Here is a 566,767-nt window from a genome sequence, read left to right on the forward strand (position 1 = left end):
TGCCGGATCAGCAGGCAGCGATCAGTCCAGCGGGGGTCGATTTATCGTGTCTAGTATAGACACGATAAATCGACCACTGAGCGCTCTCCTGTTGACTCCGGTACTCCACCAGAACAAGGAGCACAAGTGAAGTCGACGGGAGAGCGTCAGCTGTCGACTTACCGCAGTGAAGACACCGCGGTAAGTAGATCTAAGTACGTCGACTTCAGCTACGCTCTTCGTGTAGCTGAAGTTGCATATCTTAGATCGACCCCGCATGGTAGTGTAGACAAGCTCTTATTTTCCAGCTTCTAGCAGTAAATCTCTTTTGGCTTAAACCTGAGAGGTGCTGAACACCTGCATTTGTTACTGATTTCATGCACCTTGATTCAGGCTCAGACAGATATGGCTAGAAAGTGCTCTTTTTAGTTCCTAACATGTTATTAAAGATTCTTGTTCACACCACAGATTATTTTCTTGCATAAGCATTAAAAGGGAGAGCGCCAAACACAAAGACTAGAGCAGTTTAGGTAATAATAATGAAAGTAACTGTTTGTCATATAGTGCTTTCAATCAGTAGACCTCAGAGTTCTTTACATAGGAAGTATCATTATTTGTTACATTTTATAGATGGGGAAACTGAAGCACAATGCAGTGACATGACTTGCCCAGGGTCACCCTGCAGGCTAGCGGAAGAACCAGAAATAGAACCCTTCTGAGTCCCAATCCAGTGTCCTGTCCACTAGACCGCCCTGCCTACCCTAGAACAGGTGCAAGTCAAAGCAGGGGTACATACTGGTGTAGATTTTCTAAGCCAGCTAGATGATTTAGCCACATAAATCCCATTGATTCTGGTAGGAATCGTGTAGCCAAATCTCGGAGTCAGTTTTGAAAACGTGAACTTTTTAGTAAAAGGTGCCCAGTGTACTCCTGATTATCCAGTTAGCATGGGGTACAAGGAGTTTGGCTGGGTAATCGGGAGTTTGGATAATTGAGAGGATGGGAGTGGCAGCGGAAGGAGCCCTCTGTATCTCCTCTGTCATGGCCCTGCTCACTCCCTCCTTTGACTGATGGGGCTGCAGGGGGTTCCCTGCCCCGCCATTCTGCAGCAGGGTGACTTCCCCCAGGGGTCTCTTCTCAGCATTATCCAAATCCCTTTCTTATCTGAAGGGATTTGGTTAATGCCCAGGTTCAGATAATAAGGATTCAGAAAATCAGGAGTCTGGTGTATGAAGATTTTGTTGTTGTTTTTAATCAGTTCATCCCATTTGGCCCGTTTTCCCTCCAGTTACTGGCAATCAATTGCTCCATTTCTCTGATTTTGGTCCATGCCGTTTCTTTGGAGGAAATGTGGGTTGGTTTTTTTGTAACCACAGTGATGGCCTACATTTAGGCAGGGCTTTTCCAGACAGTTCAGTGGTGTCAGTGAGTCAGTTGTCAGGAGCAGAGATAGGCCCGTGCTGAGCACTTTTGAAAATCTCAGCCTTCTTGGCTACAGTCAAATAAGTGCTATTTCTCACCTGAATATATATCTCAGTTCACAATAGGAAAAGGTGTATGGACTCTAGGTAACATTCTGGCCCCACTAAAATCAACGGCTTTGCCATTGACTTTCACAAGTTCTGGATTTCACCCTACGTCTCTTTTCCAAGGCAGAAATCCTGCTTCCAGCCTGAGCATCTTGGCTGGAACCTTGAAGACTCTGCAGGGACAAAGAGAGGAATTCTCCTCTCTCTAGCCAGGGGTAACAGCAAATCCACTCTGTGGCTGCTACTCCAGGCATCTAATGTCTTGGAGTTTGCAGCACCCTTTTGTGCTTGGGGAGATAAAGACTGGGAGATCTGCATAGTTCTTCCCACCTCTAAGGAGCATTGATCTGCAGGGCTTCCCATGGAGCAGACTGTCTCATGATGCACATAGGGCGTGGAAACCTGATCACCCGTTGGACCTTCCTGGCTGTGCTGGAAGGTGGGGAGTTGAGTTGAACTCATAGGGTATATCTGCTCTGCAGCTGGTTAAAGCATTTGGTGTGTGGCGTTTCTCTGCTCACTTTGCAGACTCTCAGCTCATGCATGAGGCTCTGCAGGCAGGATTTGTGTCTTATGGACCCATCAAAATTCACCTTCCCTTTCCAGAAGAAACCAGGGAAATCATCTTGCCTCGAAAGGCTGCCTTTGCAAATTTCAATCGTGCCCTAATCTAAAGCAATCTAACGTGATCCCTCTTCTGGATTGGAAAAGCTAATTCAAGTGGGGCTTTTGATAAGACATCTCTATAGTGGCAGAGGTACAGACAGCAAGAAGAGCATGAGCTCCAAATACTGCAATCAGCAGACTTGCACATTTGGAATCTGTTTTGCTTTGGATCCCAGTCAGAATTTCCTGATTTATTTTTTCTGGGTATTAAAATGCTTAAAGCAATAATCTGTAAAACCCAAACTGGCAAGATCACATATGAGACTGCTGTTACAATTAAAGCTCCGTTCTGCTTACAGCACAGTCGTCACATATCGCCTAAATCTAATTGCGAAAGGGAATGGTCTCAAGAGAAGGAGAGTGGAGCCAACTAACAAAATTGAATAATAATTGTGTAGGCTTTTTCTGTTTACACAATGGGGCGGGGAAGACTGACAACTCTGATTTATAGCTTGGGTTTATGGTTTTTGTTGTCTCCTAGCAGTTGTTCTCAAAGACCAGGGAGCCAAGAACACTCATGCTGGGGGGAAAAAACTGCTTGGAGTATATTAGTGAAATTAATCAGACTTAATGCAATATCTTGGAGGAAAGCACATTTATCATTTGCTCTTCAGATGTGAAATTAAAATCCCATTTCTCTCTTGCTAGAACCTTCTTAGTTAGCTTATATAGTTTACACATGCAGTTTGGATAAGCATTCATCAATCCCAAGGCTTCTCTGAACCCCTTGAGTTTGCAGAATTGGGCTGGAACTCTCATGAGTAAAGGCTCTGTCTAAAGATTTTGTCCAATGCTTCCACTCTGGGTTCTGGCCAAACCACAGAAGAATGCTAAGGTTCATGAAGAAGAAGAAGAAAAGAGAGGGAAAAGGGCAGACAGAACTTTTGCAGGCCTCTAACGAGGTTTGAGGGGCGGAAGACCCCGAGGCCAAGATCCTAAAAGGTATTTAGTCACTTAACTTCCATTGGTTCAAATCAATTTGAAATCAGTGGGAGTTAGGTGACTAAACTGAGGCAGGGACTGTCTTTTTATTTGTTCTGTTTGTACAGCACCTTGCGCATCAGTCCTAGTCCATGACTGGGACTCTTAGGCACTATGATAATACATGTAATAAACAAATAGATACATAAATTAGATAATAAATACTGCTGAGGATCTGGGCTCAAATGACTTCTCTGGGGTTCTGCTCGGCTGCTAGATTTGTGGGTCCCAGTACTGGCTCTGGAGAGAAGATCAAAGCTCCCAAGTTAAGTTGCTTTAACAAGAGTATCCCGAGGAGCAGAATTTTTCCAAAATGGTCTGCTCAGAAGAGTGGAGGCAAATGGGTGGCACCGTATGTTCACCAATCAAAGTAAGAGCAGGTCTAGGGATGATTATGGGCTTATAGTGCCAGCCTTGAGAGTGTTCCTTTCACCACAGTACTTCCTGATGGGATAGTTTGGTTGATAAGACTTTGGATTAGCTCCAACATGGCTCCCATGGGAGGAAAATTTCCCTATTTTGAATGATCTGCATTGGCGCCTAGTCAAACACATTGATTTGAAGATGCCTGTCCTTGGATATGATCCTGATCTTGCCAAAGTCCATGGGACTTCTACCATTGATACCAGTGGGAGTAAGAATGATTGGGTCTCTGACTTGTAAAGGTGCACATGGTTTTGGTCCAGTGTACATCATTGGTCTTCTTGGCTCTGATTCAGCAATGCATTTAAGAAGCTGCTTAACTTTCAGCATGTGCTTAAGTGCTTTGCTGCATCCAGGCCCTTATTTACTAGTCTACAAATCTTTTCTGAAAAGTCCATTGAAGTCAATGGGAATCCTAACACTGATTTCAATGGATTTTGGATCAGGCCCTATCTGTCAAGGGTTGTATATGCACATGTATAATACAAAACAGAGAGGGACACTTAAGGTTACATCACTTAGTTGATCAGTTTTTAAACTGTGCATCCATTCAGCGAGATGGTTATGTTAGGTTGTGTCGGTCTCTGGTGTACCATAACGACAATGTTCATCCTGCCAACACTGATGTTTTCCAGACTGCCAATCAAAACACTGCTTAGGAGAGGGCATGTGTTTGTAAAATGAACACTGATTCATGTGCCTGGCCTTTTCTAGACACACATGCCCTCCCAAAGCAGTGGTTTTTTTTTTGCCTGCCTTCTGCAAAATTGTCATGTAACCATATGGGTGAGCAGATTTAAAAAATGGATCACAGAGTAACCTAATTCTAAGGGTTTGGCTTTAATCTTGAATGTCCTGGCTGCTTTGGGTTTTATGCACCAACAGACAAGCGCCCTGTAATTTGTACTGCATTTTCCCTGCTTAGTTCAGAGAGTAGAGAAGCTGCAAGCATAGGTGCTGAAACTAGGCGGTGCTGCAGCACCCCCTGGCTTGAAGTGGTTTCCATCATATACAGGGTTAACAGTTTGGTTCAATGGTTCTTAGCACCTCCACTACACAAATTGTTCCAACATCCCTGGCTGCAAGGAAATTTCTAGAGACTTGATTCCGTTCAGAGTTGGTAATATACTACTGTTAACACAACAAATCATGTCCAATTACTCTGGCATTGCTCAGGAACTAGCATCCAGCTAATGGCCAGGCAGAGGTCAATCAAGTTTAATGACAGGCCTACTTGACTGGAAAACCTAAGTTAAGGCAAGATATACTGAAGCCCTCAGGGCCGAGCTAAATTGTTGCAGTCTGTGTCTTTTCCTCTTCTTGCCAGAATGGAGCCTCCCGCTTTGGGGGTGGGGGGAAGAGGGTGGAGCTCCCAACACACACATGCCCTTTCTTCACTCAATTGTGTGGCCTGTTGTATTAATTTGGATGGAATAAAGGGGGCCAAAGGTATTAACATAACCCAGTCACTGTCTAACATTAAACAGTGTTAAAAGAGATGTGGGGTTTGGTATACAGAGACCTCAGTCTGCTTAGTACCATGGCAAACACGACAGTAAAAATCCTTTTAACCTTTTATCAAAGATAAGAAGGAAAAACAGTTAAAGGATTTGAAATGTAAAGTATTAAATCAGGCTTTCATTTTAACAACCTCCCTTGTTCTCTTTCTCTTTAGCTGGAGAGAGCTTTAGAAGGGAAAAAAACCTTGTTTGACAGTCTCTTAGATGGTATCAAAGATAGCAATAACAGTCTTTTGGGGGGAAAGAGAAGAAGTTAAATGAGATGGGCTGGAGCTGTTGTAAAAGTCCAATCCCATTTCATCTCACTGGTGTTTGGGATTCAGCTGGAGCTGGAAGGGGCGGCGATGTCATCTGGGTCTCTCTGTCTGGCCCAATCTGATCAGGACATCCCTCAGAATTAGGATGAAGCAGACTATTGGGATGGCAGCCATGATAGTCAAGCTTGCTCCAGTAGCCTCAGTCTGTTCTTCCCTATTTCCCCCCCTAAAGTCTTTCTTTAAGGCCCTTTTTGTTAGGACTAATTTAGTCTCTCTGTCTAGTCCTCTTGCGTCTGTTTATAACATTCATTATTGAAAGGAACTTGACCTACTTTCCAGCAACATTTGTTATAGTAACATCTTATGAACTTTCATATAGTTCTTACACCTGAGCTTACAATTAGGGTGAACTTGTAGGCCTGGTTATTCCAACAGGCCCTGCATGCTGTATAAATTATAGGGTGACCAGGTGTCGGCAGTGCTGCGGAGCTGAGGCAGGCTAGTCCCTACTTGTCCTGGGGCACCGCGCTGTGCTCCGGAAGTGGCCAGCAGGTCCGGCTCCTAGGCAGGGGGGGCCACAGGGCTCTGCGTGCTGCCCGAGCACTGGCTCAACACTCCTAACTGGGGGGGTTGGTACCTGCTGGCGAGAGCAGCACGTGCTGCGGAGCCTCCTGCCCCCTCCCCGCCGCCTAGGAGCTGGACCTGCTGGCCACTTCCGGGGGGGATCTCAATTGGTCTCTCATTTACTTTGCCTTCTCTTAGCTTTTTAATAACATGGTAGTGAGACAGAGGTATGTGCTTGGTGGAACATGGAACTATGATGTTCCCTGTATCTGGCGCGAGGCTCCCATTGAAGGATGGTAGCAAGGAGCAGTGTGTGTGTGTGTGTTTCCCTAACTCTGCTGGAGATCATGCCTCTTTGATGGGGCTTGGAAATCGGGCTTATGAAGATACTTCTGATAAGCAAGCTTTGGTGCCACCCAGAGCATTCCAAATGGCCAATGTTCTCAAAGACTGTCAGAGACCAGGACATGGTGGTCATGTCTAGTGACTGGAGCTGGTAGCCAGAAATAGGAGCCCAGAGTCAGAGGCCAGTGCCAAGGGTCAGAGCCGGAGTCCAAAGTCAGGAATCAGTGCTGAGGGTAATGACTGGATTACCTGGAGTGAGGCAGGGCTGGGAAGAAGCGGGAGCTATCGCAACCAGGAGCAAATGCTTAGAGCAGCCACTGAACAACTGCTGCTGCTGGGCTAAAGAGCTGGTCTGCTGACTCTTTCCTCCAATCAGGCAATGGAGCCAATCAGGCAACCTACAACAGGCCAGCTGTGTTTGTTAGGGCCCACAGACTGGCTCTGCCGCAAGGCCTGATTCCTGATACTATCTTCAGAGAGTACAACCCTCCATCCCATGACCAGGGCAGTTTAGCCACCGGTTGATCAGTGGGCTGGTAGAAATCCCTGCAGTAAGTAGTATCCAGCGGTACATTCAGTTATTGCCTCAGTCTCTGGCATGAAGTACAGCACCCCACTGTGTGTGCCTGTAATAGGGGAACGTGTTCTTTGAGAACAGAGTGCTCAGTTTTTCAGAAGAAAGGAATATTTCACTTGGACGTGGGTCATTTGAATCATCATCAAAAGTGGATCTTTGGCTTAAGTTATCCGTTCTTCTGTGCACCAAATAAAACCATTAGTCAAGACTTTGTTGCCAGCTGATCTGTCCCATTTAGCACCGAACAGTCGGAAGCATCCTCATTTATTGAATGTATTTGTTCCAATTTATAGGAGTGCTGCAATGGCACCCATCCAGATACTCTAGATGCCCTTGACATAATTTAAAAACACAAGTTGCGGCCATTTAAGAATCCTCCTCTTCCCGAACCATTTCCAAATCATACAATTACCTTTATCAGACCATAATATAACAGCTTTATTTCACTTTGCAATGTTGATACAAATCGTATCACAGAACTCTTTATATATGTTTATATATGTATTTGAATATCACAGAGTTAAGACATATTTTTTCTCTCTCCCATTCTTATTAACTCGTACAGGACTGAGGGGAAAAGATCTGGTTCCAAACTTTTCATTAGGGAGTTAGGGCATGTCTTCACTAGCAACGTTAAAGCGCTCCCATGGCAGCTTTCTCCCAGGCCCCAGCGCTGTAAAAAACCCACCCCCACGAGGGGAGTAGCTACCAGTGCTACTGGCAGCGCTTGGAGGGGTGTGTATGTGTGTTTTTTCACACCCCTGAGCGAGAAAGTTGCAGCGCTGTAAAGTGGCAGTGTAGACAAGGCCTTAGAGAAAGCAGATAATAAATATAATAACAGCTAGCTCTCATATAGCACTTTTCATCAGTAGAGCTCAAATTGTTTTAAAAAGGAGGCCAGTATCCTTATCCCCCTTTTATAGATGGCAAATTGGAGGCACAGAGATGAAACGACTTGCCCAAGGACACCCAGGGAGCCAGTGGCGGAGCCAGGAATAAGAATCCAGGAGTCCTGAGACCCAGACTAGTGCGCTATCCAGTATGCCACAGGAGAAGCATAAGAAAAGGTGCTAATAATCAGCAGTGGTGAGACTGTATGGAGTGAGAGAGCAGAGGCTGGAGACAGATGAGCGGAAGGTGGTAGGGAGGGGAGCAGAGGTAGACAATGAGCCTAGTTCAGTACTGCTGTAACTGGATACAACTCCATTGACTGTAATGGGCATAAGTATCACAGTGGTAGCTGCTGGGCGCTGAGCAGTTAGAAAATCTGGACTTTATTTAAATGCTTAAATCGGAGCCAAAGTCTTAAGAAAATGTGGCCCCAGTTGTGAAGAGGGAGCACCTGAAGGTCTGGCCCTGAGCTCTTTTGAAAATTTAGCTCCACCGCCTTGATTCTGACCTTGTGTAATGCAGGTGTAACTCCACTGAAGTCAATGGAGGTACCCCAATGTTAATGAGATCAGAATCAGGCTCTAAATCTTCTGCCACCATCACCCCAAAACCCCCTCATGGACACAGGGAACTCCTAGGAAATAAAGTGAGATTAGAATGCACTAGAGGCAACCAGGACTCCTGGGGCTTTCTTGGCTCTGCCACTGATTTGCGTGATCTTAGTCAAGTCACTTAAACTCTCCATGTTTCCATTTTACACAGAGAAACTGAAATAGTGATATTCACCCATCACACAGGATGTCGCGAGGCTTAATTAACTAGAACCTGATTCTGCAACCCTTATGTTGAATACTTGCTCACACGATTGGTCCCTCTGACTTCAGTGGGAGTAAGCATTACTTGTTACAAGTACGCATACAAAATAGAGTTCGTAAGCAACAATGTGTACAGATCAGCAGAACAAGGACAACTGAAATAGAAAGTTGTTAACAAAGGAACATTAAGTGAATCTCTCTGTTAATGGCCATCACCTTAGCTTCCTTTTATCTCCCTCCCCAGTGAACCTTGGCAGCAAGTTGAAACTCTCCCAGAGAGGAAACAAAAGCTTCTAACAGGTGATAGGTGTAGAAATCTACAGGGTATGTCTACACTGCAATTAAACACCTACTGCTGGCCTAGGTCAGCTGGCTTGGGCTCGCAGGGGCTTGAGCTGTAAAATGGTGGTGTAAACATTTGGGCTGGAGCCCAGGCTCTGAGACCCTCCTCCATTGCAGGGTCCCAGAGCTCAGGCTCCAGCCCAAGCATCTACACCACACTTTTACAGCCTGAAAGCGTGAGCCCGAGTGGCAGACCCAGGCCAGCTGTGGGTGTTTAACTGCGGTGTAGACATACCTACAGTAGCCTCTCCATGTAGCGACAGCAGAGGGCTAACTCTAAGGTCATGCCTCTGGTTTTCTAATTGCAAACACAGTAGTGGCTTTATTGAATATTTGTACTGAAATACAAGAAAAAAATGTATTTCCAAACTAGGCTGATTATATGTGGGACTTGTATGGTCCCCATTATCATAGCATATAGTCTTTTAATGCATTTATCTTCTCAGCACCCCTGATTGGTAGGGCAGTGCTATTATCCTTATTTTACAGATGAGGAACTGAAGCACAGAGCATCTGAGAGTCTTGCCCAAGGTCACACAGGAGTACACACCAACCCATTTCTGCCAAGGCCTAGGCTAGTGCTCTAATCACGGGACCATCCTTTCTTATTTACCTGATTCCAGTGGATTGCATAGGTATAATGGAAGATAGCCTTTGGCACTTTGGTGCCTAAATCCCTGACATAGGTGCCTAATTCCCAGTTTTGGCTCCCTGAGACCCACAAAATGCCCGCTGATCCCTGTAGGCCCCTAAACTTACCCAGTGCCTAGGTTTTTAGAGTAAAAGATTCCCTCACCCAGGAAGTTGGAGACTCTAGGTCCAGTCCCCCTGCTCCAATCGTTCTTTATCCAGAGTGCAACAGCTTCAACAGGAGAGACGGAGGGAGCCCCACCTCAGAATATCCCATAGCTATGTGGTTAGCGTATTCTCCTCAAAGATGGGAGACCCTTGTTCCAATGCTTTCTCCCCCTTGGCGGAGAGGAGGCGGTTGAACTTGGGTTTCCTACATCCCAGGTGAGTGCTCTAACCACTCAGCTAAAAGTTATAAGGTGGGCCCCACCACCTCCTTGTTGGGCTGTTTCGTGTGGAGCGAGGCAGGCACCTAACTCATTCCTACAAGAAATTCTTTAGGCACCGAAGCTGTCTGACTCCAGATGGCCGGTTCCCATTCATGGGTCGCTAAGCAGAGCTAGGGACCTCCCTGCAGCTTGGACTTCGGTGCTTATCTCTGAGGCACCGCGGGGCTTATGACACATCCTTGTCATCGGCATTTCCGATTGGCTGGCTTAGGTGGCTCCCCACCCAGTGTGCTGGCTTTTGTGGATCACATTTTAAGGCTCTCTCTCTCTCCCCCTATTCACCCAAGCATCTAACTCAGCTTTTGTGAATTGCAGCATTGTTCCTGTGATTTTCTAGGAGCCAGGACACCTAGCGTCGCAAGACCTAAGTCCCTTCGTTGATCCCACTCGCTGTCTCTAGTGTCGTTAACATTTCTCCTGAGCCACGAGCCAGAATGGAATCCAACTCACTCTCCCACAGCTGTGACTGATTTCAGGGCTAACAGGAGTTAAAAGCAATAATGATTTATTTGGATCACTAACGTAGGGCGATCACACTCTGAATCCACCCAGGGAGCAGCTCTGAGGTGAGAGAAGGTGCCAAATGCAGCCACTTTTCCGAGTAAGGGTGATTTTTAAACAAATGTTACCATATGCTCCTTTTCTTTTCTGTATTACTGGGTAATGCATTAAAATTTGCCATTGTGGCAAAGGGGGATGAAATCGGCTTCATTCTCAACTTGGAATATTCGCCTTGGGAGGGTTTAAGCTTTTAAACCTAAAAATGAATTCCTGCTGTTTTGCTTCCTTTCTTTGCAGCATGTGTTCCACAGCTGGGGCAGACATTGGAGTGATTACAAAAGCTGGGGAGGAAATGAGCGGTACTGCAGTACTTTCTGCATAACCGTTGTCTGTTTGTCTTGATGCTTTTCTGGATCAGCAGCCTCCTTCTCAAACACATTCTACGTCACTAAGCCTTCCCCCCTCTCTCCAAGAAACTGCTAGGAAAAACCAATTTCCCTGCTCCTTATTACAAGTCGTAAATATTGATATTATGGGCACATCCAAAGACCTCAAGTGGGACAAGGCCCCATTGTGCTGGGTGTTTTATAAACAGAGAGACATCCCTGCCTGGAGGACTTGGAGTTTTAAAGACTCAAACAGAAAAAGGCGAGGGGACTGGGATACAACAGACAAACAAATTAATATGGTGAAGAATTGGCACAGCTTTTAGTTACATGTATTAGATTACACTCCCCACCCAACGCCGGGAACAGAACCCAGGCGTCCTGCCTTCCAGCCCTTCCTTTGATGTTTTCCCAGGCTCACAGACCCCTCAGCATTGTGTGTGTGTGTGTGGGGGGGCAGTTCCTGACCTCCCCCTGCTTCCTGTCCCTCCTAGTCACCCCCCCCAAAAAAAATTCACACACCCATAGCCAAGGGTGAAGTCACCCACAGTCAACCCTGCATGTGCAGTTCTTGTGTTACTGATGTCTGTGGCATCTACTAATATTTATCTGTTTTAAAGATTCTGCCTTCAGTTATCGTCAAGCCTTTGAATAAGTCACAGTGAAAAGAGTGATCAAAAACCAAAGGCATCCCACTAACTATAGTTAGAGTATAACATCCTCTCCCAGGCAGAGTTTATATCCTCAAAGTAAGAAGTACCAGAGACTTCATTAGGGACTTCGCTACTGGTATCAATTTTGAGAGGTGCTCAGATCCTGTGGTGATGGGCCGAAATATAAAACCTTAGGGTAGATGTAAATCCCTGCATCCGTTTCACAATTAACCGTATAAAATAAATGAGCTCAACATTTTCTCCTGCTTAAATACTTTTTATTTAGAGATAACTAGAGGACACCATTTATGCAGACTAGCAGCTTTGTGCTTAATTTGTATTGTTCAATTGCTTTGTGCTCTTCAGATGAAAGACATTATGTGAAACAATGTTATCATTACTATTAATAAATAACTTTAAGATCTGTGAATGTTAGTACAAAAAGCCCGTACTTCTTGAAATACAACAATGTTTCTAGAGTGCCCATTACTACACAGACATGCTTCTACACGCTGGAATAATTTCATATTAAAGCGTTTGTACATTCAAATCTGGAAAAAAGCAGTTTCTATGGTCATAAAAATCAAACATCCATTGTGCCAGCACCACTGAAGTCAATGGGGTTGCACCAAGGTGTGAATTTACCCCAATGTCTTTACCTTATACTACAAGTGAATGTTCTTGAACAATCAAAATGGTGACTACCCAAGAATCATGTCTGATGTCATGTGCACATACAAAATATCTGGATGGACTATTATTGTTAATGATGAAGAGTTTTTCCACCACTGTAAATTAATGCTGCACTTCACAAACAACGAGTAATATTTTCCCTGCCCCAAAGAACTTACATTAAAGGACTAGATTCTGGGAGAGTGAAAAGGTTCACAGCAGAGACAGAGAAGAGAAGGCATGAGGAAGGGGAAAGGTCAGAAGAGCTGGTTAGAAAATATTTCATTTTTTTCCTTAGAAAACTTTGACTTTTCATTGAAACTGGAAACCAAAATTTTCCTAAAGATTTTCTGGTTCTGGCCAGAAACTTTTCTATCTTCAGTTTTTTGATGAAAAGTTGAAATTTTCCTAGGAGACATCTCCTGAAAATTTCCATTTAGTCAGCAACCCAGTTTTGCATCGTGAAAGTTTTGTCAAAAAAATGTCAACCAGCCCTGGTAAGAAGAGAGGTTGTGTTTTCAGATGGTGGCAGGACAACCAAGGGGAAACATCGGAGAGGGAGCTAGCAGTGTGAGATTGGATGGAGTGGGCGAGGTTGAGGTGGAGAGGGAGACATGGGAATCACTGACATAGAGCTGTTACTTGAATCTACCAACAGAGAAAGTCTATAGAAAAGAGAAGACTGAGAGTGGTATCTTGAGGGGGACAGTGGAGGATGAGATAAAGGAGGAGCTGAACGAAGGGACACTGAAATTAACAATTCGGTTAACATTAAGCTAAAATGTGAATGTTTGCATTAGGCAGTGAGGCCTCAGCTAATGAGGGTGAAAACTGCTTAAGCGGAGTTACAGCAAATGAACCAGAGGAAACTAGAAAATGTATGGGATGCAAGATACTATGAGATACAAATAAGCCATCAGCGCCAGGAAAGCTGACTGATATGGGAGATCTCCAACTTCAGGATGCTGTGTGTTCATATTTGCTCTTTTCTCTCTCTTTGTGGACCAATCTTTATAAAGTGGAAGGACTGTGAGCCTGACCCAAAGTCTGTTGAAATCAGAGGCAAAGCCCTATAGACTGACTGATCTTGATATTAGGGCTCCCAGATCTCCATGCTTACAGAAGTGCTATAATAACACGGTTTGTTTTCTAACAGGGTCTTTAAACTTTTTTCTTCCAGCTCCCACAACTCCGCAAATAGATGCTTAATTAAGACAAATAATTATGATTTGTGCTCCTCCCCATTTGTGCTCCTCCCCTACTTCAGTTGATCACTGTTTACTGACATTTTCCACTGTATCTTCTTATAATTATAGATACAATATAGTTTAAAAAGAATGTAACCCTAGCTAGTGATAAGCTTTGGTGGGAGCTCCCCTCTCTGCTAGGTTGTTCCAGACTCGTGCAACCTTTAGGGAGGCAGGAATTCCACCAGGAATGACAATTGACATATCTGTCCCCAATGCCTTTATTAGCATGTGGCTAATGGCTTCAGTGTGGTGCAGGCTAGTGGAACTATGCACTCAGGTTGTTCCCTGGGTCTATTCCCCAACCCCAGGCTCCAACTCTCAGCCTGCTGCATCCCAGCAAAGGGCAAATGCCATTTCTTGCAGCCCATGCCATCTCTGCTACAAAAACAACAAGGAGTCTGGTGGCACCTTAAAGACTAACAGATTTATTTGGGCATAAGCTTTCGTGAGTAAAAACCTCACTTCTTCAGATGCATAGAGTGAAAAAATTCCAAACCTATCCTCCTGTGTCGGAGGAGAGCTGGCCGCAGGAAGGAGAGGCGGGATTTCCTGCCAGTTTTCTAGCCAACCACGGCTCTGAGGAACGGAGAGGCCAGCTTCTCGGCTCTGCTCATCACCAGCCAGCCAAAGCTCCAGAGGTTGGACCAGCCTTCCCAGCACTGCTCCACATGCTCCACGAAGTTGATTATGAAGCTTGATAGGTCATAATTTTATGGGCTATTCCCCACAATTCAATCCTTCTGCCACTGAATTCCGTGGGTGCTTTGACATTGTCTTTGATTACAGCAGTTCCAGGCCTGTAGCTAGTTTGTTGCTAAACGGGCTAAGGGACAAGTGCTGCTAAGGGATTTCTACCATGCTTCACTGGCCCTGGAGTGGAGTGTTCTACACATACAATGCTCAAAGCTTCATTGCCCTAATTGGAGCCAGGACCTATTTAGCAGTGCTGAAATTGACTTAGTTGGGGCTAATTATATACCATTTCCCCAAGGAGCACTATATCTATTTTGGAGCTCTTGGTGGGATAGGACTTAAACAGCGCATTAAGTAGCATTACTACTGGGTTTTGTACCAAATTTAGAACTACTACGGCTTTTCAGCACTGGCTCCCTCACTGTGATGATACTGGAGCCGCCAGATGAGAAATGGCATTTTGCTTTGTGTCTCTTCCATGGGGCTGCTTAACTGTATATTTAACTTTCTGGTGATGTCTCAGAAAATCATGCCACTGGGACCTATTATCCTGTCCCGCTGGCTGTTACTTACCATTATTAGTAGCAATTCTAAAAGTTGTCGAAAGCAATTTTCAATGAATTTTACAACCTTGCTGCTTCTTTCTCATTTACTGCATAATAGCGATCATAGGATGGGCAAAGCATTTATATAGGCAATGATCCAGTTATCTCATTGGTAGACATTACCCCACCTTTGATCCCAGCTTATCCATCGGAGAACCAGATTGCCTCGTAAAAGAGCATCCCCTTCTGTTATTGCTGAAATAAACTAGTATATCAGCCTCTTGCATTGCAGAATTGTTCTTGACAGAGGAATCTGAATCCTTGGGCAGGAAATAAAGTTTATTTTCTCCGTCGTTGAATTCTGCATGTAAAATAATGCCTGGTTTTATGGTATCTTATCTTCCTTTTTTGTGTGTTTGTGAGTCTAACAGGACCGATAAGGTGAAATAATTCAAACCTGTAATACTACACAAATACCTCAGATCAGTGCATTAGAGGAAATAGTTTGTCCTACTATGTTTACCAAAGGATAATAATGCAACTTATAGAGAAATTGACTGTCCGGCTGTGATGTTATTTGAAGGCAGAGTTTTCAGTGTGCAGAGGTCTCTTGGCACAAATAAATAACCCCCCCCCCCCCAAAAAAAAACCCCTGTGCACTTATTTGCATGTGCATTTGCCGCAGTTGTGTGATTATATACATGTAGGTTTACTACAACTAAGAGTGTAAATAGGTACTTGTACATTTAAATATCCATTACCATGCACATGTGAAGCAATTTTCCTGGGCAGTCGTGGCAAAAGCATGCCCAATTACACTGAAAATGTAGATTTTCAATGTATAAAACTAGGAAACATGTTTAGAGGGGCCAAGAACTTTGGCTTTTCCATCCCCTTTCATACCTACAAAAAAATCACTGCTTTTGCAAGGCAGTTTTGGTTCTTTTCACTTTGACTAGTCATTCCCTTCAGAACATAAAGAGCAAACTGGCACATAATCTCAGACAGGATATCCTCTTGGGAAAAGACTCCACGCTATATACAAACAATAGATTTCTGCCTTTTGAATCAGAGGCAGCCTTTTAAAGGATATATGGTATGCCCAATCTTTATCTCTCTGTCCCTCGCATATTTTGTATATGTCTATTATCCACATAACAGCCATTGACTTCCATGGACTCAGAACTTGGCCTGGAGTTAGCAAGCAAGTCTAGGATGGTAATAATTCACTCAGCAGCACGGGATGATGAATCTAAAGAATTATAGTGATTTTTCTTGGACATGATTTACTCACATTTTATCTTTATGGTAAGTTCATTAGAACTGATTTGTTGACCTACCCATCTGAGCGAAGCCTGTTTATACTGCATTTTGGAAAGAAAATCATTAGTAGAAATCTGTGCTACTGTGAGTCGGTTCCATGCAAACCCAGATGTCTTTTCTCTGGCGAATGTTGTGTTATTTTTGGTGTGCCCTTCCCTACAATGAAAACGGAGCCTCTCATAGGCTTTACTAATATGAAGATAAACGATATTTAGTCCAATAGCAGAGAACAGGACTAGGAAAACGATACCATTTGTCTCACAGCCAAAGTAACACCAGAGTATTAGAAAAGAGTTGGTACTGTTAGCTACTTAATAAAGCAGAAGATTAAGGGCTGGGAAGGATGGTCCAGCAGTTCAAATGCTAACTGGGGTTAGGAGAGACCTGGGTTCACCTCCCTGTCACAGACTGTGTGTGACCGTGGATAAATCACTAATGCCATGTCTATGCTGTGCAGTTTTGTCAACATAAGGCAGCTGATGTTGCCCTCAACTGATGAGGTGTATGCACTGCAGTGCTTCTCCTGCTGCTTTAACTTGCCTGCTAGGCCAACATAATGAAATCACCTCAATGAGAGGCTTAGAGTGACACTGTATCAGTGTAAACACTGCATTGACCTAAGTCGCCTCCAGGAGGTATCCTCAGGGCCGGCGCAACCCATTAGGCGCCCTAGGCAGTTGCCTAGGGCGCTAACATTTGGGGGGCGGCGACTGGATCTTCAGCCGCCCTGGTCGTCGGCGGTATTTCGGGGGCGGGACCTTCCGCTGCCTCTGTCGGGGGCGGTATTTCGGGGGCGGGACCTTCCGCCGCCTAGGGCGGCAAAAAAGCTGGCGGCGCTCCTGGGTATCCTGTTGTGACCACTCTGGTCACTGTTTTGAACTCCACTGCCCTGCAGTCAGGTGTTCAGGTGAAAGCCCCTGTCCCTGTTAAAGCCCTGGGAAGTTTTGAACTTTCTCTTTTTGTTTGCTCGGTGTGGAGACCTCACATAGCAACTGCCCGGCTGAGCGTGCCAGCTCCACGCAGCAAGCATGCTCCTGTCTGGAGTACATGGGAGAAGGTAGTTCTCCTGGGTCTGTGGGGAGATGGGGCTTTGCAGGCACGGCGCCGCTCCAGCCGCAGGAACTTGCTTGGGGAATGGAGGGGAAGGGCTATGATAGGGACATGCAGCAGTGCCGTGTAAAACTCAGAGAGCTGCGGCAGGCATAGCAGAATACAATGGCCTCTGGTGTGCAGCCACAGACATGCTGCTCCTACAAGGAGAGGGCTGGGGTCAGAGTGGTGGTGAATAGCCCCTCCCCCGTTGAGCTCCTCTTATAGCCTTGTGTTCATAACGCGCAGCACAATATTGAAGAGCAGGGCAGGATCCATGCTTTTTGACAAACCAAGCCGGAAGGTCATATCACATAGGGTCCCACGGGGATCCATCCTGGGTCCAGTTCTATTCAATATCTTCATAAATGATTTGGATAAGGGCATACAGAATACACTTATAAAGCTTGCAGACGATACCAAGCTGGGAGGGGTTGCAAGCACTTTGGTGGACAGGATTAGAATTCAAAATGACCTTGACAAACGGGAGAAATGGTCTGAAATAAATAGGATGAAATTCAATAAAGATAAATGCAAAGTTCTACACTTAGGAAGGAATAATCAATTGCACAAATACAAAATGAGAAATGACTGCCTAGGAAGGAGTACTGCAGAAAGGATCTTGGGGTTATAGTGGATCACAAACTAAATATGAAGTAACAATGCAACGATGTTGCAAAAAAAGCAAACAACATTCTGGGATGTATTAGGTGTATTGTAAGTAAGACACGAGATGTAATTCTATCACTCTATTCAGCACTGATAAGGCCTCAGCTAGAACCCTGCCTCAGTGCAGGGGACTAGTCTAGACGACCTACCGAGGTCCCTTCCGGTCCTACACTTCTATGATTCTGTCCTTGGGTTCTGTTCCTAGCTCCATCTCCAATTTGTTTAGCGTCAGGTTTTTGACACCCTTGCTCATGATGCGGAGTACTTCACTCTGCATTTAGGCCCACTGGCTTCAATGGAACTACTCAGAGAAAGGTAGTTGTCAATGGGCCATTTCCCAAGCTGGTGTAAACCTCAGCTGAGGACCTGGCGTATAGAGAGTCCGGGTGTTAGGCCCTGCTCTTTGTGATCCTGGGTCTTCCTTGAAGTCATGGAGCTATGATAGTCTACACCAGCTGAGGATGTGCTCTGGGGTGCTTCAATTTACCTATCTTTGCAATGGGCTAATATACCCATTTTGTCAAGTATATTAATTAATTGGAAAGCACTTTGAGATCTTTAGATGAAAGAAACTATAAAAATGAAAAGTCCAAGGAGGAGGCCCAGCAAAAGGCAATTTACAAATAATACATCACAGGTAGAATTCTGTAAGTGTATCATTTATCTGTCTGGGAAGTGTACTGGAGTTGCAATTTGCATGCAAAACTATATCAAAAACCCTCAAATGCAATCATGGCCCAGTGAAACTAATTGCATTTCACGTTGATAGGAATGTTTCGCCTTAGGTCCCAAGAGGAAATGGGACCACGTCAATGCGCAGTTACTCTAGTGGGTACATTTATTTCATTTTTCCTCTGGCAGCCACTGCAGGATTTGCAAGCATTTAATAATTCCAAGAACAAACGCATTATAATCACAGAGCAAAGGGAAAGCACTTTTCCTGCCAATGCAGCATTTTATTGTCAAAATCCTATTGTTGGAGTCACACTCACCAGCCTTCAAAGCGGTTAATGGATAAATCAGATTTTTGTGTGTGGCATGTCTGTAGGTGGAGTCTACTCCCATCCTTATCTAAGCAGCTGATCTTTCCCACCAAAAACCTGGTGCCAGGGTGTCCCATAACTCACTAACTGCTGGAAGCCCACTTCAGAACAAACAAATTGAATTACCAGGAGGATATTTACAATTGCTGACCAACCCAATTTCCTTGGTAAGCCTCACAAGACAATGCACGTCAAGCATTGGCCTCCAATTGTACTGTCACAAATTGATCCAGGCCCAAGAATGGGAAAATACTGTGTTTAGCTTTGTGATACGCAAGCAAAACAAGGGAGCAGAGTTTCTGGAGGGCTCTTTTGCTTTGTGTTTGTTTGTTTTTGTAATGATATCATTCGGCGATGTGAGCTCAGAGCTTCTCCTCCTTAAACATCCTGCCCAGTCTGTGGACAACAACTTATGCAGCATGCGTTGAGAGCTGGCAATAGACTGTAATTAGAAAGCTGGGAGGGGGGGTGCGGTTCTTTCAGCATACTCCTTTATATCATGTAGTGTGCTGGGTGGAATTCATGGTCTCTAGGCTGAAACTTTAATTCCTATATAGCTCTCATTAAAACGTAGTTCTTCATGCGTTGCGGGGTTTGGAAAGCAAGCTCCCGTTCCATTGTGTGCTAGCTTTGTGATACAAGAATGTAAAGGGACGTTCACCTCTTTTTGGAAATATAGGGCTACACTTGCTACAGAGATGGGCCCGGCTCCTGTGGGATGTTGAGCAATGCTGATTAGCTGTGGGAGCTGCAGGCAAGACACTTTGATCTCACAGAACCAGGAAGAGGATGAACATCCCTGGGTCTGTCAGTTCCAACTCCAAACGTGCATGACGAGTTAGGTTTTATGATGAACAAGGGTACAATTCTCCTCTGGGTCCAGGATATGAAAAGGGGGGTGAAAGGCAACTGTACAGATAGCAAAATAAGGCTTTGCTCAATGGTACTGATTTGGACATATTATTAATATAGGTCCCTTTGAAAATTCCATCCATAAGCAGTGAAGCGGAAATCGCATTTTCATCGTCTTTCTCTATGGGCAAATAGAGCATAGGTGATAACACTTCAGTGGTCTCCATGCAATTCTCATTCAATTTGCCCTTGAAGAACTGTTGTTATTTAGGTGGCTAACAATGGATATGAAACAGCATTTGGAAAATGTTAAGCAATATACTGTATAGCAGTACAGACGCAACACCTGCTTTCGTACCTGCTCTTGCTCTCACGGCGAGAATTTTCCATTGACTTCAGTGGTACAGAATCAGACCTTTAGCTCTCAGGGTTGGTATAGCCAATTGTGTGTATTGCATCAATGGAGCTGATTCACTTCATAAAAAACACCTGGAGAGTTAAGGTGTTTGAGTCAAAATTGGCCATTACTGCTGTTTTTAAAACCAAAATTCTGAATCGGAATAATCCTTCATCATGGATTTTGTTATGAAAATGCTACTGATAATAAAAGACCATTCATTAAACAGGGAGAAAAATCTATCCATGCCAAACAGTCTCCCACACTGGAATGAAGTATGTTGGAGGTTTTATATAGATACTCAGGGCCTGAGTCTCATTTACATTTAAAGTTACTCTACACTACCCTGGCAGCACAGCGAGGCCTTAAGGTAGGTGTGAGTTATGTTTCCACTATCTTTAAGGCACCTTCTCACCACCGGAGTGATCTCAAATGATCTTACTGTCAATGAGAATCAGACCCTCAATTTCACTCTTGAAAATGTCAGTGTTGAATGAAAGTTGTAGTTATAGTCTGGAGCTATTGTTTTATTTAGACTATTCAAAGACTGCACATCATTACTCCTGGGGGAATTCTGCACCACTGTGCATGCTCAGAATTTATGTCCCCCGCAGATTTCTTTGCTTCCCCGCAGAAAAATGACTTTCTGATGGGGAAGCAAAGGCAGCCACAAGAGTGGTCACACAACCCTCCCCAGCAGTGTTTCGGGTGCCCAGGGCAGCCGGCAGAGAGATAAATCACTGTGGGGCAGGAGGTAGGATGGGGGAAGACCTGGCTGGTGACTCCTACCCTGCACCAGGCTCAGCTGCTAGCTCCGGCTGGGCTGGGGAGGACGGGACTTCCTCTTCCCCTGCACAGCATCCAGGGCTGGGTCAGACCCGCCCCTGGCTGCGGGAAGCTCTGCAAAGTCCCTCCTCCCCCCTCCCACTTCCACCACCCATCGCTCCTCAGCTGCAGGGGGAGGGATCCCTGTACAGGGAGCTGCTCCCCCATCCGCCCAACTCCCTCATGCCTTGATCCTCCTGCTGAGCCTCATCCCCCACACTCAGAACCCCCCTGGCACCTGGACCACCCCAACGAGCCACTTGCACCCAGATCCCCACCCCACCGAGCCCCAACCAGATGCACCTGGATCACTGCCCCACTGAGCCCCACTCCCCCAGCATCTGGACCCCCCACTAAGCCCCCCACACCCAACACCCCTTCCAAGCTGTACCCCCCACACACACTCAGACCTCACCTCGCTGTGCCCCAATCACCTTCCCCTGGACCTCCCTGCAGAGTCCCATTACTGTTACACCCAGAACCCCACAATAAGCCCCCATGCATCCAGATCTCCCAGTGAGCTGCCTGCACCCAAACTGCCCCACCCAGAACCCTCTCAACCCACACCTGGATCCCCCCCAGTAAGCCCCTCCACACTTGGATCCTGCCTTGCTGAGCCTGCCTGCCCACACCTGGTGCACCTGGCACAGATGGGCAAGGCACTCACCTGAGTCTAAAGGTCCCTCCCCTAGCCTTGCAGGAGGAACCACTGGACCCAGGATCCACCTGAATATGTAGGACAACTAAGGAATAACAGGGACGGGAGTGTAGGTCACAGGTTCAAAACCAGGGATCCAGAGTGGGGAACAGATGGCAAGGCCCTGGGGTATTTCTGGGGCAGGCCCAGTCCTTGCGCTGGGTCAAAGTTGGGCACAGTCTCACCACTGAGTCCGTGTCCCAGGGGGAACTGCAAAGTGATCTCTCATCTCTGTGCAGTCAGTGGCCTGTGCTCCACAATGCCATGCTGGAGCATTCATATTTATTTGTCAAATAAAAGACGTAGAATTTTGCAGAATTTTAAAATATTGTGTGCAGAATTTTTAATTTTTTGGCGCAGAATGCCCTCAGGGATGTCCTTTCATGTTATGGACATATTTATCACTTCTGTCACGCAGTGGGCCCAGATTCTGCATAGTTAAGCTGGTGTAAATCTGGAGTAACTCCATTAAAATCAGTTACTCTAGACTTACACTGGTGTAACACAGTAGAATTTGACCCATTGTGGTCTCATTTTCATTTCAGTAGTGTCCCTAGGTCAAATTCTGCTGTTCTTTACACCAGTCTAAATCTGGAGTGACTGCACTGAAGAAAGTTACTTAAGTTTACACCAGTGTAGAGGAGACCCAAATTTGGCTCTACATCTTAAGTGATAATAACTCGCCCTGTACTCGCTGCCAACACAGTAATGACTTCCAGCAGTACAAATCTCTCTCCAAAACCTTTGTAAACCTTCCCTCATAGGTTATACAGGGATCAAGGTCTTAATGTGGAAAATTTGTAAAACAGACAAGCTGTGCAAGATGCGAGTTGTGTGTAGCACAGATTTTCTTATCACTGTACTCATTTGTTTGCTTGAAAGCCTCCATGGATCATTTAATAGATTAAGAAAAATCCGGCAAAAGAGGCAGACGGCCAGATTCTGATCTCAGTCAGGTGCCAATTCAGCAAAGCACTTAGATTCTGATTTTAAGTGACGAATCGGGGCTTTAAACCAGTCCAGAATAACTTCACTAATTTCAATGGAGTTACCTATGACTTTCAGAGGAGTTATTCTAGATTTACACCAAGGTGAAATCAAATTCTGGCCCAAAAAGAGAGTAAATTATCCATTTAATGAGATCTGGCTGGATTCTGTAGGAATCGTATACTCTACTTTTTCCTTGCTCTCTTAATTAACTACAGGCAACCCAGACTAATAACTAAGACATATGACAGACACATTGTATGTATTTATACTGGTTCATGTTGTAATCTCCTTCAGGGTATGACCCAGCCTACATCACTCAACAGACGTACTCTATCATAATCTGGCCTGTTTCCTTGTGCAATTATAACAGTGCTTTTCAAATTACTGTTACTGCACATTTGAAAAATCAGAGGAGAGAAACTGGCTACATGAAATCAGTCTTGCAGGCTCTATGCAGCTGTACCGTTGCTTAGGGGTTCCTGCAAACATTTCTTGGCATGGAGTACAGACAGACAATTGTTCCCCATCGCCAATAACAGCATCTTCAGAGCATGCCTGGAAGTTATGAGCGTTCGCGGGTGCTTCACTTTCCATGCCTGGTGAATTACACATATCTCAAAGCCTGGGTAATTCATCATTTTGACCATCGCAAAAGATCATGCAAAGAGATTAGAGCGGAAGTAAAATCAGGTTCTATTGTGGCTGGAAATCTGATTGTAAAGGAATAACAAAACATCCTCTAACATTATTTCAGCTTTCCTAATGCCTTAAAACAGGTTGTACATACGGTCCTCTGCGGTGGAGGCTGTTAAGGTCAATTTACATCTGCTTAGAATTGTTTAAAAATCATGGGGAAGATTCTGACCTCATTTCTAAGACCAGATCCTCAGGTGGTGTAAACTGGCATAGCTACATTGCCAGTGTGAATCTGGAGTAACTCCCCAACTTCAACAGTTACTCCAGATTCACACTGGTGTAATCAAGAGCAGAATCTTGCATCCTATTAGTACATTAGGGAGGCAGAATGAAGTAGCGGACAAGTCACTGGACCGGGAGTCAGGATGGCGACTTAGATTCTCTCCTCGTTCCGCCACTGATCTGTTGTGTGACTTGTGGCAAGTCACTCCAACCCTCTGTGCCTCTGTTTCCCCTCTAGCTCTGCCTGCCATGTCTATTTAGACTGCTAGCTGTTTGAGGCAGGGACTAGGGGTATGTACATGTAAAATGGGGCCCTCATATTGGCTGGGGCTTCTAGGAGCTGGCAGAAGGTAAGTAAAATCTTGAAGCAATTTTTTTTCTTTCACTAGTTCAAGTGGTGTGTGTGTGTGTCGAAACCAAGAAAGTCAATGAATCACTGGAATTCACACTGGAGTAGCCCCACTTTCTGACCCCAATGTTAGTTAAACATTTTCAATTTCCAGTTACTTGGATTACTGTAGCTGTTGAGGAAGGAAGGCCCAGGAGTGGGACGAGGAAGGAGAAATACCTGTTGCAGAGATTAACAAATTACAAACATTGGGCCAGATCCTCTACTAGTATCAAAGGAGCTAGCCTGATTTACACCAACTGAGGATCTGGCCCAAGATGTAAAGGCCAAAATTCATGGCCCTTAATTGAGCAAAAAAATAAAAAAATCCCCATTGACTTCAGTTAAGGACCTTGGAAACCGTCCCTAACTACTTGGGTGCTGATTGTCTCCTAGATGATCCAAGCCCCCTCGCCTCCCGATTTCTTAAACAGAAAGTGAGGGAGCTCACCACTTTACAGGTTCTATGGCTAGTCCCAAAACAGAGCTCCTTCCATCCTTTCCAAGAACTGTGACAGGATTGGGCCCCCGAAGAAGCACACAAGGGAGCAGAGATGTTTAAAAAGGAGATCAGCTCAGAGATATTGATTCATGATTTTAGAACATCCAGGCTTGGTTATGAACATTTTTCTCTCTTCTGGATTTCCTGCTAAGATGGTTTATAGGCTGCTCATATAAAATGCAGCTGAACGGCTTTCTGCCAACCTAGCGGGCCCTGACCTAGACGGAACACCCCAAGGGGTGAGAAGATAGGTCAGCCGGCCTGAGAAAGGGTATCCAGCTCTTCTGGTGTCACCAGAAATAACTCCTTCAGCAAGTAAGGCAGGAGGAGGCATGGAGTATTTGAGGGTAACTCCTGACAAGGATTCAGGTGACACACCCAGCTGGGTGCAGCTGAGCCTAATCAGGCGATGCAAAGAGAAGCAGGGTTAGGCCAAGGGGAGCCAGAGTATCGGGATCTTGCTGACTAGGCTCCAGGGGAGGGAGCTTTGTTTGTGTATTTGATTTAGCTATAGAGATGGAATGCAACTGGCAGAAACTTTTGCCAAGTTTGTGTTATTCGGGTAAAAGAAAACTTCTGAAGCAAGCCCCAGTAACAGGCTTTTGTCTTTACCCTGGAGCCTCCTATGATCTCTCTCTAGACTCCTCCCTGGCTTTGCCGTGCTGCCTTTCTGCCAGCAAAGGTATTTTCTGTTTGTTTGTTTAACATGAACATTTGTGCGAGAAGATATAGACTGAGTGCACCATTCATTTCATAAGGGGTTCTGAACAGCTGTTGCATTATGTCTGGCCCACCCAGTGCCTTAGAACTATGGGGGCCTGAAGTTCGGGACGCTGATGAAAGAGATGAGTTGGGGCCAGCTAGAGGGGGATGATGACGTCAAAGATACTAGAGAGCAGGAAACAATAGCAGTGAGCATAGAATGTGACCTGTGGTCTACTGCCTTAGCCATTGGGATGGAAGCAAAGGGTTGAATTGTGGAGATGTTGATAGAAGACATAACAGGGCTTGGTCTTACTAATATCTCAGAAGCTGCTGTCTCCCTTTTGGCTGCTAATCCCTCAGCTTGACCCTTCACCTGACTATGGACTTGAAGATCTTGGAGTGTAGGACTAGGAAGAGATTCTTGTTATATATAAACAGATGGAGCCTATCACACACTAGCCACCTCCATCTCTGCTGTGTGCCTGGTTGTGTGCTATCATAAATACGTGTGTGTGTGTCTGTCTGTCTGTGGAAGTTGCTCTATTCCTCTGTGTTTTCTCTACCTGCCAGAGGTGGCTTCTATGGTGAGAATGCTGAGAAACTTTGAAAATGTCAAGAATGTTGCACTAGAAATCGATCAGCTGGTGCATGAAAGAGTTTTAGGCTCTTGACATTTTGCCAAAACCAGATTTCCAGGTGAGATGAATTAGCAAATTTTCTCTCTCACAGTTTTACTTTCATCCAGCCCCACTCTGAAGTGCATTAACTCAACTTTCTTTTTGGCTTCTCTTCTCTCTTCCTTATTATTTGTAACCATTGTAAAGGACTCTGTCCCAGATCCTCATAGGTATTTAAATCCCTTACTCCCTCTGAGGATCTGGGCCTTAGTCCCTGATCCTTCATACATTTAAGCATGTTGTAAGAGGGTGAACTGACCCTTTAAGAGTCAGCCTGAAGCCAGGGCATTCTGGGACTTGTGGTTCCCAGGGAGTAAAGGAACTAGGCACAGCAAGATAAGCCAGGAGAGCTCTCAGGGGGGGTTAGTAGAAGCAACCTTGGTGCAGAACAGTTAGGAACTCGAGGAGGGTCTTAGTGTCTCCTCAGGCAGAGATGCTGGAAATGGCTTAGAGGAATGCTTAAAAGACTGGTAAGCTCTCCCAGCAAGAGGTGGTATTTTGATCTCAAAAGATGGCGACTGAGGAGACCTGTAGCAGCGTGTAGCTCACAACCAGAAGGCATTGGAGGAAATCCAATGATAAATATTTGAGCCCCACTCCCTGTGGTAAGGGGAAAAAGTTTTCAGAACTTCTGTTAGACTCCTTGGAACTCCTGGAAGAAGAGGGGAGCTCTGTTCTTTAGCTGATGGGTGAAGCTACCCACTCATTGAAAGGAAACTCTGCAGTGACTACATATCATGCCTGGCCAGATAAGTTACCATTACACTGGCACGTAACTCTCTTCATGTGAGTGAAATCAATGAGATTGCTGCATATGAGTGACGTTTATGGATGTACTTCAGTGTTTGCAATACTAGGGACAGCTCTGCGTGTGTGTCATGTGGGGGGCGCTAGGCTGGCCCAGGGGAGGAGAGGTTGGGAGGTGGGGTGGGGTGGGCTGGCCCGGGGGACTAGCGGGGGACCTGGTGCCGGCAGTGGAGGTCAGGCCCGCACTCACTGGCGGGAAACAGCAGCAGGAACCCTAGCTGCCCCGCTGGCTCCCAGTGTTGCTTGGGGGATGGGGGGGAAGCTGGAAAGAGGCAGAGCAGGGGCGGGAAGAGGCAGGGCAGGGGTTTGGGGGAAGAGGTGGAGTGGGGGCAGGGTCTGGGGTGGAGGGGGGGTGTCCTAGGGATGGCCCTGAAGACCATTCCAGGGGACATGCATCCATGCTGATGACAAGTTCTGCTGAATAACAATCTAAAGCAGTGCGGACCAACAGATGTTCATTTTCATCATCTGAGTCAGATGCCACCAGCAGAAGGTTGATTTTCTCTTTTTGGTGGTTCAGATTCTGTAGTTTCCGCATCGGAGTGTTGCTCTTTTAAGACTTCTGAAAGCAGGCTCCAAACCTCGTCCCTCTCAGATTTTGGAAGAGACTTCATATTCTTAAACCATGGGTGGAGTGCTGTAGCTATCTTTAGAAATCTCACATTGGTACCTTCTTTGCATTTTGTGAAAATATGCAGTGAAAATGTTCTTAGAATGAATAACATGTGCTGGGTCATCATCCAAGACTGCTATAACATGAATTATATGGCAGAATGCGGGTAAAACAGAGCAGGGGACATACATTTCCCGCCCCCCCAAGGGAGTTCAGTCACAAATTTAATTAACACATTTTTTTTTTAACGAATGTCATCAGCATGGAAGCATGTCCTCTGGAATGGTGGCCAAAGCATGAAGGGGCATCTTTGAAGTCCATTTCCCAAGGATCTTTAAGGGCCTAGTCCGAAATCCCTGAAGTCATAATCTTTCTACTGATTTTAATGTGCCTCTGCTACTAGCCATTGTTGGAGACAAGATTCTGGACTAGATGACTCATGAACTAGATAGGTGATGAGCACAGTAGAAGAACCGACATAAAAATAGACCAATGACTCTCAACCTTTCCAAACTACTGTATCCCTTTCAGGAGTCTGATTTGTCTTGTGTACCCCCCAAGATTCACCTCACTTAAAAACTTACAAAATCAGACAAAAATACAAAAGTGTCCCAGCACGTTATTACTGAAAAATTGCTCACTTTCTCATTTTTACCGTATACACCTCTACCTCGATATCCAAAGCCAAAAAATCTTACCGAGGTCTAGGTGAAACCGTGTTATATTGAACTTGCTTTGATCCACCGAAGTGCGCAGCCCCGCCCTCCCAGAGCTCTGCTTTACTGCGTTATATCCGAATGTGTGTTATATTGGGTCGCGTTATATCGAGGTAGCGGTGTAATTATAAAATCAATTGGAATATAAATACGGTACTTGCATTTCAGTGTATAGTATAAACAAGTCATTGTCTGTACGAAATGTTAGTTTGTCCTGACTTCGCTAGTGTTTTTATGTAGCCTGTTTGTAAAACTAGGCAAATATCTAGATGAGTTGATGTACCCCCAGAAGACCTCTGCATATGGGTATCCCAGGTTGAGAACCACTGATGTGATCCACTATGGCTATTCCCGCATTTTGTTTTTAAAAAACAAAACAAAACACTAAATCGGCCCATCAGAAATCAGATTTCTGAGTCATCTAGCATTTAGCTAATCTAATGGTGCTTCAAAGAATGAAAAATGAAGCGGTGGGAGATGCAGACAAGAACCAAGATATAAAAATTGAAAAGGCACCTAAGTGACACAATTTGGATCCAGATGAGGGTGTTTGGATCTGAATGTCTTGGGTCAGGCCCATTTTTTTAAAAAATCTAAACCCAATGGGGCTGTATCAGAATTGACTTCCATAATCAAAAGTGTGCTGTGTAATGCTGCTGATTGCCTTTAACAGCCCTGCTTCAGCCAAGAAACAGTAACTTATTCATGTTTACTCCCCTAGAATTCGAAAACCTCTTATTCAAACACTACACTATAAATTCCAGCTGCCTAAAATGGTGTCATTCTTATTCAGGTCAGCACTTCTGACTTCTTCTGCTTGTGCAATCCTCAGGACAACTGAAGCCTGTAGGAACTCCAAAGACTGCAGTTTTCCATACTGTTGCTATTTGATATGATGTTGATTTCTGAGGCAGTATTTTCTTCAGTGTCCTTCAATCAATATCTAATAACAGGAGAAAGGAAAGTAATCTAGTTGTGGATGTGTATTTTCTCTTTCTGAATACTTACTCAGTTGTTCTCCTTTAACATCTTCTGCTGACTCTTGCACCCTAAGAGCTGCATGGAGTTAAATTAAATTAAATTAAATTAATGGAGATATACCATCTCCTAGAACTGGAAGGGACCTTGAAAGGTCATCAAGTCCAGCCCCCTGCCTTCACTAGCAGGACCAAGTACTGATTTTGCCCTAGATCCCCAAGTGGCCCCCTCAAGGATTGAACTCACAACCCTGGGTTTAACAGGCCAATGCTCAAACCACTGAGCTATCCCTCCCCCCTGAGTTAAAGTCCCATTGTTGTAACCCTTGCACTAAGTAGCACTAATCTGAAGTGAACAGGTTTAATCATACAATGGAGTGGTACAAAATGAAATATGTACTGGTAAAATAGCTGGACTTCAAAGTCAGTTGTATATGCCATTTAATACAATAACCCTTCGACTAGCTTCTTGGAAAACCAATGTTACACATGCAAACTACATCTGAGAATGGCAACAAGTGCTGATTTTCAACCACTGAACTATCTATGATGTAACACGGGTAATAGCTTTTACACTAAACTTAAATGACTACGTGGCAAGTTGCATGATTAGAAAGTCTTGTAGCCTTCCAGAGTCCTGGGGCTGCAGAAGTGGCACCCATAAAAGAGTTAACGTGAGAAAGACAGCTTTCAGAAGCTGTTAGCCTTAGGGAAAAACCCTGTAGAGGTTAATATGGATAGAATCAATAGGGTTCTATAGGAGTTAATTTGTGTTCCATAAGAATTTTTCTAAAAGCTCAAAGAATGTAATAAAGAATTACATCTCTTCTATAGACTTTCTAAACCATCCTGTAGGACTTAATAAAGAATCATATCAACTCTACTGAATTCTAGAGGCTGGCTTAAAAGTTGTATAGACAGGCTATTGCTTTCATTTCTCTAGGACTTTCCCATAAGGGAACAATTACATGTTGTTAATGATCCATTGACATCTGGTTGGTGACTCTGCAAAGTGGAATACTGTGGCAGCTCACAATATGCTCTCTGCCGTATGCAGTTCACTTACTCTGATCCAGCAAAGCATCGAACCATGTGCATAATTTTAAACACAAATTGACTTATTGAAGTTGGTACAATTATTAGCATGCTTCAGGTTACATATGTGCTTACACAGCTTGTGAATGAGGGTCTTAATTCCCTTAAATCATCTGCTGTCCTAGACCTTAATTACTCCTACTCCGAGCCTAATACAAACTCACCACACTTATTTGCTTTTAAAAGTGAAGGCATATATTGGTCATTCCCTCTTGAACATGTTAGGATTTAAAAATTACAAAGCAGTAGAGTTGGCTGAAAAATGTATGCGTGTGTGTGGGAGTGAGGGGGTTGATGAATGTGATATACAAGACATGGTCTGACTGCTGCTAAAAATTATTTACTAAGTTAAAGTTTTAGTAAACTGATGTAGAGAACCACAACAATGTAGCCCAATGTTTTCCTGTAAATACCGCATCTCTCTTAAAAGGAACTGTGTTTATTTTTCATTGACCTTTTCCACAGGCACTGTGCCAGTGCAAATCTGGAGAAACTGGATATTTTTTTCCTCTTTTCTTTGGAAATGCTTCAGAGATAAATATTTTTTTTGAAATGGCTGTAGAAACTGCATCTTACATGTATACCAGAATAGGCTGTGTGGTACATGTATATTTAATTATTTTTTTTTAAATTAACGGAGATATCCTATCTCCTAGAACTGGAAGGGACCTTGAAAGATCATTGAGTCCAGCCCCCTGCCTTCACTAGCAGGACCAAGTACTGATTTTGCCCCAGCTCCCTACATGGCCCCCTCAAGAATTGAACTCGCAACCCTAGGTTTAACAGGCCAATGCTCAAACCACTGAGCTAGCCCTCCCCCCAACAGTGAAATAGCTTGCAGTTAGCTTATGGGAAAGAAGTGCCTTCTGCCTAGGTGTGAGCCATTGGAGTACAAAAGGCTTCAGCATTCATCAGTGGAAATATCTTTGTGCAACAGAGTAACATGCACTCAAATGAGTACCCTCTTAGTTCAAAAGCTCTTCCTTGTGGCAGTAGCACTACGTTACCTACTGATAGTTTCCTGCCACAGTGTACAATGCCATACGTGGAATGAACTTGTGTCTTTATTAGAAATATTTCTTCGCCTGGACACTTTTTTCCACCTCCACAGTTGTTATAATGCAAGAGTCTTCCTGTCAGATCTACAAAAAGAACAGGAGTACTTGTGGCACCTTAGAGACTAACAAATTTATTAGAGCATAAGCTTTCGTGGACTACAGCCCACTTCTTCGGATGCATAGTGGGCTGTAGTCCACGAAAGCTTATGCTCTAATAAATTTGTTAGTCTCTAAGGTGCCACAAGTACTCCTGTTCTTTTTGCGGATACAGATTAACATGGCTGCTATTCTGAAACCTGTCAGATCTGACATCCCAGCCCAAAGACTATGCTAAAAACCATTCTGCTGTTGTAATGAATTGAGCTGTCATGGTGCGTACTGCTAGTGCAGACACAAATTACTATGAGCAGCACGATTGGTACCATAATGCCTGTATTTATCTGGGCACCCTTGCTACTGGCTGACTAACATTGGATTCGTAGCCATTACTACATGTAGAAAGGAAGGATGGTCTTGCAGTTAAGGTACTTGACTTAGACTCAAGAAATCAAAGTTCAGTTCCAAACTTTACCACAGGTTCTACATGGGGGAGGAAGGGGAGAGGGCAAAATTGGTTTATTCTCTGTTGCTAAGCTCCTCATGTGAAAAATGAGGGGTTAATATTTTAAAGCCTTACATGAGTTTTGAGTATACAATCATTAATGTTTGCAAGGTGGTCAGCTATTACCATGATATGGGACATACAAATATTTAAGGATAAAACTAATGCCATCTAACAAATATCTCATAAAGGCACAATGGATGAAACATAAGACTATACCAGTGTTCATTAAATGGTCTAAAATGAATGAGCCAATTTGGTGGTTCTTAAAATCTTAAAGGTCTGGTTCAGATTCCTCAAAGTGTTAACACACACAAGTTCTCTGGGAGCATTTTTCCATGGAACCTGGGGATGTTATAACACCTGTTTATAAACACTGCAAATCCAAAATTAGCAGGGATAAGTGGAGGAATCATTTATCATCTTCTGGCCTCCTGAACCATCTTTTAAAAATGTCACAGATACATTGACACTTCTGCTGATGATTTAAATAGCAACCACCATCCAGCATCAACTGCTTTCTGAGCAGGCCAATACGTGGTTTCTGTCTCTGACTTCTTCTATATCAGATGACTCATCAGCATGCCTGAGAAACTCCCTGAGACTACAGACTCCAGTAGCAACCCCACAACAAACAGTTGTCTAGGGCTTTTGATAGTATATGGGGTTTAGGACATAATCCTCTGGTTGCTCAGAAAATTACTGCTAAACTTGATGAGATAATAGTTCTTGTTGGCCAGCTTTTACAGGTGTCCTGTGACTAAACCACTGGATTAGGTTTTGGGTAATCTAGGTTGAATTCCCAACTTTACCACAACTTCCTGTGTGACCTCAGGTAAGTCACTCAAATTGGTTTGCCCAATTTTGCCATTACTGAGGATAGCAATATTTCCTTTGCCTGACTTGTCTATTTAGATCTTAAGTTCTTCAGTGCAGAGACGGTCTCTTATTAGGCATATGTATTGTGCCCAACAATAGGGCTTGCAATTGTAACTCATCTGGGGCCTCTAACTGCTATTCAGTCTATCCCTTTTAGATACTTAAAAGGGACCCCAACTACCATAGCAACTGTTTCATAATCTTTTAAAGGCCGTATCCTCACAACACACCTGTGAGATTTCAAAGTACTATTTACTGATTTTATGGCTAGGAAACTGAGTCACAAGGAGTCTGACAGAGCAGAGACTTGAACCCTGGTCTCCGGTGTCACAGACAAGTGCCCTAACCACCAGGCAATTCTTCCCATCTATTAGAATGCTCAATAAACTGTGGGCTGGCTCAATATACCCTTATGGCTTGGGCCCTTACATTGTGCTGATGTTTTGTTTGATAGTATTATAATGTTGTTGTCTTTCTCTATCATGGCACCCATCGAATAAAAATACACTCACCGGTAGACCACTGTGGTACATTTGTATTGTCAAAGTGCCCCTTGATGTGCCCTAAAGAGATGGAAAGAACTTTATTATAGTCCAGTTTAAAAAAAGGAAACTAGACACAAAAGGCTGCATTAAAATACAGTTAAAGTTCTGACTCTAACTGGGAGAGGAAGGAAATTGAGTGTTAAGGCTGTCACACTTGGGCCTGCATTCCCGGTTGTGCTGTGGTGTTCTGGTAAGAAATATGAAATGCTGATCCGCTACCCTTATGGTTCCTAGGCACAGAAGGGTCAGCTAAGAAGAGTGGCAGAACTAACTCTGAATGGCTTTATTTCAGTCAGTTTGAGACTGACTCTTCAGACGATTGTCTTGATATTTAATACGTAATAATATTTAGCCCTCTTCTCTTGTAGAAGTTAAAGCATTGTGCAAAATGGGTAAACATCATTTCCTGCTCTTTAAAAGATGGGGAAAGTAAGGCTTGGAGACGACAGGTGACTTGCTCCAGTTATACTCACAAAGTTATGAAGAAAATCCAGATTTCTGAAGTGCCAGTCCAATGCTCTATTCACTGGACCTTAAACTGTATTTTATTACAGTTTGTCACATGCATATTGTCAGATGGATCAACGAGACCCTTCATTCTCAATGATAACACACAGGTTGGCGGAGTGATAAATAATGAGCATAGGGCCATCATGCGAAGCCACCTTGATCAGTTGGTTAAGTTGGGCGTATTCAAATAACATGCATGTTAACACAGCCAAATGCAAGGTCTTGCATCTGGGAACAAAGAATGCAGAACCTATGGAATGAGTGATTGCAGTTACTCTGAAAAGGATTTAGGGGTTCTAGTGGGCAAGCAACTGAACACAAGATCTCAACGTCCTGCAGTGGCAAAAAGATCTAATGCAATCCTTGGATGTATAAACAGAGGAGGAGGAGGAGGAGTGGGGGGGGTGATTTTTTATTTATTTTACCTCTGTATACAGCATCAGTGAGACTGGAAAACTGCATGCAGTTCTGGTGTTACCCCGTTAACAAGGCTGTTAGAAAAAATTGGAGAGGGGGCGAAATAGAACCACTCAATAAACAAATGTAAAGAGCTGAGGCTGGAGGGAAAGCTTTGCAGTGAGTGACCTTAAGGCATGTCTACACTTCGAGCTGGAGGTGTAACTTCCAGCTCGAGGCACCATTCCCATGGTGGTTCTGATAGAGGCAGTGCACTGAAAATAGCATCACCTCAGAAGCATGAGCCGAGGGAGGGGCTCCCCACCGGGAGTACATACCTAGCATCTCGGACAGCTATGTCCTTAGAGCAGTTAACTGCTGCTGTTGCTCACGCTGCTATGGCTACATGCTATTTTTAGCGCACAAGCTTGAGCAGAACTAGTGCAGGTACCTTTCCTCAAGCTGGAATTTCTACCTCCTACTCAAAGTGTACACCTACCCTTTAAAGAGCTTGATCTGTTTAGCTGCTTAAAGTGAAGACTGAGAGGTGTTGAAGTTCCTTGAGGGGGAGAAAATACCAGGTATTAAAGGGATCTTTAATCTACCAGAGAAAGGCATAGCAAGAACCAATGGTTGGAAGCTGAAGCTAGACAAATTCAAACAGTGCATTAGGCATATGTTTTTTTAACACTGAGGGTGTTTACCCCTCTGAACAAACTACCAAGGGAAGTGGTGGATTCTCCACTTCTTGAAGTCTTCACATCAGGAACGGTTGCCTTTCTGGAAGATTATATTCTAGTCAAACACACCTTACTGGGCTCTGTACACAGCTGTCTGGGTGAAATTTAATAGCCTATGCTATGCAAGAGGTCACACTAGATGATTTAATGGTTCCTTCTGGTCTTAAAATCCTTGAATTAATATTTAATGTGGGACCCTGTCACAGGGTCCGCACAGGTTTCCTCCTTCTCGTCCTGTGCCCAGGCTGGTAAAATAAGAGTTCTCATGCCTTCTTCCAGTGTTTCACCCATGTGCTTTATTTGACAGTGCCACCATGTAGTCCCCTTTCTAACCCGTTCCGGGGTTTATTGGCCCTTGAGGCGCCCTTCCTGTGGTGAAGACACAGAGCCATGGCCTCCTGTCCCCTCCCAGGCTAGCCTCCTAACTGAGTTTTGTTTAGGGCTTTTATAGCCCTCCTAGCCTTCAGCCCAGCTGTCGCTGCTTAGCTCAGTCTATTGCAGTGAGCCAGCCCTCGTTAGGGCCCGCAGCTGGGCTTCCTGCTGGCTGCTCTGAGCCTCTGCCCCTGGCCTCTCTGCCCAAAGGCTGGGCTTGCCAGCATTTTAGCAGAGTATTCAAGGGGTTTTACCCCTGCCCTGCCACAGACCCAATGCACAGAAAACCAATACTTTTTAATTTTTCTCTGAAAATGAGCTCTGTCCTACTCAAGGCATACGTCCTGTTTGGATGTTTGCCAATGGCATAACTATAGGATTAGAAGAGAACTTTTTTGATTTTGTTCTCAAGCAGTTGAAGTACCTATTGTAGAACCACAGTTACCGCTCGCACTATTTTCTTTAGTATATTTCCAATATTTCATTGGAATCCTCTGTCAAGCCTGTATTTTCAAATGCAGGATACAACGTTCCTAAAGTGAACTTGGCAAATACTCTCCCACCCACACTATCGAGTGTAGGAGCTTTGGTTATGGGAGTTCCAATTCTCTCTCCTAAATGCTGATTGCAAAACGTATGACTCTGCCTTTACCCAGCTCTGGGGAGGACACTCCTAAACAAACATTTCTCTCATCTGGACAAAGAGAAACTACAGAACTTCCCATTACATCACTTAACCATTCTGTGACCCTCTGCAGCTGCATCGCGCACCTTAGTATTTCTGTAAAAGCAATCCAACACCCTGAACCGGCGAACCTTTACACTCGAGTAGTCTGTGCTCACATGTAGTTTCACTGGCTTTAGTGGAGTTATAAGTTTGAGTAAGACAACTCTGGAGTAAGGGTTTGTAGGATCAGGCCCCAAATTCTTTAAATTAGCAGGATCATTTTAGTGCACTGATAAAACATTTTTTTCCAGCTGTTAGAAAATCAGGCATTTCTGAACACTAGTAGGGAAAAAACTGTAATTGGTTCATTCATTAGGACAGTGAAGCTCGACTAGATGAATAATTTCATATTCTGTACAAATTGGCATCCCATCAGTTTTATATAACCCCCAAAGAAGCATTTACTTCTGGCGCTCCCAGTTTATATAAACTTGATGTAATAGGTACCCACAACAATTTATCAAAATGAAAATGTAGCTAGTCTCTTCGAATAGGAAATCAACTTCCTGGAGTAAAGACAACACTAAACCCTCATTTTCCAGTTCCCAGAACATAACACCCAGACCAAATACAGCAATCTCTCTTTTTTAAACACTATAAAGAGTTTGTCTTCCATGGAGACTGTTTAAAAAAAAAATTGAGGGGGCAAGGGGGGCAATTCGGCGGCCTCTGAATTGCCGCTACCTCGGAAACACGCATGCCGCCCTAACGGCACACTGACTGTCCCTGCCGTCCGTGGCGGCAATTCAGCGCACTGCTTGGGGCGGCAAAAACAGTAGAGCCGGCCCTGCTGCTCAGCCCTGCCTGAGGGCCTGACTCATTGTTGCCCCGCCCTGACCCAGGGCCTGGGCTTACGGTGCTTATTCCAGTTGCCACAAGGGCCGCCAGGAAAGACTCCCACAGCCGGACTAATTCCCCAAAACTCAGCAGTGTGCAGTGAGGCGGTGTGGCTCCCTGCTGCCCCGGAGAGGGTCAAGCCCCGGCCAGCACTTCTACATATGGGCACAATCCTGCCACAGTTATTCCTGAGTATCCCCTTAACAACAGTAGGACTGGCTTGCCTGCCACTAGGTGCACTTTGGAGTGATCTGTTAGGTCAGAAGGGTGCTCTACAAGGGTGCATTCTCATACAGGCTGCAATCTCATACAACTTGCCATTAAACGCTGTCTTTGGAGCCAATACCCTGAGTTACGAAGTGAGCCTACATTGCTGAGAACAACATTACAATGACTGGTATTACTAACTTCTAACTACTGTAGTATATACATGTGTTTATAAACAGGAGTGGATGCTCCTTATTACCCAAAGTACTAGAACTGCTGTCAGTACTTGATCTGGAATTAATTGGACTCATGTATTCAACAGACACTAAGTTAAGTCTTTGTATACATTCAGATGGATTTTTGATTAGCAGCCCCTTCCTAGCACCATCTATTATACAATGTTTATCGGGACTTGCAGCTCACTTCCTCCTTTAAGAAAAATATTGAAATTTTTACCATAAACAATTTGCCCAGTAAACAAATCCATATGCTCGTGTTTTAGGAAGTCCTCAGCCTTTCTTTCAAAGCAAACAAAACTTGATTTTACTTATTCAATAGTAGTGGCTTGGGTGGGCTGTTTTTTTGGGTACTGTAGGAATCTTGACTGAAGTCTTAAAAGGTCATCTATCCTGATGTCTTGCAATGTTGTGGGGCCTGAATGTGATGGACATGTGTGTTTGAGATCTCCCTTGGTGTATCATTTCTTTTTATCCCCCCCCTGAATCTAGGGGTTGCCCTCACCAGACCTCAAAGTTTAAAACAAAGTCCGTTTAAAAAAAGCCAACCACTCTCTGCTCCCAAGTGTACACTATAGAAAACCAGCCGCCCACTGGAGCAAGTATTTCCATTTTTCAGAAAACCTCTTTATAGTCTTAGTGTCCATGTGTTTCCCTTTGTAATAGATTTGCGGTGGTACCTCAGCACTGTGAAGTAAGTAAAAGTCTCAGTCCTGCAATGTGATGAGGGCAAAGACTCTCTGAAGTCAATGAGACACTGTACGGGCTCAGGAGTCATGTGTATCGCATTGTGGACTCGCGTGTTTCCCTTAAACTGTATCCTGCAGCTCCTACTCATTAGATTTGCATTATTCTTAAGGTGCATATGCTTACCATCACTGTCACTTAAACAACCGTTAAAGTGATTAGACTGACAATTTCTCAAATAGCTATTGTAAAATTGGATTTCGCTTATGAAAATACCAACCTAGGTTCTGTGTTTTTATTTCTCATGTGAATTCTACTACATGGAAACGGAATACAGCTTTAATGTCAATTACAGTAAAGTTATAGATTTGGGTAATGTCACTGCGACTAGCAATATGGGAAAATGTCTATTTTTAATTGGGGTTGACATTTGTACTTCCGCGCAAGGATTAAGACCAATGTCCCAATTAAGTAGTGTATCTTCTTGCTCCGAGCCTCTGCAAAAGGGTGCATTAGAAAAAGCCTTTCTGTAGCCTTTCATCAATGCTGAAGTGATGTGTAGTTGCTTTGTGGACTGTGGACCTGACCTGGCCAGGTACTGAGTAGCTCCTAGGAAATCTGCCATTGTCTAAAGTTATAAACCTACGATGTCTCTCCCCATTATATGTGCCCTTTAAGCCTGTAGACGGTGTGGAAACAAAGAACCAGCTGCATGTGTCTTGTCATAGCAAACAGTTGCCAAAATATTTTTTGGGGTTTTTGGCATGAAGAGAGAAATCTAATTATTTCTTAGTTTTCAGTCATCAGTACCTCAAGGCTTTTGGAGCTTAATGTATATACACTACAGGCCAGATCCTCAGGTGGTGCAAATTGGTGTACTTAGGTTGGCTACAATGGACTCGGGCCAGTTTACACCAGGTCAGGATCTGGCTCCAAGTTTTTTAGCATCAGAATGAACTTGGAATCTGCCGTCATGAAGCTATTACATGGGCAGAGATGCATAATACTTTGGATGAAAGATGACTTCGAAAGTAGCATCTTTCTGTTGGATTTGGGCACCACATGGGCTATTTAACCTTGTGCAGAAAGAGACTCGTTGGTAATAGATTTTCAGCAAACCATCAAATCAACTCCCCCCCTCGACCCCCTTTCCCGGGTGCAGATAATTGCAAGCATAGGCATAGACTTCCTGGGGGAAGTCCCAGGCCCTGCCCCCACTCTGCCCTCTTCCACCCCCTCCCCCACCTCTTCCTGCCCTGCTCCTTTCCCTCCCGCCCAGCACCTCCTGCATACCACTGAACAGCTGATTACCAGCGGGTGGGAGGCGTTGGAGGGATGGGGGAGGAGCTGATCGGCGAGGCCACCAGTGGGTGCTGAACACCCACTATTTCTTTTTCCATGGGTGCTCCAGCCCTAGATCACCCATGGAGTCGGCTCCTATGATTGCAGGTGAATTTTATAGACTCTAGTTGTTCAATTATGTGGCTTGTAGGTGCATTCAGGGAGCTAGATGTTTCTGAGTTATACAGTGAGCTTGCAATTATTTGTACCTCTTTGGCACTGGATGAAAAGTCTACAGGTAAACCGCAGAAGTGACATTGTCTCCTGTATTACCCACACAAAACCACAAAGAGAAAACCCCCAAATAAGTGCTTGGCACTCTACAAGAGAAGCTTTTTCAAAATAGGTCTTCAGACATAGCAACAACCCTCGGAACATAAGAGAAGATTTGTAATGAGCTTTGAAATTTTTCAACAAAAGACACTATAGATCTGGATGTGTTAAGTGAGCAATCAAATGATTATGATTAAGCACCTGGAGGTTGTTAATGTCCTCTACATGAAAGGAGAGAGAATTTCCTTTCTTCTTTTCTTGATAGCACAAATTAAAAACAAAGCCAGCTGTTCGGTCTAAAATGACTTTAGTTTAAATCTTTCTTGCTCAATAATCTTTTCATTATATGCTTCCTGCTGGGATAATTTTGAGCCAACCCATGCTACTGAACATGCAGTACAGTCTCTCAGCAGTAAGGATGTGCCCAGTTAGTTCAAAATCCACTCTCTCCCCCACCCCCGAATCATTAAAATGTCTTTGTCTGTCTGACAAGGCAGAGCAGAGGTTTTTTGTTTTTGTTTTTTTAAATCAAGTAACAAACCACTCTTTATGAGAGGCTAATCATGTGCTGGACACTTATGTAACATGCTGAAGGGGAGTCACGAATAGGACAAACAGAGAGAAGCCCACAGTGAGAAGCATACGGATCCGTATGTGTAACAGGCTCTGCCCGTTATCCTGAACTGGGTTACATGTCTAGCATAGGCCCTTCCAGCCCTACATTTCTATGACTCTATAGGCTTTCAAACTGCAGTAAGTCTCTACCATCTATGGGCCTGGTCCAAAGCCCATTGAAGGCAATGGGGAAATGCCCAATGACCTGAATGAGCTTTGGATCAAGCTCTATATAGGGTGTGTGGAGAGGGGGGAGTGATATGAAACATGTCAATCAAGAGGCCCAAGTAACAAATCTTAGATCCAGGTGAGCATCTGACCCTCCAAAGTTCGGGAGGGAGCTCAGGTAGTTCTACACTTGATGGTCCAGTGTGGGTAACAAGAATTGTGACAAGCAAGTCCGGCTAGAATAACAGGCTCGCCGGCTCATGTTATTTCAGGGAGAAGTGGTTTCAGTTGAATGGGGTTACTGATCTGTGGCTATGCAGGATGCAAAAATGAGTTGGCAGGATCATTTTAACTCTAGTTATTGAACTCCTTTTGCATTAATGTCAAAGGATTCCTTTCTGTGTCAAGGGTGATGACTAAACGCTCATCACTCCCACATCTGGATCTTTAATGTGGCTGCCCCTGTTTTTCATTGCAAAAGATTCACTTGCAAAAAACGACAGATTTCACTCTGGATACTCTTTTGAATAACCACAGTCTCAAAGCCCTGGTCTATGGCAATCTGTATTTATTGAGACAATGGCTGTAGGAGACACTACCATTTTCTTTGTTCTGCACCACCAGGATCACTAAAATGGTGTATTGGGTCACATACAGTTCTCTTCGGATTCTACAATCTCATCTGAAGTAGAGCTGGGTGAATAATGGGAAAAAACATTCCATTTATATTCATTCCACTTTGAAACTCGCTTCCTCTTTTACAGCCATTTTGCGCATGCAGGTTTCGTTCGGCTTTTCACAAACATTCTAGTGAATTGCTAAGTGAGTGAGAAACCAGAAAAGGTTAAGTGAATATTCATGAAAACCACCCTTTGAGTTCACAGCTGTGAGTCTTCAAACCGGATGCCATGGGCCAGGGCAGAATGGAAGTATATTTGCTCTGCACTTGCTACACATTGGTGTAAATGAATACACAAAGTGCAGGGCAAACCTGAAACTGGCCTGATGCGTCATGCTTAGCCACTTTGGAAAAAGAACCACACCATGAGCTATGAATGAGCTATAGCCACCAACGCCCAGATCTACAAAGTTATTTAGGCTCCTAACTTCCATGGTGGCCCAAATGACTCGGTAAATTTCAAATAAAAATTCCAACCTGTTCAGACAATTAGCATAATCCATTGGCAAAAATGCTTTAAATGATTCACCAACCTCTAATCTAAACACAGAGTACTCCAGATAACTTTTAATTTATATTCTAACAATTGTTAGTGATGGGTTGTACATCTGAATTCTGTAATTCCCCAAACTGCCTTTTACATGACTTGTCTCTGAATTACTTGTTATTTTCAAGTGTAATTACTAAGGGTCAAATTTTTAACTTTTGACTTCAATGGGAGTTAGGCAACTACATGGCTTTAAAAATCTGGCCCTTAACCAACTTATTTAACTGTGAATCTGCATGTTACTTTATAAATATCATATAACCAAGATACCCATGTATTTGGCCTTTTAGAATAATGTAATTGAAAGAATGAGGATGTAATTCCAGGGTAATTTGTTGATGCAGATGAGCATGGACATGTTATCATAAGCTCTGAGTGGGGCAGCAGTACCCTAGAAAACTCCATCTTCTGACTATGTTGCTGGAGGACTCTTTCTGTGTCAAAGGGGTGTCTCATTGGAAAGGGTCCAGAGAAGAGCAACAAGAATGATTAAAGGTCTTGAGAACATGACCTACGAAGGAAGGCTGAAAGAATTGGGTTTGTTTAGTTTGGAAAAGAGAAGACTGAGAGGGGACATGATAGCAGTTTTCAGGTATCTAAAACGGTGTCTTAAGGAGGAGGGAGAAAACTTGTTCACCTTAGCCTCTAAGGATAGAACAAGAAGCAATGGGCTTAAACTGCAGCAAGGGAGGTCTAGGTTGGACATTAGGAAAAAGTTCCTAACTGTCAGGGTGGTTAAACACTGGAATAAATTGCCTAGGGAGGTTGTGGAATCTCCATCTCTGGAGATATTTAAGAGTAGGTTAGATAAATGTCTGTCAGGGATGGTCTAGACAGTATTTGGTCCTGCCATGCGGGCAGGGGTCTGGACTCGATGACCTCTCGAGGTCCCTTCCAGTCCTAGAATCTATGAATTGTCTGAAGGCCGTTAATAGCTTACATGTAGAGAAATCAACTGTGCCCAGATCTTGCAGTAAATTGTTCTGCCATAACTTCCCCCTATGGATTTGTCATGGTATGTTGTTATATTAAAGAAACTTCAGATGCTAGTGAAGCAAACAAATGATTGGTGCTAATTTTCTGGCCTTTCCCCTGCCCCAGAGAGCTCTAATTGAAAGTCCTCAGCTGATTGCTGGTAGGTCCTTTGCTTCAAGACGTGTAGTAGAAATGTTTTACAGTGCATCAGAAAACACTTTTTGTGTCACAAAACACCCCCTTTTAATTAGAACAGTGGCTCAAGAGAGTGAGTTCAATTATTTCAGATGTCAATTTTCTTTGAAATTGGTTATAATCTCAATTTCCCATATTTTAGAGGGGTTTTTCCAAATATTACTCAACACAAATAGATTTGCCTTTTTGCACTAGCTCAGTTGGTTGACCCTTAAGAATGGATGAAAATGAATTCATCTTCTAAAAGGTTGGTCCTAGCTTTGAATAGGCCTGTACTGTGGAGTGGGGAGACAGAAGATTAATTGTTTCACTAAGAACTTTGGACGTGACTCAGATGTATAGTTCTTAGAGACCCCAATGGAAAGCACAGTTAAATCCTCAAGCAGGTTTTGTTTTATTACTTCCAGGGAGAAGAAGTGTTCCTAGTCATATTATGTGCAAGAAATATGATGCAAAGTGTAATTCTTTGAAGCTGTTGCACCTCAGAGTGTCTAATTATATCAGGACCCTGTGATTACCCAAGGCCCCACAACATCATATCCTCACTTCCAAACATAAAAGGGACCAGGATGCCAGGAAAAATAATATACTGACCAATCAACTAACTCCAAACCAGTTGCAAAATTGTGATGGGACTGAAGCTACATTCGGGGGAAAGCTTGCTTTAGCAATAGAATACATACAGTGTATCAAAACGGCTTTTCCTATCCGAGAACCTTCCGTCCTTTGTATCGCAAATAGTTCTAAATCAACTCTTCTGCAAGTTGTGGTACGAAGCATCAGACAATGGCCAATTGCAAATGATCATGTTCGCTACTCAAGCAGCACGCACACAGGGGTTTTCATAAACTGATCAGCACTTTAACCATGAAATGCCAAATCTACTGTGCTAACCTTATTGCCTACAGCGGCATGTGCTCTCAATTACACTCATGCAACAAACTTACTTGTTTTTTGTTTTGTTTGTTTAAATGCTTTTGGACCCAAACAAGTGGATGAAATCAGGAAAATTCCTATTGGTCCCCATGAAAATGACTGAGTTACTGGGATGATTTAGTTGGGAATTGGTCCTGCTTTGAGCAGGGGGTTGGACTAGATGACCTCCTGAGGTCCCTTCCAACCCTGACATTCTATGATTCTATGTTCAAGAATGCTCAGTACATTTTCATTCCTAAAGCCGTCACTTTCTCCCACTCGATTGGACGCTTTTGGTACAGTTGCTGCAGTGCTGTCATGCCTGATGTCTGCTGACCTAACTGACTGGACCACAGAGGAGTTTTCCCACACACGCAGTCTAACAGGCTGAATGTGTTTGGATTCCTTGGGGGTTTATATACAGTACAGCAGACCTCACAGAGAGCTGAATGTGGTTCTGCCTTTCATAGATCAATCGGTGGTGGTGGTGGCGGCTGACGTATTTTAACACAAGAGTTTAAATAAAATCCTCCAGCTCATTCATTTAACATAGTAATGAAAATGTTCCCTTTTAAAAATGTGTGTTGCTCAACAGTACAAGGTTGACTAATATTTAGGTGGACTAACGAGAGTGGGTTCCCACTGTGTAACTGAGATGAGACACTCTGGAAAAAATTATCCCAAATGCTAAATCCCCATGAATTTTGATACTTTCCTACACTGTAAGAGACCATTATAATAATCTAGTCTGACCCCTGCATAACAGAGGCCACAAAACCTTACCCAGTAATTTCTGCATCATGCCAGTGACCTTATGGCTGAGCTAAAGCATAACTTTTAGGCTTCATCTTGTTTATAAGACTTCAAGTGATAGAAAACCCATCAAATCCCATGTCTTTAAGGGCAAAACATCCATTTACTGAAGTACTCCTGTGTGCGGGATCTGCTTTTAGCCAAGTGTGACAGGGCACTCTCACCCCGCATTGGACTGGCAAGAGTTAACCCTACATTGTGGGCTGAGGAAGCCATGCCCCCTAAATCCTACTGGGCATGCTCCAAATGCACCAGTATAAATGGGAGCAGCTTAGCTCAGTTGGGGCTGATCGCCGGAGAGGAAGGACACATGCTGCTGGCTCCAGCCAAGGATCAGCTGAAGCCAGAGGCCATGGGAGCCAGAGACACCGTAACCCAGGGAGACACCAGGCTACCCACAGCGGCCCCGCAGAGTCCGGAGTCTCCGGGGACAGTGCAGCCTGGGGAACCCACAGGCAGCTGAGATGCTCAGACTGCAACAGCGAGAAACACAGTAGGAAGCAACCCAAGGGAAACAGATAGTGGCCCGGTTAGTGAACCAGAACATTGAGTCAGCATGTTTCAGTCGGACCCACCCGCCCACTAACTCAGGGGCACATGCTTCTGCCACTACCTGGGCTGGGGCCCGGTGGAGAGGGAGGGCCCGGGCCCCCCTACCTGGGCCACCACTACCCCCCTTTCTGGGCATGGCAGCCCCCTTCCCTGAATGAGGCCACTTGGCCACAAGGCCTTGTTGCCCTGCGAACAGGGATGAATCCAGTGACTGTGGCCACTGGGCCCTACTGCCCTGCGAACAGGGACGAATCCATGGATTTTGAGCACTAGCCCGTACTACCTTGCCAACTGGGACAGTTCTAATTCACTTTGGCCACGAGGCCCTACTGCCCTGCTAAGATGGGCCAACCTATTGACTCTGGCCCCTGTGCTGGACATCCCTGGTAACAGGGGCAGATACAGTGCAAGGCCTGGAGACCAAAGTCAGCCCAGCGAACTGGGGTGAATCCATTGAGGCCTTACTGCCCTGCCACGAGAAGGGATTTATTGACTCTGGCCATTAGGCCTCATTACCCCACTAAAAGAGGCAACTATATTGACTCTGGTTACAGAGACATATACTCTGCCTATGCGCTAAGGGAGACGGGTCCCCCCAACCCTGTCACTGAACTAAAATTGAAATTAAAATACAAATTTTTGACCAGGTCTAGTAAAGCTATGTACAAGCAAAATAAATAGTACAACTATAAAGCAGAAAAAGTTGCCTCCAAAGTTCAACAGTTCTTCGTGATGTTATTACTATTACATATGCAGTTAACATCTCTTTGGCAGATTTTGATGATTTATCACACACCTTAGTCAGACGCAGATCATAGCCCACAGAGAACAGCTGTGTTTTCTGGAAATGACTTCATATTTCTGCGTGTTGTCTACCACACTGAATCTAACACTTTCAATAGCAAATAAAGCTCTTCCTTTCACCCCCATATTCCATTTCCTCAATGTTGTAAAGGTGGTAGATAATTAACTATGCACTGAAATATTTTGGCTGTCTTTCCCTAAAACATTCTTTGCAAAGGTTAAATAGCTGCAAATGTCATGCAAGTATGTGAAGTTCCCTCCCCCACCCCCCCGATTGGAACAGAGGCTATGCACACTGGGTCTGATTTGCCTCCAATTTGCACCAGTTGTGCTCTGGTGCAAGTCCTTTGATTTCAGCAGAGCTATTCCTGATGCAGTGCTGGCAAACTGCAAACCCTGTATATAATGGCAACCACTTCAAGTCAGGGGGTGCTGCAGCACCCCTAGGTCCAGTACCTATGCACTGATGGAAGTAAAAGGGGAATCAACCCCACTTTTCCCTTCTTGAGGTTTGGCTTTATTAATAACTCAAGCAACAGAACATAAACCACACATTTAGGCTTCCCCCCCCCCGCCAAAGCATGATTGGTCCTAAGATTACCCTGTAGACTCTCCTTGTCCCCGACCAATGCTCAGCCCCAATTAGCTTCTGTTCAGGGCTAGCATGATCAGCCTGCCAGCTAGAGTCAGCAGTAATTACTCTGCATCTGTTCTGGTTTCTAGGACCCGAATTCAGGATAATTCGGCAAAGCAACTTTGCCTTCCTGCCACTTTATCACAGTCCTTTTCTTCTTAGACCCTTTCAGGTTGTAGTGCACACAAAATGTCAGCTCGTGTATCTCTTTTAGCACAGCTGCACCAGCGAAATGTGTTGTAGTTGGAATTCCGCGTTCACTTCCATCTGTCAGGCTGAACGGGCCGCTGAAGTGTATGCTAGAACTGTGACGGACACCTGCAGAAAGGACATCCCTGTGATCCTGTCAGTAGAGATCATAGATGGGGCACAGCTGTGAAAGCGTGAGGATTCTACCCAGCTAGCAAATTCCACTTGTGCAAGTAGTGGCTATATCAACTGTTGAGGGGCTACTTAGCTAATGACAGGGCAAGACAGAATAATACGAACGCTGTAGCTACCTGGCAAGAAGTAAAAGAAGCGGGGCTAATCTCATTGACTCCTGTTAGGGTGAGGGGGGAAAGAACAGGTATAATTAAAAGCAGCATTTGTCCTGGCTTCAGCTAGTTGACAACTCCTCAGCTTTCCAGATGGAACACATTTGGTTTGTGCCAAGATATATCAATGGCGGGTGCTGTATATGACTCCACATAGCTAGTGCTGCTGAATGTATTGTGCACTTCATTAATTTCAAAACAGTTACTATCCTATAGACATTCTCTCTGATGAATGGCACAGCTGAGTCCCACTCCATCCTTGGTATAGACGTGTAACCTATTCTCCAGTCGGGTCAGTGATGGTAAACTGTGTATGAAGGACCAAAGGCTCAGGTCTAGCCCAATTGCATTTTCTGCATCCTTGCTCTTTGGGGCCAATTCAGCCCCTGGTGTAACTTGGAGCAATTACATCAACTGGAATAGTTCTCTAGGAGCCATTTGGTTGGTCCAGGATTGATGGAAGTGGGCACATACCCTAACCTACCTTAGAGTATCCCCAGCTCAAGGGGAATCCCTAACTACTGCTCAGGACAGTTTTCCACATGCTTTGCACTGATTGCACCCTCCTCCAACCAACTAACCCCATTTCCCAAGCCCCACTATCAATTCCTAGCCTGAGGGTAAAATTTTTGCCCTTCTCCTTCCTGTTACAGAGGTGCGTGTCCTCACACACAACCACAAACTAGACTCTGCGGTGTGGAGGGTTATGGGCCTCCCCTTGAGATCCCCAAATCTTCCTTCCACTCAGCAGCCATTCTCTTGCCTGTGGAGCCTGCATAGTCACTGTGGAGACGGCCATATTTTCTCCTTTACACTTTGTCAAAAGCACAACTGGTATAAATTCAGCCTTGGAAACCCAGGTCTGTAGGACCCTGGCTTGGGAACTCAGCATTTCCAAGCCCACACTTGAACGTCCACACTGCAATGTAAACATGGGCTTATAATTGCTGGACCTGGGTCTCCTAACCATGCTAATGCATCCATACTGCACTATGCTGACTTTCTGACTCGTGTCTGTGGCATGAACTGCGTCCACACTGCAAAATGACAGGGCTTGGACCTGAGTCCCAGTTGGACTCAGGCTCTGACCCTTCCCCTTAGCAAGGTCCTTGGACCTGGGTCCTGAGCCTTGGTGACCCAAGTCAGACTGATTTGTGTGTGGATTACAGGGGGGCTTAGGCGCCAACTTGAGCCAGTGCCCAGACTTAGTGTGCAGTGTAGACGTGTCCACAGATGTTCGTGTGACGCACTCCCTGAAGTCAAGGGCAGAACTTAGCTTTCGTCTCCCTGCATCATTCTTATCATGCCTTGTTTGATGATCTGTTCCTTTTCAACCTCCTAGTTGCAAATAGGAACTGCAAATGACTTCTCTGTTCTTTCTGCTAGCTTATGTGGGAGAAATGAATATGAATAAATGTTGCTTTAAATTAAGCTCTCTCTTGAGCAAACTGCTGCCTAATACTTGGCATTCTGTCTCCTCAGATGGCCATTAACCTGGAAGGCAGCTGGATCCCTGTGAAAGCCAAATGGATTTGTGATGAATGGAGATTTTAGAAGAGTTTGTTGTACTGAATACACAGTAGCTTATATGCAGGATTTACCCTGGGCTGCTACTAATCATCTACACTGGGTATTAAACCAATGGATTCTGAGATCTGTATTTATTCCAGTTCAGTGCATGCTGGTCTTTATTCTATCCCCCAACCTTTCTAAGAGGACTCATGACCATGAGTCCTCTGCCTGAGTATACTGAAGGATAATTAGTTCTGTGTGATATTCACCTCTTCCTAGGAGCAATAGAAGTGCATTCAAATTTCATTTTTTTTATTATTTTTTTTTACCCAGTCACACTGGAACAAATTCTGGAATATTAGGACCTTGAAAAGCCCTCAACTGTTCTAACTCAATTGATTTTCTCCCCCCTCGCCGTCCCTGCTCTAAGACTAATTAGATCCAATGGACCCTAAAGTTGCCTAAGGGGCATATTTTTCAAGGCATTTTCAAGGTAAACTATCAACAGGAAATAGGTGTCTAGTGAGATTTTTTCAAAGGCATCTAGGTGCCTATCTGCATCTTTGGGCACCTATGTTTAACAAATCTGGCCCTTTGTGACTTCAGAGCCCAAAGCTCATCAACTTTCAATGCGTTTATGCTCCTAACACACGTGAGTACTGGAAATCCCACCCTAAATCTTCCTGACTACATTTGCCTTGTGATAACAAAGCATGTACCAATTCTCTACACTGAGAATGTCTGAGACAAGTGAGAATGATGTCCTAGTTGATTATTAAACAACACATTAATCTGTCCCACATACAATATCAGAGACATGCAGAAAGGACACTACAGAGAACATCTTGTACAAGTATATGCTCTATCTAGTTTAAAAACCAAGGACGGCAATGGGAAGGAAAGTCCTCACCCACACAGTAGGAAACACTGGAAGGATGGATAATAGAAAAGATCTACTGATCCTGCCACCCTAACTATCATGATTGGTCTTAAGGAAATTATTTGCATAAGACTACTGAAGGGTTTGCAGAATGGAGACCCTAGATATTTGTAAGGTACTTCATCCCAGTGCAATGTGGTGACCTGATCTCTCAGTAGTGCTGAGCTCCTACTGAAGTCAATAGTTGTGTCCACTCAAAACCTCTGAAAAAGCAGGCTATAAGCACCTCAGTAGACTAAATCACTGTTAAAGGGTGTACTTCCCCAAATATCCAAACTAATCATTAGAAGGTTTGCATTCACAGATGCTATTACAAAGTGGAAATAAAGCTCATGCATCATTTAAATGCTGAGTATTTTAGAAATAGAAAATAAAATATTTATGCTCAAGAGCACAAAGATTGCAAGTCTTGACATTGTTTCAGATGAGCAAACTCACTTTATTGCTTTAGTTTGCTAAACAGTTGAAAAGTCAGTTAGTTGTCCACTGTAATCTCTCCCTCTAGATCTTGGCTCACCTAACGTAGATGCCCTCCAGCTTACATCCATAGTAACAGTACTGGTGCTGATAGGGAGGATGCAGAAATCCATGCTCAGACTGTCCTATCAGAGACCGGTGTTCCGTTTGCTCCTATGGGTTATATGTCTAGTCCACCAGAACTTCCTCATCTTCCTTTGAAAGCAGAGCCATACAAAAGTGCACTTATTTGCTTAAAATAAGTTCATTATACCTAACATTTTGTTTCTCACCCCCAGCCTGATCTTTGCAAGTAAAATCAAAAACATTGAGTCCGATTCAGTTGTGATGTAACACTCTTGACCCAGTGGAGGATTCTACTTGCCTTTGAACCTCTTGATGATGTTCTACTTCAGAGTTTGTCCAAATGTTTGGAATAACAGTAGATCAGGATTTTGGCATATCTAAATGCTGGAGCATTATATGAACTTGTCTATTTATGTGGCACAAGGAATTTTTTCAAAAATGGTTAAGTGACTTGGGAGCCTCATCTCTAGTTTTAGTGACCAAGGATAGGGTCTTGAATTGAAAAATATACATGTGAAATGCTCCTGGCCAAGAAGCAAGGTAAACAAGGAAGTGGTCAGGAATTGGCGCTGGCTGGGTATATTTTAGTTATCTAAGGTATTAACTAACACAAAGGGGTATTTTTCCTGTTTTAAATAAACAGATACAGTAAAATAAAGGTCAGTAGGGGAGTTGGTTACATTCACATTTCTCTGATATATGATTGTTGTACAAGATCTAGTCCTCTCCAAAACATTTTAAGGATATGTTTTGCCTCCAAATACTTCTGCATCAATCCATGATCCTGGCCACACAAGTCTCAGGGAGAGATGTGCATTGTAGATACAAGATTTACAGTGAAACCTGGAGAGTAGAATTGTGTACTATGGTATTTAAAGAATGCAACGTGGAGGTCTGATCCTACAATGTGATGAAAAGGTATGGCAGAGTTACCTATGACATCAAAGATGATTGCCTAGTACTGTACAATACTCCAGTGCATTTCTAGTGATTATGGAATGGAAATTCTCTGTTATGGAGAGATCTTATTGATTAGTTTTCTTCTGTACCAGGGAACATGTGAACTGGAAAATAATCTAAAATTAAATGGAACAACTGCTCATTGAACACAGACAAAATTGATTATTGCTTGGGCTTAGTAACAAGAAATATGTAATACTCAAGTCTTCAATTGAAAGATTCTTGAAGAGAATGCTAATAATGAAATAAAAAAATCAATCTGACTTCCACAGCTATGGGAAGGCTGGGAAACCAAACATGAAATCTTTTTTTTTTTTTAAATCCAAACTGAACGCTCCCTCCTCCCCTTTATCATAAAACCCACATGTTGCAAAATATTTTTTGATGGCTTATTCTGGTCCAGGAATTTCAAAACGCATATGGACTCTCCAAATCTTCCTCGAAGGGCAGGAGAAGAGAGTGCACTCGCATTAGTTTGGAAACCATATTCTAATCCTATGCCAATTCCTTTTGTAGCCAATGGGGGAAAATACGTTATGGTCCACCCTTGAATTAGAAGGTTTAACTGAAAAAATATCTGATCTGTAATTTAGTACATATCTCAAATGTATAACTAAAACTATTTCCTCTTGTCTGCATGTCTGGTTGTGGTATCCTATCACTAAGGCTAGGTCTACGCTGGGGGGGGGGGGGGATCGATTTAAGATATGCAAATTCAGCTACGTGAATAGTGTAGCTGAATTCGACGTATCCAAGCCGACTTACCCCGCCGTGAGGACTGCGGCAAATCGACCTCCGCGGCTCCCCCGTCGACGGCGCTTACTCCTACCTGTGCTAGTGGAGTACGCGCGTCGATTCGGGGATCGATTGTCGCGTCCCGACGAGATGCGATAATTGGATCCCCGAGAGATTGATTTCTACCCCCTGATCCAGGCAGGTAGTGAAGACAAGCTCTATATGATGAAGGTATGAGCATCAGGACAGGTTTTATTTCAGGGGTCTCAAAGTCCCAGGCCGCGGGCCATCTGCGGCCCGAGAACCTCCCCACTGCAGTCCGCGAAGAGACTCACGCTGCCAGCAATGTCTGCTGCAGGCACTGCCCGCGGCAGTTCCCATTGGCTGGGGGAGAGGGACAGAGATACCATCACTAGTCGCCAGGCAGAGTCAGCCATGGAGGCAGCGTCACTTTTTTCCACAGTGAATATAAACAAGTCAAAATACCGAACACAACTATCTGATGCACACCTTGCTGCAATCCTGAAGGCTTCCATTGCTCAGTCACTGAGGCCAAACATCAACTGATAGAACTGAAGCACTGCCAGGTGTCTGGTAAACACTAAAAACTCTCTGGCAGGCAAAGAATTGTAGAAAGTTGTATGACAGTTTTACGGTTTCTAAGAAATTCAAAATAAAAAATACACTATAAATGTTTTCTTTTCTGAACACCATCTTCAGTGACATTATTGGCCCGCTGGGAGGATTTGAGGACTGGCACTGGCCCTAAGGTAAATTGAGTTTGAGACCCCTGTTTTATTTGGATGTAATATGCACTTGCTTAAGCCTCGGTCCAGCAAAGCACTTGCTTAACTTTAAGCATCTGAGTATTGTTGGCTGACTCTGGGATTAAAGCAACCTGATTTCCCAAAGTTCAGATAAAAGACATTATAGGAACTGAACCAAATGCATTCCACAGTTTCCAGACCAAATACATAGACCAGGGAATAAGGGGGTTTGGTGTCACATTTAATTCTGGTTGTGTAAATATGAAAATAAGGTATCACTGTGGTACACCAGAGTGCCCTCTGATATCTATATAACAAAATAAACCTCTTCAGGGAGACTGCTTGATGCATGATAAATTTTTTAAAAAATTATGGGTTCAGTTAACAAAATTTCCGTGTTGTGCTGATATGTTAGCAATTATCACAGAGGAAGTTTGTCTGGGATCAGGCCCAGCTGTCCCCAAACTGGATTTGTAAACAGTCTGGAAGTTGATTTTCCTATTGGTGATAGAAAGATTGACGTTTAACAGCAGGCTTTTCTTCAGCAACGACAAGCATGATTGTTCTGCAGTTTCACCAAGTGTGTGGTGTGATTAGATTGTGGTTTTACAGGAGGTTGGATTTTTCGATTGATAGATGGCCAAAACCCAAAGGATTTTCTGCATGGGAACAATCTGTATGGATTGTATTTTTTTAGAGTCTATATCAAAAGAACTTCCTATTTTTATATATACTTTGGACCTGCTCCAAGTCAAGGGGAGGATTCCTATTTGTTTCAGTGGACACTGGATCAGGCACTTGAGTGAATATACAGAAGATCTGTATTGCTAAATAATTTTTCAACTGGTATGTGAGAAACAATTTCTCTACTTTGATAAGGAAATTTGGAAGACTGTTAAATTTCCTTTCCTCAGAGCCATAGAGCAGCCATGAAAATCAGATGTCTCATATAAAGATAAAGGCCGTCGGTGTCCACAGGAAAAAATATAGTAGATGAAATCGTGCCTTCATGGAAGTCAATGGGAGTTTTGCAGTTAACTTCAGTGGGGCGAGGATTTCCCCCCGTCAACCTTGTGTGTGATAGAAAGACCAGACACACTACTTTACATCATACATAATATAAAGAACAATTCATCTAAGGCATGTTTCCAGACTTCAAGAGTTAAGATGCTCAACGCATTTAGCTTATTGAAGAAAAGATTGAGGTGACATGATCATGGAATATGAGCACCTATCGAGAGAGAAGATTATCCTTCTTTAGTAGAAAAGGGCATTAAAAAGACCCAAGAGTTGGAAGCAAAAGTTAGAAATACCCAGACTGGAAATAAGGTGCAAGCGTCTAACAAATCTGTCTTTAATTATGTAAATGTACCCAGAACCTTGAGCAATAGACACGTTTGGCAAACTTAGTAAAATGTTCTATCCTCTTGTTATGAAATTGTTATATTGGGAGGGGACCAGAGTGTGGGATGGCTGCCTATGTATGTTTCATACTGCAAATAAATACAAATAAGGACTAAGGGAAAATACTAAGGTGGAAAAAGATCTGGGGAAAAAATGCACTTTCCAGTCTTCACAACTGCGGGTGACTTGTAGAGGAGACAGATACAGGGCGTGAGCTCCATTCATATTTAAAAATTTTATTAAGATGTTAAAAAAAAAGTGGACAGAGTTTGACCATAGAAGTTTCTGGTTATCAGGGAATAACGTACAGATTATCGAGGGTGCAAAGTTTGGTTTAAGATCCGGTGGCATAAGGAATACATAATCTGCAATATCCCCAATTGGGGATAAAAGGTTGATGGGTCAAAGTACAGGCATTGAGATATGAGGGTATGAAGTTCATAGAGTGGCTATGCTCGGGTGTGGAGTATAATGAGTGGATATGATGATGAGGATGGATACTAAAGAGTGATCTCTCTGCACTGGAAATGTGATCCAATGTTTTGTCCCCACCTTAACCCCCGTTTCCAGCATCTTTGAATGTTCTTCAAACAGAATTTTAACTAGGAAAAAAAACCACACTCTGGACGAATGCATTATTATTATTTTTTTTTAGTAGACTTTAAAATCCCTTTAAATATTCTCCACAGTGGAAATGGTTAATGACTTAAAACGTTCCTTCTTCATGAGAAGTCTTGATGGTTTCTCTCCAATTCATGGCTATCAGCTGCCACCTACATTATTACCCTCTTGTAATCCCTCATTCTAGTATCCCTTAGGGAATGCTTGCCAATACTTTAACATACTCCTCCCCAAGTGCTTCTCCCAAAGGCAGTTGTCAGATGGCCGTGACTCCTGAATTGTGATACAGTTCACGTGGCCAAGGAATGTGACTTCGTGCATGCAGGTCTCTGAACTGAAAGTTCCGAGTTTTGACTTCATAGTACTTCCTTCCTTCCATATCAAACTTTGCTTCAATTAAATCCTTTATTTTGAGGTCCCCATGCTACGTTAGCCCGAGGGAAATATCATTATGGGGTCGCATTTGAAACCTTGCCCTTAAAATGAACCAAAATTCAGCTTAATTAAAAAAATTGGTTGTATCCTCTTTATTTACGCTTTTGGACATTATTGACTTTTTAAAGCCTGATTTAAAATCACACTATACTGGATCCACTGCACACATGATCTCTTACTGACAGTCAGTCAGGTATAAATGTGGGCTACTTCTCCTTGCAGGTTTGCAATACTCATGCTCCACTAAATACTTCTAAGGCAAAGAAAAGAATATTTTAAATGGTTTGTCTCTTTTATGCTAAATGACTGGTTGTTAATTTGATGTAGCGTGACTGCACCTAAAGACTCCAGCGGAGAGTTGTGCATGGTACTGTACATACATATATTGTAAGAGACTCTCCCTGCCCTGAAGAGCTTTCACAACTCAGACAAAGGGTGGGAGAATGTTATTCCCATTTGCATATGGGTGACTGAGGCAGAGAGAGAAGGGGAATCTATGGCAGAGCCAGGACCTGAACATAAATATCCAGAGTCCCCCTCATCTAGTGTCTTGACCATAAAACCACTCTTGTGTTACCAGTGCTCCAGCCGGAGAGACAGTGAAGTAGCTGGGATGAGAGGAATGGGACGGGTGTCTTGGCAAGCAATACGGCCTTTCAAATTGCTCCTACTACCAAGTCCTTAGGTTTAGCATTGTGATTGAATTATGGCTGGAAACAGTTAGCACTAGCCAATCAATTAAAACCGGCATGATGGAGTGAGATGGGAGTAATGAATTGCCCACAGAGGGCAGATTGGGGCACATCAAGTTTTGGAAGCTGATTAATCTGAATTACCTGGCCTCTCCTTTGTTCTGATAAAAACTGGCTACACTTTAAAAAGGCTAGGCGTGGGCTGGCTCGGGCTGCTGCTGACTGTATCAAATCCGACAATTTCACTGTTGCCTTCTCCCCTCCCCCCCCCCATCTGTTTTATTTGTCTCAATTTGCTGCCTCTTACCATATGTTTTAAATTGTAAGCTCTCTGGAACAGTTCTATTATGATATATGTACTGTGCGTACCACCACGGGGGGCTGATTGGGGCCTCTAGCTGCTACCAAAATACTAATAAATAGGTCCCCAAATTGGTGGTTTTTATTCCTTTCCAAATGACAGATAAATAGAAGAAAGAGCTCTGTCAAATTAACCTGCAAAACTGCTGCTGGTTATATTTGCAGAGTTCTAGCGTTAAACTAGGTGCATGAACCACACCTGGAGACAATACCACTATCCAGCCAAAGACCTCAGACAGCCATACTTACAAATCTATATGCCAGATGTCCATGTTGTTACTTTTACTGTTACTGGAGTTCTTTTGGTGTCCTTGCCCGACAGCCTGCGATGTGTGTGTCAATCTGAAAGCTTGTAACACCGGTAAAAGAAAACAGACCAAAAGGAAAAAGTACAAAAGATTTGCCTCAGCCACAGGAAACTGAAACTGCCAACACTCTACTTCAGTGAAATGAGTGACATAGTCAGAATCAGAGTTTTAGCAAAGTGTCAACAGTGTGTGCATAGATATTGATCAGAGAGGGTCATTTCCTGGGTCAGGTTATTTTCTTTCCCGTCAGGGTGAATAGATGCAAAGGAATAATGGTGAGAGCTGGTCCCCTGTCCCGTGGGAAATTCTGAGATTTTGAAACTCTGCTTCAGCCCAAACTGGGACAAAGGGTCAAAATTTCAGCTGTTTTTGCAAAACTAAATATTCTTGATTTTTATGGTTTTGACACGAAACGTGACATTAACGTAAAACTCAGAACGATATTTGAAACATTTCAACCTTCTCTACATTTCCCATGATTTTTTTTGAACAAAATCGATTGTTGCTACAAAACATCTAGATTTTAATCAAATCACCATTTTCCAATGGAACCTTGGTCAGTCAGAAAAATGTCAACCGACTCTAATAACGACACTCAGAAAGCTCCTCTCCCCCAAGGGTATCCCAGCACTTTAGGAGGGTTTAACTAATACCCTCAACCTCCTGTCTGAGGGTAGTAAATAGTAGTCGTTTTATATTACAATTGGGAAAATTGAGTTTGTCTGTTTTCAGAAGTGCTCCCTCATTTATATGTGCTCCACTTTTTGGGTGCCCAGCTTCAATGCCTAAAATTGGGCATCCAAAATGAATGGAGACACTTTTGAAAGCGTAAAGCTGACTTGGCACCACTGCACAGGGAGTCAACGCATGAGGGGGCATGTGGGGTCAGGTGCCCACCAGATTTGCTGCTTTGTTTATACTGAGCATGTTCACATGGACTGAGCATGCTCAGTAACACTACTGAAGCTGGCTGCCCTCATTCTGTTCCTCCCACCCCATGACCCTATGGATGTGCATGTGAGGGACAGACAGCAGAAAAGGACTGACCATATTGGAATTCCTGATCTTCTTCTCCTCCCGCACATCAACCCCTCCTCCCACTTGAAATCCTTTGTCCCTGTTGCAGGAGTGCTCTATAAAAGAGAGATGCCAGTAGATGTCACTCAAGAATATGCACTATTGTCCTTACATTTAGTAGGACCACTATAACTTCTTGTCTGCAGCTCATACAGACTTCACTGAGAATCAGGGGAATGCTGCTAGTAGCAGAACGTAGCCCGACATACCTTGTGATGAAAATATCTCTAGTCCCAATGCGTATGAAGCAGGTATTGCTAGGGGGGGGGGTCAAAGTTTTGTGAACATAGGTGTGTCTGTAGTCCATGTATGGGTGTTTAAGGCCTTCTAGTGAAACAGGTGGGCGGCCTAAAATATTCAGTTCAGGTTTCTGTTCTGGACCCAAACATTAGCAAATTCTGCTTCAAAGGGGTTCCGCTCATTGCAATGTAGGCTCAGTAGGGATTCTTCAACAGCAAAGCAAATGGTTTCACTATTACCAAGGGAATTTTATTTTTATATTTGATTTATGCAAGTTAACTGTAAGACTAGATGGAAAGTTGATACCAATTTGAGTCACTGTTTAGTGGCCTATGCGCCCAGTTCCTGTTGGAGAGCTGTCCACAGCATAAAAGCAGCCACCACAATTGGCACTAGCAAATACTCATTGTGATTTAGCCAGGCCGCACAAGAAGTCTAGCAAAGCTATGCATAGAAACCAGATCTCCTGACTCAGTCGTGTGCTTTATACAAAAGTAAAACAAAGCCTTTTCTCTACCCATGGATCAGGGACATCATGAGCAGCAGGGCTGCAGGCCTCTCCAAGCTGTCTGCCAGTGTGTTTCAGGGTTTGTCTATAGTATGCTAAGCTATACACCAGGACTGTCACTGCACTGTAGCAGTGTCCAGTTAGTGTGCAGCAATCTGGTGACCTGTAGATTCACACCCTGGCTCGCTGCATGCTAACTCGCCATGCAGACAAGCCCTCAGTCCTGACCTGGATGTTTCATTCATGAGTTAAGAAGATAGTCTCTGTGCCCATTCATTTCCTGCTGAGACTGAACTATAGTCTCATCCCATAGATGAAAACTTCAGGTCAGGACTGAGGTCTTCGTCTACCCTTGATGACAGTCAGAAAGAGGAGAGCTTCCACCAGGAATGCGTTATTCCATAAGGCTTTAACATGGAAGATATTCCTCTGACTGGAAGTTTCCCCCCATTGCTTTAACCATTAGGCAACACTCTGTCCCAGTGAGTACATCTTTGTTGTCCATGCCCCAAAGACGTTTGAAAGAAGAACTGCAAAAACTTTGCACAGTGTAGTGTGTTTGTATGTTTGTTTGTTTTTAAATTGTTTTTTGTAAACACCCCAAATCATTTGCAGAATTTTAAAAGCTGTAAACATATATTAAAACAAGTAGCTAGGGGAAAAATCTGTCCTTCTTTCCCCCACCCCGTCAAGACCTGAACTCAGGGCTCTGTGCTTCTCCTTAGCAGTTCTTCACTTTACAACCACTTGACAATTGAAGTGGATTTTTGAGTGTCCTGGGGTATTCCCCTCTATTCCTGTCCAGGATGTTAGAACAACCAAAGAGAGGCTGACCACAGAGATCTTATCTGACACTTTACTTCACTCTGTGCAGGCTGGGCTAGGACTTTAGTCAGCACTGTGTGAATACGCTTAGAGTGCCAGAGAGCTTTCAGTTTATGTATCTCACAATCCTTGATTTAAGAGGCTCCTGGTAATCAGAGCATGATAGCTATGGTGTGATCAGCTATTGCAAAGCAAAGACTGAGCTCTGGACTCAAGTGCTGGCAAGTAGAGGGGGAAGTTAATTTTCTAGGATTTTATTTAAAAAAAAAAATGGAGATTTTTATCTTCTAAAACTTTGGAGCTGATCTAACAAACAACTGAAATGTTACCAATGATGTGTCTAATCTTACAGTCAATGCAGAGGTTAAACACTTACTGCCTTGAACAGTTTTGCCTGCATAAGGTTGAAGGGTAGGGGGTGATTTAACTGTCTATTTCTAGCATGGATTTTATTAACCCTTTTTCATGTGGTAATCTAGCTGCACCAGTTTCGTTTCCGGATCAGGAAGCAATCGATCCAATCGTTGGAATTTCTTACGAAAACTGTCTATTTATAGTTAAGTGGCTATGACAGCAGGATGTCTATTTACAAACTGATTTCAATGAGCCAGAATGATGACTGAAAGGCCTTTCTGCTTACGTGATGGATACAGATAACAGATATTTAACTTAACAGAAAAACTAAGTTTACTTTTCTTTTTAAAGGGCCAGATTCCCATCTGATGTAAATTGGCATAGTTTCATTGATCCCAATGGAACAACATCAGTTTGCACCAACGAGGGATCTGGCCCCAAGTGTTCTAAAACAATAGGCTCTTCTCTTGAGCTAATTGGAAATTGTCAGAGATCTTTGCTCTGCCATTACGTGAGGAGCAGCACCTCTATAACCCTAATGGCAAGTTATAGAGCAATGCAAAACTTGTCAGTTTCGGCTTGTATGGGTTTTTGGGTTAACTTTTTCTCAATCCATTTTGCTTTAGGTTTCAGGTTCATTACATCCAGTTTGATGGAACAGACAAGTTTGCTTAAGCTTCGTGAGTTGTAGAGATGGGTAAGATACTTTCCTGGTTAGAGGCAGCTTATTAAATTGGAGCACTGAGAAGTAAAGTGAGGTACCTTGCTATGACAGAGCAGATGCCGCCTCCCACAGAGAAAGTCAGAGGAATGGACTGGATGGGCATGGAAACTCAGTGAGGTGTAAGTCCTGGAGATCCCTGCACATTGCCTGCTCAAGAGGAATATGGCATGGAGGAGCCACGTCTGATCCCCTCTACTAATTTTCCCAGGTCTGCATGGACCAGTCTTGCCTCTGTACTGCTGCAATGGCACCTTCACCCCTCTGGGGCCCCTTCTAGCTGTGTGTGGCCTGAGTTCCCAGTGGGAGTTAAGCCCTACTAATTCCTTGCCAGACTGTCATGGGAAATCTGATGGGTTTGCAGGAGAAGGCACTGCAGATCAGACCCAGCCCCTGTCTGCCTCTTTCTGCCTTCAACCTCAACCAAAAGGCCATGGAGACGCAAACACAGCAGAGGGGAACCTCTTGGTTGCTAGACAGCACTTCTCTGTGGGCATGGAGGAGAGTCCTGCATGGAAGGTGAATCTCCACTGCATCAGAACTTCAGATCTTCTGTAAAGTCTTCCTCTGATCATGTGACCTTCACTCGCCTCAAGATTTAAAGCAATACTAACAATATTTTTAAACTAGCTGACAGTTGCCTTTTCCTCCTTTCTTGGGAAACTGCACTCTTCTGGAGCTATTATGAACCTTGTTTTAAACGAGAAGTAAATCTAGTTGGTTGCACAAGGGATGGGGCGGGCTTGCAAAGATTGATTCAGCTCAGAAGACCTACAATGCGACCAGCAGTTATAGGTTTTGTTATGAAGCTAAAAAACCTAATCTCAGAAATGTCATGTCTGTCGAGAGACGGTAAAAAGTTTTGCTTTGCTTTTCAAGTCATGTTGTGGGGTGGTGGATCCATAAAAGTTGAGCAAGAAACTCTCCTGGGTTAGTTCCAGGTGGTTTGGCAGCTTGGAGATGAGAGGCTGGCACTATTCTAGCAGCGCAGAAAAAGTTATTGCCACTGGATTCCTTTGGGCAGAAATCTCATTGAAAGTGAACAGGAATTTTGCCAGAGGAGGGACTGTGGGATCAGCTAGGCTAAAAGAGGGAGGATGATTGCTTGCTTACAAACAAAGAGTTTCCTTTCAGCTGCAATCCCAGCATGCCATTCCAGCGCGTCTTCTGGCTCCCGTCCACCAGCCCCGGAAATGAGGGTTCTTTTTTCTGTAGCACTCTTGTACGTTTCAATTATTAGCGTTACCAGGCTCGGCTATTTGCTCCTCTGTGTAACCAGGGAAGCATGTTGTTTTTATTCAGCATCTGAGGGCTCAAGATTTTCAAAAGTGACTTTTGGATGCCAGAATGAGATGCCTTTATAGAGGCCTGATTCTCAGAGGGCTGGTGCGCAGAAGACCCTTCTGAAAAACCAGGCTCCTTCAAGGTATCCGAAGTCAGGCACCCACCAACGGTGGGACCTCAAATCGGAGGCCAATTTGGTTATGTGCTCCAGCTTTATGGTCTGAAGGCTCTGGGGTGCCACAGTGGGGAGTTGTTACAGAAGAACCCAGATTGTGCCCTGCTCTACACAGGGGACAGAGAGCATAAAGAGCATTCCTGCTGCCTTGTGAAAGGACTCTGTCCAAACCCGTTGGGGCACTTGGGCACTGTTAGCTCTCTGGCCTGATGGATGCTAGCTTGCCAGTGAGGCATAGCAACGCTGGCCAAGCATGGAAGAATGCACACTGCAGTGCACACACTGAAAGGGCCAGACAGCATGCTGTCTCCAGTAGCAATTCCTTCCTTGGCCTCTCCTATAGCATTCCCTGAACCACACTCCAGCAACAGCTGCAGCTTAAAAACCACAATCTGGTCCTAAATCTCCCTTGCAGGATGGCTTTCATTTCTCCCAGGAAACTATTAAAGCTACCAATGACATCTGTTGCACTGGTACAGTTTAAGTTACCAGACTGATGACCCTTTCGTCTAACAGCTAGAAAATAGAAAATTATGGGTCTGAAAACAATCTCTGGCTGTAAGGGGTTTTTTGTTTTGTTTTTGTTTTTCACCACGTTTGACATATTTCTTCATCTGCTGGAAAACTGGATCTTAAGTATGGAAATTGTTCGCTGCAGTTTTTAGGTTTATCATTGAGAATTTTCGCTAATTCAGACTCCGATGGACCAGAAAGTCGTGTTTTTGTTCTTGTTTTAACTGGCCGTTGTATAACTCCCTGCCTGTGAGAGGGCAGGCAAAAGAACAAAGAGCTGCATTACAGTAATAGCCAGAGATAATGCACCACTGTCTCTTCCCAGACAGTGCGGTTTCTGTGACCCAGCCGGCTGGATGTTATTTTAATAGCTGTGCATCCCACCCATACTTTTCTGTGGGCCCAGAAGCCGATCCGCTGTGACGCCTTGCAAGCTCAAAACTTATTCATGTTCAGGAACGGGAGGGTCAGGGCCACTGACACACACCGGTATCCTGCTGCCTATTATTTCCTGCCAGTGCTGGCATTGCACCAAGCACTAACATGACAGGTGGATGGAGTTCACAAGGAAATAATGTCATGGGCCAGTTTTCCAGGAAAGCTGTTAACTCGATTCACAAACCTGGGACCTTAGACTGAAGGGTAGCATGGCTGGGCGGAGCACTGGTGGCCTTTAAAAAATTTTTTTTTTAAAAGGCTGTTAATTGTTTTACTGTATAAAGTGGCTCTGACTCTTGGAGATTAAACTGCAGTTGAGCTATGGCCATGTGTCTATTTCACTAGAACGTGGGACATTCTTTGTGAGTTTCAAAGAGCCCTATGCTTGATTGTAATGAATTCACCTAGCCAGGGTGGTTATTACATGATGGCAGCACATTAAACACATTATGCTGGAATGACTAGTGATTGGGGGAGGGGGCAGTTGGGAGATGGAACAGGGGAAAGGGGGGAGCAGATCTTAAGCTGGTGTAAATGGTGAAGCTTCATTAACTTCATTGGAGCTGAGTTGATTTAAACCAGCTGGTAATCTGGCCCAATGTGTCTTATAAACAAGACTTTATCTTCCATAAACTGTTACATTTATTTTCTCCAGCTGGGCAATCTACACACACTTTTAAAGCTACGGTATCTTTCCATAGTCTTACATAGGGTGTAGATATTCTATATAAAAATCAGAGCATCAATATAGTCCCTACAGAGCCATATTTTTAAGATGGTTTTATACAGTTTGGGGCTTTTACTGCACAAAGCACTGGGGTGTGAACTGAATTGACAGAAGAAAGGCGCGTTGTGAAGCAGAAATGCAAATCTCCCCATAGGAAATCTTTAGATGCATTGGCTAGCACACTAGGATTTCAATTTCCCTCACATGAGAGAGGTGATCAGTCCTCAGTGGTGTTACTAGTGATATTAATTATCTCAATAAGAGCCTAAAATTCAAATCGATGCGGCAGTTTAAGGAGCAATTTCTGCCCTGTCTATGTATTCTTGTCTATAAAGGCTGGTCTACACACAGGTTTACTGTCAGTTAGGGATGTGTATGCAGTGATTGTGTAGCTGAGTTGGTCCCAAGATATTAGAGAGACAAGGTGGGTGAACAATATGTTTTATTGGACCAACTTCTGTTGGTTTGAGAAACAAGCTTTCATGCTTACACAGAATTCTTCAGATCTGGGAAATGTATTCTTGTCACAGCTAAATACAAGGTGGAACAAATTGTTGTGTGTTAAATACTTATGCTCATTTCAAAAGACAATTCAAGGTGAAGTAACCAGTTAAAACCTCTCCATTTGGGGGGTGGGGAGGGGTGGGAGGAAGGAAAGAAAAAAAGTGGGTAGGGATATTTAGTGAGTTATAGATTGTTGTAATAAACCATAAATCCAATGTTTTCATTAAGACCACGGTTTTTAGTGTCTGGCAAAGTTATGAACTTGAGCTCTCAGGCTTGTCTTTTGAAAGTTTTGTGCAGGTTTCCTTTGAGGATAAGGACTGATAAGTCAGATATAGAGTGATTGCTTTGTGAAAATCACCCACAGGTAATATGGTGTTTTCGTCATTTATTGTTTTTCTGCGTGAGTTGATCTGAGAGCGTAGTGATTGTCTCGTTTCACCCACATAGCTGCTGCTAGGGAATTTAGTGCATCGGGTAAGGTACACCGCATGTGTAGGACTCAGGGATCTTGAAATGTGAGTTGTGGTGGGTGTTGATCATCATAGCAGTGAAGATATGGCTATACATTTTTCATCTGTTGTTCTGGTAGTGTCTGGTGCTGCTTTGAGTTGGTGTGTCCTGGTCTGTGGGGAGCTTGCTTTTGATGATGAGCTTGGAGAAGTTGAGGGGTTATTTAAAGGCCAGAAGAGGGGTGCAAGAACGATCTCTTTTAGGATGTGGTCTCTATCAAGTATGGGTTGTAATCCTAGGCATTGACTCCATGGGTGCTCTGGGGCTGGAGCACCCACGGGGAAAAATTGGTGGGTGCTGAGCACCCACAGGCAGCTCCCCGCCCCAGCTCGCCTCCGCTCCACCTCCTCCCCTGAGCGCGCTGCTTCTCCCGCTAGCTGCCAGCTCTTCTCGCCGCAAAACAGCTGTTTCGTGATGGCAAGCACTGGGAGGGAGTGGGGAGCAGGGGGAATGCCCTGCTGACCCCAGCATGGGATCCTCTGTTTTATAACATGGCTGTTAGGATGAAGAAACGGTGAGCTGAGCCGCAGCCATGTGCTTGCAATGGCTTTTGCAGTAGTGCCGTCCGAGACCTGGACGAACATGGTGTGCTCGGGGAAGAGGCGGGGCTGGGTCGGGGATTTGGGGAAGGAGTCCAATAGGGGCAGGGAGGGGGTGGAGTTGGGGCAGGGACTTTGGGGAAGAGATTGGAATGGGGGCAGGGCATGGGTGGAGGCGGGGTGGGCCAGAGGGGCACAAGCACTCACCGGCGCCGGGAAAAGTTGGCGCCTATGGCTGTAATTGTTTAATTATACCCTGTAGGGGTTCCAGTATGAGATAGTAGGTGACAACTAGGGGTGTGTGGCTGGAGGGGAGTTTTATTTCCATATTGAAACAAGTTCTCTCGGGCTATTCGGGTGGCCCATTCTATGATGTGATCTACTTTTCTGGTGGAGTGTCCTTGGTTGGTGAAGGTGGTTTTGTGTATTAAAGTGTATGTCCTGGACTTTCTCCTCAGAGCATATTCTACGGTATCGGACTGCCTGGCTATAGATAACAGATTTATTGGTGTGTTTGGGGTAGTCACTGGATCTGTAAAGGGAGGGGTGGTGATCCATAGATTTCTTGTATATAGTCCTCTGTAAGGTTCCATTGCTGAAGCTGATTGTGGTGGCCAGGAAGTTGATGCTACTGTGGGAATGCTCTAGAGAGAGTTTAATAGATGGTGGTGGTTGCTGAAGTTGTGGTGGAAATCTGAGGTAGTTTAAGTCACCTGTCCAGCAGATGAAAATATCATTGATGTATCTCAGGTATATCATTCATTTCATGGTGCATTTGTCCACATTCAGGGATGTGATTGATTAATTTTTGCCAATATAGCTATACCTGTAAAACCCTAGTGTGGATGCCGTTAAACTAGAATAAAGCAATCTTATACCAGTGTAGTTTATTTCAGCTCCCAAACCGGAATAAGCTATGGTATTATAAGCACTTTTATGCCAGGGTAACGGCATCCAAATAGGGGGGTTGTGCTGCTTTATTTATGGCAACACCGTTAGAGTGGCAAAGTCCTAAGATAACAAATCACCTGGCGACTCCAGGCGTTGTGTACACTAGCAATACAGGGTGTAGTTACAGACACAATTTCCTGTACTTGGATTTTTACATTATTATTTAAGATCCCCATAGTGTTTGCCTGGTGCACCAGAGCAATTCCCCATTAGATAATTTTCTATCTGTGTGAAGGCAACTTTTTTCTTGTGTGATGCTGCCAGAGCTTTCAGGAAGGGAGAGACAAGCAGTTGAGACAATAAAATTTGCATTAACTCCAACACAACCTCACCCAAAACTGAAGTAGCATCTGTTGCATTCAACGTCTTTTCATACAAGAAGGGAAGGCATTTTATCTAGAAGCTAATGTTGATCTCCGAAGGGGGCTGCACCCTGAGTTCTGGATTTCTAATGAAAAATGCCAAGTGGAATTCAGTGGAAATTGTTGCGTTTCAAATGGTTTTGATGCAAAACCATGGGGACTGCATGACTTTGGCATGACACCATACATCAAATCCTGATTAGCTCAAAGGGCTCATGGACCTCAGCACTGTTTCTGTCACACATAGGCTGCGTTTTGTGTTTGCACCTTCCTGGTTTGTAGGGGTTCACTTATTACAGATTTGGTTTCGTCACAGAAGTTCAGCTCTACTTGAATGTGGTATCCTCATTTTCTGGTATAGTGAAAGTAATAACACCACCACTGTGGCCTTCCCTAGCCCTTGCCACAGAGGGCCCTCACAGCCCTTTCAACAGCATCAGTTATTCAAGTATTGCAACTTGTGATGGGTAGGTATCATCTCCATTTTACAGATGGGTTGCAAGCATAGAGGGAGGCTGAGGACAAGCTTTTCAAAAGTGGTCACACGCTTGTGTGCCTCTATCTTTGGGTGTGCAACGTGTGTTACCGACATATGCCTCAAACTGCCCCAAAACTGAGGCACCCAAAACCAACAGCCACTTTTTGGCAAAGGGTGCACTAATCTCTAGGCCAAATACATACAGTGCATCCGTGATAAAACAGGGACCAGAACCTAGAACTTCCAGGCAATGGCAGGAGTCCTCGGACCAATCCCCTGATAAACTCTGTCTCGCTTCTGAATGGGACCAGACTAAGGGGCTTGTTTTTCCAGGGTACTATCATTTTGCTTGCCCAAAGTAAGGAGAAATAGGGAAGAAACCTTTCCCTGTAATCATGCTACAGAGCATTAGATCCACTTCCTCTCACCAGATAACGCTATGTACCTTCTCACACTGCCTGGGCGATTGCTGAGTTCTGCTGTCCACCATTGTCTCCCAAAAGGCTAAGGTCTAACTGCCCCTCTTAGTAGCAATGCAGACACTGGCTCAAGCAGCCTGCTCCCGCCCTGCAGGTGCAGATCTCCCATTGACATCAGTGGGAATTACTCACACGGGAGAGAATAGAATAGGCAGTAGAGGTTTGCCAGGCTGATCACACAGGAAAATTCTGCCTCTGTATAAACTCCTATGGTCAAAATGTGCCCTCACTTACCCCCATCCATTTAAACACCATTGAATTTGGCCTTTTATGGTCTCGGGTCCTAGCCTAGTTTGCATTTCTAATTTGCTTTCATCCCCTGTGTGCCGCATGCAAGCTCACTCGTTGATACAGTAGTGTCTCCAAGAGAGCATCTATACCTTGAAAGAACTCTGCTGCGGAGGGTGAGAGGCCTGGGTCTCTTCACGCACCAGTTCTATAACTGCGCTTTGCCAGATTTCACTTAAGAAGCTGCTGAGTTACCCTAGTGACCCAGACTCCAGATGAAGCCATTCCCTTCACTGCCATCCACAAAACTCCACTTTCAAAAAAGGGGCAGAAAAATGATTTTCTTTCCCAGGACACCCACTTGGCAGGCCTATTAGAGCGGTGTTTGACCAGGCCCCCCCAGCTGCGCTGATGTCAAATCACTTTTCTCATTTTTAACCAGGAAAGACACTTCTTGAATGCACCTGTTCAGTTATTTAGCATGCTCTGTGTTTCCTGTTAATTGTCACTCATGCAAAGGCTTTATATTGTAAGGGGACACCCTAATATTTTTTAATGACCTTAAGCAAAGTGATTGACATTGGACACCCAGTGTCAGATGTTCTGGTGACGCAACATGTTCTCCCAGTAGCAGGAAAGCTTCCTGCCGTGATTAAGTTGGTGCTATGAAAGTGCTAAAATGTGTTGTCAGCTTTCCTCTGATGCAAGCAGTTTTATTATCGTGTCAAGTAACCACGGAGTGTAGCAACGCAAATACTGACTCCAAACATCCCCTCCCACATGTAGAGCCTGCTCTATTTAAAACACAACGTGCGCTTCACAAGTCCCCAGATAAATTAGGGAGTTTAGAAGCATAAGCCCTGCTGGGGAGGAGGGGAAGAAAGCACTCAAGCCACAGTGCCTGGGTGGTATCAAGCCACGATCACTCCCAGGCCAGAGAGTGCCTGGGGAGGGATTCCCCTTACTGCACCTGTTCAACAGGTGTAGTCAGTGCTCCCATCTATGAAGCCATCCTGGCATGCAGGGAGATGAGGGTATGTGGGAAGAAATGGGATCATGCCAGGCCCTTGTGCAGATGCATTCGAGGGGGAAAGGCCTACCTACGAACTCGCTCCTCTTTAGCAAGTAGATTGAGGCACTTGTTCAGTTACAGCCCAATGACTTTAATGGGATTTTAGCCCATTATGTTGGTTACAGTGACCAGGGGCTGGGTGAGAAGGGTGGTCACCCTGGCCTCCAATGCCATTCTGTTGTGCTGCTTGGCTGCTGTCAGGCAGGGAGAGGGCACTAAAAACATTTTCCACCCTGGCCTTCAAAACACCTAGGGCCATCCCTGGTAGTGCCTCTCACCCTGTCGTTTCCCCTTCCCAATGTTTGCCTTTGTCTTGACCAACACTCCAGTCCTAGCTGACTTCTGGTTGTCATTTTCAAGCCCATTTCAGCCACTTGGGTCTCACAAAAAAATGAAAATTCTGCCCATTGAACTGTAAGTGCCTGATACTGCAACCTGTCTTTCAGGCAAACAGATCTGCCATTAGCTTCAAGAGAAGACGTGGATCAGGGCTCTCGCTTTGGTCCTAGATGGAAAGTCATCTGCATTTATCTTTCATGCTATCACTTGAAAATGTTTCATTTTGCTTTCCTTCTGGATCAACCCACCCAATTAACCAATGGAGCAAGACAACCTTGGAAGATAAAGCATTTCAGAGCACAGAGCTGTGCCAGTGGGACAAATGCACCAGAAATGGTCTGTGTTCCACCCAGTTTTGAACAGAAAATGATTTTGTGTAACCTGAGCCTGTAGTTGATGGCAGATCTTGCCAGTTATCGGTGATTAAGTTGCCAGTGTTTGCCTGCCATGAATAATGACCAAAAAATTGTTTGCAAGGCTACAGCCTGTAAAAATATTCTATTAACTCAGAAGGGAACAGCGTGCCAAATAAAAACCGACTGCAGAGTCTTTACTTACTGCTGTAAAAACAGTGTAGTCTTCAGTTACAAGCCTGTTTTGCTTCAGTCTTTTCAGTGGTGCAAGCTGCTTTTTAAAAGCAGTAGATTGCATTTGATCTCCTTTCTTGCAAAGGCCTTGGATCTCTAGATGAACAGTTAAGGTTAGAGGGCTGACCAAAGGGACTGTGTAAAAATGGCACCTTCTTAGTCCACAAATCTGCTTGCTGTGTGTAGTCAGTCAAATCTTTGTTTTTCCTCATTTTTGAAGGCATTTAAGCTCGTGCGTAAGTCCAACCCTATTCAGGACAGCATTTAAATGGGTGCTTAAATGCAATACTGAATGGGGGTGCTTTCCTAAATGAGGGCCCTACCCTAACTCTACTAGATGTTGTCCATACAACTATAAAATATACATATGTCCATACAACATCTTTTCCCCCCTCTACATCCACACGCATCTGGAGAATGCAAGATAATGTGAAAGGGTATTTTGTTTTAATTCTGAGCTCCACTGCATAGTATTAGGGGCTGTGCCTCTCAGACAGAGTCCGGGCAGGATTGAGTGACGCTCCTGTTATGGACAGCCAGTTGGAACCAGACACCGAATAAAGCAGTGCTCTTGCAAGCACCTTAAGCACTGAGTGACCATAGAATACCACACATCGTACAAACAGTCCCAGGTGCAGTGCTTGCTAGTGGGAGTAGATCCAATGACACCAATGGATCTACTTGTGGTGCTGACCACTACAGCTGGTATTGAGTATCTGCAGGATTGCGCCCTACGTATCAAAACAGAGTGGTAATTATGAGGCTGATCCCGCATATATTTATGTACATGAGTAACATGTGAGTAACCCCATCGACGTCATAGTACAAACACTATTGCTGACATGCATAAGTCTTCGTAGGACTGAGCCTTATAATTTTGATGTAGCTCCATCTTTCCTGAAGACGTAAATAAGGAAAACTCCTCAGATCACGCATAGGCTTTGTAAGTATAGACGAGACGGGCAGTCTGTGTTCAAAATTATTAGCACAACTATTGCTCTACAAAGGGATGCTGGGAAAAGAAGATCGTGACGCTCTGGGATGGAAGCTGAAAGGACAAGCTGTCCTGATCACAATGAAAAATGCCAGACTTTCTAACGCTCTAGCAGCACTGAATGTTTATTATTTTAAATGAAATGTACATTTTAAATCTTTTTTTTTTTATCAAAATCAAAAGTGCTAAATCTGACCACTTTAATTTACAAAAAACTCACTTTTTTTTAAGCTATACTCATACCTCGTTATTTATGTTGGACAAATATAATTACAGATAGCTACCTACCTCTATTCAATAGTAAAACAAGTTTAATATTACTGTTTTTTTTTGTTTTTTTTAAAAGTACCACTGATAACTCATAGGAACAAACCCAAATGACCTGCCATCCTCACATCAGCTTACTGAGCAATCACAGTTGTTTTTTTCATGTTTGTTTGTTTTTCCCTAGAACAACGTAAGTCAAAGGCAATCTAGCCACATGGGGTTGTTGTTTTTTTTTTGTCATCTGTTCAAATGCTACAACTCCTCCCTTGGTCAGACCTCACAGTGCGTAATATTTTTAAGCAGGTTTCTGGCACATCAGATCGGGTTAAGTTATTTTCTTGTTTGTTAACCGGGCTCCCTTTCCAATAGTATCTGAGTGTTGACTAATTCTCTCGACTGCAGTTATGACAAATTTTTGTTTTCTGTGAAGGGAAAAAAAAAATCCACCTTTTTTCCCCCTCTGTCTTGGAAGAAATAGCACTTTTTGTAAGTCTGTGAAAAGACAGATACTAACAATTCCAAAGATGCTCCTAGAGTCTCTCAATCCAACCCATTTTCATTCCAATCCAGTCAAAAACCTTCTGCGGTCTGACTTATCAATAAATAGTCAAATTGACTTACAAGGGAGCTCTCTTCTGTTCGACGTTTTCCTGGTAGTCTCTCTAACCAAACAAGCTTCTCTGATTTGCCACAAGCGCTGTCTGACTCTCCCGCCTTTTGGCTTTCTTGTGCTGTTGCCTGATTTTCCAGCACAAGGCGCTAGAAGCCAGCAAGAGGAGTCCAGATGACAAGAGGACCAGTCCAAACACGGAGATGATTGAGCCGTGGGAATTGAAACTGTACGCCACGGCGGTGACCACCACTCCAGCTATAAGAATGACCACGCCAAAGGGGATAGTGCAACGGTAACAGGACAGCTCCGCTCCTCCGGTTGCTGCAGTGAGCTGGCACTCACTGACCAAAGGGACAGTGGTTACCACACAGTCATTGTTATTTCTCTTCTCCATCGTTACAGGTTCAGGATGCTTTGGAGCTCCCAGAATCTCTTTAATGGGCTCGTCGGTCATCTTGTGCTTCTGAACTTTCTAGGCAAATTCTTAGGCTTGACCAGGTTCTGCTGAATATGCCTTATGCTGTGGAAAGAAGATGCAAGCATTCAGCTGACAAGTCTTTAACCATTACGCACATTTATGGTACACAGAAAGGTCCCAGTTGTGCTAGATGCTGCACAAACATAGCATCTTTGATCCTGCAAAGATTTATGTCTGGGCTTAACTTTCAGCAGGTGAGTATTTCCTCTCGACTGCAGTAGACCGGAGTCGATTTTAAATGGGGGCTACTCCCAGGCCTGAAGTTAAACACATGCATAAGTCTTTGAAGGAACTGAGCCACAGAGCTAGACAAACGCTTGCCCTGAAGGGTCTTGGGCCAAATCTTGTCAGCTCTATCTGTACAACCTAGTCAATGAGCTGGTGCAAAATAGGTGCGACTTCTTAGACCTCAGTGGGATTGCACCTGCTTATGTTATGGAATTTGGCACAGTGAGTTTGCTGGTGTGAGAGACCAGAATTTGGCTAGTCTCTTCACATTTTTAATATATAGGCATTGCTGATCACCACGGCATCTACATTTAGGCCCCGATCCTGGAAAGACTCAAGCACCCATTTAACTCTAAGCTTCTGAATAGTTCCACTGAGTTCAATGAGGCTAGTCACCTACTTAAGTTAGGTACATTAGTAAGTCTTGAAGGCTTGGGGGCTTTAAAAGAAGGGGGAGGATCTGATGCATTTTCCCCCAAAGTACATAAAGCATCTAGGCAGTTTAAAATAAAAATATAAACTAGCAAACAGTAAGATAACAGCTTGATCCTGGGAGATTGAGTTTTTTATTTTTATAACAATTATCTGGTCTTCCTTCTATTATTTTATTTATACATATAAATAAAACCAGGAAGCTTTTTACCATAATAAGTCTGATCTTTATTAATTGTTTATAAGTTATTAGATTCCACATCCTTTGTACTTTTCTTGCATCTTTCTTCTCAATACATAAATAGCACCTCACTGACTCTAGCTCAACGGATATCACCCGTCAGTAGGGAATATGTCAAATAAGCAATACTACGTATTTATTTAGTTTCATAACACAGTGTTGCAACTTCCATAACTGTATTTAACTTGCATTCCTCCTGAGAGACTGCATGTGTCTTGGTTCTCGGAATCATTTTATTACAGCTTCTTTGAAAGCAAATCATGACAAGCATACAAAAGGGCCAGATTCTGCCCCTTTTACTCACACTGAGTAATAACTGAGTTGCCCCATTGAGCTAAGTAAGACTTTGCAGAATCAGGGCCTAGATGCAGACAGGAAGTCAGTAAACAGTGATACTATCCATCAATTTTTAATGGGAATTGGCCATCCAAATCCCCAGGCGACACTGAAAATCTCAACCTAAATACATCTACAGTATAAACGCACAGTTTTGATCAAACCTATTTTGACGGTTCTAATATCGATTTCAATTCCCAGCCTTGGGTTGGAAGATGAGTTTGAAGCTGTCCATGTAATGAATGACTAGTTCAGAGAATAAACCTCTCATTCAATAGGTCAAATATTTTACTTTTTGGTTTTTTAAATGAACAAAGGTTACTTCTTTCTTTTAGGCTCTGCCACTGACGACAAGTAGAACTGCTTGTGTGAGTAACATTAAGTGGATGTGTAAACTGGTGCATTCTCAGGGCATTACAAATATTTAAACGCATCTGGGATTTTCAAAAGAAAATAAGGGAATTAGGTGACCAAATGGGATTTGAGCACCTAACTCCTACAGGCTCAGTTGAAAATCCTGGGCTGTGGGCTCTCTTTTATCTGCATGAGACCTAGCACAACAAGGCTCTCATCTCATCCTTGTTCAGGGTTCCTAGACACCACGGCTATGCAGTAATGTGCAAGGTGACTAGCGCAGTGGAATTCAAGTGCTGGGAAATACCAACGGCTGCTTTATTTTAAACTATTCCAACTCTCCCCTTTCATCCAGACTCTCCCAACACCCCAGCCCCCAAATCTCTGCTTGTTTTGTAGATTTGACAGCTCACATTTCTCACCCACTGAGGCTGGGTCTGTCCCCTATTGGCATTGAACCATAAGCTGTCTCTCAAGTTTGAAAACTCCAGCCTAAAGCTCTTAAACTGCCCAATTGACCACTACGGCAATCCTTAATGGGACACGGTCAGCTTGCCTGCAACTTAGCACACTTTGGCTGCGTCTACACTTGCAGCAAAGGGGTGTGATTCCCAGCAAAGGGGTGTGATTCCCAGCTCCCGTAGACACACTCACGTTAGCTCTCATTGAGCAAGTGCGCCAAAAACAGTAGCATGGGCAGCAGCGAGGCTGGCAGCCTCCCAGTGACAAACCTGCCTGGACCCCACGGCTATGCACGTGAGGCTGCCGCTCGCTGTTGATCATGCTACTACGGCTACATACTATTCAGAGTGCACTAGCTCGAAGGGAGCTAGCACATATATATATATATCACACCCCCACATCACAATCACACCCGCAGCTTCAAGTACAGAAGTAGCCTTAGAGGACTCCAGAGATTGCGATAAATCTGGAGTTAAAGTGTGCTCCAATTAATAATGAATTGCATTGCATATACGCAGGCATTTTCAGACTGTAAATACCCTGGGTACACATGCCCCTTCTTCGTTTAATGAACATATAGTTTCGGACCCTACACCTGTCCCTGTGCGCCCCCTGCCAATTTTGGTGGGTTAACAATCAGATTCGCCTGTTTCGATTACAGTGTGTTTTCTTTCTTGAGACCATGTGGCAAAACTTTACACGCACACCCTTCTGCCCTGCAGTGAGCACGGCTTGGGCTGATCCCCATTGACATCCATGGACCTCCACACAGTCTTCCTGACCAGTCAGGTGCATCTGACTAGACAACATCTGGGACGGTCAAAGGAGGCCATCGGAGTTCAGTGCGCACATCCAATTTGCTTGGAAGGACAAGCTGAAGGAATGGAGAAACACCCACTTTTCCCTTGAATCTTGCTGTTATAATTCTCCGAGGTAAGGGGTTCTCAAACTGGGGGTCAGGACCGCTCAGGGGGTTGCAAGCTGTCAACCTCCACCCGAAACCCCGCTTTGCCTCCAGCATTTATAATGGTGTTAAATATATTAAAAAGAGTTTTTAATTTATAAGGGGAGGGGGTCGCACTCAGCGGCTTACTATGTGAAAGGGGTCACCAGTACAAAAGTTTGAGAACCACTGTCATAGGTGTTACTAAAAATTGCCAGCAAAAAGTCCTGGGTCTGATCCTCTGTTGCTCTACTCTGTGAGCCGTGACTTACATCAGTGTAAAGACGTGAAATGCTACTGAGTCAGACTGGTGCCAATGTATATTCAACATGTACCCTTGTAAGTCACTACAGGAGGAGCGGGGCAATGGAGAACACCACTCAGAATGCTGGTTTTTAGCTTTGCTAGTGGGTCAAAACCTGTGTGTTATTTTAACGCCATTTCTGTCATCTTAAACTTCCCAGACATTATAAAAAGACATTATTTACCACATCTCCCACAATAATGATTTAGCACATTTGGACTTCCAATTCACTTCAACAGGCTTTTGGATCAGGCCCATAATAAATTTGTTTATTTTCCAAAACATTCATTGTACCTCACCTTTAAATGCCTGTTGCTGACTACCTAGCGTCCCTGTCCCTCTGCTTCCGTCAGTCTGTTATGTACATTCCTAATAAGCATTGTATCACCCTGGTGCATAGTTTCAAACGTCACAAAGTTAGGACAAATATATGCATACTAAAAATATTATGGGAAGAAGCTAACTTGCCTGCCCAGTAAGCAATCTCTGTGTCAAACAACAAAAATGAACAATATGAAACATAAAATCCTCCTTAAAAAGTACCAAAATCACCTACAGCCTGACCCTGACCCCAGCCAACTCTTTGGCAAAACTCCCATTTGACTTCAAAGGGGCAGGATACATCTCTACATTAGAGTATAAGTGCACAGATATTCATTTACAAAAATATGCTAAGCCACCTTGAGTTACTGGAAGAGAAATAAATAAACGGTTCCAAATGCATGTAGTAAACATACACACTCCTGGAAAAGCAAGGGCCAGTTCCTCAGCCCGTGTAAACTGATGAAGATCAAGTGAAGTCAATCCTGATTGACGTCACCTGGGCAACACACCCCGGGTTATAAAGTAGGAACGTCTAGGAAGGGCACACTAACAGCACCGACAGAATTGTGCCATTTAGTTTGCTTTTAGTGAATACACGTTTCTTTGTATTCAGTTTTTTTCCAAGCAGCTATTTTTACTTGGGCAAAGGTGTTACAGTAGTTATTCTATAGGTAAATCTATAGAAGGGGTAGAGGAATATTTTACTTTAGTAAGATGAGATTTACTTAAAAGAGCTGAAAACAATATCCAGCTGTGTGCACCTACCATGTCCATCTGAAATCCATCACAGCAAATCACTTGGTAAGTGGCTGGGATGGGGGGCAGGGGAGTTGGTTTTAAAAAAAGCCTCCTCTGTCAATTTGAGGCAAAGTCAGGCAGCAGAAAGAGCAGCTCCGGGCTTTGAGGTGTTAGTTGTTGCTGGATTATGGATTGGACGCGATATGGCTCTAGCATGGAGGTTTCCTACAAGAAAAGAGTTTGGGTAAAATCAGCCCTTCAAAACAAGGCTCCTGCAAGGAAATAAGGGTCTGCTCTACACTGGCTTCTGAACAGGCTGGGGGACTTTCTACCTCCCTCCCTCTGCTCTTTAGTGCCGATTTCCTTGGCGGCAGCAGCCTCTTGCTTTTGACCTGGTGTTTTTCCTCTGACAGCATGCCGCCTTCATCGACGAGCATTGGAACCCAGGACAGCCTCCTCCATTAACGCATCCGGCCAAAGAGCTCGAGGGGAGATGGAGTGGAATCTTATTTGGCTGAATCTCTACTGCCCATTGTAACCCTTAACCCCTCATCCTCAGGAGATGTGGGTTCTAGGCTCAGCTTTTCTGCGGGGTGACCTTGGGTATGTCACTTCACCGCTCAGTGCCTCAGTTTCCCTACATGTAAACTGTGGATAATGATACTGACCTCCCTTTGTAAAGATCTACTGATAGTGCCCTGCTCTTATATACCTTTATTACACTGAAAACGTCCCTTTTATCCAGTCGAACTGAAGCCTGTGTCCCAGTCTGATCAACACTGTTCCATTGTATTTAATATCAGGCTGTCATTTTCTTTTTGGAATTTTGTAAATAAGATTTCTAAAGGCTCAGACCCTGAGCCAGGGTTAGGCAGAACCTGCAGCAGTTCAGGGGGACAGTTTTGAGAGAGGCAGAGTGATAGAAAGTGTTATCAACGGCAGTAACAGCTGTGAGATTACCAGGCAGCTGGGTTACCTCACGAAACAGCAAAGATTTATGTTCCTAGGCTTATTCACCATTGCTTTTCTATGTGGGTGAGAAGGTAGTAAATTGTTAGGATCATTTTAACTCTGCAGCGGGGCCTTATTGAAGGCAATAAGTATATGGAATAATAAAACTGAAGTGGTTTTTAAATATCCCACAAATGCAAGTGTGCATTTACACAAATAACTTGTTATTCTCCAGATCCTCAAGGTAATACGCCCATGAATACAGTATCTGAAATACATTTAGCTGATCACTGACATAAGCTAATAAGATCTCCTTTCTTATCCTCTTGAATGAGTTGTTGTGCCTGATGCCTAACAAAGTTACCAGCTGAACGTTAGATAAATGTTTCATAGGGGGGAAAAGTAACTAGTTATAGCATAGTCCTGTTGCAGGAAAAAGAAGGGAATATTCTGAATTGCCTTAAAGTACACAGTTATTTAAAAAAAATGTTTTTGCCATCCACTGTATTCATTTTCTAAGGAAATCTATTCAAAAACCTCTAACTAAGATGTTTGTGCTAAACAAACCATTGTGCCTGCGACATGCTTAGAAATAGATATGCTGGTCTGTGAGTGATCTGCATTTACCCTTGAATATTTTGCAATGCCCCGCCACAAAACTGAATCCACATAGCAAACTTATTTCCCCCCCCCCCAAACAAAGTAGAAATGTGAAAACTCTAAATCAAGTCTCATGTTCAGACTCTGAAAGGTTCCAATGTGATGCTCTCTCAGGAGGTCCGCTCCATGCCAAATACCATTGGAGAAGTGCAAATAGATGGAGTGTGCTAGCTGCCACAGCCTTTGCACCTTTTTGCTTTTTATGCAATAGTGGAGGAAGGTGATAAGACTTTTGCATAGATGTTCTGGGCCTGATTGTTGTCCTGCACCTTCTGTAGTTCTTTGTAGTCACTTTGCACTTGCTCACAGGAGTAAGCCTGTAAGATCAGGATTAAAAAAAGTAGCAGAGGTACATGTAATACACATGCAGGCTGCATCGCAGTGTGGATGGGGGGTGCTGATATTGGTTGCTACACAAAATTCCTGCAGGCAAGAATTACAAAAAGTTGATTGTACTTTTTCATTTCTCAGCCATAATCTTGGGCGGGTGGGGGAAGAATCTGCACTGTATGTGATTTAGCAATTGAAACATTTTCAAGAGGGAGACTTGACAATATGCCATGCACCCTTAAGGTACTGTAAACTAATAACAGTCATGACTATAGTCAAATATAAGAGACGGGGCACGACCAGGCACAAAAAGGTTTACACTTGCTGTCATACACTCCTCTATTAGAGAAAAGAAGCAACGCTCTCCAAGTACAGGAGTGTTGTATGAATTCCTGATACCAACACCTTAAAGTTAAGAAGCAGACTTATATGCACTACACGTTGTACCTTTAGAGGGGAAAGGTCCTATTGAATGTAACAAGGATTAAACCAACAGACATTGAATAGGGTTCTTCAGAAATTACTCTAAACAACTCCAGGATTGATTAGAGAACGAAATCCTTCCTTTGGCTCACTCTCCGCATCCCTTGTTTGACCCACCCTATGCCACGTTACAACAGGTAGACACGTTCTCGGCTAACCGCAGAAGAATGGATCGATCCCACCTCTCCCAAGCGGAGCATGGTCAATTACAGTCGGGCGGACTTTGTTTGTCCCGCTACCCTCCGAACCGTTGTGCCCCAAATCCCTGTGCGCCCCGCACCAGCACAGCGGAGATCTGCAGCCCTCGTGATTCCCTTTAGACCCAGAAAATCCCTCTCACCCTCGCCGCAGCTCTGGGTCCCATTCAGCAAAGCGCACATGCTGGGCGCTCCCTCTCCTCCAGAAACTCGCCCGAGTCAACCGCCGGCTGCTGCAAGCAAGCAAGCCCGCTGCTCGGTCGGTGCCCAGGGGGCTCGAACTTGCCGCTGGGTGCCCGAGCCCAGAGCCTGGGCGCGCCGCTTACCTTCGCCTCGGCCAGAGTGGAACTGGGGCCGCCAGCCGCTTGCACCGCGCACACAGCAGCGAGGGGGACGCACATCGCAGCGCAAGGGAGTGTGAGCAAAGTGCTGAGCCGGGCTGGAAGACCACTAAGGGACCGGGGGAAAGTCGGCGGAAGGGAGCGGGGCTGGGAAGGGCTGAGCCGGTTTGGAGCAGGCGGGCCGGAGTTGGGAAAGCTGCTTGGTTGGTTTCCCTTCTGGCGTCCTTCTCTCCTCTGGGCAGGAGGGGAGCGGCTCAGCCATCCAGCCCCCAGCCTGCCCAAGCCTGAGCAAACCTGCCCCTGCGGAGCTCCCAGACTGGCCCTTGGGTGCTAGGGGAATAGAAATAATAACAACAATACTCCCTCCTCAGGCACCCACCCCACCACGGAACCCTCTGAAATGCACTCAGAGACCATGGTGACGGGCACCGTATATTAACCTAGGTATGACAAGCCTGGGGAAACAGGTGCCTTTTACAGCAGCTCCTGATATCTGACAAATCCAGAGGGTGACACAATCAAATCACACACCCACATGCACACACCCCTTGTATGAAGGTTAATTGAAATGTGGTGTAAGGCCAGTCCGATCCTGCAATGTGCTGCAAGTGGCAGGACTGCCGAGCCCTATAGACTTCAATGGGGCACAGGGGGGTTTGGGGGCAGGGGTCTGCTCAAATGGAGTTCACTGCAGGATCAGTGTCTTATGGCTTTTTAAAGGCTCTGCCGGAGCTCAGTGCGCTTTGAAATCCAGAGGGGCTCCTAACTGGCTGGAAAATAACGTTGGATGGAATGCGGCTTGCATCAGATTGAGAACTATGTTCTTAATGCAATAAAGTTTGAGGGTGTTTCTCAATCTTATATAAAAACATTTAAAATGAATGTCTAGGCTTCAATCGATCAGTTAATATAATATCAAGAATTTAGTTGTTTTTTTAATATTGTGGCTTCCTTTGTTTACCTTAGATATAAGTGGGAAAATTTGCCTTAATTGGTGGGTGAAGGGTCTGTTTGATTTTAGTGGTTAAGTTTACCCACAGCTTACATTTAAAAGGCACTGTTTAGTCAATGCTTGCTAGACCAGCAATGCACCAGATATATTTAATCAGCCTCTGTCACTGAGAATATATATGTACTGTTGACTCCCCTTTCTGAGGTGAAATCCTGATCCCAGTGAAGTCAATGGAAATCTTGCCATTAATTTTTCTGGGCCCAGGATTTTCACCCTCTTCCTGTTGTGTTAATTTCTTCCTGGTGGCGGAGATGCAATCCCTTAAGTTATCCCACCAGGGGTTCTGTCTCATTCCATCAAAGTCAAGCCAGAGGTGTTCTGGAGAATTGCCATTCCTTTATACAAGAAGTCTGCTATTTTCACCTTTTGTCTAGCACTCCTTTCTGATGCTTATGTTTGCAGCACCTTTCATCCGCCCCAAAAGACAGGCCCGCTCCCTCAGAATGGAATCTAATGTAAGTGGAGCTCAGTGTATGAGACCTGGGGTGTATTTCACCCTAATATTTTAGGCCATTGCTTTAATAGCCCTGTATGAATATAGCACAAAGCAATGGTAGCTCTACCTAACCTTGTCACGGGTAGAATGCCTGATGACATGACTGCAGGACAGTCACTGGAGTCCTTGACAGATCGCAGGACCCCTGTCCTCTTCTCCAGATCTCAGGTATTTCATCCTGAAAACTCGTCTCACCCGAGGTGTCCCTCTTTAGCAGGGCTGTCTGGTGTGAGCAAGATTTCCCCTGTAGCTTCTCCTCCCACCGACAATGGGCTGCTTGGGTTGAGTTGGCAACTAAAGTTGCTTCCTCTTCCTCCATCCCCTTCTCCCAGCTTACTATCATAGTGAGTTATAGATGGGGGAGAAGGAGACAGTAGGCACTGGTTGCCCCACACACTCTCATCACCCCCTTTGCTCATCATAGGGAGGTCTGACGGGAGTTCCATATGCATATGTGGTAAAGAGAATTAAGACCTGAGGAGGGAACAATGGTAGATGGAGATGAGTGGGGAAACAGGATCTAGGATGCAGAGATTTGGGCAAGGAGACAGAGCAGAGAGAGAATTGCAGGGCTGGCAAAGGACTGCAGTGGGAGGGGACCAGTGAAGGAGCGGAAAGAAAGACCAGGTGTCAGGCAGAGAAAGAGAGACAGTGGCAGAGAATAAAAAGCGACAGGAGAGACTGGGACAGCGATAAAGAGGAGGAAACACTGTAGGTAAATATAAAGGAAAGGTGGTTTTGTGGCTAATATAAAGGACTTGGTGCCAGAACTCCTGGTTTCTATTCCTGACTCTACTAGAGATTCACTGGACAACCTTGGGTGAGTTACTTCACCTTTCTGTGCCTCAGTTTCCCTACCAGTGAGATACTGTAACGGTGCCCCCCGTAAGGCTTTATGGAATATGCTTATGAAGGTATATATGACATAACTAGAATATGTTTTATGCTACATATGCCATGTAACATATCTCTGTTATGATCTACTGAATCTATTAATCCTATTCGTACACATGTATCATTTTTGTACTTAAAGTTAGGAATATTGGCTGTATACTTGCTTGATTTCTATTGAGAAAGTGCAAATTAAATGCCCAATCAAGAACCACTTAAGCCAACAATGAACTCGAAGATGCCAATCCACATCAGAGTTTTCCCAGGTATGTGGCTTGGCTGGTAAGAAACTCAGTCATGCATGGACATGTGCAGGAGCGCTACCAGCTTTTCTGCCACCCTAGGCGGCGGAAGGTCCTGCCCCGAAATGCCGCCCTCCACAGAGGCGGCGGAAGGTCCCGCCACCAAAATACCGCCTAGGTCGCCTAATGGGTTGCGCCAGCCCTGGACTTGTGACTTGCCCATGTGACTCCAAAACTCCATCTTGGAGCTGGACTTTGCATAGGAGAGAGGAGGGGGTCTCCTCCCACAAGAGAAAGTCTATTTAAGCCTGTGGGAGACCCCTGCATTTTGTCTTCAGCTGGCTAAAGAGATAGCCTCTCCACCTCCAAGGATACCTGAAAGAAACTAGAACAAAGGACAGTAACCATAGGGGGTGTGAGTGATTGCTGGACCCAGACTAGAAGGAGACTAGTCTGTAAAAGGAAGCTTACTGGGTGAGGTTTTTATCTGTATTCAGTTTCTTAAACATAGACTTGCGTGTTCTATTTTATTTTACTTGGTAATTCACTTTGTTCTGTCTGTTACTACTTGGAACCACTTAGATCCTACTTTCTGTATTTAATAAAATCACTTTTTACTTCTTAATTAACCCAGAGTATGTATTAATACCTGGGGGAGGGAGGCAAACAGCTGTGCATATCTCTCTATCAGTGTTATAGAGGGTGAACAATTTATGAGTTTACCCTGTATAAGCTTTATACAGAGCAAAATGGATTTATTTGGGGTTTGGACCCCATTGGGAGTTGGACATCTGAGTGTTAAAGACAGGAACACTTCTGTAAGTTGCTTTCAGTTAAGCCTACAGCTGTTAGGGGACGTGGTTCAGACCTGGGGCTGGGTTTGCAGCAGGCTAGCGGGTCTGGCTCAAACCAGGCAGGGCACTGAAGTCCTAAGTTGCCAGGGCAGGAAATCAGGGGCAGAAGTAGTCTTGGCACATCAGTTGGCAGCCCCAAGGGAGTTTCTGTGATCCAGCCCGTCACAGATACTTACCAACCTCTCTGATCTTTGGATGGAAGGTATTAAGTAAATGCCTGGTGCAGCCATTCCTATATTATTATTATTATTAGACAAGGGGAGACCAGCTGAATCAGAAAAACCTAGTCACATCTATGACCAGGTCACTGGAGGAAGGAGGTAGGCTCCCATTCTGGTAGCCAGGGTTACTGCGGAACCACACCAACAGCAGACTGAATTGTTCATGGACAACTCCTCTCCACACTATTCCAGAAGATGACTTCAGCCTAGGCTGTCTCTGAAGTGGCTGGGAGGAAACTAGAGGGGATTAGAAATGAAATGGCTGGGAAATGACAAGCCCCTGTCTGGACTACCTTTGCGCTTACACAGCTGCTTTGGGGAGGTGCAGCCCGCTGTTGCTGGAACAACAGGCGAGGAAACATCATGCATGAGTGTTTGAAGTCCTCCCAGTGCAAACTCTCATGGGCTTTTGAAAAAGCAGAGGGAGGTACCCCTAAATTGAGCAACACTGTTGCTCCACTTATTAAATGACGCACTTGCTATGCTTAGCAGCTGCCTTTGAGCTTCTGACTGCATATTAACAGCCTCCCAGGCTCTGGGTCACAACAAAGCAGAAAGTGATTAATTTATCTAGCAAAATATGACCATTATAGGCTCCATATTCAATTACCTCTTCTTCCCCTTTCCCCACCCTCCACTGCTTTTTTCCTTTTGTGGGTCTGCACCCTCCTCTGCCCCAGTTGATTTTGCTTTCTGGAACTTTTGGAGACTGATCTTTGATTTTTAATGTATTTAAATATGTTTTACGGTGTCCTTATGCTGCTGTTGAATGTGAGTGTTGTGGGATGGAAAAGTAGTGATTCATAAAGTCATTTAATATTATGGGCTGGATCCTCACGTGGGACAAATCAGCACAGCTCCATTGAAGTTACAGCTCCTACATCAGTTTGCACCAGTTGAGAATCTGGCCTTGTTCATTAATGTCTGCATGAACCACCTATTTTATATGTCATCACACCAACATGAAATTGATGAGCTGCTAATTATAAAAGGATGCACCCTGGGAAGACAGCAATATGTTAAGGGCTTTTCTTCATCTCCCTTAGATGAGGTATTCCATTGACTTCAATGTACACACGTGCTTTGCAGGACTGGGGCATTCATTTCGGCCTTTTTTGACTTTCACTTGCGCCTCTTGATGTGCTGGGAAGCACAGGGCCCTTCATCTGGAACTGCCCGTGATTATTCTTATGTCCAACTACTTTTATAATTACATAAATTCACCTTGGAAGAGCTGCATTCCTTGTGTGTACATTTGCCTTTAGTTAGCAAGGGCTGCATGTGTGCTACCAGACGCTAAATCCAAAACCGTGTAGAAATAGGTTGCAGAACATTCTGACTCTTTCACTTCCATTGCAGCTCTCCAGTTGGTGGCGTTAATTGAGCACAAGTATTATGACAGACATGCAGATGACATGGATTTCAGTGCATTTTCTATGCTGCTGTAAATTATTTTATTGTACTACAGTACAGCCTAGAGGTTTCAGGTGAGATTAGGGCCTCACCGTGCCATTGCTGTAAAAAAACAAACAAACAAAGCCACATAGTAAGAGACAGCGCCCGGCCTGAAGAGTTTACAAGACAGACAAAAAGTGGGAAGGGAACAGAGGCACAAGGAGGTGAAGTGAGTTGCCCAAGGTCTCACAGCAGGTTAGTGACAGATCTGGGAATAGAACCCACGTATTTTAGCTCCCAGGCTGCTGCCCTATCCAATATGAATAATAAGATTGGTCCCTATAGTTAACATTAAATGATAAAAATGTGCGAGGGATGTTATACTCACGCTTCTTCAGGACATAATCCAATCACTAATTACCTGGATTAAGGAAGAAACTTCCCCGACAGCTATTATATTACAAAATTGTCCATAATAGAGGCTTTACATTTTTCTCTGAAGCATCTGGCCACTGTCAAAGACTAAATCAATAAATTCTGGCTGTTCCTACGTTCCTAGAGGCCAACAGAAACTCTGCTGTAGAAATCCTGTGTGCTAAGTAACAGCATTTTGGTGGTGTGTGAGAGCAGCAGAAAGGGCTATTGATACATAGCCCAGGTCTACACTAACGGTGGGGTCGACCTAAGATACGCAACTTCACCTAGGTGAATAGCATAGCTGAAGTTGGCATATCTTAGGTTGACTTACCAGGCCGTGAGGACGGCAGCGAGTCGACCGCTGCCGCTCTCCTGTCGACTCCGTTTCCGCCTCTCACGAGCTGGAGTTCCGGAGTCGACGGGGAGCGCGATCGATTTTATCGCGTCTACACTAGACGCGATAAATCGACCCCCGATAGATGGATCACTACCCGCCAATCCGGCGGGTAGTGAAGACCTGCCCATAGATTCATAGATTTAAGGGCAGAAGGGACGATTATATCTTTTAGTCTGACCTCTTGTATAACACAGGCTACAGAGTTTCATCCGATTACTCCTGTGTTGATCTCAATAACTTGTGTTTGGCTAAAGGTATCTAGTCTTGATTTGTAGACTCCAGCACTTCCCTGGTAGTTCATCCTAATGGTTAGTCAATCCACACTGTTAAAAATATGTGCCTTATTTCTAATTTGAGTATGTCTGGCTTTAACTTCCACCCATTGGTTCCCATTATGGCTTTCTCCTGTAGTTCCTCTGGTGAACACAACCCCAGACAGGATCTGTCAGAACGAACAGGCACACTTTCTATAGTTCAAAAGGAGACTTTTCCTGTACTTAATATGTGTTGACTATATAAACAGTCAAATGCTCAACACAAGGAAAGCCTTTTAGAGCAGAAAGAATTGTTTTAGCAGAACACAGGGCTTCACATATGTTTGTTCAGAACCCTATCACATGCTAAAGGAAATGTTTAGAAATCTTTCTCCATCCATTTCAAAGTCTTTGATGGTTATAGGATTTGCAGCGGGAAAGAGAAGCATCTGCCAAACCAAATCAAGATCTAAATTGACTTGTTTAGCTTTTGGCTATATGGCTTTGGAAAAGAGAGAATACTTTTAATCCTTTCTTTCCTTGCCCTAACTTTTTAAGTGACCCTCCTCTTCATCAAGCGGCTTGCTGCTCATAGGCTCCTGTTTATTTACCCAATAAGGGAAGCACACAGGAAGTGGACATTATTTTCTTTAGAGTCTTTGAAAAAGCACCTGTCACAAATTAGTGCCCACGGTGAAAGAGAGAAACCCCTACACATGCAGTTCAGAAAATTAAAGCCTCCAGTAGAGACAGATATATTAGTACTAAGAGGCAGCAGCTAGTCAGTTAGATCTAGAGTGCAGGTCAGGTCCTGATTCTGCACTGAGCTCTATGCAGGAAGATCGCTATATCTATGTGGAACCGCACTGAAGTTAGATACTTAAATATGGATTTAGGGTGATATTCACGCCTGTGTAATATTATGCATCACTTAAATTCCACTTAAAACCTATTTTGAGGGCTTAACTGGTACAAAAGCTTTCTGCTGGCTTTCTGCAAAGAAGTGAAATTCACGCTCAGGTGCTTAAATTTAGGTGACCTCTCTGTCTATGTGAAACGGACATGGTCTCAATCCAATACTTAGTGGAAAGGCATCTGCATCACATCTGCCACTACTCGCTTCTCTTGATGACAATCCCAGCAGAGAAGGCAGTGACTGAATGGGCCGTGGTGACTAAATGACCCATTCACTCTTAGAAGAGGTACCTGGGGAGCAGGGTGTAGCCAGTGTGGGGAAGGCTGCACTACTGACTTTTCTGCAGGACTTTGGTCTTTATGGTAATTTGCAAGAAGTCATAAAAGAGTCCACAAAACTATTTTCTATAAAAGTCCTGAAAAAACACCCCCAAAGTTCCAACCATGCCCAAAACTCTTGTACATGGGAATCTCACACGTTTCAGTGGATGGTACTGTCTATCAATCAACCTGCTTATGGATCCAGAAACGGCTCCGCTTTTCGCAGCACAATAAACCCCATTTTCTTTTATCTTTACAAACATTTGTTTATTATTATAAACGATTAAATGGCTACGTATGGGAAAACCGTATATTTACTGTTTCCGAGTATGATGTAGATTTGCAATACACACAAATTTTAAACCCACTCCCTCTCCTATTCAATTGATTTAGTGAATGTGTTGCTCATGAAAGGTGCCAGAACGGGGGAATAAGAACTTTGCCAAGATTTGCAGTAGTGACTAGTCACTTGGGGTGCCGCGGGTTTTGGATTCCCTACTGGAGCTGATTTGCAGTGGCTGGGTGCTCGGCACTTTCTGAAAATCAGGCCCTTTTAAGGTGTCTCAATTTGGGCATCCAAAAATTGAACCCCCCCCCCAAACATGTCCCCAATCACTAGTTACTCTTTAAAATTTGAACCCAACACCCTCAATTTAGTCATAGAATATTGTAGGTACAGCACAGACAGCCGTGAAGTATGGTCCCTTCCCAAACTGTCCCATCGACATGCCTCAACCCTGTGTAGACCAACTGTCTCTAGGGTTGAGAGGATAATTCCATTAAAATCTTTACCTCTTTGTGGGGACTGCAAGCAAGGGTACCATTTATTGCTGATTTTTTTTTTTTGGTCATGTTTTCTACCAATGGGACTGAGGCCAGCAGTTCATTTTACAGAAGCCACCAAAGAACAATCAGGTGGTAACATCTGTCTGGAAATACCAGTATGGGTTAGATTCAAACTGGTGACTTAGAGATGAAAGTTTCCATAGCTCATCTGCACTTCTCCATTCCTAAGTATATAAGAAGGCCACCCTAAAGAGGCAAATGGAGGGAGCAGCTATCTATTAAAGTCTCCTAAACCTAAAAGGGATTGACATGGTCACAGAAGGGATGGTGAATGTATAAGACTGATCCATTCCCTCACACAGGACAACCCAAAGCTAACCATTATCAGGACTCCCCAGCGTCTTACTGGGTGGACATAAAAAAAATCGGGGGTCCCAGTCTGCAAACAAGGGGAATGTTCCTGAGATGGTGAGCACTCAGAATTCCCCTTGACTTCAATAGGAATTGAGAGTGTGCAGCACCTCACAAAATTGTCCATATCAAACCTATGACGATGTAGCCCTCAGTATGGCGCATGATCAGCTAGAAAGGCCATGGGGTTATGTAAGAAAGCCTTATAGTTCATGCAATCAACAATACAATAGCAACAATAGATTTTAATTCCTAAAGACTCTACTTTGTATATGTAGATACCAACATACATACTGTAGGTATGATGAGTGTTTAGGGCCATACAACACTTTTCCAGACTTTTTGTACGAATTGAATACAACGGAATTGAAGATGGTATGTAAATGAATGCTTAATAATTGAATCCAGTAAAATCCCAAATCTTTATTTATTGTTATGAATTTCTCAAGATGCATCAGTGCCACACTGACACAGGAAAACACAAAGTAGCTGATAGTTTTCTCCCGGCTATGGAAATGGTGTACAAGACAAACAACACCGAAATTTATCTGGAAAAGATCAAGGATTGTGTTTGCTCATGTTTTCAATCTTGTTGGGTTTTGTCCTCATATGAGTTCCTGATGGAGGAGGCTCTTCTCATCTCCAAGTTATTGGTTCTGTTCTGTGCCACTGAGGTCAATGGCAGATTTCCATTGACTTCACTGGGAGCAGGATTGGGTCCCATGAATCCATCACAGTGTGATTTTTAATCAGGTAATTTACATTGTGAATATCAGGTGGGATTTTCAAGCACATTTTAGTGACTTAGGCCTGGTCTACACTACAAAGTTAGGTTGATGTAAGCTGCCATGAGTGCAGTCTACACTTAAATTTGTCTCCCACCAATGTAAGTGCCTCGTTACAGCGATGCAGTGACATCACCTCCCTGAGTGGCACTAAGCCAATGGCAATGTTCTGAGATCAACACTGTGCAAATGTAGACACTGCATTAGGAGCATAAGTCCCAAGTCAATGGGATCTGTGCTCCTAAATCAGTTAGGCACCATTGAAACCCCATCCACAACCCACGTAATAGTGACCCACTGTTTTTAATTAGTTAGTTCTTTGCAGATGGATTTCTTTCTTGTTGTAACATTAAGAAAATAAACTCCTCTCTGAACAGCGTCCACCACAGTAGGGCCTGACCCATGACCGGGGCTTCTAGGCACTAGTGCAATACAAATAATAAATAATTTTATAAAAGTGAACAGAATTTAACCCAGTAGAGTATATCAGTTCCTTTCAGAAGTGCTTGCACCCATGTTTACTTATAATCACCACCCCACATGGCCACAGATGTAAACTGCAAGTTTATTTAAAAGTTTTGCTTGCTGGAATAACCTTGTGAGACAAAGATCTCTTTTTTCGTGAGGGTGCTGGAGCCGTGGCAGCTGTAGAGTCGTACAACAGCCACTTCAGTGTTATCCAGGCAATATAATGAAGAACGCTTAGGCCCAGATCTACAAAAGTATTTAGCCTCCAAACGTCCATTGATTTCAATGAATGTTAGGAGTCTAACTATCTTCATGGATCTGGGCTTTACTGTAAAATAGCAGGCAATATTAGGCAGTCCCCATATTAACCACTTACGTTGCCAAGGCTTTTTAAGATAAGAGATCATGTAATCGGTCAAGGTCATTAGAGGCATTTGTTCTTGCTGCATGTTAACCTTCATCCTCCACTCACAGCCTGATTATGGACCAATTAGCTAGAACTGGGAGGGATATCTGACATCACTGGACTCTTTGTCAAAGAAGCCAGCAATCAGGCAGGGAAACTAGAGAGAACTAACATTTGCTAAGCTTGCATTTAGTGACGGTGATGATAATGGTGTTGTGAGACTGATTCTTTGTCCACTGTTAGTAGCTCAGGGTTGCTTGACCCTTTCTTCACCAAGGGATACAGTGTCCAAGCAGGGGAATCTAGGAGGAGCTGTGTGAGCAGAACAATATTTAATATAATAGTGCAGCCTATGAAGACTATTCCACATGCACTGCCCCATTTTGCTCCACTGGCTGCTGTGGTTATCTGTGTGAGGCTGCCATAGCAACACGTCAATTGTATTTATATTGCTTTTCATCCCGAGAGATCCCAAAGCACTTTACAAACTGGGGGCCATTTTCAGAGGAGAAGGCAGTGCCCCACCAGCCGCAGCACAGAAGTAGTGTGGAAATACCATACCATGCCACCTTTACTTTTGTGCTGCTGCTGGTGGTGGCTCTGCCTTCAGAGCTGGCCTCCCAGCCAGCAGCCACTGCTCTCCAGTTGCCCAGCTCTGAAGGCAGCGCCACCACCAGCACCAGTGCAGAAGTAAGGAGAACAGTACTGCAACCCCCGCCTACAATAACTTTGCAACCCCCCCAAAACTCCTTTTTGGGTCAGAATCCTTGTAATTACAACACTGTGAAATTTCAGATTTAAATAGCTAAAAACATGAAATTTACGATTTTTTAAATCCTGTGACTGTGAAATTGACCAAAATGGACTGTGAATTTGGTAGGTCTCTACATATACCCCTTTGATTTCTAAATCATAGCACTGCATTGACCCCATTTGCACTTATTCCTAGAAATTGCACCACAGACAGAATGTTGTGATTGTTTAACAGACAAAGCAACGCTACAGTGTCTCCGCTATACATGTGGAGAGAGACAGTTCCCATACACAGGGCCGGCTCTGGCTTTTCTGCCACCCCAAGCAAAAAAAAAAAAAAAAAATGGGGGCGGCCAAAATGGCAAAGCAAAAAACCAACCAAACAAAAAAAACCATTGCAGCGCGGCCAGAGCGGCAAAGGAGGGGGAAAAAAAAAACCTGTGGCGCGGCCGGCTAGCGGGGGGGAGGGAGAGGGAGCGGGGGGAGACGGCCAGGGCTTCAGCGGGGCACTCGTCCCGCGGCCCCGACCGCTGCACCGCCTGCCGGGACAGCTCCGCGCTGCTCCGGTCGGCGGGGAGGGAAGGATGCGGGCTGCCCTGCCGGGCTTGCTACAGACCTGGCCGCTCCCGCTCCCAACAGGGCGCTCCCCTCCTCCGCGCCGCCGCCCCCTACAGGGCGGCCGGATTGGCGAACAAACAAAAAAAACCAAGCAAACAAAAAAGCCGCCGTGCCACCCTAGGATTGGGCGGAATGCCGCCCCGTAGAATCTGCCGCCCCGAGCACCAGCTTGCTTGGCTGGTGCCTGGAGCCGGCCCCGCCCATACAAATGCCCATGAGGGAGATTGCTCCTATATATGTGGGGTGGCAGCGTTATACATGTTTCAGAGGCTCAAATAAATATGTTAGTCTCTAAGGTGCCACAAGTGTTATACATGGGGTTGGGAGGGGAGGGGGCAGGACCCTATATGGCAGGGAGGAAGAGACTGCTCCACAATCCATTGGATGGAGGAACAGCTAATATTCCCTATATACAGGAGTGCCCCCCTATATATGCTGAGGGAAGTAGTCCCTCTACACATGGGCAGGGAATGTCCCATATGTACGTTGGAGGAAGTGCCTGGAAGGAGGAGGGTGTGTTCCCCTATATACCTTGGGGGATGTGTCCCATATGTATGTTGGAGGGGAGCGTTCCCCTATTAGGGTGACCAGATGTCCCGATTTTATAGGGACAGTCCCGATATTTGGGGCTTTTTCTTATATAGGCACCTATTACCCCCTCACCTCCATCCGGATTTTTCACACTTGCTGTCTGGTCACCCTATCCCCTATATACATCGGGGGAAGCCCTATATACCTTACATGGGCAGGGAATGCCCCCTCTAGGCCTGTCTAGGGCTGCCCCCTCTATACGCCCCCCATGGGCACAGGACAGGCGGAGAGGGGAGGCGATACCGCCTCACACCGCTGCAAGCCCGGGGCTCGGCGCTTCCTCCTCCCGGAACCCGGAAAGAGCCGAGCGGCGGGTGCCCGCGATTGGCCGCCTCCGCCCGGGGCCGGCCCGGCCGGGGATATCACATGGCGCGCCGGGCCCGGCCCCGCACAGGCGGGCCATGGAGGCGCAGCGGGGCTTCTCCGAGGAGCAGTTCCAGGCCGCCTGCCGGGAGCTGAGCCAGCCGGCGCCGGCGGCAGGGGGAGCCTGGCAGCTCCTGGTGGAGACTATGGGCATCAGTATCTACCGGCTCTACGACGAGGTACCCTGGAGAGGGCTCGCCTTGTCGGCGTGGAGGGCAGCCCCCAGGGCCCGGCGGCCCCTATGCACACGGGGCCAAGGGGCGGCCCCTATAGGCATGAGGTGTCCCTTATATACGTGGGGGAGGGGCATGCCCTGTCTATGAGAGGCGTTCATCCATTCACTGTCTCTGGGGTTCGGTGTGGTGTCCTCTAGGGGAGGGGCAGATGCAGGGCCCCTATTTGGGGGGCATTCACTGGAGACATGGGGAAGTGGGGGCACCCCCCTATATTCATGGGGGAAGGGAGAAACTTGGTATCAATGAGGAAGTGCTCCTTGTGTATGCGGAGCAAAGGGCGAAAGTCCATAAAGGAGAGCTGTACAGGAGGTTAGTCACCTATATGCAGGGGGCAAGGTGGCCTGTCCTATGTAGTGGGCATTCTCATTATGTAAGGGAAAGGACCCCATTATTTGGCAGAGGGGAGCTCTTCACATATATATATGGCCATTTCCTTTATATATGGGGAACATTCACAATACATAAGGTATACCCAGTTCCCATATCTATGCTGGATAGGGGCATTCCCTAGATAAAGGGGGAAGGCATCTATATATCCGGTGATGGCTCCCCTATATTCAGGGGAAGTGCTCATCCCTTGTCTATGGGTGCATATCTATAGCTACAGCAGGTGAATACTGGGTATCCCCTATACCTAGGGAGAAACAGCCCCCCTATATATCAATGGGAGGCAGGAATGATTGTCATCAGTATAACTGAATAGAAGTAGGATTGACTACTAGCTGGAGACAGTTTATCACCTAGAAACTTTTATGTGGGGTTGCTCTCTGTAGAGGAGTATCCATGTTCTTGGTGGAGGAGGCTTGTGTATTTATCTAGATATTAGAAAGTGGGGAGATGTTCTGCTGATTAGCTAGAAAGGGTGAACTGCTCCCCTGTTCCACACACCTCTCTGTCATCTGTTTGAGCTCTAACACCACTAGCTCAGTGTCTCCTGGGTCACACAAAGCAGCTTTCAGGCTAATGCCATTAACTGCTGATGGGGAAAACTGTTGCAGCTGCAAACACTGCCCCTGTTTCTCTAAAAGCTGCTGCAGGAGCCTGCAGATTACTGAGAATTTAAGGTTTAGTCACACTTGGTAATTTGGAAACTCCTGATGGAGGGCTTTGCTTGGTGAGAGGAAGCCTTTTAGTCTGAAGGAAGCAGTTTACTGATTTCAGTGGGAAATACCCATCTCCCCCTTCAATACAAATCCATCTCAGGGGAGAATGACAGTACCCTCCCTTAAGGAGGAAGGGTAGGGAACTTATTACTCCATCTTCAAACACCTCCATCTGTTCCTGATCTTAGAATCTTCAATAACTTTCCAAGTACATGTCCTGTCTCCATCTCCTTCTCTTTTTAGCTGATGATGATGTTTACTGCTGGCTGCATCATCAAGATCCTGGCCCCAAATTAAGGAGAGCTTCAGAAAACACTGTAATAAATCCCCTATCAGCATTGAAATCTTCACTTCTTGGTTTTGAGGGAAGATTATGGCTGAGATGTCCAAAACTGCCTGAATTGGTTTTCATATAGAATCCCATTAATTGTAATGGAACTGGGCATCAAAATCCCATGTTAAATGTTCAAGGCTAGAATCTATCTTTAAAATAGCTTAAAATTGAATATAGATATTTTCAATTAGTGGCAGGTGATTCTTTATTGTTACTTGGTATCTAAACCATTTTCCTGACTTATTAAAACATTTACCTATAAATATGGTTCCAAAACGTCTTTATTTTTGTAGTTTTAGTTACTCTTCTTATCGCATACTTAACAGGTCAGTGCTATTGTTCCACTGGAATTAAATGCTATGATACCGTGTGGGGCGAAGCATTACAGAATCTAGTATTGGTATAAAATTATTCATCAACTTATTTTTAAAAAGTCTGAGGAAGCAGTTTTGTTTCCTGCTGTCTCTGCAATCTGAATATTGCAGTGTTTTGGTAGTGCACAAGAATGGGAAAGAGAAATTGGCTTGAAACTGACCAAAATGAAGCCGACTAGCCTGTTTTCTTTTTCAAAGCTAAATAAAATAAAAAGCAAATGGCGTAAATAATCAAAAATAAATGACCCTTTAAAAGTTAAATCCATTTGAATAATCTGTTATCAGTAATTCATGTAAAGATAGCTTTTAAATATGATTTTCTCGCTTCAGTGGCCTGTTAATTGCAATTTATATCATTCAGCATACTCTAAGAGCTATTGAAAATGCAGAATTAATCAAATTGTATTTCCAGCTAGATCAAATGTGGACTAATTCTCAAAACAAATTATCTTGAACTATGAAAGGTAGATTTAGCTAAATTGAATTAGGAAATATATTTACGTTAGCAGTTACACTTACTCATAATCCGATTTAAAACAGTCCAGGTTTGGTTAGATCTAAATAGCTTGCTAGGAGTAGGTAAGCTGAATTGAAATGGAAGGACTAGAAATATGGTCAGAGGCTGTCACAACAGTAACAGAGAATGATTAATGACTACCTACCAATATATAATGTTTATACTTTATCAGTGAGCTGCTTTGTAGCTTGATTCCCTGAACACTGCTGGCAGTGAAGGCCTCTTCCCCATTTCTCCCTTTTCCTGGCTCCTATGGCTATGAAACTTGGTATATTTGGTTATTAAATTGGGCTTTAAAAAACCCTCTAGTCTAAGGAGTGGCAGCCTGGTGGTTAGATCAGGCTGGGTCAGTTTGAAGTTCTAGCAGGCCTTTTTCCTAAATTGCCTGGGCAAATTGCCTGGGCTGACCTGCTGATGGCTCTTTATAGAGAAAATTAATGCTATAATCAGCACTCTTGCAATCTCCACTTCAGGATTGGGTTGAAAGCCTGTTAGAAGATCACTTTGGTCTCTGCTCACAGCCACTCTAGTCGTCTTCTCGTATTTCTCACTGCTTGTTGTAGAAGGGTGCTGAAGAATGTTGTTGCGGATAAAGCTGTTCCAACTGCTCAGTGCTTCTGTCCTTGGAGTTCTGGTGTTATCAGCACTAGCAGAGTGCGTAGCTTGCTCATCCAGTAGACCTTGATCTTACTCCTAAAGAGAGACCACTGGCACAGTTCGATGACAAAGGCACTTAGCCAGCTTTATTGCCCCCAAGGCACAGTGCTAGCTAGCATCCCATAGGAGCTACAGGTACACTAATACATGAGTGCCCAGTGGCGAGGAGCATCTCAGTCAGCAGCGGGAGTTTCTGCTGTCCCGTTGGCCACACAAAGGGTTAAGGTGAGGTACCCCCAACACTTATAGACTGAGACAAACAACTGGGATAAACAGTTTACGTACTACCTTACATGTTTCAGGACATCTGTGGGTTTTTTTTTTAACCTTCCCTTGTTCCTGATATTTCGGACAAAACATCCCTATTCATTATTCTGTCAAACCGTCTTCTCTTGTACTAGATTGGGGATATCAGTACTATCCTGCTGGAATGAATTTACATAAATATCTAGTGCCTAGTATGCCAGCAACAACTTTGCCAAGTTAACGTACCACAAAGTGAATTTGTAAGGATCTGTTTAATACACAGCCTGACTTTGGTTCATAGCCTCTGGTTCAGGCCTCAAATCTTGCACCAGACCCAGTGCTTCAGGCTCTCTTTGGCCTGATCTACACTTGTGGGGGGGGGGGGGGGGGGGGAGGGGATAGGCAAGCTAAGTCGGTCTTAAGTTACGCAACTTCAGCTACGAAAATAGCGTAGCTGAAGTCGACGTACTTAGAGCTACTTACCTCGGTATCTTCACTGCGGTAGGTTTACTGCTGCCGCTCCCCCGTCAACTCCGCCTACACGTCTCACTCAGGTGGAGTACTGGAGTCGACGGGAGAGCGCTCGGTGGTCGATTTCTTGCGTCTAGTGAAGACGTGATAAATCGACTCCCGCTGGATCGATCGTTCTGGAGGTAAGTGTAGACATGCCCTTTCTCTCCTATACTTGTGGCAGGCATTTATTTATTTGGGAATAAAGATGTTCCATAACAGATGGCACTAGAGAGCAACTCCCTGGCCACCGCTATAAAGGGTTTCGGGCAATGAGGTCTAGTATTGGAGGAAATCTCTCTGTATTTGGCATACACAATATCCTTAGCCAGGCTTGAAGGTTAGGTATAGTATTAGTCAACAATAGCTGGAATTAATGGAAGCCCCCACCATTTATTCATGAGTCCCTTGGTCCTTCTCCCTTTCCAACTCCCCCTGGGCTTTCTCTCACTTGGGGACGGCTGCCGTTCCTCATCAACATTGACTATCTTCTGCTGGTCCGTTTTTTCCCCAAGAACAGACCTCCCTGATGTGCAAAATTCAGCTCACCCTTCCTGCCTCTGCACTTAAGTGGAGGCTGCCAAGCAAAGCACAGTGGGGAAGAACCTGGGGGACAGCTTATGGAGACCTCCTGCTAACAGCCTGGAACGCAAGTTGACCTTGAGTCCCATGCAGGGTGCTGAGTACCAAAAGCCACCATTCAGGGACGCTTCTTGGGATGTGATGGCACTTTTGATTCTATTATTTTTTTTTCTTTTTCTCCCCCTCCTCATCTCCCCCCCCCCATGTGAGTGCTGCAAAAACTTCACTTGAGGTGCAAGAAGAAGTGATGAGTGTGCTATGGTAGCAAAGTTGGCAGTTGGGCTGGGAGGAAACCTAGCCTGATCAGCTGGGACAGTGTGGGAGTATCCAATGACAATGGGATCAGTAGTTGGGCAAGATGCTTTTGAAGCGCTCCGGTAGATGGTGGTGGTCTCTTTGCCCTGCCTGTTAGTAAGGCCTGAGGAAGGGGCAGTGATGGGGCTCTCATGTTGTGAGCATCCTTAGGAGGGGGAGCCGAGGACTTCTGAAATAGTTCACGTGTCTCTTGGTTCTGGCAAGTTTTCAGCAGGGGGAGCTGCTCGCGTTCTGCCTCCCGCTGGAGGTTGTGATTGATCAACCTCTTGACCACCCAGAGAGAGAGAGGTGGATAGTTGCTCAGATCTCATTGTAGAATCTCATTGATATCAATGCAGCATGGTAGAGCTCCCAGAATCTGCCTGTTGGATGTCATTGCATGATTAGGGCCTAAGAAATTGGACAGTTCCTTAGTTCACCAATCTATGAAATGGGGATCATATTTGTTTCACAGAGACACTGGTGCCCCCAAATTAATTTGTTTTGGAGGCATGGCAGATGAAAGATGGGTTAGGGTTAGACGAACAAAATATTCCAGTTCTAGGTTCAAACCTAGTGTCCTCAGAATTGGAACATCCTGCTCAGCTACACATAAATATACATGTTTTTCCCCTAAATTCTGAAAGGTTTCTCTAAGGAATAGTGAGATCAAAACGTGGAAGTCTTGTAATTGCTTTTTAAGAAGCAAAAAATACAAATTAAGGGATTAAACATGGGTTCAGGAAACACCACCTCTTGACTCTGGTGGTTTAGGTGCCCTGTTTCTTGGGATGTTCTTTCCGAAAAGGAAAACATAAAGGAGAAAGCAAACAAATAGGTCGTTCAGGTCCCTGTGAAAGGGGAAGGGTGGCTGGGGAAAGTCTGATTCATTCCCATTACCCTGAAGTGACAATTCTATTTCTTGTAATCTGTTTTTCTTCTGTGACTGTGTGGTAATGTATCCCCCTATTTATAGTATGGGAGTGGTGACCTGTAGTACTGAAATGAAAGCATGTCAGTGTGTGGAGTACACACAGTAAATAGCAAAAAGAACAGGAGTACTTGTGGCACTTTAGAGACTAACACATTTATTTGAGCATAAGCTTTCGTGGGCTACAGCCCACTTCATGATGCATCTGATGAAGTGGGCTGTAGCCCATGAAAGTTTATGCTCCAATAAATTTGTTTAGTCTCTAAGGCCACATCTACACTACCCACCGGATCAGTGGGTAATAATCGATCCCCGAATCGACGTCCGTACTCCACCTCGGCAGGAGGAATAAGCGGAGTCGTTGGGGGGAGCCGCGGCGGTCGACTTGTTGCCATGAGGACGGCCAGGTAAGTCGAACGAAGATACTTCGACTTCAGCTACACGACTAGCGTAGCTGAAGTTGCGTATCTTAGATCGATTTCCCCCCCCCCCCCCGCCCAATGTAGACCAGCCCAAAGGTGCCACAAGTACTCCTGTTCTTTTTGCGGATACAGACTAACAAGGCTGCTACTCTGAAACCTGCCACACAGTAAATGGGTAGTTAATGAAAGAGGTATAAAATAAGCAATGTTTTTGGTGGAATCTATGGGGAGGGTAGAAGTGTGGGGAAACGTGTTGTCTGAGTAACTGGGTACCGCATAGTAGCTGCCAGTAAAGTTGGTCATAAAATATTAGTTGTTTTTGAGGAGAAACTTTAAATTTTCTCTTGAAATTTTGGTTTTTCAACATCCTCCTCCCCCTGAAAACTTCTCTCTCTCTCTCTCTCTCTCTCTCTCTCTCTCTCTCTCTCTCTCCTCACACTTTCCCTTCCTCCTCCCTCATAATTGTCAATTGAAAAAGGGGAAGGAGAGAGGGTGGGGAACCTCCAAAAGCTTGTTTTCTGTTGTTGGGGGGGGGGGGGGGGAAGTGAAAATTCTTAAATGTTAGAAAAAATGCCATTTCCGATTTTATATATCTTTTTAATAGGAAAAGATATACCACTTCGAATTGCCATTAAAATCAATGATAGTGCAATGGTGCAGTATCTCAGCATAGTCTGGTAGCTGTGGGTGGATAACTCTTAACCGGGTGGTATAAGTCACTAAAAATGGACGCTTTCAAACAAATTCAATAGAACTCCTGCTGACTATTGTCTAACTTGACCCTCACCAGTACGCTATTTTAAAGTTCTGACTCAACAGGCTGTACCTTGTGCTATGCTATGAAGCTTGCTAAACTTCCCCTCCCCTCCCTTCCCCCCCCGCCCCCTCCCCCCCAATCGACCCTGGTTGGAACTAGGCCTGCATTCAATCTACTATCTCACTAGGCATGCACTACTGCAGAAGCATCAAGAGCACTGGGCCTTTATCGACTTACCTCTGGAGAAATCATGAAAGAATAAAAAAAATGTTTTCCCTTTGAAAAAATATTTTGAAGATGGAAATTCTTAAATATTGAAAATGGGGGCTCTGGTTTATCTTTGACCAGCAGGAACCCGCACCTTGACTTTAAGGGTCTGATCTAAAATAGTTTGATTTCTCTTGTACCTCAGTTCCCCATCTCCAAAATAGGGAACTTTTATTATCCATCTTGTAGGGCTGTTTCTGAGGGGGGTGTGTGTGTGTGTGTGTGTGTGTGTGTGTGGTGTTCAGTGAAATTCTAGACCAGAGGTAGGCAACCTATGCACACGTGCCGAAGGCGGCATGCGAGCTGATTTTCAGTGGCACTCACGCTGCCCGGGTCCTGGCCACCCGTCTGACATTTGTTGCAGATGCAAGAATGACCCTCCAATATCAAACTGAAATTGAGGTGTGAATAGGGGGGTTATTGGGAAGGGATGACTAGGATTCTCCATGTTCACCCAGTAATGGATAAACTCTGGGGGGGGGTGGTGGAAATGTAGGATGTACTTAAAGGAATTGTGGGTGCACATCAACAAAACAACGATGATCGTCACACAGATGATCTTTTGCACCTGTGAATTGTCTCCTTTTGGATTTTATTGTAGGATTGTGCTGAGTGCCTAAAACTTAGGAAAAGGATCATTGGTCAAAATCCATTTCCACTCTGCAGATGAAAGTATGTAACATTTTCTGGCTAATGTGGCATCAGATTAGTTCTCTAACTAGCTCTTGCTAATGGCTGCAGTTCTATGAAGATGCCTGATATTTTGCACAGAGTTAGCAAGATCATAATAGAACTTGAACCCGGGTATAATGTTGCAGTATGGATAGAATGTCTTATAGGTTACATCAGAAGAAGCAGAACTGGGGGTACAATGTAAACTATCCAAACAACTGAGGATGGCATAACTGGGGGAAACCGGCTCAGCGGGCTTTAAATCTATGCTGGGCTAAGACTGGGCCAAATTAGGCTGTTACTTTGGATTTCAGCTGATTAGCTCCAGTGATTCCAATGGACTAAAGCTGAAACCGAATTGACGTACCCGAGAAAGCAGGCTTGAAGCCTGCTGAGTTGAATGTAGACGGCTTGGTATTCTGCTCTAGTACATTCAATCTCTGCTGTCTTACTGGCCAGATGGGAAGCTGGCTGGCTCTGTCTGTTCAGGGGCAGTATGGTTCAAGTAGTTGGCAGTGAATCCTGGGAGAAGGGACAAGTGCAGCCACAATTATCTAAATGTAGCTTCTCTGAATCTCTGGGGAGACATGACAAGCGTTTGGATAGTTGAGGTTGGATTGTATACAAAGGTCATGTTTTTGAAAAAGGGTAATAAAGATGCTAAGTTTAGTCTGGTGGAACAGTGTACCATCTCTAAATATTTAGCTGACGCGTGACTCTGAAATCTTGAGAGTTTCTGTCTTCAGGATCTTTTAGCCTTGAACTCATTAGAGACAGGAATTTATCAGTATCTCTCTTGCATACACATCTACTGTAGCATAGAGTGATCCTCCATTTCCCTTGCGAAGACTGATCTAATAGTTTAAACCTTAGTAAGCAATTTGAGAAAATCCAATAATTTGGCAAGTACTCTTGATTACTGTAGCGTAGAGCTGTGCAAATGTTTGCTTGCTGGCCGTTGCAAAGAGTAAAAAAAAAAATTAGGATTGAGTTGAATAGAAAGTAAGTTTTCTGACTGTTTGATTCACTGAAAATTCAGAATTTTGTTTTGTGCTGAATGAAATGTTTTGTTTGGACACTTCTAACTTTAAAAAGAAAGAAATAAAAGCAAACAAAATAAAGGGCTTGAATCACAGAATGGAGGAGGAGGTGGTGGTGGGGTCATCCCCACTTACACCCAGTAGCTAGGGGGTTAAAACACTCATCTGGGATGTGGGAGATCTAGGTTTGAACCGAGGTGCCCCTCCCTCCCAGACGAGTGCTGCTGTGACTATCAGGCCTAAAAAATGGCCCCAATTGTAGCTCATATGTAAAACAAGATGTGCAACAGCTCACAAGAACCTATAACCTTTTTTTCCTGCTTGAAAATTAATCATGGAAAATAGGTCACGTTGTTTGTCAATAATGAACGTTATGAACAAGTGCAAGAGAACCAGACGTACGAATTGGGTTAGTCCAAACCAAAAGGGCCTGCTGATAAGGTTCAAGAATTGTTGAAATCATGCTTAGTAAAAAATGGAAGACATGGAGCCTGAAATGAATGAAACAAAATTGGTGTGGTGGATATTAGGTAGACAAAATAACGAGGGGATTAACTATGCTGCACGTGTTTCCCTTTTTGGGGTTTAAAAAGTGACTGGGGGGGGGGAAATCATCACTGTCTTCCCAGGGTGTCTTCCACTCACCTCATCTTCCCTGAGATAGCAGGAGCAGACCAGATCAAAAGACTTTCTTTCTGACAGGGAGGCCATTAAGCCTTGTTTTTGTTCAAGGAGCTTTGTTTCTCACTTAGGTCACACACACACACACACACACACACACACACACACACACACACACACACACACACACACACACACACACACACACACACACACACACACTTTAAGGACTCAACAGCCAGCATAGCAGAGGCATATAAGATCCTGTTCCATCCCCCCTACCTCTTTCTCTTGGCTTTTCATCAAATCACTTGCCGTGTATCTGCACAGCCAGATGAGATGACCACAGCCCTGCCCTGTCTAAGGAGAAAAGACTCAACCATGTGACATCCCTGACAGGAATGTGAACCAGGATCTGAGCAACAGGTGCTGTGGTTGGCCTAACAGCCAAAGCGTCCATTTGTGACTGACCAGCTGTCCAGTGTTCCAAAATAATCAACAAAAGCCATATTTCCCTCACCTTTTCCATTCCATCTCTCCTCCATCATCAATCTGCCTGTCCACTAGAAACAGGCAAAATGAGTACCGTTTACACATCTGGACTGAGGGTAAAATTAACCCTTTACATCAAAAGGTTTGTTTTGAAAATAAGACTGATCTTCAAAAGGAGAGAGACTTTTTAAAGGCTTTAAGTTTGTTTTGCATAATCACTCAATTCCAGTTTTAGTATAAATGCTTGTTTTAATTTCTTGTGTTTGATCAATAAACTTTCAACTTGAGAATGAATGCTTGGGGGGGAGGGAGGGGGGTTGCCGAGGAGTGAAATAAAACCCAGGCCTCTGTAGAAGAGAACCCCTGTACCTAAATATCACTGTTTTTAATGTTGGACAGTGAAAGAGTTTATAAACACCTTGAAATCAACACATCTCCCTAGTCCAGAGGCCATGGGATATTATTCTGTGGTGGGTCTCTCTGTCTGTCCTGCGGAAGCTGTTCCACAGGGGGAGAGCAGGGGAGAGAGCGAACATACTTTCTAGCTCTGAGGTAGGGCACTAAACCTGGGCCTCCCATGTTCCAGGTGAGTGGCCTAACTGCTGGACTACTAGATATAAGGGGGAGGAAGTGGTGCTGCCACTACCACCTGTTTTGTGAATGGCGCCTAAATCCCCTTGTTCATCTAGCCTGAAATATCAAAACGTTTTATGTTGGTAATATCAGAACGATTCATTTCAGCACGTCGACAGTTTTTTTCCATTTTGACTGAAGCGGTCAGTCGAAATTAACATTAATTCACAAAACGTTTTGGTTGACCTGCAACTTTGGAAGGGACACTATCAAACCAACTGGTTTCTCCACTTTCTGCCCTTACATAGCATTTTGAACCTTCATACAGCATTTTAACCTGTGATTCTGTAATTTTGGGAAGCCCAGATTGTCCTCTTGCATAATGAATGCAGTTGAAGGCTTTGATGAAATCTCTGATGTTTAAGACTGAGCTCCTCTGGTAAGCAAGCCCTTTCTCAATTAAGCTAGTAATGCAATGGGGATACAGCTACTCTGTGCTGCTTGAATGTTATTTTGCAGTGTAGTCACTCTCAAACTCCTTCATGCTTGCTAATTGACACAGATTCTTGTCTGGGGGTTGTTTTTTGTAATATTTTTTACGTGGACAGGTAGTTAGTCTGACTCTCAACCATAGACCCACAGCTCCTTATTAGTTCTATGCAGATCGGGCCATGCTATGTATCGGATTCTCTCATCTGTCACCCAAGGGGCACATCTGGTAGTTTAGGATGGCCCAAGTGAGAGAGTGGCTCCATAGTGGAAATAACACTCAGTTAGCACAGAGTGACTTTATTAGCAGCATGCAGTAGCTCTGTCCCTATTGTATTGTTAGCTCAAGCATTGGCAGCACTTGAGGCTTGACCCACCTCCATAATGGGCCTGTTCAAAGCACCACCAAATTCAAGCTAGAGAGGGTTGTGTGAATGGGAGTCAGGTTGGGGCAACACTTGAGTTATACCTCAAGATAACTGTATAGTGAAGACGAGCTCCGAGAGAGGGAAGAAGTGTAAACACAGCACTGGATTTAGAATGTGTGGATGTTGCCATTGTAAGCTTAAATGAGAAGGAAGTGCGGTGTGGCTTTTGTTTTCCCAAGCAGATAAACAGTAGGGGGATAAAGGGTTCAGTGAGATAAACTTTGTTTCTGTCCTTTTTAACTTGCTCTACTACGGAGTAGCTTAAGTTATGGATGTTGACGGCAGGATTATAGTTTTCAGCAGGCTCTGTTTGTTGCTTGTCAAGAGAGACTAAGAAACTGGAAGGGATCCAGCAAAAGAATAATAAAGATGACTCTCTTCCTGCAACAGAATAGCAATGAGCTATTATACGAGAGACAAAGGGAATACAATTAATGTTTCCTGGCCCATTAGTGGGATTAGGGAAATGTGATTGATTATCCTGCCTTGTATTATTTTTTTATAATGTGAATGCAGATAAACAGATTAAATGGAAGAAAATCTTCAACCTCCCATTGCATTGACAGTGGATAGTTACCTCTCAAAACTGTACATTTGAAAGTCTGTCCAATGAAGTAGTGTGTATGCTTGTTACGGTGAAAGTTAGGGTCAGTTCTGCACTGCACCTGGATAGACATGCCTAGAACTCTGATCCACGGCCTGTTGAAGTCCATGTGATTCTTTCGACTGTTGTCAGTTGCCTTTGCGTCACACCCTGGATGAGGAGTTGTCAGCAAGCTTTCAGCATTTCATCATTGCTAAAGGCACATTGGCAAGTTGAGATCTTTCATTGCATACCTTGGGCACAATGAGGGAAAGAGCAGTTATAGGGCATCTCCTTGCTTTTGTAAGTTGGTCATAAACTTAGCGTGATAGTGGAGTTTAACTGTACTCCTTGTGGAAATATAGTCGTTAATTGCAGGGGCATTTACTTAACTTTTGGGATGTGTCTAGTCTAAAGTAATTTGCACTGATATAGCTACTCCAGTGTAAATGCTTAACACAGACACACTCCAGTAGCTTACTGGGTTAAATTAGAATGGTACAAGCCTCATCTGGGACCAATGCTGCTCACATTGGGAGTTTGCACTCCTCATTGTAAATTAAACAGGTGTTGGGGGAGGGGGGGAGGAGGAGGGACAGAACAACCCAGTCTAGACAGAGCCTTAGTGGTGTGTGTTTTAAAATTAATGGTGGTGATTACATACTTTCTCTCTCTTTAACAAAAGATGATTCACAGGCATGCCCTACCACTGTTCTCCAGAATGTAATTCATCTGATCAGGATCAGATACAAAAGATTCCATTACGAGTTCAGTAGCATTGATCACCTTTGGTAGTGTGTTTGCAGGGAATCCTAATCCTGTTAAAGTGCCCCTACATTTTTATTTGCTCTTATGAGTAATAGAGGAACCGAATTTATGAGAGGGAAGTAGCAGAAAAATATACTGTGCTGTCGGAATGTCAAAAGTTGGCTTCCTCTTGTATATAAAAGGAGTTGGCAAATGGTTGGTGACCAAATAAGGGAGGCTTGTGCTGCCATCTTCACTGGATTGGAAAAACACCCGTCAGACTAAGGGTGTAGACTGGTTATTTTGTTGTCTCTTGTCAATGGAAAGACAGGGCAAGGCTCAGGAATGTCTTTGTTACATGTCGGGGTTTTTTTTTTGTTTTTGTTTTTAATATTTAACAATGGAACCTGTCACGTAAGAAGTCATTCTAACGTCCAAAAGTTACATAAAACTCTCCCAAAGGGTAGGGTGGGGTGGGGGTGGGTGGAGAGGAAGTTACTGGTAAAATTTAAAATCAGGGAGAGTGTTTGGAATCCTTCTAGGAATAAGGAAAAATATCCTCTTACCTGATACTAATCCCTTTATTTATTAAAATATCCTTTTAATATCCAAACTAGGAGATATAATTAGACTCAATCATTAAAACCTCTTTCAGTGCTTCTCTTGTAAAGCTAGCTACTGTACATACTATAGGGTGAAAGATGTAACTTACTTTTCAGGATGCATCTCTGAGTTGGTGACACTGGCACCCAGGAATGAAGTGTTACCCTGAATGTACCCTATTCTATGGTTAACAGAAGTAAGACTATCCCAAATGGGCTCTGATTCACTTTGTCCAACTCCATTAAAGTCAATGGGATTACACAGGCTGTAAGGCAGTTCAAGATTGGAACTAGTGGGCCAGGTTGTGATGTCAGTTACACTCTTCAGGGAACAGGCTGAGGGTGCTGAAACTACATACCCATCCGTTATTTGTCTCTTGGTGTATTGAACGTTCTAATTTCAGTGGTGGATTTGTGGTGTGGACAGGTAGGCCCCGAACAAAGACCAACAATTCTTTTCACACAGACCATTGTATAGCCATAATATTCCCCACCCCCTTGGGATTACTTGATCTTATAATTGACACTTAAAAATATTATTCTCATTGTTTTAATTAGTACTGACGTAGTCGTAACAATAGTGTAAACACTGCTCCATATGCGCAGATGGAATTTCCATATGTTGTGTGAAACTTTAAAAGCATTAACACACGAAATTGTGTGCTAGGGGAATTGAGGGCTGGGATTCAGGATGCTTGCAGAAGGAAAATAGCTAATATCCAAGACTCTCAAAATATGACTCACTCTCTCACTTATAGGTATAGCCTGTGTTACAACCAAACATCAAAATTTGGAATAAGATTTCCACTGTGCTTAACATTTTACAGCAGTAGTGATTACTGTGGGTCCTCCATTACCTAGTCATGTTTTACAACAAAACCTCCTGTTTATCGGTCCGATTGTGATACCTTGATCCTGAAGTCAATGGGACCAGGATGATTCCTATCCTTTATAGTGCCATTTACCCCAAGTAGTCCCACTTAGTTCCTGGGAACTATTTGTGGAGTAAGGCACTACTTTGTGAGTAAGGGGATTATGAAGCGCCTCTGTGTGAGGGCATCTGACTGTTACACTTCCATATACAAACATTAAAAACAAGGCCATATTGCAAAAAGATTGCATTGGGGATTGTTTTTAAAAGGATTTGCTTTCCCAGCTTACGTAGGTTTGCAATAAGTGCCCCACCTTGCTTCCTTCAGCTGCTTTCAATGCAGTAGAATGTTTCCCTTTCCTGTGTGATGCCTTTTTTCGTCTGTTCCGTTTCCACAGCAATCAGGACTTTATGAATATAAAATCTTTGGTGGCCTTGCCGATTGTCCCCCAGAGTTGCTTGCAGATGTCTATATGGATTTAGACTACAGAAAACAATGGGATCAATATGTTAAAGGTTAGTAAATAATCAAATTAATTTTTAAAAGTTTAAAAATAAGCTTTATCTTTAACTCTCTTCCCCCCCCGCCACCCTCCAGGAAGGCGTTCTAAAATTTCTCTCTTCTCCTAGGGCCACGTTCCCCAAAGGACTTGAGGAGTTTTCAGGTGCTCAGCATTTACAGTTGAGGACAGATTATCAAAAGCACTCATCCCCCAACATGCACCCAATGTTATACCAATAAGTAAAAATGTGGCATATGACAAATTCTTGCCTAGTCACAGCCAAACTTCAAATATCAAGAGAGCGCACCCCACAGCATCAATCCTTGCCACTCCGAATGAGGTGTGGCCCTTACGTGGCCCTCATTACCACAGGATCCAAGTGCCTAACCATTGCAAGTGTCTTTATCCTCACAGCACCCAGGGAGGTGGAAGTGGTATTATTCCCATTTTACAGATGGGCAAAACTCAGGCACAAAGAGGCTAAGTGACTTGCCTAAGGTGGCAGAAGAAGTCTGAGAAGAGTTGAACCCAGGGCTCCTAAGGGGTTGCTTGGCACCTAAACCATTACTCTGCACTAGCAATGGGGGAACATCTTCCCTTTGAAGTGCTCTTTCCCTGGTGATACTGGCCACAGAAAGCCTGAGTGACAGTGCTGGTGCTCACATTCTCATCCATCTGCGTTGTCGCTTGGAGGCTGGGTCAGTACAAACTTTGAACTATAATTTTTAATTTACAATCTTTAGAAACATTAGATGGCCTAATTGACATCAGACGCTCAGAATAGCGGTCAACTCGGTGGTAGTTTTGGGGGCCTGTTTGGCAGTGGTGAGGTCAGGGTTGGCTGTCATATGCCCCACTTTTATTTGTCTTTGTTTTGGGGGGAGGAGGTATTGGCAACCATCCTACCTTCCTGGGTGCTTACAAAAATAGTGACCATCGAACTGAAAAACCTAGAACACCTACAATGGCCTCCCCAGAAATAACAGTACACCTGACCACCTCCAAAACAATAACACTTCAGCCATCATTATCCACACAACAAACTCCCATGCCCTCAAGACATCTAGTTCTGCAAACACCTGGAGGAGGTGGAGGGAGGGTGAGTGGAATTTGCAGTGTCTGGAAGACTAACCGACCTGGACTCTAGAGGGGCGAGGACTCAAGCACATGCTTACACTGAAGTCAATAGAACTTAAGCACATGCATGAAGTATTTTCCTGAATAGGGGCCCAGAGGAGCAAGTTCGAAAGCCAAGGAAAATCCTGCTAGATGCCTTCCCTTGTTTTTAAACTGTGGGGGCTCTAGCCTGAATGGCTCTGTTGACTGCACCTTGGGCAGTATTGTGGAGAGCTGCTTAACCTATAGAAAACGAGGTGTTGATCTAAGTCCGCCTGTAGCTTCACTAGTAGAATAGGTGTGCGCTAACACATGATAGCTATTTCACTGTAAAAGGCTTTTCTACTAGCAAAGACATACCCAAAAGAAGCTTAAAGTGGAACCTTAATTCGTGCACAGTATTGTACACGAAGACACAGCAAGCTATCGTTCTAATTTTTCCATTTAAATGACTTTATCAGATTCTGGTTTGTAAAACACTTAGCTAAGGCAACTACAACCTACAGTGTCTGAAGTCAACATGCTGATATCTTTTTATAATGCCTTTTTTATTCTAAGAGAATAGAAAGGAAACAGTTGGGAAGTTACACCCTTTAAATTCTAAAATGTAGATAATGTTGCAGGGTTGGCCTCTACACCCTCATTGACTAGGGAAAAAGTCTGGCTCCCTGAACTGTATCCAGAACTTGTGTATGTTTGAAACAACGATTTGATACAAGTCTGAGAATTGCTGCCTTAATAGTATTTCATACTCCAAGGTTGGATGAGTTAACTCCCTGTTGGCAGAAGGCTTACTTTAGTACTTCTTTTAAAAATACTCTGGATAGATAGCAGAAAACTGGAGCCATTAAATATGCCCTTTGTTTCAAGGGGTGCTAATGCTGATTTCAGTGATGCCTTAAATGTCGACACTCTTAACAATTTTACTGCTTATCGAAGCATGTAAGAAAGCAAGCACCATATTATGAAGACTTGCACAATATTATTCTGAGTGATAGCTCATTTTTTGGCTAGGTCTTTAACAACACATGGGAGGGTTGAAGGTGGCTTTGCTTTCCTGAAAAGTGGCTGAGCTCCCAAAAGACAGGGATACACAGAGCATGCATTGCTACGTTGGGTCTGATTTGAGGCTTCATCCTACAGTGATCTCCATCTCAACATCAAGACTTTGGACTATAAGCTGTAGATTTGTCTCTGTCTATAAAGAACCACGCACTCCGATGGCGCAGTGTAATAATTCACATGTTCATGGCTCATATACAAAAATCAGCCATTCTTCACTACGGCACTTCGTTAAAATTTTGCAGTGAAACGAGGTCCATTACCAACATGTCCCTGCTTTAGCAAGCTGAACTACCCGATGTTTACGTTCTGTATTATAAACAAAACTGAACAGTACTGTGGACTAAGCGAAGTACATTTTGTGTTATAGCCTTGGTGGGTTTTTATTTTTATTTTTTGTTTGGAAAAAAAAATGGAATGCAGCATTTGAGCAAGTGTGCAATTTTCAGCATAATAATGTATCTCTTGGGCTCTTCAGAATGGATTATTGACGTTCTGTTTGGTCATTCTGTCCAATGCCAGCTGTGGTTGGCCAGATTTGACCAGCCTGTCCTCTGGAATAGATACACCCGTGCTCCCTTTCAGTCTATATGGCTTTCGTAAGTACCATTGTGCGAAGCTTAACTCTTAGGAAAGAAACACAGCAAGCTTTAAAATAATCTCTCTAGGTATTTGAATGCAAATCTCCAATTGACACCTCTTTTGAAAAAGAGGGGGACTCACTTCTTAGCATTTTAGCTAAGAAAAATTCAACTAAAGCAATAGTTAAAAGGCAACAAATTAATACTCTAGTGACCTCTGGTGGAAAACATGAGACTGTGTGGTTTGTCGTTGCATTGCAGGGAGTGCAGCATACTGTGTGCCTCTCTTAAATGTTAGTGAAATTGCAAGTGGGCTGAGGAATGGAAATGGGATTTTTTTGTGTAGGATACCTGGTCCATACATACGCACTGGGTATAGTGGTAATTCTACTCTTTTTAGATGCACCATTACCCCCTTCCTCTTTCATTTTCTTTCCCATATGAAATCCACCCTCCCCGTCCCCTGTGGCACTGTTCTTTGTTCATTTGGAAGGGTAAATGCATGGTTTTTCCTCCTGTGCTACTTTCAAAGCCATTTTGTAAACCGGCCCAAGAAGCTGTGCATGAGCATGACACTTCAGTCTTGCAATATCTGTATCTATCATTCAAACACTACCTCGGCTTGGGAGTGGGAGTTCCTAGGAGACAGCTGAATGGTTCCAGCATGAAAAATTATAGTGGATGTTTCTTTTGATATGAGAACACACAAGTGTCTTAACCCTATTGGTGCTAACTCACTGGCACTGTTAACGTCCATGGGCACAATCCGGCCACATGCAACTTACACTGACGGCTCTTTGTGTGTCCTTCATCTTGTCTTTTTCAGCGGCATCAGCGGACATGGTTGCCTTCCTGGTCAGATAGGAAATGCCGTCCTGGCTCAGACCCAGGATCCTTGTAGTCCAGTCTCCTGCCTTTGACAATGGCCAGTATTGGCTGCATCAGAAGAAAACCCTACAGTGGACAGTTTGGAGGGGGGAGGATAACTTTTACTCCATGGAAAGCTTCCTTCTAACCTCCAATGATTAGAGTTTGGCTTAAGCTCCCTCACTCTCTCCTTCCCGCTACTATCTTCCACTCTGATCTCCTTAGTGAGTCATCTTGTCCCTTGAACTCTGATTCTGTTCCCAGGCTCTCCCACTCAGACTGCCTCCTATTTCAGCTTCCGGTATGCAGAGCAAACGTTGGTGCCTGTTGGTAACTCTGGAACAGAGTTAACTTATCACTTGCCAATGAATGACAAAAATGGTATTTTTAAGAGTAACTTCTCGTTTCCCTCCCTCCCCCCGCCAGTTTTGCTCATCGCTCGCTTTAATTGGGAGTCTTTTTCATACTTGCCACATGTCCTAATTCCATGTTAGGTTGGACTGGCTCTCAAGGATATACAGTGATTACCTGTTTTGTTTCAAATGCATGTTCAGCAACAGAGCTGTTATGAATTTCTAGCTACAGAATGTGCATTAAAAGGAACATATGCTTATGCACAGGTTTACCCAAAAGGTGGGACAAGCTTTGAATGAATTAACTCTCTGGGAGGGAGTTTGATTCATTCCTGAATGGAACGGTCTACAGTAGAAACAAACTTTTCTCTTGACCTGGCTTAACTAGACCTCGCATATCCCGGTATAACTGCACTGAGATGCAACCAGATTTTTAAATTCTTGCCACTGCTAGTCTAAGCAGTGTTTTGGTATTACATATGTATAAATGTTGCTGCTGGAATTAACTCCGTGATGGCCAACACTTTTTTCCCCCCTTTGCCAATTGTAGAGCTGAGTGAGAAGATTTATGATGGGAAGAGAATAATCTACTGGGAAGTGAAGTACCCTTTCCCTTTGTCAAACAGAGATGTATCCTTTCAAATCTTTGTCTTGGTGGCAAAGCAACTTATTCAAGAGTCCAGATGCAGGCAGCTGTAAGAGTTTTTGCTTGTCTGTTACTGTGGGAGTTGAAGTGTAGAAGAGCCAAACCCGAGAAGAGAACGAAGGGTTTAAAAGCTTGATCCTGCAGTCCTTATTCGTGCTTGTGCAACGTGAATCACTCACCTGGGTATCATGTCGACTTCAATGAAATGCATGTTTGAGGGCGAGAGTCTGCAGGATCAGACCCTACAATAATGCAAACACTAATATTTATTTAATAGACCGAGATGAAACGTGGATTGAAACAGGTCAGGGACTGGTTTTTTGTTGGTGTGTTCAGTGTCTGTCACGATGGGGCAGCTGGGTGCTACTGTAATACAAGTTAATAATATTATGAAACCGATCATAGTTGTATAAGAACATAATGGCCACACTGGGTCAGACCAATGGTCCATTAGCCCAGTATCCTGTCTTTCAACAGTGGCTAGTGCCAGATGTTTCAGAGGGAGTGAACAGAGCAATTTATTGAGTGATCAATCCCATGTCATCCAATCCCAGCTTCTAGCAGTCAGGGATTTAGGGACACCCAGAGCATGGAGTTGCATATATGACTATCTTGGCTAATAGCCATTGATGGACCTATCCTCCATGGACTTATGCTTTTTTTTTTTTTTTGCATCTTTAGGCATTTTTCTTAACTTGCAATACAGTATGTGTATATTCGTGAACGTCGTGATATGGAGGTTGATGGGCAGAAGGTCTGGGTTATGCTGGCTAAAAGTGTGTCTCTTCCTCAGTGTCCAGAAAAATCTGGGATTATCAGAGTAAATAGTTACGTGCAAAGTCTGGTGCTTGAGAGTGATGGCAAGACTGGATCCAAAGGTAAGAAATATCACTTATTGCAGCTAAGTAAAGTAGAGCAAGCTTTCAAATTTTATTCTGCATTTATTAAGAAAATGAAATGTAAAATCTCAGATACCATCAAAGCAGGAGAGGCTAAGGACTTGAAGATACACGCAAAGGATATGGTAATGATGTATATCAAGAGTTCTATAATCTGTGAATATCCATTGTGAAAGAAGCATGTCTGGGAAAGTTACATTGGACTTCATGTGTTAGGTAACACCACTGTCGCTCTAATAGGACTTGCACAATTAAGAATGGTCCAGTCAGTCATTTCCCTTCACTAAATGGCGAACAGATGTCATTCATTTGAACTTTGGATATTGGTTATTATATTTTGATCATTGATAGTAAATGGAAAGTGGGTAACCCAGTGAACACTTCATTCGTTGAAAAGTCACTTTTGAATCTCTGTGGACCTGATTTTGAAGTTGTTATAAATAGACTGAAGGATGTTTTGGGACAAAGTTGATCGTTAAGAAAAAACGTTTTATTAGGTAACGATGTGTGTATGTAACATAGGGCTAAATCCTGCATTCCATAGTCCGGCAAAAACTGTGGTTGTAATCAATGTAGCTGCAGCCAAGCAAGTAAACTGCTAATTATGATGTTATAATAAACTCTATTCCCTTCAATTTCTGTCTCCCTTTAAGTTTACATGTATTACTTTGACAATCCTGGTGGCATGATTCCGTCATGGCTCATTAACTGGGCAGCCAAGGTAAGCAGGAAGCTGAGGGCAATATCTTCCTTTGTGCTGTCTAACTTGTTCCTGAGAATCCACCCACTAGATCCAAATCTGACCTCCATAAATCAGCCACGATCAGCCAATCTTCATCTGAAGTCTTCTTCCCTCTTGGCCACTCTACTGTCTTGTCTTTCAGGCCTCCATTCTGATAGCGGTCTCTTCTTTTACTGTCTCTTTAACTCTTCCTTCCCCCACACCTCAAGAAAGCTCACTCTTGATGCTAAACTCATCAGAGTTGTTTCTGCACCACTGTGGACAGACACCCTCATGTTTCAAAGTACGAGCAGACCGATTTAGTAACGTTTGCAAACTCCTGAAATACAGTGTGATGTTCTAAGAACAAATACAGAATTTACTGCTTTGTAGTAAATTTAATTTTTGTTGGAAGCACTGTCTTCTGTTATCTCTTGAAATATTTGTAGTGTAAAATGGAGTCTATATACAGCTTTTGTCTGCAGTGTCTTTGACCAGCATCATCAGAAAATAACCACTGTACACATTTTTTTTTTCTCCCCAAAACAGAGTGGAGTACCTGCTTTCCTCAAAGACCTGCAGAAGGCTTGCCTTAATTATTGCAAGAAAACCTGAGTTGCTGCTTCGAGTCTCTCTCTCTGAATTGTTTGATTTGATTCCCAAAATTGGATGCTTCCAAGGACTACTATTGTGAAAAAATTGTTGGATGAAATTACCTCCTGAGATCTACTACTCCATTATAGTTAGGTTCCATTGGCGTATGCCTTCAAAGTTGTCGAGCCTTTATTTTTTCATTTGCCATCTGTTGTGCTCTTCAGCTAGATAGCTGGCCATCCTTGCTTCAACTGCTGATGCAATTATTACCTGCTTTTCAAATGGTTTCCTTCCTTTTTATCCCATTTCCCTTCTGCTCATATTCTGTATGCTTTCTACCATAAGTCCATTAGGGGAACTCCGGCTTATGTTAAATCTTCAACAGAGAGTAGAGCCTGTTACTCCTTGTTGGAGGAGAATACTCTAAAATGGCAGCTTTTTAAAGTAAATTTTGATTCTTGTGGTGAATCAGGTCTCTGTACACATTAGGTAACCAGTTCTGGCAGGTGTTGCCTTGCTAATAAAGTCCTTCTGCCAAAACTGGATGCCTCTTGAAGGCGCTCTCAAGTCTAATGCAGTGGATACTTTCCATGATCTTAAGTATGTTTCTTTATCCCTCCTTTTCCTAAATTTTATCCTGTATTTATTCAGAGCTGAGACTCATTGATCAGAAATGTCTGGCCAGTAACCAGGATGTGCACGTGGAGGATATTTGCTATGTGTTGATAAATAATCTGCAGCCCGCACTGGGACTCCTGCTATTACAGGGTATAATTAAGAGTTTTGCTATGATCAAGTCTTTCAATTGCATTTAAACAGGCATTGGGCTAAGTCCCAATACTGGCATCTTTGCATCTATCATGTCTAATAGTTTGTGCTTTTTGACACATCCACTTAGTTGAGGGGAGGCTGGAAGAGACGTTCATGTAATAAGTAAAGTTATGATGAAATAAGACCGAATGAGTCAGTTCCTTGTTCTGCTCTAATGAAAACCAATTAGCGTACTAAAAGCCTATCAAGCCCTTACCTGGAAGAGTTCTGTGAGGAAACACAGCTCAGATATCTACTATAACTTAAAATCCTCTTAGGACTGTCCCAATATCAGACGTTATCAGGGGATCTCCTAAATGTCATGCTGGGGACTAATGTTAAGGTTCTGCTTCCTCATTCTTGATCCTGACATGGAGATCAATGGCTGGCTTAAGGCTAGCTCATGTTTCCAAGTCTGATACACGGAGAGAAGGCCAAGAACCAAACTTTCCAGCTGATACTATAACTTAAGAAATCCCAGTAAAAGAGGAAAAAAATCACGTGCAGCGCCTCCATGTGGGTGTGTCTGTTTGGGGAGAATATGGAGGGAAAACACTTTCACAAAGGTGATGATCTCAGGGACATAGCCCATGCTGTTAATGTAGCCAGACGCACAGCCTTCAGTGAAATGGCAAAGCTTCTCCATAACTAACCAGACCTATCAGCATTTCTGTATATAAAAGTCATGATATAAGTTATTTGCCTTTATACCTTATGTGCTCTGAATGGTAGTTGGTTGATGAATTAAAAACGAAATCTTGCGATTACAGATTTGTACGAGTAGCTTTTTAAAAAAATCTTTGCTATAAAGTTTTTGCTCCTTTAATGGTTTGCACATGTAGCCATATTAATGCTGTCTAATGGGCATGGCAGATCATCAATTGCACTTCAGCATGAACACTGACTTTTTTTGAAAGGCGTGAGTAAATTGATTAATCTGCTTGATTTTTTTTTTTAAAGTTGTAAACAGTAATCCTTATCAGCTATGACTTCAGATACTTCTCCACTAGACAAAGCTGAAAATGCCATAATATAAAATATATTGGAACTGATTCTCAGGTGCTGTAAAGCAGCAAATTTATCCCAGCTGAGAATCTGTCCCTGGTTTTGTAAACAGTTACTCCATCAGTCTAACTGGTGCCTTTGATACATTTTGTTTTGCAAGTTAACAGGCTTGAAGGTTATTTGGACACACGTGGCAGCATATAGCAAAGTTCACGTCTCTCTAGACTTAAGTCAGTGCAGATACACTAGTAACTAATTTGACCCACTGATAGGAATATTGATCCAGTTTTGATTGGGCTTTCTCTGCCCTGTGCTGATTGGCTGCTTTGCTCTAATCCTCTCCCTCCACCTCCCTCACAGTCTCCACCTCAGCTTCACTTCACACAAGCCCCTCTCATCCCATATTTCTCCTACCCTGGCCCCCTCAGCCTCCTTCCCTTTTTTCCATTCAGCTTATCCCTGCCCAAGTGAACCCACCCAAAAATCAAACTAACATGATGTTTTCCACCCTCCTATTGTTCACTCGGCTTGTTCGTTCTGCCCATTTCTCTCCCACCCTGCATTTGTCTTGTCTATTTAGAGTGTAAGTTTTTCACAGCAGGGACTGTCTGTGTCTGTACAGTGCCTAGCACAATGGGGTCCCATTCTTGGTTGGCGATTAGGCCCCACCATAATAAACATGATGTTGCATGACTGAAATTCTGTGCTGGGCCTCTCAAAGGCACTGCACAGGGACATGGACAAAGGTGGCTGTAAACCATCTCTGTGCCCTCAATGGAGCGTATGGAAACTCTGAAGGCCACTAATTAATTTTTTCCACCTTTTTGGTAACTATAACATAGGTAAAATGCAGCATTTTGAGCTCATTAAAACATCATTCACTTTGCATTATATTACTCAAACTATCTGAATCAGTCACATGATTATAGGAGAGCATCAGCCTTATTTTCATTTACAGATACAATTTGCTGCATACAATGACTTGTACTCCAGGAATTAATTTTGCAAAAAATCTTTGCATACAGTGGTATGACTAGTAAAAATAAATAAATAAATACATCACAAGATAAGGGCTTGAGGCAGGAATTCCGTGGTGAAATTCTATGGCCTGGGTTTTTATCCAAGTCAGACTAAATGATGAGGTAATGGTCTCTTCTGGCCTTAATCACAGATTCATAGAATTTAATTTATAATGAACTGAAACTTTCCCTGCTCATCTCACAAAGACTCAAGGAGGAAACTGGTGAGATCCTATATATTTATCTCTGGTGGCACTTCAGTAACTGTATAACATTAGGAGCCTAAATAATATATAAGAAATCTCCTCTAGTTCTTCAGACTGTATCTCAGTGTGCTTCATGCATACTGCAGGAGGCTTTGAAATAAACAATTTACTCATAGCACTGCTGTAAGGAGAAAACAGCATTGTAGGAGTTTTGCTTTAGGTTTTTACAGAACTGTGTGTGTGTGTGTGTGTGTGTGTTTGGAGGGGGTGGGTGGGAAGGGTATTAATTTAAAATGCTGCTGCCTTCAAAACTGTTGCTTCATTTCAAATGTTGCTAAGTACTTTACCATACACAGGGAAGGAAAAAGTAATCAGTGGTGTGTTTTATTAATGTGTGCCTTATTTGTGATGTGCACGTAACATAGGAAAGTGGTTAAGACATTTAAAGGGTCTATGCTGTTGTGTGCATAACTTTGGAATATTCAATTTACCCTTTGAAATCAGATCTCTGGATCATTTAGCCTCAATCTTGCTTCTGGATGGGGCCAATAGCTTTGTCTTCAGAGGAAGATTTAAAAATAAAAAAAACAAAAACCATAATGCATCTAGCACTGAGCAATTCTGCACAATAAAGTCCTTCCCCTTGCAGAAAACCATCTTTCGTTGAAGCATAAGACTTGATTACCCTTATTATCCAGGCTTGACCTGTTCCCAATGGTATTTAAAGGTCATACAATTTCTGAGTCGTTTTAAAATCCACAGTATGTCTCTACCTCCGGTGTCGCTAAATTTCACAGCTTGACTGTTCAGTTCATAAAGCACTAAACCTTTTATTCCCTTTAATTTTTATCAAGTGTCCCCTTGTTCCCGCGTTATGTAACAAGGTCTATGAAAGGCGGTGATACACTTCAGTATACCTCTGTCTCCAGTGATCGCTGTGCATGCAAATAGACAGAACGGCCCTTAGTGTCTGCAAGGTTGTTTCCTGCTAAAACAATGTGCTATGCTGCTGATTGTGTTCATCTGTTTTATAGAGAGATTTAAGTTCCACACTCCATCCTTTATATTATTTCCTCAGGCTTGTAGCTTTTCTACATTTTTCCTCTGGTTCTAAGGTAATGAAGTGAAATAAATACTTCATGAAAGAGAAGGGTCATTTGACACTTCTGTACCTATTGTAGCAAACAGTGGGAGTTTGACAGAGAAACCTGGGGTCTAGTGTATGTGTTCTCCAACCTCCTCTGCAATTTCAGTTACATAATTCCCATAATGAGACCATGTACTAAGGTATTAAATGCACAGCAGTGGTGTGGTCTTAATAAATTGTTCAAAAGCAAGCTTAGGAAAGCCAGGAACTCCAAAGAGAAGGCTGATTTGGAGTGTTCACTCAGGTCTTTCTGTTCTGGTTAGCAAGGGGAGTACACATCTACTGGCTTTAATAAATAAAGAGAGAACTGGCTGCCTGTTGTGCCCAATTGCTCCTATGAATGCAGCTATGATGGCTGTGGCGCTACTCTGCCGCGTCTGAATACTGTGTGTTGAGCTGGTTAATGGGACATTTACTGCATGAATCTATTGAATTAGCTTAATACAGGGTCTGCAAGGGAAAACACGCAGGAAGTGAATGGCTCAAGATAGCAGCCGCCTCTCAGCAAATACATGAGGGATGTTCAGGGACAATCGCAGAGCCATTGGCTTTGAGGCCTCTGGCTTGGCCTCTTGCTGAGTATCCAGGACTGGTTTTGCCCAGGACCATAGAATAACAGATACTATAGCAGTTTAAAAAGGAGCGCCCTCTTGGGAGGGAGAAAAGAGGTTGGGGATCCAGGCTGAGAGAGAGGCATCGGCTGGGGCATCTGAAGAAGTTAGCCTGCCTAGGTTACCATCAGGGGATGATCAGCTTTTTAGTAAGATAAGTCTATGTGTTTGTCTTTTTTTTTTTTTTTTTTTTTTTTTTTTTTTTTTTTTTTTTTTTAAAACCTCCTCTCCATGCTTTGTTCCTACTGCTAAAATAACCAATACTTTGGTTTTAAGATGGCTGGGTGGTCACTGTCGCAGATTCCCGAAGGGAAGAACTGCAGAGGTCTGAACTCAGTTGGACCTGTTGGGTGAACATAATTGATCCACAGAGTGCAGCAGCCCAGGGTCCGGTCGAGGAGTGGGAGAATTGTGGAATTCCACCCCAGGAGAGGTATAGGCTGCAGGATTGACATAAACGGGCAGAGGTGCAGCTAGCCCTCTAGCTGTGGCAAGAGGTATTGCATGCACAAGTGCATCCGTAAATGTTGTAGGTGTAACATAGGGTATGTCTGCACGGCAATTGAAGGTGTGACTACTGCTCCAGTAGGTCTGCCAGAGCTTGCTTTAATCTAGTTAGCACACTAATAAATAGTAGTGAAGATGGAGCGGCACAGGTTACCAATGTGCATAAGTACCAGAGTTCCCAGTGGGCTTGTACCGTCCATGCCGCTGCATGTTCACTCTGATTTTGAGCAGGAGATTGCCTCTCAGGCAGGCATACCCACGCTAGAATTAATCCCACCTCTGACAGCAGTGTAGACACACCCTTAGGTCCGCATTCCTTTTTGCCTCCCTGAGGTGACAAGATGCAAATGAAGAGGAAGCAACAGGAGAATGATGGAAAAAGTTTGATCTAGCACCAAAAGGAGGCTATCCACATAAGGAGTGGGAGGAGAGGATGTTCCAGGCTGCTGTAGTGGAAATGGCCATTTCACCGATCACATGAGTCAGGATCATACCAACATACTGGTGTAGTCTTCCCAGCAGGTATTGTATTGACCTTAAGGTCATGAAATTGAATTACACAGCACTTAAGGAGTTGGTTTGGACAGCGTCTAGTACTGTAGACAGTTCCTTCTTAAAGCGTCTATTTAGATGACAGAGGGGAAATGCAGGCACAGAGAGAGGTGAAATGATTTCCCCACGGTCCCAGAGCAAGGAATAGAACCCAGGTCTCCTGGGTGCTACTACAGGTCCATAGCCACTAGACATGCTGCAACTTTCTCCAGTGCAAGCAATGGTAGTAAGGACAGGGAAAGGGTGGGAAAACTGGCTCACTCGAGCTTTCAATGTGAAAGGTACATGGGCGTTAGGGGTGTGATTCCCATTCGTTGTAATGAGTTGCACAGCTGCAGTACAGGGCAACTGGGAGGCCATCTTGTAAGGTGCCTGTTAATACCTATATTCAAAGCAGTTCAGGATAATACTGCTGCTTATGGCCAATTCCCCTGTGATGGATATTCACAGAATTCAGTTCTAAATACTGGTTGCCACTCTTTAAATGGAAGTGACTCTCCCCTAAAAATCTTCATTTTCCTATCCCACAGCAGGAGTCTTGATCCATTTCCCTAATTTGTATATCCAGCCCCAAATATTTGATAGATAAGCTTACACTTGAGTTGGCAGAAGACAAAGTACTGTACTAAACTATGGGGTTGGGGGGGGGGGGAGACTGTTTGTTTGTTTTTCCTCTCTCTTTGATGTTTGCATTTGTATTTCTCATTACTACATACAGTGGAATTTAGAGCAGCCTAGAAATCCTTAGCTAAAATGGATGTTACAGACATCTCCCAGCTCAGGCCTCTTCCTAAATATCCATACAGCCATTAGCAAAAGTGGTGTGAAATGTCTGCAATGAAAACTGAAATTCCTGACTCATATTTGTTCCTGTAATATCCCTTTAAATAGCTTGAGACCACTTTTGTGGTGCTCATTGTGTTCTGTGATTTAGGAGCTACCCAAACCAGTCGGATCAGCAGCATGTTTGTAACTAAGCTGTGCAGGCTTGTGTGTGCCTTCATATTGCTGTGTAAAGAACAAAAGAGACAATGGTTTCATATACCAGATGGAGTTTGACTTCGAATGTATTGGTCGAGACTCCAGATGAAACTGGGACAGTGGTGAGAACCTGACCTGACCTGACTTGCTCTGGGCGGATCAAAACCGGAAAACCTGTGCACATGATTGCAAAGTGAGGCCACCAAGTTTCACTTCCAGCATTAACCAGTCTCCACAAAACTGTCTCTTCAATAATCATTTTAATATAGAGCTGTTGATTTGCCTGCTGGTAAAGCCTCGCCTTCATATTTATCTGGTGCTTCTCTTCCTCCAATTTTCTGTTAGAGGTGGGGAAAGCAAAGACAGTGTCTGAAGTTTTGATGATCTGGCATCTGTTAGTGGCTCTGTGGTAGGAAGAAACTCAGAAAGCTGATATTTGCAGTACAGTAGCAGACCGGACTGTTAACTTTTCTTGTATACAGCGGGAAGCAAGCTTGTGCTGGCTGAAGAGAAGATTATGCTCAGCTTAAACAGAGTAGCCCATCACTGACCTGTGTGTGTATATATAAAAAAAATATATAATTCTAACACAGGGGAAAGTAATGGTGAGGGTGGCCAGGAGATATTAATGAGGATTGGATCAACTGCTTGCTTGACTTCATTTGAGTGTGAAAGCTGTGGCGTCCAGTTATAGAGGGAAGGAGATGGTGAAATCCCATTGTTGAAAAGTTCTAAAATATTCTTTTCTCCTGCAGTGTTTCCTGGCTAGTTGATCTTAGGTCTCCTAGCTATCTTCTTTTAACTGGTGGACTCCTTCTGCATGAATGCTATCTTGGAAGTCTCCAGATTCCTTCCCCCGCTACTGCACAGATAACCTTACTGTCCCATTGCAGCTGCTTTTAGTTTGTAAACAGTATAGGTTTTCCATTGCAAGCTAGAAAATGTGACTGTATGCTGTGACAGTGAGCAAGTCCCCGGAGAAGCAGTAAAAGGGAGGACATTTCCTCACATCTATTTTTTTTTTTTTTAAATCTGTAGCTGCCCACTAGGCAGAATAATATCAGTGGGCTATACCCCTGTCTTCCCACACTTTTCTGTTCCACTAAATTATAAAACAGCCAGTGACCTGCTTGAGAATTGAAGTATCCACCAGATGTTTCCTGAGCAAAGACAGCTAGTGTTTCCCTTTGCACATCATCTTGTGAGAGGCAGTTCTACAATGAGCACATGTCTGACATCATTCAGTATGTTGACATTAGTCTAGTGGGAATCTTTCTCTTACCCTACCTTCCAACTCAAATACAGTATCTTTGCAGGAAGATTATATAGACAGAACAGGCTCGTAAAGAACTCAAATAGATACAGTGCAGAGGAAGCAGTCTTGCTGTAGCAAAGTATATACAAGCTAAGCCAGTTGCTGTCAATCTGTCAAACATTAAATCATTTTTAATACTATTTTTTTCCCCTCAGATATGTTTTAGGGGCTTGGAAAAGTTGATCTCCATTATCCTGCACTCCCTCTCTTGCTTTGTATGGAAAGCAGGGATGGATGGATAAGATGAATTATTTCCCCAACCCACCCACCCCACAAAAAGAAAATCCGCACGAATTCTTTTCCGCAAAGCAAAACTCATATTAAGCCTTGGAAAAGTTTGGTTAACTTTAAATCAAAATAGAGTTTTATGCACTTGGCATTTGATCCAATGCCCGGTAAAGTTAATGGAAAGTCTCTGATTAGTGAGTTTTGCATCAGGCCCATGTCCTTTTTCTCAGGGCTTGCACGGGCTTTCCAGTCCAACTGCAACCAGTATAAGTAGCACTGGCACCCTCCGAGGCAGCCTGTGCTCCTTTTGGTTTGAAGCTCAATTTTAGCAATTTAGGAGCTTTGCAAAAAGTTCTGATAAGCTTCTGAGTGTTCATCCAAACCCAGCCTTTCCAAGTTTCCCTACTGTTAATGGAAATGTGTAAGATTTTGGTATTGAGCATCTGTATTGGCCACTGGACTTTTCATTTCTGATTCTGAACTAAATATTTCCCCCCCCATCTTTCCTTTTATTCATGTCTAAGTCCAGAGTGACATTTTGGTGTGTTCCAGAAAGAAAGAGGACAACTTGGGGAGAAAGTAACTAAACTTGCACTGGAATTCAAAAGTTCACAGCATTAGAGCATAGATAATATCTATTTTTGTACTGCTGGTCTTTGTTGCTATACATGGGCACTTTTTATGCTCAACATAGATTTTAGTGCAACACATTTTTTAGTCTCTGCGTGGTAATGCCCAATAAATATCCCAGCCAATGTCTTCCTCCTCTTCCCCCATTCCCAGAGCTGTCTCCAAATAAAATGAACCAATCCCATGTGCTGCTTCAAGAAATGGGGATCAAAAACATCCCCCCAAAGCTCAAGAAAACAAAGGGGCTTTGCAGCCTGATAATAATACATTAGTCCTAAATGTGACGTTTGCTTCGGTAAAACTCTGTGCAGAATTAATCGCCTATGCATGGGAGAAGAGCTCGTCATTGATTAGTGGACTCAAGGACTTCATCTGCCAGCATGTTACCCTGGGCACTTTCCATGTTGGTTAGATTGACTGTGTAGTCTTGGCATCTGACTCTCCTTCTTTGGATTGTAGAAAGCTATTCCTGGGGAAGAATGGTGGCAGGGCCAGCTTAAGGTGTAGGCACTATTGGCCCATATCTAAGGCCCCAGCTCTTGGAGTCTGGTGATTATATTAGAATTTCATCTCCGGCCTTGTCTCCACTGGAAAGGGTTTGCCAGTGTAGCTATATTGGCAACCCTCCTAGCAGAGATGCAAAATAATTCTTTGGCCACATGAGACAGGATACTTAACACCAGCCTAGATAATGCACTGGTATATTGGTCTCGACCTTTCCAGACTACTGTACCCCTATCAGGAGTCTGAAACCCAAGCCCCGCTGCCCAGGGCTGAAGCATGTAACTTAGCTTCATGCAGCCTTCTGTGGTGTGGGGCCCCCAGGCAATTGCCCTGAGCTTGTGAACCCCTCATCCCTCCCCCCCCCACCTGTCCCACCAGGTTGAGAAACACTGATCTAGATGAGTTGATGTACTCCCAGGAAGACCTCTGTGTACCCCCAAGGGTATGTGTACCCTGGTTGAGAACTACTGCATTAGTAGATGTGCCATAGGGAATGAAGCTACATTAGCAGAGGAATGTGCTAAAAGCACTCCTTTCTCAGGCCAAGCTCGGGGAGGGCAGTTTTAGGCTCTACATGACTTACCAGTGTGTTCTTTTTTTTCCCCATCTAACTTCTGTGCTACCCAGCCCATAATACATGGTGACTTATGCCCTGCACAAAGGGGGAATTTTTGTTCAAGTTGTCCAGGAAAAATTCACATGACCCTCATGTAATTTACACAAGATCAATATTTATCAGTCATGAATAGAGCTCTAAGATGCTTTATGAATAAGGCTCTCGCATTCAAAAACTGAACGATACTGAAGTATTTTTTCTAGTTGTAGTCTCTGATTAAAACAAGCAGTTGCCATACACATAGATACAATGGCTTTTTGTTCCCTGGTAATATGAGATAGGTGTAATTTTACTTCAGACCTAATATTCCAGGTCTTTAAAAATAAACCAAATGCAATGTCATTGCATATTTATGTCACTATGGAAGCTGATGGAGAGCTAAGTTTAATAGAAACATCTGATGTTGTATTCATCACACATCACTGTTTAGTTGCTTGTGGAAAGAAGGGAAAAAAATCTGTTTTCAGTAGCTACTGTGTAATCAAATTCTTGGTTTAATTTGGAAAGTTGTGACGGGAACAATAAACGGCCTGTCTGAAGGATTTTAATATGGATACAAGGGCAGCAATCACCCCCTTTTCTGTGGCTGTTAGTGTGAGGTCTTTAGGAAATTGTGATTTCAGCTGGATTGACAATGGATCCATTTAGCCTTTCTAAAAATTATTTAAATGTTTATTTTTTGATGTTTCAACACAGCCCAAACAAACACCCGCTGTATCTCAATGAAAGATATCCAGAAAGATGATAAAGATGCAATAAGAGAATTATGGGTATAAAGTGCTTTCCCTCCTCTTCAAGTATGAACACTACCATTTTAAGATGGTGGCGATGAACAAAGTACATGGACTAGTTGGGAAGAGTGTCTCATTTGTGAGTAAGTGAAAATCATGATACAGATGAGTTGCAATTATTCTCTATGCACAGGGCTAACTTAAGTCCTAGCCACTACCTATGACTCACTTGCATTCTGTTTTGAGGATTTCAGTTAGCATAAGCCCCATGCACCACTTAAGGCTAGGTCAGTTACAGCTCGGTCTCGCTCTCTGCCATTGCAGTACAATTCCTTAGTGTATCATCCACTTTAGTGGTAAATACCATCTTACTCCTCCCCGTGTCCATCCTGTATTCCATCCCCTTTGCCTCTGTGACTTCAACAGGTGCTCAGATATCTCAGTGAGGAGAGTAGTGTAAGAAACCCTCCCTAACAACCGGATTCAAACTGAATGGAAAGCTTCCAGTTGACTTCAGCGGATGTTGGTTTGGGCCCTAAGTGCCTGCAGGAAAAGATACAGGCTTTATAGTTTAACTGGTAGGTTAACAATCCAGGCTGTCACCATGGAGCGGAATGAATACCACAATGAGGATCCTTAAGCAAAAAAATTTAACAGAAGAAATCTTAAAATGATTGTATGTTAACCCATGTCCTGTTTGTCACGGTGGCGGTTTTGCACACTAACCAGCCATCTGCTTATGTCACCTCTAAAAATACCACCTACCTATAGAATGGTTGCTTTGACCATTCAGACTTTCTAATAATAAGAAACATAGCAGAAGCTTTCCACGCTTGTGCAGCTGGAAGGCTCCAGTACCATCCACAATCCTCGTTCGAGCAGCTTGAATAAGCCCAATTCCCATTTTGTGCAGTGAGAGTCAGCGCTGGGGATCTTGTGAATATGATCCACATTAAAAGCCTGCCAAGAACAGGAAAATTCTGTGACTCTGTGGACAAAGGCTGTCGGAGGCACTGCATTGTTTTCTTTAGCGGAAAAGTCTAAAAACTTGATTTAATGAAAGCAAAATTTCAGCTCTCTGCTGCACATGGTTAAGATGAATACTAACCCCTCCCCCACTAGCTAGAAGGATAATGGGATAACTGCTTTGGGAAAGGATAGTGGAGCAGCAGAAGCAAACAAACCAGGTGTGTGTTGCAGAGTCAAACACGTTATTGACAACCGCGTCTATTGTTCGTTTCCTGTCACATCTAGCAGCTGTAGATCCTGTTGAGAAGGGTAACGCTGAGGGGAAAGCCAGGTTTGGATGCATTGAATAGAGCTGGAGGCCACCTGGGATGATCAATGCAGAAACCAGAAATTCAAGCATGGCACAAAACGTTAACAAGTTTAATCTGCGTCTTCCTGGCAAGTATTGTAAGCAGACAACACACTGATTGGTATAGCAAGGAGCCAGGACAGGGTGGGTTAGTAAATTACTGGTCCAAATCCTTAGTCTAATATGATGGGATTCTGTCCGACAGGGACAGTTATTCCTTAAAACTAGAAGTCAGGCTTTCCTGGCACCCCCCTCCCAGGTTAGCCAGTAACATCTAGTGCTGGGAGGTTAATAAATTGTGTTGATTCCCTATTGGAATCTTCCTTTGTGGCACAAATTAATTTATTCAAATCAATGCTTAGCGGCCATCACAGCACCTCACTCTCAGATGCTACTACCGCTTCCTACCCCTTTCAATATTGTACTGTAAGTGTCAGCATTTGGTATGAGCCCAAATCCCAGCATGTGACCTGAACTTGTGACCTTCTAGCCCAGCATGCTACCAACCTAGTCACACTTCCTGCTGCGGTGAGTAAAGTGCATAAATTATTCTAAACATCTTCCTCTACCCACCTACTTATTTTTGGCTCAGTGAGTTCTAATGTAGTGTGTAAAAACTTTTTTTTAAAGCCTCATTTTTGTTTTTTGTTTTTCCTTCTCAAAATATTTATTTAGTGGCTGAATGAATTTTGTATAGTTTGATTTACACTAGTAGGCAATGATTATACATTTTGAGACTGATGCTTATGTGTGTTAGGAGCAAATGGGAAAGTTGAGAAAAAGCTGAGAATATGCTATACTAAAAAAGACAGACAAAATCTAGTCAGTGTTAATCACTCTAAGCAAGTATAGCATTTGTGTTTCAAGGGATCTAATAAAATAACTTGCCTTACCAGACTATTTCCATGAGAGCACATTTCACAAATCTTAATAGCAGAGCAGAACAAAACCAAGAATAGTATTTCATGTATTTTCTTCCCTTTTTTTTAATCAAAATTTTACACATTTTGAAATGTGCCTGTTTTTGACTAGCTGAATAGTTGGTCCAAAAAAGGGATCTATTTTACTTTTTTGTTGAAGTTTGAAATATCAACTAAAATGTCAATTGCAAAGTTTGACAATTTTTGATCAGCCTCCTTCATAACCACACAATAGTGTTATGTAGAATGAGAGAGCCTTTTAACACATTTGTGTCCTCTTCTTTGTGAATTTTAAAGCCTGGTTAATGTGCAGTCATAATGCTTCATTAATAATACCCAGTTTTGTAGTACTTTGCATCAGCATATCTCAAAGCACTTTACATGAGAGGGCAGTATCTCATTCCTCGTTTTATAGATGGGGAAAGTGAGGCACAGATGGGACACTTCCTAATTAAGCCTCACAATGTACCTGTGTGGTCAGTAAGGCACATACACATATGTAGAGCTGGTTGAAATTCTTCATTTCAAACTTTTTTTTTTGAAGAAAAAATTAAAAATATTCCTGGATATATTTTTTTTAAATGAATAAATGCTAAAATTGTAAATGTGTCTTTTCTCTTTTGCTGGTGAACAGGGGAGGGAAGAGAGAGCAGGTTGGGGGGAAGGGAGTAAGGGGAGGGAGAAATAAAAACTGTAAAACTTGTTTGGGAGATGATGTGGAAAAAAATTAAAAACACAGAATTTTGGAAAAAACAACAACTTTGTTTTAATGGTTAACTTCACACGTCACTGAAATCCAGACCAGCAGGTGTGGAATACCACAGCTGCTTAATAGCAAGATGTGCAGTATTTTGGGGTAGAAAGTGCGGCAGGACCCTGTAGCTAACTAAAACTGCAGTTTGATACCACAAACAAAGTACTGCAGCTCTCCAGCAATGCAGTATCTCCAAAACCATACTGGGATATGGATTTAGTATCGATCCTGGTACCCTCTGCCTATTGACCAACATCACTGCGCTGTCTTGCTGTTCCTTGAAGACTCCCATTCACCTTGTAAGCCAGTGTGATTCTGCTTAGCTGATAGAACTGAGGAGAATTCCAGCACAAGGTGGCATAGCCACAACTTAAAAGTCCTAAGTGAGCTTTCGATGCTCAACATCGATTTTAGTGCAACACATTTTTTTAGTCTCTGCGTGGTAATGCCCAATAAAAATCCCAGCCAATGTCTTCCTCCTCTTCCCCCATTCCCAAAGCTGTCTCCAAATAAAACAAACCAATCCCAGGTGCTGCTTCAAGAAATGGGGATCAAAACCATCCCCCAAAGCTCAAGAAAACAAAGGGGCTTTGCAGCCTGATAATGAATACATTAGTCCTAAATGTGACGTTCGCTTCGGTAAAGCTCTGTGCAGAATCAATCGCCTCTGCGTGGGAGAAGAGATCTTCATTGATCAGTGGACTCGAGGGCTTCATCTGCCAGCATGTTACCCTGAGACAGCCCAGAAACAAAAATCATGCTTACTACCCGGCTGGATGGTAATTCTAACTCCGCAGTCTCATTTGGAAGCCGCATTCTAGAATGACCCGGCATGCTCACACTGGTGAGGAAACTGGCAGAGGGCACAAGGATGGAATTTTTGAAGTCTGAAATGTGGAGGGTGAAGGAAAACGGACATACCCGTACACAGAAAGGCATGTATGTGCAGTGAGCCAGGGAAAAGAACACCAAAATAGAGCTGACCAGTGAGGAAAGGCTCCAGGAAGCTGGGTAGCAGAACACTGTAGGCCAGGAAGAAGGATCAAAGCATGAGGAAAGGGCTTCAGGTAGAGTAAAACAAACCAGGGCACCACAGGGCACGGACTGCACCCGGCGCTGTGCAGACTCTAACGTCAGCCTGGGCTTGGAAATAGAAGCAACACAGACACAGTGGGGTTCTTTTATCTGAGAAGTCACATCAGCACTTGGTTTCCTTTTCCTGATGCTTTCTCGATGGTTTCGCCAGTGATTGGAAGAAAACCAGAAAAGATGGAGGTGGGAAATGATTTGGCTTAAAAAAAAGAACATGATGGGGGTTTTGCTAATTCATCCTGTGGGGAGACAAAATTATACCTCTCCTGGTGAGAGGAAGCTTGAGGTAGCCATGAAATCCAGGGGATGAGTCCTGGTTCATTAAGTGCCCGTGGCAACTTCTGAGAGGAGCATGTCAGGTACCAGAAAGGGATCTCTTCTTGGGGGGGTGGGGGGCAGATGAATTTTAACACCTCTTAACAAACATGATTGTAAATTCTATTGCAGATGCCTCTGGGGCACGTGCCCCTGCAGTAGTGCCAACCCTAATCATTCAAAAAATCACTAGTCAGATGCCCAAACCCACGCAACTTAAAAAATAATAATGCAGGGTTAGTTTTGATTTGTTTTCTGGCATTAGAGACTTTGGGATTCACATTTTCAAGCTTTTCTCTGCAACCATGAGGGCTAGAAACTTACTTTACAAACAAACAAGCACAGCTGAAATTCTTATGTAATAACGTGATTCCAGCAGCTGGGAGGTTTTAAGGGTACATCTACATCAGTGGATCAACAGACTCGGGCTCGTGCTGTGGTGCTGAAAATAGCTATGTCGACGTTCCACTTCAGGCGCCGAAGCCCTCCCTGCCCCCTGGGGTCATGAATAGGAATATACTCAGGGCAACTAGCCCCTCTCACAGCTTGTGCTGCCTTAATGATGCTCACGCTAGCTCAAGGGAAGCTAGCACCGGTATGTCTCCTTGAGCTGGGAATTACACCCTCAGCTTGACGTTTAGACATATCCTTAGACTTCCTGGTACTTCGTCATCCAGTGCTGGGGAACATAGTCATCTCACTCATTGATGGCTATTTATAGAGCACTGTGAGAGTATTTTGGTGAATTACAAAAGCCCAGGACCAAGATTTTCAAAAACCACTAGTGATATATATATTTTTTGATCTATCCAAACAGGCACAGTGTAAAGGGATCAGCTTTTCAGAAACAGCAGCGCAGCCCCAGTGTTTGAAGTCCTGTGACTTTTAGCATGAGTCTGATCATACTTGGTTGCATCCTAAAAGCTCTAGCTCCTAAAGTCATGCAAATACGTGAGAATTTCAGTGTTTTTTTTTTAATGAAAGTTTCTACCCCTGAGGCTATGGAAAAAAGCTTGAAAATATGACCTGAATGTAACCCTATAGTTCAAAACCCAGAAGCTAAACACAAACAAACCCAACAATTGATTTTTTTTTTAAAATCTTCATGATTTTTAAATCTGCTCAAAATTTTTTGGGATCTGCCACATGATTTTTGACTACTTGGGGTTGGCAACAGCACATCTACCCTCTGGAAATCAGGCTCCCTTTTCAAGTATTTCAAGCTGGCCATCCAAAATCACTAGGCACCTTTAAAAACCTTGGCCATGATTCCTGGTCCGTAGAACTCCCCATTTAACTTTCTCCAGTCTATAGATGTTTATTCTCTTTCACAACAAACTGTCTCAGTTACCTGGCAGCCCATTTGTCAGCCGGGTTACCATAACAGTACAAAGGGCAACATCAGAAATCTTTGCTCTCCCTAAAGAGCACTGTATGTGGGAACCTCATGCTGTACTGTGTGAATGACTATCCTGCAGATTCAGATCATAAATACAGAGCTAAATGACAAAGAAATTCCTTTCATTTCTGCAGAACAAGAGCCTGAGTTTAAAATCCAGCCTCCAACACTGCACCCCCAAGTGCCTGCTGCCACAATTAATTGCAGCTGCAGGTTACCATCTGGGTACATAGTTGATTGTGGTCTCAAAAATATGGAGCTATTTTTAAAAATCAGCCTAATATGCCTATAGCCGGGAAGGGGAGTGTTTAGTGTCAGATCCTCAGCTGATGTAAATCTGCATAGCTCCCCTGCCATTAGCTAAGGGGTTACACCAGCTGTGGATGTAATCCTGACTCTGCTAGTGAGGCTAGGAATCAGGACTATGGGGTTATTTTCCCAGCTCTGCCACTGACTTGCTGTGTCACCTTAGGAAAGTCACTTTTAGTTGTGTGCCTCCACTTCATCTGTCAAATAAAAGCTGATGATCACACAGGAGATTGACGTTTGCAAAGCATTTTGGATGGAACATGTGTTAGACGTGCAAAGAGTGATCATGGAAGAGGGATTTCTAAGCTTTGTGATGTTTGCTTCATTCCTGGCTGAGAATATTATGTGATCCACTGAAAGAAATTATTTCTCCAGTCATGTGCTACTAAAAAGGTAAGTGATAAAAGGGCAAGTAAAGATAAATTTAGCAGCAGATTCAGACCATGTAACCATTTCTGCTCCTTAAAGTAAATGACCACAAGTGGCCTCAGGTGGGTTTCCTTTCTCTTCTTTTCTTTTTTGTCATATTGCATAGTGATTACATTCCATCTCCAGTTCTAACCTCAATCGGCAAAGGTGATACTGCACTATCAAAAGTGAAAGTATTATCTTTTGTCTCCTGGTATCTCACTAAATGCATTAATAATATGTTCATCACAGCAAGGGAAAGGGAGATTAGAATGTTGTTTCCTACCTCCTGGGGAGTGATAGATGCTAACTGCCACATCTCAGCAGCTCTGTAGCCAGGATTAACATATCAGCAACACCTGTAGCCTGTCATTGGTGCGGATCACAGATGGCAATCCGCAAAGCAGTGCAGTGAACGGCACTGTGCTATTTTGCCTTCATAAGAAAAGTGAGGTTTTTGCCAGCTGCTGAAGGCAATTCCCAAAGAGCACAATACGCTGGCAATTCCAAGAAACTGAATTTGATCTGTTTGACATTTGGGGTGTTATGGTGCTAGTGAGCCCCATTAGATTTGTAAAAGCCAATTGACAATTTGGGGGAGGGGATAAAGGGAAAATGTTTAAATTACTGCTGTTTTAGGCACAATAAAGAGTGCGCAGGTAGTGGCACATTTTTAGGTTATTTATTTATTTAGCTGCTAAATAAAAAGCACTTATCCAAGCCTTTAGGGCCCTGATCCCTTGACATCAGTGGATTTGGGGAGCCCTTCCATTGACTTCAGTCAGCTTTGGATCAGATCCTAAATGCTTTTACATATTCTCTGTACCTAGGAGGTATCGCTAAAAATCTGCAATGTGGAACAATGTCAATTCTGTGCAAAACCAGGTTTGCTTCTCCAACTATAAATCATCTTTTAAACCAGCCCATCATAAATAATACCTTCTTCCCCCATCAGACTATCTCATATCCTCTAACCTACCCTTTCCGCAAAAGTTCCTTTTGAACCAAGAAGATGGCACAATTTATCTGCTTTCTCCTTTAAATCAAACTGATCTATGGCACTGGGGCAGAGGGGATCTGTTCATGAGCATTCATTTGCCCCCCTGCACCACTGTATGAGGGACTGATACTGCACTGATATTAGAGCCAATGGAAAGCTTGACACAGTCTTCAGTGGGAGCAGAGATGGGTTCTTTAATGGGAGGCAGTGTGATCTGGTGCAGTGGTTCTCAAAGTCAGGCCGCCGCTTGTTCAGGGAAAGCCCCCGGCGGGCCGGGCTGGTTTGTTTACCTGCTGCGTCCGCAGGTTCAGCTGACTGCGGCTCCCAGGGGCCACGGTTCGCCTCTCCAGACCAACGGGGGCTACAGGAAGCAGCGCGGGCTGAGGGATGTGCTGGCCGCCCTTCCCGCAGCCCCCATTGGCTTGGAGCAATGAACCGCAGCCAGTGGGAGCCGGGATTGGCCGAACCAGCGGACGCGGCAGCTAAAGAAACCGGCCCGGCCCGCCAGGGGCTTTCCCTGAACAAGCGTCGGACCAGCTTTGACAACCACTGATCTCGTGGATGCAGTTCAGGAGATCTGGGATCTGTTTCTGGCTCTGCCTGCTGGATGACCTTGAGCAAGTCAGTTCACCTCTTTGTGCCTCAGTTTCCCTATCTGTAAAATGAGGATGGTGATCCTGATCCTCTTTATCAAGTGCTTTGAGATTGATGGATGAGAAGCACTACATAAGTGCTAGACATTATTATTTATTATCTATTCTCAGTCACTTTGGGCTAGACTCTGATCCTTTTAGTGCTGATGAATGATACCTTGCTCCATGAAGAGTTGCACCGAAGTTGATGGAACTTCTCATGGAGAAAAGTGCCAGTCAGCAATGAGCAAGGGTATCAGAATCTGCCCTTGTGAGTTCCGTTACATTAAAGAAAAATATAGTCCCTGTTAATGCAACACAAGGAGGATTTTAAGGAAGTTCCCTGCAGTTTATTAGAGTAGTGAGGCTGAAATAATAGGATACCACTGAATTCTAGGAAACTGGAGATTGATGGCAATCAGTATATTGTTGGCTCCAGAATAAGAGTCTGACAACAAATTTTGTGGTTCTAAGGAGGAATGATGATGATGGACGGGTCTATATTATCTATCTATCTAATCTCCAACCCTGCTGGATTCATGTTCGGGGGAGAAGGACCCTGCCCCAAAGAGCTTCCAATCTAAATAGAAAAAGCAGATACAAGGGTCGGGCAGGAAGACATGGTGTGAAAGCAAAGTCACTGAGCGGTTGTGTTTGGCAAACACCTTGCAGTCACTAAAACTGTTTTCGAAGAACATGTTGATTTTGCACTGGGTGCCGATTAAAGGATTATAGAGTGAGGCATGAGCCCAAAGGGTGGGATGGAAACCTCAGTCTGGTCAACACAGAATGAGATGACCTGTCTTTTAATAATAGTAAATAACAAAAGCTAGCTCTTAGAGAGAGTTCTTTATCAGTATATCTAAAAGTGCTCTCCAAAGTAGGTCAGTATCATTATCTTTTATAAAGATGGGGAAAATGAGGCCCCAAATGAAATGATCTGCCAAAGGTCACCAGCAAAGCAAGGAATAGAATCTAGTCTCCTGGATTCCTGTCCAGTGCTAGAACAGTTAGGCCATGCTGCCTCCAGAGTTTTGGCTAAAAATACCCAAACACTCGTCCTCCCAAGGCAGGAGTGGGGAGGAGTGAATAAAACAATCTCCCAATATAAGAGCTGGTCAAACATTAAAAAACTGGGGGGGTGGGTGGAGTTTACATTTCAAAGAAATTTTCCTTTCAAAGGATTTGGGTGGGTGAGTTTTTTTCAATTCCTCCCCCTAAAGTTTTTATGAACAATATTATAGAAATTGTTATGGAAAAATGTTTACTGAAACCCAGGTTTCTGGTGAATAAAAAAAGTATCCTTTTTTTATTTTTATTTTTTTCATCCATATTTCCCTCCAAAAATAGTTTTTTGTCGTCTCTGTTATGGTGAAAAACATTGACCATGTCAATATTTTTTTTTTCCTGAAAAAATTCTTGTTTGGAAAAAGGAAAAAAATTGCTTGCAAAATATTGAGTAGCTCTAGTGAATATCGGCCCCCCCATTCAGAAATAATTGTTTGCACACAATAATCATGAAAATATTTAGTTCAGAAAATTCAGTTTCCCATCCTTGCCCCCATACTCCTCCCCTTCCTATGGAGACCAACACCCTGTCCCCTCCCTCCCCACCTCATACTGCCCTCAGAATCCTGTAGCCCACCAGCTCTTAGCCTGGGCTTGGCTGCCATCTCTTCAAGGTTGTGTCTACACAGCAACTAGACACCCATGGCTGGCACGTGCCAGCTGACTTGGGCTCGGGCTACTTGGCTGTTTCATTCCTGTGTAGTCTTCTGGGCCCAGGCTGGAGCCTGAGCTCTGGGACCTTCCACCTCACAGGGTCCAGCCTGAGCTCGAACATCTACCCAGCAATGAAATAGCCCTGCAGCGTGAGCCTGAGTTGGCTGGCACGGGCCAGTCGCAGGTGTCTAGTTGCTGTATAGAGATCCCCTAAGTCTCTTGCCCATGGGTCTTCTCCAGAACCCCCACTCCTGGGCAAGCTCATTGTTCCTTGTGGCAGTTGAGCTCTCTCCCAGGTTCCTTTCGGAGTCTATCTATCTCTAGTCCCTGGTACTGCTCTTCAGGTCCAGCAACAGGGCAGTGATGGAGAGCAGACATCCAGATCCCTGCTCAGGGGTGCTGTGTCTGTCTGCCCTAAACCAAGTCGGGGGAAAGGGAAGGCTAGTCACTCCCCTTTCTGCTAGGCTCCCTAGCAATCTCCAGCATCCTCTCTTCATGGGCAACCATCCCCTTTAGCTCTGTAGCCAGCTTCATCTTTTTAAAGCTGCCCTTCTCCAAGCACAGCATGCTCTACAGATGTGTCTAATTGGCACTGCCCGAGTGCAGGGCTACTCATTAGACTTGCTGTCAGCGGCATGGGGGCAGGTCCCATCTTCAAACCCCCATCTTCATTTGAAAGTTGTCCTGTGACTTATAAGCATACGTTTACACTGCACGGTCCTTACTGTGTATGTATGTATGTAGAGTACATACCGCATAAGCCCCCCTAGCATGAGTATAAATAGTGAAGTGGGTGAGGTACAGTTTTTAGAAGAGTAGAGTAAAAACACCTCTGAATCTGTAGGGTATGTACCCTACATGGCTCTTGACACACCCAAGCAATGCCTCTCCCATCTACACAGGTTTCAGAGTAGCAGCTGTGTTAGTCTGTATCCGCAAAAAGAACAGGAGTACTTGTGGCACCTTAGAGACTAACAAATTTATTAGAGCATAAGCTTTCGTGGGCTACAGCCCACTTCATCGGATGCCTAGAATGGAACATATAGTGAGGAGATATATATACACATACAGAGAAAATGAAAAGGTGGGAGTTGTCCTACCAACTCTAAGAGGCTAATTAATTAAGAGAAAAAACTTTTGTAGTGATAATTAAGATAGCCCATTACAGACAGTTTGACAAAAGGTGTGAGAATACTTAACATGAGGAAATAGATTCAATGCGTGTAATTGCTCAGCCGTTCCCAGTCTCTATTCAAGCCTAAATTGATAGTGTCTAATTTGCATATTAATTCAAGTTCAGCAGTTTCTCGTTAGAAAAGCTTCAAAAAACAGACTCCGTTGCAAAATTGCCACCTTTAGGTCTGTTACTGAATGACCAGAGAGGTTGAAGTGTTCTCCTACTGGTTTTTGAATGTTATGATTCTTGATGTCAGATTTGTGTGCATTAATTTTTTTGTGTAGAGACTTTCCGGTTTGGCCAATGTACATGGCACATGGGCATTGCTGGCACATGATGGCATATATCACATTGGTAGATGTGCAGGTGAACGAGCCCCTGATGGCGTGGCTGATGTGATTAGGTCCTATGATGGTGCCACTTGAATAGATATGTGGACAGAGTTGGCATTGGGCTTTGTTGCAAGGATAGGTTCCTGGGTTAGTTTTTTGTTGTGTGGTGTGTGGTTGCTGGTGAGTATTTGCTTCAGGTTCGGGGGGCTGTCTGTAAGCAAGGACTGGCCTGCCTCCCAAGATCTGTGAGAGTGAGGGATCATCTTTCAGAATAGGTTGTAGATCTTTGATGATGAACTGGAGAGGTTTTAGTTGGGGGCTGAAGGTGACGGCTAGTGGGGTTCTGTTATTTTCTTTGTTGGGCCTGTCTTGTAGTAGGTGACTTCTGGGTACTCTTCTGGCTCTGTCAATCTGTTTTTTTCACTTCAGCAGGTGGGTATTGTAGTTTTAAGAATGCTTGATAGAGATCTTGTAGGTGCTTGTCTCTGTCCGAGGGATTGGAGAAAATGCGGTTGTACCTTAGAGCTTGGCTGTAGACAATGGATCGTGTGGTGTGTCCTGGATGGAAGCTGGAGGCATGTAGGTACATATCTACACAGTGTAGTGTCCTGCTCTGCAAGTCCCACAGTATAGTGTCCCCATTGCAAGTAAAGGCTCCATCACCAGGGAAAGCCTCCAGCAGCCTCCCCGCACTGCCCTTCACTGCCATGTGTAGCTACACACTGCAGTGTGGACACAGTCTGCTTTTCACATATACCCTACACGCCGCCACCAGTGGGACCCTAAGTCCCTCTCCCTCTCAGCTCTTTGTCTCAAACCGAGGTGAGCGCCTCATCTTCTCTTCAATGGCTCTAGGTGGCTGTTCCCCTAATCTTGAACCATCAGAGGAAGCAAATTCTCCTCTCTTAGCCTGAGGCTAGGAGTTAAGACGTGTTCCTTGGCGCATCACAGAAGACTTAACGTAGAAGGTGGGGTGTTTTGGTGTAGGCGAGAGGAAGCTATATATATATGTTAGGGGTCTGGCTATTACTTGAGTAATACAAATATCAACTGAAAACTTGCACATTCCACGATGCACCTCTCCAGCCACGCAATGGTAGGCGTTTAACAGCTCACAGCAATGCCAGCCAGCTGCTTAGCACAGCAAGAATACTGTGTCTCAGTGGAGCGACATCAATTTACACCAGCTGAGGATGTGGCTCGGTGACCTGCTGTTGTGTACAGGTTTTACATTCATTTACCAATGAATGTCAATTATAACTGGATGATGACAGGTTTGGCTAGATGTGAAGTGTATAAATCCCTGTTTAATTTTTGCCATTGCCTGAGATAACAGTATCCAGTTTTCTTGGCAAAGGCACAAAGAACCTGATCAGCTTTCCCTTGCAGTGCGGTATGCTGCATGTAGCATGAGAAATGGCTTTTTGTGGTTTAGCTTAAATCAACTTCATACCATAGACCAAAACAAACTTTAAAAAAAAATCTGTTTCTATTTTGCACTTAGTTTATGGTTCCCAACACAGATGACTAATGACACGCAAAAATCAGATGAGTTCATTGGAAAATGTAATGTGACTGCCATCTAGTGCTGCACAACAGGCTTTCAACTCTTGTCATGCAACTGAAAGAAGGTGAAATTTGAAATTAATGGAGATATTCCATCTCTTAGAACTGGAAGGGACTTTGAAAGGTCCTCGAGTCCAGCCCCCTGCCTTCACTAGCAGGACCAAGTACTGATTTTTCCCCAGATCCCTAAATGTCCCCCTCAAGGATTGAACTCACAACCCTGGGTTTAGCAGGCCAATGCTCAAACCACTGAACTATCCCTCCCCCCATAGTGAGGGACTTCTCAGCACTAGGACAAAAGAGTTACCTGTCCTACCAGCTGATCTATAAAACTGAGGATACATCTGAGTAACATTTTGATATTTGGTCTGCTCCAGTGAATCAGTCCTCTCTCTGTTCATGTTTTCAGAGCATACTGAACTCGGATATCATGAGGGAAAAGATCTGAGACCAGATCAGAAGGAAGCCAGCAAAAGGCTGAGACAGCATAGACAGAGTCCCGAATGAATACTATTAGCTTGTAGGACAGTGATGACCAGGCAATCCAGTGATCCATTAACCTCTGGGTTGGATAGGCCGAGGCCTATAGCAACATTAAGTAAGAAACAACTTTCAGTTGGTCTGCAGATGATTTCTCATCAAGCTTATCCCCTCTTTATGTTGATTTGACTCAGCTGTGTGTTGGCTCATGACTCCTTTGGAGAGCGATGGTAGGAATTTGTCAAAATTCAAAACTTTGTCAAATTTTCTTGCACAAAATTTAGAATTTTGACCAAAACAAGGGAACACTAGTGTAGAAACATCCCAAGAGCCCGATCCAAAGCCCAATGACGTCAATGCGAGTCTTCAGTTGACTTCCACAGGTTTTGGGTCAGGCCTTAAATATGCAAACAGAGCTCCAAACGTGCACTGTATCTGGAGTGAATCATGTAGTGCTCAGAGCTACAGACAGTCTTTACAGAAAGCCTGGTTGGGGCCTATGCTGCACACCTCATTCAGGTAACACTCCTATTACTGTTCCTCTGCATTTAGATACTTTTCAGAAATTGGAGAGGTCATGAGAAATGATTCACTAATTCTGGCAGGGAATGCAAAAGTGCCTCCTGATACTGTTCCTCCATTTAATATATTTCCACAACATGGTGATAAACTGGACACAAGTGATAGCTATGAGTTTGACTTAATGCCTGATGAAGTTAATAGAAGCCTTCCAGGAGCCATTTAATTGGGCCCTAACGGCAAAAATATAAGGCTGAAATGACACCTAGAGTTTCAAAGACCCCAAAGAATCTTTTGTCTCAAATTAATTTACCACAGGTCAAGATAAAAATACAGCGAATGCCATACTGTATTCAACCCTAATATTGGACCAAATCCTGAAGTCCTTACATGCTCCCTTTTACTGAAACTACTGCACAGTAACTTCAGGATTTGTTCCACTGAGACTAAATGACTTAATAAATTATGCATTGCATCTAACAAACATGCCATTACAATTGCTGTTCTGCAGAGCCAAAGGATGAAATCCCAGTCCAGCTGCTGACAAGCGCTCTAAAATGCAGGCCTTTCATTGTTTGGATGTTGCCTGGTGCAGTTAGTCATGTTCTTCATTAGAGGTTTAGGCCTGCCTATGAGAATAATCCTTTTTTACACAATTTAGCTCATCAGCTCTAAAGTTCTTCATGTTTTTTTTCTAAGCTTGTGTGGTGAAAGCCCATTACAAAGTCATCCCATGCTAGTTAATAAAATGGCATTGCTATTGCCTACAAATGGAGTAAGCTTAATTCTTCACAGTAATTTCTGGGAGAGCAATTTGGGATGTCTCCTGTCATCAAGCAATCTTGGTGGTATAGGGACAATCCTATCCTATTTCTAGCTGCTTTTTACCTTGCAATATACAGTAATCCTACAACAGCAGCTATCAAAACACATAAGTCAAATTATAGCTTATATTGGCTGGAACGCTGCAAGCAGCAAGGTCCAAGCCAAGTTTTTAGCTTTGCTTGGGTTTTTCCGTAAAGGTAGAAGGTATGCTTGTGAGATCTGTAATTAGCACCGTTGTACTATAAAAAGCAAAGTCTAGATGAAGTGCCTTGTTCCCGTTGTCCTGCACTTACATAACCCTACAGGTCCGTGCAAAGTGGGTGTACACTGCTATTAAACCAGAATAGTATTACACGTGCGCTTTTGCACTGGTGCAACTGACTGTCCAGGATGTGAGCCTGTGGAGAACCCAGCTCAAACTGGTAGCTTTTGGTAAGGATGTATTTTCCTCAATTCATGAGGTTTTGTAGTCCTCTTCCTGTCCAGCAGCTAATGTTCTGGTTTTACCATGCACTCTGCCCACCCTCCTCATTCCATGGGCTCTTCAATCCTCCATCCCATCAGCATATGACAGAGCAATAATGTGTATAGCAAGTTCTGTAAATATACCTATTTGTGATTCATCTGAATCAAAGGCCTATAATTTTTGGTCTTCTAAAATCTGAGGGTGTTCAGATGTAGGGTTTGGGGGCAGGCCCTCCTTATCTAATATTTATTGCTTGTATGAGTCCAGCTCTCTTTTTTTTCTTCATCACAAAACCAGGACCAATCTTACAAGGTACTGAGCACCCTCAAGAGCTGTTGACCTTGAGAGTTCTCAGCACCTCAAAGCTGGTCTTCAGCTCCTCATGGGATTAACACCTTCTAGCATCTGACCCTGCTCACGATGGGTCAGAATTGAAATGCAGGGCATGCTGCAGGCTAGGAATGAGGCACTGCATTGGTAGAGCAGCTGTGAGGGGAGTCTTGCACAGCACTTGCCCACGTTCCTGCTAGTTCAAATCTGTATTGTAAATCCTTTGCTTTCACGAACAATAAATTCCCCCATAAGCTACCAAGGAAGGAAGAAAGCCTCCAGAAAACCTGCCCATTAGCAATGAATAGAACCCCAAACAATGGTAAATATAGTTATTGCTCACTGAAGGGAGACTTTATTTCCTTTCCTTACTTTATGATCAAAACAGGCTTGATGTGCATTGACAAATCAATATTCCTTTCAAGGTGAATAATCTCCCATTGTTGCCACCAAGGCAATAGAAAAGGAAGCAGAAGTAACAACCCCGGGAGCTGTTAATGATAGATCTGGAACTGTTTTTGTTCGGCAAGCGTAATGATAGGCGTGATGCCATGAGAAAAGCTGCTGCAAGTATGTAGGGAGCAGCCCTCCTCACCAATCGGATTTGCTGAAAATTCAGCATCCAGGGAAAAGATTTGAGAGGGCAAGTCAGGTTGCAAGATGAAAGGGAAGGCAGTTTTATCTGCTCCAGTGGCATAATGGAGATCAGGTCCTCAAGCCTGGAAGAGAGATGACTTCAATGCTCAGATACTGTACCATGGGATTTTTGTTTCCTTTGGTACAAAGACCAACGTTTCTCTCTTATGGTGTGATTCCCAATCTCCAAAGGGTACATTAAGCAGGTGAAGAAGATCTGCAGATTTCAAGCAACACACCTGCATAAATGGAATAAGTTTGACAAGACAACTCAGTAAGGATCTTAGCTACAAAAATGACACTGCTGGTCTAAGATGGGAAACAGCAGGTCTAAAATGTGAGAGAGCAGCCAGGAGAATCCTAGTTAATGCTTCTGTCTCTAGTAAATTCTACTGATTAAACATGATGCACGTGTTCCTCTCTGAGCCTGCAAAAATGTGTTGTGTTCTGATGATTGCATGTCCTTCCATCACATTTATATGTAAATAGTAGATGGGAATTACTAACAGCATGGGAAAGTTTGCTCTAATCACAAGGGACTGGAAGTATGGGCAAAGCTACTAAAAAGGCAACCAGGGAATCCCTGGGGTCAAGATTCTCCCGGTTGAGATGTCAGACTAGTTTTGTAGGCAGAATTAGGTTTTCTGATGGGCGTTTATTATTTTCCTTTTCCCTTGAAAAATTCCATCTCTTTCTTGTTATGTGTTTCAGATGTTCTGGATGAGTGAAGCCCAACAGTGTTTTGTTGACAAAATTCCAGCACCAGAGAAGATAAATTCACCATTGCTGTAAGTAAATTCACCAAACAGAAAATTATTGTAAACGGATGAAAATGCTCTGCTCCTATATGCTACCCAGAATAAATATTATGCTTTAAAGCGAGTCCTTCGTGTTTCTGGCATCAAGCCGTATGGTTTAATGTGTATTTCTCTCAAATTAGAAAGTCACTTCTGAGTAGTCTGTAGACGCGAAATATTTACTGTATGGTTGTATCTGCTAGGAAGGCTGTTTTGCATGGGAAATTGATTGCAATTTATTTGTATGCTGCACATACAACTGGCTTCTCACAGCATTTGATTTATATTAATTAGTGTTTTCCTACTCGGATTTGCTCCCAATTTGTATAGCAGATTGGTTCTGCTGCACTGAATGATAGTAATAGTTTTAGCATATCAGATATGATTAAAGTAGGAGTTTGCATTCTGCGGGGCTTTATTACCTATTATGCTTCTTGTCAAGTGATTCCATGGAGAATATCGACTCTTTTGGTTTAATGTAATTGTTTACTTCATTGTGTTAATGCTTTCATTCACAGAGAAGGACGCTAGAAATCCGTTATTAAATCCACACAGATGTAAGACTCTTTCTCTCTGCATGTGAAATCCTCGGCGTCATTAGGACTGACACATGAGCAATACAGCCATTTGTACTGCATCCAAAACCTGGGTACAAAATGAAATGTTTGTGGGTAGTGATATTGGAGCGGTGCCATGGGAATTTTGGGTCGGAGACTCAGGAGTCGGTGCTAATATTACTAGATCTATGAGCTGCCTTCCATTGTTGGTGAGATGTTGTTGACTCTCCTGTGGACCTTTTGCAGAAGTCTTTTCTTTCTGAGAGATTGCAACAGGTAATTGTGGGCAATTGATCCACTTACTCAAGTGCAGGGTGCCTCAGGGTTCTGTTTTGTCATACATACACCCCCCAACCCCACTGCTATTCAACATGTATAGGCGGCTACTAGAAGGGTTAATGAAGAGGCAGGAGGCAAGGTGTTTTCAGTATGCAGGCCACACATGGAAGGTCAGAATGCTGTTTTCCATTTGCTAGAAGGAATGAGATCTTGAAAAACATTGCATCCCTGGCACACTCCTAACTCAGTGGTGATGTGGGACAATGGCCAATGACGTGTCACAGAACCACTATGCCCCCGCTTTTAAACACTTTCTTGGGGGAACCCCGTTTGTGTGTTAGAGCCGGCCATGCAGCCACACCACCTCTGAGATGGAGCCTCTGGGATCCAGCACTCCTGCTTCATGCCATGAGCTCTGCCCAGCCAATCCAGCTGAGATACCCTCCTGGTGAGGGACATGGACACTCTTCAGGACTAATGCACACCAACAAGTGTAACCCACACACCTCCTGGGTGCGGTGTTCTGTCCTACCTAGTGGCACCGAGACCACTTAGAGAGAGAGTTAAATGAGTCTGCCCTACAGCCTTAGCTAACAGGCAATTGGCTTTTAGCTCATGCGGTAGAGGCTCATGCACTAAGCTCCAGAGGTTCCCAGTTCAATCCCGCCTGCTGGAGACCAGGGTCTGTCGTTACACAAGTATTTGCAGTGACACAGAGCTGTGTTTTCAAAACAGAGCAGGATTTATTAGTCAGATTTGGAACAGAGCATTGGAAGTTAGCTTAGCACAGAGAAATGAAGGTTAAAATATAGTCCATCTGGCCAAGTCAGAACAATCCATCAGCCAAGCCAGAATGATCCATTGGCCAAGCTGCAATGGATTCCATCTCCGGCTTGGTCTCTCTCTGACTCTTTAGTCAGTCCCAGAAGAAAGCAGTCAGTCTCTTCCAGAAGCCCATACTTTATTTCCTGCTGGTCACCTCCCAGTCCTTTGTCTCCAGGCAGGGCCATGCTGAGTTCACAACCCCACCTGCCCGAGCTTCTCACGGCTGAGTGTCAATTTGTGGAGTTGTTGGGGGCTTCCATTTTCCCTCTGGACCCCTTGTTGATCTGGGTCAGTTTCAACCAGTTCCATAACAACCCTACTGGCTGTGCCTAGACGGCAATGCAACATGCTTCATATCCTGGACTGCCCCCCATGAGCAGACTTAACCCTTTTGCACCCTCTGGGTAGCAATGCCAAGTTCAGAGGCAAACTGAGGCACACATAGAACTCATAAAAAATATTACAGAAAACTCCCACCCCTTCATGGCATGCACCTATACTGGTCATCCTTTAACTCTATGAAGGGGGCATGCAGGAGGGCACGTGCAGTTACCACAGAGCAACTATACAGCAGTTCCATGACCTGCCCTTAGGTTGAGGGTAGAATTTCTTCCATCCTTTTACCCCAACCAATTAATTATAGGTATAAAGCCCATTTACCATTGCATTAGCCTTGGTATTGCCCATTTTATTTCTTTTCAATGGCATGTAGCACAATCTAAGAACTGAGATAGATGGATTCTGAACTCTTCTGACCTTCCATTTCTTGCTGTTTCCATTAAAATATCTGGACTCCAATGCTTTACACTATAACAGATGCCGAGAGCCATGAAATGGAAGGATTGTTCAGCACTGAAATTCTAAAACATCATCTTGATAGTTTTTGAATAGGAAAGATGATTTAAAAGAGAGAACCTGGAACTTTGTGGGCCAGACCTTTAGCTGGTATAAACCAGCATAGCTCCACTGAAGTTAATGGAGTGACACCGATTTCCTCCAGCTGTGGATAAGGCCTTTTGTGCGGGGGAGGTAATCACATTCTCAGAGAATGGATGCTTTCATTTGGACTGTACCCTTCCTCTGCTATATCACATGACAATGGGCATGTAATAGGCTATTTCCTACCTTTTTAACTGGGGGGAAAGGTTTCAATGAAAAATGTTCAACCCGGAGCTATTTTAAACAACGTAGATACATTACTCTTCACTAAAACTAGAAATGACTCATTTTACAGCCGAGTTCTTGATGTCTTTGCCATTTTACCTTGGCCCATTGTCTTTCAAGAGTAGAACCAGACCTGGTTAGTAGCTGGCTAGAAAACCTTCAAGCAAAGCCCCTCCTGAAATTGGTGGTCATGGTAGTATAAAGGGCACTTTTCCCTGAATCAGTGCCTACCTGTGTGTTAGTGGTTCTATACCATTGGAGTGAGCAGCCTTTGGATAAGCAATAATAGTGGTGTATGTTAACTGTGGTATCTTGGGCAACTACTAGAGCCAGTCGGCAATTTTTCAATTACATGTTTATTGGAACTGCCCATTTGTCAAAACCAAAACTTTTTGCAGAAACCTATTGTTTTAATGAAAATTTCTCAGGTCCAGGAATATGACAGAGAGGAACTGACTCCATAGTCCAGTGGTCAGGGCACTCAACTGGGATGTGGGACATGCAGATTCAAGTCCCTGGTTTTTCTGATTCAGAGTTGGGACTCAAACCTGGGTCTCCCACATCCTGTGCGTGTGCCCCAAATCAGGCTATTAGCTGTTCTGGGTTAGAGGTCCCTCTCTGAGCTTTTTATAACATGTTTCGAAAGGTCTCATTTTCATTCCAATGCAGGATGAAAACAAATTTCAAACCCTGAATTTTTTTCATAAAATGGAAATCTTGTTTTCTGGCCATCTCTAATCATTAAACGTTTCCTGCCCGAATTTCCCCCTATATTTCAGCTGGAGAAGTTATTCATTGTTTCACCTTCTAAATACTATTGTATTTTGCATTTGGTACAGAATTGCTCTCATTTTTTCCTCCAGATATGACTGCATTGTTATAGTGGGTGGGTGCTCTCTGTCAATGGTCTGTGAAGTACTTTGCATTCAGATCGGGCATTACTATATAATTGTAAGTTATTATTATTGCATCATTACAAACTAAATATGATGCCAAGTGTCAAATTGTTTACCTGGTGATAAGTTTGTGGGGGCGGGGCAATCACTTCCTGCAGGGAAGGCTTTTTCTGAATGATGCAGTGCCTGCCGTTTCCTCCATCGGAGCTTAGCATTAAAGAAATTATGACAGTGATTATGGGTTTCTTAGTTACAGAAAGCAGAGAACAAAACATCCCTTAAGAGAGATTTCACATCTCATCATGTACTCTTACAATTTGCCTGTCTGATTTGCAGTATTTAAATCTTTGTAACATTACAATGTGTACAGGGGAAGGAAGTTGGGGAAACCGACATCAACTGGTGTAGATCAGCTTCGCTCTGTTGCTTCAATGGAGCTACAGAAATCTACAGCAGCTGAGGATCTGTCTCATAGATCCTAAACTATTCCAGACGTGGCAATTTCATCCAATTCTTTGTACTGAGTCTTCTATATAAATACTTTTTTCAAAACAAAGTGAATATCAGTTTTGACAGCTCTCTGATTTGAAGTATGCAGGTATGTCTTGACAAAATCCAGAGTTTTTCACTCACAAGATATTCATAATACATTGTTTCTACCTGCTTTATCCCTCCCCCAAAAGAGTGGAAATATCAGTATATTTGTGAGTGGGATGAAAATGTGTTCAACATTTTCCAGGATACACAAGAAGATGTTGTCCCTATCCTGAAGAACTTATAAACAGATGGCTGAATTTGACTTCCGAATTCAAACAATGTAAGTGTATGGAACTCCATCTACCTCCAGCTTCCAACGGGTTTGAAACCGAACCCCAGGTTTCCTGGATGAAAAGCTCGTCCCCTTTCGTATACCTCTCCATCCCATTTCTCTTTAAGTTACTGGGCAAGATCCTCATCAGATGGAAATTAGCTGGTGTCAAAGGCCAAACAATAACTGAGCAATTTAGCCTAGTGACGTCTCATTGAAATGATCCTTTTTTTCCCCTGGCTTTTTTCCAGCCATTACTGGAGATTTAATTTTTGTTCAGTCCATCTTAGAACATCATCAACAGCAGTAGAATCAGATGTTGCATTATGCAACTCCGTTTTTTATGTCTCTCTGCCTTTCTCCTCTACCATATGTGATTTCATTAACCTCAGTCAGGGTTTCATTGTGGATTTACATGGTGACATCTCTCCTCATCTCACTGAAATGATCTTTCTGACTTTTGTGTATGAATCCGATTACAGGACTCATTCAGCTACAGCTACAGCTTACCCTCTTCCCCCTGAGGTGAGTGTCAGGGCTGTTATTACTGCAAATGTATCACCCACGATACTGGCTCCTGGCATCAAAGTGATTTTATTATTTGTACCATGCGTCAGAGCTCTTTGTCTTTCCACACCGCTCACTCAGGGGGTTCCCTCTGCACACAGCAGCAAGATGCTCTTTGCTCACCCTGTCTTATTTTCTTTAGCGTCTCTTTGTTCTTCTTTCCAGCAAATTGAACAGGCATGGGTGATAGGAGAGTTTAATTCATTTCTGGTGATTCTTAAACTTTGTGAGCTGTATCTGTTAGTGCTATAGGCTTGGAGCTTAGAATTCCATCTGTTCCACAGACAGAGGAGTGCCCCTTTTTAAGGAACTCTTAGTTACTCAATGGATATCACCCCCACAAGCCAGGAAGCACCTGATACTACAGGGTGAATTTCAGGGATCCAGAACTGTAGCTAGAACACCAACTACTATTATGGAACTTGTCATGTAGTTTAACAGGGTGCAAAATTATGCAGCTAAAAAGTTCTGTAGCTATCCAACAATTAGGGCACTAGCCTGGGAGTCAGGAGACCTGGGTTCAATTCCCTGCTCCACTACAGACTTCCTGTGTGACCTTGGGCAAGTCATTTAGTCTCAGAGCCTCAGTTCCTCACCTGTAAAATGGGAATCCTAGCCTTGCCCTCCCTCACCGGGGATCTCTTATCTGGACCTTTCACACGGCACTAGCCTGCAATAATGTCACCATGTTCCATGCATTTCCCAATTATTTGTTTACCTGCCCATCTTGCTTTGATGTTTGTTCAAAAGGCTCTTGCAAATAGACAGGATTAGAAAGTAAATCCTTCTGTCGTCATTTTTTTCTTCAGTTCACCCAGTGAATGATTCTGCAAGCTTAATATCAAAGCCAAGTGGCCTTTGGCTCTGACCTTTGCCTCCTCGTTTTGTGGCTATGACAACACAGCATGACTGACTGGCAGATAAAGCAGATTGGTCTTACTCTGGTTTGCCTGACTACGGACTATGAAGATATAATTACTACCATGGAAACAAAAGCATCCCATAAAAGACAAGGGTATGTAACTGTTGGGGGCAGCAGGAACCCTGCATGAGTTTGATCACAGCCTGAGCCAGGGTCACAGGGTCTACAAGGAAACCAACCCTGCAAGTTCTTTCTTTTGGAGGTTCATGTTTGATGAATTCAGGACACTACAGGGAACTCCCCTCGAGCTGACCCTTTAGTGCCCCACCCAAACAATACCCAGGCAAAAATTTCTTACCCTAGTTGTTGGTTTTTAAGGGCAGCCTGGCTTTTGCCGGTGGAGTTGAGATGTCTGCTAGGGTTGGACGCAAGTGAGGGTGGCCTGGAAAAGGAGGTTGACCAGCTTTCAGGCTGTGCAGAGAATTTCCATCCTTTCCAGAAACAAGTGCCAGGGTTCCTGGCCGTAGCAAACTGCCAACCCAACGCTGAGTCTGAGGAGGCTTAAAACGTGGTGCAAATATTTCTCAGAACAGCTCTAGCGTTGGGAACTGATCCAAGTATGTCTGGTTCCTTTTAGTTATTGCAAACTATTCTCATTGTGAAGGGCAAATTATGGACGCGGCTCCAGTGTCTCATTGTCTCAGCCCTGTGATGGGGTGGACTAGGCCTTGAGGCATATGGCAGTCTGGCCCTCAGGTGGCAGTGTGTGTGAATATGAGTTTGGCATGGGCAGATTTCTCCACTTGCTCCTGCTGTTGGGTCCCTCCTCGAGCGCTGTAACTGGTATGATGTCACAGAGGGGAGTTAAGGATCCTGCCCATGAGTGTAACTGGCCCTCCTGTGGAGCTGGCACCCTGGCCCTTGAGCATATTTTTTTTCCCCTCAGTGGTGGAGTAGCACAATGGTGTTGTCTGAGTGACCGTGAACTTGTAATCTAGCCGCTGCTCCTTAAGCTATAAGGGAGATTTCCTTTAGCTCCTGTGGTAGAGGACTGCATTAATGGAGCTAGTGTGCCCTGGCTGTGCTCAAGGCCTATGGGTGTGTGATTGATATTGTGATTTGGTCTGTTGCCTGCAGCCTATGGATTTATTACAGCAGGTCGAGCAACTGGAGACTTCCTACCAATACTTCCGCTTTTATAACCACTGACCCAAACCCTTGAGCTGTCATGCAGGAGCGACTCGAGTATGGATGTGTACACAGAGGGCCGCCTCCTGCTCCCACTGAAGCCCACAGGAGTTTTTCCATTGATTTCATGGGGACTAAGAGCTGGCCCTGAATATCTACTGAGTAACACAACAGCATCAAAATGAGAGCAAGCAGTTGGGCTGCATGAGAAGAGTTTGGTGTCTGTATTTTATACAGCAGCTCTGAATTTTGGCACCTGTTGTTTGTTGCTGATGGTAAGGACCGGTCTACTCAGTGGTCCATAAACCTACAAGAACCAGTCCCTGCCCTAAGAAGCTTACAATCTAGGTCTGATGTGGAAAAAAAACCCCAGTGCCGATATGTGCAATGTACCAGGAGACTGTACAAGCTCAAAACGGTGGAGAGATCTTGCAGAGTTCATCAATGAAAGGCTTTTTTGCGTGTGGCCAGTTCCAGCAACTAGGAAAAACTAATAGCATTGGCTTCATGAGGCCAGACATACTGTAGGGAGGCACTGTGCAGTTCTCCCCACCGCCCTGCCAAGGCTCCTCAGTTCTTGCCCTCAACACTCCTATTATTCCCCTGTGAATGCTGCCAGTTGGCCTGATGATGTGGGCGTACATAAAGAGCCAAATTCTTCCCTCCGTTACCCTTGGCACCATGATAAACTTCAGGGGCGCTGCACGGGTGTTACTGAGGGCAGGGTTTGGCAGCCAGCTTCCAGTACGAAGTAGGTCAAGGCCACCAAATGCATTTTATCCAGGAAGTTTGAATCCATACCTCTAGCAATAGAAATCAAACACCTTAAACAACATTGTGTTGCCTGCCCCGTTAGCTGGATGCAAGGCGACGCTGTACACAAAGCTTTATCCTTGTGCCGGGGTGAATGGAAATAAGAGCATTTTTCTTTCACCTGAAGTTATATGCGGTGGAACAAGTGCTTGAATCCCCCTACCTACATCACTGAATCACACAGAATGTAGCATGCCATCTAAAGGATCCAGGCAGAAACTGTGCTTTGCTTTAACTGTGTATTTTTATTGAATAAAACTAAGCTAAGAATCCTATAGTTGGGGCAGTATATTTTCTTGCTCCTGTAATTTATGAAATATTGAGACATTATGGTCTGTTAAATTCACCAAAGTGCTGCGCTGTAACGCCCCCGTGTGGACACTGTAGGCATGAACCCCACAAGGCTCCTAGTTCGCGTTTACATAATCTTCTTTAAACAGGACTACATTAACAAGAACTAGGAACCTTTGAGTTCGCGTCCGCAGCATCCACGCTGGGGGAGTTACACTGTAAGACTTTGGTGCACACTGCTATTCAAACTCCCATAATCTGAATTGTGAGGCAGTGTAGACATGAGTTTACTCACAATAAAATGAAGTCGGATGGTATCTACCTGTTCTCTCTTTTGGTGAATCCAGCCCAGTGTTTCCAGATGAGACTGCCTATGAATAATACACTTTATCCTCTGAGTTTTCTAAGTAAAACGCTAAGGATACAGTGCAGTATAATGGTGTTGAGGTGGCAATTCCCCGGGAAGCAAAGAGGGATAGCAGATTGAGTCCTGTAAATCTCTCCCAAATGCATGAGCTGTCACTGTACTCCAGAGGGCAGTATGGTAATACCTATGATACCAATCCTATCAACAACGATTCCTCCAAATCTTCTTAATTAGACTATTTATATTAGATATTAATATTAACAATTTAACTGATAGGAGACAGAAACCATCAGGTTTATGAAAGCAACATCAGATGACATACCTTAGTTAAAATGCTCATTATCAGTTCGTAAGAACCTGATTTGCAAGGGTTTATAAGGATACAGGGTTGAAGTTTCACTGTCGGTCTAGCTGCATAGTCTTTTTAATTTTTAAAATGGTTTATTCTTAAGCTATTTTCAGGAAGGCAAATAAAAACTAGCCTTTTTTTTTGTTTCATATGCTTTATGTAGCAAGCTAGCACTTTTTGAAAGGAAAAACAAAACACATGAACAAAATGACGTTTTTACTGGCAGTTAATCTTTAATGTGGACTGGAACTGTTTAGTAATAAAAATATATATTTTTCTGAAATCCAATGTATTTACTTTAGAGAAGTACCTACTAAGGATGCCAAGTAGTTACTTTTTCATATAGTTTTTTTTTTCTGCTCAGTAAATTTATAATCAATGAAAGTCAAAGGTCAAGATGATTTGCTTCAAAAAAAGCATCCAAAAGGTTGGCCACGTATCCATAGTCCATCTACTGGTGTTCCCATGTACTGCAATCTATAGTGTTCTTGGGTAATGTTCTTCTTCTTTGTTATTTTTACTCAAGGATGGGTCTGAACCAAAATCCTGGATCTGGTAACCCAACAAACTTTGGAGGATTCAAACTCTGGGTCCAAAGTTTTCCATCTTGGATCCATGAATAGTTATTTGCTTTGAATAGTTGACTCACTCCCCATTATTAGAGCTTTGCAAAACTAGCTGAGCCAGGTTCTCCAAGGTTCACAAATCTGGGCTGAGTTTCAGATTAATCGGAGCTGATTTAACTATCTAGCTAAACTACTAGTAGGGTGCCAATGACCTAAGTAATATGGTTTTGTGGTTGCAGGCCACGTAAAGATGGAGCCTTTGGGTGGTTTTGAGCCAAAACCAAGTTGTTTGTTTGGGTTGTTATATTATTGTTACAATATCTGTATTACATTACAGCTAAGCACCACAATATACTGGGCGCTGTACATACATATAGTAAAGGAAGAGCTCTGCCCTGTGTAAGGGTTGGGAGGAGTAGAACTCAGGTCTCCAGGTTACTGAAACTTCTGCACTGCCACAGGAGAACTATGATCAATGCACTATAAATCCTGGGAAACTAAGCATCATGGGAAGTGCCACCCATGGAAGACCTGATTGGCGGCATCCTCTGTGACCACTGATTGATTGGTCCACGTGCATTATTTAATCATGATGATTCAGGAAGCTGTCTGTACAACTCAGCAGTCCCTGGCCTGATGTGACAACAGATCCCACTATCACACCCTGCTTTGGACCCCGGCTCTGTTTTTCGGCTTTGACCCTTGGCTTGACTCTGGATTTCTGACTCTAGTTCTGAACTTTGGCTAGACCTGTGACTCTAGTTCTGAGCACTAGGCCTTACTCCTGGTCCTATCTGCTATGCCAGACCACTTGCATCCTGGTTGTTACACCCTGAAAGGGTCACAGTCTAAATAGACAAGACAGGCAAACAGTGTGTGAAAGGAAGTACTATTGGCCCCATTGTATAGATGGGACATTGACGCACAGAGAGATTAAGTGAAGTGCCTAGGAAGCCTGCAGCAGAGCTGGAACTATACCCACGACTCCTGAGTCCCAGTCCAGTGCCTTGGCCGCAAGAGCATCCACCTTGTTTGAACAGGTAAATCTGAAACTCACGTGGAGGGAAACCCCATGAACTGATACCCAAGTGAGGTTTGCATGAACCCCTGTAAACCCAAACTCCAGTTTCAGTCAAGTTTAATAATGACTGCATCTAATTTTCACTGTGCCTTTATAGGCTTTCATTCCTAGCTAGATTTCTCAGACTGTTTGTGCTCTGGTAGAATATTTCAGCTCCATGAACGCTCTCCAGAATGGATGGACCAGTGATTGGTGTCGCTCAACTTTTGCACATTGTTTTGACTCACCACGTCTGGCTTTAATACCACTAATATGTATCACGGGAACAGGGCGGTCTGCCCTTTTAAGGCCAGGAGGCCTGGGGACTTTCAACCCTGTTCAATTCGCCCTGCCTGCTACACCTGCGCTGGTTGAGGGCATAAGGGGAAGGAAGCCCAGCAGAGGAGATCTAGCTGGAGGGGAGAGCGGAAGGCTGAGGAGAATCCTGAGAACGGCACAAGGCGGACAAAGGCCTGTGAAAGACTCCAGGTGGGAAGGCCTAGCAGTGGCTATGCAAGAAAGAGCAGGGGGCAAGCCAAAAGAGCCCAACAGGGGCTGCGGGGAGAGATGGAAAGGAGCCTGGGAAGAATGAATGCTGAGCCTAAAGGGTGAGTGGAAGAACACTTGAATTAGAGGAGAGAAGACAGACCCATTGGGAAGGAGGGACTGGGCCCAGTTTAAGATTGAGGCAAAGACTGGGTGTTTTGTTTGTTTTGATTTGGATTCCCTGGGGGGGGGGGGGGGGCGGATTTAGCTGGAGGGCCAAGTTGCTGCCGCATCACATCTTTGCCTGGAGTAGGCTCCAGGTGGTTGTGGGGAAGCCGGGGCAGCGCAGCTGCAATGTCACGCTATGCTGCAAGGGGACACTCTGAGCCAGTGAGCTTTGTAACAGACCCTTTCAGCGAGTGAGCTGTACAAATGGGATCTCCCTCCAGTTCTGGTCGCAGTTAAGCAACCAGTCACTGGACACAGATCTACATGGGTTTGCTCAAGTCGGTCCCATCCTTCTTCAAGATGCTGAGTGTCTCCTGAGAGAGCCTTTGCACTGTATGCTGTCTGAATCCGCTTCACGCCAATGTGGGGACAGAGAGGAGGTCGTTTGTCTATCATCTATTGAGCAGCATCTGGGTGTGGGCTGCCCTGAATTGCACGCCTGTTTCAGTGACCTCATGTGCAGAATAAGTGAAGTGCAAGGACCATCCTGCCCCTGGCTTGCTGACACCCCACTTCTGCCCCACTCCCAGCTCACCCTGGAATGAACATGAGCCCAGGACTGCAGCAGAGGCAGCTCAGAGGTGACTTTCCTCCAGAGTGTTTTGGGCATCTAATCTGAGGCACCTCCCCTGCAACTCCTTTGTGCCTACTTGGCCTAGAGAAGTCTCAGGACTACACAGAATAGAACTTTGTTTACGTGATTCAGAATTTAACAAAGTTGGTTGGGCCCATCACTTAGAATTTCTTGATTGGGTTGTTTAGGGGGATTGTAAAAACTTGAGGCCTAGGGTGATTAAAGTATTTGACTTGGTTTTACTTTCAAGCTAAAATTTAGAATCCACCCTAGTTCTTTCTTCAGAGCTTCCAACATTAGTACAGCAAGTGGCCAGATCTCAATTCAAGCTCATCTTTATGCTATAACGCCGAAGAGTTCTGAACGGCGAGCCATCCCTGCAGTAAGGATGGAAAACTCTTCCTTTAAAACATTATATGAATCAAACCAGGATCATATTGCAATTGTTACAATAAAACGACCAAAATATGAGTATTGTTTAGCCGTAAAAATCTGAAATTGGATCCTGACCTACATGCTGTAGAAGGCCCTGTGTAAATACTGCCAGCATGAAAAATGGAAATCTCTACATACTGTAACCATAATAAGCTGTCGCTTCTCCTTCTCGCCGAGTGTTACTTCACTTTTTGTGGATTTTTATCAGGGTTTTGTTGAGTGAAGCAGAGATTAAACTAAATACACATGGCCTAGAAACCACTTACGACTACTGTGTATAGATGGAACAGACTATACTGAGATTGTGAGCTGGTGACTTGTATTTCAAAACAAGTTTAGTCCTTCTTTCTGTGGTTGTGGAGGTCCTTGTACGTGTCTCTTTACATTACCTCAGCTATGAGAAGTGAGGCGGGCAAAGAATGTGTTTGGATCAAATTTGTTATGGTTTTGGTTCTCACGAGATGAATACAATAAAATATTATGGGACCATACTTCTACCCTTTCCTCGGATGGTTAGGCTTGCGACTGAGATCATTCCTGATGGACTGATCCAATGCCCATGAAGCTAATGGGTGCCCTTCTGTTGATTTTGATAGGCTTTGGATCAGATCTTGTATATCCTCTTTCAGCTTTTTCCATTCTGCAAAGCTTCCCCGTATGCTTTAAGGAGAATGTGGCAGGAGAGATGAGATGCCTGACAATTTTTTTTTTCTTTTCATGTTCAGCCCTGGCAGTGAAATGAGCATTGGTGGTCTCAGTCTATCTTCTTCCAAGTGTAAATTTGCTCCATTTCTCAAGCTTAGAAAAACCAGGTCACTCCAAAGGGAAGCGGATATGTCAGGCTCTGGTATAAACAGCAGCTGGGTTCCCCCACCACTCAGATAGTTGGCTTTGTTGTCAATTAATATTGGAAGTCCTGTGGATTCAACAGCCATTCCCTTAAGTCTGGCTTGGATGCAGAGATCTCAGAGGTTCCAGTTATGCTATAGAATCACAGACGATTAGGATTGGAAGAAACCTCAGGAGGTTCTAGTCCAACCCCCTGCTCAAAGCAGGACCAACCCCAACTAAATCATCCCAGCCAGGGCTTAGTCAAGCCGGACCTTAAAAACCTCTAAGGAAGGAGATTCCACCACCTCCCTAGGTAACCCATTCCAGTGCTTCTCCCCCCTCCTAGTGAAATAGTGTTTCCTAATATCCAACCTAGACCTCTTTAAAATAGAATCATTATCTATTCGTGTTCTGGTGTGCGCCTAAAAGCCCCAGTCATGGTCTAGGCTTACAAAGAGAAAATCTCTGCCTCAGAGCTTATAATCTATGTAGAAGACAAGAGACAACAGGGGGATCCTGAGGGAGCCCAAGGAAACAATGAGACAGTAGGTTTCTTAATAATAGGATGGGCTAGGAGAGATGACGGACAGTAATCTAATGTAATAAGACTCTGAGTTCTCCGAGAGCATTGCAGAAAGGACTGTTCTAGCCTACATGGGCTGATTTTTCTTTTAACAATCCAAATAGACATCCTCAGCTAGTGTAAAGCAGCATCGCTCCATTGGCTTCAGTGAAGCCACACCACTTTACACCCGTGCAGGGTCTAGCCCGCCTCCTTTTCAGCTTAATAGGATGGAGGCCTTCCCATTTTCTCGTGTGGAGGTTGCCTCATTACAATAGAAAAGCCTCTTGCTGGCGAGTCTGCGGATGCCGGTATTGCAATTTTTGGACTGAGACCGCAGCGAATTTCCAGAAACCAACTTCTGATAAACGATTAGAGGTGGCTGTGGATGAGTGGAATTATGTGCATTGTAAATTCCAGCTGAAGTGCTAGGTTCAGAAGCAGCCAGAGAATGCAAGCGTGAAATCTGAGAAGACAAAGATGATACCTGCGGACTGTGAAAGTTATTTACTTGTTGTCCAGTCATCTCTCTGTGTCAAGAAGAGTTATGGGAGTGAAACCCAGAAGTACAACTTCCCAGGGTGACCTATTCCTGCAGGGTTTTGTCTATGGGACTGTTTGAAAGCAGTTTCTCTTAGAACTCGCTTTATTTATTGTGGGGGTGGAGGGGGGAGGATTTTGCTCTGTTAGTGTGAAACATTTACAGGAATATAAAGCCTATTACTATGTTAAGAATAGTAATGACTAGTGCCTTGCTAAGTGCAGCAATGCAAAAAGCTGTGGAATCACTCATAAAAATTCAATTTTCATTTTAAATGGTCTAGGTCACTAAGTGAATTGTCTTGGCTAAGATGTAAAATAGAGTCCGGACCCTGTCTGGTTTGTTAAAGGTTTCATTTTGCCTCCAGAAGAGTTAGCAAATAGGGGCTTAGCAATATTCCAAACTTCTTCTTCAGTTTCAGATGGAGACAGTATTTTACACTTCCCGTCGAAACTATAGCGTAATGTTCCAGTGCAGTGCTCCGCTGCTGCTACTGCTTTTTGCCCCAGAGGCAGCTGCAATATTGTAGTGGGTGGAAATGATTCCTGTGTACTGTGTGTATAGCATTGTAACAGATGAGGTTGGCTTCACTTCAGTGGGACGCCGCACATGTGAGAGGGTTCATGGTAGCAAACCCTGATGCAAGATTGGAGTCTCAGTTTGTAAAGGACTTTGGGACTCTCCAGAATGATAGGCATTTTATAAAAATAAGAAATTGTAACAAGGTAACTGTGTACGGCACAGGTCCAGTCAACCAAGATTGTAGAAGAATTTCACAGTGGCAGTGGAGACAAAATGTATACCCTCTCGCTCCAAAATCCCACCCCATAAGAGCTGAGCTAAAGGAGTCTCTCCATTAATTCTTAGCAATATAGTGCCTATGAAACACCATAGATCCAGCTGAAAAGTTCTAATTCCACCCAATAAAACACAGCAATAGCCTTTTCATTATAATATTATCAACTTAAAAAAACGGGGAAGCTGATCAGTTTCCTTCACTTGGTTTTGTTGGCAAGGTATTTGTGCATCTGTAGCTCCTTTTATGAATTCTTATTCCCCTCCCTCCCCCCCCCCAAGGAATCGACAGACTTCCCAAAATAAGGATTGTAGTTCGACAAACCTCTGCAAAGCAGGAATTCTCTGTTTGCTGTCACTGTTTATTTTTGCAGAGGAATTTGACAAGTCTCTGGAAAGCAAGGAGACTGTGTGAGTGACACGATCAGGTTGAGTTGTGGAATGCAGATTACCTGCAAAGTTCATTTAAAACTTCTTGGTTCACAGGAAGTTTTTCTCTTCCTCAATTTTCTAAACTGCTATAATACTTTCAGCAGCATCTTAACAGAAAATAGTGTAAATTCCTGACCTTTATAAAGCCTACTGGATTAGACACTTTCTCATGCTGTGACCAGAGGGGCTGGAACAATTTGTATAGTGGGGGCGTGCTGAGAGCCATTGAACCACATTGTAAACCCTGTATATGATGGAAACCACTTCCAGCCAGGGGGTGTGGCAGCACCCCTAGTTCCAGCACCTATGGCTGTGACCTCCAATTCCATGTTCTTCCCAAGTAGCAACATGACCTACATTATTGGATTAGAGTATTGCCAATCTCATCTGTTGGAAAAAGTCTGAGCCTGCCCCCCAAAATGATCAAATTGCCTTAAAAATCATGATCAAAAGGCAAATAAGATTTTTTTTTTTTTTTTTAGTTTCTGAGCTTATACACTGTACTTGGGTCACATTTTCAAAGTTTTCTCTGCAACCCTGACAGCTAGAAACTTACTTTAAAAAAAAAAAAAAAAAAAGGAAAACTGAGAATCTCATGTAATTACAGGACGCTAGGATCTGGGGCCCTAAGAAAAACACCAACACAAGACTCATGATACAATCATAAGAGTTGGCAACATCGGGATATCATCAGTGACAGAAGTAGGTTAGCCACCATGGACAGTTAAGGTGCTAAAGGAGCACTCACGGAAGACAAGGCAGTTGCAGAGACGCTAAATAAATTCTTTGCATCAGTCTTGACTGCAGAGGATGTGAGGGAGATTCCCACACTTGAGCCATCCTTTCTAGGTGACAAATCTGAGGAACTGACGAAGTGGGTTTTAGCCCACGAAACCTTATGCCTAAATAAATTGGTTAGTCTCTAAGGTGCCACAAGGACTCCTCGTTGTCTTTGCTGATACAGACTAACATGGCTACTACTCTGAAACCTGTCCCAGACTGAGGTTCAGTAAAAGAGGTTTTGGAACAAATTTGATAAATTAAACACTAAGAAGTCCCCAGGACCAGATGGTATTCACTCAGAAGTTTTGAAGGAACTCAGATATGAAATTGCAGCACTACTAACTGTGGTATGTAACCTATCACTTCAAGTTAGCCTCCAGATGACTGGAGGATAGCTAATGTCACATCAATTTTTAAAAAGGGCTCCAGAGGTGATCCTGGCAGTTACAGACCTATTTCTTTGATCCTAAAGATAGAATTTAAATATGAATGATCTTCATCCCTTGGATAGGTCCACTATATTAAATTTAAATACAATTAGGATGAATTCAACCTGTCTAATTTTTTTTAAAGCTACAAACTGTACAATGTAGTCCAGAAAGTATATGCTACACATAAACCAATAAACCCCGAATCTCAACAGAACAAACCTCTATTGTATATACCATCAAATTATAAGTGGATGAAGTGCTGATCTAATGCAGGTAACTGGCCATATATATTTGTCTATTATGCTGAACCTGCCTGAGCTTGCCAGTACAATATTCAAGGTTCATACCTGCTTTTCTATATGATGGATATCCCACAAGAAAAATCGTTACAAATAGATTGTATTAAAATAGATTTTGCCTCTTTGTGTGAGATGACAAGTCTTTATTGAACATGTCACCCAGATTAGTAACATGATAAAATGCAATATGTGATAACGATGGGGGAGGGGCGGGGAAGCAGCTATATATCAAACAGAACAAACTCCTAGGGTAAAATTTTTCAATGTGACTTAAGACCCTCAGTCCAATTTTTGGTATTTCGGCATCTAGGTCTCATTGAACGTCCATGGGATTTAAGCTTCTAAGTCCCTTTTGAAAACGGGACTTAACCTAAGACACAAAGGTGTTCTGAAAATGTTACCCTTAGGCAAGTAAATCAGGTATTTTGGTTGTGATCCCTCAAGGGTGACGCCATTCGGTCTGTGCACGATTGGGGCCCTACTAAGGAATCTGTATTTGGAACATACTTGAGAAATACATACTTTAATTACACAAATGCACTTTGCACTAGTAAGGTCAGACTGGTTGGTAAAATAGAAGGAGCATTATTCTTTCTCTTACCATGCCAGGTGTGGTAGTGTTAAAGCTTAGAAGAATTTTGAATCAGGTTTTCAAGCAGAACTTTGAGACTGAAATTGGCCGTATAACATCTGTTTCTTCTGCACTGATTACCAGAAGGCACCGAGCGTGGTTCATTGTTCAGACACGTGGCTGTTAAGACTTTGTGTGACACCAATGACGGAGGCTGCTGGCATTGCTCTGCAATGGAGAGTGCTGCTGAAAAACAGTGATAACTAATTTTCTGATGCTGCTGTGAGGTTGTTCCCAGTCACAGGAGAAATATATAATAACAGTGCACCTAAATGGACACACTCAGGGCTATGACTGTGGTTATAATTCACTATATCTATTTATATATTCACTTGATAGGAAGTTTTCCCCCCCCTAATTGTTTTGCCACACGGGTGTTTGCATATTTAATTATTTGGGTGTGCTCGATTTGTCATCGCCAGAGGGCATGAATGAGATTCTCTGGCTAGCTGGATTCCATCCTTCTCTATCTGGACACCGTATTTCAATGGTGGTTACTCCCAACCAAAGCCGTGGACAATGTGCAGAAATGTAAAGTGTGTCTTCCCCCGAGGAGCAGCATGAGATCGTTTTGCAGACGTGTGTTGAAGAATCCACGCCTGGAAGCAGTAGCTGAACTTCCAATGGATTCCCTTCCCTTCTGCTGGGGGAGGAGGAGGTGAAATAGTCAGATATCTGATATGGGGCCCATTATTGTGGTTTCCTATTTACCTGTATTTCTTAAGCCCACTGGGGCTTGCCTATACAGCTCATAGATACTGACACACGGACAGCTACTTCAGAGGAGCTCTCTGTAGGCCCAGCAGCCAAAGATTCCATGCTGCCCTCCAAAGAAATCCCGCCTGGTAGAGCTTTTTATTTTTTTTAACTACTTGTTTGTTGCAGCACCCACCAGCGCTCTCTAGCCGCACAGAAAGCACAGGACAGACAAAGGTTTGGGGGTTTAAAGGGATTCAGCCGCGATCGAGGCAGTGCTTGGTGCATAGGAAACTTTAGCTCTGTTGAACTCAAAGGTAAAACTCCCACTGACCTCAATGGAGGCAGGATTTCACCCATAGTATTTGCCATGCTAGTTCAGACAAATTGTCGGTCTCATCCTGTCTTTGGAAGCGGTGAGCGTGTAAAGCTTCAAGGAGGGAAACCGCCCCACAACATTTGGATTGTAATTTTCTCAGGGCAAGGGTTTGCCGTTTGGTTCCATTTTCTGTGCACCATGCGCTCTTAATGGGCTGTCTGAATAATAGTAACGCTCCCGTCCTGTTGTGTGAATACTGTGACATTAAGGGAGCAAATTCCTTCCAGGAAAGTGAAATGTTTCCACAAAGTTTCGCATGGCTGGAGCGCTCAGCGGATGGTACTGTAAAGTCTATCAGTTCAGAAGAGAGTCCAAAGCATAAACTTCACTCTGTAACTTTGGATTCCAGCCATTCAGTTTCCATCTGTTTTTTTTTTTTAAATCCAGCACCTCCTTTCCTACAGTACTTGCATTGCTGGTGGTAGCCAAAACAGGTGATGTGATACATTTTATTGGCATAGTAAAAGACTGAAATACTGAGGCTTTCAGGCTGCATAACAGGCTCTTTTTTGGAGAAGAGAGATCTATGTTTGTTAGAATGCGTGTGTGTGTGTTGTGCTGTGTCTCTTTGAGGATCTATCCAGCTACTGATAGGTCTGTGCTTTAAATAACTGTTTAGTCTTATATGTCTCCATATGATCATGCAAGATGCATGTCAAATACATACTTATACTGCTTCCTTAGGCACAATTCAGAAAAAGCATGTGCCTTACTCAGAACAGCTCTTTGACTTCAACTGGACTTGAGCATGTGCTTAAAGTTAAGCTCCATGCTTAAATTCTCTCCTGAAGAAACATGCTTTCCTGAATGAGGGGTTTACACATAAGTAGCCCCGCTGACTTAAGTGGATTAATGAGCATAATTTTGCCCTGTGTTATAATGTTTACAAGCTTAAAGCAGGATGGTTATCAATGCCTGATGTCTCAATGTGCAATGCATCCTTCCAAGCCGTAATTAGGGGAGCGTCACGTTCCTTCCTGCACTAATTGCCTTCTAGGGATTAGAATGGATTTCCATTTCAATGGCATTTGTTAATGGAAATTCAGTGTCTAAAGACACAAACACATTGCTCTGCTTCCATGGTACATTCTTCCTTAGTTCTAATGAGATCTGATGGTTCAATGTTATTAATACCTATGTCCAAAATAAGTGCTGTATTGGTATATGCAATATGGCAGAGAGTAGTCCTGCTTCTGATCTCTCACTGGTTTTACATGGCATGATTCCATTGACTTTAGTGGAGTTACTCCAGATTTACATCCAAGGTAGTGCATTGTGGGAGCCGCAGTCCTGGATCGGGACACCTTGTTCTAGGAGTTGTACGAACACAGAACCAAAAGACAGTCCCTGACCCAAAGAGTTTACATTCTTTGTGTCTGCAATATCCAAAGAAAGGAAACCTAGGTTGTTTAGGGACAGCCGTAAAGAGAACTTGTAAATAACTGAGCTCACAGAGAGTGGCCAAAGATGATGTCTTTCAAGTGAAAATACATTTTCTCCAACATTGGAAGAGCCAGCTGCTGCTACGGTATGTTGGTTTTTGATGGTTTATCAACTAGGGCTGCCCGCACAGAAGGGGCATTGACAAATCCATTTGTTCCAATGATGGTTGGGTGAGTTCTGCTTCATTGTTAATGATGCAGGTCAAGTTGAACTGCTTTATTTCCTCTTCTGCCTGCAAGTTGTTTACAAGAATGGATTTCAGCGGCTGCATTATGACTTTTAGTAGGTGAACAATAGAGACAAACTGCCGTTCAGTTCATGTGCAAAAAACAGATTCATGCTTTCAGTGATAGCATGGGATCCGAAGCTCATGTAGCTGTTTGCAACCATTAGTAGTACTATTTATCATTATGCCTGTTTTAGCGTTTGTCTTTCCTCACCCATACCTATTATTTATTTCTCTACATCTTGTCTTTTTAGATTGCAAGCTGTCTGGGGTGAAGGTCTGTCATTTGTGAGGTTTGTACAGCTCCTAGCACGGGAGGGGAGCGGACTTAGCTGAACTCTCTAGGTGCTACCACAATGCAAATAATTATAGAATTGAATCATAGAGTCATAGGACTGAAAGGGACCTGAAGACATCTGTGAAATAACTAGTGATGACAACATGGGAGGAAGCAGGGTCTTGTGGTAAAAGCACTAGGCTGGGGTGTAAGAGATCTGGGTTTAACTCTTACTTCTGTCAGACTTTCTCTCTGACCATGGGCAAGTCACCTAAACCTTCTTAAAAAGAAGAACAGGAGTACTTGTGGCACCTTAGAGACTAACAAATTTATTAGAGCATAAGCTTTCGTGGACTACAGCCCACTTCTGTAGTCCACGAAAGCTTATGCTCTAATACATTTGTTAGTCTCTAAGGTGCCACAAGTACTCCTGTTCTTCTTTTTGCGGATACAGACTAACACGGCTGCTACTCTGAAACCTAAACCTTCTTGGTGCCTCATTTCTCCATCTTTAAAACAAGAGACTAGCCTACCCTCTCTCTGTCTTGTATACTTAGACCACAAGATGTTGGGGGCAGGGGCTGTGTTAGGCTGTTTTGTGCAACCGCTTTGCATGCCGGTGTCTTGAGCGCAGCTGGAGCTGCTCAGCGCTGTTTGTAAGACAAACAACAACATTCTAGAATTTGGCATTATTTCACACAACGAAAACTGCCAGCCTTTTAAGTCAATCTCCAGCTGCTTTGATTTATAAATAAAACTCTTCAATATTATGCTCTGAACACTTCAATCTCTGCCAATTGGGCTAGATGCTAATGTTGTTGTCCTAGTTTTACGGAACATTTAATTGTAGGTGATGTCTGGAGAAGTCTGTGTGGCTGCTTTGGAAGCTGATCTGCTTAAGACGGTGCTGAAATGAGTCTGCTTGGAGAGTCCTTCTGCAGCATTTGAAGAGATGCGCGTGGGAAGGTTGTGTGTGCGTGCAATGAGTTAAGTGATCTAAGAGGAGACACAATGTTCTGGAGGATGCAAGAACTGCCATGCAGGAGGCCTGGGACATAGTAGCCAGGTACAAACACACACGAAGGAGTCTCTCCCCGCTTCCACCTCTTTCTGGTGGAAAATGATGTCTGTCTTCTTCCTAGTATTCCTGCCAGCTTATTCATGGAACATACCTCAGAGGAGGCAGCATGTTCCTAACCCCCAGGTCTGCATAGATTGCTGCTTAGTGTGGCTGGGCGTGGAGGAGCTGCTAGTGCAGTAGATGAGAAAGTGGTTGGCCAAAAGGTAGGAAAGAACTGAAAGTAGAGCACGTGTTGTGACATGGGGGGAGAGGGGATCCCTCGTTAAGATTTAAATGTGTGTGTGTGTGTGTGTGTGTGTGTGTGTGTGTGTGCGTGTGCCTATGGCTTGCAATTCCTTTCCCAGTGTGTGTTTACTACTTGACTAATAGCTTCTCCTGTGTCCTTGACTTTCTTTAAAAGAGCCTCTTCTTTAAAAGGCCAGAAAGAGGCTGTGTGTGTGAAGGGAGGCACGTGCGGCCCCTTGCCACCTGTGTCTGCATTCACCTCCATAGTCCTTGTGAGGAGGCCAGGTAGGTGCTGTGATTAGGTGTAGGTCAGTATTGCATGGGTGAGGGTTCCCTGAGGGCAGGGTCACTTTCAGAGGGAGGCTGTATAAGTTGGTGTAAGGGATTGCAAGCCGGTGCAAAAGAGAGACTGAAAGTGATGTGTACGCTATGAAATACAACCAATAGAAAAGTGCAAGTATAAGCTAAAATATCCTCCAACCCCCAGAGCACTTAATATATCATTTCTATTGCCATAGTACTGAGAGCATGGTCCCACTGTGCTATGCAGTGAACAAGCAGAACAGTCCCTGCGCCAACAAATCTAAGGCCCCCAGTCTTGCGAATATGCATGTGCTTAAATTAACACTGTGAGTAGTCCCACTAACTGTGGTGCAGTGGTGCCAGCTCTGTTTGTCTCGTGATATCTGAAGTTTTTCTTAAAGCTGGAATCAGGGGACTTCAGGAGAATCTCAGCTTTCATGGGGGGGGGGGAGGGGAGGAGTTCCTAGCCCTTAGGGTTGTGGAGAAAAGCCTGAAAACATGAAGCGGATGCACCCTAGAGACTCAGCAGTCATTGTCAAGGCAAATCCCGAAGAAACTTAGCCTCCTTGCAGGCCACGTACCATCCAAATTGATCGCTCACTAGGTCTTTAAAAAGGGTCAGGATGGTTATTCAGTTTATGTCCAATTTGATCTTATGGCACTACCGGAGCTTTTGATGACCATGTGATCTCCAGCCATGTAACAGCATCCCTTGGTAAGAGTGCTTTGTAATTCATTGGTTTATCATCCTTATAAATATATGCATTCCAATAAACTAAACCAGTTCGCTGGGTTTGGTTTTGACTATCCTCATTTCTGATCTTGTCCTGCCACTTAATACAGAGCAGCTGACGTAAGACGAAGAGAATTGAAAACATCAGTCTGCCGCTTGTCAGTCATTCTCAGCACCTATGTTTTACTGCACAATAGAGCTGATATAACCATTGCCCTGTAGATCCACCGCTTCATAGCAACCTTGTTGTCCTGACGTCTCCATGGAAGCCTCTGCATGGCATGGAACGTGGTGGTGGTGGCTGCTGCTTTACCAGTGCTCAGAAGGCATATTTTTTTTAAAAAAAAAGCCAATTTAAAATACAAATACAAACAAACAAAAACCTACCTTATAATCTTTAAGGCAATCTCCTAAGTCTTTGGGGCCTGCCTGATGATATTTTGAATGCTTGGAGTTAGCAACACCAGTTGAGCATGTGCTGAAGTCTTTTGCAGGATCAGGGCCTAAGACCAGCTGATCTCCCCCCCACCCAACCCTACAAAAAAGTCACTTAACGCTCCATCTAAATTTGACCTGCAGTATCTTTAGATGACTGTAGCAGTTGCCTAGATCTGAAGCTGTCACTGCTCATAGCACTTGAAGCTTTATTATCACCACGTTACAATTCTTACAGGATTTATATTTAAAGAGGCCTGTCGCTGAGCTCGGATGGAGCCAGATGTGGTTATAAAACTGACGGCAGAAGCAAAAGAGCAGGTCCCAGTGGCTAGACTATGAGGTTTAAACCAGAGTGCTGATTCTCACCTGCTACTTGTTTTCTATGTAGCCTTAAGGAAGTCACTAAAACTCTCTGCCTCAGTTTCCCTATTTGTAAAATAAGACAATACTTAGCCTACTGTGGCATGGATTAATTAGTTTGCAAGGGTCTTTTAAACATATACCACAAGAGAAGCGATGAGGGTACGAGCAACAACAGTCTTTTTTAATTTAAAAAATAAAATAAAAAAAAACAAAAACCTGTAGAATTCAATTGAAAGAGTATAGAATGTGCTAATTGTTCAAGTAAAGGAATCTTTGGCAATGACTGCACATCTGATATTCTGGCTGTCTTGTTTTTTATGGCAAATGGGTAGCATTTAATTTTTTACACTAATGGGGTTTTATTTGCTATATGGAAAAATGCCTATGTCCCAGATTATAGTAATCTCTTGGTACAAGGCCTCTTCCTCTCTATGTCAGTCTCAATCTGAGGTACGGGAGAAACCAGGAGGGGAAAGGGAGCTGGGTTGGATGTCAATGAAACAGCAAAAAGTAAAAAGCAAACACAGCAAAGGGTCCCTGCCTGTAACTGCATTGTCCTGATATGCTAATAGAACAACGATGTATGTATAATCTACGTCTTTCCCCCTTTGATTGTATCATTGCTCCTTTGATTGTATCATTGCTGATATTCCTTCTGCAAGTGACAATTTTGCTATGTGAATGAATAATACATCCCCGCAGATTTAAGGGACCACAGAACCCTGTGTGTAAGCGAATCCGTGTCCTTGGGCCAAATGTGTGTATGTGTGGTGTTAAATCCTTCCCTTCAGTTTACTGGATTACAGCTAGTGGAAGCATATGGAGCAAGTGGCTACAAAAGTAGACTGCTCTGATGAACTCCACAGGGAGCAGTTCCAGCTGCAGATGGGTTTAAATCTGTTTTATGCTCATGTTACAAAACTTCCTGCTTCCAGCTATTTGTCTTGGATGGAAGATGCCTAAAGTGTATGTTCTAACAGCCCAGAATTCCTACCTGTCCCACTAAGAACTGAGCCCAGAGCACCCCCTTTCTTTGTTTGGTGCATGTCTGATGATTGCACTGGTTGCAATATATATGGATTCAGGTTATGGCTTCAGTAGTAAAATAATTAGAGACACTTTGAAGGGTGAGATTGTCTCCTCTCTGCTTTAACGTGGAAAAGAATCCAAGAGAGAGTGGCCTGCAAAGGCACAGATGGATTGGAACTCACCACTTCATAGAGCTCAGAGGGTCTAATGCAAGGTTTTCAGACTGTGTGTATGTCTATATAATAATATTTGGAGCTAATAGGGAGAATAACCTAATCCATGTAATCATGCCGCTCTCTAGCAGCTAGTCTCAAAGGCTATACATCCAACCCTGTCACCAACCAGAAGCAGCTCTCTTTTAGCTGAAGTGTTGGATTCTTAGGGAGGAAAATCCCAGGTTCAGGCCTCATTGATGACTATGAAAGCGGTATGGGAATGGAGTCATAGTTGATTCTCTACGGTTACTTTACCATCAGCTTGATCTCAAAACTTTATTATAATCTGGGAACCAGACGCTTGTAAAGTAACAGTTGTACATGTCATTTCATTAATGATCTGGAAGGAGTGAACAATGAATAGGCATAATATGCAGACAATACAAAATTACTTAACATAGCTAAATCCAAGGCAGACTGCAAGGAGTTACAAAGGAGTCTCACAAAACTGGGTGACTGGGCAACAAAACGGAAGATGAAATTCAGTGTTGATCAATGCAAATTAATGCACATAGGAAAAAATAATCCGAATACATATATAATGATGGGTTCTAAATAGCTGTTACCACTCAGGAAATAGATCTTAGAGTCACCGTGGATCGTTCTCTGGAAACTTCAGCTCAATGAGCATCAGTGATCAAAAAATCTAAAAAGGATAGAAAATAAGACTGAAAACATCCATAATGTTACCATATAAATCCATGTGCACCCACACTTTGCATGCTGCGTCCGGTTCTGGTCTCCCCATCTGAAAAAAACAATATAGTGGAACTGGAAAAGGTTCCGAGAAGGTCAATAAAGATGATCCAGGGTAGGGAATGACTTCCATCTGAGGAGAGACTAAAAAGATCAGGGCTGTTCAGCTTAGAAAAGAGACAACTAAGGACAGGGCCAGATTTACACCTTGCGCGCCCCTAGGCACAGCATCTTCAGTGCCCCCCGCCTACAGCTGATCTTTGTGTTGCACAGGTTTAAAGAGGTAATGCACCCCTAGAATGCTGGTGCCCCTAAGCACATGCCTAATTGGAAATCTGGCCTTGGCTAAGGAGGGTTTTGATAGAGGTCTATAAAATCATGAACCGTCTGGGAAAAGTGAAGAGAGAATTACGTAAATAGGCAGCAGGTTGAATACAGACAAGAGGAAGTACTTTTTCACGCAATGCACAGCTAAACTGGGGAACTCATTGCCATAGGATGCTGTGATGGCCAAAGATATTACTGGGTTCAAAAAAGAACTAGACAAATGGATGGAGGATAAATCCATAAGTGGCTGTTAGCCAAGATGGGCAGGGACACAACCCCATGCTTGGGGCAAGCCTAACTCCGACTACCAGAAACTGGGAGTGGAAGACCAAGTGGATCTCTTCATAATTGCCCTGTTCTGTACACTCTGCCCTGAAGTTCTGGTCCAGGTCACTGTTGGGGACAGGATACTGGGCATGGTCTTACCCAGTGTGGCAGCTCTTATGTTCTTATGATAGAAACGCATTTCCCTCAATTCCCCCAACCCCAGTCGATCTAGCTGAGATCAACTTTGGTTAGAATCTGGACAAATAACGGTAATCCTATTTATCTGAATTTCTAAACCATGACTACGTTTGTTCCTTCTCCGTGTCTCTCTCCCTTTGTGCGATTTCAAAAGGAGATGTGACATACAGCACCAGTCACAATGTCATTTTTGTTTTTATCACTATCCATTTAAATATCTTCTCATCTGACAGGTGGATTTGAAATTCACTTTGTTTGTCCATGTTCCATCCTGGAACTAACACAAATAAGAGACCGTTCGGCTCAGAATGGAACATTAATCAATGGCTGTGAGTCTGGATTTTTGCTCCATTATTATTCTGTCACATGAAGAAGTTGTACCAAACAAACCATAGGACACCAATGATGTATCACGTAGCTATAAAATAAGTCTAAATCCTGACTTTACTGAGCTATAAAGTCTGTTGGAAATTCTACTGATGTGAAAGCATTTCTAAACTGAGATTTTCTTCTGTGAGGAAGAACGGCATCTGCACTGCCATTGTAAACACAGCAGGGTCATGCTCATCAATGTATTTCTGGGGATGGCGTTGTGAATGGAATGGCCTTTCTATGTAAAAGAAATATTCAACTCTGAAAAAACATGTTCAATTTGTTTAGGAGAATTGAAAGACATCTCCCAAGTACAGGACAATTCAGATTGACAGGTTAACTGAAAGCAAGGGTAAAATTCTGACCCCATTGAACATAATAGATGCTTTGCTATTGATTGAAATCCTGTCCCTTCTAAAATCAAGTAAAGCAGATGTATCGGTAAGGGTAATATTTGCTGCCTGAAGGTTTAAAAGCCTGCTATGCATCTCTTAGGAGCACAGATATAATTGTGCTTCTTGGCCACATTGTACTCTGCTCACGAAGGAGGGTACTGTTCAATAGGATTATGGCTGGCAAATCAGGCCTTGAATTACTTCTCTCACTTTCCCTGCTTTCACTCCTGCCTTACGCTGCTAATGTGAGAAAAGAATCGGGTCCTCTCATTTCTATCCAAAATCCTGAACTGGCTTTTCCTTGATTTAAAATAATAATAATAATAATAATAATAACTGGATGGCCTGGAAGCTTTTCTGGGTTGTTACTATGAAAAATACTGGCCGGCAGCAGACTTGTGTTATCTGGAAATTAGGGATGTGTGAACAAAATAAATGACCCTGTTCATTTGCTATGTTGGTGAAGGATAAAATATTCTAATCCATTCACTATTAATGTCACTTGAGAGGAATGGGAAGCAAATAGCTGCTGTGATTGGCCATTGGCCTCATCGTTTTTTATGGTGCTGCTTTGACTGTGAGGAATGTTCTGTCTTCACTTCACGCTCAAACATAGATTTCCATAGAACCCCACTTGGGTGGGGGCTAACCCAGGATTGTAAATTACAGCAGATTTCAAGTGCTCAGCACCCCAGTTGGGGCCGGATTTTCAAAAGCGGCTCAGCCCCCAACGTGTACCCAACATGCTGAGCTCTTTGGCAGATCTGTGCCAGTCCACTATCAAATGACTCATGAAACAGAGGGTTCTGCTGCTTCCCTTATTACTTAGTGGTACCCAGTCATCAGCCCGTTAGTTCACAAAATCAGATAAGTAAGAAGAGCCTGATCCAAAGGTCATGGAAGCCAATGAGTCTTTCAGTGGACTCCAGTGTGCCTTGGAGTAGGCCCTAATGTAGTGTTGTCAGTTCTCATGATAATTATGGTTTTCCTTAAAGCTCCACCTCCTGGAGTCATGTGATTATTTCAGCCTTCATTCTTAAAGCAAAAGTAAGTTTCTAGCCCTCGTGGCTGCGGAGAAAGCTTCAAAACGTGACCCAAGTCCACCCTAAAGGCTCAAGAAGCAGAAGGCAAATAAAAACACCATAGCTATTATTTTTACATAATCTCATGATTTTTGGTGAGCCTGACTCATGATTTTTGAACATTTGGGGTTGGCAATACTGCCCTAAGGGTTTGTCTTTACGGCAAGCGACTGTGCGGTGAGTCAGGGTGTGACGTTACACAAGCTTGCTGCACAGTAACCGCCGCTGTGGACACTGCTATAGCTCACTGGAAGTCCTGGAGAGCTGTTGGCTTAAGCTGGCACTTTCAGTGCACGGTAGCAGTGTCCACCCAGGATGTTAACTGCCTGGGCAAGCTGCTGCACTGTAGATTCACACCCTGGCTTTCTGCCTGGTAACTTGCCATGGAGACAAGCCGTAAGGCTTTCTAAGCCCTAGATGTAGCTGTTTATGGGTTTAAGGGGGCTAGCCCTAATATTTCTTGGTCAGCCACAAAACAGTGCCCCGCAGGGATATTTAAAGTGATTTTCATTATGTAACTTCCCTTAAGCTTCTGCAACTCCCTCCCTACCGTCCTAGCCCTTGGGGGAGAGGGGTCAACTTCCTGGGGTCGTAACTCTGCCTTCACTGTTGATCCTGTCTTAAACTACCTGATTGAAAGCAAAAGCCAACCCTTAACAGTATGGAGTGAGGCAGTAGCCTCTACTGATACTTGTCTCTATCCCAACTTTATCTTTCACTATTGATTTTTGGATTGCTTATCACAGGGAGGTGAGAGACAGGAGCTTTGAACCTTCCATGTTATCCTTCCTGAAAGGCGGATTGGAGATATCTTGATCAAATGGATAGTTGTTCCAAATGGGGAGCGGTGACTCTTTCAGAAATGTCATTGACATTTTCCTATTTATTTTTTCCAAATTCTAAACTTAAGCAAAAATTCTAACCCGGAACATTTCCAGCCAGCTCTCGTTAGGCCCAGGATGCTGGCTCACAGCATTAGCACAGTCTCCCTAGGTCTAGGCACTCTCATTGCTATTCCATGGGAGAGCTGTAGATCTGCAACAGCTCCCGCTCGAACTAGTGAAAATGGATGGGATAGTCTCCTATGAGTTCCTGTTAACTCATCCCAGACCTGAGTTCCTTGCATGGGGGATGACACATCCTAACCTGCCTTTTGCTGTTCCCCATTCCCCGCCAAATCGATTTATAGAGGGAAACAGGCATAGAAGAATACTCATCCCTACACACAGGTTCTCCTTCCTCTAGCCAAATGTGAGACCCCCCCCCCCCGATCTTACTCCTCCCACAAATTTGCAGCTTGACCAAAGGTGGGAATCAAACTCCTCATCTGTTTACAAACCCCTGTCATTGCATGAACAGCTGAAGGTACCAGACCCATTGCTACCTCTGTCCCTCCAGAAGTTCTCCTCAGGAAGCCTGTGACTGGGATGCTAGTACTGAGATAGCTCTACCATGACTGCAGTTACTGACATCAAAGAAAGAGAAAATACCAGATCAGTCCCATGTGAAACACCAGAAGTTCTGAATTTTTTATAACACCATTCAGTTTGAAATACAGGGAAAAAAAACCCATAGTTACCATAGCAACTGGGCTGGCAGCACTGATGTTTTCTTTAGAGTACGAAGTTAGGGCATGATCCTGAAACTACTTCCTACCAGAGTAGTGCTTATTAGCCTCACCAACTTCTAGGTGAATTTTGTTTAATTAACAGCAGCAAAATTTCATCTTTTTGCAGACCTCTATGCCCATCCCAGCATTGGGCTAGCAACAGCAGAATAACATGGCAAAGTTCCTCTTCTTTCTTGTCTATGTTGTTGACATCAGTAGGATCCCGGGAGTCCATCTGCATGGGCAGTTTGCAGTTTCTTGGCCACAAAGAACTCTGTTCACTTGAATATTTAGCAGAACATCTGTTCCATTATTGCATATAGGAGGGGTCTGATCCAACACTCTGCAGAAAGACTCCCATTGATTTGAATGAGCTTTCGATCAGGCCTGTACAAAATATCATTTTGACACTTTTTCCTAAGTCCCCATGGTCTATCCTTTCAGTTACATCTGTATGTCCTTGTATGCCCATTTAAAGGGAAGAGGGAGGTCCTAGGATCAGGAACTACAGGTGCCAAAAGACGCATTGTCACCTAATGCACCGTATTGTTCTGCACTGCATATTCTTTGCCTTGTCAAGTTTTAAATACCAAGTGGTGAGGTCTCTACCACAATTTTTGGGAAGACTGTTACTAATAGTGGAAAGAAGTTGGGCCGTATCCTCAGTTGCCATAAACCGGCATCGCTCTTGAGGTCAATGGAGTGATGCCAATTTACATCAGCTGAGAATCCGGCCCATTTATCCTAACCTTCAGCTTAAGATTTCCTCTTCTTGATTTCCTCCTGCTACTCCTAGTGGAAAGGAGCACGACTGAACAGATCCCTTTGAGCCGAAGTGAATGCTTTTCCATTATAGGCCTGAGGAACAGAGCCAGCTTCCTCTGACATGGAGATTGCCATTGCTTTTGACATTACCAGTATCTCTGCCAACCCGACTGCAGGACCTAGTTCTAAGCCCTAACTTTTCCAGTTGGCTGCTCCTAGGATGGTGCCAACAGAAGCACAGGGCTCACTATATTTACTAATTTAAAATGGGTGAAAAAAAATAACTGACTTTAGCCCAAATCAGGTTTCATTGATACTGCATAAAAGACCCATTTATTGAAAAAGTTGTGTGAAGAATCTGCCTCTTTTAGAATGAGAAGGGGAACACGCTGTCCTGGGGAGGCAATTTAAAAAAAATGTATAAGAAAACTCAAAAGGCATTTATTATTCAGTTTCTAAAACATTAATTTCTCAGGATAGACAGCAGACCAATATCCTTTGCTTGCCATTTGCTTTAGCCAAATACCAGCATTTAATTATTGGTTTGGTGTTGGACCACATCTGACCATCATCTGTGCGATGATTGGTCCTGTGAGGAATAGTCAGTCATTTATAAAAGTAATCATGTATTTTGTCTAAAAAATTAGTGCTTGTAGTGTGATTTGAGTGGCTGTGTTCCACCAATCATGATCTAGCATAAGTTCTGTTGCATTTTATCAAAGGAAAGTATTGATGTCTGTTTTTCAAGCTTTGCAATCAAGGCTTATTGACATGCACAAATACAGACTTCTTGGGACAGTTGATCTCTATATTGATCAAGCCCAGAAACCTGTGGCAGATGATCATTCTTTGAATTTCCCAGCCCTTTTTACCCATTGGCGGCAACTTTCTCATTTAGGGTCAATGATAATCTGGAAGTTTGCAATGGGTTACGAGACTTCGATTAAAAAGGTTTGTGAAGACTGCTGTAGTAGATGGAATGAATGGAGGGGAGAACCATTTCAAAACGCCACATAAAAGATGCTCCAGAGAAGCCCTATTTTATAGATGAGGGTGCGGGGAGGAAGGGAGATAGGACTGAGCCACACAGAGGTTAAGAGATACCACAGTGGTAAACACACAAAATTAGAACCTGACTAAAATACAACCGCAATTTACTCAAGCTGACATGGCCTGTAATAATACCCATCTCCTAGGAGCTGTGAGATGAAGTCATTAGTATTTATGATGGTTTTTTGAGATCCTTGCGTGGAAGGTGCAAGGTGATAGAAGTGTGTGTGCACGGTGCTGCTTCACTGCAGTAAATTTCCTGTTGGAATCAGGGAGACTGAATCGTAGAGTAGAAGAGACACATACACTCTCATTTCTCAGTTCACACGTATGGCATAACTACTCATCTAAGACATCTGCCTGAGGTTTCCCAAATCAGGCCTCAGACTCCAGTCAAAGGAACACAGAAGAACAACCCCATGCAGCCATTGGCACGTAACTGCTGTCCACAGGCCAGAGTTAGGTGTTGAGGTTCCTAAAGATGCAGATAGGTGCCTACTGGTATTTACAGAAGTGCTTAATCAAGTTAGGTGTCTAACTTCTAGTGGGAGCTACCCACTTCTGTAAATCCCAGTGGGGCCTATCTGGATCTTTAGGCACGTAAATACATTAGGAAGAGCTTGGGGGGTCAGATTTGCAGTTTAGGATTTGAGTAAACCATGCACAGTTTCATGCCTTTTCTTCACAGGAGAGATGTTCTCACCTCTTCTTTGCTTTCAATTAAATTGTTTAGTTGACAGTTGTTAGAATTTTTGAGTACCTGAGCAGCTTTCCAACGTTTGCCGGCCCGTGGCCTGGACTCAGTCACCATTACAACTGTACAAATACCATGAATAGACAGCAGCAAGAAAATAACTCTTCCCCCAAAATGTGTGTTTATCATAAGAGGGGGAAATGAAAGTTGGGGCCTGCCCCTTAATGGAGCTACTACATCAGTTTACACAAGCTGAGGATCTATGCCTGAAACCTTAATTAGAGATGGACCCAAGTTGCAGGGTTTAGATTCTGGGCTGGATCTAGATTTCCCCCCCCCCCCCCAGGTTTGGGAATGTTCAGATTTAGGGCCCAGCTCTAGTTGGTGAGTAGGTCTGTACTCTAGCAGGTAGGTGCGCACATAAATATATATTTAGTGCACATATCCTACCACTCATGGGTGCTGAGGGACTTTGTTTGTAAAGTGCTTTGAGATCCTCAGCTAGAAAATGGTAAGGAAAAGTTACATGTTGCTATAAAATAATGATTTGTTAACAACCATGCAATTAAATGACACACAATCATAGCATTTCTCATAAGTGTCATCAGGAATGAATGTATCTGAATGAGAAATAATGCCTCTATCAAATGATCTCACAATTTGAAATTAATTCTCGTGTCACCAATATATTGTGATGGTTAACAGGTATAAGGTAGTTGCCTACGTGGATGGATGCTATTGTGTTAAATAAAATGAGACAAAGTCTCAATCATACAGTCATTATGGGTGAGCAATTGCCCATAATGGGGAATGGTTCTGAGTGTATATGTTGTAATCAACTAATTCTTTTGTGTGCACTAATTTAAAAACATAGGAATTGCTTTAGTGCATCAGAACAATGGCTCGTCTAGACCAATATCCTCTCTGTCTTACAGTGGATAATAGCAAATGCTTTACAGAAAAGAGGAAAACTTCCAGAAGAGAGAACTCTGCTATAATGTACCTTTTAGGAAAGATAATGTCATGTGCCTAGTAGTAGGTCATTGCCTTTATCTCCTGAAGCATGAGGCTGACATCCTTTACATATTTTTCTTTAGCCTGGTTAGTGTCACTAGAAATGACATAGGTAGTTTACTGTTTATAAGATGTTTGACACAATGCTGACTATATTTTTTTACAGTGACAAATGCATTCTGTGTGCCTGATTTTGCATTGTTTGATTTAGACAGAGCCTGGTCTATATTTTGAGGTGTGGGTTTGAACTTCAGCCCCTTTTTGGCCACATTTTATTTGATTTTTTCAAATTGTGCCAGTGCTGTATTTGATACATTGCAAAGAGCAGGAGGCTAAAACGTGTGTGGTTTCAGTAAACCCTCCATACAGCCTCCTCTTTCTGTGCATGTGTGTATCTATATCTATCTAGATATGTAAATTTCTACAGGGCTCCTCTAATTCATATTATCCCAGTAACATGCAATAAGAGTGGGGAAAATAATATAAGCCTCTTGGCTTTAGACATAGGCACTCACTTTGTTCCTTTGCTTTTGATGTTCCTGTATTGACCCAATATGTCACATTCCAACCCACTCTCCTCATCCAACCAATGGGTATGGACAGACTGTGACCATTACTGCTCAGTTTTTCACTTGCCCTTATCCCAATAACTTGGTGCACTCCATGTCATAAACCCAGTGTTTTAATCTCTATAAATTAATGTAGGCTATTAAGGCTGATTTCTGCCTTCATTAACAAGTGTGCTTCCCCGTTGTCTTCCAAAGGCTTGCAAAGGTTTCACTGCTTAGGAGTAAAACCGCTATCCTTAAAAATAATCTACAGCTGGTTCAGACCACAACATGCCCCTCTGCTTAGAAGCACAGGCCCCCAAGAGTCTATCACCCCCGTACTCAACTCGTTCCACTGTCTTCCTGTTGCATGGTGCCTCATCTTGCCTTACCTCATCATGACCTCCCATGACAGTTGTGGTCCACTAGAGCAATGACACGGTCACCGTTTGGAGTGAGACATGTGTGTGTTCAGGAGATGGAATTTTCTCAGAGACTGGCTAACAAAGTTGGAGCTCATTCGTGGCAACAATCAGGATGATCACAAACTTTCAGAGCAAAATGAGAAAGCCCACAACTTTGAATGAGCCTTCCCTCAAAAAACAAAACAAACAAAAAAACACCCCCCCCCCCACATCTTCAAAACAAGCCTGACACAGCAAAAACATAACAGACCCACCATGGGTCATCAGAGATTGAATGTGGGATGTTTAGCACCAAATTCATAGTCCTCTACCACTGGACCCAAAGGAATAATTTCATTCGTTGGTAGCAGTAGTAGGTTCTTATCCTCTGTGAACTCTCCACTAAAAGGAGACATGACCCACTCAGCTAGTACATTATAAAAACACACACACAAATTCCAGTCCTTGAAAATTTGGGGGTTAGAGAGAAAAGAGTAAGAGATGAAAGGAAAGAGAGAAGCCTCTCTTAGTGAACATTTGATAATTTGATGGGTGCTCAGATACAGTGCTGGTGAATCCAGAGGAATAAGAATCTACGAAGATGGGAGAAAAAGGGTTGTCCTTGTCCCATTCTCTACAGTACAGCTTGTACCTTAGGTCTGGATTCTATTATAGTAAACAGAGCTTTGAAATGTAATTCTCTAATAGCAGCAAGTTCTGAGAATTCATTGCCTCTGATTTCTATAGCGTTCCCAAGCTGGAGAGAGCGGAATTCTCACTTGTGCTTTCTGTGAAGTCATAAAGCAATTCCAAAAGACTAAACTTACTTTTTTATTTCTAAGCTGTGTCCTGAAAGAACAGTGTAAGCTCTGATTGCCGCACTGGGGAAGTAACCAATAGAGCAACACGAACATGCCCCAAAAATGATTCGGAAAGTTGTCTTTACCCCTAATTGCCTCATTTATCTTCAAGTAAGATTTTTCCCCTCCTAGTAAGAATTTGTCAGGCATTCGTGTACCACTTTGCCCAGGAAAGGACTAAATCTGGTTTTTGTGGTCCATGTGAATGGTTTCCATTTGAATGTAATGAAAAACCTCTTCATACACAGTGGGGACCAGATCCTGTGCTGGGAAGAGACTGTCCAGGAAGGAGTACGGCAGAAAGGGATCTAGGGGTTATAGTGGACCACAAGCTAAATATGAGTCAACAGTGTGATGCTGTTGCAAAAAAAGCAAACATGATTCTGGGATGTATTAACAGGTGTGTTGTGAGCAAGACACGAGAAGTCATTCTTCCGCTCTACTCTGCGCTGGTTAGGCCTCAGCTGGAGTATCTTGTCCAGTTCTGGGCACCACATTTCAAGAAAGATGTGGAGAAATTGGAGAGGGTCCAGAGAAGAGCAACAAGAATGATTAAAGGTCTTGAGAACATGACCTGTGAAGGAAGGCTGAAAGAATTGGGTTTGTTTAGAACCCTCTCTTGGAAAAGAGAAGACTGAGAGGGGACATGATAGCAGTTTTCAGGTATCTAAAAGGGTGTCATAAGGAGGAGGGAGAAAACTTGTTCACTTTAGCCTCCAAGGATAGAACAAGAAGCAATGGGCTTAAACTGCAGCAAGGGAGGTCTAGGTTGGACATTAGGAAAAAGTTCCTAACGTCAGGGTGGTTAAACACTGGAATAAATTGCCTAGGGAGGTTGTGGAATCTCCATCTCTGGAGATATTTAAGAGTAGGTTGGATAAATGTCTATCAGGGATGGTCTAGACAGTATTTGGTCCTGCCATGCGGGCAGGGGACTGGACTCGATGACCTCTCAAGGTCCCTTCCAGTCCTAGAATCTATGAATCTATAAATTAATGTAGCCCCGTTGAAGCCAATGGAACTACACTGATTTATATCAGCTAAGGCTCTGGTCCCTGAAGTAAAATTTAGCCCTTAAGAAGGAACCAGAACTTTCAGAAATCTGTTATTTTGGGCAGGACCCTGTGTTCGTGGGAGGGGGAAGGTGCATCGATTGGGAGAGAAAAGGGCTTTACTCTTGAACATTGATTCATTATGAGCTTTAAAAATTGCCTTCAATTCAGAGGGCCAAATTCTGTCCTGAAGGTAATAGGATTGCAGAGGGCTTCAGGCCAGACTTTGATCCTGGGAGTCTGTTTTATTTCGTCAATTATGTAATAGGCTGACCTTACATGCCATGTTTTTGTTTGTCAGCGGTATGATTCAGCGGCACATACAGAGCAGTTCTGATACAACTTTAACTTTATATCAGTCTTAACTCAGGCAAACCTCCCAGGTCTGGAGAACTTGGCCTGGGTGACAGAAAAGTTCACCCTTGGGGCAGTGTCCCTGATTTTTTAAACCTCTCAGACCATTAATGTAAGCTTATCTATGGACCTCTGATCCTTTCTGGCCCTTTGGTACTTCTGTGAATTTCAGCTTTGAGCTTATCTGTACAAGGTAAATTTTTTCAGAACCACATAAGTGGCTTCTAAGTCCCATTTCAAACGTGGCTTAGAGACTTAGGCATCTAGTCTCAAGGAACCCAAGAGCTCGGGTTGCCAACATCCCTTATTACTAGGGATGTCCCTTATTTTTTTATCTCTTACAACAAGATTGGGAGCTGCTGAGTGCTGCAAAAAGCAGCAAGAAATACCCCTGGCAAATGTAGGTGAGTATTGTTTATTATGATTTGTTTATTTATTATTAATGATGCTGATTATAATATTGGGGGGAGGAATGGGGGGGTGTGCTAAGAAAACTGTCCCTTATTTGGCCACCCTAAGAGCCTAAATCACTTTTGAAAATGTTACCAATAATGATTATACAGGGTTTCTTGCAAACAAATATATTTCCTTTAAAATGTCACTTGGGGGGATCAGTTCTTTAATAATACTAGGAATAAATGCAGGAGATGAATATAGGGAGTACTTGAGATCAGACGTCTGCCAACGATTCAGGGTCTACTAAAGGAAAGCCCATTTCCTTTAAGGGGGCTTTTATGAAGGGCACTCTCATGTGGCAGATATGAGACTACTGTGCAAACAAAACAGAGCTTTAATAGAACTCACTTTTCTTTGCTCTGTACCCTCGCTCCATTCCCCAGCATATTTAAACCATGCGAGCTTCTAAATTAGAGGTCTCATTAGGAATAAGAGAGAGAGAGTGAAAGAAGAAATTGTTCAGTGCTCAAGCATGAAAAGAGAGAGAGCCAAGACAGTGCAACATTCAGCATTTATTACCCTATATGTAAGCATACCATCAAACCAGACCTTCCCATTAGGGGGCACTATCTATCGTAACATCCCTTTTGTCACATTTGAGATAGCAAAATTAAACTTGAATACCATAACCTGCTTACCTATTTACCATTCTATGGCACTCCCTTAAAATCTATCTCATCATATGTAACTTAACACCATTTTTTTTTTTACTAACTCTTAACTTGCTTGGGATGTAAGGTATTTCCCCTGCATTTGGGAGGGTTGTTCTTTCACACCATAGTATAGTGCACAGTCTTCTATATAGTTACCTTGCTGGCTGTTTGATGTTGGAGGGAATGTGAGGCTTTCTTGGGATGCCTTGCACTTGGTTCTTCTGGCGGTGTGGTGTTTTGAGAGTCTGCTCCAATATCCATCTGTCACTTGTTAGTAGGGTGACCAGACAGCAAGTGTGAAAAATTGGGACAGAGGGTGGAGGGTAATAGGAGTCTATATAAGAAAAACACCCAAAAATCGGGACTGTCCCTATAAAATCGGGACATCTGGTCACCCTCCTTGTTAGCTTGTGATCATAAGAACATAAGAACGGCCATGGTGGGTCAGACCAAAGGTCAATCTAGCCCAGTATCCTGTCTTACAACAGTGGCCAATGCCAGGTGCCCCAGAGGGAATGACCAGAACAGGTAATCATCAAGTGATTCATCCCCTGTCGCCCATTCCCAGCTTCTGGCAAACAGAGGCTACATCCCGCCGAGAAAGTCTCAGTGGATTGCATGTTTCACCATACTCCCCATCCACATTTATGTCTTGTGATCATAGTGGGCAAATGTCTTTGTGATTTCAATGCAATTCCAGTGCTATGTTATATGAATGAGGATTCATCTATTCAATACATGTAGGTTGTTTCCAAACACTGAGGAAATAGTTTCATCCTGGTAAGTCTTTCCCAGAACCACAACCAGGAGATGTTAGCTTGTTGGTCACAATAGGCTTTGGCCTTTGTGTCTCTCTCTCTTCTAGTTTGTCTGTTACTCCTTCCATCACTGCCAGTCATAGTAATGCCGGTGCTATAGGCACCAAGGTACGCATACATCTTTAGTTGACATCACATGTCACCAGGCTGCTGTCAAGGCTTTCTATGGGAGTTTTTTTCTGTTCAAGAATGGCTTGCCATATATATTCTTTGCTTTATGCCCCTTTCTTTAATAGGCTCTGAGTCATTTTAATTGCTGATGTGGCTTTGCCATTTAACTGGCTGTGGAGTAGTGATGATGTGATTTGACTGAATTCTCATTCCCTGGGTAAACTGCACAAACTCCTTGCAAGTGAACTGGGCTCTGTTGTCTGAAGTTTGGGATATTATGCCTGCTTAAATGCTTCATTAATTTGCCTATGATGGTCATACTATCATAGACTATCAGGGTTGGAAGGGAGCTCAGGAGATCATTTAGTCCAACCCCCTGCTCAAAGCAGGACCAATCCCCAATTAAATCATCCAACCAATTTTTGCACCATATCCCTAAATGGCCCCCTCAAGGGTTGAACTCACAACCCTGGGTTTAGCAGGCCAATGCTCAAACTACTGCTATCCCCCCCAGGAAACTGTCAATTGTCCCTCTTGGGAAGTTGTCAATTGTAACTGTGTCCCCAGTAAGTGGGAAGGGGAGAAGAAGGTTGTGATTGTGTCTTAGCCATTGTTCAATGGTAATGTCTTAATAAACCAGCTGTAAACTGAAAAGGCAAAAAGATGAAGGGGGAGAACCTTAAAATAACATCACTGTCAGCATAACAAAACTATTAGTTAGAATTCTTGCCTCTTGATTTTACTTGCGGTACCCTACAGGAGATATTGTCAGCTTCTACTGTCATGCCTCCTACAACGTTCTGTTTAGGGTTTTGCTTGTGTCAGATGAGTTCCCGTATCGCAGTGGTTCCTTCTTGAAAGATTAAAAAAACTTTAACAGTAACTTGGTTTGCAACACAGCAACAAGCAAGAGTGTTTTTTGCCTTTGGATTTTTTTTGGGAGGGACAAGAGAAGGTCAAGTATCAGAGGGGTAGCCGTGTTAGTCTGAATCTGTAAAAAGCAACAGAGGGTCCTGTGGCACCTTTACGACTAACAGAAGTATTGGAGTATAAGCTTTCGTGGGTGAATACCCACTTCATCAGACGCAAGAGAAGGTCAGCCAGCCTCCAGCACTCTAACCATTGTTCAGCAAAGAATCCTAGGGAATTAGAGACGGAAAAGACTTAATTGAATCTAATTTGCTGCCCATTAATGGCTGCAGTGCATTTGTGCACCTGTCCACTCTTGTTTTAAGTATCCCGAGGGTTGCCATTACCTGTGCCAGAAGATAATTGAAATGCCTTTCCCAGAAAACAGAGGGGTTACTTTTTATCAGCCAGCTTGATTGCAGTTATCATCTGACTCCAATGGATTTCCTTTGTCCCAGGAATAAAGCAATGCAAAACTGCTGAAAGTTTTCTTGGGAAATTATTGAACACTTCATTCCAGGAGATTTTGTGCCCCTTAAATACTATTTTCCCCTGAATGATGGTAAAATGGCTATTTTTTTCCACCAAAAACTTTCTAAGAGTTGAATTTTCACTTGTTTTCTATGTGAAGTCATTTGTTTTGCTAGGGGCACAAAGAGTCAAGTGCTAGGATCCTGCAACGGGGATGCAAACCTGTTCTGCTTACTCAGCCTCTGAGTCAAGAGCTACCCTGGCCAGAGATGTAATTATTTGTGCTGACTCACCCTCTTGGTCAGATTAGATGATTCCTATTAGCTCCAATCCAGCAATATAAAAAGTCTGGGAGTGACTCTTCAACCACAGTGAACTAGGGGTTGAGACAAGGGGCAGGAGGATATTCTACGCTGATTACTCTAGGAACAGCTGAGCTCAGGAAAGTGAGGGTAAATGTTACCAACATTTATTGCAACCTCCTAATCGTTCTAGTCATTTATAATACTAACATGGGGAAAATTCATAGATTCCAAGGCCAGAAGCACTTGGAGGCGAGGAAGGTGATCAGTAACAGTCAACATGGATTCACCAAGGGCAAGTCATGCCTGACCAACCTGATTGCCTTCTATGATGAGATAACTGGCTCTGTGGATATGGGGAAAGCAATGGATGTGATGTATCTTGACTTTAGCAAAGCTTTTGATATGGTCTCCCACAGTATTCTTGCCAGCAAGTTAAAGAAGGATGGATTGGATAAATGGACTATATAGAAAGCTGGCTAGATTGTTGAGCTCAACAGATAGTGATCAATGGCTCGATGTCTAGTTGGCAGCTGGTATCAAGCGGAGTGCACCAGGGGTCGGTCCTGGGGCCGGTTTTGTTCAACATCTTTATTAATTATCAGGATGGATTGCACCCTCAGCAAGTTCGCAGATGACACTAAGCTGGGGGGAGAGGTAGATACTCTGGAGGGTAGGGATAGGGTCCAGAGTGACCTAGACAAATTGGAGGATTGGGCCAAAAGAAATCTGATGAGGTTCAACAAGGACAAGTGCAGAGTCTTGCATTTAGGAAGGAAAAATCCCATACTATAGGCTGGGGACCGACTGGCTAAGCAGCAGTTCTGCAGAAAAGGACCTGGGGATTACAGTGGATGAGAAGCTGGATATGAGTCAGCAGTGTGCCTTTGTTGCCAAGAAGGCTAATGGCATATTGGGCTGCATTAGTAGGAGCATTGCCAGCAGATCGAGGGACGCGATTATTCCCCTCTATTCGGCACTGGTGAGGCTACATCTGGAATATTGCGTCCAGTTTTGGGCCCCCCACTACAGAAAGGATGTGAACGAATTGGAGAGAGTCCAGCAAAGGGCAACAAAAATGATTAGGGGGGGGCTGGGGCACATGACTTATGAGAAGAGGCTGAGGGAACTGGGCTTGTTTAGTCTGCAGAAGAGAAGAGTGAGGGGGGATTTGATAGCAGCCTCCAACTACCTGAAGGGGGGGTTCCAAAGAGGATAGAGCTCAGCTGTTCTCAGATGACAGAAGAAGTGGGGGAGGTCTAGGTTGCAGTGGGGGAGGTCTAGGTTGGATATTAGGAAACACTATTTCACTATTTTCACTGGAATGGGTTATCTAGGGAGGTGGTGGAATCGACATCCTTAAAAACCTCTAAGGCACGGCTTGACAGAGCCCTGGCTGGGATGATTTAGTTGGGGTTGGTCCTGCTTTGAGCAGGGGGTTGGACTAGATGACCTCCTGAGGTCTCTTCCAACCCTAATCTCCTATGATTCTAAGGGACCTCTGTGATTATCTAGTCCGACCTCCTGCATAACAGGTCAGTGAATTTCCCCACAATAATTCCCAGACCAGATCTTTTAGAAAAACTTCCAATCTTAATTTAAAAATTGCCAGTGATGGAGAATCCATCACAACCCTTGGTAAATTGGTCCAATGGTTAATTGCTCTCACCATTAAAAATATACACCTTATTTCTACTCTGAATGTGTCTGGCTTCAACGTCCAGTCATGGGATCAAGTTATACCTTTCTCTGATAGATTAAAGACCCCATTATTATTATTTGTTCCCCATGTAGATCCTTATAGACTGTAATCACGACACGCCATAACCTTCTCTTTAAGGTACATAGATTGAGCTCCTTGAGTCTACCACTGGAAGGCATACTTTCTTATCCTTTAATAATTCTTGTGGCTCTTTTGTGAACGCCCGTCAGTTTATCAACATCCTTCTTGAATTCTGGGCACTAGAATTGGACACAATATTCCACCAGCGATCATACCAGTGCCAAATACAGTGGTAAAATAATCTCTCTACTCCTTCTCAAGATTCCTCTGTTTATGCATGCCAGGATAGCATTAGCTCTTTTGGCAGCAAAGTGACACGAGTTCATGTTCAGCTGATGAATGTATTTGGGTGCAGTCCATGGACTTCAATTTTCTTTGTAAAACAGGTTATAAACGCCAGTAGACCAGATCCTGAGTCAGCGTAAATAGCTGTAGACCCACTGTGGAACATCAGCCATACTCACCCAAAGCCAATACGCAGAACATCTACAGTTAAAATGCATGTGTTGCCAGTGGGTTTTTTTTTTTTTAAGCAAGGGAATATATTATATTGCTACATTAATTGTAAAATTATGTTACATAAATCTCTGCCCAGTGGCTACACTAGTACTTATCAGACTTATTGGCTGCAACCCACAGTACCAGTATAGTTATTAAGAATGGGTTGGGAAAAGCTCCACAATGGAACGGAGCTGACTCTTGTTCTGTTGTCGGCACTTACATCCCTGATAGACCTCTTACTGTGATTATGAGAGCGTGCTACAACAGTTGTCATAGAAACTGAATCTTTTCTCATTATTACTTGCCCCTGCTTAGTTTGTGCGCTTTCACTTTCCTATTTGTAATGAAATTAGGCACTCAGTTAAATCCACTTATACAAAATTTAATGAATTTTCCTCCTTGCATGCTGTACAGAACAGATGCCAATGTTGTGTTCTCCTGTATATCAACCCCTCTTTCCATTTACAATTGCTCTTGAATCTATTCATATTTTCGATTTCTGTACTGCATCTGCAAACAAATGTTACTCTCTGAGGCAAATATTATCCAGCGGCTGATTGGTCCAAATTGACTCTCTTCTGTCTCTTTCTGGAGGTTCAAAATACTCGATGACCAGACAATAGATGACATTACTGGCAGCAGTCACTGAGTAAGTTAAATATGAAAATGCAGGCTTAACTCCACAATTCCTGGCTGTTTTTACATTAGGCGGGACACTGTACAAGTTAGTTTAAAAAAAATGTTTGGAGTGGGAAATATTTGAAAAATTTTTGTGACAATGTTTTTCCAACCAGCTCATTGAGATGTTGATATTTCTCAAAAAAAGCTGAAGTTTTGACAAATAGAGAGGGAATACTTCAAAATAGTTTTTTAACTTCCTTTGCATTTTTTCAGCCATGTCTAGACACAGCTTCAAAATATTTATTTTTACAAATATAGGTCTGATTTCCCCAATATGTTTACAGCAGTTTTACATTGGTGCAACTCCACTGAAGTTGCAATGTAAAACTGCTGTGACAAAGGGGAAAATCAGACTTAGACACCTTATCTCCTTTGACCATTTTTTTAAGTCTTCAAGGGTTGTACAACCCTTTGAATCTCCACTCCGAGGTGACTGCAGGCTCAAAGGGTCATCCCTTTGCACACTTTGCCACAAAGCTTTGAGTCTGCAAATAGGGGACTGCCAGCTTCAGAAACTGCCCTCTGTGTTTACTAACCTTGAATGTATTTGGATGCTGGGAGGATGCTGACTAGCTTTAAAGGGCTGCACTCAAAAGAGACCCACTGTCATCCTATGCACCCTTGTATTCACACCCTACATACCACTGCAATGATATTTGTACAACATATGCCTTGTGAGGTGTCATTTAAAATCTAACAACACGCTAGTCAATAACATCATTGTGGAATGTATGTGACAATGCCGTATGTGGAATTATGGATACTCACTGACATTATGCTTTTAAAGTCAGTGGTTAAGTCTACACTACAAAATTAAGTCGCCCTAAGTTATGTCGACGTATAGCTTTTGCCTGTTCACACTACGGTCCTTGTGTCGGCGGTGTGCATCCTCACTAGCAGTGCTTGAGTCGATGCAGAGAGCAGTGCACTCTGGGTAGGTAGAACACTGTGCAACTCACCACCATCTAGCGCTGGGTGTTTTGGGAAGGGTTTGCAATGCCTCACAGGGGAAAATGAGTCTTACACTGAGGGTGACTGGGAACATGGTTTCTGCGTGCCATGATGCAGTTCTCTCCATCCCATAATTTTAACCAAACATTCCATGTTTGGTCACAGTTGACATCAGTGAGAGTTAGACTTGCAGAATAAATGATTAGAACACCTTGCAAGTATTCATGCATTTGTCAATTCTGGTCTATTTTACTGTAATGAACTTTACATGGGTCTACATCAGAAGACCACTCAGACATTTCACTACTGCAGAATGCATGCACCTTCTTACACAGTGGTGTTTCTTCCTGGGAAACTGAGAAATAGGACTGACTTCCAATTCCTTTCCAAATGCAATTCAAGATGTCAATTTGGTTCAATCTGTAAGTCCTTCTCTGCTTTGGGTCCTGGGCAGGTAGGAGACCACTATTCTCTCCATTCTTGATGCTGATCATTTTTGGATGCTTTTGCTAACAGTTGCTGGATTTGTTCATCAGCGTGCTGGGTACAGATTGCCTTCTTATTGATGAGTCCTGCATTCTGGAAGTTGCTTTTCCTCCTGGTCTGACAGATTCTGTATTTGTTGACTTTTGGGGCATACTGCAAGGTTCATCTATTTATTCAAGACATATTGAAGGAGGTGGATTGGGTAGGGAGGTTTTGTGGGATGTGAAAATGTACCGTCTTTTTTTCTCTGATAAGTCTGTATCATTTGAATGTTGTTAATATCCCTGAAGAGTTTGTGATATGGGCATGATATACAGTGAAAAAATGAACTTAACACACACATACTATAGTGATTTGCATCTTAGATAGCAGAGCCATAGTGCAGATCAAGGACGAGAAGTTTGCTTTGAGATTCAGAAAACATTTGTGTCTTTTTCAGATACTTTTTCCCCCTGAGTTAGAAGAGAACAGGACACAAAAAGAGCATCTAAAGCCACCCAATAATCCCCTATTTGTCTTACCACATTAGAACTAACAAAATGGCTTAACCTACAACACAGAGACCATTTTTTACAAAAAAAATTACATCAAGGCTGACAGCTTGTATACCAGGTTTCAGCCCGATGCAATTTAGGAACAACGGTGTACTAAATCACTCACGGGAGGTTGGTGGAGAAGGTTTTGTTATCGAAATGGCAATTCAGATTTAATTCTACTGCAGCTGCAGATAAGTATGATGACTCTCCCTTCAGCATGGATCGCTTGGCTAGGAAGATCCTCAGGGCAGAGGCCCTGTCTTGCTGTTTTTGTAAAGCCTCATACACACTTGATGTTGGTGCTCTGTCAGTAAAGGCCCAGGTTCTCTCCTGTGCATAGGCTCTATTGGGTGCTGCAACGGGGAGGCTGAAAGGAGCCAGTTGTGGCTTCCTCATTCGTGGACTGGTTCTAAGCGAGCCCCAGAGTAAATCAGAAGAATGTGGGAGGTTCTCTAAACCGTGCCAGCATAGCGGCTCCCCAAGGGCTGTTCTTCAGCAGGGAACAGCCATAGTCCAGGAGCGTCCTGGACACACCTCACCTGACCTGGCACACCTCCAGGTAGGGGGTTGTATAGTATGCTGGTTCTTCATCATGATGATCTTCTCCAACACCAGTTGATGAGATTTAGCCAGTTCCTAGCTCCTCTGTGCAGCCATCACAGTGCAAAGGGGCCAGATGGCAACAGAGAATAGGAAGAAACCATCTAACATTGCCTTTTATTTATGGGCTTGATTTGACCCTATTTGCCCAGAGGCAGCTGTGCTCCCCTGCCCCTGCGAATTCCCGAGTATGAGCTGTAAATAACAAGCGTATCTTATTCCAATCTTAAAGTATTGTCAATATAAACCATGTTCTCCTGCTTCATTCCATGTCAATCTTCTCAACATTAACATTGAGGTCTGAAGTTTTATACAGGACAGAAAATAAGCCTCCTTTAGGTGGTGTGAGTGGGTCCGGAATCCACCGCCTGGGGATCGCAGGCTATGGCAGTCACTCTGCCTAGGGGTCGCAGTAGGTGGGGTAGGGGAACCCAGGCCCTCCCGCGCCATCGGATTCCATCCCAGGGCCCTATGAGCCCTGCCCTGTGTCTTTCACCCTGACATGCCTCACGTCAGCCTCCCTGGGTCACTGCCTAGCTCCCCTTTCCTGCGGTGGGCTGCAGTTTGTCCTGGCAAGCATTACCTTGCAGGTTGCCTACCTGTCTCTGGCCCATAAGAGGTGCTGCTCACCGATGCTCCTCCTTCCGATCTGGGTCTGGCTGCTTCCTCCTCCAGAGCTCCCAGAGCCGGTCCTTCTCCCTGCCCTGTCCACCCCAACTGAGCCAGCTGCCTCCCTCTTAGCCCCCTCCATGTGGAGCATGGTCAGCACGGGCAGGAACTCCTGAGCCCCGAGTTGCTCGTCAACCCTTTGCTCTCTGGAGAGGGGATTTATGCACCCCGTCATAGTGGCCAATAACCTCTGTGACTATGTAGATATTAAAACCTCTTCCCGAGGCCATGCTTCCTCATTTCATTTCTACTGAAGCCCGAATGTTGCATGAAGAATTCCCATTCAGTATTGGTTTGTGGGCATCTGTTCACTTTCCCATGAATCTGTGATTTAAATTTTACCACGGTGTCCATGGGGATTTTAATTTTACTGTGACAGGGTTACACGTCAGTTAGCAAAGAAAGAGCGCTAAAAGAAAAAATCCCTTCTGTCTGTTGTAACATAATGTGGGTCATTGAGCAAAGGCTTTTTGCTTTAATCAAATAAGTAGTTCAGTTTCCTTTAAGAAAGTAGTGGTAACCTCTGTGGTTACCAATAATTGTTTCCATTGAAAAGCAACGTGCCAGACTATTCCTGTTCATGTCTGATCTCCCCCTGCCCTTTCGCGAAAGACTTAACTGCCAAGACTTGCCATCTATAGCAGTACAAATTTAAAATACAAGATTAGCCTTTTATGTACACAGACCTCTCCAGCCTGCACTGAATATATTTTTATGGCTGTAGCTTTAAGCTGGCAGGCCAATTGTAAAGAGAGAGCTTTTCTGGCTTCTTTAAATATAGGATACCTCCCTGTCAACATGATACTGTCTGCATTGTCACTTGCTATTGTGTAACCTAGAAAGGAGAGAGAGAAGGGTGTGTGTTGGGGCTTTTTTTGCTTCAATATCTTTGTCTACATCTCATTTGTAAGTTAATTTCTTTGAGTCCAAATATTTGTAAACAGATGGTGTGTTGGTTTTGGCTACTATGAAATATCCTGGTCCAAGAACATTGTAAAATATATATCCTGTGATTTGTTCAATAGTTTGATTTTGTTTGGTCACATTTCTTTATAATTAAGATGTTCTTCTTTCTCTGTTTTTCCTTCAAACCATGGATTGGTCACGTTTAGGGCCTTCATCCAGTGATGTGCTGAGCACTCATCAGTTCCTACTGAAGTCAGTTTGATTCTCTAATGTAGAGGTTCCCAAACTTTTTGCAGGCACAACTCCATTTCAATGAAGTGTTTCCTCCAGCGACACCAGAGAGCATGGAGGACACCATTTTGAAGAACAAAACGGCATCCTCCACACAGCGTAACCTCACACACACATTGTACATGTGAGGTCATGCTATGCGGCGCAAAATGGCATCTTCCACACACTCAGGATTGTCGCAACCCTCTCTGCTGATGGCATGACCCCATTTGGGGTTGTAACCCACAGTTTGGGAACCACTGCTCTAATGTTTGGCCCCTTTTATTTTGACTGCTATTTATTTGTATTACAGCAGCACTTTGGGGCCCTATTTTGCCAGTTGCACTTAGCAAGAGACAGTCCCTGCACCATATCCTGAGCCCCAGTTTAATGCCTTAACAGCAAGCTGGTATTTGTGATAGCATGCCCTTAGTCTTTCAACCCACAGAGGTGTGAATGTACAGGACTCTTGCATTTCAGCTTCCTCTTATGAGTTCTGATCTTACACAGAGTCAAGAGCATAATATTTCCTTTTGTATTTTAAGCTGTTTTAACCCCTCTAAAGCTAAGGGACAATCGCCATACCTGGGGCAGAAATCGTTATGCTTCCTCCATAACTGAACATCAGGGGCTCATTGGCAAGATAATGACAGAGTTACTTACAACTATATGGTGTGTTTTAATTGTCTAGGGAACTCCAGTGAACTTTTCATGAAAGGAAACAAATTGGCTTATTGCTGCCAATAGATCTTAGGGAAATAGAGAGAAAAGATGCTGAGACATTATTGAATAAAATAATTCCTGTGTGTGCTCCAGGCTGCAGCATCGCTCAATGCCAGCACTAGAAAAGTCATACATAACTATACAAGTAGCATCACAATTTGTACTAGTATTTCAAGGCAAGAATTCTCTTCCCTTATGACCTATTGAACATAGATAGTTTGACAGTGCAGGTAAAACTGGTGTGTGTGCAGCTCCAGTAACCATGATGGTGTTAAATAGGTTCATTTAATATGATCCTACCTGCTTTAACAGCTGGTAAGACTATATAACAATGACTGACGAAATTAATTGAAACCCTATCTTCCGTCATTAATTAACCAGCAGCTGTCATGACACACCGTAAGGATCTAGTGCCACACACAGAACATCGTGGAGGCATAGTATTTTTTAAAAAATATAAGGGGGACTGTGAGCTGATGAGTAACAAATAACGTGTAGCAAAATATGGGGTTTTAGGACAAAATGTTAACCAGTTAATATAGGTGAGATTTTTCAAAGGCACCTTTAAAAACTCAAATATCATTGAAATTCGATAACAGTTGGATACCTAACTCCCCTAAGCTATCTTGAAAATCCCAGCTGATATTTTTAGACAAATATTGTATTGGGTTTTCAACTGTAATATAAGAAAGTACATGCCCTGAGAAGCACATGTTCAATTTGCAAGTATTTACTACCACCAAATAGGTGGGGGGCAGATTTGGCCCAGAAGGGTGAACAGATTTGCTCAAGTCCATATAGTGAGTCAGTTGCAGAGCTGGGAGCAGAACTCGGGGGATGACTGATTCCCATTCACATGCTCAGTCCAGTCCATTAAATCCTGAAACTGAGTCCGAGATGTTTAATTTCCATCCGATCAGTTTCACCCACAGTTCTCTCTCAGGAGGTCAGAGCACCAGGATCCATTCTTTGGTTCATGATGATGAATGCACAGCTGGTGATGTGGCTGTGACACAGCATGCCTTAATTACCAAAATAAGGCTGGAATGACATTGCTGGGAGGGTCTGGGTGCAGTTGTCTCCACGTGGGTAAAGGAATTTATAGAGCACTACTATCCAACTTCATTTTGGGAAGACCACCAGCTGGTGGTGATGCCACATGAAAACTCACCAGGATCTACAAAATGAACATCAGAAGACTGAGGGTTGCGGGGAGAGGGGGAGCAGATCCTAATCGAGCTGTAAATTGTCAATGGAATCCAAGGGGTTACACAATAATTTACACCATCTGAGGATTTGCCCAAGGCTGATGAATGACCACTCTGCAGGATACAAGGATGGTTCCAGCCATAGATATTTTCATTTTCTTTCCTGGGTCTTCCTTCAATAAAGGGCTGTTCATGTGCAGTAAATGAAAGGAGTTTGGGATTGTGAAACCCCTTTTTCCCACCTGTGAAATGGCACAAAATTGCAGGTGGACCTGGCACGCCCACCGAAAATGGCCCACTTTAATGTGGCTGCCAGTGTTTTCATACAGCTCTAGTCGCTGCTGCCTCTGTGTAGGGAAGTTGACAGAGCCTAGAGAATTCACATCTCAATTCTTGGTCTCTTCTTTCCTTCTCCCTCATGCTCCCATAGGGCTTTGACACTGAATGTAGATGAGACGGAGCTTGTTCCAATCCCTGGCGCTGACTTTTGGCTCGTTAATATTTGGCAACAAAACAGCGCTTAATAGGTCTGACATTCTTGACTAGGAGATGAATGATCGAAAGTCAGGGTTGGGCATTATTTTCCCCCCCCTAAACTCATAGTAACTTTACTCCCCAAGCTCCCACAAAAACAGAATGATTTGGACAATGGGATAGAAAGAATGATGATGGCTGGACCAGTGACAGAACAGAAGACAGTGGGGTACTGTGGAGTTGCCTTTTCCCTTTAGTTCTTTCAGTTAGTTCTGCTGCTGCTGTAGTCTTAACTTATAAAATGAGGAGTGTGTGTGTGTGTGTGTGAGAGAGAGAGAGAAAGAGAGAGAGAGAGAGAGAGAAATGTAGTCTCTGGATTATGCCAACAGTAATCTTCAGGAATGTGGCACTTTAAAGACTAACAGATTTATTTGGGCACGAAAGCTTATGCCCAAATAAATCTGGTAGTCTTTAAGGTGCCACCGGACTCCTCGTTGTTTTTGTGGATACAGACTAACATGGCTACCCCCTGAAACTCTTCAGTAATGTGACATTATGAAATGAGATTTCCACATGCCTACGGGAATGAGCAGACACTGTATTTATTAGCCTCGTAAAAATACAATCTTATATCAATAACACCCAGGCTCTCTCCCCGTTTCCTCCTGCTAGTGTTGTGTGTCTGTGTCGGCCTTGCTCGGTTGCCAGTACTGGCCAGACTCTACTCAACTGGGGCTCTGAGTGTCAGCCAAAAATAGCTGGCGTTGATTGGATGTTCTGGCTAGTTAATAACTCACAGCCAGTGAAAGTGCTTGGAGAAAATAAGCACAGTCATTGGCTGCTGGAAACTTGAGCCCACTCGTTCACTGTTGGTGTGGCGGCTTTGACTTCCATACAATGTCTCATCTCTAACACCAGAGGAGCTATCCTAACTGGGCTGCCTTTGAACATTTTAAGGATGCTGACGGCACACATTCCCAATATGTCCAGGTATTGTTGTATAGGATGAAATTCACCCTGGCGCAAAGCACAATGCCTACGAGCACTACTGAAGTCCTTAAATTAGGGGACAAGTCATGCAAAGGCCTTGTTCTCCATTGGTGTGAATTTCATCCATATTGTCTCATTCAATGCCTCTTGAAGCTGAAGGGACACTTTCTATTGACCTTCAGTGGCCATTGGATCAGGACCAGGGTAAAAGAGACACTTTAAAAATGAAGATGCAGAGTTGTGTCACAAGGAGCGTACAAATGAAATATGCAACAGGTTAAAATGGAGGTGGCTGGTGTGACACAGGCTGCAGCAGCAGTGAAGTTAGCACACACCTAATTGATTTCACAGTTTTACTTTGAGGTTTTTTATGGCTGTCATCTTAACTCTGTTGCCTACTTTGCTCTTGATCTTTGAGGAGAAAACTAGGGTTTATATACACTTGGAAGTGTCAGGAATCAGGGCCTACAACAGAGCCAGTCTCTGGGCAACCTAACAAGTGCAGCTGGCCTTCCATAGGCTACCTGAATGGCTATAATGCCTGATTGGTGGGAAGAATCAGCAGACCAGCTCTTAAGCCCAGTAGCAACAGCAGTTCAGTGGCTGCTCAAAGCATTTGCCCACAGCTGTATAACAGCTGCATTTCATAAATGATTTCTTTAGGGACATTCTGGACCAATATGTCATAATTTGCCTGGATGACAGCCTCATTTTCTCTGACTGTCAAGCCCTCCCATAATCATCATGTGCATCCTCTCTTGGAGAGACTCTGCCAAAACCACCTCTATGTGAAGCTCAAGAAATGCGAGTTCAATGAGGAAACAGTGGGATTCTTGTGATGTATCATCTCAAATGAGGGATTTACTATGGACCCGCATAAGGTGTCTGCAATTTCCAACTGGACTGCACCCAAGGACATGAGCAGTGATTCTTTGGGTTCACCAATTTTTATGGGTGATTTATTAAAGGATTCTCTAGCCTGGTTGCACTCATAATGGTGCTTCTGCAAAAGGGAGCCTGGTTTGCTTGGTCAATGGTGGCTCAGTCAGCCTTTGAGTGACTGAAGAGCATCCACCCCAGCACCCATCATGACTCACTCTGATTCCACTAAACAATAATGATTGAGGCAGACATCTTGAATTTTGCCATAGGTGCAGTTTTATCTCAGCACGCAGGCCCCCACAACCAGCTCTACCCCTTTGTCTTCTGTTCTTTGAAGCTAACCCTAGCAGAAAAAGATTATGGTATTTGGGACAAGGAGCTACTGGCTATCAAGGTGGCTTTCAAGAAGTGGCACCACCTCCTAGAATGAGCCTGGTTCCCAGTCAAAGTCCTGATGGACCACAAGAACTTGGAGTACCTACAGACTGCTAGATGCCCTAACCAATGCCAGATCCACTGGTCTCTCTCTCTTCTTCTTCGCTCCCTTCGACTAGGTGGTAACATTTACCCAGGGGAGAAATGGGAAGGCAGATGCCCTATCCGACAAAGATGAATGTCTCGAACATGGTGAAGAACCCTTTGCCACCATGTTCAAGATGTCCAACTTTGTCGAAAGAATGATCGACAGCAGTCTGATGTCCTCCATCTGCTCCGTGCTCCCCAAAGGTCCGTTCACAACCCAGATCTATCACAAGGGTTGTATTTATGTTGCAGAGGGACAGCCTAGGCTTCCGGTATTGAAACTATGCTGCTACTCGCCACTTGTGGGCCATTCTGGCCATTTGAAGACCTGGAATCTGGTCTTGAGGAACTTCTGGTGGCCAGTCCTCTCAGCTTACATCAAGGATTAGATCAGGTCCTGCAACTTCTGCACCTGGACCAAGGACTCATGATCAAAACCCCTAGGCCTACTCCAGTCTCCATCCACACTTCCATGGCCTTGGTTTACTATATCAGTGAACTTCACTGTAGAACTGCCATGGTTAGAGGGACACTTGGTAACCCTGTTAGCCGTTGACATCCTACTAAAGATGGCGCACTTCATCCTGAGCCATACGGCTCCTACCACACAGCAGATGGCTTGGCTCTTCTTGGAAAATGTCTCCCACTTCCATGGGTTACCCAACAAAGCCCATTCTTTGCAAACTTTGGCATTCATCCCTGCTTCCACCCACAGACTTACCCGTGGTTTTCCTAATACTGGCCACCACTGATTTAGACTCCCACCTGTACTGGTTGCTCAAGCAACAATCACAGTTTGCCAGAGAAGCCTACAAACATCATGCAGATCAAGACCACCAGGCTACCCCCAGTCTGGTGTAGGGGGCAAAGCGTGGCCTTCTGCACAGAACTTTAAATCATGACACCCATCTGGTAAACAAGACTGACAATACCTGGGCCCCTTCAAGTTTATAGAACAGGTAAACCCAGTGGCCTTCAGATTACAGCTACCTGAATCCTTGAGGATCCATCCTGTCTCTCGCATCTTGCTTTTAAATCCCTACACCGAGAACTCATATCCAAACTGCTCCAACCCGCCACTGCCACCTGTAACAAGCTGTGGACAGAAGGACTACATGGTCCACCAAATCCTTGACTCTCAGCAAATTAGGGAAAGGCTCCAGTACCTGGTCGATTGTGAAGGCTACAGTCTGGAAGAGCGGTCTTAGGAACTGGTAGAGTACATCTATTACAAGAGTTTCATCGGGCCCGAGAAACAGGGCCATGAAGACCCTATGCAGCACCCTTGTGGGGGGACAATGGGGGGGTACTGTCAGAAATCAGGGATTGCAGCACAGCGAATCTCTGTGCAATCTAACAAGCGCAGCTGGCCTGTAGGAAGCTGCCTGATCAGTGGGAAGAGTCAGCAAACCAGCTCTGACGCCCAGCAGCAGAAGCATTTCAGTGGCTGCTCAAAGCATTCACCCACAGCTGTGATACTCCTACGCCTGCACGTTCTGCGCCTTGCCATGAACCTTGCCTTGCCCCTGCCTTGCCTCGCTCTAGGTAGCCCGGCTCTGACCTTTGACTCCTGATTTCTGGCTCTTGGTCTGGTACCTGGCCTCAGACTCTGACTCAGAGCCTGAGCTCCTATTCCTGGCCGACAATTCCTGCTCCAACCACTAGGCATGACTGCCCACATCCCAGTCTCTGACAGGAAGAAGGTATATGGAAATTTGGAAGAGATGTATAAATTTACTATTAGCAGCTGTTTAAAAAATACATTGCACTTGCTTTTGAAGGTTTGTGAGGTTCTCAGATACTATAGTAATAGGGACGAACAAGTAAATAGATTTCCTGTGTCCTAGTCCTAGGCTTTAACCACAAGATCCTCCTCCCCTCACCTAAAGGATTAGTCTGCCCCCATTATCCAGACCGGCTCGCATGGCTGCATTATTAAAGTGAAAACTTTTGCTAACAAGTGTAATGTTAACACAGAAAATCCAGGAGAAAGCCAGGGGGGATAAATAAAGTGATTGGACTTTAAGGGCTAGAAGCACAAATTATGTTGTGCAACCTGAAATCTTCGACTCCCTGCTTTATTCCCTTTTACTTTAGGAGCCACATGCTGGCTGGTCAGCTGTATTTCGATTTTCATTGGGCTTGAACTCTGCTGTAACAGCTGGGCCTTGACATTCTCAGGAACAATTCCCATAATTTATTTCCCTCACTAGTGCCCTCACTCAGCAAATGTGCTTTGTCCAAGCAATCCTTTTGATGCAGCTTCATTTTTGCAAGTACATGGTAACCTGCACCCACTGTTTTCCTCAAAGACTTACAGGTAACTGTTAAGCTTCCAGAATGAATCCAAACCTGTGGTGCCGTGAATTGTGTGCTTCATAATTTCTAGAATTTCAGCACCCCTTTCTATTGTAAAGATAAATGTCATAGACATCTTCTCTTAAAAGTGCAATGATTTAAAATGCAGCTATAGTGTTATGTGATTTCCATCATCCTTTAAGTGATTGTTTTATCTCCCTAATAAACGAATTTCAATATTCTGACACGCCACATCGTCCAAAGGACAGGTACAGAAAATCAGAACTCTTTGACTGCATTTAAATCACCATCTGATTTTATCAAGTGCTGTTGAGAGATCTCCGATAACCAAATCCCAATATGGGGAAATAAATCATGGTCCTTAAATACATTTCCCTTCTACTGTCATTTAGAGAGGTTACATGCTTCCTGCCCTAAGCTGCCAAGAAAGGGTGCTGTTAAGTGTGTATCATACTCCATTCCCGAGAACACTGCATTTCAGCAGTAGGTTTTCCATTCCTTTCATCGGGGAGGGGGAAGAATGGAAGGGGATGGTAGGATCGTATAAGGTGTATTTTTAGGGATAAGTTTATGTAACTGTAAGAAATAGTGACAGATGATCTGCCTCTGTAGTTTCAAACAAAACTTTTTTTCAGGAATACATATTCCATCAGGGATAAATAAGTGAAAGAGAGAGAATCTAAAGAATACATTCATATAGTGTCACTCCAGATACTTGGGGTCTGATGCAAAGCCCATTGAAGTAAATGGAAAGCTCTGTTTAAGCAAACAGTAGTGCTTCAGTTCTTTGTAATTCAGGCAATAATTCTCTTCTCATATCCCCCTGATATTGCACAACATCTGTACGTTCCTATGCCATAGTCAGTGTTGATATCCGTAGGAGATCTTTAGTGTTTCTATTTTTCATAGATTTTAAGGCCAAAAGGGACCATTATGGTTATGTAATCTGCTGACCGGCTGCATAACACAAGCCATAGGCCCTATGAGATGCAGTATATGAATTGAGGAGGAGGGAATGGATGGCTGTATCATATGGCAGTATCTTATTGCTGCTGTGTGGTGGTGGGGGGCACAAAAGGAGGTAAAGGGAAAGAAAGAAAATAATTCAAACTGAACATGTGGATTACTGCATGGATGGGAGATCATTTTGTCCCTACACATTTTTGTTTTTCTTTTAGGATGAGTAAAAAAAAATAGAATTGTTTTTTTAAGAATCAAGCCATTTATAGAATTATCCTATGTACTGAAAATATTTCTTTTCCTTCCTCTTGGTGTATCTAAATCTAGGTATGCTTCTTGGATTCCAGGGAGTTTAGACTGTTTGAATGGTGTGATTGTGTAATTTGACTGGATCATCTGAAAAGCTGAACACGGTTTTGTGCGTGATGACATCTCATCTTGCAGTTACCCCCAGCACAGGATGCTGTTTACCCCTTTGCATGGGACGAATGTCACTTTGGCATATTACTGTAGAATAGGGTAATATTTAAGATAAAGACTGTCTAAAACCACTTATTTTCTCCATATTATCATTTAGAAATGTAGCAACTTTTATTTTTCCAGGAGTTCACAACTATAATTCAAAATTTCCCAGTAGATAAATGCACTGATCCAAATCAGTGAATTAAAGTAGCGGGTTTGGGACATTTCTAATGAACATAGCTGACATGTACCTATATCTGACTTGGCCAGTGTATAATAAGCAGTTACCACACTTACCACAAGCTTGGGTGATATTTATATTTTAGACTTAATACTCTAGTTCCAGGATGATGTGCTACTGCTGTCATTTTAACTGGCATTCACTTAACTCTATGGATAAATGCCTTCTGCCCTGAAGCGTCAGATCTCTGAAGACCATGCTCCTGGTTACTGAACATCCTGTTAGTGAAATCTGTTGTTCAGATATGAGATCCTTCTGCAGAAAAAGCCACGGTTTAGGTTGGATCCGAATGATGTGTCCCCTTTGTTTCTGTCATAGTTCTCTTTATTTTGCAGCTCACAGCTTGCACAGGTTCGTAAGAATTTTATTCATCTTTTGAAAACGTTGCTAGTCCCAGCATCACTGGTGTAGAAAGAGTTATATACATTCAGATGATGGCATTATTGTTACATGTACCATCAACTTCACAAATAAGACCCCATGAAATAATAATGTTCAATTCCATGCATGACAGATTTTCACAATATTCCTATTTCCAACTGTGGAGATGGTAGCACAGTGAGGGTTGTACTCTCGTCAGCTCTCTCACACTAAGCAGGCTTGAGATAGGTCAGCGTTTACATGGGAGATGTCTCGGGAGTACCCAGATGCTGCAGGAAGAAGAGTAGGTAGCTTTCTTCCCATTTAATCAGTGTTGAACCAAGGTCTGTGCCTGGTGTTAAGGGGCACTTTGGAATGGGAAGAAATGTCTTTTGGACACGGGGCAAAACAAAAGTCCTGACTGGCTAGAGCTGGCAGAGAAATTATTTTTTCCCATGGAAAATTTCCAAAAATACCCAAAACACTTTGGGGTTTCATTAAAAAAAAATCGGGGGGTTTCAAATAAACCCCCCCCCCCCCAACTGAACATTTTCAATTGCTAAGCATGGACAAAATGTCTCTATTTCTGCCTTTTTGATAAAAAGACAACTATTTTTGTTCAAAACAATTTGCGGGGGGGGGGGGGGATTTCTGTTGGCGTTGGGCTCTTGGTGCATAGTACAACATTGTGACATTAAATTCTGCCCATTTGAAGTCCCCTTGTATTTCCAAATGGAACAAAATACTTTTCATTTCCTAACCTTAACGTGCTGGCTGGCTTTCCTGTGTGCTGTTAAACAGTACATTTGTTTCACCCCAGAAGCGGTTGCAATTCAGTAATGAGTAAAGAAATATTAGGGCCAGATCCTGAGCTGGTGCAAATTGTGTAGCTCTGTTGAAGTCATAGAGCTATACCAACTGATGGGAGCTAAGGATTCGGCCCTTAATTTTTACATGCTGACTTAGAAATTTATTTGCTATATGATACTTGACTTTTGTTAAGACCCTAAATCGGCTCAGTGGCCGTGTAACATTGTTATTAACACCATACAACTGGCTTCAAGACAGTCGATAGAGCTAATATAGGTGCTGTAATTAAGCTTTTCAAGCTTCAAGCAGGACACTTCAGCTATCAAGGTTACCTTAGCATTTTCTGTGGTTACTACCAAAGGAAGGGAGGGTTGTCTCATTAAGATATTTACTGTATTTAAAAAAATCTAGGTTTTAATGCCAGTGTATTGCTATTGACTGTATAAAACCATCATCGTTTTACCTGGATTTACTCTCACACTCTCAAGTTCATAAATAATACTTTGTAGACTTTCCAGGGTTCAAAATGCCACTGGGAGACAGATGATACACTGTGCCGTACTGCTGCCATCTAATGTGTTACCTCTTCATCTCAGGTTGCTGTCCCTGGGGTAATCAGATGCTATCAGTTGTCAGTTTCTTGTGTATTGTTTCTTCCAGCAGAAGCTCAGCAAGTGGAAGATGACAGAACCAAAGCTTTGCCTGCTTTAGGGGAGCAACAGAACTCCAATAATGACATAAGAGGCTGCGTTCATCTGGGAATCTCAGACAAAGCAGCCTGGAGGAAAAGCATTTCTGTCGAAGAAGGTTTGTTTCAGCTGAAGCCCAAAGAGTACCAGAAGCAAAAACCACTGAGTAGACTGGCAAGAGGGAAAGACAAGCTGAAGCCACTGCATGTGAGTATCCTTTAATGATTTTTAAATCTGGTTTGTTTTCCTTTTAAGATGAGGAGACTGGGAGGTGGAAACCTCATCTAGAAATAAACGCAGAGAGGAAGAGCAAAACTTGCATTTCCCTAAATAATGTTAATCAAATGTGAAGTGTTAGGCATATGTCTTCTTATCTATTCTCTAATTATGTGGATGAAACTGTACAAAGAATGGATTTTAAAATCTTTGCAGGGGCAGAAAATTCCCTGTCATTTTGCCTGACAGGTGTCTACAAACATATTGATTACACAGGTGCCTATTAGCAAGGTGTTTGTAAAGGATTTTGGATCAATTGATTTTCATGCAACCCAAAGACAAATAAGTGCAGCCTTCAGGGAGGCTCTTATTCATTGTGCCTGTCTGTAAGGTTAGCGACATCTTCACTGTTCTCAGCAACTGTCAATCTATGGAAGTATGGGTTAATTTCCTTTAATATCGGTGCGAATGCAGCTAAGAGGAAACTGGCAGCATGGAGCAAATATACCTGTTTTTATGGCACACCTGAGACTGAATTTAGAGTGTTATGGACCATTTTTGTTTCGGTTGGTTTTTGAGGGGGTGGGCAGGGAGGGGTAAAAGAGGGTGAATGTGGGTTTGCACTTCCTGAAAGTTTGAGCATTAATGACTTTATAGATCGACACATGGGCATTATGGGCTCAGTCCTGAAAGGTAGGAGATGAAGCTACTCCACAGGACCAGACCCAAAGAAATTATCACCACAAATCTAATAGATGTCTCCGCTTAGGTTTTGCAAGCGATATTAGCGGTGCATTCTTTCAAGCTCTTGTGCAGCACTGCCACTCTGTGCGGTAATTACAGGGAGCCGTATTGACGGCTGTACTGTGTCCACTTGGATCTTGGCATGTTTCAGAAATTGGTGTGGATGTTGTAAGAAAGAACGGCGGAATCATGTAGCCTGAGTTCATTTACTATTGAAGCGTTTGCCTGTATTTTGCTGTAGGGAAATACAGTGATTCATAGAACAGTATTCTCATGGAGCCTGCTCATGCAGTGGAAAGCTTGCCCTGTGCATTCATGTAGAATTCAAATGAATGCCTTGGAAATAGCATGAGTTACCTGCCTGTATGTTCTCAATGTACAGCAGGTGAAACACGATATTGATGTTTTTTAATGGTGACTTGGGGATACTGCCTCTAGATCCTGACCAGGACTTTGGTAAAATAAAGAATGTCCCCAGAGAATTCATCCCAAATCTGATACTGAGACCACTGCACACTGGGATAGGAACTCAGTCCCTTGAATTAAGATGGTCCCAGTGTTGTGAGTGTTGTGAAATGAATTGATGGCCTCAGTCCAGTTCCTAGTGGAGAGCTGTTCATCACAACTGGCATCATAATGGTCACCCTCTGTTAGCAGAAACATTAAGGGCTGGGTAGTTATGGAGATTTATATAGTCCATTCACTCTAAGTGGCCACTGCAGAATAAGGCAATGCTATATTGTTTGATCAGTGAGGGGGTAAGCTTTCTGTGCCACTGCCCACAGGTCCTAAGTTTAAAGGGAACCACAGTCTCCAAGGCCATGTCTACAAACTTAACATTTCCCACTCATGCAACTCTACTGATGATAGCAATGATCAGAGTACTGGTGTAGACTGGACACTGGCATTTCAACTACCATGTCCTCTAACCCTGTTCACAGCAGGTTTACAAGACATGGGGTACAATTTTCAAAAGTACCTCAATGACTTCGGAGTCGATGTCCCATTTTCAGAAGTGTCTTCGACACTTGGGAGCCTAGGTCTCATTGAAAGTCAATGGGACTTAGGTGTCTTAGACACTTTTCAAAATGGGATTTAGGCACTTTTGACCATGTTGACCATGTTGATTAAAACACAAGATTTGCTTTGTGCACTAGAGATCTCACTTTTGTTACCACTAGTAAAGCTGCACCAGAAGGCGCAACACTGGGAAATATTAAGAAAAGGCCCTGGCCCAAGACCTTCACAAGGGCAATCTGCACTTTTAAGTTGGTTGAATAGGAAGTTTTAAAGAAGAGAGCTTGTGCCTAGAGCGGTTTGGAAAATATTTCCCTCCCCTTGAAAACCAGCTCAGTTTTTGGCATCCAAAAACATTTAGGCCTAAAACTGCCAAAAACAGGCCAAAAACAGACTGAAAATTGCCTTTTAGATGGAGATTTTCACTTTTCCCACACAAAAAAATAAAATATTTAAGGAAAGCAAATGTTTACCACATCAATTTTTGCTTAACTGAAAATCCAGTGTTCCATCAATAAAAACGTCTCTATGGAATGCTTTTGCCCACCACTTCTGTAACCACTAATTTTCCAAGTATTGTCCAAGACTTTTAGTTTCATGGTTCCCTCTGATGTCAATACAGCCAAACCCTACGTTAAGATTTGAGAATGTAGCTGTTAGGATTATACACTGTATTCAATATTACTGTTCAGCACTTCTGAGAAAATTCTGAAAACAGTTTTTCATTGCCTCAAGTTAATAATTTTCGTAACAATGTTCATTAGCTTCAAATAGTCATTAACCCATTTGCTACATTTTAGTGGGGAGTTACTAATTGCATTTGGTAGGATGGTGGATAATTAAGAAACACATTGGAAGTTTTGTGCTGGGCTGTATATTTATCAAAAAAGAACACATTGCTAATGACAGTTAGATAGGATTGAATGCATAATTGAATAGAATAATTACTCTGTCTTCAAGACTCAGAACCATGCATGTTTTTCTTTCCCCCACCCCGTCTTCAATATTCTTCTTATTTATATTCTTCTGCTATTTCACAAATAAAGGGCTATGTGCAGTCTTTGATCTGTGCACCGGGAGTTCTGCAAATGGATCATGGGCAAAAAACCTACAGTCTATCACATCCAAAGCATGTTTGGCCTTGAATGCATGATGATTTAGTTTTTAATGCTAATCCTCCTTTATCTAGAGATGCTATCAGATCCAGCATGTTAAGTAAGCATGATCAATGCTTGGATGGGAGACTATGAAGAAACACATGTATACTGCAGCAATGGGGTTGGGGATTCAGTAGGTGATACTCTTCTCTCTTGCGTCAGTGTTTACTCCATGTCCCTAGCAATGGACAAGGGAACATTGTGCTTCTGGATGTGCCATCTTTTACACGAGATATAAAACGACAGTCCTGATTAGAGCTTCAGCGGAGGACAGAAATACTGCGGAGGATTTCGAGATTCCGAAATCTGGCGTTGATCTGAATTGGAACAACCCCCCAAAATATTGAAATTCTCCACAATGGAAACAGGTTGACAAAATCAAAACATTTTGTTTAGATTTTGGCTTTTTAAATTGTGCTGTATTATAGTATAATATATCATATGCATTTTTAAAAATCAAAACATAGTTGTTTCAGATTGAAATGTTTCATTCTGAAAATGTCGAAACAAGTTGTTTTGAGATCTTCAGAACTTTGTTTACTCTGAGTTTTTTCCTCAGAGAAAATCTGGCAAAAACTACCTGATTTCACAAAGCATTTAGATTTCTATTAAACTGCATGTTATGACAGGATATGGCTCCATTGAAGTTTTTCTGACCAGCTCTAGTTCTATTTCGGGTCATTAAAGCTCCCATGTCTCTTTTAATAGCCCTGGTGTCCTGACCAAATTCCAGATTAGGTACTTACGTTATGTGTACGTAAATTCCTCCTGCAGTTTCAATGGATGTGGAAGTCTCCTTCATGTCCCATCCTAAACCTGTTGTCCACTGTTGCTGGGCCCTGATGCTGTATTCTACTTCAGAAGTGGCTGCTGCATGGATGGATGAGTTCAGCTCTATGTATCCATCGAAGGGGGGCTGGAGGTTGCATTGATGCATTGAGGTTATTGAATGGAAGACTCAATAGGAGGGCAAAGTAGTATTAAAAATGAGTATAAGCCAAGACTCTAAATCTAAACTCCCCATAAGTTTTTGGAGGAAGGAAAAAGACTCAAAATTTAATAAATGGCCCATTTCTTCATAATAGGGTTAACCAAAATGCTAGTTCTGAAACCTCCTCCCCCACCCTCCCACCAACTCCGTGGGAATTCAATGTTGCAGCTCAGGTCCATCTGTAGTGATAGCGAGCACCACTGCTATATTATGGACACAATTGCTGGAAAGCAACATGGCTAGTGATCATATGGTTACAAAGTTACCTCATCCCAGACCAAAAGCTTAGTGGTATCATGGCTCTTGCAGTAAAAATTTCTGATCTTAGTGTGTTCTTAACTGCAGCAGAAAAGTAGGATTGTAGATGTTATCTGGAGACCCAAGTGGGCTTGGAGCAGGTGCACCTGGAAAATTCCATTGGTATCCAAGAGAATGTCCTTATGGCAAGGCATGGTGGCCCCAGAAAATCTGTATATCAGAGTGTTTTGTTGATCTTCAGTGGGCAAAACTTCTTTCTTGGAAATATTGACAAAGGGTGTTTTGCACCAACCTATTCCAAAGCATCTGTGATTAGGTGACTGTCTATGGGATATTATTGTTGTTATATATTTGTATTATGGTAGCACCAAACAGGGTTGAGGCCCTATTGTGCTAGGTTCTGTACAGACACACAGTAAAGGATAATCCTTACCTTGAAGAATTTACAAGAGACAATAAAAAAAAAGGGTGGGAGGAAGGAAGAATTGATAGTCCCCTTTTACAGAGGAGGAACTGAGGCATGCAGATATTCAGCAAATTGCCTAAGGTCACAAGGGAAGTCTGTAGCAACCAGGAATTGACCCAGGTATCCTGAGACCCAAGCCAGTCCCTTAACTATAAGACTATCTATCTGTAATCCTATATATCTACCTACCTACTTATTCAGTCCCTAGAATGTGGGCATCCAGAGAGACAGAGTTTCCCCACATCTCCTTTAGTCAATCTCTGCTATATATGCAAAAGTCAGGCCAGAGTCTTCTTCCCTCTAGTCATTGTCTAAGATGATTAAAGCAAAGATTTAACTTTGAGTGAATTAATTACAATTAATTGCTATATTTATAATGAGAAATTCTGTATTTTCCATAACAGTTCAAGTAGAAGATCAGATTAAGAGCCTGCACTAAGGAAAATTACTTGGCAGTAAATTTTCTAAAGAATCAGCAACTCTGTAGGACCACAGGGTTAGTAATTTCTCAGCTATTAGATGAGTTTATATTTCAGGCAGATAGTGAATAACCCTGTGAGAACGGAAGGGGGTGAGGAGATCTGGTTTACTCTAAATGAAGAGATGGAAATCTTCATCTTTTAATAAAACTATAGAACATGAAAGCTTTCATGGATTGCAGCTCTTTGTAAAATAAGTTACAAGGGGTCATGGAATCATCCTGCTTTCCGGGGATAAATTCACTTCTGGTGTAAGTGCTTTTGTGTATATGTAAGTGCTTTTGTGTGCATCCCTACTGTATAAAATCGAGTGACTTTTTGGACAAATTGTTTATTCTCTAAAAAATGCAGTTCAGGGTCAACTGAAACTATTTGCGAATTTGAGTTGAATTCGGCAAATAGTTTCAGCCAAAAAAAATGGAGGATTTTTTAAGTCAAAATGTTTCATTTTATCATTTTAAAAATGAAATGTTTTGACTTCATGTCAAAAGAATGTTTCCTTTAGAAATTTAGCTAGATTAAAAAAAAAAAGGTTAAAAAAACCCACTGAAACTAACCAACATGTGTTTTGGATCAGATGAAATGTTCTGTTTGCTCCGAAATGATTTTGATTTTTTGGTTCAGCCTCTGAACTGAAAAATCAATTGTCCATTCAGCTCTACTACTAAAGTCAATGCACCATCACTGGCATAAGTGAGTGCCTTTTCATAGAACTCAGTGGATGAATTACTTGACCCTGCTCCATCCACTTTGTATTGACTAAGCAATGCAAAGCAACAAGTAAGTTGGCCTAAAGAGACAACCAGCTATTCCCCTGACACAGAGGAATCATCAGATGGCACATATCGGGTGCAACCATTTCATATCCCCCCACTCCATGCCTCAGCTCCTTTGATGGTGTATTCGGGGCCTGATCCTTGGTTGGCTCAGCAGGTCCTTACTGCCTTTGCAGGAAGCACTTGGGCTGCATTAAATGAGGTGGTGCCACTTCAGTTCCTGGCTGGCCCAGGATTAGAAGAATGGAAATGAGGGTCCTTGGCTCAGCCCGTTTTCCCTCAGCTGTGCTGAGCACAAACTCAGGTCCTCAGAGGACTGAGCCCACAGAGCTCTATTTGCTTATGATGGGAGTGAATTTGTCCCCTTTGAAATCCAGCAAATTCCTTGGAGAGCCAAAACATTCCTTGGAAGTGGAATTGTCCCTTTACAGGCCACCTTCTAAAGCAAATTCTAGCCAGCTGAAGGAATGAAACAAAAGGGCCCAAACCTGGTCAGATCCCACCTCCGTGTTACTCATGAAGTCACCACTGCGGAGCAGCCTGGCTTTTAGTCAAGGAATCTGCATCCTCTTAGTGAGCAGAGACCAGAGGAAAATACTGAATTTTAGCGGCTGTGGGGAAAGAAGAATTAGGGACAGAAAGACCGATTAAATGAGGTCTGTATGCTTATCTTAGTACAGTGCAGTCACTTATTTGTAGTCCTTGCAAAGGACGCCTGTAATTTGTATCATTTGATATTTCACACCTTCTGTCCCGTGATCTCAAAGTGCCTTACAAACCCTAATGAACTGAGTTTAACCATATCTCTGTTAGGTAGGGGAGCTGCCATCTGTAATCACCCCAGATTCACTCAGGGGCCAGACCCCAAGATGGTGTAAATCAATGTAGCTCCATTAGATGTGCCCCAGGATGTCTATAATAGTTTCTCTTCTGACAACTATTTCTCCTAGGGCCTTCGCCACAAGATTAGAGCTGGGTGGAACAATTATCCAATGGAATGTGCCAATTCGTCCAAACCAAAATGTTCTGCGGGAATGTGTTGATTTTGATGAAATTCTGATGGAAACTAGGCAGGCGTGTTTCCAGGCCTGGTTTCCTTACAGCTTGCCCACCCAGCTCCTCATCAGCCTTCCTGGGGGGCTGCTAGGTATCCCATGCTCCCAGCTCCTCAGCACTCTCTATAGCGTCCATACTGTTGGCTCTGGGGCAGCCCACCAGACGGGCTGCTCTGGAACCTGGACTTCCAGGATTTCCGGCTTTGGGGCACCCAAACCTGCAGAGTGCCTCTGGACTTTGCTGCTCTCTACTTGGTGGGCTGACAGGGTTCTGGGCAGCCCAGGGAACCTTGGGAATATTTTACAATGGTTGAAACCAAATGTGTCAACTTTTCCAAACAAAATTTTGGCATCCCCATTCCTTGGGAAATGGTTTTGTATTGTTCCATTTTAGAACATTATTTTTATAATTTCACAATTTCCCACAGAGCAGGAATTTCAGTTTCTGGCCAGCTCTGCACAATTCTAAAACTGTTATTTTGGAACTTGGGGATGAACAGTATAGATGAAAGCTGATGTGCACCCAATAAACTGGGGAGGATTTTTTGGGGGACGGGACAGCGGGGAAAATTATTTAATAGCGGAATGCCATGTTTTGGGCCAGATCCTCAGCTAGTTTAAACTGGTGTAGCTCCAATGATTTCAGTGAAGATGCGTAGATTTTCAGCAACAGAGAATTTGGTCCTGAGAATTTACATTTCTATGCAAAGTACATCTTAATAGCCAGTTTGTGCATCTGTCTTTCTGCTGCACTTCTTTGCTGCATATCGGTAAGATTTAGGATTTTCAAAGATTCTGGAATGTACCTAAAATTTACTGACCTACTGGCCCAGCCCAGTTAAACTACAGCTGGTTCTTTCCAGTTATAAATTCCTATTTGTTCCTCTTCCATACAGTCTTAAACAGAATTATAGAGCATGCTTTCAAACTACCTACTGGGTCTGATTGTTATTTGTTTAATAGACCAGGGGGGAGAGCTTCGTGATTAAGACACTGCTTTCAAGCCTTTGATTATATCTTATGCATCCACTCTGCGGCAGTTGAATGTATTTGTAACTTCAGCAGTGAACCCACTATCGTCTTCAACTCTGAAAAAATCACAGTGGAAGCTCACCGGTGAGCTAGCTGAAGAGACACTGTGCCGCCTACAATTTCCTTTTGTGCTACATATCATTGTAGCTGCACGATGAAAATGTAGGGACCGCAGAACTGGCTTTAAGCAAACAATTTTATAAATGTTTTGGGGGGTTAATTCCAAGCGTCATTTTCAGATGTGTATAGTAAATATAAGCAGGTTCCTAAGTATAATGTGATTGTGCAGTGGCATAATAAGCAGTCCTTTTTTAATTTGATACATTGTTGTGCTCAAGAATCTAAGCTTTGTTTTATTTTTTTTTAGTTGTTCCTGATTCTCTTTTGCATTGCACCAGTCCAACTCCAATGAACTCTGTGAGACCCCATACGTTTCTAGTCCTTATGTGCAAAGAGAGCCTTCCCCAAGCTTGTTTATGCTAGGAAATTCTTGCTAAAATTTCCCACCTCTGCTACCAGCAGTGCAGTTCCATGTGTGATAGCAACAGTGGGACCACTCGTGTACACAAGGTACTGGTGGTGGGCAGAGTTTTCAGCACCATATCTTGTAGATCTACTCTGAGCAGTTTCAGAGTAGCAGCTTTATTAGAGCATAAGCTTTCGTGGACTACAGCCCACTTCTTCGGATGCAGTCCACGAAAGCTTATGCTCTAATAAATTTGTTAGTCTCTAAGGTGCCACAAGTACTCCTGTTCTGTATCCGCAAAAAGAAGAACAGGAGTACTTGTGGCACCTTAGAGACTAACAAATTTATTAGAGCATAAGCTTTCGTGGACTGCATCCGAAGAAGTGGGCTGTAGTCCACGAAAGCTTATGCTCTAATAAATTTGTTAGTCTCTAAGGTGCCACAAGTACTCTGAGCAGTGTTAGACAACAAAGCTTAAATCAGCGGTGAACGCTTTCTGTGTTAAGACGCACTGGTGTCATCACTGGTGGAATTGCACAGCTGTGCCAGTGGGAAATTTTGAGGCAAATGTGCCCGGTGCCGACATCTTCTAACTATGGATTCTGGCCTTGTCTACACTAAGTGCCAGACCCCTGAGTTTAGCTGATCTGTGCTCAGTGCCAAACCTGCTTTGGAGGGAGGGGATAGGAGGGTGGTGGCTCTGGTTACAGCAGCTCCCCTAGGCTTCACTCCTGTTCCTCTCCTTCCTGCCTACATAACCACAGGATGGGGAGAACCCATGTCAAAGCAGCACTAATGAGATGGAATCAGGATCTGTATCTATGAGCAGATATTGACAATGGTTTCTGGACCATTGCTGAACATGTTTTATCCCGGCCCACAAATACAGCTTGAACTGTTCTCAGAATCATGTCCTACTGTGGGCAGGACCATAGGGAAAAACAAAGGAACATTCCATTATTGGTTGTTTTGCCAGGAACGTAGCAGCAATGTTTCAGGACTTTAGCTTTTAACTGTTTCTGACTATATTTTTATCTTAAAGGAGAAACGGTGAGCGGTTGAAGTAATATTAGAACTAGAATTGGGTGAAAATTTGTGGGCAAATAGTAAATTTGCTGAAAAATTTAGTTTTCAGGTAGCCAAAACAGTGAATCCAGGTCGAATTCGGTGAACAGTTTTAGCCAAAAAAAACCCTAAAACCAAAATTTTCAGAAATGTCAAAATGAACTGTTTAGAAAATGTCAAGTTGAAACAACAGTTTTGTTTAGATCCGAATAAAATTTTTCCCATTTTCCATTTTGTCAAGGAAAAACAAGCAAAAAAATCAGTTTCTCTTTGAAATAAAGCAATTTTTTTTTCAAATTCTTTGGTTCAGCCCTCAGCCCAAAAAATCAATTATTCGCTCGGCTCTAATTAGAACACATTACATTTCTGCCTTCACAGTGATTTTAAAATAAAATGATCTCCGCTGATGAAACCGAACCTGTTATTGGCAAAATATCAGGTTTTTGCTCCTTCCAAAGGGTCAAAACCAAAAAGGGTGAAATAAAATACTAGTGGGAAAGAGATAAACATTAGCAAAGCCCCTTGTTATGAAGGATCACCCAAAATGAGTGTTTGCCATATGAGAATATAGTTTCTAAGTGTGGAGATATTATTATGCTTGTCATAGTTATGAATCTCCAAGACGGGGAAAGGTTTAACCGTTGCTTGAATTGAGATCGAATAGATATTCATTATTCAATCTGTGGAGCACTCTTCTATTCAGAGCTGTCAAACAGTAAAAACTGATCAAAGACTCATTAGTCATGAGTGTATCTTTGAAAAGGGTAACTTAGCCATTGCATTTCAGAGTCTGTTTCACATTAAAAGGCAGCGTGCAGCAGCATGGAGCTCTGGTACATTGTACTCTAGCAAGTGTTTTGTGATGGTGTTAACCAATATTTAAATTAGCCAGGATAAAATAAAGCCTGAAGGACACAATTAATACACTGGGCTTTCCTCCCCTCTCCCTTTTAAAATCTAAAATTAATGTAGTGCTCATGAAAAGTGCCTGATCGATGGCAGTGGAAATAGTCTTATAGTGGAGTCCAGGAGTCTGATCTTGGTTGCTGAAATCAGTGGAAGACTCCTATTGAGTTGTTGGACCAGGAAACTACAAGAAGGATATCAGAAGTAAAGCTCCGGTGTATTTCTCATTGTGACTCAACCAGCCTTTGGAGTAGGTACCCCTCCATGGTGTGCACGTGAGTAAGTGTGACCAAGATTCTGTTCCAGCCTCTCTGTGCTGTACAGAAGGCACAAAGTGGTAGAACATGGTCCTAAGTGGCCAACTGAGAATCCCACCCGCATATGGGATCTCTGAGATGGTGTACAGTGGTGGGGCTGGCTCTGACACCAGCTGCCCCCACACATCCTGACTTAAGGGGCAAAAGGGGTTTGTTGGAGATTTGAGGTGGTGGGGCAGAGTGTGCCCACTCTACCCTGGTCCTTAACCATGGTCTCATAAAGACCATTAGCAGTTGGCATAAATTAGAGCAGCCCTCAACCTGCTCTAACATATGCTGATATGTAAGGGTATTTATGTAAGATTTATTTGAAGAACTTTTGCAGACAAGACTCTGTCCTTTCCTACCCCTTCAATTATCCAGCCATCTGCCTAGGTTTAGAGACTTTGTAGATTTCTAGCTTACTTGAAAGAGAAATCCATAACAGTCACAAACATTTTTTTCAGTCCTGAAAGAATGTCACTCTGACATTTTAATACCAGTCCTAGACTTGCTCTGTTACCATGGACAAGTCACTTATCCTGGGAGTCTCATGTTCACAACTGTAAAATGGAGATACACGTTTCTACCATACACGAGTGTTGTGAGGCTCAATTAAGGTTGGTAATGTTCTTTGAGATCCTTTAATGGAGGGTGCTATGGGAGTCCAATGTATGAATATGTGTATTATTCATATGCATAATATTAAATTCCTCTCTTGGTCAGAAGGTTCTTAAATTATACAGAGTCCAAACACTCTGCAAACATCTTTCTAAAAGGCTAAATAGTGCTGCAAGATGAGAAAAAAAAGGGCTACGAATTTCTGTTAGGTGATTAGATTTATTGCAAACAAAGAACATTTGTTCTTTGTCTGGTAAAGAAAATAATGGATACTACTGATGAGGGGCAGAAGGAGGGAGAACCACTTTATACTTCACAATAATAGAAATCAATACAGTTGGAGATAAAGAATGTTTCCAATCTTCCTGGACTTTGTCTGAGACTCTATTCCAACGTGAGCCTTTTTTAAAAACACATTTTGATAATTGGAGATCAAAGTCTATGCACTATTAGAAATTCATTTCTCCTAACGTTATTCACTAAAAAGCTAGGGGATTATAGAAACATAAAATGATCATTCAGCCGAGGTGTTGAATTTGTGGATCAGATTATTATGGAGTGAAAATCTACCCAATGATTGCATAAAACACCTCCTTTCAAATACATTTCCAGTGCTAATAAATGTACAAAGCCTGGCTAGAATCACTGCTCTGGCATTATTTTCTATGCTGAAACAGCAGGAGAAGAAATTCAGAGGGCTGGTTTGCATGCACAGTTGCATTGAGTTAGTCTGAAGTTTGATTTTTTTAACTAGTGTAAGAGGCTGCATTGGCACTCTCTTATTTTGGTTTAAACTTAAAGCTGAGCAAAAAATGGGCATTTTCAACCCCTGGGGAATTCTCAGACATTGACATTTATTTTCCTCATGAATGGGACAAAAAGTTAAAATATCAAAAAATGTTCACTGAACAAATAGTTTGAAATAATTTCAATTCAGAAAAGTTTTGACATTTTTGAATAGAATGAGACATTCCACGTTCCTAGATTGAAACATTTCAGTTTGTTGAATTGAATTGAAATATTTTGAGTTAGTTCAACATCATATGGCATCTGCCCAGAGTGCCTGATGGGAGTTGTATTTGGAGTGTTGAGTCCCCTTAGTGTCTCACTGAGTAAGGCTTCCTGGCCAGACTACATCTCCCATAAAGCACCACAGTTATGAAACTAACCTGTTGCACCATGCAATCAGAGGAGACACAGCTGAGGACATATAATCCAACCAAGCAGCCCAGCCAACAGGATTTTGGAAGTTTGTGCATAGACAATCCTTGAGTTTTGTACTCATCTTTCCGGCAACCTACCCACAGTCCTCCCTCTTCCCCTATAGAAGTGCTGGATGTTCCACACCATTTACCCACAGATCCCCTGAGATGCATGAAGTTCTTGCTGGAGGGAAAGAGCCTTTGCTCTTCAGTCTTACTTTCCAAGACTCTTATAGACTCTACATTGGTGTACATTTTATTAGGATTTTATTGTTTCCATGCATTTTTTGAATATGGTCTTGGAATGTTTGAGCCAGGTGTGCAGCAAACGACAACCGTGCAGAAGATGGGTTCTTCTGTCTAAGTGGAGATGTTTCTGATGTAAGTTTCTGAAAGAGGTGTGTGGGCAATTGGAAAACTTATCTATTTAGGGCCTGATCTTGTCTCCACTGATTTTAATAATGCCGGACCAGAGCTTAATGGACCCATTAGACAATAATAATATTGTACAACACCAACAAATTTTCAATTCAATCAGATGCTTTGTCAATGTCAAAAGAAACTACAAACATCTGGTTTTAGCCCAGTCAACAGCTCGAAAATCTTGGTGTGTTGTTGAAAGAAGTAATGATTCCAAATGTTGCCTTGTTCACCCAACACGCCAAAGAGGTGCTCAGTTATTGCAGTGATGAGCACAATATAAAAACCAATACGGAACAGAAAAGTTCGTTTAACTATCACTGTTTCAGGTGCTACTTTAACATTTTTACATAACCATCCAACTACTCAAAAAAAAAAAAAAGTGTCCACATAATCCCTCTAACAATTCTTCTTAAAAATCACAGCAAAATTACTGCATGATTAAGTATTGAGGACTAAGTAGTTTGTAAGGAAATGATTAAACAATGCGACAATAGCAAAATGTTAAGTGTTCTGTCAATGTTATATGTAATTCTAGTGATGCTCTGGTAAAGTGCAACTGCGATCTCTTTTTTGTTATTGATGGTTGTTTCATTATTATTAGAAGCCTTTGTGTGATAGGACTCAGAAATGTCTGCAAATTATTTATGAAAATCTGCTGAACGGGTTCTTACACTTCAGCAAAAATCAAAATAACAAGGCCTGTCAGTGATTATGAAGGGAGAGTTTGCAGCTTAATCCTAATTAAAGCTTATCAAAACTTCTAGGTTTGGCTTTGGGAAATTTTTCAGTAGTACTGGGGGTGATAAATTTTAGATATTCAGTGTAAAAGCTTATGGGTAATATTTTTTTGTGTTGAAGTGACTTAGGAGACTAGGTCTCATTGAAAGTCACTGAGACTTAGGTGCCTAAGTCACTTGTGCCCTTTTGAAACCTTACCCTATACCTTATATGTTGTTGTTTGTATTACACTAGTCTTTAAAGGCTGCAGCCAAGATCATGGCCACATTGTTCTAGACACATAAGAGACTGTCTTTGCCATGAAGAACTTGCAGTCTAAATCAACATGGCAGACACGAAATATTATTATTCCCATTTTACAGATGAGGAACAGAGGTACATAGAGGTTATGGGATTTGCCCAAAGTCACAAAGGAAGTCAGTGGTAGACTTGAGAATTGGACTTAGATCTCCTTAATTCTAGTCCAGTGCCTTACCCACAAGACTCTTTTTTCAAGAGTGTGTTTGGGGCGGGGGAGAGGGGGAACACTCTGCTAGAACAACCAGTGAACAATCATGTGTACAGAAATTTTGAGGTGAGCAGAAAATGTGACTTTTAACCTGAATGTTGGAATGTGGTGGCAGACAGCTTTTTCATGTTCACAACCTAAGTCTCATGCTTAGCAGTAAAATAATGCAGCACCTAGACTCCGTGTATCTTGTAGGCTTGAATGCAAAACAAATAACTAGATCAACTAAAGGGCAAAAATCTCTGACATCCACACAGTGGCTGCCATTTTTTATTCTGCACATGGACTTCCCATTAATATCAGTGGGAATTCTGTAAGAAGGCATGCCACTGAAGCACAACAGATGGAAGACCAAGCCAGGTGAAATGGGCTAAGACAATAGATATACATGATGGCTTGAAAATGAACCAGCATCCTTACTCCATCAGTGTTAGCAATTTAGCCTTGAACACAATGGGATTGAGCACCTGATGGTGTGAATTGTGGCGGTAGCACTGAAAGCAAAGGGGATATGTCAGTTTACACCAGCTGATGAGTTGGCCCCATTGACTTTTAAACACTCATCAAAATTGCCATAGATGCAAATGTATTAGATGTCAAAAGCCCATGTTAGGCTTAAAGGGTTTCATTCAAAAAAGGGATATTCATGCATCAAATCAAGGGTGCATTTTAATTGCAAAGATGGAACACTGTGTATTTTGCTTGTAAGAAGAGTTGACACAGAAATGAGGCAGGATGTGGCATGCGGTTCAGTCTAATCTAGAGCATAGTTTTGGTCATGGAAAATGTGTTTGGCCATAGGGGACTATGTCTTTTAAACTATAAAAAGTCAGCATGGTTCTCCATTCCCTTTTATGGAATTTGTATAGTCTGTACCGCATTTGCATAGTATTTATGACATTAATATTGGCAATGGGAGCAGAAAGGCAGTGTGGTTTGCTGGCTGTACAGACGACGGGAGAACTGGAGACTCAAACTAGCTGTGACACTGCATGAACTTCAGCAAGACACGCACCCACCGTTATAGTTGCAGTTGGCGCTCTTGAGAGGCTCTGAGTTAGAGTTGGGGCTGGATCATGTTCCGAGGTTAGGTTTTGGGTAGAGGCCATAGGTGGCCTAAAGTTGGGGTTTGGGGTTGAACCCCAGTTGATGGCCTATGCAAAGATTAGAGCGGGGCCTAGTTGATGGCCCCAGGCTCGGGTTAGCATTGGGTCCCATAGGTGGCCACAGGAAAGCATTTGGTTAGGGGACCTGTAGATTGTTCTGAGGTAGGGTTTGGGTTGGGGCCTGTAAGTGATGCTGAGCTAACGGTAGGGTTGGGGCCAGGGTTAGAGTGGGATTGTAGTCTCTGGCTAGGTTTAGGCTTAAAGCTGGATCATAGCCCTGGGTTACAGTTAGGGCTGGGGCCTGTAGTTAGCCCCAGGGTAGAATTAAGATTGGGACTAGTTGGAGGCTCTGTACCCGAGTTAGAACTGGGGCCTGTTGGCTGTGGGCTAGAGTTGGCTGGGGACTTTCAGAGACCCTGGGCAAGTGTTAGGTTTGTGGACAGAGCTAGGTTAGGCTTAATGGACATGGTTGGGAGTCCTAAAATAGAGTGTAAGTTGGGGCCTCTGGGGCAGCCCAGGCTATGATTAGGGCTGGAGAATTATATGAGGAACCCTATCCAGTCTAGATTTAGGGTTAAGGCATGTAAATGGCACCTGGATAGAGTTAGGGCATGTAAGTGGCCCAGAGCTAGGGTTAGGATTGCAACTGCAAATGGCCATATGGCTTGGGGTTCCTAGAGGGCTAGGGTTAGTGTTGAAGCCAGTTGTGTCCTTGGGCTCTGGTTAGGGTAGCTGCCTATTAGTGGCCCCAGGCTAGAGATAAAGTTAAAACCTCAATTTCTTAATGAAGATAATACAATTTACACTGTCTAATGCAGAGATAATGTGAAGCTTATTCGATGTATTCATTGTGAAGGAAAGATAAAGCACTATGTAAACACTAAGGATGACTATCATCACATTTGCTAATGCAAAGTGAAGAAGGGTGCATAGGAATGAACTGAAGAATGCCACAGTATCTAGTGGAAGAGAGGAGATGTGTTAATAATACATATTGTAATTACTAAAACTAAAATGTGGGGGAGGACTCTGAAGCTAATATCCCAACTCATCTAAATAGTGCTTTGAAATTTTACACCCTAATGCTTATCTCACTGATAGCTAAAAGATGTTGCTTCAAAAGGAGCACTGTTCCCTAGCCTGGTGCTGGGGGACGGGATCAATACTGACTGAGATCCAAGTGTGCCACTTACTTACTGACTCACCAGTCCTGCAATTTGGTCATGCATCAGCTGGCTCACCCCTAGCTAGCTTATAAGGAGATGGTAGCCATAGGTGACACAGCTGTGATCGCATTAAGGTAGGAGACCAAATGCTGCATTTCCTGGAACGAGCGTGCTGGAATAGATTTCATGCTGTTATTTAACACAATAAGCAGAGCTGCAGGTGACCAAATTTTCAGCAGAGTTGTGCAACCTGAAAACGTCTGCATTTTCAGTGCACTTAGTATGTGTGATTGACTGTCTGCTGTTCTGAGTCTATCTGAAAGAAGCATGTTTCAAATGTGGTGTGATAAGTAGAAGTGGTTCCAGCCAAGATCCTCTGCTTTCTGCTTTACTTATGGTAATGCCAACCCATTGATATTCACCTGTCACCATTTGGGCATCTCAACTTGTGCCCTATTATAACATGGGTGTGGTTTAAGTCACCTGCAAGATTCCCCCATTTGAAGATACACGTGTTTTCTAAGCTGCTTTTAATTAGGTTTCTTTGGTTTTCACAAGGTATGGGGCAAGCTTTTCAAGGTTGCCTCAGGGATTAAGTCACCAGGTTCCCATTAAAATTAATCAGAGTTGGGTATCCAAATTGCTTTGAAAAATCTCGCCTTTATTCTTTTTTGGTGGTGGTTTTTCTTTTTAAACTGCAAACGATGACATCACTGGAACTTCGTGAGCCTTCTCTTAAGCACTTGCCTAAGTGTTTGGGTCACCAAATGCTTCTTAAATCTTGCCTTTATTAATCTAACTAAAGGGGAAATCTCATCAGATTTTAGACAGGGTAGATTTGCCCACCTGAGCCTTTACATCTCTGTCTAGAAGGATGAAGCGAAGGCGGATAAGAACAATCAGGAGAGAGAAATCTCAGCAAAGAAAAATAAGCATATAGTTAATAGTGATGCACTGTTGGGATCTGAGGCAGCTATAGGTATGACAGGAGGTGGGGAGCAGCCTTCCAAGAGAATTGGGTTCAAAAACTATAAAATTGCAAATAATATTTTAAAGAATAAATACGAAATCCCAACACCATTCATTTTCCTCCGTGTAACTAACAATAAATCCATTAAAATGCATCTACAATCTCCACTCTACTGTCTATTAATGCAGAGCCAACTCCTAGTTGTGCAACCCTCACTTAGCATGGTGAGCACTTGTTCAATCAAGTAGTCCAGCTCCTTACAGGGACAGACCCATGAGCCCAATGGAGGGGTTGAATTGCCATCTACCTATGCTTGGATGGGCAGAGACGGGAAGCACAAGAAGTTTCCCCCACGAGCCTTGCAAATCCTGTGCAAAGGGCTGAGCGTGAAAGCAGCCCCAGTGAGCTAGGACTTGGTCCTTGTTTGTTACAGGGACCCAGGGGGTGAATCACATCCAAAAAAGCTGGGTAGTAGACGGAGCTGTAGACCTGCTCCTTCCTCCAGATCAACCCGTAGATAGGTATCAACAAACCATGGGAAGCAACCCTTCATGTGCATTGAGCAGCCTTGGAAGAGTGTCCTTCTTGATGCATTGAATCATCTGGCGCTCCTCCTGGGTGGGGTGGATGCTTGCACCTGAACTAGCTGCTCTGCTGATCAGTCCGTGCAAGTCTCTCAACACCAGGAGGGATAGCAAATAAGTATAAGAGTGTGAAATAACGGTCTGAGCAAGCTCTAGATTGACAGCTAGCTACTCTGTTTTTCCAAGCCTGATTCTGACATTAACTCCCTCTGTATCATTAGTCCTTGAAACTAACTTCTCTGCCTCAGTTTCCCAATCTGCTACATGGCGATAACAATACTTCTGGACCCCACCGGGGGTTGACTAGCCACTACACAGCTCTCATGTGGCAATGATTTCGAATGACTCCCAAAATGAGTATAGCATTTAACACGAGGAAGAGCGATCTGCTAAATGAACTGGGACGCTTTTCAATTAACCATGAAGCATGTCCATTGAAAATGAAAAAGTGATTTAATATAATCTGTTGTAACTTGTTGCCTACTGGCTGTGATGCCGGGCTGTGGAGCTATTTCTGTAGACATGTAAAGCAGGAATAAGCTGATGCACGAAGCTTGTGTTTTCAAAACTATTTCACGATGACGGCGCGAGCTGCAGATGCTCTGCATTGCTACTGTCTAGAGCATACTGTGTTAAAACCAGAGAAGCAAACTCTGAATTGAAACAAGAGTTATTAACACACCACGCAAACATGTCTTCAATTTTGAAGCAAAAGGAGGAAAGTGCTATTTACTGCAATTAGAAGAGATCAGCTTTCTAAAGTTAGATGTCACAAGAGGATACTTGTCAAGCAACACGCTGATCATATTTTATTAGCACAATATTTCCAATGCATACTCATTTAATATGGAGCAAAATGCATTGCTTTCATTAACAAAAACATTCCTTTTGTTATGCCTGGCATTATGGCACTACAATCAGGAAAAATAAAATATAACCTTGCCATGGAAATGTTGATTTCAATCCAGGCTCCTAGTTTGTGTGCGTGTGTGTGTGTGTGTGTGTCTCTCTCTCTCTCTTTCTCTTTTAACCATGCCCATGAACATCTAACAACTAGCTCTAGTACATCTAATGAAATTACATTCTTGAGGATTGGTGTTCTGGTATTAAAGTTGTCAACATAAAAATATCAAATACCACAGTCAGTGTTGCAGGGGTGTTTTCGCTATTAAATTAAATCTGGAATAAAAATAATTGTCCTTGAATTTTTTTTTTTAAGAATTTCAGTAGCTTAACTTAAAATGTTAAACATTTCTTGTAGGATTCTTTTGAGTGTTTAGTAGGGAACATCAGTTTATGGTAGATTGATTGTAGATTAACGTCTGTGAAGTGACTTTTCAATACAATTAACCTACAGGGGTGGGGATGAGGTCTAAATCATATGTTCCATATTTTTTTTTTTTTTTTTGCTGCATTCCTTGGAGGGTTCCATATGTTTACCTTTAACTGACTTTAGACTATGTGTCCTTTTGTGGTTGCTGGGAAGGGCTATTAAATTCTTTCATGTCTATTACTTTATTAAGGAATGTGAAGCCGGATACAAAATAACAGGAGAGCACAACAGTATGAAACACAAATAATCCTTGATGAGATGCACATCTTGAATAGGGATTAGGAAATGTTTTGCATCTAATTCTTTGCTTTGAGCTGTTAGACTTTAAAATTCCAAAAGGGGGCACTCTTACCCTCTATCCAAAATATAACCCAACTGAGAAAATGCAGCACAGGTCTCTAATATTGTTCTGAAGTGAAAAGCATATTAATTTCTTGTATTACTTTGGTAATATTAAAGTTTAACACTAGCACATTAGTGACAAAAATGCTTATTTCTTTTAAAGACTGACTTTTTAGAAATGTGAGATACACGAGGTTATTGTTTTCTTATTAGCCACAATAATAAGAATAAGAACATGGTCACTCTTAACTTAGTATGATTATGGTTAAGGTTATCAAATGTCTGTAGCTGAAGAGCACAGTCACTGCTGATGGAGAGAACCATAAAAATGTCAAACTACATACACTCTTTAATTGCTTTTGGGCATAAATCAAACACATTTATGACGAAGATTAAGAGGAAAATGGAATCCCAAACTGCTCCCCACTTTTCCAGCTAATTGAAAAGTGTATGAGTCAAATGTATGAGTAAAAAAAAAAGTATGCTTTCTTGAGGAATGTAATTTATTGCCAAATCAGTTCAAATTGGTATTTTGCTCTTATTTCTATAGAGTACGTGGTAGAAATATAGCTTGTATTCTTTTAAATAAACTCTCCAAAGAATACGTGTCAGCCATTCATTTGTAATAAATAAGTTATGTATATAATGTAATATCAGTTATGAAAACATGCTACCTATTAAAATGGACTGCAATATGCATTAATAGCTAGAAACACCACAAGGTAATTATCTAAATAGTCTTTGTTACATTGTCCAGACTTTCATAACCTTCTTGCAGTTAAAGACCACTATCAGTCCAGCAAGGATTCTAGATCAGAAATATAGGTATACAGGCTGGCTAACTGTACAGTTCATTAAGGAATGTCATCCCAGAGAGAACTGTCAAGCCAATATCAAACAATCTGGAAGGGTGCTTCACATGGAATTCCAATGGGGACTGGATAATGGGTTAGTTGTACCTAACAGTTTAGTGCAGAGATCCTGCATATTGAAATCCACTTCCCTGGCTTTACCATTAGTGATACTAGAAAGAGCAAGAGGAGGTGGTGATGCAGATGGCATCAGTACTAGCAGTCTGGATGAAGCTCACTTTTCAAGTTGTCTTGACTTTAAGCGGGAGCTTTGGTGGAATCGGTTTGATGTCCATCGAGGAGAAGGTGACAGGGAACTAAGAAGCTGAATTCTCACTCCTGACTGATCTGAAAATGCCAGAAGACAGGGTATCTCAGAATGCTAGGGAGATGCACATTGGCACCCCACTCTACTGTGAGACTATGGTTCAAGTCACATAATCTAACCCAATGCATATAACTCTTGCCAAACAAATTCCAGTTGGGAATGCAAACTATGATCGGTATGATTCCAAACCACCACATGCATGTAGAAGGAGACATATTGCCAAAGTTCTTGTAACTTGCAAAGAAAAATCTTTTCCGTGTCACCTTAGAAACCAATGTCAGCTGTGCCGATACAATGCTTGTTTGTTCTGTTTTGTTTTTTCCTACAGTGGCAATTTAATACATGATTCAGATCTCACCCGTTTTATTCCAGTATAACGCCATTGATGTCAGTGGCGTTACCCTGGATTTCCAGTTGTGTGAGATCAGAATTGGGCCACATATATCAGGTAAAAAAATCTAACCAAACCAAAACAAAACCAATTTTCCCAAATAATCATCAATTTAAAAAATGAATATGCAAAGTATTTAAAACATATATCTATCACTCAGGCAATCCAAGCTCCATCCCAATAAAAGTGTCTCAAACTAGGCACTGATACATTTTACTCAGGAGTTTCTGTTCAATTCCACCTTCTGCATAGCAAGTAACTTAATTTTCTTTTTTGATAGTTCATGACTGTTGAATGCTCATTGGCTGCACATTCATATTTTTGGCATCCTTCCCCACACAGATCAATACTTTAAAGGGTCAGATTGTCAGCTGGTGTAAATCAGTGTACTTTCCAGTGAAGTGGAGGAGCTAGTCTTTTGTTTGTGCTTTTAGTTTCAGGATCAGTGTTATAGGACTGGTCAGATAAATGTTGGGGGTGGGATAGTGAGGCTGCGTTGCTCCTGATTATGGTTTTATTTAAACATTTATCCTCATTTCAGATTTTAAAAAGTTTCTAGTGTTTAAGTTCCCAGAGACTTCCAAATGCAGCTATCTATGAATTTAAAAATAATTACTATTCATTGGTTGTTATTCCTCAGGTCTTTGTGTCAATTACAATTTGCAACTCATCCTTATAAAACCAACGCTGTACAATTTCCTATAATAGGGCCAAACCCTGCAAATGCTTACTACCACGAGTAGTCTGCCTGAAATCAATGGACTACTCGTGGTCACAAGTACTATACACATGTGTGCTGGGACTGGGGGTGCAGCAGCACCCCCTGGCTTGAAGTGGTTTCCATCATATACAGGATTTACAGCAGTGGCATAGCCACATGGGTGGGCCCCGACTTCGGATGGGCAGCCCGGTTGTCAGGGGTTGCCCCGCTCCACCCACCCAGCACTCCAGCCAGGGAGCGGGGTCGGTGCCTGGAGGCTTGCCCCGCTCCGCCCGCCCGGCATTCCAGCCAGGGAGCGGGGTCGGTGTGTGTGGGCTTGCCCCGCTCTGCCCGCCCGGCACTCCGGCCAGGGAGCAGGATCGGGGCGTGGGGGCTTGCAAGCTGGTGCGTCGGATGGGTGGAATGGGGCAAGGACTGGGGCAGGAGCAGAGCTGGGGTTGGAGGAATGGGCCTGGATGCTAAGTGGGTGGGCCACGGCCTACCCGGGCCCACCCGTGGCTATGCCCCTGATTTACAGTTGGGTTCACTGGCTCTTAGCACCCCCACTATACAAATTGTTCCAGCACCCCTGACTACGGGTGGTGGTGTTTGCAGGATTGGGATCAACCGTACGAACGCGGTGAGCTAGATCCCCAGCAGGGGTAAATTGGCATGACTCCAGTCACTTCCATAGAGTGACACTGATTTACACCTGAGCATCTGACTCATAGACTCGCAATCCATTTTTTGTGCAGCAACAGGAGATAAGTTTTCATGTGCTGTATAAACTAAAGCTAAAATGGATTACAGTTACGCTCTACTTTTATTATGACAAACAGGATACACGTGAAACGGATATTTTTAATAATGTGATCTTTAGCCTTGTTACACATTAGATGATGGAGACCATTTTAAACCCACACTAGCTTTAAAAAAAAAATCTTGCTGCTGAGGAAGACCATAGAAATTGCTCCATTATCTGTAAAAATTATAGAGAGATTTAATTGGGATTTTTTAAAATTTTCTGAAATACACCTTTGCTTATAGTTATTTTTTTAATTGTCACATACATGACATTTTTCAAGTAAATAAGAGTATAAGGTTTATATTATTTTAAATGTATATTGTATTTGTCTTCCCAACACTGTGGTTTTTAGTACTGTGAATACCGTAGTATGGAGCCAGCCTATTAAACAGCCTGTTTTTGTAAGGAAACTGTTAGTCCACCTACAATATTCTATTGCTTACTGTGTTCCTCCAATATGCTTAGCATTCCACAACCTAAATGATCATTTGTTGAACAAATTCATGCTTTTATTAGTCAAAATACAGAGAAAACAGAGCCCCCCTGTTTCGAGATATTTGCTAATGCACGGTTAATTATCACATATAGCTTACTATAATTCATTTTACAGGGAGACCTCCTGCAGGTAACATACTAGCAGTTTATGAAGCAAAATAACCTCACTATAGAATCGAACTGTTTCACTACTGGTCAGACAGTTGCTGCTTCTAGGCCTTCTCACTTCACATTGCTAATTTGAACAAGGCTTTATTTTTATATTTGTCAGCAGCAAGACTGTAGCATGGTTGTTAAACCTCTCCCAGGCCTAATTAGAGTAGCAATGCTAGCATTCATAATGAATCTCGTGTCTTGGGTTGGAGGAGGTAGCCGTGGTGCTATAGTAGCTTCCTGGCAGACAGTTGCTGGCAGGTTTAAGGTAGCTTGTGGCTTGCAATATTAAGTGACTGTTGAAATTCATTGACTCCACTGCGGCTTATGTGTCTAGATGACAACAAGTTTACACGGTTCTTTTATAGTTACAGCAAATGGGTCCATTTAAATATTTATTAGGTGATTATGGTGATGTGAAATGGAAAAAAAATGGCAAAATACAGCATTGCACGTATAACTGTTTTAACTGTTTATACAAAATAGGGCTGTGGTATCATTTGAAATTACAGCATCTTTTTTTCCTCATAAATATTTATAATGTATCAGTAGCTAGTTTATTTGCATTTTGTTTCTTATTTAATTTGACATCCATTTGGGCAGCCATTAAAAGCTCTCCCTCTGATTTGACTGAAGTATATTTCAGTCAGCAGTCGAGTGACATTTTGATTAGCCTGGGTGAGATTCAGTTCTAGGAGCTCTTTTGCCTTTATGAGGCACAGAAAGAAGGAGTGTTGGCTGCATATGTTTGACGATGGGAACCATGGCAAAAAGTTTGCTTCTCGCAAACTTTTCCTTGCAAGCAATTTGTCAGAATCTTAGAATCAAACTTGATTTATTTTGCTCTTTTTTATTGCTGCAAGAGAAGAGACCACCAAAGCTGTGTGGATATCTTTACCAAAAAATAACCAGCAGCCATGGTAAATTATGGACTTAAGTAGAATGCTAGGATCAGCTATCTTGTGTATATAGATATAAGGGAAGCACATTTTTAAAAACCCGCTCCGTTGAAAGTCTTAACCGCTGCAGAGTTTACCTCCATATCAACAAAAGGGGTGACGGGGAATCAGAATTCGTCTCGAAGCCAAAGGAACAGAGTTTATTATTCAGTTTTATAGAGGGAAATGAAATGCATATCCAGAGCTGTCAGAGCACCTCGATGTTCATTGCAAATGTTCACACTGATAAGCAGGCATAGTGAGGAAAAATCAAGAAAGGAGTGGGAAGTGTGAATAGAGATTTGACTTATAAATAATGAGAGAACCCATCTACATATAGCCAGTAATTTGATCTAAAATTGTGCTGGGGGACTGGAAGAGAGAGGATTGCATTCAAGTCACTATCATTAAAACTGTGTTGCTGTTACTTGGCTGTTTAAATTCACTCCAGGCAAAAGGCTGGCATCCAGCCTCATTGCTATAGAACTAGAAAGAGGTTTAAGTCTGGTCTGTTATGGGCTGAGGTAAATCTGGAGTTGAGGAGTTACTCTAGCTTTAAAATGGGCTATACCTTAGCACAGAATTTGGCCCATGCAATTTAACATATGCCTCTACATGATGACCAAGATGTGTTGAAATCCTTGATTCAAAGTTGATGGAAAGATCCCCATCATCTTCAGCAGACTTTGGATATGTCCCTTAGCTTCATATGTCTACATCAGTTGAACTTAATTGGTCCTGATGGCCTGCTGCATTCCAGATGCTTTGCACCTCTTCACTGTGAAGCATCCCTAAAATCTAGATTGGGAGCATCACGCATCCTGACTGCCACTTTATGAGACATGGCCAGGGGAAAACGGGCAAGGCCAGGACTTCTCCACAGTCCCTGGATAAGGCAATTATTTTTTAGGGCATTGGCCTTCATATGCCAACGTAACTGAGTTATGTCAGGGAACTGGGCATGGGCCAATATTGGGGAACCCCCCCCCTTGACACTTTCCCCCCTTGAGATTCACCATGCACTCTGCAACTGCAGCCAAAAATCAGGGCCACCCTCTCTCTTGGAAGGAACACAAACAGTTACCTCTTTCATCACTGCAAGAGATTGAATTGGCGATTTTTTGAAATCTGTAGTCATGGGAGGAGGCGGAAGAGACCGTTTGGCTCACAGGCTAACCAAAGGCCTTGAGAGTCATGTCAGGAACCATGGATCTTGAATGCTGGTCCACAGGGCTCTTAGGAGCTAGGCAGTCCCAACTTGCTACCCCATGACCTGCTAACAGCCACCAGAATAGCAGCTGAACAGAGGACTCCAGCCCTGTGATGTGATTGGTGGAACAGTGGGGGTCGTGATTGGTCCCCAGCTTCTATTTAACCCAATCACAGGACCAAGAAGTTGTCCATGCAACTGGGTGCTGGCTGATTAGGACTGCTTCCCCAGCAATACCTGCTCTTACTGATCTCCTGGTAACGTGACCCTGCCTGCCATCTATCTCGCAGTTTGTCCTCTGGCTTGCCTCGGACTCTGAACTCCCAGTATCTGACCCGGCCTCACTCCCAATTCCTACTTTGACTCTAGGTCAGACCGCCCACACCCTGGTCAAAACAGCTTGAGGTCTTCTGAAATCAACATGAAAATACTGAGAGTTTAAAGATTAAGGGAGGAATTGACCATAGCGCTGCAACCACTTTTCACCGGCCATACAGCCTTCCCAGGAATATCCCCTGCCGAAGAGTGTCATTGACTTCCATTGGAGATGGAGAAGTTCCCCACTTCTGAACTTTAGGCCCAATTAGCCTTAAAAATACGTTAGAAAAATCCGGATACCAAATCTGGGGACTTGTGCTATGTTACGTAAAGTTGATCTGATTCTGCTCTATCCCACTGGTGCAAAGCCCACAGACTGCTCCTGTGTAACTAAGGTCAGGATTAGGCCCATTAGATCGAACACAGGGAAGCTGGTGTTTGGAGCTATTTCCTTTTGGCTTCTGCTCGAGCCCTTAGCTTGGCCATCACCCACCCCACCTCCCCACCCCCCGAGTGACATTGCAACTCTGTGTGCCAGGCCACAATGCCTCTCACACAGATTTGGAGGAAGTGGGTATACGGGTTCATGGACCAGAGGACTCAGGCTGCTGGTGGGGTTGTATACCTCGGAGGGGTAGAGGAGGATCAGGTATGGGGGGGGGGTGGAGGGACTCTATACCTCCACACACACTTTAAATGGTTCTCTGCAGCCCCTGACTTGTACAGTGCGTATCACAAGGGGGCCCCAATGGCTCATAGGCACTGCTATAATACAATTAATTAATAATAATGCAGTAATTAACCTTTCCCCCCCAAACTCCCCTCCCCCCCAAAAAAACCTCACTGCCTATAGGTCATTCAGTCTTTTCTGTTGCACAAGTTCATTTTGGAATGAAAAGTACTGAAAATTTTGAAGTTCAGACAGTGACTTAATGCATTCATTTATCTCCCTTGGTAAATTGGGTTCAGATCTCAGCTGAAATGAATTTAATGTACTCTGCTATAACCCCATTTATTCTTTCAACAACAGAAGAGAGAAGAAAAAGCTTTTCACCTGTAGGCCATCAGTTCTCAAATGCAGCTCAGGTCAGGAGTAATAGAAAATTGTCATTATTTGATTCCTGATAAATCATATGGTAGTTTCAGTCCAGTTCCTAGTTGACCTACATCCTCAACCCAAAAGCCACCACTACATTTGGCACTAGTTGCACCAGGGAGGCCAAAAGGCTGAATGACCATGAACATTGAAGTACCCTATCACCCCCAGAGGTGTTTTTATGTAAACCACTGTTCAGTGTCTGTTAACCTTCCCCCTTCTGTGTCTAATTCTGAGGATAGAAGTTCTCTGGAACGGAAAGCTAAAGGATAGAGTGCTAGAGATACTTACACTTTAGTCCTGGAGTCCCCAGTTCAATTTCTGTTGATGGCAAATGGTTAAACTGGTAGCTCACCATCAAGGCATGTTGATGTGCAGTCAGGAACCTGATAATGGATCTGGTTTTGTGCATACACAGAAGCCTTCAGTCTTCGGGGCTGTCAATCTGGTTCCTTTCACAAGCACTAAATTCATTTTTTTTTAAAGAGAGAGAACATTCTTTGGCTTTTTGAGAGTCTGGAAGTTCTGCGCTACTGTTTTCTCAGATTTTCCAGCGAGATCACTTCCTGAATGGGGCTTAATGTGAATAATCGGTCTGAGGGGGAGATCCAAAAGCCATGATTTCAGAGACTGTCTGATTTCAGCAACCCTCAATGACAAAACTGAATTAGGGTCAACCTTGACAGTCTGCTCTGAAGGTTATCTCAAGTAGTGACTCAGAATAAAAATTGGACTAATTAATCAGAACCTTTGTGGTATTGTATTTTGTTAACCTCATTAAGGGCCAGATTTGTATTCATATGGAGAAGCACCTTGCTCCATGAATGGTCCTACTGATTTCAATAGAGCAACTGGGCAATAATGAGCATAAAGGTATCAGAATTTGGCCCTAAAAGTATGTGCCAGGTTAACTGTTTGAATCTCTCTGCAACCTACGAACTCAATTGCGTGGAAGAAACATGAAGCGGTAGCTATAGAGAAGAGAACACGATATAATACAGAGCTACATTCAGCATCTGTAACCTCCCCTTTGCTTTTTCTGCTGTCTGGTTGGATGCCTGAAACTTTTTATACAGAATAGAAAAAATACTCTTGTTTGTACCCAAATGCACGTAAGGCACAAAGAGCAGCTGTTCCCCAACAACAGTAGGAGGAAAAAGTTATTTATGCAAATGTTCATGAAGAGCAAAAGAAAAGGGGCACTGTCATGGTCAAACTAAACTGTTCTTTGGAATTCAGACTAATGTCCAGACGCTATTTTTCAGAGATCATGAATTCCAGTAATGATTGTGTCTTGGTTATCAGGCATGAAAACTTCACTGGCCAGATTAGCAGCATATGATGTTACTAATTTTACTGTGCACCAGTTATGTTGGCACCAAGCTGCTGTTGTGGTCTTTTTGAGATCTTGTCATACAGAATGCATCATGCAACTTGAAGCGATAGAGATATCTGACTACCTATTTTCTGAAGAGATCTCCTAGACTGTTACTGATATACAATCAGTCTGCTGAACATGAATGAATTTTTGAAATGGGGCAAAGTGAGTGGCTGACACAAAAATAATGAATATGGATTTTTCTGAGTGGGAATGAAAATAGTAATGTTTGGGGCCTGTTCTATATCCGAGGTAGATTTATGCGGATCAAGTAGCAAACAGATGATCCTCAAAAGGAGAAGGTCCCACTACAACATCATTGGAAGTTCTATACAAAGCAAGATTTGATTTGTATAGAACTTGATCAAGATTTTTAAAAATGACTAGATTTTTTTGACTACCTCAATTTTTGAATGTCCATCTTAAAGGGACCTGATTTTCAGAAACTCTTTGAAGATTTTAGTGTATCATACTGGGCACCCAAGAACACTGGTCACTTTTTAAAATCTTGCCCGTGGTATGTATAGAACTGAAAATATACCATTTTTTAGAATAACATTCATAGCCCCTAAATTAGAGCAGCATGAGATTCAACCAAACAATCCTATTAACGTTGAGTCTTGTTCACAATGCATAACAAACATACAGATTATGACTGTTCATGGTCTAAATACTTATTTGCATGCATGTGTATGTAAAAATTTTGAGAGAATGTGCCAATTTCAACAAAACTTCTAACAAAAAGCTACCTACTTTGTGTGGGGGGGGAGGGAGAGGGAGGGTTGTTTTTTGCTAACTCACCTGGCTTCCTTGACTCCTCAGCAGCCCAGCTCCTACTCTCCCAATTTTCCAGCAGCCCATGTGGTAGGCTGCTGGGAAGCAAGGGTTACCTGGGCTACTTTGCTCTGTGGACCATCTGGCAGACTGTGGGGAGCCTGAGAGGTGGGGCCAGACATTTTTGATAACTTCCATTTCAGTTCTTCCAAAATTGAAATTTTTAAAATGTCCCTTCCATGGAAAATTTTGCATATCCACATTTTTGTTCAGATTCAGAAGGAAATTTTTCCAGAAATGTGATAACTTTCCACGCGAGGGAAATTCTAGTTCCCAGCCAGCTCCACCCTGCACCATTAAAGTCAATGGGACTCCACAGAATTCTACCCACATGAATCTTATTGCGGGACTGGGAGTTATGTTTGCAGCAGTTAAGCTTTATTTTTTAAAATATTTTTGTGCCCTTTCAACTTTAATACAGCTAGGACGGTATATTTTTAGAGTGCTGTAAGTATTCACTTTAAAAAATTGCTCTTAGACACCTTAAACGGAGTAAAAAAAATTCCGTCTCAATGGCTAAAACGTCAGCCTGTTGACACAGGCCTTTTTTTTTCTTTTCAATGTTTTGGCTGAATAATAAACAGAAAATAGGCATATATAATGAAAACACTGACTGACAGGTCCCTAAAACAGCAGCAGTACTCTCGTACTTTTCCATAGCCTCATTTTACAGATTACAAACTGCTCGGCTACTTGTTTTAAAGTAAGTAAATAAATAAACCTCAGTCACACTGTTAGGTGATTTCTAACCCTCTCCGTGTGTGTGTGTGTGTGTGTGTGTGTGTGTGTGTGTGTGTGTGTGTGTGTACTGAGAGATGAGAAAGAAGCATTAATATGGTATAACTCAACTGCCTGGATCTCTCTTTTCTGATAATTTTCAATACCTTGGATTTCATTCTTAGACTAATCCTTTAGGATGTCAAGACCTGCAAATGGTTAATTTCTCTTTTTAATTGATCTGTGGAGGAGCTGGGATTTAGTGGTAGGTAGTTTTTACTCTCTCATGCTGCTCCATTAGAAGAAGAGGGAGTGGTTTGGTTTCTTCACTTCACGATAACTTGCTGAAGATTGGCATTCAGAGGCAGCATTGCCAGCTTACTAGTTTTTGCTGATACAAAGAGCGCTATTCCACAGCATATGGTAGCGGCAGCTTTGAGAAATGAAACATTGCCCTCCCCACTACAAAGAATCTGTTTTGAGTTGTTTGCCCTGGGGTGGCCCGGGGATCCAAGCACTAGTTTAGATCTAAGGAGACCTGGATTCTGTTCCCAGCCCTGCCAGTGGTTTGCTAAGTGATCTTGGACTTGCCACTTTACCCCTCTGTGCATCACTTACCCCAGCAATAAAATTAGTGCCCCCTGTTATCATAGTGGCTGAGCATTTCAAAACCTTCATTATGTTTACAACACCCCTTTGAAATCAATGGGAGTTTGGCACCTTGGGACTAGGCCTAAGTGACTTGTCCAGAGTCTCATAGGAAGTCTCTGGTAGGTCTCCTATGTCCCATGCTAGTGTGCTAACCACTGAACCATTTATCCTTCAATAACAATGCGTACCTGCTTTGTAAAGGTCTTTTAGATCTACAGAGGAAAAGCCCTATATGAGAGCTACGTATTATGATGAACACACGATTTAACTTCTTGAAAGTGATCTTTAGTGGAATCCTCCCTTTGTGCTAATGAGGGGGTACCTCTGGATATGAAACTGGCTGTATTTCAAATAATAGCAAACTGCTCAATGTAGTTCAAAGTAAGGCTGGGTCTTCGCTGCAAAACAAAAAGATGAGATCCTAAAATCTTCAGGAGTGTTTACAATATCACATTTCCTCTGGAGATTCACTCAACAAGCCATAAAGTGATTTTTACATTTTGCTAATTAAGAAAAGTGTATAAACATGAGAGAGTGATGGGAGAGGTTCATTCATCAAATTAATTCCTGAGATAGCACAAACCTAATGAAAAACGAGACTTCAGTATTATTTGATCTCATTATATCCTTCAAGCAATAGATTAGAAAGGGGATGAGAGAGATCCCTCTACAGGGGGTGCTGAATAGTCCAAGTTCCAGGGAATCTCTTTTAAAATTAAGTAGAATGTAATAAACCCCCTTCTCAACAAAATACGGGAGAAACAGCGGCTTCTCGATCTTTGGAGGGTCTAATGGCTAGTGCGCAAGACTGGAATTTGGTAGAGAGAGCTTCTCTTCTTGGCTTTGTAACCGTATTTACCATGTGCAAACCAATTCATTCCTCTGTCCTTTGTTTCCCATCAGTAAAGTAGGGATAGTATCTATGCTTGTAAAGTTCTTGGATAAATGTGCTATTGGAAGTGCAGAATATTATTGATGGAAATAAGCAAAAATAAAGACCAGCTGATTTTGGACGATGTTAACCAAGTGATAGGAAGTCAGCTACATGCGGTCTCCATGTTGGGTGTTTTATGCACACAACTGGAACACAGAGCACTGAGGGAGTTACCACCACAGCTGACACCAGTTGGCTCTGTTAGTGGCAGTCTCAGCAGAGAAGCCAAAAACTAGAGGGGTTTGCTATAGGTCAGGAGCTGAGGCACATTGGCAGAAGCTTGCACCTGTGCTGACTGCAACTGGAACACTTCATTCTTGAGAGCTGTTGTTAGCCCTTCTGTGGTGCCACAAAGTCTCAAGTCCTCCTCCTCAATCTCTTCCTAGCATTGGCCAAGACAGCCATCAGTCAGTTCAGGAGGAGAAACCTGGATGGGGTGGATCTCTGCAACTGTGGGGTCTTTTTTACTCCCTCTTCTGGGCATGCATCCAGGCTGAGTTCCTCTGGGTGGCATCCACTGTCCTGAATTCTCTGCTCGGTGTCCTTTTCTGGGTCCCTCATTCTGATGTTCCAAACTACACCCCTGTCCTTGTTTTCCCCGCCTCCAACCTTCGTCCCCCGTAATCAGTTAGATTCTGGCTTCTGCGGCTGCTCCCTTATCTGAGGGGCACTCCTTTTGTTGTTCTGATAGGCTCTGCCCACAATCCTTGGATTTAAATAGCGTGGCACTTTCAGCCTGTGCTAAATTAATTGATAAATAAAAGTGAATGTAGAAGCTGGAGTTTACTTGGTGAAAGGAAATGAATGTTAAGAGTAAAACCAGGGAACTTTGAGTTGATTTCTTCCTCACAAGCTGTTCCGTGTTTCAAAGCATGATGTGATTGAAACCTGCACATGAACCATTGGTTCAGTGACCTTGGAAAGCAAACCCTAAGCCTTCATTGATAATCTCCAAACATTTTCTGATCTTTTGCCAGGGAGAGCTGTGGGGCCGCTGATCAAACCTGCTTTCATTGCTACATTTCAGATAACACTGCTGGAAGGAACAAAAAGTTTAAAGCTCCTATCATGTCTCTGAGTAAAATTTAACGTGTGCAATAAAGTAAGGACTGCATCCTGCGAACCTTTGTGTTGAAGGGTAATTGCTGGACTTGAGCTTTAGGTATAGAGGTCTAATGCTCTCTGCCTTGTGTTCTCTCATAGCAAAAACCTGACTGCAAAAAAAAAAAAAAGAACAAAAGTGGCATTGATCTCCCTAACGTCCAGCCTTCACAAAGCAAAGTTCATCTCTGTTCAGTAGGAGGCTGGGACTTTCAATGCTGCAGACGCCAGCAGCTGCTCCCTGATGGAATGAGAAAAAGTCTGGTTTCACAACTGCAGTGCATCATCTTAGCCTGCGTCTCCACATTGAGATTAAATGTTGCAAGATTTCCCAATAGCTCTGTGTATGTGTCAGAGGCAGGGTGGTGTATGGGTGTGTATGAAGATTAAGAGTGGCCTGAGGTGTAAAAATTTGGGTCTGGCTCCAAATTTTGACTACTTCTACCCTCATCCCTACAAATATCCGAGTGTTTGCCTCGCAGTGCAACTCACTATAGAGAAACAGTCTAGCTGCAAATGTTAAAGGTGGTTGGACTTAAGTTTTGGTTCCATCTCTAAGCTAGAGGGGGATGTGATGAGGGGTGTGCTATACAATATATTTTATAACACAGCTATGTCCAGCACTTCACAGCATGACTTCAAAGCAAGGACAGAACTCAGAGTCTTTTGCTCCCTATGGACAGGCTGCTGCACTTGGCCTAAAGGAGAATCTACATTAGTTATTAGCAGTATAAAGCCTCTGACATACACGTCAACAATTCTTATCCAGAAACACGCACACTGGCATGTTCATTTTATAACTGGTGATGGATTATTGCAGGAACTAAGGACTGACGGATATTGACCCTGAACTGAAAGTGTTCCTAGAATCTATGGGGGTAATGGAGCACTTCCAGAGCAATGCTGGGGCCCAGCAGAGGATGGGGAGCAGAGGATAGTAGTGGCAGGGAAGGGAGCAAGGAATTCTGGCCAGAATATTCAAAGGAAGGAGTTAAGGCCCCCAAATCCCGTTGGATTTCAATGGGTTTTGAGATCATCACTCTACATGGCACCTTTGAAAATCCCACCTACTATGAGCATTTTTGAAAGAGTGGAGAGGCTTTTGTTTTTTGTGATAGATCCCTTTTGTTTGTTGTGGACGGTTTGGGTGAATACGCGGTGCAGTCCTGGAGTAGTTAAGGCGCTCAACTAGACTCCTGAAGGTTGTGGGTTTGAGTCTTGCTCAATCTTGCCCTGAAAGGCTATCTCCAATTTATCCAGCTGCAAAATGGGTAGCTAATCCATGAGGTGAGGGTAGTTAAAGGTGGTCAGATGTACTTTACTCCCTTGGGGCCCAGATAGCAACTTCACTCCCATGTGTACTGTTGGCTATGAAAGTGGCGTGCCTTAACTGTGTCATACCGATGAGTCCTTGGCTTTGGGTGGATTGGATCTGCACACTGTTTAGTCTGGATCCACCAGTGTGTACTATATCTGAGTCTAATGAAGTGCACCTGAGTTCCATCCCATCAGATGCCATGAAAGAGACCCTGCAGTATCTTCAATGTCACCCTCCCCCCAAATCTGTTAATGGTTACTTTTCTTTTAACAATTCCAAATCACCTTTTTTGTGTGTGGGGAGGGGGGTGTCATAAAACATTTGAAGCTTTTAATCCTTTTCCCTCCTGACACTGCTGTGCTGTTTGCACTACTCAAGAGCCCGGCTCCAAATGAGGCAGCCATTCTTAACCTATGCAGACAAAGGGAGTGGTTCCCCTAGCAACAGGAACCATGTGGAGGTTCTCAGAGAGCTCTCTTCCCCCCCTACTCGTGTTTTCTTTCAAGTTAGCATTTTGCACAGCATCTCAGGTGGAGACTCCGACAACCGGGCTAGCGGCAAACAACTCTTCTGGCTCCACAGAACCAGCATTCAAAAAGCAATTATTCCGCATGCATCAGACAGAAAATATGATAATCGTGGGTAAGTGAACTGGCACGCATCCCGAGTTGATGATGTGTTGGTGGGGAGGAAGTTTAACATGCTAAGAGACTGAACTGCTCAATGCTTTCTAATAGTATGTGTTTTTGTAATAGCCACAGTGATGTGATATTTGCCTCCTTTACTGACATGCTCATATCTCTAGATCAGCGGGTTTACTGCTTTGAGTAGGAGTTAGAAGATGTGGGTTCTAATTCTGGCTCTACTGCTGGCTTGGTGTGTGACCTTGGGCAAGCCACTTCACTTCTTTGTACCTCAGTTTCCTCATCTGCAAAATGGAGATATAAGAACACAGGGCATTGTGAGGATTGAATATGTAAAGTCCTATATTAATGTACTATTATCTCTGAGATTTTACACACATTAGTATTAGCTTCAAGAGCAAGTATAGTTTTGTCAAGCAGTTCCTAATTTTCATTATAGATTCAACACCATTTATTTTTTCTGCAGGTTTAGCTACATATTTTCCCCTCCAGTACAGTACTTATGAATCTTAGCAAGTGTATAAGATATATAGAGTGTGTGTGTGTGTGTGTGTATATATATATATGTGTGTGTATATATATGTGTGTGTGTATATATGTATGTGTGTGTGTGTGTGTGTATAATTGTGAACAGCTTTACCTGAAATAAGCCATGGATCTGGTTAAGTGAATATCATGTTGTATTGTGGTAAAATTGAACGTATAAGAACACAGTGGTTTTAGTCTTATTACGTGCCAAACCATTAAAGTATGTCATTTTTATGCTCTCAGTGCAGTTTTATTTATTATCAAAATGTTTGCAATCCCAATTTTATTTGAGCAAGTCAATATGTAAATTCCGCAGGCTCTCACATAGCGTGTTTCATCAGTGGATCTCAAAGCACTTCCCAGTCTTCAATGTGAAGGGAGGGGAATATTATCCCCATTTTACACATAGCCTCTCAGTGGCTTGCCCAAAGTCACATAGGAAATCTGTGGCAGAGCAGGGGATTGAATCCAGGTCTCTTAAGTCCTAGGCTGGGGCCCAAACCATTGCAGCATCCTTCTTCAGAACACAGCATCATACTTTCTAAATATAATTGAAGTTTTTGGTCATATAAGACTTTTGTGTGTGTGGAAACAAACCATTGCTGAGTAATAGTATATGTTGGTCATTTGTGCATAGGCTTTCTGACAGTTCCAATGTGCAATTGGGTTGCATTATGCATGGACAGTCATAATGAGTGCACTTACTAATATAGCCAATTATTGCAGGCAATCATGGTAACTGCACTTGCAAATTAGGTGCACAGTTACAGGCAGATACGGCTGCCTGCAGATCATGTCAATTATGTACATTATTATTGCTTTAATTATTACTTGTGGGTCTGGGGGAACATCCTGTGGAAATATCATTTACTAGATGTTTGTGCAGAACCTAACTCAAGAGGGTTGGCTGCTTTGGGGTACTTCCAGGACACCAATATTACTGTCCTATTGTTATACAAAGTGCCACGGTGGGATCTTTAATGGCTATAAATGGTCAAAGCATTGACTTTTATATCTCCTCTGAAAGACACCTCTATCAGAACCGTATCCCCTCGCAGGTACTTTGAGGGCACTGTGTCATTATTGACTCAAAGGGAAAGGGAATTGATAACTCACTGCTACCGGCAGCAGATAGATGCTACTTGGAGATTGCTCCAAACATTCACATGGCTCATTCTTGCTGGACCTGTGAGATTTGATGGGATCACTGCCCAAAGGAGTATGGCTGCTGACACTGCCTGGCTTGCATCATTACCAGAATCCAGATCATATCAGTAATGCTTTCCTCTTGCCACCTATATCCACTGGTTCAGGAAGGAGTTGTCTTGAAATTGTTCTCAAGTTCCGGAGCTCTATGTGGCAACATATTGCAGCACCAAAATGGTCAAATATATTCTGTCCTTATTAAATGATGATGTACCAGCACCTATCTCGAATTCTAGGTGTTTCACATACAGCACACTTATTGAGCTGCCCATACATAATATGAGGCTGATCTGAAGAGAAGGGTTAGGGTATTTTGTTTTGTGTTTTGTTGCAAAGACCAAGAGAAATAAATTGTAACTGACCAACAAGAACAGTTAAGAGAAGCTTTGTTAGGTGGCGGGATGTCAAGGAGTCGGAGAAACTTTCATGCTCTAGCAGGAAAGATAATTACACCATTTTCTTGAGTTTATCCCTTGTACATTATGGGATTGTCACAGCTGAAGAAAGGCAGGATTTGTAAGTGTGAAATCATTTTCTATCCAGGCTGATTTCTTGTCTAAAAATTAGAAGGCACAGCTCTTCCAGAATACCAGTAGCCAAAAAGTGTAGCTATTCGCTATTTATTGTGACCTAGATCCTGGCTTTTATATCACAGCCCAGAGTAGGAGGTGGTCTGGAGTCATACTGCCTAAGATGCACTGTGGGTGGGCAATCTGCTTGATCCATTAGGCACTGCGGGCAATTGCAGGGCAGGGGCAGACCCCATACCTCCCTGCCCAATTTTCATCATAGTCCTTTCTGGACAGCTCGGGAGCATAGGGGCTGCTATTGTGAGCGGCTCCCATGTAACCCATCACAATCTAAGCTGTTATGCTGGGGTTTTCAAAGGAGCCTTAAGAGACTTAAGTGCACAAATCCCATTGAAAGTCTATGGTAGTTGGTCACTTAACTCCCTTAGACCCTTCTGAAAATCCCAACTTCCTTTGTTCATATGTACAAGAGACACAAATTGAAAGTGTCCCATACTCCAACGATCTTAAATTCAATGGACATAGAGAGGACCGGATACACTGGGCAACCCAGATGACCTAGCATGATAAAAATATAATGCTAATTATTTATGCTGACTCCTTGTGGGCATTGCAGGAAGAAGTGGCTGAAAACCTTAAAGGATTCAACAGATGCTTGGAAGAGCAAACCTTGTCTCTCTGTCTCTGACGTTATTAAAAGTGTGGGGGGGGGAGGGAAAATCTGGTTGGCCTCTTCTGTATAGACTTTCTGGGCCGTATATAACATTTCTAAAATAAAGCTGACAAGAGCATAGGGAAGATGATTTGTCTCCCATTCCCTTTTCTGTCACTATGTCGATCTTTGGGCAGATAAACCATCTTTTAGTTTGTTTGGGGTTTTTTTTTTTTTGGTGCTGAGTACAATTTTTGACAAAGATTTGGCATTTTTAATACAAGCTCCTTTCCAAAAGCAACAAATGTCCTGTATGCTGGCAGGTTTATATTTCTTCTCTCTATATGAATGCTAGCTTGGGGCTTTTAATGGACTAGTCCTCTCTTGAATGGTACAACTGATTTATTCTTTTAGTGATGATGAGGTGGACATTTCTATTTCTAGTAATCCTTCAGTCATATTCTTTGTCAAACTTCCTTTCCCCCGCCCCCATTTTCAATAACAAGATGATTTTTCTTCTGCATCAGTTCCATTTCGTGGATGTCGCCTTTTCCTACTCCTCTCCATTCCGGTGACGTCCCATGAAAAGAGAAGCATTGCCGGTATATTTTTCTCAGCTCTCTTCAGGATTGTCATTAAAAGTGTATGTGTGTTTGCTGTAGGGTAGCTGCTATGAATTGTCACTGACTGTACCCAGAGGCTCTTACTTTAGACTCTAGATTCATGCCTGGGGCAATAGAAAGCAAAATAAGAGGAATCATGCCCAAGGGAAAGTATGTATGTTTTATCGCTTCACAATCTCATCTTCTCTTTGTCACCATCTCTAGCAATGCATCACTAGGTCTATATGGGCAAAATATTAACCTTTAGCCATCTTAAAAGGGGTCCATCACCACCTGCACATACCTCTCAATCAATCAATCAATCAACCCAACCAATCAATCCCCGCCCTGTGGGATCATGTGACTCAGGGGATCACAACGCAAATTAAATTCCTTGACTCTGTTTCCTCCACACCTTATTTGGAAGGCTCAGGCTTGGCTACACCTAGTGGCTTTTCCTGGCTTTCTAGCCAACATAGGAGGATCAGCAGTGACTAGAGAGGGAGGCTGGTCCTGTGGTTACAGTATTGGCTAGAAACACATGAGGTCTGGATTCTATCCCTGATTCTGCCACTGATTTCCTGCGGCTTTAGTATAAAGGCGAGTCAGATTCATATATATATATAATTTTTTAAAGGAAATATCAGCTATACCCTTCTACCCAGTCATGGTCAACAATGACAGAGAACGGGGAGCATTTTGGAGGAAAAACCAGGAGTTCAGCTTCAGCTGGGCTGAGTTGACATTGAAATCAAGACATCCGGAAGAAGATGTCACAGGGACAGGCAGAGAGACAGCATTGGATGGGAAGAGGCCGGTTCAGAAGTGGAGAGGTAGATTTGTGAGTCATCAACATAAAGGCAGCAGATCAGTTGATGAGCTAACCTAGAGAGAGGACTAAGGACAGAGCTTTCTAGGGTTGATCAAATATCCTAAGCACCGTTGTTCTAAAACTTTCCAAGGCTTATATCACTTTTTCCATTCAAATATTGACAATGCTCAGATACATAATCTTTGGGTTTAAAACAGAAATGGGCCAAAGCTGAAAAGTTGTACCTGGATCTAAACTTCCTCAAAGTACAAGGTTACTGCAGACCTTGTTCAGACCCATCCCTAGTGTAAATCCTATGGTAACACGCTCCTGGTCAGGTCCCCCGCAAATATCCTTTTCACGTGGGCAGTTGTGATAACCAGCTAGTTAGATCTTCATAAATCTTTGTTCATAAATGGGCAGATATTTTAGCACCTTGTTGGACAATATGGGAATACACAATGGTTGAATGCATTCTCAAGGAGTACTGAATTCTTTTTGGGGGGGAAAGGGTTAGCTTTACAGTATTTAGCTTGACACTAAAATGTTCTTTGTATCTGAATCCAGGCCTCGACTATTCTGACTGGATTTTAAAATGGATAGGGATTTCAAATCGAAACCAGACATTGTAATGGTTAAAATAATATTTCATGAAAGTTGACTTATGGAGCCCAGTGTGCTTTTGAACAGTAAAGTTAAAGGCATTGCGAAATACTTGACTCTGTGTAAAAGCCACATGATTGGATGGTAGTTTGAGAGGGTTTCTGTAAAAATATTTAAAATTATGACCATATTTCAAAACCAATTATAATACCGTGTGTTGAATGTATTCAGAAGTCAGTGCTGAGCTAGAATTGCCTTATTTAAATCAATTTAGCCATTTGTGCTTCTTTTATATTTTCTAAATCACTAGGCATTTTATGTATGGAAAAATCTATGTACAGCCATTACAAAAAGGTCTGGAAAAGAACTGGCCATTTTTTATTGAATTCTGTCTGGTCTGACATTTTTTTCTGGCTCACAAGTGAAGGTAATCATTCCATTTTTATTTAGTAGACAGCCAGAAAGTTATCCTTAAAAAAAAAAAACCCTCAACATAGCATTTTATTTTGTTTTTGCATTAGATGTTAAACCCAATGATTGGTTGAAAAAGTTTGTTCGGGCTAAATAGGCTGACATTGCCTGTATAAATCATTGCATATATAATGACCTAATATTCATAATTTTAAATGTGACATCCTCTGCACAAGGCTTTCTCTGTAATCCCATTGCTTTTTATTTAGATTTAAAGCGGGTTTCACTGTATATTACATGCCAAGTCCAGAGACAGCCTCTTGCCTTCATATGGACCATTTTAAAGGTTCCTCAATGTCCAGAATGTGTCCAGAATGATTTTTGTTTGACCTTTAGTTAGATCAACTCTCCTAGACTGATTTCTGCTGGCTCCTTTGGGCATCACTTAAGACAGATGTCATTGTAGCTGACAGTATTCCCTAGCATTTTAAGATCCCTAAATAAAGTACGTTTCTTCCTCCATTGTCTTTGTCAAATGAGCATAAAGCAATCACCCCCGTTCATTTGTATTTGGGGCAGGAAGCCTATCTTTTGGCTAAGTGCTTTGTACATTTTGGGTTAGATCCTTAGCCAGTGTGCAATGTCTATTGCTATTGACTTCAGTAGGCCTACAACAATTTGTATCAGCTAAGTATGTGCCCCTTATAGCGCTACATAAAGAATAATGTCATTTAACATGGATAACATCATTTATGAGGCTGAGCAGTAGCAATTCCTGTATATTGTCTGTTTAAAGGCAGCAAAATGGGATTGCGATGGAATTTACTCCAGCTTAATGCTTTTTGTTGCATTAATCTAGGTTTCAGAGTAGCAGCCGTGTTAGTCTGTATCCGCAAAAAGAAGAACAGGAGGACTTGTGGCACCTTAGAGACTAACAAATTTATTAGAGCATAAGCTTTCGTGGACTACAGCCCACTTCAATCTAGGCTATTCATTTTCTTCCAAGACATAAAGTAATATTATTTTGAAGGTGGTATGTGTTTACATTGAACATCGTCAGTCGTTATAGCATGGTTAGAATAAGTTCAGACTTAGAATTTAGATTAAACTTACATTCATCCTCCAGTAAAGGGGAAAAAACCATGGTCATTTTCTACATGCTGTCATAGTAGAGATGGTAATTGAAATAAAGTTAAAAATTGCAGCATATAAACTTGGGGGGTAATTAGAGACTCTAAAGGAGAGAGGAGTATGATATTAATGTCCCACTGTATTTGCAGTGCAAACTAGTGGGGTTACTTTGTCACGTGTATAATGTGCCTTTGCAGACACAGATGGCTAAAAGGAAGATTAATGCATGTGGTCCTAACCACCTTTCATATCTTTACAGCTAAACATTATTTATAGAAATCAATTAGTTCTCTGTCTCTGCTATTTTATTATGAGCCTCTATCCAAGTTTCTGGCAAGCTCTTTAAGAGGATGATTGATGGTAAACTTTCAAAATGAATAAAAAAGGAACTCCTCTATGGGAACTGGTAGTGAGGAGAAAGGCTAATGATAGTAAAGCACAAATTTGGTGATATACTAGGAACCTGTGTGTAAAGAATAAGTGTGATGATAATTAGATGCTATTTTTCCCTAAAGACTTGAGCTTAGCTTAATATTTGCTCCTGAAAACTAGGTGAAGTTTTACATCTCCTATTTAATTTGCGGCAATGGCAATATTATTTACTTATAAAAGTAGCAAATGCTCAATACATTGTATACTCCATTCCTGATCCAGCAAACACTTACTCACCTGTGTAGTCCCATGGAATTCAGTTACTTCTGTGCCTAAGTGTTTATAGAATCAGGCCTTTGTGGCTTAAATTATTATTTAGCTAATGAAGGATGCTGCTTTCAGGATGCTGGTTGATTTGCCTATGTTAGTAATAGAATACAAACCCCAGTGGCCCCGATCCTTCCTGCCCAGAGCCCTATTGACTTCAGTGGGATTCCACATTGGGTCTGCTCACACAGTTCTCTTTGCAGGGTCAGGATCTGGGGTTGATAGAATTTTCAGGTGCTGATGAATGGAAAATTATTTATTTTATGTTAACTGGGCCTTTTCTCGCTATCTGAAGCTCACTGAAGTCAACGGGAGTCTTTCTAATCCTTTCAGTGAGCTTTGGGTCAGGCTCACATAGCAATTTTCATCTTCAAAGTACTTTAAAAATATTAACTAGTTCATTCTCCTCAAACGCCTGTCTATAAAATGGGGGCAGTAATACTTGCTTTACGTATCTCAGAGCGGACAAGTGACTCGCTGAGGCATCTCAAGGAGGACTAGAACTCTGAAATTCCACGTTCCCAGTCCTGTACCTGCTACGCTATATCATGCCTCTCTCCATATATAGTATTATAATTTGGGCATCCAGGAAAGCAGAGTGGTCAGGTACTGGACTGGGAGCCAGGAGACCTGAATTCTAATCCTACCTGAGCCACTAAACTGCTATGTAACCTTGGCTGAAGTCACTTCACCTTCCTATTTCTTTTTCTTTTATTTACTTAGATTGTGAGCTCTTTGGGCCATGGATTGTCTCTTAGGATGTGTTTTCACAGTGCCTGGCACAATGAGGCCCCAGTCTCAGTTAAGGTCTCTAGATGCTACTGTAATACAAATAAATAATAATAAAAGTCTGTAATAATCACCTTAGAGATTTTTGAAATGTGCTGATCATTTCAAAAGCTTCAGAAATAGAATCATAGAATCATAGAATATCAGAGTTGGAAGGGACCTCAAGAGGTCATCTAGTCCAACCCCCTGCTCAAAGCAGGACCAATTCCCAGCTAAATCATCCCAGCCAGGGCTTTGTCAAGCTGGGCCTTAAAAACCTCCAAGGAAGGAGACTCCACCACCTCCCTAGGTAACACATTCCAGTGTTTCACCACCCTCCTAGTGAAATAGTTTTTCCTGATATCCAACCTGGACCTCCCCCACTGCAACTTGAGACCATTAATGACAAGGCTGAAGGAGGAAGACATCCAGGCTGGGATTCCTGCTTCCCAACGTCTGAAATGTGTCATGTCAGTTGTAATGCGTTACTTTAAGCATTTACTATTTTTTTCAACCAACAAATTTTGATGGAACAAATTGCAAATCACTGACCTGTGTATTTTTCTAAGCAGTGAAATGTAACACACACGTTACAGATAACTGTATAAGACCATTTCCAGTGGCTGTGTATTGCTCAAGAAAGTGGGTTTTGTTTTAGAAAGACCTGCACTATCAGCAGCACCCGGACCACTGCCATTGCTGCAGCCTGAAGAAGGCTGCAGGCCCAGCTGGAGGCAATTATGCACTTTCTGTTGGGGGATTGTGAGTACCTGGGTGGTAATCACTGGGCTAATGAGGTAATTGGGAGAATGTAAGTGGAAAGAACAAGAAGCAAGGGGCAGCTCAGAGGATGAGCCTGGACTGAAGTGTGAGGGCTCAGGGAAGCCAACCCTGGCAGTAAGCTTGCATTACACTGTGTTACCATGCAACAAAAGAATAAATGCACACCTTGGTGAAAGATAACAACGCAATGTGTGTTTGTGACTCTGATTCCTCCTGAACTGGCCAGACAGTGCAGTTCAGTAGCTACAGAGGTGCCCTGCGACACATGGGGGCTCTTTCCGGGAGCATTAACTCTCTTGGGCTAAGAGGAGACTGAAGGGGAACCTGTGTGTAGGAAGGAGATTTGGGCGAGATGCTGGGCTGGCTAATGAAACAACCAAAGGGGATGCAGCAGGTGGAGAGGCAAGCGCTTCTGAGCTGGCCGGTGGAACAGCAGTGAATGTTGCAAGAGTTCATCAAGGAGCAGGCCCAGTACAGCAACAGCTCCCGCAGAGATTGGTGAGTTCTAGTGAGGGGGCTGGAAATCGAACGATAGGCCTGGGACTAGGTAAAATGGCCCCAGAGGATGACTCTGATGCCTTTTTACTAACCTTTGAGCTGGTGGCTACTAGCACCAGACAGGGCTAGGGTGCCTGGGCACTTTGGCTAGCTCCTTATCTGGTCGATGAGGATCAGGCAGCTTATACAGCCCTGAGGAAACACCAGGCCAAAGACTATGAGGCTATTTTGGACAGAGTTGGCCTGCCAGCTGAGAAATACTGCCAAACATTCAGGGCAGCCAGTTGGAATGGTGGGATATGTCCCAGGGCCTTTGTACAGAAATTGTCAGACTGGGTGACTCAGTGGTTTCTGCCAGATAGAGAGGACATTGAGGCCCTAACCCTGAGACTATAAGAGTCTGAGTTCAGAGGCACCAGCAGAATCATTAGATATGATGCTAAATTAACCGAGGAATATGTGGAGGTGGACTTTCCATGGAAAGAGCTCCATACCCCTATGACCAAGGACGGAGGGAAGAAGGTTGAAGAACATCATACAGGGGTAGCTCAGAAGGAGACTCAGAGGGTAAACCTGGGCTGAGGGAAGCCCATCCTTGCTGAAAGCCTCCATTACACTGTGTTACTATGTAAGAAAAGAATAAATGCACACCTTGGTGAAAGATAACAACCAGATGTGTGTTTGTGACTGTGAAACCACCTGAACTGCCCAGGCAGTGGCATAGAATTTATGATCTTGAAACAAATATCCATAGTGAATCTTGGGTTCTTCTGGGATTCTACTTCAGGCTTTGCCCTGGTCAACTTCTCACTTGTTTTCTGTCAGTTTCCATATTACTGAATAACTTTCTTAGGATTAATTCTCCCTGTGTGACTGCTTGCTGCAGCACTTCCAATTTCAATTTGTAGGCCATTTGTTGCAAAATAAAATAAAAATAAATGTGCAACAGCATAGTTCATGATTTAAGACACTATTCTTCATTTGGAGGATGAACGCATTAGTAGAACCCAGCTTGTGATGGCAATTTTTTTTCATCAAGCACCGTTATGAAATATGAAGCATGGTGTGTGTCCGAGAGGGATGTATGCTTGGTTTACTGCAAGTCCAACAGTAATAAGTGTATTTGCCTTTTAAATAATGTGACCCACTTTGTGAATGATTAGCTGGTTGCTCGAGCGCATTTTCCTGCATTCACACTGAAAGACTTAGCTTCATGAATGTCAAGGTCTAGCTGGGTGTGTTTTAGGCCTGTTACCTGTGCCAATATTCTGTTCCTTTGGCACTCTAGTGGTGCAGGATTTGGTACACCGTTAGGTGCAGAAAGGCCTCTTTCCTCAGTATTGGGAAATTTGTTGAGGATAGTAAAATGTTCAATACATAGTTTGAAGTTGTTTTGGAAGATGATGAACAAATATGGATAAACTGAGGAATTTGTAGATAATCCTCTATGGAAAATTACAGTCATTAACTAAAGACTATGAAATCATTAAATCAGAAGTACTCTGATAGCTACTGAAAGTTAAAACACTCATTGACTGTGGCTTTTAACATAAAAACACCAGGCAATGACCCCTTGGAGCATACAAGTATCAGAGTGGTAGCCGTGTTAGTCTGGATCTGTAAAAAGCAACAGAGAGTCTGACGAAGTGGGTATTCACCCACGAAAGCTTATGCTCCAATACATCTGTTAGCCTTAAAGGTGCCACAGGACCCTCTGTTGCTTGGAACATACAGTGTGCAAAGGGCAGTTAGTGGTCTAAGGAGTTTGTCTTGCTGTAATAACCAAACGGTGTTACGAGCTGGCACAGGGGGAGCCTAGATGCTGGAGCTCAGGGTGCTGCCATCCGCCGCCCTCCCTCCCCCCCCCCCACCCAGCTTGAAGTGGTTTCCACCTAGGGTGACCAGACAGCAAATGTGAAAAATCGGGATGGGGGTGGGGGGTAATAGGCACCTATATAAGAAAAAGATCCAAAAATCGGGACTGTCCCTATAAAATTAGGACATCTGGTCACCCTATTTCCACCATATACAGGGTTTACAATTTGGTTCAGTGGCTCTCAGCACCCCAACTATACAAATTGTTTCAGAACCCCTGAGGGGGAGTCTATTTCTGTGCAGTGGAGCATAGGGGAGTCTGTCCAGAACTTGACTCCTGGTGGCTCTGGCTTCTGCTCTGTGTGGGTCAGAGAGAGGGGACATTCCCCAGCCGACAGAGACCCAAGAGGAGCGGGGAAGAAGAGGCATGGGCTGTGGGTGAGCAGGGACATAATGCGGTCCCTGCTGGGGGCCAGGAAGTGGCAGGAGATGAGTGGGAACCAGAATTTGTCCCCCCTCCCAACATCTAATTGGCCACACTTCTGGCCACCCTTCTGACTGGCCAGTCCGCTGCACATGGATGCAGCGACATGCTGATGCAAGTGCTAATACTTGTGTTACCTAAAACACATATTGCAGGCAGTGTGGATTTTATGTGAGCAAAGGAGTGCACCCGTGGGTTTTGAGTATCAAATATGATCAGTGCAGTGCACCTGCCATATGAGATGATGCATTACTAATATCCCCATTGGCACTTTAGCTGCAGTTCAAGAAAGCAACCTTATTCGGGGAGGGCACTTAAGCATATACTTAAGGTTAAACATGTGCTTAAATGCTTTTCTGAATTAGGATCTTTCTCAAGTACTTCACTTTCTATTTCTAATCAGATGCTGCTTGCAATGTTTTGAAGCTGGAGGTAAACATGTGCAATATTAACGCACCGCAGCAGTAAACCAAAGCTGGTGATACATGTGGTATTTCTGTATCCTGCATAGAACTGCCTAGTCTTGTTTCACAGTCATTTGGGTAACAATCGGAGAAGCTCCAAACACACACTTTGATACAGATAGAAATACACTCAGGGCAAAGCATATAAATTGCTATTTCATCCTGTTCTATTGTAACAAGTGCCCCCCCTCCGAGAATGAAATTACTACAGCAAATACATAGTATAGTAAAATAACAGTATTTATTTCAGACTCCTGTGCATTAAATTTGGCAGAGTATCAGTTGCCAATGCTCCTGCAGCTTTTGCTACAGAATATTTTCAAGCTTTTTTTGTGGCAGTGGGTGTTTACAGAAAGCTTATTCACTTTTTGGATTGTAGTCATCTTTTTGCATTTGGAGGCCAATCTTGGATTCCTTTTGGCTTTCATTGGTATAACATTCATCATTCAGGACTGATTCATTTGGATTTTATAAATGGGGCTGTAATACGCCATTCTGTAGAAATTCTTTCCTCTTTCTTAAGGTGTTTAACTCGGCTATATATAATTCAGCACAGAGGAAAAGCAAGCTTTTTGAGTCCCATTTTCAAAAGCTACTTAGGGTAAAACTTTCAAGACTACCCAGGTGACTTAGGCTCCTAAATCCCATTTTCGAAACTAACGTAAGCACTTAGGAGCTTAAGTCTAAATAAAGCCAGGGGACTTAAACTCCTAGTCACTTAGATGCTTTTTGAAATGTTTATATAAAGTTTTCTAAAATGAAACTGACATATGGAATAGGGAGAAGGAGAGCTAATCCCCCTGCACTGCCCTGCAATGAATAGAAAATTGAAACTTCACCAATTGGTGAAAAATGCTCACTGTTTTTGACCAATTCTAGAAATAAGCCTTAATCCTGACTTGGAAGGTGAAATTTAAAGTAAGGGTTAGGGGAGAATTTAGTCTCCTGCACCATTCATTTCTCCTTGGTGAGATTGCCAAATTAGTTGGTGGATTTTTTTGTGACAGAAAACTGTCTGGAATCACCAAATGACTTAGATGTCTGAATTCTCGGTGGGGAAGTAATGGCTGCAGACTGGGGCTACCAGAGGGAATCAAATAGAACCACTTGCAATGGTGATATTGACGCCAGCCCATCAAGAACTGAAGGGTGAGACTGTCATAAGCACTCGGCATTTTCCTAACTCTGTTCCCATTGAAGTCAAAATCCCACGCAAGACTGTTAATCTGTTTCACGCAGGCCACAGAATAGAGCAGTTGAGTATTTTTTTAATACATCAAGAGTAACAGTTCTGCATGGTAGGGGCTAATGAGGATGTAACCAAGTGGCTACACCTTTATTAAAACAAACAATAGAGGGCTACCTCCCCACGCCTGCCAAAGGTAACCTGGCCTGGAAGTACTGAACAGTGAAAGGAGGGTGGCTAGGGTCAGCCCACAGCCTTCCTCCCTTTGATGCCTAAATCCAGACCAACCTAGTTATCCAAGGCCTAATCAGCTCACTTAATCCCAAAACACTGATGGGCCAATACCATAGCCATGGCTTGTAGATCCAGGAAGGCTACTGTACAGAGAAACTCTGTCTCATCATGAGAGCACAGGCATCCCTGTGATTCCATCCCCCTTCTGCACAGAGAGTGGGTTGATACCTCTTTCCAAGGAAAGGTCATTGACTCATTCCCACATTGTCCTGGCCACTCTAGGACTGGGAGACCCAGCTGCACAACCCCACGGATGGGTTTCTAACTCCTCCTTAGGACAACCCCACCACAGCTACCACTAGCCTTTTGTTTCGCTGGTGTCCCCCAGCAGCAAACCTTGCTACTAAGTCCTGATCTGTAACAATGTGCCCAGGTCCAAAATCGTTCACAGCACTGTGTTCCCTCTTGGTGTTTAGCCACCCATTCGTGAGCCGTGTGTGTGAAGCTATGGCCAAGAACCCAGATCACGCGAGGAACCTGCCAGTCTGGTCCTGCAATTCCCGAGGGCAAAAGTGAAAGCACAAGTAATGCCATGAGACTGGAAGTGAACCAATATCCGTCCAAGCAGGGTAGCTATGCAATCCCAGGGAAGGCATGGCCAAACATGGATGGACATAAGCCCACAAACAGAATGAATGTCACCCGCTCCAGGCTTGTATCTTGTGGTCCCTGTGGCCATCAGTGGTACCAGATGGAACTGCCCCAGTTTGTATCTATTTTGTTGAAGCAAGTGTTCTGCTGTTTTTACTGACTTTTCTCTTAGTCCATCTGACAATATAGGTAATGGCTTCATGTTCCCTGCTAGAAGGATGTGCTGAAACGAAATAACCTGATGACAACAACATGCATAGTTAAAACCTTAGCATAGGTGGAACCTACCTGTGTCTTTAAGTTGACTGTTTAAACAGCTGACTGTTGTCTGGGTTTGGTGTTACATCTCACTATGGCTGAAATAGTCTCTTTCACTTTGGCTGCTGTATATTTGAAATGTTATTGGGATCAAATATTTTTTAGGTTGGGATTCTCAGAGGGGCAGAAAGTTAGGTGACCAACTCCTATTGAATTTCAGTGGGACTTGAGTATTTACATCGGGGTATGTCTGTCATTTCCTGCAGATTAATGACCTGCTCAGTGGAGTTAACCCCACTTGGTCTTCATTTTGCAGGACATTTCTGATGCTGTGGGCATTATTGCTTATTGCTGCAAAACACGTGCACCCTGTCTTCCCCCGTGCAGCAGTCCCCCGCCAACACACGCAGAGTTATGTGGAATTATTTCATGGATGGTGCATTTTCAGCTGTCACATACAGCAACTTTGCAGCAAATCTGCGCCCTGGACCTAAATCAGATTGTTTGTATCCTCAGCAGTCCAAACAATGTGTATATGTTCGCATGTCTGTGTCATACTGGCTCTGTGGGTGCATGTTTATATGTGTATAAAATTTGTATTTATTTGTATTATGCATTTTGGCTACACAGTAAAATGCAGTGTTTGTTCTGATGAATTACACGCCATCAATAATGTCGACAGTTAGGCAGGACTGAATTGTCCGTGCAGCAGGAGAGCGTATGTTAGTACAACTTCTGCATTCAGAACCTTGTTAATACTAGCACACCTTTGCCTATCAGTAATTAGGCCATAGTCATTCTCTGATGATGTCTGAGAACTCCGTGGGGAAGTTCTAGTTAGCAGGGACCTGAAAGAATCCCTTTCAAGCTTCCTGACCAATAGGGAAATGAAAAATGAGGCAGGCTTTCTATCCTCTTTAGAAAAGACTGACTTGCTGCCTCATTGGTTCTGATTCCGGGAAGGGACTCATCCATCATTATTAACTCACCATATTACTCTGTAATATAGCTTTATGGGCCACATTCTCAGCTGGCGAAGTTGCAGTGAAGTCAATGGAGCTATGCCAGTTTACACCATCTGAAGATCTGACCCTCACTGAAAGGGAGAGTAGAACAAACAACCACCATTGCAATCGGGAAGTCTTTTCAATACAGAAGAAACAAACATTTAAAACAAGGAATCAAGAGAGCTCCTCAGCTGGGGTTTAGCCTGGGGCAGGGCCCATCTTTTTGTTCCACTTTGGTCCAGCTCCTAACACAACGGGAGCCTGGTCCATGACGAGGGTTCCTAGGTGTTACCATAATGCAAATAAAGAATAAAAACTTCAGACCCTGAATGTGGAGTTCAACCTTTGCGAAAGCATCCTTGTCGCTCTCTCTCTTCCCCTCCCCCTAGTCAGTTTGTAGCCCTTCCGTTAAGCACTTATGCAGGAGTAGGGGGAGCTGAGCTGGAGTTTACCCCTTGTTCACCAGACACGGGGTAGTAACCCTGCACCGTGTCACACAACAACTCACAATGATATCAACGTCAGTCAGCTTTCATTTCCTATTTTCTCCAGAGAAGGTTTCTTCGTTGGTGTGTAAATGAATTTTGTGGCTTGTTTTCCAGGAACAATGTGGGTTGAGGGTGGGGGAAGGGGAGGACATATGGTGTCTTTTTCTGGTTTAATATGGAAATGACAAGGGGGAAAAAAAGTTAGTTTCTTAATTTAGAAATCACTCTCGGAGGCTGATTTCTCAGTAAACATAAAGCTCTGCCACATCCCTTTTTTCACAAGTGATTAGGGAAGCTACTGTTAGGCAATTCAAAAGAAAAATGAGAACACCACAGAGCCAGGATATGGGTGAAATCTGGGCAGTCATGTGGAAATGCCCTCTATTGAAAAGAAACATCCCTATTGTCCTTTTTCCTTTTCAGTGCTCAAATACTGTGGTGTTGCCAAAGTGTTCCCTTTGAAAAACTGCGCTGAAAATCCACCCGTTTCCCCAAATCAGATCTGAATTAAGTTCCCCAGTATTTTATCTAACAAGTTTTCCCAATCCAGGTCCCAAATAGGCATGATCTTAAATAGCTTGCTTAACTTTTAAGTACACTGACATCAATGGGACAACTAACATGCTCAAAGGTAGACATGTGCTTAAGTATCTTGTGAACTGGGTCTAAGTTCCCCATCTTTTATGATCAATCTGCATTGGTCCCATTGCCAATCTGAAATTGGGGAAGCTCTCCAGCTCTCTGCATGTTGATACAAAACTCCAAGGGACTGGAAAGAGATCTCACCCTCTACATACATTCACAACTGCTTATCATTAAGAAGTCCTTAAGTGGTTTGCTGGATCAAAGCCTTATTATTAACTTACCATATTGCTCTGGATCAAAGCCTTAATAACCAATAACTTGTACTTATGTAACCCAATGAATATTTACAATCAATAACTTTGTTGCATTTCTTCCAAGAGCAACCTGTAGCATGCCAGACGTTCAATACCAGCTGTATCACACGCATAAACTACCTCTTCAGGGCACTGGACTAGATGACCTCTCGAGGTCCCTTCGGACATAGATGTGAAGTATGTATCCAGCTCTTAGTGAAAGTCAGTCCCTGTCTCTATGCATTTGCACAGTCCATAGACCCTGATCTCAGCTAGGTCACTAGTCAGTGTCATAAAATAAATAATAATCAGAGTAATAATCCGCCAACTGTTCTCACAAGATGTTCAGCCACTGGCCTTTTGGATTAGGAAAGAATTGACTGGTTTGTTTTGACAACCTGGTGGTTGTCAAAAGCCATTATGTAAATGCTCAAGGTTACTTGCCTCATTTTTTTTTTTTGGGTTATTTTTCTCCCCCATTTGAAGGATTATCAGGCATCTGAAATGCAAAAAGAGAGAATTTCTTTAAGGGGCTGATTCCAAGCCCATTGGAGCCAACAGAAGTCTTCCCATCCATTTCAATGTTAAATGGTTCAGATCCTGATAGAATTGCTTTAGGCCCCAATCCACTTAAACTCATGCTTAACTTTAAGTGTATGACTAATCCCAGTGAAATCAAGCTAAGCACATGCTTAAGTGTTGTGCTGGATTGGAGGCATAGACAAGAAAACAGAATGTCCATAGTGATGCTTCTGAATGAAATGTTTCAAAAGATCACTAATGTAAGGAATTCTAACATGGTGTTACTAATTACTATGGTAATGCCCATCTACTCTGCTCAGGATCTGAGCCCAGTTCTGGTAGATGATGTACAAACACCTAGGAACTCAATCTCAGCCCTGAAGAGTTTACAATCTAAAAAGACTGGCGGCAGAGAAGGGGAACATGGAAAGGTGGGAGAAAAGAGTGTAATAGACAAGCAAAGGTCTTATGGGTTTGATGGGCACATGGTTTGTTAGTTGCATTTCTTTTTCCATATCTATGTTTTGTTTATAATGTAATCAATGAAGGGTATTGAAGGTTTAAAAAAAGCAAAAGGCTTTCCAAAATTCTTGCTTCTGTCTGAGAATCTCCATGGCTTCCATCTTGGTAGTGTCTGAAAGCCTCACAAATATTAATGGATGTAGCCCCACCTCACCCCTATGAGATATGGAGCTTTTATACATGAAGACTTCAAGCATTCCAAAGAATTCTTCTATGGGTTGGAGTCAGTGATGGGAGAAACAGGTGTGTTAACAAAAGAACCGTACAAAATATTGGTGCAAAACTCAGACTGAACTAACTTGACCTCAGCTGAACTTGAACTTTTTTTGAGATTTGGGCAGTATTTAGGAATTATTATTAATGCTTCTGCCCTTCTTGGGCTTAGGCCAAGACTGAAAAGCAGAAATATCATGAAATTAGCTTTTCTAGCAATTTTTACAATTCAGACAAATTCAGTAAATACTGGAAATCTACAAAGAATACCTCTACTCATGAAGTTTCTAGCTTGGTTTCCATATTGTCAAAGCTCTGATAAATTTGGATAGGCCTATGTCTAAGAATCCAAATATTTGGAAGCTTCAGCAAACTGTCAAATCTATTCTAATTCCTTTGCTAGTATTTATAATATTGAAAATGTCAGAAATACAAAAGAAAATACTCCTTTCCCAGCTAAAGCTATCTTGAATAGCAGGGTTCGTCAGTTTAGCTACTATGGACATTGAAATCAGTGGAGGTGTGCCAATGTCCCTCAGCAAAACATTTGCCCCTGTGGTAATAGACACCATCGTAAATCATTAGTTAGATCACTCTGGATTCAAGAAACTCTCAACACTTCTCATTCCACTCAACTGAGTGAGAAGAAAGCAATTAACTGTGGATACGGTTCTCTGGTCGACGTTGCAAATTCCCATCATAACTTGTGCTCCTGCTTTGCATACAGCTTCCATTGACCTCAATGGACACGCCACATGTGATATAGCACAAAACGTGCAATAGAGATGCACCTTGTGGAACAGCCAGGAGAATTTTGCTCTAATCAAGGTCACCTTCATGTGCAGAATAGCAGAGTAAAGAAGTAGTATGGTTATAGATGTTGTTGAAGAGGAAATACAAAGGCACTCTTACCTGCAGGAATGAAATCTATCTTGTCATCTAGTTGGAAGACTTATGAGAAGGAATTTCCTGTTGTGGCCAATTTAATCTCTCCTTCTCCCCACCCCCCATTCCATCTTTGCTGTGCCAACCACTCCTCCTCTATCTGAATATATTTTCAGTACGGCACATTTAGTTATCAATCAACGGGAATCTCAGCTGTAGTTGTGCTTGGTGGACAAGCTGGTCTTTCTTTACACCAATGGGGAATGCCTGAAATAGCCAGACACACAGTACTGATTGATGCAGCCACAGTTTACACACCTAGCTTCAGACAGTTTGAAACTGCAGGAATTAATGGCTTATTATTAGGAAAATACATCTGCTGGGCTTAAATCCATTTCAACATTGCAGACATAATCACTGGAGTTAAAGTTTAGCGCCTGGCTTAATGGGTATGAATTAAATGACTGTCTCTTTCTCAGGTTTATTTTCTTCCTATTCATATTTTTATGTTTAAAATTTTCCTGATTTTCTTTTAAAAGAATTAAAATATATGCATTAATTTCCCTAGTCTAGATCAGAGGTGGGCAAACTACAGCCCGGGGGCCACATCCGGCCTTCAGGTGTTTTAATCCAGCCCTCGAACTCCTGCTGGGAAGAGGGGTCTCGCCTTGCCCCACTCCAGCGCTCCAGATGGGGAGCAGGGTCGGGGTTTTGCCCCACTCTGCATGGCTCCTGGAAGCAGAGGCTCATCCCCCCTCTGGCTCTTATGTGTAGGGGTAGCTAAGGGGCTCAGCACTCTGCCCTGACCCCAAGAGCTGCCCCCGCAGCTCCCATTGGCCGGGAACTGCAGCAAATGGGAGTTGCAGGGGCGGCGCCTGCAGACAGGGCAGCGCACAGAGCCACCTGGCCTCGCCTCCGCGTAGGAGCCAGAGGGGGGACATGCCGCTGATTCTGGGAGCTGCTTGAGGTAAGCACCGCCCAGAGCCTGATCCCCTCCCGTGCCCAACTCTCTGCTCCAGCCCTGATCCCCCTCCCGCCCTCCGAACCCCCTGGTTCCTGTCCAGACCACTCTCCTGCACCCCCAACCCCTCATCCCAGCCCCACCCCAGAGCCCGCACCCCCAGCCGGAGCAGTCACCCCCTCCTGCACCCCAACCCCCAGTTTCATGAGCATTCATGGCCCGCCATACAATTTCCATACCCAGATGTGGCCCTCAGGCCAAAAAGTTTGCCCACCCCTGGTCTAGATTGAGCTCTTGTCTTATATTTTTGAGCAAGGGAGTAAAATCTCCCTGTGTAGCTCTGTAAAACCTGCCCAGAGCATGGGTCTGGGTCTAGTGTGGAGAACAGCCCCAGTTCTCCAGATTCTGCCCCATGTGAATAGGGAGTGGGATTAGGGTGACCAAACAGCAAGTGTGAAAAATCGGGATGGGGTGGGGGGGGTAATAGGAGCCTATATAAGAAAAAGACCCAAAAATCAGAATTGTCCCTATAAAATTGGGACATCTGGTCACCCTAAGTGTGAGGAGCTTTGGCTCTGGCTCAAAGAAGTTGCCCAAATGCAAGGGGGATAATGAGCTACACCCTTTCAAGGGCTTCAGTAACTTTCCTCCCAGAGCAAGAAGGAAGCAGGGAGGAACTGTGCCTCCGAGCGGTGTCTGACTCATAAAGCCATCTGGAGCTATTCCTGGACTGGCCCAATCCAGCTCTAAAAGCATCGCCTAGTCTCGTGTATGTGTCTGTTCAAACTGGGCCCAAACTACAACCCCAGACCTGGAAAATCTGGACTCACGTCCTTGCCTTTATATTTATTGGTGCATATTTAGAGCTGTATATTTCTGTGTGTCCGTGCATGGTTCTGTGTATACATGCTTTTGCATGTATTTCTGTGTGCTCTGACATGTGTCATTGCATCCAATGTATTCCATTTTCCCAGCATCTCAGGCAATGGCAGGCAGAGCCGGGCAGAGGACTGTTCAGAAGGTGAGCACAGGGCCGACCAGGGCAGGGAGGGGGGCAAGTGGGGCAATTTGCCCCAGGCCCCACAGGGGCCCCCATGAGAATATAGTATTCTATAGTATTGCAACTTTTTTTTTATGGAAGGGGCCCCCAAAATTGCTTTGCCCCAGGCCCCCTGAATCCTCTGGGCAGCCCTGGGTGAGCATATCATTTAATAGCCAGAACAGCATGCAGCCTCACTACACCTCCATCTGCTGATTTCAGGGGTGCCTTCTGCTGAAGATGTTTCTCTGTGGGTTCCCTAGTTACTACTGCTCACAGGGCTCATGGGGTGGCTATGACCCACTAGAAGGAAGAGGAGTCAAAACGCTACCTCCTGAGTCCTCATGAAAGATCCCACAGGGACCATCCAACCTCAGAAGCTGTTGGACCAGAGGGAAGGTCAAACACCATTAGGATATCAAAGGTAAGAGGCATAGTCCCAAATCCTGGAGGAGAAGGTTTTTGGCATGGCAATGCTAAAATGATGGAAGCCACAAATACCTATATTGATAGTCTGGGAGAGTGCCTCAGGGATGTGTTTAGGAAAATGTGCAACTGTAAAATCATGAAGCCTCATTCTAAAGGTCAGAAAACCAATTGGAATGGGGAAAAAAGAATACTGTGTGACCTATGTGTTCAATAAACAGACATCTTCAATTCTGAATACCAGTAACTGCCATGAACTGTTTTTGAATGAGCTATGGACCAATAACTATTTGGTGAATAATTTCAAATAAACAAATTTCAATAAAATCACAATTTGTTCATGGACAATCTACAGACAGAAGCACAATTTCAATTAACTGTCGCTTACGAAAGTTCTAGTGACATTTCACTTCTAAAGTAATTCATAATTCAGATCACTTAGCAGGAAAAACTTCACAGATGGAAGGATAAAAGCAGGGATAACCAAGCTACGACTTGGTCATTGTTCAACTCAGTTGTAAAATCCTATGTGGGAAACCACAAATAGTGGAATGAAATGCTAGACTCCATTGGTTTGAATCACCCACTATTGTTTTTCAGTACTTTTTTTTTTTTTTTTTTTAGAAATGGTTACAGTTTGTACTTTTGCATGATCAGATTCCCTGGTGCAATTATGCACTTAATGCATCATGATGTAATTATGTACTTAATGCATCACATATAAATAGTAACATAAAAGGTACTGAGAGTTTCTATAGCAAACCTTTACTTACAGGCCATTGGAATGCACCAAATATTTATATTGTCAGCATAATGTGGGCTTAAAACACTTAAGGAATTATTGGGAGCATTTTATATTAAGGATGTTGACCCCATTTTCTCCTACATCTTTGAGTAATACTCAGTGATTGCTTTGAACACTGCCAGTACTTGTGCAGTAGAGTTCAACACACAAAGCAAATTGATAAAATATAGTTTTATTTTGCTAGTTTAGCTTGGCTTTTCACCCAGAACAAGTCACATTCTAAAACGCCAAGCACAATGGTGCCATGTAAATAATAAATATTCGGGATAGATCCTGCCGTCTTTGTGCATGCAAAACTCCCAATGATTCTGATGGGATTTGGGATGTAAGAGGAATGTGAGCCGGTCCCAGGGCTTTTGTGTTGGTCTAACTTATGCCATCAAAATTGCTTTGTCTCCATAATGCTTCTTTTAAGAACACAATAACTGCCATAGTGGGTCAGACCAATGGTCCATCTTGCCTACTTTCCTGTCTCATGCCAGAGCTTCAGGGGGAGTGTATAGAACAGGGCAGTTGGGTGATCCATCCCTGTCTTTCCCTCTCCCAGCTTCTGGTAGCTTAGAGGGTTTGGGTCACCTTGAGCATGGGGTTTTGTCCCTGATCATATTGATTAATAGCCATTGATGGACCTATCCTCCATGAACTTATCTAGTTCTTTTTTGAACCCACTTGTACTTTTGGCCTTCACAACATCCCATGGCAATGAGTTCCAAAGGTTAATTGTGCATTGTGTGAAAAAATACCTGCTCTTGTTTGTAGTCAACCTGCTGCCTATTAATTTCATCAGGTGGCCCCTGGTTTTTGTATTGTGAGACAGGGTAAATAATTCTTTATTTCACACCATACAGGATTTTACAGACCTGTATCATGTCCCCCCATAAGTGACCTCTTTTCTAAGCAGAACAGACCTAATCTTTCTAGTCTCTTCTCTTCTGGAAGTTGTTCCATACCCTTGATCATCTTCGTTGCCCTTCTCTGAGCCTTTTCCCATTCCACTATATCCTTTTTGAGATGGGGTGACCAGAACTGGACACAGTATTCAAGGTGTGGGCGCATCCTGGATGTATATAGTGGCATTATGATATTTTCAGTCTTATTTTCTATCTCTTTCCTAATAATTCCTAAAATACTATTAGCTTTTTGACCACTGCTGTGCACTGAGCTGAAGTTTTCAGAGTCCTATCCTTGGACTCTCCAAGATCTCTTTCTTGAGTGGTAATAGCTAATTTACAACCCATCATTATATATGTGGTTTTGGATTTTTTTCCGCAATGTATATTATTTTGCACTTACCAAGGTTGAATTTCATCTGCCATTTTGTTGCCCAGCCACCCAGTTTTATGAGATCCTTCTATAACTCCTTGTAGTCTGCTTTGGACTGAACTATTTTGAATAATTTTGTATCACTGGCAAACTTTGCCACTTCACTGTTCACTCTTCACTGTTTACTTCACTGTTACCTCCATCAGAGCTATCCTCTTTTGGGTATGTCCCCCACGTCCTCTGCAGTGAAGACCAATGCAAAGAAATCATTTAGCTTCTATGCAATGGCCTTGGCTTCCTTGAGTGTTCCTTTAGCACCTTCGTCATTTAGTGGCTCCACTACCTGTTTGTCAGGCTTCCTGCTTCTGATGTACTTAAAAAATCTTATTCATTTTTGCATCTTTAGCAAGTTGCTTCTCAAATTCTTTCTTGGCCAGCCTTCTTATACTTTTACACTTAACCTTCCAGAGTTTGTGCACTGTCCTATTATCCTTATGAGGATCTGACTTCTAAATTTTAAACGATGCCTTTTTGTCTCTAACTGCCTCCATTATTCTGTTGTTTAGCTATGGTGGCATTCTTTTGGTCCTCTTATAGACTTTTCTAATTTGGGGGATGTATTTAGCTTGAGTCTCTACTGTGGTGTTTTGAAATAGTCCTCATGCTGCTTGCAGGCATTTAACCCTAGTGTGACAGAGTGCTAGCTGTAACACCCTGGTCACTTAGATAATTGCATAACAGAAGATTACAGACTTCACTGGAATCTATTAACTTGTTATGGTGGGGACTGTTGACACGTGGGAGTGATGGTAGGACTAATGAGATAATTAGCTCAATAAGGGAAGCTATATAACAGGCAGGAACAGGAATAAAGGTGGGGGGGGGGGGAACTCAGACAGTGAAGTGGGTGTGGTAGAGAAGCCAGGGTGGAAGCCACCTCCTGACATACTATGTTCTGCAATGCTTGGAATCTAAAGATTAAAGGTACACAGAGGGAAAAGACAGATTGTGTGTATGTTGTGAATAAGAGTCTGCAGGAGCAGGCCAGGCTGTGTAGCACATCGGGTAGCTGAGGGAACACTCTGACACACCTTGTGATGGCTCTTTATAATTTCCATCTAACAAGCATTTTCTCCCCCTCTTTTCCTCTCCTCAAGCCAGTATCCCATATGAGACCTGATCCTGTACCATTCAAGTCAATGGGAACTTTGCCATTGGCTTCAGTGAGCATAGACTCAAGCCCATGGTAAACCTAAAGCAGGTCATGGAAGAAAGTTTCAGGGAGACTTTCCATTACTATTGGCCATCTGACATGGTCAATGAGTAGAGCTGAGGAAGTAATTGATTTTTTGTGTTCGTGGCCAAGCCAAAAAATCCATCCTCCTCAATTATTTAAAAAAAAGATTTTGATTTGTTTTTCCATTTTGTTTCATTTTGGATGTTTTTAACCCTTTTTTTTTTTAAAAAAAGGCTAGCTACACTATGAAATGAAGCATCATTTCAAAGCAAAAAGTCAAAACATTTCATTTTGAAAATGTCAAAACAAAACAATTTGAGTTTAGGGACCTTTTTTTTCCCCTGCAACTATTCACCGAATTCAATCCAAATTCAGGAATAGTTTTGATCAATCCGGGACCATGTTTTTTGCTAAATAAATTCTTCCTTCGAAAATGTTTTTGCCCAGCTCTGTTACAGTGAGATGCTGTTTAATCAGGTACTTTGGGACTTGGGCACTTCCTCTTCTTGGATGCAGACTGTGTCACAGAAATGCTGGATTTGAGGTTAGGGTGAAGGCATATGGGGCAAGGTTTTTATGCTGGACTAACTGGCTTGTCCATCCCTAGAAATAATGCTTTTGTTTCTTTTGCCCTGAAGGCTTAAATTTGCCTCTTTCAAATCAATTGTACCGATCAAGTCTGTGGTATACAGGTTCTAGGACTGGGGCTGTAATCATCCTTCCAATACCTTCCACTCTAACTAGTAGTTTTCTATCAAAGGCCCTGATCTGTGAACAGTTACACACATGAATCACTGTACGTAGATAGGGTAATCTCACTGAACTCTGAGACAGATTTTTACGCCTATGCCTAGTGGGATTTTCAGAAGAATTTGGGTGCCTAACTTTCATTGCTTTCAGTGGGTGCCATGAAGATGACTTAGGCATTGCAATGCTGAGTAGCATGGCACCCAATTTTTAGGCATGCAGAAAATCCAGGGATGATGCTGCGATCCACAAAGCGAAGTTAGGCACCTAGGCTCCCTATACCTTGAATAGGGAGAGATAGGTGGGCGCCTCAGAAGGTAATCCTCACAAGCTGGCACACTAGGCAGGGAACTGCCGAAGGTAGCCACTGGGAGATGCTGATGAGCCCTATGCTCTGCCTCTAAGATAGGTGCCTAAATTCAGGCTGCAGGGAGGTGCCTAGTTCTGTGTCCCAATCCATGCATGGGAACCTGCCGCCTGGCTTCAGATGGCTTTGGCCCCTGAGGTGTTTCTTCAGGAATGAGTTAGACACCTATCTTACCCCTGACAAAATGGTCAAAGGAGGAGGCAGAGCCGCTGCCTCCCAACTTTTAGCCCAGTGGTTAAAGTGCTTGCCTGGGATGTGGGAGACCCAGGTTCAATTCCTCTTTCGCGTCTGGAGGTAGAGAGAGGATTTGAATAGGAGTCTTCTACGTCCCAGGAGTGGTGGTTAAACCACTGAGCTATGGACTATTCTGAGGTTGGGTTCCCTCAGTCTCACCTGTTGTACTCTGGACAAATAATGAAAGCATGGTTACAGCATGGGGACTGGACCCAGGGTCTTCCCAGGTGGGTGCCCTACCCCCATCTCTTTGGCCCAGTGACTGTTCCATTGTGGATAAATACTGAAATAGTCATTGGGCCAGAGAGAGACGGGCAGAGGGAATTAGGTGTCTGCACACCTGGAAGGAGGAAGCCATGCACATGCTCAGAGCCTGAAACATAGGCACCTGGGGAACTTGTACCCTGAAAAGTCAGGCACTGAGTAAGATTAGGCATCCACTGGGTTTGGCTGGAGTTTTGTGGAGCCCAAACTGGGACTTAGGTGCCTAAGTCAAGGGTTTAGGTGCCTAATTAATTTTGTGGATCCCTTCCATAATGCCAAAGTCTGCCCTCCATTATGCCTATACAACCCACTGGAGTCAGCTAAATAAGAAAGAAAGGATGATCCCCTGATTAGGGCACTAGCCTAGGCCCTGGGAGAAATGGGTTGATGTGTACTCCTGTAGGACCTTGGGCGAGTCACTTCGACTCTCTGCGTCAGTTCCTCATCTGTAATGTATGGATAACAGCACTGCCCTACTTCACAGGGGAGTTGAGAAGATAAAGGCATTAAAAGACTGAGGGGCTGTGATAGTGGGGGCCATAAAAGTACCAAAGATAATGAGCCTAATTTGGAAAAACATTTTTGCCCTGTATTTCAGTGCAGATATTCAACAAAACTGCTATTGTGTTTGCAATTAGAAAATCCAAGGCATGGCCTTGTAGTTAGCCCTCTACTGTCGCTACATGAAGAGGCTGCTGTGAGGTTTCTCTGCCTGACACTTGTTAGAAGCTTTTGTTTCCTCTCTGGGAGCGTTTCAATGTGTTGCCAAGGTTTACTGAGGGATGGAAAGGAGACAAAAGGAAGCTAAGGTGATGGCCATTAACGCAAAGATTTATTTAATGTTTCTTTGCTAACAATTATATATTGAGGTTGTCCTTGTTCTGCTGATCTGTACACCTTGTTCTTTACAAACATTATGAGCCTGATTCTGTATGCTTCCTCACTACAAGTCATACTTACTCCCATTGAACTCAGTGGGGCAATTCCTGTGAGCAAATTCCTCAACATAAGGGTTGCAGAATCAGGTCCTAGTTAAATAAGCCTCGTGCCATCCTGTGTGGTAGGTGAATATCACTATTTCCATTTTACAGAGAGAAATGGAAGCACCGAGAGGCTAGGTGACTCGATCAAAATCACAAAACAAGTCAGTGGCAGAGCCAAGAAGGCCCCAAGGGTCCTGGTTGCCTCTAGAGCATTCTAATCTCATTTTATTTCCTATGCATTGCCTGTGTACATGAGGGGGTTTTGAGGTGATGGTGGGAGAAGATTTAGAGCCTGATTTGGATCTCACTAACACTGCTTTACACTGGTGTAAGCAAGGTCAGAATAAGGCTGTGGGGCTAAATTAAAAATAAAAAGCTCAGGGCCAGATTTTCAAGTGCGCTCTCCCTCGCCCAGTGATGATTGAAGTTTTTATCCACAGTAGAACAGCCATTGGGCCAGAGAGTGGGAGATGAGAGACCCTTGTTTGACAGTCTTTTAAATGATCTCAAAGATGGTAATGTGGGGGAAAAGGAGAAGTTGGCTGAGATGGGCTGGAGCTGCTATAGTTAAAGTCTGATTCCGTTTCATCCCAGGTGGTGGGTGGGCTTCAGCTGGAGCCAGTAGAGGTGTTGATGTTCTCTGGCTTCTCTCTCTGGCCTGGTCTGGTCAGGACAACTTTCACACCCAGGATGATGAAAGCCTGGGGCACAGGAGACAATGGGAGTGGTGGAGCTTGCTCCAGTAGCCAATTTTTCTCACCAAAGTCTCTTTCTTTCCAAAAGGGGGAGTGATGGGTGGAATAGTCCATCCCCTCATTATTTTGTTCACCACTTAGGCCTAATATCTGACATGCCAATTTTGGTTTATTAATTTTCGGTCTTCAACTCCTCTTGTTTACCAGGCATGATCTTAACACAGTCCTTGAGTTATGTCAGTTGGTCTTTTGTTTGGACTAATTCAGACTTTCTGTCTCCTTTTTGTACCTTTTTCCATCAACATTTGTTGTTATAGGTTATTGTGACATTTTATAAACTTTCACTTACTTACTGGGAGTCAGGAGACCTGGGATCTATTCCCTAGATTAGTTCTATTCCCTATTTCATCTGATTTTCACATTGAATTTCTGGAATTTGTACTTGATGATAACTCATGAAAAGTAAAAGTGAAGCTGAGCGGTGAAATATGGCTACTGAGCCAAACTCCCCAGAGTCTGAGTGTGTCTGGATTCAAGGCTTTGGATGGTGTCCAGCTATAATTGAAACCACCAAGTTCTGCACAGCGTGTAAAATTCCTCCAGAGATGCCTGCCTGAGTGTTATCAGCTAGAAAACCATGAATGGTATGAATGTTTAACATGTTTTCTGAGAGCCAGACACTTGGCCAAAACCTTTAAAATTGCACTCTTAACTTTCAAGCGATTAGGCTAAGGAAACATTGTAGCACTATCCAATTTATGCTTGTTTAAAAAGAGAGAAAAGTAGCTTTTGCAGCTCTGTAAGGTGGACTTTTTGCTATGGCATCTGAGGGTTAGCATAAGAAAATAGTCGTCTTATTGTTAAATCGTTTACCTCTTTTCTCTCTCTTTCTTGTGAGCATTTCTAAGTGTTTGATGATTACTTGATTCCTTAGCTTGAGCTATTTGACATTGGACTGGAATTTCTATTTTGAAATACCCTTGATATCAAGTTGTCTCTTCAGTTTCAAGAATTCATGTTTCGTGATACTCGTAACATAAGAACGTTGGTGGGGAAAATAAGAATTCATTTAGACCTGTACAATGGAACAAGGCAGTGCTATGTATCAATCACACATTAGGAGTACACAAGAAACAAATGAAAAGCAGCATGAACTTTATTAATTTCTGATTCTTTTTAACGCATTGATGTTTCTTTTTCCTGTACTTAGGGTGACCAGATGTCCCGATTTTGTAGGAACAGTCCCGATTTTTGGGTCTTTTTCTTATATAGGCTCCTATTACCCCCCACCCCCTGTCCCGATTTTTCACATTTGCTGTCTGGTCACCCTACCTGTACTATGAAAGGACCCTGAGAAGAGCAGCAATTGAATATTACTTGGGTCACTGTGTTTGGTTTACCTTTGGCACTGCAGATACTAGGGTGCTGTTTGTGAATATATGTACTGCTTTGACTGGTGCATGAAACTAACTGGTAGGTCAGCTGTGGTACTATGTTTATAGATTGCTGGTGGCATGGGGCATGGAGCCTGCTGCTAATGCTAGTGGCTGTGGGTTCACATCACAGTGTATTCATGGAGTGTGAAGAGTAAAAGTTGCTGTAGCTTTACATCAAATTTGGATTCTTTTTTTTTTTTTAAAGATCTGCTGTTTCAAACAGGATTTTGAGGAAGTTCTATGGCCTATGCTACACAGAAGGTCAGACTAGATGCCCAATGGTGGTCCATTCTGGCCTTAGAATCTATGAATCCTACCATACCTCCATATGTGACAATTTTGAATGTAGTCATCATCAAACATACCAGCCACAAAGAAGACCCTCTCAACGGTCTCCTATTCTGATGTCCTTCCCGGAACTAGAGCTTCATGTAGTTATCACTTCCAGATGTACTATCATAACCCTAGTAATCACCACTGGTTCTGTTTATGGTGCCTGTGGATCAATAATGAGATGGGTATCAAGGCATCCAGAGTTCCCACGATTAATGACAACACATTTTGGAAGTGATATTAAACCTCGTGCTTCCGGGTTTGAAGCACCTCTAACTATTAGAGATGAGGATGATATGGGGAGCAGGTTATCCCACATATGCCTGCTGTGGTGTTCTGACAACTTCCTCTGAAGCCACTGCCAGAGACAGGATACCAGACAAAATAGATCTTGGGTCTGATCCAGTCTGGCAATTCCTATGCTCCTAATAAGATATTTGATAGGTTGTTTCTGGTTTTTATTCTTGTTGTGTCTCTAAGAAGTAAATAATTTAATATTTTACACCTTAGAGTAAGGGGTAGCAGCTGCATATGCCTTCATTATATCAGTGACCTACTGAGTGTATAGGTTTGGAGAGCATTCCTTTTTGGTACCCTTAGGGCTATACCTCCGAAAATCCATTTTTGACTAAGTCTTCTATTAAATTGCAATTGCTAGATACTTAACTAAAAACAGGAATTAATATGCATTCCTGGGGTAGCAGAGTCTGCATTCTCCTAAAAATGCAATTTTTTATTATACGTCTTTGAATATGTTCATGAGAACATAATAGGCTGACCAGATAGCAAGTATGAAAAATCAGGACAGGGGTTGGGGGGGCGGGGGTAATAGGAGTCTATATAAGAAAAAGCCCCAAATATCGGGACTGTCCCTATAAAATCAGGACATCTGGTCACCCTAGAACATAAGAACAGCCATACTGGGTCAGACCAATGGTCCATCTAGCCCAGTATCCTGTCTTCTGACAGTGGCCAATGCCAGCTGTTTCACAGGGAATGAACAAAACAAGGCAATTATGGAGTGATCTACCCCCCGTCATCCAGTCCAGAGCATGGGGTTGTGTCCCTGACCATCTTGGCTAATAGCCATTGATGGACCCATCCTTCATTAACTATCTAATTCTTTTTTGACCCCAGTTATACTTTTGGCCTCCACAACACTCCTGACAACAAGTTCCACAGGCTGACCGTGCATTGGGTGAAGAAGTACTTCCTTAAGTTTGCCTATAATTTTACTGAGTGACCCTTGGTTCTTGTGTTATGTGAAGGAGTAAATAATAATTCTCTATTCACTTTCCCCACACCATTCATGATTCTAGTTGTCTCTTTTCTAAGCAGAATACATTTGAAGCTTTCATTTTGGTGATTTAATGGAAATTTGTGTTTAGTACATCAGTACTAACATAGGCGCCGACTCTGAGGGTGCTCCCGGGCTGGAGCACCCACGGGGAAAAAATGGTGGGTGCTGAGCACCCACTGGCATCCCCCCATCAGCACCTCCCACCCGCCAGCAGGCTCCGCGAATCAGAGCTTCCCCTCTCCCTCCCACCGCCTCCAGCCCGCCATGAACAGCTATTTTGCGGCATGCAGGAGGTTGGGAGGGAGGGGGAAGAGGGAGGATGTAGTGTGCTCGGGGGGAGGGAGAGGAACTGGGCGGGGGGGAAGAGACGGGGTGCAGCTGTGAGGGAAGGGGTGGAGTGGGGGCAGGGCCTTGGACGGAGCCAGGGGTCGGGCATCCCCCAGTGCTTTGGAAAGTCGATGCCTGTGAGTACTAAAGTAGTCCCCTGGACTTCAATGGCTTAACTTACTGAAAATAGACCTTAGTGGGCTGCTTGTATACTTCAAGTTAAGCAAATGCATATATATTTGTAGGCCTGGGACCTTAGGGCCTGACACAAAGCCTATTGAAGTCAATGGAAAGACTTTTTGATTTCAATGTGCTTTTATCAAGCCTCCAGTGATTTGACCAAGTTCACTCAAGAAATCAACCAGATCTCCTAGAGTCCCACAGCCAAGACCATCTTTCTCAAGAAGTTCATGGGTCTCTAACATTAGTATTACCTCTGTGGTGAGGACTTGAACACTGCATTAGGAATATTTCATACTCTTTTTTTTTTTCCCCTTGTAGTCTTTATTTCCAGTTTTCTCAGGAGTGGATTTTCTATACTGCCGTGACAGCACTGCTGCACCCAGACAGGAGAATTTGCTGGATATTTTATTAACTTGGATGCCTTCTGTGTTTCGTTCCCCAGCAAAATAGGTGCACAATTTCTGTACCAGTGACTGAACTAAAAATACTAATTTTAAATTGGAAAGTGACCATTATTTCCTTTGCAATATGCTTTGCATGAATTCTTTGAGTGCCTAAAGGGGTGTCATTTTTATTCCACAGCCAAACACTGATCTGTGCAGATGAATTCCTGCAGTACATCTTGATGAAACATGGGGAAGAGCAGAAATAGCTTTAAAAGGGCTCGGACCACTTACTGCATCACAAAAGATTAATTCGTTTTTTCTTTAAAACATTTTAAGGGCTTGCACTATAAGTGTATACCCAAGCGAAGATAAAGTGAAAGCACAGTCAACTATTAAGTCTACAAAAAATAAATCCATGATTTGAAGTTTATCCTGGTAAAATAGAAATTTTGTTGAGAGTTACGGGGGAGAAACTGTGGGGGGAAGAGTGGTTTCCACGTGGTTTAGTCTTTTGTCTTTCTATCAACCTATTTTTCTGCTATTGGCAAAATGATCAGAACTTGCTTCTGGATGTCAAAATAATGGCATCCCCAAAGAGGGAAGATTAGGCAAATAAATGGACAAACTGGGCTTCATCCCAGTTTGATCCCACAGAGCTTTGCCCCCTCAGAATTCAACTGACTTCACTGAAGTTACACCTGATTTGCTTCCAAGGCCACTGAAGGGAGACAAATAATTATTATCATTGACAGCTTGACTGAGTCCGACCTTTTTACCAACAAAGCAGGCAAAGCCACAGCCTGCTCCTGTAGGATCTGATCTTCAGAGGTGCTGAAAATCCACAACTCCAAGGGAGATTAATGGGAGTGTAGGCAATCAGTCCCTGTGGAGGCTGTCTTTAGTGCCAAAAAAGAGGGGGGTGGCAACAGCGAGGTAAGTCACATGCAATAGTTATCTTGTTGTGAAATCCTAGTGGAGAGAAGATGCTGACAATGCTTACTGTGATGTAGCTAGGCAGGGTCAACACTAAACCCTCCACCTGTCGTTCCCCTAGACTACCTACACCATGGAAAAACTACAGAGCCTGGTCGTCACAAGAATTTCACAGTGAGATAGCAAACACTCGTTAGCTATTTGAGGTCTTCGTTGCCAAAGAAAGGTAAAAATGGCCCTTTCTTTGGCAATGAAGATCTCAAATGAGGCCTACAGCGTACAGCTTTCTACCCATGTTTTCTCCCATTTTGTGGCAAAAATCTTTAGGAGATAGAGGCTGCAGGAAAAGAGCACAGTGTAACCATAACATTCAGGAGAGCAAATATTGGTCTTTGGAATGCATCATATCACACAAATATATCCCTGACGACTCCCTTCGGCTCTACCCCAGGCTTCTAGGATTGAATTAAATGACATTTTTGTAAGCCACACAGGTTTCTACAGTAAAATATGCTTATATCTCCTTCCTGATTTGAACAAAGACCAAAACCAAGCCAGGCCTGTTGCTTTTAGTGCTTACATAGCTGTTCTGACATCTGAAATATCCCAGTGTGGACGCTGTCCTCTGGGCCATCACCCTACTGCAAATATTGGGAGATTTTCCAAACCACACAGTAGCTGCTAATTTGTCAAATCCACAATGTAAGTTCCAAATACTTGATTATGCAGAACTAGCTATAAATAATTATGTTTGCCAGAAATATTTACCAGTTGTTGCTAGTGGGGTCAACAGAGGAAAGAGAGCCAGCATAAAATGTAGCTAGTTAATGTTTTTCTGTTGACTGTTAACATTCTGTGACACCAAGGCATAAGATAATCGTCAATGAGGAGAGACAGGGTGTGCTTAATCAGAACAGATGCTTGTGTCTTCTGATGAAAATTCCCATTCACTGTCTGATGTTCCAAGCTCACGTTTAGTCCTCTGCACTAGCCTGATCTTGTTAGTTTTGTTAGGAAATGTCATCCATGCAAGCTGATCCACTGTGCCTTTCTAACAGCACTAACAGTGACAGTGAATTTTCAGAAGGCTGTTTACTCGTGTTTAGTGTACACAGGAAAGGATTCCCAGGAAAAGCACTGAAACATCACGGAGGAGTTTGATCTTCCATGAACCTCCATTGACTTCAATGGAGTTGGATCAGGAATTAATTTTGCCACTTTAGCTCACCTCAGAATATTGATTTTTTTTTTCATATAGCTGTACTGCCTTGGTGTATATCAAAAGATCTCACAAACTAAACATGGTTGAGTTTAATTATTATTTGGATGGAAGAACTCCAAAGTAAATAAAGGGTTGTCCAGAAAATGGTAGTGGTGATTCACTATATGACCATCTTCCTTCCAACTGTGAACCAACCTAATTCCTTCGCATGGTATTGATTGCTCTGTGCTGTTATATTAGGATGAGACATAAAAGCCAAATCCTGAACACTTGTGATTGAGAGATCGAATGACGAGGTGGTGGAACAAACTGATATGTTTAAGAGCAGTGAGTCCCCAGGACCTTCTGCTCAAAGTGTAAGGTGCAATTTTTTTGATATTACCTTCTGTAATAAAAACAACGTGTGTGTGTGTGTGTGTGTGTGTGTGTGTGTGTGTGTGTGTGTGTGTGTGTGTGTGTGTGTGTGTAAAATTGTATTTTTAAAAATTCCTAAACCAAAACATTTCACTGCACATGCTTTTCCCCCTGGGAGAGGCTGAGAGAACAAATATGATAGATGTCAATCACATTGTTCAATGCATTACTGGAAGGAGCTCAGACTCTACTGTGAATAGTGTGTTATAAGGCTATATATATAATAGATTGTATTCATCTGTGAGTTCAAAGGGAGTTTAAAAATAAAGTGGCTGATAAAAAATAAAGTGGCTAATAAAAGTATGCAATCTCATTAAAATCAGCCTCTATAATGGAAATGTGGAGGACAGCAAATGTGGTATTTATCTTTAAGAAAGCGATCCTGGGAATTATGAACCAGTGAGAATTTCTTCAGTCCAAGGTGAATTAGTTGAACTGATAATTACAAATAAAATTATAGAATACCCAGATGAACATGATATAAGGAGAAGTCAGCACAGCTTCAGTAAAGGGGACATTGTGCATCTATACTCTACTAGAATTCTTGGAGCATGCAAACAACGTAGTGGAGATCATCTTGCGAGTGAGATAATTGAGCCCTTACTCTAGTATAGAAATAACAATATGCTTCAGTATAAAAGATAAAGGACCAGATTCTCTGGTCTGCTTCAGTTCACTTTGTGAGCCTGTTAAATGAATGTACGTTGGCTAGAGAAAGCACTTGGAGAATTTTCCCTCTGTACTAGGAATCTCCAGCCAGTGTAGAGCTGGCAGAAGCAGTTCTCCCATATGGCATCACTGTTTTTTCTCATGGAGCTGCTCCTCCTGGCATAAAGTGGGAAGAGGGTGGAAAGGAGGCATGTTGGAGGGAGGGGTCAGGAGGCAAGATGGAAGTGGGCTTCCTAGGGGACAGAAGTGAAGTGTGGTGGGGAAAGAGTGTGCTAAACTGGACTCCCTGCCTATCATTAAAAATAATATACTTAAATTCCATTAAATTCAGTTTACACATCCAACCTAGTACTTAGTTATTACATTCTGTATGTGACAAGTCAAGGTTGTGACTCATTTAGCTTCAGAGCATAAGTCTAGATCTAGGGGCTTTTGATGCAAGATTTGCACTTATATTAAGTAAGGGAAACCCATCCAAAGGCTGTATTAATACTGATTGGTTGAGAAAAGGGTGTGTGCTGCGCAATCACATAAAGGTTGAGTTAGGGGGAGAGCAAAGCGGACTATCATGTTGGTTCTACTGAAGAAGCAGCATCCCTGGCTTTAGGTAAAGTTAAGAGTCCTGTCTGAGCAACAATCTGCTAACAAAAATTATCAACAGGCAGACAGGAGTTGCTAGCATCAGTGGTAGAGCTTGGAAATCTGCAGTGCAGTGCAGTGGCATATCTAAGCAAGGACATCTGTTCCTTTACATTCTGCTATATAGCATAAAGTCCTTGGCTCCCCACCAACACATTGTAAAAAAACACTCGCAGCTTGTGATATTATATAAAACTACACACAAGGGCAAAGATGTCTACCCATGTACAGAAGCTCATTAACTGGTGGAGTTCAATTGTCAAGATTCCCTGTGTGAACCAATTAAAAGAAGCTAATTGGAAGTATTCGGCTCTTCAAAATATTTATGAAGGTTGATGCAAATATTTATTTACAGATCATCTGCTTGCAGATTTTCCCATCTCTGTTCTTTTCACGGCTGTTTGTAGCCTATTAGTCTAAAACATCCAGTGCTTGAATTAATAGTGAATTGACAATGAGCTATAATATTTAGTGTTTTTATATATTGAGCAATAGATGTTTCACAATCCATTTATACTTCATCTACCATGAATGTTGGAATTTTTTTCCTTCCAAATTGGATGGCTATCTCTATATTTTTCATGGCCGGTTTCCTCATTTTGTTGCATTATTTTCATGGAGTATCTTTGCTGATGGATGCTGATTGCATTGATTCAATCCCATAGGATTCTTTCACCAGTTAAAAATGGTGGAGCACATAAGGCCCCTTCCATCAGATCCGAATTGTCTCTTTTGCCAGCCTTTTGTGGGAGACGCATTTTTGAGATGATGTTTTCCTGAACCTGTATTATTTATACATATTCCATTCCTTACAATTAACCATGGCGTTGGAAGCTGAGAACCCTACCAAAATGTTAGTCTAGTGACAATGCTGCCAATGACTACCGTGGAGGTACTGTTCTTCAGGAGAGCCGCTGAAGATCATCAATCTTTGGAGAGGTCCTCTGAAGATATTTCAAGCAAATAAGCCATCTGGCAACTAGATAAAAGCTGGCTTCTGGATCTGAACTCCTTTGAGTTTCAGGAAGTGCCAGTTTCAAACTGTTAAATTTCAACTTGCCTCAGTGATTTATGGTTCTAGTTCAGAGCCAAACCTAGGGGGAGTGTCTGTGTTGTTCGCTTTTGAAGTATCCAGCTTTTTCTGCTATTGGAGACGAGATGCAGAAGTAGATCTACTGGCCTGTTCATATTGCTATACTAGAACAGACTTTTTGGTTTATGTAGTCCTGTCTGACACTAGCTAATCCTGAACTCTCCCCTGTAGTATATTTAATTGTGTAATAATATACCATAGAGGGAAAATGTCTTCATGACCCCAGGTGATGAATATGACTTCAAAAACTCAATATTAGAATATGATGGTGGGAAGATCAGATCAGATATTTCCTGAGGTCTCTTACATTCAGCGATTGTGTCCCTAGGGAAATCCGTGCAACAGAGCTATTCTACATGGCGAGTTAGTGCGTGGCAAGCCAGGAAGTGAATCTACAGCTCACCAGTTTGTGGTTCACTGATGTCCATGTGGCCACCGCTACAGCACAGCGAAAATCAGAGTGCGCACTTCAGGACCTCCCATGTGGGACATTAATGCAGAACAAGCTGGTGAGCTGTAGATTCATATCCTGGCTTGCCACACATTAACTCACCATGTAGACAACCCTGAAGGGAATATTTTTTCAGAGATCTAGTATTTGCATAAATGACAGCTGGCATTTCTCCAAAGAACTGCATGTACCCTATCATTAAGGGGAATCTCCTTTTGAAGATTTTCTCACACAGGCAAGGGGATTGCATTTGATGTTAGCTGTGACATGGAGTCCCCTGTATCTTTTAAGAGTGAGGAAAAATGAGCTGAAAACAATTTCACCTTTAGTGATTGTTTTGCTCTATGTGATATTTGTAACCTCTGATTTTTTCCTTTGCTCCCATCCTGCTTGTGCATGTTTAATGTCTTTGGTTATTTAAGAGCATACACTTAAAAGGCTACATTGTGTCTTTAGACAGCCCTGAGCAGAGCTGGGAGGACAATGTTTTTTTTTAGTAAACTGACAATTTTGAAAAGTTGAAAAAATTATTTTGCGTCAGACCGAAAACAAAAAATGTCTAACTTTTTTATTTGCCAAAAAGTAAAAAAAAAAAAAAAAAAATTGTTTCAACAAAAGTGAAATATCTTGTTTTGATTTCAACCATTTTTCAACGTTTTTGGATTTAAAATAAAATTAAAGGAAATGTTGAAGTGAATGTTATTGCAAACAGAAAAATCAAAACTTTTAAAAAATGTCAAATTTTTTTTGATATTTTTCTGTCCTTTTTTGACATTTTTCCCTCCCACCCTGCCCCCCAAATGAACAATTCAGCAAAACTGACATTATTTGTGAGACAAGGTGGGTGAGGTAATCTCTTTTATTGGGCCAAGTTCTGTTGGTGAGAGATACAACCTCTGAGCTTATACAGAACTCTTCCTCAGGTCTGGATTGAATTTGTGAAATATTTTGGTGTCACTGAATCTGAATGTGCCTCTGAGGTATCCCCTCTCAGGCACAATTATTACTTATTATTTATTTGCTTTGCAGTAGCACCTAAGGGATGAAATCTTCATTGTGCTAGGCACTGTACAAACACAGACCAAAAATACTGTCGCTTCCCTCAGAGAGTTTAAAATCTCCTGTCCTGCTCCTAGATGGAAGTAAATAAATTACTGCAGCTCCTCGAAGTATACAGCATCCCTTCTTCTGTTGATGAATGAGGTGGTGTGGAGGACTTAGGGATTGAGCCAAGGTTCCCCCACTCTCTGTCCATCTCTGCTCCCTCCCCATGCAGTGACAATCTGTGCAGAGCAGCACTGCATTCTGTATTCTGCACCAAACCCAGAATCTGGATAGGATCTTCACTGAGCAGAGTGGTGGATTTGGGGGGCTTATTGCATTGCTTGGGCACAGGTACAATCTAAGCCCAAGTGACTCGCAGCTGTCATGATGCGCCACAGCTCTCGCTAAGAAAGCTTCTCAGAGTCTTTACAGTTATCAATAATATGGCAGCCATAAATAGCTTAGCGTTCAGGGAAATCATAGAAACCTTTTTTATGGCTGAAAACCTGACATTACAGACAGACAGGCAGCTTTCTTTGTTCTTTCATGGCTGAAGGAACAGACTCTTTCTGAAACTCTATTAGATCTTTCTCTATGTAGGTGACAAGTCAACATTCTAAGTTTGTTTCCTAGCAACATAGATTTGAAAGACACTGCAGGACCATAATTTTGCTGCAGTTTACCCCTTCCCCCTACCCCAATAAAATAAATCCACAAACATGTTTGTGTTCCAACATTTCTTGGAGGAATGCTCCTCCCAATTAAAGATTTTTTTCCCCCCAAGATGCCACTCCCACTCTTTCTTTTCTCAGCAGAAGAAAAGCTCTTGCTGCCTTAATAGACCGTGCGGGGAGCAATGTTCCAGGCACCGCAGATTTAAACAGCCCTATTGCTTTTCAAGTATTCCTAATTATGGAATTCTAAAGATAAATGCATTTACCCATCTTTCACAGAGGAAGTCATTCCTTCATAGCTGTGTAAATCTGCAGTGATTGTTTCCAGGGAGGATGCTGAAAAAAGCATAACATTTTCCCTCTTTCTATTTCCAGTATTCAGAGTCCAGAACATGGCAATGCCAATTAAACGTATCTTTCTGCATTAGATTGGGAGACAGGTGGTTGATAAGTATTTAGATGATGAAATGTCAGGATTGAGCACCTTCAGCTGAGCCTGAGGACTAGTCAGGCCGGTTCCCAGGCAGATTGGTTGTGGTAGAATTGGCTTACCTGCCCGATTGGCTGAAGAGAGCCAGCAGGCTTGCTTCTAAGAGCAGCAGCAGCAGGTTACTGGTTGCTCAATGTTTGGCCCACAGCTGTAACCACTTGTGCTCCTGCCCAGCCCGCATCCCCTACCTGACTCCGGCTCCGACCCCTGGTCCTGGCTCCTGACCTCAGCTCTGACCCCTGGCTCTGGTTCCTGGCCCCCTTAGTCCGGTTCTAACCCGTGACACGTTCTCCTTTTGTACAAACCAAGCATCTCTGTAAAAGGACATCTGAAATTTTGACAGGCCCCAAAATTATGCTGCTGGCGTCCTTTTAGTGAAAAACTGTATCAATCCTCCCCCAGAAAGACTGCAACCACAATCAGCTCTTAGCGTCTAGGCTGGGTGTGTGAAACTTACCAATAGATCAGGTCAGAAAATTTTTGTCATAATAGTTTTCCACTGGAAAAATGCCATTTCAACTGAACTAATTTCCCCCCCCCCCAAAATCGTATTGATTTTGACTAAAGTTCCCATGAAAACAAATTCTTCATAAACAACTTTTTAAAGAAATAGTTCCGTGGGAGTTTTGAAGATAATTTGTTTTCGTTCTGATTCAGAAATGGAAACTTTGGTTTTTGTTCCAGTTAGCAAACAGAAATTCCAAATTTCAACCAGCTCTCCGTACCAGCAATAAGAAAGGAAGGATGTCCTTGTGGGTAAGGAACTGGACTGGAATGCAGGAGACTCAGTTCCAGGCTCTGCCTTTGACATCCAATATGACCTTGAAAAGACATGGTTGTGCATCAGGTTTATTTTTGTGCATTGAGGCTGTATGCTACCTGGTTGCTTACATTTTTATTAAACTGATTTCCTGGTATCTGAGACTGGTCTGTCTATACTACCACAATAGCACTCCTAGAAGTTTGGATTTCGTGCTACAGAATTGTCTCTCGAGTTGTCAGGGCAGTAAGTCACTCTGTATAAATATACATGCTGTGTAAAGTGTAGCTCCTATGTCTGCTTGCTCTTACAAAAAGGAGCATCCGAAAATGCTTTCTTGGCTGGAGCTGGAGCAAAAACACAATTTGTATTGATTGCCCAGGTTATCTGAGGCAAAGTGCCGTTTTGCTTTCTCTGGATAATTTAAGGCATCTGTTATAACCAATGCTTTCAGACATCCATCAGAAAAAGAATGCAGCACTGCAGGAGTGTGTTTTGCAACCTCAGATGTAAGTCCTTTATATTTAGCCTTGCTATAGTTGATTAAACACGTAGTGTGCCGTGTATAAAAAAGTTAATGTCTCTCCTCTATTTTTTTCCTTTTGAACTCCAGATGAATGCATAACCGATTGAAGGGGTCAGATCTAAGCCATAGTTAAAATGCACAAATACTTTTTAACTGGCTTTAAGTTCATAGAAGCTGATTTTTGTACCCTTTCTAACTACCACAGCATCTATTGGGCGTATTTAGGAGGCATATTCTTGCTGCCCAGAATTTGCACCCTCAGTTCTAATGATGCGTAGTCTGAAAACGAACACAGATTCATGAAGATACCCACATCAGTCTGCGTTGTTGCTTTCTGCAGGTATAGCTTAGGATTTGGCTACATGGGAAGTTAAGCCTAATTAACCAAAGGTGTGAATTTAAAGCGCATTAACCCCCTGCATGGGAGCTCTCATTCAAAAATAAAGTGGCCTTAGTTTGATTTAGCTTAATTCACTTCCAATAGAACGGCTGTCTAAGTTATGGCTGCCTGCCTGGGCTCCCCTACAGGGAGCAACACTGCCCCGAAGCTTCACAGCGCTGCCTGGTACAACCCTGCCCCTGATGTACCCTTCCCAGACCCACCTTCTATGCCAGCACTTGTGAGGGGTCCTCGGAAGGCAGCTTTACAGCCATCTTCCACAGTGCCTGCACTGGGGAAATCCTCACCCAGGTGGAAATGGAATGTATAGATCCCCTTTTCACCGCTCTGGCCTTTTCCCCAGTGTAAAGCATCCAGAGTGGGGTGAGGTTCTCATCCAAGCAGCTGGCAGAACACTTTGAAGCCTTCTGGAAAAAAGATATTGTAGAAATATGGTATTGTGTCTTCCCCATGCAGATGTATTCCTGATATAGCAACAGCATGTTTCTCTACACAGATGACATAGATGTCAGACTTATCAAAATGTTGCAGTCTTCCATAATTGTGCTATTCAATGCTTCTATGAAAAGAAAAAATCCAGTCAGTTTTTAGTCTGCATTAACATATGCCATCAGGGTTACCACCTATGGTGTAAATGTCTTGTATTATGAATGATTGGAATGAGACAACTAAGAAATGAAGCTGAAAGAAGAGATCAGTCTGCTGTCTTAAGAGGTCATTTGATAGCATGTCGCCGTTTTACTATAAATGATCCTAGTGTGAAGGGGTAAGCTAGTCTGTACCCTTTTGGGTTATAAATTTGTATTCGGTTAAACAGAAAACCCCCTTATTAATGTAACTGCTAGGGCTTATCGACACAAGGAAATAGATCAGCATAGCTGGGGGAAATTGACCACCATATCTATTCTGGAATAACTCCCCATGTGGACACTCTATGGTGAAATAAAAGTGATTTTATTCCAGATTAATTACTCCCCTTTTGAGTGCCCATATGGAGGAGTTATTTTGGAATAGCTAAATTATAGCTGAACCCTTATTCTGGCATAGCTATACCAGTCAGTTCCTCCTGTGTAGATAAGGCCTTAATGGTTTGAGATCTCCAGCAGTTAACAGTTAGTAAAATAAGAGTATTGTCAAATCTGGGATGCTAATGGGCTGTTGAAGAGATGGCAATTGATAATAGCTATATATCCTTCTGCAAATTCATTATTGTTTATTCATCCCTATATTCTGTGATAAGGAATACACACTAAATGCTCTTAGAACTTGCTACAGACTTTCCTAAAATTAAGTTCATGCCTCTTTTCTTTTACTTGACATTAGACAAAAGAGCTTTATAGTGTCTTGCATCTCTGCTCCAGTCAGAGATGTGCCTTTATATCAGGGGAGGGCAAACTATGGCCTGTGGGCTGGATCTGGCCCGTCAGGGCTTTCAATCCGGCCCACGGGATTGCCAGCCCCATGGCGCAGTGGGGCTAAGACAGGTTCCCTGCCTGCCCTGGCCCCGTGCTGCTCCCGGAAGCAGGCCACACCACGTCCCTGCAGCCCGTGGGGAGCGGGTGAGAGGCAGAGGTCTCTGTGCGCTGCCCTCGCCTGCAGGCACCGCCCCTCACAGCTCCCATTGGCCAGGAACAAGCAACCACAGCCAATGAGAGCTTTGGGGGTGGTACCCACATATGAGGGCAGCACGCGGCGGAACCGCCTGCCCCATTCCACCCACAGGAGCCACTGCCGGACATGCTGGCCACTTCCAGGAGCGGCACAGGGCCAGAGCAGGCAGGGAGCCCTTGAGGAGCCGCTTGAGGTAAGCAGTGCCGGGCTGGAGCCTGCACCCTGAACTCCTCCTGAACCCCAACCCCCTGCCCTGAGCCCCCTAACTCCCTGCCTTGAGCCCCCTGCTGCACCCCTCCTCAACCCCACACCCCTGCCCTGAGCCCCCTTCTGCACCCCAACCCTTTGCCCTGAGCCCCTTCCTGCACACCACCTCCCTCCCCACACCCTGCACTCCCTCCCACACTCCAACCCCTTGCCCCAGCCCTACATTCATGGCCCTGCATACAATTTCCCCACCCAGATGTGGCCCTCAGGCCAAAAAGTTTGCCCACCTGTGCTTTATATAGTACTTCAATGAAGTGTCCTTGTGATATCTAATTTCTCTGGGAATTTTATACAACATAACATGTTGGACCTTTTTATGGTGCATTTCTGTAATACTAAGGAAACCAGAACTATACACCAAGTTTGGCCCCACTCCTCATTTATATGTCTAATCATGTATTGTGAATTTCCCCATTTTTCTTTCAGTACCTCTGTTTATCCTTTGTGGGATTTTTGACTGCTGCTATACACTAACTTGTAGATTTCATTGTATCAAACACTGCACGAAGGTGAGCTGTATTCAACACAAAGCAAAGTGGTGCAATATGAGGTGTAAATTTAAGAGTAACCAACCATAGGATCCGTGCTGGGTTCTCCATCACTGACAATTCTTAAATGAAGACTGGATGTTTATGTATAAGAGATGCTGCAAATATTATTGTGGGGAAGTTCTATGGTCTGTGTTATACAGGAAGTCAGACTAGATGATCAGAGTGGTCCCTTGGAATCTATGAACCTGCAAGCTCAATCCTGCAAGGTGATGAGCTCTGTAGCCCTTATCTAGCAATTTACTTAAGTACATGCTTAATTTTAAGCATTTGAGTAGCCCCACTGAAGTCATGGGCTTAAAGTTAGGCATGTACTAATTTGCAATATCTAGATTGCTAGATAAGGGCCACCGTGCTCCGCACCTTTCAGGATCAAGCCCTATGTGCTTGACTACATTCACAGTATGAACTTAAACCAGGGAAGTTTGTTACCTGTGCCAGCTGTTCACCACAAAGTTTTCTGGTTGGATCGCAGCTGGCATATTGCTCGTATATGGCTGTGTGATGGCCCTTAGTTACATTTCTTTCTGCGTGGCTAGATGGGGGAATAAATGGAATAGTTTTGGTTTGTTCACTTCACTGACAAATGGAATAAAAGTTCAATTAACATTTCATGTTGGTGTTTTTTCCTTTTCCCTTCTTCGTTTTTCTCCTGTGCTCCAAGTTTTTAGAAAACCGCCTCATTATATTCAGCCCTTGAGTCTTTATTCACGTTGCTTTGTGCACATTTTCTCTTTTTTCTTACATCTTGTTGGACGTATGTTTTTTTGGTTTTGCTGCAAGTTGTTTGAGAAAATTAAATACTAAAGAATCAACAATTCATCCCCAAAAGCCTTTTAGAAAGTTGGCCTTTCAAAACTGAAGCCTTTGTTAGATAAAGGAACAACATGTATACCATATGAAACTGTTGTTTATTAAAAAAAAAACCCCAAAATGATTAGTAGGAGCACAACAAAGTAGACAGACAAATTCTCAGAGACCTTAATATACCACAAGATTTTTCACTGCACTCTTTAGTGAAATAAGGTAATATATTTTCATTTGCTCTTGAAAATATATTTTATGTCTTTTTATTAGTTTTACAAGATTTGCATGAAGAAAACAAGCCAATAATGCTTTGGCCCCATTAATGATTCACATGTTTATGATATATAAATGTTTTGTCCCTGGGGATTAGGATTGTAATAAATTATATGAGTTTTATGGATAAACGGTTCCCTCTCTTGATTGATGAGCATGGAAGGAATATGTCTGAAATGCATGTAGGCAGAAAGTATTCTCTAATTATTATTATTTGTATTACAGTAGCACCTCGAGGCCTGAATGGAGATCAGGGCCCTGTTGTGTTAAGTGAGAGAGAGCCATCCAGAGAGCTTACAATCTAAATAGACAAGGGTGGGAGGGGGAACAGAGGAACAGAGAGATCAAGTGACTTACCCAAGATCACATAGCAGGTCAGGGCAGTGCTGGGAATAGATTCCAGGCCCTCTACCTCCCAGTCTTGTGTCCCACCCACTAGTCTACACTGCCTCTTATTAGGGGGTAGCCGTGTTAGTCTGTATCCACAGAAACAACAAGGAGTCCGGTGGCTCCTTAAAGACTAACAGATTTATTTGGGCATAAACTTTCGTGGGTAAAAACCCACTTCTTCAGATGCATAGAGTGAAAATTACAGATGCAGGCATTATATACTGACACATGAAAAGAAGGGAGTTACCTCACAAATGGAGAACCAGTGTTGACAGGGCCAATTCAATCAGGGTGGATGTGGTCCACTCCCAATAATAGACGAGGAGGTGTCAATTCCAGGAGAGGGAAAGCTGCTTTTGTAATGAGCCAACCACTCCCAGTCCCTATTCAAGCCCAAATTAATGGTGTTAAATTTGCAAATGCATTTTAGTTCTGCTGTTTCTCTTTGAAGTCTGTTTCTGAAGGTTTTTTTTGTTCAAGTATAGCTACTTTTAAATCTGTTATAATGTATCTTTAACTATTTCTTAAGTAACAATATGGATGGTGTCCAAACATGGATGACCTCAAAGAGGGGCATGTCCCATCTGTCCTGGGTCCAAGAATAACAACACAAACATGTTAAATAGGCAAACTTGCAAGGTTAGGCCTTTGGTTAGCAAGTTTTATAACAGCTTTGTCGTCTTTCCTATCTGTGAAGAACACTGTTCCAATCAGAATTTAATATTAAGATAACGAGGCAAGAAGAAATTGGTCCAAGAGATAGGTTTGGCTAAGATTTTGGTTACTCTGTACATGCAGTAAGTTCAGCCTGGCATTCCCAGTTGTCATTCGGGCAAAAATGTGTATGGAAATATTCAGGAAGGATAGTGGGCCTATAAACTCTGGCAGCCAAGTTTGTAGATATAGTGATCTCTGTCAAAGATGCTTAAATTTCTTGGTGAGCTGTTTTAACAATGAGAAAATAAAAATGGTGTTCTACCAACTTCTAAATTTATGGCATAAAATCTATCTTGAGCATGTTGTGTTCTTGTTCTTGTGGGAGCTTATTTTTTATTCACTCAAGCTAGGGTTTGGGGTTTGGTTTTTTTGGTTTGTTTTTTTGGACCAAGAAGAAGTCAATTATATTGTTGTGCAATCCGCTGCAGACAACAAAACATTGCCAACTGAACATCTCATTAGTATTCCTACACATGAGAAGAAGGTCAGAGAGTCTGAGTTGGAGGGTCCCACTTATATTACAATGAGCCTGAGGTTAAGAGCCATCCAAATATTAGCAGAGAGGGAAGAGAAGTATCCAATGTGGTGAGAAACACTGGCACTGTTATATGTACATGAATTATTTCACAATCCCAATATCACGTGAATCTTCAGCCCACTCACTGTGCATATGTGCCAGACTAGACCTTATTGACATCCATCAACATTCCAATCAGTTGCGTCATTCGCCCACAAACGCCAAGAAGGGCATGAGTCTTCAAACTAAGAATTTATTAAAGAAGAAAGGGGAAAAAAGGACCCGAAGGCTGAGTTATATGTAACTCAAAGAGAGAATTTTTCAAACAATGAAAAGAGTTTATAGTAGACATCCGGTTCAGCCTTAAGTGTAATAAAACATTGTCCTTCTCTGGTACCTTGCAAAATCTTTCCAAATAGTCATTAATCTAACAACAATCATTTAAGCACTTGGTAAATGCTGTAATTCTATTTACATGATATAGGTGTAATCTAATGCTAGGGGAGGGTGGACTTTTAAGGTCCCTCCTCTGAAACAGTTAGGGCACTAACCTAAGCCTTGGGTGAGACAGATTCAATTCCCTTCTCTGCCAGATTTCCTATGTGACCTTGGGCAACACATTTATCCTTTCTGTGGCTCAGTTCTCCATCTGAAAAATGGAGATATCAGTAGTGTCCTACCTCATGGGGGTATTGTGAGGATAAAGATTGTGAGACACTCAAATACTATAGTAATGGGATTACTCATGTGAATAAATACCCTCCACCCTTCTATCGTAGGTATCTGTAGATTGATCTAATATCCTTTTTTCAGTGTTGTGTGATGTTGTAGCTATGTGTTTCCCATTGCAATTCATCAAAGTAACACAACATATGTAGGTGAATATATAGGAGAAAATGTCAGTTTGGGGGTCTGGCTTTGGTTGAATTTTCATTGCAAACTTCATCTTTTAAGATATGGAATTATTTTGTCCCCGAATTAGACTCTGTAATTCATAGATACAGTAGGTTATGTAGCTTGCTAATGGAAATAAATTGTCCTTCTATAATTTGTTTATACTACATGCGCTGCAAATATATTGACTCATTACATTTTGTATTTTCAAGAACCGTATGGATATGTTCAGACGCTGCTGTTATTTCTTTCCTCATTGTTTAAAACCTCATTGTCTACTTTTCTGAGAATTCATTTGCATTAGAAATTACATTTTCGTGCGAACACTTGGCAGATAATAATTACCACTTAAACTGTCAGCTAAAATATGCCAAAACTATGGCTCCCATATCTACTCTCCACATTCTTTTATTGTCCACTAAAGCAAATTAATTATACTGTGGTTCTTTTGCAAGTCATCAGGAGGCAACTGAAATGGATGGAAACCAAAGGGAAGAGGTTAAAATAAAAGTTTCCACTAATTTGTTAAATTTTCATTTTTCTTTTCTCTATGGTTTTGTCATAAATTAAATGCCTTTTATTGGTTTGTGCATTGGCCTAAGTCTGCTCCCACTGGAGTCAATACAGATTTCCCCATTGACTTATGGGGAGAAGAGAGAGGTCAGTGCTGAGTGTTTAGAAAATCCCAACCTGCTGTTTTACACGTTTTTGAATGGGGTTAGATTTGCAATACCACCTTGGAGATTTCGACACCCAAATCCCATTAATTTCTAGTGAGAATTGGGTGCTCACATCCTGCAAATGACTGAAAATCTCAGCCTCGATTTACTGGTCTGAGGGTTCATGTAGAACTTGAGTGGCACACCGGCCTTGTATTGGTCTTCTGCACAGGGGTGATTACAGCTAGAATGCTCATAAAAAGTGCCAAACGGATCACCATATAGAATGAAGTCCTCTCTTAGGGCTAGATCCAAAACCCATGGAAAACATTTGGGAGCCTTTTCTATTATCTTCAATTGGCTTTGGACCAGGGCCTTTACCTACCCCCAGAACAAGTGTAGTGTTGGCAGTGCACACTTCACCCCCACACTTCTCAGCTGAGCTTTAGCTGAAAACACTTATTTTTAGGGGTACGAAGAAAATGCGGTGTCCATGTCCCATTCAACCCTGGTCCTCTCTGATGAGCCTGCCATTGACATTACCAATTAGTACATGTTGCAACAGCAGCTTTGTGGTCTCATGGCTAAATATCATGTATGAACTTGACCAGCCCCATTAACTCTTTGCTGAAGAACTATCAATTAGTAATGACGTTTGGGCACCACCAACTGGCTCTGGTTTTGAAGCAGGACTGATGGAGAGGTGACGTTCTCACTAACCCATTACCAATAATCTGAACCACACGTTTCCCAGTCCCAGTAGGAAACACAGACATGAGCAGCTGCATCACCTGCTACCGGTTGGGTTGTACAGTCCAAGTGATGACACTTCAAAAAGCGTGGGGAAATGGACATCATTTCACTGAGCCACCTGTACGGTATAGTTATTTTTAGTGGTATAGTTAGGCAGGTTTGGGGATTTAAAGCAAGGAAGTGAAGCATGAAGTGCAATATACACTTTTTAGTTCCTAACCTGGCAACGTTCCAGTGAGGTTCAGGAACAATATAACCTGAGCTGCTCAAAATACTTCAAAATTTGAAATCTTGGTGGACAAAAATATGGAGAAACTTTTTTTTTGGCAACATTTTCACTTATTTCTCCATTTTCAGGCAACTGTGGAGGATGTAAGAACAACATTAAAATTCAAAATGTTGATGAACTTTTTTCATTCAAATTTCAGTATAAAAAAGGAGCAAAACCAATGACTATTTCCTAACATTTTCTCCTTATTTTTTAACTAGCTTCTAAAAGTAGCACTGGAATCTAGATGTTCTGTTTTCTGACTTTTCTGATATAGATGAGTTACAATAATAACTGTGCAGCAACAGTGTGTTTGGAAGTAGCTGTAAGTCTATACTGAAGGGCATCTGTTTGAAGTGAGGAGACAAGTGAAAAGGAGGAAACCTGAAGTTCAGAAAAGCTCATGGCTACATGACATACAGTAAATCCAAAACCTGCAATGAAGGGGTTAAAGGAAGGTCTGATTCCAATCTGAACCAGCAGCAAAACACACAAGTGCAAACTGAAAGATGTAAATCTGATCTCACAAGTCTAGACATAACCAGGCAGCTACTTTTAGCCATAGTTCTATATTGATTTTTTGGATTTAGTTTTATTTAATAAACAGAGTATTCCACCCCACTTCATCTCTAATTCTGATTTTATTTAATATAATCCCACATTGTATATCCATTTTGCCTTTGGGTGGGGGGAGGGAACAACATAATGGGCTTCAGCAAGCAGTTTCCTGTACATTTTTAGGAGGATGTTATGAAAATTAGAATTGCATCTTTGACCCCGTTTCATCTCCAGGCATCTGGCTTGCAATGTTCCATTTGGTGACATTTCTTTCTTCCAATATGACTTTGATAAACACTTTCTGTAGGCTGCTCGCCCTTTCCATTTCAAAGCATTAGGGTTATTTACTACGGGCCTGCAAACTTTCCTATTATTTTCCACTGGCCTTTGTACCAAATAAGTTAGAAACCAGCACCAGTTTTGTAGCAGATTGATTATGTGGCTGCTGATGGCTGCTTCTTTTGGTAGTTTTGAATTTCAGTTCAGAGTAAGAAGACCTGTGCAAGTCCTATAAAATTATATCTTTTTTGCCTTTATTTTCCTCTTGCACATGATGCTTTTATTAAGGTGATATAGTATTTTTATTTGCCGTGAAATCTTAGTTCCACAAAACTAATTTGGTTCAGATGGCAATACCTGACATATGAATTTTTAAGAACTTTGATGACCTACAGAACAACCAAAATTCTTTTAATGCACCTTTAGCCAAAGAGACATATTTTATACTCTGTAATATCTACTATATAATAATTTTGTATTACAGCAACACTCAACTGAGATCAGGGCCCCATTGTGCCAGGCATGAAACGTACACACAGTAAGAGAGAGTCCCTGCCCTGAAGAGCTTACAATCTAAATAGAAAAGACAGACAAAGAGTGGAGGGAAGAGGAAATCACAACCCTGGGAGATCTGACCATTTCAATTAGCCTCATTTTACAGGTGGAGAACTGAGGCACAGGGAGACTAAGTGACTTGCCCAAGGTCACCCAGGAAGTCTATGGCAGCCCTGGGAACTCTTTCCGGTGCCCTCGCCATAAGCAGAAGACACCGACCCCCTTCGCTGATTCCAGAACCCACACTCCAGCCCAAGCAGGAACATCAATGCTGCTATTTTTAGCCCCATAGTGCAAGCCCGAGTCAGTTGATCCGGGCTCTGAGACTCATTGATTCAGCTTTTTTCTTTCTTTGCAATGTAGCTGTACCCTGAGTAAGGCCAGTGAGATGAGCCTGTGATGGGAATGTGGAATCGCACAAGGTGGGCGAGGCCTATAGGAAAGTTGTTAGTTGTTTTAATATAATTATTTGTCTCCATGAAAAATAGACACCAGCAGTGATAGAAACTGCAGCCCTATAAAGGTTACCATTTCCAAGTCAACTTTTGCTAGTGGTCACCACAGAGTGGAATATGATAATTTCCCTATCTCAAATACCTCTATGCTGGTAAATGTTGACTTTGGAATGATGCCTCAGGCATTATTTATCTCTAAGCTACTTAGAAGTTCCCTCATATTACTCTGCTACTCGCTCTACTTTTGATTCTGGTCTGAGGGAACAGCAGAGAATGAAGTGAAGTAATTCAGGATCTGGTTTTCAGTCATGCTGAGCTCCCATGGGCCCTATCAGTCTCCACTGGACATGCAGATGCTTAGCATCTCTGAAAATAACGCCCTCTGCCTCACTCTACAAATAGATACAAGTACTGGGTAGATTGCCCTGTAAGTCAGTGACCATTTATGTTGCATGCATGGAGAACCTCTTAACAGGTTTGTGATGAGTTACACAAAAGCCTTGAAGAAAATAGACCCAGTATCTGTCCTAGTAATGATTTAAAAACAAAACATTAAAGAGTTGGGTTGTGCTCTTTCCATTGTGTGTAAATTAATATGTCTTTATGCAGGTCTGGTTAATTGGATGCAAGTTTTAGCTGGGCTGTGTCAGGGTTTCAAATGTGAATATAACGGAGCTGAAAAAATGACCAACTTCAAGGGTATATACAATACCAGTAGTTTTCCCCAAACAAGGCACCCTTATCTATCCATAGAGGCACTTATAAAACTCCCATTCCCATAGTACTTGAGCCACTCCATCCCTGCATAACAAATTTCCAGTGCAAAAAGGAGGAATGTTTATAAATTGGGTGCATGATCACTTTACCCCCAGAGTGGGTACCTGGGGAGACAATTGCATAGGTGTTTTTGGATAAGAGCAGAAGTGTGAAGAGCTGATTGTTGTTTGCTGCTTTAGCGGATTGTAGTAGCACATTTGTAGGGGTAGCTGCTGCCAGGAATAGGTAGGCAGCCAGTCCTAGCTGAAAATGTCAGGGTTATATATTTTTCATTGTCTATTTTGGTGCCGATAAAATTAAATCTGACATCAGTGACGTTGTGGCTTAAAAGTCTCTCACCCGTTCATGCTTCCAGAAAGGACTGGTTTAGAACAAACGAAAATGGTAAGCGATCGCCTTTAAAGACTGGGAAACGGACACTAACACCCCGTGTAACTGAACCCTGGCTAATTGAAATGGTCAGATCTCCCAGAGTTGTGCTTTCCCCTTCCCTCCACTCAGGGTTCACTTGATGTAAAAAGCTTCCACTCCATTTCCCTGAGGTAGCTCTAGAGGCTGGCTGAAGAGATTAACCAGCCCATACCTCTTCACTGAGGTAGCTCTAGAGGCTGGCTGAAGAGATTAACCAGCCCATACCTCTTCACTGTTGTTCCCCAAATGACACCATGGTATCCCCACCCTGCTGCTACCAGCGGTGGGGAGCTGGGAATGCAGAGCATGCTGCTTTGCTGGCCTAGGGTAAAATTCATGAGTCTCAATATTGGGAAGAGGCAATCAGCAGGCCTTTAAATTTTTCCCATGACTAGGGATCCAAAGTATAGATTTCAAAGTTTGCTGAGTCAGCCCCATGATTATCTGAAGGTTTTGGTTGTTCCATAACCAGGATTTATAACTACTGGGTTTATAACATCATGCTGTTCACAGAAAATACTTGTCAAAAGTCCAGTCTCTCCCAGGACCTATTACTGCTGCATTTGTTTGGAAGGGGAAGGTGTCTCTGACCTACTGGCTGGGTGTGCAAAGCCCTGAAGGTGACCTACGTGTATCTAAAAATCGAATCCAGATCTCTGTCCATTCCCTTTCTCACAAGGCTGTCTTGGCTGACCAACATCAGCCCAGTAGAGGGCTCATTAAAACTATTCACGCAGAAAGTAATGAGGGAATACCCTGAATCAGGCAGTCTGTCTGGTTACACCAATCCAAAGAAACAGGGCAAATATTGTTCTTGTGAAATGGGGCCAATATGTAAGCTTTGTTCTGTCCTCTGCCATTTATTAGCTGCTAACCTGAGATCAGTCAGTTCATCCCATATAACAGCTTTACTGAAATTTCAATAGCATCATTTCACGGCACCAACCAAGCATTTATTATATTTTGAAGAAAATTAAATGTTTCATAATTTGTGGGAAACTTAACTTTTATTATTCCCCTGACATGCTTTATGGCAAAAATTCTAATTAGATTATTTGAAGATCCATGTACAATTTTTTAAAAGTTAACATTTCGCAATAGGATTTCAGTTCAAATGTTTCTCTACGGTTACATTAGCGCTAGTTCTGTTTCAAAGTTAAAAAATAAATTGCCTTCATACTAATTTATTGGATAATAAAAAAGTCGCCAATAAATAGAGCCAGATCCTTAGCTTGTGTAAATGTGGTGCAGCGTCATTGAAACAAAATGGAACTATGCCACTTCACACCAGCTGAGGCTCTAACCCGCTAAGTATAAAAATGAAAATGACAAGGAAACAAAATAGAAACAGTTTGATATTAATGAAAATGTGCACAAGCTCTTTCACCATTTCCTATGGCTCTTTACCCGAAAGAAAAACTGCTTCTTTATTCAGTCACGTAGCAAGATAGTACAGAATGAAAGAAACGTCACCAAAAAAATAACACATTGTAACTAAACCTGGGCACGTACCCCAAATATTTATTCCTCAAATATTGGTTTGGATTTCATTTTATTTTTTGTTTGTTTCCTGTAAATATTCCAGTGAATGAATTTACTGAAAGAAATGTTTGCAGAAACAGCACAATTACTAAAAGACGGAGCTGGTAAAAAATATGGAAAGCATTCATAATATTTTTCCACACTCATTTCCTTTTTCTTGTTTTGAAATTCAAAAATTTATTTTTTTAATTTAATTGACATGTAAAACTGAAAAATTTCAACTGCTTCTACTGGAAACTATTTGCAGAAAGGGAATTGTTAATTCATAGGTATGAGTGTTAGAATCACATTTCTGGTGTGAAAAGTTATCCTTACTCATCTCATGAGGAAACAGAAATGTACCATGTGAAATATTGCTCTAGTCAAAGCAGCTCCAATTTTGAATATGAAAAGCTCTTACTCAAGCTGCAATCTGAGAATCATCTGCAGAAATTATATATGATAATTTTGAATAAAGAATAAATTCAAGAAAATTATGATCTCACAGCAATTTGCATGGTGACAGGTGGCATTTTTCAAGTAATTAATTATGCATTGTTCTACCAGCTCCAATCATGATTAATTTTGAATGAACATTGTTGCCGAGCAGAATAGGTTTGCTTTATGTTCAGGTGACTAACAGTACCACAGCTGTATGGTACTGGGCTTGGTTCAGTTGCCTTCGAAGTTAATGGGAGTTTTTCCATTGATTTCAGTGGGCATTGGATTGAGCCCTTAGTGAGGGTCTGGAGAGATGGATGGGCCCTTCTGTGTGCTAGGGAGACATGCCCCTTTTATTGGGTAAGCCGCTGGACACTTAGAGAGCCCCTGAACAAAATGGTTTCAGGGCATGATAAGGATTCAAGGACAACTCTGAACAGGCAGGAGAGCCCAGCCAATAGAAGTTAATGTGCACCAGGAGATGTAACTATGACTGTTTTAGTTTTATTGCATCACAGAGTGGGACGGCCCCTTCAAGGGAGTTGGGCATAGCCTCACCCATGACTAACTAGCTGCCCTCTGGACAGTGAGATAAAAGACCAACCAGCAGCTCCATCAAGAGAGCTGCAGGGAGGCAGGAGACTGTGGATCTGGAAAAGGGCCTGGAATGGGTCTTGCCACAACAGCTAGATTAATGACCTCTGTAAGCCGAAGCCCAAGCCCTGTGAGACAGAGACGTTAGGAGGGCCAGGCAGCAGGACCAGGTTTACCTGGTTTTATTCATGTTGAAATGTGTTTATGTTTGAATGATAAACACATCCCTGGGAAAAGGGAAGGAAATAGTATTACTGAGGGACGATTCATTGCTGAAGATGGCTGGTGAGTTGGCCTGCTGAGTGGGGAAACTGAGGCAGAGACATGCTCTGATGCTGGGGTTGGGGAGACCAAATGATATATTGCAACACAGTTCTGTTCAGTTTCCCAGGCAAGTGCCTCTGTTACTGAATAGTCTTCCCAACTCTTTCTTTTCAGAGTATGCCACGAGCTATCCAATATAACCTTAGATCTGTTTAGTCAAGATTAATGTTACAGACAGAATCATTTAGTAGACAGTTCACACAGACTGTCTGGGCACTAGCTTTAAAATAAATGAAATCTGTAGAGCAAGTTCCTTGTATAAAATGGTTTTGGTCTATGTTAGGGATCAGCATATATGGAATCAAAGTGAAATCCTATATGGGACTAGAAAGGCGGTGGTCTTTATACCAGGGTGGTCTTAAACTGGGCTTTAATGTATGTACAATATACAAACATTTTTGACAGACCATTAACACCTATAATCTTGTAAATATTTGCAATTTTCTAGATCATAAATATAGCTACATAAGCAGTTCTTTCAGGACATCATTTATACTCCATTAAAGGTTAATTTACAAGTTAGTGCCTTATAGAAAGAAGATATGTGTACTTTTATGTTAACTTTCTGTAAAGGGAGACTGGTGTCTCTGACAGCAATTTGTAATTCTCCTGTGGCGCTCCCAGTGGCACCATTCAAAGCACTATGTGAATTCTTTTCATCAGCTCATGTTCACAGCAAACTTAATCTTCTGTTTTGAAGGGGAGGGGAGGAGAAAAAGATCTTAGGTCTTCAGTCTGCCTTCCCAAGCATCCAACTGTTTGTTTAAACAGTCTCCCCTGACACACATGCTCATTCGTCACAGTGCTCAGATACCTGCTGCTGAATCTTAACCCAACTTAACCAACGGAGTTTGGTATTGCTAGACTTCCAGACCTTTCAGAGGGGGAGAGAGGTAAACAGTGGAGGATTGACCCTATAGGCCATGACTTTATTCACTGTAATGGTGTTTGTGTTTTGTAAAGATCAAAGGTGCACAGAACAAAAATTGCTCAGTTGTAGACCCAGGCTGGGACGTTCAAAGGAGCCTAAGGGAATTAGATGCCCAGCTCTAGATTTGGCCATCTAACTTAAAAATCCCCACCTCAGGGCTTACAGAAGGATCTGGACAGAGTGGGGAATAACCACAAAGCTGGAAAAGAGCAGAGTGTAAAATTCAACTGTTTTGCAGCTTAAATGTTTTTTTTCTTTGTTGGGATTGTGTAGTTAAAGAAATTAGTGGTTTAAGACGCTGCAGGTAACCACAGGTCGGCAGAGGAAAACGAGATCTGTCAATAATGCACATGCTGCATTGTGTATTGTTGAGATAAAACACTTGCACTTTCCCAAGCTGTCTACTCAACAGGGGCATGACATAAGTTCATGCAGCCTTACTCATTAAATCAAGCACTACAATTTTTCTCTAGCAAGAGGGGTGGAGAGTTCTTTATATCTCTTACCAAATGTATAGCACTGGCATTCATGCCTCTGTAGAGCATCTGGGCAGTATTTCCTCTAGTTTCAGGAGCTTTTGTATGTGAACTGCAAAACGTTCTAAGGGTCTGTTTGGGGTTCACCCAAACTTTCTCTGAGCTAGCTCTATATTCTACCGATGACAATTGTTCCTCTTTCAAACAGAACCTAGGCAGCTTTTCCAGGGCACCCATTGTGCCCATACTTTCCAACGTTAATCAACACACACCTTTCTTTCCCACCCCAACCTTTGAATATCCATGAGGCTCAAAGGAAGAAGCTGCCCTCTGCAGGCCTACACTTAATGTAACTTATTTCAAACTTAGGGCCTATCATTCCAATTAAATTCAGCTGAAAGACTCCCATTGAGTGTAGTTGGACTTGCATCTGGCCCTAAGCTAGGCAGGGGGATCCCAGTGTGCCAGTCACAAAGCTTTAAGTCTCAGGGCTAGCAGTACATGTGGTTGGAAAACACTGCTTTAGGCACCAACACCAGAGACGTGTTCTTTAACTGCCAAGGTGAGGAAAATCGATGTTGATGCCCAAAGAGCTACTGCTATGTGCTAGGAGGTTGCTCATTTAATGCCAGGTGCTCCAGGGCAGTGGAACCTTGGCAGAGAGTGGGAGAGAGACATATTTAAATGACATCTGTAGAGGACAGCCCTGAGCTTATGAAGAGGCACATATAAGGGTCTCCTGCATTCAGCGGGGTGCTGGATTTGTATTGAGTCACCATAAGTAGTGGCTGTAATTTTTATTTAAATAACTACCATAAATATTGCTCTTTGGGGGTGGGAGGAATGTATCTTGGGGAGGAGGGAACAAAACAACCAAAGGTGGTACTGAAGAAAGGCCCATTTATGTCTATCACACTGGAGAAATTGTTAAGGAACAAGTTTTGCCTTATGTACCAACGTTCAGCAGCAGAACTGCCAAGGTCAGGGAGCACTTCGTATATCTGCCGTGTTTGTGTCCGAATAGAATTTGGTTTCATAGAGCAGAGTTCATACTCTGGGCATCCAAAGTTCTTCACAAGCACATTCTGGGCCCAGGCCTGCTTGTGGGCCTGGAGCTTAGGGTTGCACTCTTGTGTGCTCTGTAATGGGACCAGATTCAGTAAGCAGGTGAGGAGTTCCATTGACGCCAATGAGACTATGTCAGGCTCCGATTCAACAAAGCATGTGAGCACGTACCTAACTTTAACCACATGACTAGTCTCATAGGGTTCAATGGAGTCACCTAGATTCTTAAAGGTATACAGGAACTCCTGTGCTTTGTTTCATGGGAGCCATAGTCATTCCTTGTTTGTCAGATGCCCGGATATTTTAGTAGGAGCCAGCCAAGCAGTGGGAAATGGCTAAAATGGAGGAGCGTTGTGGGTTGCTACCTGATGGAGAAGGAGGCAAGTTGGTGATTGGTAACTGCCGTGGGAGGAAGAGCGAAAATATGACATTTCCCTCCTTCCCTGGGGTCGGAGATGGGAGTGACAAATACAATGAACCTTGTAACCTGAGCGCAACTGAGATGTAAACCGCCGAGACAGGATCAATGGGAAGTCCCACAGGGACATTTTTGCAGTCAGCTGAAATGATTTAGGGGTCTTTTCTGCCTTTCTCCTTTGGAGTCTCTGTGCCCACATTTTTAGCAGGAATTGTGAAACATTCTATTCAATTTTTATATTTGCCTACATGCCAGGAATCAGGGTCTGCAACAATGCCAGTCTCTGGGCAACCTGACAAGCACAGCTGGCCGTAGTAGGCTGCCTGATTAGCTACATTGCCTGACTGGTGGGAAGAATCCGCACACCAGCTCTTAAACTCAGCAGCAGCAGTAGTAGTTCAGTGGCTGCTCAAAGCATTTTCCTACAGCTGTAATTGCCCCCAGTGCCTGCTTGTTCCTAGCCCTGCTCCCACCTTGCTCTAGTCCTGCTCCTGCCTTGGTCCCAGCCTTGCCTCACTCCAGGTAACCTGGCTCTGACCCTCAGCTCCAAGTCCTGACTTCTAGCCTCTGCCTCAAGCTCTAATCCTGGGCTCCTATTCCTGGCTGCTAACTCCTGCACTAGGCCTGACTCTCCCATGTCCTGGTTTCTGACACTGGCCTATTAGTATGTTGTTGGGGGTCCTATTTTGAATCCTTACCTTCACTCTTGTAGGAAATATTTGATATGATCCCATAAGAAATTAATGGATCTGGGAAGAATTAACCTTAAATTAGAGCTGGTCAGAAAATGACCCTTTTTCCCCCAGTTAAAAATTTTTTTTGATAGGCAGCCAGTATTTTAAAGTTTTCATCAGTGTTTTTCTTAGAAAATTTTAGAGTTTTCATTGGAAACTCTAACCTACAAAAGTCAAACATTCTATCAGTTTTTAGCAACTGAAACTGCGTTTTAGTTTAAAGCTGAAAATTTGGTGGGGAGTGGGTTGCAAAAATGTGTTTTGTTTAAAAGCCATGTTATGGGAAAACAAATATATTCAGATGAGGGGAGACATTTGAAAAGCAAAAGATTTTATGCCTGAAGACACAAAAGATCTGTGTGTCTAAGCAATTTGTTTTCCTGGCTACCTTAGGTGGAAAGGACCTTAAGGCAGGGGGCTTGTCGTCTTACATGTTTGTAAACTAACATGCAAACCAAGGGCTAGACTGTAAGAAACTTCACAATTTGCCCTGAGTATGGTGCAGTGCATTCTAGTATTGGGTGACAATTTTGACCAAAAACTGTCCACAGAAAAATTCCCAACCAGTTCTAGTGCAGAACAGGAGCAGTCTAGAGCAGTGTTTCTCAATGATGGGTCCCAGAGATCTCCCTGACCCAGTTTAGGAAGGCAAAGCAAGCCAGTCCCTGGTATCAAAAAGGTCAATTTTGGCCTAAAGAACTAAGTGTGACTCCAGGCTGGTCTTCACTACGGGGAGAGCGACGCTGTAGCAGAGTGCTCACCAGTCAACCCCGGAACTCAACCTCTCCGAGAAGATTAAGGTAAGTTGACCGGAGAGCATCTCCCATTGACACAGGGCAGTGAAAACACCGGGTAAGTCGACCTAAGCTACGTCAACTCCAGCTCCAGTTATTCACGTAGCTGGAGTAGCGTAACTTAGGTCGACTTAGCCCCATAGTGAAGACAAACTCTCAGAGTACTCCTGTTCTTCTTTTCTCGGAGTCCTGATTCCTTCCTTGACTCCCTCTTGTTCTTGGCTTGAAATAAGTTATATCACTCTCTTTTTCAGAGAGTAGTTTTCTCCCTAATGAGCATCTGGCCAGCTATTCTGGCTGGTGAAGAAGTGTAAAGGGCAATCAGTAATTCCAGGAGGGTCTAATTCTCCCTGTCTCATACCACAAGAACAAGGGGACTTGACAATGGCTAGGGGGCTAGTGTGCTGAGACCACAGCCTATAGTAGTGACCAGTATTGTCTCATTGTTTCCTTGTGCTCCCCCGTCAGTCATTCTGTATCCATCTGTTGCCTTATTCTTAGATTGGAAGCCCCCTGGAGCAGGGACTGTCCTTTTGTTCTGTTTTGTACAGCACGTAGGACCATGGGCTTCTTGTCCGTGACTGGGACTTCTAGCTGCTACAATAACACAAAGAATAAATAATAACCATAAATTCCGTGAAACTGAAAGGTGGCCAATTCAGAGCTCATACAAGGAAACACTTTTTCACACAATGAGTAATCAGACTGTGGAACTCCTTTCCACAGGAAGTTGTTGAGGCCAAGAACTCAGCAGGAGTCAAGGAAGGAATGGGCATTTTTGTGGATAACAAGAATAGCCAAAGTTGTAATAGTTAACACGTTTTGGGAGGAATAACTTCACATTTAGGGTCTAAACTAGTCTTTGACGGCTAAGGAGCAGCACGAGAACTTCATTAGGGGCAAATTATCCCACATCTGCCTGTTACTGGGTTTTTTGCACCTTCTTCTGAAGCATTTAGAAGTGGCCACCATTGGAGACCAGATAGTGGACCAGATGGACCATAGGTCTGATCCAGTATGGCTGTTCCTATGTCACTCCCACTCCCCTCTTCCCTTTGCCCTTTCCCTGCCCACTCACTCTCAGTGAGCAGCAAATAGCCCCTGCTCTGTTCCCCCAGGCCACAGTCACTATCTGGGCAGGGCCTTTCTCCCTCTGACTTTCCTCTATGGCTGAGTGAGGGTAGTCACAATGTATTCTTAAGGACCTGCTCCTACAAAAAATGTATGCAACAACAAGATTAGTCATGTGCCTAAAGTTAAGCATGTGCCTAACTGCTTGTGGGATCAGGGCCTACATTGTACAGACATTAAATAAATATTACTGGAACATTGCTGAATGACAATACATATATTGCAGGGGTCAGCAACGTTTGGCACACGGCTCGCCAGGGTAAGCACCCTGGCGGGCCGGGCCAGTTTGTTTGCCTGCTGACGCGGTAGGTTCGGCCGATTGCAGCCCTCACTCGCCGCGGTTCGCCGTCCTGGGCCGGGGTGGCGAGAAGCGGCGGGGGCGAGGAATGTGCTGGTCGTGGCTTCCTGCTGCCCCCATTGGCCCAGGACAGCGAACCGCGGCCAGTGGGGGTCGCGATCGGCCGAACGTGCCGTGTGAGCAGGTAAATAAACTGGCCCGGCCCGCCACGGTGCTTACCCTGGCGAGCCACGTGCCAAATGTTGCCGACCCCTGATATATTGTCTTCTTGATATGTATATTGCCCTATTCACTTCAGTGGAATTAGTCCAGATTTACACCAGTTCAGAAGTTAGGCTGTCTCCTCTGCCCCAGTTTAGTCTACCAGGGTGTAATTACACACACGCCAAAGTGCTGCATTGTAACTCTCCCATGTGGACTCTGCAGACATGAACTAAAAGGTTCCCTGTTTTGCATTTATGTAGTTCTGTTTGACTTTGACAACGTAAATGTGAAGTAGGAACCTTTTAGTTCTCGCTCGCTGTGTCTACACAGGGTAGTTACAGTGCAGCACTCTGGTGCACTTTGTAATTCACACCCCTGTAGTCTGAGCTGCAGGACAGTGTAGACAAGCCCTTAGTCTAATGCCGTTGTGTGGTCCCATGGGCTATTACATCCACTAATTTGGTTAGTAGAATGATATTGGACTCCTTGGATTCCACAATAACGTTAAAAATGTTAGCCCTCTTTGTAGAATATTACGATTTATTTTAAAGGAACCCAGAACCAGAACAATATAGATTCAGAATCAATTCTCTGATGTTTAATTTCCTTGCATGGAAATCAGCTCAAGTAAATTAAAGAAAATTGAAAGGGAGTATTTGTCAATAATTAAATTCATGCTTTAAAAAGTCAAACAAATATGCTTAAAATTGTATGAAAGCTTGTTTTCTTATGTAAATCAGTGCTTTGTGAAGGTACTTTCAATTACCTAACCTTTGAAGTAGTAGCACACCAAACAGTTAGACATTCAAGAGGCTTTCCAGTGGGTTACATTAGGATGCTATTAAATTGTACCTCTCCTTTCCATTGATTTTTACCTACTTCAATGTGCATGTGGATCTTACGTCTTTCTTTTATGTAAAGGATGGAGAACGGGTTTAGTGTATGTGATGCCTTTCCCATGCAGTGAGGGTTGGGGGGAAGGAATTGATCTAGCTTTGAATACTTTACACTTCGTTGTTGTGCAGATGTTAATAAAATAGAACTGCACAAGGGTTTGCCGGGACTCGACCCTCTCCGGGGCGGCGGGGAGCCACACCGGCTCACTACACACTGGTGCTTGGGTACTTCATCTGGCTGCAGGGTCTCCCTCGGCAGCCCTTGTGGTCCTGGAAGACACAGCAAGCCCGACCCTGGCTCAGGGCGGGGCACCAATGCTACGTCAGGGGCTCAGGCCCTCGGTCAGGGCTGAGCAACCAGCAGGAGTATTAAGCCCAGGCCCTAGGTCAGGGCGGGACAACAAACGCTGAGTCAGGAGCTCAGGCCCTCAATCAGGGCTGAGCAACAATAGTAGGCCCCAAGCCTCAAAAGGCCTGGGAGAGGGGGAGACTGCCACCCACGGGTTGGGTGCAGGGGGACGCAGGCCCTCCCACTCCACTGCGTCCCAGCCCGGAGCCCTAGCAGCGGCAGAAGACCCGCTGCTGCGTCAGTGGGGATCCTGGCCGCAACACATTGACATAGGCTCTGGCAATGCTGCAGCCAGACTGGGGTCGGCTGCCCCCGGGCTACTTCCACACTCCCCCTCGGGGCCTACCTGGGTCCTGGTGTCGGTCTCTGGGGGGTCTGGGATCATGGGTTCGTCAGGGCAGGGATTGATCGGCAGGTCCGGCAGCTCCTCTGGATAGCGGGCGCAGGGCAGGCCCGGCCAGTCCTGGCAGCTGCCTTGGGGTCTTCCCAGCCACAAGCTAGGCTGGAGACATCTGGTCTCTCCGGCGGCTGGGACCTGACTGAACTGTGAGGGCGAGCTTTTATACTTCCAGGTCGCCGCCTGACCCTCTGAGGGGCGGGCTCAGAGCTCCCTAGTTCCGCCCACTCCGGCCTCTGGATGGGCTCTTCCCCCTCCGGGGCGGCGGGGAGCACACCGCCTTACTACAAGAACTAACCCGGCCAGTAAAAACTGATTTTATTTTTGTCTAAGAAATTGCCCAATAAGGGCCCAATCCTGTAGCTGTTAAAGCCAATGGGGTATTCACCACTGATTTCTCAGTCTGAGCAAGATTTGGCTCCTAATTTAGATGAAAATCCATTTTTTGTTCGGTTATGTTTTTTTTTTTTTTTAATGTAGAAAGTGTTTTCATTTTTGCATAAGCTTTTACATATTTGTTTTTACCAATAAAATACAAGTTAAATAATAAGCTTTACAGCAAATGTTTTTTAACAAAGGAAGAATGAATGCATTTAAAAGGTTATTTTCATCTGACTTCAGTTTGCTCTTGGGAATTAATATTTCAAAGGCACATTTGCAGATGCAAGTTACGTGTTGTTACAGTGTTAACATTAGCAAACAATTTAGGGACACCAATAAGACAAAGTATTTTCGCCCTTATATTTTAAGGAATTCATAGTGTAAATGGATTTTACTGTGGAGATGTTATTGAGATCTGGGAATTATAGACAAAAATAATAGAAGGGGTGAAGGGTGGCCCAATGGCTAAGGCACCAACCTGGGAATTGGAAGACTCAGTTTCAGTTTCCTGCTCTGCAACAAATTTCTTATGTAACCTCGGGCAAGTCACTTAATTCTTCATTTACAGTACTGTGTAGAGTACAGACACGGCACACCTAGCTAGCATGAGTATAAATGGCAGTGTAGATGGTGAGGCATGACTTAGGGCTGGTCTACACTGGGGGGGGGTGGGAATCGTTCTAAGATACTCAACTTCAGCTACGCTATTTGCGTAGCTGAAGTCGAAGTATCTTAGTTCGACGTACCTGGCCATCCTCACGGCAGCAAGTCGACTGCAGCGGCTCCCCCGTCGACTCCGCTTACTCCTCCTGCTGAAGTGGAGTACAGGCGTCGATTCGGGGATCGATTTATCGTGTCTAGACGAGACGCGATAAATCGATTCCTGATAGATCGATTACTACCCGCTGATCCGGTGGGTAATGTAGACATGGCCTTAGGCAAGTAGAGTGGCTTACGTGCCTGAACCCTAGCGTATATACCCTCAATGGCACTCCGGAGACCCAAGTGTCCCGCTGCCTCCCCTGTGTCAAAGCCTTTCCTCACCGCAGGGAAAGGCTGTGGTTGCTGTGAGGCAGCTGGGAAAGACTCTGGCAAGCCTTTCACTGCGGCAGGTAGCTATTTTTTTGCTGTGGCGTATTGCTACACGCATGAGGCCTGTACTCTACATACTGAGGCTAAGCCTCCCCAAACAGGGCAAGAAATGCCAGATGCAGCGCACGTCCCTTTGGAGGCGTTCCAGCCCACCGCCTTTGGAGCACCACCGCCAGAAGCTCCTGAGAAGTGGGGGGGGGAGGTCCACCAGTACCCGGATGATGGCCCCGCCCAGGCCGCGCCTCTTCCTGTCTCAACTCTGCCTCTTCCCCTGAACTCCCCCCCTCCCCAGTCCCTCGGAGAGAGTGGGCGGAGGGGCCTTGGGGAAGCAGAGAGGAGTGAGCAGTGGGCGGGGCCTCGGGGAGGGGGCGGAGAGTTGTGGGCATAGGGGTCGGGTGGGAAGAGGCCAAGCGGGGGTGGGCCCTTGGGACGGAGTAGGAGGCGGGACCACAGTCCAGGCACCGGTGGACCCCCCACTTCTAGGGAGCTTCCAGCGCTCACGCCCAGCCTCCCCAAATGCAAGAATCACGCCACATCTCTGGCCAAGGCCTTAGTTTTCTGTGCTTTTTTTCCCCACCTGTAAAATGGGGATAATAGATTTCCCTACTTCTCAGAGTTGTTGCGAGGATAAACAGGTTGCAGATTGAGGTGCTCAGGTATTGCGGTAATGCGGGCTGTATAAGTACCTAAGATAGATAGCTAGACAGAAAGATTTTGCACAGGACCAGTGTGCAGGGGCAGTAGTACCTGGTAGGTGCGTACCTGGCTGTGCCTCCAAAATATTCCTGTTTTTATACCACCATCTCACCAGAGTGATCTCAAGGAGTGAGCATAGTCAGAGAACCAATAAAATGATACCCTTTATCAACTGATAATATTACAGATGAGCGAGTGATGGAGGCAAATTCAGGGGTCATGTGAATCAGTGTATTACATCTCAGAACGTGAATAGTAATTGGGGTAACTTATTTGCAGAAGGGATGGAAGGATGGGGCTCAAAATATGAAAAATATCCACGGTGTAATGGAGGTGTCGGATAAAGCATGCCAGCCCTGACTTATTAGTAATCCTTAACTTACACCCACTTTTACATCACGTATGAATATAGCCCAAACCTTTCAATCATAAAGTGTAGGAAAGAGGAGTGGATGGTTACTACTATGATAATTTGCTTGTTGTAAAGCTTAAAACCGTTCAATCGAAAGTGTTAATAATGTGCCTTAAAATGATGTGAAGAAATAACATCAAAATGAAACCGAAAAGACATATCTATATCCATGTGAAAATTGACGGGAAAGTGTTATCTCTAGAAGTGTTTTGACATCATCACAACTATAAGGAAACAGTTTCTTTATTCAGAACTGCTTTCAGGGTGCAATGTGTTATCATTAAGTTGCTGGCTAGGTGAATGACAGAAGACTATTTTTCAGAGTGGTGTTTATCATTGGTTACGGTTTAGTGGGGCTAGTTTGCATGAGAAGATGGTGACGGTTTTCACTGAACACAGCATGTCCTAACCTAGTCTCAGCTCCAGTGTAAAACATAACTGAAAGCAAGAGGTGACAGAGCTTTTTAACTCCAATCCCACTGTGAAAGGGTGATGATGATTCCATGAGGTGATCATCAACATAGTGAAGAACAGAAAGCCTGATTTTTTAGAGTGAGACAATCTAACAGTTACCCAAATGTTTGCTGTAGTAGCTCTCATGCTGCTTTTGAAAATGGGAGCCCCTGTTCCATTATCTTTCACCCTGACAACTGAGCTGCTGTAACTGGAGCATAGCTAGACTGTAATAAATGCCTGCTAAATGGCAGTGGAAAACTGCAGCTTGGACAAGTGCATGTGCATTATAATTTTTCTGCCAAATGGCTATTCTGCCGTGTATATATCTCAGTGCTTACTGGTCTATCTTTTCAAGGAACTGGTATTTCTTTTGTCATCATCTTTTATCATTGTCAGAAGCTAAGGCTGGGTGACGGGGTGGATCACTCAATAATTGCCCTGTTTTCTTCATTCCTTCTGAAGCATCTGCCAACTGTCAGAGGACAGGATACTGGGCTAGATGGACCATTGGTCTGACTCTGTATGTCCATTCTTATGTTCTTATCTTCCACGGGCTAGCACTTCATCAGATTGGTAAATGACTCCAATTTTTTTATGGCCTTCCGACCGAGATGGAATGGCCAGACATATAAATTCTAGGGGAGTCTACAATTGTCAAATTACAATCTCAAATCACAGATTTTAAAAGGGAAGTGGCTTTCATTATTCTTTCAAGTCCTTGTGACTGTGATTCACTTATTTTCAGGGAAGGACAAGGGATTACATGCCTGTTACACAGTGTACTTAGTGGCATAGGACAAGCTTTTTTTATCCTTTTTTTTTTTTAAGTGTTTTCTGAACTGTTTTTATGCATGGAACAGGAGATGAAGAAGAATTAAAACATGAAAATAGAAGTCAGGATGTTTGGTTTCTATCCCAGGCACTGCTACAAATTCACTCTGTGATCGGGAGCATTTAAGTACTCTGAGCCAAAATTTTAAAGGTATTTAGGTACCTAAAAGTGTAGATAGACACCTAGTGGGATTTTCAAAAGAACCTAAGCAGGTTAGGCATCTAACTCCTATTGACTGAAATTAACCAGTTAATATCCATGGGAGTTAGGCACCTAACCTGGTTAGGAGCTTTGGAAATCCCATGAGGTGCCTAGCTGCACTTTTAGGTACCTAAATACCTTTGAAAATCTGACCTTCCACCTCAGTCTCCCTGTCTTTAAAGAATGTTATTCTACTAGATTTATGCTTGATGTCTGCAAATGCAATATAAAAATTACATTCGATTTCTGAGCCCACAAAATGTCCAGGCTAAGGTGACAAGGGCCATCCAGTTACCTAGTTAGGTAAATAAACTCATTCTGTCTAGCATGCAAACCTGAAATTCAACAACACAACTTTGCTGAGGTGCCTTTCTTTATCCTCCTTCACCAGATTGTTCATCGCTGGTTTCACCTGGGATTCCCCTCCAAAGATTCAAAGCACTTTCCAGTGTTTCAGGTGGATTCAGTGCCTTCCCTCAAACCACTTGTGCTACTGATTTTTAGCCTCTGGCCTTGCAAAACAAACACTCCATAGCTCCTAATCAGTACAAATCTGTCATCTACCAACTGAGGTCACTCCTTGACCAGGCAACTCTTTTCTCTAGGTTTCTAATAGGATAAAGGACAATGGGCTTAAGCAGTTCTGGTGTGTAAGGTGAGGGAGTCTGTTGTGTTTTTGTTTTATTACCAATTATTTTCATTACAAATGACTCAGACCCTAACCTGGGAATCAATCAGTTAACCAGTTCAGTTTAAATCAAACTCATCTAACCTCAAGGGAAATACTCTTTGGATCCCTGAAGCATGCAATATGCTATGGTGTCATCAATAATGTCGCCAACAGTATTCAGCACTCAGAAAATGACTGTGAAGGGTGAGTATTGCAATGAACAGAGACCAGTTAATAAGACCCCCTTGGCAAGTGGGATGCTGGGAGCTACTATCTCATTTTGGTGGATGATATCTTGCTCCCCATTCTGCCAATAGTGCAATACACTATTGTACTATCTTCTCCTCCTTTCCAGGCAATGAGAAGAGGGTCTGAGTAAGGAGTTTTCTTCTGGGACATGAATCATGCCACTTCATGGATCATCCAAAGGCTGTTATTTGAGGATGAGTGGTCTGACAATCCTGCCTCAGAGACATACTGCGTAATATTTATGCACTACTTGCCTGCATTATCCCAAGGGTCTGAGGTAATTTCTCTTCCAAAGCTATTTCTTGTATATAGCAGTGCAATACTATCGCACAGCATCACATGGAGAATAGATAAAACTAGAGATGGGTGGGATATGATTTTCCCATCCCACAAGAGTTTAAGATTTCAAGCATCTCTCTTCTCCTGAACCATGACAAAAAGCCAACATTTTGAACATTTTCATGAACCCATAATGCAAAAAAAAAAAAAAAAAAAAAATTAGATGGGGTCAATCGAAACATTTTGTTTCAATAATTTCAAAATATTTCATTTTGATTTTAACTTTTTAACATGTTTTAACTATTTTTAGAATAAATTAACTAATTTTGACATAAAAAGTCATTTTGAATAAAAAAAAGAAACTTTTCATTTTAACAAAAATGTGAAAATGGGGTATTTTGACAATATTGGAATTTTTTTTAAAATTTGGAAATTCATTGAAACCAACCCTTTCTCGCAGAGTTTCGGTTTCAACGAATCTACATTTTCCAATGAAAAAAAGTTTAGCTGGAAAATGCCTGGCCAGCTCTAGGGAAAACAACAGTCAGACTGTATGGTGCACATTGTGATTTTAAGCATTAACTGACACACTATAAGGAAAAATGTCTCTGTTCTTACGGCATGCATGTGCGCTAGATGTAAATTGACATACCAGCTGAGAATCTATCCCTTGTATGGATGGGACACAGTTCAGTAATTGTCAATGAAGTCTTCCAACCACTTTTCTGTAAATACAATTGTTCTTGCTGTCATGGATAGTAGTGGGACGACCTCTCGTGTTGTTTAATCTTTGTCTCCAAACCATAATGGTATCCAAGATGGTAAGGTGAGGGGCACATTAACAGTTGAGATTCATAAGGCCTTTTTATTGACAGTCTTACTGAAGTCAGTGAGAGTTGGAGATGCTCAGCATCTTTTAGGATCTGGCATTCTAATAGAATGATAGATGCCACTATAAAAACTTGACAAATGAACTTTGTTTGATATGGACAAGTTGTAAAATGATCAGATATTCTAGAAATGGCTTTAACCTATGATGTGCCTGGTTTGGTGTAGGAATGACACAGGCAAAACATGTTTCTGGGTCAAAGAATGGTTTGCAAATGCAATTCTTAAAGAACCCACTGAAGTTAATGGAAAGATTCTCCTTTTTTAAGGTATCATTGACTCTTAACAGATCAAATATGTTGATATGCGATTCTGTCATTTATTAGTTTTGCTAACTGCACAGATAATATAAATGCCACTGATTATTTTCTTCATCACAATGTGACAGGGTTAGCTAAGGTTTTCTTTTTCTCTCTCTCTCTCATTTGCTCCTGGATTAATAACAGAGCAAAGCCCTTTGTTATCTGAAATTTGTGAAATTGTATTATGTCGGCATGTGCTGGAACCAGAGGTGAAAATAAGTTAACATCTTTTTATAAGGAACCAATAGATGTAAAAAATCCATTGTAATTACTTTCATACATCAGTGATTTTAACATTTTTACTAGCAAGCTTAATTTTCACTTCATGCCCACCTATGCATCCTTTCCGATTGTGTTAGTGGTACTTATGCTACACTGAAAAATACTAGATGGTAATTAAAGTTGGGCATGTGATTGGCAGCAAATGGCTTTTGCCTCTCTTTCTGTTCATTAGTCTGCAAGCGGAATACAATTTTTTTTTCAAACTTTTTACTTCTTCAAAATGATTCACCAGCTAGTTTTGGTGAAAAATTGGTCTACTGATCATGCACCAGCATTGTCAGTCATTGTGATTGTTCGATAGTCTAAATTTTAACCGGGTACATTCGTTTTGGTTCAGTGGATAGGTCACATGGTATGATTCTGTTCCTTGGCAGATGAGCCAAAATATTAGTGTCAGGTTTCTGGTGTGGATCCTCGTGTTTTTAAACATAGCACTGTGCTTTCTTAGTGAAATTCACCTCTGGACCGAGGGCAAGCACAAGGCCTAAGCATTTTTGATGAATAATTGGGTTTTTGACTAAATGTAAATGTTCACAAAACACGTCCTCTTCCCTTGAAAATTTTTATTTATGTTCTCAAACATATTTTTGTTTGGGGTTAAATTTATGGTTTTAATTTGCTGTGTGAGCTGGACACGGGCTAGAAAGGGCTGTGGGGTTAATGCTGCATCCTCAGTTGGAAATGCTGCATCCAAGTTCTGAGAAATCACATGATTGGGGAAATGGAAAGTAAAATTCCACTGCATGGAAATCCCCCTCCTTCCTGTGAGGAACAGGAGCAGTGACCCTCCCAACACCCGTCCAGGAAACTGCTGATGAGCTCCATCACCTTCTGGAGATGATGAACCCAAATTGGAAGGGGAGATATCATCGGGGGAAGGAACAAACATCCACACGCTCATGCTACCCTGACAGCCCTTTACATGGGTGCCAACCCTCGTGGCCTCGAATTGGGATGGGAGAGTAAAGCTCCCACCGTCCACCTTATCTACAGCTACACCGTGGTCTCGTGTACTGCCACCAGCTCCCTCTAGGCTTAGCACTACCCATTGAAATGTAGCCTAGAAACAATTCCAGAGCCCTGCTCCAGACAGTCACAGACACAGAGATGGGAAGGGCGGAAGAAACATTTCAAACCAGTATCTAAGTAATGATTTAGTTGGGGATTGGTCCTGCTTTGAGCAGGGGGTTAGACTAGATGACCTCCTGAGGTCCTTTCCAACCCTGATATTCTATGATTCTAAATGTATTTGGACATTTTTTATTTGTATTATGGTAGCACTTAGGAGCCCCAATCAAAGACCAGGACCCCATTGTGCTAGGAGCTGTATGCCCTTATTTATCTATGTCATGTAGAGACTCATCTTGATGTCTGAGTGCCCTAAATATGGTTTGGGATCCATTAACATTCCTAGATGTAGCAATCAAATACATCCCAACCTTCCCACCCTGGGTAGGATAAAGAAATCCCATCCTATAGCTCACATAACACAGATAAGACATTGTGAGAACGCCGATTAAAAGCTCCTTTCTTTAGGAGTGTGTAATTGCCTGGGAGAAAAGGGAAAACCCTTTCAGACTAAAACTAATTACATTGAGTCACTGGCCAGAAGACAACTTTGTTTTCTACAAAAACAACAAGGAGTCCGGTGGCACCTTAAAGACTAACATTTATTTGGGCATAAGCTTTTGTGGGTAAAAACCCCACCTCTTCAGATGCATGGAGTGAAAGTTACAGATGCAGGCATTATATACTGACAGATGAAGAGAAGGGAGTTACCGCACAAGTGTAGAACCAGTGTTGACAGGGCCAATTCGATCAGGGTGGATGTGGTCCACTCCCAATAATAGACGAGGAGGTGTCAATTCCAGGAGAGGCAAAGCTGCTTTTGTAGTGAGCCAACCACTCCCAGTCCCTATTCAAGCCCAAATTAGTGGTATTAAATTTGCAAATGAATTTCTACGTTTGGTAGATACTCATGAACTATAATCATATTTTACATGGAAACAACCCTTCCCCACCTCCACTTCCTTTTTTCAAAGTGATTTATACTGTATTCTTCTCTTACAAACCTTAAAACATTTCTGAGTTCCAAAATACAAAATGTACCAGACACACATCACAAGCACTTGAACTATATGAAATATAGGATACTCTTATTATTACTGGTTTACATTAGAAATGTTAAGCTTCTTATATAAACTCACAAGGACAATCTTTACTGTATATCCTCCACTAATCACACAACACAGCAAGGTACATTAAGAGCTATTAAGTTGGGGACCTCTTTGAGCTTAGGTATTGGAGAACATGCTATATTTCCTCTTTAACTGATCATTTCCTTGCTCCTGTCAACATGTGTCCCGATATTCAACATTTTCCCCGTGTACTTTTTGTCTGATATGTAAGAACATTCTATTTTTAGACATCCTTGACATTGTCAATGTTCTCTTAGGTTGCTAGTCACATTCTTGTTTCCTTTCTGACTTTTTTTCCCTTGTCTTTCTCAGGAATCAAGTTTCAAGAGCTGAACTTTATTAATGACTAGTGGTTCTTTCAAGCTTCCCTGGGTATCTTTCAGGTGACAGGAAGATATAGTCAAACCGTGACATTTTGCTGTAATAATGTTTTCGTCAATCTGCAGAATTACTTCTCCAGAAGACTCTATCATATCTTTAGCATGTGCATCTACATTGTATATTTTGAGTTAAGACATTCTTTATATACCTCATTTCAAAACCAGTGATGACTTGGGGAAATGGTAACAAGATATATCACCAGTACTTTGGCCACTAAGCCTGTGTCTAGATTAATCTAATTTTACCTAATCTAATCTATGTTTCCATATTGCAATTATCACCTTAGTATGTGAGTGGCTTGAAATTCAATTGCAAAAGGGGTAGCAGTTCTGTCATCAAATTTTAAAAGAGAACCAGAGGTTAGCTAACTTTGGGCAAGGTTCTGCTTTCAAGAAGGCAGTGTGGATACAGTTTGAGTAGGCATCACGGCCTAATGAATAGGGCATGCATAGACCTTGGTTCTATTCCTAGCTCTGCCACTGATCTACTGAATGACTTTGGGCAAGTCACTTTACCTCTCTGAACCTTTGTTTCCCTCTCATCTATACAGCACCTAGCACAGTGGGGCTGTGATCTCCACTGAGGCCTGTAGCTGCTACTTTATTGCTGCTAGTACTAATAGTAGCAACAGTGTAAATCCATTGATTCCATGGAGTGATTCTGGATTTACATCAGTCTGTGAGCCGGAGATCAGGAACTGTCCCTGTCTGTTTATTTATTTTTTAATATTTCTTTATTGGAATGAGTAGGCAAGGAGTATCAGGCTCTCCTAACACAAAGCAGACAATTCCTGTCATTTTACTCCCTTGTTTTTAGCTTAAAGTGGTCTATAACAATGTATGATTTTACTGGGTGAGTCTCCTCTGCTTTTACTTCAAGTGATTTCCCTATATTAAGTGATTGCTACTATGTCGACAACTGAAAAAAAGTGTTGATTTGTTTCAGTGGACAGCTTTAGCCTCAACAAATTACGAGCCCACATCCAAGGGAGCAGTGGTTCTTCTCAGCTTGATTCCCCATTCCCCCTTGTAGCTTAATGTTTGTGTCAAATGAAATGAATCTTATTCATAGTGGATGGTGAGCAATATAACCAGCTGCATGATTGATTCTGAGAAAATATCCTATATTGATAATACTTTCTAATATTGCTTTTCACTAAACACAGCTGGGACTATCCACTCATCCTTTTGTTGTGTAGTGAAGTTTGGTTATTTCAGAAAGAGGAAGCTGCTTCCTGGCTGAGTCCCTGCCAATTGGGACAGATAAGAAAGAAAGTTTGCAAGCTCTCAAGGATTTGGAAGATAAAAATTTAGCATTATGATCCTCGTTTGTTTAAGATGAAGATGAAGGCAAAATGCCTTGTTTATTGGCAGATGAAGGCAAAGTGCCTACTGAATAATGTTCTGTTTGTTCAGGGAGAGTGGATAATCCTAAAACTCTCATTGGGGTCTTAATTAAAAATAATGCGGTGTTGTCAAATGCAAACCCTGGAAAACATCGCAAAGAAATGCACTGTTGGAGCGTTAGATTTTACGTTAGTGGACTCTATGTAATAAATCTGTCCTCCATCTGAGAATCTCTGGGCACTTTACAAGCATTAATGACTTAAGCTTCAGCACACCTCTGTCAGGTAGTTATTTTACAGTTCAGACACTGAGGCACAGAGAGCGAAAGGGCTAGGTTTTTAAAGGTATTTAGGCATCTCATTCACATTGAAATCAATGGGAATTAGGCACCTAAATATCTTTTAAAATGTGGCCCAAAGTGACTTGCCCCAGGTTGCACATCAGCTGGCATTGTAATCTAGGTCTCCTGAGTCCCGGGCCTGTTTGTTAGCCCTCAGACCATCCTTTTCCTCCCCTTAAAGGAACAGGTCATTCCCTCTGAAAAGCTGCTGCCCTCCCTAGTGATCATTGAGCTGAAAACGTGAACCTTCTTTGCAAGTAGCACTGTCTTCCCCAGTCCATTTTTAAATTCAGAAGTACTCGGTCTGCTTCGGCAGCATCTGTGGTCAATATACCAATAACTAGAATGGTTTTCTATTGGAAAATGCTAATTTGTCAGAATTGAAAGTTTCTGCTGGAACGTGTCAATTTTGATGAAATTCCAGCTGACCCAGTCAGGTGGGACTAGTCCTTTAAATCATCTAGAAAGAGAAACAGAAAAACAAGCTCCCCTAAAAATCCTACTTGTCCTCACCAGTACTTTTGAGAAGGTGTGATTTTAACAGGCCCTGACGGGGCTGGTGATGATGGCAGCGCCCATGTGATTCCTGAAGGCAGGGGGAGTGTAACCATCATCTGAATTTTTGTATATAAGAATCATTACTTCTTCCATTTTATATGAAAAAAAATGTATTTGAGGGAAAACAAAAGTGGGGCGCACAGAAAGAGGAGTGGTTTAAGGTTACAAAAGCTGGGGAAGGGAATACATAATAATACCTAGTTCTTGCATAGCACTTTTCAGCCATAGATCTCAAAGCACTTTACATAGGAGGTCAGTATCATTATCCCCATTTTATAGATGGGGAAACTGAGGCATGGAGCTGTGACGGGACTGGCCCAAGGTCACCCAGCAGGCCAGTGTCAGAGCCAGGAATAGAACGCTGGTCTCTTGAGTCCCAGTCCAGTGTTCTATCTGGTTTTGCAAAGCTCTATAGGTCACATGACCAATATAAGCACATGTGTTTCATATATACCTTTTCATGCCAGAGAGGCTGCCTCCTTACATCTCAATTCAACTGATTTAAATTAAAAAGAGTAAGTGGGGAGTCAAGATGGGAATCTGTCATCTCTCCTTTTGATTGTAAAAAGAGGCTGGTTCCCTGTGTTGTTTTCTTGGTTTCAGTTGATGACAGCGGTACTGCCATCTCCAAGTCTTCAAAGGTGAGGAGTAAGGTCACCTCTATTGCACCTCATAATTTTTCTGAACAGGGACTATTAATCACTCCAAGTTGTGTAGAAGTTTGTTGGGTAGCTGTAAGATCACCAAACTCTGACCCGGGAGGAAATGAGTTCCTAAAGGCGAAAAGCAAGTGTTTGCTTAATTAAGCCACCTAAACCACCTGCTCTTGCAAACACTTCTAGTTCAAGTGAATATGCGCTTCATTGGACCACGTGGCCTAGTTTGCGAACTGATATTCAATCGCTTAACATAACTGCAAATTATTCTGCCCATCTGTCTCCTGTGACACCTCAGTCTAAATTAATATTAGGGTGGTGAAGTGCAAACATTTTCTAAGTGTTTTCTTTTTTAAAGAATATATTTAGCAGATATTTGTAGCAGCTTGTTACATTTTTTACACCTTTTTGAAAAACTTATTTTTAATGATTTTTCTTTTTAGAAATTGCTAGATGGGGAAGTTGCGTTGGGACTTACTTAGTCTACATTCCTTCTAAAACTGGATTCCACTAACATACAAGGGGGTCATTTTGTAACCAGGCATGTCTGGCACCTTAAACACATGGATTAAATGAGTTTGGTATAAGAAGGAATATTTCAAACAGTGATTCTCTAGCTGGGACCAAGAATTATCTTAGCAGCAATTTGAAAGATAAAGGACACTTCTGTGACCTGGGGCCTGACTGGAGGCAGAGCTGACCCACAGTATAACTTAGAGCAGCCCAAGGGCTGTTCTAAATTACACTGACACCAGAGAACACCTGTCACCCAGGGATCACCCAAGCCTGCCCAGAATCACTCTCTACACTTTGGGAAAGAGTGAGAGGCATAAAGAATGAGAGTCGCCAGCTGTCCTGTTAGGGCAATGAAGGAGCAAAGGGGGCCAAGGCAGCAGGTCAGGATTCGGGCCAATATTCCTGCCTTTCGGTATTAGCTGTAACCATCCTCCTCCCATCTCTTGGTTGCTGCCCTGTCTTGTCTCAAACTGAAGTGAATGGGACTATCTATGTGCTGAACATATGGCACATGCTTAAGTACCTTGCTGAATCAGGGCTTAAATGGGGAAACCCATACTAGGAATCTTCTTATCTCTGCTTAGATTCTCCTTAACCAGGCGGGAAACAGTAAATGAACTGCTGAAACCTGCTTTGAGAAGTTGAAAGGTGAAAAGTGGGAAATCAGTTCAGAATCCTTGTCCTCCCCCCACCCATGTGGTGTTAATTGATTCATCACTCAGGACACGTTGGGGGTGTCAGAATGAAAAGAGCAACAGAGGGTCCTGTGGCACCTTAGAGACTAACAGAAGTATTGGGAGCATAAGCTTTCGTGGGTAAGAACCTCACTTCTTCAGATGCAAGTAATGGAAATCTCCAGAGGCAGGTATAAATCAGTGTGGAGATAACGAGGTTAGTTCAATCAGGGAGGGTGAGGTGCTCTGCTAGCAGTTGAGGTGTGAACACCAAGGGAGGAGAAACTGCTTCTGTAGTTGGATAGCCATTCACAGTCTTTGTTTAATCCTGATCTGATGGTGTCAAATTTGCAAATGAACTGGAGCTCAGCAGTTTCTCTTTGGAGTCTGGTCCTGAAGTTTTTTTGCTGTAAGATGGCTACCTTTACATCTGCTATTGTGTGGCCAGGGAGGTTGAAGTGTTCTCCTACAGGTTTTTGTATATTGCCATTCCTGATATCTGACTTGTGTCCATTTATCCTCTTGCGTACATTTGGCCAATGTACATAGCAGAGGGGCATTGCTGGCATATGATGGCATATATAACATTGGTGGACGTGCAGGTGAATGAGCCGGCGATGTTGTAGCTGATCTGGTTAGGTCCTGTGATGGTCTTGCTGGTGTAGATATGTGGGCAGAGTTGGCATCGAGGTTTGTTGCATGGGTTGGTTCCTGAGTTAGAGTTGTTATGGTGCGGTGTGTGGTTGCTGGTGCGAATATGCTTAAGGTTGGCAGGTTGTCTGTGGGCGAGGACTGGCCTGCCTCCCAAGGTCTGTGAAAGTGAGGGATCATTGTCCAGGATGGGTTGTAGATCACTGATGATACGTTGGAGAGGTTTAAGCTGAGGACTGTAGGTGATGGCCAGTGGAGTTCTGTTGGTTTCTCTTCTGGGCCTGTCTTGTAGCAGGAGGCTTCTGGGTACACGTCTGGCTCTGTTGATTTGTTTCTTTATTTCCTTGTGTGGGTATCGTAGTCTTGAGAATGCTTGGTGAAGATCTTGTAGGTGTTGGTCTCTGTCTGAGGGGTTGGAGCAGATGCGATTGTACCTCAGTGCTTGGCTGTAGACGATGGATCGTGTGGTGTGACCGGGGTGGAAGCTGGAGGCATGAAGGTAGGCATAGCGGTCGGTGGGTTTTCGGTATAGGGTGGTGTTAATGTGGCCATCGCTTATTTGAAAAGAGAAGCTGTAAGCATAGTACAATTAAAGGTACATGATCAGGCTCATTAAAGAACAGGAAAAACAACGAGGAGTCCTTGTGGCACCTTAGAGACTAACAAATGTATTTGAGCATAAGCTTTCGTGGGCTATAACCCACTTCATCAGATTCATGGAGTGAAAAAAAGTAGGCAGGTATAAATATACAGCACATGAAAAGATGGGAGTTGCCTGACATGTGCTTTTACATGTGCTTTCAGGACTCCTCGTTTTGCTGATACAGACTAGCATGGCTACCCCTCTGAAACCCGTCACCATCAAAGAACAGGGATTGCCTTCTATTACACTTTGGATTGCAGTAGAGAAGTTGTGATACCAGCGGTGACTAAACAGGAAATTGTAAGGATGTTGATTACTACTGCGGGGCTAATTTAGCTATATTTGAAAACACAGATGCGTCATCTTTGCGGCTTGAGGGAGGAGATGAAAGAGGCTACCCTTTGAAATTATTGTTCTAGTTACTTAACCATATTAAAAATCTGTTCCCAAATGGGAAGTAATGTGTTTTGACAACATGCTGGGAGCCTCGGTATACATCTCTTATACTCTACATGGAAAAGTTAACCTCAAGTTTGGTTCAGTTCCGTGTGTGAATGAGTCAGGCCTTTTATCTTTCCATTTATAGAAAAAATGGGCATTTTATTTGTCTCAGATGAAGAAAGGAAGTTGTGCTTCAGGCACCGGAGTGGGATTCAGGAGATCACTTCAATTCCCAGCTCGGTCACTGACTTCCTGTTTGACCTTGGCCAAGTCACCTAGTTTCTCTGTGCCTCAGTTCCCCATCCATACAATGTGGATAATGGCACTTTGTCTATTTAGAATGTAAGCAATGTGAGGCAGGGACTGTCTCTCGCTGTACAGTGCCTAGCACAATGAACCCCTGATCTCGGTTGGGTGCTTAATGGTGTGAAACTCCCCTTAAGAGACGAGCAGTACTGGCTGTTTAGATGGGGTCTTCACTAAATGTAGAATAAAATTGCACTGGAAAGCTTGGAGTTGCTTCAAAGTGATCATTTCTCTTCTGTCTAGGTTTCTGTACTGCTCCTATGAGACTGGGGTTTCCAACTGAGGAATCCCTTACAGCAATTTTCACTCTAACTAATAAATAAATGAAGAGGCAGATCTGCCCAGCAGATTCGAGTATCTACCAGTTTTAGTCTGTGCAGAACTAGCAGGCCCCAAAAGGGTCATGTTCTTATGTTATTAAAACGACCCTATGTCACGGTTTTACTGGGATAGTCCTGATGTTCCATTTTAGTCATCACAATATTTGATTTTTATTTTTTTTATCCCTACAGCGTGTTTGTTCAAGACTTATCACTGCCCTGAGTAGACACTGCTGTGGTTACCAGGAACAGACAGTCCTGTGAACAAATGTTTGGTGTAATGAACAATGTTTGAGGCAAAGGGGGAAGTCAAGCGATTGCAGACACTATCAAATCTGTTCCTTCACTCAGACTGAAAACTAATCACACTATTCAGCGTTTCATGATAGACTTGTTCAGATGCTGGGTTACAGGAGAGGGAAATGCTCCACTCCCAGAAACATCCCATATTGCTGCTGATTCAGAAGCTGGTAGTAGGGACACCTGCCTGAAGACATTTGTTCTTCAAGCACACTGTTAGCATTTGTGTGGCACCCTTACAAAACGTGGCTGAAATTGTCCCACTTTCCAATATTAAAGATGCTGTCACCTTATAGCTAACAAGTAAATGAATAACTTTCTTTATATATCTCTGGAATCTTTCTGCCTCAATTTGTGCTCTTTTCACACTAGTTTTGATCAATGGCAGCTTTTTTCCCTTCTTTCTAATCTAGAAATTGCCAGTTATGAAAAGCTTGTTAATTTCTCTTTGTAAAATGTGCTCCTATTACTTGGATGTAAACACTGTTGCATCGCTGCTGGGAATACTCCCAACCAATCAATATGTGACATAAATTATCTCCATGAGGAGCGGCTGAGTAGATGACATAAACAACATGAGATTGACAAAATATCACAGCTGCACTTTGGCTGTTGACAGCTTCATTATTCCTATGGTGTTCAACCGGGTAATTCATTTCTGAGGAACTGCAATATCTCCTGATACGTCTAATGGCCTGAATGTAATTTTGCAAGCTTTTTGAAAATGAATGTGCTCCCTCATGTTTAGCTTTGCCCTGGAATGGAAAACAATTATTGCAACCATTAGCTAACAACATTGGGACACACACTGTTTTACCATAGGGCAGCAGCTCCAGCAGGAAACATTAATGAGAAGTTCTGATCTATGTATGGGTCATGGGTGGCCTTAGCAGCTGCTTTTTGATTCATAATGATTATAGTCTTCACAGGCCTGATTGTGTTCTCTCTTACACTAATGTGACAATGAAGTATCTTCATGGATCTCGGTGGAGTCATTCTTCATTTACACTCGTGTGAGAGAATTCAGACCCCAAGGGACCAGATCGTTTTCTAACCACAGGAAATGCATTAGCCTGTCCCACTGAAGTCAAAGACATTTTTTCCGTTGACTGAACTGGGAGCAAGATCAAGCCCCAGGTGAGGTTTTTTCTAAAATCCTGACATGTTTAGTTAGGCGTCTTAACCCCAAACTTCACTTCCAGTTTCCAAACCCCACTGTTCTTTTGAGCATTTTGCATCCTCTCCATGTGCATAGAGCCGGATGCTTAGATGGTGAAAATCAGTTCAGCTCAGTGCTTAATTTGTGCCAGTGCTTGCCAGGGGGGGAGCCCTAGCCCTTCTGGGCATGGCAGTTCATAGCCCTGGCACCTCTGCGCTTGCCATGTCAGTTATGAATGTAAAAAAAATTGCTTGAGCTTTGGCACCCAATTGCTTGAGTTCCAGCACCTTTTCCATTACAAATTAAGCACTGGTTTAGCTCTATTGACTACAGTAGAGCTAAAGTAGCTTACATACGTGGAGAATCTGGCCTATAATATACAAATGATTCCTACTGAAATATCTTGTGCAAATTTGCCTAGTAGTTAAGAGTTGGACATGGTGTGTTTGGGACAGCACAGTATATGTGCGTTCCTGCTGTTCCGGGGCCCATTATCTTGCCTGCGAAGAACTGGGTGAATACTGCCACCTATTGTTTGATTAAATAAAAATTTAGTGTTGCCCAGCTACCTTGAGCTAGAACACACCATATGAACATTCCCGTTCAGGTAAGCCAAATGCTACATATGTTATCACTTTGCATAAGAAATAAGTACAAATCTGATCAATGGAATTGGAATCCGGCAAACCGTACTGCAAAACTCACATCTCCAGGAAAATCAATTAGCCGCTGGAATGCAAAGTGGCTCAGTTAGTGATATGCTGGCTGCAGCTCGCCTTGTAAGGTGATCGAAAGAAGGATATGAAAATGTCCCCCTGCAACGTGTCGCTTCACTAGTACAGTTTGTGGAAACAGAGTAGTTGAACTATTCAGCTCAACTAATTAAATATGAAATATGGGCAGCTGAAATATTAAATAGCTGACGCGTATATAGGTCAACCAATGGAATATAAGTCTTAATCGCCAAAGTCTAAGAACTTAAGAGTTCCTGCACCAGATCAGACCAAGCTGTCGGACTGTTTGTTTTATCTTAATCCCAAATTCTTATTCTCTCTTTGCCTCTCAATCTTCTCTTCAACTTCAGAAATCAATGGAGGTATTTCTGGAACTCATTTATATTCTCTTATTCAGTCACCTTTCCTGATCATTTATTCCATGTTTCTTATCCTTTATGAGATGTTCCCGCTTTAACATACTTATTCTTACTTTATTAAATGTTAAGTTCATTTCTGAACTTGTGATCAATGAACTTAAACCCACGTGGCAGGAAGGGTTTTCAATGCATTATTTTCAGTTAATGTTAGCAAAATAGTTATTTTTTTAAAGAAGTAACCTGGACAAGAGAAAAGTCCTTGTTCCATGTTCTACCAACTAATGTTTGCACTGAAAAATATGGAGAAATACTAGACACGATGAAAAGATAAGGCATGAGGTCAAATCCAATAGCCAACCTTCAAAATGATCAGTTCCCACCTAGTAAGATGAAAGCAGAAGGGATAGGAAATATTGGCACCAGAGGAGGAACCCCCAGGAAATGGTCATGAACAGACCAGTTGCATTAAATTATCCTCACACTCTGCCCTAAAGCAGAGAGAGCTCTCATCTATAGGAGAGTTCCACAGGTAAAGAACCTAGATATAGGCAGACCTGTCCCTAGACTAGTGCTAATTGAAGCCAAATCAAATATTGACGTCTTTATTCCAATGGGGATACAAGAACCCCTTCAAGGTGGCTTTATTTGCTTCTGTCGATTTGGTGCTCACGCTGTGGGTAAGTTAAATAAATGGTCATCGCTCAGATTTTCCTCTAAGCTATGCATCGGACTTCATCTAGTCCTTTTGATATATTCATCTGGCCCACAGGGCAGGATATACTCCGCAGAAGAGAAGAAAATCGCTTTAAAAAATATGTTTCTAATCCTCGTAGTTGCAAAGAAAAAGCTTGGAAACGTGACCCGAGTGTAACTGACGCAGTGATGTCTGCTAACAGGATTCCACCAATGGGGAGAGAGATGGAGGAAGAGTGGGTGGGGCCAGGGCAATGTATATCATCCCCCCACCACCACTACTGGCCCCACAGAGCTCTAGGAGCAAATACACACTGGGTTGTACTAAGGCCCCCTTTCAGAAAGACACTTAAGCATGTACTTAACTTTAAGCATGTGCCTAAAACCCATTTGCCTTGAGTAGAATTAGGCAGATGCTTAAGTGCTTTGCTAAATAATAATGGTTCTTATTATTATTATTCCTCTCGTCCGTAATCTTTATGGGAATGAGATTCTTGTCATCGTAATTTACAATGGGCAGCTGTAGAAACTATTGTGGTGTAACAAGAGGAGTATCAGGATCTTAGCTGAAAAATAGGCAGCAAGAACAAATTAAAATCCCAGCAGAGACAAAGGCCAAGTCGCTGTGCTAATGTCTACAGCTGAACAAATAATTGGTACTGAATAATTTGCTGGATGAGTCTGGGCACTTTTTCTGCTTGTCAGAATAATGGAGCAGATCTCAACTTCCTCAGATGTGTGCGTTAGAATTTACTCACGAGCATTCTTGTGATGTTTCCCCTTCTCCCTCACTCTATGGACGGATCACACACAGTTTACTCTGAATGTTCAAAGAGCGGTATTTCAAATCTGAGTTGTGTTGGCCATTGTATTTTCTCTGTTCCCTGAATCAGGAAGAGCGGGACTTGATCTGAGTCTTCCACTCCTCTCTCTCCCGCCCTTCCCCTCCCATCCCGGTCTTCTTAAATGGAAACCTATTTTGAAAGCTCAAAATTGCTCATGAAGCAAAATAGTTGTTTACCCGTCAGCCCTACCATATATCCACATGGATAGGTTACTAGTCTGAATGGGACCAAACCCAGCTCGGCCACTAATTTTCTGTGTGACATTGGACAAGTCACTCTGAAATAATTGTAAGCAATTGAAAACTGGAACAAGAAATGATTGGGTCTTTATATTTGTCAGCATTTTTGAACTACTGGCTCCCAAAGTGCTTCCTGAAATTCTAAGCCAACTTCAGGAACTGATTCATTATCAGACCAAGTTATACTTCACAGAGCTCACCTCAAATATCTGAAGCCAGCTGCGATTGGCTTTGATAAAGAGACCTTCAAGGTGCTGTTCAACCTGCCAGCTGGAAAAGAACCCTGAGCTGAGCTGAAACTAAAGCTCTTGTTCTTGCTTTTTAACATCTACACTTCTGTTGCCTTGAAAGGACTTTGAGAAGCTTTCAAGCTCTCACCAACCACTCTAAATGCCCCCAGCTAGTATAAATGAGTGTAGCTACGTTTACTTTGATTTACACCAGCTGAGGATTTGGCTCTTAAGTTTTATATTTGAAACTTAAATTAAAAACTTGGGAGAAATAGGAAGCTCTCATAATTATTCAGCAGTCCTTTAATTACATAAACCACACTTTTTTTTTTCAATGTATCCCCGCCCCTCAAAAATGCCCCTAATATCTGATCCCCACAAACCACCCTTTTTCTCATGAGAATATGTGAGCAAGATTGGCACCTCCATCACACTGGGCCTTGTTTAGCCTTACGTCTCCCTGCTGATGTGCTTTTGAACAATACCCATTCTGACAGATCTCCTTTGCCAAACTAGTTCACCCTCCACCATTGACAGAACGGTGCTCAACTGGGCCCAAGCCGCGATGCAAAGATTTTCTGCAGTTGCAATTCACGTGTGATTTATTTGCATCCCAGGAGGTTTTCACTGAGTCTTGAGCTTGAATGAATCAGAAAACCTCAAAGCAAAACAGCCACCAAGTTTCACCCAGTTCTGATTCAAAACCATTTCAATGTCAAATCTTAGGCACAGGCTGGCAAATCTTGTTACAAAACCTGGGCTGGGTTTCCAGCTTAGAACAAAATCCGAAACCAGGTGAGTTCTGTGGAGTGCCAAGGTTTTGCAAGGAACACGTTGCAGCGCTCTGACCAGTTAAACATAAGCAGCTAACATGTCTAAGCAGCAAACCTGTAGGTGCCAAAAATAATTCCAGTGCTAGCCTTCATCAATCCAGACCTCTTCTCAGCTTCACTAGGTTTACTGAAGTCTGACACCAAGTTTCAAAAGACAGATTGGAGTTCTTACTCCATACTATGCAGCTTATGCCTAACAGATTGATGCCACTGTAGTTAGTTGAAGGCTATGATCACTATTAATTGGCCCCAAACTAAGGATAATTGTTTTGACTAATAACCTGAGATGGGCTCACGCTGCAAAGTGCCTAGATGCACATTTCAAACTCGCCAAAGTTTAGGATGTTTGGATGTGAGGGTTTGGTGCAGGCCCAGACTTAGTGACATAGAATTTATAAAGATTAAGAGAACATGATTTGACTTCAAGGTACTGTTTGCCACTACGAGGGCACTTAGCATTCAGCACAGAAGTCAGAGTTCTATTCAGCTGTCCACCCAGTTCCGCTGCAGGCTGTGTAAGAACAGACCCCATGTCATGTCGGGGCATAGGGACAGATTCTGCTCTCTGCTGCACTGCCATAAACAGGACACCACCCTGCAAGAAGCTGAGCGCCCTCAACTCTCCTTTGAAGTGGGCGAGAGTCAAGTATGGCCACCATCTCCCAGTGGATGCTCAGCATTTTCCAGAATCATATCTGAGTAACTCCACTGAGTCAGAGAGGCTACTCCAGGCTCACTCTCAAACCCATGGTGCCTTTATGATGCCTACAAAAAACTGAACCGTGGGCAGGCTGCTAGTATGCTGAGGTCCTGCCTATCTCGCTGACCAGTACTGTTTATTGTTCCCTGGGTGGTCTGTTTGTATCCACCTGTTGTTTTATACTTAGATTGTTGATGTGTGTACAGGACCTAGCACAGTGGGATCCTTGCCCATGACTGGGGCTCCTGGGCGCTATGATTATACAAATAATAATAATAGTCAAATCACTATTATAGACAACAGATGATCACACATCCCAAAATGAGCATCTAAAAGAGTCTTTTCATTTTATTCTGTTGGTAGGTGCTTAACTTTTATGGTTGTTTGAATGTAACCAGGAAGGTGATCCAAAAACGTATCGTGCTTTACTTGATCGTCTTTGTTTAACTTCAGTCCAACACATATCTGTATTTTTAGCATTCTGAGGTTTGGCGAACTTTTTGCATATTCTGACTTGGTAACATATTGCTGGGTTCCATTGGATCTAGGTTTTACATTTTCTACTACACATTTAAAAAAAACCACCTCTTTTTTAAAAATGTCACTGGTTTTGTACCAGGCTGTGTTGTTAAAAGCATTTAAAAATTAATTCCTGGGGACCTGTTGTAATTAAAATTTAAGCATCATTAAAATTGTATGTGCTGGTGGTGGGGGTTAGCTGGTTTAATAACCTTTTAAAGATAACCTATTCATGCTGGGAGCTTTGAAATGATCTTGCAGATGTCCCAGAGCCATGGATATGGTTGCTGCTTTTGTTGCTATGATTGCAGACAGCTGTATTGGTAGCTTGGCGAAAGAAGGAACAGTACATCATATGCAATCATGAATTCCTGGACAAAGTGTAGGGCTAGGATTATTCTTCTCTTATTGATTTAACTTAGAACTAATTATTTTAAGATGACAACATTAATGTCTTTTTGTTCATACTGAGTGACAATTGACTACAATTCTCGTTTTGTTTACTCTGGGCAGTGATTACTTGTTCTACTTGCATGCTGTGCTGATCAATTCTTAGAGATACAACAGGCTAAAAGCATGCAGAAGTCATGGCATCTTTGACTACAGAAACAAGAGCCTTAGATACCAGTCATTACTATAGCTGCAGTACTAAGAGCACAAGTAGTGTTAAGGCATCATATATTTTACTTCAGATGTTTCAGAATTTGCTTTTATCTTTGGTTTTTGCACTGAGATTTAATCAGTGATCTTGGACTTCAGTAATTGCTTGTAGTAAGCGCTTTCATTTTTGATCATTCATACAGTATAGGAAAGAGGCTGGACCAGAAAAGAAAGCAAAGCCAATGTGAAATATTGAATGAAGATAGTGGACAATTACTACCAACTTGTTCCCAGTGTGAATTGTACAGCCTAAGCTGGTAAGTCAAATTTAATTCTCTAACTCATGTTCTCTAGCTATGTGTTGGTGAATGAAATCACTTAATAAATAAGTGTGTGTGGGGGGAGGGTTATTATTATCTATTGTGTGTGTATGTTTTTTTTATCAAATCTTCCAAAGTTAACACTTCTACATCTAGGCTGTATTTATACAGTGTGCCTATGTATACCGTATGCTCATATGTGTATAATCGGCACACACCGATATGTAATTCAGGGATTTGTTTCCCTTTTACAATGTGATTTTAGAAACTGTGCATGAATATTTGATCAGTCCCCCAGGATGAAATAAGCTGCTTTCTAGGGTAGGTTATTTAAATGGATTTTATCTAAAATCTCCACTTTTAAAACACATGCCTGTTCAGAAAGGTTACTTTAGTAGTGCCTGGGATGTGTGATCAGAAACCTGATCACAAAGATTAGATTCCATTGTGTACAGTATGAAACATGTGTTGGGCGACTTCCCTCTCTTAGTTGGTACATGCTAAATGAGAGTGATAATGAGAATCAGAGTCTGCATGTGATGGCTAGTGTAAAATGTCTGCAGTAGACTGTTTGCCCAATGATTCAGATATTCATTACTGGAACCATTTTTGTTGTGATTTTTAATTCTTAAAAAAGTGGGCTACTGACAGTATTGGTTATGCCCAGTTACAATGTGAGCAGCTGGTCTGCATGCTACCCTGCAGAGCTCTACCTATGCCCCCCAAACCTGCAGCACATTTCTCATCAATTTCTTGATTGACTGTGACAAGCGTTAGCCAGTTAGGTCAAATATTGTGATGGTTATTTTGATATGCACAAAGATCTATTCAGAACACCACTGAGATCACCTAATGCGTTTACATTCGTGACCTAAGCTAGATATGTGCTGAGGTTTCCAGAGGTGAAAGCCTTGAATATATCAACTCCAGTGCACCACCTACCACCTACAGGGTTTGTTTTTTATCATACACTGCTAACAGTTTAACTCTAGCAATCACCCATCCTTCATCATAGCACATCTTCAGTTGTCCATATGTTAAAAACATGAAGACATGTCTAATGTGTAACTTCAGTGAGAATGATGTATATGTTTTGCTGTATCATCTGACATGGCTATGAAAGCTAACCTGAATTTCTTATAAAAGAAGCCTAAAGATGTTCTTATAAAATTACCTAGATGTTATAAAACTGCTACCAGCCAATTTAAATATCCTTGCATTTGAATCATGTGAGTTTGAGATGGAAAAGACCCCGTAGATTATCAAATCTATCGCCTTCCCAATGCAGGATTGTTCCGTGTTTTTATTGAGTCTAGTTTCCATTAATTCCCTTGGGAGACAGCTCTCCAGCTTAATAAGATCACAGTACTAGAAAGTTTTCTGTGATATGCTGCATACATTTTCCCTTTCCCTTTTTTTCGTCTCATAACTGCTTATTACATACCCCATTGTGCTGTCCTAAATACAGTAACCCTTGGCAATATTTTGCATTTTACAAACATTGTATGAACATACTGATCAGGACTTCAATGAATTTGCATTACACTATTTCCAACTATTACTTGGCTGTTGTATGCTTAGTTCATGCAACGTTTTACTTACTTCTGTTAGTATATAAAAATAGCCCATTGAACATTTTTAAGGTCATTGATGACCTAATATGGAATCAGTGTGCGTATGGTACTATTGCCACATAGAAAAATGGTGTCACTGAATCACTGCAAGTTTTACAGCTATGTTTACTCAACCTCCTCTTTGACCTATCTCTCCTTAGATAAAGAGAAACACCCATGGGGTTATATGGTCATAAAGATGTATATTTATCATATATGCAGAAATAAAATAATAATAGGTAGCTCTTGTATAGCACTTTTCATCAGCAGATCTCAAAGTTCTTTACAAATGAACTATATATCGTTATCCCCATTGTACTAATGGGGAAACTGAGGCACAGAGCAGTTAAAGTAACTTGCCCAACGTCACCCCGCAGGACAGTGGCAGAACAGGAAATAGAACCCAGGTCTCCTGATGCCCCATCTAATGCTCTAGCCATTGGGAAATACTGCCTTTGTACCTGCATATTGATTTTAAAGATCAGCTATGGCTAACTCATAAAAAACCACCTATGGGTAATTAAAGAGACAAGGTGGGTGAGATAATCTCTTTTACTGGACCAACTTCTGTTGATGACAGAGACAAGCTTTCGAACCACACAGAGCTCTTCTTCAGCTCTGGGAAAGATACTCAGAGTGTCACAGCTAAATACAAGACCGAACAGATAGAATATGTACTAACTACTAATGCTAAGCTAAGGGACCATTCAAGGTGAAGTGGCCAGTAACCCACCAACCTCTCCAAGTTCAGCATCATGAGCAAGCCCACACACCAGGCCACATCAACTGAAAGTGGCATCAGACCCTGCCAGTACAACAGATGCAAAACCTGCACACACATCTCCACTGTACAATGATCAACATCCCCCACAACACACCTTTCAAGATCCAGGGGTCCTACACATGCCTACCACAATATGTGATGTACTTCATCCAGTGCACTAAATGTTCCAATAACAACTAGGTGGGTGGAAACCAGACAATCACTATACTCTCAAATGAGCATACACAGGAAAATGATAAAAGACAAAAACATCACATCACCCGTGGGTGAACATTTTTTTCACAAAGCAATCACTCTATATGGACCTCATTTGGAGTACTGTGTGCAGTTCTGGTCTCCCATGTTTAAAAAAAAGATGAACTCAAACTGGAACGGGTGCAGAGAAGGGCCACTAGGATGATCAGAGGAATGGAAAACCTGTCGTACGAAAGGAGACTAGAGGAGCTTGGGTTGTTTAGTCTGACAAAGCGAAGGCTGAGGGGGGATATGATTGCTATCTTTAAATATATTAGAGGGATTAATACAAGGGAGGGAGAAGAATTATTCCAGCTTAGTACTAACGTGGATACAAGAACGAATGGATATAAACTGGCCGTGGGGAAGTTCAGACTTGAAATTAGACGAAGGTTTCTGACCGTCAGAGGTGTGAAATATTGGAACGGCCTACCTAGAGAAACGGTGGGGGCGACGGACCTGTCTGGTTTTAAGATTAAGTTAGATAAGTTTATGGAGGGAATGGTTTAATGGTAAAACATAGTAGTCAAGGAAAGCCAAACAATGGTAGGTAAATAGTATAATGGCTAACAGGGGTCGGGCTGGAGACTCTTGCCTATATGCTCGGGGTCTTACTGATCGCCATATTTGGGGTCGGGAAGGAATTTTCCTCCAGGGCAGATTGGCTGAGCCTCTGGAGGTTTTTCGCCTTCCTCCGCAGCATGGGGCAGGGATCTCTAGCAGGAGGGTCTCTGCCGATTGAAGTCACTAGTAACAGGATTGGGGACTTCAACAGCAGAGTCCAGGGAAGGGGTAGGGACGGTTTTATGGCCTGCAGCATGCAGGGGGTCAGACCAGATGATCATAATGGTCCCTTCTGACCTTAAAGTCTATGAGTCTATGAGTCTATGATCTATCAGTCCTCATCCTCAAAGGAAACCTGCACAACACTTTCAAAAGTCAGCCTGGGAGCTTAAATTCATAACTTTGCTCGACACTAAAAACCATGCCCTTAATAAAGACACTGAATTTATGCTTATTACGACAATCTGCAATGAACTAATTCCAACTTTTTGTCCTGTGACTGCAGGGATGTTAATGGTCCCATTTTCCCTGGAATGTCTCCTTAGAATAATGCTAACTACTTATGCTAAACTATATGTTCGCTCTTTTATTTAGCTGTGACACGCGGAGTACCTTTCCCAGCAGGGGCGGCTCCAGGCACCAGCGCACCAAGCCACGGGGGGGCGGTGTGCCAGTTGCCCTGAGGGCAGCAGTCAGGCTGGCTTCGGCGGCATGCCTGCGGGAGGTCCGCCAGTCCCACAGCTTTGGCGGCAATTCGGCGGCGGGTACGCCGAAGGCACGGGACTGGTGGACCTTCCGTAGGCATGCTGCCAAATCTGTGTTACCAGCGGACCTCCCGCAGGCATGCCGCCGAAGGCTTCCTCACTGCCGTGCTTGGGGCGGCAAAATACATAGAGCCGCCCCTGTTTCCCAGACCCGAAGAAGAGCTCTGTGCAGCTTGAAAGCTTGTCTCTCTCACCAACAGAAGTTCGTCTAATAAAAGATTGCCTCACCTACCTGGTCTCGCTAATATCCTGGGACCAACATGGCTACAACAACACTGCATACATCCCTGGATAGAACAGTAATCCTACTACATTGGTCCTTGGAAGGGTGCTGTTCAAATGTTTGGTACCTAAAGTTATTTTGACCCTGAGCATCTTTCTTATGTGTATGTAGCAGGCCTCATTCACCACTGCGAAACTCCAGCTGCACAATGCTGTAATAGTTGAAGTCAATGGAGCTGTGACATAGATTTTTAAGGGCCGAAGCAACCATCATGATTATCTCATCTGACCTCCTTCATATCACAGCGTCCCAGACGGATTGCCGGTGTGCAACACTATGGTCCAGCTGTCCATCCCTAGCGCATGGGGGACTGGGCTCTCCTTTAACGGAGCATCACCCGGCAGTCAGAATTGATGGAAAATCAAGACTGCTGACATTTAGAGAAGATTTGTTCAGGCTCTGCCACCAGCAGAGGTTGAATTCCCCTTCTTATAAAAGAGGTGGGGGGAGTGGCAGGGTCCACCTGGGCCAGTTAGTGTACAACATGCTAGTGTGCACTAGCATTTACACCGCCTGGTGTGGACTAATGCACCATGTAGGTAAGCCCTTAGAATGGCATTGACGGGCCAGTACGGAGGTTGTCTGGTCTGGCTCTAGATAGGAAGGCAGCCTATTTAGTTACGCGGGCCTAGATTCTCAAAGGTGTCCAGGTGCCTAACTCCAGTTTATATCAATGGGAATTAGGTCTGTAGTGTAGACATAGCCTTACAGCAGTACCGCTGTACCATGTAGCCACTCTCTGCCGATGGAAGAGAGCTCTTCCACCGGCATAATTAAACCACCCCCAACAAGCGGCAGTAGCACTGGAGTGCATCTCCCGCCGGCATAGTGCTGTCCACACCAGCGCTTTTGTCAGTGAATCTTATGTCAGTCGGGGGAACAGGTGTTTTTTCAGTCCTGATATGGGTGTAGTTAATTCTTTAATGATTTAATGGGATCAGCCGGAAGTAGCAAGCATCTAATGCCACCATTGCTTGTTCTTAATCGCAGCGTGATGGCATTTCTAGGCTTGAAGTCCCATTCAGCGCCAAGTAGAGCTGCTTGACTTGTTCATTACGAATGAACCTAGCCCTTTTCTCTTGTTGTTCTCAAGGCATTTGCAAACCATTCATCATCTCTGCAAATGCAAGGGGAGATTTTCAGAGGCGCAGATGGGAGTTAGGTGCCCAAGTTCCTTCGACTTTTGGTGAAAGTTGGGTGCTTCCTGATTCCCTGGACCTCTGAACAACTCCCCTGTGTACACTATTCACAAATATCTGCTCAGCCACTTGGACAAATTATTTCCAGCCCCTGGATTATTCATGAAACGTCCCCTTTTACTATTTGCAGTACATGACTGCTGACTTTTCTCCTGTGGGGTAGCATCTGCTCCGTGACTGGATGCCTGGAACTTTTAAACAGGAGCAGAGTGAATTGAACTATTTTGTGAGTGTTTGCAAGACGCTTTGTGTTACTGATACATAGCGTTTGGGGCTGATTCTCCCCACACGCTGCTGTACAGGAGGAGCCATATATTGAAGTCAGTGCAGGGTAAAGTGGATGTGAGCGCAGATCCCTTTCTATTTCAATCTGTTGCTCGGTGGAATATAGGGAAGCAGGTTATCATGGGAGCATTACGAGGGGATCTTTGCCATCACTCTGCGTGACTGAGAATAAAATGATCTTTGGTAAGGTGCTGAGTCACCTTTAAATATTAATAACATGAGACTGTGGGATCTGAAGATCTCTGGGGGCAACACCAAATCCAACCACCTCTTTAAACATATCTTCAGACGTTCATTAGAAACTCATTGAACTAATGGCAAGATTCTAAATAGGGGTTTAATGCGAGCACACCCTTAACAGCCATTTTTTTAAATCGTTTTATTTCACTGACTGCACCTTTGCTCATGTTTTCAATTAAAACTCCTGATTGATCCACTCACTGCATCAGTAAAGCAGAATGCTTTTTGCACTTGTCGTGTGTTTGCCGTTAAAATCAGCACTTACTGACCGTTTCCACATCTGGTTCATGGAGTATCGGGGGCAGATCCATGCATGCTGCTCCAGATGTAACCAATGTGATTCCACCATGCGGGTGAGGAAAAAAGGATTTGTGGCACCCATGCCGAGTGTTCACGTCCCCTGTGTGCCATAGAGACCAAATTTGGGCGGGCTCCCTTCATACCCCCATGTAGCAAGGTATGGGGAACTAAGACTAGGGGGAAATCTTCCAATATATGGATCCACTGGCTATTGCCCCAGGAGGGGATGACTGCAGCACCACGCAGAGTGATTCCACTACAGCTCCACAGCTGGATGGGATGGAGGGGTCCTTCCAACTCAACTTCCTGCTGCCCCTACAGAAACCCCCTTCCACTAGACCTGGCCACTCCGGTGTATTACTTTGCAGGGAGGGAGGAGAAAAGAGGAGGAGCATTTAGCTCTATTTCTCTCTATTGCAAATAGGAAAAATAATTCCAGAATTTCAGGTAAATGTAGATTTTATTTTTATTGTAACCTCTGTATAATATTACAAGGTTCCTTGGTCCAGTGAATGGAACACTGGACTGTAATTCAAGAGACCTGGATTCTGTTCCTGCCTCTGCTATTGATCTGCTGTGTGACCTAGGCAAAGGCACTGACTGTGTCTCTGTTTCCTCTGCCACCCTTTGTCTGTCTCATCTATTTAGACTAGCTCTTCGGGACAGGGACTGTCTTACTCTGTGTTTTGTGCAAGTGCTTAGTGCACAGGGGCCATAATTTCAGTACAGGCCACTGAGCTCTACTAAAATGCAAATGAATACACCTCTACCCCGATATAACGCCGTCCTCGGGAGCCAAAAAATCTTACCGTGTTATAGGTGAAACCGCGTTATATCGAACTTGCTTTGATCCGCTGGAGCACGCAGCCCCGCCCACCAGAGCCGCTGCTTTACCGCATTATATCCGACTTCGTGTTATATTGGGTCGCGTTATATCGGGGTAGAGGTGTAATAATGAAAAAGCAAGATAACTTCTATTGTGTGCAATCTCACTGCACCTATACTCCCATGGCCATCATGCTCAATGAAAGACGATCCTGGAGATCTTAGAAGGCCTGCTTTGCTTTCATCCATTTTTTTGCTCATTAGTTGCAGGGATGCTACTCACACAGAGCTCTGTTCTTGTTTGTACACACTGGTGTGCTGATTTAACGAGGAAGTCTCCTTGTCACATGTCCCAATTATCTCGAGTCTCTGGGCATATGTTCGTCATTCAGAGACCTTGTCTATTTGTAGTACCTCGTTAGCCTGGGAAATGTGTGAGGTTATTTGTAAATGGACACTTTTGTGTTCAGAATGTCTGCTTTGCCACCATTCACCAACGGGAATGGAAGACTCAGAGGACTTGTGAGAGTTGGCGTTGAGCTTTAAATCTTAGAGGCAAATTAAAGGCAAAGAGCAGCGGCAAGAAAGTGTTTAGCAGAAAAGCTTTTATGACAATAAATGGAAGGGCCAAATTGTTAGGTCCTGATTCTGCAATCCTGCTTGTTCTGGTTGAATTTAGGGAATATCATCATCACTTTACATACATAGAGTATAAGTCCCTCTTCCCAATTCTCATTTAACCCAAACTCTCCCCCCCTTTAAATATTTTTTTACCAGAATTGTTTTTATTCCCACAATGTGACTCACTTAGTCAGTTCCCCAGGTATCGAACCCACATTTTGGAGTTCTTATTCCTCCCATTGGCTGGCACTCATAGGGGTGGTCCCATTGGTGTCCACATCATAGCCCCTTCCGCCCACTGATGTCAATGGGACTATCTCTCTGAGCAACAACTCACCAATGGAAAGGATCTAAACTATGGCCCTTCATGTTCTTGGTGTGGGGTTGGCCTACCTTAATGAAAGTCCGTTGCTGCACAAGTCTTGCTGTGTGTGTTTCAAGGATGGGTTTTGAATGGATGAAGTTAGTGTAGCAAACCCATATCCAATGGCTGCATTGCCTTCTCTCTAGGAACTGCCACGTGAAAATGACACAGCAAATGCAGAACTTGAACCTTTCGCAGACAAAAAAGAACAGTGGGCCATCTTCTCCGAATGCTGCTAAACGACTGTATCGCAACCTCTCTGAGAAGCTGAAGGGAAGTCACGCATCTTTTGATGAGGCGTATTTCAGGGCCAGATCAGATCGACTCAGTCTCCGCAAGACTTCTGTGGTAATTACTTCATTTTTAATAAACTGTCATATTAGCTAATTTCACCTTGACCTTGCTTCTCTGTTGTACCCCTTTCTTCATCCTTCTTCATCTGCATTTTGTCTGTTCATGGACCTGCTCTACACACCTATTCCTGCGCTTATGTCAGAGGAATCCCACTGATGTGAAGCACGTGGTAATAAGCACTATGCTTGATAACGTTTGCTCTGCAGAGCAGATATTGATTTTTTTCTTGTGGGCCAGATTCTGGGGCCCCCTTACAGTACCAGTTCTTTATTCCATGAGGAGTCCACTTTTAAGGAGTAAGGTTCTACACAGCATGAGTAAATGTTGCATAATCTGGCCCTATAGATAAGGAAAATGTCTAGCCCACCTTGGACATATAAGAAATGATCATTTTCTCTAGAAGTTTGACGTATGCGCCAATGTCTCTCAACAGCAAAGGAAGTAACAGTCGAATAAGTAACAATTAAGTGCAAGGGTCACAGGCTAGGATGGTGAGCACCAGATCAGAACCTAGACAGAGAGCCAAGGACCCCCACACATCAAAGCTTTTGGCCCTCTCCTATGGTCGCAAAGCCCATCTATGGCCTTGATTGTACAAGATGCTGAGCACAGCACGTAGGCACTTGCTTAACCAAGCGCATGACTACTCCCATTGACTTCAATGGGGCTACTGTGACACAGCCTCGTGCGCTGCGTTCTGGCAGGCTTGGACAAACAGGCAGAGACCCCCGTAAAACGACACAGGCACGGGCTCGGTAAGCAACACAACCTCATCTATTTATTACTGGAGGGAGGTGCCGAGGCAGCTGCCCTCCTGCTGCTGGTGTTGCTGAAACAAAACAGGTTTCCTCCCCTCTGGAGGCAGGAAGGACACGCCCTTGGGTTTCTACTCTGAATTGCTTCCTGAGGGAGGGGAGGAGCAGCCACCTTGAGGGACTGCCTGTGGATGTGCCAAGAAACACCCGCTCACCCAGCCGGCACGGTAACGACGCCTGGGCTTAAAGTTAAGTGCTGTGCTGGATCAGGGCTAGCGTGCTCAGCACCTTGCAGGACAGCTCTACCTAAGGCCCATATTGCTAATGGGAACCGTATGACAGGCCAGAAAAAGATGTATGGCTTAGATTTCCTTAACACGTGCAAATCTGCCTTATATGTAAGAAAAATTGCATGCAGCAGTCCAAGTGCTGAAGCCCTAGGAGAGTTAATTCAAAACAATCGCAGCCCGTAGATCAGGCTAGATGTTTCTTTCAGGAAGTTATAGGGCTAGATTCAGCCTGGCCCTGTTAGAGGGGCATGGCAGGAGAGAGGGCATTAGCAGACTGCTGTTCTCGTACATGGCCCGCAGAAGAGCTAGGCAGAGCTGCAGACCCTGTGTGCTGGACATGACAGGACGGCTCTGTCCCTGTTCCTATGGTGGGCACAGGGCACTGGCTGTCTCCACGACCCCTCCTGTCTTCCATGCCCTGGCCAGGGGAGCTGCCTGGCTGTGGGCTTGGTAATGGGAACACAGCCTGTGTGCCTCAGGAATTTCTTCTTTGAGGCACAGCACCTCATTGGGTCAGAGCTGCCGTTGGGTCAGAGCAGCTGCACCCTCCCCTCAACAGGAGCTGCACGTATATGGCCCTATCTAGCCCACGGAGAGGGGTTTGTACAATGAAGTTTGGATTTGCATCTGGATCCACTTTGGGGAGCATTTGGATTTAGGGGGGTTTGCTACAGGCCTAGGTATAGGAGTTAGCTATGGAAAAAGCCCACTGGGTCATGATTTCCACCCCATCCCCCGCCTTTTTTTTTTTTTTTTTTTTCTTACCAGGTTTTTTTTAATCATATCTTTTGTATGATTATTGTGCCGGCAAAGGCACTGCAATACCAGGCTGATGCATGGAGTGGATGGAACAAGGTCCTAGCCCAGCTCCCTGTTCCAAAAATCCACTTATTATGCAGTCCCAGACAGGGAACACGTATCTGTTCTTAGCCAAAAGGCTGAGGAGCAAATGACAGCTGTGGAGACTGAACTCCTCTGTCACCTAGTGAGCTGCTGGCTTGCTCTCTTACTGCCCATCATCCTTCTCAGATCTGACCTGTCAGGACCCCCTCTAGGCATGGGAGTGTTTATTTCAGTCCTCGGCCTTACTGACAAAACTCGATTGCCAAGTATGATGTGGACAGTTATATAATGGGAAATAGATCGAGACTCACTACTTTTATGTCCTCCAATCCATTATGCAACCATGAAAGTGTAATGGCTTTTTGTCACGACTGACCTGCCATAGGCCAAACGCTAGAGGTGAAAGTTTCTATAGCCCATCCGTAATTCAGAGCCTGATCCAACACCCATAAAAGTCAGTGACAAGATTCCCACTGACCTCTGTGGGCTTTGGATCAGGTCCCTGCTGAGCAAGCCAATCAACCAACTATCTATTATTTTCAGTGTTCGCTGTGGAAAATAACCAGGAAACTACAGGTAAGGAGTAAAAATATAACGCATCAAGGTGTTAGCTGATATGTTTTTTAATCCTAAACCTCAATTTAAAGGACATCTGTGGTATAGGGTCGACACATTAATTAAAATCAAATTTCCAGATGAGAGAACAGGATTTTTAGACTCTTCATTCACCGTCCACTAGTGAACAGTTTTCTCTTCATTTTTTCTATGCAACACTTTCCATTCAAGACATTTATTGTCCTGCCAGAGACATAGCCACCTCCCAGCACTGCTTTATTCTCACACTCATGTTTGTCAAAGCACTTCCTTGCTGGAACTAGTTCAACATTTTGTTCCCAACTCCAGGACCAGACATGAACTTTTCTAGTTAACCCAAAGCAAATAGCTACATATGATTGCATTTTTAAACACTCAGCACTTAATCACTTCACTGGAACATAGCTACTGCTTACCGCAAAGCAGCACGGTGGTTCTTTTCAGTGTGTACATTTTTGCATCTGTGTAACACCCTCCACAAATTAATCTTGTCGTGCAACTGTTAAGGGAGGAAAAACTTGAGAATTGTCCCTAAACTGCACTTGATCGCTTATAGCTGGGCCGTCAGATACTGTTTGCTCCCAGTGATGTTTTCACAGTAGAGAAATATCCTGTGCTCTAGTGGGTGCAGATGAAGTCAGAAGGCACTTTTGAATCATTTTGATGGTATCAGCTGGTCTGAAGCTGAACATGTCGATCTGATGAGATCACAGTCCTCCTTTCCCCCATTTGAATTCCATCCCCAGGAGCTGCAGGTGACTGAATAGTATAGCAAATACTAAGGGATGTTTTAAGTAAGAGTTTGGTGCAGTATTTGCATTAACTGATATAGTAGGTAAAGATAGTTCTTGTTTGCAAACTGCAAACTGACAGGAAGAAGGATGGTCTAGTGGCTACAGCACTTGACTGGGGCTTGGGTTCGAGTCCGAGCACAGTGGCAGACATCAAGTGTAACCTGGGGCAAATTACTTAATCTACCCTTTCCACTCTCTAAAATAAGAGGCGATATTTTGCTCTCACACAAGCGTATTATGAGAATAAAACCCATTAATCATTGCAAGATGCTCAGATATGATGATGAGGGCCATATAAGTACCTAGGTAGACAGAATAGATCACAATTTCCATTATTTTTTTTCTCAGTGTTCAAAACTATTGGACAATTATTTCATGCAAATACTTTTCGGCCTATTGGTTGCTTCTGACTTGTTCATTGAGGATATTTGCAATTTGGCCTCTGCTGTTTTGATTGGATGCAGAGAGTAGGTTACAATGCATGCTCTTTTCCTTGTCTAGATGAGAGCAACTCTGCATCAGATTTTCTGTGTGACTATGAACTTTCCTATTTGCATTTTGGGTTGAACTAATTTAGGCCCCAATTCAGCAAAGCACTTAAGCATGTGTTTAGGTGCATCCCTGTTCAGTAAAGCATTTAGAGCCACATTTTCAAAGGTATTTAGGCAACTAAAGCTGTAGATAGGAGCCTAAAATGATTTTTTGAGCAATGTCTATGTAAATCTCACTGGGCACTTATCGACATCTTTAGGTACCTAAATATCTTTGAAAATCTGACCTGTTAGCCTTTGCTTAACTTTAAGCATTTGTTTAAGTCCCATGAAAGTCAACAGGACTTAGGCATGCACTTAAATTTAAGCATGTGCTTAAATACATTGAGGAATAGGGATGGTTTGCTGAATTAAGGCTTTATTGAGGTTGAATTTAAAAAAAAAAATCAAAGTTCCCCAATAATTTTTGCAGTATTCACCCAGAACTTGTTTTAGGTACAGAAGCTGTATAGCACCCAGCCTGCTGTCTGGTATTGTACATATAAAAATAATATATGTTTGAATAAGAAAGGGCCGAATTCTGCTCCTAATTATAGGCTAGAAATCCAGAGTCACACCCCTGACTTCAATTCAGCTTCACAACTCACACTGCACAATTTGGCACCAAATTATAAAGCCCAATTATTTTTTCTGCTTATTCCTAATGCAAGGATTGCCCCTATTTGATGTAATGTCTGTAAGACTAATTTTGAGCTTTGACTATAATATGAAGACAAAGTAAGTTGATGATAATATTTAGTCCTTAAATAGTGCTCCATAAACACTAGTCAGATAATCTTCATTGCACTGGTATTGTTTCTGTTTTCAAATTGGATGAACACGCAGGTGCTTCTGATGTATATTCTGAAATTCATTTTGAATTTTTCTTTCTGTTAACGCATGTGACAGTAAAATAGAGAGCTCAGATATTCACAGGAAATTAACTTGAAAGGGGTACCAACTTGACTGAAATGAATTTATTTTAAAGTCCAAACAAATATGCCTGGAGAAACAAAAAGTGTCATTATTTGCCAACTCTAATTTTTAATATAAAGGTGATTTTGGTAGGTTATAGTTCATAGTTCACAATCCATAGCCTTAAACCTGCAGGGAGCAAAGAAGTGTAACCCTTTTGCTATTCTTATCTGGAATGTTAATGACCCAATTTAAAACATGTTAAATGTGCCTAGACAGCAGAGTGAAGGCCAGATATTAAATACACCTCTACCCCAATATAACGCGACCTGATATAACACGAATTCGGATATAACGCGGTAAAGCAGTGCTCTGGGGGGCCGGGACTGCGCACTCCAGCGGATCAAAGCAAGTTCGATATAACGTGGTTTCACCTATAACGTGGTAAAAAAATTTGGCTCCCAAGGACAGTGTTATATTGGGGAAGAGGTGTACATGTAATAATATCTAATTCCCATTGACTCCAATTGGAGTTGAAGCCGCTCAATATGTTTCAGGATCCGTGCCACTAACTAATAGGTTTTCTCTTGTCAGAGCAAAGAGTTTCATCATCTCAGATGGGAGGGGAACCCCACAAACACACGAAGAAAGTGCTGAGTTCTAATTTCAGAGTGATCCAAATCAAGCATTAGAAAAGCAGGGGAACAGATGTGTGGAGCTGCTGTGTAGTGCAAGGCAACTGCTGCATTGCAGTAAAAATTTCTCTCCTTTTAGGCTTTGCCTTAGAATTGAGAAATACGTGACAGGATCTTTTCTTACATTTATTTTAGACATGCCCTCACCAGTGACAGTTTGCCTTTAAAACCATTCTAATTATGATTTAGATAACTAGAGGATAATCTCTACCCATCTGCCATTCGTTCATCTATCATTTTAGGATTTTTCTCTTGCACCCCTCCCACTAGCATCGAAGCACTGGGTGGGTATATGAAATCTGGCTAATAGAATTCCTTATATTAAATACAAGGAGAATTAATTAGTTATCTTGAGTGTCTTTCCTGAGTAGTATTTATGAAATGGAGTTGCTTGGAAATTGTCAGAGAAAAATGTTTACCTCTCAGTTTTGTATTTTGGGCTCTCAAGATAAAACATACAAAAAGACCTATTTTGAAAGCGACAGGTGTGAGCTATTATACAACCTCCTTAGAAAGGATTGAAAAGCTTAACGCAAATGTTTTTTATTTGTGGTAGCTGAGGTGAAATGAAACAGGTGAAAATTTTGAGTGCAGACAATTTTAAAAACTGCTAAGCTCTATTCTGGTAGGCCACCATATCTACTGTATCACAGTAGCACCCAGGGCCGGTGCAACCATTTAGGCAAACTAGGTAGCCGCCTAGGGCGCCTAGTGGTTGGGGGCGCCTAAAAGCTCGCTCAGGCGAGGAGGTGGAGTGGAGGTGAGCTGGGGCGGGGGGGCGCTGGGAGGGCCGCCCGCAGTAACGGGGGGGGGGGCGGGCGCACAGGGGAACTGCTCCCCGCCCCAGATCACCTCCACTTTGCCTCCTCCGCTGAGCACACAGCCCCCGCTCTAAGTCTCCTCCAATCGGCGCCGCAAGCCTGGGAGGGGAGGAGAATTAGAGCGGCGCCGGCGTGCTCAGCGGAGGAGGCGGAGCCGAGGTTAGCTGGGGCGGGCTCCCCGGGCGGGGTTAGCTGCGGGGGGGGGGTAGCTGCTGCGGGGGGGGGACTCCCCGGGAGCGGGGTGGCGGGCTCCCCGGGTGGGGGGGCTGGGTTAGCTGCCATTGGGGGACGGGGTTAGCTGGGTGGGGGGCGGGGCGCAAGGTGGAAGTTTCGCCTAGGGCGCAAAACTTCCTTGCACCGGCCCTGGTAGCACCACTTACAGTAGCTGCCCTTTTAAACTTTTAGATAACATCATCTCAGTAATTACAATATTTCTTGTATTTCCCATGTTGAGCAATGTCCATATTTTCTCTAACCAGAAGGCACACTGTACTGTTACATTCTTTTTAATAAAGTTATTGTATATGGATTACGGTAGTGGTTTGCTTGTTTAGAACATTATAGCTAGAGCGGGTGAAAAAATGTCTAACAAAGTTCTTCCATCAGAAAATGCCATTTTGTTGAAAACTAAACTTTGTGCTGGAACGAGAAGGTTTCAACAAAGGTTTGTTTTTAAAAAAGACAAAACTTTGAAACAAAGTGTTTCGATAAGGTCAAAACATTAGGAACGTTTTGATTTTTCATTTCAAAATGTACATTATAAATTATATTTTTTTAAAAGTTGAAATGGGAACGAAACATTTCAATTGACCCAAGACAAACAAATTTTTGAAAATGTTGTTGGGTTTTTTTTGTTTGTTTGATTGATTGGGGTTTTTTTGGCCTTGGATCTGCTTCAGAGCTCATATCTATTGCACTGGAATTGGGGATCTCATCTTGGTACATAGCGTACATCACAGAGCCCACCACACAATGTGGAACAACTAGCAGAGTATTAATACAACAATTCCATTGACAGGTATTAAAGATATACTAGCAGAACTGTCTTGAAAAGCTAGTCTAGGCCTATATCCACCAAAGTATCCATTAATTTTTGGGTGCCCAACTCGAGACATCTTGAGCCTGATTTTCAGGTGCAAAACACCTGCAGCTCCAGCTGAGTTCAATGTTATCAGAGCTTCCCTTTCACAGGCAATGGTTATTTTCTTCTAGAGGTCCACAGATGCCTCCTTGGAGTCTCCACAATCCCTTCATTTATTCCCTTTTTACTCTCCCACGCTCCGCCAGGCCTCTTCCTGCAGCAATGAGGGCCTGAACACAGAGTTCAGCAATGCTTCTCCTTCAATAGGCCAAACGGGAGTGCTAGTGTGTGTGCTGAGCAGGCTGCTTCTGTAACATGTCCGCCTCCAGCAATGAGGGAGAGCCAAGCTTCAGTCCTGAATCTCTCTCTCGCTCATATCCAAGTATTTCTTTAATGCTCCCCTCAGCACAGTACATCCACCCAAACTGTAGCTCCCTTGCATGGCATCATGCTGAGCTCTCTTTGCACAGCTGGGCCAGTTGCTTCTAATAATTCGCTTTTAAAAGAAGAAAGCTGTTGGGTAATTATCACAAAGGGACATTGAAAGGGAGTTTAAAGTAACTTGGCAAATAACACGTCACCACTGTAGAGCACTGGAAGGATGTTTTCATAAACAAAAACCCTGCAGGCCGTGCTAGCTTCCTGCACCTGCTTCTTCCCAGCTCAATTAAGGAGTGATATGTTTCTTTGCATCCTACCGCTCTTCCTTTATCCCTTCCCTTAGTTCTTATATCTATTGTTGGGGGCAAAGGGGCCTCACTGTTCTTTTCTAGCCTAGAATAGCAGAGAAGATGCTAATACATGGTACATCCTTGGGTCCTATTTTTCAGGTGCTCACCCACTCAATCTGCATTTTTCTGAGTACCACACAGATACACGTATTTGGTTACCTGCCGATATTTTGGAGGTACCCAGCCAGTTAATCTACTTCAGTCCCATCCCCTCTTCTTACCGAATGATGACAAGCTCCACTGAGTTTCAAGGCCTCTCCTAGTCAGCGTTTTTCTCTGGAAGCTGGATGTGAAATTATTAGGGTATTTAAAAATGGCCTAGCGCTTGTCTTCAGTGCAATAGTTAGCTTGAAGTGGTACACTCAAGTTATTGCAGTCGACCTGACCTACCCTAGCTTGAGTGAGACTGACTACACGGCACAGCAATCGTCAAGTTGCACAGAGTGACTGCATGAGCAGCTGCTGAGTAGTTGTGGGTATGTTTATACTGCAAAGTTATTCCAGGTGATCGGCATGTGGGTTAGCCTGGCCAGTATGTGAGCGTTTCCCCCTGCAAAGCCTTACATGCGTTACTGTATCCTCCCTGTTTCTGCTGTCACTCGTGTGTCTCTGGGGGCAGATCCCAGGGTTCTTTGTGCTGAGACAGACTAGGATTCTTTCCCAGTCAATTCTGTCAGTTGTGGGAGAACTTGTCTGTCCCTCAGGGGAATTGTGGGAAAGGTGTTGGAGGACCATCAGGACTTATGTGATCTTGCTCGAGTCCTCACTGCAAAGCGGGTGGATTCCAGCCTGAGCTTTCACCCATACCCCCAGCTGTTGAAGCAAGCACAGGGTCAAAGCACAAATAAGCACATGCTTGGGGGGGGGTTGTGTATGGATGGTAGAGGGATGTGGGCAACCGTGCATGCATGCGCTAGTATTACAGTGTAGACATACCGTTTAACTTGAGCTAGAGGGGTTTTTGTGTGAATAGGAGTAAGGTTATGAGCAAAACTCGAGTTATAACTCCAAGCTCTTACAGCAGTGAAGAGAAGCCAGATATGCTGCTAGCATGCAGAGACCACTGCCTATCATGCTGACAAATATTATTTCTTTTTTTTTTTACTGGTACTCCCCTGTCGGCTATATCCATCTGTTGTCTCTTGTCTTATAATTAGATTGGAAGCCCTTTAGGGCAGGGACAATCTTTTTGTTCTGTTTTTGTACAGAACCTAGCACAGAGGTGTCCTGCTTCATGACTAGGGCTTCTTGGTGCTATGGAAAAACAAATAATAATAATAATAAGCCCTGAAGAGTTCAGAATTTATGAACAATTTCAGAACCTGTGCCTGGTACCAGCTGCAAGACACTTTTTGAATTTTGCTTTGTTTTAGTTGGATGTTGATTATCTTGGGTTACATCCCCCAGGTTTTTGCTTTGAGTTTTGGGGTTTGGACAATCTCAGAGTCAAACCCTCTGCCAAACCCACAAACTTTCACCCAGTTTCACATGTAAATCTTAAAAGATCACTTATGTGGCTTGGTTTCAGGACAAACCTGTAAATCGGCTCAGATTTGCTTTGTGAGGGTTGTGAACCTCATTGAACCTTCCAACGAACCTGAACTGAGTTCAAGGGTATAATGAAACCTGAAGCAAGGGGAGATGTGCAAATTGTTTTCAACAAAGCCCATCTCCAGGGGAAGCTAACCTACTGGTAGGGCCCTTCCTCTAGTCTTTATGCTTGGGCTATAGGATTGGGCCAGTGGTCTCTGGAACAGGATACAAAGTAAAACTTGTGGCTGCCATAGGAAGAATTGTAACTAATTTCTGCTGTTGCTGATGTACAGAATTTCCAGTGCAACGAAGCTATGTTTGAGGCGGTAGAACAGCAGGATTTGGACGCAGTTCAGATTCTCCTCTATCAATATACACCAGAGGAGCTGGATCTAAACACACCGAACAGTGAGGGATTAACTCCCTTGGATATTGCCATCCTGACAAACAACGTGCCTATCGCTAGGATCCTTCTGAGGATTGGCGCAAAGGAAAGCCCGCACTGTAAGTATAGCAGAACCCAAATTGTGTTGCTCCAAATAATCCATACTAAGGGCTTCCTCTTGCTCTGGGAGGCTCAATTAAATTACATAAAAGAGAAAAATCTGTCTGCTTTTGTTTGTAAGATGAATACAAGCAGCAATGGCACCACGACAACTGGAGACAGTTGCAGGAGTATTTGCTTCCTGAGCACAAGCTCAGCAGGTCTTTCCTGTCTCGTGTCAGCAACTGGGGTGCAACCTACCAACCCAGCAAATCCCAACCTCGAGACTTGCTTTAAGTGGCTCTGGGGATAAAGTTAGCTGTTTGCCATGTCCCGTAAAGAGGGAACACACCAAAATCACGTGGGAATGGCCTCAATAATGTTCAGACATAGCTGCTCACTTTCGCTAGTTCAGTGTGTGACACTTGATTCTATATAGGTATTACTGTGTAGGCACATGAAGACATATGTTTTCCATGTACGCTCAGGAGCCATATTTATCAAAGTTATTGTTATGATAGTAGTTAGTGTGAGACACCCTATTCGCACTAGAATTTACACCCCTCAAGTGCAGATAGCGTAGATGATGGTAGGTTATATGATGCTATAGGGTTAGGCATCATTAAATACTTGACAATTACCAATTATAGCAGCTGAAGTTACCATGGTATTTGCAGTAATCTTCATTCTAAGTATTAGTTTTATGTTTTGAGGCTTGTTTAACCCTTCATTTTAAAGCTCTTTGGGATGAAAGGCGCATAGCAGAAAGCAAAATCTATTAATTGACTGCATCCTCTCTCTGAATCAAACGGCTCTATGGACCTGTCTGCTGTAGGTACATTGTCTACAAAGGTCCCATTGCTGCTAAAACTGGTTCACATCCACTAGTGTTAGCAACCTTGTGAGCCCTAGTGTAGATGTACCAAGACAAGTGGTAAATTAACCATTTACTGTCTTTCAATAATGACAAGATGTTTTTCTAAAGCATATGCTGTACTTCAACTTGTAGGTAGGGCTTTTGATTTTAGGTTTTAAGTGAAAACACACCTATAAAACACCCCAAATACAAAAAAAATAGTGTTTATCCAATGAACAGCCAAAAAAGAAAACCTAGAAATGGTTACTCAATTCAGGTTGACTTCCCTGCCTTCCCTATAGTCGGTGTCCCTGCTCCCTGGCTTGCATCTAACATTAATTCATGCTAGGTACTTTAAACCTGCCTCAGCTACTGAGCGCAGCCAATTCCTACATTCCAATGGACACTCCATAGCTAGGGAGGACTGTATACACGCACACAGAATTCACAACACTTCTGTATTACAAATTGTGGATGCAATTTTAAAAAATTATTAAAAATTTTAAAAATCCATTTTGCTTGAAGATGGAAATTACTATTCTTGACGTCATAAACATTGTACTTTTTGACTACATTGGGATATTAATATGATGGGAAAGGATACAATCGCTCTAGATAATGGTAAGGGTATTTGTATTTTATTTTTTTTATTAAATATCAGCTTCTATTTATGGTAAATATGTATTATAAAAAATGTCAGCCTAGTGCCAGGGAGAGGTATATGAAATGCACTAAACCAGGGATCCATAACAAATATACAAAGCTTAAACTAACATGTACGTAATTTTTATACATGTAATAAAAATTAAAGTTGATCCTATTTAAACAAGAATTTTGGAATGTACACCCCAAAAATCTTCTCATTACAGTATATAAAAAGTAAAAACCCCTGATTTTTGCATATCATCACAGAAAGCAAACTGCTAAAAAAAATGAGCTGCAAACAATGAAACTGATACACCGAGAAACAGAAGCCGTAACTATAAATTACTGGACTCACTCCTGCTCAGTTACCTGGTCTGGATTATGCAGGAGGTCAGACCAGATCAGTGGGTCTGGCCTTAAAATCTATAGATTTAGGGCCAGATTTTTATAGCTATTTAGGAACCTATTGATGTAGATAGTTGCCAGTGGGATTTTCAAAAGTGCTTAGTGCTTCCACTGGGCGCCTACCTGCATTTTAGGCAGCTAAATACCTTTAAGAATCTGGCTCCTAATTCCTATTTAGAGCATGGCCTATTTATGCCATTCAGCCAGTATAAAAGGACCTCAGTGTAAACCCAGCCTTATGAATGTGTAAGATGGGCAACCAGTTGCTGGCAGGGTTACCAAAGCTAAATAACAATGATTGCCTCAGCTGGCATTCCCACCCAAGCCAGGGCTGTTTAACATTATTAACACCGGTGGAGCTGAACTGATGTTAGCAATAGAGGGAAATCTTTAGAAAATAAGTAGATAGGGACTGAGTCAGTAATACAGAGATCACAGGTCCCTAATGGCATTGAGTATATGAAACAGGATAATAGACTCTTATGTCTATGGAGTAATGGGACGATTATTCTGGTCCATGCCATCGTGTCCCAACGAGGTAGCAAGGAGTGTGGAGGTATATCACTGAATATATAGTTGAGCCACTTCCAATACCTCAGACATTAATTCCCACTCTTCTCTTGAGCTAAAAGTCCCATTAAAATCAGATTACCGCAATTTTAGGGCCTCGTCTAAAGTCCAATGGAGTCAATGGGAGTCTTTCCATTCACTTTGATGGGCTTTGGCTCAATGAGAGAATGACAGTAGCAATGAACTGGCAGGATGGCATCGGTAAATATATAGTAACTGCCCCAATGAAAACTCAGGTCAGATTATACCTCCTCACTGCACGGGAACACTAATAGCACTTATTGTGGTTATAAAACTATCCTTTGTCTTCCTTCATGGGACTTTTTCTGCATAATTTGGGGAGTGCGGGGGGGGGGGGGGAGGGAGGGGAGAGGAATTTACCAAGTCAATTAATCAACCTTAAACCATGACACAAACTCTGACGCCTTACTTTTGGCTAAAAATACACAAATATATACGAATTTGTTTTAAAGTGTCAATGCCTATATTTAGGACATTCCCAGCAAGGCTATAATGAGACTGTGTTTGAAGGGTTCAGTCACTGCAGACTGTGTCATTAATTTGAAGTTAGTTAAATTAACAACATTTAGGACTGGCATGTCAATCTCAGTGCTCCAGGAAATTGCACCTTGAGGCGACTCGCATTGCCAATTTTTTTCACTGGCGAGTGTATGTGTGTGCATGTGTATGGGTGTGTGTGTTGGGATTTTTTGCCAGACCCTCAGTGTTGGTACACACCTTTATTGCTTTTCTATGTCCACAGCACTTATATTATCATTTATTCTGGCCTCCTTTAACCTTCCCATGAGATTTTTGCATAGTGTAGCTGCTCAGTGAAAAGAGGGTTTTTTTTTTTTGCTTTATATTTATTTGTTTATTTTTCTGTCATGGTTCATGACTGAGGCTTTAAAAAAAAGTGTGACAGCATTTAGAGTGCATGATTGACTGCTGAAGCAACATTCATTAACCATGACAAATCTAGAGGAAAACACAGTCTTGAGTGTTCTAAACAGCAGTTAAAAAAAAGACTAAACTAATTTTTCATTGACCTCATCTGTAAATAAATGCAGTCTGATGGCAAGCAGGGGCAATCATAAATTAGTATTCATTTCCTGTAATTAATGCAAACATGCCTATGAACACAGAGAATATGAATATATAACCACCTCATTTCCATTTCAAAATATGCCCACCAAATTTCCACTTCACTTATCTTGATTTTCAGTTTTTCTGATTGAAATAATGGTGAAGGTTTTCTCAATAAAACCAGATCATTGGGTTTTTGTCCTCGAGGATCTCAAGTCGCTGCTTGAAAGTGAAAAGCGAAGTGTCGCATTCAAGGCTCCATGGAAAGGCTTTCAGCACCTCTGTGTTTGTCTCCATTGTTCGAAGCTGGCAGTAATCGCTGTTTTACCCTATTCTGCCCCCTTGCCACACTTCACAGCCCGTCCACATTCCTTCTTATATTTAGCCTTTCCTGTTAGAGTGAAATCCCCTCCACCTGCATGGCATTTGGGCTCTGAAGGCCTGACCCAACACCCAATAGAAAGACTCCCATTGACTTCAATGGGCAGAGGGATCTGGAGGTAGAACTCCCACCTGCCCCTTCCCGGTACCACCCAACCCAGTTGCAAAAGGTGTTGGGCAGCTAAACACGTATAAACTTGACCTCTCACTGGCTGCCTCATTTCAGACCCTTTCTGTGGTTCAAGATACCTGTGCCTGGCAACTCTGCCCAGTATCTCCACCCAGCACAGCCCCTGGCCGTCATGCCATCACCCTTTTCTGTCAAGTGACTGTTACATGTGAGGCTCAGAATTCTTTGTTTCCTCTCCCGGGTAATGTGGCCTTCCACTGGCTTTCGCAGTGGGCCACACCCTGAAACCCTCCCTCAGTTTCATCAGTGGGAGCATTCCCTGAGTAAGGAACAAGGGCAATCTCTTTCTTCCTCGCCCATCCCACAAAATACACAGGAGCGGGCCCCGGTGCGGCAATCTCTCCGAGGTCCCTCTTGCAGAGCTTTCCTTGCACCACCCCTCTAGCGGAAGGAGTCCGGGAGCTCTGGATTGTGGAGGGCATGCCGCCTACCAACCCTCACAGACCTTGGTGATTCAGAGCGAAAGGAACCCCGACCCCCAATTCCAAGGGAAGACAGCAGCCCTGCTACAAGAATAGCTCTTCTTGCTCCTCCTCTCCCCTTCCCCCACTCCACACTAGCAACAGGAGTACAGCGGGAATCACACTACCATTAGCTGGGTCCCCTTGTAGCTACACTGCCCTAGCTTTAGAGAGGACACAGGTGACATACCTCCCAGCTGCGTTACTTGGATTTCTGTGTGGAAATCCAAAAGCAAAACAGAGCAACAACTCCCACTACCAGAGCCAGGGCCGGCTCCAGGTTTTTTGCCGCCCCAAGCGGCCAAAAAAAAAAAATGCTGCGGCAGCGCAATCGCACCGCTCCACTCTTCGGCGGCAATTTTGCTGCAGAGCCTTTGCTCCGAGGGGGACTGAGGGACCCGCTGCCGAATTGCCGCCGAAGACTCGGACGTGCCGCCCCAATAGCGGCCGGAGTGCCGCCCCTTGGTATTGGCCGCCCCAAACACCTGCTTCTTTAGCTGGTGCCTGGAGCCGGCCTTGATCAGATCCACGTGAAGCCCAGTCCATATAAACCCCAGCACAAGCTCATTCTTCCCTTAAATACCAAATAGCAGAAGGATATAGTGCAGCCCCTAGAACATTTACATTAACAATTTAAAGCAGGTTGATTTACTCTCCCTGCTCTCAGAGTCCACTTTGTGCTATGTAACCATCTCTCTCTCCTCCACTGATTTTATTCATCATTTGTGCAAAACTAAGTACAAATAAAATTAAAATGCCCAGTGGTTGTTGCCTGCAAACACCTTGCCAAGGCCTGACAACTGTAGAGTTGAATCTTGATGAAGGAGATAAGATCAGATCATCCTCTGGACTTTGGAGGAATGCCAGTTTACACCAGCTGAGAACCTGACCCTTAGAACCTTCCCTCTCAGTCCTGGTATGCTATCAGATATGCTCCACACTTACCATTTGCATGGATCCAGGAAGGTCTGTCACCCTTTGTTGGTCTCACAGAAGGTAGCAAATTCTGAAGATGTCAGCCGATTGTGGTAAGCATGGCTGTGTCCCAAGATGTCCACATGAAGAATGATCATACTTGGAGGAGAGAGGCTGCAAGCCAGCTTCTGAAAGCAGAGCCCTAGAGATGACCCTTCTTCGAAAACCCTTAGGATGTCAGAGGTGTGGAGTAATTCTTTACTCTTCCCCTTGTGGTTGTTAAATACCCGATGGCACTTTTCACATTAGTAAGTGGGATTATCCTTGGACTCCTGCCTAAGCTCCAGTCATGATACTCAAAAAGAGCAGGAGTACTTGTGGCACCTTAGAGACTAACAAATTTATTTGAGCATAAGCTTTTGTGGGCTACAGCCAGGGCCGGCTCCAGGCACCAGCCGACCAAGCACGTGCTTGGGGCGGCACCTTAGAAGGGGCAGCCAATGTTGGGGTGGCGGGGGGCGCGCTCCCTGTTTTTGTTTTTGGGTTTTTTTCGGCAGGGCGGCGCTCGAAGGTTGTTTTTTTTTGGTTTGTTTGTTTCGGCCGGGCAGCATGGGGGGTGTTTCGGCGGTGCGGCACTGGGGGGGGTTCGGCAGCCCGGCGCTCACGGGGGTTGGGGGTTTGGCCAGCCCGGCCCGGCGCTTGGCGGGAGGGCGGGGGTCTGGCCTGCCCGGCGCGCCGGGGGAGGGGCGGGGGATTGGGCGGCCCGGCCCGGCCCAGCGCTCGGAGGTGGGCGGGGGTTTGGCCGGCCCGGCGAGGTGGTCCGGGAGGGCGGGGGTTTGGGCAGCCCGACGTGGCACTCGGGGGGGCGGGGGTTTCGGCGGCGCAGCGCTGGGAGCGGGGGTTCGGCAGCCCAGTGCGGCGCTCGGGGAGGCGGGGGTTTGGGCAGCCTGGCGCAACACTTGGGGTTTGGGCGGCCTGGCGCAGCGCTTGGCGCGCGGGGGGGGGGGGGGGTTGGCGGCCCAGCGCAGCACTGGGTCGGCGGCGCGGCACTCGGCGGGGGGGGCGTGTTACAGTGGGGCGGCGCTCTTCTTTTTTGCCTGGGGCGGCAAAAAATTTAGAACTGGCCCTGTCTACAGCCCACTTCATTGGATGCATAGAATGGAACATATAATAAGGAGATGTATATAGAATTGGAAGGGACCTCAGGAGGTCATCTAGTCCAACCCGCTGCTAAAGGAGGGCCAATCCCCAGACAGATTTTTACCCCACTTCCCTAAATGGCCTCCTCAAGGATTGAGCTCACAACCCTGGGTTTAGTAAGCCAATGCTCAAACCACTGAGCTATCCCTGCCCTCACCCACTACAGAGAACATGAAAAGGTGGGAGTTGCCCTACCAACTCTAAGAGGCTACTTAATTAAGATGAAGCTGTAGCCCACGAAAGCTTATGCTCAAATACATTTGTTAGTCTCTAAGGTGCCACAAGTACTCCTGTTCTTTTTGCGGATACAGACTAACACAGCTGCTCCTCTGAAACCAGTCATGATACTGAGGTTTGAAATGAAAACGTGTACATATCTATGTATACACATCAGAGTATCACTCTGCTTTTTTCCTGATGCAAAACTTCTGCTGTATCCTGAGCGGTTGGACTGATTTTTTGATATAGTGGAGTAGCTATCGAAGGCATCACTTAACACCCAGATCTGCTCACTTTTGCTCTGATGTTCGGTGCTTTTTATGTCACAGCAGGTCAGAGTCCTGTCCCCCTATCACATATGTTTGCATTCTCAGAGATGCCTTGGTCCCTTTTTAAATGGTCATTGCCACTTGCTCTTTGGCAAGGTTGGTTCATATCCCATAAAAGACATAGAGGCACCAGTAGCCTGGCTGTGTCCCTAAGCCTCATCTTCCCCAGCCTTGCTAAGAGCTGTGGCTTGTCGTGGTAAATTATTTCTGATGAATAGGGCCCTTTTTTTTGGTCCAAGGCAATTAAGGCTCTGATGTTAAAATCAGACAGCTCTTGTGGAAAGTTACTGCACACCACAGCAGGATTATTTTTGGTGATTTCAGGAGTCCTCCTCCTTTACGCTCTGTCCTGAATTTTGATCACCACCTGGATCTGCCACTTTTCCTCCCATGTTTAAATTAAACAGCTTTGCAAATAATATTTTCTACATTGCAAATAATTTGATCAAACTACCCTAAATATTTCAGAACAAGAGCAATTCTAAAACAGTTTGCTCCACCCAAATTCACTAGGCACTCGTGGCGGTGGTGGTAGTTTGCATTACAGTAGTGCCTCGACTGAGGTTGGGACCCATTTTAGATCTAACCTCTGTAGCTGTCATTTTCTGTATGTTTATACAGCACTTAATGCAATGCGGCCCAGACCTGGTTGGGCTGTCAGCACTACTGCTATATAAATGTTAAATAATAATAGTACTAGATACTGTACACACACACACACACACACACACACACACACAAGACAAGGCAGGCAAATGAATTATTATTACCCTTCTTTTACAAATGGGGAGTTCAGACATAGGGAGACTAAATGAATTGCCAAAGGTGATTCTTGAAGGCTCTAGCAGAGCACAGAACTGAATACCAATCTCCTCAGTTTTACGCCAGTACCTTAACCACAAAGCCATTCTTCCTGGGCTTCCAACAGCTGTTTCTTTTGACCTGTAGATATTTGTGAATTTTATGTTTTGTCCATAGTTGACCACAGCTTTTTGTTCATTAGAAGCAAATGGGTTTTTATGACCAAGTAAAAGTGAAAACAGGGTGAAAACTGAAAAGCTTTAATTTTGGCTATTAATCTTTTGTAATAATCTGTCAACGTGAAAGAAAAGGATGTAGGTTAATTTTGGTTTGCTTAAGACACTTTCAAGCATATGATAAATACCGTGAGCTTAAACTTCCTCACCTTACTCATGTGGTTAGTCTCATTTAAACAGGACAGATCCTCAGCTGGTAGAAATTGACATAGATCCATTGACTTTATTGGAGCAATGCCAGTTTACATCAGATGAGCATCATTTCACTTCAATGGGGCTACTCGAAGGATGGAGAGGATTTGGCTTTAAATGGGTTGTGCTAGTGTAAGTGAGGGCAGAACTTTATCACTCCATCAAGCAGTCACTTGCATTCCCCTTTTCTTGGCAGTTGTTAATATGGAAAGCAGGTCAATGCATCTGAGCACCTTGGTCCAGGAAGCCCAGCAGCGAGTGAGTGAGCTGTCTGCACAAGTGATGAGTGAAGGTCTTAGTATGGACAACACAGACAAAGAGAAGCAACTAAAAGCTTGGGAGTGGAGATACAGGCTATACAAGCGCATGAAAGCAGGCTATGAGCATGCCAGTAAGTAGAACCAAGGTGGTTATACACCTAAAAGGAATATGCTTTAAATAAGAATAATTTGCACTTGAGCAATTTTTTCTTTACAAAAATGCTCTTATCAGTCCTCCTGATGCCCCTGGGAAGCAGCTGAACGTTATAGGTGGGGAAACTGGGGCACAGAAAGTAAGTGACCTTCCCAAAAGTGGAAAGGGAGTTGGTGCTAGAATTTGAGAGGCCCAATTATCCTGACAATTGCATGTGTACAGCTTCTACAGAATGGGAGTTGTGCACTCAAAACTGTTCAGATAATCAGACCCAAAAGTTCCTGGTACAATGTCTATTTCTTGCATCATTAAGCCTTCCCTTTACATTTCCGTTCTTCCAGGTTTCATTTAGTGTGATTAAAGATAGTTGTAAAATAGGGACATTTGAGGGAAAATGGGGCAAAAATTCAACCTTTCTATCATAATTTGAGAAAAAATGTGAACAATTCTGTGCGTAGTGAAACCCCAGAATGAAGTTTTCACACAGAAAATTGTGAGAAGTTAATCCTATTTGTTGGCATCAACAAAGAAAATGAGCCAATTTCAAAAATGTGGAACTTTTTAGGCCACTCTAAATGTGGTTCTGTGCAGAAAGGCCTACTGTGGCCCTTGGAGAGGAGTAGACTAGAGACTGAAGCTTCCGTTTGTATAAGCATTTAGATCTTTTGGCTGTAATACATTCAGTGACAAACAATCATTGTTACCATTAACATTTTTAGAATCGCCTTTCTAAAAATCTGTTTGCAAATAATTAACTTTATCTAAAGGGTATTGCACACCAAGAATACTCCTCTAAAGTATGTATGGTGTTCTCTGAGTTAGGATATGAGGAATACCACAAATGTAATGTTCATTACTTGCAATGACAAAATTGTAAATATATTAGGCCACATCCATAAGTGGTGTCAGTCAGGGTATCTTCATTTAATTCAATGGTGCTACACTGCTACCAGTAACCAGCTGAAGATCTGGCCCATCAGCCAGCATGTTATGTTACATGACAAGAGTTTGCTTAATGCCCTTATCCTAAATCAGATGTAAAAAGTTAGATAACTATATCATCTTCATCCACACCCAGCATGACCTCAGAATCATTTGCATGTTCAAAGGGATTGCCAGTTTTTCCTACAAACAATAGGTAATTAATTTGATTTCTGGACTGAATTACTCTTTGAACTGACCTATCTGCTTTAAAGAGACTTCATGCCACAACACATTTTAGAATGACTATAGTGAAACATATACAAAGTAGCTGTTACAACCTGGGTGATTTCTTAACCAGAATAATGTAAAAATGTTTTTTCTGTCTTGTGATACATTTGAATCTGTTAGTGAAATCTTAATGATTTAATTAGCTCTTTATGGTAGTTTTTGTCCCCTTTCTTTCCTCCCACCTACCCCAAAAGATTTATAGGGGCTTTTCATTGACATAATTAACATTATCCTGTTTTATTGGGTTACATAGGTACAGGAAGATATTTTTAACCCAAAGGAGCTGAAAACCATGATAGAAACAAATGGTGTCTGCAGGATATTGTTAGTTGGGGTACTAATTAAAATGTTCAAAAGGCAGGGAACACAAACACTTACGAACCAAAGCTCACAATTGCCGGGTGGTTTTCAGTTGGTTCTTTGAAGACACACAAACGTTGTTTGAATAGGATTTGTTGTGCTATGGACCTGATGTTTTTTCTTCTCTCCCAGGAGCCCCTGAGGCGCCAACCAATGTCTGTTTCATGGTAACAAGCAGCACATCACTCACTGTCACCTTCCAAGAACCTCTTAGCGTCAACTCGGCTGTAGTGACCAAATATAAAGGTACTGGATTTGGACATATTTCATTTACCTTTCTTAAGAGTGCATAGAAACGTTAGGGCTCAATCATGAGCTGTTTACTTGCAGAAAATATTTTGCTCTAAAAGCCTCATTTGGATAGAAATATTTCATTGGTTATCTGTGTATACATGAGAATGTTTTGGATGGGATTCCCTAATGAGACAGTAAGACAAAAAGACAGTTCACCCAAACCATTATCCATGGTGCCTTGAAGTTTGCTTGACTCATTGTGGTTAGAACATGGGATGAGCCAGCTTGAAAACATCAGCTAGCCTATGGGGCCTGTGGGCTTCTTAACAACCCTGTGTATCTTTGCCCAGGCCAAAGCCACACTGCCATCCCCTAAAGGAATGCTTCTGGAAGCTGAAGCTGCAGGCTATGGCTTCCCACAGCCCAGCTAATTAGCTGTTTCAGTGCCGCCACATAATTCCTGGAAGAGTATCACATTAGGGGTGGCACCCGTTACAGTCTTTAAAGTGGAATGAACAGAGAGAATACCTTTCTCTGAACAGTCCTGCTAAACACTCCGAGCATACGCAGCTCATCTGCATTGTTGTAATGACTATTAAATGACTTGAGGTTGCGCAGAGGGGCTTAAGTATTTAAGACTTCTTTTTTTAAGCAAAGCAAATCTATTTTTAAAGCCATCAGTGTGTTCAGGTGGACTGTATTAAGCTTCATCCTGAGGAATTTTAGAAAGGAAAAGCCTCGTTTTTTCTTTGCTGGAATATTTCAAGTGAAGCCCATTCTAGTTCCTAACCAGATTAGTCCTGTACACTTACATTAATCACCTTAGTAGCGGTAATACTCTACAATTCCATGGGACCTTTCAACTGAGGATCTAAAAGCTATATGTAAACAATTACGCCTCAGTTAATTAAGCCTGGCCCACACATTCAGCCTGTGTCTAATTCTTCCTTTACGACATCTCCAAAATCCAGCCTTTTGTTGCTGCCCACACTACCAAAACTCCTGTCCAAGTCCTTATCATATCATACATTGAACACAACAATCTTCAGCTTTCTGACAGGTTTATAATGGTTTGCAAATTGGTTAAAATGAAGTGGAGAGAGGCTAAGACCAAAACTTTCAAACTTTGGTGCTTAAAGTCAGGTATCTACATTCATATTTAACACCGAAATAAGTAGCCTGGTTTTCAAAGGCGCTAAGTAACCATGGCTCACATCAACTTCAAAATTCATTGTCAATGTTCTGTGGCCTCATACCTGATGGTGGCCTCATACCTGATGGTATTAGAGGAGAGTTAAATCACCCATATGTCAGCTAGCTAGCTGTGCAAATGCGACGTAGTGATTTACGAGCCTAGACCCCATTTTTCAAAAGTGACTTAGGAGCCTTCAAATGACTTTCACTGATAGTCTCCTAGGCACGTAGGTGCCTAATTCACTTTTTAAAATGAGACAGGAACCTAAATCACTTACATGCTTTTGAAAATTTAACTTGATAGGACAAAACTCAAATATATCTAACATGCAGGGGGCCAATGAATCTTGTGCAAGTCATAACTTCACAATAACATAAATTCCCAAGTACAATTGATTATTTTTTAAAAATATTTACTTTCCCAAGGTTGTGTGATATTTTCCCCACACATAGTTGTTTAGTTTGAATCTGTTTTATAGCCTCTATCCTCTTTTCAGCAGGTATGAAGGCAAGAAAAATGTTACCCAACTTGACAAAACTTTCCTAAATCTGACTAGTTCACACTCTAGTGCCTTCATGCTTTGAGTAATCCATACTGCTGCCTGTTTTATGCTTGGTCAGAGTGGCCATGAATTCTACCAGGATGTTCATTTTAAACCCTTTATCCCTGGAAACTTGCATATTTAAGGTTAGATGAAAAGAAAGAGCATTAATGGGTCCTGTTGGTGACTTGTGGGGATTAATTAAGCACACTATATGGAATTGTTTATTACACCTCAGAGCAAAATTCTTTGTGTTAAAATGAACCTTTCAAAAGAGCGCTCATGATTAGAACCATGTAAGAGTTACTGTTCCCATAAAGATAGTTTGATAATATTAATTGGGGATCTTTTAGCCAAAAGTCTGAGCCCCAGTTCAGCAAACCACCTAAGCACATACTTAAGTGCTTTCCTGATTCGGGGCCATAAATAACACATAACTGTTTATTTTTAAGAAAGAAGGAATCAGGAGAGATAGTAGTCTTTCGCCTCCTCACTACCAAACTCTAATAATGATCTTTTCAATGGATCTATGGATTATTTTGGATAAGTATCAAAATTAAAGTTGCTTCAGGTACTTAGCATTTTGACAAGCTGCCAATGCCCTTTGCACGTCATCTCTTTTGAAATGTTTGATATGAGGCTTGAACCTGCATTGTGGAATAATTTTTTCCCATGTGCCTATTTGTTCAAAGTGATTCAGAAACATGTATCAGAACATTATCTGAATCCTGTGTGTAGGGTTTTCCTTGTTAATTATATAACTTCTAAATAATAAAGGACAAGGACATTTTACAGTCTCTTTAATCCATAAAACCAATTTACTTCCTTTAAGAGATTTAATTTAAGCACACAAGGTAGATGGGTGTTAACCTTGGGGTCCCAGCTAGGTTCCAGTTCTGTGACTGCATTCTGCCAAGCCATTTCTATAAGGAGCTGAGGTATTCTTTACTTCCTACCCTGGACTGCCGTTTCATGTTACTGCCACCATCCTAATGGCTCCTTTAGATTCCCTCCAGAGAAGGCTGCCTTATGTCAGTGTCTGAAGTGAAATGATTCCTATGTATATAGTAATTCAGTAAAGTGTTTTGAGGCTTGAGACAGGCATGACATAAATCAATAATAATAATAATAATCGTAATAATCATCTCCAAGCTACAGAGAAATATTCATATAGGTTCCAGAAAGACCCTATCCCAGCAAAAGGATATTAAGGATTACATTAACTCCTCTGGACAAAATCTCAGATTGACTAATCATGCCCTGAGGACAAGTGTTGCACCTGAACCTGAAAACATTTGGACTTGCCTACACTGTATAAACCACTTTGCACCAGTAAAAGCCCCTAATGTAAATGTGCTGTGCTGGTGTTAAAAAGTGAATTGTTTTGAACCAGAAAACTGGAATTTTTCTTTTAGAAAATGTCAAAATATTTTTTTCAAAAATATACTTTGCGTAAAAAAATTCATCGAACCTGACCCTTTAAAAGTTTCCGCTTCAACAATTCAGCGTATTTCAATAAGTAAAAGGTTTGATTGAAAAATTCCTGACCAGCTCCAGCCTACACTACATGTTTGTAACAGCAGGGCTACATTGAAGTATACGGTTGCAAAAAAAAAACCCCACAAAACCATAACACCAACATAGACAAGACCTTATTCCTCACTGTTGTCCCATTGGAGCCTGGAAGTAGGACAGTCAAGAACTGTTGTCTTCAAGAAGTAATCCTTTTAATGGGTGTCACCTCTCTCTCTTATACACACTCACACTCACATGCACACATCGATTTAGTTAAATGAAAATCACTTCTCAACATCATTAACCAAAGGTAATTGTAAAGATTAATGTGAAATTCAAAAACTGCACTGGAGGAAAAGTATTGCCAGTCTGGAAAAAATGCTACTTCTCCTCTTGTTTGTTTATTTTTGTTTTAGGCCTGTTTTGTTGTTGTTTGTTTTCCCCCTACATAGATGTAATTTCGGGCATATATAATCTCCTCTTATTGCACAATGTTCCTTTATGCGTATCTCCCGTCAGAAGTACTTGAAAATCCCCAGGCATCAAGATAAACAAGAGCATGTGTAATATCAGAGGATAACCACTGAATGAACCACCAATGAAAAATTACCATGAAATATAGTCTCAATGTATACCTCTGAGTTTCGTATAGCTTATTAATTTTTAAGCAAACATATGTTAGACAAATACATTTTCTTTTGGTAAAAAGTGTGAAGCAGCGTATGTTTTTGAGTTTAGTTATTTAGCTAACGGACCTGAAAAATTCAAGTCTGAAGCTGTAGTAGGAAACAGAGAGAGATTCTGAGTCACCCTTTAACTGAGCAATTTGAACTGCTCCACCATCTGCGTGAACGTCGATCCCAAGCTTGACAAGCTCCACAAGCTGTTTTTCCAGTAGCAGTATTTGCATTTAACAAGGTCTTACGAGGTTCTCTTGGTGGGTTTTGAAGTAGCTTCCCAGCCTGACATCGAGTTGGTGGGATGATGATTTGTTTAGCCCACCTGATCCCCTGTTACTATTTCCTTTTTATTCATTTTTTGATTAATCATTTTACACATTTCTGTTTGTCAATATTCCCCCACTACCTCCTAGGATTTCTGCCTGGTTGGACAGTATGTTTTTCTTTTATGTCAATTTTGTAGCCTTAAAGAAAAAGTCAAGCAGTCATGTTAGATCAAGATGAGGTGGAGGAGGAAGAAAGCATCTATTGCTTGCTCAATTTTTGACCAAAAAATTATTCCATACCTCCTTTCCTCCAGGGCAATTTGTGGTTCACCTCAAACATTTTTTGCATTAGTATAATTTTCTTTAATTACCTCTAAGTCACTGGTTCAGCCCAGGTCAGAAGTGAAGTGGCCAAAACTTGTTACCATCTAATGGCTGGCTTGGTGTCCTGTGTGAAGTGAGTTTACTGGGCTCAGCCCTGCTCCCAGAGAAACGGGTGTTGCTATTACCAGCACAATCGATGCAATTTGGCACCATTGTTGGAAGCCTCAGCAGAGGGAACTGAATGGATCTTGGAGACTAAAAAGCCATTTCATACTTAGAGGAGAAACCCTTTGAAAGTCAGAGTTTGGGACCCTTAGCGTGGCAGAATGGGGAAGCTTGCACAGATTGGCTTGCATTGTACTCGTTGTATAGATAAATAGAGCTTCATTGACCCAGGCTCTCAATCAGTTACCCTTTACAAGCACTAAGGGGATCATCCAAAGCCCATTGAGGTCAGTTTGGTGTATGTCTACACGGCATTGTAAATCTGGGTCTGTGGGACCCAGGCTTGTGGACTTGGTGTGTCCAAGCCCACACCTGTGCATTTTATACACGACACAGACATTCGAACTCGGCTCTCAGGCTTGAGCTCCATCCACACTGCAAAATGACCGGGCTTGACCTGTGTGACACTGGGACTTCGCTCTGACCTATCCCCCAAGCAGGGTCCTAGGACCTGGGTCCTGAGTGCTTGCTGACCCCCTCAGACTGATTGTGTGTGGACAGAAGGGTGGTTTGGGCTCAAACCTGAGTCAGAGCTTGGGCTTAATGTGCAGTGTAGACACACCCTAGCCTAGGAGTCTTCCCTTGAAAATCTTTTCTTGAAAAATCACAGTTTCAGATTGTAAAAAGAACTTAGGGAGTTTTCCTGTTCCATCATATTTTATTCTTGTGAATAATCCATACTCTCATTGACTTCTCTGGGTCTACACACACACACAACCTCCCTCTTGTTCTTTCTCTTTTTATATATATATAATATAAAGTATATATGTCTGTGCAGGTAATCCAGTGCACATATGCAAAAGGTTTTTGTAAGGCTGTATTTAATTTGTCTATCAGTAGAATTTGCACGTGTGCTTTTTTTTTCTTTTACATATGACACATACAGCTTTTTCCCCCATCTCTCTCTAACAACAGCCATTCCCATTAAACGTTGTCACTCAGGAGTCAATCAAACAAACACACATACCTCAGCTCCTTTTGACTTCAGTGGATGGGAGCTAAGGGTGCTGACCTAAACTCCTAGGGTATGTTTACACTGCAGCTAGAAGCCAGCCTCCCAGCCCAGGACCAGACTCTCACTAGTAGGGTTCAAGCTACCATGCTAAAAATAGCAGTGTGGACATTGCGCCTTTAGTGGAGACTCGGGCTAGACACCCAAGCTCAGGCCCAGGGGACAGGAGGGCTTGAGAGACTGAGCTCACACACAAGCTGCGATGTCCACACTGCTATTTTTAGCATGCTGGTCTGAGTCTCTGACTTCCCAGGTTGAGCGCTCGCTCCCAGCTGCAGTGTAGACATGCCCATAGGATTTAGCCCTTACCAAGAATTGTGATGCTGTAACATTACATTCTAATGCATCTTTTATAAAGTGCTGCAGCGAATGCTACATCCCAACTTGAGTCTACCCACAGCTTGATGGCACCATATATCCAAATTGGTCTTTATGCCATGTTTGCCAACCATTCGAAGTATTTCTGTATATTTTTAAACTTTCTTTTTCCTTCTATCCCCAAATCAGTTCTTTTCTGCATTAAAAATGAAAGAAAATACATTTCTTTGTAGCATATTCAAGTTCGTGCTGCAGAATAGGTGTGGTCTGGTATTTTATTTTTACAGTAGTTCATTTATGGCATTTTATTAGGTCTCATGGGCACTTTATTTGCACATTACATTTCGGTAGCTAACAAGACTGTGCAACTTGATTTCTATTTTTATGCCCAGCAAGTACAGAAATGCGTACATGTTAAAACAAACCTTTCTATTTCCAAGTCCTCTCAGCTTTTGTAGTATGCTTTAGACTTAAAAAAAAAAAAAGAGAGAGATTCTTAAACTTTGGGACTAGTTTAAAGATACCAGAGACAGATATGGCAATTTCCTGCAATATTCTGGACAGCCTTACTGAATTAAGTTTAAGTATGTTTTGAGTTCATTGTATTAAAAATGCAAAAGTTGATGTGTTCTTGCCAAAATACCATAAATGAACTACTGTAAAAATAAAATGTGGTGTTGTGGGATTGTATGTAACATATCACGGGGGAGACAGGACTAATGTAAACCCTGGGAGTGTTATGAGCATCAAAGGACTATTTGAGACAATGGGCCAGACAAGAATGAAATTTTAATTAAGTGGGTTTTGCAGGAAATCAGGGGGCGGGGGATGCAAATATACCCCCTTCAGCTATGCCAAGATTCAGCCTTTTGGAGTTTCTCTGTGAGGAGGAGACTTTTTTCTGGTTGATTTACCTCTTCACGATCTCTACAGATCAAAGACCCAGGCTGCGTAAAGGAAAGGCTAATCTACACATAGGTCTGCTTGTTCTGAGGGAAAGGGTGTTATGAAATTGTGACCACAGAAAACCCCCTGGATAGGGTTTGAAGGACAGACTCCTACCGAGCCCTGGTTGGAGTTGAGGGTCGCTGGAAAGCATATTAGCGTGGGGTTCTTTCATTGGTTTGTATATGTTTTCTCTGTAGTGCTTTCACCTTAAGAATTAATATGCTTGCTTAGGAAAAGCGGTGTGGTACCTAAGAACTGTGGCAATTACACTATTCATAACCTCTGAGGAAAAGGTAACACAAGCCTGCTTAGTGAGTCGGACTCACTGGTAAACTCACGGTGTAGGCAGAGAGCTGGGCAGCCTGGAACAACCCCAGTCAGGAGGGAGAAAGACGTGGGTGTCCAACCAAGAGAGGTGACATCTGAGGACTGGGTACTCTTGTAGAACGAGGAGTATGGGGGCAGTTGCCCCGAACTAGGACAGTATCCACCAGCTAGGGTTAAATATTAAATGAAGGTACAATTAACTAATGTTATTGATCAGCCAAAAACTACTCAGGTCAATTATTCTGATCTTCTGCTTCGTGTTTTATGAGCATTTTGAGCAGCCAGTCAAAGTGAATGGCAATGAGAAACCCAGAGACTTTAGGGTCTGATCCTGTCCTTATTTTGGGTGAACAAGGAATACAGGATCATACCTTTAAATGGATGATTTTTAGGAGATGTTGGTTTACCTTTTACATTTGCTTTAACTTAATAATAATAATAATTAATAATTAGGGCTGTCAAGCTATTATAATAATTAATCGTGCAATTAAAAATTAATTGTGATTAATCATGCAATTAAAAAATTAATCGCGCTGTTGAACAATAATAGAATATCATTTATTTAAATATTTTTTGATGTTTTCTACATTTTCAAATATATGGATTTCAATTACAACAGAATTAAAAGTGTACAGTGCTTAGTTTTCATTTATTTTTATTACAAATATTTGCACTGTAAAAAACAAAAGAAATAGTATTTTTCAATTCCCCCATTGCAAATACTGTAGTGCAATCTCTTTATCATGAACGTTGAATTTACAAATGTAGAACTATGTACAAAAAAACTGCATTCAAAAATAAAACAATGTAAAACTTTAGAGCCTACAAGTCCACTCAGTCCTACTTCTTGTTCAGCCAATCGCTCAGACAAACTAGTTTGTTTACATTTGCAGGAGATAATGCTGCCGGCTTGTTTACAATGTTACCTGAAAATGAGAACAGGTGTTCACATGGCACTGTTGTAGTCAGCATCACAAGATATTTACGTGCCAAATGCCCTAAAGATTCATAGGTCCCTTCGTGCTTCAACCACCATTCCAGAGGACATGCGTCCATGCTGATGACACGTTCTGCTTGGTAATGATCCAAAGCAGTACAGACTGGTCCGTGTTCATTTTCATCATCTGAGTCAGATGCCACCAGCAGAAGGTTGATTTTCTTTTTTGGTGGTTCTAGTTCTATAGTTTCCGCATCGGAGTGTTGCTCTTTTAAGACTTCTGTGATTAATCGTGATTAATTTTTTAAAATCGCAATTAATGTTTCTTTAGTTAATCGCATGAGTTACGTGCGATTAATGGACATCCCTAATAATAATAATTAATAATAAGTATTTTGCTAGTACTTTGCATGTTGAAAGCACTGTTCAGACATTAGCTCAATAACCCTCACATCACCCCTAGGGCTTGGTGAATAAGTATTATCCCTACTTTGGAAATGGGAAACTGGGATAGAAAGGTAAAGTGACATGCCCAAAGTTTACACAATAAGTCAATGGCAGAGCCAGGATTAGAACTCAAGCCTTCCTTATGCATAGCCTCATTTTCATTCCGCCAGGGCACCCTGCCTTCTAGGTGGTGAAGGAATGTCGAAGTAGGACAGATCCTGCCTCTGCAGCTCTGGTGAGGGCTCCCAACCCCTTGGATGACCCACTGCAAATTTTACAGGAACTAGAACCCCTCCTACTGCTGGAAGATGTTTAGCAGGAAGCTCTGAAGGAGAATCTGATGGAGATTCCCTGCCTTTCTCTTGCAGGTCTCACTGTTCCAGAAGGTGATTTGACCCATGGCATACACAAGTGCATGGGGCCTGAAAAATAGTGTGAAATCCACTTCCCTATCAAAGTTAGAAACATGTCACAGTCTGACAACATTTTAGTCATCTCATCTAAAGCCCACAATGGTCTATGAGAGTCTTTCCATTGACTTCAACATGTTTGAGATCAGGCCCCTAGATCTGGTACCAGCTCCTTGCCTGGCTGCAGTATTCAATTTTTTCTAATGTACTGCGCAGTTTGGGATCCTGTCAAGCTCATCTCTGTGGATCTTGCAACATCCAAAAAAACTCAGTTAGCAGAATCCAAGACCTAACTGTACTAATATTGGGTATCTCACATGGTCCCGCCAACTGACAAATTACATTGAACTACCCCATTTGCAAGTCCTACTACACTTGTGTTCTTTCCTATCCCAGTGCCAGGATCATGTTTCCTGTATGAAGAAGAGTCCCATGCGCAAAGTAATGCAAGTACAGTAAGCAGCAAGGGACACATTGGGCGAGTAGACCCATGTTTGTGTTTGCTTTATCTTCACTGAGTGCTCTGCCTCTGTCTCTAATGCTCCTGATCTCTTTTTTCACCTCAAAGCTGGTACTTTTGTTGGTGAAAGTAAAATTTCACAGCTTAGGCAGCCCCCATGCTGAGCAGAGAATTTCTTTGATCCCTAACCACTATCTAATGGCATTTTTAAAAGAATTTAGGGATTAACTTAGAAAAAATAAAACCTCTAAACATAAGTAATTAATGCTCTCGGCAAATAAGACTTTTTTTTTTAATTTAATGTTTCTAACACTGCAGCACTAAAAGAACAATGCGGGCATCAAACAATTTCACTTGATTGGTGTTAGTGTATTTTCTTTTGTTCGGTTGCCATTAAATGTTCTGATACCTGGATGTTGGGCACATGGGAGCGAAGCGACCTTTTCTCTGTGTTTGCGTCTTTACGACTGTTCATTTTTTAATTGGATTTTTGAATGTAGGATGGTTCAGAAAGAGCCTGAGCCAGACACTGTGTACTTTAGTCATGTGCATACTCCTTACTGGGGTGCACCGTCCCCATGGCTTTGGTGGCACTGCTTGCCTGAGTCAAAACTATTCCCTGTGAACGGGGGGTTGTAAGATTGGGGCCTGAAGCAGTCATGCTTTTCTAAGACATGTTGCCTTTGGGCTAGAATCACACTTACGGTATGGCCCCTAGTAAATTACATGTGAAAAGATGCCCCTATCTCTCCACCCCACGCTCTTTAGAGAATTTGGACGAAGATACCAAGTGTCTGTTGGGGAAAGTGAAAATTGTGTATAAATCGGGGGGGGGGGGGATGCTCTGAATTAGAAAAGATCTGAAGAAACTGAAGCAACAAAGATTGGCCGTAGCTGGAGAAAGGCCACCGGATGGAGTAGACTAGTGCTGTGAGGTGGTACAGAGAAACCTCTCTCTTAGATGCCTGGCTGATGAGTCTTATTCACATGCTCAAAGTTAATCTGATCATCAGATTTGGGGTCAGGAAGGAATTTCCTCCCAGGTCAGATTGGCTGGGACCTTGTGTATGTTGGGGGGGTGGGGGCGCTCCTTTCTCTGCAGCATGGGGCATGGGTCACTTGCCTGGATCATCTGGGTATATCTCACTTAATCAACTCCATGCTGTTGCAAAGGCCTCTGGCATTGAAGCACATTGCTCCCTTCTATTCTCTGCCTGTGGCACACAATAGTTTAGTCCCCCAGGGTTGCAACACTTTGGTCTAACTTCCCAACATAAATCAAATCTTTGGATCTAATTAAACCACAGAGCAACTTGGTGAGTAATTTAAGTGTGAGTGAGGAAACAAATGCCAAGAGAAGTGACCAATTCTGCTGTGGCTTGTGCTTTCTGTTTATTCAGGAAAAGCTGCCCCTTTCCTGAATAAATCAATGATTGGGGTGGGCGAGATGTTTTATCACCTTCACTGTATCTCTTGTCCGTCCATCCCTCCGGTGAGCTGCCCTGCACTCTGCACATCACCCCCAAAAAAGGGAGCGGTGGGAAAGAAACAGGTGACAAGAAGCCTATCCCTTGTTCTAAAATGTAAAGTGCATGAATTGGGTATTTTTAAGAAAAAGGAAAAAAATCTTGGCTAAAAGTAGGTTACATAACTTAAGCCAGTCTAAAATTATGTGCCAGCAATTTACATGAGTTTTATGTAACTGTTTATACTGCTGTTTATTTAAAAATTACTACTTATCTTGGCAACCGCAGCTACACACTGTGCATTTGCTAGCTCCGGAATACAGGGCACCTTCATTAAAAACACATAGTCACCAATATATTAGATACACACAAAAAAACCCTGCTCTGACATAACATTAAGAGTCAGATAGAAACCCGCAACAGCAAGGACATTCAGTGTTCAAGACAAAGCAGGCCTTTCGGGTGTTGAGAACAGGGCTGGAGCATGCTCCATCCTTAATTCACCCAGCAGCACTAAGGTATCCTACAGCTCAGCTGCTACCGTCTATAAGACCTGCTCTTGTTCTTGAGCTCTTACAAAGGACCCTCTTCATCCGTAGATATTTATGCCTCTGCTTTTGTGGGTTCAAGTCAGACCCATCCCACTTTTAAAATGCTGAGGGTAGGCAGTCTTTTGTTCTTTCTTAAAGTCCCATCATCATGTTGCTTAGAGCTTTAATGTTACCAACCTTTAAAATGTTGCCATCTTGTATTTTATTTTATGTTTTCAATCTACCCCTCCATAATCAACATTAAAAAAAAAACTTGTCAATGGCCATTGTTTATGTACTCAAAAGCAGTATTTAGCGCCCTCTCACTGCTTCTGCGGGTCCATTTTTAAGCAACAAAATGCGTACCCCAAATCTGTGCAGCCATCTTTGAAAATGGTAGTGCATTAACAATCTAAACCATGAAACAGAAGGGAAAGACACTAATATTTGTGAAATGGTAAAAGAGACAAAATTGGTAGGAAAATAATTTTATTCTCAAATTTGAAGAAGGGAACAAGAAACAGTGAAGGGTTAGAGGCTATTAGCCATGCATCGGTCAGCCTCACTTCAGCAAAACAACAGTATCACCTGCATGGGACACTTCCACAGGCAGAGCCACTTCTTAGCTTGACCTCATGAGGAACTGCAGGATTATTAACAGTATTGTTACTGCCCTGTATTGCAGCTCAGACTGGATGGTGGCCTATAACACTGGCTTCTCTCTCTCATTGCCCCATGTGAGTTGCAATATCAGTTGCAAATTGAATCCAGGAAAGTGCATTAGCAGTAAAGCCATGTCAGACATCCATAGTCCAGAGCCCTTGGTCTAAGCCTTTCCAGTATAGGCCCCGCCTTTCACCAAGGTAGCACGTCAACATGAGGGGGTTGCAAGTTATGTCAGTGAAAGTTTCTCTAATACAGAAAAGGCCGTCTGAAGCATTCCAGCTAACAGTCTCTTGATTTAATCAGGAGGGGCATTCTCGGTAGGTGGTCCTCGGCTCTGGAACTTGCTTTTTTGCCTTGGTTCACCATAGCCCGACCCCAATGTGCTCCATCATCCAAGTTGTCTCCAAGGATCTGATTCTGATTCTCCATTGCCCTGCATCCCAGTACAAAGTGAATGTAAAGTGCTGGTGGTGTTTTGCCCTCCCTTTGCACTGGTGTGAATAGCCACATCAAGTCCAGGGCAATCAGTGGTAAATTAAGGCCCTGTATGACTGTATGACTACACTGGGGGGGAGGGGGAAGAGTGGTCTTAACTTAGGTTAGCTAACTCGCATTAAAATAGCAGTGAAGACATGGCAACTTAACAGCCCAAGTTCTGCCTCGGAAACCCCTACAGAATTTCACCAGAGCTGCTAACCTGAATTAAAAGCCAAGCTGCCATGTCTTCACTGTGAATTGAACCTGAGCTATTAACCCAAGTTAAGAACATACCTTTTTTTTTTTTTTGGCATACTGTGTGAGTCAGGGGAACTGAACTGAACAGGAAGGGAGTAGAGTTTGGAGTACAACGGTGGGGAAGAGCCTGGGGAAACTATTTGGACTAGAAGTCTCAAATAAGACCCAGAAGTCTTAATTCCTGGTCTCTTTCTCTAACAAGTAAGGAACAGACCCTGCTTCCCTTTGAAGTCTGTGGGAGTTTGGCCATTAACCTGAGCGGATGCAGGATCAAGCCCTAAATGATGCCTATGATTCTCTGGTCCTACCAAGCTGTGCTCAGTGCAGGAATGGGGCTTGGCGGAAGGTGGTTTTGAGCAACTTTTGTGCTTCCCCTATTCTTAGGCTGAGCAGTCTGTGTCCAAATTCCAGCTACTTGGAAGCCAAAGCGAATAGACATTCTGGCTACATTCCAGCTATGCCCAGTACACTAGAGGAATTCTTTGACAAGCAGCTCCATCTGGCTTATCGCCTGTTTGCACCACTGAAATGCTATAAAGAGGCCGTAAAACAATGGAGCATTAGTATCTTAATTTCCATGTATGTGTCAGATTGTGGATGACAGTGATGCCTCATTAATATTCCATGTACTTTTAAGCATCCTTCTGTACCATTGCTCAGAATATTACCATCCCAGCAACTAGAATTCTTACCAGGAAGTGCATTTCGGCACCATACCACTGCCTTTTATTCATACGACCCCCCCCCCAAAAAAATGCATTCAAATCAGTGGTGCCGGTAATTTATTCATTTCAACCAAGCTTTGCAAGGTAAGCTAACACATAGTAAAAAAAAAAATGAAACTTCTGCCAAAATTGCTCTCAGCGCGCTCTGAGAAGATGCACCAATAAGCACATTATCCTTACCCTGAAGTATTTTTCTGTATTGTGGGCCTTGTCAAATGTCAATTGAAGTCAATGGATGCAGTCCTGCAGTTATAAATTATTACAGTGACTGTGAAGACTGTGTCACAGACATGCTAGCTTCTTTTCACTGCGACTATTCTATGTAAAATTACGATTGTGTGAATAAATAAACCATAGAACAAGGTTTACTATGCAGAAATATGATTTTAACTTGCAGTTCACTGCAGTTTATTTAAATGAAATCTAAGCTTAAACAGGCTCTAAGTGTAGACATACTCCTAGTCACACCCCCAGAGTGGCAGCCACTCTCCTCTGGACACAATAGCTAGGCACCTGCCAATTGCTCAAAGGAGTACTAGATGAGAATGTTGGCCAGATGCCGAGCGAGCGTATTAGAAAGAATCACTTGGCCTTATCTCATGCCCCCAGCTAGCTGTGTGAGACAGGACATCAGTTTGCTCAGAGCTGTTAGAACTGCTTTCACCTGTTACAATACACTTTTGTTTTATTATTTTGATAACCTCCTCTTTTGTTTTGATGGGTACAATGATGGAGAGAGGGGAACTCAGCCTTCTCTTGCTGTTTGTAAAATGCACGCCCTTTTATTTCCCAGTTTCTTTCTTTGAGTTCTGTGATCTCTGAATATTTGGGGAAATGAATTATTATTTTTATTATTTTATTTAATAAATTATTATCCTTCAGTACCACATCATGAGGATGTTTTGTTGGGTTTTTTGTTTTTTAAACAAATAGCCTTCAGAACATAGAAGATCTTTAAGCATAAAAGGAACAGTTACTGTCTAAAATTTATTCCATAAGTCACCAACAAATCCTGACCATGACTCTGTACTAGGGCTGTCAATTAATTGCAATTAACTCTTGGGATTAACTCAAAAAATTAATTGTGATTAATTACAGTTTAATCGTACTGTTAAACAATAGACTGCCAATTGAAATTTATTAAATAATTTAGATGTTTTTCTACATTTTCAAATCTATTGATTTCAATTACAACACAGAATACAAAGTGTACAGTGCTCACTTTGTATTATTTTTATTACAAATATTTGCACTGTACAAATGATAAACAAAAGAAATAAGATTTTTCAGATCACCTCATACAAGTCCTGTAGTGCAATCTCTTTATCATGAAAGTGCAACTTACAAATGTTACTTAACTGCACTCAAAAACAAAAAATGTAAAACTTGAGAGCCTACAAGTCCACTCAGTCCTACTTCTTGTTCAGCCGATCCCTAAGAGAAACAAGTTTGTTTCCGTTTATGGGAGATAAAGCTGCCCACTTCTTAATTACAATGTCACCTGAAAGTGAGAACAGGCATTCACATGGCACTGTTGTAGCCGGCGGCACAAGATATTTACGTGCCAGATGCGCTGAAGATTCATATGCCTTTTCATACTTTGGCTACCATTACCGAGGACATGCTTCCATGCTGATGACGTTCGATAAAAAAATAGTGTGTTAATTAAATTTATGACTAAACTCTTTGGGTAGAATTGTATATCTCCTGCTCTGTTTTACCCACATTCTGCCCTGTATTTCATGTTATAGCAGCCTCAGATGATGACCCAGCACATGTTGGTTGTTTTAAGAACACTTTTACTGCAAATTTGACAAAATGCAAAGAAGGTACCAATGTGGAATTTCTAAAGATAGCTACAGCACTCAACCCAAGGTTTAAGAATCTGAAGTGCCTTCAAAAATTTGAGAGGACGAGGTGTGGAGCCTGCTTTCAGAAGTCTTAAAAGAGCAACACGCTGATGCAGAAACTACAGAACCTGAATCACCAAAAAGGAAAATCAACCTTCTGCTGGTGTCATCTGACTCATGATGAAAATGACCATGCATCAGTCCACACTGCTTTGGATCGTTACCAAGCAGAACCCGTCATCAGCATGGACTTATGTCCCCTGGAAAGGTGGTTGAAGCATGAAAGGACATATGAATCTTTAGCGCATCTGGATGTAAATATCTTGCGACACCGGCTACAACAGTGCCATGCAAAAGCCTGTTCTCACTTTCAGGTGACATTGTAAACAAGAAGCAGGCAGCATTATCTTCTGCAAATGTAAACAAACTTGTTATCTGGGCGATTGGCTGAACAAAAAATAGGACTGATTGGACTTGTAGGCTCTAAAGTTTTCCATTGCTTTATTTTTGAATGCAGGGTTTTTTGTACATAATTCTACATTTGTAAGTTCAACTTTCATGATAAAGAGATTGCACTACAGGACTTGTATTAGGTGAATTGAAACATATTATTTTTTTACAGTGCAAATATTTGTAATCGAAAATAAATATAAAGTGAGCACTGTACACTTCGTATTCTGTGTTGTAATTGAAATCAATATATTTGAAACTGTAGAAAACACCCACAAAGTTTTAAATAAATGGTGTTCTATTATTGTTTAACAGCGCGATTAATCGCGATTAATTTTTTTAATCGCTTGACAGCCCTACTCTGTATGATTGCGTAGTCGGGAGTTTTGTTCACTCCTCTACAGAATTCCAGCATTTTGGGTGCTCAGATGCACTCATTCTCCTTTGACTTTCCTTTAAGTTCTTCCGGTGCCTAAGAGCACTGTCTGCAGGAGGTCACTGATGGTGATGTCTTGCACACTTAACATGTCTTTGAGCAGCTCATTCATAGCCTTCCAGGTTGCTCCAAGTGCTCCAGTAATCACTGGATCATCTTTGTTCTTGTTGTCCATAACCGTTCCATTACATAGCAGAGTTCTTCAGACTTCACCATCTTCTCTTCTTGTTTCTTTTTTGTGTTTCTGTCTGCTGGTATGGCACTCTCAATTAACATGGTCTTATTTATCATCTTTTCTGCAACAACTATATCCAGCCTGTTTGCATGCACTGTTGGGTCTGTGACAATTGCCAGATCCCATAAAATCTTCGCTTCTTCATTCTCTAGAGCGCTTTCAATTTGGTGGTCATAATACCGCAGGCTGCATTTAAATCCGTACTTGCCATAGAGGCGGCAGTACAGACTGGGCGACCTCATTGTGTCTGTTCACATATTGCCTCCTACCCAGGCTCTTCTGAAAAGGAAGAGACTGTGGAGCATGTATGGAGTGCCTCCTCAACAGATGCTCCACTGTCGCTTCCTTTTCAGAACACATTCCGCAGTTCGGGGAGCAGTTCTGTTTGGTTAATTTTGTTTTGAATGTAATTAGTCCTTAAGGTCTACTCTTGTGCACTCATAATGAGGCGCTCTGTCTCTTTTTTGAGGTATCCTTCTACAAGCCATTAGCCATTGTTGTTATTATATAACTGTATTAGCATCCAGAGGTCTCAAGCAGAAATGCGGCCCCATTATGTTAGCTGCTGTCCGAATACATACAAAGACACAGGAGCTTATTCTCATTTGAACTAAGGCCTTTTTACACCTCCCTGGCAGTTTATTAGGGGCCTTAAAATGGGCATAAATTACAGATGGTGTCAAGGAGCCTTAGTGTCAATGAAAATCGGGGCCACACTCCTTACTTGGAGGGCTTTCATTGTATTAAGGACCAAGTTCTGAAGCTAGTTGAGATTTTCACCCCTGCTCCAAACCCTTCATGCTGGGTAAACCGGGCAGAGCAGTGTAAAGAGACCCGAAAAGCCCTGGTTCCCACTGAAGGAGGGTTTCTCCTGGCCCAAGCACTGGTGAAGATAGACGTAATGCTGCCTTCCAAGGACTCCCCTGTAAGCCCTGAAGCAGGGGATGTGCTGGGGTAGGAGGGACGTGCTAGGACAGGGCTGCAGCATGCAGCGAGGCAGAGATTTCTGGTAGCGCTACAGCCCTTGGGGCTTCCTGCGGCGGCTGCCATAGTTTAGACGGTCCTCTTGGGCTGTGTAATTTATGCCCAGGGTCTCTCCAATCCCCAAAACAGCCTAGGATTGGAAAGGCCCAGAGGTGGCTTAAAGCCCCCATAGTCTCTGCTCTCTCAGAGCTTCGAGCATTGTCTTACAGACACAGGACACACACCGTTTCTCATGCTGAGAAGTACCTTACTCTGCCTCTAGTCCCATTGGTCTGAGTGCAGCAAAGTGCTGTTCCACAGAATCTGGCCCTAAATGACACCATCTTGTTTTACCTGGAGCCGGGAGAAGAAAAAGGGCATCTGAAATGACGGAAAGCCCGTTTGTTAGATGCTCAGCAGCTTAGGACTGGCTTCTCCGATGTACCCTACTGCAGTAAGGGAACGTGTCCATGCTAGCAGCGTGCATACCAGACTTCAGTTCCAAGTGATTTAATACAGCTGAGTTATAAAACCCTGAAAATCATGGTTTACAATGGAAACTCTGACAGGCCATCAAGTATAATGGCACTTACAGGCACTGCTATAATTAAACCCTCCACACACCAAAAACCCTCCAACATCTTACAGTAACAATCTCTACATGTTCATAGAGGCGGATGGAGATAGCCCCGTGACTCCCATTAAAGCCGGCGGTAGATAGGTAGTTAAAACTCTATGGAACTCTAGGGAAATGTGTCCTGAAAAAAGCCAGAGGCAAATGGACAAAATCAAGAACAACAGTGTTTACTTAGCAGTGAATGTTAAAGTGTTTCAGAACATAGCATATATTGTCTAAGATCACACAGCACTGTCAGAGAGAGAGGGAATGCTGAGCATGGGGGATGGAAGGAGAAGAGAAGGGAAAGGTGGCATGAGCCTCTTGTTCTGGCAACCCTGCAGAAATATGGAAATTAATTGCTGAGCAGAAAATATTGTGAAATATTGTTTTCTTTTTTCCAAATAGGGCAGACTCAGCTTTACCAGTGATCTGTATGAGAATCGCATGCTCTAAATAGATTTTTATCTAGCGCTTGATCTTAAAAACTAAAGCTGATAACAATTAAACCTCTGAAAATAGTAACCGCTCTGGGGAATTTTGAGGGTCTAAAATGCAGAAGTCTTTGGAGCAACTTCTTCTCTCGGTTACATTGGTGTAAATGCAGAAAACAAATGGAGTTTCTCCACACTTACATCAGCATAACTGAGCGAAGAAGCTGATCTCTAACCTGTAATGAGATCGTGAGGGTCTGTTGAAATAGATGTCCAGGATGACAGCTTGTCCACAAGTTTGAGTCTGCTGCGTTTTTGAAGTGGACAACTATTAAATCCCAGATGTGTGAGTCTCCAACAGTAACTGGCCCTTAACTATACCCCTGGTACCTGCCATTGCTAGAGTATAATTTTTTTAAAAAATAGGCTATTTTCCTGTCAGCAGTCATACTTCCCCACTTGCTTGTGCTCATTTTAAAAATGATTTAACTTGTCTGCATCACTCTATTTTATCTTATTTTTATGTTCTCATTCATTTTTGCAAGGAATGGAGGGGGGAGATTGATGGCAGTGGGACTGATCCTGTAAATCTTTCACTCATGAGTACGTCTTATAAGTTAATGGGAACACTTACATGAGTAAAGATACCCCGGCATCTGCTTAAGCCTGCAGGATAAGCCCCTTCAATTGCAAAGTATATGTCAATAAAGCATCAGTTGATTCATTTTCATAGTGGGCTACTGCTTAGTAATTCCTCATGGCTCTGTGTGACTTCTGTGATTATGTAACACAATCTGATGAGGAGTACAGATCTGGTCCTATGTCCTCTGAAGTCAATAGAAAGACTCCTATTGACCTCAGTGAGCTTTGACTCAGGCCCAGAGAGGATAATTCTGTTGTGGGTTGGGCAAAACATCATTGAAGCTGGTGGTTGCAACTCCAACCCATCCTTTAAGATAGCTGCTGCTCCTTTTTAAAGGCCACTCCTAAAACAAATATGTTTGCGAGTTGACCCAGGAATTAGTACTACATGTACAGAGGGTTTCACTGGATATTATTTTGGGTGGGCTGGTGGGAGGGAGAGAGAGAGAGAGAAGAAAGCTACACACGCAGCATAAACAAGCACAGTGTGGTGCTGGCTAAAAGAGTTCTGGGGCTATAGGCCAAGAAATTATCTCCTCTTTGATTCCTCCTGTGTTCAGGGAAACAGGACTTTGTACATTCTTTGTAAATAAACAAGATTGCATCAGGGGTATCTGGCCCCATCCCATTTCTCCTCCTAACTGGAACAACCTGCAAGAACCCAAAGTTTTATTAGCCACTCAGGCCAACTTCTGGGCCAAAAAAGGGGTAACAATCCTCTGTGGGCTGGCTCCTGCAGTAAGAGCTACATGATGTGTTATAATATGTAGGCCATATTTACTCTATCCTGGCATGCAATGACTGAACATGAGCTCCCGGTGGGACTCTATAGCCAAAAGGGATATTGTGATCCTTGGATACATAAATAGGGGAGTAGAATATTTGGCACCAGTCTCACTGCTGCTGGAATACGATCCGGTTCTGGGATTGGCAATTCAAGAAGGATGTTGATAAATTGGAGAGGCTCCAGAGAAGAGCCGCAAGAATGATTAAAGAGTTGGACAACGTGGCTTCTTGTGATAGACCAGTGGTTCTCAACCTATGATGATCCGCTGACTCCTCGGGGTCTGTGGACTATGTGTAAGGGGTCCGAAAAAGATTTAGACTGAAAACTGACTGGTCAGAATTCATATATATACAGACAATAGATTTCCAAAGGGGTCTGCGCCTCCATTCAACATTTTCAAAGGGGTCATTTGAAATTTTTAGGGGTCTGCAAATGAGAAAAGATGGAGAACCACTAAAGACTCAAGGAGCTCAACCTGTTTATCTTACCAAAGAGACTGTTAAGGGGTGACTGGATCACAGTTTATACATACCTATTTGGGAAACAAATATTTCGTAATGGGCTCTTCCATCCAGCAGGCAAAGGAATAACACAATCCGAAAGTCGGAAACTGAAGCTAGAAAAATTGAAACTGTAAATAACATGTACATTTTTAACAGTGAGGGAAATTAACCATTGGAACAATTTACCAAGGATCAGGGTGGATTCTCCATCACTGCCCATTTTTTAAATCAAGATTGGATGTTTTTTTCTAAAAGATCTACACTAGGAATTATTAGGGCAAGTTCTGTGGCCTGTGCTACAAAGGAGGTCAGACTAGATGATCACCATGATCCCTTCCGGTTTCGGAATCTATGATCAGAGCTTGGCACTAGTGTGAAACTTCACTGATTCCCTGGGGCTCTGCATAGGCACAAGGGTCCACCCATGCAAATCCATCTGCAAGATCAGGGGCTTTATATTGATTTTGATTTATAGGCTTGCTTCATTGTGTTTGCAGACCAAAGTCCTCCACACAATATATTTTTCCTGCTGCTGCTTTTTCTTTAAAAGGAAGTTGCTTAAATGAGAGCAAATGCTCACTGAATATAACTTGCATGCCAAAACATTTTAAATGTACTTTTATGAAAAGCTTTTGAGCTATTTTTTGTTATTGAGAGACACACAAACCACAGCCAATTTCTGTTCACAGTGTTGTGAAACATCATTATTTTGTCTCGCTATAGTCCGATGGAAGAGCTAATAGGAAAATGGGAGGTGGCGGGGAGAAGAAAAAGAAGGCTAGTTAATTTCCCAGGTGCTAAACTGCCTCTCTTTCTTTACCTGACACTGAAATCTGATTACATTTCCCCCTTGTTATTTATTTTCTAGTGGAATGGAGCTGTTCTGAAGACTTTTCTGTTTTGGCTGGGGAAATAATCATGGACAATCTTCAGTCTTTGAGATGCACCATCACAGGCCTCAGAATGGTAAATGCCAAATCATTAATTTAGATCTTAAACTCCCCAAATGGTACACGGGCTGTGACATTTGCATCCGGGCCTCTTGGCAAGAACAGCAGAGTGCCATTCCTCTGACAACAACTGCCAGTTATTAAGCATAATATGTCTGGTATCCATAATCTGAAAGTCACAAAGGAATAGACAGACAGCAGGAACTGTTTTGTAAATTGTCATGTTATGGGGAGATCAGAAAAGATTGGAATGAAAGCCGCTGCTCTCTGGATCACAGGATAATCTTAGTGCAGATCAAAGGCTCCTGAGAGATCCAATCCTGACTCCATGTCTGTCGGATAAAATAACAATTCTATCTCCTCTCCCTCATTCAGGAACAAAGTCACTGCTTGCAGTCTTTTAAGAAGACGTGTATTTTCATACAGATAAGAACTGGGTCAATGACAGAGAAAATCTCTCATGAATATTCACTTGGATTTTTAAGCAAGCTAACTTGAACCATATGTTTGTAACCCTTCTCTGCAGGCTTTTTGTGAACATTTGTGCAAGCAAATTTTGTGTTTTGCAAATGCTTGCAGGGAACAAACCTTGTTCAAACTTCACACAAATATTTACGCTGGAACCATTCACTTGGGGCTTGATCCAGCACACACTGAAGTCAATGAGAGTCTTCACTAGAGATTGAATCAGGCCCTGAAGACAAAATAACAGCAGGGAGAAAAGCAAGTTTATTCCAAAACCCCCAGGCCAGTGCCCTGAAGCACGGGTGTTAGAGATCTGACTGTCCACTTGGGTTAAAATTCTCAAATGTGTATGTCTGGGGGTATGTCTACCCTGCAGTTGGAGCTATGATTGCAGCCCATGTAGGCATACCCGAGCTAACTCTAAGCTAGCAATGAGGCTGCAGCACCACAGGCTTCAACCCGGGCTGTACGAGCCCCTTCCGCCCCCCCCACCCCCCCGAGGGCACTTACTTAGGTAGCTAGCTGCTGTAGCTTCGCTGCTATTGCTATTCACGCTTAGAGTGACCAGACAGCAAGTGTGAAAAATCAGGACAGGAGGTTGGGGGTAATAGGAGCCTATATAAGAAAAAGACCCAAAAATCAGGACTGTCCCTATAAAATCGGGACATCTGGTCACCCTACTCATGCTAGCTACGTCAAAGCTTGCCCACGGATACCCACCCCTGCAGCAGTCACATGTCTGATTGTAGTGTAGACACGGCAAAGAGTAAAGTGATGGGCACAATATAAAAACCTCCCAGCCAGAATAGAACAGGCATTGTTTCAGTCTGAAGAGCTTTGATTTGAAACTTTTCCAGGCTGCCGGGCCATCGTATATATTTCCTGCATTTGTGTTATGTTATCAGCAATCCAAAGTACCTTTACTCAACATAAAACCTCCTCAGCTTGCATAGTCACTTTCAGGGGCATGTGTTAACAGCAGAGCCAACTGCACACTGTCTACACTCACACTCTTTGCCCAGAATGCCGTATCTTTAAGTGAAGGGCAGGATTTTCGAGAAGCACTCATCACTGGCCTATCTCTAGTCTCATTCAAATCAACGGTAAAGCTCCAACTGACTTCAATGGGAGCAGTGTTAGGTGTCTAGACGCTTCTGTCTGCATTGGCACGCAGGCTGTGATGCATGACTGGGGAGCTGTCCATTAATGTCAAGGGTCTCCCTATGCTATCGTTGATAGATTGTAATGTCTCTTTTGGACCCATTGTGGTCCATTAACTCAGGGATTTGGGGGAGATCTTTGAACTATGTCTTCCAGTCCCTCATGATATTCTGGTCAAAGCACCGTGGGTAGTAGGTTTGGAAGAAGGTGACTCTGGGTGTGGGAACATTGTCTAGTGATTAGAACACAGGAGTTACCGTCCTGGTCCTGCCAACACATAGTGCTGGAAGTAGCTCTTATCACTGTGGCATTAGTGAGACTAAACACTATACGCAGGACTGGGTCCTAAGGACTGGAGTCTGCCACCCTTATGCACCCACTGAAGTCAGCAGGCCTGATTCTTATTTACACTGAGGCCTGTTACCATTGTCAGAGCGGCGTAAGGACAACTTAATGCAAATGAGAATCAGGCCCGAGGGATTCCTTGTGAAATAAGGTACTCTCCAATGTGAGTAAGGATATCAGAACCTCAGCCTTAGTTATATTGCTAGGGCTTGTCTACACATCGCCAGAGTCTGGACTACAGAGGTATGAATTGTAGAGCGCTCTAACGTGTCACGGTCTAACTGTTCCAGGTTGACCCCGCCAGTGTGAACTAAAAGGTACCTTGTACACATTCATGTAATCCTGTTTGAAACAGGACTACAGTAGAACCTCAAAGTTATGAACATCTCGGGAATGGAGGTTGTCCTTAACTCTGAAATGTTCATAACTTTGAACAAAATGTTCTAGTTGTTCTTTTAAAAGTTTACAATTGAACCTTGACTTAAAACAGCTTTCAAACTTTACTATGCAGAAGAAAACTGCTGCTTTCCCTTTATTTTATTTTTTAGTTGTTTACGTTTAACAAAATACTGTACTGTATTTGCTTGTTTGTCTCTACTGCTGCCTGGTTGCATACTTCTGGTTCCAAATGAGGTGTGTGGTTGACCAGTCAGTTCATAACTCTGGTGTTCGTAACTCTGAGGTTCTACTGTACATCAGTGTGAGCTAGATATCTTTTAATTTTGTGCCAGCAAGGTCTACATGGAGCACTTACAGCGCAACACGTTAGAGCACTGTACAGTTCACACCCCCATAGTCCAGATTGTGATGCCATGTAGACAAGCAATGGGCAAAATAGATTGGATTAGTAAGGAATCAATCATCTTTGAACTGAACCAGAACCTATTTTCAATTTCAGAAAAGTTTTTAACATTTAGTTTGTGTTTCACCTTTGCCAGCCTCAGTGCTTCCTGGGTTCCTTCAGGACCAGAGGAGAAGGACCAAAATACCATGAAGGGAGGCTATTTCTGCAGTTTTTCCAACCTAACTAGAATGGGAAGTGCTGTAATGCTAGCAAAAACACCTGTTCTCATGACAGCTCCAGCCCAGTTTTTTAGACCAAAGAGAATGGACAGTTAGATAAGCTTTGGGTAAACTTTTTAGTATTTAAACAAAGCAGATTTCTATTGACTCCAGTCATAGGGATTACTCTACTGCTAGGAGACAAACAAACAAACAAAAAACCCCTAAAACTGTACTCATTACTTCATTATAGATTTTCATAGGCCCTGATTCTACAACCTTTGGAGTGAGCAGTATGTACATACTAATCTCGCTGATTTCACCACTTTCCCACTGACTCGCTGTATAACCCTGGGCAAGTCATTTAACGTCTCTCCACCAGTTATTGAGTTCAGTGGCCCTATTAGGTATGAGTTAGGGTATGAACTGGCTATAAGTAATTTTAAAAGTCACTATGATAAGGGTTCATTAGTTGATGTTTGTATGAGGCACTGAAGAAGCAAAGTACAGAGTATTACCGTTAATATTTATAAATGAAATGTTTAATACCCTTCTGTTTCCATTTCAATGCATTTTCAGGGCCAAAGTTATCACGCTCGTGTGTCAGCATACAACATGAAGGGATGGGGACCTTCACAGACTACCACTCCTGCCTGTGCTTCTCCTTCTAGTAGGTTAAGATCACCATGATTGATTTATTAAAGCTACTTTATCGAGGTCTTTTTGTTTTTAAAGCGAATTTGACCCATTGGGGTCAAATAATAAAATGGGCAAGTCACCCAGGAATGAAATAAATAAAATATAACTTCAAACAAAAAAAATCCTGGAAAGAATTTATATATATTTTAATTGTCCTGCACTGTTACCACTTCCACACTTTTTCCAGTTCTTTGTCAGCAGGTTGTCTATTTAGGACCTGATCCTGCACACATATATGCAAGAGGGGTAGGATTTTGATCCTTATGTCAATTAATAAGCTTCTGTCTTATTGAATTTTCTATAATGTAAGGAAAAGAGCAGATCATAGTCTGAATCTGAACTACCATCAGGAAAACATTGATGGCGCAAACAATTCTGCCCCGTGCATTGCAAACATTGTGGGTCCAATCCTTTAAGATTCTGAGGGGTATTAATTCTCATTAAAGTCAATGGACTGCTCATATAAGTAGAGATACGTATGTGCATGCATGTTCACAGTAGTAGTTAAGTAGTAGTTAAAATGTTCCACATGACTGAAACCCTCCTTCCTTTTAAAAATCATGGTGGGTTTGCTGAAACTCCACTGGGACCATAATTGGACTTTTGCAATTTTTTAATTTATCCTAATGGTATCCTATTGTTAGTCACTTTTCCTGGATTAGTACTCACTGCTGAATTGGCTAGGCACGTTACAGCTTCCCTTGTATTGATTAGTGTGGGGAAGGTTTTCATTTTATTGCATTCGCACTTTCTTTTATTAGGCTAATGTAACGAGTTAATAAGCTGGAATGGTAATGTGAGAACATAAAGGAAGCTGGACTGACACTACCTATCTGAGAGTTGTGGGAAGTGGAGTTTGGGTAATTGAGGCTGTTATAGTACTACAGTCTTATCCTGGACCAAATTCTGCTCTCATTTACACCAATATAAATCCAGAGTTACTCTAACAAAATCCTCTATGTTTGGTGTAGTACAGTTCTGGGACAAACTTCTGATCACTGTTACTTTGGAGTGATTCTGCTGACTTACTCTGAATTACACCAGTATAACAGAGCAGAATTTGGTTCCTGTAACCTTAAAATTCCATGCCCCCTAAAGAAGCCACTGTACATTCACATAGCTGGAGTTGCGTAACTTAGGTCAACCTAAACCTGTAGTGTAGACCTGCCCTAAGTTCCTGTAAAAGAGACAATTCCCTACGTGAATAACGTAGCTGGAGTCAACGTACCTTAGGCCAACTTATAGCAGTGTCTACACTGTACTGGGTCGATGGGAGAAACTCTCCCGTCGACTTACCTTATGCTTCTCGTTCCGGTGGAGTACTGGAGTCGACGGGAGAGCGACTTCACTAGACCCGCTAAATCGACCCCCGGTGGATTGATCGCTGCAGCATGGATCCACTGGTAAGTGGAGACAAGCCTTCAGTGTCAGTCAACAGAATACGCCCCACAGAGCAGGGGATCCCAGACAAAACAAAAGTGGCATTTTACACTGCAGCCCTGTATTGGATTGAGGTATTATTCTGGAAATATTGTATTGCCTCACCCTTCTGACAGTGCCTCTTTCTTTGTATTCTTGTTCAATCTTTTGAAAATACTCTGCAAGAAGGGCCTGATCCAAAGCCAATGGAAGTCAAATGAAGTCTTGTCACAGACTTCAGTGGGCTTTCCATCAGGTGCTATTGAACCCAAACAAGGGCTGGTCAGAAAATGGGGTTTATTTTCCTGCAGAAAGTTAAGACTTTGCATCTAAAAGAACCTGAATTTATTTTTTTTATTGAAAACTTCCTTCTCCTCCTCCCTCCCCCCCCCCCCCAAAATGGTTTTCAAGTGAAAATGTTTGTGATTGGCTTTTTCAGTTTTCCGACAAACAAACAAACATTTTCGAGGAGAGCAGGGACATTCCACAAAACTTTTCCTTTTGTCAAAAACCCAATTTTCTGTCGAAAGACGTTTTGATGGACAATTTTTGACCAACCTTAACCAAAACCTTTAAAAGAGAGCTGGGTAAATTCAAGGTGGTTAAGTCCATTAATGGCTATTAGCCAGGATGGGTAAGGAATGGTGTCCCTAGCCTCTGTTTGTCAGAGGATGGAGATGGATGGCAGGAGAGAGATCACTTGATCATTGCCTGTTAGGTCCACTCCCTCTGGGGCACCTGGCATTGGTCACTGTCGGTAAACAGGATACTGAGCTAGATGGACCTTTGGTCTGACCCGGTACGGCCGTTCTTATGTTCTTGTGACCCTTGCTGTAGCCTGCCTATGCCACTCTGGCAGCATTATGGTGCTACAGTGGCCTGGGAGCGAATGTCCCCAGTTTAGGAGCAGCTGAGGGTTGATATAAGCAAATGTACAGTGGCTTTCCTTGTGGACCGTGTTGGTCTGGAGGATCACGGGTGGGAAAGGAAGTGCTCATAATGCTTGGTGCTGCAGGGACACAAAGTTGAAGAGCAGTCATAGGCAGCCCCAGGTAAGTAAGAATTAAGGCCACTTTGTCCCCACAGCAGCTGAGAATCCAGGCCAAGTAAAGCCACCTTTCCTCTGCCTCCTCCTAGGCTATGCCTTCTATAACAACGGTGCCAAGGCTGCACATGGGGCACTCATGACAGGCTGCCGCATTATTTTTAGAAGAGGCAGGCATGATACATATGGAAATTTACTCACGGTCCCTGTGTGGTAAAGCACAATGTTTCAACAAGACCATACGTGTATGTTTTCTTCATCAGTGAACACTGGAGTATTAAGCAGACCCAGATCCCATTGTCTAGCTGGCCATTATGCAGTATTTTCATTGTTAAGTATCCTCAATGACACACACTCAAGCTTGAGGGAGACTCTTATCGCCTAAGTTTAAACTCTTTTTATGAGGTAATGTTAACGTCAGAATTTCAGCTTGAAATGCAGCATGCTATTTATTCATTGGGCCAGTGACCGTCTGCAGAACTTATTCTAGTGAGAAGGTCTTTATCCAGGGGACTGCCCTGACCATTGGGTTTGAAAACTAGCGAAGCAAGTGCTCGGCAAGAACAGTGTGCCCCTGGAATGATGCTGGTGTAACCGAGCAGCATTCGGCCCTAAGCTATAAACTAACCTTAGACTCTTTAACACTCTATAAAACTGTCTATAGGGACCGCCAGAAAAATATGCTAGTGCATTGTTTCTCAACCTTTTTGATCCCAGAGACCGGCTTGCTGCCTGTGCCAGGGAGATCTCAGGGACTGGCACCGGTCCATGGACTGGTCGCTAAGAATCACTGTGTTAGTGGAATTAAAGATCCAGGGTTCAAACTTGAATCCCACTCCAGGCCCAAGGCACCAAGGGATTGAAAAGTCAATTAATCTTCCTGGCTGGAGATTCCCCTGGCATGGGGGACTCATTGAGTGCTGGCTTCTAACCCCTTCCCCACCCGCAGGTCCACTGAATGTACCTGAGGCAAACTTGGGCAATAAAAGGGGTGTGACCAGAATGCTGCTATGCTCTGGTGATCCCCAGCTGGCAGATGCCCCTCTGAGGGCCATACCAAGCTGATCTGGTCTAAATGACACCAGCCTGCAGAACCAGCCTCCAGCCAGCCCCTAGATCCGTGAGCGGCAAATGGTTCCTATGTGTCTCCCCACACACCTGCACCCAGTAGATACTGAATATAGCTGAGAATTGACCTCCCAGTGTTGACCTACAAAAGTTATCGCTTTTGGCGTCAAGTATCAGAGGGGTAGCTGGATCTGTAAAAAGCAACAAAGAGTCCTGTGGCACCTTAAAGACTAACAGATGCATTGGAGCATAAACTTTCGTGGGTGAATGCCCACTTCGTCAGATGAAAGCTTATGCTCCAATACATCTGTTAGTCTTTAAGGTGCCACAGGACTCTTTATCGCTTTTGGCGTCCACCAGAATATCTAACATAAAGGATACTTCTCTACAGCTGTTGCAATAGCTCACAGACTATAGGAGTAGCCACTGTCCACCACATCCACCCGTATGTGGGGCTTGTTATCACTGTAGCAAGTCAAGGCCAAAGTACATTTAGGTCTCTAGCAGGTTGAGTCTCTGAAAAGGAATAAGTCACTCTCAACTTAAATTGGTACTGTATGTTCAGCAAGTGAGCAGTTAGTTGGTGGCACATGTCTTCCGTGCCCACTAAGAGAAGAAGGAATCTGTTGATGCACTGACAGGCCAAGGACACGCTTTTATTTGTGAAACCAGGGTGGGTGGGTTTTTTATTTCATTTTAGTTTTGTATATAAAAGAAGTGTGACTATAAAATTTAAAATGATCTGACATCATGGCTCGCCTGGATTCCATGAACTTGGTTGATTTTCTCACGCCCCTGACAAAGAATTCGGGAGCTTGTGATAGAAGGTCTTAGTAAGGCCGAGATTTTTAGCTAGCAAACCTTCTTTGCACTGAGGGCATTTGGGGCAGAAACCATGGCCTCGTGCTTTGTCATTACCATGCCTGGCTGGAATGTTCAGGGCTCAGCAGACACAACCAGGACCAGGTTTTCAAAAGTACTAAGCCCAGCTAGCAAGGATGTTCCAATGGTTTGGGTACCATCACCTGGGTTCAATTCTCTGCTCAACAGATTTCCCGTGTGACCTTGGGCACGTCACTTAGTCTCTCTCTGTGTCTCAGCACCCCATCTGTAAAATGGAATAAAGGGGTTGTTAGGATAAATATATTAATGATTGTGAGACATTCAGATGCGATGATAAACCCCATTTTCTGACTAGCTATGGCAGTGGGGCCTTATAGCTACCTAAGCTAGATGTTTCTGGCAATAATTGTCACAACAGAAGCTGCTGGGAGCTGATTTCTTTTGAAACTTTAGCCCTACGTTGTTGGTATTATATTATCTATTTTGCAGGGGTAGAGGAAGCTTATGGTATAGGCAGTGCCATTCCATCCCATGTGCATATATGCAAATCTCCCTCCCCCCCAACAACCAGGAAAAATGAGGAGCAAGAAAACATTTTTAAGCCCTCTGCTACTCCTTTACATTTCCATTTGTTTATTTCTTTTGTTCAACAGACTGGAAAGACTGCGATGGCAGAGAACCTAGACACTGGGGACATACTGAAGCCCTGGAACGTCTCCTTCAGCAGGTTCGAGCGGCTCATCAGCATTACAGTTGCCGAGGTAAGGATAAAAAAAACCTGTGGTAGGGCACCAGTCGAAGCCTCCGTGGCGCCTGTAATTTTAGCAGTTTCCTAACTGGGTCATACCTTCTCATTCATCAGGAAAAGAAAGATATTAATATTGGCCCATCTGGAATCACTTGAGCGTACTATCTTGCTCTTAACCCTTGCAATAAGTCATATGCAAACATGTGAAAGCAAGCATGCACCCCCCACTCTCATTTAATTGTTCTCCCTGCAAATCGTTTTCACACAGGAATCCATGAAAAAGCTTCAAGGATCTCTCTTTCTCCCCCCCCCCCCCCCCGCTACTCCTCCCCCCCCAAATAATTTATTTTAAAATCTATTTTGGATCAACAGAGAGGACTTGGCCACCTCCAAATGAGAGACACTATGTATTCTAGCAGAGGTGGTGCCAATGGAATGAAAAAGTGTTGTACTAACCAGTGCGAAGGCAAGACTGCTACATTTTTTTTAATGTAACAACCCAAACCGGTGAGAGGGTTCGAATCTCAGCCAGTTCTGCGCTCTTCATTCATGGGAAACAGACTGTGCCTTTGATAGCTCGAGAGTGAAGGCAGCAGGCTGGGATACTTTTTAAAGCTGTTTAAAAGTCTCTATTCTATATTGGCTGTTGAAATGTTACTATTTATTTTTTAAATCTGATTTCTAACTGGAATAATGCTTGGAATTTGGTTTCAACTGAAGAAATCAAACTGCCGCGAAGTTGTCATTTTCCCCTGCTGTTTTACTTATCATATTCCAAGCTGCCTCAAACGAGTCACATTCACAGAAGTGCTTAAGACTGAAAATGAAAGATGCAGCCTTAGTTCTCTGAGTGCAAATATGCCATAATCATGATGATCAAGGGTCTGCCACAGTCCTATTGTAGCTATGGCAACTTAATTCAGCAATGTTGCTTGGAAATGGAAGAGATATTGCAAGAAAATAGAATGTTTCTCCAATGAAGATTCACAAAACCACCATGATTTGTAGAGGAGTTGGGAAGTGAAGCTGCAGACTGCGTATTCTGACTCTTAAATAGCTGGCTTCATATCTGACTATGAGTGGAGCTGTTTTGCATGGGACTCTCTCCCCTCTCTGAATGGTAGCAGATGTCCAGGGTCTTTCAGGTCAACTTCTCAGTGGAGGAGAAATAAATGATCTAGAGCCTGGGTGTATTCTAAGTGTAACTTGTTTTATTTGCACACATACACCAGTCCTGGAGCAGAAGTGGTCACAAACTGCATGCAGGGCAAGCCATTCTTTCAGGAATCTTAGCCCTAAGCCAATGCCACGTTCCTAGGGAACACCTCTGCCTCAAGAATTGACTCCAATTTGAGACCAAGGCAGGAAGCAAACTCGGCTGCTGCTTTCACAACTCCCATTTCTGTTCCTTGCCTAGCAAAACTAACAATAATACAGTGAGTTTTCCCAACGCTGAGTATTTTCTTGCATGCTAAGAAAAAGAATTTGGAAGACTCTCTGGAACAGTACCATCTGGCAGCACCTGCCATGACAACATTCTTACTTTGGATCATATAAAAATTCTCAATCGCTTGTGTTGTAGCAAAGCATCACATATTGGATGAATGAGATTCGTAACATGATAAAAGGGCCTTTGGAGACTTGCCTAAGCTGTGTAACTGGGGTCAGCCCCTTCCATTTCAATATTTTTATGAAATTAGAGGCACCTGGAAACTGTTTGCATGAAGTACAGTGCGGGGAGGGAACTGCAAGGTCACTTTTGCCCTGAAATTTGTCAAGCTGAACGGAAAGCCAGGTCTGTGGCAGGAGAAGGATTGTCTAGTGGGTGGATCATGGGCTGGAAGGAAGGACCTCATGAGTCCTGTCCACTGAGAACTGGCTTTCAGAATAGCTTTCATCAATCTAACACTTTGCAAAGACTGAGCCAGCCCCTCAGCTGGAGTAAATCAGCACTGCTCCACTGAGCTCAATGGAGCCACACGAATTTACACCAACTGAGAAGCCGGCCCATTGTTGAGTTAAGCCTCACAATGCGTCCATCAGAGTGTAAGTAAATGTCATGACCCCATTATACAAAGGAAGAGACTGTGGCTATGAGTTAGTGTCACAAGCCTGGTCTCCTGACACTCAGTCCTACGTCACATCCACTAGGTGACACCGCGCTCCTCGGGTCAAACGTTTAAATTTGAGGGTAAGCGTCTCAGCCAGTGTAAATCAGCAAAGGTATATTGACCTCAATAGAGCTTTGCTGATTTATGTCAGCTGCCCTCTGAGTCTGTTTCTGCGGCACAGCTAAAGAATAGGACAGAATTTGCTCTCAGGCCATTTTTACCTGTGTAACTCCATTAGTTTAAGTGAGAGCAGAATCAGGCTCAGTGTTTCGTGGAAATTAAGACTAGACAGTAGTAGCGGTTGGATTAGAACACAGGCCTCCAGCCTTGTGCTCAGTTCACTAGCCCATGCTGCCTTGGTGAGTGAGCATGAGCAATAGAGCCATGACTGTGTAGATCCCACTGACCAAAACCTCCCTATATAAGGGGAGCTCTAAGGGCAGCAGCTGCGTAAGTGCTCCAGCATGATAAAGGAGGACTAAATTCCCCAGACTCCATAAAGAGCTCTGCACAAAGCCTGGTTGTCAGGCTTTGCACGGAAGTCTGGAATTTGGCCTGGTGTGTAGAAAAGCTCACAAAAGCACCAGGAAGAATACATTGGAATGTACAGTGAGTTTAAGAGCTTTTGGAATTAGATCAGCTGTTGCTTTTGAACCTGCTCTGTGATATGATGAAATCTCCTAGGGAATTGCTTAGGAAGCTTTGCTTTCATATGTTTAATCTTCTGGAAAATCCTGATGATTACAAACAACAAAGTCATCCATTTGTCTTCATAATACCATGCTACAGAATAGCGTAACCAAGTTACTACAATTACATATGTCCTGGCAACACTTCAGTTGTATTTTTAAGTGCTTTTTTTAATGTAGGATCATTGATTCCAAACAAATTCTGTGCAGGGAGAAGTAATTGTGTGGTGCTTTGTTACAAGAGAAACCCCTGTCTTCTCTGAAATGCTTTCCAAATATTTTCTTTCTGGGACCTAGTTGTAAATATATTTTACTGGACAAGTCAGAGGTTAGTTTTTTTAAATATTTGAGTAGTAATTTGTTTCATAAGCAGTAGGACCCATTTTTTTCATTTAGCAAAGGGGTGCGAGGGAGCTCGGATTTCATAGTGCACCATATTTTTAAAGTTTTTAGCTTAGACTAAATGCTTAGCATGAATACGAAATAACAGGCCTGAGGGGGCTTTCACAATGCCATGGGTTGAGAACACCACACAAAACTATCCAGAGATTATACAGCCAGAAGGGACCATTATGACCATCCAGTCTGACTTCTGGTATAACTCAGGCCAGAGAAATACTCAGTCATTTCTGCATCAAGCCCATAACTTCTCTTTGAGCTAGAGCATCTCTTTTAGAAATACCTCCAGTCTTGATACAAAGACTTGAGGCGATGGAGAATCCACCACATTCGTAGGCAAGTTGTTCCAATGGTTAATTGCTCTCACTGTTAAAAATGTACGCCTTTTTTTTCTAGTCTGAATTTGTCTAGCTTCAGCTTCCAACCACTGGATCTATTTTCACGCAGGGTGAATTTCAGCCCCATGTGCCACGTCAGTACAAGGGCTAGGCACTGCTTATGCCCTCAAATAGGGGTAAGTGGGATCTGAGTCCTGAATGGGACTTTTGCTGACCCTCTTCATGGTTGAATTTCACTCTAAATGAATATAACTTTTATGGAAACCCCTGGCCTCATTGGGTTGGAGGCTCCTCTGATAACAATCTGACACTGGTGTAATTCCATCAACATCAAAGGAGTTACTTCTCATTTACCAGTTGGGAGAGAGGCACTTGCTTCTGCAGTGATGGGACAATAGACGAGCAGACCCTTTCCATCCAAATGTTCTTCCTTGTCAGGAAAACAGAACAGAGCAAGTAACAGAGACTGGTGCCATTATCGTACACTGGAAGCCTGGGTGCAGTTTTGCTCTTATGCCTCCACAAATCTATGTATGTTGCTTTTTTAAATATCAGTTGCATTTTCCATTATTTGGTGGACAACAAAAGAAACATTTTGACATCCTGCCTAAAGAAAGAAAAACTGCCCATGTTATCAATTTACGTTGGTAGTTAATTGCTTAGCACGATCCAAATTTAAATGTTTCTGATCTCAATCTAATAACTAGCAATTTCCTAATTTCTGCCAGTAAATGTTTGTGCTAAGGCTTTTGTTAAGAGAGCTCATAGCGTGGTTGTCTTATCATTTATTAATGTAGACTTGCTCTGCTGCTACTGATATTTTACTATTCGCGGCACTCCATGTTATTTATTAGTTAATTAAATAACAGACTATTAAAATTCCATTTCCTCTGAATTCAAATTATCCTCTAATCCCAGCTCCACATTGCTGGCTTCTACTTACAGAAGATTGTAAAACAAAAGCGAACAACAATGTGGGAAAGTTTACAGTCTTTTATATAGTTTTACATTATTTCTTTTGCTGTTGGCATCTAAGAAGCTGTGGACTGAATCCAAACCACTGAATAGCCCAATAGCATGTATGCTCACTTTAAATGTTCCCTATTATTTCAGTGCTATAATCTCTGGGCGTTTTATGTGGAGTTGTGTTGCTTTGCCTGTAGCAACTTAGCTCCCCCATATACAGGAGAGAATCTAATTTACATAATTAGGATGGAAATGGTATTGCTAAACTGGTTTTACTCAGGGAGAAGAGGAAGCATGTTTGGTTTACATTATGGAGACACACTGAAATACACTCACAGGGAAGTAATAATGATCCATGAGAATGTTTTCCAAGTATTGTCTTTCTCCGGGAGGGCAGGCAGAACCCGTATTGGAAGGATGTAAACACTGAAGAAGGCGTCAGGGGTGTTACTTGGAGTAATGGGGTAAAGTTAAGGAAAAGTAAATTCATAGAATCATAGACCTTAAGGTCAGAAGGGACCATTATGATCATCTAGTCTGACCTCCTGCAAATACAGGCCACAGAATCTCACACATCCACTCCTGTATCAAACCTGTGTCTGAGCCATTGAAGTCCTCAAATCATGGTTTAAAGACTTCAAGGTGCAGAGAATCTTCCAGCAAGTGACCCGTGCCCCACTCTGCAGAGGAAGGCGAAAAAAACCCAGGGCTTCTGCCAATCTGCCCTGGAGGAAGATTCCTTCCCGACCCCAAATATGGCGATCAGCTAAACCCTGAGCATGTGGGCAAGACTCACCAGCCAGACACCAGACACTAGCCACTAGCCTGGATCTAGAGAGGTCGTGAGAGAAGGAATAACCCTAGTTAAGGCACTGGCGTGGGAGACAGGCTTCAATGCCTGGCTTTCCTTGAGCCACTCATTTAATCTGTCTCTGCCTCCGTTTCTCATTCTCGGTAAAACAGGGATAATAATCCTTCCTTTGTCTTGACTATTTAGATTGTAAACTCTCTGGGGCTAGAACCAACTCTTGTGTGCAGTGCCTAGCAAGTTAGGGCCTCTAGCCGCTACTGCAATACAAAGAATAAGAAAACATTAGATAATGGGAGAACTAGCTGTGAAATGATTGCTCAGATTACTCTTCTCCTGGCTTCCCTCCACCTCCTGCATCTTGTCTCTGATTGTAGGCTGAGATGTTGAAAAGCACTTAATGTTGGCCTAACTGTGCGGTCACTGATTTCAATGGGAGCAGTGTTACACTAATGCTGAATAGAGCCGGTTGGGAATTTTTCAGGAATGCGTTTTTTTCTCCTCAGAAAATGCCAAATTTGTCAAAACTGAAACTTTTGGCAGAAACTTCTAGGTGTTGATGAAAAATTTGTCAGGACGTTTTCTCAGGCTCAGGTTGGAATTTCTGGTCAAATTGGGAGAGTGAGAAGAAGGCGTTGGGGGGAGGAAGGAGAGAGAGTGGGGGCTGAACAACCCCTACCCTTGAATAAGAACGGCGCCAGGGTTTTTGGCGCCCTAGGCGGGGGTCCTTCCGCACTCCCAGTCGTCGTCGGCAATTCTGCGGCAGGGGTGCCCTTCCGCACTCCCGGTCTTCGGGGCACTTCGGCGGCGGGTCCCGGAGCGAGTGAAGGACCCGCTGCAGAATTGCCGCCGAAAACCCGGAGCGCGGAAGGACCCCCCGCCGCCGAATTGCCACCAAGGGCGGCAAAATGCCACCCCCCAAATCCTGGCACCCTAGGCAACTGCCTAGGTCGCCTTAATGGAAGCGCCGGCCCTGCCCTTGAATAGCCATTAACTCAGTGGTTAGGGACTTAGCTGGGATGTGGGAGTCCCAGGTTCAAATTCCTGCTCAAAATCAGGCAGAAGAAAGGGCAACAACCTCAATTTTTTTCACAAAATGAAGTTCTTGTTTTCCAGCCAGCCCTGATACTGACTATTTTTGAAAATCCTATCCATAAATTCTTTGGAGATGAGATGGTTTTACAGTATGGGACAGATTTCACTACCTGTACTTATGGTGAGTAGCAGCTTACTACCCACATAGTCCCATTCAAGTCAATGAGAATACTTGTGTAGTAAGCAGCTACTCAGCATAAGTAATGGGGGCAGTATCTGGCCCTGTGTCTTTGTAGAGCCTGGCCCAGTGGAAACATGATCTGGTTGGGGTCTTTATGCACTAATAAAATACAATTAGCAAAGAATAAATAATGATAAAAGGAATAATCTTCCAAGGGAAGAACTTAGCTTGAGACATCTAAAACTAGACCAGACAAAGCACTGGAGACAATACTATTGAGAAGAGTTTTGCACTGGAAAGAGTATGGATTTGATGACCTAATAAGTTTTTCTCATCTCTGAACAGTAGCATTGCATAATAAATTCACCTCACTTGTTCTCTTTGCGTTTGCTGTTTGGCAGAACAATAATTATGCTAACAATGTACCTTCTTTCTGTGGTCTTCAATGTGCTAATTATGGTGCAAATTTATTCGTCATTTTAAAATATGTTGAACACTTCCACAGATGGGGTTTTGACAAGAACAAATTTAAATGTTCAGACTTAGAACTTGTTAAGAAGACACAGTCAGACACCTCCTATTTAGCATTAGAGGCACGAGGAAAATGAGAATATCCAAGGAGACCGATTAGCTACATGCAACAAACAGTTTTCTGCAAAGAGTTGGCAGGATAATAGGCTTTTCCGACACAGAAAGGTTAACCTACAAATGTATTGGAGGTTCAGTCCAGATGCTTATCCAAACTTCATCTAATCAATCAGAACATCCTGATCCTTTAAAACTGAACTGTAATTTCACACAATTCCCATTTTCTGCCCTTCTTTCTTTCCAGATCAGCCAGAAATACCATGAGACTTGTCTCTCCAGGACCGATTCTCCTCTTTCTGACACCAGTGTTAAATAGGGTACGTCTTCACTTACCGGAGGGTCCGGCGGCAGGCAATCGATGTTCTGGGATCGATTTATCGCGTCTGGTTAAGACGCGATAAATCGATCCCGGATCGATCCCGGAAGTGCTCGCCGTCGACGCCGGTACTCCAGCTCGGCGAGAGGAGTACGCGGCATCGACGGGGGAGCCTCCGTGCCACGTCTGGACCCACGGCAAGTTCGGACTAAGGTACTTCAAATTCAGCTACGTTATTAACGTAGCTGAATTTGCGTACCTTAGTCAGAAGTGGGGACTTAGTGGGGACCAGGCCATAGAAGTGACTCCATTGAAGTAAATGGAGTTTCATCGGTGTAAAACCAGTTTTGAAAGCCTGCTCCTCTTGAGAGCTGCATGTAAAAAGCTATACACCAAAAGCAATATGCAAAGCACAACAGCAACTTTTACTGGTTGTACAAAACCTGTGCACAATGCTGCAAGTTCTTGAGTGCTATTTACTGGCATATCCTCTAAAACTATTTACATACATCTTTTGTAGAGCACTCTCATAACCGTTCCTCCCAACTCCCATTGGGAGTCTTTTTATTGGCTTCAAAGGAAATCAGACCACTATTTTAGCAAAGACTCAAGAAAACTAAAAGCGATTTAACCAATAAAACATTAACCAAATATTTTAGAACTGCCGAAAAGGGTGATTTCTTCTGTTATCAGACCTGGTCCACCCATCGCTCTTTTACAGTCAAACACACTGTAGGGTAGATTTACACCTCAGCTTGCCACGAACTAAGTATTCATGTAGACACTTACACTATCTTATCTAATCTTTTATTGATGTCACCAAATTGTTAATGTCTGGCGTTCCTTTTGTAAGTCTCATCCCTCCTTTCTACGAGTTTAAAACCAAAACACGGAGATCAATCGTTCTATTACTAGGAGCTTGAGAGTATAGATGGGCTCAAGTCACAAAATTTGGAAGCATCATAAAATTCAAGGGCGTTCAGATGTGGGGCTGTTTCCACCCATTATAATTGTAGGGACCATTTGCAAAATTCAGAACCAGATATTGAATGGCCTAAAACTCAAGATCCATGGCACTGGTTCAGGCCCGTCCGTGCTTGGGAGCAAACTAACAAGATTTTTTTCCAGATTTTGTTGGCATTAGGACGTCATTTTAATCTTCCTTATCACCGACAGCATGAACACATAAGGAACGGGGATGCATTTCTGAAATGCTTGTCTGTGGATAGCCATAAACATACTGAAAGTAATGAGATGGGATGAGACAAATGTTCTTTATATTTTACTGTATCCCTGAAGTTCGCACTCTGATTTTTTTTGTTGGTTTTTATTTTCCATTTTAGAAAGTTCTAAACTACAGAATGCTGGTCGCAAGCAATCAGTCTCCAGGAGCCTGAAGCATCTTTTCCATTCTTCAAACAAGTTTGTGAAGACTCTGAAACGGTTTGTCATATATTTCATTTTCCCAAAATGCCAATTTAGCAACAAATGAGAGCTCAGATACCAAAAAGACCGCAACTCAGACATAGCGTTGGACATGTTCTCCTGTGGCTTAAGTTGCAGTAAATCAGACATAACCGTGGTGAAGTCCATGAAGGTATAAAAATCTGGGGTGGCTGAGTGGAAAATGAGGCTCATTGAACCTAAGCCAGCACACACTGAAGTCAATGGCTGCGGACGTATAACATCATGGAACCTTGTACGCAAAACCACAATGCTGTTGTTTAAATGTTTTTGACATGCTGGTTCTGTTGCTGTGCAATAATGGTCTTTTATTTGTTTATGACATAAAATGTAGGGCGTAGACAGCACATTTATAATACCCCTTCACCAGCAAGCAACCCACCTGAGAGGTCCCTAATATTTTTAGCTAGTTCTGCGACCTTGGTGACCCAGGCAGCTCTGAGCCTTGATGGTTTGGTTTCAGTAAATGAAAGTTGCTCACACTGGATTACTTCTTCTTTCATCACCAAGAGCATTCTGTTTGCTTTTTTTTCTTTGTATTTTGATAAGAGTTTTGATTCTTCCAAAAGTGCTCTCTGGGGTCTTTAAATTCCCTAAAGCGACTGGTTAATGTATGTAACTAATTACAAGAGTAAATATTGAAAGGAATGATTTCTATGAACAGTTTTGCAGATATGCTGGCCAAATTATACCCTGGAACATTTATGTAAATCCATAATACCCCTGTTGATTTCAGTGGCGTTACTCCAGATTTACACTGGTGTGGATGAGAGCAGAACTTGGCCCATTATTGGTACAAAATGCTAACATGCACATTGATTTCAGAAAACATAATGACCCCAATCATGCACTATTTACTCAGGCAAAATTCCCGCTGAAATGGAAGTCAATGGGTTGTTTTACTTGAGCAAGCTGTGCAGATCAGCATTATAGATAACTACATTGTGGTAGTTTCCTTTATTTGGAGCAATACATTTCCTATGCACATTTTGCAGGAATCACTGCGTGAAGTTCTATGGCCTGCATTAGGCAAGAGGTCAGACTAGATTATCAAGAGTGACCCTTCTAACCTTAAAACCTGTGGACCTTTGTGTCTTTGCCTATCCAGGACACTTGGTGCTGATTTTGATAGCTATTGAGACTCTGACTGCTCACCTTCTTGTTTGTCTTTCTTCCTTTCAGTGGACTCTACATAGCTGTCATATTTTATTACAAAGACAACTTGTTAGTAACCAATGAAGATCAAATCCCAATTGTAGAAATCGATGACTCACACACCAGTTCCATTATGCAAGATTTTCTGTGGTTCACAAAGGTAACAGGCACCTCATTTCATATACTGTCTCTCAATGAATGGTCTGTACCAGAAATTGCTCCAACCTTAGTATATTTCCAGAACAAAACATAACAGCAGTGAAGAAGCTAAGTACTTTTTGCTTGGGTTAATTATTTTTCCTTCTAGCATTTTTTAAGGGATAAATCCTGTCTAACCCATTGATGAGCATGGAAGGCATTGGCCAAAGCAGAATTCATTCACTGAGATGTCTAATCCCACATGACCCTATTTCCAGTTACTGTTATTTAAGGGCTTCTGGGGAAAGAAGGAAGGAGTTAAAGAACATTAACCACTGACCAGAAGTTTTGAGGACTGGTGTTTTGATTGTCCAGGATTAAAGACATCTTCACATTATTTTTGAATCCAAGTGGACACTGAATCAATCTTACATGAAAATTCACAGATGAACTGAGATAGGTGCATACTGTTTATGAAATGCTCTCTCTTTCTGTAGCTAGATATGGTATCTTTCTCGCTCTCTCTTTCTCTCCAATCAATAACTATCCACTTTAGTACCACCCACAGAAACTCAAAATGAACAATAGCTACTGATTTTTCCAAAGCCAAATATGCTTTTATTTTAGCTGCCGGCTTTTCAAGCACTGAGAACAAAGGGGATTGAACTGTGACATATATTTTGCAGCTGTCTTGTATGTGGGATGATATCAGATGGCTGAGGCAGAATATGTCCATATCCATGTCCTCATCAACAGCACTTCAAGCCAGGCAAAAGATGGTTTCAGCAACTGCACAGTTACAGGTTAGTTGCATTGCATGTTTTCAGTCGTTAATTTAATTCATGGTCTCTGAGGGAAGGTGCTGCCAGCTGTTCTCTGCCTTAGCACTCCCCACTGGCTCGTCCTTGGGAGTAGTGTTAACATCTGCTGTGAAGTGAGCTGCTGCACCTATATTCTAAACCCTAGGAAAAGAAGCGGTAGGAGAAACAATGACAGAAGAAGAAACAAACATAATGCAGCAAATAAATATCCCAAGTAAGTCCAAGATTTTGCAGGTTGGGGACACACAGAAAGAGAGCGGCAATCATAACCCTGAGATACATTACTCAAAAGCCGAGATGCCTCATATGGAAAAGACCTTTTTATTGCTGTTATGTGTATTATTGTAGCACCTATAGGCCTCAAGCAAGATTCGAGCCCCTTTGTGGAAGGTGCTGGGCGCACACACAGGAAGAGACAGCCCCTGCCCCAAAGAACTTGTGGTAAAAAATGACATGGCAGACAAAAGTTTGGGAGCATTATTATACCCATTTTACAGAGACATTAAGGCTTGGATCTTCCAAGGAGCTTGAGGGAGTTAGATCGCCAAATCCCATCCCATATCAATGGAAGTCCAAGGTTACATATGAAGTCTGTGGTCTGTGACGTTGCATTCTATATGATTTTATGAAAGTATGCTGATGAGTGTGAATATAATGTAACTAAAATATGCTTCATGCGAAAGGTCTCTTGTAAGGTATCATTACAAAGCTTATAATCTACTGAATGTGGTCATCCTATTTGTATAAATGTATCACTCTTCCATCAGAAACTAGAAATAGGAAATATAACTCTGAGGGCCTATTGTAATTATGCAAAGTGTGGGCCATTAATGGTGGTTTGGAATCTTGATGGCTCCCATTAACCAGGACAATTGACTGTAGATGGCTCTGTTTTACTTGTAAGTCTTCCTATATATGTGTGTGCTGGCAAGCGGGTAATGAAGTCTTACAGTGACATGTGATCATGTCACCTGAACTGGAATCCATCTTTAACCTGGTGCTTTTCCATTGAGAAGGAGGGGGTGGGAACCCAGAGAGGGACAAAGGATTCCCGCCTTATGCAAAAGATATATAAGTGGGTGGAACAAGAACAAAAGAGGCAGCCATCATGAGAAATTCCCTAGCTACCACCTGAGCTGGAACGAGGGCTGTACCAGGGGAAAGGATTGTGCCCAGAGTAGGAAGGCGTCCAGTCTGTGAAAGAAACTTATTGAAACATCTCTGAGGGTGAGATTTTATCTGTATTCAGTTTTATTACTGTATTAGGCTTAGACTGGCGTGTTTTATTTTATTTTACTTGGTAATTCACTTTGTTCTGTCTGTTACTACTTGGAACCACTTAAATCCTACTTTCTGTATTTAATAAAATCACTTTTTACTTTTAATTAACCCAGAGTATGTATTAATACCTGAGGGGGGGGGGAGAAAGCCATGCATATCTCTCTATCTGTGTTATAGAGGGAAAACAATTTATGAGTTTACCCTGTATAAGCTTTATACAGGGTAAAATGGATTTATTTGGGGTTTGGACCTCATTGGGAGTTGGGCATCTCAGTGTTAAAGACAGGGACACTTTTTAACCTGCTTTCAATTAAGCCTACAGCTGTTAGGGGATGTGGTTTAGACCTGGGGCTGGGTTTGCAGCAGGCTAGCGGGTCTGGCTCGAACCAGGCAGGACACTGAAGTCCCAAGCTGGGAAGGCAGGGAAAGCAGGGGCAGAAGTAGTCTTGGCACATCAGTTGGCAGCCCCAAGGGGGTTTCTGTGATCCAACCCATCACACATCCTTCCTGGCCATAGGCTTAAAGAATTGAATAGAGATTGTCAACAAAAAATTGATCAACCACATCAATAACACTTCCTTTTTCCCACTTTTTGTGTGATTTGTGTATGTAGACTGTAAACTCTCTGGGGAGGGTGGAGTGTTATGTGTACGCAGGGTGCCTAACACACTGGGACCCCTTTCTCAGTTGGGGTCTTTAGATGCAAACAATTATTGATAATGATAATAATCCTAGATCTCAGGAAACTACATGATGAAATAAATGACTTACCCGGGATATACCAGAGCTGTCAATCTATCTAAGTATTTTTATGCTCCTCCTCACCCTCCCCTCCACCCCCCAACCCCCTGCATCCCAATCACCAGGGCATCTGAGTATCTCACAAGCTTTAATGTATTTAGTGTATTTTACAGATAGGGAAACTGAGGCACAGAGAGGTTTGTTTGGTTTTTTTAAACGACTTGCTCAAAGTTACACAGAAAATCTAGAGCACAGTCATGGAGGGAACCCGACTCGCCTGAGTCCCAGCTGGTGTGTTACCACAAGACCATTCTTCTTCCTATTCTAGGTCACTGCAAGAACTGAGTTTTATGGCATCGGGGACATTCTGGCACCTGGTGACAAACTGGCCCTGTGTGGGCATGATTAAGAATATCTTTATATTCGTTTTATATTTATCTACAATGAAAGCTGTACAAGAGACCAGCCTTCCCAGGCAGCCACCTGTCTTGGAAGGTAGCCCCCAAAATATCTACAAATGTCTGGCGTACACGTCTGCTCCATCTTCGGGTGTGTCTGCACCAATCAAGGAGAGGATGTGAGTCAGCTCAAGTTGAAAACTTGCAGGAGCTCTCATCAAGCTACTGTGCTAAAAACTAGCCGTGGCAATGTGATTGGCGGGATGGGCTAGCCACGCCGAGTATGTACCTGTTCGTGACCCTAGGCGTGTACTCAGGACAGCCAGCCTGTTCTGCAGCTCATTATCCCACAGCTGCCATGTTAGCTTGATGAGAGCTAGCATGAGTATGTCTCCTTGATCTGGGACACACACACACACCCCAGCTTGAAGTGTAGACATACCCCTTATTAGAGGACCACCTATTTTAAGCAATAGATGCTTGTCAGCGCTTTGAGTGGTCACTTGACAGATTTCACCATATTTGCTGAATGCCTCCATGTAGGTTGGCTAGCTTGGTTTCTGTGGCACGCATTCCTACGCTGAGCTAAGTTTCATTTTGCCTGCACGGATTGTCTTTAACAGACCATTGTTGTTAATACTCGCTGTAAATGTACAGAGACTGCACTTTGAGATACCCAAGATACTGTGCACATTGCATTTGATTTGCTAGCAGCAGTTATAAGACATGAGCCGGAAGCATAGAAAGATAGTGTGTTTGTCCCTGTGGTATATTGCTCTGGTGGTTTTGTGGCAAATTTATCATCCTAAACATTTGTTCTGTCACTTTGGTCTGCTGATGAACATAGGACTATCACCAATCTGCCAACCTTTAGCAGTATGTGGTCTAATGGAATCCACCCATGAAGGGTCTCAATAAAGTTTATACAGTTGAATAAACTTTATTGAGGCTGTTTAACAGACTGACTCCATAGGAACTTAGGACACAGTGGGAGAGATCAGTAACAACACAGCTGGTACGGGACTAGATCAGTGGACTCAAAGAGACTGGGGATTGTAATTTTACCTGTTGCTACCATTAGACAACTAGAGCAAACAAAACATAAGTGATAGAATGCCATGCCAGGGGGACTCAAAAATGTTTTTTGCCTGTGTACTAGCAATATGTTCTTGAGTCATCATCGGCTCTTCCATTCTGTCTGCTGGGATTCAGTTCAGAATCTAGTGCTGTCAATAATCCCATTTCAATGGTTTTAATTAAAAATGGCAAATATATGACCAGCTTCTGGCTAGCGTACTGTCTCCTATCCCCTTACTGGACACATGTGCCACTACGTACTGCAAAATCTACCCCGTGCCATGCTGCTTGGGTTAGGAGGCTAATCTTTACAGGCAGCAAAACAGAAGAGCATGTGGTAATATAGCCTTCTACAGTATGCCCTGGAGAGGGATACATAAAACTAAAATAGCTACTTAAAGCCACTTATAAATGACAGCCACTGTACGGACTACCTTGAGTGCTTAGTTTATAAACAATTTAATAATACAGATTATAAGTAAATAGTGCCTGCTAAGTGCGGATAAATCAACTCAGGATAATCTATCAGTACAGAATGTCATTAAATTAAAGTTCAGCTACATACTTTCCTATACATACAATGTGCTACATTGTCAATTTAGTTTTTCCTTTTAAACAATCCCCACCCCTCACCAGCTTACTCTTGAAAACTCTAAAAGTAATGAGTATAGTTTAAATGTTAGGCATTTTTCTTTAAGACATCTGGGAATCTCTTCAGTGGCTGTCACTGAAGTCAGTGTGCTCACATCAACAAGCTGATGCTTCCTATGTGGGAAAAGGGATTTTGACAGAGGTTAGTTTGGTTCTTTTTAATAAATTTCTTTAATCTTCAGATATTTTGCCAGAAACTTTTTGGCCCTGGCAGATTGTTAGGGTCTCTGCTGTTTTTGTCTAGCGCATTTTTGGTATTCAAAATAAAAGGGGCGGATACATACCTCTCAAAAGTCCCTTTTGTCAAGAGACATCACTCATTTTAGTCCCAGATTTACCTGGCCTGCATTCCGCACATATTTGGTGTCCCCTCACTTTTACTGCTGGAAATAATTTACATCAGAAAAAATAATGAACCTGAATTTATAGAAAGTGACTGACCCTAAAGGAGGGAATTCAACAGCATTTTAAGTTTCCAGAATCAGTCATTTTTGGGTCCCTTATATGACATCTTTGACACCCATTGTATCCCACAATCCGACCTTGGTAGGGTGGAATGTGTATGCAGATCTTCAATCAGTATAACTCAGCTTGATTCCATTGAAGTCAATGGGAGCAGAGTTAGGCCCACACTGAGTGTTTTTGAAAATCCCACCCTGTAGTCACATAACTTGATGCAACTGGGACAGAAATTCTGCCCTGGGTTGTGTACGTGAATCACATTGCAATTTGGTCTTTTAAACATGTCATAATGATCAGATTGTTATTTGCCAGTAACCTCTTTCTACACCAGCTGAGGAATTGCCCCCAAATTCCACAATGCAATTCTCACACATATAACCCAGGGCAGAATTTTTCTCTGATTGCACTGAGTGATGTTGGACATAGGGTTGAAATAGCAAACGTGCTTTGCATTGGCCTAACCAGCTCCTGCAGAGGTCAGTGGCAAAACCCTCATTTGAGTTCAGTGGGAACAGAGCTAGGCCTATGCTGCAAATGCCACCCTCCTGATGTGTAATGGCTAATATTGTCCTTTGTAATCTGCTTACTTTCTAGAACTTGCTGGGAACTCACAACTTAGGCAGAGTTTATTACGAGCCCATCAAGGACAGACATGGCAATATCCTGATAGTTACGATAAGAGAAGTAGAGACTCTCTATTCATTTTTTAATGGCAAATGGATGCAAATATCCAAGCTACAAAGCCAGAGAAAATCCCTTTCAACTCCCGAGGAGCCAACGGCATTAGACATCTTGCTCATAACAATCCAGGTAGCACTTTGCTTCACTTAATTTATGTTATTAATTTTTAAAAGCCTGTGACTGTGAGCATTCTTTATGGAAAAGTCATATAGGTTTTAGGCCCTGATCCAATGCCCATTACAATTCATGGAAAGGCTCCCATTGAGAGTAAAGTCTTCCATTGCCTTCAATGGGCATTAGACTGAGCTCTTAATATGGATAAAACTAATAGGGTTCTATAGAAATGACTTTAAAGACCTGTAGTATATATAGGAGACTGATATATTTTCTGTAGGTTTTTGGAACCATGCTATAGAATTGTATAGCGAGGGATGTAATTCTCTCTTAAATTCTGTAGGATGACTCTGAACAGCTATAGAGAAGCTACCATTTTCTATTCTAGTCTATATGATTTTTCCATCAGCGGTTGATCACTAAAACCAGGTTTTATTTTTGAAACCAGACAAACTCAAGATTCTGGGAGGTGCTGAGGGCCCTCAACTCCCAATGAAATCCGCTCCCATTGAATTATCTACAGACCGTATCCTCCCATCTGTTTTCATGTCAAATTCCCAGTGGACTTCAGTGGTGGAATGATGCCAAGATATTGGCGTGATCCTGCAAGGTGAAGAGCACCCCCAACTCCCATTTAACATCTGTGAGTTGTCTGTGCTCAGCACCTTGCAGAACTGTGTCTATTAAAGTCACATCCTTCTGTTGTCTCATGCACATAGCTCATATCAAAGTCAAAAGAAGTTGTGTGTAAGTGACAGCAGGATATATCCTACAGAATGATTTATCAATATCTCTTATCCCTAAACCTAAGGGATCACCTCCTCATTGGAAATACTGCCAGACAAGTTATTGTCTTAGCTCTGTCTTGAGTCTCTTCGGCTAGATATTGACTACTGTGGCTAATTGTGATTTATGGTCATTTTCTTGGGTGGCGACTCTGTGCTTTTTTGCACCAGAAGCTGACGGTAATCATACATACACATTGCAAGGTTTGGGGTAAATTAAAAGATTTCCAAATGACAATAAAACATACTTGATCTGTGCTCGACGTACTGTATTAAATATGTCTTACAGGTGCAAAAAAATCCCAATCTGGGCAAAAGTTTTATATCAGGAAACGCAAAATACAGGTCCGATCAGGTTTCCACAGAGATCCTAGTGGAAAAATTTCCCCCTAATGGTTTGCACATTCCTGTGTAATGCCCTCCCTTTCTTGTATTACATGTTGAATCATCATGCGGGTATTTTGTTCATGAAGTGCTCATGAAAATGAAGATCTAATTGCACTAGTTAGAGCCAAGCATAGCACTGGCAGATAATGTGATGGTTCCAAGGGTGAAGGCAGAGGGCCAGGTGGCTTAATCCTTACTCATTGCAGAGGGACACATTACTCAGGATGGCAGTCAACTTCATTTATTAAGGTAGTCTTTGGGGAATGCTATACATAGCCCTGTTAATGTCTGCTAGCTACAGCAAATAGAACATCGGTGCCAGTCCTTTCCAAGCTCTTTTTGATGATAAAGTTCATTGTGTTGAAAATACAGTGATTCATTTGACAATAAATTTTACTTTGGCACTATACTTGACAACCTGGTGCACACAGAAAAGTCCCCATTGATGTTAGTAGCTGTAGAAGGAGTTCACTGGAGACTTACTCTGCGCATTAAAGAGCCCTGAGCACAGATCAGAGAGGAGAATTTTGCTTTAGGACTGCAACGTGCTTCTTAGTTTTGGATAGTTAGGGTTTTACAGCTGACTCCTACAAGGTGCTGAACACTCTGAGCACCTGATCCACCAAAACATTTAAGCACATGCTTAACTTTAAGCACGAGTAGCCTCAGTGCATCAAGCTGAACATTCCTAACTGCAAGAGGATTGCTGATGCGCCTAGAGTTAAGCATATGCTTACATGTTTTGCTGGGTTCTTAAAGCAAAAGACCTGCTATAAAACCATTATCCGACCTCTCTTCTTATCTGTGGGAAAATAGGAATTTATATGTAGGAATGTTTCTGTTCGAACAGGACACACTTTCCTATCACAAAAGAAGCCAGCAGCGCCTCCCTCCTGGCTTGTATCTGGGTTACCTGAAACTCTGCAGCTCCGTAGATCAAATCAAAGTCCTCGTACTGCAAAAGCTGCCCAACATTCTGTGTCATGTTAAAATCCGAGACAACAGCAATGTTTCCAAGTAAGTGATTTTTTTTTAAAATACTCGTTAGTTTAAGACAGTTGATCAAACTTGAATAACTCAAGTGCCAAGTGTGTGAAAATATGCTCAGTTTATGTGGGCACCAAATATGAAATCTACTTTATAAACAGAAACAGAAGAGGCAGATAACTAATGATTAATGCTTATGATCACAACAGTGCTGTCAGTAATTGCATAACATTGAATAAAGAGGAGTAAAGTGAACTCAGAGATTTGCAACCTACAAAGCATTGAGCACTATAGGCCTAAGATAACAAAGAATTCAAGCATTGAGGCATTGAAGTCAGGGGACTGCACACCCGCGTAAAGTTAAGCATGTGCTTAAGTGGTTCAGGACCAGAGGACTCACCACCTTGCAGAGCCCATGGAGTATAATATTTATTGAGTTTATGATTTCTACTGTATGCCCCTTATTGACCATCTATCACATTACTTGTTAACATTTAGAGCTAAATTCTACTCTCAGTCATAACCCCATTAAATGTATTGTTGGTTGCACAGGTATAATTGTCAACTAAGTTTGGCACAAGCTGTGTACCATAGAGCTCCATATTGACCTCAAATGTGCACATGCTTATGTCCATCTATCTGGTATACAGAGGGCCTGATCCAAAGCCCATACTGGTTGAAAATCCCATCAGTTTCACTGGGATATGGCTCAGGCCCAAAGACTCCAATCCTGGGGCTCTGCCTGGGTCCTCCAACATGAGTCTGATGGTAGGAGCAGGACCTAAAGGCCTGATCCAATGGGAGTCTTCTCATTGACCTTCAGTGGGGGGATGGATCAGGGCCTAAGAGGGTGTTAAGTCACTTTAAAATATACTCTGATCTGTGATACCTTGTTTCTAACCCCCTCCTGACCCTAAACAATAAAATAGATGATGACTGAAAAAACACCTTTATTCAAATGCTGTCAGCTCTAGGTGCTCTCTGTGTTGGGTCCGCACTTTCTTCCTGGTTCTGTCTCCACAGTCCTCACCCCTGGGGCCGTGCATCAGTGCATTTTCTTTCTTCCTCTGTTTGTTTTGTTTGTTTGTTAGCCCATGTGGTTCCATCAACCAGCCAAGAACATGGCAAGATTCAAATATGGGCTGGACATTTATATGGATAACAAGACTATCCAGTGATATAATAGTTAATACTAACAACAATTTTACATTACATTACATCCTTCCCCTGGTAAACAGGGCAGAAACTAGTCTCCTCTATTCCCCTCTGTCATTTGCTGTTGCTTCCATCTGCTCTGCGGTGTGGAGCTTGACTGTTCTGCCCAATTCTAAGAATTCTTCTTAAAGTATCTCTTGGGCATCCTCGTTTCCTCACACCAGATGGTTTGCACTTGACAGCTTCATGTGGGAGACTGTGTTGGCATCCAGAGTACATGTACCAAATATATCCAGTGCTTCCTTCTGATTCTTGTGGAGATGGGCTGCTGGTTGGTGTATTCTTGGATCTCTTAACACTAGTTTTGGAAGGGATACAAAACCTCATGCCTCAGGGTTTAAAACAATCTCTACTATTAGGAATTAGGCTCAGACCTTCATATGGGGCCAGATTACCCCATGCCTGCCTATTGTGGGGTTTCTTGCACCTTCTCCTGAAGCATCCAATGCTGGACGCTATCAGAGATAGGATACTGGACTAGATGGACTATGGGTTTGATCCAGTAGTGCCATTCCTATGCTCATCTGCTCTAGACCTGAATCCAGTTCATTGGCTGCATTCAGTACCGGAGATGTCTGCAGCTGATCAGACATTGAACTCGCCAGTAAAAACAGCTGTAGACCAACGTATATTTGAAAAGACATGGAATGGAGTTCTTGTCAAAGAAAAAAACCTGGCTGAAATATTTTGAAGGCAGTTGATTTTCAGGTGTTAGCAAGAAATGGTCAGCTTGATGTACACGTGCTCGAAAAATTAAACAGGAAACTTTTTTAGGTTGGTTTTTTTAACCACAAACAAGCAGGACTGCATCATTTTAGAACATTTGACTATTTTAGGATTAAACCCTCAACAGTTCCCACATGCACATACTGTAAATTCTTCCTTGTGCACTGAACTTTTGTTATATTTCTAATTTTAACTCAACGTACAGAGATGAGTGGGAATGGCTCCAAATGCTTTCTGGCTTGGAATCGGTGGAAAGTGTGGATCATGCTTCAGACTGCCCTACTCCATCGTTCTTCTATGAGCTCCAGATGGCAGTGAAAGCTCTCCTCAAACAGATCAATCTACCTCTGCGACAGGTATTATACTTTGTGGTATTTATCACCTTTTTTTTTTTTTCAACTGGTTCTTGGGAACATGAATGAAATCTAAAAACTGTATCTATTTCTACTAGTGATTACATGTTAGAGTTGCAAAAGCAAAGCAAGCAGAAAGAGTTTAACTAGGGTTATTTTCAGTGTGTTGGCAATATCAACCGGTAAAAATCACCTTTAGGATACTGTGCTTTCCTGGAGTCTTTGAATATATGGGTCTAAAACACTCAATCAACAGGGCCAGTTTTTCAGTAGTCTTCCTCATTTGCATTTGCAGGCACATGCCTTTGTATTTGTGCAACTGTCTGCATTGTCAAAACAGGCACTTTTGTACACACATCAAGCAGTAAGGTGTGCCTTTATCCAACTTGCAAAGGCAAATATGTGTTTGCCTATGGCCATGGAGAATTTCCAAATTCCTGTGGCTGCACCTGCAGATATTGTAAGCACTTATAAGAAGATCAGTTGAAAGTTTGGCCCAAAGTATACTACTGAGTTTAAATTCTTTTACATCCAATGGAAATTTGGTGCTTCTGAAAATGTAGCTCCAGTCTTCCAGAGATTGAAATCCTCTACCCATTGAACAGGGATATCATAGGCAGGAGCAGTGCAAGTCCTAAATATATGGAGATATACACCTATCTGATAGAGCTGGAAGTGACCCTGAAAGGTCATTGAGTCCAGCCCCCTGCCTTCACTAGCAGGACCAAGTACTGATTTTTGCCCTAGATCCCTAAGTGGCCCCCTCAAGGATTGAACTCACAACCCTGAGTTTAGCAGGCCAATGCTCAAGCCACTGAGCTATCCCTCCCCCCTTCTACACAGTAGATGAAATCCTGGCTCCACTGAAGTGAATGGCAAAACGCCCATTGACTTCACTGTGGCCAGGATTTCACACAGTATCTCAACTGAGATATCGCCAGTTGAGGTGAGAGCATAGGTGAGCCTCCATAGCCCAGTCAATCCTTGGCCTCTGCTGATGCTGCTATTAAAAATGTCCATTAGGGCCAGCGGCAGTAGTGGAGACCTGTCTAGCTGAAACTGGACTGAGTCCCAACACAAATGTATTTCACATAGGCCGTTAAGCAAGCCTATAGTGTGTTTATAATTTGTGTGTCACTCACACAACGCTGCATGAAGTAGGAATTTACTGCGGTTATACAACAAAAGACACTTCTCCAATTGCGCCCAAGCCATAGGAGATATGTGTCCTGTACAGCCCCTGCGAGAGACTCTGGGTCTTTAACTTAGGCTATAGCTGCTCATTCTTTTAAGTCTCCAATTCAGTCCCTGGTGAGTTGACCAAGATAGCAGATGCACAGTTCTATGGCCCAGATTGCCTACCCTTTACTTACACGTGTGAGCAGTTGCTCACGCAAGTATTCGCCCTCACTTTAGTGAGGCTGCTTGTCTAGCAATATACCACTCATGGTGAGTGAGGGTATCAGAATCTGGCTCTATGGCAAACTGCAGAATAAAGCAAATCTGGGCAGGTAAAGAATTTGCTGGAGAAAGGGTAGAAAAGATTAAGAGAGAAGCCAAGCTCTGGCTGTGATGCAAGAAAAAAATTAAAAACCGTGAGACTAATTCTTATTCGCAGGAAGGTCACTTTACCTGCTCTGGCAATGTAAAAGAGGCCTTGCAGTGGAACTATATTATTGGCATAGTCACTTTAAGGCCTCTTTACACATCAGAGAGGTGTAAAGTGGCCTTAGTGTCAATGAATTTAGTCCAACTTTTCAATGAAACTTTTTCTTAATACTGAAGGGCTGGGTTTAGGCCCTACTCAGACCCTGTGCCCATGCAAAATCCCAATAAGACCTAAGTACATCCCAAATTAAGACTTTCTCATAGACTTTAAGGTCAGAAGGGACCATCATGATCAACTAGTCTCACCTCCTGCACATGGCAGGCCACAGAACCTCACCTCCCCACTCCTGTAATAGACCCCTAACCTCTGGCTGAGTTACTGAAGTCCTCAAATCATGGTTTAAAGACTTCAAGTGACAGAGAATTCACCATTTACACTAGTTTAAACCTGCAAGTGACCCGTGCCTCGTGCTGCAGATTTGCGGACACTCCCTCCAATTTCAGAATCCTGTGCAGGGCTCCATGCTAGTGGGTCCCCAGGCAGGACTGGAGAGCTCATGCCAAATTATTCACTTTTTAAAAAAACTAATGGAGTTCTGCTGAAGGCAGTGGGGACTGGGCAGAGTGTCAATCAGAATGCAATTTGTTCTTTAGGCCCCAATTCAACCACGCACTTCAGCACATGCTGAGCTCCATCGCCAATCAATGAAGCACTTAAACACATCCTTAAAGCATGTGTTTAAATGCTTGGATGAATGAGGACCGTAATTGTGGATTAAGGAATTTAATTTTGGATTCAACAAAGGTATATAAGTGTTGTTGTTATTTATTATTTGTATTGTGGTAGCACCTACGAGATCCAATCATGGCCCAGGATTCCCTTGTAGCAGGCACTGTACGAATATCGAACACAAAGACAGCGTTTTACATGGCAGCTACACAACAGCCTTCATCCAACTACTATTTGTGCCGATTTCCCTTCATGCAGCACTTGCTAAATCTTTTCAGTCCTGTGTCGGGTGGGGGTGGGAGGGTGGTCGCATATTTCTCTTAACCAGTCCTAAATTGAATCTTAAAGGCTTTTAATTGAATCCATTTTCATGTTTTCACATAATTATACAATCATAATCTTGAAAAGCATAGGGCATGTGATCATTTTCTGCCTAATAAGAAACATAAATGTTGTTTTCAGGGGGGTTGTTTGTGTGAGGAGTTTTTTTTAATGTGAAACATTACAGCTTTAAAGCCTGATTTTATGTAGCGACATTAACCCGAGTTTAAGTCCCCCTAATATTTATGTTTTATAAAAATTCCGAGCTTGATGTTGTGCACGTTTGCTTTAATGTTTTATATCATTTGGGGTGTTGTTTATATAAGTGCCATGTTGTAACTCTCTCCCACTTCTTTCCCCGCACGTGTCCCTCTGCAGGCTAAGCACTTCCGTCTGTATACACAGGAGGTGTTGGAACTGGGTCACAATGTCTCCTTTCTTCTCCTGCTCCCCGCCTCAGACGACGTCTGCACTGCCCCAGGACAGAATAATCCTTACACCCCACATTCAGGATTTCTTAACCTCCCTCTTCAGATGTTTGAACTCGGTATAGTAGCTTGCTTCACCTAGAAATATTAACCCAGACTCCTTATAATAAAATCACAAAGTTGTATCTGTTTTCCCCCTTGTCCCAGTGGAGAGTCAATAAATCACATGATGGCTTTGGCAACAACACTACCTATAACTGTGTACAAGTTATAGAAGGAGCATAGCGGCTGGAATATATACTGTAGCCGTCATTATTGAAATGCAAAGCATACAGCAAAAGCCCACAGTTATCAAGCATAAGCCCTAGTCTATTATGGAGGAGGAGGATGCGGGGGTGGGGGGGGGTTATACTGCTCATAAGATGCCAAAGCTGATATTCTGAGGGCAGCCACAAAAATGTCTTTATTCTGAAGTGAGGTTGGCGTCATCGTGGAGAAGAACTAGGTCCATGGACAGATGGAGCAGTTTTCTAGTGCAGAATTATTGCTATAGATGATCCTACTCAGGGCCTGAGACCCCAGTGCCTTAAGGATGTTCAGAGCTAGATTTCACACATCAGGCCCATCTCTTTGCTCTTCATCCTGAAATATCAAAGGGCCCAATGCTAGTGTAGGGATGCAGCAAAATCCCCATGGTGAGGCGAGGAAGAATCCTGCATCACAGCCAGTTCAACCTGCCTGTCCCACTGCAGTGCATGCTAGGGTGGCATTCCACAGAGCAGGGTCTCCTGGCTGACTGACGGCGAAGGAAAGGATGCTCCTGACACACCTTTCTCTCAGTTCCCTCCATGGAGCGGAGAGGGGCCGAGGAGGGGAGCAGCCCAGAGGATCTCACAGTAGATTTCAGAGAGGGGATAAGAGAGGCAGCTACTGAGCCTGACACATTTGCTGGAGGAAAGACACGGGGCAAAACCCAGCCCTGCACTCCTGGCCTCTTTCTGTTTCCTCCTTCCGCCCAGTCTCCCTGGAGAGGAATGGGAGAGAGGAGCAGCAATGGGCAGTCCCTGAACCCCAGCAAAAGGGATAGGGAAGGGCAGGAAAGCGCATTGATGGTGGTGAGGGTAGAAGGGCTGCATAACTGAGTGTCGCTCAGGCTGCATTCACTGATCAAGGGGGGCTACATCAATTGTGTGTGCAGGGGGAGAGGGGAGCTGGTATTAATTGGGAAGGGGGCGGCATTAGGAATTGTGTATGGGGCAGGTGGGGAGGCAGCATGCACTGAGCGTGATAGGGAAGAAGGAACTGGATAGCAGGAGGCTATGGGAGGTTTGGAAAAGGGAACCCCTGCTTGGGCGTCTCCTGGGACACCAGATACAGGAAGAGCTATGCCTGAAGCATGGTCTGTTTGGGGGGTAATTGGACAGAGACCTCCCCTTCCTCCATAGCCCTTCCTGAACCTGGTATCCCATGAGAAACCCAGGCAGGGACTCTCTCTCCCAAACCTCCCAGGAGCTGGGTAAGAACATTGGTTCCAAATGTTGGAACAGCTGAACATTGTTGCATGTTTGGCCCAGAAACAGAGACCCATTTTTAAATATAAAATTGTTTGGAAGGACATTTTCTCCCTGAGCGAGTCAAGTAAACCAGACTTCACTCTGTAACAGGCCTCCTTCCCCTCACTGAATCTCTACCAGGCCACAAAACTGATTTAGTGGCGAAAATTTACACATCAAAAAACATGAATGTTGCTTAGGGTGCAACACACAACAAATCACGCATGTTCCGCAGTTTGGTCATTTGTCCCATGTCTCAGTGGTTCGGGCCACACATTGGCACGCTTGAAGGTAGAGATTTATGAACACACTGTTAGCTGCAAGATAGAATATAGTCATGAAACAATAGCCCAGGTTCAATTTCTCTGTTTTCATTCAAATATATAGTGGGTGTGAATAGGGTCGCACTTTTGAGTCTAGTCCTGTACAGACAAGGGTCTTGTAACAAAGCAGCAGAAGGCAAGGAGTGTGAGAATGCAACAGATTGAACTATAAGGGGGCAGGATGTCCTGAGATTACACTTTATGCTATTTGTGATTCCAAAATAAAGAAATCAAGCATTCAAGTCACAGGTGTGTTATCCTCGGTAATTCAGTTGAATCCCCAATTAAATCTATTTTGGGTTCTTATCCCAGCACCTCACAATCTTTAATATATTAATCCTCACTAGACAAGAAATTTTATCCCCATTTTGCAGATGGAAACTGAGGCCGAGGTAGGCTAATTAGCTTGCCCAGGGTCACATAGGAAGTCTCCCCAGTGCTAGGCTAGGGCTCTAACCACTGGACCATTCTTCCTCGTGGATTCAGTTCTGCCTTTGCTAAAGCTGAGTCAATTCAGATGCAGAGCGGGCTGCTCACCGCTGTTTTGACTAGGGTGGAGCTGTGTTCTTTCCCAGGGGGACGTACAGCTGTGTTATTTCCTAGGCAGTATTCTAAAGTGCCATTGGAGTCAGTGTTGTGGTAAAATAACGGATCAGACAGGTAAGGAGAGGGTAACTGAGGATCTAGAGTCAGGCTCTGGGTACAGACCATGTTGCCCATATGAGAGGGGAGAAATGAACTCGATTTGCTTAAGTGCATTCACATTGGCTGAAATTCCCCCCTGGCCAGCGGGCCTGTACACCACTTAAACCTCACTGTGTGGTGCATAGGTCCTGGTCAGGAATGAATCTTGTGCACACCATGGATTAGTCATAGACCAGGGTGAGGCAGTGTAGCTGGGACCGCTTGCTGCATGAGGTAAGGAAATGGTGATCGCTCCTATGGTGTTCTGGGCCCACTCCTCGCTGCCTAGCGAGGCTCCGGTGATGAGAATGTGTAATATAGCGGAGAGAATAACAATGAACGCTAAATTTTACTCTTTGAATAAAAAAGTAACCAATCCTATGGCCGAAAGCAGATGACACGTTCTCTCTGATTCATTACATACGTCTCCCCAACATTCTATAAAATGGCTGTGTTTCACATCGAAAATATTAGAAGCTTCCATTCCCCATTAGCTGGTGGCTACCAAATATATAATTGCAAAACCACAAAAGACTATGTTGAAGTAACATTTGTTAAAGTAACATTAAAGGCTCTGCCTTAAAACCACAAAGGCTAGAAACTTCAGCGCTGAAGCTGAAACCACGGCTGTAATTCACTCAAGAGTGCAGCACATATGGCATATATGCTGTAAGACCACACACTGTTCAGACTAGATCTTGGCAATATCTAGGCACAATGAGGGGAGAAAGCAGAGCTTTCTCCATTTTCTGGGGTTCTTGGGTTCAGATTAGACATCTATTGTTTGACGAACAAAGTTGTTGTAGTTTGATTTCCTATTTGTTCTGTCATATGGTGTGCAAAAGAGAGAAAGATATGGGGTGGGATTTTTTCATTTCTATTTTTATATTTTTGATTGGAATACAGGCACAACTACCCCTACCTCTAAGCCCCCTGCCAAATGATTAACAAACCATTCCGTAACAAGACAAAAAGTACCTCACCTGCCATACCAAGGTATGTGCTATATGACCGAGTTTAGTAAAGTACCAAGGAAACTTGAGGTCCTCCAACAAGTTGTAGGGGCAGTACCAGGTCCCCAGTAAGCAAGAGGTTATATTCTGGGTTCCCTTTTTTCTCCCTATGCCTGAGTTTTCAGGGGATGGACTGTTAGAAAGACCCCGAAAAAGCATAATTGTTCTGCCCAAATTGTGTTATTTTCTGAAATACAGGGTATGTAACTGCCGTGATCGACACTTTAATTATTTCCCTCAAGTTAGCCTTGCTCGACAGAGAGCAGGCCTGCTCAAACTGCTGTGTCCACACTCACTCCTGTATGGCACTGGGACTGGTAGGGACATATCCCATGGTTCTTTGCACTGCAGTAAGCGCTCCGAATTCTCTGTCAGTAAATTGTGGGTGAATTTGTATGTCCTTTTTGGGCAGAAGAGGAGAGTTGTGGGAAGGCATTGGAGGACTAAAGTTAAAGTTATCAACATCATCAAGGCCATGTATAGAGACGTGAAGTTCTCTGCAAGGGTGAATAACTGTCAGTGATCGGGATGTGGGCGGTCATGCCCAGTGGTTAGAGCAGGAGTCAGGAGTCGTAGGCCAGGCGCCAGAACCAAGGATCAGAGCCAAAATCAGAAATCAGAGCCACAGAGTTCTCGGAGTGAGGCAAGGCAGGAGCAGGGCTGGGAACAAGTGACACAGGAACTATCGCAGCTGTAGGCAAATGCTTTGAGCAGCCGCCTAACTGTTGCTACTGCTAGGCCTAAGAGCAGGTTTGCCAACTCTTCCAACCAATCGGGTAGTGTCGCCAAATTCATTAGGTTGCCCAGAGTCTGGCTGTGCTGCAGGCCCTGATTTCTGACTATTGAGCAGTTCTTTGTGGACACTGGTGTACAACAGGCCTGCATTTTATCTCCATTGTTGTTTGGCATAGCCGTAGGCTGGATAATGAAGCGTATTAGCCAAACGGACAATGGTATAGCATGGGTACATGGCAAATGCCTGGAAGACCTAGACTTTGCTGGTAATATTGCGCTTTTAAGCGACACCTCTGGAAAGCTGCAAGGATAGACAACCTGGCAAAAATAGCAGGCCAGGCAGGGCTCAAAATCATTTACACCAGAACAAACATCCTTGAAACCCAGACATCAAGTGAGAGGAGAATCAGGTCTTTATTATTTATTTCTGGTTCAACATGTTCCATCAAGAATTTTAATAATTGTCTAATTAAAATTTGTGTTCAAGAAGGTAAGGATTTCAGGGGCGGAATATAATACTAATTATTTTTTCTCTGTCATTTTCACAGTTCATTTTTGCAGTTACAAGGAGAAATTTATTAGTCTGTATTGCCGCCTTTCTGCTGTCATAGAGCTGGACTCTCTGAAAACCCAGCAGTCCCTAAGGGAAGCAATTTCAGACCGGGAAGTTGCTGCTGCCAAACAAAGACACCAGCAAGTTTTAGACTATATACAGGTAACAGTCTGTTTCTGAGTAGACCAAAGAGATGTTTAAGGTCTATAATTTGGAATCTAAAAGGAGACATCGTAAAAAGACTAGTGGTGTCAACATTTTGTTTTTTTATGGAATTCCAAACCCAGAGCACAATTTCTCAGATGGTTGCTTTTATAAAAGAGAATTTTTTTATGGATAAAATCAAATGACAGTTACACTAGAAGGTTATAAAGAAATGTCTCCATTTGGGTTATAGAACTGACTCTCCTCCGTGTGAGGGAAGCCAGTGACAAGCACAGGGCATTAGTCTGCCTCGAATCTTCTCTCTTATTCAAGGATATACATTTATTTCTCATTGGCAGGTTGCAAAGAAAAAAAATAAAAGTTATGTTGAGGGCACATGCTATAGGAATAGATCATTGCCAATAAAAATGATCTGAAGACAATGTGATGCAGTGACAACACAAAGAACCAGGCAGACAGGGGTTATCTGTGTGCTAGGGGTCCTTTACACCAGCGTGACTCTTGCAAACCATTTTGGTAACTAATACTCCCTGGTTGAAACTTATGACTCTTCCACAAAGCATTTATGGAGGTGGTCCATCTTCAGAACAGGGCACAGATCAACTGTACAGCCCTTACTCTCCTGCAACTCAAGCCTTCTCCAGTTGGAATATGGGCCAACACAACTGTTCACCCCCTCTGAACAGATTTGTGGCCACTTAAATCTACATAATTATGGATCAGCTGAGCATGTCTCTGCTGATCCTTGTCGTGCAGTCAAATCCACTTTTGCAGTAGCTTCTTTGGAGCTGCCTTGGAGCTTAGTGTTACTTCACACATGGTGGCATATCTCACTGTACTCCCACTTTAAAACTGCTTTCTTCCCAAGTCCCTCCACACTCTCACACTCAGAAGAGCCAAATTGGTCCTAGTGCATGAAACCTTCTGGGGCTGTTGGGGGAATGTATGTATTTTGCATGAAGGGTGAAATTCCCCCAGGAACTTCAGCAGGTCTCAAGCATTAGGACCAATTTGCTCTTCTGAGGATGGGAGTGGGAAGGGATTTGGGTGTGGCGGGGGGAGAAGCAGTTGCCAAGTGGCAGCGAAGTGAGACATGCCACCCCATGTACAGTAAAACTAAGTTCCAAAGCATCTCCAAAGAGGCCACGGTGTATGTATGAAATTGCAGGGAGAGCTATAGATGCAGCAACTGTCCCTGGTCCTCTGGGGTGTCTCAGTTCACATATATATTCTGAAGAAAACTCAGGAGAGTACTTTAAACCCCTGTGTTTTGTACTGAATTATTGTGAAAACGAATTAGCCTTGTCAGTTTTCCTCTCAAATGAAAACCAGCTGTATTCCACCTATTGGCGAAAATATCTCAGCCCACCACATACTGCAATCTTCAGTGGCGACCACAAAACCGCAAGAGCATTTGTGTGATCCCAGATCTAAGACAGTGTTGAAGTTACTACACAAACCAAACATTGTAAAGAGCAAAGGAGTCTATATAAACGCAGCTCTGAAAAGGAGTCAGAGGGCAGCCAAAAAGAAAAATGAAAAAATAGCAGATAAGGTACTTGGAGTCTAAACCAGCATGTTAGTAAGAAAAGAAATGTGTAGGCATATTCTCCAGCAATGAAGCTGAAATTGCAATTAAGTTATAATTTATATACTGAAATGCTTCAAATACTCTTAAACTGTATAAGAAGCATAGCTCGTTAAATGTGACTGGCCAAGTATCCCAGGAGACACCTTATAATGGTATTGGAGAGAAAACCGATTGGCTTTATGTTTTAGTGAAAATATTATCTCTCCTGCATGCAGCTAGGGGATGAATTATGGAATGGAAATCTAGATTCCTCCAAACCAAACGGGTGAGGAGCGTGCTAGCTGATCGGCCAATCACATCGACCTCTTGGAGTTACACTGAGACCTTGAAATGAGATGGGATTATCTTGTCAAGTCCCTTTATTTCTCTACAGTTTGAGGTAAAATAGGTGAAAAGCTCCACTTCTGAAGAAGCCTCTGAACCACCTCACGTTACACGAGGGGTGACATCCCAGTCCCATTGAAGTCAGTGGCAAAACAATCATTGACTTCGGTGAAGCCAGAATATGCCCTTGATTCTTATTGTATATACTGCTTGTTGCTTCTCTGCAACTGGGAAACAATCCTGATTTGGTGTAAGAGAATGAGCCTGGCACAAAGGGCTCAGGGTAGAATTCTGGGGTGCCCTAAAGAGTGATGCAAGTAACATAATGGGCCTAATTCTCCATTGCCCGGCGCCTTGTGCAGCCACTTGCACCAATGCCAAGCATCGGCAAAATCCTAGGGTAGCGTTGTACGCTCTGTGCCCTCACTTTGTGTTGGTGGAGAGGATGGTACAAGGGGCAGGGCAATGGAGAATCAGGCCCGATGGGTGCAATTTGCACTGCTGTGGCACTGAGTGTGCCACTTACACAACAACCGGGCAGAATTGGAGGTTAAGCAAGAAGGGCAACCAAAAGAGAGGATGTGTTGAATTGCAAGCCCTATGCAATCTTCATTTGCAGCCTCCTATTAATTGATTTCCTCACTGAAGCCCCATTCCATACCCCCGGTGTGGAAGGTACCACTCTCTTATGCACACTCACCGACTCCCAATTCAGCACGAGTTACTTCATTTTATCACTCAGACCCTTTCACTGACCAGCTCCCCCATTGCTCTTGGCATCACTGCAGAAAGTTGGCTACTGTGGCTTCAAGGCATGTCCATTTAAGCAGCTTTAGTGCTATCCCTTAGGACTCAGTCCTGCTTTATGTGAAGAGGCTGCCCTGGAAGAGATGTGGCAGCCCACGTGAAGCTCTGGAAAGGGACCTGCATCACAGGGATATTGCACCCACGGCTACATCCCTTCAAATGGCTGCAGCAGCATCTATTCAGTTGTCAAAGCACTTACATCAATTAAAAATAACCACTCCGTTCCACTATCAAAAGACATTCTTCACATTAAAAGGTGCCCATTTTCCTCTCTGCGTAGATGCTTAAAGTCACATCCTGCTATGGATTTATCCACACGCCTCCCGTTGCCGCAAGAGGAGTTCAGTGCATGGAACCATAGCACAGCTCCAATTAGTATTAATGAAATGGGGGTGAACTAGAAAGGCTTACAGGAAGAAAGCGGGGGCTTTCGGGCTATTGATCCAGTGCAGATGCTTTCCCTCTGTGCGTAATGAACCAGTGTGCTAGAGGTTTTGAGATGGGCATTTTCTTTTATTGAAACCAAAATAAAATCTAACTTCTGAACAGTGGCTCTGATGAAATACGTTAGGGTGGATTCTGTCCAGTTCTCAGCCTACAGCTGTGGCCTTCATTAACATTGCCACAACAATAATTAGCCCCTTGTCAGCTCACTCAACTAATGGGTAAGGAAACTGAACTGCACCTCAACTAGCCCTGCAGGTGGTCCCTTCGGGCCAGTTTTGAGGCCCTTTGGCCCAGTCGATGGAGAAGGTCCAAGGCCTATTGTCCGTGTTGTGCCTGTTTGGTAAATAAATGGAGGGCTTCATTCTCCAGCCTGTCACTTTTCACGTGCACTAAATTCTCACCAAGAGTTTATAAAACAGCAGGCTTGATTTTAATTTTCACCAGCAGAACTCCCTTGATTTCTGTGGCGTTCTCCCCCATTCCCTGATATGACACTGGGGCAGCTTAGAGCTGAAGCAGATCCACTCTTGTTAAAAGAGGAATCTAACTTACAAACCTGTCACTTCACTCTGTTTGCCAGCTCTCATGAGGAACACTACTGATCACAGACCTGAGCCAATGAGCTTTTTCCTTTGACTTCCATGGGCTTTGGATTCCACCCTCTGTGCTTTAAAAGTTCTACAGGAAACAAAAAAAAATTCCTATGTGAGCACAGGATCTCCAGGGATTTTTGGTGAAACGTCACAACTTTTGGTAATCATCATGTGAGTTAAAAGGACAAATTTAACCTTTGAAGGCACCCAAAGAGCTCCCATTGACTTGAGAAGGAGCTGAAAATCCAATATCCTGCCCTACGCTTCAGTTTTCTTCTAAACATCCACTGTGATTTCTACAGGTAGAGCCCTGCAAATCCGCGGATATCTGCTTTATATCTGTGGAAATCTGCATCTGCGGATGAGGTTGCATTGTTTACCATCTTTGCGGATCGGGGATCAGATGCAGATCCAAATTTTTGTATCTGCGCAGGGCTCTAACAGTGAGATAGGGTGCTGGTATGAGTGTGGATGTGGATACATATAAAAGGTGGAGTGCAGCTCGTGGGTCAGATACAAGTTAATTTTTGTGGATCAGAGGTGGATCCAAGTTTTTGTATCTGTGCAGGGCTCTACCTATAGGAAACTGCCAGTTGCTAATGGCTAGGCAGATGGCCATCAGGCTTTACTGTTATTAATATTTATAATTCATTTATTTCTTTACAAAAAATCTCATCCAATTATTCAGGTGGCTAGTCTACACACCATGTTGTACTTTAAAAATCTGTTCGCCAGGTTATCATCCCCATAACTCTGCAGAGTATTTGTCATACCTGCTTGTTGATGTTCCTCAGGGAGCAATCATGTCTCCCTATATATACATATATATTATATGTGTGTGTGTGTGTGTGTGTGTGTGTGTGTGTGTGTGTGTGTGTGTGTGTGTGTGTGTGCAGCGCCTAGCGCAATGGAGCCCTGGTCTGGATGGATTAGGGCCTCTGGGCATAAACGTAAAATCAATAAAAGTAACAGCATAGGTCAGATTCTGTGCTGGCTTGAATACTGTGTAACCCCTTTGGAGTTCTTGAGAATGGGGAAAGTCAGTGGGAATTTGGCTTTCCATGTTATGGGCAAGCTTAGAGAGATAAGGTGGGTAAGGTAATACCTTTTACTGGGCATCGCCAAGACCTGAAGCAGAGCTCTGGGTAGCTTGAAAGCTTGTCTCTCTCCCCAACAGAAGTTGGTCCAATAAAAACTATTACCTCCCCCACCTTGTCTCTCTAATATCCTGGGACCAACACAGCTACAACACTGAGAAGAGGGCAAGATTGACACTTTGCGCAATGTGCCATCTTGTTCCCCTGCAAGGGCCACCCACATTGCAGTTCACAGTGTAGGTGGAGGTCCCCATGAGGCCACTACTCCCCTGCGATACAAATGGGCAGAGATTTTGCAGAGCCTTGACTCCGGCCTCCCCCAATATGTATTGATTTAGGGGAAGGGGTGAGAGAGAGAGTGACTGTCTGTAAATTGGTAGTTAGGCCACTGGCCTGGGATGTAGAAGACCCATGTTTAAGTCCCTGCTCTATCTGATTTCAGAATGATCTGGGATGAACAAGTCTGCTCTGAATCAGGCACAGCAGTTACGTTGGGTCTCTAACATTGCCGTCTGCTGTAACCACCAGGTCACGCTCATGCATGCCTACGTCCCGAATCAAAAAGCTCAGGTTTTGAGCCAAAAATGGACATTTTGACATAATTCCGTTTTCCTGAAAATGTTCCCAAGTCTTGTTTTCATTCCAATGCGAAACCAAACCAAACTTTCAAAACCTTGAGAATTGCCATGAAACAGAATTGTCATCCTCGAGACAGCCTAAGCATGGGCCTGGGCCTGAACATGGACCCAAACCCCTCGAAGCTGGTCTGGTTTTGAACTCCCTTGCTTGGGCCTATCTCTCTATGCTCTGTTAATGGCGCTATGTAGATTTATACCCTGGCTCTATACATCGTTTTGGTTAACATTAAATAAAAAAATATATATGTAAAAAGAACTGACAATTTCTTTATATTTTTAAAGAAAACCAAAATCAATACCTTCAGCATTGAGTGATTGCAAATTTCCACTGTTTTTGTTTGTCTTTTCTTTTTTCCTTTCTTCCAAAGCAAATTGACGAGATCTGGCGTGAAATGAGATGGATCACAGAGGCGCTGCAGTATGCCAGGTACAAACAGCCGGTGGCTGGCTTGCTCGTAACAAAGCTTGTGGACCTGTCGGAAGAGCAGAATCAGAAGAAAATAAATTCAACATCCTCCCATCTAGATTGTCTTCCATCACCACCACCCTCACCAGAGTCCAGGAGCCAGAGGAGAAAAGCCCTGAGTGGTAAGAGAAGGATTTTTTCCCCCTGAGTAGAAAATCATCAAGACGGCCCCTTGATCTCCCATTTACATCGGGAGCTAGTCTGTGATATTTTTTCCATGCCTGTCTAGGTATTTTAACAATTATTCAATTTTATTTTTTTATTTTTAGCTTTATTATTTAGGCTGACAGGCTGGGTACGGTAATCATAGATTGGGGGGGGGGGGGGAAGAGGTATCAAATTACAGTGCCTTCCAATACCTACTTTCAGGGTTTTTTTTCTTGAACGTTCACTCTCAGTATAATCTCAGAATTATAGAAATTGCAGATGGAAAAACCATCTATTAGCTCAGTCTCCCCAGTCACCGCAGTATCATTCCCGCCAGTTCTCCCTTCCCCTCACCATCAATGGTACCCAGTCTTCTCCTTTTTCCTCGGTCTCTTTTTTCACACCACCCCCCTTCTTTCCCCACACATGGAATGCCTTCCCCAGGCTGGCAGCCTAGACATCACCTTCTCTGCATTCAAGTCCCTGCCTTTGGACCTGACCCAACGCCCAGTGAAGTAAGCAGAAGGACTCCTTTTGGCCTCAGGGAGCAATGAATCACTATCGCTCCCATTTTCTGCAGTGCCCTCAAGAAGTGAACCAGACAATACAAACCAATAAATACATGCGCAAATGCGCACACACACGTACAATATTGAAGCAGGGACTTTCAAAGGGACCTAAGAAAGTTAATGGGACTTAGGCACCTCAGTCCCTTGGGCTTCTTTTGAAACCCCAGCCGGAGTACCTAATGGTTTGGTACGAAGGTTTTTATCTACATGCGTTTGGGATGGCCGCTTTACTCACAACCTGTCCTCTCTTCAAATGCCTCACCCCTGAGAAGGAAACTTTGCAAGATGAGCCTTAGTTTCCTGGCCCACTTAGGGGATTTTTCTATAACAGGGCAGGGTATGGCCTATAGCATGCCAATGTTCTGTTCCCTTGGTTCTGTTCTTGTAGCCAAATGATTTGGTGTCACAGTTATGGGCCTGCTTGCACCTCTGGCCCCTATCTGGGCTCCATCAGTGCTCCACCCCATCCCCATCCCCTTGGGTGTTAAGCCTCATGCCCTTACCTGTCTTGGGATGGAATTCACAATTCTCCCACTCTTTGACTGGGATCTGGGTACAACACCCTGTCTATGCCAACTGCTTATTATCATGCAAAACCCACTGGATACCTGTGTCTCTTCACTTCAGGAGCCTGTGACCAGTGAAATAGCAACCAACAGCCTTCTTAAAACAAGTATGTTTATTAGTAAATGGAACAAAGCATTAGAGAAAATGGTTTCAAAACAACAAATAGAGAAAACACAAAATTAGTCTCATCTAACATTATACTTCATTACAAGATTAATTAAGCTAGCTTGCTTCTTGAGTTACAGGAGTAAAACAGACCCAAAACATAAGAACAGCCATACTGAGTCAGACCAATGGTCCATCCAGTCCAGTATCCTGTCTTCCAGCAGTGGCCAATGCCAGGTGCTTCAAAGGGTTCAGATCCATCCCCTGTTGCCCACTCCCAGTTTCTGGTGAACAGAGGCTAGGGACACTCAGAGCATGGTGTTACATCCCTGCCCATCCTGGCTAATAGCCACTGGTGGACCTATCCTCCATGAACTTATCTAGTTCTCATGCCCTGTTAACAACATGGGTCCTGGCAAAGAGTTCCACAGGTTGACTGTGTGTTGTGTGAAGAAGTACTTCCTTTATTTGTTTTAAACCTGCTGCCTATTAATTTCATTGGGTGACCCTAGTTCTTGTGTTATGTATAGGGTGACCAGACAGCAAATGTGAAAAATCGGGACGGGAGAGGGGGGTAATAGCAGCCTATAATAAGTAAAAGACCCAAAAATCAGGACTGTCCCTATAAAATCGGACCATCAGGTCACCCTAGTTATGTGAAGGAGCAAATAACATTTCCTTATTCACTTTCTCCACACCAGTCAAGCTTTTATAGACCTCTTTCATATCCCCTCTTTATCATCTCTTTTCCAAGATGAAAAGTCCCAGTCGTTTCTCCTCATATGGAAGCTGTTCCATACCCCTAATCATTTTAGTTGCACTTCTTTGTACCTCTTCCAGTTCCAATATATCTTTTTTGAGATGGGTCATCCAGATCTGCATACAGTATTCAAGATGTATGTATACAATGGATTTATAGAACAGCATTATGATATTTTCTGTCTTGTCATCTATCCCTTTCCTTATGATTCCTAACATTCTGTTAGCCTTTTAGACTGCCGCTGCACATTGAGCAGATGTTTTCAGAGAACTAGCCACAATGACCCCAAGATCTCTCCCTTGAGTGTTAACAGCTAATTTAGACTCCATCATTTTGTATGTATAGTTGGGATTATGTTTTCCAGCATGCATTACTTTGCATTTATCAACATTGAATTTAAGCTGCCATTTTGTTGCCAAGTCACCCGGTTTTGTGAGATTCCTTTGTAACTCTTCACAGTCTGCTTCGGACTTAACTATCTTGAGTAATTTTGTATTGTCTTCAAATTTTGCCACCTCAGTTTACCCCTTTTTCCAGATCATTTATAAATATGTTGAACAGCACTGGTCCCAGTAGAGATCCCTGGAGGACACCACTATTTATCTCTCCATTTTGAAAACTGACCATTCCGACCCTTTGTTTCCTACTTTTTAACCAGTTACTTAACCATGAAAGGACCTTCCCTTTTATCCCATGACTGCTTACTTTGATTAAGAGCCTTTGGTGAGGAACCTTGTCAAAAGTCCAAGTACACTAACTCGCTTTCTTTTAGCAAGTCCCAGAGCTCTTGGGACCCAGTCTGGTCTTCCCTTGCCTTCCAGAGAGTGTATCTCCCTTAGAGCTGTGTGAAAAGCTGATGTTTTGTTTGGCTGGCAGTTCTGAAAAATGAAAATCAAACAATCGTTTTGGGTCAACCTGAAATAAAAACTTTTTAAAATTTTTGCCTAACCAAAAAGTTTGCTTAAAAAATTGTTTCAGGTCAAACAAAACATTTTATTTGACCCAAACTAAACCTTCTGTTTCAGTTTTGAGCATTTTTAAAAGGTAGCTGTGGTAAATAAAATTGAAGGAAATTTCAAAACAAAAAGTTGTTCTGACTGGAAAAATCATACAGAAAAATTTCACCCTGCATTAGTCTCCCAGAATCTTCCCCTTCTCGGGGAAATTCCCTTTTCTCAAAGCCCCATCTTCCCTGTGTGCACCTGAGCCCAGTTTCTATATTTTATTGCTCAATGTTTTTTGTTGCAGGGCCTAGCTGTGAAGACTTCCTTTGGCCTCAGACTGGTTTTGTCCAGTCAGTCAGTCAGACCATCTAGGAGAGAGCCCCTGCATGGGTTGCTCCATTGTTTGGCATTTAGACCCATTAATGGCTTGCAGTCACTGGTGCATGAGTGTGAGAGAGTGTGCTGAAAGTGTCTGCTCCTCTCCAACATACCAACCCTCCAGTTCAGGAGTCCCATACGCAAAACACATTTTGGCGTACAGGTCGATACTAATCACTGAGCTGCCCCACATTCATAGCCATCGGGTTTAAGGCCAGAAAGGCCCACTAGATCACCTAGTCTGACCTCCTGTATATACCAGGCCACCAACACCACTGCATGCTAAATCCAACATATGCATTATATTTGGACTTTACTGTATTTGATGCTGTACTTGGGAGATAGTCTGGCCTGTGGGGATGGCAATATTGGCAGTTCTGGTTTCTAATCTCTGTTCTGCCACTTGCTATGTGGTTGTGGGCAAATCATTTTGTCTCTCTGCCTCAGTTTCCGCATCGGTAAAGTCAAGATATTAACCTGCAGTAGCTATCCCAGAGGGCTATAATGTTTGTACAACATATATGCAACCATATCAATGCTAAGTATTCCAGAATTAAATTCATCCTTCTGCACATGGCCAACACAAGACCTATGCATCTCTGAGGCCCTGTTTTGAGGACATACGTGGTGCACTATCCCTGGGCTGGGCTGTACATGGGTGAATTTCATCCATGATGACTAAGTCCTGTGAACTGCAAAATATGAAATACAAGCGGCTATGGAATAGTGAGCCCAGGATGTATCTTATCATGTCTGAGGGTTTTAGTGCTCCACAGAGGCATCAAAAAACACTTCAGAGGTCAATTGTTACATGTTCATCTTGGATCATATTTTCCGCCCATCCTTTGACAACTCTCTTTTTGCACTATTTCTTTCCTATGCTCATCTGGTTTTGTATTGACGGAGCAGCTGACTTTTTGAGCCATTGGGTTTAATTGTTGTTTTCAGATGGCTCGGTGTCCCAAGTGATCCGAGATGGACCCTTTAAGAATATAAAATTAAGCAAATTAGTCAAATGTTATACCCACTTCATCGGCTGCTATCGCTGCTCTGAATAGCTGGAAAATTAAATCGATGAAATAAATGGATTGCAGCAAAGAAAAAAGGAAGCAAATTAAATGACAGTGCCTGTTTCATTAATAGAATAAGGACTTTGGGGAAAAAAATAAATCACTGTTCTGCTGAGCTGTCATTAAGCAATGAGTTAATGACATGGTAGAAACAAAAGCTGCAGATGCTGCATGGAACAACTGTCACGGCCTTTTTGGTCATAATAATTTATTTTTACTTCTAAATGGCAGTTTCCTACTGTCAAGAAAACCAAATAAATCTGCTCCTATTAGAGTAAAAGCAAAAAAAAAAAAGAAAAAGCCCAAAGAATTTGGGTGGAAACTGTGGCCTTTATAGAAGCATGTGTCTCTGACTTTGATTTAATCCATTCTATATTAATGTTCTCCTTTGATTTCATGGGCTCTCTCTAGGCCAATTTCTCCTTTGAATAACATGGTGCAAATGCAGAATAATCCTCTTGGATTAGGTGGAGATACTTAGCATTAACACCATGTATCTAACAGCATAATGTGTCCCCGAGGTGGACCTGATTCATTATTGCCCTGCACCTTGTGTATGGTCATGTATACCAATGCAAGGTGAGTAGTGGGTACTATTTTATACCGACACTGTGCTTGCTTTGTTCTGGTGTGACGGACGACCCCGATAGAGGGCAGCAGAGAATCGGACCCATGATGTCACATCCACCGTTATTTACATTACTACAGAACTTGGCCCTGATTCTCCCATGACAAAAGAACGGCAATGACATCAGTGCAGGAGCCAGTCTGAACTTTGATTAATAAATTCACATGTGGATTAAATTTGTCAGTTTGGGACTTGGATAAACATTCCTTCAAAAGGGCAGCCTTTGCTCATGCAGCTATATATCTTTTATCCATGCCTGTTAAAGACCTGTAAGGTCACATCCTGCTCTCGATTACACAGGTGTAAATCAATGAACTGCTTAACAGAGAACAGAATTTGGGTTATAGTTTCTCAATATCCAAAATTTCAGTCTCCATGAAATTCCGTTGGAAACTCAGAAAACAAGATGACTTCAAAATTTCCTCTCAACCCCAATTCTTCCCCTTTGCTCACCTCCCGTCACTTCATTAGTCGTTTCTTCCCTTCCTGTTTCTTACTGTGACGTTATCTCCTCGCTAGCATGCCCATCAATCCACCACAACCGTCTCCTCTTTGCTACTGTCACCTGGCCCCATGGAAAATTCCACAACGGAAATACACAGAGGTTGCCAGAAGCATGTCTGATAATCATTTTGCTCCCACGTTAAGAAAATATATTAAGTGTATTAAGCAGTTCTTTTAAGTGGGGCTGTGTGTCAAGTTAGTGGTTATTCGGTTTTAATGAGCCTTCTATTTTCAGATTCCCAGCCCTGCTCGGACGAAGAAGGCTGCTCTGAAGTATTTCTTCCAACCGACAGCGACTATGATTCCAGTGATGCATTGAGCCCCAGAGAACTGGATTTGGTTTATTCATCCTCACATGACATATCCCAACAGGCAGTGGGTGGCCTGGGCGGCAGTGCACCTGATGTCCTCCAGATCCATGATATGAAGCCTCACCTGACTTTGAAAGAAGACCCGAAAGGGGGAAGTGACTTGGATGCCGATGCTGAATACTGCACAGAGTACATGAACAGTCTGACCATGGGAGGGTTCACGTCAAAAAGCCTGGACAAGACTTCCAACTCCAGGCAGTCTTTGAGTTTCTTGGGGAAAAAAAAAAAGCTAGGGAAACATCAGCACTATAACTACTTCAGCCGGCACCATCGCTGGCTGCGAGTGCACAGTGAGACGCAGCCCGCTTCTCTTTCCGAGGGCGTGTACACACAGCATCTCACAGGAGCCACGGAATTATCACAGGAGACTACCTCCAGCGAGCAAATAAGGATCCCCGTCGATGGTCCTCGGAGCACTTTCTTACCTCATGCTTCGAGCCTCCCAGAAGATGGGAAAGGCAAGTACCATGAATCGAGGCAGAATATCCGTAGGATATATGTGGAGCCCTACAAAACCACGTTATTAGGCGAAGAGGGCAAGCCTTGGGCGCTGAGCATGCAGTCCGTAGAACGTGGAGATTTGCACGATGCCACGGGACAAGAAATGGGTTTGGATGATCAATCAAATTCTCCCATCTCTGAAGTATTCAGTAGCACGCTTTAGGAGTTTGCACTAGGTCATTGCACTGCCTCGCACCGCCCCCAAAATGGCATTGTGAGCATTCTGAATTAGGACCATATTTTCAAAACAACCTTTAAAATGCAGATCCTTAACTGGCATCTCGTTCCACTTACTTTACCAGCTGACGATCTGGCCTTATATGGGTATTCCCAAAAGCGCATGCCAAATCACTTGCATCTGCAATTTTGCAGGTGTAAATAATAAACATTTACCATCTAACTTAATGCTGCATGGTGGCAAATCAGGTAGTTAGGCATTGAAATGTGCTTAATTACTCACACAAATGTCTGGGCATGCAGAATTTCGGGCACATATGATTTTGCCTGCAAAATTTGGGGAAGCTGGTTAAAGTCACTTTAGAAATGTGGTCCTAAGCTTTTATGAGGGGTTTTTTTTGTTTGTTTGTTTGTTTGTTTTTTGCTATAAATATTTCCACTTCCCAACATGCACTTTGTGTGGATTTGGTTGGTATACAAGTAAAGCACTGAGTGCTCTGGTGAATGAAAATGCCACAGCTTCTGGCCATTACAGTGTCTCGATCACAAAAAATCAGGGCCAACTCTAAACACTGGCATAGCCCAGTACAATTGCTAGCACTGAATGCTTTGTTTCAAAGGCTTCAATTTAAAAGAGCATAAATACCAACTTATTCTGCATCCCTAGATGAGAAAGAATCCTTCTAGATGGAAAGCAGAGGGTATTGGCGGGGTTTGCCGTAGCTGGCCTGACTAGTGAATGAATAATGCGTAGGCACAGGACTTTCTCTAGCCCTTTGCATGGGGATGAATTTCACCTTGTTATAGGCAATCTCAGATTGCCATCGGAGGTGGATCTAAGCCATAAAATTCATACCCATACCCTTTTCTTTTTTTCCAAATACCCCCTCCAAACTTCAGGGTTGTTTGGATCAGTGGGTTTAGATTTAGACCATTATAGTAATTCTGAGTTTGATCTAGATTAGGGAAAAATTGAGGGGCAGTTTGCATCAAAGATTTTGGTTCAGGCCCCATCTCTGATCACTTTGTAAATATCAATATCATTAACAGGAGAAAAAAATATTGACTTGAAATGCCCCATTTTCTTAAGGACACATCAAAATCCACCATTGATTTGTCACTTCCAGCTAATTAAGGCCCACAGTACTCTCACCCTTCAGAAGATGTCCTAGAAAACTAAATCCATATTAATCAGAGGTGTAACTCTTGGGTCATGTTACTACATACATCTTGAAGACTTGGAGAAATTAATTAAAGGGGAGGGACACCTCCACCCGAGCGGTTGCACAAGCATTTGACTTCTATTTTTCCTTATACAGCTCTTAAAGTTTAATTTTATAGGCCACCTTCCTGTGGGTTAAATGCCCTCATTCCATGTACGCCCAGCCTTCTCCTTTTCACTGTTTTAAATTCCACATGGATAAGTTGTAAGGCCTCCAATAAAGAGACTTGAATTCAATATGAAGGTAAGGATTTGCCCCATGATCTGTGGGCCATATTAAAATACCACATTCCTAACCCCAGTGCTATTAAAATCCCCCTAATGCTTAGCACCCAATCCATAAATTCAAAAATTGAAGTTATTTGCCATTTTATACTCGGTTGGTGTGTGGAAGCCAAGAAAAGAGTCTTTGCTCTGATATAAGGAAGCAGTTTCTTTGAGGGGTTTAAATCTGTAATTCCTCTTATTATACGTGGGAATTGTATATGTAACTCCTGATGCATCACACCAGGAACATATTCAGTCAGGCTCAATGAGGGTGAGAAGACTCTCATTGAGTTCAATGGCTTTAGATCAGACCCACATTGAAAATTCCATGGGGAGAAAGGGGCAAGGAATTCAGGTGCTAATTTGCAGTGGGAATTGTATGAATTGTAGGTTTTATCTCACATTGGAGGGGAAATCCTGATGCCCCTAGAAAGTGTACCATAGAACCAAAAATTGGTGATGTCTACTGGCAGCAAAGTCAGTACCAGCTTGTCACGTTGACTCACGGTCACTGGTATAATGCCCCTATCAACACGGACCAGGACAATCTGGTGCTTGTGCATTGCAGGCAAAACCTGCAACTGTGCAAAATATAATGCCTGGCCCAATGGGGCCCTGACCTGTTTGGCCTCTCGGTGCTATTGCCACATAAGGTGTTTCATAAGAATAAAATACTAGGTCCAAAGCTTTTTGCAGACTGTGATGTGGTAAAAAGAGATGTTACATGGGCCTTTCTAGAGAACTGCTTTCCTAAATCGAAAACCACCTCACCTTGCTCTGGCTCTTCAAGGATATGGCAACCTTAGGACTGGAGGTACCAAGGTCCACATCAGAAAGAACAGGCCACGCCCTGCTAGTCAAACATAGATTGAAAACTGCCCACTCTGCCCCCCCGCCCCTGCTTTTTTTTATCTGCCCCTGCTGTTTGATTTTCCAGAAGCAGCCCTTCCTCTAATAAAATTCCCAGGGCCAACTTCTCTGCTGGTGTGAATGGGTTAACTTTAATGGAGTTTGGCCTATCTACACCAGCAAAGAATTCGGCCTGAAGATTGCAATCCAGCTCACGATTCAGCCCCCTATCTTCATTCCAAGGTTGCTATAGGTAACACTGTTTAAATAACATTAATCAATGCACAGTTCCTTCATCCCATTACCTCCACGTTGAGGTTCTCACACATACTTTAACTTTCAGAAGCACAACCACATGTCATCACTTCATTTTGAAACAGACCAGCTGAACCGTCGAAGCAGTGAGTGATAGGTACTGGATATAAGTATTTTTGATGGTAAGACTTTGGGGGGGGGTCATTTGGGTGGAGTACCTGTCCTACTAATCACCATCCCTGGCCATCAAGTGAGTCATTGAGACCCTGATAAGAATACTAATGAGTGCCCAGTGCAATAAACAGTAGGGAAAATGTGCCTTTCCGTATTAGAGAACAAAATACAGTTATAATCAGAATACTTTGCACTTCTATAGCACCTTTCATGGCAGAATCTTCCAAATCCTTTCACAAGTAATTACGATTCAAAACAGACCCGTGTGAAGTAGGTAAATCTTAACCTCACTTTACAGTTAGGTAAACCAAGGCACAGGGAGGCTAAGTGACTTTTCCAAGGCCACAAAATGATAATAGAGCCCAGAATAAAGCCTTAAAATCAAGAATAAAACCTAATGATGAATCTCAGTCCCTTGTTCCAACCATTAGACAGCACACCCAATAAAACTCAGTTTCCCCTCTAAGAATCTTGCATAGATATATAAAAGGCCAAGGTTCAATGGCTACGATTCAGTTGAATTTCATTGGTCACATCCTCCTCTGGTGTAAATAAGCATAGCTCCACTGAAGACCTGGCCTTAAATGGGCATTCAAGATTCACACACATCCAGATAGATATCTGGATTGTTGCTCTAAAATCAGGTACACGACATTCATTCTGATTTGCCCGCGAAGGAGGGTATTTTCACTTGGGCTGAGTGTACCCCTTCCTGTTTGCAAACCTAATGTGTGCCTGCACCTTGAGCTCCCACAAATGAATTGCAGGCCGAAGTCTGCTTGGATACGTGTCTCACTTCCTAACTTGTGCTGGCAATTAGGTAGCTAAGTGTATAACTAGGAAGATTTTACATCTGCAAGAAGGTGGCCTGCGCACTGACAAGTTGTCTCAAAGACCTATGGCTGAGTGTCTCCTCTCCTGTGCTTGCATGTTTGCTCTGTGAATTAGCCTCTACACACTAATTAATGACTGGATTTGCCATGCAGCAAGGGTGCACGCACAGAAAGCTATAAATTATTACTTCATTGCTGTAGTGTAAATATTTTAAAATGGAGCCAGTGAGGGGGGGAGGAGGGAATGGAATATTTTATCCTGAACGTTTATGTTTGGAGTATTTAAAGAGCAATGTTTTGGAAAGAGATGGTGCATCTTTACGTTCAGTGGGTTATAAAGAAATGCATTAAGTTGCTGGTCAACTCTTTTAAGATGTTTAAACACATGGCTCATGACTGTTATGTAAAATTTCAATGCAGCCTTACAAACAACAAGGGTGTAGTGTATTTGAAAATATGCTGTACAGTCTGGAAACTTATTCTAAGTTTTTGATTCAGAGTTTCTCTGAGGTGTTGAACTTTGCCATCAGCAAAAAGTATTTTTAGAAAAGGGCCTTGAATTTTCATACAACGCCGATTTCATCAAGTTTTGGTCTCTGTTTTTTCCACTACAGCAGCACATAAGTAGTAAGAATCCTTCTGAATATATCTATATTTTTCTCTTCTGCTTCCACTGAGGAGGATTAACAAGGCTAAGTCCTGCCCTCATTGACTCAGAGCGGGGAAGTAGGGGTGCAGGCCCGTGACATCCTCTGCAAAAAGGCCAGAGCAAGTTTCCCTGAGGTGATCCAGGAAAGGTGCTCTAGTGCCGCTCCTCCGTGCAGGAACAAAAGGCATCCATACCTGCTGCCAACTAGTGCTTGCAATGACCATGGTAGTCTTTCCACTGACATTAGAGGGCTTTGGATAAGGCCCTACATGTAGCCAGAAGCTAGTTAGACCTCTTGCTAACCCACAGATCATGACTCTCAAAACTGATGTACCTGAGCCCTTATGTTAACTGGCTGTGTCTTCTAGCTGTGTCTTCTTGAGTGAAAGAAGAGCCCACCTATAACCTTTTATGCATCACTGCAGCTGGGGTAAGATTTAGCCTTCAAGTTGGTCATGTTATGACAGGGACAGTGTAGGGTTATTTGTTTTTTCTTATCACTTGACTGCAGAAAATCTCCTCTTTTGCTAGGAAGAAAAAGGGATATTGTTTTGTTTTCTTTTGTCATCATTGCCTTATGTTTTTATTATTCATTAATTCTGGGGGACAAAAGTTACTATTTAATTTATCTAGAAATAAAAGAATGTGATTAATTTACTGCTATTCTTCCTTCAAACTGTGAACTACAGTCATTTAACCAGCAGCCCAGTGGCAATTTTTTTGCTAAAGGGCACAGATTTCTTGCATTGCATTTTGATTTATATCCAGGTCCGTTTGGGCCCACTCATACGCTGCTTGGGCCTAATTCCCCTCTTTTTTTGACACCAGGGTAAATCAAGAGTAGTCCCACTGAAACTGGGCCAGGCCCTCAATGGTATAAATCAGCATAGCTCCATTGACTCCAAAGGTGCTATACTGATACACCAGCTGAGGATCTGGCACAGGGGATTCACCAAGAAGCCAGTGGAGTTAGACCTTTGTAAAGCTGGTACAAGTCAGAGGAGAACTAGGGCACTTATCTCAGGCAAAATCCTTCTTGAAGTCAATGGGAGTTTTGCCAGAGGAAAGGGCTGAAGGATGCAGCCTTCAGTGCTGCCGCGCTGTGTACTGTGACAGAGGCAACTATTTCATAATTAAACACTACATTAAAAAAGAGAAAGGAACCACTTTTATTCCCAAGATACACAAATGCATCCTCCGTTAAATGGAATGGGAGTCGCATGGGCTTGCCTCTGGGAAGAATTTGGTCCCAGCTTTTTTAATTGAAAAAGAATTAAAGGCTGCTTTTTTTTTTCCCCAGAGAAAAAGTAATTTAAGTGAAATGAGCAAGGCAGTGTTTAATTGCTTCCTGCCTTGTTTGTACATAGCAATTTGGCTGTTTATTGGTTGTCTTTGTTCAGATTTTTATTGTAACCCGTTGCTATATATGCAACTGAGTGTATGTTAAAGTTTAAACTTTGGTATAGTATAATGCACAATTTTGTGTGCTTTAAATCTTTGTAAATATCCAGATGCACAATATATGCTCTGTTAAGTGTGATCAAGGGACCTTACACTACACTATTTTCATGCATATGTATCTATAAACTGTTTGAAAATATCAAAATGTATGTTGAGGATGGCCATGAGCCAAGAATAAATGAGTGTGATTTGACTCATGCTTCTTGAATAACTACTGGAAGAGGCATGTATATTAAGTAAAATAGAAAATGAAAATAATTTTCGAGACTACAGGTATTTTTGATAACTTCAAATGTGTTAAATACTATTTTAGAAAAATAATTGGTCAGATAAGAAATATTAGATCTATTCGAGTGAATCATAGTCCTCAAAATGTTCTTTACATGGAATATTATTTTTGTCTGATCAGACATCATGGAAACCTAGTTCTTTTTTAATTTTAGAAGGCAAGTGCTGTTGCATTCTTGCAACTCACATAGGCTGTTTTAAATCACATTTCCGGAGCCTTTACTCTTCCCTAATTTAAAAAAAAGGTGTTACCATACATACATACTACCATAACTACCATATATACTTGTGTATAATCTTCAAATATCATCCCACAGATCTGCTGAATGGCCACTGTTAGGTCATCATATATGTGGGTCAGACACTCAGTGGACAGTGGTCATCGGGCATATAAGGAAAGCAATTTCTTCTTAGGCCAAAACTTTCAAACCTGGGTAGCCACAATTTGGCTCATATCCCTATAGTCAGGCATCTAAACAGAAGTGGTCTGATTTTCAGAGTGCTGGGGGGAAAAACAGCTCCCACTGAAGTCATGGGAAACTGCAAATGCGGTATAACTTTGAAAATCAGATCACTTAAATTTAGGTGCCCAATAGGAGTGTATGAGCCTCGCTTTGAAAACCCAGGTTTGAAAATTGTGGTTTTAGTCTATACGTTCTGTTTATAGGACAGGGATGCACTAGCGGCTGCTGAAATCCAGGCACCAGGACTGCCAGACAATTGACAATATAAGAACCTGGCTGGAGGGCCGACAGACAGTCTGGCTGCTGTACAGGCCTTATTGTTTTACAGGTGTTCACATGCAATGACATGGCAGACAGAATCTGCACCTGGGTGTGTTTCTGGTGTGAATCTGGGCTTTTAAAGCATGTTGTGAAAATATAGTAGAACCAGCACAGTGGGTGTATCATAGAATCCAATTGTAGTCAAGAGCGATGGCAGACATTGCCTACCTAGGGAATTGCTCTGTCAAAGAGAAGCACACTCTTTTGTTGTAACTCCACTTCTCCTCCTCTTCACATGTCCCCTCAGAAGACACAGGAAAGCACTGTAACAGCAATATGATAGTACTTAAGGGGATCAAGATTGAACCTGCAGCATTTAAGCAAGAAAAGGAGAACACTGTCATTTTTAGAAATGAAATACAATGGGATTGATGTCTACATAGGACACTGGTGCTTGTTTATGTCATCATTGCTTCTGCAATGGGGGGGTCAGCATATTTATTTTAGGTATTCGGATGGCCCCATATCTGCCATAATATCTGAGCACACTTTCCATGTACTATTATCCCCATTGTATAGAAGGAATAAGTGAATTGTCCAGGATCACATAGGAAGTCTGTGGTAGAGCAGTGAATTGAACCCAGCTCTCTGGCAAGCACCCTAACTACTGGGCCATCTGTCATCTCCGTATAGCTTCTGCACAAGTATATATGGTAATGTAAACGTTAGCATGTTCCCGCAGCTCGGCCAAGACAGGTGAACTCATTGTAAGCTTCAGAATATTCACATCCCATTGAAAACCCTAGGGCACCTTCATGCATTAGAAAATATTTCAACAAAACCTAGCCAAAGTGGTGTTAGACAACAGGCCAAAAACCTTCTTAACGTGAAGTAAAACACGATCCTCAATCATATCTCCTTCCTTAAATTTTAATTTCTGAGGATTAACAATTTCATCACACGTACTAAGCTACGAAAATGCATAATTAAACCACGGACAATAATACAAAGGAGATTTACTAGAAAAACACCACCACTAGCAAGAAGGAATATTTTGTCTGCTTGTGTTTAAATGACTTTGGTGCATTTTTGCATGTACCATGCATTTTTAGAGTATGGTTGTTTGTACATTTTTGCTAACCAGGATTTTAAATTTCTTCTTTGTATAAGAAGATATCCAGGTGAGCATTACAATTCTTATAAGACTTTACAGCAAGTTTGTCATGTTTATTGAAGAGGAAGGACAGTGCTGTTTTATAATTGCCTCTGTGTCGTACATTGTTTTACGGAAATGCTTTTGAACCAACTGGAAAAAAATAACAAACTCTTATTGGCATGTTTGTGACTTGCTCTTCTGACAGCAACAGATAACCATTTTGTTGTCTTATCCAATTGCATTGTCTTTTCTTATGTAAACTATCATCTTTCCAAGCAAATTATTACCTTATTTTTTAATTCTATCTTCAAATAAAAGGTTATTTTTTTCAAACACAAACAAACGTCTCTCTTTATTAATAAACCACCCACTTCCTGGAATGCTGCGTGGAATTCTCTTTTTAAATGATGGTACATTCAGTTAGATTAGAAACACTTTATTAATTATGCTTGTGGTTTCTTATCGCTTTTCAACCAATGGTCAATAAATATTTGATTGTCTTCGGAATAACCCTTCGCATAGAACTTTAGCCTGAAAGTCCGTGGGACTTGTGCTCCTAAGTGACTTAGGCACTTCTGAAAATCTCACCCCGAGGCAAACATTTTCAAATGTGGGTGCCTAAAATTAGGTGCCTAAATCCCTGCATAGGTGACTAGATAGAAGTGGTCTGATTTCCAGACCTGCTGAGCCTCTACAACTCCCCGTGAAGTCAAAGGTATTTCAGGGCATTCCTCATTTTTGTAAATCAGGTCATTTTATTTAGGTGACTACATATGCCCTCGGGTGCCTAATTTTCGACACATATTTTTAAAATTGTGGCTCTACAGCACACACTCCCCCCATCTTGCTTCCCCATATTGGATCATGAATAACAAAACAGTAGTCCTGCAGGGGGACATCCTCTGCACCCTGGGAGGGGCAAGCCCAGCTAGAGCAGGACAGAGAGGAACATTTCATTGTTCCTTTTATATTGGTCTGAGTGGGAAGAATGTTGCCTTTTTACTTGCGTCCCTTGCTCTTCTCTCCCCAAATGGTCACAAGCAAAGGGCCAAATGGCGACCTGGACTACGTGGTGTAACTACATTGACGCTGATGGTTACACCCATGTATGTCAGCTCTAAATCGGGCCCCAAACAAGGGTTTAAAAAAAAAAAAAAAAGCTCTTCTGGGTCACACTTTCTCCAGCCCCCTTCACACTCTTGTGGTTTCGTTTTGAGCCCCTTCCCCCTCTCCTGGCTCCATCCTGAGCCTGCTCTTCCTTGACTCTGAGTCACGCGAGCAATAACCCTGACTGCTTAGCCCTACTCTGTGCCTCAGCTGTTCGGGCAAAGCCTCCCGAGGGACTCGTGTTGGAGTACAACCCCAGGATTGTCAGGCCTCTGGCTGGCAGTGCTGCGGAGGTGACATTCTAAGGACGCTATTTTAATCTTCTGGAGTTCAGCCAAACACTGGAATTCAGCTGCCGGCGCAAGGGGGGAGGGCGGGCGTTCATTGAGTCTGACCTCCCATCAGGAGAGGTGCTGGTGTTCCTTCTGAAACTACTGGGGGCTCTTTCATTGAGCCTGACCTCCCATCATGAGTTTTACCAGGGATCCTTCTTCAACGGCTGGGGACTCAGCCCTGGCACCGTTCCAGCACGCAGAGCTCTGTGCTACTTGTCTCCAGATGTGTGTCAGATGCACCAACTGTAAATTCATGTGCCACAGGCCGGGCTGGAGAGAGCAGTTTCAGGTACCTTTTAAAAACAGCCCTGGGCGGCGGGGTGGGGTGGGGTACCACTGACTTCACTCTGCCTTGTAGAGGTGCATAGATTCCTGTGCCATTTTAAGCTATCCCTCATCTCCTTGGACAGGTGTATATACGTGCAACCAACACTTCAGCGTGTGTCCTGTGTCCGCTCTGCGCTTGACTCACAGAGCCTGGCGCTTCTAGCTCCGATAGAGACACCGTCTTAGGTCGAAAGATCTCTGGTTTAAACCTGTGCCTCATTCAAAATGGTGACGGTCACACAACTGGGGCGTTATCCTGCATTCTGTGGGCCTCAGGGTACTTCTACGCTGCAATAAAAGACCCGCGGCTGGCCCAGGTCAGCTGGCTCGGGTTCACGGAGTTTGGGCTGAGGGGCTAAAAAGGAGCTGTTCAGGCTTGGGCTGGAACCCAGGCTCTGGGAGAGTCTCAGAACCCAGGCTCCAGTCTGAGCCCAAATGTCTGCCTTGCTACTTTCAGCCCCTCAGCCTGAGTTCTGTGAGCTGAGTCCAAGTCAATTGACCCGGGCTCTAAGACTTGGTGCTAAGGGTTGTTGTTGTTTTTTTATTGCCGTGTAGACATATCCTCAGATGCTTGGGATGAGCTTGCTGCATGCAGAGGAAGTACATAACCCACTGTTCAACAAGTATTATGTGATGAACGTCTGTTATGGACCCCAGTCACAGAGGCGAGCAATTTAGCTACAACTGTCTACACAGACCACAGCAGCAAGCCTCCCACTGTGGGCCAACAAACTTGGGCCAGTGCAACCACACTGAAAATAGCTGGGGAGATGTTGTGGCTCAGGCTCTGGGTGGTTGACCCAGGCTGGGAGGCTCACTGCCATGGGCTGTGTAGATATACCCATAGAAGTCTCTGGTTCAACCCTTTGGGTAAGCCAAAATGGTGGATGTCACAGATGTGCTTATTATATCCTTGCACGATACTGTCCTATCTGAGAACATTTAATGCATCAGAAGCACAATCTAAAGCCTATTTAAGTCAATGAATTTCAGCAGGCTTTAGCTCAGGCCCCAATTCCACAGTCGCATCCCACGTTGGTATATACTGCCAAGCGTTCCATATTAATTGCAAGCACAGATAGTCACGCCGGCACATACTTACCTGATATTAAAGGGACACTGCTGAGGTTGATGGGTTAAATTTTTACCTCCTTTAAATAATAAAATCACTGTTAGTCTTTAAGGTGCCACCAGACTCCTTGTTGTTTTTGTAGATACAGACAAACACGGCTACCCCCTGTTACTTGTTTTATTTATATAATTCTTTCTCACAAAACAGTGTATTTCTCCTATCATGATAGTCTAATATACTTTGAAATAATAATACCTTTCCAAAATAAAGCTTGTCATTCAAGGAAAGCCATAAAGCCAGATTCTCCTCTAATTCACACGGGTTTTAATCTCTACTAATTCCATTGTTTTCAAGCGTATTCTGCTGGAAAGCATTTAGGCACTATGATGATGAGTTATTCTGGATTCATACTGGAGTTTTGGAATGGTGACTGGTGTTATTTAAAAATATTTTGGCCACTTCCTAATAGAATTTCCCTTTGTCCACATTCACACTCCCTTTTATTCACTTTTCATGACCATGCCTGTGAGAAAGTTCATTTTGTGACTCAAGGTGGAATGTCCTCCTAAAAGATATGGGCCAGTTCAGCCATAGGCTACTGAATTGAAGAATTACTGGGTGAAATTCTCTGGCCTGTGTAATGCAAGAAGTCAGCCTGGGCTCCAGCCCAAGCCTACACCGCAATGAAACAGCCCCACAGCCGAGCCCCACAAGCCTGAATCAGCTGGCATGGGCCAGCCATGGGTGTCTAGTTGCTCTGTAGATACACCCTTAGCTGACCAATCGCACAGCTGAAATCTGGAACTGCAACTACTGAAGTCTCAAAGCAAGATTCTGAAACAGATGGATCTTTTTGAACTGCTGCATTTTCAAGCGGTATCGCCGGCTGTTTTATAAGTGTCCTGAATTTGTCAATGCTGCTACAGTGCCTCTACTATTGAGATTAAGTTTTCCATTGCTGAGAGGACAATGATTATTGTTAACTATTTGTATGACAGGAGTGCCTACAACTAGTTGCATGGCCAAGGTTAGGGCACAGTAAAAGACAGTTGGGGTGCTCAGGAATCATTCTGGGACCCAGGTACTTGAAAGAGAAGTTCTTTATTCAGGGATCAGTTCCAACTGCCTCTGTATGACAGACCAGAAACTTCTGCAGCACCCTTTCCCCAGACTTCGTCTATAGGAAACTAACCCACTTAACCGTACAGTTCCCTCTGCCTTAACAGCCTCTGCCCCAAACAGCTTACCCTCTGAAGAGCCAGAAGAGGCAACATTCTCCCCATTTTACAGATCAACTGACGCCCCAGATTAAGTCACTTGTCCAAGGTCACACAAGCAGTCTGAGGTACAGCTGGGCAATCTCCTGAGTTCCAGACTAGTACCTGGCTCACAAATCCACTTTTCCTCTCAAAATGTGACGTCATTTGCAAAGTGTGGACTATGGACTCGTTCTGACTGCCAGTGAGGGCAAGTGTAGTGTGATCAGCAATTCATTCCATGATGACTTCATCGGGGCAGGATTTAGCCAGACCCTTGGTGGTAACACTGCACAGTCCAGGATAGAGCCAGAGAGCTGCAAGGAGCTGTTCTTTACCCTTACCCCTCCCACCCCATTCCCCCCACCACCACCACCCCCACCCCCACCACCCCCAGAGCCTCAGTAAAAGAGCCCCTTTGTGTTTGCTACAGAAATCCTGTCTATTCTCTGTCACAGGGGACACTATGGGATGGAGGGCTAAGCCCACATCAAGGTATCATTATGTCTCAACAACCATGTATTTTTATGTAAGGCTCCATTATAAAATACTGGATTGACTCAGCGCAAATAATAATACCTATTTCTTACACAGTGCTTTTCAAAACACTTCACAATCTTAATCAGAGTGATTTGTGTTTATCCTCACAATACCGTGTCAGGTAAGGAAATGCTGTTATCCCTATTTTATAGATGAGGAACTGGGAAGCTAAGTGACTTGCCCATGGGTTACACCGGCAGTTTGTGGGAGAGCAGAGAATTAAACTCAGGTCTCCACTAGAGCCCTAACCACTGGACCACCCTTCCTCTGGCATGTTAACAGCTCGCCTAATGATTAACTCTTCCAGGGAAGCAGATTTATACAGAGTCTCTAGGAGATCTAATATTAGGCTGTAAATGCTTCAGGGCTGAGAACTGTTCTTCGTGTATGGGTGTTCAGTGCTTGGCACAATAGGGCCCCATTCTTGATTGGCCGTTTTGTGTGGCATCATTGCAATCTCACTACTAATTATTTTGCAGCTTCGCTATTCATTCAGGTGCCTGGGAAGCTGCACCATTGCGGTTATGCCACTGCATGGTGCTGTGTGAGGCTATAAAGCAGCTGCATTGCTAGGCCCACTCAGGTGATTCTAAGATGGCTTCCTTCTGAAGGAGTGTCGCTACCTTCCGCCTGGGAGCCAGTGGAAACCCAGAACATTAGGGGAGTCCCCCAGCCACCCCAAGGTAGGAGTGTCTTCTGTACTGTAAGGGAAGGAGACTAGAGGAAGCTGACACTGCCCTGTGCACCCTCCAGCTGGTTTCTCCTTTTCAAACACACCCTTGAGGTTTCATATTAGGGAGTGGATTGTGAGCATTAAGGAAACTTCTGGTGCTTTTTGTAAAAAGGGGGAGGGGTTAACATCGTTGTCCTGGGGTATGCCAGTGCCCCCATGGGGAACTGCATCCTGCCTCTCTAAAATTCCTCCCATGTATATTCCTCTCGTCACGTCCTCTACCTTACCTGGGGGAGTGTTGCTGAGTGCTATCAAGCGGACGCCACGTTTCACCCCCCAGCATAACTGCATTTTGGGAAGGGACAAGGGGATCCCTCTGTATGGTGTGTAGGTTCCATTGTAAAGCGTTTGGGGTGCCGTCAGGATGCTGGCAGCCCTGGTTGTCCTTAGCGTCGTTCTTGGGAAGCAAGCAGTGTGAGCCCTAAAAGGGGAGCTTTCACTCTACGTGGGAGTCTCGTAGCACGGGCAGGATTGAAACACCAGATTTAAAATAGCTGTTTCTGAGAGGGCTGCGTTCATTTGTATTAGCGGTTTTGCTGAATCACACATCATTGACTCTTCACAATCTAGTCATCTGTCTTGAATGCTGTCTGGCAAGCGAGGCCCATTGCAGTCAATGGAAGTCTATCCACTAACTTCAGCACACTTGGGATTGGGTCCCACGGGCACAGCAACCCAGAGGCACCGACTCCGGGGGTGCTCTGGGGCTGGCGCACCCACAGGAAAAAAAAAGTGGGTGCTCAGCAGCCCCACTGATCAGCGCCTTCCCCTCCCCCCAGCATCTCCTGCCCGCCAATGGACCCTGCTGATCATCTCTCCCTCCCCCCCCCCCATGCCTCCCACCTGCTAGTGATCAGCTGTTCAGCAGCGTGCAAGAGGCACTGGGGGGAGGGGGAGGAGCGGGGGCAGGAAAAAGCAGGGGGAGGGGCAGAACGGGGTGGGAAGAGGCGGGGGTGGGGACTTGGGGGAAGGGATGGAGTGGGCTCAGGGCCTGGGATGGAGCAGGGGTCCAGCATCTCCAGGGAACTCAGGAAGTCAGCACCTCTGGCTTACACCATCATTAGGAGACACCTGGCCCACAAAACCAAGTGGGTTTAGGTTTGTGTGTACGAGGCTTATTGACAATCGGGGGCAGCCTATGTGTCATCCCTATAAAACACCTCTCTGTAACACGGTTTGTACATGCATTCTTGGCAATGGTGAACGCACAAAGATTACTCTGTTTGAATGATTGCATCACCGCAGGCTTCTGAGTTACTCCAAACTCAAGATGCATATTTTAAATCACCCCTGCTGTTGCTGATAATTTGTTCCATATTTACCATATCACTTAGCACTTGCAAATGGGATTCTTTGGAATGTAAATATTAATTAAATTAAATAGCTGTAGTTAAAGCAGGCCAAACTCATCACTGACGCTTTAACTCCACAAAGGAGTTGACACCACGGATGAATTTGGCCCCAGTGACTTTCACCTTACATCATTTTAACACACATGAAAAAACAGAGAGGAGCTTTCCTCCTTCCCTTATATTTAAGTTTAAACACTGCTTCTTGCATGGCTGACCTTAAAGCGGATCCTGAAAACTAGAGGGATATCTACCCAAAGAGAGACTCGTGCCCAAAGAGTGAGGTTACCCCAATTGTGTTGGACCATTGTTTGTTAAAACATAAGAAGATAAAAAATGCAGAGTATAATTTAGGGCAGTGGTTCTCACCAGGGGTACCTGTAGCTCTGGGGGTACACAGAGGTCTTCCAGGGGATACATCAACTCGTCTAGCTATTTGCCTAGTTTTACAACAGGCTACATAAAAAGCACAAGCGAAGTCGGTATAAACTAAAATTTCATACGGACAATGACTTGTCTATACTGCTCTATATGTTATACACTGAAATGAAAGTACAATATTTATATTCCAATTGATTTATTTTATAATTATATGGCAAAAATGAGAAAGGAAGCAATTTTTCGGTACTAGTGTGCTGTGATGCTTGTATTTTTATGTCTCATTTTGTAAGCAAGTAGTTTTTAAGTGAAGTGAAACTTATGGGTACACAAGACAAATCAGACTCCTGAAAGGGGTACAATAGTCTGCAAAAGGTTGAGAGCCACTGATGTAGGGTTTATTCAAAGACCAAAGTTCCCATATTATTTGCCACGGTGGAAACATGTGAGGGAAGGTTTGGGCAAGAATGCAGGTGCCCTGAAAATAAAATAAAAGGCCTAAAACAAACAGGGTCTTATATAACCACCAGGGCATAGTTGGAATTTGTATGGAGACCTTATTCACTAAAGTATTTTGCTGGGCTCTCACAATATCTGTAATAAAAATGGCAACTCGGAAAAAATTACCTCCAGCATTTTTTTCTACCCACCACATTCCACCCAGCTTCTACAATAACCTTTCAATTCAATTTTAACAACTATTTTATATATAAATATATATTTCAAATGGCATATTTAGCCCATTTGTGAAGAGAATGCCTTTATTCAGCCCATAATGCCCAGTTTATGGCTTGCATTTTTCTCATTTGGGACCGGGCTTAAGATGGATAAGATCAGCCCAGTTGGGACCATCGCTGAACCAGCTGGTGAGAGAGAGGTTGCTTTTGGAACCTAGAAACACCAGGATCTTGCTTTTGGCTTGTTCCACGATACACCTCTACCCCATTCTAACGCCACCCGATATAACACGAATTCGGATATAACGCGGTAAAGCAGCACTCCAAGGGGGCGGGGCTGCGCACTCCGGCGGATCAAATCAAGTTCGATATAACGCAGTTTCACCTATAATGCGGTAAGATTTTTTGGCTCCCGAGGACTGTGTTACAGGTAATTTGCTAATTAAGTTCCATAGAAAAACCAGCTCAACCAGTGATGTAAAGCAAAACCTTTCAGCCCTGGCACCTGACTAGGTGACCTGATTTTCAAATATGCTAAGCCCCCAGCAGCAACCATTGGCGTCATGACAGCTGAAGAGAGCTCTGCCTCTTTGAAAATTAGGCCATCTATTTATGTGCCTAAATATGGATGTTGGAGCCTATTTTTAGGAACCCCTTTTTAAAAAAATTTGCCTGAAGTGGCTACATTTTTTCCCATAGGTGGTTTTCTCCTTCCTCTTCCCCCTAGCCAGATAGCACTTCTTTTTAATCACCATCCTTTTTGTTACTTGTCCTCTTTATACACTATCAGATTAACCGGGCAGAATTCCCTGGTGTTGCAAGAGTGGGACCATTACTGAAATACTCTGGCCGGTTCTGGAGATCAAACTTCAAAAAGGAAGTTGACTAGTCAGAAAGGGTTCGGGAAAGAGCAACAAGGATGATTCAAGGCCTGGAAACTTTAAGAAACTCATTCTATTGACCTTGCCCAAGAGCGGGTTAAGAGATGACTCTACAAGTGCCTATCCATGGAAGAGATTTCTGACAGCAGATAGCTCTAATCTAGCAGGAATTTTCTAGCAGGAAAAAGCATAATCCGATCCAGTGGTTGAAAGCTAAAACTAGAGAAATTCAATAACTAGAGATCAGGTCCAGAGTTTTAACCATGAGGTAACTAAACTTTTCAACAAACTTACCGATGAAGGTGATGGGTTCTCCATCACCTGAAGTCTTCAAATCGGATGTCTTTCTAAAAAAAAAATGCTATCGCTCAAACAGAGATATGGGCTTGATGCAGAGTTTACTGCGTGCCTTATGCAGGAGATTAGACTAAATGATCAGGATACTCTGTTTTGGCCTTAAAATCTATGCATCTGTGCTTCCAGAATTGCCTCCAACACACACAAGTGTGGTTGAACTGAGCAGTTTTACAGAGAGACTTAGATGACTAGTTCCGTTTTTGTGAAGCTTGAATTTATGCCGCAATTAGCTCACAGAAATTATCCGGAGTTGCTGCAGGCAAAGACCCAGTGAAGCAGTTGGGCTAATAAATCAGCCATAAAAATCACTTCCCTATTAGATCTTCAAAGGCCTGTGGAAAGAAAAAAAAAACAAACAGCATAAATCTTCATCAGGACAGGTCACAACCGAATACGAGGGCCCTCCTTCTGTAAGGCAATCAAGAAGAGAAAATGATTTCTCCTAATCAGTAGTGGTGGGAGTAATTTATTAAGATATTTTTAGTTTCATGGCTTATATTGGTACCCTTGCCACACAGTATCATTATGGGCTAGATTCAGCTCTGTCTGACTTCAGTGGAGGTACTCCAGATTAACGCTGTTGTAAGTAGTTGCTCTGGGTTTACACCAGGATACCAGAGATCAGAATCTTGTCCTATGTGCACGTAACTCCCGTTGACTTCAATAGGAATTGCTGATGCATATGTGCAGAATGTAATCATAACCCTTATATAGCACTTTTTAGCAGCAGCTCAAAGCCCTTTACAAAAGCAGATAAGAATCGTTGTCCCTATTTTATAGATGGGGAAGACAAGGCACAGATAGGTGTAGAGTCAGTGGCAGAAATAACACCCAGGTGGAGGAGGGGCTAAGGTAAACCATTTTTGCATCCTCCCAAACCTGGGCTGCTGTAGAGCTAGAGAGGTCCTGGGTATAATTTAGGTAGCCCTGGGGGCCTGTTTAAATTCCTGCAGACTCCCCAGGTTGCCCCAGGGCAGCCCAGAGTCTCTGCAGCACTGCATCTTGTGGCCTCAACCTCAAATCTCCCTTGCTGCCCCCAGCCTCCTCTAGTGGGACTTGCAATCAAGTCCTGGGACGGCAGCCTCACCACTGTCTATTAATGTGTCTTCACCAGGGGGGACTGTCACCGGATGTTTGGATACCGGATGTTCTCCCCCAGCTGGATACTTTCTGCTGCCCTTGCCCTTTCGTGAAGCATAAAAGGGCCGGAGCTAGGGTGAGGGTTTTGCACCAGGTTTTCTGACTCCCAGTCCTGGGCCCTTTCCACTGGCTTAAGTTTGTACTCCCATCTGCGTTCATGGCCGGTGTGAAAATCACCAAGCGCTTCATCCAGAACAATTATCTATTCCCTCTTGCTAATTAAGGAAAATGTCAAAAGACTGATAATAAGATTTAAGAGTATACTTAATACACACCCCATAAACGTATACACCAGGCAGCATGCATTCTCACATACAATTTTACAATGAACTGTGCTCTCAGAAATCCCTGTATCTTTGGCCTGGCCATGCATTATGCATATGCCTACTTATTTCAGGGAAGGTAAAGAGCTGAATAAAGATGACTTCACTGGAAGGAAAATGAATACAGATTTGGTACACCTCTGTCCAAACGGTAACCAAAGGGCTGCTTCTTAGAGGAAAACGGAGGAAGAATAGTGCAGAAGACCCTGTACAGGGAATTGAGCTTTGCTTGAGATAAACCTGCAGTACTGGGCCTTAATTTAAATCCAGAAATATCTGCTGGATGCCTCCTCTCACCAAACTGTGTAGGGCAGCAATTCTCAATTTTTTTTTAAAGCTGAGACTCCTTTCATGAAACTGAAACCCTACCCTAACACCTTCCCCTCAATCCACCATGTTTTGTTAAAGAGCTACACTGCTTAATGTATACATCTTCACTGCACCCCTAGCTCATCCTTTGCACTCCTCCTGAGGTAGCTCTTCATAACAAATTTCCTCTCCTTGCTTATATGCGCTGATGAACAGTAAAATAGTTAAGTGATGACATCTAACGTATAAGAACTGACATTTGACTTAGCACCCATTGAAATGAATCGGGCAGTTCTGAGCTATTGTTTCAGGCTCTCGGCAAACTCCAGCAGATATTACTCCATCGGTTACTCTCGGCAAACTCCAGCAGATATTACTGCCTTTGTATTTTGAAGGTTTCCTTTGCAATCATAACACCCAGTGACATTTTTTAAATGAAAGCTGAGAATACAGAAAACAATGGAGAGATCTGGCGGCCCCCCCCCCCACACACACACACTTTTCCATCTCCACAGTCAGTCCTTCACACCCTACACTCTGGGAACTACTAGTGTAGGGCATTCAGCCCAGAGATCTGGGACTCACTGTTCGCTTTCCCCAGCGATGGGCCTGGACTAGAACGTTAAATCTTGGGTGGCGTGTGTGGCGTTCAGTGATCACTCCGACCTTATGCTGCTTGCAAGAGCTCTGCTCTCTGGCTGGGCAGCTCAGCCCTTAAAGGCACAGTATCTAAAACTACAGGGTGGAGAATGCTGGAATTTTTCTTAGTTACCTGTGGGCATATTTGTAAATTACCTGCTAGGTTCATTTTGCCAGTGCGGTTTCTGAAGCATGTCTGGGCGTAGGAGATCTTTATCCAATCACTCTGCCTCTTTTTAGGTCCTCTTCTGCCAAAACCTTGTCTCTTATCATCAGCACTTAGGTATCACAAAAACTCAGAGGAGTTTTATGCCCAGCAGACCTGTTTGTGCTGCACAGGCCACTGGATGCAAACTGTGTCCTGTTTGTTAAGACGAGTCTCCTCTCGTAATGCAAGTTCATCAACAGCACTTTGTCAGCGGCAATGAACATTTAAGTAGCTGAAGTATCTATTCAGTCAGAAGCCTGCCAAGTCCCCAAGGTGAGCGTATTTTTGTACAGAAATATGCAGCTAAACTGGTGGTGGCCATTGAGGAATTGAGCTGCAATCAACATCAACACCACAAGGACACAATATTTTTCTCCTGATTACAACACGTTCATTTATTTTGGAATTCTTGTGCCAGCTGAGGACTACAGGGCAGTGACAGTAGAAGGGCTGTCCAGGTGCCAAGCAAAAGAGAGAACTGCATATGTACTCATGTTCTGAAAAGGGTGTGCTAGAACGCAGTGAAAAGGCTGGGTAGAGATTTAAAAGAATACCCTTCCATTAACATTTTGAAGGCAGCCCATAATTGGTCCCACAGCAGCTGCCAACAATGTGCTGAAATGATGCATCGTATATCGCTGCTTGCTGGATTCTCAAATTCAGTCATTTCACTTGAGAAGGGTTCTGAGTTTTGCAGGCTCAGAACAATTTTAAATTGGGGGCGGGAGGGTGTTTTAAAATTCAAATGTTGTGCTTGCCTTTCAGGTCGCCTTGCAAGCCACAGTGGGTATGTCTACACTGCAAAGAAAATCCCGCGGCACCACGTCACAGAGCCCAGGTCAACTGACTGGGGCTCGCGGGGAATGGGCTGCAGGGCTAAAAACATCAGTGTCGATGTTCCCGCTCGGGCTGGAGCCCGGTTCCGAGACCCTCCCCCTTGGCTGGGTTTCAGAGCCTGAGCTCCAGCCTGCCCGGGAATTCCTGCGCTGCTGCTGTTAGCCCCGCAAGCCAAAGCAATTGACCTGGGCTCTGAGGCTCAGTGCCATGGGGTTTTCTTTGCATTGTAGACATGGCCAGTGATTGTAAGCTGTTTGGGGGTGCGGTTTGTCTCCTCACAACATAAGCATGGACGCCCTAATGCAATGGGGCCATGCTTTCTGATTAGGACCAATTTTAGGACCCACTGTAATAAAAATAATAAGTAACCAAGAGATAATTTGTTTAATTTTTTATGGAAAATTAAAACCACCATTCTGCTCTCCAGTATAAACAATATACACTTTGGCATCCAGAAAATGAGGAGAACACCATTCGTGGCCACCTTGATTTACGTGACTAGTCCGGCATTGCGTAGGGACTGGGTGGCAAAGGAAGGGATAGAATCTAAATATACAAGATGGCATTCAACTGCCTAAATCTTGATATCATCCTTTCTCCTCCTACAATCCCCTGCCTCATTTGCTACGCACGTTCCAACTTCGGCAACAAATGAGGCAGGGTCATATGGACAATAACCTCTTTTACTATGGAGTCCTGGTTCATTCCAAGAGCTCTGTCTGTCCTGTGCACTGAATGAAGTAGGGTTCCTGTGGAGAACACAGCCTGTAGTCATATAGTTAAAGACTATCCTAAAGGATAGAGGCACATTCCGTGAGCAGAGGCTATTTCTCGGGTTTCTGGGATGCAGAACGTTGTGAAAGGAAAGGAAACACCTCTCCCCAGCACATTTTCATTTCTTCCTCTTCTCCCTCACCCTCTTTGCTGAAAACAATAGAGTGGTTTGAAAGTCTCATCCAGATCCCAGTCCCGAAATCCTCTCTGTCTAGGAGCCGTGTTTGAGAGAGGCCTGCGGGACAAGGCCGTAGGCAGGTGTTTAAGGAAGTGGTGCTTTGAATACAAAAATGAAAGGCAAGGGAACTCAGCTTCTCCAGTCTTGCTGGTTCTCTGTGAATCGTGATCATTCCTCCAAAGCCAGGGACTATTTAGCCAAAACAGTAAGTCCAATAGAGACCATGATTAATGGTGAAAACTAAGGAGGCTGCTTTTAGACAAAATGGTACCAGCACCTTGCTGTCGATTCATTGTTTGCTTCATCTAATGCTGTGAAGGTTCCTCCGTGCGGCTGTTCGGGGAGCACCAGGGATTTCTCTCCGAGTTCTGATAATCCACCCAGCAGTGAGCTGCAAAGGGACATTCAGCCAGCCCTCATTCCTGCCTCTAAAGGATTTCTCATTTGATCTCACTCTCTCCCCTCATGCTCACTAGCTTTTGGAGCTGATCCTGTGCCATTGAGGTCAATGGGGAGGTTTGCCACTGCCTTCCATGAGACCGGGATCTGGTCCCCACAATCCAACTGGCGCCCGACTCCCACTGACATGGAATTAGCCTGGAAAACTGCTCCAAGGTCAATTGGAGAGGTGAAAAGCATTTCAGAGAGGAAAGTAATGAAAGGGGGAAAGTTTCAACACCAGGGGACCTAGCTTTACACTGAACCTAGAATTGCCTGGTCTTTCATTCAGAGACACTCGTCTAAGTAGCACAGCTGGGTTAATCCCTTGAAGAACTGACACTACATAACTTCGCTCGTCTAACTTGCTGGACACTCCTTGTAAGCCTCAGCCACAGCCCACTCAGGTGGGGGCTGCACCCCGAGCACCTCTGGGGCAGCTGTGGAACTCCAGCACCTTTCCAGAGCAGAAAGAACATTAAAAAGAAACAAGGGGGTGGATTTTTTTCTCCAAACATCTTTGAGTTTTGACAGTATTTCCCCCACAGGTCTCTAGAGCTAAGAGGAAAGGGAACATTCCATCTGTGTACGAGGCAGTGTGGGCTAAAGGATCTGGAGATGCAGGATTCCCAGCCCTGCCACTGATCTACTGGGTGACCTTGGGGAAGTCCCTTCATCTCCTATACCTCACTTTCTCCTCCCATCCTTTGTCAGTCTTGCCTATTTAGGCTGTAAATTCCTCTGGGCAGGGACTGCCTTTAGCCATTGTTCATCTCTACACTGTCAGTGTCTGGCTCTACCAGTTGTACAGATCCATGAGGTTTGGATAAGTTTCGGGGAAGCCCAAGTTTAGGTCCATATGTCCCTGCTCAGCCTGACCCAGGTAAATATGAAGAGTCACGGACTGATATCTGGATGTAGATGTTTCCTAACCAGCTTGGCCTTCTTGGGGGTCAGGTGGGCATTCCTGGTTCTTTAACAGCACCATTCCCTCTCTGGATATGCGATATCTGTGCACCTATGGGGATGCATCTTCCACAACCAAAGAAGCGGGGAGGCATGGGGAGTCCCACTTGTCTGTAGCTGCTGCATTATAAAAGCTCCGGACCAGCTCTTTGAAATCAATGGGAGTCTGTCCATTGAGCTCAGTGGACTTTGGATCGAGCCCTTCAGTCCCACTGGGAGTGTTGCTTGCCTATGGACTGAAGGATTGGGCCCTGGGCTTGCAAATCTTTACATAAGGTGTCTGGCATGTTCCCAACCTGGGTACTGAACTAACCAATAAACCCCTGCACCACAAAAGAAAAGCTTATATTTATCCTTCCAAAGTGGGGGGGGGGTTCCTTGTTGAATTTCACCGCCCCATCAGGCCCAAGGCTAAATGATTGACCCTAGTGTGAGCCTCTCTGAATAAAACTTGACAGCGCGGGGCTGGAAACGTATCCGCTCCTTCTGAATTTGCTAGCTCCAGAACAGATTTATCAGGCAGGGGTGAAGACATGACCCGGGGGGGGGGGGGTCCCTTGGGCAGGATTGAAAAGCGGCAGAGGGAACTGAGAAGTCCCAAGCACTTTGCTATTTTCAGGTATCTGTTACCCGCTTACGGATCGCCCTGGTCCCCCAGCGTCCAAACTGGCCTTCGCACCCTGGACCCTGCTGCCTCCAACCAGCACCACCCTCTGCCACGGGGGGGGATTTTTGCTCCGCCACAGGTTGGTGTGGCTGGATCTCCCCCCCGGGAATCCCGGGGCGCTGCTGGCCTGGCGCAGGCGTGTCCGGGACCGCGTGGGAAATCCCCACGCTGGGTCCCCCGCCAGATGGGCCTTGCGGGGCTGCTTGTAATAGACCTTTCACAGCGCTGTCAGCTCCAGGGGCTGCTAATTGACGTCTTTCATTCCGAGTTAAACCTGCTCTCGACAAGAAAACAGCTGGGAGGGCCCCGGGAGCCGATTTCGCACGCCTGTTTTGCGGCGCATTGAGGCGGGGTGTTGGCGACCCTGGGGAAGCGGGGGGGAGAGGATGGGGAGGGGGGATTGTCTATTTTTAGTGAGGGTTTTATAGAGTGGATCCCCGCGGTCTGGCTCCACACTGAAATATTGTCCTAGTCTCAATGACATAAACACAGGGCCAGCCGGGGATCCTGGCGCCAGCTTCAGCTAGGGAATGTGAATGAAAGTAGCAGTGGGGTCCAGGCAAGAAATCCCGGACTGTAATTACAAATCAATCCCAAACCCCTTTCGCTCGCCTGGCTGGCTTAGGGCAGCAAATAGCCTCGCTTTCTAGACAAATAACGGCCCGGCTTAGCCACTGACAGATCTGCCCAGAGGCCGTTAATGGAATAAGGACCAGGGGAGCTTAGGGGTAATTGACAAACAAACCCTCCGCCCGGGTGAACCGAGCCCTGGGGGCTGCTGTGTTGTCAGCGAGCTCTCGCAGGCACCAAGCAGTGAGGACAGACCGCTCCCGGTTCCTGGGGTGACCCCTGGAGCTGAGCTTGGTTTGGGGGGTTTCACCAGAGAAGGGAAAATTTCTGGGAAACAGGAAGAAGCCGTCACTTTCCTGGGACACTTGAAGCAGGACTGTGTCCGCTCTTCTGATGTCTGGCTTGTATTATTCCCGCCCCCTCCCCCCCTTACGGGGTAACATCCTCAACTCTGCTTCTGTAAACCAGCGATCAGATAATATTCGAGGGAGGGTGACCAGACAGCAAGTGTGAAAAATGGGGACGGGTGGGGGATAATAGGAGCCTATCTAAGAAAAAGCCCCAAATACCGGGACTGTGCCTATAAAATCGGGACATCTGGTCACCCTACAATTTGGAGGTGAAGTGGCCCTTTTGCTTGAGAGATTCAACTCCCCCATCCCCCATTCATATCATTCACGGGCTCTCACCCCTTTCCCAAGTGTGGCTGGCCAATAGCTTTTTTGAATTTGCACAATGCGTTGTTCCAAGGAGACATTGTCCTATAGAGAATATTTGTGCTGGTGAAAATATCATTATTATGCTTAAAGGCTTAAAGGGCCTTGTTGAGAGAGAGAGAGAGAGAGAGAACTAGCTCAAAAACATCATGCAATTGGAGACACACATTTCCCACGTTTGAAAGGGTAAGTCCTAGCTGTATAGGTTCTACTTTAAGATGTGGTGCAACTTAACCTAGCATGCTAAATAGCATCTTAGTGACACGATTCTGAGCATGCCATTATTTAAACCTCCGCCATACTAAGGCGAATCATCTTAAAGCCAAGATGAATGCAGCAAAGCCATAATTATCCCAGTCTGATTCCCAAATCTGATGCCACGGCCAAACTATTAATTACATATCCCTGGGATACCTTACAAGTGATCTGCCAAACGCTGTTTATGCGATAGTGAGGAGTTGTGGGGAATGTTGATGATCTGAGACTAATCTCTCAAATAGTATTTTTTAAAGGGTTTTCTGTTCGCCTGAGTTTATGGAAGGGATGATAACAAAGCAGTAACTTGTGATTGTTTTCTTTGCTGGGGAAGTGTTTTCCATTACGGTTTTGGTGGGGTGTGGATGTGTGATGCTTTGCTTTGCTTGAGAGGGGCTCTGAAAGCTTTTGAGCTTGTCTGGTAATTGATGTGTTGGGTAAACTGCAATAAAGGAAGGATATTAAAAAGGGGGAGCATTTTTAATGAAGAGGGGTAAACACACCCAAAACGTAACTCTAGATATAAGAAAAATAAAACCAGCTGGGGGGCTTCTGAGACATTGTTTGTCTTGAAAGTGATGAGAAGAGGCACGATCAAAAGGCTTGTTTTACTACAGTCATGCTTCATTATAGGGGAGGGGAAGGCGGGACTTCCATAAGCAACCTGGTTGCTAGAAGAGAGCACCCAACTGGCTTGCATGGCCTAATTAATCCCTGAACCCATTCAAACACCAAGAGCAAATGTCAGAAGCCCAGATTTCACTATGTCCTCGCATGGTTCCCTTTGCTTCCAGATGTAGTTGAGAAAGACTTGAAACTAGCAAGCTACTAAAACTCAAGTGGCGTTTCCCAATCGGTTAGAACGTCCATTTCTGATCGAAGTCAGTGGAGAGACTTCCACTGGACCTTAGTGGGTTTGGGATCAGGCTCCTTTGTGTCTGTTTCTATCTTGAATCCATCAGATCAACCCCATGCATCTGTCTGTTTCAGTCTGCCTGGTGTCTGAATTATTCCACTTTGAGCTGAAATACAACATTTACTGGGAAATATTCTCTTTGAACAGACAGGTTTTGTTAAAGCCAACCAGATCTTTGATAATTCACATTCTGGGACATTTTATTATCTTTGACTATAATAAGTAGAGCCAGGGTTAACTCTATGAGTGCAGCTATTTTTTAAAAAAATGTGCTCCACGATCATTTTAATCCCCTATTTTTTTAAAAGATCAGATTTCCTAAAGGGGCCAAGAGTAACAACCAGAAAAAATTATAAATACAAAATCTCCAGAAGCGAGATACAACTTAATCTCTTTCCAATTATTAAGACTTCACCTTCTTTTCAAATTCTCTAAGACATTCACTGATTTAAAAAAAGAAAAAGAAAAGTCTATTGATCCCCTATCCCAACTCTATGGGTCTGAAATTGCTGTCTTTACTCAATGAAACAAACAGAAAACCAGTATTTCTTTTATACATTGGTCCTAATTTTGCTTATTAGTTACACCGATGTAAATCCAGGGAAGCTCCATTGAGGCCATTGGAATTATTCCAGATTTGCACCTGAGCAGGATTTGGTCTTGTGCATTGTTTTTGAGCTATGCACATACAGTATTTTTAATCAGGCCCTGCCTCGCTCTGTGGTCAGAATTACAGACCCCGCAGTCTGAGATGTTGTAACATTGGCCACATCTACACTACAAAATGAAGTCGACCTAATTTATGTTAAGTATCAGAGGGTTAGCCATATTAGTCTGGATCTGTAAAAGCAGCAAAGAGTCCGGTGGCACCTTATAGACTAACAGACGTATTGGAGCATGAGCTTTCATGGGTGAATGTCCATGCTTCCGACGAAGTGGGTATTCACCCACGAAAGCTCATGCTCCAATACGTCTGTTAGTCTGTAAGGTGCCACAGGACTCTTTGCTAATTTATGTTGACACACAGGCACCGCAGTAATTACGTCGCTTGTGCGTGTCTACACTTTGCTTCTTGTATTGGTGGTGCGTGTCCTCAGCAGGAGGGATTGCACCGATTGAACTGTCATTGTGGGGCAGCTTCTGAAAGCCAGCAACAGTCGATGAAGGCAACGCAAGTGTCTACACTAACACTGCATTGACCTAACGACCTTGACTCTACACCTCTTGTGGAGGTGTAGCAGGATAGTTACATTGGCAGGAGCAACATTTTAGTGTAGACACTAGTTAGGCTGATGCAAGGCAGCTCATGTTGACCTAACTCTGTAGTATAGACCAGGGCATTTTCTTTCCACTAAATCTGTCAGATCTCTCCAGAAATTTGCCCTGGGGCCTGATGCAAAGCTCACTGAAGTAACTGACTAGTGCAGGGTTTTGCTGAGCTAACTTTGATAAAGGTGCTTTTAAAAGCTTCATTTTTTCTCCTGTGTTTAAAACCAGGAGGCTAAATATGATGTAATCGGATTTTTTCTTCACCCCCACTGGAGCCAGGAAAATGAAGTAGCTGAGAGCAAGCGGGGTTGTCATTTTCAGCCAAGCAGCAATCCATCATTTGGCAGTAGACAATCAGCAATAAAACATTTCAAGGGCTCCATTGGTGCTAACTAGGCGTAGGGGCCTTTTTAAATATCAGAGGTGGGAAATGTTATGTATTGGGTTTATTCAGTAGCTGGCATCAATGAATCACACACACACACACACACGGAGCACTTGGTTAGAAGGGTGTTTTAAATCGCTGTATTTTCTTTGCTCTATTGGATGGCTGTGGCCCTGTTATCTTTAGTCTTAAAGACCCTCTAGACTAGTTTATCTCAATAAACATCTACCCGAATACATGGCTGGCAAAATAAATAAATTCCTAGCCTTCAAATACATATATGCTGCTACTGGAGGGAGTTTGTGTGAATAAACAAGGTTGCCTGTATGTAAATTCAGATCCCAGTTAGGAGCCTCAGCTTGTCAATATAAGTGTCATAATTTTTAGGCTTAAAAAAGAAAGAAAGAAATCTCCTCCTGGTTACTGCTTCATCTTTGCCAATTCTCTCACCGGCCCCCCACCAGCCTCTCTTCCCATGATGAATCTGTCTGCAAACTGTGAGGCACTTAACCAGCTTTGGTCTGGCATTTAAATTTCTCTCCACTTGATTGCTGAGATGTTAATATTTGGCATGAAAAGCAGGAGGTGGGGGGGGGGGGGTAGGAGAGCTTTTGGTTTACTTTGCTGCAGACCTTGTGTGTGGGGGGGAGGGGGGATAGAATAAGAAAACTCTCCTTCGTTTCTCCTTATGGCCAAGTGGGGTTGTAGCCAAGAAAACTCCAGTCTGAGAGGTTCAGATTTACTGCAGAAGACACCGCTGAGAGAGACAGAGACGGTGGAGTCCGCCTCCCATGATATATAGAGCCAAGAGGAGGTATAAATACCCTCCTTCCCCCCCTTAAAAAAAAAAAAAAAAGACAAACACCCAGGATCCTGTCTCTGGCTGGCTTGCAACAAGGCGCCCTCATAAAAGCTAAGATAAACAGTTTATCAGCAGATGAATGCACAAGCCCTGCTCCGAAGACAAAAGTCTATACCTTAGGCAGAATGCTGGAGGTAATGGAGAATGGGCCGAGAATCTGGGTGGCATGGCATTTTAAAAGCAAGGGTGAAATGAAATGAGAAAAATAGAGCAATCCTTTAAGGACCCTGCGAGCTTTTTCTTTTATAGTGTTTTTTTGCAAGGCAACATGTGTGTGTTGGCAAGATTTGCTCTATAACCTTTAAATTTAACACTTGTTAGAGGGGCCTGGGCCGTCACTTATATTTTAGATTTCGGGCTCTCCCTTGTTTTGTATTTTCATTGCTTTAAAGCATCAGTCATCTGAGGATTTACTCAACTATAAAACATTCATTTCAGAACTTGGCTACGAAGTATATTTATATACCATTTATCACGGTAGATACAGATTCTCTGCCCAAACTATCCATCTGTCTTGGGATGCTAAGGTAGAACTTTTCTCTCTCAAATATTGTTTTCCTTCCGAAGTAGGACATCGGTGATTGTTTTCTTTCATACCAGCCGATCTACCTACTAGCCAATACATGGACAATACTGTCTTCTAGAACTGTCTGAATCTGGAAAACACATGGGCTCCTGCACTTTGAGGAAGTCACACTACTTTTCAAAGGTGCAGCTAAATATGTTCAGTTAAGCTCAGCCTAAAGGACTGACCGTGAAAATTAGAGGAGCTTCCTGTAAACTGAATCCAGGGTTAGGAAGGATGGTATCGGTGATAGCACACTGGATAGATACTCGGGCAGTTTGGGTTCACTTCCTTCCTCTACCACAAATTCCCTGTATGACCATGGGAAAGTCATTTAATCTACACTTTGCCTTAGTTCCTTATCTGTAAAACAGGGATAACTCCCCTCTATTGTGTTAGGTATTAGGAGGATAAACTCCACTAATAATTGGGACGGCCTCAGAGGCGATCTGAATGGGAGACATCAATGGGCTGCAGATCTGAACCTAAAAGAATATCAATAATTACAATTATTTTAACTGTTACACCTTTGCACTGTATAAGACCCAGGAATAATATTTACTATACATATAAGTGCTTTCGAGACTAAAAGTACTAACAGGCATCATCTAATTACGCTTCACAATGTCTCTGTGAAATCGATAGGTATTGTTTCCATTTTCCAAATAGGGAAACTGAGGCACAGAGGCAAAATGAATTGTTCAAAGACACAGAAGACATTAGAACGAAAGCCAAGTATAGGACTCAGAGATTACTGGGTCCCCTGCAGTGCCCAGAGCTGTGGATTGTGTCATTTTTTATATACATATAGTAACATACAATCACCATAAAATTAGCAAATAGATTTAATAATAAATTAGCAAGTAGAAAAGGGAACAGAAGCCATGTTTAAATAAATTTCAGTGAACATTAGATTGGGTCCTGCATATATTGCCAAACGGGCACAAGGAAATAGGTTTGATGGGCATTGTGGCTTAAAAAATAAATGGGAAGATATGGCCCAGTGTGTTGCATTAAAGCGGAATGTCTTTGATTTTGTAGATTTAAGTCAGGTCCTTGAGTAATGTATTTCCCGCAGTGCCTCAGACATTCAGAGTGGTGCATGTTGTAAATGCTTCGTGATCCGAAATGTGACCACAAAGAAATGGCACCTTAATACTCCTCCCATTGGCTCCCTGTGTGTCTTGCAAGTTGGATTTGTTTTTGTTTTTACTGAAAAAACACAGTTTTACTACTCTCAGCACTCCAGAGCCAATAAAGCTGTGGTGGCCGGAGTTGTGTTCTCCTCTGCCTCATGCCTCATTGCCAACAGAACTGCCAGCTAAGGCCCCTGTCGGCTTCTGGCCTATCTTCCCATCCCAGAGAGGACTGGCACTATGCCCCGAGTCTGGATTGGGCTCTTTTGCTCGGGTTTCATGTATTGGTTTCACCAACAATCTTCAACAAACCCCAAAATAATGCAGCTCAACATAAACCCAACAGCTAACTGTTCCTGTCCAGGGGCTTCCTTGCTGGAGTTTCCCCACTTCTGGCAGATCTTCTTCAGTCCTCCTAGGTAGGTCTACACGGCAATGCAAGCCCAGGGTTAGCAGAAGTCGAGATAGCAGACCCTGGGTTTGTTAACCTAGGGCTTGAGTGTCTACACTCATTTGTAACCACAGGTTCGGAACTGTTGAACCCCGAGCTATGCTGCATTGTGCAGGCCCAAATCCAACCACCCACATCCCGGACCTCCGAGCACCCTCCCAAAATGTGGCCTCTCTAGCCCTTTGTTCCAGGGGCAGGGTGGGGAAAATTTGACTGACTACCAAACTTGTCTGTCCAGAGGACAAAAGTCAGCCTGTGGGATACTTTTGGCAGATTCCCAGAGCACGAATCCAGTGGGGCTGCATACGCTGCAAAGCAATAGGGCTTGAACCCTCAGTCCTAGCTCGACTCAGGCTCTGACCCGCCACCCCATGGGGTCCTGGGTTAGCGTGATTTGTATGTAGACAGAAGGAGAGGTAGGCTCAAGCCTATATTGCAGTCTAGATCATATTCCCTAGAGGCCATCTGCCTGGGATACATTAAAAATGCGCCTGGCAATTAGTTATGGATGGTGTTGGACATAGATAGGTAGACAGATACAAAAGTTACATTTTTCACATGCAACACACATTGTATTTGCTAAAACCAAAAAGAAAAAAGCCACAATACTGAACTATATGAAAAACCATAAACTTAAATCAGCTAGGCCAGGTTACCGACTCTGTAGCTAAATAGATAGATAGCTGGATAGTTCTCTTTATGTAGGTAAATGTATAGCCTTGACTTTGGACCACCATCAGAAGTATGGGAACTGCTTAAAGCAATCACTTTATCAGTGAGTAAAGGGACATCAGCATCTGCTAAGCCTTTCTGCAAGTAGACACAGTGGAGGTGAGCCCAGGCACATACCTTCTGCCTGAATTGCATGAAAAGTGGGGGTATGTAGTAATAGGTGAAGGATGAGCAAGCCCTGCCCAGCGCAGAGCAGCTATGGGGTTAACTGCTACTGCTACGGTGGGTAATTTGTAGGATGCAGGATTGGGCCTAATTTGCAATAAGCCAGGGACTCTATTTAAGAGACAGAGGCATAACCTCAGCTGGTGTAAATTGGTATAGTTCCAGCAAAGTCGATGTTGATTTATGCCAGCTGGGGATCTGGTCCAGTATCCTTATGAGACTTCTTTTAAAGGTAGCTGGTGCCTGTGTGCAGTGGTTAGAACTGTGCGACTCTTGGCCCTTTCGGTTCACAGGGGATTCAGCAAAATTCAGCCTTGGGTTCATGTTAGGTTCAGACCCCCTGGGTTTCACTGTGAGTTTTATAAAAGATTGACACAGCTGTAGTGGTAGCTAACTTTTGTATGTGGGCAATTGCTGAGAGCTGAGATTTGGCATTCCAACTTCCAGCAATGAGCAATATTTTTTTTCCCCAGGAGCTGGGTAAAGGAAGAGATCTAAACTTCCAGGGAAAAAAGCTATCTAATAAAAATGTGACACACACTTAATAGTAATGGTGGGAGCAGGTATAACTGTAAGATCCTCTCTACAGTGTAGCTCCAGGTTGAATTTCACCTTCTCTTTAATATTGATTATTAGAATTACTATGTATATTTTACAGACCGTTCCAAGCAGACACAACACAAGCAGAAACAAAGTCCCTGCTGAAGGATCCTACAATCTAAGAATTAAGCCAGCAAAATGCATAAGCATATGCTTAACTTTAAGCACCTGGATAGTCCCATGTGACTTAAGCACTTGCTTAATTGCTTTGCTGGATGGGGCCTTCCTCAAAGTGGATGAAGGAAAAATGAAAGAATTAAGGGCTCACTGTCAGTTACTGGTAACCCTAAATGTAGGAAACCACGCTAGCTGCACATGAACTGTACCAACGCCTAATACTAATAGAATTATGTTCACCACATTTCAACATTAAAAAACTGCTATTTTGTTTCATTTTTGTTGCAGATTCTGCTGCAGGGTTTGCAACCCAAATATTGCATCGCTGTGCTAGTGCATAAGAACCAGAGAGCAAAACAGGCTGGACACAAAAGTAGAGATAGGTCTGAGATACACAGGTGATGTCCATATCAGGATTTTGAAGCTCTCACCCCTCGATAAACAAAACCAAAAGGGTGGTCCACTGGTGAGTGCACTAACCTCAAACTGGGGAGACATGGGGTTCAAGTCCTTGCTCTACTACAGACTTCCTGTGATCTTGGGCAAATCAGGTAGCCATTCTGGCCTCTGTTCCTCTCTGGGGATAATAGTGCTTCTCTACCTCCTGGGGGTATTGTGAGGTACTCAGATACTGCGGTAATAGGAGTCATGTTAAGTAACTTAGGTTGTTCAGATCTGTATTTTTCATTTCAACTTAGAAATAAAGCACGAGTCAGATCTGCATCTGGATTCGATAACATCCTTACCCTAAAGTTCACTGGTGTTCAGCTGTAGGGTTTTCAGTCAGGCCTATCTCTACACAATAGCAATGCTGACCAGTTGGCAGAAACTGGTGCAAAAAGCTAACCGCATCAATGGTGAAAAGTAATTCAAACGTTTAAAACTATTGCAGTTTAATAATCTGACGGGCTGTCAGCAAAACCTACCTGTTGGATGAAATTAAGGCTCCAATGAGCAAAGTATTTAAGCATATGCTTAAATCAGTGAGATTTAAACAGGTGCCTAAAGTTAAATGTTAAGCATTTTGCTGAATCTCCTTCATGCTTTAACTTTTGGGGTGTGTTATATCCCCCATCCCTCTTAACAGTTCTGGTGGAATACCTTATAAAGATGTGGTACAGCTTCGTTGTGTGAGTGTATAAACTGAGTGGTTCCAAGAACCAGATGTGGGCATATCTGGTATTCAGTGAGCACATCTTAGAATGTGTTGTTGGGTTTATAAAATGGTTGTTTCACTTTGATTTCTACTTTTTAGAAAAAAAATCACAGTTTGGCATATAGATAATAGTCCCTTGTATACTGCATGCTTTCACAAGAGTCTAAAGTCAAAGAGTAACATTTTCCAAAGTGCCTAAGTTCCATTTTCAGAAGTGACTTAGATACTCAGGAGCCAAAATTCCAAGAGATGTAGGCTCCTAAGTGCTTAAATCACTTTTGAAAATGGGACTTTGGCTCTTATTCACTTAGGCACTTTTAGAAATTTTACTCCAGATCTTAACAGAAGACAATACCATTCACCTTTATAACATCCTGAGCAGTACTGAGCCTGTTTCTCTCTCTCTCTCTCTCTCTCTCTTCTAATGGACTGACAAGATCTCTACCTATCAGTCCCCTTCCTCCCCCCCCCCCCCTTTATGGAGAAGGCTAAACTTTCTATGAGCTATTTTAAAAATCACCCAAATAACTTTAATAAGAATTATAGCTCTGGTGTGGAATCCTGTTGTATGTTTCTCTATTAAGCTCTAACAGTTTTAACAGCACTCTCTATGGAAACCAAGGGTTTCATCCCCATTAGTTTCTACCGGCCTTTTCTTTCTTTTTTTTTTCCTATTTATATTTACCAAAAAAAAGGGCAAAACAAGGCTTATTCAACAAGGGCTTTGAACTCATTTAAAGCCAGATCACGTGTGGAGGGTTACAAAGAAGGGGATCGTGGAAAGATAAGGCTCTAAAACTACAGTGATTTGGTGTGTTTGTTTTTCACGCGGATAGTGCTTTTTCAAGAGCTCTCAGCACCCCCTTCTCACACACACGCTCTCCAGGGTGGCTCTAGCCGGCTGCCTAGAGACACAATCGCTCCGTGCCACCAGCAGAGGGCTCGCTCCTCCCGGCTAATTAGCAAGCAGGAGCCGGGCGACTTAGCTCCCGCACTTAGGGAGAGGTGTCTGCAGAGCCCCTGTCGGGCTGGAAGCCAGCATGAGTGAGTGCTTAATAGGAATTACATCACAGGCCCATGTGTGGAGCTGGGCAAATAAACCCCCAGCAGCCAGGTAGCTTGGGGGGGGGGGGGGGGGGGAGAAGCACCGTGCACATGAAGGGACTCCCGGAGAGCTGCTGCGCTCTTGCCCAAAGGGCGAGCTATAAAGGCACCGTTACACTCCCACCCCGTCCCTCCTCCGCTCACCACCCTGCAGCCCCCCAGCCCTAGGGGAGGCCTCCATAAAAGACCCCCTGGCTTGTGCCTGGAGTCGCTGCTTTTCCTGTATAGCCGCGGGGAGGGCAGGGGAGGGGAGAGGGAGCGAGCTCCATCCCCACCTCCGAGAGGCGCATCTCCCCAGGCGCCGCGGGACGCATGTGAGCGGCAGCTCGCAGGGCTTGGGGGGCAGAGACAGCGGCGGACCGTGCTCGCAGCATTCCCCACCAGTGGGTGGCTGGTGGGGTGTAGCGGTGGGGGGGGAGCAAAGCTGGTCTGGACTTTTGCGGGGGGTGGGGGTTGTGTGTGTGTTTTGTTTAAGGGGGGTGGGGTGGGTTAGGCGAGAGAGTCGGTGGTTTCCATGGTGATGGAGCTGAAAGTGCAGGAAATTTAAAGGCTTTGGGTCCTTGCAAAGCAGACAAACTGGTGCCAACGTGCGTGGCGGCTGCTGGGGAGGAGAGGCTGCTTTTGCAAGCTGCAGCGAGGAGCCGGCGGAAAGGAACCGGGGCACGAATTTGCACCCACCCCCCCCAAAAAACCAACCCCCCCCAGTCCTGCTCCCGCCCGCACGCTCTGGGAAGGGGGAGCAGCGGCGGAAAGGAGCATTTGCCACCCGAAAAACGGCTCTGTCCCTCCCTGGGAAGGAAAAGCAGCAGGAGAATTTCGCCCAGGCTCCTCCAGGAGAAGACTTCGCAGGCGAGAGGAGTTGCAGAGGGAGGGGGCTTTGCTCCTGGCTTCTTGGGGTGCAGCCTTGGGGGGCGGCCGGGGCGGATTCCCCCCGAAAGACAAACTGCTTGGATAAAGCCCGTACAAGTTTGTTTTTTCTTTTTTTTCTGATGCATTTGCTTGCACCTTCTTCCTCTGCTGTCTGGTGAACCCAACCCTCCCCGCCCCTCCCGCCCTCCCCGAGCATGGATCATTCCCAGTGCCTTGTGACTATTTACGCCTTGGCGGTTCTGCTGGGTCTCCGGATAGAGCAAGGCGCTAGCCAGCATTATCTCCACATCCGCCCGGCGCCCAGCGACAACTTGCCCCTGGTGGATCTAATCGAGCACCCGGACCCTATCTTTGACCCCAAGGAGAAGGATCTTAACGAGACCTTGCTGCGGAGTCTCATGGGCGGACACTTCGACCCTAACTTTATGGCTGTCTCCTTGCCCGAGGACCGGCTAGGGGTGGACGATCTGGGCGAGCTGGACTTGCTGCTCAGGCAGAGACCCTCGGGGGCGATGCCCAGCGACATCAAAGGGCTGGAGTTTTACGAGGGGCTGCAGCCGGGCAAAAAACACAGGCTGACCAAAAAACTGCGCAGGAAACTGCAGATGTGGCTCTGGTCCCAGACCTTCTGCCCAGTCCTCTACACGTGGACCGACCTTGGCAGCCGCTTTTGGCCCCGCTATGTCAAAGTGGGCAGCTGCTACAGTAAAAGGTCTTGTTCGGTCCCAGAAGGCATGGTTTGCAAGCCTGCCAAGTCGGTGCATTTAACGATCTTGAGGTGGAGATGCCAGCGCCGGGGGGGGCAGAGGTGCACATGGATACCCATTCAGTACCCCATCATTTCGGAGTGCAAATGCTCCTGCTAGGACTTGCACTTACGCCCTCCCGCCCCCCCAACCCCGAAACCGGACTCCCCTGGTGGACTTTGCTGCCCATCCATCCCTAAAAAAAAAGACAATTGCTTTCTGGTTAACGTTGTAATGCACTGTAACGTGTAGGAGAATGTATATGTGTGTGTATATATGGCACCGTTTTAATTTACTATTAAAAGGTCAGTATTATACGTGAAATAATCCGCGTCTACTGTATTTTTAAGACTATTATCCTGGTCGTTGCTAATGTATCTTTTTATTTCTTGTATTTATATGCCAGAGAGAGATCGCTTCGCTTTGGCGAAGCAAGGTTGTTTTTTTAAATAAAAGGATTCAAAAACAAACCAAACTTTTGATGAGAAGACGTTTTAAAGCTATTTTCCATTCTTCGGAAAGTGTGTGTGTGTTTAATGGACTTCAGAGTTTAAAAATTAATAAACGCCTAGAGCACAACGTTATTGTAAATGGAGAGAACCAAGTTGAATGACTTAATCCTATGTCAATGAAGAGTATCTGCTATTTATTCGTTATATCCTTGTAGTAAAAGTGCAGCGCAGAATTAAAGTCAACCACTAAAACACGAGCCGGGTCGATTTTGTTTGGTTTTTGGTTTGGATGCAGAATCCAGGCTGGTTTCCCTCTTTATTGGTCTAGTTGGTTTATTGATTGTGTGTATTCCGAGCAGGACGGTCCTTTATGGGAAGGGGAGGGGTCCCAGTCCCTGCTCCTTACTGTGTGTGTTACAAGAGACTTAACCGACGCAGATGCTGGGGGGGGTCTAACTTTGCATGTGGGACTTAGATGCTAACTTTGCCTGTGTGCTGGGGTCCCTGGATTGCCAGACTCTGTGACAGCGCCACTTGTTTATAGACCTTATCCCCTCTCCCCATAGCCTCTAGCCCACACCCCGAAGTGTGCTCCCTGCAGAAGGGCAAACTCTCCTTGGCAGACTTTTTTTTTTTTTAACCGCTTGACATTTCATTTACAACGGGCCACGTGTCTTTCACACCTGCCATTGTGGTGGGACGCGGCTGAAACTGGAGCCGGGGGCTTTGGGGTTTGGAGAGCAGCAGACACGTTGTTCGCCTGATCCTTTTTCTGAACGGGAAACGATCCCACCTATCAACCGCATTAACCCTTTGGGCTCTTGAGCCCCCCGGCTGCTGCCTCCTCATGACTTTGCAGGTGACCATTTCCAACAGCTGGGGATCGGAAGACCCCCCCCCCCTTCCCTCCCCTCCCCTCGCCGTAGCATGGCCATTGCTTGGAAATTGACTTCACTTGTGGCTGACTTTTGCTGCCCAGATTTAACCCAAAAGGTGTGCATTGGCCCCCCACCCTCTCTTTCCTACTCCAGAAGAAATGCTGTGTTTTGCTAGGCTGATGGGATATGAATGAGGGCTTATATTATATTATCACAGAGCACTGAAGGAAACAGCAGTCGTGATGCTAGCGTACTGGGGGGGGGGCTTTGTTTTTATATTTCTATGGGGATCCTACTGAAAAGAGGTTTGTTTCTTCGGTTGTATTCTCTCTCCGTCGCTACCTCCCAGGTATTGTGACATTAACATGCTTTGCTCATTTCCCGTGGGGCGCCTTGGATGGTAACTTGATCCTCCAGACGTGTTTTATTTTAATGGTCATGAAAATGCACGTGTTGGAAAGTTTTCAGATCAGTACCGCACATTGCCCCGTCTTTCTCTCCCCCCCCCCCCCGACTTTTTATAACGCTTCTTGATTCCAAAGTGCGCTGCCTGTCTCCCTTCCAGCCTCTGCGTTTCTGTTTGCGTTAGGGACTCGTTCATTACCGATAAGAATTTGCCATCTTCAGTCATGTCTAAAGAAGGAAAGACGCGCTGTGGTACTTGAGACGAGATATGTTCCTTCTTGCTCAATAAACTTCCTTGTGGCTTTATGGGGCTCTCCCCCCAACTAAGTATTTGCCTGGTACGTGCTAGAAGACCTATCTCATAGATACCAACTGCAAAAACAAACCTTCCGCCTGCTCCTCTGACAGTGCAGGAAACGTTTTCCTTATTTATCTTGGAATCAAACTCCCCCTTTTTTTGTGAAGTCTCAGGGAATCCACGCTCATTATTTCAAATTCTTTCAGTCCTGATTTCTGGAATTTTGTAGCTTTTCCATCTCCCAGTGCATATTCGGTGCATTTCACTATCAGCCTCTTTGCTGGTTCTTTCAATAGTTTGGGGTTTAAAAAAAAATCAGATCTTGGGACATTTGGGGGGTATTCATTAACTTAGGGAGGAGGAACAGAGGCATTATTACTCAAATAGAAGGCACCCTGCCCCCAAGAGTATCTAAGGGTTCATTGTAAAAGGATTAAAAGTTAAAGACCTTCATCTTATGATTCTTTCATTTAATCTGCGTGGCGCCTGAAAGACATGCTGGATGGATCATCACATTTAAAATATTCCTAATGCCGGCTACCTTAGGACTCCAGGCAGGGCAAACAAACGTAATTTATTTCTAGAAGAAAGGGGATATTGAGATGTTTACGTTTCTGAACCACCATTACCATGTATGTTTGTTAGGTTCTGACAAATACCCAAATAACATTAAAATCAGCCATTCATCACACATGAATTTATGCAAAACTTGTTGTGCCTGGGGCCAATATTTTTTTAGACAGAGTTTCACTTGCAAAAAAAAATTATTAAAAAAAAAAAGCCAAAAGCTAGGTATTTCATGACTGGTAAACAGGAGAATTATGTGAACAGAAACTATTTCATGCTGGGATGGCAGCCAGGGACTCGGGAATGTCAACAAAAGTTCCCCGAAGGTTGAAAATGTCACTGGAGTACAATGCAAGGTCCTTCCCCCGATTAGCAAACCTTCCCGAAGTAATATTTCCAGTTCCATTCATTACTTACTTACTCTATTCACCAAGTAATGCACGTGTCTCTAACTGGAGCAATTGCTGCACAGAGACACATCAGCTCTAGAAACTGCATCTGATCTGACTGCTTGGTGAAAGGTTAAAATGGTGAGGGGATGTAAGTGTGTGTGTGTGTGTGTGTCTGTATTTACATGTCTGAGTGGTATTTTTAACCTGACAGTATCCCTTTAATCAGAAATCAGTTATAGCTTTGTTAATAATCCCTTTGGTTAAAGAATATTAAATGTGATCAAAAAAAATCAGATGCTCTTGCCACCTGTTTTTACTTCTGTCAGCAGGCAGAGAGAAAATAGGCTAGTCAGTTTCATTCTGTATTCAGGTCAGTTTCACTTTCTGGTTCTCCTGCTCTGCTGTTGCAATACTTGTTTTATAGGTACTTCACCACAAACAAAACACTTTCTGATTAATGCTTTTATGCAAATATTTTCTTGATATTAAATTTTACAACATTTTGCAATCAAAACTGAAATCAATTCATTAGTATGGTGTCCTTCATATGTGGTACCACAAGAAAGACTTCACAGAGACTATTATAAGCAGAAATAAATAGAAAAGGCGAAGGTAGAAAGTGAAATTTAAGTTATGACTCACTTTTCTATCTCTCACACTATTACTATCTTAAAGTACAATAGACTATTAAATATCAAGAGATTTGAATTCAATTTCCAGCTCTGTCACAGTCTTTTAGTGTGGCACTGAGTCAACTGGCTTAACCTCTCTGTGCCTCAATTCCTCATCTGTAAAATGGGGATAACAGGGAATACTTTCTTTCTCTCACACTTTGTCTATCTAGAATTTACTAACTCTCCTAGTCAAGGACTCTCTCACATTATATGCTTGTATAGTGTCTAGCACCTGAGGGCCTGATTTTGTTTGGGGCCTCTAGGTGCTACTGGATTGCACACGGAGTCCATCACTTTTGCCACTGCAGGATTGTTTCTTGCATTATGTTTGCTAAGGCTTTGTTGTCATACCTGTCAGAATCAATATGCAATTTTTGAAGGAAGGTGCATTGTAGTATGCCCCATTTTAAAAAATAAGAATTAAACAAATGCTGTGTGGGTGAAAATAAAACCCAGAGGTAATTTCCCCTAAAATTTGGGATATGAAAACTCAAAATTAGACCATTCTACAAAACACTAGCTCTATGCAGGAAAAACAAACTGAGGAAAATCTAGAGCACAAAGTGTTAATATAAGGTGTCCTCACACCTGAATTTAAATAATCCTGGAAACGTTTGTTCATTATCCTCTAGTTCACACTGCCATCCTAGTGTAGAGTTGTGAATCTCCTGCTTCAAGATGTGTTTGCAAGCAGCAGGTATGAGTGAGGATGGGAAATCAGGTGAACAATCCTACATAGAAATAAGGGTAATGGCCTTTTTAAAGGTAGTGGGTGAGGGTTTTCCTCTTCTTAGTTTTTTATAGAGAAATATCCTTAATTGAGTAACATCACCAACTATTAATAAAATCCTAGCAGTTCATATTACTTGGGTTGTGTTATATAAATATAATCTGGGTTGGGCCTTGAATCTTTTTAAAAAGAAGATATTCCAGCCCAGAGGCTCGCCAGGACTCTTCACTGAAAGTCGAAACAAAAATTATGACGTCATCATAAAATGTAACATCATAGCTTTCAAGCTAAGCCAAACCAAAGGTATGTTGGCAGGGGAATGCTGCCACCTGGTAGATTCATGCTAGGAATAGATACGATAAACTCATTCACTGGGGAGGAGAATGGCCACACACTTCCTGGAATACCCGCAAGGATCCTGTAGTCTTTATGTGCATGTAAGCCCATTGGGAGTTTTGCTAGTACACGCAACTGCTGCAGAATTTGTGTCAATGCTCTCTTTAAGGGAGCAGCTACAGTGAATTTGAAGAGACCCTTTCATTCTCTGCTTCACTCAGAGACCAGACAAGAATCTCCAGTAGTTACAGAGAAGGTAATAAATATGTGTACTTGAGAACAAAGATCGGGATGGTTGAGAGCAATAGACATGGGTATTAAGGGCCTGGAAATCATGGAGGGGGTGGCACAGGGTCTGCAGCTTGCAGACCCCTTCCCATGGAGTTTTTGCACCCCACCTTGCTGTTAAGGATCCTAGTTTCTGTGCTGAAGTGTGGGGAAAGTGACTGCTTGATGTGGCAGGCTTTCCTGGAGCCTAGACTGTTACTGGGACAGAAATCCACTTGGGTCATCCTAGTATTACTGCCCGTTGTGTGGCACCTTGCTTTGCTGGAGTGGGATGGGGGGCAGTAGCACATGGCTACAGGGGGCTGCCGAGGACAACACAACACAATCCACTCAGGAGCCATGCTGCTTGGGGAGAAACCAGGTAACAATGCAGAGGACCTAGCCCCTCAGGTGAATGCTTCAGGTTCTGTAGCACTGGGAACCAACATCCCCTTAGATCTTGGGCTCTGCAGGGGTTCTTTGTTCCACCTTCTGCCCTCTCCATGAAGCACAAGCACCACAAGATGATCGTAACAGAATTTTTAAAATAGGTTTTCCTTCTCTGTCCTTCCATGAGAGGGGTGTGGCAGGACTACAGACACAAGGACCATTACACGAACTAGAACAGATCTTCTAATGCACAGCATTAAAACCCATAGATCCTGGGGAAGGACTGAGTAACTTGAGGGATTGATAATGGTATAAAGAGCTGGCTCCAATCTAGCAAAGGTAGTAACTGAAAGTCATCTGATGTCTGTTTTGGGGAAATGCTGGTCTCTGTATAGGTCCTCACAGGCATCTGTATCACAAGCCAACGCCGTAAGGGACACCCTCATTGGCCATTTTAGCAGAAAGGACAAGGATAAAAGAATGATGAAGAGGAATTAGCATTGGGCTTGTCTACAAGGGGAGTTGTTGGTGCACATTAGCTAGTGCACACTGTCTACTCCATCCTACATCCCTTGTGGATTCTCTTATTGTGCCGTGTGTGTGCCTTCAGGTGCATCGTTTAATCCATAGTGGAAGTGTACTAAGCTAACCTGCCTGAGGGCAGTCTTCGTGCACAGTAAGAGTGTCCACGTGGGAGTTAGTGTGCTTTAAATTCACACCCTGGCTTACTGCGCATGAACTAACATGTGGAGAGAAGCCCGTGGTTGACATTTGAAAGTTATACCTTGTATAAATATGTTGTTTAGGGGGGTGTTCAGGTAGCAATATAGTTATACCAGTTTAACCTCTAGTGTGGACACAGTTATACCAGTACAAAGGTGCCTCATGTTGCCCCATAGAGGAATATCTATCCCAAGCTCCAGAGGGCTATCAAGCACCTCCATACTAATATACCTGCATCCACACACGGGGTGGTGTACCACTTTAACTATACCGGTGTTGTTAAAGCAGCACAACCTCTAGCGCTGATTAGAGGTTAGATCAGAGGTTGCCCCTTGAGGGGCCCCAGTCCTGCAGCCATCTGTGCAGGGAACTTCAGTGAGTGTTGCAACTGACAAGCACATGCCTGAATGGGTTGGGCTCTGTTGTGTTCATGGCATGTACACAGAGAAGATAGATACAAAGAAGAAAATACTCTGGAAGAGTATAAAACTACTTTATAGCTTAGAATTCAGAATGCTAACCCACGAGAACCCCAACCCAGAGCAAGAGAAAGCAGGCTGCTCCCTAAAATAGAGTGGCACAACTCATCCTACCTTACTCTAGGCCAGGGGTTCTCAAACTGGGGGTCGGGACCCCTCAGGAGGTTGCGAGGTTATTACATGGGGGGTTGCGAGCTGTCAGCCTCCACCCCAAACCCCGCTTTGCATCCAGCATTTATAATGGTGTTCAATATATAAAAAAGTGTTTTTAATTTATGGGGGGGGGGGGTCGCACTCAGAGGCTTGCTATTTGACAGGGGTCACCAGTACAAAAGTTTGAGAGCCACTGCTCTAGGCTGCCTGCAAACTGACTCTGATCACGGACTTTCCTACAGAGTCCCTGGTCTGCAAGCAGGACCAGGAAAACCCCTGAAAATTTAAAGTGATCACAATTTTAACCCAGGTTTCAATACACCACAGGCCTTGGTCGGAAAAAACTTGCCCTGCCTCCACTTCTGTTGTAGCTCCACATAATAGCGAACGGTTAACAGCTATGTCTACACTTCAACCAGAAGTGTAATTCACAGTTCATGTAGACATACCCACTCTAGCTTTAATCTAGCTCGCACACTAAATATAACAGTCAGGCTATGGCAGCACGGGTATGCCCATTCAGCCCCTCTGGGTACATACTAACATTGCTAGCCTGTGCTGAAGCTACATCCTCCCTGCTATTTTTAGTGAGCAAGCTAGACTAATGCTAGCCTGGATTTGTCTATACCAGTCACAAGTTACATCTCCAGTTGGAATGGAGATGTAGCCTATGTGGTAAACCAGCACTTTTTTCCAGCAGTACATGAATTAATTTGTAAAGAAGGCCAAACATTTTATAGACTAAAAAGAACATCGAAGAATCCGTTGTATATTTCTGAAAAGGTCAATGTTAACATCACGTGGCTGTCTGCAATGGGACCTAATATAAGATTAACTGTGACTGAAAGACAGAGAAAATAATTTCCCCCTATTTCTTTTCAGTTTGTTTTCTTTGTGCCCTTGGCAGCACGTTGTGTCTAGTCAGTTTCATATTTTTCCTCTGCATAGTCAGCTGTCCCCATTGTTTCTGTGGTTCTTTCACACAGCAACGGGGCAGAGATAAACATTTAAATGTGACTGTAAAACCATAAGAACTGGCAAGGGGACTTTTAACTCTTTTTCCAAAATTGACTGGATTGTCCCCTTTGAAGGAGAGAGCGTCCATTGATACGGGTCCCATCCTGCAAGTATTGCTTATGTGAATAATACTTGCTCACAAGAGTTAGGTCATTGACTTGAACAGCTGATTGAGATCTGTAAGATGAAGCCCTACAGTCAAACCGTAAGAAAGTACTTTCATGCCCTTCAGAGCTCTTAGGCCTGAATCCTGCAAACTGCTTGGCATGGGCATCCCCAGGGAGCCGCACAGAGCCCTGTTGGCTTTGACAGGGCTGGAAGGAGTCCATCGATCTGGAGCAGCCTGTGGGATCACGACTTTCTGCCATGCACCCACAAATCAAAGCAGTCTCATAATTAGGATCAGAGTGTGGAAAAGTAACAAACCAAAAACTAGAAACACAAGAAGAGGGCATTGATGCTCGACATCAGCCTAGGTTTCTCTGATGCTGCCCTGCGGGCTTGATGTTGAAAGCCACTGAGCATTTTGGCCTGATCCAGCCGATCATTTAAATCACACCCAGAGCTTAAAGCATGCGCGTAGTCCCATTGAAGCTAATCACTTTAAGCACATGAGCAGTGCTTTGCATCAGGCCAGTGCTCACCACCAAAGGGAAGCAAAAACAGAAGAGGGCTGTTTTACCTACGCGGGAACAGCTGAGTGTTGTGGTTTATATAAAACTATATGCCATGTATGTGTGGCATGTGGCAGTAAATGAAACACTTACTTCAGAACTTATTGAAGTTCTTTCCGCCAAAAAATGACTGTGAGGTTGGATTTTATGCTTTGTTTCAAATGAAGCCGTGATCCTAATTTGTTACTCCAGAGTCTGCCATGGTATCTCGTTCATATCTTATGGGAAATTAGCTATAGAGATTTGAGAGAGATCATTTCAATTTTCCATCTATGGTACCAAAAAAATAGCGTCAGTCTAATGAAGTGTCATGGAGTCAAACGGTCAGACCGTAATCATTCACCGTGTATTTCAAACAATCGAAATGAAAGTTTCAAGCAGCCAGACTTGGTTCCTCTTACCTTTGAGCTTTTGAGAGATGCCAGTAGACTTTAAGGCCAACATTTTCAAACTGGGGTGCCTAAAATTAGGCATCTAACTCCATTTTCAGGTACCGGGGGGTTCAGGGGAGTGGCCTGAATTTCAGACACTGAGTGTTCACAACTCCCAATAAGGGATCATGTTATCGCTGTGGGTGCTTAGCACCTCTAAAAATCAGCCCACTTCTATATCAGGGATTAAATATGTGAGTAGGCATCTAACTGTAGGAATCTAAATTTTAAAAAGTTTGGTTTAAGAGTCTAGAGTAGGATTTTCAGGACCTAAATGAGAGAGGTGCCCACTTCCCGTTGAGAGCCAATGGGATTCGGAGTCTAACTCCCTTAGGTGCATTAGAAAATGTTCCCCCCAATCCTGCCCTCACTTAAGTCATGAGATCAAGAGCAGACCTCATACTTCCTCTCAGGCCTCATACTTTCTCACAGGCAAGATGAAACCTAAGTCAACATAATTAGAGTTTTACACCAGATCTTCAGGTGGTGCAAATGGCCATAACTCCTCTGACTTTTTTTCATAGATTCCAAGGTCAGATGGGACCCTTGTGATCTAGTCTCTGACCTCCTCTATAATACAGGCCATAGATCTTCCCCCCCAAATAATTCCTAGAGCAGATCTTTTTAGAAAAATGTCCAATCTTGATTTAAGAATTGCCTGTGGTGGGAATGCATCATGGCTCTTGGTAAATTGTTCCAGTGGTTAATTACCCTCACCATTAAAAATGTATGCCTTGTATTTCCAGTCTGAAATTGTCTAACTTCAACTTCCAGCCATTGGGTTATTTTATACCTTCGCCTGCTAGACTGAAGACCCCGCTATTAAATATTCGTTTCCCGGTTAGGTACTTATAAACTGTGATCAAGTCGCCTCTTAACTTCTCTTTGTCAATAGATTTTGCTCTTTGAATCTGTCACTGTAAGGCATGGTTTCTAATCCTTTAATCATTCTCGTGGCTCTTCTCTGAATCTCTTTGGTTGATCAATATCTTTCTTGAATTGTGGGACACAGTTTTCTAGCAGCAGTTGCACCAGTGCCAAATGCAGAGAGATCCTCTCAACTCCTACTCGAGATACTTCTGTTTAGGCACCCAATGATCACATTAGCCCTTTTGGCCACGGTGTCACACTGGGAGCTACGTTCGGCTGATTATCAACCGTGACCCCCCCCAACCTTTTTCAGAGTCACTGTTTCTTAGGACAGCGTATCTGACCTGTAAGTATGGCCTACATTCCTTGTTCCCAGATGTATATGTTTACATTTAGCCATATTAAAACACACATTATTTACTTGTGCCCTTCTTACCAAGTGACCCAGGTCACTCTGTTTCAGTGACCAGTCGTCTTCATTATTTACCATTCCCCCAATTTTTGTGTCATCTGCAAACCTTATCAGTGATGATTTTGTTTTCTTCCAGGTCATTGATAAAAATGTTAAATAGAGTAGGGACAAGAACCAATCCCTGTGGGACCTCACTAGAAACGCATCTGTTCAATAATGATTCCCTGTTTATCATTCTATTTTGAATCTATCAGCTAGCCAATTTTTAATCCATTTAATATGTGCCATGTTAATTTCATATCAGTCTAGTTTTTTAATCAAAATGGCGTGCAATACCAAGTCAAATGCCTTATAGAAGTCGAAATATATTACATCAATACTTACCTTTGTCAATCAAACTTGTAATCTCATCAAAAAAGATATCAAGTTAGTTTTACAGGATCTATTTTCCATAAACCCATGTTGATTGGCATTCATTATATTACCCTCCTTTAATTCTTTCTTAATTGAATCCCATATCAGCTGCTCCATTATCTTTCCTGGGATCAATGTCAAACTGACAAGCCTGTACTTACCATTTACCCCTTTTAAATATTGGCGCAACATTAACTTTCTTCCAGACTTCTGAAACTTCCCCAGTGTTCCAAGACTTATTGAAAATCAACATTAACAGTACAGCGAACTCCTCAGCCAGCTCTTTTAAAACTCTTGGATGCAGAGTTATCTGGATCTATTGATTTTAAAATGTCTAACTTTAGTAGTTGCTGCTTAACATCCTCCTCAGGTACTAGTGGAATGGAAGTAGTGTTATCATTCATGACATCACTACATCATCTGTTCACCACCACCCCCGCAATACAGAACAGAAATACGTATTGAACACTTATCCTTTTTCTTCAGTATTATTGATATTTCTACCATTCCATCTAGAAATAGACCAATACCATTTTTAGGATTCTTTTTGTTTCTAATATACTTAACAAACTCCTCTTTATTGTCCTTAATGCTGCTGGCCATAGATGTCTCCTTGTGCCCCTTTGCTTCCCTTATCAATTTTCTATAATGCCTTACTTCTGACTTAAATTCATTAATGTCAACTTTTCCTTTCTTCCATTTGTTATATATGTGTGTGTGTGTGTGTGTGTATATATATATCTATCTATATATATAGATATACACATACACACACACATATAAAATAAACACACACATATAAAATATGCCTTCACTTCCCCTATAAACCAGGTCAGTTTTTTAACCAATACGCCCACCTGTCTTGATTGTGACCTTTTTGGACATCTAGTAAAGTGTTCTTAAACAATTCCCAATTATCATTCACATTTTTCTGATTAAATTCCTCCTCCCAGATGATACGGGTCAAGTCATGATTACTTGTACCTAAGCTACCATTAATTTTTAGTCCTGTGATCAGTTCCTCCTTATCTGCCAAAATGAGGTCTAACATAGAATTCCCCCGTGTTGGGTACAACACTTCTTGACTTCAATAGAGCTTCAATAGACCAATTTATGCCAACTGTATATCTGTACTTTTATCTTTTTCTTCATGGGATGTTAGTGGTGGTACAAGAGTGAGCAGTTGTTACATTATTTTTATCTATTTTTGTTAATATATTTTTCTAGGGCTGGTTCAAATATTTTAATAGAAATATTTTGAACAAAAAAGCATGCTAGGCACCTTACCGTAGAGATACCAAAGACACTTACAATCCAGATTCACCCCTGGATCAGATGGGTATAAAGCAGTAGGGAGAGGTGGGCAGAGGAGACAGACAGGAGTTATAGCAATTAGATTATGGGCTCTTTCAGCAAAGGAGAGTGCACAGCACGGTGGGCCAGAAGGTTTTTTTAATAGATAAATTGTTGATTCATTTCTTGCAGGTGCATTGTCCGTTTGCTTACCAAGCTCTGGAGACCTCCTGCTTCTGTGGAGTAAGAGCTCCTGAAGTTATTGCTCAGTGCCTAAATGCAGATGTTGGGCCATACTAAAAGCCTGATTCTGCAGGGTGCTAAGCAACCCCAGAGAGGCGTTGAGTGCCCTGAGCCCCATTGGAGTCAATGTTGCTCAGATACTATGGTGATGGGAGTCAATATAAGAACCTGGATGGATAGAGGCATAAACTGCCACAGTACTGTTTCCAAGGAAATGCATACAGCTGTGCCTTATGGACTATCTATGTTGTGTTAATTTGCCTTTGCAGATTCTGAATTGGAACCAGCAACCTAAAATCAACTCAAGTAAGAGTGAGTTCTTTACACAGGCTGAAATTGGCTAGGAGGCCACAGGGCTCTCCCTTGTGGTCTCCTGTGCCTTGAACTAACAGCCATAACCAACATGAACAAATACAAATTGTCTTGGACTTTGGCTCTAAGAAATGGCATCTAAGAATGTTGTTTCATGCTCTGGAGTAAGGAGCCTGGTTCTCTGATCTTTACTTATGAGTCTTTCTTCACGTACGTACTCAGTGGAACTGCATGTGTAGGTAAGGACTTCCTGCACGTGCAAAAATTGAAGGGGCTTGGACCCAATCCTGAGCTTTTGTGCCTGACATCCTTTGCCTCTCGATTTGCATCATTTATTTCTTGGTGCTGCCTCCATGCCCCCAGAACATGTGGGCATTTCTTTCTTTCAATGCATTTTAAATCTCTAAATAGACATCATGGGTCTTCAATGCTCCCAACAACCTGACTTCTTGGGATTCTGAAATGTATACAAACTGAAGTCTTGATCCGGTGCCCACTGAAGTCAATCAAAAGACTCTTGTTGACTTTACTACTCCCAGTACCCTAATTTGCACTGTTACTGCTTGAGTTTTGCTTCTCAACGGCATGTTTTCCAGACACGGCTTCACACCTCTGCCTGGGTGCACAGGTCTGATCTGAGCTGTGGTCAAACATAATAAATGTGATGGTAACAGATGGGCAGGATTGCAGCCAGTCAAGAGAGCACATTTAAGTGAGAGTGTTGAGAGTAGAACTCGCAGGTGGGAATGGCCAAATGTCTGTCTGTACTGTGGTTAAGGGGACCTATCATTGCTAATTCTGCTGTGGGCTGCCTTAACTTAAAAAAGAAATACTTCCCTCACCACATAAGGAGAGGTTTTGGCCTGGTGGAATTGACTGGGTGGTGCAACAGGAGGCGGGGTATAGAGAGACATTCTAATTAAGTCTCTATCCCCTTTTGTTTGTATCTTTTTAGGAAGCCCCTATGGAATAGACCAAAATAAGTTTCTACCCCTAGCTGAATAGGTTGTCAGGGTGCAGAACTATATTCTGCAGACTTATGCATGTGTAAGGGGCGTGTAACATTTTTGTCTGAATGGAGCCCTATGTTCCCATAATTTATAGTAAGTAATCTTATTTGCAAAGCATGCCCTTACAGTTTTAAAAAACAAGTTAATTGACTTGCATAAAAATCAAACATGTCCAAGTTTTCCATCTCGACACAAGCAGCACACTGAGCAGCACATTGCTACAATAGCCATGATGCAGTCTGGGTTACCTATTGAGATATTTCATAAACCAACTTAAAAAGTTTGTCAGTTTCACATACCTTGGAGTTGCTGAATGTAGGCGGACTAATTATACAATGTTTTATTTTTTTCCCCCTTGTGTAAATAAACAAACTCGTGTCTGAATTTTGGCAAGGGGCAGCAGAAGCTAATTAGAAGCTGTTCCCAATGTATTACAGTATTACAAACAAGATGCCTTTTCTTAGAAAGGTGGACACACTGTGTTTCGTTTAATGAGTGTGAAAATATGAGTTTCTTAATCACTAGCAACTTATAGTTGTAAGCATAAGTGAGCCCTTTCTCAGAAATGAAAAACATAGCATAGCTATTTTTACGAACAGATGACAGGTTTAAGTTATTTATGTCTGAAAGAACTAGAACCGCCTGAATTATCTGAGTCAGAAATGTTGAGGGGGAAATTAGGGAGCGGGAATAATGTCCTATCTCACAGACTTGAGCAATTACTGAAACTGACAAGCGTATGTCACTTGAGTTATGCTTGCAATGTGATCTAGGATGTTGCATCACTTCCGATATGTTTTATTCACACCGTTGCAACACTTTGGCACATGATATAAAATGGATCCAGAGCTACAAATACTGTGAGGTCATGTGGTCACACTTACTTACTTACTTAGGGCTAGTTTGTGCTTTCTGTAGGAAGAGAAGAGGAGGGGGTAGTCCACAAGTGCACCACTGCAGGGGTAGCCCAGGGGAAGAAGTGATCTGCTGGTGTAGGGCAGCAACAAACCATCACTTCATCAGAGTAAGAAGGAAACGATTATACTCGGAAAGATAAAGATGAGTAACGGCGCCTCCCTCAGGTATTCCTGGAACGGTGCAGCTGTGACACAGCCTCTTGGTCAGGGCTGGGCCTGACTTCACAAACTATCCTTCAGTCACACAAAAGAGCTTAATATTAGAACTGGTTGGAAAATGGCTGGGTGGGGATGGTGAAGAGTTTGATGAAAATGTCAAATAAGACATTTGATGAAAATTGTGGACAAATAGCCTCCAGTGTATATCCTTTATCTATTTTTCTCTAGTCTGTCTAGGAACGTGGTACTTGGTTGATTTTTAACTTGATGAAACAGGCCCCAAATCAGATGGCATAACATTATATGCAGAGGGTCCAATCCTCAGCTAGTGTCAGTCGGTACAATTCCATCGACTGCGGTGAAGCAATGCCAGTTTACACTGACTGTGAGCCTGGCGCAGGGACTGCTTCTGCTACTCCTACTCCCTGTCAATGGGGCTACTCCGGGCTTAAGGTACTTCTCAACAGCAGTAAAGGTGCAAGAATCTGGTCCATCATCATTTTTAGTCCTTCTCATAAAACTACAATGCTTGGAAGAAGCTCCGTCATATTATTTAAGGGTAGCAAGAACAAGTGTTAGCCTCAGAGTAGAGGAACAGACTAGATGACCTCTTGAGGGGATGGACCACTCGATAATTGCCCTATTCTGTTCATTCCCTCTAAAGTATCTGGCACTGGCCACTGTCGGAAGACAGGATACTGGGCTAGATGGACCACTGGTCTGACTCAGTCTGGCCGTTCTTATGTTATGTTCTTACAAGGTCCCTTCCAGCCCTACTTTTCTATGATTCTGTGATTCTAACCCCTCAGTTGCTGGCCAAGGTGACTGAGTCAGCCCAGGGGAAGAAGTGATCTGCTGGTATAGGCCAGCAACAAACCATCACTTCATCAGAGTAAGAAGGAAACGATTATACTCGGAAAGATAAAGATGAGTAACGGCGCCTCCCTCAGGTATTCCTGGAACAGTGCAGCTGTGACAGGGCTGGGCCTGACTTCACAAACTATCCTTCAGTCACACAAAAGAGCTTAATATTAGAACTGGTTGGAAAATGGCTGGGTGGGGATGGTGAAGAGTTTGATGAAAAATAATTATTTTAGTTTTTCTCAAGGTTTTTAAAGGAAAGTTTTGACTTTTCCTCAAAAGAAGATGACTTTTATTTTCATAAAAAAAAGTTTTCAGCTAAAAGCTACTGAAAAAATTTAGACAAATGAGGGAAATAATTTTGTGGGGACAAAATCATTTTTTATGGAAATTTTTTCAGTTTTAAACCGAATATTTTCCATTTTTGGTTGCCCAGCAATGAAACTTGATTTGTTTTGTTTTTTATTTCATTTTTGTCAAAAATTTTCTTTGCATTTGTTCAGGTTTTTGTTGAAAAATCCCCAAAGCAAAAAGTGGTTGGTTTTCAGCATCCGAAAACTGAAAGAAAAAAAAATAGTTTAAAACAGGAGGGAAATAAGCTTTCAACTGCTGAAAACAGAAAAGTTGTGTCTGAATATTTTTTGGTGGAGAAAGTGTAATTTACCAACTTGCTGTAGTGCTGAGAGCTTCAGGGAAATGTCCGAACGGGAGGAAGGATGGCTTTGTGATCAATATTCTGGACTGGAATTGGCTTCAGTTCTTGGCTTTGTCACAGACTCCATGTGACAAGTCAGTTCCCCATCTTCAAAATGGGCATAATCCTTCCTGTCATTGTCTTTTCTACTTAGATATTAAGATCTTTGTGACAGTGACTCTCTTACTATATGTGTGAATGCTGCCTAATCAAATGGGCCCCTATTTCAGCTGGGGAATTTCCCAGTGCTACTACTAATGAATGAATATAGGTATAACTAAATAGTCCCTGCTCTGAGTTTCATGGGGTTTGAGATCCTACAACTGAGCATTTTGAAACACTAGGCCAGCTCTTCAGCTGGTATAAATCGACATCAATCCACTGAAGTCAATGGAGTTATGACCCTTGGTCCAGCACTGTGTTTTTAAAAGCAAGCAAGGAAGGTTGGTTTAGGAACCCTTTTGTTAGTACAATTAGCATATTTCATATTTACAGCATTTTTTTAAAAAGTTCTGTTAAAAATAAATTCCTGGAGTCTTGGATAAATAAACAGTTGTACAGAAGAGTCCTCTGTAGCCATGAAGTTGCCAAAAATGATCAGTAATCCTCAGTCAGATGGAATGTACAGTTGGCAAGAGGATGGCAGGAAAGCATCCTCACCAGTTGTGCCTCATATTCCTATACAATGAGAGATGCCAAGATTTTCCATTAGCATCTGTGATGCAGTTGATGATGGGAGTGTTTATTATTAAGAAGGCCTTGTTTTAGTTAAATAACCAGTTAAGGGCTCAGTTCAGTTGCATATTTTTCCATCGCTAGCTATTGATTTTCATACAAGCTGTTTTATTTGCTTTTGAAAATTGATTCTCCTTCCCCCCCTCCATTAAGCTCAATTTATGTCAAAATGCAGAGTATGCCATGACCAGAAGTGATGAGGTTTCCAAGTTCTAAAGAGAAATATATTAAAATGACTTAGAAAGTAGTCTGAGGCTATGTATGACTAGTCTGAGGCTATTTATGACTTCAGAACTGATGTCCAACATCCTGGCAATGAACACTGGTGTCATTCTATGATTTTTAAAAGTAACTAGCGATTTTGAGAGCCTCACTTTTTGAGTTTGCAACATGGGACACATGACAGGGGCCCCATATTCAGAGGGTGTGTCCTCAGCAGTTTCTGAAAATCTGGCCTCCATAAGGTGTGTCAAATTGGGATCCCAAATACTGAGGGAACCTAGTACTGGTCAGTTTTGAAATCTTGCCCCCTCTCCATAATATGTATATGCACAGACATAGATACTGGGCTAAATTCTGTTTCACTTACAATGGTGCAATTCCCACCTGTTTCAGCCGTAGTTGCACCTGTTCAACTGAGAGCAAAATTGGCCCAGTGAATGTAACCTACCAGTGCAAAAGACGCCATTAATTTTCAGTTACATACCCCATGAAGTGCATCAGAACACTGTCACTGCTTGCATTAGTTATTTGCCCTGATCGATATGTTTCAACAGTGGCAGTGCCGGGCACAATATGAAGACAAAACAGTGGCAGTAACAAAATGGGAATCTGCTCAATTCAAGGTTCTCAAGTCTGGCTGATTGGATCCAGCTCCTAATAAATATACCTGCTAAATGTTCCACAGTGAGATTTATGTGATTTGTTTTAAGCCAACAGAATAGCTATAAAACACTACACAGCTTAGAAACAATGTCTGCTGAAAAGTTTAGTAGCTTAATTGTAAACTTTAAGCATGTCAAAATGTTTAGTGTAGTCAGAAGAACACAACTGTGGTTATATAAGGAGTGACTGTGTCTGCATAACACTTACATCTTTTCAATTAGCCCTGAAGGCAAAAGTATAAAGACAGGAAAATTAAGAGAGACTGAAAAGAGCTCCCATCATTACCATGATTAAGCCCCATTCACATTCAATTTTTCAGTTTTCCCGCTCATCAGAACACAAAAATACAGGCACTTAAATATTTAAAGAGTAACACAACTCCAGATTAAATTAATATCTACATTAAAACAGCAATTTCTCTGTCCTGCCCGAGAGGGAAGGTAGAAAGAAAACAATAGAGGGTCTTCGATATGGAGCCCTGAAATCAGATACTAACAAAGTCATACCGGACCCTGGAGATGTAATACAATATCACCTTTTCATGTTTAGACTAAAGCATTTTCATTTCACATTATACTTACCAGTTTTTAACCAGCCACAAAGAAGTGACCTGGTATGTATTGACTATAATAAGCAGTGATTCCATTCCCATACGTTTCATAGATGAATCAATTATACTAGTTCTTTATGGGATTAAATAAAATGTTCCATCTTGAATGGAAATATTTTTTTTATTTTGCTTTTCATTTTCTTGACAGAAAGGAATGAACGAAAGAAACAGGAAGAATGAGTGAGCAATGCTAAACTTGTTAAGAAAATGCATAAAGTTTTTATTATAGAATAAAAGCTGGCTAGATTGAATATTGTACTCCAGTGTGTGGAAAGTTCCATGAGCACTGTGAAAAGATTTCCTATTTCCCGTGGCCTGAGAGAAGGACCAGATGGTCTTTTTCACTGAAAATAACAGTTGGGTGATGAGAATCAGTCTCGCTACAGCTGGGTCTCTGCCCTCAGATGTGCTACTGTTTGGGAGGGCGGATGGTCTTGCGGTTAAGGCACTGCTTGGGGATCCAAGAGATCTAAATTCAGTTCCTGACTCTGCTACAGACATTCTACATGAGTTTGGAGAAATCACTTTTGTCTAGTCCTACCATTTGTCTGTTTAGATTATAAGATCTTCATGGCAAGCTGCAATTTACTATGTAGGGCGCCCCCTAATCTTCAGTGGGGCTTCCCAATGCTACTGGAATACAAATAATAAAAAGCAATGCTAGGCAAAACAATCATCAATGTGTGAGACACAGGGTTCCTTTTTTATTTTGTTGCAGAGACGTGAAAATGGGTTGCAGGGAGATTTTACACACCCAGAGAATTTGTCATCGTTGTTCTTCGACCACACCCGTCATGTGAGGATCTTCAAGTACTTTACAAATTAATTTTCCACAGTTCCATTGTCAAGTAGCTAAATATTTTTAGTCACATTTTACAGATGAGTCAATGGAGGCATCAGCAGATTAAATGACTTTCCCAAGGTCCCACGGTCCATCAGTGGCTGAGCCAAGAATAGACTCCAGTCCCCCGCTCTTACTGCTAGATCACACTCCTTCCGTGAGTCAAAATATATTGAACATGTATGTATTCATTGCACTGAACTGAGATAACACATCATTTGACAAATTCGAAAAAAAAACAGTGATCCTAGCCAAAATTCTTCCCAAAACAACAACATTTGATTGAACTTGAGGAATACAACAATGGTCTTCATTTACAAGTGTTTGGCTAGGGTACCAGTCTGCATATGTTTAAAACTACAGCACAAATAGCATAACTCTAAGCTGATTCACAAGCAACAGCGTCGAAACTCACCCCACCCCATAAATTATCATCCAAACCAATGAGAGTTCATCCAAGGAGACTATTTCAAAAATAGAGAACAACGGCTGCTCCAATGCAATCTTTGAGTAAAATAGACAGTTTCTGGAGGCCAAGAGCAAAGATCATCTGGCGGAAACTTAGTTGGATGAGAAATTAAGAGGTGTATCTGATCAACTGGTTTACAGCAGCTGGCTTTACAGTACTACATTAATTAGATGTTTTTCCAACTACTGCAAGCAGCCTGGAAAACACTGCCCAAGCGAATTTCCATAAACTGAATATTTTGTAGGGGGACCTCAACCTGGGGGTATATGTTAGAGGTCTCACATTGCCTACAGTGAAACATCCTGGAAGTTTCTACAAACTATAGATGATGACTTTCTAATCACTGCATTCCATTCTTTGGCATGTGTTATGCAGGTGGTCTGACTAGATTCGGATGATCCATTCTGGCCTTAACCTCTATGAAATCTTTGTTATCTATAAAAACTAAAACATTAGCAGAACAAAGCCTGAAGGTATTTCCTCAGCAAAGCTCCCCCATATTTCAAGCATTAGCTCCATGATTATATAGTTTTATTGACAATTCAATTGCTTGTCAATTACAATTGACTTCAATGGCAGTTTTGCTCAGTTAAGCCCCCCTGGCTCGCCCTGAGTCAGTAAGGACACCCCCCAAACATAACATACTTGTTTCTTCCATCCCAGTAAGGGCCTGATACTGTTCCCATCAAAGTCAATGGCAGAGCTACATCAATGGAAGAAGGAATCCTGGCACCTTATGCAAGCAACCCCATTGATTTCACTGGACCTATTGTCCTGAGTAAGGCAAGTCAGATTGAGGCTTAAGTTTGAAGCAGGGCACCTTTTGACAGCATCATGTATTTATTTGGTAGCAACTGAAAACCCCAACTGAAATTGGGGCCCCTTAAACTACATATTTATACAGTGCCGAGCTCAGAGACAGTCCTGCCCTGAAGAGCTTCCAGTCCAAACAGACAAAGTGTGGGAGGGAAAACAGAGGCACAGGAAGATGAAGTAACTTGTCCAAGGTCATGCAGGTCAGTGGCAGAGGCAGCAATAGTGATAGAGCCAGGATTACCAGTCCACTGGACTGCTACCTCTCCAGATAAGGGATTTATTGTATTACTACTGCTAGAATTATTTCTTGCTCACACTGCTATTCTTTCAACTACTACTTATAGCTGTTACTAGGCAGTAGTACTGGAGATGGAATTGTGACTTAAGAGTTTTTCAGTCTTGTACTACCAATATCTAGGGTTGGCTTTATATAATGTGTTAGACAGGGACAGCAAAGAAGCAATGTGTGGGCTCGAAGTTAGGTAGGTGAAGCCACTCACAGAGAAATCATAGCAGCTTTTTAATATGCCTCCTGCATCCGAAATCTAAGGTGAACGTAGTGGTGTGAGCATCTACTTTCATATAGCAGCCTCAAGTTCAAATCCTGGCTGGGTTAACTATGAGACTTTCAACAACAAATCTCTGTGTGGCCATTATATGGCACTCTTTGTAAGATTCTCCTGAAGTTCCTCTCCATACTACCAGAGTGCGGAGTACTGTGTGCCCTTTGATCACTGATCTCCACCCCAGAGGTGGCTGTGTTTTAGTGGGGCTGTGTGCACTTGTTTGGGATCCTTTAGGACAGTGGTTCTCAACCAGGGGTATGCATACCCCTGGCAGTACGCAGAAATCTTCCAAGGGGGTACCTCAACTCATCTAGATATTTGCCTAGGTTTACAACTAGCTACATAAAAAGCACTATTAAACCATTAAAGCAAAGTCAGTACAAACTAAAATTTCATACAGGCAATGACTTGTTTATACCGCTCTATATATTATACACTGAAATGAAAGTACAGTATTTATGTTCCAATTGGTCTATTTTATAACTATATGGTAAAAATGAGAAAGGAAGCAACAGTGTGGCTGTGACCCTTTTTGTATTTTTATGTCCGATTTTGTAAGCAAGTCGTTTTTAAGTCAGGTGCAACTTGGAGTAGCAAGACAAATCAGACCCCTGAAAGGTTGAGAGCCACTGCTTTAGGATGAACAGTGCTCTAGAAAGAGAAGATATTAACTATCTCCAGAATATCAAATATTTCCTGATTTTCAAGTAACGTTTTTATCAAACTGCTGTCTTTGATTACAGATGGTGATGTAGAACAATTAGGATCTCATTTTTATTTATTTTATTTGCTGGCACACTGATTAACATTGATAGTGTTTTAACTGTGGTCAAAGTCGCATGTATTAAGAGATGTAGGGGATAAAAGATTTGCTGTGAACACTGTATTTCTTTACAGGTGTACGTGTGTAGGTGTATAAATATGTATGGGATTTGTGTGAGCAAATGGCTTGACGTAGATCATCCTATTTCAAGAGAGCACTTAAGCATGTGTTTCGGTTCCCAAGTCAATGAAACTTAAGCATGTGCTTTACTCTAAGCGCCTTCTTATGCCATTGTCTTGAATAGTGATGTATTTAAACATGAGATCAAGTGATTTCCTGACCGGGGACCATAAACTGTAGCATTGTAGTTCTGTTAAATGGTAGGTAGATTCCACCTCACGGGGAGTTCAGGTTCACCTACTAACAGCATGCCCTAGTTTGCCATGAGTGGTAACCTAATATTTTCAGGGATAATGCAACATTTCCCTGTTCTGTTTTTTGTTTTTATTTTTGGAACAGAAGTGTTTACACAAGAGTCTTTGTGGAGATTTAGGGCACAGAAAACCGTAGTTGTGGCTCTGGCTATTAACCTCATGTGCCATTTTTATAAAAAGCCACTTTAATACACTGTTGCATAAAGTATATAAAAAAAGAAAAATCCATTACCACCAAGAGGATTTGCAATAAGGTATTAGCCCGGTAAGAGGGTTAACAAGGTTGTGCTTTCTTTTTTATAATAATAATCAAGGCATAACTTAGTACAAGCGGTTAATATGCAGTTTTGTTGCCACAGGCTGTGATTGTGCAGGCAAGAAACACTGCAGGGTGTCGATAGAGACATATATTCATTTCACTGACACCAAGATTATACCCTTTTCCCTGCATTTGTATTAGCCCAGAAGTGTATTATACATCGTAACACAGAATGGCTATTCAGAGTTCACTGATCATTGCTTCCTATCTTTAAATGAGATTATAATATGGCTAACTCAGGATCCTGGTACAGCCTGACTGAGTTATGTGGCAGCAGAAAAATACAAGTCCATAAAAGATCTCCTTATAAAGCTGCGGGTGGTGGGGAGGGAGAAATGCCTGCTAACCTTCTGCTGATCAGTGGTTGCCACCAGAACTGGGGTGCCTGGCTCCCTCCAGTAACTAGTAGAATGTATCAGACCTGAATTTACCCTCCCCAAACTCTGTCTGGATTTTACCCTCCTGTGGATGGAGAACTGGGGAGAATCCCCTCACATAGTGCCTCTCTATAGGGTGCCACCGGGGGACAGTTACCCTCAAAGGAATGGCCACGAGGACTACCCCAAACTTCCCAGATTCACCAAGTGGCAGGACCTCTACTTCCCCAACAGCTGTGGGGGGACCATTAGCAGACCAGCCCCAGCTCTCTGACCAGGGCTGTCCCTGGTAGGGAAAGACTCCACTGGAAAGAGAGCACATCCTGGGGCTGCCTTGTTCTTTCTGTCTAATTTCTATGGGGGCAGAAGGAGATGATGTGCATCCACCTCTGACCTGCCCAACAGCCTGTCTAATCTCCACACCCTCCCCAGTACAGAACCTCTTGGAGAGGCCTCCATGTGATCTGGGGGGTGCCACTGAGACACCTGCTATTTGTTGATGAGCTAGAGCCTAGGTTAATTACATTCTGCCTGCCTAAATTTGCCCTGCACTTTCAACTGGACAGGAGGGGTCTAGTTTTTCTTTCACTTAAACCAGTGTAAATCCGGAATAACTCCACTGAAGTCAATGGAATTACACTAGGGTAAGGGAGAGGAGAATCAGGCTGATATTCTGCACTTCCTGCCTATGCTGTTAAATACTGACCACCCCAGAGCTGGCTGCATTTCTGTGATGAATGACCCCTGTGTCCAACATGTCTCTTTTTGTTTTAATTCTGCAAAGCACTTTGGAATCCTCCAGGATGAAAGGCGCTATATAAAGGCAAGATTGTTATTATTCGGATTTGGAAATAGCCTTTCTGAAAATAGTAACTAGTAGATTAAATGCATAAATGCAGGATGAGGCAATATCGCTTTGTACACAGAGAGGATTATTCGAAATATTTCTTTAGAATGATACCCAGAATGTGAATTACTCGACTTGCCAGGTTACTTATGAAACAGAAAAAGTTACAGAAGCACTTATGTAACATTGTTTTTAAGGGAAAACTAGGTGGTGGTTTTTCTCAGCGGCTCCAACAGCTAAGTGGCCTAACATCTTGCAAAACCCCCTCATTTGCCATTTCCCTCAAATTTATTTCTAAATGCAGGACCGAACATATAGAAGCATATTCCTGAATAACCAAGAGCAAACTCAGAACATAGAAGTGGGCAAACTGGGAGACAAGCACAAGCTTGGACTATTTGATGGGTGAGAAAGGTCCGTTTGTTTTTAACTGACCTGCATATATATCATCCATGAAAAAGTTTATTTTGCACGTGTCTGGAGCAGTGCAAACAAGCAATACAATGTTAAATTTTTTTTTTCTTTTAGGGGGAAGGCAAGTGAGCCAAAATGTTAAGAACTCCTCTTACCTTTAGAGCCTGACGGTCGTTCACATCATGGGCCCTTTGCTCTGCCCTGGCAGCAGGTGGAAATAAGGCCCTTTACCCCATCAGAGCAGTGTAAAGAGGCCTCAGTGTAAAATGGGACTAAGTCCCTGGCATGTTCTCGTTTTCTGAGTGCGGTGATATTTATAAACTGCTACCCTAGGCTTTGGAAAGGGTGAAGGGGACGTTTTAATATCTGGGGCTGAGTTCTTCTTAAGAATGCCATTATTATTATTATTATTTAACACGCAGACGGGAAAAGGCTTAATTATTCCACTCAGAATGTTAGCCCAGAGGCAACTATATGGGAGGTCTCTGGTGATACAAAGTTATGTTGTGCCTAGTATTTAGTGTGTCTAATAGAACATGCAGTTTCACACACTGAGACAGCTGACAGTGATCTCTTTCAGAGGGTGTGTAATTCACCCCTTCCAAACAATACTACTGGGTGCTTATTATTTTCATGATATTTTTAAGCTTGATAAAGAACAAAAACAACAAAACCCTCCTCTCCTGCCCAGTAAAGCTCTGACTGGGTGTTTATGTCACTCCTTTCATGGGCGCTCGTATTTTAATGCCGTATTTTTAAAAATGCATTTACAGAATTTTTTAATTAAATTTTATGAGTGCATTTACTGCTCATGAAAGTGAGTGATTAATAACTCTGGCTAGAGTCAGGCTCAGTGTGGCTAAGTCTTATGCAAACTTCCTGGCCTGGCTCTGCCAGTGCATCTCAGCCTTGACCTCTTTTACCCCAGCTCCTTGAAACACAGACTGGCAGTCGTGTGAAAAACTGGGGCACAATTGTGTGGCGGGTTTTTTGGTCACGTGCCACCAAGCAAGCCAGGAAGAATTTTCCCTTGGAATCTCAAATGGGATTTTCTTAGTATTATTTATGGGGCATTGTTGGCATGCACAGTGCAGTGCAGATGAGTAAGAACACGATCCCAAAGAGTTCTAAAAGGTGAAGGGCCAATCCTAGGGTGACCAGATGTCCCAATTTTATAGGGACAGTCCCCATTTGGGGGGCTTTTTCTTATATAGGCACCTATTATCCCCCACCCCCGTCCCGATTTTTCACACTTGCTGTCTGGTCACCCTACCCGATCCGACTCCCTGAGAAGTCAGTGGGAGATTTTTAGCTGTCCTCGGTGTGAGCAAGGATCATGCCTCCCTGTTAGACAGTCCCCGCTCCAGCAAAGCACTTAATCACATTTGTAACTTTAAGCATGTGAATAATCTCATTGACTTTAATAGGATACTCACATGCAAAAAAGTCACACACCTGCTTTGGTGACTATTAAAGTCAAGAGGCAGCGGAAGCACCGGGTGTAGAGACACCAGAGCATGACAATGATTTGGACTTGGATCACCAGAGGTTAAAACCCCATGCCCACTAATGGACCAAAATCCACATTCGAAATGGCAAAAACCGACTTCCTTGTTGGTCCTGACTCTGTTTGTTTTCCTTGTACAGCCAAAACTTCCCTTATCTCCTGGCACAGTTTTGGATTCCCAAGGAATCTAGGACCAGGCCACCTACGGGAAAGGAAGTCTTTGTAATGTTTCTGGGGCTGCTGCAGCTTTCCACTTGCACACCTCTATAGCTTCCCTTCCCTTGTAAGTCCCTATGCTGCTTCTTTCCAAGTCCCCACCATCCCCCTCCCATCTGACACTCCTCCACTTTCCAGACAACATTACCCTTTCTGTCCCTTGCCATGCTATCTCCTGGAAACACTGCATACATACTCAGAATACTCCTCTGCTCTCTGCTGCAGGATCTGGTCTTACTTTCCAAAAAAAGTATGACAGTCATTGGTATATACACATGCATTTTCATCCCCTCCTTTTTTCCATTTGCAGTGTTGCCAGTTCTCATGAGATGTGGTGTTTATTTTTAAAGACCCAGCTCCTGGAGTCCTGTGAATAAATCAGCATCACAGCTTTCATTTAAAAAAAAAGTTTCTTTCCTTCATGGCTGTGGAGAAAAGCTTGAAAATGGGAACTCTAAAGGCTCAAAATACAGAAGTCATAAGAAAAGAATCTCAAGCTTTTTATTGGTTGGTTGGTTCGTTTTTTTAAATCTCATTATTTTTGAGGCCTGATTCATGATTTTTGAACATTTGGTATTGGCAATGCTACATTAAACACATCCAAATTTATGTGGGATAGGGAGAGAGACTTCGTAAAGCTCCTTGTTCAGAATAAAAGGTACTACCAATTTATAAATGATATCATTTAAAATTGAAGAACAACTGAATTGTTTTAGCAGAACTGGACAAGCCTGGAACAACCTGTCTAATTACACCTGTTGTTTGCTTTTTTCCCCCAAAGAGCAGTTCTACTTATTGTCTAGAATGGAAAGTCTAATGAATGTCAGTGGAGATAAAAAGCATTTTCTTATGAAATTTATGTCTTGTAACATCTTGTAGGATTTGGTTATCAAAGCAATTTTTGGAGAACCACCATATCTTTAAAGATCAACATAAAATCAATCTCAGAACATCTCAGATATAACCTATGGGTGTCAATGCTGATTCAGCAATAGGGTATACATGTTCAGCAGTGGTTTATGCATGCATAACCTACTCCTGAAACCTATGTATGTGGTATGGGTTAGCCGTATGGAATACAGCTGAATTCTTAAACCTGAATCAGAGACCCCAAACGCAGCATCTTGACGGTAAAGACGCCGCGGGTATGTCCACACTGCAATAAAACACCTGAGTCTGAACTGTATCAGCTGACTCAGGCTTGGGCTGTGGGGCAATGTGGACGTTTGGGTTGAGGCTGGTGCCTGGGCTCTGGGTGCCTGAGCCATATTATCCATATTGTCACCGCTGCATATGGAAACTTGACTTTGCATATAAGTATACCCAGATAGGTATCTCCTGTAAATGGCACTGGTACATTCTTTTGCACACACCATTGTGGTAACTGTGCGTATAAAAGTTGTGCACAATTACACATTTTCTTCCCCTTTTGAAAATCTGGCCCTTAATGTCTAGGAGGAGACAGGATTTCTATTTTCTAGGGTTCCATAAAATGGTTTGAAGCCCATATAACAAGCTGCTTGGAATTCAGTCGAGCTACTTCAGAATGATTGAGATAGAACCTATTCTAGTCCTCGTTATCTTTAATGTAGTCAGAACATGATCTGCACGAGCGTCATTATGGAAATTGCTAATACCGAATGTAGCACTAAGAAAATGTAATGCAGATTAAATAGCTTGGTTATCTTCACTTGAAGCTACCGTCAAACTGGTATATAAAAAACTGCGCTGATCATGTCGGATATTTTGTTTCCTGGTGAGTTTTGTGTTGTCTATACAGAATTCTATGGGGAAATTGGGATAATTACTAGGATACCATCATTAAAGCACCTTTTTTCCCTCTTGCACTGATGTAAACTAGTTCTCTTTAAGTCCCAGTAAGTGAGAGGAGAATCTAGCCCAAAGCTTTTAACATGTCTCTCCTTAGGGAAATGTATAGAGTGACCATCACATAGGACTTGGCAGAACAAATATTTACCTGTACAGGCATTGAACTTCTTATTAACCGTGTATAGCATTTTCCAATGAATGGTCAATGTTTGGCTGAAACTCAAGTGGCCTAAACAGCTAATCTGTTGGCAGTTTTTGTGGACTGCAGACTTCATCATCTCCACTCTCCAGGTATTCTTTTTAGAGATGCAGCCAACCTTCCCTACGTTTTAGTGAACTAAATGTACATCTACATGAGAACTTTATGGGCCAGATCTTAGGCTGAAGACCAGGGATCTGTGCTTATTTACACCAGCTGAGGATCTGGCCTTAAACTTAACCCTTGAATTCAGAACAACCTGAATAACTCAGAGCCCAAGAGGCAAGCACTCCAGAACACTGAGCGAGTTTGGCAGTGGATCCAAACTCACACTTCCCAGCTCAGGTCCATGTCATCTTTTATAATTGATTTATTTTATTACTTGAGGGTCAGACATCACCCTCAAGAGAAGTGGTTTGTGCCGTCAAAGTAACAATGCTGTCACAATTTAGCTGTTTCCTTCTTATGAAAGAAATCGGTGTGTCTACGCTGCACATTAAGGCAAAGCTCTGACTCAGGTTGGAGGCCAAGCCCATTTTCCATCCACACACAAATCACTCTGACTCTGGTCAGCAAGCACTTAGGACCCTGCTGGAGATGGGGGGGTCAGAGCCCAATTCCTGCTGTGACTCGTGTCCAAGCCCTGTCCTGTTGCAGTTGGACACAGGTCAAGCCACAGACCTGAGTCAGAGGGTCTGCGTCAGGGCTTTGGAGAGGAGCCCGGAGCTGGAGCGCGGAGCAGCTCCGGAGCAGTGGAGCTGCAGGTTTTTGCCTGGAGCTGGAGCGGAGCTGGAGCACAGCTCCAAAGCCCTGGTCTGCGTAGTACAATATGGATGCGCTAGTATGGCTGAGAGACCCGGGTCCAGCAACTGTAAGCCCAGCTTTACAGTGCAGTGTGGACGCTCAAGCATGGGCTCCGAAATCTCAAGTTCCCAAGTCCAGGTTCCCAATTCAGTGTAGCCATACCCAGAGAGGCCTGATTCTCCACTCGCTGACACTCCACTGAAGTCGTGGAGTTACACTTAGTAGTAGCTGTAGTATTACTTTAGTATCTAAGGTCCCAACTGAGATCAGGGCCCCCTTGTGCAAGGCAGTGTGCAAACACATAGTAAGAGAGAGCACCTGTCTTAAATTACAATTTAAATAGACAAGGCTGAGAAAGGAGGGGAAGCGAAACAGAAGGGACCAAGGGCTTGTCTACATGGGAAGTTAGTGCAGAATAAGCTAGGGGGTGAATTTTCAAGTGCAGTAGCTATGACACACTAATTCCTCATATGGACACTCTTATTCCGCACTAAAAGTACCTTTGTGCAGGTTAGCTTAGTTTACATTAGTCTATACTTCCTATGTAGGTAGACAAGCCCTTTCTCAAGGCCATACACTGGCAGAGCTGGGACTAGAACTCAGGTCTGCTGCCTCCCACTCCACAGCCCTGTGTACTGCACCACACAGTTGTAAATTCTCTCTCTCTTCTCTCCCCTCCCTCTCCCGCCCCCCACCCAAAAAAGGTCTTGTTTCCTTCTGCATCAGACTAGAAACAATAAAAATCAACATTTCTTGCAAAACGGATTCCTTCTTTTCCGGCCAACCCTAGGTATGACTAGTAGCCATTCCTCTCTGCACTTAAAGCCCCTGCATAACTCTCGAATAGTTTCTGCATTCTTCTGTTCTGCTTTCCTCTCTGAGCATATGAGCGTCTATGGAGCTCAAAGCTGTTAGACAGAACTATTCCTCAAGAGAAAAAACAACCCTATGCAGGTAGCGTCATTATGTTAAGAAAATATTTAAAATTCCTATTAACTTGGGGACATATTCTTATCTGTTGGCTTTAAACTTGCAGCCATGGGCATGAGGAATTAAGTGTGCCAATCCCATTAACAATAATGGGAGCTGCGGGCTTAATTCTCTGCATGCTATGCTGAAAACGGACCGCCTTAAGAATACCGTCTGTATAATTGATTTGGGGCTATTTGTTTGAACTTGCCAAATGGATTTCTGAAATGTTTGTAGCGAGTTTTTGAAGCACTCCCATGCTCAGCCAGACACACACGTTATTAAGGGATTTTATTTGACATTTAACAATTTTGTATATTAATATTCCCCTCTTTTTCCTAAATCGGCATAATCCTGCTAAATCCTAGCATCAACAGTCATTACACCGAAAGAACAAGAGTTGCTGGTGCCACTGCGTTCCAACATTGAATTTTGTGTGAGCTTGGCTGATTCGGACAGATTTATGTTCTGCTATTTCCTGATCTGCGAGCCGAACCTTGCAGGTTCAGCTCTTTGAAAACATTCACATAAACAATCTCACTTCATTACTTTGAAAGAAGTGGAGTCTGTGCCATCTGCTCGTGTAGTGACACCTTAGTGACACAGAAAGAGAGCTTTTCCTACTCAGCCCCAGATAAATAAGCCTTGAACTGAGTCCCAAGACACTTGTAGGCAGCGGAGACGAAGAGACCACGTTCTGATCTTAGTCCCATTGAAGCTGTTCACTTTATTTTTCATTGAGCGACTCTGGATTTTAACTAGTAAAAGTGAGAGCAAGAACTTTCATTTCTCCAAGGCCTGGTTGATTTCCTGGCTCCTGTTTTGATTGGGAAAGTCTTGTCATGTCCAGTGGCAGTTTAGAGCGCCTTTGCATAGAATCCAGAGAGATGTAATGTTATAATGCTAGTTATTTAAGACTTTTTCTGTATTATGGGTTTATACTGCCACCCATCCCCATAGTATCTGAGCATCTTCAACATCATTCCTTTCCACAGTCACAAACTGTGACCCATGTTTTGCCACCCTTACTCAGCTTGAAAACGTCCTTACTCCGCAAGTAATCCCATTAAAATGAGTGGGGCTACTCAGAACGCCCCCACTTCTGTGCCCGAAGGAGTCAAGGATCACTCTTTAATTCCTCCACAGAGTAGGTGGGTGCGTAGGGTAAAGAATGGGTGTCACACTGTCTGCAGTCACAGTCACGAGTCAGCATGGGGAGGGGATGTTGTCATTTGTGGTTGGGTACAGCCCAGCAATCAATTTTTACCCCACAGGACCAAGGAGGAATAACTGGAAGAACTATGACTCAGAGGTAGAATCATAGACTTGAAGGTCAGAAGGGACCATTATGATCATCTAGGCTGACCTCCTGGTGTGGATCTGTTGCCCAAGGCTTTGGGAGGTACTCTTGCGGCAATGCAGTTTACACACTACCCTTTGCTCCAGGCTGTGCCTAAATTCACAAGCTAGCCCTATGTGACCGAGAGTGATCTATGCATCGTGAGTCATCTTATCCAGAACTGCTGCTGTATTCGGAAAGGTAAATACTAATCCCAAGGTGGGCTGGGGTGCAGAAAGAGTTGGACAACATACTGAGCCCCTAGTAAAGAACCTTCCTGATAAACAGAAGTAGCAAAACCTCTTGGTGGAAGATGTTTGACTTTCTTTTTCATCCCTACCAGTCTGCATTTCAGACTAGTGAGGAGGTTTCAGCACCTAACTGGAAAGTCTCAAGAAGATAGAATCTATGTGCCACTGGAGGGGGGGGGGGTTTAAGCAGAATTTCCCATTGAAGTCACTATGGAGCTCTCCTTCATGGCCAATGGTGTGGTAGCTGGAACATGGCTGCCACCTCCAGCCTCCCCGTCATGGCCTAGGGGAGGCCCTGGAGGCACCCTGCCATCAGTTTTGTCTGGGTATTCTGCAATAATTGACTCCCAGACCCAAGCACTGAGAACAAGCTCCCCCTTTTACCTCTTTTACAGAGTACTCAACATGGCTTTAGCCCTGCAAGTCCAGCTCTTCTCCTCCTGGGCTCAGGAGTCCCACAGCCCTCCTTGTTGGGGCCTTGCTGATTCAGGCCAGCAGTGTCTTTAATGCAGCTTCTCCTAGCTGGCCCCTTTTCTTAGTCCTTTTGCTCCCTGGGTGAGGAGAGGGCAGAAGGCAGTGGTCCTTCTTCTGAGTGTGTCTCTCTTGTTATGAAAGAGAAGGCAGCATATATACTGCCCTCCTTCCCAGGGCTCATCCCAGTTGGCTGGGAAGAGAGGAGCCTTGCCCCATCCTGTACCACAAAATTCCTGGTCCTTGGCCCTTAAACAGTAGCCTGATTCTTCCCCAAGCATTAACTATTCCTCCAGGACCATCGTCCTCTCTCCCAACACCTGTCTCTGCCCTTCCGTAGGCCTGGGTCCATTCCGAAAGTCCTAGGAACCCGCTGGTCTACACTGGGGGGGGGGGGTTTGATGTAAGATACGCAACTTCAGCTACGGGAATAGCATAGCTGAAGTCGACGTATCTTATTTCGACTTACCTCGGGTCCTCACAGTGCAGGATCAATGGTCGCGGCTCGCCCGTCGACTCCGCTACCGCCACTTGCCCTGGTGGAGTTCTGGAGTCGACGGGCGCGCGTTCGGGGATCGATATATTGTGTCTAGACGAGACGCGATATATTGATCCCTGATAGATCGATTACTACCCGCTGATTTGGCGGGCAGTCTGGACGTACGGGGACGCACCATGGATCAGGGATTGACTGACCCTTAATCCCTACCATCCTTGAAAGGGACGGTCACCCTATTACAGTATCCATCACTATCAAATCAACGTTTCTAAAAGGTCTAACGCTGTGGTATCTGGCCCTATGGTAGCAGTGCAGGATTTGCCACAATGAATCAAACTTTGGCCAATCAAGTCCAATATCCTCTCTCTAGCATAGGACAATATCGGAAGCGTCAGAGGAAGGCATGTCTCCCCACCCCAGCCCTGATAATAATGCACCTAGCCAAATGTGCAGCGTTACATGTGTAGGAGGAATCCTTTCTTGACCCCTTTTGCTGCAAAACATGAACTCTGACTTAAGACTTGTAATATGTCCTTTTAAAGCCTTCTTATCATAAAAACAAACAAACATGCACTTGTTCGCTAATTATCAAAGTGTTCTGTTTGGTTTTAGTTAATCTACCCAACCACACGTCACATTTCAATGGTAACTCATGGAAAGATCTCGGGGCAGCGCCAACGAGGGAGGGGGAAGCCATTACGAATTATTGGGGCCCAGCAGTCCAGAAAGGGGCCCCAGGCCTGGCTTCCCCGGCTTCACCCCCACCCAGCCCTTGCTAGGAGGCCTGAAAAAAATTTTCACCGGGGCCCGAACCCGCTCTTGGCGGCCCTCATGTGTGATTCAGATACTTTAAAAATCGCCAGCACTTGTGAGCTTTATTTCTTAAAGGATATGACACAGATTTGTGGTCTCGGTTATATTTTGCAGTTTCCTCCTATTAGAATCTCTTTAGAGAAGTTGTGGTTGATGCTATATGAAATAAATGAACTCTCGCGGATAAGATGAATGAGGTTTTCATTTAGTTAAGGGACTAGTGTAGATAATTTACCAGCTGTAGCAAGATAGTAGAGAGGTAGCTTAGTGACCCTTCAGGTTTTGCCCAGGTGAGGCTACTTGGAAAGACATGTTCAGATCTCAGCATTATCACCTTGGTCTTCCCAAGGTAGATGACTCAAGAAGTATCATGGAGTTTTCTGGAGAAGTGGCTGTGACCTTAAAAATCAATGTCTTGTCTAAACAGAACACTTTGTACTTTTAGTAAGTATAGAGGGGTTTCCTTGGCCAAACTGTCTAGTCCCAGCTAATAATACTGGAAAAATGAAGAGTCTGGTCTATGCCTAAGAAAAATCCATGTATTAGTCATGCTATAAAACTTAAATTCCATTCTCCAGGAGTGAACCTAATTTGATTTCGGTGTGTTGCTTATTTCGATTCCCATCTGTAAATATCTCTTCATAGCATGTAGAAGAGGGATACAAAATAACCTCAGTCAACAGGTCCTTTGGGCGTTACCGTGATATAAATATTTAATAGTAATAGTAATTTTTTAGAGGTAACACTCTCAAGTTCCTTTTATCATATTCTTTCACACCCTCTACTGGTTGTGGAGCAGTACTGCAGCTTTGGAGGAAAGCCACTTTCATGCGCAGTGTGTTTGAATCACGCAGAGCTGGAATTATACAGTGAAATGGGTAACTCACAATGAAGGGGATGGTGAAAAAACCCTACTTTCTCAACCTGATCGGAGATGGCCAGTCTTTGTTGTCAGCACAGTAAGGAAAGGATTGTATTGTATAGGATGGCCATGGGTCACGTCCAATGTGTCAAAGGGGTGACCATGAAAAGATAAGCTGCAGACTTGTCTGCATTTTTGATCAGTAATATAGTGTTGGGTTATTTTAAGATTCCTTGTCCCCTTGAAAGGGTGCACAGCCCTTTATTGTATAAATCCGTCTTTGGCTGAGTTGTCTTAACTCCACTGCATTCTGTGCAGGCTCCGTGGATATGAATCAAATAACATTGGGGAGGGGAGGGTTGATTTCCGCTTATTTATTCTGTGCAACTACAAACATCTGCGTAGAAATTAAATATGGACATTTAGGAGAGACCTGCTCCACCCCCTCTTTTTTTAGCCTTATAAAGGCAGCCAGGTGGTCAGCACCTGGAATATATGTGGGAATTATTCAAATGAGCTCTAGTAGTAACAGCTCTATCCTAGGCCTTTAGAGCGGCAAGAAGAGAGTGACTGAATTAGCCCCACTTCTACACATGGCACATTTTTATACACCACAGCCACATTCCAGTTGTCTTGTGGTGGTTTTGCCACTAGTGTCTTTTTGTCCTATCCAAATGTTTCCCCATTTGCATATCAGTTATTAATACTATTTTGCCCATTTCTAGTCATTTCTATCCACGGATCTCAAAGCATTTTCCAAATACCAATTAAGCAGCGTTGCATCCCTGGCAGGTAGGAGAATATTATCATCGCTGTTTTCAGATTGGGAAACTGAGGAATGAAGACCTTTGAGTGGCCTACCGAACATCGAGCCAGTGGGAGAGCAGGGAATAGAATGCCCATGATGGGCTTTAGCTGGTGGGCTAGCCTCCTCAGTTGCCTCCAAAAAGAAGGCTTAAAATGCTTAAAGGTCAAGGGATATTCACCCCCAGAGTCCCCCGTTGTGTCTGCCACAAGGATCCAACTCCTAGATCAGATTAACCCTTTACTGGATCCCTTTCTCTGGTGCTGGATTCATTAGACCAAATCAATGTCTATTGCAGCTTTGTTGTCTTCAGCGCAGCTCCACCGGGGATGTATTTGGCCCATTGTGCGCCTACACAATACATTCCTGCAGCTTATCCTTGAACTGGTCAGTAAGTGAACACCGCCAGCAAGGCAAGCCAGAGGCACCCATGCTCAGGAGCGCCGCCAGCTTTTTTGCCGCCCTAGGCGGCGGAAGGTCCCGCCCCCGAAATGCCGCCCCCGACAGAGGCGGCGGAAGGTCCCGCCCCTGAAATGCCGCCCCCGACAGAGGCAGCGGAGGGTCCCGCCCCCGAAATGCCAACGACGACCAGGGCAGCCGAAGATCCAGCCGCCGCGGTCACCACCCCCCAAATGTTAGCACCCTAAGCGACCGCCTAGGTCGCCTAATGGGTTGCGCCGGCCCCGCCAGTGCTCAGTTTGCCGTAGCTAAAAGTTCATAGAATATCAGGGTTGGAAGGGACCTCAGGAGGTCATCTAGTCCAACCCCCTGCTCAAAGCAGGACCAATCCTCAACTGAATCATCCCAACCAGGGCTTTGTCAAGCTTGACCTCTTCATGCTACGCATACCCCCGCAGCACGGCTTCCCTATTACCGTTTGGTGGCATGCCAAAGGTCACCCAGGCACTCCACAGCAGAGCTAAACAGTGAATCCAGATCTCCAATCCAGTGTCTTAACAGCACGATCATCCTTACACTCCCCATTTCCCTCTTGCTTGTAGAGAGATTTCTCACTCATCTGGAGCCAATCTCAGCTGGACCACAGGCATCAGCAGGGACTTTGTTTTTCCTCATTTCCTAACAGGTGCTTCTGTCTTGCTCCCAGAAAAGCATTAAAAATAGAAAATGCTCTTTCCTGTATGTGTGTGTGAGAGAGAGAGAGAGAGAGAGACTGGGGCTGGAAGGAACCAAATGCTGATTTTTTCCAGCTGGCTCGAACTAAAATGCAGCCACTATCACTGAAAAGCCAAATGAAAATGGCTAATGCTGACCCTTCTGATCACGTGGCCTAGATCATTCAGCCAATCAGAGGCAATGGTAAAATACCATGTGACTCATTTTATATGACCTATCCCCAAACTGAATCAGGGTCATACCTGAAATACACTAGGAACAGCAGCTAGATAAAATTTGTTGATACTCAGATGGAGCAAAAAAATATCTCCAGAGGTTTGCAACCACTGTAAAAATTCATGCAGAATCTCTGCTGGATCATGGATATGGCTCAAAATCAAATCAAGATTGAGCTGAAGTATTTTTGTGGTTTAAATCAAACCATTCGTTCATCTTCTAGGTGTAAAGCCACTGTTTCCAAAGCCAAGATCAAACTCTCATTGACTTCATTGGGTTCAGGATCAGGCCCACAGCTACAGCCATGAGAACTTACAACAACCAGCATGGAAAGTTAAGAACTGGCTTTGAAAAACTCCAAAATAAAGCTATTAAATGAGACTGAACATAATTAAATACAGTGGAGAAAAATGACAGGGAGGAAAATGTAGTTAATCACTGCTGCTTGGCCTTTTGGCTAAGCTCAAATATCAGTTTAATATCTGATAGATCCTCAATCAGGGGAAGGTATCCAGTAATCAAAAAGCTCTTTTCCATCACTCAGAGCAAAGATCCTAAATGTACTTTCTTTTTCCAGAGTTTATAGCCTTTCTCCCTCTTTTCCTGGCTGGTGTCCAGTGTCAAAATGCCCTGAGGCTAAATAAGCTGTTGTAATTTCTCCCAGGCTCCCCCCAAGTCTTTCCCTGTTCTTCCCAAGTAGCCACGCATCTCAAAATTAAAGGCCAGCTTGTGAACTCCTGCCTACCAGCAACTCGTTATCCCAGTGGTCCCATTCGCATCCATCTATGCACAGACTCTCCCCATCAGTTTCAGCAGGCAATGCACGTGTGTGAGTAACCACTTACTACAGTGAGCTAAGGGGTCACAATCTGGCCCTAAATACGCATCCATTTGGTCTGGTCTATAAGTAATCAATGGAGTGACTCCGGATTCACAAGGTGGGCATGCCTGGCAGAGGAATGGCTATGTTAAAACGATATAATCCTAATCCCCAGCCCTTCTTTCTTTCTCTGTTCTTCTAATGAATGGAGGAAAGAACACCTCAATGTAAGTTCGAGGAGGCTGTTTCTCTCTCAGTCTCTCTGGCGCTCCTGCCTTGGCTCACAAACACATACACAGTTTAAAAAAAAAAAAACTTTACAGAATGAGGTTTTTCAGCAACTCCATTGGCCTCTCTCCTTGGAGCATTTTGAAACATTTTGACGGCTTAGCAGCTCAGTGGCGCAATTTTCACACAGTCTTAATCAGGAGGCGGATGGGCAAAGGACAGAGAAGGCACTTGATTCTTGCCAGAGTGTGAATCTCTGCAGAGCGGGTCCCTGTGCAGTCTGTGCGTGTGTGTGATATACTTTATCTTATAATGACCATTGTCAGGATGAGACTAACAAATCCACAGAGACTTTCCTTGTAACGTTCTTCCCCAGAGAGAAGAATCCCTTGTCACACTCTACCACCTAAATCAAACCTAATAAGCAGCACTTGCTACCAGAGGTTCCCATAACTCACGGCCAGTGGGGATGCTAGAGTTTACATGCCCTCTAGTGGACTTGATTAATCAATAATCAGCATGTTTGCATCATATCAAACAGGGCTGGACCCAGTTCACGAAAAATGAAAGGCCAGATTTTCCCTTGACTGCTGCAAATCGACTTCGCTCCATTGCTAATTGGCACCAGCTGAGGATCTGGGCCAACTTGTTCAAACAAATTAGGGTGATCCAAACATGTCACTAGTGCTTGCTGACTTCACTGTGCAAAGGGGAATAACAATATTTGCTGTTTTATGTGCCTTCAATTCAATACATTTTGCAAACCTAGCATTTTTCATCTCAAAGACACTTCCCTTTAGTTAATTAAAGGGTCAAAAAAAATCCGGCAAACTGTTTTTCAAAAGAAAATTGGGGTTTTGGCAAAATGAAACTTTTTGTCGAAAATGTCTCTTCCATAGAAAATTTAATGTTTTTAACCAAAAAATTTTCAGCTGAAAACTTTTGGTTTCCAGATGAAACTTTTGGGGGGTTTGGCTTTTCAACCAAAGTCAAGATTTTCAGGGGTGGGAGGAGGGACGTTTTCAAAACAATTCTATGAATAACCCTCCCAGCATTCCTGTGAGCGAGGTACATGTAATCTCCATTTTATGGCTGGAGTAGCTGTGAAGTTAAGTGACTTGCCCCAGAGTAGTCAAGGCTGTGAGTTATGGGAACTCAAGGTCCTGAGTTAATTGATTCTCACAATATATCGTTGTGAGGTGGTTAAATGTTATCCTATACCTGGGGTTGCAGGGAAGTTTCCAAACACAGCACCCACATACCAAAGTCAGGGGTAGTCTAGAAATGAAGAGATGAGTAGATTAGTCTTCCTAAAGTCACACAGTGAGTTCATAGTAGAATTAGGACTAGCACTCCAGGACCCTTAATGTGTCACTCCCTGTACTAACCACTAGACCCCTTTGCCTAACTAAACAGAAAGCTTTCTGGTTTGGTCTTGGTTCCATGGGGGTGAACTTTGTAACCTGGAATGCACCAGCAGTGTTTGGTTCTCAAGCCCTTGTCCTTGCCCTGGATGACTCTCAGTCTTGAAAATTGGAACCACTTAATGTATTTACTTAGCGATGGTGCAATACCATCAGTGAACAGCCCAAATCTATTATCTGGGTCTACCATCGGTGAATATTAGGGTAATTCCTCCTGTTTGTGAGGAAGAACTTTTGAACCTTCCTCCTCTAATGAATTCAAACAACTTTCACCCCTTTTAGAAATGCCTACATTGGTTGAGTCCTCTAGTTCCTACCATTTCTTCTTGTCTTTAGCATCATAGAGTCCATGTTGGTTTTGCCTATTTGCCTTTCCAGTGGCAGGCTCATATGACTTGCTGTGTTCACATTACTTTGATTCATCAAATTAACATGTGATATTTAGTTTTCCAGCTGGAAGCTCTTTGCCTTTCAGCACAGATAGCCAACGGATCTTGGTCTGGACACGTTTGTGGGTGAATCTGAGCTTGGCTTCTCAATTTTTCTCTGCCATCTGATTAATAAGGCTTAAGCAGCGCTACATGCATTGCATATGTTGCGTAATAATTCCTGGAAAACAGTCTGATTTTTTTATCTAAGAATTTAAAATTAGAAGTCTCAATCAAATTGCATGGATTCTTTGTTCTAGCTTGAGAAAATGTATGCATCTGATTTATTGCAATATAAACAAAGTAGGGGGTATCTGGGGGGGGGCGCTGTGTTTGGCACTCCCATAGTGATATCTGTTATCAAAGTATTGTGCAAACATTAACCCTCACAACCCCCAGTGATGGAGGTGAGTGTTATCCCTACTTTACAGCTGGGAAAACTGACACAGAGACTGAATTTGGCTAAAATGTGACTTAGTGAAGGCTGCATATTAAGTGAGTGATAGAAGCAAGCTTAGAACATGGGAGTTACTAATTCCCAGTGCTGTGCAGCTGTCTCTGATCCACACCCATTCCCCCTGTGATCCCTTTCTTATGGTAGCGGATTTGGTCCATTGCTAGTACCACGAGGGTGGAGCTAATGGTGGCAATTACAAGTAAAAAATAACCTTAGTGTGGACCAGACCTAAGTGATTGGTTCTGCTCTTTTCTGCAGCCCATGCCTCCTTCTCATCACACTCTTGATGTCCACCTTACTCCACCTCTGCAAAAAGAGGCCTCGATTCTCTTCTCACTTACCCCAGCATAACCACATCCATGGATTTTCCAGGATTTAAGGGGGAGGAGAATCAAGAGCACTATCTCAACCTTTTGTTTTCCGAGTCGTTTGGGGTTTTTTTTAGTATAACCATTATTGATCCCTTCTCCCAGCCCCATATGCACCCTTCCTGCACACACACATCCCTGCCAGCTTCCTTTTTATTCAGGACCCTTTAACAAGTTTTGTTGTTTGACCCTTTGGAGGTGACGAACTGTTTAATGGGCTAAATCCTGCACTGGTGTCAAGTGCTGACATTCCAACTACTTCAATGGAGCTACACCTATTCGTACCAAGGGATGATCTGCCAATGTCTCTCGGTGACATTCTCTGTTGAAGTCAGTGGAGCAATGGTAACTTACCCCAGCAGACAATTTGGTCCAGCTAGATGTATTGCAGTGCGTGTTTAGGATGTTCGTGTTCCTTGGCAGTGGGGAACTTTATAAATAACATTATGTATTAGTGGTATTTAGTATGGCTATTTTATGGTATTACTTTGTTACTGTATTTCCCTAATATCTCAAGGAAAGAGCCAGGCATTCCTCTCACACGCTTTAACACTAACCATTATATCTTGCAGCAGCTGAAAGCACTTTGGCAATCGCTAATTGTCCTACACGCTACAGGTAAACTAAAACACAGCTCAAATGATTTGCTCAAGCCCACACAAGTCAGTGATGGAGCTGAGACTTAGAACTCAGGAGTCCTGACTCCCTGTCATTTGTGTTAACCACTAGAAAACACTCCCACTACCGTAATAGCAGGTATAATAGAAATGAAGATTGCCACTCCAGAGGTTTTTAGGTCAGTGGTAATGAGAGCACTCAATGTTTTATAAACCCGTTAGGTTTCCTGTTTAGGACTTGATCAAACCATAAACTGCTTGTTTAAATAAGCTCCAAAAACAAAATGTACTAGAAAGCTGAGGAGTAAGAAGACAACATCCAACAGCAAACTCAAATGTTTATTGCTGATTAAATCTCCTTACTGGGGTGAGGCAAGGTACTTCCATTAAATATACAGGATCAGATTCATCCCTGGTGTAATTCTATTGACGCTGGGTGAGTGATACCATATTTACACTCAAATGAATATTTGACTTAACATTTTGAACAAGGTTAAAAATTCTAAGGGTCAAATTATGTTCTTGGTTCCACCAGCACTTATCCAGACTAAAATACTTCTGATCTCAGGCCGGATTTATGGTAGAGTAATTCCATTGGGCCAGATTCTCCACTGGAGTAAATTAGTTTCGCTCCATTGGAGCCAGTGCAGATTTACACCATCTGAGGATCTGGTCCCTATTTAAATGCACCAGTGTAAATGGGTTCAGAATCAGGCCCAGACTGTCTCTGGATTTACACTGGTATAACAGTAGAATTTGGCCCTGTATCCGACCCTATACATCTATACAAGTTCCAAGTGTCACGAACCTGAACCTGACCCCAGTTCAACCTTCTGATGCTTTATATGTTTTAAAATTACACTGCAGTAAGTGTTGCACATGCTGCGAGCGTGTAAATCATCCCAAACTCCTGCAAATCATCATTTGTTCTCTTGTTTCAAAGCAGAGACGGAGAAGTGGCTGGTGATACTTGGGTGCAGTTCAGATATTCCAACGCTCTGATGTACGGATTGTTTTGATTCTTTCTTTGAACTCCTTTCCCACCCCTGCTAAAAGAAACAGACAGATCTACTGAGTTAAGCGACAGACAAGTTGGAGACAATGAGCCACTGGCCCCCTATGCCTCCCTCCACACACACACACACACCAAATTTGCAGACATCTGCTAGCTGGAGCTCGACTCTGTGGTAATAAAGAAGTGCTGGTATTCATGTGATGTGCTGCCTTTAGCAGTCACAAATGACTGAAATTAACTTCTGTTCTATGGGCCTTAACTTAGTTTACGACTGGTGGTCTTTTGTTTTATACGGCTATACGGAGGTGCCTTTGCCATACTAAAGATTTAACTAAATTATAATGAATGATCCTCACCAGCACTGTGCCCCTAATTAGAACAAGTCGCACAGACATATTGTCTCCTTGATTTCCTCTGTTACATTTCTCTCACTCCCTTTCTCTGCCTGAGACACATGGGTTCCATTAAACATTTTAGTATTTAATGTGGTTCCCTTAAATTACTTCTCGAGTTTTCAAGTTCCATTTAGAATTGTATGTTACTCTCTTGACTGTGGTTTTGATTTTGTTATGTTTTATACATTTAGCCAATCATAATTGCTCTTCTTCCCCCCCTAGTGGAGAGTTTTTAGATGTCTAGTCTATGACACCTACTTTAAAAACACACACAGAGCCCTAAAATAAAGAGTTGGAAAACAGCTTCTAATGATTTATTTATGTAACCCTGCTTGTTAACTGTGTGAAGATGCCTCAGTGCAATGAAATGTATCTATTAATGAAAATTAGCGTCTGTTTTAAAAAAGGTTTCAGAGTAGCAGCCGTGTTAGTCTGTATCCGCAAAAAGAAGAACAGGAGTACTTGTGGCACCTTAGAGACTAACAAATGTATTAGAGCATAAGCTTCGGATGCATCCGAAGAAGAGGGCTGTAGTCCACGAAAGCTTATGCTCTAATACATTTGTTAGTTTCTAAGGTGCCACAAGTACTCCTGTTCTTCTTTTTGTTTTAAAAAATTATCTTTATAGTAGCACTTAGCTGTTCCAACCAAGCTCAAGGCCATGCTGTAATTGGGGCTGTACATACACCCAATGAGTCCCACTCTAACTAGAAATGGTAGACGTAGGTTGTATTATAGTATCCCCATTTTAAGATGGGAAGCTGAGGTCAAGAGAGATTGTTATTGTTAATCTCTGTGTAGCGTGTCTCCTCAGCAGCTCAGGCTAGCATGAGCACATCAGACCTGTCCTCTGCTCTCTACACTAGCTTCCCATGGCCTATCCATTCAAATTCAAGGTCTCAGTCCTTATCTTCAAGTGCTCCATGGCCTGGGTCCAGGGTATCTAAAAGAGCTGGGATAAAGATCATGGTCAGTAACTTCACTTCTCTGGCATAACGGGACTCTACAGTAAGGATAAAGCTAGTTTGGGCGGAAGACAGAACTTTTTAGACGCTGGTCTGAGACTGTGGAATGACCTCCCTCAGGAACCAAGGACGACCTCAAACTTCACCCCATCTTCCATTCCAAGTGTAAGGTGCATAACTTTGGCCTTCCCTTCCCCAGCAGGTGTATATCAAAAACAAACAAAAAATCCTACCAAAACAAGACACCCCACCGCACACACTTCTCTCCCTGGGGACAGGAGGAGAGAACAAACCACACGTGACAGACAGTAGTCCCATCACGTGATGCACTACTGGAAGGTGTTCAGATACTATGGTGATGAGTGGGGGCATAAACCCCTGTATAGAATAGAATTATTTATTATTTATATTGAGCCCAAGTCATGGACCTGGACGCCATTTCACAAGGCCAGCCCCAAAAAGTTTACAACCCAGGGGTGTTCTATGTATGGTGACACTAACCAGCAGAACTATACCAGTGCAATTATACCACTATTGTTATACACATAACTCCTCGTGTAGACACTCTTATTCCAGAATAAAAGTGCCCTTTTCTGATTTAGCTTAAGGTGCTTTGAAAGCGGTAGAAGCTAAATGAGAAAAGGACATTGACTCTGAAATAAGAGCGTTCACACAGGGAGGTATAGCAATATAATCATACCAGTATAGTTCTGTTGGTCAATTCCCCTGTGTTGACAAGCCCCAGGTTTCCTTAAGTAATTTGCCCCAGGAAGTCTGTAGCAAAGTGGGGACTGAAATGCAATCTCCTGGGTCCTAATTCAGTCTCCTAACCATGAGATTCTCCTTTGGATCCTAAATTAAATTTTTTGACAGTACTTTTCCCACAATGCTCTCAAGGCTCTTCACAGACATTAATCGCAACCCTGTTGTGAGGTAAGTATCTATTTTGCACTGGGATGAACTGAGATAAGTGTGCTCAGTAAGTCACATGCGGAGTCTGTAGCAGAGGTAGGAAGTCTGTGACCCCGTACCCTTGATGTCAAAGGATTGAGCCTGTATCCCAACACCACTGCTACAATATTTTAATGGCTCCTTTCGGCGCAGCAACATACGTGCAAGAACCAATTTTCATGGAGGTTGTTCCTTGCAAAGGTCTCCCAGACATTGGTCCCACTCAGATTTAATCCTGGTGCTTTACCAATGTCACTGGTTATGCAGATAATTCTTTAAAGTTTCCTTGATATCTTGGCTTCCAGGTTTAAGCCACAAGGAGTTGAAAATTATCTCTGGAGATAAGATAGTTTTTTACCTAAAGCTTTAGGTTTCATTATCAGTTAAGCCTTTGTCTGGAGTGCTGAAGTGTTCACAAATGGGTAACCTGGCTTGTGAGTAACATTCGCAGACTTGTGATTCCTCAGATATGTCTATGGATAATTATGTTTCAGCCTTGTGTTCTTTATTATAATCCACCAGCTGATAACGTGTGACAGTGCAGATAAGGGCAAGAAATTTGCCAGCGAGATGTCATTCAATCGTATGCATTCTACCCGCAGGTGCAGTTGGACTTCCTTTGAGGCAATAACAGACTATGCATCTTTTTTCTTTAAAACACTGAAAGCCAGAATTGAGGACAGGCTTCATTAATGCCTTTCTTACCATATACTCATGGAGACGGTGGGGATACTATAAAGATCCCAAAGGTTTAGGGATTTCTTTATGAAAATATTCTTCTGTAATGGTGTGAACATGAAGCTTTTGTTCATACTGTGGGTTTGGTCACACATTATATGAAGTAGATCTGATCGAAAAACTTTCAGCAGACCAGTATTCCATCCAAAAATGCAGTAGCCCTGTTGAAATTGAAATGTCTAGCGGGACTGTGTCAATGTTGAGGACATTTTTGATGGGAAGAAGTCCAAACAACTTTCTTGGTTTATTTTGATAATGTCAAAATGTTTCATGTCTCCTTTATCCTTTCAATTCATTGTGTTTAGACTTTTATAGAACACTAAATATTATTTGTAATATTTGGTATTGTGTTTTGACATTATTTAAAGGACACATTTCAGTCATTCTGAATCAAAAGTTGGAGGGATTTTTGTTTCGTGGGAAATGTTGACTTTGTGTTCCAATTCGGAATGAAGCCACGTTTCAGAAGCCATGGAAAGGCAATCCCAGTTTCCAACCAGCTCCAATGTTAAGTATGTTTCATATTAGTTTATAAAGGGATCAATGATTCGGTGATTTCGTAAATGGTTAAATTGTTACACTGTTCAATAGTTTGGGTATAACCATCTATGGGTACACCTCCACAGCAGCTGGGAAGTGTAATTCCCAGCATGGGTTGACATACACATGCTAGGTCTGCTCAAACTAGCACCTAAAAAGAGCACAGGCAGTAGTTCAGGCTTCCCATATGCAGGGTGTCAAGCGGGATTGTGTTCAGGGGACTAGCCCAAGTTGCTATGGCCACACTGCTGTTTTTAACACACTAGCTTGAGCAGAGCTAGCGTGTGTACGTCTAACCAGCTGCTGTGAGACATACCCTATAACACTTTCTACTGATGTGCTTTTGTAACCCACTGGGGAGTGTGTTACAGGTCCTTCATTGTGCCCCATTCACAGAGGCTATGACTCTGTTACAGTGGCAGCTAGATGGTCTGGCTTTTTCAGCTGCTACAAACTTAAGTGATGCTTTTCGTTTTGGAGGCCCCGGTTCAATCCCGGGTACGTCAGGTAAGCTGGCAGCCATCACACTTATGACCATTTATAAGACATACCACTCAGATCTATTGCATGCTTGTAACGTATATTAGTCATTTATTAACTATTTCTAAATGGGACCTTGATATAAATGGGACCGTTAGGGTGTTTTATATGGGGGTTTGGTGCAACTGGGTGAAAACTTTTCTAACAAGGAACTCCGCTTTGTATGTCATTGGTTGTGCTTTTGTTTGCCTTGATCATCTGAATCCGATGGTCAGCCTGCCTAGTTTGTTTTTCGTATCATGTGAAGAATCTGTACAACGTTTTCATAGAACCAGAAATGAACATGATCTGCAAAGCTTGGAACCAGATCAAAGCTTTTCAAGCGTTCTGGGGCATTTGGATCCAGGAGTTTGAGTCAGGATCATCTTCTATGTAAAAACCTCACTGGTGGGCCCATAAGTATTTCCATTAATGGTGTGCTGCTATCATAACATAGACCTTGGGTTCTCATTTTGGGAGTTGCGATGATCTTCCAATTCATTAAGGTTAGATGTAACGGGGGGACCCAAAACTCTTTGTCTGTTGTAATATGGAGTCACACAGGGGAAAGGTTGAGAATTAGCTTTAAGCAGGTTAGCCCAAGATCTAGCTAAACTCTCTGGACTTTTAGAGACTCTGATTTCCACATGTTCCCAAATGAAGTAATAGTAATGAAGAGGATCTTCTGAATCCACGGGATCCCCGATCGTACTATGGGGTGTATTCTTCAAAATGCCCAAGACCATAAATAGCACAATTTAAGATCACAAATTCTGGCACCCCCTTAGCTTATGCCTGGAGTTCATCTCTGATGCAATATCAATGCAATACAATTCACTGGTACCGAAATGTCCATCTATTCTTAAGAAAAATCACCTCTGTCCAATACACAGGCAAAAAAAATAGTCACACGCACACAATCGACTATAACATCCTCCCAGGTTTTAATGGTGTAAGGCCACATCTTGTTCATTTTTCTCATACAAATCTGCCGAGGCTGGGCTGAAATATGCACCGTACCTTGTACCTACTGGAAGAGAATGAAAAACTACTGACCCGCATTAAAAGGTATATTGTGTTTGAGCATGTGTGGACAGTAGGGAGTTTGGTGGGGCAGGTGGAAGGTTTCTCTACCTATCTATATAGGCATTTAAGGCAGGTTCTTCACTGCAGTATCTTTTGTATGACCCAGAATCTAGGACCATCTCAACAGCATGAGTCTGCAGCTAAATACATACTTTGGGGAAGATCACAGTGGACTGTTCTAATGCTAGCACTTGGGTCTGTCATTTGAACATCGTGTATATGGCAATTGATTTCCTAGTCTGGTGACAGAGGACGATCCAGGGATGTTCCTGCATTTGTTTGGCCAGTTGATCTCTATTTGTTAGTTCTGTCTAGCCAACCACTTCCCTGCAGCCCCTGGCGGAGCCAAACATTCTGTACATGGAATTCCTATGGTATGAGAAACATTCATTAGTGTGGGATATCTTTCATGCTAAATATTTTCCCTTGTGGCCTGTGCATTAGCATTTCCTCTATCTGTCTCAGGTCGCTATTACCATGGTACCTGAGTAGCAATGCTGACAACTGCAAACTCCCATGAAGGTTTACCACACTTGTACTAAATGGACCAAAGTATCTCCAGTACTTATCTGACCCTCATTACCATAGTAACTGAGCCCCTCGCAATCTTGTAATGTATTCATCCTCACAACACCCCTGTGGGGTTGGGATTTTCCCCATTTTACAGTTGGGGAACTGAGTCACAGAGGGACAAAGTGACTTGCTCAAGGTCCCATTGGAGGTGTGTGTCAGGGGAATGAATTGCACCCATTTCTCCCAAGTCTAAAGTTAGAGCCATAACTACTTTGTAGCGGGGGAGCTACAGGGCTGTCACTGAAATCTGACCCACTGTGAAAATCCCGATTTCCAGAATTGAAAGTGTTAAAAGCCAAGAAGGCAGAACAATACCAACAAAATGCCAGGCCTTTGATTTAATAAAGAGATAATCCTCTTTCTATTAGCCACGGTAATAAGGACTCACCAGTAGTTAATGAAGGAACATACACAGCTATGACATCATGTGAACAGCACAATGTCTGTGGAACTTAAAACAAAAAGGATTATTCCAATCTATCAGCTCTGCGCCAAAAGCCGGCGAGGATGGATCAGGAGTAAATTTTAACATGTGAAATGTTTATTGAAGCACTAACATGAGAGCGGAATTATATAGCCTAAGTTATTAAAAACAATAAGCTCCTATTTCAAAAGATTTAATTTATATAGAATAATATACACCCAGCTCGACATACGGCTGGAATTCCAGTGAGTCATTCCAATGACATCATGAACCACAAGAGTGGTGCTGCAGCGGGTTATCGATGTCTCGAAATGCCCCCCGCACCCCTGGGAAGGAATTACAGCCTCCTCCTTCCACTGGGGTATAATTTACCAGGCCTGATTTTGATCTGATTGACTTCAGTGGCATGCCTCCTGATTGACACTGGCGTGAGAAAGGAATCAAGCCCACTATTTCTAATTCATGATGAAGGGGCTCCAGGACCTCTGCTGCTGTAATGCTTGCTGGTCCCACCAGGGGCTTTTAAAAACAAAAATGGCGAAGAACCTTCCGCAGAACAGAGCCCATTTAAAAACCAATGATCAAATAAAAGAACCCAGGGTTCTATTCTTAGGGCCTCCATCTGATCTTGTGAACAGTGCCTTCATGGCGGCGTGATTCCACCAGCCTGGATTGTCCCCCCCAAATCCATAGACAGAGGAGACCTCCATGCCTAGACCACCCCACTCCCATGCAGAACAGGGGTTCAACCACTTCCACTCCTCACTCAGCCAGACCTGTGGAGGTTTCTCTGAGGATCTAGGGTCCACACCGGCAGAAAGTAGCTGGGGATGGAGGTGAATACCTATCATACCCCTGTCCTCCACAGGGAATACCTAGAAAAAGTCCAATAGCTCTGGGGCTGTATTACCTTATCCACCAACCCCCACCCATCCCTGCTGGGAGAAGCTGCAGCTAGGGTGAAGCTGCTGGACCCATGCTGCCCAGAAGCCAAGGCCCAATGGGAGAAACTGGCTTCCATGCAGATGGTCCCGTGGCTACTTGGGCTCCATCAGGTTTGGGGTGGCTCTGGCAGCTTGTCCCTTGCGGGAGGGATGAACCCACACCCACAGCTGATGGGGAAGGGTGGATTTCCTTGAGCCTTTTCCCATGAGTTTAACAATGGGAAGGGGATGGTTTGGCTCATTGGCATCAGTGGAGTTATGCCTGATTTACACCAGCATAGGTGAGATCAGAATCAGGCCCCTAATGGGATATCACATTTGGTTGTCATGGCAATGATTGTCTTGTCACAATGCAAACATTCTAGGCCAAGAAGATCCTTGGGGTGAGCGATTGCAAATCTATTGATCTCACTGGCCGCTGCACTTGCCTACAGTGTGTCTGGATTTAGCCCTGTGGCTTCAAGAAATAAATAAATACAATTTAGAGCCAATGGGCCAAATTCTGCTTCTGTTTACTCCACTCTAAATCAAGAGCAACTCCACAGATTCCAGTGGGTTCGACTCGGATCTCCTTTACAATTGTGCTAATGCAGAATTACTTCACAGAGGTCAGAGCGAGATTCACACAGTGGTAACCGAAAGCAGGGTTTGATCTGCTGGGCCTGTGCTGAGGCTAATGTCAAGAATAATAAAAGTACAGAGGGGGCAAATCCCATCATATTGCATTATTCACAAGGAGCAGCGGCCAGAGTGTTCTCTATGACTCTGAAACTTGCGCCTGTTGGTCCCAATTTGGTGACTTTCCAGGCACGCTGCAAAAGACATCTGTTTGATAGGTCTCTGGAGAAAGCGGCGGGTATGCTTCCTGGATGATGAAGAGGGTAGACTGGCTGAGTTCCTGTAGCACTGATGATTTTAATACTGTTGAGGCTTAATATAATTGTATTTACTGTCTGATTCATTATGTTAGGGAGCGTAGAGCCTTGGATAGACATCTGTATTATTTTGAATCTAAATGAATAAATAGATCATATATTCTGAAACTGAGATAGTCTGAGATTTTTCCAAGCAGACTATGGGAATTAGGTACCCAGCTCCCAGTTTGTAGGGAAACTCCCTTGGACTTTTTTTTTTGTAAATCCCAGTCAGAATTGTTTCCTAACTGGAACGTTTAGTCTCAGCTTTCTATGAATCACTGGCAGGTCTGCGTGTTTCCCAATTTGAATAATAAATACAGACTCCTATTACTTATAGTCGTCATCTGATTCCTCATTGTTCTTTTTTGATGTCGGTCCTGAGTGATGATCATGTGAAGTACTGCTCCTGATTAAACGTGTTCCGCTGCGCTGCCACATACTGCGTTACACAGGCGAATGTCAGACGAAGCCACATCAATAAAAAAGTGGCTAAATAAATGAATCAGGAAGAGGACATTTTGGAGCAAAGCTATGAAACGTCTTAGGAGGGTCGTTTTTCTAATTATAGGACGGTGAGGTTGGAGACTCTAGATGCCCAGGCGAAGGATGAAAAAAAATGTATCCAACTGAATAAATAAATCTCTTAAAGAAAAAGATAGTTGTCTGCCAAGAAACTTAATACTAAATGTTTGGATTGCCGTTCTGAAAAGATTTAATTGGAGATATTGCCCTAAGAATATGTAAATAGTCTCTCAGTTTCTTAAGTAAAAGGAGAAACAGATGCCAGGTTTAAGATCTGAGATGTAATATGAAAAGCACTGAGGCTTCTAAAATGTCATTTAAAATGTATATAATTAGATTCTTATCTCCTTAAGGGATTGTACTATGCTTTGCCCAATATAAGCTGTAAACTCCTTATATATACCTTCTATAACAAGAGGTTCTATTGGCTGCTTTCAACTCACTGATGGAGTAAATTCAAACATCTGGATTTTAAAGTGCAATGTAATATTTGAGATGGGCTTAAGGCCCATCATGTGCATCTGGATTTTGAACATCCCAGTGTTCGTAGGATTTGGGGTCTGGGTTTTTTACTTGGACCCATTCTAATGATTAGGAGATTCAGATCTTGGCTTAGAGTTTGAATGTCCCAACATTTAGAGGTTTCAGCCATGGGGTTGGGGTTTGGGCTCATTTCTGTTTAAAATAAGACATAAGTAATAATTCCAGCAGGGTGCATGAGTTTGGATAAAATAGGAAGTGACCCATCTGCGATCGTTACTGAGGCGGAGAAGAGTTTGGCTCAAGTTCTATTCATTTAGGGCCCAGCCCAAAGCCTCTAGAAGTCAATGGAAAGACTCCCATTGATTTCAGATTTTAATTTTTTGGCATGTCTTTGCACTTCCAGAATTTGGTTAAGACCAGCAGGGAAAGCACTGAAATCCTATAAGCTGGGTGTAGAGTGGTCTACTTGGGGGCTGGCTCGGTCATTGCCCGGTGACAGACTTTCATTCATTTATAAGAGCACATTAGGCAGTTCACCCAAATGCAGTTATTGCACCTCTTCATCCCCCATCAGCAGCTTCCATTTTGCTTTGCTGAGCCTGTGGCTTCAAGCCTTGCCCCAAAACTCTCTTCTCGTGGCATCTCGGATCCAGCAGGAATTGGGAAGTACCAAGAATTGTGCACAACTTCCAGCCCAGTTCGGGTCAGAGCTGTGCAAAACCTCCATATGGAGACCCAGGACTAAGCCTGTTTGCCCGATTTTGTTACAAACCTGAAATGAGATCAGGCTCGCTGAGACCCTGAGCTGAGTTTCCAGTGATGCTAGCTCTGATTGGTGGTTCTAGGAACAAACCATGTGGATTTTGCTAGGATCGCGTGGGTTCCCTCTTGAGACCAGGCAATGCCTGTCAGTTTCAGCTGAGCTCCTGGGGCGGTGTTGGAGTTCATTCCAACCCCAAAATCAAAGTAAAGCGCGGTGAGTCCAAAACTAGGGCAAGGGTTTGCACCCATCCCCAGGATCCAAAACCGTCCTGGTTCAAACGGCTCTAGAGGAGACAACCATGTATTGTGGAAGGAACCACAGAGGGATGGCAGCAAGGAATCATGTACAGCCCAACAGCAATCCTGCTGGGGCAGGGCAGGACAGCTCAGAGCATCCCAGAGAAGATGGGCATGCTGCTGACCAAAGTATGCTTTACTTGGCAGAGCACGTACGCTTGGGGCCAGAATGTGCCAGTGGGCAGAGGAGTTAGGCCTGCTCCCTAGTACTTTGTTGAGCAGAGATAGAAATCCTGCCCTACAAACAGGGGCGGCTCTAGCTTTTTTGCTGTCCCAAGCACGGCATGCAGGCTGCCTTTGGCAGCTTGCCTGCGGGAGGTCCCCAGTCCCACGGATTTGGCGGCTTGCCTGTGGGAGGTCCACCGGTCCCGCGGCTTCGGCGTACCCACCGCCAAATTGCTGCCGAATCCTCAGGACCGGGGACCTCCCGCAGGCAAGCCGCCGAAGGCTGCCTAACTGCCGCCCTCACAGGGACCGGCAGGCCTCCGCCCGCGGCTTGCCGCCCCAGGCACGCGCTTGGAGCGCTGGTGCCTGGAGCCGCTGCTGACTACAAAGGTGTGTGTGTATTCAGGAGTGCTGAGCCAAAGCCTATTTAAGTCAATGAGCATCTTTCCATTGACTTCAGTGGGCTTTGGATTAGGCCTGGCTATGATGAGGGAAAGGAGTCTCCTTACAACTTCTCCCAGCATCATATAACACAGCTAACTTTCCTGAACTGGGCAGGAGGTGTCCTCTAAGGACCTGTCTATATTGCAATTAAAAACCCCATGCCAGCTGACTCCGGTTCTAGGGGCTTGGGCTAAGGGGCTGTTTAACTGGGGTGTAGAAGTTTGGGCTCGGGATGGAGCCTGGGCTCTAGGACTCTGCGAGGTCGGAGGGTCCCGGAGCTCAGGCTGCAGCATGAGCCTAAACGCCTACACTGCAATCAAACAGCCCTTTAGCCCTGCAAGCCCGAATCAGCTGTCACGGGCCAGCCATGGGTGTCTACTTGCAGTGTAGACACACCCTAAGAGCTTCCCCCATAGCACAGGGGAATTGCAGATACATTCTCATTATAGCCCAAAACAGCTGAACATCGAGGAAAAGACTCTCAATTCAGTGTCAGCAATCAGACAGTGCAAACTCCAAGACCCACGCCACAGCTCTTTGCCTCTCTAGACCACCCAGCCCTCGCTCCCTTCTCCCTTTGCTTCCTCTTGTAAAGCTATATTTGCACTACTTAGAGCATGCAGTGCTCAGAGAGGTCAGGAGCTAAGGGGAACTGATATGGCCATAGGATATTGGGGGAGGAGGGGAGGTGTAACGGCCACACCATTTTACAGGGAGCTCTGCACAATTGTATTGCAGTTGATTTTGCATCTGCAAATATCCCCTGGCCCTTTGCCCAGGAAGGAGGAGACATTTCACCAAATAGACTTTTCACACTGAAACCTTTGAAAAATTGATAGACCACAGACCAGCTCCTCCGCTGGTGGCAACCGTCACAGCTCCACTGAAGTCAATGGACCTGGCCCATGCACAGCTTCTGAGGTGAAAACCAATCTCCTCCAAGTTCAGTTTTACAGTTCAGAAATTTAGAAAATGCCAAGATGTTTTTGCAGAATTATAGGGAAGTTTTTGACTAAAAGGAGCCCATTTCTCTCTCTTGAGAACGGTCCTATTTTACAGCCTCCCTCGACCCCCAAATTTGATAGCGCAACAAAAAGTGAAATCTGCAAAGACTGAGGTTTCCAGGTTTTGCCTGTAACGGTTCGGGACAGCGTTAGGAACAGAGCTTTGTCACCAACTCCTTCTCCTCCCCCACCCTATAGGAGCTGCCTCCTGTCCCTGCTCGTGAAATAAAGCACTAGTGTTTCCTTCTAAAGGAGGAGAGGATAATGACCAGGCCTGATCCAAAGTCCATTGAAACCAGTTGATATCTTTCCATAGACTTCAATGGGCTTTGCATTAGGCCTTAAAAGAATCAAAGGGAAAAGGAGAAACACATAAAACCTGCAAGGAAAAGAGGAAAGAGGGAAAGACAGTAGATGATGAGGGGGACTTAGTTCACTGTCTGGCACTCCCCGTTGACTCGGCTGGTTATCCCTCAGCTCAGATGGGTACTGAAGCTTTATAGGAATTCCCCTGCTTTGCTCACTGTAGCTGTGAGAAGTGTCTGTAACGCCATCCCCTCAAGCCCAGAGCTGTACTCTACTGCTCTCGTGTCATGTTTAGAATCCAAAATAATTTTTTTCCATCGGTTGGGGGGGAAACTCTTTGGAAGGGATTTTGACTCTTGTGGGAACGGTGGAGCTGACCTTAGTGGTGCCGTCCTGTGAACTGGCTAGCGCAGACTGGTTGGCACCTCTGCAAAGACTGAAATCATCACCTTTGCCTCCACTGTCTGCCTCTGAGCTCAGCTCTCCCACACGGCAGTGTAATGTGCCTCTTGTCTGCTACCAGGCCAGCCGTGGAAGTTTGGAAAAGGTTTAATTTAGCTCTCTCTTGAATCCCTTCGTCCTGCCAAAAAATCTGAACTTTGGTTCCAAACTGAGCTTAGAAATCCTGATTCGGGGAAGAGGAGGGGAGGACAGAGGAGAAAAGGGGGTGTTGTTTGAAGGCAAAAAAGTGATGCTACCTCACAGTGGTATTTCTCTGCTGATCATTTATTTTTACATTTTTAAAGGGATGGTTGGTTTGTTGTCTTTAATCTGATTTAATGCTGTATCACAAAAGGTTAGCAAATAGGACCCAAATTTGGGGCAACAGTGACACCTAGTGGCCAGATAAATGCATCCTTGGTATGTTTTCCCTAGGGCTCTTCACTTTCTCATCCTATTTGGCAATGCGGGATCCGATTCTGATCTTGCTTACACCAGTTTAACTCCATTGGGCCAGGCTTTGCTCTGAATTGTACCAGTGTGAATCCAGAATTACACCATTGACCCTAGTGAAGTTGAGAATGGACTCTGGCCTACCAGAGTTCTAGCAGTGCAGAGCAGAAGGGAGCTTATTGTTGCCAAGAAACTAGGAAACTAACTACAGGCCAGAGCCTCAGCTGGTGAAATAGCCCCATTGGAGTCAATACATTATTGCCAACTCCCACAATTTTATCGTGAGTCTCTAGATATTTGGCATCTTGCTTAAAGCCCCAGGTCATGGAGTCATGTGACTGTGCAAGAATCTCACCCTTTTTGAGTACGTTTCTAGCCTCCATAGTTGTGGAGAAAAGCTTGAAAATGTGACCCTGGTGCACCTAAAAAGTTCAACCATCAAAAGGCAAACAAAAAGAATCCAATAGCTATAATTATTATTTAATCTCATGACTTTTAAGCGAATCTCGTGATTTGGGGAGAACTGACTCATGCTTTTTGACTGCTTGGAGGTGGCAATATTGAACTGGAGCTACACTGATTTATGCTAGCCTACGAGCTGGCCCAAACAATCTATCTAACACAATAGGATGGATCTGATTTAATTTCCCTTCCCTCGGAAATACCTTTTTCCTCTTTGTTCCTTTCTTGCTGGAGAAAGACCTGCGTTAAAAGCAAAATGCCCCAATTGCCTCTTCATTCCCCCCCACACAAACACGTTTAGGTGGCTCCTTACTCCAATGCTTAACAACTGCCCCTTTCCATCTGTGTTAACAAGTGAGGCACGTTTCATCTGGGTATGTAAGGAACAATTATACAACGTGGCATCAACCGGAGAAATTGCACACGATGCGAGGTATTTCTTTTAATTTTCTTAACCTCTAATTATGTCAGCTGTGACGAGCAGTTTAACTACAAGCGGTCAGAGAGAAAACTCTGAGACTCCTCGGGATATCAGCAATGGGACATCTCAAGTGATCTAGCTGACCTAAGATGTCAAACATTATACGGCTAATACACCAAGCAAAGAGCTGCACAGAGCTGTCAGGATATACAAGGACTCAATTCTGTACCTGCTCACCGTTCAGTAGGGCTACTGACATAGGCAAAGGGCTGAAGGACCGGCCAGTAGGTACAGAAATATAAACAGCAGGAGTAATTAGATATCTCAGAGAAGGCTACCACCTAAAGTGTTACTAGTCATGAATTCACTAATAGCTGCAGACAAAGGTTTGGTCAGAGATGCAGTACAACAGAGCTACACATAGAACTAGAGAGAGAGGGCTTTCATCTTGGTGGATACTCAGGTACTAGGGTGATGGGGCACCAGCATAAGAGCATGGATAGGTAGCTAGAGAATGCTTATGACTGGACATTTCAAAGGAGCCAAAGGGATTTGGCAGCCAATGCAATTGACATGTTAATGGGAGTTGCGCACCTGATTAATGCTCTTTTGAGACTCCAATTTATGCAAAGTTATGGGAGCCTTATAGAACCATCTTTCAATGAGAGTGTGAAAAGCCGGGGCCAGTCCTCAGGTGCTGTAAATCACCAGGAGGCCATTGCCTGCACCAGTTCACACCAGCTGAGAATCTGGGCCACAGGTGCTGACCATTTGTGGTCATTCAACATTCTAGGTTGGGGTTTTTTTGCAAGCTGTGTTAGTCCCCTTGCCCTGGCTAACTTCCAGCATGGGTAATTACAATTCACTTTGGTAAATCCAGCTGGGTAATTAGTTACATCCAGCTAAATAAATTCTCCTTGTGAGGTCAGTCGGATGCAGTATCCTTTACTTTCTGTCCTCTACCAATGGGTGGTGTTACTGTGTGCTGTGAAGCACTGGCCATGTCTCACCCCAGAGGGATCTGCTTTTCTGTGGCTGTTGATGAGATTCCTGTCCATTGTTTATACGTCCCTAAGGTGGAAGGCATTATACACACAAACACACACATGGCCTGATTCTGATCTCACACCAGCTTTACAAACTGACACCACTGAATTTAAATAAATTACCTCTGATTCAGACCAGCGTAAGCTGAGTTACTGAATGTACCTGATGCCTCCCTGAGTGTGCAAAGAGTCTGAAACAATAGCTCCTACGGGATGAGCTGCCCCATTCATCTTGTTCCTGAAACCTACTGCTACCCCAAGGACCACTGGGGCTTCGGCCAGGGGGCACAGCCTGCCTTAATTCAGCCCTGGATGTAAGTGTGAACAGAATCAAGCCAATGAAGGATAATGTGCTTTCAGAATGTTCAATTAATGAAATGTTCTAGCAATTCCAAAGATGCGCACACAGTCTGAAAACGGAACTAGATCACATTCCTTAAGGATGCTTGGTCTACTCTAGTGGTATCTTTGCTACACTATTACGCTATGTAGCAGTGGCACCACTTGCGGGGGCTGCCCCCTCCCCCCCCCCAGGTTTTGTACTTGATCAAAGTTTCATAGCCTGAAGAGCTGGGGTAGGCAGGGCCCAACCACTTTTAAGCAGTGATCCTGTACTAAATCTGAATGTCTCCGCTGGAGCATCGCTCCAGTTGCCTGGTCTCAACGCCACTGAAATTTGACCTGGCCGCCCCTCCATGCAAATGGAGGGGCAGCCAGGCCAAATTTCAGTGAGTGGCATTAGAACCTGGTGCACAGGGTCTCAATACCAAGTGGAGGGGCAGCTGAGCCAAATAGAGCTGCCATCTGGGAGTCTGTTCCTATAGGGAGGAGTGCCGGGGAGTCCCACTACAGCTTGACTCATGGAGGCACCAGCTCATGCACTCTGTGGGTGAGAGAGGGGGGAGACTCCCCAGCCAAGGAAGGCCCAGGGTCCTGGGGGGCAGAGGCAAGAAGGAAGGGTGGGGACCGAAATTGGGTTCCTGCCAGGGAGGGACAGGGACTGGAATTTGCCGCCCTCCCACCCCCAAGAAATTTCTAAATTGGTATCACTGCTATGTAGGAATACTGGGCCTGATTCTGATCTCACTTACAGGAATGTAAATCAGAGAGAATTACATGGGAGACTTGTAGTGGGGTAAAACTGGGGTAATCAAACAGAGACTCAGCCTCTCGCTGGGCCTTGCTGAAGTGCCGAAAGCAGACAATAATATTTTGCACTGAGATGTCACTTTTCAGCTGAAGTTCTTGCAAGCAGTAATTGAGTCTCAAAATAGCCATTTTACAGATGGACAGAATAAGGCAGAGAGAGGTTAAATCACTTGTCTAGGCTGGTAAAGTGAGTGCGTGAATGAACCAGGAAACAAACCCAGGAGGCCTGCCTCCCTCTCCCCATCGGTAATCACTAGAAACACTGCCACCCCAAAGTCTGTGAAAATCCAGTATTTGTGGAAACAGCCTTCCACACAACAGGGAGACCTGGCATGATTTCTCTGTAACCTACTGTCTGCATGGGGTTTGGAATCTCAAGCTTCCAAGACTATATTATAATTGGCAAACAAATGAGGGTCCAAAATAGCTGTATTCATAAACCTTAACTATTCCACAATAAAGGTGTGGGACCCCCTCAACAGCATCAGACCCTTAGACATACATCTAGAGCAATGTTTTATAAAGAAGAATAAGAAAATAGCTTTCCTAGAGGGGGGTTCCCAAGTTCTCACTGCAATAGTTCTCCATATCCCAGGGGCTTGGTAAACACCACTCACATTTCATGCTTCATTAGCTTCTTTTGTAGTTTAATCCAGGCTGACATAGAATGCAGTAAATCCATCCGGCCAATCCCCTGGGTGTGCCAGGCGCTGTATGCTTCAAGGCACGGCTGGTCAAATAAATGGCTAGCGTGACAATCCATTACTAAGCCAAAGAGACAGACAGGGAATACACAATTTGTATGTGCACTCAGTAGACATAGTGGAACTAATTCTCCGTTGGCTTGTACCTGGTGTGTTCATTTACATATGTGCAAAGAGGGCATAAAGCACCACCATTGCACTCTGGCCCGATTCTCCTTCTATTCTTAGTGGAGTAAATCCACTGACTTCAGCTGGAGTTTCTCTTGACTTATACTAATATAAGAGGGAGGAGAATCAGGATCAAAGCTGGATGAATTTGGCAGATACCCTGGGCCATGTTCTCAGACGGTATAAATCAGCATTAGTCCTGTAACAGGGTGATCTGCCTCTTTCAAACCCCCATGAAGGAGGGCAGGCAGGGAACAGCGGACCCTGCTCCAGGGAGAAGCCCAGCAGGCAGGAGATGGGAATCAGATGATGCAACTGAACAACACTTCATGATTGGGCCCCATGCTCTCAGCTGGACAATAAAGGAGGGCCTCGCTCCAACAGGGAGAAGAGAGGTCCCAAAGAGAGAGTGGGGGTGCTCTCCTCTAACCAGAGTAAGAGGCTACAGGCAGGTAGGCCCTGTGGATCTGTCCCCCCACCCCCTGGGCTGGGGAATAGGGTGACCAGACAGCAAGTGTGAAAAAACGGGACGGAGGTGGGGGGTAATTGGCACCTATATAAGACAAAGCCCCAAATATCAGGACTGCCCCTATACAATTGGAACATCTGGTCCCCCTACTGGGGAAGGCCCTGCACAGTAGCTTCCTGAGGCCAGAAGGTCCCAGTCTGAACCCTTAACCAGACTGTTGTTTCTTTCTTTCTTTGTGAGGCTTATAAGCAAAGCCCTGAAGGAAGGGACAGGAACTTGGCTGGGTTTGGCTGACTATTTGTCCCCAGCTGGTGATTAGGCCTGCCAGTTTAAAACTCGATTGGAGCCCGCTAAAATGGCTGGGAATATAATCTGCTGTGGACTGGGGATACCTTAAAGATGACTCTTCCATCAGCATTTTGTCATGAAGCTCTCTGCCATGAGGGAAATCTTATTGGCGAAGCCTCCATCCTCTGATGTTATCTGATACGTTCAAAAACTGGACCACAAATGATTATATCTGTCCTGCTGTTATTTCAGAAGGAAATCATTCAAATACAAAAGCCATGCCTGGAGAGTCTCTCTCACTCAGACTTTTACTTAAACCACAATCAGTCTAAAAGTAGGAACAAATTTTAAAAGACCAAAAAACACGAGCTTCAAAACAGCCAAAAAGTCACTTGAAGAGAGAGCCAGCATGCCGCCCATTTTGGACGTTAGGCCTAAATTCAAAGTAACTAAATTTAAGTCAGGGAGATCATTCTGGATTTACACCAGTGTCACTGAGATTAGATCCTGGCCCTAAATCAAGACCTCCAGCTATCAATGCTAAAACAAGAGCATCTTGCTAGAGTACAAATTATATCTTCCAGCTCTGAAAGGAAGCCACATACTCTACCTAAGGTGTGACTTCGGGAGCAAGGACTGTCTTGTCTCCACAACCGAGATTCGCAAAAGTGACCAGTGATTTTCAGGTGCTCAATCTGAGACACCATTAAGGGGCCCAATTTTTCAGAAAGTGCACAACACCCACCCTCTAAAAATTAGGCCTTTTTAAGGCTGCCTCAAACTAGACACCCAAAAACTGAGGCATGCAAAATCACTAGTCACTTTTGAAAATATTGATGTCTGTCCATACAGAATCTAGCCCAATGGGGCCCTGATCCCTGACTATTGGATGAGGCCAAGTAGTGTGATACTAACGATAGTCGTAATCAGAGATGTCAGATTTTGATTGCTGTCTGGCAAAATCAGGTTTATTCAGAAATAAGTAAAAACTTCTGAGGTTATACAAAACCTAAAAACAAGGTGCTGGTGCTTCATGCAGAATGCAGGGTTTTTTCTCTGGCTGTCCAGGGGAACACACTGTACTGTAGCTATCATCCCCAGGAAACAGCTAATGAGTCTATAATTATGGATAGTTATTAGGAAAAGCTAACTCTCCTTTGCAACTCTGGGGCCTCGCCAGCCTGCCTGCTTTTCCCCTAACAAAACTGAAGTTGCCCATGACATGCTACTTTTGAAGATGAGTTATGGCCGAGGAGGAAACATTTCCGAAAACGGTGCAAACTTTGAAAATGGTTCAGGTTCGGTTTGGAAAGTCAACAGAACTGCGGTTTAGGTTGGTTGGGAAACATCCCAGATCAGTTTGAGCCACTCACACAGATTAGTTTATACACATTGCAAATTTCTCTCCAAAGCAATCTCTTCACAGGGCTCTCCAGCACCAATGGGATAATCTATCAAATACTTGACTTCGCCTTGCACTTTGAGGCCATGAAAAGAGAAGTTCCCCTCAAAATGCTTTAAGCATCTGGCCCTGAGATGTTTTAAACTTGATTCAAGGAACATGCAGAAGTGTATTAATAATCCACCGCTGGGAATTGAATACACTGTGATACAGTTGTTCGGGGGTTGGGGTTTTTTTTTTTCATCTCTCTCCCTCCCTCCCTCTCCTCGGCCTGAATAGCGTCTTGGAATTCTGATCAGGAATGTAAAGAATAAATGAGTGTGTTGGCTTGGAGAGGCGAACTGATGTTGCCCCTCACAGATGATAGTAACGTTTACAAAAAAAAAAAGTAATGAAATGGGTGGCATTCTGATGTCAGAAGGATCGGAGCCAGAGGTGGTTTGCTAACGGGCGGCTCTGCATGAATCTGCCCAGACTGCCGAGCAGTCAAGGAGATTATATTCTCAACTGTTAAAGCTGTTTACACATACCAAGCAGCACTGACTGCCTCTTTGTGGTGAGTTGTTTACATGAATTTATTTTGGGAAAATTCCATTAGACGGGACCAAGATTTCTTCATAAATCATTGAATCTAGCTTGTGTACTGATAAAATCTGGTTAGTCATTTATTCTTTTGGGCAGTGTTTAGCTATGTGTGTTCATTATATGGAAGGAGCAACTTACGTGGGTAGTATAAAAATAATGGATTGCCTATGGCTGCTTCGCCGTTGGGGACGTTTTGCTCTTCTGGGAAAAACTGTATTAGAAAATGAGCCTCATCGCTCATCCATCTAATATAATTCACTAACAGGGTCACAGAGTGACTACTGGGTGCTCCACTTCTGGCTAAGTGAGTAAGCAGAACCCCACCTCCACCTCCAGGTAGACACTAGAACCACCTTTGATTTAACACCTTTAAAAATGGGTCCTTTGCAGATACTGTGTGGTCTGTTTGTCAAAGTCTGCATTGGCCATGCTCTCTGTTACCATGGGGACTTGGTCAGGGATATCAGTGCTACTACAATGGTCGCTTCTTCCTTTGCCAAAGAAGAACCACTGCTGTCAGCTCCTAAGTGCATGTCAGCTGGGATGGAGTTTTTGCCACCTAGAGGTTACTCCTAGCCCAGATTTAAGGTTCATAGGTGCTGGGTAGAGATGTGAGCAACTTTCGTAACTAAACTCAAACCAGGAGAAAGTCACCTGATTTGTCATTTGCTTTCTTGCTTAGCCCCAAATCATGGCAGGTTCACAAACCTTTCTACAAAGCTGGCCCAAGTTTTGAGAGGACCCAGATTTCATTCTCTAGTACTGGATAGAAAGAACCATCCCTAGATCCCTGCTCTAGAATTCCATAAGATGGCTCAAAAATACCTGCAGGCAGGATCTCATTCTCTTAAAGAAAATCCATCATTTTTAGGATCACTTCTATCAAACCTGATTGGTTGGTTCTACCTCGGTTAAATTTTATAGGAATTTTCCACAAGCATCATGGCTAAAAGGCTATCAGTCTTACCCCTGATTCTCAAAATAATCATCAATAATAACCCACGTTCCAGAAGGAGGCTCACCAGGAAATGAACTGCTTAATGCCCAGAATGAAGAGATAATGTAGAAAACATAAACGGTAAGAAAAATGTGTTTACTTCTTACAGCAGTTGTCTCCATCGCTGTAGTGCTAAAGGAAATGGAACTTTTTTCCAACCACCGCTGTCATTTAGCCTGCACCACCCTTCATTATCCAAATTAAAACCGCTTTGCCCCTACTCTGAGGTTGGCTTGTGTTGTTACTAAGCTCTCTGCTCTGATCTAGTTTGAATCTTATATTGGAATGCTAAATCTTCCAGGCCTTGCCATCACTAGACCTCCCTATGGGCGTTTAATCCACCTCTGTTATCTCTATCAGTTATAGTTGTAGTAGCTGCCATTGTCTGCTCTGGATTAAAATGGGTCACAGATTGCCTAAGGGATCCGTCACAGTCTGACATCTGTGGTTTGGTGAATGTTTTGCTGGATTTTTTTTATATCATGTTTTCTTGGGGTGATTGTAACACACTGGGGGTGGGGGAGTAGGCACTGTCTTCTGTGCCTGCTCAACCTTTTGCAATATCTTAGCCAGAAGACAGAAGAATAGGGGTTGAATGTAGAGCTTCAAGGCATGCATGTGGAGCTCTTCGATTCAGGGATGTCCAAAGAAAAGTACATCCAAACCCCCCAAGTAGCCTTGAAAATCCATTAGTGATCATCATCCTTGGTGATCCCTCAATTCGAGGATGATCTCTACTGCAGATTTACATAAGGGTCCTGAGATGCCTCAGGAGTCCAATCTGGAACCACAGATCTTCCCACAGTAGCTACAGACATTTCCTGGCGGAGAAAGTTTTCTTTTTCCTTCCTTCTCTCTCTCTTTTCAGCTTTGAGGGCAAGGTGCTTCTCCTCACAGCAGGCCACTGCCTGGTGGTCCTCTTCGGGGACCGTCACCTATTAGTGACCAATTGCCACAGTAGACATCTGAAGCCCCCCCCCAAAACACTAGACTTCCCCAAGGAGCCAAATGCCCCTGCTGCTGCTACTCTGAGACGGGTTGTCTTGGCATCTGTGCACTGCGATGGCCACCTGGGAAAAGAAAAGAACACGACCCCTCAAGAAGTCTTTTTAAACAATGAGGAAAGTGAAACCAATGCAGGTGAAGGGCCTGATCCTGCAACGACTTGCTCAGATGGCTAATCCTGACCCCTGCAAGTAGTCCCATTGAATTCAGTGAGGCTGATTGTACAAGTAAGGATCACTCACCTGGGTAAGGTGGTGCAGGATTGGGTCCTAAAATGAGGTTTAGTTTCTTCAGTGTAACACTATCCTGCCCTCCCACCATTTTTAACTCTTGGGGAGGGGAAGTATTTCAGAGCATACCCTGAAAAGCACCATGGGATCTTTGACATTCCTACAGATAAACCAGGATCTCAGACGATCTGAAACACTCACTCACCCAGACTGAACTGCATGGAGCTCGGTTAATCTGCCTCCGTGCAATGTTCAGTTGGCCCTGCCAGAATTTGCATCTTTTGTCCCTGGCAGTCCTTGTATTTTTTGTTCAGTGCTTAGAGCCGTAAGCTACCCCATGTAGCTTATAGAAGATTCGACTGTCAGCCTCACAAGAATGAAACACCTCCTGGTGAGGCTGAATGGTGGTGGAGATTGGAGTGAAAAAATAACTGGGAAGCCATTTGTAAAATGACAGTAAATCCCTTCAAGCCATGAGCTAGTTTTAGCCCCATGAATGTATGTCGCTAACCTGAGCATAATCATTTAGAGGAGACAGATTTTGATTGCGGCCCATGCACCCATCCTTGGTTAGAGCAGAGTCATCGCATTGCTCACATATGGTTTAATGAGGGTTTATGGCTAACCTGTGTGATAAACACTTGTGGTACCCACTGAGTTATCCTCTGGATGCAGTTGTGGGGTCTGATTCTGGTCTCACAGACAGCGATGTGAATCAGGAGTGACTCATTGACTCTATTGAATTATGCTGGTGGGAAGGGAGAGGCCTCCTCTTTATCTCTGCGTCCTCCTCTGCTGCTGCAGAGAACATTTCTTCACAGAACCGTCCAAAGTCTGACCTATTTGGGGCTCTTCCTGCTCCGTAGCGCACTATCCTCGGCCCCCCCACCCTCCCAAATCTGATATGCAAGTCATCACCTCTCAGGCTTTGCTTTTGTGTGTCAGATCTCCTTATTGGCCCAAGCCTTCTGGATAGTTTCTCCATGTGCATACAGTATAACTCATTTAAGGTGGGGATCTGGGGGGGAGGGGTCATCAAAGATAGGGGAGGAAAAACAATAGCCCCTTCTAAACAATGGGCAAAAGATAGGATAACGCGAATGATTCATAGGTTAGTCTCAGGACAAACTCAGTCAAATAAACAGTCCCCAGAGTTAACAGGTTTAAAGGATGGCCAGACAAATGTGCTTGGAATGTTCCACCCCTAAGCCAAGAGGAAGTCAGAGGAATTGGAGGGACAAACAGAAACGAGACGTTAAGACTGGCAGCTGCCCTGCCCCCAAGTAGATGTCATCAGATCGGTCCGAAGGAGGGAGGGGTTGGAAGGTCCGTCACTGGCGCAAGCTGGAAGGGAAGGGCTGGAAGTGCCAATTCAGCACACCCAACTTCTCCCCTGGCTGGAGCCGTCTGGAGGAGTTGGGAGGAAGAGGGTAATGCTGACTGCTGCCCTGAGAATGCCCTACTTTACCATGGTTTAAAATACCCCAGTATCAGGGGCTTTCGCATCATCCTGGGCAGCTCGTTTTCTACATGGCTTTGGAAAGGCTGTCTGCACTACTGTGTAGGGGGATCAGATCTGGGGACAGGCTGAGGGAGCTCTGTCACTCTCCGGTTAATAAAAGGGTGTCAGAGAGATGATGTATTCAGTCAAGAGGGAGAACGAATAACCAGAGAGCTCCCAGCTTTACGTGTGATGCTGTTAGATGCTGACTTCCGCGATGCCGCTCATCTCTGTAGGGATGGCAGCTGCAGCCAGGGGAAGACCCGGACTTTGCCGGCGTTCACCCGAGGGGAGGGCAGGCTGATGAGCCACCCCCCACCAGCAGCAGGACTATCTTACAGCTGGGGGCTCTCCAGGAGCTCTCTCAGAGTCTGCTCCCTGGGCGATGTGCTGAATCAGCATATCTCCCAGCCAGCTTGGCCCTGACCCCTTCTGCTTCGGCCCCACTCCGTTTGTGTGCTGGACCAGCCAGGTCTGAGTGCTCTCCTCCATCTGGAAGCCAGCCACGTGGGAGTGAATTGGACTGGAGAAGAGCGCGGTTCCTGTTTTATCTCCACCGGATGCAATGCCCGGAGCTGTGAAGTAGCAACAAACTTTAGGCTACACAGTTAGTTCATTTTCTCTCTCTCTTTATCGTGTGTTTAGAAACTGTTGGCAAATCTAGCGATCATGAAAACACTGGCCAGAGCCAGGAATAGTATGGGCAGGTTCTGTGTGAGCTTCCCCCACCTGGCCCTGCCAGTACGTCGCCAACCTGGCCCACTCCAGGCCTGCTAATCCGGTCTTTGGCCTCTCTAAAGCAGACACTACAAGCTTGTGATGAATTGAGGCATATTAGGAGCTGGTTTTGTGCTGTGGACAGATGCCTGCAGAAGACGTCACACTCCCTTTCTCCCTTGGCTTCAGGCAGAGCTTAACCTGTGTCTCCAGAGGTGGAAGGTGAGGGAAGATTACAGGCGACTTTGTGGACTAATGTGGAAAGCACGGCTGAAAAGTAGGGCCATAATCTCTCTGTCTCTCTCTCTCTCTCTCTCTCTCTCTCTCTCACACACACACACACACACACACACACACACACACTAAGCCGAATGCAATATCGCTTTGATTTCCGCTGCCACATTAGACCTGCTCCATAGGAGTCCAACAGAGAGTACAGTGCCCTTGGCTGGCTGGATGCAGGGGGCCTCCATGGCCTCTATCTCTGTGCAGGCTCTTACACCGTGCCCATCCCCATGGTGCCCAAGTCCCAGCCCCATTCCTTCCCATTGGCAGAAGCGAGAGAATCAGTAGAATCCTTCGTTTCCAGGAGTACAAGGATTCCCAGCCCCAGCCAAAGGGGCAGTAACCCATTGTGCTCTTTCCCTCCCTTGCACACACACACTGAGGTAAGCCGTACTCAGGCACCAGGAAAGGTACTGAGCAGAGTGTGATCCGGTAGCTAGGGCACTGGACTAGACAGGAGACTGGGTTTTCTTCCTGGCTCCATCACTGATCTTCTGCATGAACTTGTGAAAATCTCTGCCCTCTCTTTCCCCTCCCAACCTTTGTCTGCCTTGTTTAATTAGATTGTGAGCCTGCCAGAGCAAGGACTGTCCTTCCCTATGTGCCAGGGGTGGGGGGTCCTCTAAATACTATTGCAATAGAAATAACAATAATTAAGGACCAAAGATTAAATTCTCCGGCTGCAGTCAATAGCTGTCTGCCTGAGCGAACACAGAGTGAGGACTTTGATGTTTGGCCCTTCTGAGAGCAAACTTTTGATGTCTCCAAAGTTCAAATCCTCTGAAGACAGGGGAGGAAACTTTTTAACTTTGTAAAGAACAACCAGACTAAAGACAAGTAACTGCAAGAAAACTGGCTAGCAAATGAAATACAAAACTTGCAAAAACCCAAATTTTCCCTATTGGCTAACAGTGCAGACTATAAAATAGATTTTTTTCTTCACAAATCATTTAAACATAAGTAAAAAAATCTGTAGTTCCCGCTGCAGAAGGCACCCTAAGGAATAAAAAATGCAGTGAATCATGGGTATTTTATTACTAGTTTGTGTGTCTATCTGATGGCAAGCATCAATGGCTTCCCTTACGGAGGGTCCTCTTGGGGATAGAAGAATGTAGGGAATAACTTACTAGTTTCTGTGTCTGTCTAATGGCAAAAATCCATGTTTTCTTATAGAAGATACTGCAGCAGCAGTAATGCATGGGCAGCACTTTAGCTCCTGTGTTTGACTTTCGGGTGGCAAATTATAAAGCAGGATTGAAATTCTCTCACTGGTGAAACTGCCTGCTGTGCCAACCAGCTCTGCCATGTGGGATGCTAGCCTGGCACAAGAGGGGTGCAACCCTTGCCGTGCGGGGCGGAGGGGCTGCTTGTTGCCTGCAATATTTAAGGATGGGGATACGCTTATTTGTAAATAGCTGATGAGGATGAAGAGACAGAGTGTGGGTGCCAGGAAAAAAATCCAGAGTTTAGCCAAAGGAGCAAAACTCAAAGAGCCGTTGGAGGCTACGATTCACACCGCCCTTGGCCTAGGAGTGTGGTGTTCAGGAATCACTCTGGGTCCACGTGCTTGACAGAGATCCTCTTTATTCCCAGACCAGTTCCAACTGCCTCTGCATAACAGGGCATGGGCTTCTGCCATGCCACTCCCCTGGATTCCCGGGCTGGGAAGTTAAAGGTACAGTTCCCAATACCACAGTGAGCCCCGGGAGAGAGAGTCCTCTCAGAATGGATGTTCGATGATATGTGATGTAGTGAAGGAGCATTATAGCAAATGGCGGTAGTGCTATGGGCCCCAACTAAAACTGGGGCATGATTGAGGTGTCATGTGCTCCAGCTACGCTCAGCTGGTGTGCATCCATCAGCGGGCAGGAGTTGCAGCAGCTTCCTGATCGGCCAGGGCATAGGGCTGTGCATTTCCAAGCTAAGACTGCAGGAGCTGTGATCACTCCCTAGCCACTACCCTTCCACTCCTCAGAGCCAAGAGCCTGAGCCATAGCGCTGTATAAATGTAATTAGTACTTATGATGATAAGCATCTATATCATCAGTGGAGAATCCGCAGGATTGGGAGATTTCCAAATCACACACCAGAAGAGGAGCAAAATCGCATCTTGCAACTGCTTAGCAAACTCTACGGGGCAATTTTAGATCCAAGACAAGTCTGTCAACTTCTTATTGGCTACAGCATGGTAAGTGCTCCCACAGGCGCCAACGTTCTTGATCTGCTGGTAAAGGGCACTGGGAGAGATGTCAAATTCTTTCCTAGTGAAGCAGACCTCAAAAGGATCTCCGAGAAAGTCGCTTGCAGATGAGTCCTTCCAACCTTGCAAAAGCTACTTTCCCCAATCCGTTCCCTCTGGGTTCTGATGTACTTGTATATTTCTGAGGCTCGCAGATCAGGTGGTGGGAGGTCAAATACAACAGCATCCCTAGGGAATGGCTTTTTGGAGAGTAGATTCTTACCCATATTGCCAAATGGACACTGTGCTTTCTATTTAGCCTGTAGGTGCTTCAGAGTCGGGGCTCTCTTGCTAACAGCATCTATTGTAACTTTGCAACCTGCCTGGAGCAAAGGGCCCCAGGAGTAGTCCAATGAATGAATTGTGATTCAGAGTCTAAATTCCTCCCTTTCCCCGCTCCCCCCCCCCCATTACTCAGGGGAAGAAATCATTGACTTTGCCCAACATGTGCCTGACCGGCAAATAGAGGGCAGACCCAGGGTTCCTTCCACTCTTATCTCTCAATGCCCCCTTCCCACCCACTTGTTTGCAGTGGGGGACTTTGTGGCAAGTCACCCCTCTGCTTGTCCCCATGTCGGCAGGATTAATAACAGCAGAGAAGTTGGGAGGGGTCTTACTCCCCAGAGGGCTGTGACAATCTAATCCTGGGGGTTTGTACTGCACCCAGCACAATGGGGCTCCGTCTGATTTGGGGGCTAAGTGATAATTAGCACTGGAATTGAACTCCATTGTGTTTGTGCTCAGAATCCAGGGTACCGTAACAGTCCCACTTAAGGCCATTATTATTTGTGAACCACGATCAACGTGCTATGAAAACGATGGCTAAAGGAATAGGCCAACCACTGCTGTGCTCATCTCTCTCATGCAATCCCACAGGCAACTATTTTGTGGATTCATATGTTTCAAGTCCACAAGGGACTAGTATGATCATCGAGTCTGACCTCCTATACAGCACAAGGCAAAGAATCTCACTGAGTAATTGTTGCATCCACCATGTCTGTTTGAGCTAGAGCGTCTTTGTTATAAAGAGACCTGATCTTGCCTTAAAAGACTCCAAAGCGGTGGAGAATCCAACATGTCACTAGGTTAGATGTTCCAGTGGTCAATGACTCTTGTTAAAAATTTGCCCCTTATTTCTTTATACAGACAAATTCTCTCATGTTCTAACATTTAGGGATCCCAATAAATGGGTGTTGGGCACCTAAGTACCTTTGAGGCTCAGCATGTAAGCCCCATCCCTTTCTTCAACATTTCACTCCTGACTAGTTTAGGCAGCTCCTTGCTTAGCTTTCTGACGTCTGAGAATCCTCTTCTTTGGTCCTTAACTCTTCCCAGACCTGGGTGCCTAACTCAGGGCTGAAAATTGCACTAGGCAGAAGGGCATTTAGGGATTAGGTATTGTGACGCTGAGCATTGCACTGCCTAAGTATCTTTGTGAATCTAGCCTATGAATCCCATTGAAAATCAATGGGATATGTGCGCCTAAACCCTTAGTTGTTTTTGAAAATTTCCCCTTTCCTACACTAGGACTACGCCCTGCACTGAGAACTGTGCAGAGGTACCTGTGTGGTCTTCCATGTCCGATGAGAGCCTTGCTTCTGTTTACCATTTCAGAATACCAAAATGGAATTTCAAAAACAATCCATATAATAGCATCGCTCCTCCAGTGATCTGTTTTATTTATTTTTTTCCTCCTTTCATGGAGACATGAAGTGCCTCCATGCTGTCATTGTGGTTACTCGCATTTTCCCTGGCTGTTTATGTGGAAAAATCATAAAAATATTTGGTGGGTGAAAGAGAGATGTAAATCACTTTGGTGGTCCGATGTAACGAGAATGGAAAGGCTGGAGGTTTCGCTTTGAATCAAATAAAATGCACAAGCGCTTTGTTGATGGGGTGGGGGACACATTGAATTGCACAACAGTTTCACATTTTCCCTGTAATTTTTTTTTAATACAAAGGAGTTTGAATGTACTGGATGCAACTGTAACTAGGACAGCCACAGTTTAAAGGCCTCTCACCATTCTGGCAAGGTTAAGTAAGCATCCTGACAAGGCGATCCAGCCAGCCCTGGGCACGGGCATCTGAAATTAACAAGGCTCTGTGAGAGATGAGGGGGCGGGTTCTCCCATGGAAAGGCTTGTGTGTGACTTCCCGTGTCACAGATGGCAGACAGACATGCATAATGGGCCTAATCTACAGGAATGGAGACTGACCTTGCTGGGCTTTGGGTCAGGCACAGTAAGGGAAGAACAGGCCCCCTAAAGATAACAGCTTCCCCAAAGGGGTGGGCTTAAGCATTGTGAGCACTTAGTGACAGAAGAAGAGCTCTGTGTAAGCTCGAAAGCTTGTCTCTTTCACCTACAGAAATTGGTCCAATAAACAATATTACCTCTCCCACCTTGTCACTCCAATATCTTGGGACCAGCACAGATACCTACAACAACACTGCAAACATGGTTACAACATGTCTGTCCTCTGAGAACCAAAGAGTTTAATTTAAAAACAGACAAGTGGACTCTGAGGTGAACCAGCTATTTTATTCAGGCGCTCTGTGATTCTGCCCCATGTGGCTTATAGAAAGGAAAATGAGTCAGTATTCTTTTTATGAGTTTATTAAAATCAATAAACATGTAAAATTAAAATCAAGAAAACATATTGCTAGGACTAAACTACTACCAAACTGACTAAGTATTAATACAATTTGGTTGCTTAACTAAAATCAAATTAACAAGACAATGCATTAACAAAGGTATTGAATTAGTGTCAAAGCATCAAATTACTTATATCATTGATTTAATACAGAAGATAATTAATTCTTACAACTCCTAAACAAAAATCCAAGGAGGTGGCAAGGGGGAAAAAAAAGGTTGGCCTACCACAACCTTTCACAACCCTGTTATTGTGTAACATAGATATGCCTAAGTCACCCAAGCACAATAACTGAGTCCCACATCTCTGACTGATGAACTGGCAAAGATCCCGCTGCTTAGAGATCTGACTCATTGCTAGCTGAACCAGTGGTGAAGCACCAGCAGTGGAGTGTCTAAGCTAGTCATATGGTTTTGGGTTAAGGACCATTGCTGTTTTGCCCTGTGTCCATGCTGATAACAAAGGGAAATGTGGGAGAAGAGGTCAAATGCCCATAATTCTCTGGGAAACACCCATAAGTACCCTGGTGCCTGTGCTGTTTCCAAGTCAACCAGGGGAAGTCAGCTCAGTAGGGTTACCAACCCTCCAGGATTGTCCTGGAGTCTCCAGGAATTAAAAATTAATCTTTCATTAAAGATTATGTCATGTGATGAAACCTCCAGGAATATGTCTAACCAAAATTGGCAACCTTAAGGCTTCCAGACACTGAGCAAACACAGGTTTAAATCCAGGTTTGACTCAGCCCTTCAGCCATCTCCTGTGCTTGAGAGATGCTTTCCTTGGGGGGGGGAGGCACAGATTTCGGTGACATTGGAATCCTGATCCAGATCTGTTATCAGACTGTGTAACTAGTTGCTGTCTGTGCTGTGGGCTGATCCAACGGCTTGGATCCAAACGCCCATCAAGTTTAGGAAAATTCGGATGTGAAGCAGAATCCGGGCACTAATTTGTATGTAGCAGTCTGGGCTCATCTCTAAAAATAAATACATTCGATTAAACAGGTTCAAACGAAGCTGGAAAAGACTGAGGCCAGCCACTACCACTGAGAGGGAGGCAAAGTGCTCGGGACAGGGAGGAGACAATGTAGGGAAGGGAGTGCAGCTGCAGGACAAACGGCTTACGGTGAAATGCTGGTGCTGGGGGACTTCCCGCTTGATCTCACATGAAGAAATGCTGAACAATTCTACCTGGAGCAGCGTCTGCCCTTGTCCCTATCTGGCAGGCGTTAAAATTACTTCCTCTCCTAAAAGACACTTAACTGAATGGAGAACGAGTTTGGCCACAGATGAATGCTGTGTTTGGCATTGGAAGTGTCGAGAGCTGGAGCAGCAGCTCGAATAGCATATTCTGGATGAATAAGGATGGGTATAAAGAAAGCGGAGTAGAAAGCAATAAATGTTTCTCTAATGTCCCACAGAGTGCTTTTTCCTCTAAAGGACCTAACTGAATGCAGCTTTGACTGTTTCTCTTCATGGTTGATTTCAAAATAGGTCATGATATCACAAGCCAAGATGTCAACTGGAAATAATGACAAGTGGCAACACGGATAGTGTATTAGTCACAAGTCCTTACATACGAGTTCAGAATTATCCCTTGCTACTGTGTCTAGTTGTCTGGTCTCTATTCCCAACATGAGCTAATTAGGATCAAGGTAGGTCTACATTTAAAACGCTGCATTGGCGCAGCTCTGCTGCTGTCGCACTTTCATGAAGACCTTCTACACTGCCAGGAGAGGGTTCTCCTGTCGGCATAGTTAGTCCACCTCGGTGAAAGGCGGTAGCTGTGTTGGCAGGAGAAGCTCTCCCACCAACATAGCACTGTCTATACCGGCACTTCGGTCGGTGTAACTACATCACTCAGGGGTGTGGATTTTTCCGATGGAATTCTGTAGCGTAGACCTGCCCTCAGTGATGCTTGTAAAGCAAATAACTGTATCGCTGCCTGTCTAATCTGTTTAATTTAGCTAAGCTAGCAGTAAAAATAGTCGTACTTTTCTAAGCACAGAGAAGTCAAATGGTTCAATAACTGATATTCCTTCACCCACCTTGTCTCACTAATAACCTTTCAATGCATTTCTAATGTACTCTTCACTGTGACATTTTTGGCAATAAGTATAACAATTTAAAGTCTCACTTTTGTCCAGATAAGGACCATCCTCATTCCACAGGTCTACCTAGGCATTGAGGTTTGGGCGGGTGGAGGGAGGAGTGGCATTTTCCCAAGTTCCGCCCACAAAATAAGCTCCACCCACGTCAGATGTGAAAAATGAGACACCACTCCCAGTAGATTGTACAAAAACTCTGGAACTTGCTTCCCCACAGGGTCCAAAAGAGCCTAAATTTGGTGACCTTCTGGGCACGCTGCAGACGCCATCTATTAGACAGGGGTTTGGAAAGGGCTGAGTGCGTGTTCCCAGAACGATGTGGGGGGTGGAATAGCTGGCCACCTGGCCATGTTGGCTTGGCTGAGCTGAGTTATTGGTTCCTGTTGAAATGTTTGTTTGTTAACGCTGTTGGGAAGATTGATTATGTCGTTGTGTCACTAATGAAGTGTCAGAGTGCCTAGAACCTTTGTATAGGCGTCTATTTTACTATTTAAAGCGAAAGAAAGAACATTTTTAAAGGTGCCTTTGTCTCTGCCTTTGAGTGCCCAAGAAGAGACGTCTGTGGCTTGACTTTCAGAGATGCCGAGGACCGCTGCTCCCATTGACTTCAGTGGGATCTGTGGTTGCTCATCACTTCTGAAAATGAGATGGAGGTCTCAAGTGGAATACCCAAAAATGGAGGGACCCCAAACCAGTGAATGTGGACCTCTGTGACATCATGTAGTGGCAGAGCTGGGGATAAAACCCAGCAGTCCTGACTTCAAGGATTCCGGTCTCACCACTAGATCTCACTAGCTAATGGGGGAGAGGAGACGCTGACACATCCTTCACTATAGTGGTGCTCTCTTGTAAGGCACATTCTGTATCAAACGCTTTTTCACTACCATCCCCACCTCCCTGCCTCTGACTAATATACTTTTTTATTGGCCACTTCATTTGACTCCTCTGTGCTTAGAAAAATACGAATATTTATTTCAGGATACTGTAAAGCTTTTTTGCTGCAATGACTGCTTTCTGATTCCAGGCGAACACGACCATGTGAAAGAACCTATTCAAAAATCCGTCGCATTCCCGTCCTTGTAATTTATGCAGTCGGGTTTATACTGTAACTTCACATCTCAGCTCTCATATGCCCCCCAATTCATTTGCTTTCAGAGCAGACAGAGCTGCTAAAGTGGCCACATACAGAACACCCGTCTCACACTGGAATTAGATTGTCCCTAGGTGGGTTTCATTATCATTGCCCCTGTTCCAGCTGAAAACACCGTCAAGCAGATTAAAAGCCTTCACAAATGTCAGCACTTCAGAACTTATGGGCCAGCTTGTGCCATCTTGACTGTTGCTGAGTAGTACCTTATTCCACCAATAGCCCCATTGATTTCAGTGAAATTACTCAATGAGGCGTATCAGAATCTGGCCGTAAGAGATATTGATCTGTCTGGGCCATACTGTTAACCCCTTACACAGGTTGGGGAGCAGTTACACAGATAATGCTTGTGCAAGTAAGTGCTCACCAATGTGTGCAAGGGTGCCACCACCGCATGGAAGAGATTCACAGTCTGGCGCTGGGACACGCCTTTCTAGCTGTTGGTGCACATGCTGTGTGTGCCAAGAATGTGGACACAATTCTGAGTGCAGAAGGGTGTCCCCACACGCTGGGCACTAGCCTAGGACTTGGAAGACCTAGGTTTAATTCCCTGCTCTGACATGGACTTTCTGTGTCACCTTGGGCAGGTCACTCAACCTCTCTGTGCCTCCATTCCCCATCTGTAAAACAGGGAGACTAGCACTTCCCTACCTCCTGGGGGTGTGGTGAGGATAAATATGCTAAAGGGGGCGAGGGGTTCAGATACTATGGCGATAGGGGCCTGATTAGTACCTTAGATAGTTTAACTGGCTTGAGTTTCCCTCTCATTCCTTTCACAGCAGCCTTGGGTTTCAACCTTCTCTAACTATCTTTATAATTACTGTCAACTGCGGCTTACGACATCCTGTCAAACATTCTTGAATGGGATGTTTCATTCTTGCGATGCCCGGCTTCACAGCTAACAGTCGGGGTGGGGGGTGTTTTCTGCTCTTCATCATGAAAGCAGACGCCTTCTCTGCTCCGTTCTGACAAGCTTCTCGATAGCCACCGAGCTCTTACTGTTTCCAGGCACTGTTTGCCCTGGGAATCCTTTACCCACCTCTGCCACAGTAAACACACAGTTAGCTGTGTTGCTTTCTCTCCCAGCTCGCTCATACTTTCCCTTCTGTCGCTCCTGTGCTCCCCCGCCCAGCCCTCCTATTCCCAGCATGTCAAATTAATTCAAAGGGCTTGTTTATCCATTCTTCCCCCTCTTTACCACAATGCGAGTGGCCCACCCTCTAGTTTCCAAAGGCCAGTCACCCGGAGATAAACAAGATATTTTTCCAAATGCTCTAGACATTGGCCATTTTAGTCCAGTGGTACGGCCCAAGTATTCATCCCCGCTTCAGTGTGCCATTGCCTTAGGACCTGCTCCTGTTGGGATCAATTATGGCTTTGCCGCAAGCCCTGAGTAAGGGGCAGCCTACAGCTGTGCTGCCTCAAACGCAGACCAGGAACCAGATTGTGGCCCATAGAGTCATATTCTGGTTCCTGGGTTTCCCCCTGCTCCAGGGAAAAACAATCCGCTCCAGCCCTATTCCTCCCCATTCCATCCCCGCTGGCTGGCACATTGTGGGTGGGGTGTGCCAAGCCAAGATGCCACCCACTCCCTGTCCCTGCCTGCCTGCTGCTCTCCCCCCAGCGCTGTGACCTGCTACATGAGTAGTCAGGAACTGCTGACCAAAACTGAAGGCGAAACTTTTAGGTGCCTCCAGCACAGGCCCAAATCTTGTGGGCTGAATTGTTCATGTTGGTTTGAGTTTCATCACCAAGCTGGTGATGGTTCTCATGGGTTGAACAAACACTTGGGAGCCCACTGCACAAAGCAGAAAGCTTAACGAAACCCACAGGTTTCAACCGGAGTTTTACCCCTGAGTTTAAACAAACCTCAAAGGGGCTAGAAATCACATGAGCCAGAAGCCCTCTGTAGAGTAGGCAGTACCACTAGATACATTACAATGACCTCGCCAGAGATCTTGCATTACATCGTTACTCACTGCTGCAACCTGGCTTAGAGTACGCACTTCCAATTTTGCATGCTCACTTTCAGATGCCATGCTCTTCCATGGACTGAAACCAACAAAATAAGCCTGTCAAAACCCATGAGAACCAAACCCACAAGTCACACAGCTCTACTTCTGTTAATTATGGGCCAGATTCTGCCATGCTTACCAATGCTGAGTACCACCTTACTCTGCAAGTAGTCCTGTTCATTTCAAGGAAGATCATACTTAGTAAAAGAAAGGATAGCAGAATCTGGCCCCATACTGTTACGTAGATTTATTTTCCTTGCAGGAGAACTACGATATAACTGTCCATCTCTTTGTACCCTATGGCCGCAAATTCACTGGTATTGGGAACAAATCATGGATAAATCAATAACAAGTGTTAATCATGGTCCTAGAGTGAAATCCCACATCTTGGTGTGCTACACTAGGACTTGTTATTTCCACTTGACATGGTGGTTTGGGATGTTGTGATCGATCCTGGAAATTCTCCAAGATGTGCGCCATTGGGGGAGAAAGTGATGTAGGTTTTTTTAAAAGCTGTGTAAGACCCCAAATCATTCAAACAAGGTATTTGAAAATATTTCTACTTTATTTATCTGCTTTGATCCTACTGATCAAATGGGCAATATTAGGCCTCATCCAGAGTCTCGAAATGCTTCCCAACAGGCCATGGGCCAGATCTTCAGCTGATGTAAATTGGCATTTGAAGTCAGTGGAGCTACATCAGTTTAAAACAGCTGAGGATCTGGCCCTGCGACCTGAAATTCCTGGTTGAAAAATATGTCCATTGAATTCTGGATTTTTAATTCTCGTCATAGAGCACCCCTGAAATCAATTTGTCAGATTTAGTCACACTTATTCATGCTGTGTAGTACCATACTCCTAGTGGAGGTGGTAGAATCTAGCTCAGTGGGGCTACCTGTGGAATTAAGTAACTAAATGTGACCAAGGGTGATCTATATTATCTTACACGGGGACCAATCCTCTCACCCTTAGTCACATTAAGTAGTATCTTGATTCCATAAGTAGTCATTATTTTAACCGTAACAAGCATCATAAGGTTAATCGCAGAGACAACATGACAGAATGGAAGTATTTACAAAAGAAAATCAAGATTGCTAAAGAGCATCTTCTTCAGGGTCTTGAATAGAGGTCAAAACATTTCATTAAAAATGTTTTTAGCATCAAAAACTTTCTAAATTTGAAATGTTTTCAACCCACCTTCTCTGCTTCCCTGAACTACTCTGATCTGTCAGATTCTCTCACTTCTTTAGGAGTTAATTGCTTTTCTTTGTCCCATTTTATTTTCTTTGTATCGTCCGCAGACAGGTCAGTCTAGAAACATTTAGTGCACACTGGAGCTGTTACACATCTGTTTCACATCCAGATCCAATATGCCACTTCACATCTGTCCCAAAAGTTGTATTTTGATGCAGCATTTCTGTACTGTTCAATTATATCAAAGCACCAAGAAAATGCTGAGGAAAGACGTAGGGACAATGTAGTTGAAGAGACAGGCCCAAAGCCCGACCTGCTTGAAAAATGCCACCTTCTTTTTATACACAGTACCCTGTTCCTTGAAACTCTATCAGTAGCAGAGTTTCGGGATGAAGAGCCAGGGATGCAAACTTGTTTGCTGGCCAACCCTATGATAACAAACTCAATAAACTGGGTTTTCTTTGCAACAGCACATTGGCAAATGCATACAATCCTGGGGAGTTCATTTTAAACCCTGAAAGACAAAATGTCTGCCTGAGTAGAAATTGTGCCGTATGCTGGTGAGGGGTTCTCAAACTTTTCCATAATGTAAACCACATCTTAATATACAGATATTGTCTTGCCAGCCAGCTCTTCGCGGACCTGAGCAATTGGTCCATAGACCACCATTTGGGAACTTTCAGCTTAGGGGAATAAGCACTGTGCATAGGACAAACTCCATGGGCGTGTTGCTTCTTAGCACGTCTCAGGAGCTAATCCATTTTCCCTCTGTCTCTGCCTGCTTGTCCATTCAGAGGTCAAGTTGCTTTCTGGCTTACTAGAATACAGCAGCTCTACAGGCCAGGTGGAGGGACAGTTCCAATTTAGACTTCGTTCTACAGCAGTAAGATGGGTGTCAGACGTCCAACGGAGGCTGGAGGGAGGGGTGAATGAAGATGAGGATCTGTAATTTACACCACCTCACGGATCACCACTGAATTTGGTCCCAAATGAGCCTGACCCTGAGCAACTCTTGTGTCCAACCAACGGCTTCTTGCCTGGCTTCATGGCAACAACATAAATCAGCCTCAGGTTCGTGTGACGGTTTCGCACATTTGAGCTAACCTTTACACAAATCTGGTGGGTGTGCCAGGTCTAGGAAGTGACATGAGTCCAGGAAAGTTTCCTGTGCCTGGGGGGTGGGTGATGAATATTTCACGTGGCCCTGATGAGCTCTTCCAGGATATTTCACTCACAGAACGTTTTTTCATCTTTTTTTTTTTTTTTTTAGTTCCCTGTTGTCAGGCTGTTACTACAACTGCAGACAGGCTGCCATACTCTGACACCCTCTCCCCGATATACACCTGCTAATGTGCTTACAGGCTGGGGAAAATCGGCCTGGGCCAGGAAAGCTTTGATGTAAATATTGTGAAGGTGGCTTAACATAAAAGGCATTCATTAAGGGATTTTTACCTCACTTCCATTTATATAATCACTAATCCTCCCGCTGTCTAGGCGTCATGGCTCGTCCAATAGCGGTGATCATTGTCACTGTCCTCAAACTGGGTGAATTGAACTGGGCTTTCTCCAGAGCTCCCTCCACACAGCCTGTGACTAGACTGAGTCACTCACGGGGGTTGTGGGATAGCGCCATCTTGTGGAGCCTAAAGTTATCTCACAGGAAGTAGACTAGGGAGAGACGTGGAGAAAGGGTGCTTGAAGCAGATACTGAAGCCTTCATCCTTCATCTTATAGTCAGGGCCGGCACCAGGCACCTACCTAGCAAGCAGGTGCCTGGGGCGGCCAATGAAGAGGGGGGCGGCACGTCCGGCCCTTTCGGCGGCAATTCGGCGGCGGGGCCATCACTCCCTCTGGGAGCAAAGGACCTGCCGCCGAATTGCCACCGTAGAATGAAACGGCGGTAGAGCTGCCGCCGTGATGGCAGCTTTTTTTTTTTTTTTTTGTGCTGCTGGGGCGGCAAAAATGCTAGAGCCGGCCCCGCTTAGAGTCATAGAATCATAGAATATCAGGGTTGGAAGGGACCTCAGGAGGTCATTTAGTGCAACTCCCTGCTCAAAGCAGGACCAATCCCCAACTAAATCATCCCCATAGAATCATATCTTATTATCTCATTGTTAAGTAAAAGCATTTCGCTGACATTTGAGAGCCCTTGTTTTCTTGAGAACGCTGCACCGTCCATCGGTTAGCATGATGAGGAGCATAGAATAAACCCTTTGATAGATAATCATTGAGCTCTCCGGGACATTACAGCTCTGCGGGGTTGAAGAAGTGATTCCCCCATTTCATCGTTACCCAATTGGCCTGGCTCATTCCAGCGTGGGGCACTCACTATCCCCGAAGAATCAGATATTGGCCATTCTCAGATCAGGATACCAGAACACCCGGTCGAAAAGGGACCCTCCCCGGCCCGGTGAAAATGAGCAAGTGAGGGTGGGGGACAGTGAGCAACGGAGAAAGGGGGGATGGAATGAGAAGGGCGGGGCCTCAGAGAAGGGGCGGGGAAAGGGTGTTCGGTTTTGTGTGATTAGAAAGTTGGCAACCCTATGACTGACAAGTGGTCCGACCCACTATGGCAAAACATCCCTATAATGCCAGCAAGGCCCACCAGATTTTCCCCTGAAGCAGGAGGCAATTTCCCTCGCATAAGACAACGTCAGGTGTTCTTTCGCCCTGACTTTTGCCCTTGAATCAGCAGATGTTAACAGCCACAAGTTTCACAAACGTCAATGATTTTATTTAAAAAAAAAAAACAGAAATGAAAAAAAAAACCCTCTCCTCTAGCTACAGCTCGCCTAAAATTAGTTTGGGGTTTACTAGACACATCGACTTCACGCTGCGAATGCTGAGTTACTTTCTGTGTTAAAAAAATATTATTGTTTACCTAACTGTTCTTCGGTGAGAAATGGGTGTCTGTTTCTTTAAACGGAGAGAGCTGAAGGCAGACAGAGCGGCTCCCAGCTTGTTTGCCGCCTGGGGGGGAGAGAGATGGAGAAGAGTGCATCCTGTTGTTGAGTAGAAAAGGAGACAGACGGACAGACAGACAGGAGGAAAGGGTCCCCCATGGATGTTTGCAAGAAGTTCTCTCTCCCTCCCCCCACTTGGTCCTCTGCCTTCTCATTTTTAAACCAAAGCCCTGAGTTTTGCCAGTGCAGCCCAAGATAGAACAGGTTTATTAGCGACAAGAGATCTTTCTTCAGCCCAGCTCTGTGGGGAGCTATATTTCTGTGTAATGGAAGGGTCACAACAGACCCAGGCATTTAGAAAGATTTTATCCAGAAGATGGTATTATGTCTGTTTCATAATTTAAGTCTCTGTTTATTTAAGCACTTGGGGGTTTAAAAACCAAAAAAACCTCTGCCTGTCAGATCTGTGCTCTGGGCGCATGTGACTGGGATGGGACAGGACTCAGCAGAGGCTCAGAACCAGAGTTCAGGGAAAGTTGGTGGTTACCATTTGGATGGGGTTGTCATCAGAATCCATCACTGCCACCCCCAACCCAACACGCGCCCACACACACAATTTCACCCTAAGTTGCTCTATCATTCCAATGAATCTAAAAAGCCTTAAGCAAAGCTCAACCGAAACTGCTGAGATTCTGTTCCCCTCCCACACACACGCACACACAAAAACCATAAATCAGCATCGGGCTTCACTCAAAACTCAGCCCAAAGTTCATTCCTGTCTTGGTCCAGGCACGTTCACTCAGAACTCAGTCTAAGCTTCCCTATTTCGAATCCTGACTCCTTCCTATCTCGGCCCCACAGGCATCTGCGTATCTTGGACTCCTTTAGATTGAGCACCTAGTTCTCAAAAACGTTGGAGAACAAGGTTGCAGTTATGGGGTTTGCAATAAAGCCTGAAGCCAAGACACTTCTGTCTGGTTTAGGGTTTTATTCCTTTTGGGATTGCACCTTTTTACACTAAGGGTCAAACTTTCTGGGGTTGCCTCTAAAACGGCAGGTGCCATTTTCCACATTTGAGCGTTGAGCGTGCAACTTTTCTGCGCCCAAATCATAACGACGATTTCATGCATGATCAATGCATTTGTGCCTGTGAGTCAGAAAGCCGGGTGTCTAATTCATGCTTTGATTTGCACATCCAGATAGTTTCCAAGTACAAATCTGAATGTTTGGGTGTATAAAATTGGGCCAGCCATGTGAGAGGTTTGACTAAGATCCCTTTGAAACTATGTCCTTAGGAATATACATTTGTGGGGCTCTTACCGTTGTACTCAAATGCAAAACCTTAGCTCCAACCTTGGCCAGATTAAGATATTTTACCAATTGATATGCTTATTATTTGTATTACCCGTCGCGCCTAGGAGTCGTAGTGATGGCCCATGACCTTATTGTGCTAGGTGTTGTATAATACTCATACTGGTAAAGTCTACTGTGCATTACCGCAACCTAAAAACTTCAGAGATCAGAGTAAAGGTTGAGAGTGACTAAGCTCCATAGACAGATAGATTTGTGTGATTGCATGTGTCAGCCATTGAGAAGTGTGTGCATGAGTTAGGTATGACTGGGTTGTAAGGCATGTGAATTGAGCTGGGTCTGGACACTAGCATTGGAGTAACTGGTGATCTCGATTTTTAGCATCTACGACATCTGCTGTATAATTTACCCATCTCTGTCCCAACTTGGGTGCATATTACCACTGAAGTATAAATTGAATTGCTGAGTTCATAGATATGATTATGGGTATTATAAATGTCAGATTGCACCAAACTGTAAAGTCCTTAGGGCAAGGGCTTTCTTGTTATGTGTTTGCATAGCTCCTACCACAATGGGGCCTCTGTAACAAAAATCCAAGTACAAAGGAAGATGAACAAAGGGTGCATAAGCTATCATCTAGGAAACAGCTCTGACTTTCTTTCTCTTTCCCTCACTCATAGTGCTGCCTGCCAGCCCCTGGTGGGGCAGATGAAAATGAGAAAGCCTTGGGCTAGAAATGGACAAACATTGTCTAGAGGAGAATGTGTTTCTTGCTGTCATTTCATATATTTCCTTGTTTGTTTAATTGGGGGCACTGTGTATTCTAAGCAACTGTAGTTAGCCGTCTCTCTTGTTTGAGGGGTTTATTTCCCTGCATGTGTAATTTACCACATGTGCTATGGTGTTGCAATTCGTTTCTCTCTTGGCTTAGCTATGACATTCTGTGGGGATGGGCACCCTGCTGCTGGAAGCCGACAGCCACAGGTGGTGTTCTTTAGACCTGCTCTCCTGAGAGTAGGGCCTGTATTTCACCAGCAAAGCTATTTGTGCAGATGAAACCGAATTAAAAGCAGGGGAGTAAATTAACTAGGTGTTTCTGAACACTCGTCAGACCTGGTCAATAGGAAACAAGGGGGCAATTGCAATGATGGAAATAACCTCTACCAGCCCTTAGGCAGCCATGCATCTCAACCAGTGAAAGCAGAGAACGCCCTTTGGAGTAGAACTGAAGATGCTTGAGAGTTAGGTGTGTACTATGCATAAATAATCCAGGACTCTTTAGTAATCTCAGGAGCCATTTCACTTCTTAGGGAGCTGTTGCCATTCCTCCCTAACAGGGGCCTTGCAATGGTCATCCATGACGTTTTCACTCCCAGTCTACGTTCCAGCAATGCCCTCTCCCTAGGGCGCCATTTGAAATCTGCCCATACAGCAGCTTGCTTCCTGAGTAGGGTGTTATGAGCATGTAGCCTGTGCTGTGGGTAATTTCCAGGTACCGTTAGACCGTATAATGCTTGGAATGGCCTAGGAGACGCTCATATGAGAGATTGATTTATACACCATCCCAACAGTTAAGATCCTCTAGGGAGGTCCTGCTGTCAGTTTCCAAGTTAAAACACTCCAAGGCCGATACATTGCTTAGCAGAGGGCCTCCATCTTCAGAATTGTCTCCTCCTCACTGTTCCCCAGAGCATGAGTCTTGTGAGCTTGAGGTCAAGGCGTATTTATTTGTCCCATCATAAATTTCATGGTTTTATTGCATGGTAGAATCATGATTATCTGATATCACCAATGGTTGTGTACTCAGGTGTCAACAAAGAGAGACAGAGACACTAACAGGTCATTAGGTTGAATGTGGATAGTGGTTCTCCTGGACCTAAAGGTTGAGATTTTCCCTGACCGAAGGATGAGAATTGGGCATCCAAATATCAGTCCAAGCATAGAGCAAATAGAAGCTCTACCATTGTTTTCAATCATCGCAGGATTAACCTCCAGCTTTGTAAATAAGCAGCTGCCATGGCAATAGGAGGTATGAGTATCATTGAAATAAATAAATGCCTTTTTATTATCATTCAGCATGAGTTTTCAGGCATGCTGGTCATGCTGTGAGCAAAGGAAACCAGAGTTTTCATTCTATGTCCTAAATCACGTATTGCCTGGCAGTGGTATAGGGAATGTTTTGCTTAAACTTCACTTGTAAGAAGAGATGGGTTTGACATGAACTTGCAGATCCAAACATCCCGCAACTTCATAGGTTCCCAGATTTAAATCCCAGACCCAGATCTCACCCATCTCTATAACAGACTAAACAAAAAAACCAAAACTCGGGTGGAGATTTCCATTACCAGCTGGAGGATGTAGCCCAACAACTGGGAGCTGGCATTGAAAATCTCCACCCCAGATCTTTCCCCACCCTGATCTTATAGGGGTTCAAACTCCTGCTCCAGAGCTGGGTGCAAAGTTTGCATCTCAATCCAAAGGCTAAAGCAGACAGACATGCAAACAGGACGGTTTTCTCTTGGAGGAAATCTCCCACATCTCATTGGTCCTGTTGTGGTCTTTTCAAAGTGGCATCCCCCTAATTTTGATTGAAAATAACCCACCCAATTTAAGAGGAAAGTGGCCTTTTAACAAAAATTAAATAAAACTCAGCAGGGACGGTTTTCTACTGCAGTAAGCAAACGTTGGGTAAGCCTTGAAAATGCCTCAGGCATTGACAGAGGCCTGATGTCCATGCATGTTATAGATGAGCTGTATTAACCGGGTAATGAGAGTTACTGGATAGCATCATCTCTTTCATCAGCCCACATGAGGCTAAACATATGTAAAGTCACAGAGCACATCTAGTTGCAGGTTCCTAATATTGCATTTCTACTGTATTAATTTTACTAATTATGGACTGTAGACAAACAGTAATCAGGCCAAAAGGAGAAGGAGCCAAAGACTAAGACAGTGGATAAGATAAAGGGGTGTAAATCAATAGTTGTGGGAGTTTTGACTGAGCAAGGACTGAAGGATTTGGCCCATCGTGACTTTAAAGTGTTTCTCGCATTCTGGTCATTAGCCAGATGTTTCGGTGCAATTGCACTTCCAGTGTCCCACAGCAATGTTTTGTGTGTGTCTGTGACACACTGAAGAGATAAATGGGAACTTCCAGCTCCAGCCTCAGTTTTGTTTCCTTGTTGTTTATTCAGAACACGTGTTAGAACTCAGTCAAATATTCCCTCAAGGAGCAGCAGCTTCCATTATTTTATTTTGGAGGGAAAATTCAGAGTAGCAGTGGGTGGTGGGGGTTCAGTGTGGTGTTTGTAGCTGTTCTATGTTCTCACCTGGAGTACAGCATTCAATTTGATCTCAAAAATGACATCGCATAAGTGGAAGGGATTGAGAGAAGGCTACGAAAATGATGCATGGACAGAGGTCTGTATGAAGAGAGATTGGGGAGAGGGGAACTGTTTGGTTTAGCAAGGAGACACATAAAAGGAGATTTGATAGATATATGCAAATTAATGAACGGTATAATGACAATAGGCTAAGTGCTCCTATTTACACATCCTTACAATTAATACTAATTAATTAATTCCTAGCTCTTAGTACTTTTCAACCACAGATCTCAAAGCATATAGCAATGGAGGTAATATCTCCACTTTACGGATGGGGAAACTGAGGCAGGAGTGGTGAGGCAACTTGCCCAAGGTCATCCTGCAAACATGTGGCAGAGCTAGGAACAGAACCCAGGTTTCCTGAGTCCCTGCCCAGTGTTCTATCCGCTAGGCCACACTCCCTCCCATAATTAATGAACAAAGGCATATTCAACACCACTGAAAGGCAAAGCACTTTACACTGATGGAGGGAAATGCTTTCTTTTTTACACAATGCCGAATTAGCCTGTGGAACTCATTGCCACAAAACACCACTGAAGCCAAGAGCTGAGAAGGATTTTTAAAAGTATTAGCTAATTACATGGGAAAGGAGAACATCCACAGTTACAGTACATTATTTATTTTATTATTTGTTAATGAGGGATATAAACCCTCATGCTTCAGGGCATAAACCAACCTCTGGGGGTAGGAAGGATCTTCCTCTCTAAACAAGTTATTCCAAAAACATCCATGGCCAGGTTATTTGTCCCTATCGCTAATGTGGTGGCCAGCAGAGTCCAGATACTTGCGCTACCCTAGCCCCCTTCACAGTAACACTCTTGTCCAAACCGCACCCAGGCTGCAAAATATTCGGTCAGGGCCCAATCCTGAGAGATGCTGAGCGCCATCTGCACAGGGCCGAGCAACCTCAACTGCCATGAACTTCATTCCCCTTGCATGACTGGGCCTTTCACTACTAGCAAAAGTTCGAGAACTAAAGATGATGGGCCTGCTTCTGCTCCCATTGGCCTCCGGAGTGATCCCTGCTACGTGCCCACCCAGGGGAGTCAGGAGGTGTAAGCAGTGCCCCTGGATATCCTCCCCACATCAGCAGAACCCACATAGCAGGGACAGCAGCTACTCCCTAACCCAAGCAGATAGAGTGCGGGGAGCAGGAGGAACCTTGGCTCCGGCCCCCAGTGCACCACAGCTGACGCCAAGGACAAAGTGGTCTGTGCCACCGAAAGAACTGGTACAGACTAATTCTCCCATGAGCAAGGGGGGGAAAAGGATCAGGCTGAGTTCCAAAGTCACAATCCTATTCTTACCTGCTCCTGGAACAGCATATCTAAGTGCTGCCACTTACTTCGACTGCCTTGTATGATTGAAATAAAGAGGAGTCATGGAAACAGTAGATAGAGTACTACACCGCTACCCTGATATAGCGCGACCCGATATAACACGAATTCGGATATAACGCAGTAAAGCAGTGCTCTGGGGCGGGGGCGGGGCTGCGCACTCTGGTGGATCAAAGCAAGTTCAATATAACGTGGTTTCACCTATAACGCAGTAAGATTTTTTGGCTCCCAAGGACAGCGTTATATCGAGGTAGAGGTGTACTTGTGACTACATAGAGATATTTAAACAGTACTTTCTCAGCACAAAAAATCGGCTTCTTGTCCTCCTAAGGGATTTCAGCCTCCAACTCTCTTTTTGTAGCTATTCACCTTGCAGCAAGCTCAGTACCTTCAAATGCTGCCTATGAAATGTTTTCAGCTCAGAAGCCGTTTTAATATTTTAAATGTTTTTCTCCAGCACTGCAGCAGCTGTACTATGTAAAATAAAAGACATTTTTCTCTCTGTCCCTGGGCAGCTCTAAAGCACCAAATGGTAAATAGGGAGGAAAAAAGAAAAGAAAAAAGTTTTGTTTCTACCTTGGAACTTCTCCTAAATATCAAATATTAACCCCCCAAAATTCCCTCCAGGGCTATAGATTTGATGTTAGCAAAACTTCCTGTCTTGCTGAAAGGCTCTAAAACAGTCAGGGTTTAAAAATGAATTACTCCAATGAGAAAGCATGCCTGAATAGCTCCATTTCTGCAGCTGGACTGCTCCAACTTCAATTCAGATCCAGGCCATGTTAAAATATTGACTTGTGTTCCGTAACTTGGAATAGTTAAAAAAAAGCTATTGGTCTTTATCTCTTAATTTGTATTTTGCTTTCATGTGGCATTGCTGGGTGTCAGCCCAGAGTTTTGATTGTGGAAATTGTAAGGCCAATGCAAATTTATGGGCAACAGGTCTGCACTATGGCAAGCTGTGGCCCTAAGCACTCCTCCCATGCTGTCCCATGTCCCCACCCCTTCTTGGAGCGGTGGCAGGTTTTGGAGTTAAGATGAATGGGACAGTTCACACCTCTTGGAGCTATTGTTTCAGGCTGCCTGCAGATTCAGGCAGACATCCATTGTACTCAAATCACATTTTCAAGCTTTTCTTTGCATTCACCAGGACTAGAAATTTTTTTTTTTTAATGAGAGCTGAAATTCTGATCTCATCACGCGACTCCAGGAGCTGGGGTTGGATAGTAGCTATGCTTTAATCCAGACCAGACAGTACTTTTAATACCCTTTTTCAACCAGTTGGCAACTTCTGTACTAACAAGTAAATGAAGTTCCTGCTTTTTCCAACAGTGCATTTGCCAGGGTTGTTTTAATTTTTATTATGGTTGCACATGGGGCGTTATTGGAGATCAAGGCTCCATTGTGTTGGGCATTGTACAATAAGAGAGAGTCCCTGGCCCAAATCTAAGTAAACAAGGAAGGATTATCATCTTCATTTCACACATGGGGAACTGGGGCAGAGAGAGGTTAAGTGACTTGTCCTGGGTCACACAGGAAATCTGTGGCAGAGCTGGGAGTGAAGCCCAGAATTCCTAAACCTCAGCTTAGTGCATGAACCCCAAAAGTCTCCCTCCTCTCCACTTTGAGATATAAAATGACAAAGATGAACAAAGCCTTTTCATTGCCTAAGGGCTTTATTAATTTTACCCAAAAAAGCCTCATAGCACTTATGTGAAGCAGGCAAGTGGGGATTATTATCAGCATTTAAAGATGGGGAAAGTGAAGCAGAGAGGTTGATGGACTTGGGAGAGGCAGAGTCTGAGCTGGGATGCTGGAGGCCCTCACTCTGAGTCCTGTGCTTAGGCCACTAGATCACACCTCCCTCAATCCCATAATACAGTGCTGCCACTGTATACTACACTGCATACTACACTGCCAGCACTCCGGCCCGGGTCAGTGTAACCAGGAAGGATCACCCTAGCATGGGTGAGCCACTGGTGGTGCATAGCTGCCTAGAGGCTCTTTCCTAGGGGGGTAGCTAAAAAGAGAGGATACAGCTCCTTATCCCCAGCTGTGTTTTCGCTTCCTTGAGGGTTTCTAGCAGCCAGTGGCCACTCTAGCTATAGGCAAACTAGGCAGCTGCCTAGGGTGGCTGATTCCTGAGGCAGTAGACTTCTGGGTGGTGTTGCAATCTGGCACACGAGGCTGCAGATCCCTCAAATTCCCACATCCACACACACACTTTTGCAGTCCTTCCGGCACCCTTGGAGGGCAGTGCCATGCTGAAGTTTTACCTAGGGCAGCAGATTTTCCTGAGCGGCCTCTGCTAGCAGCCATGTTGCAGAGGGACCAGGTAGCAATAGAATCAGGGGGGCTGTAAGCCAGCTTTGTGTATATGCAGCCAGACTTGCCTTGTGTGAAGCTGGGTTGTGCCTGTGGAATGGGGCCCAAGATCTGCTCAGTGAATGCCTGGGGTGGGGTGTGATACTTTCATTAGCTGCCATTTTGTTGCTTCTTACCAGGACACAATCCAGCGATGGCTTCCATTTGTGGATTCGGCTTAGGGCCCGGTCCTGCGATAGATGCTGAGCAGGCCTATTGAATTCCCTGGGACTACTGCACAGGCAGAATTATTCATGTGCTTAAGATCTTGTAGGAGTGGGCCCTAAGCAATTCTGTTTCTAAATTCCAGATCAGGCTTGAAGCATTGATCTAGTTACTTTGAAATCAGTGATGTTTTACTGCTGGGTTATTCGAGGTTTTTCCTCCACTGTGCCTCGATACATTTGACAGATGCTTCCCAAAAACACTAGAGTTATAGCACAAAATAGTATGTATGATGTAGAATAGGAAATGTATTATAGTACTGTATAGAAGAGCACAGTATTATCGCATAGCATAGAATAGATTTCTATGAACAATTCTCTGTAAGTCTAGTTCTTGACCATGTGGCCGGTCCATATATGGACAAAGGAGAGTGTTATCTGATACCCATAGTTTGTTTTCTGTGCAGAAATCTGTCCTTATTTAACCCTAACTACATGTCAGTATGCTTCCAGGAACTTCTTGCTTTGCGAACATAACATTTTAAAGGATTTTTTTTTTTAAAGTCAGTGCAGTTTCATGTTTAGAAGAGTGAGGCACCCAACACATCCTACTCTGAGTAGGGTTCTTTGATCGGTTGTGATGCTGCATGAATGGTAAATATATCCTCAGACTCAGAGTAAATATTCAATGGCATGTAACTCAGGTATAAAGGAGTAAATTTTACACAAGTTGGCCACAGACGCCTTGTCATTTCCCAGTAAATTAAAGGGTCTTCCATTGGACCTATAAATTTATCATACTAGTATTCTTCCATGACTACAGAAACAGACTGACCCTGTTTTGATAGAGTGTTCCATTCCCTACAGATAACAAGAGCTCCATGCTGTTCCTGTGTGTACCACGGCACCTATAAATTGAGAACTAAACCTTTTTTGCTGCTGCTCTCAGTGTTAGTCTTTCTGTTTTACTGACTGGTAGTTTTTTTTCCAGACCCTTGATCGGATCCTGCCAGAAAAAAAGCCTTCCCATGTGCTCTCCCAGCTACTCACAGGCTTGGAAACCATCTCCCTATGCCAGAAGCACTGCTGTTCCCAAACCAAGCTTCTTTCTCCCATAAAGAAGTACACAGTGGGTTACTCAGCGTTGTGCAAGATGCCGAACTGCTGTTACAAGAGTCTCTGTTTTAATGCCCACTTTCAGCTATGCTGGTGTAAGGCTGAAGTAATTCCACTGAAATCACTAGTGTTACTCTGGCTTTACCTCAGTGTCACTGAGTCCTGAATTTGGCCCTCATTTGTTTTGCTTAGGGCTACGCTATTTTTTGCTTAGGGTTTCACTAGATCTCGTTACATCCTTCCCCTCCTTACAACACTGTGAGGGGCAGATTCCCAAGGTGCCAGCAAAGGGTCTCGTGGCAGCAGAAGCAGGGAGGGGTGGAATGTGGGATGTGTTCTGTTGATGGTGCTCTCCTCGCACTGAAAAGAGCTCAGTCAGTAATCCCTGCATGCCAGTGCACAAGGGGCAGGTGGGGGTGGGACACAGCTGAGGTGGGGCCAGTGGATCTGCTGCTATACAGAACCTCTTGTTTGATGCCATTCTGTGGTGGGAACATTTAACAGGCTGTGGAGGCTACATCACAGGTTGGGCAGCAGTTGCCTCCAGGGGACAGTTGTGCTATTACTCTATAACCTGGGGGTGAGGATTCCTCCTTTCCAAGGCCCTTCCCCATGGATCTGCCCAGCTCCCCATGGGGTGTTGTCATTCAGAGAAGGCTCACATCTGCAGGACATTCCCCACCCCAAACACAGAGCATTACAAATATCACCAAGGCAGACATGTTAATATAAAAACAGCTGCACAGCTGCCATATTCACACAATTACATGCTTGCGTATGTGTGTGTGTGTGTAGCAGTTAGGGGATCATGCTGCAAAAACTGATGGCATAGTGTAGTAACGAACGGTGCCAGCCGTTTCAAAATGTGCGCACAGATCTCCAGGCCAGGTCCTCAGTTGGTGTAAATAGGTGATGATCCACTGCGGTCAGTTTACACCAACTGAACATCTGGCCCTGAATATTAAACATACCCATCACATTCCTGGTACCACTGCCTAATGCCAGCTTTTTGTCCTCTTACCTGCAGGGATTTTTAATATCTGTTTAGGTGCTATTCGCTGCTAGATTCTTGGGGCGGGAGGGCACACAATGCATTCTGTCCCCAGAGAACAAAAGCCCAAGCAGTCACTAGGTTATTATAAATTTACATCATTAACAACATTTTCCATTCCAATGGCTCATACAGAATGATTTACTTTCCGTCTTGCTTTGGTTCTCATTAGCAAAAATAATAATGAATTATAAAATTATACGCGTCTATAGTGTGTTCCATTTAAACATATGAATAATAATTAATTAAATCTCACACCCTTATGAGGTAGCCAAGCGTTTTAAAGACAGACAGGGAGGCCCAGATCCACAAAGGTATTTAGGCTTCTAACATCCAGTGAAATCAATTGAAGTTAGGATCCTAAATACCTTTCTGAATCTGGGCTAGAGAGTTTAAGTAACTTCCCCATGGTCACACAGCCAATCAGTGGCAAACCCAGCATAACCTGCTGGTCAGTCTATATTAGACATCCTCCTCTCCAGCTGATGCACAGAAGATGTGTGTCCATTACAGCGTTGGGCTCTTTAGCTGAATATGTAGATCTTCGCATTTTCGGTTTCTGGGGCCCTTGGTTCCATCTCTGATGTTGGCCAAGAGGGCTGCTGTCACACCAGGAAGCGAATACAATCCTCTGATTTAACTACTGGGCAATACTGCCTCATTAAAATACTTGTCATAAGAAATAGGCTGAATAATTGTAATGACCAACACAAGCCCTGATCCTGCAAACACTCAAGTATGTGAGTATTAGTTACCTGAGTAGTCCTATTGATTATGGGACTACTCACATGCATGTTTCCAGGATTATGAGGTTATATGGTAGAATATAGTCCCGGGCTCTACTTCTGTGATCTTTGTATCATACTGCATTTCACCTGATTAAACACTCCAGTTGCCTTGGGCCAGGCATGGTGTCTGTATAGCACAGGTGCTACGCATCTGATTGGCCAGACAAGCTGTAGACCTTGTTCTGATCTCGTTTTTACAAGTGCATCTCAGAGTGACTCCAATGAAGCAATCGGAGCAGTGCTATGGTTTGGGGGGCGCTGCACATTCTGTGTAACTGGGCAAGAAGTGCTCTTTATTCTGCAAAATTCAAACCCAGGCAACGATCTACCCTGATTATCTCTATCCTGAGTCTAGACCTCTGTCCTGAAGTCATCCCATTGGGCTTTGACAGAGATCATGTGGGATATCCTGTTCCACGTGTACTGAAGAAGATAGGCCTTGGATCCTACCACCCCCAAAATTGGAAAAGATTGAACCTGACCATTGCCACTGTCCCCCCCTTTCTAAAATAGATTGATTTAAAACCCCGGGCAGCTCAGACAAGTTTGAGGCTTGAGCCATCCCTAGACCTGCATACTCTTGGCTTGATGCTGGATCAAGACTAGTTACTGGCAAACCCATTTGAGACAATAAGATAATTTACCTTATTCAAGCCTTAATTAACCTTTTGTCATTTTGGTTGGTATTTTTCATGTTTGTGTACATCTTCACCTCCTGGACCTGAAAAAGGACTAAAATCTCTCACCATTTCTAACCATGTATCTGACAACTCAAGACACGCTGTTCTGACAAGATTTTCTAGCTCTTTTTCTACCCCTTAACGAGTTCAGATAACCTTTCAAATTTGTGGATGCTTCATTAGGATGAGACTTAAAACCAAAGTCCACTCCTGACCCCTTTTGGTCATTAAAGGATAAGCCCCTCACCCCCAATATTTTAGCTAGATTCCCACTCATGTAAGTTCATTCCACCAACCTAAATACCAATTGATGTTATTATTACATACATAATTTACCAGAGAACAGCAGAACTCTGCATTCAGAATAATCTCTACTCCACAGGCTTTGAACCATTGCAGACTGTATAAACTAGAGCTGCAAATTCTGAAAAGCTGCTTTCCATGAACACTAGTCCCAATTTTTAAATGCATGTGCTTTGGCTGTGTTCACCCCTCTTTTGTGTTTGCTTTTCACAGATGTTCTAGGATGGAATTTTAAGTGAATCTAAGCAACTAACTGGCTTTCAATGGGACTTGACTCTAGCAAGTAAGTATTCCTTGTGCAAATACTCACGAAAGGAGAATAATTTCAAGTAGCCAAAGGATTTGAGGAAATCACAATCTGCTCACAGCCCTTCTACAAACAAACTGAAAAATCAACATTAATTGAATAATTTATTGGTTATGAATTGTTTGTCTAGCACTAGTCCAAAGAGACATATTAGATCATAACGTATAGGTTATGGGGTTCTCAACCTGGGGGTCATGACCAGGTCCGGTAGGATTATGACCGCCCTAATTTTTTATGGCTAAATGGGAGGAGGTGCCAAAAATAATGAATAAAGGTCCTGAAACTTTTTTCCCTTGTAATATGGGTCACAGAATGGCAAGTTTGAGAATCGGTGGTCTAGTGCTATCTCAGGACTTGTCTACCTGATGCCACGGTCTGGAGTATGGGGGTGTGAATTGTAGTGCACTCTAACTGCCGCATGTTGGCCCTGCAGGTGTGAACTAAAAGCTACCTAGTATGCCAACATGTATACCAACACAGTCCTGTTGAAACAGGACTACAGCAAAGCAAATTAGGTACCTTTAAGTTTGCACCAGCAGGGTCTACTCGGGGAAGTTAGAGTACAACATATTAGCATGCTCTAGAGTTCACATCCCCATAGTCCAGACTACAGTGCCGTGTTGACAAATCCTAAATCATCTTCATGGTAATTCACATCACCACAGTTATTCTTTACTTCCTGTCCTAAACCACTGTGTAGCATTGCTGTGCCGTATTAAGCAATTGCTCAATTCAACCCAGAAGTGGCTGGACTTCGCTGTCTGGAAAATTATTGCTATATAACAGTGCAGAGTTTGTACAGAGCCCAGACCTACATGACTTTAATACATGCAACTCCTATTTAAACCAATAAAAAGAGGGCTTGCTGGATTAGACCTTAATTTAATGAAGCTACGTCTACACTGCAGCTAGGAGCTTGCCTCCCAGCTTGGGTAGACAGACTCGCACTAGCTCTGCTCAAACTAACGCACTAAAAATGGCAGGGTGGACATTGCAGCATGGGCTAGCTTCCTGACTCCATAGGTCCGAGCTCAGGTGGTTCATCTGAGCTGCTGCCTGTGTCACAACATCCACGTTGCTGTCTTTAGCCCGTTAGCTCAAGCAAAGCTACTGTGAGTCTGTCTGCCTTGGCTGGGAGGCACGTGCCCAGCTTCAGAGTTCTTCTATCAGGTCAATATGATTGTTATTGCCAGTAAACCACATAAATTCAGCAGCTGCTGAGATCTTGACTAGCAAAGATTATGTTGTTCAGTGAGAAGGGCATGGGGCTAAGAGCAAGGAATTCCTGAGTTCTAATCCTATAGCTCCTCCACTGACTCTTTATCTGACTTTTGGACAAGTCATTTCAACTTGGATTTCCTAAGGGAGTTGGCTCCTTTGAAAATTCCAGATGTGATCTTTCTTTTTCCTAGTTTCTTCATGTGTAAATGGAGGTTAGTAATATTTCCCTACTTATTTCACAGGAGCAATGTGACTTTGACTGGAAACTCTTTGGGGCACAGTCAATCGTTTTGATATATGTGTGTACAGCGCCTGGCACTGCAGGGCCCCGATCTTTGACGGGGGCCTCCAAATGCTATCAAAATTCAACTGTTATAATAAATAGTAATCATATAATGTTCATCCCACACTTTGAAAATGCAAAACACTATCTACATTCTGGGTTATTCTGCAGCTTATCGTTAATAATGAAGTACTGAAGATGGCACAATGTGAATCCATTCTGGTGGCAAAGATTTTAACAGGAGCACAAAATGGCATCTCTGGAATCTAGTGTCAAAATGCAAAGTAAAAGATAACAGTAAATAACCAGGAGCTGCTACAGTTCCCGTGCAAAAAATAGAAAAGGAACCATTCAAACATTTTTTTTTTATGGCATTGCCACTGGCACCAAGATGTGACCAGAGATAGACCCACAATTAAGCCCATATTCACAAGAATCTTGGATCCAAAGGGGGGAAATGTTTAACCACTCTCTCTAGGTTTGGGTTGCTTAAAAAGAAAAGTGACTTTTTATTTCAGTATCTGAACCCTTTAGGAAAAGGGTGCACATGAATATGAAAAAAAAAAATTATCAGGCAAGACTGCCCTTTCAAAATCAAGTATATGCTCCAATTTGTATGCAGAAACAGTGACATCTAGTGGTCAGTTAGTTTACTCACAGGTCTGCACCAAGCCTCATTCCAGTTTCAAGGCAGAGAAGGCAGAATGGGATCAGGAATATTGACTATAAAACAAGTTAAACGACCATAAAACCAAACAAAAACATCGGGTTCATTTCTTGCCTAGATGAAAGCTTTTCCCAAGTCTTTCCAAGCCTCTCCTGTAAGAGCTTCTGGAAACCATCTATTCTGCTGAACTTTCCATCTGCAGTGTTGACACAGCTACTCTGTGTTCAACTTCATAGCCCTTGTTCATACTGTGTTATACCCTGTCATGCCTGTAAGTTCCATGGAGGAGGGATCCTGTTCTTTGTCGAGCACATCATGGCTTCTTCAAAATCATTTAGATAGCTTTTTGCACCCCTCTGTGTTGGTGTCTTTATAGCAGCCAGCAAACTGCAGCTATGCCTCCCACTTCCTTTGTTAGCCATGATCTTTGCTACTGCAGAGCAAGCTTCCGAAGGGTCAGAAGTCAGATATGATTTGGGTATGTTCAGTTCTTAGGCCAGATCCTAGGCTGATGTGGGTCCATTGACTTCAGTGGAGCTACACCAATTTACACCCGCTGAGGACCTAGCTTCTTAAATCTGCAGAAGTAGGTTGGAAATCTTGAGAAGGGATTATCTATCATCTAGATAGACTGAGATCATCTCCTTGACTGAGATCATCTTCACAGCATTGAAGTGTCTTACACAAATTATCAAAGTATCTAAAGACACTGCTATGGCCCAGTCTGGTTTCCTCTCTCCTTACCTTTAGGCCATCATGGTTAATTCTTTCTTCTTCCTTCTGTTTTCTCTCCCCTTATTCTACCTGCTCAGATTTCCTGTAAGGTTTCTGGTACTTTGTACCTCTCATCAGGCCAGGAACACCTCCAGAACAACTCCCCATATCTTTCATCAGTTCAGTGTCCAGTCCCAGTCAGGACCAGGAGCTGCAGATGCATGGGATGGTGAGTTTGGTTTAATAAAGTATTTGGAACTTTGGAACTCCAGGCAGGGTTACATAGGTTTGCGTTTCAGGGTCAGTGTGGGTTGATTCGTCTATACCCTGTTGTCTCATTCCCAATGTGCACAAAGTTAATGAAAACTCAGAAATCAGACCACCTATGTATGCAAAAGGAAGCAGCCCAGGATTTCCCCCCTTAGATAATGGTAGAGAGGCAGCATAGCCCCGGGTTGTGTAAGGCACTAAGCTGAGACTCGGAAGACCTGAGTGCCATTTCTATCTCTGCCACTGATTTGTGTGTGGCCGTGAGCAACTCACTTATAGAATCATAGAATCTCAGGGTTGGAAGGGACCTCAGGAGGTCATCTAGTCCAACCCCCTGCTCACTTCACCTCTCTGTCTCCATTTCTCTGTTTGTAAAAAGAGGGATAATGCTCCTTGGCTATTTTTGGAGAGAGTCTTGAGCTCCTCAGATGAGAATTATTATCTAGTCGGTTATATTTTATTCAAATTCAAAGCATGTGGCCTGATGTCTCCCCTGAAGCAGAGCTGTACACTAGGACACCAACAAAGCCAGCCAGGCTGTTTTTGAGTCTAAGCATCTTTGGCAGGGTGACCAGCCTTGAGTTTGTGCCAGCCTCAAGAAAAATGATCTCGCTCATTTGCCAGTTGAGGAGCTGGGAATAAGGAGTTGTGTGACCACACTACCAAACCATGTCAGGGCGGCATAGACATTTTTATTTTTCTCCAGCAGTCAGATTCATGATTGAGGAAACAAGGTGAGAGAGGAAAGGAGGCTAAGGCACAGAGCCATGCACATGATTTGCTGTTAGTCGGCTGCATCTCTATTCAGAGAGCAGAGGCGATGGAAGCCTTTCTAAACTAAGGCCTTTTTCTTTGGCTTGAATTCCAGGCATGGCACTCATAATTATGAGCCTCAGGGCTGCTCTCACTTAAGCGCTGATTCCTATGGCCCCGCAGGAAGCAAAGAATAAATGTAGGGCAGTAAACTGTGGCTATGCCTCCAAACTGCTCCCCACGCTATGGGGCTGGGAGTAGGGCCAGAGTAGAGCCCTTCTGTCAGCTCAACACTGGTTGCAGAAGGTTCTCTGTGCAAGGGGTATTCTTGGTGGGCTGTTTCCTCCCACTTCAAGGCCTCTGTATGCTGTAAAATAAAGCATGGAAGGGCATTAGCATAAGTGAAAACCCAACCCTGAATGTTGTGAAGTGGACGAGTAAGAGACAAGCCATGAAAGCATATATGGGGGGGAGGGATAGCTCAGTGGTTTGAGCATTGGCCTGCTAAACCCAGGGTTGTGAGTTCAATCCTTGAGGGGGCCACTTGGGAATCTGGGGCAAAATCAGTACTTGGTCCTGCTAGTGAAGGCAGGGGGCTGGACTCGATGACCTTTCAAGGTCCCTTCCAGTTCTAGGAGATGGGATATGTCTGGTCATATATCTGTTGTGCAGTCATAGCAAAACCTTTGGCTATGTTCGTTCATGTGTTTTTTTTTCTTAACATTTCAAATTGTGTTCAGGTTATCTTCATTTATAAAGTTTCTGCTTACGTCTTCATAGCTCAGTGACTTTGCCCAATATTATTCAAACATGGGGCAGTATCATGCCATTGTTTCACATGTAGACCTCCCATTCATGTCATACTTTTTACTCTACAAGTTTAGCACCATTATCCATGAGTGCTTGAACGGGTGAACATCAGATAGGCTTTCTGAAAATGTTGGTACAAAAAAAACCCCAAACTCAGTCACTTGAATATTCAGGGAGACATCTAGGACTGGCCATTGACCAGGCGCCCAGTCCTGGAGGGGTTGAGCAAACTCAACTCCCACTGAGTTCAGTGGGAGTTGCAAGTTCTCAGATCCCTGTAGGAGATCCTCAGTGCCTCATAGGATCAGGCCCACAGGCCACTCAAAGTATGTTGCTAGTTGTCCAGGTCTTCAGCTGGTATAAATAGATGTAGCTCCAATGACTTCAATGAACGCAATGGGTGAAATGCAAGCCCTATTAACGTCCATGGGAGTTTTCACATTGACTTCAGTAAAGACAGGATTTCACCCAATGACTTCAATTAACTGCAATGGAGCTGTCAAATTTAGGGATCTGGCTCAGTATTTACATGGCATTTGGTACCATGTTAGATGTGGAGAATGAAGGACAGAGAAGCAGCCCGATTGCATTTTCTTGTTCTTAGAGCTTTAATCAGCGATTCTTGACATTATTTGAAAGTAACCCTTTAATGCTTTGAGATTTAAATAATCTCCTCTGAATTATCCAGTAGAACCATCTCAGTGGCAGGAAAATGGTCTAGATGGACCATTGGCCTATTCCAGTATGAGAAATCCTCTAATCATCTAGACCAGGGGTCGGCAACCTTTCAGAAGGGGTGTGCTGAGTCTTCATTTATTCACTCTAATTTAAGGTTTCGCATGCCAGTAATACATTTTAACGTTTTTAGAAGGTCTCTTTCTATAAGTCTATAATATAGAACTAAACTATTGTCGTATGTAAAGTAAATAAGGTTTTTAAAATGTTTAAGAAGCTTCATTTAAAATTAAATTAAAATGCGGAGCCCCCCTCGGACCAGTGGCCAGGACCCGGGCAATGGGAGTGCCACTGAAAATCAGCTCGTGTGCTGCCTTTGGCACACGTGCCATAGGTTGCCTACCCCTGATCTATACCTTCAGTGAATTGGCTTTATTTTGTCACCTGTCAACAGGATTCCAGTGTGAATGCAATGATGGTCTCTGAGAGTTATCTGGGTGTGATATTTAAAGTATTTTAATGTTTGTCACATTATTTTAATTCACTGTTCACAGGCTTTGTTTTGATGAAGACTAATTCTATGTGTGCTACTTATAGAAGCAGATCCCCGAAACCCAGGGAAATCTAAATTGGCTTCTGATTAAACAGGGATCTATATTAAGGTCCTGCTCAGCGCACAGTACTATGATACAGTGTACACATTCAAATATCATACTGACCTTTAATGATGACATTCTGCACTTAGCAGGTCTATTAATTATTTTATCTTTCATGAGTAAAATGTTAACACATCATAATATATTCTATCACATACACCATTCTGATTGGTGATATAAAATATAATGAGATCATAATAAAATAATAAGCTATGATTATATTTACACAATACTGATGGATAATACTGGTCAGATAAGACCAATTTCTTTATACCGGTGTAAATTTGGGGTAATTCCAATGACTTCAGTGGATTTACACTGGTAGAAATGAAAGCAGAAATGAGAGCCAGTCGAATGATAGGCCTGTATAATGATATATAGAACAAGATCTCCATTGAGACTTATATTACTATCTTCCTGTTTTAAGCACCTCTTCAAGTATGCAGTAAAGGACAAATACAGCCGTGCCTTCTTAGCTTGGGAGGTTTCCCTTGCATTGGAAGGGGTGAGGATTTGGGGGACAGAGCAGGGGGTGCACAAAGAGGCACAAGACATGTCCCTGCGAGGGGTCTTTAGACAACACCACACAACGAGTGTTTAGAAGCAGTATGGGGAGGTATGTGTGTTTAGAGCCACATGGCTGGGCAGGGCTATAAAAGGAAAGGGGAAACTGATGCAAAGGAAGCTCCCACAGGGTTAGTTTGTGTCCTCTCTCTTCCCAGTGGGCTGAGGCTGGAAAAGCCTCAGGGGGTTATTGCCCAGTAGTCTGAGTTGAGCCCTAAGCAAGGTATGTGAAGTGACCAATAGTCGGAACTTTTATTTCTCCTTCTCCAGCCAGTGAGTCTGCACACGGGCTTACAGAGCCCTTTCCTTGCTTCTGAGAGAGATCACTAGAAGCCACCAGGAGGTTTCTCACAGCACTGGAGCCTCCCATTTGATTCCCCAACCATCCCATAACACTGCCTGAGTTTTTCAATGTTAGGGAATGAAATCGGTATGATCAGCATTCAGGATCTGAGGATATGACGTTAGGAGGAAGGCACTGCACAAGCAGGTTCACAATCAGCTTCTCCCTGAAAAGCAGCGCAAATGCCCGTAGCGGAACAAACAGATGAGTGCCACTGGTGAAGCACTTCCAAGTGGAAACAGCTCCTAGTTGATTCAGCTTATGCCTAAAAGCCTGGTTCCCAAGAATGCTCCACAATAGCAGGTGTTCACATATTCCTTATATATGTTCATGTGCCCAAGGGAAGGCGGTATATACTGTCCGTTCGGCAATAGTATTGTCTTACCTACTTTAAGTATTCTTAGTGTCAGAACTTCCCAAGCATCTAATGGATCTGTCCTTTCCTTCCCGCTTTGAATTACCAAATTCTGCCCTCAGTTCCACTTGTGAAATCCTACCGAAAAATCCATGTGGCTGCATGTATGAAACAGAGGCCCCAAATGTATTATTTTTGTATAGAAAGTTCACTGAATGGCGGCATTGTCCCTAGCCAAAGACATATACCCGGTCTATACATTTCTTCTGTCATGCTTTGCCCCAGTGAATAACATGCACAGTTCATACGGTAAATATTGAGCCACACCTGACTGATTTTATCAACACACATCGTCTGATTTCAGTGTAACAAAATCAAATGTCAGTGGATTTGATTTGAGCTTTTATTATGACATAGTAGGTGAAATAACTTGCGAGGCCACTAACATAAAATGTTAATGCTGCATAAATGTTGTGCTTCACTACAATATTATTAAAACTGCAGAAATTTTATAATCCAAAACCCCAAAGGGTGGCAGCCTCATCGTGTTTTTATTTTCCATCCGTATTCATTCCTTTCTCTTAAAGCCTCCTCCTGCTTCAATATATACTAAGATAGTGCCCAAAATAAACACGTTCTAAGACAAGTTGGTGATTTATTCCACCCCATTCCTAAAATCTTAGGAGAAGCCCTAGATTCATGCATATAAACCATTAGTTTACCTATGGGTTGAAAATTTATGGCGATCTACATGAGTCAATGGAATTGTTTTAAATATGTATGATTACAAAAGAAAGCCTTGCTACATACTAAGATTGCTCAATATTCCAAAGACATTCAGCTCGATAGTTAGTACATAGCAGATGCTGCATGAACCTCGTCCTGTTTAACATGATCATAGACCGTTTCCTCTTAAATGCACCTGGGGAGATCTGGAAAAGGAGTGGGGAAATATTGTTAAAACACAGAAAGACATGTTGACAATATTAAGAACTTACATAGTGCTTCACATCTTCTAAGTGATGTACAAACAGTAATCTTCACAATACCCCCACACTCAGAGCAAGGGTAAAATTGGGCCAGCTGCTACATTTTTGGGATGCTGCCATCTTATGTCCCAGAAGCTAAGCTTTTGGGTTTTGTTTTGTTTTTAAAGGGCCAGATCTTCCGCTTTTGTAAGTCGGTGTTTTTCCACTGAAGGTCCAGATTTTCAAAGGTATTTAGACACCTACAGATGCATATGTCCAGCAGCCTAGCGAGATTTTATGGGTTAGGTGGCTAACTCCCACTGAACTCAGCAAGAGTTAGGCACTTTTGAAAATCCCACTAGGTGCTTTTTTAGGCACCCTAATACCTTTGAAAATCTGATCCTAAGGCTATGTCTACACATGGGTGTAGAAAATCTGATCCTAAGGCTATGTCTACACATGGGTGTGAATAAACCACCCCCTGAGCAACTTAAGTTACACCGACATAAGCGCTCGTGTGCACAGCGCCATGTTGGTGGGAGAGCACAACTGCTATGAAACTATGGTAGCTGAACAAACCCAACTCTTTGCAGGATCAGGCATATGAAGCAGAATCTCAGATACCACCATGTGCTTGTTGTTAAATGCTGCCTTTTTAATGATGAGCCCTGTGAGTTTCATACTGCCACAACCCAGGTGCCCAGTACTGTACAAGGTATAAACAGCTGAGCAGGACAAGGAGTGCAGGGAGGTCAGGAGCTGTATTAATGAGTGCTGCTAGGCAGTCACCAACGTACTCCCAGGAGTAAGGGATTATGTAGTCAAGTACTTTATTAGCATGATAAGAATCAGGCATAAACTCCTGGTCCCTCAGACATGCCCACTGTCCACCTGTCCCTTCTCTTTTTTTGTATCCTGTGCATGTACAAGGAAGAGAGCAGGTGCACAGAGAACATGAGACTGACTATAGCTCAGTATAGAGTTGTATGAATAGTGAATAACCTTATTTACGCCCATGTCTTGTCTCCACTAACACTTGCTGCAGAATGCAACAGCCATACACAATCTGCTGCCTCCTGCACCAAGATCTGGCCTTTGTGTGAACGGAGGTACGTACAATTCTGTGCTATAAGGCAGCAGAGTAGTTGTGGTGTCCAGAAGATTTTAAGTGTATGCTTGATTATTTCAGCTTTAACTTGCACCCTGGATAGTAACCACTGAATAATTTACCGAGGCTTGTGGAGGATTCTCCATCACTGATCATTTTTAAATACAGATCGGATGTTTTTCTAAATGATTTGCTCTAAAAATTATTTTGGGAAAGTTCTCTGGCCTGTGCAATACAGGAGGTCAGACCAGATGATCAGAGTGGTCCTTTCTGGTCTGAGAATCTATGAAAAAAGAACATTCTGTGCCAAATTCTCTGCAGGTGTGAACTGGCATAACTCCATTGACTTCAGTATACACCAGCAGAGAATTCGGCCCTTTATTTTGAAGGAACTGTGATGCTTCACAAAGGAGAACACATACCAGTAACTGGGGAAAAACCAAACCCTTTAGACTGGATGAACTAAATTCCTGTTGCAATGCGGGTAGCAGTGTGGATTTAACCAGTGCTCAAGGAATTGTTCTTCTGATCTCTGCTCCAAGCGCTGGAGGTAAAGCATGTGTTCCTGTTTTGAGGAAAGAAAACAGCATTAAACTTGTGTATTCACTCAATTCTGGTGTAAGCCCATTGAATTCAGTGGAATTTCACCCCTTACAAAGGGGTTGAATTTAACCCAGAGAGTTAAGCTATGTCACCTTGAAAACAGCCTACAAATCAGGTTGATCAAATCTCACCATTGTTACTGAATTCCATCAATAGTCCTGCTAGTGTTTGCTACATTATGGACCAAGTTTTTACAGGCAGACATTTGCATTAGTACTAAGAGATAAATTTGCATGGACACTATCCTTTTTTTAAATACACACACTAAAGCTTCTGCTGGCCCAGGGGGTGGACATGGATTTTGGCAGGAACATCTACAGCACTTTAAAACCATGGAATGATTCTGGATCACTGAGTAGTTCTAAAGGGGATTCTGGTAAGTACCAGTCATTCACTGATCTTCCTTACGAGATCGATAAAATTCTATGTTTTTTCCATGTAAGTAAATAGAATGTATTGGTCTGACACTCCCCGACCCTTTAAAAGGGTTCTAGTTCACAAATGTAATCAGCTTTCCTGCAAACATTAACAATTCTCTCTCTCTCTGTTTTCATTGTACGTTTGAACATTAGCATCATACCAAATATATCATGCTGAACTTTTACATTGCACGTTCTCCACTATCACCTGTTGTAACCCCATCTGGATATGGATCACCTAGCTAACAGAGAAATGCCAGCCCATCTTCAGGGTCACTTCTTCCCCATCCTGGGTGATTTTTGAGGTCTGATATCTCACAAACTATCAGGGCTAGAAAGAATTGCCATATATCCCAGGTTTTCAGTGGTGCACTACTACTTGTGGTGGTCAATGAGATGTAATTCTTTGGGGTGGTCACTGGTCCCTTGGATGTGTTCAGTACCCTGGGCTAGTTTATCCTTGAAGAGAAAGGTAGTTTGCAGTATCCCTTCCCCTCCAAAAACACCCAAGGTCTATTATATGTGGTGCTTTCCCAAAGTTATCTGATTCTGTTTCTTCCCCAGTTTTATGCTTATAAACTCTATTCACTCTGAAATCCCAATTTGTTTTCTGAATGATCTTACTATATATATATATACAGTAGCAATGAATTGCTTACTTCCTTATTTGACAAAAGCACCATCTGTTATGTCATCAATAATTAGCACAGATCTAATAGTGCTACTTAGACTGTGTTCCCTCAGCCGGCCGGCTGGCCTTCTCTAGAGAGATATATGCTCCAAAACATTGTTTGACTCAAAGTACTTGGCATGTCCCTTTAAGCATATTATGATATAGGCCACTTATCAGTTCTGGTGGTGTTAGTCCTCTGTTTGAACTGAACATTATACCTTAAACCTAGGGCACTAGATTCAGGATGCAAGAGAGATGAGGTAAGCATCAGAATATACTGGCTGAGATTTTTAAAGCTGTCTAGTGGGTTTTCATGCTGCAGTAGGTATCCAAATCCCTTATGCAGCATGGAAAACTCAGCCAACATCATTATAAGTGGAGAAAGTAGGACCACAGAAGTAAAAAAATAATTCAGGCCTGGTCCAGCATCCTTGAAGTTAATAGGAGTTTTGTCATTGACCTCAATGGGCGCAGGCCCTAAATAAGTAAAGGCAGAGGTGAAATGAGTCACATGGCAATAATCACAGGCACTACCAAAGTCCATTTCAGAAATAGGGGGCTTTTAAAAGTACCTTTGGAATTTACTTGCAACCAAGGCCACCTGGGGGGAGGGGAAAGTGGGGCAATTTGCCCCAGGCCCCACAGGGGTCCCCACGAGAATATAGTATTCTATAGTATTGCAACTCTTTTTTTATGGAAGGGGCCCCCGAAATTGCTTTGCCCCAGACCCCCGGAATCCTCTGGGCGGCCCTGCTTGCAACTGTCTTGAGAAAAAAATATTAGCCAGCAATATCTGTTGTACTTTCTGCCAAAGTGGAGACTTCCTCAATCTGCTGATTCTCTAAAGAACTAATTGATTTATACCACTCCCATTCCTGTGGTATCTGATCTCCGAGGGCCCAATACATCTCCCGCTGAAGTCAATTAGAAGCCTCCCAGTTGACTGCATTGGGAGCAGGAGACCCCTTCGTTTTTAGTAGTTCCCCAAAATAAAATCTAGCTATGCCCAGTGCATTGTCACCATTCAGAAATGAAAACCCTCGGCAATCATTAGATCTCTCCAAAGGCAGGCAGCTGAGAAATGGGTTCCTTTCACAGGTGAATGTACTACTCTACAGTCACATCTTCAATCGATTTGATGTGAGATAAAAAAGCAGTGCCTCGCCGGTGGAGTAGCTACTAGTTTCTGTTATGACATTTTAAATAAAAGGTGTTTGAAAAAAATGGGTTTTGCACAAAATGAAATATGTGTGATAGTTCCCCACCTAAAACCAATCTACACTGGCTATAGTCATTGCGTTAGAACATGTTTTCTAACCAGGGGTTCTAAAATTTCATTGCACCGCGACCCCCTTCTGACAACAAAAATTAATGCACGACCCCAGGAGGGGGACCAAAGCCTGAGCCTGCCTGAGCCCGCTGCCCCGGGGGGTGGGGGAGGGGAACCAAAGCCCAAGGGCTTCAGCCCCAGCTTGGGGTTCTGTAGCTTAAGCCCTGCCAGTCAGGGCTGAAGGTTTGGCCTTTGGCCCTGGGTTGGGGGGCTTGGTCTTTGGCTTCGGCCCTGGGCAGTGGGACTCGGGCTTTGGCCCCGGGCTCCAGCAAGTCTAATGCCAGCCCTGGTGACCCATTAAAACAGGGTCGCGACCCACTTTGGGGTCCCTATCCACAGTTTGAGAACTAAATCCAATGCTTTTTCCCAGTAGTAGTAGACAACACCTCAGGTCCTCTGCTTCCCCATTCCTCAATTGTCCCAGCAGTTTCATGCAGGGTGGTAAAATATTTGCCTAGCTTTGATACTAACTCATATGTTCTCGGAGTGGTGAGGAGGGAATACAGAGACACCTGTCGTTAACGGCAATTTTTTTTTTTTTTGGTTAGTTGTGGTGGTGGTGAGGGGGAAGGGCTTGTGTAAAAAAGAAAAAAACTGCTGACAGGTTGAATGATAGCTGTCATTTAAACTAGGCACATTAAATGCCTCTCCTTAGGGAATGTAGTTATAATGGAAATGGCCAATAAACCTTCCCTTTAGCACCCTAAGTAAAATGCACTAATGAAATCAGCTATCTCATCGAATCCTGGCTGCTTTGGGAGTCAGATGAAGTACATATCTTTTCCTAAGAGTCTATATTAAAGGTAAAATCTTTCCTATTTAATTTGCACTAGGTTTGATCGTCCATCAACTTTTAAACCGGCTGTATTTTCTCATTAGCACACATGCTCTGCAAAGGGATGGTTGATTAATTGCTCTTCAAAGCTTAGCACAACTAAAAGGACTGTAGAGAGACAAGGTGGGTGAGGTTAATAGCGTTTATTGGACCAATTTGTGTTGGTGAGAGAGATGAGCTATTGAGTTTACACAGAGCTCTTCTTCAGCCCTGACTGAGCATGGGCGAGCTTAATACATGTACCATTAAAATAAATTAACAGAGGTACTTCAGCAAGTGTGTTCATCCCAGTGTAAATTTCACCCTGGTGCAGAGGACCACTTAAACTCTGGGGTCAGACTGTGCAAGAGGCTGCTGGAGATACACAAGGGAACTTCTGCACCTCTTATGTGCAGAGAAGGGAAAATCTCCATTCTCAACATAGGCTGGTATGGAAAACTGATGAGAAAATGTTTTTTTTTTCCTTCTGGAAAATTTAAATTTTTCATCAAAAACCAAAGATGGGGGGAGGTTAATGAAATGTTGCCATTTTCTGTTTAAAAGATGGTTTAATCTAAAACCCAATGTTGCATTAAAAGAAAAAGCTTCAACAGAAAATTTTCAACCAGCCCTAATGGTATGGAAAGTTGCACTGGGGAGAGGGCAAGGCCAGACCAGCAGTAAACAGAGATCTACTGCTGTGTGGCTCCTAGAGCCTTAAACCCCCTCTGCCAGTGAAGACAAGAGGCTGCGGTCATTATTCTAGCTCATTACTGGTACTTGCTGTGAAGGCTGTGTGAATTTCACCTGCCTGGATCACAAGTTTTACGTAACATGCTGTTGTGCAGGAATTTATCCAATCCATTTTTTCTGATCTATCCTATTACCTTTAATAGCCATCATGGTGCTGCTGCATATCATTTTAGGTAGAACCGGGGTTCCTGCTAATGTCCTGCCCCTGAATGAGGCTGCTTTGACCATAGTTTGAAACCGGTATAATCCTGGATGTTGAGGTCTGCTGGGGAGAGCCCATGGCCAGTGGTTTTTGCTGCATTTTGCCATATGGGGTACGGCTCCCATTGTCTCAGTTCGGTGGGGCACTCTGATGTTGGAGGAGTCATTGTGTCAGGGTTGATGTGGTGATGCCAATGTGGTGGACAAAGAGGAGAGTATGTAAGTGGGCAGAGTTGTAAATTCAGCTCTCCCTGGCTGCCAGATGGGTTATTCCTGGCTAGTATGCACTAACCAGGGGATAGAGGGAACTACCAGCCTTCCCCAACCACATGCTCTGTACACACTGGGCTCAAGTCTGCAAGGTGCTGAGCGCCCTCAACTCCCACTGACATGAGGTGTACTCAGCACCTCGTCCGATTGAGCCGATTATGCTCATCGTATGTGCACGGTCTATTGTCGCTTTCTGGCTTCTGTGGCTTTTAGCCTCTTTACAACCATATAATTTTAACACCGTATATTTACTTTGGAGAGAAATGTGCAGCAATTTTTAAATGCTGTAAGTGGCTTTTCAGAAGTCTGGGGCTGTATCACACATCCTGTCAAAAGCAAGTAAAACGGAAGGGTCCTCGCTGTCTTTTTTTTTATTTTTCTTTGTATTTTTAATGTGCTTAATAAATAAATAATAGCAAATATTATGTGAAAAAAACATACAGTTACTTTACTCTAACAATTAAAGAAGTGAATACTCTCGTAATATATAAACCTATCCCTAGCACTTGTAGAAAAAATTAATGGATGCAGCTAAATGGATTTTAAAGTCAGTTCTGAGCTACCTAAATCTCCACACTGACCACTGACACCTGCATCCCTCTGCCAGCTTTCAGTGCAAAATGTAAAGCAAGCAAACTACCTTTTGTACTGCAGAGTTTAATTTTTCAGAACTAACGTGATGAACTAAACATTTGTACAGACGAGATGCTATCTTTTGATCAATAATTGATTCTACACTATAAAATGATGACAGACATAGATTATAGATAACCCCCACACTTTGCAGGTATGTACCGTCCCGAGCTATGTTCATAATTCAGAGAATGCTATCCAACAGTAGTTTAAAGAGTGAAAAGGGGTTTACAAAATATTTCACTCCATTGTTTAAAAGAGTTGAGTTTGCAATCAGATACACTGATTGAGTAGAATCCTATCTATGCAAATACAACATTAAGCACAAAATACAATGAACTGTTTTAGTGTATTCGTTTTTAAAATAAAAATTAAAAATCACCCTCATTGGCTCATCAGGGAAACCAGCTTTTCTTGGTCTATCTTCACGACGGGTTCTCAGAATCTGTTTAGCTTCTTTTTCAGTCAAAATTGGTGAAGTATCTAACGGGGGAGAGAGGAAGAAATAAAGTATGAAATTAACACGAAGTTAATATTTTATCTTTCAAGTCCATGGTGAAATGTTTTCGGGTCTGATTTTTGTCAATACACAAAGTGTTCTTTCATTACAGCCCTTTCCCAGGGGATATTGCATTCCAGAAGAGATGAGTGGAATTTTAAACCATTTTTATAATATACTTGTGTTTTTTATAAGCTAGTGCTACTAACAATATGCAAAACCTATTCAGAACACCATATTATTACAATTCCTTCCCAAAATTAGAAAAATATAACTGCACCATCTACCTATTTAATATTTGTATTAATCCTGCCAGTTTTTTGTTAAATGCATTTCTATGTTGCACTATTTTCAGGGCTATTTTTCAAACCAAAGCTAACTCGTCTGACTTTTGTTGAAATAAGTATTAAGACAAAGAAATTGCATTAAATGGTGCAATAGTCCAGTGAATCAAACATGTAGATTTATAAATGAAAACATCTTTCTTTTTAATCCATAAATGACTCCAGGGTTGTGATACAGAAATAAAAATGCCTAGTATGGTAGTATGATTGTTAAAAATAAAATTACTGGAAGGCTGCAGTATAACATGATATTTAATATCATTATACTGTAACAGGTAAAAAAGGCAAATATTAAGATATTTAAATACAAGATTAAAACACTAATATTATCATATGCACTCCAGCTCTATGAACATTAGCCGATTTGTTTGATATGAACTCCTACCTGTAAAAACAGTCAGGATGACCAAAATGAAGATAAACACAAGTAACTTCTTCATTTTGATTCTGCTTTCTCTCAGCCTGTTCCCAAATGAATAACACTGACTGAGGTATTAGCCTATTTGAAGCAGCTACGTCAGTCACAGATGTTTGTTTATGCTTTGACTAATTTGACTTACAGTATGATTTTGACTTTGAAGACATCTGGGTCTACGTTTTGAATATGGCGATTATCAGCTTAAACATTCTCTATTCCACTGCAGGCTTCCAAGTTATACTAGATATTTTAACTTTGTGAAGATAAAACACATTGCATTACATTCAGCATGGCAAGGTATGGTTTTAATAGTGTGATTCAAGAGAAATAATAATTTAAAAAAAAAACAAAGCTAGACTCTTGAGCCTAAATTTGGCAGGCAGCCAGTGAGGGGCCCCTGTGTCAAAAGGTGCTGCATATATGACCTTCTTCAAGCACAAAGTTGCATCTTAATACGTTGGTTTAACTCTTGAAAAGCTGAACTACCACAGCTAAAGTATGGAGAGTTTATCAAATGGACAGAATTGTGGAAATTAATACTCAGTTAATTCTACTGTGTGCCGGGAAAGTCAGTAATGGACAAG

The 566,767-nt window shown here is 43.3% G+C and overlaps 5 protein-coding genes across 11 annotated transcripts; 3 read left to right on the top strand and 2 right to left on the bottom strand.

Annotated features, from left to right (window-relative positions):
- Window positions 1-70,075: 70,075 nt before the first annotated feature.
- Window positions 70,076-79,092, bottom strand: TMEM100 (transmembrane protein 100). 3 transcript variants are annotated; one of them, XM_008167546.4, is made up of 3 exons: window positions 78,463-79,092; window positions 75,726-75,923; window positions 70,076-71,378 (listed from the first exon to the last, which is right to left on the bottom strand). In XM_008167546.4, the coding sequence occupies exon 3, from the start codon at window positions 71,310-71,312 to the stop codon at window positions 70,908-70,910; it is 405 nt and encodes a 134-aa protein (XP_008165768.1). In that variant the 5' UTR covers window positions 71,313-71,378; window positions 75,726-75,923; window positions 78,463-79,092; the 3' UTR covers window positions 70,076-70,907. The 3 variants fall into 3 exon arrangements, with proteins under 3 accessions (XP_008165768.1, XP_005282858.1, XP_005282857.1); XM_005282801.5 differs by lacking the exon at window positions 75,726-75,923 and having other exon boundaries at window positions 78,646-79,090; XM_005282800.5 differs by lacking the exon at window positions 75,726-75,923 and having other exon boundaries at window positions 78,463-79,089.
- Window positions 79,093-91,177: 12,085 nt separating this feature from the next.
- Window positions 91,178-199,456, top strand: PCTP (phosphatidylcholine transfer protein). Of its 4 annotated transcripts, none has more exons than XM_005282809.5 (6): window positions 91,178-91,435; window positions 106,003-106,120; window positions 110,637-110,716; window positions 111,439-111,610; window positions 112,285-112,352; window positions 112,902-114,523. In XM_005282809.5, exons 1-6 carry the CDS (start codon window positions 91,295-91,297, stop codon window positions 112,965-112,967), a joined length of 645 nt encoding a protein of 214 aa, XP_005282866.1. In that variant the 5' UTR covers window positions 91,178-91,294; the 3' UTR covers window positions 112,968-114,523. The 4 variants fall into 4 exon arrangements, 2 of the variants coding, with proteins under 2 accessions (XP_005282866.1, XP_042696961.1); XR_010591885.1 differs by lacking the exons at window positions 112,285-112,352; window positions 112,902-114,523 and adding exons at window positions 140,720-140,796; window positions 199,235-199,456 and having other exon boundaries at window positions 91,184-91,435; XR_010591884.1 differs by lacking the exons at window positions 112,285-112,352; window positions 112,902-114,523 and adding exons at window positions 140,720-140,796; window positions 199,238-199,456 and having other exon boundaries at window positions 91,184-91,435.
- On the top strand, window positions 199,330-421,484 carry ANKFN1 (ankyrin repeat and fibronectin type III domain containing 1). Of its 2 annotated transcripts, none has more exons than XM_065563524.1 (19): window positions 199,330-199,470; window positions 319,669-319,782; window positions 328,008-328,209; window positions 338,091-338,301; window positions 346,964-347,158; window positions 348,886-348,999; window positions 370,499-370,596; window positions 374,133-374,223; window positions 379,281-379,388; window positions 388,150-388,249; window positions 389,453-389,585; window positions 390,250-390,366; window positions 395,589-395,804; window positions 397,812-397,978; window positions 400,095-400,245; window positions 403,280-403,448; window positions 408,186-408,352; window positions 414,221-414,440; window positions 420,226-421,484. In XM_065563524.1, exons 3-19 carry the CDS (start codon window positions 328,024-328,026, stop codon window positions 421,023-421,025), a joined length of 3,243 nt encoding a protein of 1,080 aa, XP_065419596.1. In that variant the 5' UTR covers window positions 199,330-199,470; window positions 319,669-319,782; window positions 328,008-328,023; the 3' UTR covers window positions 421,026-421,484. The 2 variants fall into 2 exon arrangements, with proteins under 2 accessions (XP_065419596.1, XP_042696960.2); XM_042841026.2 differs by lacking the exon at window positions 199,330-199,470 and adding an exon at window positions 233,897-234,040.
- A 34,391-nt stretch (window positions 421,485-455,875) lies between these two features.
- On the top strand, window positions 455,876-457,731 carry NOG (noggin). Its single transcript, XM_005315564.4, has one exon. It carries the CDS (start codon window positions 456,473-456,475, stop codon window positions 457,142-457,144), a length of 672 nt encoding a protein of 223 aa, XP_005315621.1. The 5' UTR covers window positions 455,876-456,472; the 3' UTR covers window positions 457,145-457,731.
- A 99,808-nt stretch (window positions 457,732-557,539) lies between these two features.
- Window positions 557,540-566,279, bottom strand: C12H17orf67 (chromosome 12 C17orf67 homolog). Its single transcript, XM_005282815.5, has 4 exons — window positions 566,151-566,279; window positions 565,305-565,405; window positions 559,649-559,791; window positions 557,540-558,082 (listed from the first exon to the last, which is right to left on the bottom strand). Exons 1-3 carry the CDS (start codon window positions 566,203-566,205, stop codon window positions 559,675-559,677), a joined length of 273 nt encoding a protein of 90 aa, XP_005282872.1. The 5' UTR covers window positions 566,206-566,279; the 3' UTR covers window positions 557,540-558,082; window positions 559,649-559,674.
- Window positions 566,280-566,767: the final 488 nt, after the last annotated feature.

The sequence above is a fragment of the Chrysemys picta genome, chromosome 12, assembly GCF_011386835.1.
Source record: "Chrysemys picta bellii isolate R12L10 chromosome 12, ASM1138683v2, whole genome shotgun sequence".
Taxonomy (NCBI): domain Eukaryota; kingdom Metazoa; phylum Chordata; order Testudines; family Emydidae; genus Chrysemys; species Chrysemys picta.

Coding starts and splice junctions, on each gene's coding strand:
- TMEM100 (XM_008167546.4), bottom strand. CDS start 71,312: ATGACCGACGAGCCCATTAAAGAGATTCTGGGAGCTCCAAAGCATCCT.
- PCTP (XM_005282809.5), top strand. CDS start 91,295: ATGGAGGCGCAGCGGGGCTTCTCCGAGGAGCAGTTCCAGGCCGCCTGC. Junction 106,121..110,636: donor ATGGGATCAATATGTTAAAG/GTTAGTAAATAA, acceptor TGCCAATTGTAG/AGCTGAGTGAGAAGATTTAT. Junction 111,611..112,284: donor TGGCAAGACTGGATCCAAAG/GTAAGAAATATC, acceptor TCTCCCTTTAAG/TTTACATGTATTACTTTGAC.
- ANKFN1 (XM_065563524.1), top strand. CDS start 328,024: ATGACACAGCAAATGCAGAACTTGAACCTTTCGCAGACAAAAAAGAAC. Junction 374,224..379,280: donor TGCCTGTGCTTCTCCTTCTA/GTAGGTTAAGAT, acceptor TTTGTTCAACAG/ACTGGAAAGACTGCGATGGC. Junction 395,805..397,811: donor TCTTGCTCATAACAATCCAG/GTAGCACTTTGC, acceptor CTGTTCGAACAG/GACACACTTTCCTATCACAA.
- NOG (XM_005315564.4), top strand. CDS start 456,473: ATGGATCATTCCCAGTGCCTTGTGACTATTTACGCCTTGGCGGTTCTG.
- C12H17orf67 (XM_005282815.5), bottom strand. CDS start 566,205: ATGAAGAAGTTACTTGTGTTTATCTTCATTTTGGTCATCCTGACTGTT. Junction 565,406..566,150: donor CATCCTGACTGTTTTTACAG/GTAGGAGTTCAT, acceptor CTCCCCCGTTAG/ATACTTCACCAATTTTGACT. Junction 559,792..565,304: donor TCCCTGATGAGCCAATGAGG/GTGATTTTTAAT, acceptor TCCTCAAAACAG/GAACACATGCTTTACCTCCA.